Raw genomic sequence first — 556,362 nt, forward strand, 5'->3', positions numbered from 1 at the left:
GTTGTTGGAGCAGCTCTTAGCTTGGGCAGAATTCAAATGAGCTCTTGCAATCAACATGCAATTAATTGTTATACACCTGGGCATCAGGGTCCCATGCACTGCTGGTGTGAAGGGAGTTCAGGTCATCTCAGAGCCCAGGTGGGGCTGGGGTGCTCAAAGTTGGGCAATCCCAGTTTGCAGGAGAGATCTCTGAAAGGTCAACCTTTGGGTTGCAAATGTGGTCAACCGATCTTGGTTCAGATGTTAATCATAGTGGCTGGCATTTACTGACGACCTACTGTGCGCCAAATCCTTTTCTCGGTGGGCCCGACTCCATTACAACAGCCTGATACCCCTCCCCTTTTTATAGACAAAGAATTGAGGCTCCCAGAGGTTAGGTGACTGTTCAAAGGTCCCACCTGGCCAAGCCCCAGAACTGCCTGACCCCAAAGTCAGTATTTTTGACCACTCTGCCCCCACCCCAACCTGGAAGTGTCTGAGTAGACAGCCTCTGCAGGGCATCCGTACCTACCAACTACAACTTTGTGTGTCCAGACCTCCTGGGGTCACGCTGCTCGGGACCTCAAGTGCGGATGGTCTGCGGGAGGAAGCCTCATTTGTCCTACACAACACATGCATCGGGCACGTCTTTGCCACCTTTGCCGCTGTTCCATGCCACAACAGAGAGCCCAGGCAACCGTGGGTTCCACCTGCCAGAGAAGCCCTTCTCCTTGCTTTAGGCAGTCTAAGTCCCCGGGGGCGGCCCCCAGGGGAAGCACAAGCCCCAAAGACTCTACAACCCTGCCTTCCTGGTGGGATGCCCCTGCTGAGGGGTCCTGCGAGTCCAGGTCCAGGGGAGGGCATCCCTCCCGGGTGAGCTTGTGGGAAGCCCGGGGACCTTTGCAGTTCTGATCCTCTGGGGTTCCTTGCTAGGGGTCCTTCCCGCCGGCCCGCGTCCCTCTTGGGGAGCCCAGCGCGCCCGGGTCTTGAGTAGGATGCCCTCTCCTGGCCGGGTTTGGGGCCCGCCCCCGGCCCCCGTGGGGAGCCTCTTGCTCCGAGAGCGCCTTGCCTGGCGTTCTTCCGGCTTCTCAGCGCCCCCGGCCGGGCGCGGGGCTCCTCGGGGGCGTCCCTCCCCTCCGGGTCCCCCGCCCGCGCCCGGCGTGGGGCGCCCCCTCTCCCCGCTTGGGGCGGGCGCCGGAACAGTGTCGCCGGCCGCCTGCAGGTGTCTCCCCACGGAGGGGCGCGCGTCCCTGCGCCGTGGCCGCTGCCAGGCGCCAGCGGCTCCTCGCCGAGGTGCACTCGCGCTCCGGGCTCCGGGCGCGCCGGAGCCGCTCCGCCGCCGCCGCCCGCGCCCCCCGCGCCCCCGCGCCCCCGCGCCCCCCGCGCCCGCCCTCGCCCCCGCCCCGGGTGGCGGGGCCATGGGCCCGCGCCGCGTCCGCCGCCGCCCATCGCAGGCGCCCGAGCCCCGGGGCGCGGCGGGCAGCGGCCGCTGACGCGGGGCGCCGGCTGCCAACTTCGCGCGCGGAGCTCCCCGGCGGCGCGGTCCCGGCGGCGCGGGCGGCATGAAGACGAGCCGCCGCGGCCGAGCGCTCCTGGCCGTGGCCCTGAACCTGCTGGCGCTGCTCTTCGCCACCACCGCCTTCCTCACCACGCACTGGTGCCAGGGCACGCAGCGGGTCCCCAAGCCCGGCTGCGGCCAGGGCGGGCGCGCCAACTGCCCCAACTCGGGCGCCAACGCCACGGCCAACGGCACGGCCGCCCCCGCCGCCGCCACCGCCGCCGCCGCCGCCGCCGGGAACGGCCCCCCTGGCGGCGCGCTCTACAGCTGGGAGACGGGCGACGACCGCTTCCTCTTCAGGAATTTCCACACCGGCATCTGGTACTCGTGCGAGGAGGAGCTCGGCGGGCTCGGTGAGTGCCGGCGGCGCCGGCGGCGGGGCTCCGGGCTCCGGGCTCCGGGCCCCGGGCCCCGGCCCCGCGCGCCCCCCGCGCCCCCCGCGCCCCCCGCGCGCCCCGGCCCCGCGCGCCCCCCGCGCCCCCCGCGCGCCCCCCGCCTGCCGCCCGAGGGGTCCCGGCGCGCCGCGGGGCTCGGCCGCAGCCCGGGGCCGGGGGCGGGGGCGGGGGGCGCGCGGGGGGCGGCCGGGACGCGCGGCCGTGCGGGGCTCCGGGCGCAGCGGCTGCCCTTCCCGAGCGCCGGGCGCCTGCGGGGACGTCGCCGCGCCCCGGGGAGGCGCGTCTCCAGGGCCCCGGCTCCCGGGCTCCCGCTCCTCTCCGCGCCACAACTCGTCTCCCGGCTCGCCCCCGCCCCCGCCGTCGTGGCGGGGCCCGGCCCGCTGCGGGGAGGGCGCGCGTCCCGGGAGCCAGCGGCCCCGCGGGGGTGGGGGTCGTTCTCCCGGACGGGGCTCGGGCGGCCCGGGAGTGGGCGGGGGGAGGGGAGGGGAGGCCCCCCTGCCCCCCCTGCCCGGGAGAGAGGAGGGGGCGGGCGGGGAAGCGGGACTGCTCGGCCAGGCTCCAATCAGATTGGCTGGGGGGTCACTTTCCAGTAGGCAGAGCAAACTGCTCCCTGTGCCTCACCGCCTCTTTCCGTGCCCTCCCCGGGCAGCCAGGGCGGAGGCAGTGCCCCCGAGGAGGGCAGTGAGGCCCTGGGCGGCGGCCGGGTGCGGGGCCACACCACCCACTGCCGCCCAGACCAGGTTGCTGTAGGTCCGGGCGCGCGGACCCTCTGGAGGGAACTGACCTCTCTCCCCAAGGTTAAAAGTCTGTGCATTCACGGAACGCTCTTGTGCGTCTATGCGAGCACTCCGGTGTCCAGGGGGTGGGTGACAACGGAGTTTGCCCTGAATGAGCCCTCGGCCTGTTCGTGTAAGGACACAGACAAGAAGGTGTAAGATAAACCCTAGGAGGCTGCTCCCTCTGCCTGGAATTCCCTTCCCCACAGCTTCCGGGGCCTCAGCTCCCCTGGGACTTGCCCACCTGTCTTCCCAGGCAGGGTCTTCTGGAGAGAAGATCTCCCCATCCCCTTTGGAGGCAGGGTCCCCTAACTTTGTCTCTCATCATCACCTTTATCTCCTTCATCAGACTCGGCACAACCTGAAATTTTCTGGAGCCTGCCTCTGGTCACTGGCTTCTTGTCCCTTGTCTCTGCAGGATGTCCCCGGTGAGGGTAGGGACTGAGCTGCCTGGTTCACCGTCATCCCCCAGCCTGTGGGTAGTGTCCTCTGCATAGTAGGTCGTGTACATTTTTATGGGATTCACGTTGGGTGAGACCTTGGGATGATAAAGCAGAGGTTTCCCCGGGGTGCTCTCTGCTCTGCCTTGCCTCTGGAGGTACTGGGCTGGACTTTTCTGTGACCACCTGTGTGACACTAGCCATGTGCCAGACACTCCGTGTTTGGATACGGTTCCACCTCTGACCACTTTCTCCCCATCAGACTCACTTCTGGTGTGCACTCAGAAGTCACATCTTTACTCCAGGTTGTAATTAAAACAAAAAACAAAAAACCTCAAAAGGCATCTTGGCTAAAATTCTCTGCGTTCCACTCAGCCTGACCCTGACCTTTTCCACGGAGGTCTTGTAGTGTCTTGTCCTGGAGAACATCCGCACCTTTTGGGGTAGAGGTCCCCCACACATCACCTTCGCTTGTCAGCAAGTTTCTCCTTGGTGTAGAAATGCAGCCTCCTTGTCTTTCCTTCATACATGTACTTAAAAACACAACATTGTGTCTCTGGAGTTGCCTGGTCCCTGCGGTCCCTTCCTCTGTGGGTGTCCGGGCCCTCGATGACTGGCTGAGCCTCTTCACTGAGGTCTCTCTTGGCTTCTCCCTGAAGGTCACGGCCCCACCGCTTGCAGGTACTTCCCTGGTTGGAGCTCATCCGTGTCGCTCATCCAGGGCTTGACACAGGGTGTTTAAGCCGGAGCAGTTTTAAAAATTATTAATTGAAAAACATTTAAAGCAATGTTAGCTTACATTTATTGAGCTTTTAATGCGCACCAGGCACTGCTAAAACTTCTCACCTGCCAGATCTTGCTGACTCCTTGCCAACGCCTCCGCGGGAGGCACTTCTAGGGTGCCTACTTTTCAGATGAGGAGCTGGGGGTTCAGAGAGGCTTCTGGCCAGGTGTCCCAGCTGGCAAGGGGGCCCCGATTATCTTTGGAGACAGAAAGGGATCTGGGTGGAGTGAATGATGCTGCTGGGGGATCCGGGACGGGTGTCATTTTGGGGGGTGGCACTCAGCCTAAGACCCTCATCCCCAGTCCTGTGTTCGTAAAAACATGGGTGGTTAGTTTGTTGGGCAAATAATGCAAACCCACAGTTTTTCCTTTCCCTTTGATCGCTGTTGGCTAGAGATCGCCCCTCCCAGAAAATCACAATTTTCCTCCCCGAGAGCTTGGAAAATAGTTATCAGCCTGTCAGAGCCGGTGAGAAATTTGGGAGGTCTGAGCCAGCTTGGATGGTTTCCCTGGCTGATCCCACGGTGCCCAAATCCTGCCTTTGCCACCTCTGTGGTCCTGAAGGGATGTCAGGAAGTACCTGGCCTCAAACTTTTGTTGCTATGACAACACTTCTTCTGCGTTCGGTGACCATTTTTTAAATTTATTTTTTACTTGAGGAAGGAAAAAAAAAAAAACCCCGCCCCCAACAACTCCCCTCCCCGGCCCTAACAAAACCCCTGCCCTCCTATCTGCCCACCCCTGAGACATCGCAGACCATGTCTCTTTCCCTCCCTCCCAAACTACAGGCAAGGCTTTCTTTCCTTCCCAGCGTTTCACGTTCACCCCAATGAAAACGCCAACCACGAAATCCTGACCTCTCCGTGAGAAGCAGCTGCTAACTGCTCCTTCCTCTCCAACGCCGGATCGGTAATTTCTTTCTGCGCCCAGAAGAGCCTCTCCCCACTCTGTGCAGCCACAGGGAAATCTAATAAGCCCTTTTACCCACATGAAAAAATCTACAGCGTTCACAAAGAAAACTGCAGCCTGTCCTAAACAGACACAATTTCACCAGACCGGGCACAAAGAAAGCTTTTCTCCTTCCTCCAAGAAGGAGCATCAACCTCCTTCAACAAACAGAAAGGGAGCATGGCCTTGACACAGAATTACCCCGAGCCCTTCACGCAAATTGGATTTCTCCTCTGGATTAGATGCTCAGAAGGGCTGGGTGGTTGCCCGTTGTAGGCATTGGGGGGGGGGGGGCGGGGGCAGCGGAGGAAAGGTCCGGAAAAGGAATAGTGTGGTTCTGGGGGTGGGGGTGGGGTGATGGGTGGCCGGGCTGTGTGGTGGTGCTAACTGGGAGCACAGGTGAGGATGGACTTCGTCCGGTGTGTGTTTGAACCCGAGGAAGGAGGAGACTCGGGAAGACCGATGGGGTGGCAGGGCAGAGTCGGGGAGGGCTCCCGGGATGCCTGGAGGGAGGTGAGACATCCCTGGAGGGAGGTGAGATGGAGGCAGCCACAGGGAAGGGCGGGATGGGTCACGGGAAGCAGGAGCAGGACCCTCTGAACCCACTCTTTCCCCTGGGATGGAGCCCATCCTCCTCTGTGAAGGATGGAGGCTTCCCGAGTCTCCTGTTAGCAGCGTGGTTTGGGCAAGAGCCTCAGTTTGTTCCCCTCTAGAATGGGCATCAGAGCAGGTGGCACTTGCTGGAAGTGGGAATATTCAGTGAAATAGTGTGGGGAAGATGCCGTGCCCCTGCTGGGTGTGGGAGCGCCCCTTGCCACCCCCCCCTCTCCGGTGCTCTTCTGCAGTGGTCACCCTGCTTCCACCGTTGACCCCACCACCCCAGTCTGCTCTTCACCCAGCCCCACAGCAGCTGCCAGATCCTGTCCCTCCTTTGTCCAGCCCTGTCTGATGGCCCCACTGTCACTTAGAGTCAAAGTCACGTCCTCCCATAGCTCCTCCACAGCTGTGCCACTCCTCTGGGCTCCTCTCCTGCTCCCCTCATCGTGGTCACTGACTCCTGCCACACTGGCCCCCAACGCCAGCACCCAGAGTCTTCGCACTGGCCCTTCCCTCTGCCTGGACAGCTTTTCCCCTAGGTGGCCACAATGTTGTTTCTAGAAACTTCTTCAAGACAGTGCTGAGCTCTCTCTGAGCACCCAGTTCAAAATCGATCTCCCCACATGTTCCCTGCTTGATTTTTCTCCCAGCACTTGCCACGGGCTTTGATCTCAGTGTTGCTTGTTGGTTCTGCGTATTGCCCACCAGCTCGGTGAAGGTGGCGGCCAAGTTTATCTGCTCCGGTCGCTGCTGGTTCCTTAGCGCTCGCAGCGCCGGCCCGGCCCGTACTAGGTGCTCCCTGAACATCCGGGGCTTGAATGCTGGTTGTCGTTAGGAGCACTGCCCCTTCTCGGGCTCCGGGTGTCTTCTTACCCTGCAGTGAGGCGGGGGGCCGGCTGGGGACCCCTCCCCGTTCACGAGGTGCCTGCTACACACGACCCCTCCCTTACACAGGGTGTACGTGGGGTGCGTGTGGGTGGGGGCGTGCTCACCAGGAGGAGAAAGCCCCTTGCTGACCCCCCATGCCTTTCTTGCTTCCCCATCTTTTCTATGGAAAAATCTACCTCTTCTGCTTGTTCCCTTAAATTATGCCGATAAACCTTTTTCACCAGTGTGAGGACCGGTCTGACGTTCCCGCCCAGGAAGGTTCTAGTGTTGGGAGTGTGTTGGTGTAATATCGGATGGGCTTTGTGTTGGGATCGCCCGGTGGGTGAAGACTCCGACTTTGAAAGGCATGGCTCTAAGTCCAAGACCAGCGTTGTTTCCTTCCACTTCAGGAACGCTTCTATGGCAGCCAAGTGCCATGGTGACACCTGCTTTCTGGGGCACAGAGGGATAAAGTGACTTGCTCAAGGTCACACAGCTACTAAGTGGCAGAAGGTTCTAGAACCCGGCTCTTGCCTGCTATGCTGCACCACACCCCCACCAACCCAATTCGTTCAGGCACCCTGGGCTCCTCCAACAGAGGAGAGCTGTGCACCGGGAGTCATGAGCCCCAGGTTCGAGGCCAGACTCTGCCGCTAGCTTGCCAAGTGACTCTGGCTAAGTCCTACTCCTTCTCTCAGGACTTTTCTTTCCTTACCTGTAGAATGAAGATTTTGTTTGTTTTTGGTCTGGGTGATGGAGGCAGCAGAGCACCCCATGATGACAGGCTTCAGGGACAGACAGCCCAGGCCCCAGCCCTCCCAATCACCACTCGCCTGCTGTGTGGCCTTGGTTGAGGCGCTTATCCTCTCTGGGCCTCAGTTCCCTTGTCTGGGACACAGGGATGATAACAGCTGCCCCACTAGCCTGGCTGGAGTTAAAGGTGATGGTGCGGGTGCTCTGTGGGCGCACAGCAAACCCTCAGTGATGGCACTGGCTGTGACTGACCCTGTGGCCTGGGGGTCCGCTCCGAACTGTCCATCTGTTTTGTTTGGCCTTAAGTGTTTACAGTCTTGGAATGGGTCACCAACATTTGCAAATTGAGATACTTCACGGAAACATCTGGATTTATGGCCTTCCTCAAAAGCCTGGCAGGTCCGTGAACACTGGGCCTGGGATCCCACGGGAGAGGCACCGGCCTATGCCTATGGCCTCCCCCTCATGTGAACACCATCTGCCCCCTTCCAGGGGCTCAGGCCCCAAGCCTTGGAGTCCTCCAGGACCTATGGCTCTGCCCTGGCCTGTGCCCCAGTGCCCAGCCCCTGGACTAGGACAGTAGCGCCTCCCTGGGCTCCCTGCTTCTGCCCTCGGCCTCCATGGTCTGCCTTCTACTCAAGTGAGATCGCCTCCCTCCACTCTGCGTGGCCTCACTTAGATTCAGGGCTACCCACCTATGGGGCCCGGGGCCTGCTGTGATGTACCCACATTGCCTCTCTGACCCCACCCCCTTCACTCCACGCTAGCCTCAGGGGTCTCCTTGCTGGTCCTGGAACAGGGCAACGCCCTCCTGCCCCTGGGCCTTTGTACTTGCTGTTCCTGCTCTCTGGGGTCTCTTCTCCCAGGCAGGTCTGGGCTCAAATGTCCTGTTTCCCAGAGGCCTTCCCTGAGCACTGGCTCTCAATCAGTGACCTCACTCCCGCTCCCCAGCACTGGTCTCCCACCTTCTCCCCCCATGGCTGTAATTGTTGTCTTACTGACTACATATTGTCCTCATTGATTTTGTTTATTATAATCTCTCCCCTTCCCACATGCCAGCTCCGTGGGGGCAGGACTTGGTCCATTTCACAGGATGCCACATTCTGGGACCTAGACGAGCTCATCTGCACTTAGTAAGGGTGCACGGACTGTGTTGAATGCATTTAGGATTCTAGAACTTCTCTGGACTTCTGGGTACAGTGAGAGGCCCGGGCTCTGTGCTCCATGCCCATCATTCCCGTGGGCTTGTCATTCGTTCTTTCTTTGCTCCCCCTCTTCCATTCTGCTCCTGAGAAGCAGTGCTCCATGGGACCCTGTGGAGAGCTGGAGGGGTTCAGAATAGTCATCACCCCTGTTTAAATTCTGGGGCACCAGGCTCAGAACCATCTATGACCTTGGGCTTCTGTGTTGCCTGCAGGACTGTGATGGTCCAAAGTGACAGAAGTGGACTTAAGTCCCAGTCCAGAAAAAGGCATGTTTCAGAGAGGCTGCTGTGCCCCACAGCGTCCAGGCAGAGAGGCCATCCCCAGGCCCCGCAGCTCAAAGCCAAGGCCACCCAGGCTCCTGCAGCTCTGAATCGATGGGCCCTCCTGCCAACTAACACCCTACAAGGGCCAGCCTGGAACAATAAGAGAGTGTCATAGAGGGCGTGGTGGGGGCTGTGGGGACCTGGAGACATGTACCTCAGCCAAAGGGGCAGCTGCTGAGCCCCAGACGATCATCCTCATTGCAGGGTGGAGGCCCACAGGGGGCCCACTTGTCCATTTTGTCAAAACTCCAGGTGTTTATAAGAAATCTCTTGCTTGTGTAAAATTCAAGAACTGATTCAATTAAAAATAAGCCTGTCCTGTGGGCCAAAAGCAAGCCCTTCTGAGGGGTGAGCAAATCCTCCTCTTGCTAGTTTGCCATTTCTAGAGCAGAGCTCCGCTGGTAACAGGATTCGATCCCATGTCTGTTGGTTCATGGTCTTGAGAGAATCTGATGTGATGGCATGGGGCCGGGGGCTGAGGCTGGTGCCATCTGCCGTGTTCTGGGAGGGGGGTGTGGGATCACACAGCCGGTCCTGTGGGGACAGAGGACCGGAACTGGGGATCAGGGGAACAGATGGCACTTGGGCAGATACTGAGTTTTAAAAGATTATTTATTTATTCATTTGTTTGAGAGCGAGAGGGAGAGAGAGCTCAAATGGGGGGAGAGGCAGAGGCAGGGAGACCAGCAGACTCCTTGCTGAGCTCCAGCCCGACGCAGGGCTCAATCTCTGCGATCATGACCTGAGCCAAAATCAAGAGTTGGACGCTTCACCAATTGAGCCATCCAGGTGTCCCCCTCCCTTTTTAAAAAGTAATCTCCACACCCAGCAAAGGGCTCAAACTCACAGCCCTGAGATCAAGAGTCGCATGCTCCACTGACTGAGCTGCCGGGCACCCCTGTGGTGTCTCTTAATAGTTTCATGAGAAGAGTTTGGGCGTGTGGCATGGCTGGATCCAGCAGGGTTGTTGGGAATCTGAGTCCTTCCAGCACTTGGCTCTGCCTTCCTCTGGGTTAGCTTCTTTCTCAAGTGGACTCTCCCCCTGTGGCCATCCCTGGAAGCTTTGAGCTCACCTCCTGTCCTTCCAGGAACTCCAGTGGAAAAGTGAGTTCTTCCTTCCCAAGGTCCAAACAGAAGTCCAGAACTGGTTCTCAGAGGATCCACTGGATTATGTCCTTACCCCTGACCCGATCAGTGTGGCCCAAGGGAGTGAGCTGTGTGGGTTGGCCGGGCCTCATTCACATGTACCCTCAGTCACCTGGTCATGCTCCTGGGGTGGGAGATGAAGACAGCTCTGCCTGAACCACATGGTCTGAGAGTGAGAGGAGTGTAGCAGTTAGCTCTTGCTGCGCAACACTGGGTAACAACGACGGCCAAGCTTCAGTGGCATCGAACTGCAGGCATTTACTCAGTTTGAGTCTGTGGCTCAGCGATTTAGGATGGGCTGGGTTGGGCTCACTCACGTGTGGTGGTCACTGGCTGTGGGCTGGGATGATGTTGGCACCCGGGCCTCTTATCCTCCGACAGGCTAGCCTGGGCCCGTTCTCATGGTGGTGGCAGAGACGTGACGGCTGGAGCAAGCTGCACCGTGCAAGTGCTCTTCCAGCCTCTGCATGCATCGCATTTACTTACATCCTATTGGCCAAAGCATGTCACGTGGCCGAGCCCAGCGTGGGTATGTGGCGGATGCTGTGGAGTCACGGGGGCCAAGGGCATGGAAACATGGAAGGGTGAAAGAGTTGGGGGCATTATAGCAATCACTGTATCACAGGCATCCCTCAGACTCCAGGCCTGGTCCTAATAGAAGGGACAGTAGATGCTGGTCAGGTGGGAACAGAGATGCCCCCTCCTTACGCAGCAGGGGCACATCTGGGAACCCAAGGAGTTTGTGGCTATGCCGTCAGCCCTGGCCTCCTTCTTTTAGCCAAGACACTGCAGCTGTGCTGGAGGCCAGAGGTTCTACACCATATGGTGCTCTGGGGTTCTACGACGCTGGTGCGAAACCATGTACCTGTGTCACAGAGAAAGGCATCCCCCCTAAACATACCATGTGGCCTACAGTGTCCTGAGACCTGTCCCTGGAGACCGCATCAGGCTATCCCTGACACACCTGGTGTCTCCCTAACTTGGCTGATGCCCCCGATTCATCTAGAGAACTGGTTAAAGTGCAGGTACCCAGGGTCTTGCCCTTGGACTTTTTGCTTGGTTGGTCTGGGGCGAGGCCCAGGAATCTGTATTTCTAAACAGCTCCCCAGGGGTTTTGGAGACGCAGCAGTTGTGGGCACGAGCGTCTGAGCCAGCCCTGTCATTTTGCATCTGGCAATGAATGAGGCAGTGGGCAGGCCTGGCGCTGGCTTCTGCAGAGTGTGGGGTGGGATCGGCCCCCCGGCAGCACCCTTGCCCGCTGGCTCCACCTGCCTCCTCCTGCTCTCTTGTCTTCTGGAACCATCTTCCTCTCACCCCGCTCTGACCGGCTGGCCGCCCTGCAGTTCTGAGCGCTCCAAGCTGGTGTCCCACTCTGGGGTGTTTGCTCTTGCCAGTGCCCTGCCCCGAACTCCCTTCCTGTGTGTCTAGGTCTCTGCTCTGCCGGCAGACTCTTGCCAACCACCAGCCCTAGCTCCTGTCTCCTCCAGAGGCTTCTTGCCCTCACCACACGTCTGGCTCGCTAAAATGACCATCTTACTTATTTGCACGCCTCTTTATGATTTGTGTCTCTCGTGCTAAAGTGAGCAGAGACCACGTTCAGCTGCTTCTCACTGTGGTGTCCCAGGAGCAGGGCACAGCGGTCCTTAGGAAGGGGCAAAATCCCTTGGCCTTGGAGAGCTGATGCCCAGTGCCTCCTGGTCCTGGGAATGTGCATATTGCCTCGGAAATGCTCCTTGTGGAACCATTGAGGGCTCCCAGAAGGGCCAGTCATGTGGTGTCAGGGGGAGTGGAGTGGACACAACAGGGCAAGGTCAGACGGTCCTGGCTTGTGGGGAGACAAGCCCGTCCCAGGGATCTCAGAGAGCCCAAGGAGGATGCGGTTTGGGTGGGGACACTAGTGGAGACAGTGGTTTAGAACAGAGCAAGCAGGTGTTTATCCCCTTCCGAGTTTTCAGAGGAAACGTGGTCCTCAGTTTCTGTATCTGGAAAGTGGGGTTCATTGTGGTACCAAGCTTTTGGACTGGCTCCTTCCAGGATTCCTGGTTGATACCTAGTCCGAATGGAAGGCCAGACTCTCTGCCCCCAAGCAGTCCCTCAGCTCCAAAAACCTATACGAGGGAACTGAACTCTATGGTTGGCTGGTAATGTTGGCGAGGTGTGGAAGGTGGCCTGGGCGCAGGCTGCCCAAGCCGTTTGGAGAGCGTGGTTGTAGGGTGCAGGGCCTGCCCGGCTCCCCACTGGTGGGGACTCCAGGGTCCCTCTGCTCCAGCTTCAGGGAGCAGAGCTGAGGGGACGGCCAGTAGCTGCAGGAGCCTTGTCCTATGTCCCAGCCTGCCAGGGACCGGGTCTGAGGTGACACCTGGACCAGGGTGGGGAGGGGAGGTCAGTGTAGGGGGAGGGAGGGACATGGAGGGAGAGAGACACAGATGTAGACACCCACGCAGAGGCACAATGGACATGCAGGCATACACAGACAAGAGACGTGCACGCCGCATACATGTACACTCACACATGCACACACACACAGGCACATGTGTGCACACATGCACATGTATGTGGAGGGAGCGGCCTGAGTTGCTGGAGGAGAGGGGCAGAGGGGAGCCTGAGGTAGCCCCGGGAGCCAGGAGGGGCACATATGGCCCCTTCTCTGCTCTCTTCCAGGAGCACAGGAGTCTGTGGCTCTTCCAGGCCTTCCTCCTTTGGCCCTGGGCATGTGGGGGACACAGGACAGCCTGGCCAGACCCTCCCTCATGCAGTCTTCCTCCTCCTTCCATCCATGCCCTATTGGGGGGCTTCCACTCATCCCAGCTCACTGCGCCTCTCCAAACTGTCCCCAGTTATTTTTATCCATCATTCACCATCTAGGAAACTCAGTGTGTGGGAGGCAGCTTCTCCGCAAGCCAACTGGATCTGCGCCCTGTCGCCTCTGGGACACACTTGTGGATCCTCCCCTCCCCTCCGTCTGTGTCCATTTGTCCTCCCTTCTCTCCGGGCCTCTCTCTACCCTGTGTTCTCTGTCAGAGGGTCCAGTCCCAGAAAAGGGGGAAGGAGGCTTATCTCCTTGATTCTGTCTGTACCCCTGTGCTCTTGGCTGCCAGCCTTGTCCTATGTGGCACCTCCACCCACCCCCCACTCCCAGCCTCGTCAGAGCTCTTCTGGGTGGTTCTGGAAGAAGCATGGAGAGAGGGAGACCCTCCTTGGAGCACAGTGGGGTGGGGTGGACACAAGTCTCGAGTCATCACTCAGTTGAAGGGAATGAACAAAGCCCAAACTAACCACTTGCCTTCTCACCCTCATCAGCCGGGACAGGCTGCGTCGTGCTGCCGTCACCACTTGCAAATCTGGGAAGGTTCAGACAACCATGGGGACTGTGTTTCATGCTGTCCTCATCAGGGACCTGGATAAAAGAGGTTCCATCTCTAGGCTTCCATGGCTGTATGGCCAGAGACGGGGATGAGTTTTGCCTACAGGTGGCACCTGCCACTGGCCAGAGCAAATCCCACGATCACATCTAACATCCTCAGGGGCTGGAGGATGGCAGCCCTACCATGGGCCTAGGAAGCAGGAGCTGGGAAGATTGGTGACTGTGGGGCTGGCCGCCACACCCACACCCTGCCCCTCTCAGCCCCATCTCAACAAATGACAAAGGACACACACACACATACATACCATTCAGTCCATCAGCAAATCCTATTGGCTTCTTTCTTTTTTTTTTCTAAGATTTTTATTTATTTATTCATGAGAGACAGAGAGAGAGAGAGAGGGTGAGAGAGAGGCAGAGACACAGGCAGAGGGAGAAGCAGGCTCCATGCAGGGAGCCCGACATGGGACTTGATCCCGGGTTTCCAGGATCATGCCCTGGGCCAAAGGCAGGCGCTAAACCACTGAGCCACACAGGGATCCCCCCTATTGGCTTCTTTTAAAAACACATCCAGAGTCCAACCATTTCTTGCCTTCTCTCTGCTACTGTGGCTGAGCCAGCACCATCTCTTGCCTGGACGACTCCTGCAGTCCCGTCGCTGGTCTTCCTGCCTCCCCTTCCTGCCATCCCCACAGTCTGCTGAGGGATCCTGTACACATTGGATCATGTCCTTCCAGGAGCCTCATCTCACTTGGGAAAAGCTGAAGTGGTCCTGTCAGTGGCCACAGAACCTGACCTAAGTTGTCCCTGTTGTCCCACTACATCCTAGCTTCTTCTGGGGGGCTTTTATGCAAACACTCCCAGGCATCCTTCTGCCTCAAAGCCTTTGCACTTGCAGTTTTCTCAGCCCAACAATCTTTCCCAGATTCCCAACCCCTCACTAATAAAATGTCCCCTGTTGTGTGAGGTCTTCCCTGGTCACTGTGTTTAAATCTGTGACCCCCACTCTCAGCACACCCTCTTCCACCACTGAGTTTAATTTTTTTTTTCTCCGCAGCACTTCTCCCAGACATTCATTGACCTCAAATGCCCCAGTGATAAGCAGCCCGTGCTCTGAGAATCACGATCTATGTCGACTCTGTTTTATGGACAAGGACACTCAGTCTCTGTAGGGAAAAGACCTCCTTGAAACCATCCCCCGGTCACTTGCAGAGCTGGTGCTAGGACCCAGACTGCTTCCCTGTGGCCCTGGCTTCTAGTTCCTGGTCCTTGATTATCCCTTAAAGATCTGCAGACCTTGACCTTCGGTTTCATGACTTCTGCTCAATTTGTCAGAAGGGTGGTTATTTAAAAATAACCCTTCTCTGCCCCTCAAAAAGCCACATTTCCTGGGATGGGCAGGAAGTGAACAGTTGGAATTACTCTGATGGGAAGTCTTGAGATTTTTTTTTAAAGATTTTATTTACTAGAGAGAGAGAGAGAGAGAGAGAATGATTGGGGGGGGGGCAGAGGGAGCAGGAGAAGCAGACTCCCTGCTGAGCAGGGGGCCTGACCTGGGGCTTGATCCCAAGACCCTGAGATCATGACCTGAGCCAAAGGCAGATGCTTAACCAACCGAGCCACCCAGGTGCCCCAAGCCTTTGAGATTCTTAATCATTCTTTCATTGATTTTTGTGAGTGCCTACTGTATGCTAGGTTTTGTCTATAAGTGCAGGGATGTTAGCAGGTAACAAGGCAGAGGAAGTTTTTAGTCTCATGGAGCTTGCATTCTAGAGCAGGAAGATAGCAAGAAATTGTGTATACATTTGTGCATTTTACTGAGATTTATTGAGCCCCTACTAAGGCCACTGTGGATTTGGTGGTGAACAAAACAAGGTCTTGTCTTCACAGATCTGACATCGTAGGCAGGATAGATCATGGAGAATGGGTTTATTGGTGATCCTGGCTCATGTGGCACTAGATTCAGGCCAGAATGACTCCAGGACTCAGGGAGTCGGGGAAACAATCAGACAGCCTACAGGAATGAAGGCTGACGGGAAGTGAAGGCTAACTTGCTGATGCCACATGTGTTCTTGGTTGCACAAGCCCGACACATCTCTGTGACTTTTCAAGCTTGCTTTTCATTTTCCCGCTAAAGATGGTGGAGTAGAATTTGGAGACCCGTGGCCATCTTTCCATATATGAACCCTTACCTGCCAGCCACGTTGTTCTGGAACCTCAAGTATTTTCTAGGATAGTTATTCTCATCTTCAAAGATTTATTCTTCTTTGAGTATTTGTTTATTTTATTTTTAATCTTTTTATTTTTAAAATATTTTATTTATTTATTTATTTAATTTTTTTTTCGTTTTTATTTATTTATGATAGTTAGAGAGAGAGAGAGAGAGAGAGAGAGAGAGGCAGAGACACAGGCAGAGGGAGAAGTAGGCTCCCTGTGGAGAGCCCGATGCAGGACTCAATCCCAGGACCCCGGGATCACACCCTGACCCAAAGGCAGATACTCAACCACTGAGCCACCCAGGTGTCTCCTCCTTTGATTATTTGGAAGGATTTTCTGGAAGCTGTCTTGTTTTCCTTGGTCTTCATCTACTTATTTATTAACTCACTCATTCATTCAACCCATTTACCAAGCACATATCTGCTAGGCAGCAGAATACTTGGTGAATTTGATGAACAAGATCCCTGTTCTCAAGGAGCTCACATTGCAGTGGGGAGAGAGAGAGAGAGAGAATAAATAAGTTAATAAAATAATGATAGATAATCCAGTGATTGCATAGAGACATAAGTGCTGTGAAACAGGGTCATGAAGTGGCACTCAATGTTGGAGTTTTTGATAGGGTGTCATGGAAGCTTCCTTGAAAAGGATGCCATTTGAAGTGAGACCTGAATGAGCTGAGGAAGGCAGCATTCGGAGGTGAGGAGTGTTCCAGGCTAAATAAGCCCATCCTTAGTGGTGGATCTCTTTGGTTTTCTACCTACAGAGTCAATTATCCGTGAGTTGTGTTTTCTCGGAAAATAATTTATTCATTGAGATTTTTGAACTGACCAGCACAAAATTTAGTACAGTATTTTCCTAGGATTAAAAGGAAAAGTCTCTTTGATTAGTTTTCTTTTTGTACTCCTCATCTTGTGGATTTGAGTTTTCTTTCTTTCTCTTATTTTTCTTGCTGGAGTCTGCCAAGTGTGATAGGAGCCCTGGTGAACATTGCTTTTCAAACCCTCCAGAACATGTGGACTGGCTTGAAATCCTTACACAGGACCTGGGCTGAGATGTTGCATCCTCATGATGGAGGTCCTGATAATTTGTTCTAGCTTCCCCTCCTTATTTTTCAGCCCAGGTCTTGCCGAGCTGTTTTATGGTCCTTCCCTTCTTTCATCCCCCTCCCCCTCAGCCTGTTCTTAAGAATCAGTTCTATATTTATCAATTCTGTTTGTTTAAATTTTGGGATCCCTGGGTGGCGCAGCGGTTTGGCGCCTGCCTTTGGCCCAGGGCGCGATCCTGGAGACCCGGGATCGAATCCCACGTCGGCCTCCCGGTGCATGGAGCCTGCTTCTCCCTCTGCCTATGTCTCTGCCTCTCTCTCTCTCTCTCTCTGTGACTATCATAAATAAATTAAAAAAAAATTAAAAAAAAATAAATTTTCGAATACGGTCTGTTTTCCTTTGGCTTGGTTTCTTTGAGGTTTGTTTTATTAGCATTTTCAAGTATTTGAATTGAAAACTTTGTTTCTTTAGTTTTTTAAAAAAGGAATGCATTTAATACTATGAGTTTGCCTCTGACCCTTACTTTGGCCCTGTCTTGTGAGTTTCAAAATGCAGTGCTTTCTCTGAAATGATTTTTTAAAAAAATTCTGAAATTACAATTTTGGGTCTAATAGTTCTGAAATTTCAGTTTAATTTCTCATTAATCCAAGAATAATTTAGTAGAGCATTAGACATTTCCCAGTACTTTGTCTTATCTGCTAAAATGTTTGGCATCAGTTTCTAGTTTTACTGAATGATAGGGAAAGTAGCCTGTGAACTTTCTGCTTCATAATTAAAAAAAATTTTTTTGGTATGTGTCTTGGTGAATGTCCCTGAAAAAGTAGGGACATTCCCTGTGTGTAGGGTAAAGCAGCTTTATAGATAGCATTTTTCAAGGACTTTCTTGTTTATTTCTCTGCTTTCTTGATCTGCCAAGAGCTGAAGTAGGTCAAAATCTTTCCCTTCCATAGAATTCTTTCCATTTTTACTTGTGTCTCTGATAGTTTTTGTTTTTTATAAAGTCTGAATCTATGTTATTCATCACAAAACAATTCATGACAGTTATATTTTCATTGTGAAATTGTGGATTTTATCTTTTGTCAAGATAAAATGACTATTTTCCCCCAGTGAATGCTTTTTGCTTTGGATTCTATTTTTTTCATATTTTAATATTTCTATCTCAGCTTTGTTTTGTTTGTGTCTCTTTGATATGTCTCTTTCTAGCCTTTTCATTTTAACTTTCCATGTCTTTCTGTTAGGTGCATATTTGGCAAGAGCACTATGGTTAGATTCTGTCTTTGGTACAACTGGAACATCTTAACCAAACAGGACTTATAAATACATTTGATGTCATTTCTCTCTCTCTCTCTCTCTCTTTTTTTTTTTTTTTTTTTGTTGAGTGCTTCCAATTTTGTAGTCCTTTTTCTTTACACATTTTCTTTGTTTTATCTTTTACTATATGGATTAGGTTTTGTTTCCTTTTTCTTTACTAATAATTTAAAAATATATACACACTATTGTTAATAATGTTTGTAGTTCTTGGGCTTCTATTTCTCTGGTAACTATGCAGAGTGATACAGCATCTAGTGCATTTTTAAAATTCTGCTTTTTACTCATATTTGTAACAACAGTTGCAGAGTGATCCTTTGCTTAGCTGGTTTCAGTGCTAATTGCAAGTTCCTTTAGTTTACTTTCCCTCCGTTTTAGTTCATATGTTATTTGGAGTTGAATGCGAGGTATGACAGTCACCAGTGGTGTTCCGGGTCCCATGCTAGATACTGGGATAAATTTTTGAAGAGGATGACAGGGTAGGTTCCTGCCCTCATGGAACTTCTAGTTGTATGTGTATATGCATGTGTGTGTACACTCATATGTGAGTGTGTGCGTGTGAATAATACACAAGGGAGGAAACCTACCCCCTCTGAGGAGGGAGATTTAATTAAGACTTGAAGAGCGAGAGGAAGAGTTTCATGGGCAGGTAGAGGAAATGGCACGTGCAAAGGCTCTGTGTAGGGACAGATTGGTGAGTGGGAAGAAGGAAGATGGGTGTGGCTGGAGTATTTTGAGCCAGGAAGTGGGAGAGGCAGCAGAGACAAGATTGGGGCTTTATGGGCATGTAGGTGTGGGTTTTGTCCTCAGTGCACATGATCTACTTCTTTACTCTTGAAACAAACAAGCAAGCAAGCGAGCAAACAAACAAACACTAAGAATAGCTTTCCTTGGTCTTTGGATATGAATGATAGCATGGCTGGGTATAGAATCCACAGGTTTAAATCTTTTCCCTCAACATCCTGTGGGCTTAACTCTGGTTTCTGGCATCTAATGTTGGAGAAAAGATGTCTAAAGTCAGACAAATTTTTCCTTTGTAGGAAACCTTTCCCCCTTTGAATTCTTGTGTAATTTTTCCTTATTTTTCCTCAATATAGAGAAATTTTCATGGAATTTAGAAATGTTGATTTTTAAAATTAGCTGTGTACCTGTTGAGATTAACTCAAGGAAGCTTGACTGTATCACTTTCTCAATTATTTCTACCTTTCCACTTGTTCCAAGCTTACCACTTATTTATGGGATTGGTTTCTGTTTTCTGACCTCTAAGGCTCTTATTTTCTCTCTCATAATTTTGATGTTCTCTTTGTCTCATTCTTTAGGAATATATCCTGGTTGATGTTCTGTGAGCTTCCCAGATCTGTGGTTTGATGTCTGACATTAATTTGGGAGTCATTATTGTTTCAGATATTTTTCTGTTCCTTTCTCTCTCTCTCTCTTTTTCCTTCTTCTTCTGGTATTCCCATCACACATATGTTATACCTCTTATCATTGTCCCACAGTCCTGGGATGTTCTGTTCAATTTTTTTCCTTTTCTTTCCTCTTTACTTTTCAATTTTGGAGATTTCTATTGAGATATCCTCAAGCTTAGAGACTCTCCTCAGCTGTGTCCAGTTCGTCCATCAGCTTGTCAAAGACATTCCTTATTTCCATCACAGTGTTCTCGATCTTTGGTATTTCTTTTTGGTTCTTTGTTAGTTTTCCATTTTGTGTTGCCCATATGTTCTTTCATGCTGTCTACTTTGTCCATGAAAGCCATTAACACGTTAATGATAGTTGTTTTCAGTTCCTGGTCTCATAGTCCCAACAGCATTGCCATTTCTGAATCTGGTTCTGATGCTTGCTCTGTCTCTTCAGATTATGGGTTTTTTGTTTGTTTGTTTTGTTTTGCCTTGGAGTATGCCTTGTGATAATTGTCCTGATGGCTGAATGTGATGTACTGGGTCTAAGGAACTGCTGTAAACAGGCCTAGAGTGGGCTGGGCTTGGGTGTTTGCCTTCCCCCGGTCAGTTAGGCTCCGATAATACCCCAGTAGGTTAGGGTTTGGTTAACTAGGTTTTCTGGAGGGCAGGCCTTGTTAAGAACAGAACACTCTGGCATATTTCAGGATAGTTCCTTTCCTGCTCCCCTGCTGGAAGCATGAGAGGATCTTTATCTGATATTCATTGTGAGGACCTGGTAGACCTTCTGGAGGTGAAACTTACAAAAGTGTGTGGACCCTGATGATTGGGTTCCCCTGGAGCTTTTATCTCTCAGACTTATCCACACTGAGCCTCTGGCAACCTGTCAGTTCCAGTTCCAGATTTCCTACTCCGGGCTGGTAGGTTGTAATTCTCTGTATCCATCTGTCTTTCCAACTTTGAGGGAACAGTTTGTCCTGTGACCTCACTTCTCTTAGGGTAAAATAAGAGTTGTTGATTCTGTTGCTTGTTCCACTTTTGAGTTCTGGTTAGGACAGATCAGTGACTTGCAGGCTCCCTATATGCTGGACCAGAAGCTGAAAGCCCTGTGTTGTCTCATTCTTTTGCATTCCAAAATAGTTTAGAAACTTTGTTCTCCAGCTTCTGGCCTCTCTGGAAATTTGGGAGAGAGGCCTCCATCCCCACGTCCTTCATACTTTTCTACTCTAGTGACCAAGGTGAGACTCTCCTAGACTAGCCATGATGGTGCCTTGCTTTCTGTCCCCTGTACCCCAACATGGTTTTGCTTGGACTTCTAAGGGTGGGAAGTGTGGTGTCTCCACCAAGGGGAGACAAGAGGAGGCTTGAGGACCTAGTTTCAATTGCAGCTCAGAGGAGCAGAGACATGAAAGAAAGACCCTTTCTACCTCTTGAACTGGGTCTCATTATGTCCCTAAGTCACGTCAAAATGTCTTCTCTAGGACAGAGGTTGAAGTGCCTTGGGTTCATTCTTACTAACACTCTGCATTGCTGGTTTAGGTTTCTGCAGGGTTCATTTCACCCTTCATTCCTTCCAGTGGGTGACCCTGCCTTTGTATCTGTGGTACCTTACAGTAATTCCTGTCCTCTGTGGCTCCTCTTTCACCTGGACTGCCTTCCAGACAGCTCTTCTCAATGAAATCTGTTGTCTTAGCCTCCAATCTGCCAAACTTGGTTATAGAATTTAGAGTTTATACTTTCTCAGAGATGCAAACAAATGCTTTCATGAGTTATCTGTGCTTCCTTTAATAAGTGTGCTTCAAAGAGGTACTTCTCTTCTCTATCTTGAGTATATCCTTCCCCTTTTTAGAGTGTAGAATTGTCCTCCCAGCGCCCTCTGGGTGACTATTTTCCATGTGTTTCCTTATTTTGAGTATGGTCTCACAGGTCTCTCCAGGTGTAGTATTTGCTCATAATAGAGCAGGTCCTCTTTTTTTTTTTTTTAATTTAAAAATTTTTTTTTCCTCTTTGATCTTTCTAACTTACACCTGGCTGCTGTTAGGTTCCTGTTCACCTGTCTTAAGTTCTTTATTTTTATTTTTAATTTTTAAAAAATATTTTATTTATTTATTCATGACACACACACACACACACACACACACACACACACACACACACACAGGCAGAGACACAGGCAGAGGAAGAAGCAGGCTCCATCCAAGGAGCCCGATGCGGGACTTGATCCCGAGACTCCAGGATCATGCCTTGGGCTGAAGGCAGTGCTAAACTGCTGAGCCACCCAGGAATACCCTATTTTAATTTTTAATTTTTATTTGAAGATTTTATTTATTTATTCATAAGAGACACACACAGAGAGAGGCAGAGACATAGGCAGAGGGAGAAGCAGGCTCCTCGCAGGGAGCTCAGTGTGGGACTCAATCCTCAGACCCCAGGATCACGCCCTGAGCTGAAGACAGACACTCAACCACTGAGCCACACAGGCATCCCCTGTCTTAAGATCTTAACTGGTCCTGATGGCTGGCATTTTTATTGCTAAGCTGATTTCTGTTTTGGGGGATTTAAAAAATATTTTGTGACTCTACAAGCTAGAGGTTGAACCTCCTTTGCTCACCTTTTGGTGAGCCTTGAATATGGCAAGGAGGAATTACTTTCCTTAACAGAAATGGGTGATGTGAAACTACGCTTTCCAAGGTGCACGCTTCCTATGTTTTTCCCCGTCTTTGCCCAGTTTTCTTTGCAACACAAGATGCGATGCACTGTTGCCTGTCCGCTCAGGCTCTTGGCCATGTGCCCTCACTGGGAATCGCAGATGCTGGATGCAAGCTGGGGGTGAATGGTCTTGGTCTCCATAGAAAGTGGTTCATGTGCTACAGAGGTTGGACATTGCTTCTACCACATGCAGGGATGTCACAGACTTAGGGTGGTAGGGCCCTTCAGGTATCTTCTTCCTTGCCTGCAAAGATAAGTGGATTCATGGAAATTCCTTTTTGGTTTGGTAGAGATCATTGCTGATAGGCCCCATTTGTAGCTCCCCTTGTAGCATTTCACTACTTGGTGTGTTTCCTTGACATTTTGGTTGAAAGATAAGGGAGGGCAAATCATGCATCCCTGGCATGCCACCAGTCCTAATCTAGAAGCCCCACATCCTCTGAAGGGCATAGATTTTGCGAAGGAGGAGGGGAAAGTGTGGTAGACATCGCCACTGGATTTAGAATCAAGAAAATATAAGTTGGCATCGTGACCCATTGATTCACTCATTTGCTCCTTTATTACATGACTACCCCCTAAGCTTTGGATATACATTAAAATTTTATCAGGTGCTTTATCTTAATAGGAATAGATAAAAGATGTCTAGCACTGGGTCTCTGTCCTGGGAAGAATTCCTCCGGGCTAGCTCTGTGTGATATTGACTAAATGACATAAACTAGCAGTACCTCATTTTACCCATCAGTAAAATGGCCATAAAAGCACAAAACATCTTGTGATCTTGAGAAGGTGCAACATACAGATGAGGTCTCATCCACAGGGCCCAGCATCAGGGTGCATGTGTATGTTTGCTACTTTCAGGTCTGGATGAAGCTCTTGGGTTGCAGGGAGGTGGTCTAGGATGGGGATGCTAGTGGGAAAAGAGAATTCTGTTAGCTTTTAAATGGCTCTAAGAGATGCTGGGAGTCCAATCAGCACTGCTGAGAATGGGGGGAGCTGCCAGCAAGTCGCCCATTGCCCACATGTCCAGAGGAACAGAGCTTAGTGGAGGGAAGGTTCTCGGTTCTAGGGGCTGGAAGGCTGTCTCCATCTCCTGGGTCCTACTCAACAGAAGGGGTTTGTTCTTTTTCTTTGATGGAAAGCCATATCCTTGAAATTTCATTAATTCATTCATTCCTTAGGAAGTTTTTTTTTTTGAATGCATACTCTATGCCAAGTATTTATTTATTTTTTGTTCTTGTTTTTGGGGGCTAGTTTTTGGTAGTACGGTATCACTGACGAAAAAGACAAAATCTCTACTCATCAACTTTTGATTCCTTTTTAAGGAGGAGAGTGGCAAGGCAACAAATAAATAAATAAGGTGGTTTCAGAGAGTGAGAAATACAGTGAAAAGAGGGTCGGGGAGACAGGACTTTCTGGGGAGCCAATGTTTTCCCTGAGAACCGACTGTTAAAAAGGAGGCTCCCAGTGAAGATATGGGAAAAGCGTGTCAGGCAGAGGGAACAGCAAGTGTGCAGACCCTGAAGTGGGAGCAGGGGATGAAAAAGAGGTGGATATGACTGGGGGTCAAGTTAGAAGCTGATTGTAGTGATCCACACAAGATAGATTGAGCTAGAAGAAGTAGATGTGGGAAAGGGGGTGGTGGAGATGGGGGTGGGGGTGGGCTTGGGAACTGTTTTGCAGGAAGAAGCAACAGGACTTGATGAGGAGGCCAGCAGAGGAGGAAGAAGGGTCAGGGGTGACCCCTGGGGTTTTGATCTGAGAGACTGGTGGGTGGTCCCATTTGCTGAGAGACAGAGAAAAATAGGGAAGAACAGGTTCAAGGGGGAAAGTCAGGAATTTTGTTTTGGGGCATATTGGGGTATAAATACTCATGTTGACATTTGACCTGCTGAGGACCAAGGACAGAAGTCCAAACTATTGCATGAGTGTGAGTGTGGATGTGTGGGTGTGTCCTACGGAGGGTTTGTCAACATTGGCACGGTTGACCTTTTAGATTGGCTCTTTCTTTGTTGTTGTTGGGGGGCTGTCCTGTGCATTGTAGGGTGTTTAGAAGCCTCTGTGCCATTAGCACCCACCTCAGTGGGCCAAAATGACCATCAAATTGTCTCCAAGCATTGTCACATGTCCTCTGGGGGACAGAATCGCTCCTGGCTGACAGTTAACACAAAATCTTCCCAGGGACACGTACTGTTGTCATAGTCGAGTGCCAGCAGCCTACTTCCTCACCCATGGTCGACATCCTTAATTGATCATATTACTTTTTTGTACGAATCTCAGACACCACCTCCGAATCCTTCTTGACACGACTGACCAATAGCCGTCATCAGTGACCGAGATTGGTCATGAGAGGAAACTCATTTACTCTCCCTTTTCTGGGTTGGAAAAAAAAAAAAAAAAAAGAACCCAGAATGCCGCCTGGGGCCCACACGCTTGTTTACAGTGAAACCCTCGATAGCAGTCTCCGTCCATCTGTGCCTCAGTATCCCTGCCTGTCAGCTGGAAGTGAGGCTAACTGCTTTCTACGGATCCGACACAGCCTTAAGTGGGAGGATCAATGAGATAATCTTGGTAACTCAATTTGAGTTTTTGGAGGCGGGCAGAGTATTACAGAAATGCACAGCGGGATCATCATCTCATGGGGTGCTGTGAAGGTGAACCTGTAAATAATTAGGAAACATTTAGCTGTTATAAAGTGCCAGGTTTCATAATGGGAATAATGAAAAAGAAAGGCTCTCAGAAGCGGGCAGGCAGGTTGGAAGGCCTAGCAATCGGCTCTCGGGCGATACTGCCGGGAGGACGGAGGGGTGGTGCTCAAGGCTACGGGAATCTGTGTGTGATGTTTTGTTCAGGTCCCGCGTAACCATGGAGACAGACTTCCCCCCCTTCTTGCCGTGGAGCTGATTCCACACTCCTGCGCTGGGTATACGCCACACATGCTTGTCCTCCCCTTCCCTCTACCACGACTCCTTCTGGCTTGGGCAGAAGCGAGGAGTCAGAAGAGGCTCTAGAGAGGTCCAGCGTCTTGGAATCTGAACGCCAGGGCTGTGGGTTCAAACCCTGCCTTGCCCCTTCTGGGGTGTGTGAACATGGATAAGTTGTGCAGCCTCTGGGAGTCTCCGTCTCCTAATCTGTAAAATGAAGATGAAGTACTTTCTCCCCACAGGGTTGTGGGCGAGGGGTGAGACTCTATCTTGAGGGGTGAAGTGCTCTGGGAGCTCCTAAAGACTCGAATGTGGCCTCCCTTGTTACATTGTTAATATGGACCTCAGGGACCCAGAATTATAGTAATAGAAACCCTTGATTTAAAACAAGTAGAACCAACAAAACCAGACCTGTGGTTCATGATGTCCTCTCACCCTCGGTCTACGGGTAGCCTCACTGTATTTTATTTATGTATTTAATAAGAGCCCTCGAGAACTAGGACCATGACTCTGGCAGCCTGCAGCTTGGAGCCGCGCTGAGTGCCGGGTTGGGCAGCCTGCCTGGGTGCGCGTCTCAGCTCCAGCCTTGCTGGGTGCGGAACCACGAGGTAACGACTTTCCCTGTGCCTCAGCTCCTCGTCTGTAAAGTGGGATAACAATAGTACCCACTGCATAGTTATTGTTATGAAGTTTAAACAGGTGGATGTCTGTAAAGCTTTGTAGGACCAGGTCTTGGCTCCTGAGCTATTTTGTTAGGTCAATGAACTTTATCAAGCCTGACGCTTGATATCCAGTTTCTGGAGAGCTGGTCACAAAGCTGGAGGCAGGATGGGGAGAAGTGGACAAGTTGTGGGTGTGAGTGGCTGGGGGGGGTCCAGGCCAGAGGGTGGCGGGGGCGGCGGGGGAGGAGGGGTGGTAGGCCTAGAGGTGGGAGTGAGAGCCTGTCCTTAGTGCTGATGTGGGAACATTTACTCCCTGACCTGCAAGATGGAATGGGGCACTCAGATCAAACACGCAGCTATCAGGCAGTTGGGGGAGGGCTCAGGGTGCTGACCCATTGGGAGAGACTGGAGGTGGCTACATCCCATTAGGGGAAACATTAGATGGAGAAATGTAATGTGCAGCACTCAGGCCCTGTTTACTCAGGTAAACAGGATGGAGCCAGTGAGTTCAGCAGCATGTAAGACGTGGCCACGCTGCAGTTAACTGAATTAGATGCGAGAACAAGGTCTGGCATATAATAGTGATGTATATGAATTTTATATTATTGTTATTAATGCTGCTATTGTTGTTAGTGTTATTCTGTCCTAACAGGGAAAAATAGGTTCCAAACCCAGAATGTGATCTTAGGTCATATCCATAGAAACATTGTATACAGTATGAGGGAGGTGTGGTGCCTCTCTTCCTTGCTACTGTAGAGGCACACCTGAAGTATCTGGGTTCAGTTCTGGGTGGCCCCAATTAAGAGAAACATTAATGAACTGCTGTGGGTCTTCTGGAGAGGAACCAGGAGGGTGGCATTCACAGGGAAATGGAGGCTGTGTCTTATTCACCCATTAATGGCTTGCAATTCAAGGAATTAAGGAACAGAAGAATTCTGTCCTTGTGGAGTGCATACTCTTCTAGGGCATATAAACCAGGCCCAGGGCTCTCATACACAGTGGGAGATGCAGTTAACAGTGTAGGGGGTTTCAGCTGTTGGGGAACAGCATTATAAACCAAGGGAAGAATGGAAGGCAGAGTGGTCCGGGACATCTGGGAGCTGTTTTTTTTTTTTTTTTTTTAAGATTTTATTTATTTATTTATAGAGACACAGAGAGTCACAGAGAGAGAGGCAGAGACATAGGCAGAGGGAGAAGCAGGCTCCACACAGGGAGCACGATGTGGGACTCGATCTCGGGTCTCCAGGATCACGCCCAGAGCTGAAGGCCGACGCTCTACCGCTGAGCCACCCGGGCGTCCCTGGGAGCTGTTGTGAAATGTGTCAAGGGCTTCTCTGGGGGAAAAAGTCTGCCTCCTCCTATGAGACCCAGAGTCACCATCGGAGGGAGACAGTGCTGGGAGGACTATAGAAGGAAGCTCAGCTCAAGTTGCCCGGGGCCCCCAGAAGCCAACTGTGAGTTGAGGATTTGAGGCTTTACATGTGGCAGTGAACTTGGGAGGGGATTCCAGAAATTCCAGTGGTGGAGGGGCGCCTTGAGACAGGGTGGGGGTGTGGGCAGCGCAGTGTGTGCTCCTGAGCGGGCCACCTGCGGATTCTGGGAGATGCCCCTGCGACATGAGGAGTCAGGTACCTGCCCGCCACCTGCTGCAGACCATGGTGTCGCTAACTTGTCCTCACCCTGGTTGCTGGCTGAGCCTGTGGGAGGCCGCCAGGGCCAGGGGCATGTGGGCGGTGCCCGGAGTTCCCTGAACACGCTTCCTGCCCGAGTGACTACTGCAGGGGAATTGGGCAGAGTCTGCCCTGGGCGCTGTGGAATCTTCGGGGCACTTTGTCCGAGTTGCCCACTTGAGAGATGCTATGGTCCCAGACCTTGTTATCCTGAAGGTGACCGAGGGAGTTTGGAGGTGGGTGGATGTGGCAGAAGAATAACTTTTCAAGCTGTTTTTTTTTTTTTTTCCCCTAAACCACCCACTCCAGGGCAGCCCGGGTGGCTCAGTGGTTTAGCGCTGCCTTCAGCCCAGGGCGTGATCCTGGAGTCCCAGGATCGAGTCCCACATCGGGCTCCCTGCATGGAGCCTGCTTCTCCCTCTGCCTGTGTCTCTGCCTCTCTCTCTGTCATAAATAAATAAAAAATCTTAAAAACAAAAAAAAAAAAAACAAAAAACAAAACCACCCACTCCAGCATCAGTCTCTGGCTAATTCTAAACACGGAGCCCACTCAGATGCCAGCTGGTGGTCAAAAGTGCCCAGTTTGCTGACCCAAACGAATCCCACACTGATTAATAGTGTTTTCCCCACAGGAGTGTGGCCTGGTGGCAATGACATGGCCCCGCGAACCAGGAGATCAGCCCTCGTCCTGACTCTCTGCTGTGAGATCTCAGACAGGTCACTTTCCCTTGGGTGGAGCGAGCTCAGATTCCCATCTGTAAGATGAGGGTTGGATGAGGAAATCTCTAATTCTAGAGCTGACATTTTCGGGCTCCGGAAAAGCTTGAACAAGACATTAAAGCAATTTATTATTTGAGCTGCCATTAAACTACAAAGACCCTGTGTGGAAATTCGGGCTATTACCATGGTGTGGCAAAGTGCTTCCTAATATTTTATGAATTAATCGTGGCCCATTAAAGCCCCTTGTGAGGGAATGCACGTGTGCTATAAAACCAGCCCGGGACGGGTGAGGGGGTGAGTAGATGATAAATAATTACTGTCTCTGAGATGTGCCACCGACAGGCTAGCAAGTGGGGGTCCCACGGGAGCAGGAGCCTCACCTATTTCATTGGATTTAAAAGGCACCATAAAAAAAAAACGTTTAATATACATATTCTTTAAAAAATATAGCCGTAATTAGTGGGTACAGAGGAGGGGAGAGAATTTACCTCCCATTTTACAGTTGGGGAAACTGGCAGAGAAGCTCCATGATTTGCCTTGTACAGGGGTTCTCATCTGGGGGTGATTCTGCACCCCAGGGGGCACCTGGCAATGTCCAGAGATATTTGTGTGTCCTGACGGGACTTGGAGCTGCTCCTGATGTCCAGTGGCTGAGGGCCAGGCTGCTGCGACACCGCTCACCGTGCACAGCACGGCCCCAGCAGCAGAGATGGACTCAGCCCCAAATGTTAGCGGTGCCCAGGCTGAGGAACCCTGCCTGATGTCACCCTGGCAAGATCTCCCAGAGTCCCAAGGCTGGCCTCAGCCACCTTTGCTGCCACCCTGGTCTTGTCTGGGCACCGATGAGCCTCAGTCTCTGGTCTCCAAGATGGGCCCATGCTCAGAGCTCAGATGTTACCCACGTTTTCCTGTCGTGATCTCCTTAGCGCAGGTGCTGAGACCTCCGGACCTGCTCCCTTCGACAGTTTTCCTCTTCCCGCTACACTATTTTCCCTCCTTAATATACTCCTTTATAGTCTGCTTTCCCATTAATTATTGCCATAAACATTTCTCCACATTTCTGCAGTCCTAATAATGATGATGATTAAGGAGGTCCTACTACTCCATCCTGTTCACAAAGCATCTCTTTTCTGAGTCATTCCTGTGTCGCTGGGCATTTATTGTATCTTTTTGGTTCCTTTATAGTTTAATACCACAATGATTATTTTCTTGAATAGATCATTTTTGTTTGTGGAATTATTTCCTTGGAACAATTTCCCAAGAGTATCTTTCTCTCCCTATCTCCCCCCTCTCTCCCTCCCCCCTCCCTCCATCTCTCAGCCTCTCCTTCCCTTTCTTTTCTCTCTCCCTTTCTTTTCCCTGTCCCTGTCCCTTTCTCTCTCTCTCTTCCTGCTCCCTTCTTTCCTACCTTATTCGATTTGATTTAATTTAAATTTTTGGAATAATAATATATGCACATGATTTGAAATTCAAAGGCATAAAGCAATGCACAGTAAAAAGTCTCCCTGTTCCCAGCCACCCACTCCCTCTCCTAGGGGCAAGCACGGGTAGCATTTTTCAAGGATTTGTCTCTAACCCTTCTTTATAAATGGTGTCAGTCTGCCCACTGTTCTGCCTGTGGGTGTATGTGGGAGCAGATCTCCTTTAGATGCGGAGGGGTATGGAGGAAAAGAGGGCCTCTCTGAGGAGGTGACATTTAAGTGCAAACCTAGAGGATGATAAGAAGGAAGAAGAATGAAATAGGAAGAGACAGCAAGTGCAAAGGCCCTGGGGTCGGGATTTTGCAGATCTGTAGAACTCTAAGGAGGTCAATAGGGCTATTGCAGAATAAGAGAGGTCACGTTGCTTGGGAGGGACCTGGTCATGCAGAGCTTTGTTGGCTGTGGTATAACATTTGGATTTCATTCTAAATGCACTGGGATGCCTTTGAGGGTTTTTATGCAGGGAGATGGTAGGATATGATTAGCATTTAACAAAAGAGCATTCTGACTGATGCGTGGAAAATGCTGGATAGAGGCAGAAATAGGAGGGCTGACAGGTGGTGGTCCAGGTGAGAGATGCTGGTGGCTTGGCTCTGTGGGGAGACGAGAGAACTGGATGGATTAGGATATAGTTTGAAGGTACAACCAACAGAATCTGCTGGCTCGATGTGAACTCAGGGAAGAGAGAGACACTGAGGACAACTCCTAGACTTCTGTCCTGAACGAATGAATATGTTTATTACTGTAACAGGGAAGGCTGAAGTAGAGACATATTTTTGGGTTTTTTGATTATTTATTTACTGGGAAGGGAGGGATCTTGAGTTCAGACCTGGAGGGGTTAAGTTTGTGATGTCTGAGTGACGGCCCAGAGGCAAGATCAAGGGTGGGGTGGGAGGAAGGGGGGGAGGAGTGAGGGAGAAGAGATGGGGCTACAACTGTGCCCCAGGGGTCAGAGACAGGCCAGAGATCATGATTTAGAAGGCAATGTGCCCAGGGGAGCTCAGACTCTACTACTTTCAGCCCAACTGTGACAGCTCTGGGTGTTACCATTCATTTTGTCTTTTATTTTGTAAGTTTCTAATTTTTCAAAGCAAACATGGCCTGTAGTGAATTTAAACACTATATGGCTGCTTGTATTGGGATTCTAAGGGCTGTCTTCCTTGTTTTAGTGGCTTTCCCTCATCTAGGGTGAGACCCAAAGTCAGCCAGGTACCCAAATTAAGAAAAAAAAGCCTTTCTGGTTTTCCCGCATTCATGCATCTCCAGCGCTGTCTACCTTGAAAGCCAGGGGTGCTCACTGGAGAGGAACCTTCTGGTTAAGAGCTGGAGCTGGCTCTTCTCTTCCATGTATCTCCGGAATACCCAGGAGATGCAGCTCCCCGCTGATCTTGCTATAATGAATTCTAGTTGCTTTTTCAATATAAGTCCCAATTTTCTCTACTTCCAGCTTATTTTCCTTTTCAATGGGGTTATAATTCCCGTCAACGCTTCAGAAGCCCCAGGATGCACTCTCCCCACCCCTCAAAACCTCAAGGCATGGAACTGGGAAATGCACCCTCTTCTCAGAGTGGCTGTTTTTTGGAAATGGACACTGAGTGGAGTTCACTCTCTGTCAGAATCAGTGCTCTGTACATCCAGACAGTGAATCTCATATTTATGTTAACATTTATGTAAGGTAGCATTAATTAATTCATCAGGCAGGTATTTATGGAGCATGATCTGTACTCTGGGGTCACAGCTGAGCTTACTGCCCAGGCCACATCAGCTCGCCACAAAGATTCTGGGGTCTACAAATAGTCAGGAAATGAAGGTCACCCCCCTGGTCAAGCCTCTCATGAATGGACAGATGGACACGTCCATTTTTAACCTAGAGGGGCCTCACAGTCTTGGACACCTGGCTTCGGGGAAGTTAATGGATGGGCTCTAGTGTGGCAGGGGTACAGTTACCATAGGGGCCAGGCTCAATGCCATCTGTCCCTGTCCACCCCTTCCCCAGGGCCCAAGTCCTCAGTGTGGGCATTGGGATAAAAAACACATAAGACAGTTAATTTGGCTGCAAGTGACAGACTTCAACTCAAGCTTCAGCAAAAAAGACGAATTTTTGTTGGCCCATGCCAGGAAACATGTAGGTGGCTTCAGGCTCAGCTAGATCCAGGTGCTTGCATGATGTCGACAGGATTCATTCGGTGGCTCTGTTTCTCTCCACCTTTCTTTGTCTCTCCTTCTGTTTTTCTTCCCTCTCTCAGAGCTCTGTTTCCTTTGTTGGCTTCACGCAATGGAAGCCTTCATGTGTAGCCCTTAACCAGCACCATACTTATCCTCCCTCACTGCCAGTTTAGTACCAGTAAACCTCCCAGGGTGGGCTTATTAGTCAGGCGTGGGTCGCTTGCCCTCCCTGTGCCCTCCATCATGAGGGATGTGGCTCTGAAAGGCCAGGCCTGGTCATCTGCTCCCCGCCGGAGCTAGGGGTGGGGTCAGCCTCAACAGAATCCCCGAGACCCAGAGTGGTCATCCCCAGAGGAGTCAGGATGCCACTCCCACAGCCAGGGAGCACTGATGCCAGGCAGGCAGAATGAGAGGTTCTTCAAAGGGCTTCTCCATGCCTCTGTGCCTTGTGTGTGCGCTTCCCTTCCGAAGCAGCCCACATCTGGTCCTCCTGGAAAATTCTTTGTCTTCCTTCAAGGTTGTACGAGGCTCCCTCTGTCTGTGACCTGACATGCTTCGCCACGCACTGTTCTGTCCCCTCAGCTCACAGAGAAGTGTGAAGTCATCATCCCACCCACACTATGTCACCAGCGAAATGCAATATGCATGGGGCCACTTCCTGGGATTTGGACTGTGTGCTTGGCAAGCCTCTCTGAGGCTTCTGGCGGACTCCTACCTGTCCTTCCAGCCTTGATGCACAGTCAGTGCTGCTTCTTTGATAAAGTGTCCTTGGCCCCTGTCAACATGGGTAGCCATTGCTCTGTGCTCTCGCTAGTGAGGTTAGAAAGAGATGCTGCAAGTGACACTATGCCATCCATATACTTATGGGTGGCGAAGTGACTGGCTTGTCCCCACCTCTGGCTCACGGTGGCCCCTTGAGACTGATGGTGAGGAAGGCGAACTTTAAGACAACCCGTCATAGGTAGGCCTTCACTGGGCGGATGGAACCCGAAAATTCCTGTGGCAGTTAACCGGAACGTTCTCATACCCAGTCTTTCTTGAAAATCCATCTAAGATAAATCAGTGCCCCTTGGGGCTGTACTATGCTGAATGGCATGACGGATGCCTTCTTAGGATCTTTCTCTTTGACCAGCCTCACCTGCAGCCTCCTGAATACAAGCCTTCCTCATGTGGGTCTGGGGAGGACTCACAGAGGGCACACTCCAGAATTTGTTTTAAGACTACATTTATGTTTGAAAATTTCTCCCCCCACAGCCCTCATTTTCTGCCAAATACCCCCTCAGGATGGCACAACTGATCACACATATATACACTATGCATTTGAGAGCTTTAGATGGTTGGGATCCAGTATTAGACTAAGATTCTGACCCAATCAAGAATTGCATCCTCAAGTGCATTTGGAATTTATCACCCATCCATCCTCATCCATTTATCCATCCCTCACCCATCCATCAATCCTCCATCTTCCATCCATCCATTACCACCCATTTGCCCATCCATCCACAAGCCATCCATCTGTCACCCATCCATCCGCCCACCCATCACCCATCCATCCATCCATCCATCCATCCATCCATTCACAAGCCATCCATCTGTCTACCCACCCATCACCCATCCATCCACCCATCTATCACCCATCTATCCATTCATCCATCCACCCACAAGCCACCTATCCATTCATCCATCCATCCACAAGCCATCCATCCATTACCTATCCATCTGTCTCTCCATCCATCCATCTATTCCTCACCCATCAATCCTTCATCATTCCATCCATGCACCCATCCATCCACACATCCAGTTATCTATGCGTCTTCCATAATCCATCCATATAACAAATATTTGTTGATGTCTATGCTGTGCCAGGCACTGCCTTAGGCAGTAGGCTGCCCAGATGGATAAGAAGATTCCTGCCCCGCAAGAGCAAAATACAGTGAGACAGGTACAAAAGCAAAGATCATTTTTAAAGAAGATTTTATTTATTTATTCATGAGAGACAGACACACACACACAGAGAGAGAGAGAGAGAGAGAGGGAGGGAGAGAGGCAGAGACACAGGCAGAGGAAGAAGCAGGCTCCGTGCAGGGACCCCAATGTGGGACTTGATCCCGGGACTCCAGGATCACGCCTTGGGCTGAAGGCAGGTGCTAAACTGCTGAACCACCCAGGGATCCCACAAAAATCATTTAAAAAGAGACAGGTGACCCTGTCTCACCCCAATGTCAGCCATTTACTTTGTGCTCATGATGCCCATGATACACTGATATTCCAATAATGATCATGGCAACAGTTCACATTTGTTCAGTCTTTATGCAGTGCTTTCTCATGCGTGGCCTCACTTATTTTTTTAGGATCATCCTTTGGAGATAGGCATTGGTACTTCTATTTCTCAGCTGAGGAGGCTGAGGCCCAGAAAGGGCAGGGAACTGCCCCAGGATCCTCACCTTGGGTGTGGTGAAGGTACTCAGATATGGTTTGTGGCTCCTAATCGCATGCTGTGTGGCAAGGTTCTGTCTGCAGCTCTGCTTGCCATGGGTTGAGAATCTGTCCATCAGCTGATGCAGGCTGTGTGACAGCTGGTAGTGTCACAGGCTACTGGCCCTCCAGTGCCCAACCATCCATCACCCTCTGTAACTCACCTGGGCTAGGAATGAGAGCTTGACTGCTGGTCACCTCTGCAGGTTCTGAGAGTTCTTGAAGCTGACCCCTCCCCCCCATTGCCTTTCTGACTACAGGGAGCCATAGCACCTCTAGAGAGAGGGAGTTACCACATCTGCCTGGGTGTGTAGCATAGAGGTTAAGCATAGGGCCTATTAGGTCCCTTCTAGATAGTATGAGCCCAAGGCTGACTCTCTTTGTGCATATTCTAGAGAGGCATTAAAGACATATTAGCACTGAGCTGAGACTTTCTTCTTGGTATTAATAGAAGGGCAGGAGAAGCATTAAAAAGGGAATAATTTTTTTCTCTCTGAGAGTTAAAAGCTTAGGCTTTGAAGCAAAACTGCCCAGGATTTAAATTCTCGGGCATCCAACGAGTGCTAACTCTTATTAATATTACTCTTATCATCGCCACAGACAGAGTTGAAAAGCCACAAACAGAATAATGTGGTGGTAAAGAGTTTACACTCCAGAATCTTAGGGGCCCATGTTCCAATCCCAGCTTTGCAAGTGACTTAACCTGGGCGAGCCTCAGGTTGCTCACCTGCTGGATCAGGATGAAAGTAAAAAAAAAAAAAAAAAAAAAAAAAAAATCAACACTAGGGAGCATTTGCCACATGCCTGGCACTCTTGTCATGTAATGACACACTAGGCCTTTGTGGTAGGGACTGCCATCATTCCCATTGGACAGATAAGGAAACTGAGGCAGCAGGAGGTATAGTACGTTGCCCAAGTCCCCACAGCCAGTAGTCAGTGCAGGTGGGATTCGAGCCCAGGCTGTCCAGCTCCTGAGGTCCTCACAGGCTTAGTTGGAAAGATCAATGAGAAGACGCGTGCACATCAGCTGAATGCCAGACACATAGCAAGAGAGAATCCACAAAGGTGACACTGCTGCTCATGGCATTAGTTGAGACTTTATTCCGTTCTAACGATGGAAATCCTACTAGCTTATGCGAAGAAAAGAAACTGATTTGCACTTATAAACAACAAAGTATAGGTGGCATCACATTCAACTGGATCCAGGGGCCCAAATATGTCACAGAAGTCTCCTTCATATCTTAGATAGACTCACTCTTTATTGGATGCATCCAGTATTTTCGCCACTAGCTGCATGGCTGTTAGATTAAAATGCAAGCAGATTAAAACGAAATTTAAATTAAACCCCAAATAAAATTTAAACCTGAGGAACTCACTTGCACCAGGCACATTTCTCACATGGCCAGCCCGGAGCGTTCCATCATTGCCACCATGTCGGACTGTGCTGCTCTCTGTGGAAATCAGTGTGCTGCCTGTTAGCCCAGCACTCACACCCTACCTGCTTTGCAGGACTAGACAGGAGAGCTTTATTCTTGGTTACTCTGGCAGAAGGCTCTCAGGGAAGGCTCTCATTGGCCTGTTTCTATCACATGGCTCTTCCTGAACCAGTCACCATGGCCGGGGGAAGGGGTGGGTGCAAATGGAGCACTCTCTGATTGGCTGACCTAAGTCATGTGCCCAGCCAGAGGTGGGGATGAGTAGACCAGCTCAAACCACGCGGACTAGGTTTGGGGAATGGCGGGGAGGGGAAGCTAGAGAGAGAGAGAGAGAGAGATAACATACTGTGACAGGTAGTATTTTTTGCTCATGGTTATTCATTTTCTCTGCCATTGCCACGTGTCTCTGAGCCTATGAGTACTTTCCCACGCCCCCCTGGACTTTGGTCTTGCTTTGATGGAAATGTGAGCAGATGTGATGTGTGCCGTATCAGTGCACAGGAGCCTCTGTCGTCCTTTAGCTCCTGCCTCTGCCCTGACCGCGCACAGTGTTTCCTCCTGCCCCCAATAGTGGCTGTCTTTTCTGTCGCCACAGCAAAAGCTGTCTCGTGCAGACTTGATCTTCTTTTCTAATTTTTTTAAAAGATTTTACTTATTTATTCATGAGAGGCAGAGACATAGGCAGAGGGAGAAGCAGGCTCCCTGCAGGGAGCCCAATGCAGGACTCGATCCTGGGATCCCAGGATCATGCCCTGAGCCGAAGGCAGATGCTCCACCACTGAGCCACCCAGGCGTCCCATGATCTTCTTGATCCCGGGTCCCATCCTGCTTCCCACACTTGTGAACTCTTCCCTTGGCAGGGCACACAGTGGCGTGTGGCTGACCCGTGACGGAATCAGACTCCAGGGAAGAGCAGTCTTGGGCTGAGGCACAGGGGGCTCCTCTCCGGATACCTCTTGGGCTGCCATTCATCCCTCACAAACGCTCCCCGAGCTCCTGCACTGGGCCGTCTGCTGGACCTGCAGGGTCTCACCGGCCGGCCCAGCCTCCAGCTGCTGCAGCTGGGGAGGAGATTGATGGGTGGGCAGGACCAGAGCTCGGCAGACCCGAGCCAACACAACAGGGGGCTCATTTGGCTGAACGAGGGCTGGCCTTGAACCCAGAGCATTGTGTTTGTCTGACTAGTTTCCTTAAAAATGCCCATTGGAGGGGATCCCTGGGTGGCGCAGCGGTTTGGCGCCTGCCTTTGGCCCAGGGCGCGATCCTGGAGACCCGGGATCAAGTCCCACGTCGGGCTCCCGGTGCATGGAGCCTGCTTCTCCCTCCGCCTGTGTCTCTGCCTCTCTCTCTCTCTCTCTCTCTCTCTCTGTGACTATCATAAATAAATTAAAAAAAATTTTTTAAAAAATGCCCATTGGATTGAAACGTGATCCTACCGTGTAGGTTGTCCAGCAAGACTGAAGGGCTCTTGAGATTCTTCTTTTTGTGCAAGGAACATTCCTCCTTGAGCTCATTATCCTCCATCCAGCGCCTGCCATGGCATTTCTCTGCCTTGACTGTGGGTCACATTTTACTCCTGTTGCAGTCCCTGGGGCCATCAGAGTGACAGGCACGTCACGCCAACTGTCAGCCTTCTCCTGTCCTAACACATTGTTCCCTGACTTCAGACCTTACCAGTCCTCATTATAAAAGCGAGGCTGGGGATGGGGATCCCTGTTCTTTTGTAGGTTTCTGGATAAAGGCACGGCTTTCTTCTGATTTATTCATGACTTTCTCGGACATTGAAAGCCAATTATGTCCACTTACCAGGGATGGGGGTTACACAGATTGTTAAGGTACGGTTAGCTCTTTGGCCGGGGCTGGGGACCTGGAGGCCTGGGGAACCGGGGAAGGGTGTCCTGGAGAAGGTGGCACTTGAGCCGGGCCTGGGAGGATGGGGGAGTTGATCAAGCGGAGAGAACTTGAGGCAGAAAGAACAGAGAGATGGCCCTTTGGAGGTAGGTCTCCTTTCCTGTTGATGTGGCTCTCCATGCTGCAGGAGACACAAGGCAGCTCTTTGGTGGGGACAGGACACAGTGACACCTGGTTCATTTGTTCTTGGTGGTACCCCCTGCCTCTCCCATGTGGGCTGTTGTGGGCCCGCAAGTTTTGCTTTCAGGACCCTTGTGTGGGGCTTTCTCTTGCTTCTGGAGAGGAGTTCTTGTCACAGCCTCATTTGGTATGGCTGAGGCCTCCAGGTGGGAAATCAGGCTGCCGTGATCATAGCACGCCTGTTGTCAGGCACCTACTAAGTGCCTGGCACTTTCATGGCAGCTGCAGCACATGGGGGCTTTGGTAGATTTGAAAAAGCCTCCTACTCTGAGCATGGAGGGTGGGTTTCACTAAAGTCCCACTGAGCCTCAGGTAAGATTGTGTACAACCTGAACAGCTGTGCTTAGCAGTCCTGGGCCGCATCTAGTCACTATCTCATTTAATCCTCGTAACGGTGCTAGGAGGTAGACATGTCCTGATTTCACTCCTGTTTTATGGTCAAGGAAACCGAGTCTTTGAGAAGGTCCAGGAACTTGGTTAAGGTTACCTAGCCAGCAAATGTGGGAGCCACTTCAACCCAGGCATCTCTGACTGCAATACTGCCCTCTCTGTCACGCGTCACTGTCTCCTGCCGCCAGCTGCCCGGGCCTCTCTTTTGATGGGCTCTTAGCTGATTTTCCAGTAATTCTCCCCTGCTGTTCTGGGGCCTGTTATCATTCATTATTGCGTTTTGTAGCTTCATAGATTGTTTTATTTTTCACTCCCAGTGGCTCATTGCTTGGGAGCAGCCGAGAACCTGGTGTGCCCTTGCTCTAAATGCATCGTGTCAGATGCAAGTGTATCTAATTTACTATCAGAGTCGGCGGCAGCACCTTGTCGATTCCATTCTGGACTCATTTCCTCTCTGATGATTTCCATGCAGGTGAGGGGATACCTGGCAGCCCCTGGGCCAGGCTCTATGCATACCTCATCTGGCTGTGACCCTAGGGACATTGAGTCACCTGCAGTTCCTCAGCAGGCAGCAGTGGGGCATATCTCAGGAGCACCAGTTCTTTAAGGAGCAAAACCCCATGTCTTGGGGAGAGCTTGGATTTGGAGACAAAAGATCTGAATTCAAGTCCTCTTGATGCTACTTCCTTGCTGTGTGGTCCCAGGCAAAGCATTTAAGGTCCTGAACCTCTGTTTCTTTATCCATGTAATGGAAGCATCATTTTCCTTCTCCAAGGTGGGAGAAATGTTCAACACTTTGGTGATATCACAAGTTGGTAAGGATGTAGGAACATGGGGCTCTTCATGTAATGCTGGTGGGATCCCCACATAATGCTGGTGCAGCCACAATGGACAACAATTTAGTAACACTTATTAAAACTCTAAATGTTGGGGGATCCCTGGGTGGCACAGCGGTTTGGCGCTTGCCTTTGGCCCAGGGCGCGATCCTGGAGACCCGGGATCAAATCCCACATCAGGCTCCCGGTGTATGGAGCCTGCTTCTCCCTCTGCCTATGTCTCTGCCTCTCTCTCTCTCTCTCTCTCTCTCTCTATCATAAATAAATAAAAATTAAAAAAAAAACTCTAAATGTTCAGGGGCACCTGGGTGGCTCAGTCAGGTGTCTGCCTTCGGCTCAGGTTATGATCCTGGGGTCCTGGGATTGAGCCCCGTGTCGGGCTCCCTGCTCAGCAGGGAGTCTGCTTCTCCCTCTCCCTCTGCACCTTTCCCCTACCCCCTGCTTGTGCTCTCTCTTTCTCAAATAAATAAATAAAATCTTTAAAAAAAACCCTAGAAATATTCTTTGCAGCAGCAATACCAACTGCTGGGGCAGTGGCTAGAGAAATGCACCAGGACGAAGATGTTCATTGCAGTCTTGTTCAATTGGAAACAAAATGTTCATCCCTAAGGGGACGGCTAAGTAAATGGTGCAAGAGTCACTCTATGGAATATACTGCACCTGTTGGAATGAATGAAGTAAATCTACAGGTGACAAATGGATACTTATTGGTGAGTGAACAAGAGCAGCATTTAGAAAGAATGATAAATTTGATATGAGACAGAAAGAGAACATTTACATTTTCATAAAGCCTTTAGAGATGGTGAACTATGCTTAAAGAAAGGTGCACAAAATGAAGATGCTAGCCAACCTCACATGACCACTTCTGAGGTCAAAATAGAAACTTGCCACCACCCAGAAACTCCCTTCATGCCTCTGCAATGGCCCCCTTCCAACTTTCACCCCAAGAAGTACCCACTTCCTGGCATTTACAGTGGTTACTGCCATGATTCACTTGACAATTTTGCCACCTAAGCCTATAACCCTCAACACTATAGTATAATTTTGCCTGTGTTTTGCATTTACGTTAAAGGGGTCACACAATGTATTCTGTTGTGACTGGTGTCCTGCTCAGCATTATTTTGTGGGATTTCACCCCATGGTTGCTCCGCTATGGAGTTTTTTTTGGGGGCATTAATATGAATGTGAATGGCTAGGAAGAGAGGTCTGGAAAGGGACCCACCAGACTGATGATATTGGCTTGGGAGAGGGGCCTGGATGTAGGGATGTGAGTGCTCTCAGGAGATTTAGGGATCTTCTCTCTGATTTGGATTTTTCTAAAGGAGAAATATATTGATGCCTTACTTGGCTAGTTACACAGTAACAGAAAGAGTAAAATGGAGAGAAAACTCTGTCTGCCAGAGGTTTTGGAGACAGGGAAAGGAGCTAATGTAGATAAAATCTGGAGCACAAAGTAGGGAAGTGGATGTAGGTAAACACAAACTCCTTTTCTTCCAGAAGCATCCAGAGGGGCTGCATAGTGGAGTGGTTAGATGCATGGGCTCTAGAACAGATGTCCTGGGTTCAAATCCTGGCTCTTCTACTTGCCAGGTGTATGACATTGGGCGAGTTATTTAATGTCTGTCGCCCTCCCTGTATTAGTTATCAGATGCTGCCTGCCAAATCACCCCAAACTCAGTGACTTAAACAACAACAATCGTCACAGATTTCTGTGGGTCGGGAATTTGGGAGGAGTTTGGTGGGTGGTTCTGGGTTGGAATCACTCTTCGAGGCTGCAGGAGACATGAATGGGCACTGGAGAGCCAGCTTCTGCGGTGGTTCAGTCGCATGGCTGCCAGTTTGGGCTGGCCAGTGGGTCTCTCTCCACATGCACTTGCCACGGGGCTGCTTGAGGGTCCTTAGACATGGTGGCTGGCTTCCCCCAAGCAAGGTCTTTCCAGAAGATCAAGCCAGAAGTTGCAGTGCCTTTTGTGACCTGGCTTTGGAAGTCCCACACTGTCGCTTCTGCAGTATTCAGTCGGTCGCACAGGTCATCCCCAATTCAGTGTGAGAGTCCAAAGAGCAGAAAGTGAGGCTCCCTGGGAGTCATGTTGGGACTGGCTACCACATCCCATCTGAGATCAGGACAGTAGCACCCACCTCCTAGGGCTTTAGTGAGGTTAAGTGAATCCATCGGCGTGTAAGTGCTGGGAGCAAGGGCCGGCACACGGTAAGCTTCCTATGAGTGCTAGTTATTAGCATTATTGCCGAAATGCTGCCAAATGCATCACCTTAATGCATTTTTCTGAGTTTCCTTTAACTGCCTAATTTTGTGATTGTAAGTCAGTTCTCAGGTTTCCTGGAATGACACACCACCTAACAGCCATGAGTAGCCGCGCTTTGGAGTGACCGCCAGGGCAGCCTTTGAGCCACTGCACAAAGCGGGCACCCCACAGGGTCGTTTGCATGTTGGCTTCATTGCGTGGACTGAGTCACCAATGCCCAGTAAGACGGGAAGGCTGATTTTAATCTCTTTGGGCACAGACACTGAGTCTTTGACTTCAATCACCTCCCACATGAGCGCCCAGAATGAGTGGAGCCATTGATGTTAGAGTAGACTTGTTACTTTCACCAAAGAACGGGAAACCTGGCCATCTTCAGTGTTTGGGTTCAAGGATCCCAAGCTCAGTGCTTATAAGGCCAGACAGGTAACCCCAGCTGGGGGAGTGGCCAAGGGTGAGAAGAGCCATGTAAGCATGTTGCTAAACAGCAGCTGACCCTTGGCCTTGGCGTTGGCGAGACGGTAGGGAGCAGTGGGGACTGTGGCAAACAAGCCAACAAATGCCCCGTCTCCAGGGCCATGGTATACAAGACTGCAGGCCAGTGCCGCCTAGATTTCTGCCCTTCCTCTCAGCCCTTTGCTGCCACCACCTGCCACCGCAGCAAAACTCTGAACCCTCAAAGCTCAGGTATTCCAGTTGATGTGCAACCAGTGTGTAGAGTGGCTAGTGGCCTCCTCTGACGAGCTTCTCTCTTTTCTATAGACCGTTAGCACTACAGTACGACTGGGTCCCGTCGTATACCAGAGTTCAGCCTGGCCAGGTCATAGCTGCGGGGAGGATTTATTGACTTCCTTCATCTGATAGCATCCATTGATTGACAAAGTGAGGTTTATCATTCTATGCCAGAGATCATGATCAAAGACAACTGAGAGCATCCTTCAAGCATCTCGTGGAGGAAACAGACACATCTCAACGGTCCATTTCGGGGCTGTGTGGGAGTGACTCCGTTTCCATTGGAGGTGGAACCTGGGTTATTTGACAGATCTGGACATCAATAGTGGGGCAGATGTACTTAATTTACCTAGAGGTGGGGTGGGGTGGGATAGGCATTGTGGTTTCCTGCCCAATGGACATCTCTTTTCCTTTCTTGTTATCCTTGTCCATCTGACAAGTAGGTTGCAAAGGGCAGATACTTTCCCAACATCCCTCATGGTTAGCAGTGGTTAAATGACCTAGTTTTAGCCAGTAAGATGTAAGTGGAACTCTGCTGGGGACTTTTTTGGGAAATATTTTTCCTTTGTTGAAAGGATGTGGGTGTGTGAGTAAAGTCTTTCTCACCATCCTGGGTGCTTCCTTGTTTCCTACATGTGGGAATGGTTGGGTGAAGATGTGATATCTGGAGCTGCAGCAGCCATTTTGTGCCTCTAGGAGAATTTCTGAGAATTGTATTCCTGAGCCACTAGAGCGACCCTTAACCACCTACCTCAGCCTACTTGTCATTATTTAAGTCACTGCTAGTTAACTTTTTTGTTTCAACTGAAATCTGTATTTTTAAAATTTATTTATTCATGAGAGACACAGAGAGAGAAAGAGAGAAAGAGAAAGAGAGAAGAGAGAGAGAGAGAGGCAGAGAGAGAAGCAGGCTCCACACAGGGAGCCTGATGTAGGATCATGCCCTAGGCCGAAGGCAGGTGCTCAACCACTGAGCCATCCAGGGATCCCTGGAATCTGTATTTTTAATATTATAGGGTATGTTTGAGCATGTCATCTGAGGGTATGGAGAATTGAGTGCCCCTTAAACATTCATGGGGACTTGAATTTTCTCTGTCCTACTCCTAGGCCATTTTCTCTAAATTAAAAAAAAATTAAATTGTCAAATATATCACCTATGCAAAAGAGTTTGTAAAACATACATGTATAAAGAATAATAATAAAATGCCCATATACTTACCACCTCAGTTAAAGATCAGAATGACATGAAACCTTAGACATTCCGTGTGTCCCTCTCCATCAGACCCCCTTATCCCCAAAGCCAACTACTATCCTTAATTTCGTGCTAATCACTTTCTGCTGTTCTTTAATTTTACCCACCACGGGTCCCTAAACAACATCGTATTTAATCTTGCCTCTACTTGGTTTGTATACAAACGGAAGCAGACATACACGTAACTGTAACTTGCATCTCTCGTCCTACTTGTTGGGTGTCATGTTTTTGAGTTGCGTGCGTGTCGAGTGTGCAGTGATGGTTCTGTCATTCTCACGGCTGTATAGTTTTCTGCTGTAAGATTAGATCGCAGGTGATGTGTTTATCCTGTGGTTGGCAGACATTTGGGATGCTTGCCGTTCTGCTGCTGCTGCCAGCAAGGCTACATTTTTGCCCAGGTATCAGGGTGCACATGTGCAAGAGTCATTTGGGGGCATACACCTTTGGGTGGGGATGCTGAGTCCTAGGAATGCACCTGCTACCTCCATTAGATAATGTCAAGCGGTTTTCCAAAGTGGCTGCGCCCATCTATGCTCCTGGCAGCAGTGCTGGCTGCTCGTGGAGCTTACATCCTCAGTCCTGGGCGCGTTCTGTTCTGAATGGCTCTGTGGCCAAGCAGAGTTGACCTCTGGCCTTAGAAGATGCCCTGCCCCCATTAGTCCTTAGGTATCAGCATTCATACTTCTTTAAATGGTCACCCCGAAATGATTTTGGGGGTTCTGCAATAAGGCCACTGTCTCACTCACAGCCTTTCTCTCTGGGTTCTACTGATTTTGGAGTTTCCAATAAGAGGACAAACTGATTTGACTTTCTCAGTCATGAGAACTGCACCTGATTTGATTTGCCCACATGTCAGTGGGAGCTTTTCCTGAAGGTCAGCATCCAATTTCTCTCCCTGGGTTCTCTCTCTGTCTTTTGAATAATCAACTCTAAAGGTGGAGGCAAATTACAAGATTCTCGGGCATGCACACTGCAGGGAGGTGGGGGCAGTGGGGACAATGTGGGCAGGCAGGAAGTTTTGACAGGAGGTGAGAGAGCCTCTCCTGGGTCTAATTACTGGCATGGATAGGTCCCCTAACCTCTCTGAACCTCAATACCCCCTTCTATTAAAACGGAAGTGATAACAGGGTCATCGTGGGAGAGCGGGTATATACAGCGTCTGTCAGCATGATGTCAGCATGCAGCAAGTGCCCAATAAATGTTAACAGCCACTGCTGATAGCAATTCTCATCTGTAGAGTGGGATGCAAGGGGTTGGGATACGTCCCAGGCGTCACTGCTATTATGCCATAAATGAGCCCCGTAAGACTCCTGATTTGTATGATTATGTGCTAAGACAGGGCCAGTGGGACGAACAGAGTTGGGCATGCCTAGGGGAGCTTTCACTTCAGAGCACTGATGAAATCAGAACGCTTAGCCTCAACACCTGAGAGCGCAGACTCCCAGGGGTGTTTGCACCCAGCCTCATGGTCAGCCATGCGTTGGCCTTAAACCCAAGATTCCAGCCATCTCTGGAGATGCAGATCCTACAAGGCCCTGGCTTCTCATAGAAACCATTTCATCAACACTAAAAATGCAATGAAAAGGGTGGCATTCGTCATTAATCCATTCTTCTGGGGGAGATAGGGCTGATTTATTTATTTATTTAATCTTTAAAGATTTAATTTGTCTTACTTTTATATTTTTACAAATATTTTGTCTTCTATATTTTATATTTATTTATTCATGAGAGACATACAGAGAGAAGCAGAGACATAGGCAGAGAGAGAAGCAGGCTCCCTGGGCGAACCGGATGTGGGACTCAGGACCCTGGGATCATGACCTAAGCCAAAGGCAGATGCTCAACCACTGAGCCACCCAGGTGCCCCAAGGGATGACTTTATAGCCTTCTTCATCTCAATTTGCCATCATGCCAGCATTGCTTCATCCCACAACAGCACAGAGGTCCTTGGAGCTACTAATCCAGCCGCTACGTGCAATGAGGGAAGGCACTTGTACAGACATCCAGCTTCTTTCTTAAATTCTCCGATCCTACTAAGGGTATTTCTCAGGTTGTGCTTGTTCCTATTTAAAACTAATAGCATGGTGGGGAAAATCCTATATGGACACACTTTTTCCATGATTTCACCATCCTTTCCCTACTTACCAGTCATGGATGCGTAACCTGTGTTAAAAGGAATCCGTCTCATCACAAAGCAGACTGTACCCTCTGAAGGTCTTTCTGCTCCAGTGTTCTAGAACAGGAGTGGGAAAACTATAGCCTGGGGATGAAATCTGGCCCACTACTGATTTTTTTTAATTAAAATTAAAATATTTATTTTTAATTGTGGTAAAAAAATAGTAACACTAAGAATACTCGCATTATCAGTTAAGTGTCCAACTCTGGATTTCAGCTCAGGTCATGATCTCAGGGTGGTGAGATTGAGCCCCATGGCGGGTTCCATGCTCAGCATGTGGAGTCTGCTTACAATTCACTCCCTTTCCTCCTGCCCCTCCCCTGTCCCCAGTTGTGAGCTCTATCTCTTTCTCTCTCCCTTAAAAAAACAATGAAAAAAGATATTCACATTATTATGCCCATGCCCCGCTTTGTCAATAAAGTTTTATTGGAACACAGCTGTGGTCATTTGTTTGTGTATTATCTATAGGCTTTTAAAAATATTTTATTTATTTATTTGAGAGAGAGTACAGCATGAGCAGGGGGAGGGGCAGAGGGAGAAGGAAGAGGAGAAGCAGACTCCTTGTGGGGTAGAGAGCCGGATATAGGGCTTGGATCATGATCTGAGCTGAAGTCAGGCTCTTAACTGACTGAACCACCCAGGTGCCCCAATGGTGGCTTTTTAATACCATGTCAGAGTTGGAGAATTGTGGCAGAGACTAAATGGCCCACAAAGCCTAAAATGTCTACGATCTGGCTTTTTACAGTTTTCTGACTCCTGTTCTAGAATTATGACAATTATCAATTTCCTGTGTCCATGGCCTCTTCCTACTTTGGGTTCCTGGAACCCAAGCATCAGTCATGATAACACTCTGCTCCTGTAACCAGGAGGCTCTAAAATACAGTAGGGACTAGTTTCAGCGTTTGTCAGTCAAGCTGCCTCAGTTTCTCCTTTGTGACTGAGGACAGATCAGTTCTGAGGAATCATTGACTGAACAGCTGTTTTATCTGGCCACCTTTTTTTGTGGATGAGCTTCTCTTTCCGAGTCACCATTCATCCCTGGTGCCACAGGAAACAGGGGACCCCCCTACATCTGACAGGATGTTGCCCCAGCCTTCACTGGCTAGCCATTTCCTGGCCCTGTAGGGTCACACTTCCTTGCTCCTGGCCCAGGCAGAGGGCGGGAACAATTGGAAATTAATTCCTCCTCCCTGCCCCCCTTCTGCAGAGGTCTGTGTCCCCAGAGCTCCTGAACCCACACTCTGAAGACTTGTATTTGCACCAAGGTGTCCACCAAGGGCTCTCATCCTGGCTGGGCAGGGCGGTGTCCAGGTAAGAACCGAGAGCCTCCTTTCCAGAGAGGGCAGGAAAAGTACATTTCTTTTTTAAATTAATTTATTTAAAAATTTTTTTTTAACGTTTCTAATTTCCTTTAGAAACACAGAAACATTCTATTACAATGCAATAGGTATTCATTGTCAAAAGATAAACTAGTCCGGTAGGACAAAAGAGTGAAAATTAAGATAATTTCTCTCCTTCCTTTGTTCTTTGGCTCCACTCTTCAGTTGAGTCTTATTTTTCCTGTTGCTTTCTCTCCATATACAGCCACATCCTCACGTAGGGTGTGTGCGTATGATTCTGCACTTTTTTTCTTTCCCTGACAGCAGAACTCAAGCGTGTCCCCAAGTCTGTAATATGAATTACATTCTCGTTCTCCTTCTGCCTCATTGTCCATAATAGTTGCTTAGTAACCCCCCAGTGAGGGGGGAGGGTTACATTTTTATTTCTTCAGAATATAGGCTTCCTTAAAGCCTAGTGCCAATGTTATCCTCCTCTAAAAAGTCTTCCTTGATTTCTGGAACACAAAATGGCCACTTCCTGCTCCAAACTCCAGGAGCCCTGTTCTGGCTCGGATGTTGTATCTGTCAGGGGGAAGCTATGTTGCTGTAACAAAAAGACCCCACTATACAGATACTTCAAGGACTGAGACGTTATTTTTTCTTAGTCCTGCTTGATGGGGCAGCCCTGTCCCTCCAGCCATTTCAGAACCTTGGTTCCTTCCAAATCCCTTAGGGCACCTCAATGTCCTCATGGTTGAAACTGGGCCCCCCAGGAGGCTGGGACAGAGTGTGGAGGAGGCCTGCCTGATGTCTTCACAAGTGAGCTGGAGTGTCCACTTACAAGCCATTGACAAGAGCTTTGTGAGGCTGTGCCTCCTGTCTGCGAGGCCAGATTTTGGCTTCAACATCATAGGAGAATGGGAAACAGGGTTTGATGGACAACGACCGGTCTTTGCCGTAAGACTTGATGCCTTTCCCTCGTGTTTGGGATCCACATGTTTGTGTTTCATGGGTTTGGCATTGGAAAGGGTGAGAGAGCAGGATCCAGGGCTGGCCCCACCATTGCATCTTCCTTCAGGCCCATGCGGCAATGGCATAAGGTTGACACGTGGTGATGCATCAGTCATTGCGTCAGAGGGTGGTGGACTCCAAACAGAATCACTCACTCACTTGGAAGATACCTGTTAATGTTTACTGTGTGCCAAATGTTGTTCTGGGCCCTGGAGACCTCAGACATTATTATCATTATCCTTTGGGGTTCCTGGAATAGGAAATTCTCTTCCTGCCCCAGGGCCTTTGCATATGCTGTTCCATTTCCCTGTGGCTCGCCTCCTCACTTGCTGACTCAGCCCCTACTTTGTGTTTCTTCATAAATGTCAAGGAAATTGCTCAAGGAAACTTCGTCTGGCTCCCCTTCCAGACTGGGTTGGATCCTCCGCATCATCCACACACTGTACTTTCCTTTGTCACTTTATCAGAATCATGTTGAAGTAGATTTTTTTTTGGTATGAGATTTTATTTGAAGTCAGTCCCTACCATGAGTGTGGAAGGTACACGATGACAGGTGCATTTTTGAGAGCTTAGTACCTAGGAGAATATCTGGCACCATAACCATTCTGTCTCTACTTATTAAATATTTTACCAATATTATTGCCAGTTCACAGATGAGGAAATTGAGGCCCAGAGAGGTTGAGCAGCTGGCGTAAGATCACACAGCTGGCAAGCTTGGGCACTGAGGTTTCAGTCTATCTGCCTCTAGAGCCCTTGCTTTCACAGCTAGATGCAACAAGAGTGCCACATGACATGTGCTGTAATAGGTTATTAATAGGGTATTAGTTTAAGGGGTGGTGGGAAGGCAGAGGAGGGCATGACTGACTCAGCCTGGGGGAGTGGATGGCTGCCTGGAGGAGGCTGTGACCTTGAAGACTCAGAAGCCGTGGGTAGTTTGGAGCAGCTATAGCGATAGTGGTGAGGGGATGTGGAAGGTGGAACCAAATGCTGGGCTGGTTGTGAAGGCCGTGCTTTGGGCTGTCAGGGAGCTTGGGCTCAGTTGAGCTGATGAGAACTCTCAGTTTCCTAAGTAGGTGGGGGGGGGGGGTGACATGATCCAGTAGGTTCCATTTAGAACATCACCTTAGGTCAGGGCTGCCTGCTGGCGCTTGTTGGCACAGGTTGGCTGGGCTCCCTGAGCGTCCTGCAGTGGGATTTGTGGCCAAGTCTCTTAGTTAGGATTCTGACCACGGAGCCAAACACCTAAAATGACAGTAGGTTAAACAAGACAGAAGCTTTTTTTCTCTCCCACATAAAAGTCCCAATGAGTTAGTACTTCAGCTCCATATTGGGGACCCAAGATTCTGCTAGATAGTTGTTTTGCCCGTTGCCCAAGACACAGCCCTTGTCTTCATGGTCTGAAATAGACCACAGCCATGGCCAGATTCCAGCCACCAGACAGGGTGGCTCTTTGGGTCAAATAGGATCCTCTCAGTTCAAACTGGAAAGAGTAAGAGGTTTCACATAGGAGTCAGGGTTTGGGTTCTTGGACAATAGGAGGGCTCTGGTGGTCATGCATGGAGCTGCGGATGGAGCTGAGTAGCGATCACTGTACACCCCCCACCCAGACCCCCAGCCACTCCCTGACTCCTGAGGCCTGGGACTTCGCAGCCCCTGCTTTGGGCAGGGATGCCCCAGGGGCGCTAAGCCAGGGGGCCCAGCTCTGGCAGGAGCCATCATTCTCTCCTGATGAATGTGGTTCCAGCTGCTCCCTCTGCCTTCCCAATCCGGAGACTCTCGGGGGACCTTGCTAGAAGTCAGGGTGAGCTTCCTCTCTAAGTGCCCCTTGGACGTGTGTCCTGGGCCGTCATGCACCATCCTGGGAATGCCTCTCACGGGGTCCCCACATGGGCAAGTGCGCCGGGCCCCACAGAGCCCCCACGTCAGCCCTGCCTGCGGAGGCTCTGGCACCTGCTGTGCCATCCTAGAAAGGGCTGAGGCTGGCGCAGCAGGAGCGATGCCGTTCCGACTTCCTGTCAAGGACGAGCGTGGACGAGGCTGCACACGGAGCTTGCAGTCAAGGCCCTGCAGAAGCTCTAGATTGTGTTCTCCCGCTCCTGCTGGGCATCAGCTGCCTGGGAGTGATTTCCTGGGGAGGGATAGTTGGCGCCGTCCTTATCCATTATTCCTGACACCAGGCCTCCAGAGGGGAGGCTCTGTCAGGCGGGAGGGGGATGGATGGCTCTCCTCTTAGGGGCAAATGTTGACGAATGTGCTAGAGAACGGGGAGGCTCGCTGCCCCGCAGGTGCAGGCTTCGGGGTCCAGATGGCCCCTGTGGGCAGGACATGGCTGGCCCCTCAAGGTCGAACAGCGCTTCCCAGTGTGCAAAAGGCTCTCCCATACAGGTCCGAGTTTGGTCTAATCCATCTTCCTGAGGCCAGCTAGGGACGAGGCCTCCGTGCCTCCTGAGGACTGGGCACCTTTGGCACAATTCCCCACAGAGCGTGTGGCCTCTGGGGTCCAAGCCCCCCCGCCCCACTACCATCGGCAACTTCTCAGAGGCCTCCTGAGTGCTTGGGGTTGGGGTCTCTCATAGCTGACTCTCCTCCTGAAGGGAGGTAGCTCAGATGAGATGCTCTCCTTATTTGGTCCCCATGCTGACCAGCCCTCTGAAAAAGGCTCAGGGCATTTGCTCATCTTCCTGAGGATCCTTGGGAGGTGACGTCACACAGTGCGGGACTTCCGGCATCTGGCTGGCCTGTCCTCCTTCCACCTCCTTCCATCTGACTGGCCCATCCTTCCCGTCCACCTGGCTTTTCCAGGGAGCACCCGATGCCACCCCCTTCGTCCCACAGAGGCCCTCCCTTCTGCCCGGAGGCCTTCCTCTTTGGGGCAGAGGTATGGGTGTGCGCATGCTCGGGGCTCTGTCCTCTCCTGGAGCACTTGTTAAAACGTTTTTCTCAACTGAGTGATTTCTGTTCCCCGGAGGAATTCTGGTGCCCGCAGCCAGGAGAAGATGGGTCCCCCACCTGGTGATGCTGCTCACAGCCGTGGAGTGGACTGAAGGAAGGCATCGCCTCCATTTTCACAGATGAGACACTGACACAGAGAGGTGCAGTGACTCCCGCAGGGTCGCCCAGCTGGCTGGGGTGCGCCCTGGGAACTCAGTGCTCGGCGTGCTGACTCCAGATCTGGCGCCCTTTGTGCGGGGCCTCCCTCTGCCTTTTCGAAGTCTCTTTGCTGGCTCACGGTGCTGAGTTGGCTTCCACGGTGAGCCTTCCTGGGATGACCAGACAGAGGGGCAGCAGCGAGACATCTGTGTGCTCATTCAGCAAGGATGTGATGAGCCTGCCGTCTTGTGCCTGGCAGTGTGCTGGGCAGGCAGTGGTGAATAAGGCAGATGGGGACCCCCTGCCCACGAGGGGCCGAGGCTGGCAGAGACAGACGGTGAGCACGCACACAAACGTGTCTGCCCACCGTCGGGTACAAGTGCCGCTGAGGCAGGTACATCAGGGTCAAGGGGCAGGGGGTGCAGGGGTGGGTGCGATCCTCTCCTGGGGGTCAGGAAGGCCTTGGTGAGGGTGTGAGCCCCGCTGGAGAAGGAAGGAAGAGGGCAAGCAGGGCAAGCAGCTTTCCTGCTTCTGGGGGAAGAGGGCAAGGAGGTGCAAAGGTCCGAGTGTGGACAGTGCACGGGAGCGTGGGGAGCAGAAGCCCCAGGATTGGAGTGCGGGGCTGGGGCAGTGAGTGGGAAGGGCCCCTCACACAGGGCCCCTGCGCTGGGTTCTCTCTGTGCGCTGGGTCCTCCCAGGGAGTTAAAAGTCCTGATACCCTGACCCACCTTCTGGGCCTCCAGGTGACTCATATGTGGGGCCTGGGTTGAGACCACTGGTCTAGGGCCCCGCAGGCCTCTGTGAGGATTTGGGTTTTATTTCAAGTGTGATGAAAAGTGCTGGAAGGCAGGTGGGGAAGCGACGCAATCTGATTTACTTTTCTAGAAGAGCTCCCCGGTGGAGCTGGCATCTTGGAACAGATGGAAGGCAGTGGGAGAGAAGGCAAGGAGGCCACGCACAGGGAGGCTGCTGCCGGGTCCAGGGGAGGGACAGAGCTGGCTGCTAAGGAAACCAGTCCTGGCTGGTGGGGCCTGGGGGATTGGCACTCAAATGACCATAAACTTAAATGGCTTAAAACAACAGAATTCTCTTATAGTTCTGGGGGCCAGAAGGCCTAAAATCAAGGTATCTGTAGGGCTGCGTTCCTTCTGGAGGCTTCCGGGGAGAATCTGTCTGCTTGCTTTTTCCAGCTTCTAGAGGCGGCCTGCATTCCTTGGCTCATGGCCCTTCCTCCATCTTCAAAACATATCATGCCAACCTCTAGTTCTGTTGTCACATCTTTTCTTTTTTCTGACTCTGAGCCTTTGGTCTCCTTTTTTATAAGGACCTTTGTGATTACCTTGGACCTACCCAGATAATCCAGAATAAGCTTCTCAACTCAAGATCTTTAATCACATCTGCACAGTCCCTTTTGCCATGGAGGGTAACATATTTATAGAATCTGGAGATTAGGATGTGGAAATCTTTGGGTCCAAAAGTCAGCCTCAGGAGGAGGGTGTGTGGTATGGGGCTCAGGGACTCTCTTAGCTTCTCAGGGGCCCTCACGTGTCTCCCTGCCTGGGCACAGCTATGCCTTGGCTTTTGCCTGGGTCGCAGGCCAGCTCTGGCTCTGCTTGGGGCCTCAGTGGCAGCGGCCACAGGGTGCAGAGGCTTCCCAGTCTGAGAGAGGAGGCCCGTGAGCCACAGGAGGAGACAAACTGAGCCTCCTCTCCCCTGCTCCTCCTGTGGGTTCTCTCTTCCTTCCTCTCGACCCTGCTGTGCACACAGGAGCTTCTGACTGAGTGGCTGTCTTCCCAGCCGCCCCACTGGCCCGGCTGGCACAGCACACCAGTCATGGGCATGTTCCTGTGATCACCCTGACCTTGATGCAGTGAGTCTTGTTTGTTTGTTCCTGGCCCCGGGTTTCAGGGTCTGCAGAGCAGTCCTGCCCTACACACCTCAATGTTTAGGATCTGGCCTGTCCTCTCTGTTGCCCGTGTCCGGTGTCCCGTGTTGCTCCCAGTAGGAAGCTCCTCCCTTCTCTAAGTTCCGGAAACTCTGGTGGCCTCCTGTGGAGTTGGTAGAGGGGAGTGAGATGGAGACAAAGAGGGAGGGAGTCAAGGCAGGCTTCCGAGAGGGGACTCTGGGGGCTGCCAAGCACAGGGCACTCTGGAGGTGCCCGCCTAGCCCAGGCCTCCTTTTCTTGAGAGTTTTCTCACCCACAGTGGGGGCCGTGATTTACTGGAGGCCTTGCCCTCCCCTGGCTGTGGTGGTTGGCCTCTCAGGCTGGACACTTGACCTGACCTGGGCCAGTCTGCTGCTCTGCCCTGGGAATCTGAAGGCCTGAAAGACAGATCAGGCTCCTGGGGCTGCATGCCCATGTTCAGAGGAGCAGAGAGGGGCCAAAAAGAAAGATTTTGGAGCCGAGACCACCAGAGAGAGAGAGAGAGAGAGGCTGCCCTGGCTCCAGATGGCTCCCCTCTCCTGGCAGTGCCTGCATCTAGGTTCAGAGAGACAGCCTTACCACCTTCTCCGTTAACAGGCCTCCACCTCTTACCTTGTGAGTGGGTTCTGGCTTTTGCAACCACACAGCCTCCAGATAGAGCTTTTAAGAAATGCAAATCAGATCACAGGGCTCTTGCTCTTGTGCTTGGCTCCCTCAGTGACTTCCCAGAGCCCCAGCATCGCTCCCCACGTGGGCCCCAGCACTGCTTACTCTTCCCATGTCCCCTCTGTCTGTTCACCCAGCACCCACTTAGCCCCAGGCCCTCCAGACTCCTTGCTGCTCCTCCCTTGCTCCAGTATATTCCTGCCTCACTTGATATACTTCTCCCTGGAATTCTCTCCCCCTGGATCCTTAGATAGCTGGCTGTCTTCATCAGGTGAAAGCTAGAATGTTCTCTTATGAGAGAGAAGGCTCTGGTCGCTTGTCAAAGATGCCTCATCCACCGCATCTCTCCACCTCACCTCCCTGTTTTGTTTCATTTGGAGTGCATGTTGCTATCTGTTGTTTGCTTATTTGTTTAATTGTTTACGGTCTGTCTCCTTTGCTGGAACTTCATGTCTTGTTCACTCCTGCATTTTCAGTGCTTGAACAGTGCCTGACACATAGTAGGTGCTTGATGGACGTTTGCTAATTGAATGCAAAAAAAAAATGGTAAAAGCGTTGAGAGACCCCCTGGAGTTTGGCTAGAGGGAGTTAAAGGACACATCTCATTCTCCTGCAGGGACAGGACCTCTCCTCTTACCCATCAGCTGCTCTGACCCAGCGGGTGATAATTCTAAAGGTCTCCAAGCAGTGGGCGGAGATCAGGCAGCTGGGCTGCAGAGAGGTGGTGCATGCAGTAAAGTGGCTCAGATCCTCCGGGACCCCTCTGGTCCCCTTCTGGGCTGATATGCATTCCACCCACTGGACCAGCGTCTGCTCTTTTCCTTGGGTTCTGGGAATGTTTCCCCAGGAGGGTCCCCTGTTTTTCCAAGAGTCCTTTTAGTAAGTGACCACAATTCAGATTCCCCAAGACTGGGGGCTTTGGCCCCGGGGAAGGGTCTTGCATCTGAAAGCTAGCCTCTTCTTGGATAAGCTGGCACGAGAGACCATCTCACACGAGGGCAAGTCACCTTCTGCCTGTCTCTCTCTGCTTTGTTTTAAAAAATTCATTGTATTTATTAGATATGCCATTACACAATGATCCTGCGACATATTTCATGCTGTAAAGAGACCTCTGTGCCATCAGGCTGTGCAGACATCACAGGCTGGTGAGAGAGCCCCGAGGGTGGAAGATCTGGGCTAGTTTGGCTTTAGCTCCCCTTTTCTCTGGAAAAGTGATTTCAAACTCTGAATTACCTATGCGAATGGGGAAGAGGCAGGATGAACAGACGTAACCCTGAGTCCTCCTCACCTCCCGGCCTGGTAGAGATGGCTGACCAGCAGCTGGTCTGGGTAGATGCGAGTTCAAAAAACTTTCTTTTCCTGCCTTGCCTGAAGATGGGAGGTGCTGATGAGCAGTGCCAGGGCATGGGGCGGAGGTGGGGGAGCCCAAATAATCCACTCCTTGAACAATCAGCCCTGAATAATTGAGCGTTGATAGGGCGTTGCAGTTGTCTTGGCCTGGAGATGTTGAGTCTGGGAGACAAGGAACAGGCAGACGAGAATGAGAGGGTCTGAGGAGAGGACACAGGATTTGGGGCTGATGCAAAGCAACTTGGGAATGAGAGGATTTTTTTTTATTACAATTTTAAACTATGGGGGCAAAGGGCTCACACGGCCCTTAGGGGAGGGGAAGGTTGCAGGGAGGAGAGGAGAAGCATGCACAGGAAGGAGTGATATTTCTTTCTAGACAGTAAACAACTGCCAAATAACCCCCAGAAACAATGCTCTAAGAGCGTCTGTGGGAAGCTCAGAGAGCTGCTCGTCCTGAAAGAGTTATAGGTTTTGTTCAAGCTTCGTCTGATGCTCGCTTTAAAAAAATAGATTTTGTTTCCCCTCTTGCAACAGTCTGGAGGGGAAAATCAAGCACATAACAGCTGCCTTGTGTCATCATTTAGGCGCTGATGAATAAACTGACACTGGCAGGGGTAAGCAAATAGATGGTGAGATGCGACCCAGCCGCTTCCCCATGATCTCTATGTGGATTTTCCTTGTGGGGATGGTCCAGAGGAGATGTCCCAGCCCCGGGGTCGGGTCCTCCTGGCCGCTTAGTAACATCCCAGGCCTCACCTTCTGTGGTGGCCTAACTTTTGAGCACGCAGGGTGTGCACGTGTGAGCAAGCAATGGCTAGGAACATGGCCTGTTGTAGATGGGACTGGGCTTGAACTGGTTTCCACAACACACTATTTGCAAACCCTGGGCAGCATCCCTGTTCCACTGAACCTCTGTGGCTTCAGCAATAAAATGAGAAAGATAGGGATGCTTGGGTGGCCCAATGATTGAGCATCTGCCTTTGGCTTAGGGCTTGATCCTGGGGTCCTGGGATGGAGTCCTGCATCCGGGTCCCCACAGGGAGCCTGTTCCTCCCTCTGTCTGTGTCTCTGCCTCTTTCTCTGTGCCTCTTATGAATAAATAGATAAAATCTTAGAAAAAAATAAAATGAGGAAGATAATAAATGTGGGAGTGATGGCTATGCTTATCACTATCCAATGGCCCTCTACATTTCCCAGCGTCCTTTGCTGTCCCATTGGCTGTCCCATTGGTGCCGCCAATGCGATGAGTGCAAGCGATGTGTGTCCTTTCCAGGCTGAGGTGGGTAAGTAGACCGTGTGCCTTCCCTATACTTTTCTCTCCCTTGGCTGTGGTGCGACTGCCCCATGGAAGGTAGCTTGGGTCCCTGAGTCACTGCTTGGATGGAAGTCACACAGGAGAGGGAACTGAAAAATAAGCCTTTGGGATTTTGAGCAGTTTGCAACAGCAGCTAGTATCAACTACCCAAAGGAATACAGTAGGACTCCTTTGAGAGTCGTTGTGAAAAGTTAAACAGAGAGGCAGAGCTCATAGAGAGCTTAGTAAAGTGCTTAGCATGTAGAAAATGTTCAATAAATATTAAGCATGCAGATTAATTTATTTACAAAGCTAATATTTATCGAGGTTCTGACATATGCCAGGCACATGAAATCATTGGAATCATCATAACAACCACAGACACATAAAATTGTGGTTTGGATCAGCATGGTAACATGGAAAGGACAGAGAGGACTCTGTCACTTGTGAGTCCAGTGTCTGGGAGCCTTCCCGTGTGCCCGGCATCACGCTGAGTGGTGGGATATGTGGATGAATCAGTCAGTTTCACTCCCAAGTTGCTTGCAGGCTGCTGAGAGATGCACAGGTAGGCAAATAATTCAAATGCCAAGTGGCGAGTGTCATGCAGGAAGGTCTTTTCAAAGTGCTGGCAGTGTCCCTAATTTTGCTTGGGGCAATCAGGGAGGGCTTTACAGAGGAGAAGACTTTTGAGTTCAACCTTGAACGTCTACATGAGAATCAGACAGGTGAGAGGCACCTGGATGGCCCAGCAGTTTAGCGTCTGCCTTCGGCTCAGGGCGTGATCCTGGGATCCTGAGATAGAGTCCCGCACTGGTCTCCCTGCATGGAACCTGCTTCTCCCTCTGCCTAAGTCTCTGCCTCTCTCTGTATCTCTCATGAATAAATAAATAAAATCTCAAAAAAAAAAGAATCAGACAAGTGAGAAAGGGCATTTCAGGCAGAAGGACAGGTACATCATCACAGGGTCTTGTGTCTGCTGACAGTGACGAAGTGGTGGCTGGAGTCCACGGTATCCATGGCAGCAGGTGCATTGCCCCCTTCCCAAAATGTCCACAATAATCCCTGTAACCTGTAAATATTCTACCTTAAATGGTGAAAGGGACTTTTTCAAATGTGATTCAGTTAGGGATTTTGAGTTGGGGAGATTATCTTGGATTTTCCAGATGAGCCCCAAGCTAATCACATGAATCCTTAAAAGTGGAGGATCTTTCTCAGTTGTAGTGGGAGAAGGAGGCATGTCTCTCAGAGAGGAGAGAATCAACAGGGCTGACTTTGCAGATGGTGGAAAGGAAGGTGGGGAGTCGAGTGTGCGCAGCCCGAGAAGCTCGAAAAGGCGAGGAAACAGAATCTTCCCTAGAGCCTCCCCGAAGGAACACAGCGCTGCCAACACCTTGACTGTAGCCCAGTAGGGCCCACGTTGGAATTCTGAGATACAGAATTACAAGATTTTTGTATTCTTTAAGCCATTAAGCTTGTGGCAACGACACAATGTCTGATGGGGAAAGCCAGGCTGACCACACTGGACAGAAGCAAGGACAGAGGGAGCTGTTTAGATTGGTTCTGTATGTGCATTGGGTCTCAAGTTTCTGTGACGTTCCCACTTTTCCACGTAATATCAATGTTCTGTATTCTGGATTAATATTAGCTAGCATTAATATTCTGTGTTAATATTCTGAGAAAGAGAGAAAGAGCTGCCTCGTTTGCTTTAATGAGTGTGAATTTTCCATAAATTGCATGTGTATTTCTTGTTTAATTAACAGACATGTAGGTTGTTTCTAGTCCTTTGTTCTTAAAATTATGCTGCAGTTATCTTGACCTTGTGTCATTTTGCACACATGTGAGTATGTCTGTGAGACGAGTTCCGAGAAGTGGAATTGTTGGGTCACGGAGAATATGCATCTTTGGGAGTCTGCATTTTTAATAAATGTCTGAGGGCATGATGATTCTGGTGAGAAGTGAATTTAACATGGAGGTTGCTGAACAGAATTCAGATCTGGGCTCTGTAAACATCCCTGTGGCTGACGGTGCGGAGGCAGGGAGGCCGGGGGAAAGGCTGAGGCAGGGGACCCCAAGACAGATGAGCGTGTGTGTGTGTGTGTGTGTGTGTGTGTGTGTGTGTGTGAGAGAGAGAGAGAGAGAGAGAGAGAGAGAGAGAGAGAAAGAGAGAGAATATGTTCTGGACTGCCCTAGCCGAGTGTAAGTTGATTTTCTTACTTTGTTTTTAATCAGCTTGGGAAATCCCTAGCACATGAGAGGATTCTTCTCAGTGACCCTGGGGCTGAGAGCCATGTAGGGTGAGGGGCTGGGGCCCCTGAGGACAAGTGAGGCCTGAGTTCTGATGTGTCTTCTACCTGCCTACTTTGACTGGGGCAGATAATTACCTCTGTGATGGGGATGGGGAGCAGGGAGGAATAGGGAAAAGCATCCTTGTAGCCTTTGAACCAGAAATGTGTTTCCATATTAGACCCCTTCTGAGAAAGATGAGAGCACAGAGCCCATACTGCCTCTGACCTTCTGATTTCTGGTGTTTCCATGACTTTTACAGTTACATCACGGTGTTGTAACACAATATCTCCAATTATTTTATTTTGGTTGTGTGTTTCCATAGGTTTTCTGCTTTGATGTTTTTGCTCTAAATCCTTCATTCTTGACTCTTCCCTGGGTGAGCTATGTTTCAATGTCATCTAGCTTTTTTGAGAATGGCTCAGGGATACTCTTCTCTCTCTTTTTTTTTGGAGGGGGGGGATACTCCTCTCTTCAAGTACTTTCATGGCTGAGAATGTCAGCCTGCTGCCTTTAGAGTTGAACACGCTGCTCCCTTGTTATTTATCTTCCTGAAGCTTCCCCGGGGAAGAACACTGTCCCTGTTATTTCCTCCATTCCTCCTGAGGATGGGTTGAGCACCAGCTATTCTTGGGTGGCCCGGTAGCCCCCTGAGCATGGGGACACTCTAAGAGGATCAGAGAGTGCCATAATTTGCAATGAGGAACTTTTGGCTGCCAGTTTCAGGGCAGCTGAGCAGAAGATTATCCTTCTTCCTATGTTTGGGATATTTGTTACTCTAAAATATTCATGGCCGCTGTGTACAGCCGTGGAGGTTGTGTACTGCGTGACTCTAGGGAATGTCATTCGTAAATACCACAGTTTGAATGGCGATGCCAGTGTTGTGTAGGGTGGTGCCCCTGCAAACCCTTAGCCTAGAGTGGGCCTGGAAGTGCATAATTCTTTTATCCCAGTGATTCGCACATTTTAGTTTTTCTCATATCACCTTTGTGAATCTGTTCTTAGGCATGTACCCTTGTTCTACTATGATTTTTTTTTTTTTGTGCTCTGTATTGGCTCCCATTTTACTTACATAAATGAATTCAAAAGGGAAACTTTATATTACAATTGGAAATAGAGAATCAGCACAACTTGCCAAAAATAGAATAAATATATATACGCATACGTGTGTGTGTGTGTGCACGTGCATAAAACAAAGCAATGCTATCAAATTCTCACCAGGTACTTCTGGCTTTTTTCTTTGTTTAAAATGGAAGATTAGTAAGTATTAGAGCGATGTTAAGGACAAGCTAGCACAAAACTGAAATATTCTCCTGGAAGCAATCTGAAGGGTTGGAAGGGAATTGGGGAGGGAAATCATTCCCCATGATGTGATTCAGTGTAATTTAGTGCCACATCCTCCCATCATAAGCCACTCCTGGGACATGTGAGGAAACACTGGCCTAGTCTGATATGCCACCCACTCCAGGCTGCTTGAAGCTCTTGGCAACATCTCCATGGGGTGGGCCAAGCCTTTCTCATATTCTTCCTCCACTGAGAAATTTAATGGTACCTTGGAGGGGCCATTTCCATGGCTGGACTCTTCTTGGGTTGTATTGGACAGCCGCCTGGTCCTTGGGCCCAAGTGGGTTTAGTTCCTCTCTTGGGAATCAAGCAGGAAAGTCGAATCCTCCATCTACATTCTCTCTCCCCAAATGTGATTCAAAGTGGTGCCTCTATGGGTTACAGCATGCTGGGTGGAATCCTGGATCCACTACATGCTATCTCTGTGTCTTTGGGGAAGGTGCTTAACCTCATTGGGCCTCAGTTTCTTCATCTGATAAATGGGAACAATAACAGTACCTCCTTTATGTGGTTTAAGAACTAGACGAGTGCCTATGGAGACTTAGAACAGCGCCTGGCACATAGTGAGTGCTCAGGAGGTGTTTGCTTGTATTGTTTTCTGTGGCCAGGGACTGTGGACTTCTCATCCTCCCTGACCTTCTTCTGGGTCAGAAGGCAGGGGACTCAGGTTCCAGCTTCAGCTCAATATCTGCCCAATGAGGAGAACTCAGGCAACCCATGGGCCCTCCTGGGCCTTTATTTCAACATCTGGAAACTGAGGGCTGTGGGCTCCATGGTTCTTATGTCCCTCCTCCATCTCTAGCTGATTTGGATTAATTCTGTGCCTGGGACAGAAAGGAAATACCGGGACAAGAGGTTGGAGGACCATAATCTCCATGTTAGTCACCGTGTGCCACAGGAAAACTATCTATGCTCCTTTTTTCCTTTCACATTTTTTTCTTTCTTTTTTTTAAATTTGTTTTTAAAAAGATTTATTTATTTTAGAAAGGGAGGGGAGGAGCAGAGAGATAGAGGGAGAGAGAGAATCCTCGAGCAGACTCTCTGCTTAGCATGGAGCCCAACGCAGGGCTCGATCCCAGGACCCTGAGATCATGACCTGAGCTGAAATCAGGAGTCGGACACTCAACGGAACAAGCCACCCAGGCACCCTTTACAATTCTCTTTCAAAACATGATTTTGGGGAGTGAGACAGGACAGCTCATGGATTCCTGATGGTGTGTAAAAAAAAGGGCATAAATAAGACTGAGAGATATTAGGAAAGGCAGATTTGTGTAGTTTTAACCAAATCTAACAGATGGGATGACATAAAAAAAAATCACGATCTCCTTAATTTATCAAGCTCCCTTGAAAGATGATGATACTAATAATTGTGAACACTTACTGAGTCCTTGTCATGCACCAGCTGTCTCACGTGTGTGGTCCCATTTGATCCCCAGCTATGTACCAGGCAACAGTGGCTGCTGTAACAGATAAACCCAGAGAGGGCTGTGGATTAACATAGTAGCAGTTTATTGTTTGCTCATGTGACATTTCAGTGTCAGTGATTCTGATGGATGGCAGCTCTCCTCCACACAGTGATTCAGGGACCAGGCAACTTCCACACTGTGGTTTCATCACTTCCCAAGGGCTCAGAGCCCACTGTATCTAGGTGACAGAGGAAAGAGAAGGTGTGTCCACTTCATAAAAGCCCTCTCCAGCCAGGCACTACTCACACTTTACAGGCAGAACCAGTCCCATGATCCCACCAGGATGCAGGACTGCTGGAAAAGATCGTGCCTGGCTGGGTGGCACCTTCCTAGCAATGACCCACACTACAGGAGTAGCACAATTTTTCAGTAATAGCCAGCTGTTTCTGTCACACGTTATGTAGTAATGATGACGATCATACCCATTTTACAGATGAGGAAACTAAAACCCAGAGTGTCTAGGCTGGGTCATGGAGCTTGTAAGTGGCAGAGCTGGGACTTTGGCTCAAGACTCTGTGAATTCAGAACTCTTACATTTAACCACTATGGTATTAATTTAAAATAAGCATTTAGGTTCTTCCAGCTATAACATTCTTTAGAACAATCTTTTCCCTACGGTGTACCCACAGTGCCTGAAATGCCCAAGCAAGGCATGTCTGGAGACTGTGGTGATGAGGTCATGATGTCAGGCAGGATTTCAGTCTCCAGTATTTTATCCACTTGGAGAAATGATTATGCCCAGAAAGTTGACCCACATTTTGGACTCCTGCCAGAAATCAAGGCATGGTACCATCTGTAAGAGATAAATAAATCAAAATATCATCAGCAGATAAGTGTGTACCATCTGCTGCCCTGTCAGTTGAACTGGCAGAGGCCTCTGGAGAATTCCAAGGAAGTGCTTGCCAAGGCTCTGCTGCCAGCCTGGATAGTGAGAGGAGAAGCTTCGCACAAGATCTGCTGGCATTTTTCTTTATTCTCTGATCTTGGAGCTGAATTCCTTGAATCCAGCCAGCAAAGGTGTGTGAACTTTTGCCCTTGCCAAACAATTAAAATTATTTCTCATCGGCCATGGTGGTTGGGGGCCAGGACCAGTTCTTCTCAGCCCTCCTAGCTAGTTGAAAGCACCTACTATAGAGAAAAACTAGTTAGGCATCTGCCAGGAGGGGGGTCCCCTGGAATCTCGGTCTCAGAACCAAACTCAGAAGCAACCCCGTTTGGGTCCTGTTGGCTGGGCATCTGGAAATGCGGTCGCATCTTCGTGGCTGCTGGTTTCTCCTGCCACATGTGGAGTCCTCTTGGGAGGGCATCTGGGACCTACCTTAGGAAGAATGGAGTTTTCTAGAAACTGCTTATTCCGCTGGGAGGCGGTCGTGGCCAAATGCCAAGGCTCCGCTGAGCCATCCCAGTTTGAGTCTTGGCTCTACCACTGGCTGAATGAGCTTAGACAAGTTACTCGGCCTTCTTGTGCCTCAGTTTCTCCATCAGTAAAACAGGGATGGGAGTTTGTAAAACCCTCTGGGCCTGGCACAGAGTATGTGCACAATATATGTTAGCAAATATTTGTCGGCTGGCTTTGTGAGACCAGTGTGACACCAGTGCCTCACCACGGTTGCCCCGATGCTGCTCCCCACCCTGCATGCCACAGAAACCTCAATTACACCATCTGGTGGGGTATGGAATTAAGTCACGGTCCTCAGACCTGGGATCCGGGGACCCAGCCAAGGACGCTGGTCTCCCCAGTGCCCCTTCCACTTGCTGCCCATCTTCCCGCTGCCAGCCAGACCTGGACTCCTGCGTGTTCATGCCAAGGGCAACTTGGCCGACCCTCCGTGCTCCACAGACCTTCTGCCAGCCTTGGGCATCTGCTTCTGGCCACCTCCCTGGATGCTGCCTGCACCCCTGCCAGGTTTCCTCCACCTGCTCAGGGTGAGGTTGCACCGTTATGGCCTCCTGCTTCTGGTTTGGGAAGACTTCCCAGCTCTCTTCTGGAAGACTGCAATGTGTCTTTAACTTAGAATCCAGGGAAGGAAGCAAAAATCAGAAATGACTCTTATTTACAGAGCCAAGCAAAGGATGGGGGTTTCATGCACTCCCCTGTTCTCCTTTTTGTGAGCCTAGAAGGCAGGTACCCGATGACTTCCATTTGGCAGGTGAGGGAGGAAAAGGATCCAAAAGATAAAGTCACTCTCTGAGATCATGTGGCTAAGAAGAGGCAGAGGAGGGATTTGAACTCATGTCTTATGGCTTCTGAGCCATAAGAGCACCTCTGAAGAGCACCTTTTTCAAGGACGGAGCCTTGAGGACTCTGATGAGTGACAGTGGGAGTGTGGGTATCAGCATATCGTGCTGGCCCTCCTGCAGATGTTGCCTGGTTTATTTTTTATTTTTTAAAGATTTTATTTATTTATTCATGAGAAACAGAGAGGCAGAGAGAGGCAGAGACAGGCAGAGGGAGAAGCAGGCCTGGGTACCCAACACAGGGCTCGATCCCGGGACCCCCGGATCATACCCTGAGCTGAAGGCAGACGCTTAACCACTGAGCCACCCCAGTGCCCTGTGTTGCCTGGTTTAAATCCTAAGTGGTGATGTCTTGTTTTACCTCGTTTGGCCCTCGAGCAACCCCATAAGGTGGGAATGATCACCCTTTACTGGCAAACAACAACAACAACAACAACAACCAAACAAAACCCATCGTTCCCCCCCAGTCCTCCACAGTTAGCAGATGGCAGAGCTGGGATTTGAACTCCCATCTGTATGAAGTCAGAGCCTGAGCTTCTCACCAGGAGAGCTCTCACCAGGGAGCACACCCTGCTGGCCTCCCTGCACCCTGGTGCACTTGGCTCTACTCGCTGTCACCACACACCAGCCTTTTTCTCAAGTAAACTGGGCCTGGAGGAGGGGCCACGGGTGAGATCCCTGGCTTCAGGCCTGAGTGGTGAGCCCGAGCCGAGGCAGCTGTGACCTGGCCGGTTGTGTCCAGGGCGGATTCCTGGAAGCCTCATTTCTGCCGGGGACGCATGCCAGGTGCTCTCCTTGGTGCGGGCTCGAGGTGCCGGCTGATGAAGCTCAAGCTGCTTCCCCCGTCCCTGCTCTTAGCTCAGCGGGGTCCCTGCAGACAGGGGGTCAGAATTCTGCAGCCAGCAAGGAGGGCAGGTCGGGCCCTCTTGGGTTATGTGTTTTATTCCCACGCTGCAAAAAGCCACCAGCTCTCTAAGGTGATGTCACAGGGTCTGGGAAGAAACGATCTTCCATTTGTCTTTTCTGAGCAAGGGAGCAAACCCTTCAAAAAGACATTTAGACACAACTTCTGGGATTTGTTTCAAGATAACCCTATGTGGTGGGGGCTACAGGGGTAAAGAGACAAGACTGGCCGTGACGTGACAGTTTCCAAGCTGGGGATGGGGGAACGTAGGGCTCCTTGCACTAGTCTCTGGTTTTGTACGAGATGGGAATTTCTCATAATAAAATGTCTTAAAAGGACATTTCGGAGACACTGTTGATTTACCTGAGCCCAAAAATCTCATGTGGCTGTGAAATGTCCTGAGTCTCTGTCCTACTTCTTTTTTTTCTTTTTTAAAGGATTTTATTTTTATTTGAGAGAGAGAGAGAGAGGGCGAGAGAGAGTTTGAGCTTGGGGAAAGGCAGAGGCAGAGGGAGAAGCAAACCCCCCCGCTGAGCAGGTAGTCCACTGTGGGGCTCGATCCCAGGACCCTGGCATCATGACCTGAGCCGAAGGCAGACACATAGCCAACTAAGCCACCAGGTGCCCCTGTGTCCTATTCTGGACAAGCCAATCCTTTGAATGATGGAAAGAGTTTTAGAAAGACATGGACCTGAGCCCCCATCTTGATTCTGCTACTTCTTGGCTGTGTGACCTTGAGGAGGTCCCTTTGCCTACATGAGCTTGACTTCCTCATCTGTAAAATGGGGATGGATAGTGACCTCATTCAGTTGTGATGCCGGCCAAGTTCTTAGCATAGTGTTCACTCTGGGCTCTCCTTGGGTCACTGGATCCTGGATCTTGGGTAACATAATGTTCTAGCTTCCACCTGCTGGTGGGGAGATCTGCCATGTACAGCCCCAAAGGAGTTCAAGCCAGAGGGGCCAAGCTGTGCCTGCGGGAGAGAGACAATATAATAAAAGATACTGTGATAAAATGCTGGAAATTCAGAGCAGGGAGACATCTTTTTGGGGGGAGGGTAGGTGGTAGGTGAACAAGATAGTCTTCCTTGTGGGAAAGTAGGGTGAGAATTGAGCTGGCTCCAGTGAGCCTCTGGGAACACAGTGGGTCTTTAGGGGACTCTCCTTCCTGGGGAGGAGATGCTCTCTTTCGCCTTCTCAATTTTTAGTAACTCACTGTAAGCCAAAGGGAATCAGTGGAGGTAGCAATGGGAGAAAGAGCATCTTCAAGGGGCAAAAATGAGGCAATTACTAAACAATGCCCATGGGTTTGGTGGAGATAATGGGCAGTGCAGGGCCACATCCTGGGCACGGGCTCATAAGGGAACTATACATTCCCGCAAATGCCACTTGGCAGTGTGGTCTCCTGCTCACTGAGCTGTCCTCGCTGTACACCTGGTGGTTGGCACCAACCCCTACTGATCCACCCTGTTATCAGTACTTAGAAACACTAGCATTGGTGGTTTTCACTTTATAGATTGGGAAACTGAGGCACCAGAAGGTTAATGTGGAGTCATACATCTAGTAAGTGATGGAGTTAAGCTGAACCCAGGTGGGTCTAGGGCCCCTGCTCTGAGCCCCACTCCTTTCCTCCACCCACCACCGTACATCAGTCTGCTCTCCTCTCCATTGTACAGCAGAGACCAATGCCCAGTGTTTCCTCTGAGTCATGTTTGATGGTGGATGGCCAAATGGACGGCCACCATTTCCTAAGCACCCACTCTGTGCTAGGCACCATGTCTAAGCTCTGTGCCCGTATCAGGACTTTACAACGCTCCTACAGGTGCCATACCCATGAAACAGTCAAGGAAATCAAGGCACAGAAAGACTGGGGACTCATGTGGAAGGAAATGACAGGGTCAGGATTTGAACCCAGCTCTGCTGATCCCAGAACTCAGACTCTTGGCCACTCTGCTATCCTACCTCCCAGATAGTGCTGTTTGAAGGCATATCCATTTTGATAACATGAGCTGTCACTAAAGATAACTTACTGTTTTTCTAATGTTGAAAATAGTTGTTTTTTTTTTAATGAACCAGTTTGGAGGGATGCCTGGGTGGCTCAGGGGGTGAGCGTCTGCCTTCAGCTCAGGGCGTGATCCCACAGTCTGGGGATCGAGTCCCGCATCCGGCTCCCTGCATGGGGCCTGCTTCTCCCTCTGCCTGTGTCTCTGCCTCTCTCTGTGTCTCTCATGAATAAGTCAATAAATTCTTTAAAAAAAACCATCAGATTGGAGTGTGAATCTCAGCCTAGCTGCGTGTTGGAATCAAGGAGTTTTTAAAACCTCCCTGAAGTTTAGGCCCCACACCGATCAATTAAATCAGGGTCTCTGTGGGTAGGGCGTGGGGTTCTCAGGGCTGAGAGCCACTTAAATTGGATGACCTCTAGGATTCTTCCCAGCTTTCACGTTCCACAGTTCACAGAAGGTACGCTGCCATCAGGTGGCAGTAACATGCCACAGCTCCATGATCTAATTGACAAGCCTCAGTCTAAAGAAATAAAGTGCTCTTGTCTTTAATTTTATACCCCAATTAAATCCCTTAGTTAAACATATCAACTTAAGGATAATTGACAAAGATGTTTTAAAGGCTACTTCTAAAAGCAATAAAACAATTTGGTACAGTTTGATATCTTTCACACAAACGGTTAGCTAATTTTTATCATGAAGAATAGGGGTTTGGAGAAAAAAAACTCCCTTCTGTGTTTGGATATCAAGTATTAGACTTGTTGACCATCAAAATAGCCAGTCTTCCTCATGTCATTACTATGATTTTTTCTTAAACTTCAGCATTGTCCTGATTAGACAGTGTGGGCCAAGTTTGACCATCTCTGTTCAAACATCATCCATTTGGTCTTGTCCATGTAGCAGAAATAGAAATGCGAGAGCCATTTTATTTGGCCCTTGGTGGATTTTCCCTGTCTGCATGGGGGGGATATGTTCTTGGGGGATTCCTTTCAGGATCTGGAAGCTCTACACAGTGGGAATGGCTGGCTGCAGTAGGAAATTCTTACATGGAAAATTTGAGTATATGGCTGGAAAAACTTTAGGGCATGGAGTTTGGAGTCTATAGACTTGGACTGAGTCCTGCTCCATCATTACTGGCTGTGTGGTCTTGGGCAAGTCATTGAAAGCTCAGAGCCTCAGCTTGCTTGTCTCTAAATGAGGATTCTCAGAGCTACATCATTGCAGGCTATTATGAGATTAAAGAGAAGGCAAACACACTTTTATGATAAAACCACTCAACAAACCAGGAATAGGAGGAATGTCTTCAACCTGATAAAGATTATCTATGAAAATCCTGCAGCAAACATCATACTTAATGGTATAAGAATGAGTGCTTTTCTCCTTAAGATCAGGAACAAGACAAGGACGTTTGCTCTTGCCACTTCTATTCAACATTATGCTGGAGATTTTAGCTAGAGCAATTAGACAAGAAAAAGAAATAAAAGGCATCAAGATTGGAAAGGAAAAAGTAAAACTACCTCTATTTGTGGATGGCATGATTTTGTATATAGTAAATCTGAGAATCTACTGAAAACTATTAGAAATTATAAGCGAATTTAGCAAGATTGCAGAGCACAAGGTCAGTATACAAAAATAATCATATTTTTATACCCTAGCAATGAACAAACTGAAAATGAAATTAAGAAAACAATTCTATGTACAATAACCGAAAAGAATAAAATTCTTAGGAATAAATCTAACAAAAGAAGTGCAAGACTTATTTATATTCCATAAACTACAGAACATTATTAGAAGAAATTAAAGAAGATCTAAATAAATGGACAGACATTCCATGTTCATGGACTGGAAGACTTAATATTATTAAGGCGGCAATATTCCCCTAAATTGATCTACAGACTCAGTGCAATCCCTATTAAAATTCTAACGTTGAGGTGCCTGGCTGGCTCAATTAGTAGAGTACATGACTCGATCTCTGGGTTGTAAATTCAAGCCCATGTTGGGTATAGAGATTATCAAGAAATAAAAATCTTAAAAAAAAAAAAAAAGTCCAACTGGCATCCCCGCCCCCCCCCCCCCCCCCCCAGAAATTGACAAGTTGATTCTAAAATCCATATGGAGGGGTGCCTGGGTGGCTCAATCAGTTAAGTGTCTGACTCTTTTGATTTCAGCTCAGGCCATGATCTCAGGGTCATGGGATTGAGCCCCACATTGGACTCTGCACTCAGCAAGGAGTCTGCTGGACGTTTTCTCTCTGTCTCCCTCTGCCTCTGCCCCACCAATAAATAAGTAAATCTTTAAAAAAATAAAATTTATATGGAAATTCAAAGGACCCATATTAGCCAAAATCATCTTAAAAATGAAACACAAAGTTGGAGGACTCATTCAATTTCAAATCAAAAACAGTGTAGTACCAGTATAAGGATAGATATATAGATAGATCAATGGAATAGAACTGAGAGAATATAATAAACCCTCCCATTTATAGTCAGTTATTTTTTGACAAGGGTGCCAAGACAATACAACGGGGAAAAGAATAGCCTTTCAACAAATGGGTTGAGACAACTGGATATCCACGTGCAAAAGAATAGAGTTGGACACTTTTTGTACACCATGCACATAAGTCAACATCAAATAGATGATAAACCTAAAGGTAAGAGTTAACATGATAAAAGAATAAGACTAAATCTTCATGATGTTGAGTCAGGCAAAGCCTTCTGAGCTATGACACAAAAGGAAAAGCAACAAAAGAGAAATAGATAAATTGGGCTTCATCGAAATTTAAAACTCTTGTGCTTCAAAGGACACCATCAAGAGAGCGGAAAGACTATTCACAGAATGGGACAAAATTTTTGCAAGTTGGATATCTGATAAGGTATATGTATGCAGAATATATAAAGCACTCTTAGAACTCAATAATAAAATGACAAAATAATCCAATTAAAAATGGGCAAAGGATCTGAATTTCTCCAAAGATGACATGCAAATGGCCAAGAAGCACATGGAAAGATGCTTAACATTACTAGTCACTGGGGATGTACAAATCAAAACTGCACTGAGGTACCACTTCCCACCTGGAAGGATGCCTATGATATATACAAAAAAGATACAATAACAAGTGGTGACAAAGATGTGGAGAAATTGGAACCCTTATATATAGACACATAGCTAGTGGGAATGTAAAACACCATGTCTACTTTGGAAAAGAGTCTCATAGTTCCCAATAAGGGTCAAAAGAACTTCCACATGACCCAGCATTTCCACTCCTAGGTATAGACTTAAGAGAAATGAAAACTTGTCCCCACAAAATCTTGTTACATGAAAGTTCATCAATAGCCAAAAAAGTGGCAACAAACCCGAAATCCATTAATTGATGAAGATAAACATAATGTGATGTAGCCATACCATGAAACATTATTCAGCCTTAAAAAAGGAACAAAGTACTGATTCATGCCACAACATAGATGAACCTTGAAAACATTATGCTAAGGGAAAGAAGCCAGACACAAAGGATCACGTATTGTATGATTGCATTTGTGTGAAATAACCAGAATAGGCAAATCTATAGAGAAGGAAAATAGATCAGGGGTTACCCAGTGCTGGGAGGATTGGGGGAAATGGGGCTAACTGGTAATAGGTATGGCGTTTCTTTCTGGGGGGTAACGAATGCGTTCTAAAATTGATTGTGGTGATGGTCACGCAGTCTTGTGAATATACTAAGAATACACAATAAACCTTTAAACTGTCAGCTTTACGTTGGTGAATCGTATGGCATGTGAATCATATCTCAGCAAAACTGTTGAAGAAGAGAAGGCAAAATGCTTAGCACATCAACTTTACCTATCATCAGGAGCCCAGTGGTGGTGGGAAGACAATAATGGGGGAGCTGGGAGACCCGAAGCTGTAGGGCCGCTTCTCCCTCTCATCCAGCGGCACAGAGCCAAGGACTCACGATGCTTTCATGGATGTATACACAAGTTTTAATTTCTTTTAAAATCAGAAAAAAAAAAAAAATGGGCACCTGGGTGGCTCAGTGGTTGAGCGCTTGCCTTCAGCTCAGGGCATGATGCCAGGGTCCTGGGATCGAGTCCCACATCAGGCTCCCTGCAGAGAGCCTGCTTCTCCCTCTGCCTTGTCTCTGCCTCTCTCCCTGTGTCTCTCATGAATAAATAAATAAAATATTTTTAAAAATTGGAAGAAAAAGATAAGCTTTTAGGTGAAGAGAAATCTTAATATGTAGTGTTAATATATTTGTTTTTAGCCAAAGCAATTGTAAAATGTAATTTTTAATTCAAAAATTTTTTTTAGGGGATCCCTGGGTGGCGCAGCGGCTTGGCGCCTGCCTTTGGCCCAGGGCGCGATCCTGGAGACCCGGGATCGAATCCCACATCGGGCTCCCGGTGCATGGAGCCTGCTTCTCCCTCTGCCTGTGTCTCTGCCTCTCTCTCTCTCTCTCTGTGACTATCATAAAAAAAAATTTTTTTTTAATTTAGGAAGGACCCCAATAGGTCAAAGTGCCTAGGATCCACAAGGTCTGAACATGGCCCTGGGTGTTGGTCTGAATTTGACCATTAATGTTTTCTCTCTCCAGATTTTGAGAAAACAATATAACAGTAAAGAAACTTAGAAACAATTCATTCAAATATATCCATTCTAGCATACTACTGATTCTTATTTTTTTTATCCTGCTTTCCAGTTCTTGGCTGTCAGCAAACATCTCTTTCAGTGGGTTCTAATCTTGGTACCTCTGACTTGCTGTGTGGTACCAGGTGGTCACGCAGTAGCCCTGGGCCTTGTTTTCTTGATCCATGAAGGGAGGTGAGGGTCCTGTGTCTCAGCATAGAGCCCGGGGAGGAAGCCACAGGAGCACCATCCAGCCACCTGTGGCCTCATGATTCTTTGGAAGGGATGATGTAAACAAGACAGGAGTCTACTCCTTAGTTTGGCACTCAAGACCCTTTGTGATCTGGCCCTTGCCTTCCTTCTCAGCCTCATCTGCCAACATTCCTCTTGTCTGATTTGCATTTGTATGGGGCTGGAAGGACATTCAGGATCCCAAGGGGGCTTCTAGGGAGCTTCGTAGAGAAGAACTTAGGAAACTTCAAGCAGACACATGAATTGAGAATGCTGAAAGCTTCCAGATCCTTTCCACCCCCCGCCCAACTCACATTGGTTCCATTTTGACATGAAATCTATATCCTTGCTGGGATTAGCAGTAAAATCCTTAAGCCAGGGGTTGCAAGCTGACCCTAAGGGTCTTCCGACCTAGTGTCCCAGGGAGTGGCTGGGTGGCTTCAGGGGAGGCTAGAGGGAAAACAGCGGGGAGCGGCGGGGACTGTGGCAGACTCCAGGGCCTGTCCTCCATCTGAAGGGGGCAGCATCTGGCCCATCTGATTGTTGCTCTGTGGGCTGTGAGCCCGGCATGGCCAGCTCTTCTGGTTCTCATCTGGATTTGTGGGCAACGTTGTCCCTCTGGCAGGTTGCTGTGTGTGCTACCTTTGTGACAGAGGGCCTGGAGGCCGGGCTGTCTTGCTCATCACTGTGTCCTGGTCAGCATGGTGCCCAGCGTCAAGGAGGCCTGGGAGAGACAGACTTAGAGTTTCTTAAAGATTGAAAGTTTGAGTGTAAGACATTCATTCATTCATTTGCTCATCTCTTTGTCCAGTCACTCTGGTTTATTCATTCATATGCTCCTTCAGCAAATATGTATTATGCCTTCATATGTACCAGACCCTGTTTTAGGTGGTAGGGGTCCAGCAGGAAGACAGCTTGGGCAGTCAGGGCAGGGACCTTTGGAATATTAAAAATTGGCTGGGGAAGGTCCCCCTGAGATCGTAACATTTGAGGAAGGTGATAAAAAGGAGGAAGGGTAAACCATTCAACTATCTGAGGGAAAAATGCTCCAGGTAGAAGTAGCAGTATGTGCAAAGGCCCTGATGCAGAGGTATACCTGGCACATTTAAGGATCGGGAAGGAGATCAGTGTGGACAGAGCCAGGTGAGTGAAGGGGAAAATGGTAGGAGATGAGGTTAGGGAGTGATGACCCTGTGGGCCACGAGGAGGACTTGGGTTCTCATTCTGCGTTCTGAACAGAGAAGGACATAATAATCCATCCTAGATTATAACAGGATCCGCTGGCCACTGTATGGAGAAGGGCAGTAACAGGGAGACCCAGGCAGAGGCTACCACCATCATCTAAGTGGAGATGGTGGCTGGAGCAACGGAGGGGGTGAGAGGTGATCGGATTCTAGATGCACCGCCACGCCAGAGCCACAGATCAGATGTAGAGGTGTGAGCCAAAGGGAGAAATCAAGGTTGATGCCAAGGTTTTGGCCTGAGCATGAGGGAGGATGGAGTTGCCACTTCCTGAGCTGGGGATGCACACCCTCATGGCACTCACAACCTGTGGGTCATCCACCTAAGAATCATACGAAGAGTGGAACCATAAGATGACTGTGTCGGAGAGGGCCAGGGGGCCGTGAGAGCTCATGGGAGGGGAAGCGTGTCCCCAGCAGGGGGAACAGCACGGGTGAGGCCTCGTGGTGGAGGGGGCATGAGGAGTGTCAGGGCTGAGTGCAGGGGGGTCTCCGTGAAGAAACTTGGGGCATCATTCTTCAGGGAGTCATCAGAGGGTTTGAGTGGAAGTATATGTGCCTGTGTGCGTGTGTGACGTGATCAGAGCTGTGTGTCCTGAAAGCATCTCCCGGGCGGCAGCGGCAGTGTGGAGGCCCCTGGGGAGCCTAGCGAGGGGCTGTCCTCATCCTGCTGGGTCTGGACGGGGTGAGGGCTATGGAAGGGGCCCAAGGGCTTGGATCAAGTGTGAGCCACATGGTTGGGCAGGTTGGATCGGAGGTGAGAGCGGAGGTGACATCCCTGGTGCTGTTTGGCTGAGTTTGCAGATTCGCTGCCCACAGTTTCCTTGGGGACATTGGCTTTCCGGGAATAAGGGATAGAGATACTCCGGCCCCACGTCCTGTCCGTGACAAGGCTCAGCAAAGGGGAGGGGTGCCTGAAGCTATCACTTCCTCTCACATTCTGAAACCCTTCTTTTCTTTTTGAAGGTGAAAAATGTCGCAGTTTCATTGACCTGGCCCCAGCATCGGAGAAGGGTAAGTGTGGCCCCCGCTCAGGTGTGCAAGCCCAGCGCCCTTCAGAGACACTTCCTGCCCAGGTGGCTTCCCGCAGCCCCGTGAGGGTTTCTCCAGCAGCACCACTGGGTGACGGCTCCCCAGAGACCCATAATCCTGCAAAGCTTCAAGTTTCTCGAGCAGTTGGGACGGGGAGAAAGGCAGGTGGAGGCCCATCCTGTCGTTCCCCTAAGTGGGACAGTCCCGAGAGTCATAATGCTTCCATGTTCCAGTCCACACCAGGATTGGCGGGGAGGTGGGATGGGTGTGTGGATGTCGGAGTGAGGCTAGACCAGTGTTGGGGGCACTGCATCCAACTGCAGGATTTGACCTCAGGGGCGGGAAACCGGCTGTCCTGTGTCTGTCACTCCCTGTGCACGGGGCCCAAGAGCAGAGATCCTGACCCTCAGCCACACTCAGAGTAGAATGGTCAGGGGCTGGCCGCAGCTCGCGTGTAGGGTGAGCACGGCTGTAGGATTAGCTTTAGCTGTAGGGAATGGTGGTCCAAAGTAGCCGACTTCAGAGGAGAAATGTGCATTGCTTCTATAAGAGTTTGAAAGTAGGCAGTCCAGGTGGCTCTGCTCCATGAAGTTCTCAGGATCCAGACCTTGATGACCTTCTCCATCATCTCTGTGCTTTTGTCTTCATAATCTAAGATGGCAGCTGGAGCTCCAGCTGTCACACCTGCCTTCCAGGCAGCAGCTTACGGGGGGCAAAGGAGAAAGGGTCAAGCTTGTGTGTCAACTCCAAGGTTTCTAGAAGTTGCCCACAGTACCTGCTCATGTCGCCTCGGCCAGAATTTGATCCCAGGGCCAGACTCAGCTACAGGGAGGCTGGGAAATGAGATTGTTATCCTGGCAACCTGGCAACGTGCTCAGCTAAGGCTGGGGTTTTATTATTAAGGGAGAGCGAGAGAGCAGATTCTGGAGGATGTGCTGCCAAAGCAACATGAGGGCATGGCTGCCTCCTCAACCTGCTTCCCCCCTGCCATCGAGGAGGATGTGCAAGGAGAGCAGGGGTGCTGATGTCTTCAAACAGCCTGGAAATTAGGAGAGGGCTCTGGTTCTGGGCCTCGGGGTGGGGAAACTGAGGCAGCAGTCCAGTCTTAGATACTGCCCCAACAGGGGGGATTTCATTGTGCCTGACTCAAGAGAAATGCTTTAGTCCAGGGGTTGGGGCAACTCACGTCCCCTGCTGGTGGGGTTGGGCTTGTGGCTGCCCTGCAGTGTCTGGAGGGTCAGGGACCTGAAGGCTGGATGTTGGCAAAAGGGGTACTGACAAGGGGGCCATGTGTCACAGAGGCTAGTGATGTTTCGGTCTCTCGGACACTGTCCCCTTGGAGAGCTCCAGGCGAGTGGCAGCTTGTGAGTTGGGGGCCCTCAGACCCAAGAAGAGGCCCAGCCACCTCCCCCCACAGCAGGCTTTCGGCAGTAGTGGGGCACTACCTCCTCACCTGGCTTCCCAGCGACCGTGCCCTGCTTGGCTATCACAGGAGGCCACCCTGAAGTTTCAAGCTGAGCAGCTGGGCCCCAGCTTCCAAACTGAGGTCAAGAAGCCTTAGGAATACTGCTGCTAATACCTAGATGGTGGAGGGACACCCAGGTGGCTCAGCGGTTGAGCATCTGCCTTCAGCCCAGGGCATGATCCTGGGGTCCCAGGATTGAGTCCCATGTCGGGCTCCCTGCATGGAGCCTGCTTCTCCCTCTGCCTGTGTCTCTGCCTCTCTCTGTGTGTCTCTCATGAATAAATAAATGAAATCTCAAAAAAAAAAAAGCCTACATGGTGGATATGCACTGGGCAGTCCCCATGTGCCAGGCGCTGCATTAACTGAGAAGCCCCCCACAACTTTGTGAGGAGCGGCTGACAAAGTCACTCCACTGCCAGATGCAGAATCTGAGCCTTACAGACTTGAAGCCAACCCGCATGTCACTTCTCATGCAGGGCAGAGCCCATGCTTCAGACCCCTTCGTCAACCTGCGTCTTACAAGCCTGTACCTGGAGGCGGCCCCTTGCCAGTGTTCGGCCAACGCCAGTAACCCCCAAGGCCATGGAGCTGCAGGGCCACCTGTGCCTCACATCTGGCATCCAGGAGGCATGGCTCCTGTGTGCACATGTCAATGTGTGTGTACAGTGGGTTGAGGGTGAGTGTGCACATGCCCGAGCAGGTGCTCCCGTGAGTAGGTGTGCGTGGATCTCCTGTGTGTACACGTGCGTGCCTGTGTGAGTGTGCCTCCTCTTGTGTGCCTGGGTGAGCACGCGTATGTGTGTGTGTGCACGTGTGAGCGTGTGTGGAGTGTGTCCATGTGTGTCCACATACCTCATCGAGGCATTTGACCTTTATGCCTGCTTCTCTTATGAGGCCTGAGGGCCCCAGAAAGATTGTATCTTTGTGTTTTACTGGCCTCGTGATTTTTCTTTCAGGGCTTGGTCGCCCCGCCAAGGACCTTCTGGCTGTGTATATAAAAATGTTTATAAGAAGGCTGAGTGGGCTGGCTTTGCCGCCAAGTGGCAGGACGATTTTCACGTACTCGCTGCCTGCCGAGCACTTCAGCTGTCCCTGGGATCGGTGGGGTTTGTCGTGCAGCTCCACGGCCTCTCCCCAAGCACCCCCCGCCTGGCCCTCCCTAGATGCCTGCGGGCAGGTGGGCTCATGGGACCATCCCTCTGCGCACCTCTCACCATGGCTGTCCATTTCACAGATGAGAACCCTGAGCTGCAGAGATGGAGTGAGTGGTTCAAGGCCACACCGAGAATCTGGGGCTGGTGTTTGAGCCCACGTGTGTTCTCTCCCAACGCACACTCTTCTCCTGCATTCCTGTCCCTGCGCCCACTCCCTCTGTGACTTACCTTCTGATCTGCCAGATATGGTAATAATCATGGCACTCACACTAACTGCCTTTTATGCAGTGCTTATTGTGTGCCAGGTGCTGTTCTGAGAGCTTTACATCCATCGGGTTATTTTAATCCTCATTTTACAGGTGAGGAAACTGAGGCAAAGAGTGAATTGACTTGCCTGAGGTCATACAGTTAGGACCCTGGAGTTTGAACCTGAGCAGTTTGGCTTGTAAATGCCTGGTTCTTCTGCTGAAAAAGTAGGCCTCCAAGACACTGTGAATGAGTGAGTGTTTGTGTGTGTGTGGTATGTGTAGTGTGTGGTCAGGAGTCAGTGTGTGTATGTCTGAGCAGGTACTGCTGTGAGAATGTGTGCACGTGTGTCTAGTGTTTATGCTTACATGCTGGTGAGTGTGGGGCCCTGTACATGGGTGCACAGGTCAAAGTGTGTACATGTGCATAGATGCATGGGTATGTGTTTGTGCATGGGTGTGTTTGCATATGCAGAGATCCACGGTGTGTGTCTGTGCAAGCATGCACGGATGTGTGTGTGCATGTGCAAAGATGCATGGATGTGTGTGCACATGTGCGCATGTGCATAGATGCATGGATGTGTGAATGCACATGTGTGTGTGTGCATAGAGCCCTGGATGTGCATGCACGTGTGTGTATGCACGTGTGAGGATGTGTGCTGGGCTATACTTCCCCTTCTCCTTCACCAAGACCTCTGAGCTGAACTTAGGGTGTTCTTAGACTAGTGTTCCCCTTCTTTTCCTGACCTTCCGCCTGGCAAACCACAGTCTTGCTTCAAGACCCTTCACGAACGGCACTCCCTCTTTGCCATTTTTTCCAATATCCTCTTGCCCCTTGCTTCCCGACCCTGTCCCCTGGAAAAATATTTGTCTGTGATCTGTCTTTTTACCATGGCACGCATTTTTCTTAGTTTGTGCCTGACCATTGTAGTTTTGTGCTTCACATGGGAAATATCTTTTTGTTTTATACTAGCCTAAGCCACATCCATTTTTCATCTGGATTCCTGCCACAATCTCTTAACTGCTTACCTCCTTCAGTTCTTGCCCCCTTGATTCACTTGTGCCAGAATGATCTTTTTAAAGCATAAGTCATCTCATGTGAATCCCTGTTTAAAGTCCTCCCTTGGCTTCCAACTGGCTCAGAGAAAAAGCAAACGTGCTCACCCCACCCAGCCTGTGAGGTCTGTGGGATCTGGCCCTGAACTTCTGGATCTCATCTCTTGCAATTTCCCTCCCCTCCTTCACCACACTCCACACTCCCAGCTCCCCCAGATCCTTCATGTTCCTTGAGTCAGCCAAACACGTGTGTGCCTCAGGACCTTTGCACTTGTTGTTCCCTGCTTCCAGAACTGTTCTCTCAGCTCTCTGCACAGCTGGTCCCTCCTCATCATGCAGGCTTCTGTTCGAATGTCACAGCCACAGGGAAGCCTTCCTTGAGCATCCTCTTATCACAGCCCTGTTTCCTGCCAAGTCCATTTCCACCCCTGCATGTCACTTATTACTGCCTACAGCGTATTCAGTGCTTACCTGACAGAGTGTCAGCTCCACGAGGGCAGGGATTTTGTCTCCTTTGTGACTCACTATGTCTCTGGTGCCCAGGAGCAAAGCCTGGCTCTGTAACCGCTCCCCAACACCCATTGAATGGGAGAAAAATGAACATGGATTTTAATAGTATGCACTCTCCTTATAAAAATTGTAACAATCTTTAAATACAAAAATGAGGAATGAAAATCTCTTATGAACCCACGCGCTAGATATTCTCTAATAATGGTTTGGTTATTAGCCCTTGAAGATGATAGATAGATAGATAGGCACACACACACACACACACACACATATAAAATCATAAATTGCTTTTCATATCAATACATAAAACCATCCTCATCTTTTGGAACAATTATATAAATTTCCATCACGTACTCATGTAGGAACTGTTTACATAGGCAGTCCTATAGATGGATGCTCAGATTGTGCCTTCACTGTACCTCAGGACTTCAGTGTCATAGTAGATGACAGTCACTTGTATGCACATCTTTCTCCTTCACAGGGCCGGGGCCCTCTGAGGATAGCCGTGGTTTCTTATTTACCTCTGGGCCTCGGGGGCCCAGCTCCACTCTGGAGTTGCACTCACAGAATAGTAGAATAAGACTTGAACAAAGTTCTGCCCAGCAGGCTCTGGGAGGCGGCGGAGGACGGTGAATTAAAGATGCCTGAGCAATTTATAAAGATGAAATGGGCAAATGCAGACAAACAGCAGTGTCTGTAGGTTGTGAACTTGATATTGAGAATGCAGAGGAAATGCGTCTCACACTGCCTTGTCTTCCTCTTCCCTTATCTCTCAAAATCTCAGTCTCTTATATGCTGGGGCAAGATTCCCCTCCCATGGCCAGTGGGTAGTCTTCAAACCTAGTGTACTAGTCAGCAACATCCACCATAACGCTGGGTAACAAGACATCCCGGAGCTCAGGGGTGTTCAGCCTTTGTTTTTTGCTCACATGTTTGTGGATTGAGTTGGTCCCAGGATGTAGTCTGGGCTCACTCACGTCTGTTCCACGTTTGTTCATTCTGGAGGCCAGGTAGAGGGGACAGACATACAAGATGGCAGGGCACCTGGGTGGCTCCTTTGGTTAAGTGTCTGACTTTAGCCTGGGTCATGATCGTGGGGTCCTGGGTTTGAGCTCCACACTGGGCTCCCCACCTGTCTGCTTGTCTCTCTGCCTCTGCCCCTCCTCCCACTTGTGCTTTCTCTCTCTCTCTCAGATAAATAAATAAAATCTTAAAAAAAAAAAAAGAAGTAATAAGGTAGCTAACTGCACAAACACATTTTAGACCTTTGCTTGCGTCACGTCTGTTGTCATCCCATTGGCTAAAGAAAGTCACATGGCTACATCCAACATCAATGAGGCAAGAAATACACTGACCACAGGCCTCAAGGACGGCTGGCACCTGGTTGTGCTGGAATCGGCTCACCTGGATTTCCGGGGTGTATGTGTGCATATGTGTGTGTATGTGTGCATGAGCCTCACTGATTTGCTGGTCAAGGTCTCCCCTGGTCACTGTCTTCCCAAAGTGACCTACTTATTTCTCCATGAGGGACTTTAATGTTTGGATGGTTTCTCTTGCCAAACACCAACCAGGCAGCCTCTGCATGCCAGTCATTTTCACACATGCCTTTCAATCTGACCGATATTTCCTGAGTACCCACTACATGGCAGGCTCTGGGCGAGGAATTGGGGGTACAAATATGAATGAGGCAGAAGTCTCTGCCCTACAGGTGTGGGAGAAAGCTAAGGAAATGGTTAGCAGACATCCTGGCAGGGCTCCAGCCGAGCAATAAAGAATCCACCCTGCAATGGAAGAGGCAGGAGGGATGAGATTTTGCCACCCGAGATCTCTGCAGAGAGTCCATGAAGATGTCTGGGTTTTCCTGCCTTTTCATCATTAACAGGCTGCCTCGGTAAGGATTGGTCCAAGGTGTGATGTGTGGAATGTCCCCAGTTCCTAAACCCCAGTTTGGAGCTTTCCCTCACGGGCTGCCTGTGCTCTCCTGTAAATGAATGAAAAATGAATGAGCGAATGAATGAATGAGCTAATTGAGCCTCCCGTGATTCACAGTCGTCATCAAGCAGCAACCGATAACCGCCTGTCTGCTCTTCCTCGGTGCCCATCAGCACTCACGGTGGAATACGATTCAGCAAGGGGGGAGAACAGTCTTCAGCTGCTCACGGCAGCACGAGTCTGAGCAAAGGAAGGCAGCTTCAAGAGAACACATCCTATGTGATTCCATTTATATAAAACTGGAAAACAGGCAAAAATGAGTCTGCACCGTGAAAAGTCAGGACAGTGGTTGCCCATGAAGACTGGAGGGGGGTGTGCAGAGGGCGCCGGCAGCTGGCGATGTTCTGATTCTTGGTCTGGCCGCTAGTTACGTGGACTGTGTTCCGTTCATGAAAATTCATCAAGCTGTATACTTGCAGTAGATGCACTTTTGCTGTCGGGATGTGATACTTTAAGAAAAAGTGCAACAAAAATTTCCCATTTCTGAATTCGAAATGATCCTCCTAAAGCGAAAATCCAATTGGATCGGGATCCTGCCTGAACCCCTACCCTGGCTCCCAAACTTTATATATGCCAGGATATTTTAATATGGAGTTCATCTCCCTTTGTGATCCATCTGGAGCTAGTCTGCCTTTTTTTCCCACTTCCTACCATCCCTGACATTGACCCTGGGCTCCAGCCCTGCCTTCCCACTCAAGTACACTTCCCTCAAGGTCCCCATCATCCTTCATTCCTCTGTGCCTTTGCATATGCTGTTCCCTCTGCCTACTTACCTTTACCATCCCTTGTGTGCCTTGGAAAACTTCTATTTATCCTTCAAAACCCACCTAAGACATGACCTCTTCTCCTTCTTCCTCCTCTTCTTCCTCTTGCTCTTCTGCTTCTCCTCCTCCTCCTCTTCCTCCTCCTCCTCTTCCTTCTCCTCTCCTCCTCCTCTTCTTCTTCTTCTTCTTTCTCTTCTTCTTCTTCTTTCTCTTCTTCTTCTTCTTTTCTTCTTCTTCTTCTTCTTCTTCTTCTTCTTCTTCTTCTTCTTCTTCTTCTTCTTCTATTGAGAGAGAGAGAGAGTGAGCAAGGAAGGGGGTGGAACAGAGGGAGAGGGAGAGAGAGAACCCTAGGCAGGCTCCACATCCAACACAGGGCTCCATCTCATGACCCTGAGATCACAACCTGAGCCGAAATCAAGAGTCAGATGCTCAACTGACTGGGCCACCCAGGCGCCCCAGATAGGACCTAGTCTGAAAAGCCAGCCTGAACCTAGAGGTACCCATGGTGACTGGTCCTATTAGAACCCCATTGCTCTGCACTGGAATCATCTTCTCCATCACACTGGACACTCCCTGAGGACAGGCACTGGGTCTGGTCCTTCTGGTGGCTCCTGTGCCCCAGGCAGATGGGGTTGGCACACAGTAAGCATTTAGTAAAGGTCTGTTGAATGAATGAATGAAGGAAGGATGGAACAGGGACCATGTTGTAGACCCTGGGTGGCCCATCTGGGTTTAGAAACCTGGAATCTAAAAAAAAAAAAAAAAAAGAAACCTGGAATCTGACTCGGGAGGCTGTGGTCTCCTCTGACCCGCCCTGGGCTGAGCTGTGTTAGCCACCCCCGCTCCCCGCCCCTGTTTCCCAGCTGGGATTTCTGGCAGCCACCAGCTGGCAGCCTTTTGTGAAACAATCTCCAAAGCTTGTAGGTTTCATTTGTTTAATATTTCGGGGATGTGTAGCAATGTGGTGGCTCCATGGCCACAATCCTGAGTCCTGCCTGAGTCATTTCTCACTTCGGTTTCTATAATAGTCTCTTGTTGGTTTCCTCAACCTCTCTGTTCTGCGCTTGAAATCGATTTACAATTCTGCTGCTCACTTAATTTATTTAGTGCATTTTATTGATTTATGTCATAGAACCGAAACATGCGTAGATCAGAACACGCTGGGCAGGGGAAAGGGAGAGGACACCCAACTTTCACAGCCGCCTGGGATCTGACGTCGGAGCCCCACTCTGGTCAGCGTGCACCCCAGCACACCGGGTGGCCGGCGCATCCTGTGCCCGTGTGTTAAACCCAGGGGGTCTTTCCCCTCTGTCTGCCTTGGGAGCTCACTGTCAATCCAACACAAGCCAGCCCAAAGGTCCTGCCTCTGCAAAGTCCTCCCTTTGTCCCCAGACCTCGTCAATCACACCTGCTCCATGCTTCTAAGCTCCGGGGAACATACCTGCCGTCTGGGGCCTGACAAAACGAGAGCCTGATACCGAGATGAACACAAAGAGGCAGGAGACCAGCCCCAGTGGTTGACACGTCCATTGTTCCCTCTCACCTGCCACTCCCAGACAATATCAAGATAATTCTTGCAGCCCTTTGGCCAAGGGTGGGAGTCATCAATCATCTGAATGGCCCTAGTCCGTTCGTTTAGGTAGCAGAGCTCTGGAATCCTATCGAAAGAGATCATTTCCTGGCCGTTCTCAATAATCTCATGACACAGGCCACCTCACTCACTGTCATTTAAGTCCTGGAGGCAGAGCGGACTGCAGCCTTGCTTCCAGGGATGGGCCACAGTGGCTGTATCCACCTTGCCTCAGGCCAGTGGGTGGCATCCCTCCGTGCCAGGCTGTGTGCCAGGAGCCAGGCCACTGAGGGGAGTCACACCCGGCTTCTGCTCTTGAGGAGCCTTCTAGTGGGGGACTGATGGGGAGGACAGTCACATCTGTGGATCTGGGACCCAGGCAGGTGGCCAGAGGGCTGCAGAAGGGGATGATGAGAGTCTGGCAGGCTGTGCGGAGGGGTGCCACGTGATGAGGGTCCTGAAGGCCGAATGGCATTCCTCCTGGTGCATAAGGGGCCCAGGGGCTGTCATTCCTGGTAGAATGAATGGCATGTGCAGAAGAGTCCACGTGGCAGATGCACAGCAGTCATTTACTGAATGACTGAAGAGTAGAAGGAGGGTGGAGTCCAGAGAGGTTAAGTGCCTCGCTCAAGGTCACACAGCAGGGTTAGGTGAGAGTCAGGCTCACCCTCCAGGCTGAGATCTTTCCAGCAGCATCCTGCCTACCCTCCCCCACTCGTCCTTTCTTCTCCCACCCACCCCTCCCACAACCCTCCAGCATCATTTTCTCCAGGGCCCTGTCACCTCCCTCATTCTGAAGTGCCGTTTCTGTCACTTTCTGTTCTGAAATTCTGGATTTCTCTAATTACGGTCCCTTACGAAAGGTGTTTAAATCCCGATGCCTGGTGGAAGACTGCTCCTGGAGATCACAACATCTAGTAATTGCTTTAGTTGCTCTAATTCCAATTATTCAAGGTTATCTTTCCAGGTAATTAGGTGTCTGGGTAGTCTCGCCTGCTCAGTCTCTCAGAGAGCGTCATATTAACCCCAAACGGTGACCAGCTTTCATGTTTCATAATTGGAAACAGTTTCTCCACGGTGAGAAGACTCTCTTAAGTGTAAACAGTGGTAATTTAAATTTCTAAATGACTCTGTGGTCTTATCATACTTTGGTGTGAGAAATTAGCTTGGACACTTCAATCCAGCCCTTTGCCTATCTGAGCAGGGGTTTCAGCAGTGGGGGGTGGGGGGTGGGTGGGGAATAAGACTTGCTGAGCTGCATGGAGTCTGCAGAATTTGAAGGATGCTGGCTCCTTTCCATAACCCAGAGAAGTCTTCCCATGGTCCCAGTCTTCCTGCACCTGTCCTGGGAATGGAATTTGCAACAAGACCCTCCTATTTGGCCCAGCTCCTGCATTCGCAAAGAGCTTTAACTTTAGACACGATGATTCCTTCAAATGAAGTTTAGACATACAGCTGCAAATCAGGGTCACCACATTCAGTTGTGCAGGTTACACACTGTGTAACTCTGGTACCATGATCCATACTGTGGTCTATGTGAATGGCATAGGATTGGGCAGTGCACATTCTGTACAACTGTAGGAGGGGGCCAGGGATACATGGACAGGGTTAAAAGAGGAGAGCGTTCAATATACAATCTATACCTACATTTCACTGTTGAACCACACACTGCCTGGTATGAGCTGTGAATTTGTGACCTTATTTTGTCGTGTTTCCTAGTCTTAATCAATATAATTTCATTGGTATAATTTAGGATCAGTGAATTGTACAGGTTTTAAATGTACGATTCAATGAGTTTCAGGAAATGCGTACATGCGTGTAACCCAGACCCCTGTCAAGATAGAGAACCATGGCCAGCATCATGGGCATGTGACCTACACAATCACATACGGTCCCATGCACAGAAGGGATTTAAATTTGGTTTTATGCTCCGGTGTCACTGTCTTGAAAAAATTTTTTTTAAAAATTTTATTTATTTGACACACAGAGAGAGGGAGCAACCGCAGGGGAAGTGGCAGAGGGGGAGGGAGAAGCAGACTGAGGGCTTGATCCCAGGACGCCAAGATCACCACCGGAGCCGAAGGCAGATGCTTAACTGACTGAGCCACCTGGGCGCCCCTGTTTTGAAATTCCTAATAATTTTTTAAAGATTTATTTATTTATTTATTCATGAAAGACACACACACACACAGAGAGAGAGAGAGAGAGAGAGAGAGAGAGAGAGAGAGGCAGAGACACAGGCAGAAGGAGAAGCAGGCTCCCTGTGGGGAACCTGATGTAGGACTTGGTCCCAGGACCCTGAGCCAAAGGCAAGCACTCAACTACTGAGCCACCCAGGCACCGCAGACCTGGGATTTATTCTTTTTATTTTTTAAAGATTTTATTTATTCATGAGAGAAACAGAGAGAGAGAGAGAGAGAGGCAGAGACACAGGCAGAAGGAGAAGCAGGCTCCATGTAAGGAGTCTGATGTGGGACTCGATCCCAGGACTCTAGGATCAAACCCTGGGCCAAAGGCAGGGCTAAACCACTGAGCCACCCAGGATTCTCCCGCCCAGACCTGGGATTTAAATGTAAAGTTTCTGAGTACAGTGTTCATGCAGTGTGTGGGCTCCGGGTTCAAATCCTGATTCTCCCTTACTAGCTGTGGAATGGCGGGCTTGCTGCTCATCCTCTTTATGGCTCACTTTCTTAATCTCTAAAATGGAGATAATAGCATCTGCTTTGTGAGGTTCTTCTGAGAATGGAATAATCCACATGAGGGGTTGGCGCAGGGTCTGGTGCAGTCAACTCCAGCTTGAATGTTCTGTTGTATTTTCCCATCCTCAGGTTGGTCCAGCCTGCAAGAAAGCTCACTTGGAAAGTAACTCAATTTACATTGATTTCTACTCAACTAAGCTATTGAATAGTGCACAGAATTCCATTCACTGCTAGATACTTCCACACCCCTTGTTTCACTTAATTCTTTCAACAGCCCTTTGGAGTAGATGCTATGATTTCTGGTTTACATCCAAGGAAACAGAGAAGTTGAGCTATTTGCCTGAGGTCACACAGCAAAGAGATGCATCCATCAGTCCCATACCGTTTCTGCCACACTTCACATGTCTTTCTTCTCTCTCTCTCTTTCACATGTCTTTCTACTCTGCCTGGTGCCTCTGGCCCCTCTTCTGCTCCTCAGGCCCAGAAAGTTCTTTGGTTGGCTTTGTTGTGTGTTCTGAGCCAACCAGGTGGCCCCCCTGGCTCACAGCTGTCGGGGACTGTGGAGCAGAGGGAGGTAGCAGCTGAGGGGACCCACGGCTGCTCCTGCTCCCAGCACCCTCTGCTCCTCACACATCCCATCTGCTGACTTCTGCAGCCTCTCATTTGCAACCATCTGCTGGGCTCCCTGGAGGCTCTGTGAAGGCCTGGGATGTAACACAGAACCCCCCTCCCCCAAATATGCTGCTTTTTGCCTGTGTGAGGAGCAGAGGGCTTCAAGCCCCCTGAAACCCCTATCCATGCCTCGAAACCACTAGGAACTACAAACTCAAGAGAGAAGGCCTTTCAAAAGGAATGTTCTAGAGGGCTGAAGCCCCCGCCCCAATTTGCTGCTCAGGAATTGCCTCCCACAGCCCTGGTATGGATTCCCAGAGCCAGCCCAACTCCTACACCTACAGGCTTTGCTTCCTTTAGGCTTTCCCCTAATCTCATTTTGAGTTTAAAAAGTCCAGCATGTCCTGGGCAGGGATGCTCTGGCCTCTGCTTGTCCACAGTCTCTGTGACTCTGTGACTTTGTGGCCCTTAGTCTTCTGATTTTCAGCATGCATTTTGCCAGAGTCAGAGAAAGGCCTGATGTGGGGGGCAGTGATGGGGTGCTTCTACAGATGGGAGAGAGCACAGGTGGCTTCTCCAAAACTGGTGTCTGGTTGGTCTCATCGCTCAGGGTCCTTGTCTGGCTCATCTCTGGTGGTGAGGACAGAGACTGTCAATTTTATCCATTAGTTAAAAAATTGTGTGTGTGTGTGTTTGTTTTTGTTGTTGTTGTTGTTTGTTGGTAATAGCTTTGTTGAGATATAATTACTTACCATGGGATTTGCCTTCTTAAGGTGTGCAGGTCAGTGACTTTTAGTATATCAGGGTTGTGCAACCATCACCACTATCAATATCAGAACATTTGCATCACCCCAAAGAGAAACCCTGTTTCCTTAACCTTCACTCCTCAATCCTCCAGAGCCCACAGGCCTCGACAACCAGCGATCCACTTTCTGGCCCTGTAAATTTGCCAATTCAGGCCACATATGAATGGAACCATATAATATGTGGACTTTTGGGTCTGGCTTCTCTCCCTGAGCATCATGTTTGCAAGGTTCATCCACATCATAGCATGTGTCAGTACTTCATTTCTCTTGATTGCCAAATAATCTTTTGTTGTATGGAGATATTACATTTTATTCATCTTTTATTTATTTATTTATTGGATCTTTTTAAAATTGAAAAGTATAGTAAATTAAAAATACATAAAATACAAATATAGAGCTTAACAATCTACTGTAAAGCAAAAACTTTATTTTCACTGAGGTCGAGAAAGAGATCGCTGCTGCACGCCGCCCCCCCCCCGCCCCACCCCATGTGTCCTTTCCTGAGCACTAACTCCCGACCACAGAGGAGAGTAATTACTGCCAGGCAGGGTTTGGCAAAGCATGGCCCATTGCTTGCTGTTATAAATAAAGTTTTATTGAAACACAGCGACGGCTGTTTTCTTATGTAGGTGTAGCTCTCATGCTATAATGGCCAAATTAAGTGGTCGTGAGAGAGACCATATGGCCTCTGGTTCATAGACAGCTATCTTCTCACATGATGAAAGGGGCTAGGGAGATTGGGGGGATTACAAAACCATTAATCCCAACCTCATGACCTATTCACCTCCCAAATGCCCCACTTCCAAATACCAACACACCTGGAGTTAGAATGCCAACATATGAATTTGAGGAGACACAAACATTCAGTCGATAGCAATCATAGCTGTAGTCTGTGCATTTTCATTGCTATGTAATATTCCATTTTGACTCTACCTTCTTTTGTGTTCATTCTACACTTAATGGATATATGGGTTACTTTGTATTTTATTATGAATATTGCTATTGGTTCTTCAAGTGTGGGGCCCAGATGGATGGCATCAGTGCCTAGGAGCTTGTGAGAAGGCCCCACCATGCCCCCCTCCAAATGAGAAATGCTGGGTCTGGGGCCAGCCATCTCTGTGACAAGCCTTCTGAGCAGCCACTCCCGTGTAAGACTCATCGCTCCAGTGTTGACCTCAACATGGGGTTGCTCTGTCCACTTTGTATTATCTGCAGTTTTACTAAGCCAAACCATCTCAATTTCCAAAGTGGGGGTACCAGTTTACACTCCCACTAGTAGGGTATGAGAATTCCCATTGCTTTCTCCTTGACAATACTTAGCGTTACCGGATATGAACATATTTCCAACCTGATGGATGAGAAGTGGTATCTCACTGTGCTTTTCACTTTGCACTTCTCTGATTGCTAATGGGGTTGAGAATCTTTTGACGTTTATGCCTATGTGGATTTTCTCTTGCAGTGCCTGTTTGCTTCTCCTGCTTGTGTTTCTATTAGATTGTCTTTTTCTTAGTGATTTATAGACATTTCAAAATTTTTTTAATATATTTTAATCCTTTGTTGCCTATAGGTTATTTCAAATTCCTTTTCTCACTCTGGGGCTTACCTTTTCACAGATGTCTTTTTGGTGAACAGAAGTTCTCAGTTTTTTTATTGTGGTAAAATATATATAACCTAAAATTTACCATTTGAACCATTTTTATAAGCATATGTTGCAAAAAAAAAAAAGCATATAGTGCAGTGGCTTAAGTATGTTCACACTCACCTGCATCCATCACCACCATCCCCCTCCGGAGAGCCTTGTCATCTTTCTAAACTGAAACTCTGCCCCCATTAAACACTAACTCCCCACTCCCTCATCCCTCTGGACCCTGGCAACCACCATTCTGATTCCTGTCTTTAAGAATTTGGCTACCACATTTTGTTAACCTGTTTGTGGATAGACATTTGGATTGTTTTTACGTTTTGGCTGATGTGAATAATGCTGGTGTGAACATGAGTGTACAAATATTACCTCAAGCCCTTGCACTGAGCTGTACTGGGTGGATACCCAGAAGTGGAATTGCTGGATCACATGATGACCAGATGTTTAGTTGTCCGTAGACCTATCATACTGTCCATCGCAACTGTACCATTTTACATATATGATGCAAGAGGGCGCCAATTTTTCTACATCTTCACCAAGATTTGTTATTTTATGTTTTTATAATGTGTGATGTGTGTGATAGGGTGTCTCACTGTGGTTTTGATTGGCACTTTCTGAAGAACTGGTAATATGGATCATCCTTTCATGTGCTTTTTGGCTATTCCATATATCTTCTTTGGAGCAATGTCTATTCAAGTCCTTTGCCCATTTTTGAATTGAGTTGTTTGCTTTTCTGTGGTTGAGTTGTTGGAGTTCCTTATATATTCTGGATATTATACTTTATCAGATATCTAATATGCAAGTATTTTCTCCCATTTTGTGAGTTGTCTTTTAACTCTGTTGATGGTGTCCAAAAGCTTTTAATTTTGAGGAAGCCCAATTTATTTGTTTTTTCTTTTGTTGTCTGTTTTCCTTTGTTTTGCTTTTGGTGTCAAAACACCAAAAAGAGCTAAGAGATCATTGCCAAACCCAGTGTCATGAAGTTTTCCCCTGTGTTTCCTTCTAAGAGCATGAACACAACCAGAACTTCTTAATCTATCCACCTGCTTACCTATATACCTACCCATCCATCCATTACCCACCCATCCATTCACCTATCCATCCATACGTATATCTATCCATTCATCCACCCATCCACTAATTCATCTATGAACCTATCCATCCATCCATCCATCCATCCATCCATCCATCCATCCTTCCTTCCATCATCCACCCAGTAAATACTTACTGATTTCCTACTATGTGTCAGATACTGGGGATATATATGTTGATTTGTGCAGGTCCTACTGGGTTCTTCTTGCCTCAAAACTTCAGTAGCTCTACTGATTCTCCAGCTGTACCCACACCACTTCTGACCTCATGAGAAACACTCCAAGGCTGTTCCAGGGTCATTGGTCTAGAAACCTTTTGCATTCATTTGCTTCTACTCTGTGCTAGGTGCAGGGTAACTCAAGTCTTGTTACTGTCCTTGTCTTTCCTTCGGAGGTTAGGTGGTTCTTTCTGCTTTAAGATTTCCGAAAGTCTGTTATTCTGTCCCTTACAGGATGATGATGATGATGATGATGATGATGATGATGATGATGAAACAGAGAGAGAAAGAGAGAGAGAGTGTGTATGTGTGTGTGTGCATGTGTGTGTAAGTTGGGGGAGAGTGCAGGGGCTACTTTAGTGGTCCACTCCAGCATCTTTACTTTCTTTGCTTTTCCTTGTTTAGTAACCCCAGCTGCCATGATAAAGAAATCCCCAGCTCTCAGTGGCTTTGCATGATCAAAGTTGGTTTTCTGCTCACATGGAGTCCGGCGTGGGTGCTTCAGTGGCAGGCTCATCCAGAGATCTGGTCTCCTTCCTTTGTAGAACTTTGGAGTGTTTTCCTTTCAGCCAGTTGGGGAAGAGAGTAGAGGAAGATGTGGGAGGTCCGTAAGGGCCTGGCTTAGAAGCAGCTCACTTCATTCCCACCCACATTCCTTTGGACACAACTCAGTCTTACAGCTACCTTCAACTACAGTGGATATAGGGAGATGGAGTTTAACTGTGTGCTCATGAGGAAGAAGAAATGGGCCTTGGTGACACATAAAAGTCTCTGTCATGCCCTCTGACTTCCTTTCCTCTGTGCCTTGGGCCAGGGGAGCTCTATTAAGTGTAGGATGTGGAGGAGAGGGGAGGTAGCCCAGACTTTCCCTCTGTTCTTCTAAATATATCATTTACAGTACCAACTGTGGCTTTTGAACTTAAAAGTGCAGACTTTTGCAGGTCTGTAGCCTTGTTCTTGTGGCCTGAGAGCTGGCCTTGCATTACACAGTACAACCCCACTCCTGCAGCAGTGAATACAGGTGGCAAAGGACCCAGGGTTCAGGAAGGCTGTGGGAAATCTCAGCTAATGTCTCAAAAAATTATCTCGCTCCAGTTAACCTAAGAATCTGGCTGGGTGTCTGCCACATTTTAGTTTGCAGATTTCTTGCTCTTTTTGAAATGAGAATGCCATTCCTGCTTTCAGGTACTTAATTCCTCACTGGTTCCTCAAGCTTCCCCACTGCACATCAACAAAGGGCCCGCCTGTCCCCCTTGGAGGGTCCTAGTGGGGTTCCACCTTGCCAGTGCACACGCTGCCCTTTTCACTTGAAATGAGCCTCTTCCTTGCCAGAGAAGTCAGGAACAAAGCAGAATCTGGGGAGCTCTGCTCACTTGCTGTCATGATTTGACATCGTACCTTGGGCTCCGAGCAGCCCATTCATCCCTGCCTTGTTATTCTTGTTCTGAACAGGATCGCAGAGCCCTTTGTGGCTCTCGCCAGCAGGCTTTTTTTTTTTTTTTTTTTTTTTTTTTTTGCGACGGGCTCTTGTCCAGCCCGACAAGATCTCCTTCTCCACTGGGCCGTCTGCACCCATCCCTGCCAAGACTCCAGCTGTGTGTGGAGGCGTGCTTGCCTCTGCAAGCCTTCGCGGAGTGTAGCATTTTGGAGTCTTGGGAAGTCAATGGCCATCCCATCCCGTGTGGCCCTCTGCCCTCTCGGGTGCCCTCTATCTCCCTGGTCAATCATTTAGGCAATCATGTACTTCTAGGTCATTCTCCTAGTGAGACAAACCGGGGCAGTGATGCAGAGAGCGCTTCCCAAACCCTTGGTACCACCATGGATTGGAGACTGTTGGTCCAGCCAAACCAGCAAGGGGTTTTGAGAGGACCACCCCACAGGGCCCAGATGACAAGTATAGAGGACCGGGGGATGGGGAGACAACCAGGGTTCGGCTTAGCAAAAGAGGATGAGCCTTGAGCCGGAGGCATGTACGATCTGAGTTCAAACCCCAGCCTCTGATTTGCAAACCCACTGTCCTTACCCATTGTGAGCCTCAGTTCCCTTTATTTGTAAAGTGATCAGGATCATCTTCCAGGAAGGGTTCTGTGAATATCAGCACCGCCTCTCCCCTTGCCTGGGTTGCTATTGGAAAAGAACATGTAAAATTTTTAGTGTCTTGAGCAGGCTAGGTGAAGGTCAGGTGGTGTCAATTCCCTGGGTCCTGAGGTTGAGGGGCCTGAGATGATGCTGTCGTCGCCATGTGGGTCTCGGAGCCAAACCTGACGGTGCTTGGGGTAAGAATCATCAGGCAGGAGTCCCTGAGTGGTAGCCTCTTACAGGCTCAGTGGTCACCGTAAGGAAAGGCATCCCAAGTGAGAGGAACAGCATATGCAAATCCCAGAATGGATGTCTGGGGTCTGTTCTGTCCACGGTAGTGAATGGCCCTCGCTGGACTCTGAGGGGGTGGGGAGGAATGAGGAGCCAGGCTGGAGGGGTCAGCAAGGCTAGGTTACAAAAGCCTTAAATGTTATGTCAAGAAACTTGGTCTATATCCGGAAGGCCACCCGGAGGATGAGCAATGGGACGAGTGGCAGCATGATGTGACCTGAACTCTGAAAACTGATTCACAGCTGTCTCCAGACAGACGGGTGGCATCGGTGAGCAGCAGTGGGCCTCAGAACCCTGAGGGAGCTCGTGGAGGGCTGGAGAGCCATGTCCCCTTCATATCTGTGTCTGGGGTGTGGCTGGGAGCTTGAGGAAGTGCTTGGTTAAGATCTGGACAACATACATGTTTCACAGATTCCAAGTGGAAAGAGCCTGAGGTCAGAACCTGTTTTATAGACTAAATTTGGCATTGGAAATAAAAACCCAAGTGGAACCCTGGTGCTGTCTCTGAAATCATCCTTCCCCCATCAGGGCATGAGGAGCTGGGGCGGTGGGGCTTAGCTTGCCTTTAGGGGACTGGTAAGGCTGTCCCTCCCAGGTCGGGGAGGAGGTTTGATAATGGGAGTGGGTGGGGTTCTCTTCCAGCACCTCGTTTCAGCCAACACTTTGCATAATGGGCTCCTTCTCAGTCCCAGGTCCCACCTCAGTGTCATCCCTGGAGAAACCTTTCCTTACTGCCTTGGTAAAAATAGACCCCTTCCCTGGCCACCCTGCTCTGCACAGATCCACAGATCCCTGGAATGACTTTTTCTGTGTTTACTTGTTTGTCTTGTTTGCACAAGACATTGAGTTCCACGAGGGCACTGTCTGGCCCGCCTCATTCGGCGCTCACCCAGTGGGTGCTCAGTCAACGTCTGGGCTACAGAGTGCAGCCTCTGCTCTGAGCCAAGCCCTGCGCATAGACCATCTCACTTAATTCTCCCAATGGCCCAGTGGAATAGGGGCTGCTTTTGCCCCCATTATACACGGGGACAAACTGAGGCTCAGAGAAACTGAGTACGTTACTCAGACTCGCACTGCCACCAAGTGATGGAGTCGGGATCGACCCAGGGCCAGCTGGCTTCCACACCATGGTTCTGTGCTGGTGCCAGCGCCATTTGCTCTGGGTCTCCTCTGCTTCTGGTTCTCTTCTGCATGCTGGTTTCTTTGGAATTGAAATTCATAGCTTTACCTTTTAAACCCACCTTCCCTTCCTGCACCTCAGTGGCTTTTGTCCCAGGAGGTTTATGTAGAATCAAATGAGAGGGAGCAGGAGGGTAGCAGGAGAGGGGAGGCACTCACACTTGGCCTGGCGGCCCGCTCCCTCCTTCTGGGCTGCAGTGTGCCTTCCCCTCTGCTGTCTCATTATTTCCCGTGGAGTTTTCATCACCGTCTCTTTAGGACTCAAGTTGACAAATAAACTGGCTGAGTTGGTGAGAAGGATTTAATTTAGCTCACTCCGTGCCCTTCATTCTCTTGTACCCACACCAGTGGAGGGAGTGGGGTGGGCTGGGGTCAGCATTGGGGCTTGGCCTCCAGCAGATCTGGGGTTGAGTGTGGGACCTCAGACCTGTTTCTGAGCCTGGCAGGGGGTGGGTGGGAGGGTAAAAATGACAAAGACCTGGGCATTTGAGGTTTGCATTCTGATAAGATAATGTGAAGAAGCTTCCTTCCAGGAGCGGGTCCTGGTCTCTGAGAGTTCATGAAAGGCTTTGGATTATTGACCTTAAGTCATTGGTTTAGCAAGTATTTATTGAGCGCCAACTGCGGACTGCCCCAGGACTATTGTAAGGGTATTGTTTGCCCATGGACTCGCTTTTGGTGAGGCAGGAACTCAGGGGGAAGAGAGTGAGCAGGTGTGATTCTCGGTTCAAGGTGCTGATGGACAGTTGTCTGTGCGTGTGTACAGGTGATTGATAGATTTCTCTTTATCCTCACTTCTTCGTTCCCTCTCTTCCATACTAGCACCCAGTGATTCTGCTTAATGTACTCACCTTTCTTTCTTTCTTTCTTTCTTTCTTTCTTTCTTTCTTTCTTTCTTTCTTCTTTCTTTCTTTCTTCTTTCTTTCTTTCTTCTTTCTTTTTTTTTGTACTCATGATCCTATGCGTTCTTATATATGTATCGCTTTTGCATATTTTAAAACTTTATCAATACTACATCTATTAGTCAGCTATTTCTGCAGTAAGACTGTATGAGAAATCATGCCAAAACTCAGTGGCTTTCAAAATCAAGGATTGTTCTTGCTTGTGGGTCTGTGGGTGGGGTGGGATTACTGCTGCAGGCTGGGCTTGCTTCTAGATGGTCGATTGGGTTCATGTCTGCCCTGTGCACTTCCTATCTTTCTGGAGCCAGCATTTCCCTGGAGGAGATCCTCATGGCCATGGTGGCAATGAAAGAGGCAGGAGAGAAATCTCTGATGAGGCTTAAGCCTCGGCTGGGGTGTCTACACAGTCACTTCTGCCCTTCTTCCAGTGCACAAAGCAAGTCACACGGCCAGGCCCAAAGTTAGTAAGGTGGGGAAGCATATTCCGTCCCACGCATCAGGGTTAAGAATGTTTGCTGAGCAGGAATGTGGTCGATCACACCGTGTGTGTTGTTGATCTCTGTGTCTTAAGTTCCCACGGAGCACTGCATGATTAAGGGGCATCTGCGTGGCTGTGTGCACACCGGATCCGACCCCTGATGCTCCGTGCCGAGCGTCTCCTCTGCGCTACCTACTGTCCTAGCGATGGACACTGAGCTTGTTTACTGCTCCCCGCTGCCTGTCCTCCTGAGGACCTGTGTGAGAATATCCTTGGGGTGTACGCCCAGGAGCAGGATTGTGGGGCCCTAAGAGGGTAGGCTATACTTATTTGGAGAATTAACACCAGTGCTTGCTTGAGGACCCCATACCCCCGCAGCCAGACCAACACTAGGCCTTATCCAGCTTTTTGAGGTCTGCCTCTCTGGTGAGTAGAAAGTATCAAGTCAGGTCTTACAGCTTTCGTTTGCATTTCTCTGATTATTAGCACATCTTATTGTTCTTCCTGCATTCCTCAGGCTTGGATTTCCACTTCTGGAAACTGCTTCTTCTTGTCCTTGGTGCTGTGTGCTTTTCACCTGGAGAATGGCCAGTGGGCTGAGCTGGGGGCAATAGGGTGGAGACCACCCGTCTGGACACACTGGGCTGAGGTCGGAGACGGGCACCCATGTGGCTGAGTCCTCAGTGGGCACAGGCAGGACTTGTGCTGGAAAGAGGTCCAGGCTTGTCTGCTTTGTCTCAGCATTCATTATTTAGACTTCAATAGCAGCTCTGAATGGGAAACTTGCTTTCCTTTGATTGGCTCCATGAAGAACCCAAATGAAGAAGCAGATGCCAGATTATTTGCTGTATTACGAGTGACTTGGGAGATGCCTAAGAGGTACCCAAGCCCATCTTGCTCAGATAGCTATGGAAATTGAGAAAAAGCTGTTCTGAACCATACCTGTCGAGGACCTACTATGTGTTCAGGGCCTCCTACATGCTGAATTTTCAGGAATAACGATGTCACCTCAGAGATGAGAATAGGACCTACCTCATTGCGGCCTGTGAGCATTAAAGCCATTAAATCCATTCACTCTATCAACAAACATTGACTGAATACTATTATGTGCCTGATATGTGTCAGGCCCTGGGATACAGCAGTGAACAATAAGAAAACAATCCTACCTTCTTGGATCTCATATTCCAAGGGGGTGGGGGAGGGGGAGTGAGAAAAGAAATGAGTATGTGGCAGGTAGAGAAGGTATTAAGAGCTAATGAGGAGATGGGGCAGGGTGGTTGCACTGGTAAACAGAGCAGTGGAAGAAGACCTCCTCTGGCTGGTGGCATTTGAATAAAGACCCAAAGGAAGTCAGGGTCTTTTCTGGGATGTAATCTGGGCTATAGGAGACCTATTAGAACAGGAAAAAAGGAGAGGGTGGTGGAGGAGAGAAGAAAGCTGGGACACTGCCTAGTCCCTCCTCATTCTCTCATTCTGTGCTGGGTCACCTCACCAAGCTCATCAAGGAGCAGACGTAGCAATCACAACCGCAACAGTCAAGACTTTTAATAACCACATTCAACAGAAACACAACTCAGGCTGAAAGGAAAAAGAAAATATATGGGTCCAAGTAACTGAAAATCCACCCACCTTCAGGCATGGATGGATCCAGGATGCAAACTACATCACTGGAATCAATTTATTTTCAACTGTTGGCTTTCTTCTGTTAATGGCTTTGATCTTGGACTGATTCTTTCTAGAAGGTGGCAGAATGATTGCTAGAGGGTCCATATATAGCAATCCCAGAGGGAAGAGAGCTTTTTTCCTTTAGCAGCACCCACAAAAGCCTCAGGCTGATTCTCACTGGGATGGTTTCGGCTCCTTGTCTTTTTTAAATCAATCATTAGGGAGATGAAAAACTCTGATTGGCCAGGTCTGGCTTGTGTGACCATCCCTGGGGCTAGGAGTGAGATCTTACAAACCACAGGACGAGTGAGGGGAAGGGTGGTACTCTAAGGAAAACTGTGCAGCTGTTACCAGAAGGGAGTGTGGGCTGTGTCATTCTGCCCCCCACACTATGATTTCCATCCACCAACACCTGCAAGGAGCCATTTATCCTCTAGTGCAGTGGCTCTTGAGTCTGGCTACACACCAGAAACACCCCGGGTTGATTTAAAGGAAGACTGGTGCCTTGGGTCCCACTCAACAGATTCAGATGCAGTAGGTCTGAGATAGAAGCCTATACCATTTTATTTTATATTTTATTTTATCTTAAAGTAGTATTTTATTTTTATTTTATATTTTATATTTTATTTTATTTTAAAGTAGGCTCCATGCTCAATGTGGGGCTTGAACTCACAATCCAGAGATCAAGAGTCTCATTCTCCACCCTACTGAGCCAGCCAGGTGCCCCTGCACCATTATTTTTTAAATGCTACTCCAGCAATCGGGGCTGAGAACTCTTGTTTCTGAATCCCCACCCTTAATTCACTCCATGTATTACCATTCGATTATAAGGAAAGACTTCCAGTGTCCTAGTTCACAAGGAGGAAGGGGCAGGAATCCATAACCAGACTCGAAAGCCCTTAGCTAGTCTCTGGCTTATATTAAACTGAGGTTTGAACTGGCCTGGATGGGGACCAGTGGCTTCTGACAGGCATCAAAGGTACTGAAATGCAAGTCCTGCCACCTGGGGCCACCAGCTGCTCTGAGGACCCCCTGATTCCACCTGCCACTGCTATGTCCGGCCACCACCCCTGTGTCAGCAGGAAGCTCCTGGTCACCTGAACGAATCTAATTAGATGCCTCTCTCTGGGGTGGGCTGGACTCTAGACACATGGAGCTCTGGTCTCTGTTTTGTCTTCTCTCTACTCACAAGGATTTTATTTTCCTTAGAACTGGGCCCTGGGGGCAGAGATACTGGGAAGGACCAGGTGACACAGAATGAGAAGCATTTTCATGGATGTTAGTTGCTGCCATGTCTTGAGGACTTGGGCAGCTTTGGGTGGGGAGAAAGTTCTGGAGTTACATGGACCAGGGCTGCAGTCCACACTCTGGGACTCGCTTCTCGTTGTGATGTTGATCCTGACTTCTTGAGCCTCAGTTTCCCCATCTGTCAAATGTGGCCAATAGGAATTTCTACCTAATCAGGCTTTCGTGGGAATGAAACAAGGCAGTGCTGTGGAGTCTGTGAGCCTGTGAAGGTTATTCTGACCTTCCGAATAAATACTTATTGAGCACCTGCTTTCTCAAGATCTGTGGGAGGTACACAGGGAGACTTTCTGCCCTCATGAGCTTAGAGTCTAGTGGAAGAAACAAACATGAATACAATGAAGCTAGGAATGATTTATGCAAGGACAAAGTTGTGGTAAAGCACAGATTCTCCACTGTGGCTGCACATCTAAGAAATATGGATGCCTTACCTGCCCACTTAGAGATTCTGATCCACTGGACCTACGGTGGAGTTTGGGTATCAGTGTTCTTAAACTCTCCCCAGGTGATTCCAGTGGGTGGCCAGGATTGAGAAGCACTGGCCAAGTGAAAGGAAACTTGCCTAGACTGGGAAGTGAGGGTGGGTGTCCTGGAGGAGGTGAGAACTGAGGGACAGGTGTGAGCCTACTAAGGTAGGGCTTGGTGGGGGTGAAGGTGAAAAAGAGTGTCCCAAGTTAGGGAATAGCATGTACAAAGGTCCTGTGGTTTGAAGGGGGATGACATTGAGGAGGGGGTCCAAGAAAAAAGCCAATGTGGCTGGAGCACAGAGAGGGTGGAGATGTGGGAGGGGTCAGACTGCACAGGACTTTGAAATCTTTCCTCCATCTGAGCAGTAGAGAGAGCCATTGAAGGATTCTGGTGAGAGGTGACAAGGTCAAATTTGCATTTTCAAAAAGATCCCTCTGGTTATTGTGTGGGGGAGTAGATTGGAAGGGGATCCATTTGGATACAGGAGACCCAGCAGGAGGCAACACTGTCCCCTGGGTGAGCAAAGACAGGGGGTAGGGTGAGGGAGTAGCTCAGCATAGATACAAGTATTTGGCTTTGGCCTCAGGCTTTGACCATGCTGTCTTAATTCTTCTGAGCCTCAGTCTCCTCATCTGAAAAGCAAGGGTGGTAGTCCTAGCTACCTCCTGGGCGGGGCGTGATCATGAGATGGGAGATCACTACCTGGCTACACCCCAACAGGCACCTGATTTGCTATCAACTTTTTCAGGCCACTTCTACTTAGGCAGCTCCCTCTTCCTCTTCAGTCCTTGCCCCAGATGTCACATCTTCCAGCTCGTTGTTTCTTGGCTCGGATTCCTTGTCAAAGCATTTTATCAACCGGATGGCACTTGTCTGCATCCCCTGCTGGGCTGACCAGGAGCGCTGCAAAGACAGAGAGCGTAATCACTTTGATCAGGGCTCCATTTCTAGCCCAGTGCCTGGCACATAGCAATCCTTAATAAATGTGATAAGTGAAGGCATATGTGAAGGCTCAAATAAGTGGATAGCCCCCTCCCCTCGCATTTTATGGAGCCAGGAGTGAGTATAGACTGGCTTGCAGTCAGGTGGTTGTAGAGCACTTCAGTGATGGCTTCCCACACTTACAGTGTAATGTCTCCTAGGAGAAGATGGGACAAGGCTCTGTCATTCCTTTTCCCTGTCTCATATTTGTGAAACCTGTTTTGTTGAAATCCAATTAGAAGCCCCACTTCAACTAATGTACAAACACTTGCGCGGAGCGTGCCTCTCAAACTTAACGCACACATTTTATGCAGCTGATTTTTACCTTCCTCTCCGATGCTGGCATAAACACATTATGGTTTGGACCTCCTGCGCTGCCCTCTGCTGTCACCATTCAAGGACTCTATGCATGCCGCAGGTGGGACCATGTTCTTGGTTGATCCTTTGTCTTTGCTTCTTTGCTGGCTTGGTTAATGATGCCATCATTCATCTTGTCAACTCCCGCCCCTTGGCACTAACGTGAAAGCACCGCTGGTCCTGTGGATTCTGCTTCCCCGGGTGGGTGGATTCTCTTACCTCCTTCACAGGAATGCAGCCATGGGTGAGCCTGTGGGATTACCCTTGCACAATTAGGTGGCCTGCTCCTAACGGGGTCTCCTTCTGCCTACCTCTCCCCTGCTACACATCCTGTATGCACACCTGGCCTTCCCCAAATCAGCATTCCTGTGTCTCTTTTCTCTGAAATCTTGAGTGGCTTCCCTTGGCTCTAGGTTTCTGAGTCCAGCCTCCTTTAGTTAATGTTTAAACATTTTCCCCCAATTTGGCCTCAGTCTAGCCTTACATTCTACCCTTCCCCCTCTTCCACCACCCAGTGCCCCAACTCCCCAGGGACACTCATTCTTCCTGGAAAATGCCCCTCAGTGACTGCCCCCTCTGACTCTACTCAAGCTGGAATTGCAGCCTGAAATGCTGGCCCCTCCCACTGTTGACATTTACACACCATTCAAAACCCAGATCAAATGCCACCTCCTTTATGAATTTTAATCTCTACTCAGATTTAATTGCTCCTTCAAGTTGGATATAAGTGAAACATCCAGACAAGGAATGAGATAGATACCCTTAGCTGTCTTCCCAATATCTGTCCATCCTGCCTGACTCCTTCCAAAAGGAATTTGTTTTTGTTCAGCTATCCACATGATTCCTGGGGAATGTAGCCTGTTATCCCCAGCCTGTATCTTGATTGATCTAAATCAACAAGGTTATCCTGTCCCCTTGACAGTGATTGGCTTAGAAGTAGGTGTGTGGCCCAGTTTTGCTGGGAGACTGTGGAAAACTTTTCTTACTCTTAGAAGAGATAGAAGAGTGTCTTCCACTTCAGTCTGGATTGCTGACAGCATATTATGACCGTAGGGGTCAAAATTAGGACAACCCATCGTCTGTTACTGTCAAGATGACCGAGCACAAATATGGGAAGGACTTTGTGATGATATTGTTGTGTAGCTAAATTAATCAACCCCAGAAATGCTTTCCTTCCAAGGTTTGTTTTATGTGAGATAAGAAAATCTCTTATTGTTTAAGGTAGTAGAATCAGGGTATCTTGTTTCTTGCAGCCTAAAGCACCCAGGCAGATACAAGGACAATAGCTAAGTCAATTCAGGTCTGTCTGCCTCTCTAGGATATTATGCAGCCACTAAGAAAGAAACTCTGAGGTTGTGTAGCCACATGAAACAACATTATGACATTATGCATACAAAAACTCAAGACACAAGATGTTGGTCTAGCATGGTATAGAAATGTACGCAAATGAAAAGAGATCAGAAGAAAATGATTTTTAAAAATGATGATGGCTGTGTTAGGGTAGTAAACTTGCTCATTTCTCCCTCCACTTCTTGTAACCTTTAGCAATGTGTGTACACAATACACATATATACATATACATTATACTGAATGTGCTATATATAGTATATAGTATGCTATAATGATATGTAGTATTTACTACATAGTACAATAAGCATATATACTAAATATATAATACCATATACAATGATATACATTCATATAGTGATATATACTTATGTATATTTACATATGCATTATGTATATTTGCACATATGTAGTTTTGCTCTTACTGATTTAAGTATTTTGTAAGCATAAATGTTACATTTATAAGTACTAAACATTAAGCATTTCATACATATTAAATTGAGTTAATCCTCACAAACACTCTGAAGAAGCTTCGGTTGTTATTCCCATTTTACCTTGAGGAGACTGAGGCCTAGAGAGATTGGGCCTTTGTGAACTTGTGCAAGGTCATAGATCTAGTATGTGGGAGACAAGATTGGAACACAAGCAGCCAGGCTCCAGAGTTTGTGGTCTTAATCGCCATGGTACACTACCTCTGAGTGCCTATAAAAAATGGTTCCCATGATACTCTCTGGTTTTGCTCTTTTTGGCACACTGTATACCATGGATTTCTGATGAAGTCTCCCCCTTTGTCATGGAGCATGGGATTGACAGAGTGTATCAAGGATGTGGGAGTGGGAGGTGGTCTTCATCTTGGGAGCGGGTATAGAGCCTTTTAAGAATGCAGGGACAGAGGCAGTAGCTCAGCAAATGTTGCCCAGATGGCTGTTGGTGCTGAGTGCCACACAGAGGCAGTCCCACACATAGGCGTCCTGGCTAGGGGCAGCAGAGTAAAGCTTTATGGTCATGTTCAGTCCATGTTCCAGCAGCAGGCTTTACCCAGCCAGTAAATACTGGTTTGATTTGTCAAATACATGCAAATAGTATGTTTAAATCACAACATGATAAAGCAGTTGTGGAGGATGAGGGGGTATGAGGAGGTTAATGAGCATTGGCATAGGATACCTCTACCTGTCTATGATTGGGGAAAACAATGATAGGTAGGATTGAGCACTGTCCATTGTTGGACTCAAATCCTGCGGCCAAAGGTACTGGGGAACTGTCCAGCAGGCAGTGCTGAAGGCTTGGGTCATAAAAGAAAGCAAAATGTGGAATGAGCAAAGGGCAAGGAGATGGGGAGGGAGTCACAGGGACTGTAAATCCAGGTCAGCATCTGCATCAGAGAATCACATCTTCTCCTGAAGGTGATTGGTAATATTGATCAGGAGCTAATCTATTGTTATCAAGTAGGGAAATTTATTAAGTTAAATAATAAGCATATAAGATGTATTTGGTTATAGGCATGTGAAGGAAAAATAGTAACTACTGGGCCATGCATATTGGGAAATATTTTGTAGTTATGGTTGTTTTTGGAAAAATAGAGTATATTGGATCAATGGAATCAGACAAATATCTTGCGCAGTAAGATACTTGGAGACACAGCCATGATAAAGAGGGGGAAAACTGCAGTTTTGACATTCTTGTGGCCACTAGAGAGATAGAAGAACTAGACTAGTGCAGAGGAGAGAGAAATAAGTCATTTTTAGGGCAGGAGGGATGGATGATGGATAAAGGAGATGCATATGGGCATGGTCACAGCAAGGGTAAATAAATGAAATGTTGATGAATTTGTTTATTATGAGCTGCTTAGAGGACAGAGTTGATTGGGGGAAGGCAACAGGTACTCTCCTGGTGTTTTTTGGGGGGTTGGCATGACTTATCAGAAAGTTGAACATCTTGATTCCATAGTCTCCTTCTCTGTGTCTCACTGATGCCAAAAAAGGTGGGTGACATGTATTATCAAGGCAGAGTCCTCATCTTAGGAGGGCATTACAGCCTAAGACACATCATCCAGGAAGGAGCCTCGGTGTCCATTGAAAGATGAATGGATAAAGAAGATGTGGTTTGTGTATACAATGGAATATTACTCAGCAATTAGAAACGACAAATACCCACCATTTGCTTCAACGTGGATGGAACTGGAGGGTATTATGCTGAGTGAAATAAGTCAATCGGAGAAGGACAAACAGTGTATGTTCTCATTCATTTGGGGAATATGAATAATAGTGAAAGGGAATATAAAGGAAGGGAAAAGAAATGTTGGGAAATATCAGGAAGGGAGACAGAACATAAAGACTCCTAACTCGGGGAAATGAACTAGGGGTGGTGGAAGGGGAGGAGGGCGGGTGTTGGAGGGGAATGGGTGACGGGCACTGAGGTGGACACTTGACGGGATGAGCACTGGGTGTTTTTCTGTATGTTGGTAAATTGAACACCAATAAAAGTTAATTAAAAATAAAAAAAAAAAGACACATCATCCAAACAGGAACTTGGAAAAGAAACCAAGACAGGGATCTAGATATACAGAGGGTGGTATCTGAGCTATCCAGCCACTACCCCAGCTGGACTTCCTAGCCCACCTCTATGAGCTGGGGCACAATTGAAAAGGCCTTTAAGGATGGGTAGGAGTTTTGGAGGAAAGATGTGGGAAAAGGAGACCCAGGCAGGGAGAATGGTGGGGAATAATGGAGTTGGGGTTCATTGTGGTTGAGGAGATGAAGCTGGTAATGTTAGTAGGGGCAGGAGTTAAAAAGAATATGCCAGATGAATGGCTAGGGACTTCAAATAGTCCTAAAAGTGATACTCAAAATCTTTTAACAACCAACAGACACCAACTGTGAGAACAGGTGCTGGCCATGGTGCTGGAGTGAGTCTTGGAAGGGGAACCTCAGGTCTTGCTTGGAGACAGGGGCAGAAGCAGTGTACATGTGGGGGTCACTGCTGGGGAGAGGTGGTGCTCAAGAGAGCAACTATTTACTGGTATGAGATGATATGAAAGTATTTCAATATTTGAACCATCAGAACGGCTGTACGGGTGTGAATTTGCCGAACATCAGTCCTGAGTTGAGAGCAGGGGAGTGACACAATTGGATTTATGCTTTGAAAAGTGGCTCTAGTCATAGCAAATGTTTGTTTACCAGGAGGATTGATGGGGCACAGATATTTGAATGGATAGGGATCTGGGTTGACTTCTTTCCATTTGACAGAATGTAAAAGTCCTTCTTGTCCTTCTCAGCCTAGGCCTGGCCAGAAATCACCTGTTTACATCTGGCCCTTCATTCCCTGTGACTGGATATATCCCCAGCTCCCCACATTGTCTGCTCTTGGCCACTGCAGCCCAAGCTGCCTCTGTCCCTAGCTGATTGTCTCTACTCAGCCCTGTCTGGACACGCCTGCTGTGCCTTGCTCTTTTCTCCCCTCACCAGCAGGAGAATTGGCAATCTTCTGGGATTTAATTACAGGTTCCCTGAGGGCCTTTCAGCCCATCACAGGGCTCCTACAGGCTGCTGGGAGGGTGACAGCAGCGTGCAGTGATGAACAGCAGCTTCCCTGCATGGTGGCTGTACCCAGTGCCCGGCCCACGCTCCTTGGGCTGCTCTGCATTTTCCTGAGCAAAACATGTCTCATTCCCATTTTGCAAGATCAGATAGCAAACGGGGAAAACACTTACAGCAGGAGAGATGATAAAAGAGAGAGGGCCGTGCAGCCAGGGTGGAGGATAGAAAGCACAGCAGTTCCCCTGGAGGTGATGCCTGCTTCCAACAACTCCTGTAACCTCTTTACATTCGTTAAATAATGACTTAGTAATTCTGCTCACTTTAATTAAGTTGACCCAGTGTGCTGACAGCTCAGGTCCAGGTGGGGATCTTTTTGGCCTTAGGCAGCCATGCTAGAATCCAAGAAAGTCCATAGACTAGGGCCAGCAAATACACAGCATGCACACCACCCATTCCCCAATCCTTCACCCACAGCAGACATTGCTAATTGATCCTGGCACCACTAAGCCTGAATGTTACAGGAAACTGGAAGTGAGTATTGGCTCTTCAGGTCTCAATAGTAGCTTAAAATAAGACAATAAGAGATTTTTGTTGTTGTTCTCTTGAAGTACAGTGACACTGTAGGGTCTCAAATATGCCTCAATGGAGGACATTATGAACATATCATAGGAGGTTTCTTCCCCCCAGGCAAGATTCCTCAATATTTCTCCCAAGTTAGCTCCCTCTGAAATGCCATGTGGTGTGGGGTTGGAAGGACCTTCATAGGGAGATATGGGATAAATCCATTCCCCTATGTATCCTTTGTTCTTGATCTTAGGGAATAAATAAGCATCTAAACACCTTGTCTCTCGTTTTCCTCCTTCAAAGTGAAACTCAAATGATATGGACTCTATCTACACCATTATCAGCTAGGGCAGAATGCAGAGCTTGTCCTCCCACCCCCCCCACCCCCCCCCTTTGCCACTGTGCTGTAAGTTCTCCATCGCTCCCAGTCTGTGTGGTCAGGAAGAGGCTGACTCTACTCTCCAGGGGTGGGCCCAAGGTCCAGGCCTGGCCACTCAGAGCTTTCCATCATCTTGGCTATCATCGTGGACGCTGGATTCTAGTAGACTTGTGAGACTCAGCTCTGGGGTTTTGCTGTATTTTTTGAAAAAGTGAGGATCTCTTACTGGGCTTGCAGGCTGAGCTAGAGGGGCATTAGCCTGGAGCTGCTGGTGAATGTCTCTGTGGCCCCTGGGAGAGATCCTGCAAGGCCCTGAGGTAGGGCTGAACTTGGCATGTTTTAAGCACAGAAAGACAGAATAGCCTGGAGAATGAGGGGAGAGTGGTAGGAGAGGAAGTCAGACATTTGCAGGTTATTCGAACAGCAGTGGGAAGCCATCACCACTTTGGGCATCCCCACACTCTCGAACTTTCTTTGCTTCCAACTCTTCCCTCTATATGAGGCATCTTGGATATTACCAGGTTTGATTAAGAGTTGGAAGACCTGGGGCATCCTCAAACTCTGCTGATAATTTGCTCAGTGAAATGGGCCACTTGTACCCCTCTCTAGGCTGGTTTCCATTCTGGTTCATGATGGAATTGGACTAGTTCAAGGGTAACAAAGAGATTTCATCTTTCATCCCTTCTCTATTTACTGGGCAGTGCCTACCTGGACAGCTATGAGGAAAAGGATCGTGAACATTGCCCAGGATCTGTGGGAGAGTGCCATGATCAATTAGCAATGTCTGCCATGGGTAAAGAAAAGGAAATTGTAAATCGTTCATCTCAAGACTGCATGCTCCTGGAGGTGTCTCCCATAGCATTTTATGGGTCTTTATGTCAAATACATCAGCTTGGAGCACCAGGCAGAAATAAAAGTGTCCAGCAAGTTAGGGAACTTATGCAGGAGCTCGAAATCAGCCATAGTGGAAGCATTTGCTACAAATCAGGGGCTTTTTCGTCTACCACTCACCCCCCCGGCCCCCGAGAACCAGCTTGCCAGCATGCCACTGGCCTGGGGCAGCTTTCTTGCCACTGCATAGAGCCTGAGACCTAAGCCACGGAGTGGAAGGTAGAGCCAAGAGATAGAGGACCAAGCCCTGAATGCAGCTGAGCCTGAAGCTGGATCTGCCTTTACACCTTTCAACTGATAAAATTATTCTTCTGTAAGCCTCTTTGGGTTCCATTTTCTGCCTCCTTACAACTAAAAGATGACTGGTATAAATTTTATATTCAATATGCAACAAACAGATGGTTTAATACTCATCTCTTCAAATGTGAATAGTTCTCCACTGGCTTAGGAGGAATGTTCAAATCCTCACCCAGCACCCCAGATTTCCTGCAGTCTGGCTCCACTTTCTTTCTCTGGCCTCAGATTAAGGCATCCTGGGCTCTAGGTTAAATGGACTTTCAAGGTGTTTTCATTAAAGTCTTCTCCCACCCCTCCGCTGTGCCTCTGTCCATTCTGTTCCCTCAGCCACTCTGCTATGCCTGTTGCTATCTGAAAAGATCTCATTTACTTCTTAGCTCATTAATTTTCAATCTCCCCAAGGGAGCAGGCTCATTGTTTCGTTCACAGCAATGTCCCCGGCACCTCAAACAGTGCCCGGCATGGTGCTCAATCAACGTTTGTGGAATGAATGAGGACTGCGTGGGCCCATGAGTCCGAGAAGCCAGGGTAACTCTCCACTGTCATTTGTTTGTTCACTATCCTGTCCTGGAAGCCCAATCTTTATTTATGGCCTCACAAGGCCTTCTGCTGTTCATGGATTTCTTTGCTTTCAAATATTTCTTTCATATCTAAAATAGAAGGCTGGCAAACGCCCCCTAAATCACCAGACTTCCTTGGCGGCATGCCACGTGTTCAGACCCCGTCCTGCCCCTCTCTCTACTTCCTATTTTTGAAACCAGTTGTGTATGTGTTCATGCATGTGCACAAGTGTGCATGTGTGTGTGTGTGTGTGTGTGTGTGTGCGCATGTGCACACACCTCCTCTGGGAAAGAAATGCTTCTCTGTCCCTACCAACGGTTGCCCCTTCGCTCAAGCTTTGGGCTGGCCTTAGCTTCAATCAGTACCTGTGTAGTAGTGGCTTAGTTATACCTGCAATCAGGAGCTCCTTGCTTGGTTGCAGGTAGGTTCTTCTCAAAGCCCATTTGGGATCACAGCCCTTTGATTATCACACAAACGATACAGGAGCAGTAATTACAGGGCTGCAAAATTGAGCCAGAAGAGTGCTGCCTGACACTTTGCTGGACTCCTTTCAGACACTTGTTATTTTTCCTTAGGTGTGGGTGTAGCCAGGGGCAATTTTCAAAATATTGAGCAGCTGGTAGGATGCAGGACTGACCAATCAGCCTGGTTGTATCCTTCCTCCCTCATCCACCCACCCCCATTTATATATTATTATTTTAAGTAATAATAGCTCTGACACAGAGGTACAACCTACAGCCAGGCTCATTTGTGTTCGATGCTTTCAAAACATCAGATAAGGAAACCGAGACTCAGAAAGATAGCCATTTTTACATTTTCTGTGACCATCACACTTTAGAGCTACAGAATATTGCATCCAATGATGTACCAAGTTCACATAACAATTCTCCTACTGCCAGGCAATTTATATTGTTTCAAGTCTTTTTTGCTGGTATAAATAATGCAGCTGTGACAGTCTCCATGTCATTAAAATTCCTTGAAGAATTCATTTTGGATGACTATATAATATTTCATATTGTCAACAAAAATGTGTGTACAAGGATACTAATCACATCATTACTTATAATAGCAAAAATTGAATGTAATTAAGCCACACAGAAAAATGCTCCTGAGATGATATTAAGTGAACACAGCAGGGTACAGAATCACATAATCAGTGTGCTTCTGATTATGGAGGGGGAGAAAGGTACAGATGCATGAAAAAAAAAGAAAAAGAGGGAAATATCCCTAAATTTTACCAGTGGTTATAGTGGGGTGATAACTTTATGTGGAAAATTGTTATTTTCTTATGTTTCTATATTTTCTGAATTCTTTACAATGAGCGTATATTTCTTTAACATTTTAAAAATCATAAAAAAAATTTTTTTTAAATAAATAAGTTCAGTCTGTGCATTTGGCTCATTGCTCTAGCCTAGGGTTTGGCAAACTTTTTATAAAAAGGGCCAGATAGCAAATATCTGATAGTAAATATTGACTTTATAGGCCATATGATCTCTGTTGCATTTACTCAACTCTGTACTGGCCTGTATAAAAGCAGCTATGACAATTCATAAACAAGTGGATGTGACTTTTTCAATAAAACTTTATTTATAAAAATAAGAGGTGGGCCAGATTTGGCCCCTTGGTAATCATTTGCCAATCCTTGTTCTAGCCCACCTTAATTACAGTTTTCCTTTAAAAAATGACATCGTTGGGCAGCCCGGGCGGCTCAGCAGTTTAGTGCCACCTTCAGTCCAGGGCCTGATCCTGGAGACCTGGGATCGAGTCCCATGTCGGGCTCCCTGCATGGAGCCTGCTTCTCCCTCTGCCTGTGTCTCTGCCTCTCTCTCTCTTTTTCTCTCTCTGTGTGTCTCTCATGAATAAATAAATAAAATCCCTTTTTAAAAATGACGTTGTTAAATATCACAACAGATACATTCTAATATTTGAATATAGAAAAAGGAATATTTATAATTTTTTTTAATGATAGGCACACAGTGAGAGAGAGAGAGGCAGAGACATAGGCAGAGGGAGAAGCAGGCTCCATGCACCGGGAGCCCGATGTGGGATTCGATCCCGGGTCTCCAGGATCGCGCCCTGGGCCAAAGGCAGGCGCTAAACCGCTGCGCCAGCCAGGGATCCCCAAAAGGAATATTTATAAAAATAAGTTCAAAATACCAATAACAAAAATGCAGTGAACATCCATGTACTGATCACCGATTTAAGCAATATTGCTATTAGATTCAAAGCCCTGGGTCCCCCAACCCCAGACTCCAGACCCTTCCTTCAAAAGGAACTAGTTTGACCACAAGTTTGTACCTCTCAATACATTGTGTGGTTTTGCTTATTTTTGAACTTTGGATAGATTGGATCATGGTATATGTATTATTCTATAACTTGTTTATGTCTTGTTCTTATGATTCATCCACATTGATGTGTGTACACAATCCATTTCTTTGCACTTCTGCATAGTATTCCTTGATGTGACGATACCATAATTTATCCATCAGATGGTTGATAGCCATTTGGGTGCTTCCATTTTTTTTTTCCATTTCAAACTGTGTTCTGAACACTCTTGAACACATGTTATGGTGCAAGAATTTCTTTAAGTGCACAAGGGATATCAGGACATATCAGGTCATAGGACCTGAACATCTTCAACTGCACTAGGTAAAGCCGATTGTTCTCCAAGTGGTTGTATCAACCCATACTCCCTCCACCATGGGATGAGAGTTCCTGTTGTTTCATATTCTCACCAACACTTGCTATCTTCATGCCCTAATAATATTTTATCTTAATATACTTTTTTATTTATTTATGATAGTCACAGAGAGAGAGAGAGAGAGGCAAAGACACAGGCAGAGGGAGAAGCAGGCTCCATGCACCGGGAGCCCAATGTGGGATTCGATCCCGGGTCTCCAGGATCGCGCCCTGGGCCAAAGGCAGGCGCTAAACCGCTGCGCCACCCAGGGATCCCTTATCTTAATATTGTAATTGCTTATACCACCTTACCTCCCAAAGCTTTGTGAAGACGGAAGATGCCAGATCTTTAGGCTTTATGCCTAACTGGACCTGGGAGTACTTGAGGAAAAAGAGGCAGGCTCCCACTGGACAAGGTGTGTGTACCTGTACAGTATGTGTCTGGGCATCTCTCGCGGGAACACTGGGGATCATTGAGTATGTAATTCATGTAATGCCAGGTCTCAGGCTGTTGGGGCTCAGGCAGGGGTAGGGTTGACTCTGGAGGTGGTGCTGGTGCGGCCAGGCTTACCCCAGAACAGGGCACTAGCTGCAGGCTGAAATGATGCTGGGATGCAGTCTCAACCTTTCGGGTCCTGTCCTCTGCAAGAGCCCTTCCACCTCAGGGTCTGGAAGGCTCTGCAGCACCAGGGAGCCTGTTTGGGTCCCAGCTCTGATATTTAGCAGCTGTGTGACCTTGATCAATCAATGAACCTTCTGTGCCTCAGTTTCTTTGACTGTAAAATGGGGGCAATCATAGTACATTCCTCATAGAGGTTTTTGTGAAGATTGAATCAGTTGAAATAGGTCATTTGATTAGAACAGCACCAGTAATATAGTAAATAATATTATCTATTATTATATTTATATTCACATTAACAATAGCTTCAGAATACTAGCTATATTACTGTTGCTGTTGTTATTTCTCCCGAATAGAAAGAATTCTCTTGGATGTCACAGCATTTATCTTTGTCCCAAATGTGGACCAGACCAGGAGGGGCGAGCAAGAGTATACATCACTTAATTGCTCTGTGATCATGGGTAAGTCACATTGCTTCTCTGAACCTGGGTTTCCCTAGTGGCTAAATGGGACTGCTCATGCCCTCTTCAGAGACTCAGCAGTGCTGGCTTATCTGGGGCGGGGCACAGGACAGAGTCATGGTGGGTACTGGGTGACCTTTTCCATCATTCCATTGCCCTTGCCCATTCTGAGCAGGGCTGCAGGCAGATAGTGGTGAACAGGGAGTGAGTCCTGACCTCTAGGGCCCACAGTCTCATGAACAAAGCAGATCGTGGCATTGTGGCAACAGGAGTAACTGTTATATGTATGGTGCACTTACTGGTGCCAGACATTGTGTTCAGCCCATCTCGTGGGTTATCTGTGAAGGATAACTGCTGCCATCCTCACCATGGTGAGGCAATGGGCCCACAGTCCTCAGAGCTCTGATGATTGTGCCAGGACTTGACCCACAATCTCTGACTCCAGCGTGTCTTAACCGAGCTGTGTTGCACAAGTACAGGAAGGTAAGCCCCTGACCACTGGGGTGGCGTGGGAAGAGGCATTACTGGAGGCATGCATTGGATGAGATGCTTAAGCTGGGTATTGAAGGATGCATAGGAGTTGGCCAGGCACACCAGAATGGGGACAGGGCGGGCCTGCCAGGCAGATGGGAGAGCACTGGCAAAGGTGCGAGGTGCATGTGTGGGGGATTGAAGAAGAGTCTGTTATCTCTGGCCACAGTAACACTGCATACAAACCACAGCTGTGCAGGGTTGTGGGAATGCACAGGGGTAGCTCAAGCTCCTGGGGAGGTTGGCTGGGTGTCCTGCTGATCCTGGCTGGGTCACCCAGGTGTCTAGGCATAGACAGAGTGTTGCTGACCTAAGCTGGCCTCAGTGGTGTTGATTAGGACTCAGCCCTACCCTGTGGGTCCTGCATCCTCCAGCACGCTACCCTGAGCATGAGCTCTTGGTGATGAAAGTAGTACAAGTGAGAAGGCACCCCTGGGTGTGCAATGCGCTAGTGTCTCATCCACTAACACCCCACTGGCCACAGCAAGTCACGTGGCTGAGCCCAAAGTCCACGTGGAGGGTACCGCAGAGGGCAGAGACACGAGGAGGGGTGAAGAATCCGGGCCGCATCTGCAAGCTGCCACACAGGGAGTTGACGGAGGCCGAAGCACCTGTGGGGTGGTCACGCTGCAGATGAGGTAGCAGAGGTCATTGGGGACGATCTGGGGAGAGTGGAGGGGCCAGCGGGAAGTGGGGAGGAGATGGGAAACTGTGCCGAGCACAAGAAAGGACACAGGCCTGGACCAAGGCAACAGGGGTGGGGACAGAAGAGATTGATTATGCCACTTCTGTCCTATAAAAACCAAGGAGTCAGGCTGAGGCACTCGGTCTGCTATGCAGATGTCACAGATGGCCCCCCCGGGATATAATTGGCCTTGGCCTCTGCAGAAAGGTTAATTGCTCAGATCACAGAGTCTGAGGCTCGCAGGACTGACAGGAAACCTCCCCAATTAAGGACCGGGAGCTGTGAGCTTCGGTCCCCTCTGGTCACTTGACTAGGCTGTGGGCAGCAGTGGAGGGGCAGAGCGGCGAGAGGCCCTGCCCAGGGAGCTCAGAGCCCCGGAGAGACACTAAGCATGAGCAAACATTCCGGGGGCTGTGACAGACAGCCTTACAGGGACAGTGGAGGCTAGAGGCTGTTTTGGCTGCAGAAACAGAAAACTCATTCCAACAGGCCTGAGCCAAAGGAGGAATTTGCGGCTCCTGTGACTCAGCGGTCAGGGGTGGAACCCGGTCACACAGCTGGATCCTGTGCTCCCTCCCATCTTCTGACTCTCAGCTGGGCCTTCCTGTGCTGGTCCCATTCTCAGGGGGGGCTACATAGTCCCTAGGAGATGCTCCCCCCACCAACAGTTCCAGGTCTCCATCCTCCCCAGTTGAGCAACCATCAATGGCAAGGGAGCACCTCCTTCCCAGATGTTTCAGCAAAGGTCCGCAACTGGCTCTGATTGGCCCAGCTTGCATCCCATACCCACCCCTGAACCAATCACTGTGGCCTGGGTCACAGCCCAGCTGGAACTGGGAAGGGGTGGTCTGCCCTGCCCCAGTACGAGGGCTGAGAACCAGGGCACAGTGGTTGGTCCCTACAAGGAAAAGCTAATTCTATTCCCAAAAGGGATGCGGGTCTGGTCCAGGGTACCAGAGAGGGAGTGGTGGTGGAGACGGGGTGTTGGTACCTACCAGGCTCCTAGGAGTCATGTCGAGAAGGCAAGGGCCCTCAGGAACTGTTGTGCAACAGCCCATTTCACAGATGAGGAGACTGAGCCAAGGATATGGTCATCTTGAAGTGGGGCAGCTGCTAGGAAGACAAACAAGATGGTAGAGTGGGGAGGGTCTGGGGAGAGGAAGGTTGGATTGGTGGATAGATTAGGGCCTTTCTGGGTCCTGTCTGAGGAGTTGACATTTTAGTTGAAACCCTAATGGAGAAGAAAAGGCAGCCACGTGAGGATAAGAGGAAAGATCCTTCCAGAGGGAGCAACTAGGTGCAGAAGGTCCGAGACTGAAGCAAACTTGGTCTCTCAGGGACCCAGGCTGATGGACACACCAACATCTCAACACAGGCAGGGGTGAGAGCCGGAAAGGTCACGCACCAGCTTTTTCTATGCATTTTCTTAAAAGTGATGCATATTTCTGCATAGAGCTGGGTGGCCAGTATAAGTCACCCTGTCCTTCTTATCTGCACGGGGGCCTGGGAAACGGGGAGGGGGGGTGGCATGGTTATCGAGTGAGGAGTAAGTGTTCCTGCAGGGCAAACCCACCATCCCTCCACCACCTTCTACCAGAAACTCTTATTTTAAAAATCTTTGCTCAATATCCCAGTTTGAAGGGCTGTCTGAAGAATGCTTTAATCTAAACGTTATTACTAATGAGGCCTAATCTATTTTCCCCTATGATTTTAGCTACATTCATTTCTTCTTTTGTGAATTATCTGGAAACCTAACCTCCTGGGCCTCCTTAAGAAAGTTGTTTTTTGTTTTTGTTTGGTTTTGTTTTCCCCCTTAACCTGAATCGCAAGGCATTTGGGAGCTCTGATCTCAAAGGCCCATCCACCTTGCATATTCTCCTGAATTCTCTGATCTTTAAAAATATCAAAGGAAATGCCATTTATATTGGCAAAAGCTTTGTGGGTGCCTCCCAGATGAAAGAATAAACCCCTGAAATTGGTGAGTCTAGATATTTTTAGACTTTTCTGCTGGAGTGATAAAACCAGGATCCTTTTGGCCAAGGTGGTGATGGGGGTGGGGGTGGCAGGGCAGTGGCAAGAGAAAATATGTTGTCTGGCTCCAGTGTAATAGAGTAAGGGAGACTCAGGGAAGAATCATGCATTAGTTTCCCCCTGCCAAGATGAATACCCTGCTCAGATCGAGGAAGCCCATCCTTTGCACCCTCATGGATAAGCCCTAAAAGATTTCTGCCTACAGACATTTTCCCCCCTCATTCTGTCCATGCCTTAAAGATGCTGACATGGGCTTGCATAGCATTTTTCAATCTGTGGGGTCAAGCCTAGTATACAGTAGGAGCTACGTACGTGTCTGTGGTTAAGAATCAGAAGTCCTGGGTTGAAGTCCACTATCTTGGGGAAGTTGTGTGACCTTGTTTGATTCTTGTGCAAGATGAGCTTTTACCCTCTGAAAAATGAAGTACGGTGAACTCAGTTGTGGCTGGGTGTCTGAGTTCTGGGAAGGGTTGGGAACTGGCATCCCAGGGCTCTGCCATCACTCAGCTGTGTTTAGTTGACTCACATGATGTTTGAAAACATTAGAATGCATTGCTGATGTTTCAAAGTGCAGAGATTTCACATAAAATCAGGATTTCTGGCTTCTTTTGAAAAGTTGGAAGATCTAGCGATTCTGGGTGCATACTCCATCCATTTGGATAGAACCAAGATGCAGCCTCTTCCTTTATCCCAGATATGGGTTGCTCCACCCTGGGATGGACACCCTGGCAGCTGGCCACCAGGTCTTGTCGTCTGCCTGACATGGAAGCAGAGTGTCAGTTCCCATTTATTTTTGGGACTGTGCCTTTACTTAGGAGGAAATTAAGAGACTTCTCACATCCATGTTCCTTGCAAGGGTGGAAAAGCATGTGCAAAGGCTCTGAGATAGGAATGAGTTTTGTATGTTCGTGGATGGAAAAGGCTGGACAGGTGGGTGGTGGGTAGGGTCCTGGGAGGAACTTGACTGTGAGGGGAAACCACTGGAGCACTGAAGCACTTAAAGGAAGGAGGTTTGATTTGCATTCTAGAAAGATCATTTTGGCTGCTGAATGGTGATAAATATTAGGGGAAAACAATAAAAAGGGAAGAAGACTAGAGGATGCTGGTGGGGGGTGTTGGCAATTTGACATAGTGGGATCAAGGAAGACATCACTAAGAAATGATATTTGAGCAACACTTAGAGGAGGGGAGGGAGATCCAAGGGAAAAGTGTCAATTTAGGCAGGGGGAATGACAAGTGCAAAGGTCCTGAGGCAGAGTGTGCCTGGAGCATTGAAAAACAGCAAGGAGGCCAATCTGACTAAAAGGAAGTGAGCAAGGGGCGAGAGGGTAGGAGATAGAGTCAGGAGGGATGGGGGAGTTAAAGGCCATTGCACAGGTGGCCCCAATGGTGAGTGAATACTGGGCCATTTGGCATGCACACGCAGAGTGGCTTCATGGAGGATCACAGAGGGTCTCTGTCTTGGCTGGGGCCCTCCTGAGGTCAGGACTTCCGAATATGAGAGTGTGGGGAGGGGGTGGATGCTGCAGTCTGTCTACTGAGCCCCGGACTCCTGGCCTGCTCTGTAAGAGTTGAACATTTTGAAACATCAGCAATGCATTCTAATGTTTTCAAACATCAACTCTGAAGCTGCCGTCCCTCCACAGCCCCCGGGACGGAGTCTCCCCACCTTGCGCTGTGAATAGGTTCCACCTGGGACCATCGGTGTGTTGCAATGCTGGGCATAAGGGCTGATGGAGTCAGGTGGGAGTTTGGGCCACCTTAGGTACTTGCCTTCATGGGACACATGTCAGACTAGTGGGATCCTCAGGGCTGAAGCCTCTGCTGCTTCCTCGGCCACAGATTCTTTTTTTTTTTTTTTTTTTTTTTTAAAGATTTTATTTATTCATGAGAGAGAGAGAGAGAGAGGCAGAGACATAGGCAGAGGGAGAAGCAGGCTCCATGCAGGGAGCCCGATGTGGGATTCGATCCTGGGACTCCAGGACCATGCCCTGGGCCAAAGGCAGGCGCTAAACCGCTGAGCCCCCCAGGGATCCCCTCGGCCACAGATTCTACCCTTGCCTTCAGGGATCCCACCACGGTCTCCCCGCAGGTCAGCATGGACTGCAGGCTGCGCCTCCCTGCTCTCTCTGAGTGGTGGTGGCACGAACTTGTGGACACGCACCCAGGTCTGACCCTTCCACCCCCCACAGGAGGCTTCCCCCAGCTCCCACTGCCCGCCGGATGAAGTGGCCTCCCCTGGCCAGTTCTGGCTTTCACACTTGGCCTCTGTGGTCCAGCCATGCTCGTGGTCCTAACTCCTGCTCTTGGTCTGCTCTGCCTTCCCTGGACCCTCCTCTAGAAACTGCCCGAGACTGCCCAACCTGACCCAGGCTGGCTCCTGGCAGCGGCCTTTCACAGCGGCATTCCAGGTCCGGGGCAGAGCCAGCACTGAGCCACAGTGAGGCTCTATGTCCACATAGGCCACCGAGTCCACACTGTAACCTTTGATGTGGGTGTTATTGGCATTCCATTTTACTGATGAGGAAACTGAGGCCCAGCAAGATTTACATAACTCGCCCCAGATCACACAGCTGGCAAGTGGAGGAGGTGGGATTTGAACCAGCCAGATTGGCTGCCCTCCTCTTCTCCCTCCTTGGCGCAAACCTCCCTGAGCCTACTGGTTCCCGTCACTAAAGCCCATGGGGTCTACACTGCCAGCCTCACCACCACCACTCCTATCCCAGCCTCCAAAGTCACATTCCCCTTGGCATCGGCCTCTGAAGAAATCTGCCTCCCTCTCCACACACAGAAGGATCTGGATCTCCAAAGCATGTGGCCTCTTCTCATCTCCATCCTCATTCCCCATGACCTTTGGGTGGCATTCATAAAAGTGGCTCCTCCTTCTTGGATCACTTGCTTCTCTTAGCTTGCTGCTGAAGGAGTCTGGCTGCCTCTTCTTCCTCTATGCTTGTGTCATTTCGTCATTTGTTCATTTAACAAATATTTACTGAGTGCCTCCTGTGCCATGCCAGACACTGTCCTCAAAGACAGCGCTGAACATGCCAGACAAAATCTCTGCCTGCATGGGGTTCTCATTATGGAGAGGGAACAGGCCACACATAAGTGAACTACCAGATAACATCATTTCAAATAATGAAAAACAAAACAGGGTAAAGTGTTGAAAGTGACATATGTGTTGGGGTGGTAGCTACTTTAGATGGAATAGTCAGTGACATCTGAGCTGGGAAGCAGTAAATCAAGCAATGTTAGGGGATAAACATTCTGGACAGAGGGCACTACAAGTGCAAAGGCCCTGAGGTGGCTGGAGTGTGGTGGGTAAGGGGACATCCAAGGGTGTGCAGTGGCTTGACAACCTGGTGGGATCTTGAAAGCCAGGCAGGGCGTTGGGGTTTATTTCAAATGCAATGGGAAATCTCCAGAAGGTTACAACAAAGGAGAGACTTACTCAAGATAGTACTGAAGTCCTAGCCACAGCAATCAGATAAGAAAAAGAAATAAAAGACATCCTAAATGGTAAGGAAGAAGTAAAACTTTCACTGTCTGCAGATGGTATGATACAAACATAGGAAACCCTGAAGACTCCACCAAAAAACTACTGATAAATAGAACTATTTAAATAAACAGATGAATAAAACTGATAAATAAATTGAGTAAAGGTGCAGAATATGAACTCAATATACAGAAATCTATTGCATTTCTATACATTAATAATGAAATAGAGAAATGAAGGAAGCACTCTAATTTACAAATGCACTATAAAGAATAAAATACCTAGGAATAAACTTTACCAAATAGGTTAGAGACCTGTACTCTCTGAAAACCATAGAACATTGATGAAAGGAATTGAAGATGATACAAACAAATGCAAAGATATTCCATGCTCATGGATTAGAAGAACCAATACTGTTGAAATGTTCATACTACTGAAAGCAGTCTACAGATTCAGTGCAATCCTTATCAAAATGCCACCAGTATTTTTCACAGCGCTAGAACAAATAATCCTAAAATTTCTATGGAATCACAAAAGACACCAAATAGCCAAAGCAATCTTGAGAAAGAAGAACAAAGCCCGAGGTATCACAATCCCTGATTTCATAATGGCATTTATATTTATATTTTTAGAAGATCCCTCCATCTCAGAATGTGGCCATGCAGCAGAACCACCAGGGGTGCTTTTTCAAGATGTGGATCCCCACCTCTGCCCACATCTGTGGCATCGGCTTCCTTGGGGGGGCAGCCTGGGAATGTGCATTTTAACAAGCACTTGCAAATTTGAGAACCGCTGCTTCAGGCAGAGATTCTTTTTTTTTTTTTTTTTAAGATTTTATTTATTTATTCATGAGAGACACACAGAGAGAGGCAGAGACACAGGCAGAGGGACAAAGAAGTAGGATCCCTGCAGGGAGCCCGATGCCGGACTCCATCCCAGGACCTCAGGGGTCACACCCTGAGCTGAAGGCAGCCGCTCAACCAATGAGCCACCCAGGCGTGCCTTCAGGCAGAGATTCTTAACCTGGAAATTACCAAGGGGTAGCAGACAAAATTCAGGGGATCCAAGAGTTTGGGTGGCAAAATATTACATCTCTACTCTCATAGCCTCTAATTGGCAGTCTGTATTTCCCTCCTAGCCCCACCTGGGACTTTGACACCAATCAGAATCAGAGTTTTCACAACACATTACAGGGTTTGTAGAGATCTCGAAAATACCACTTCCCTCCTCACTGCTTTGAAGCCATGGGAGTTATTAGACCTTGTTATTTCATGCATTAATAAAGAAGCATGTAGGTTAATATTATACATCTGACTTTTTAAAAAATGTCTTGATAACTCCATTTCAATATAATTAGTTTCCTTTGCAATTCTATATATGTTTTTTTTTATGCATTTAAAGACGTTATTCAGAGGAAGAACCCTTAGGTTTCATCAGCTGTCATAGAGGTATGCGGCCCAGAAAAGGTGTAGAACTCCTGTAGAGAGCTGGAGGCAGGGAGAGGGGGGCACGCAGGCAGAGCTGGATGCCACTCCTGACTCCCCTTGCCAATGCTGTGGGACCTTGGGCAAATTACTTTCCTCCTCTGTGCCTCTGTGTCCTTACCTATAAGACGTAGCACCTATTTCTAATGCTTGTTGGAAGGACCCAGCCAGGCCACCAGGGGCAGGGGGCGAGGACACCAGGACGTGCCTTTTACTCCACTGGCATGTGCATGTGGAGGCTAGCTGAGGGGGGGGGGGGGAGCTGGACTTGCTGTGCTCTGAATCCCAGCTCTGCCGCTTGCTAGCTGTGACTCTGGGCTGAGTAATGAGCCACTCTGTGCCTCAGTTTCCCCTCCATAACTTGGAGGTAATAATAGCACGCAGGTCATAGGGTGCTGTGAGATGAAATGAGTTTCTATTTGCAAGAGCCCAGTCTGGTGGTTGGTGCTCCTTGGGCGAAGTATAACATGGTCATTATTGGGTGTGTGTCTCACCCCTGAAGTTAAATTTGGAGTTCCCGGAGGGCTGGATCCAAGTCCTGTTCCCCTCTCCATTGTGCATACTACTTGACACAGAGTCTGGATTTGGGAAATATGTTTCCTGCACGACTGCTCTTTTTTTCAGGGTGAAGGCACACCCTAGAGGTCAAGATCACAGAGGGCAAATCAGATGCCACCAGGGCCACAGGGGACCCCGGATTCTTTAAGGGGGCCACAGGGAGGGACAGAGCAGAGGGCTAGAGCACAGCTAGTCTTGGGGTCCTGGGCAAAAACCGAATCTGGATAATCCAGTTGACAGGATCTCCCCACCACCCACTGAGCCTGTCATCTTCCCCAAGCCCTGGGGAAGGGCTACCATATCTGTCCCCAGTTGAATACTGGCTTCTTTCTTTCCTCTCACTATTTCCTTCCAGCTCCATTGTAAAGGTCTCTGCTCACCCTCAGGGTGATTCCCTGGGCCGTAGCCTCTACTGTGGGATACTATAGGGAAGGGTGGGGAGTGTGGCAAACTGCAAAGTACCTGCCTCACCTGCGGGAGTAGCCACTCCTCGGCTCTAGCCGATGTCTTCAGGTGGTGGCATAGTCCTGGCCTGCTGGGTTTCCACAAGAATCTAGATTCTCATGAGGCTTTCCCATTTTGAAATGTTGGCATGGAATTCAAAATTTTAAAAATACCACGTAGACCCAGAGAGGAAGACACACACACACACACACACACACACACACACACACAGGCCGACAGACAGAGAAAGAGAGGAAACAAAAAACTCCAGAAAATAGAAGAACAACAAAAAAATCTCAGAAACTTGTTCTTGGGCCAGTATGCAACTTCTGACCTACCCTGCTCTATTTCCTTCACCTGCACAGCAGCCCCATTTGGGGAGAAGGGGAGGCCCAGGGAGGTGAGAGCACTTGCCCAAGACAATGAGATGGTGGGGGAGGTGGGCAGCATGGGGCTGGGGGCCAGAACCCAAACCTGGCCTTCTAAGCTTTTCCCACTACACTGACCCCAGCCTCCTCCTCTCAGACCCCAGCCTGTGTGGGCCAGAGCTTATGTCCAAGGCCAGCTTCTGGAGTCTAAAGAGAAAGAAGACTCATTGCGGTGTGGTGCTGAAGGCCAAGGTCACTATGACACATCTCAAATGCTCAGTGACTGTCCCCGGATTCCAACAGAGCAGTTTCTAAAGGGCATGTCTGCTAGAGTCATTTCTAAATTGACGGGGACTGGAGCCTTGCGGAACTCTGGGGGCAGTAAGGCATTGTCAGAATCCATTCTGGTGATAAACTAGTTTGTCCACTTGAGAGCTCGGAGGAGAAGGACTCATTCCTTGGGGCTCAGAGTGTCAGCTTGATGCACCCACATTTGCTGAGGCCCTACAATGTGCCAGGAACCAGACTAGGGGTGGGGTTTGCAGCCATGTCTTCTTGACTTGTCCAGAGAACGTGTAAGCTTGGTCGTGTTGATTCCATCTTATAGTCAAAGAGACTGAGGCTCAGAGAGGTTAGATAAAGATCCAAGGTCAAATCCAGACCTCTATGACCCCAAGACTGGGCTCTCTCCACCTTAGCACGGCATCTATCTGGAAGGAGTGGAGAGACCATCTTCTTTGCTGAGGGGGATCCGAGGGCCAGAGCAGGGGCTGGGGTGGTCAGGAGAGGCTTCTTGGAGGAGGTGACCTTCTATGAAGAAAAAAGGTATATTAGTTTCTCTTTGCTGTTGTAACAAATTAGCACAAACCTAACGACTTAAAACAGCATAGATTTCTTATCTTGCTGTTCTGGGGATCAGAATTCTAAAATGAGACTCATGAGGCTAAAATCAATCACGGTGTGTTCCTTTCTGAAGGCTACAGGTGAGAAACTGTTTCCTCGCCTTTCCAGCCTCTGGAGGCTGCTTGCGTTTCTATGCTCGTGACTAACCCCATAGTACCCCAACCTCTGCTTCTGTTGTCCTATCTCCTGTTCCTGAATCTGACTGTCTGGCCTCCCTCTTATAAGGACCCTTGTGATTACATGGGGCCCACCTAAATAATCCAGGATAACGTCCCCATCTCAAGATCATAATCACATCTGCAAAGTCCCTTCTGCCACATAAGAGAATATATTTGCAGGTTCTGGAAACCAGGATGTGGGTATCTTTGCAGACCCTTATTCAGAAGCAGATGACCCCGCCAGAGGACAACACTTCGAGGGCTGGAGTCAAGCCTGAGGCTCCAGAGGGCATGGAATGTTCAGCAAGCAGCCGTGCTGAGGGTTGCTGGTGGGCAGAGCTACTTAGGTCCCACTTTTCAAGGGCATCAAATGCCACATCGGGACATTTGAACTTCATCCTCCAGAGCAGTGCTCCTCACACTTGAACGTGCATCTGGATCAGCTGGGGATCTGGTGAAAATGCAGACCGTGAGTCAGTAGGTCTGGGCGGGGACCTAGAATCTGCATTTCCTATAGGCTCCCAGGGGCTGCAGCTGTTGCTGCTTTGTGAACCAAGGCTCTAGAAAAAGATGGTGATGCAGAAAACAGTTCCACCCAGGCTCTGTGTTTCCAGAGCATCACACTCGTTGGCATTTGAATGGCATTCTCTTCCCAAGCCCTCTGCTAGCTAACGTTTTTGCACATCCTACAAGAGTGGCCACTGAGGATCGCCACCATGACCTCCAGTCCAAGCCTAAAAGGTTCCGTCTGACTCATTGAAGGAAGTTTCCCAGCGCCGTGACACCAGCAACTCACCAGTCTTCTCAGGCCTTCATGCAAAGGATGTGGGACTGGGGTGGACAAGATGACTCGGGAATAGCTCTCAGATCCCCGCTCTTGGCTCCATTATATCAATGTGGGCATATTTTTAGAGCTGAATTGTCTTTTCTTTTAATCTAACTCTTTGAAAATTGGCACCCTGGTGTGTGGGGTGGCGTGGTATTTGCTGGAACCCCTCCCCCCCCATCCCTGAGCAAGCTGGATAACTGAGGGTTTGCTGGGTATTTCACTCCTACATGGAGATATAAGTGAGGACCATGTAGGGTCTTAAAATGTTACTTCGACGCAACGCGTCCAGGATAGAAATGCCTTTAGACATCATTATATAGAGGGCTGTAAACTCAGACTCATGAGAGCTAGACGGGAGCCAAGAAAGGGGGACGGGAACCCTTCAGGCGGGGTCTGTGCTGACCCAGACCTATGTGCCCTGTCTCAAGCGAGCAGCCCCAGCTCAGCCCTACCGTCATCAGCATATGGGAATGCAGGTCCAGTATTGCTGCATCCACTCATTTTGCAAACGAATCCAGAAACCTGGATGAAATTTTATGTGAAGTCTCCTATTTTTAAATGTTGATAATGAATTCAGATATTTTTAAAATATGTGTGGGCCAAACAAGACATTTTTGTGGGCTGGATTCGGCCTGTTGGCAGCTTGTCTGAGAAGCCACTTGTTTTACTGGGGGGGAAACTGAGGCCCACAGAGGCACAGGGGCCTTCTTGAGGTCCCACAGCATCGGCTGGAATGCAGGGCTGCTGAGTTCCAGCTGACCATCCATCCTCTCGCTGTGGCTCCTCTTTGGGCCAGCTCCTTCCCCGCCAGACCTCAATCCCCGCACCTCTCTGAGGGTTACCCTGCTCCCCAGTCTTGCAACATCCAGCAACCTGGGATGTTGACATGGCTTCCTCTCCCTACCTCAGTGCCCTCAACTGGTTTTGTGACATGGGTGCATCCTAACTCCTCTCTGGGCTAACATCTCATGGAGATGGAGCGCTGGGGGTTCAGTGGCCCCCAGAACCCCTCCCTGCAGGTCCCTGAAGCCTCCCAGCCCCTGAGCATCCCCACCTCTGAGCTTCAGGATTGACATTCTGCAAACAGCAGCTGTCATGAAGCCATTTCCAGCCCCAGAGGTCCTGGCCCACGTCATTTACATGATTTAACATGCTGGGTTTCGGGGGGGCGTGTCTCTGAGCCCACAGCCAGCAGCCACTGCGCCATGACTTATTGATTTGACATATTAAACTGATGGATTTGGGGGGGGGATTATTTTATCTTGAAATGCCATGGTGCTTTGGGATTTCATATGATTTTGCAACAGTTCCCCTCTGCTTCCCAGAAGGGTTTTATTTGTCCAGTGGCTGGAATGCACTTGTTCTGGCTGCCTACTCCTTGGCCACATCCCATGGGAATAACAACAAAGACAATAATAGTAACAGCTCGTGCTTACATAACACCTGCTGTGTGCCAGGCACTGCCCTAAGCACTTTGCTCATCTATTAACTCGCTTTGTCTTCACACAGCCTGCAAAGTGGGTACTACATCCACCCCCAATTGTCAAGTGAGAACACAGGTTCAATGGGAGTGCGTCACTTGCCCCGTCTCCCAGCTAGTACCTAGTAGAGCCAGGCATCAACCGAGGTGAGCCGGCCCAGGTCCCTGTTTTTCATACCTGTGCCCCACTGCCACTTATAATTATCCTAATTGCTCATAATTATACTTATTAGGAAGTAATAGTAACACTTAGCTTCCTTGAATACTTCCCAAGTGTCAGGCTTGTGTAATTTACAGATCTTGTCTCATTTAATGCTCAGGACAGATCTATTATGCCCATTTTTCAAATGAGGAAACCGAGGGACAGAGGCATAAGGCCCCCGGCCAAGATCATACATCCAAGACACAGTTCCCACCCGTGATCTCCCACTCAGCCAAACTGGTCCTGGAAACTCTCTTAGCAAGGGAGGGACCGGGGCGAAAGGGAAATTGTTCTTGAAAACCCATCAATTCCATCAATGGAGGGTCAGAGTTGGTGTTATGAAGCTGTTTTTTAAAAAGGCAAAAAGTGCAGCTAACAGGATTAGCTGTCACCCCACGGGCCCCGTACCTGATGAGAAGCCATTTCATTTCTTCTGCCCTGGGAGGTCACCAGTTCTCGGCTGTAAATCGAGCCATTCGTGCCAAAGTCAGAGACTCTAAGCAATCATCTCTGTGATTCCTTAAACTTTCTGGATGTCACCAAGGCAAGACCCCACTGTCCCGGCTAGAGGCTGCCAGCCCACTGTCCTTTCAGATTTCCTTTATTCACACGTGTGGGCATCCATAACAGGAATAATCATGATGAGCACTGATTGCAGGCCAGGTCCTATGCAGTGGTTTCCGATGTTTAATTATTCAAGTTTCACCTTCTCTGTGTTTGCCACACGCCAGCATCTACCATCTAGCATTGACTCAATCTTCTTCTGAAGTTGACTCACTTTTCTCTTTTTTTAGGGGGGGTAGGAGGGACAGAGGGAAACGGAGAGAGAATCTCAAGCAGACTCCATGCACAGCATGGAGCCCGACGCAGGCCTCCATCTCACGACCCTGAGATCATGACCTGAGCCAAAATTAAGAGTTGGACACTTAACTGACTGAGCTTAACCCAGGCGCCCCTGAGGTTGACTTGCTTTCTTATACGTACATTAAAAAGGGAACTTTTGATCAGTGGTGCTCATGTTTGAGGGTTTGTCAAGATCGTCTGGAGAGCTTGTTACAACAGTCAGGTCCCAAAGCCCAAGAATTAGCATCACACGTTGTTGCGTGCGACTGCAGGTTGGGGCCCACGCTGAGACTGCTGGCTGAAACTACTGCTCTAATTGGATCCCTTGCCAAAAACCACGATGTGTCAGGGAGGGTCCCTGCAGGAAACAGAATCCCCCAAATGGTTCAAATGAAGACACTTTAATGAAAAAGTCCTTATAGAGGCATGGGAAGGGCTAAGAGAGTCTGAGGCCCCCAAAGGCTGGCTATAGAAGGGAGCCGTTACCAGCCTTGGGTGGGAAGGAGAAAGGGTGGGAAGACTGTAAGAGCCACAGCTGCTTTGCTCCCACAAACTTTGGGAGCTGTCATAGGAAGAAAATGAAACCTCTGCCAGAGAAGGGGCTCAAGACAGGGAGCAGGGCAGAAACACACTGACTTTTCTCTTCCCACCCTCCGATTTCTAGCCAGTGCCCCTCATTGCTCATCCAGAGGGTCAGGCAGCCTGGGGGTGGGTTCCTAGGAGTCAGGTCCCTGGGGCACAAAACAGGGTGGAGAAAGGTAGAGAGCAGTGGGTGGGGGAGAATGGGAGAGGATGGGGCTGATGGAGAATCACCAGCCCAGGAGGAAATCGTCTAAGTGTCCTTCACGTTGACCTAGGAATTGCCCAAGATTTTGAGCCCTCTCACGGTTTTAAACAATTAACAAGTGCTAGAAAGGTGTTAAGGACACATTAGCACCAAACAGAGACTCTTGATTGAGGTGATAAGAATTTTTAAAATAACAGAGAAGTGAGTAGCTTTTTCACTTTTTGACTCAGACAATTTCTCGTGGTACCTCCCCCCCCCCGCCCCCCAGGAAACACAGATGTGTAGATGGCACCCCCCAGTGTTACCCACTTGGAGTACTTAGTGGCTCTCATCAGGCATTGGTTGAGGGCTGCAGCTGGGGGTGGAGGGTGGTATCAAACCCCCCCACACACACCCTGTCTAGCCTGCTGTGAAGGTGGGTGAAGGTGGGGGTGGGCGCTGGTGACCAGGGCAAGCACTGGGCCAGAGAGGGCCATATGCCAGGAGGGGGGCAGCGTGTGCAGAAGTGCTGTGGCAGGGGTGGGTGGGGCACCCATCATGTCAGCCTCACGACCCTCTTCCCAGCCTGTTCCCTTGGGGACTGATGTTCATGAGCATCTCAACCACCCTCGTACCTCCAGTTACCATCTCTTTGACAATCATTTAATGAGTGCCCATGTCTTGCCAATGCCTGCACCTTTCTGTCTGAGCTCCAGGTACATCCTGGACATCCTGCCGGAGGTCCTGCAACTGATGTGGAAGCCCACTGTCTTCCTGCCTTAGCATCACCTCATTCTCAGTGAAGAACATTCACCATCTGCACAGTTGCCCAAGCTGGACACATGGCCCCACTCTGGACTCCTTCCTGTTTTTTGTGACCACATTCACAGTCAGAGTCTGCTGAGCCCATGCCTTGGGGGTTATCAGGTTCCCCACTTGTCCTCACCCCCACCGTTGCCATGGTAGGCCACCATCATCTCTTGCATGGAGCATAGCAGGGACCTCCAGCTGGCCTCTCCACCCATGCATCCTTCCTGAGCGGACCTCTTGATGGGGGGATCCTCCCTTTGCTGAGACCCTGAGGACCCCACTGGCCTCTGCCTCATGGGTCAAGCCCACCTTCCACAGCTTGGCTTTTGGCATCCTCATGGCCTATTTTCCCTTGTGACGTCCTTCCTCCCACCCCCCCCCCCTGACATCTGGGGGCCAGCTGGCCTCAGGATTGTTGAGTACTGAAGCCCACCCTCTCCCCCATCCTGGTTCAAGAATTACTTGGGATGCTGGAAAGCACGTAGATGAGAGCCATGGCCAGGGACCCCTGTGTCCCTCAGCTTAGATGGGCCCTTCTGACCAGCCCAAGAGCAGAGAATAATATGATTTCAAAGTGGCTACTCCATCCTGCCAACTTATAGCCATGACAGGTCCTGGCGTCAGAGAGGTCCAGTTTTGAACCCAGATGGTACCACTATCTAGCTGTGTAGACTAGTTGCTTCGTCCCTCTGAACCGAAGTTTGCTCATCTGTAAAGTGGGTGCTACCTCCCTACTCATAAGGGTGTTAGGAGGATAACATGTGAGTGCCAGTGTCTGAGGTCAGGTTCCCTAGATGTAGACACTGAGATGAGAATTCATGTGTAAGTCATTTACAAAGGAAATGCCCCAGGGGAGAGGGGTGAGAGAATTGGGGGAGGCAGGGCCAGGGAAATAAATCTGGAGAGAATAAGAGCCTAAGTAACTGTAACCAGGAAATATAGTGCCTGTTTCTCCACAGTTAACTTACTTATTTTCTGAGCATCTGAGCCCCTGATGCCCATCGCACCCCTCGGCCCATCTGAAAAAGCAGAGCTGAATGCTGCTGTGAGGGGAAGTGGGAAGGGTGGAGGCCTGGCCTGGGCCCATGTGGGCAGGGATAAGAGCACCATCCCCTTGGGGAGGGGGAGTAGGGATGCTCTGGGGGAGGCACTGAGTCAACAAGCAGCACAGTGGTGAGGGGCGGCCTCCACCTGCCACCAGGATGACAGCAGCTGGAGGTGAAGGCTGCTGGGAGGGAGGCCAGGCCTCCGAGGGAGCTGCCGCCCTCCTGGTGTGGCTCAGCTCACCCCGCATCTCCTGCCTTCCTCCCTGCTGCCTCCGTGGGCCTTGGGCCAGGGAAGGGCCTCGGAGGCTATGAGTGTGCCGTGCCAGGGGGTGTTTTAACAACATCCAGGCTGCCAAGAGCACATTATTCTTTTACAGAAATCCAAGGGATTGCCCAGGAGATATGATATTTTTGTAGCCAAAAAAAAAAAAAAAAAAAAAAAAAAGAAAGAAAGAAAGAAAAGAAAAGAAAGAAAAAAAAAAAGAAGGAAAGAAAAAAGAAAAAAAGGAATTTCTCCACAGCTCTAAAAGCCCATGTGCTAGGAATGATAGTGGGTGTTCCAGAATCTGGATTCTTCATCAGGGAGCAGATAAGGACCGAGAATTTTCTATTTGTTTGCTTCATTCACTAAGTGGTATATTTCAGATATCCCTAGGACATTTCTGGTGGAAGGAATAATTTTATAAAAGCAGAGAAGTAGGAAAGACATGTTTGACAAGTTTGGAAAACAGAAAAGCTGAAGATCGGGACTCTTTGTTGTAAGGGATAGAAATTCCACCTCAAACTGGCTTCAGCAAAGATAAGGACTTAACTGGTTCATGTGACTGAAAGAACAAATGACAATAGCTTCAGGCATGGCTGGATCCAGGGGTTCAAACAATGTCATAGGACATAATCCTCATCCATCTCAGCTCTGCCTTCCTTGGCACTGATTCTCCTTTCACAAAGGTCCTTGCCCCTTGGTGACTCAGTGAGTTCCGTCTTTCCACCCTCCTAGGCTCAAACCCAGGAGGAAGAAAGGACTTTTCTTCGCCAATAGTTCCAGCAAAAGTCCTGTGGCTGACTCTCATTGAACTGACTTGGGTCATGTGTCCATCTCTGGCTGGCCAGGCCTGGTCCATAGTCCCTTCTCTAAAGTGTGGGGCTTGCTCTAACACTGGTTAGTGTGGCTTTAAGGTAGGTCGTGTGATGCGTTACATTTTCTCCTGCCCATCCTTTTTCTCAGAAATCTTATCTGCTCCCACGATTCCATTTCTCCCTCTTGACTCTGTCTCTATCCTTGGACCTCACTCAACCCCCCTGGGCTCTATTTCCAGGGGACCATGGTGGGGGCATGTACCTCTCATACAACAACAGTAATATCTTGTACATTGAGCTGTCACTAGGTACTAAGCACAAGCTCTTCACATTGCTGTGTAGTGGAATCCTCACAGCATGACAATATTATAAAATAGGTGTTATTATTATCTTTGTTTTCTCCATGAAGAAACAGAGGCATAGAGAGGTTCATTCTTAAATCAATGACTAGAGTTCGGGGTGGGGGGTCATGAGGCTCTGGTTGGCTAGATAGGAATCATGTGCTTGACCATGGAGCCAAGATGTGAGTCAGCTGCAAGTCAACTACACAGACCAAGAGAAGGGAAAGGACACTCCAAATGAAAAGCATGTAGAATGAAGGGAGCGAGAATGTGGGGTGGGAGAAACAGAATATGCCCCCTAAACTAGGTGGTAAATGATGGCAGTCCAAATTGGAAAAGTTTGGGAGGAAAGGGAGCTGTGCTAGCATAGGATCTACAAAGATTTGGGCAGCGAAGCCAGTGCAAGGACAGAGGTGCAACTGGCCTTCAGGAACAGCTGGAACCAGGCACTCACACTCTCACCCCATTGGCCAACTCTAGGTCATGTGATCACACTGGACCAATCATCTACGCCTAGGAAGGCAGCCCCACTTTTTTAGAGCAGGGCTGCTGGGGGAGGGGGGTTGGTTAGCCACGAGGTTGAAGCTGAGGAAGGAGCCGTAGTAGTTTCTAGAAAAAAGGGGGATACGGTACTGGGCAGATGAAAATGTAGGCGCATGCTTGTAGCTGCAGGTGATGGAGAACCCCGCCCTGACCAGTGTAACCATAGGGAAGCGCCCGGGGCTGGTGGTTGGCCCAGTGACGTCACCCTTCTGGTTGCTCTTCATCCTAAGGCCGGTGCCCCCCCCGCCCCCCGGGCCATCAGACGGCTGCCAGGAGCGGAGAGGGACTGCGTCCATCTGCAGGGCGGGGCGGGGGGTCCTCCCTGCGGTCAGGACGGCCGATGCATGCATGCCGCCGTGCAGCAGTGTGCCTGCCTGACCCGGCCCCGGGAAGCAGCCCCACCCGCGGGGCGCCGGTGGAAGGTGGGCGTGGCGGGGCCACCCCGCGGCATCCTTCCTCTCACGGCCACTCTGCGCCTGTCGTGCAGGGGTCCTGTGGCTGTCGGTGGTCTCCGAGGTGCTCTACATCCTCCTGCTGGTGGTCGGCTTCAGCCTCATGTGTCTCGAGCTCTTCCACTCCAGCAATGTCATCGACGGGCTCAAGCTCAACGCCTTCGCAGCTGTCTTCACGGTGCTGTCAGGTAAGGTGGGGGGCCTCAGGTGGTGCAGCCTAACCCCGGGCTTCCGGCAGAGCGGACCCCGCGGGGTTCCCGGGCCGCCCTGGGGCCGAGGCCTGGCGCTCCCACCCGGTGACCGTGCACCAATCACTGCCCTTCTCTGAGCCTCCGTGTTACAGTTTGTAAAATAGGATTTGTCTGCTCGCCTGTTCACTCATTCGGTGGTTATTGAATCACTGTGCTAATAATAAGTACTGGGGAGGGGGGGGGGATCCTGGGTGACTCAGCGGTTTGGCTCCTAACTTTGGCCCAGGACTCGATCCTGGAGTCCGAGGATTGAGTCCCGCGTTGGGCTCCCTGCATGGGGCCTGCTACTCCCTCTGCCTGTGTCTCTGCCTCTTTCTCTCTTTCTCTCTCTCTCTCTCTCTCTCTCTCTCTCTGTGTGTGTGTGTCTCTCATGAATAAACAAATAAAATCTTTCAAAAAATAATAAATACAGGGGTTTTAGTGATGAACAGAAAGGGTCAGTTGTAGTCTTCCCGGAGCTTAACACATGTGGGAGAAAGAGGTGGATTAGCTTGAGATGTATTCAGGAGCTGAACACCGAACAGTCTAGTGATGGATGGTATTTGGGGGATGAAGCAGAGAGAGGTGCTTTATTAGAATGAGGGGATGGTGGTGTCTCCTGTAAGGATATAAAAGGGGGGCCTGTTTGGCGTGGCAGGCACATCACTCATCTGCTTTAGCTTATTTGCCTTTGAGACATTCTTGTGGAAGCTGAAGGAGCAAACACCCCTGGAAGCTCAGGGGCTAGTGTGAGGTGGGCAGAGATTGTGTGTCACGGCCACAGCTGGGGACTTTGAAGGTTTTAGGGAGAACGGGATGCTCCGAAGCATGATATGACTCAGGGAGGTGGAGACAGACGACTCCAAGAAAATGCCATTAGGTGAGGTGGCCAGGTGCCCAGAGTTATTTCAACAGATCCCGGTCATGAGGGGTTAAGCAGGGAATGTGCCAGAGGGAGTCAAAGGAACCTATAAACCATAACTTCAGGAGGCCTGACAGATAGAGTGGTGGCTTGGCTGTGTAAGACATCTGTTCCTAAAAAGCCAAATGTAAATTGAATTTCTATAAATCTAATCCCATTCTTCATGCTTTGGAAGAACCCTCTATTTAATGAAACCGAAACGATGAACCTTTTGGTGAGGGAAATAATCTCCCCCTAATTGAAGTATGTGTATATAACAGAGGGATCCCTCGAAGATTGAGAGCTGAATTCAAGAGATTACAGGACGTGCCACAGATCAAAACATGCATGACCTGGCTTTCTTGGGATGTGGAAATGTAACCATCATAGTAAAGGAAAGCAAGGAAAAGCAGAGTGATTCTCAGTAGCGTCCGTTTTGGTTCTTCCTCACACCATTCCTAGCTATTGGTCTGTGGACTATTCTGGACCTATTTGTTCTCCCTGCCCCCTGATCTTGTATTCATTTACTCAACCAATATTCAATGAAGTCCTACAGGACCAGGTGCTGTGTGTTTGGGGAGGTCAAAGGAAAAACAGCTGTGCCTTCATCCTCCTGAAGTTTGCAGTCTTATGAGAGACAGACTCATCAAATGATTATAAGATGGTGGGTTGACCTCTATGTACTGGGTGTGGCGAGAGGCTACAGGAGGGGGACCCATGTTGGCCTGGGGTCGGGGGTGTAGGGATGGGTGGTTGGAGGGGCATGGGGAAGGCACCCTTTGAACTGAGACTTGGAAAAAAACATAAGAGTTTCCTTGACAGACAGCTTGGGGAAGGCACTCCAGATAGAGGGAACAGCATGGGCAACATGCTGTTGTGGGGTGACATATTCTGGAAACTTCGAGTAGTTCAGAATGATGGGAAGGTAGAGGAGAACAAGCAGGAGAATTGAGAGATGAGGCTGGAGAGCTGGGTGAGGGTCTTGGTGCTTTGCAATGATCTTTAGATCTTACCCTGTAGGTGACAGGAAGCCTTTAAGAATTCAGAGCAGAGGGAGATATGGTCATTTGGGGTTGAGGCACAGGCTGTGGTATGGACGGAGTGGGGCAAGAGTGAGGTGGGGAGACCGGCCAGGAGGTGACAAGCGCACGGGTGGTGGGAACAGGGGATGCGGGTTCACCCACCCTCCGGCTAAGAGGTAAAGTCAGCAGGGCTACAGGCAGCTCAGGAGAGCTGTGTGGGCATAGAAAACAGAGCCCAAGGAACTTCCTAGTGTGGAGTCCAGAGAATTCAGGAGGTGCATGAGCCTGATGGGGAAGAGTTCCAGCTTTATTTCTCTAACTTGTAGCTGACATGCAGTGTGTCCTTCAGCTATGAATGGAGGCAATGAAACTCGGTAGCGGGTGGCACCTGTTATGTAGTCACCAATAGTAATCTATATTTTCCTCTCACGCTACAGTGGTGGCAGATATCTCGACATGCACTCATTCAAAATGTGATGCTTCCTGGAGCTTCTGCGGAGTCTTGCTATCTAGCATGTTAACGAAGAAACACATGTACTCCTGTACCGCAGACTTATTTGAGTATTTTGCTAACTATATTTCTGTATAGCTGGTTTGCTCTGTAATCCTATGTATTTTATTATGCAGCCAGAAACACCGTTCTGAGGAGGGGCCCACAGGTCCAGATGGCCAGAGCCTCGGATCTGGTGTCCCCTGGCTGGTATCTGGCCAGGGATGGGATGAACGGTGTAGCTCTGAGAGGGGGAAGGTGGGAAAGGAGCAGAGAGTGAGAGGTGATGGGTCCCGGCTGAGGTGTGACATGCTGTGGGATGTCCAGGCTCCTCTCCCTTGTTAAGTCGTTTCACCTTTTCTTTCCTGGCTCCACGCTCGAAGATTCCCTTTCATTAGCCCAAGCACCTGGCCCTCCCCGTCAACCTGCTCACTCCAGTCACAGCATAAAAGCTGGTAGGCAGCCCAGGACAACCATCTCCAGGTCCTCAAGCAAACCTCTTGTGGGGTAGGAGGTGGGGCCTCTTCCCCCTGCCTTAAAGGGCTTATCAAAATTTTCACCCCTCAAAACAAACAAAAAAAAACCCCAGAGTCCCACTGCTAAAGAAAATAAGATTGTCTCCAATAATTTCAGACAGATAAACAATGCAGGGCTTAGGAAGGTTAATTGACTTGCCCAGGGTCACACAGCTGGTCAATTGTAGAGGCAGGATTAAACCCAGCTCCTGCTGGCTTGAAAGCCCTGTGCTCTTTTCAAGGGATGGAGCTGCAGGGGTGACCGGGCTGGAGGGAAAAGTCTTAAAAGTCTTTAGGAAACAGTAACTAAGAAGGCTGTATGAGCCAGATGATGTCATAAGACCCAAGTAGCCCGTGGAGGAGAGAAAGGATCTTGTATTGCTGCCTGGGGGAAGAGAAATGGGGGCAACAGGATGCCAGGGGAGAGGCTGCCTGGCCCTGGAGCCCCTGGCCTTTCCTGAGCCAGTTGTGAACAGGGCAAGGGGTGAGGAAGGGCCTGGCGGGGTGCGGGGCTTCGGGTCTGCTCTGCTGGGAGGGAAGGGGGTGGGCAGGCCACTGGCAAGGCCCATGTGGGGGCAGGGCTGCTCCCTGAAGCCCCAGACCAGCTCACACGGAGGAGGGGTCCTCCGCCTGAGGGCAATGCCTCCAGGGTAGAGGGCAAAGCAGAGTCGGGGCAGCCCCTCCTTAACCCAATTACTATCATCAATTATAACGAACCAAGTAATTATGATAACTCATGATAGCGGGCGCTGGCTGAGATGCCGCTGAGCACCAGCACTGGGCTCCGCCTGCCACACGGTGTCCTTGGGAGGAAGAGACTAACACTGTGCCATCTGCAGCTGGGAACACCCACTTGCCTACTGTGCCTAGCTGGTAAGTTATTGAACCCCCTAACTGCCCGAACCTGCCACATGAAGTGCCTTGAGCTGGGCTTAGCACCTGGGACCTCAGCTTATCGTTGTTATTATTGTTCCCAGCAATCTTCCAGTAAAGCGAGGGCAGATAGTGGCCCCAGGACCAGCCCTGTTAAGTAAAGGGGCACCAAGGGGCTCATGCTCCGTAAGTGAAAGGAGAAGGGGTGACACAACCTACCCAGCAGAGCTGCATTCCTGGCTGGAAGTGGTTGTAAAGATACGGTTGCCGCCCCCTCTCCCCCCACCCCACCCGACCCCAAGGACGGGGGGCTATGGTTGCTGGTCCACTGGCCCTGGGGGCCTAGAGCTCATAGAACTTCTAAGGACGTATGAAATGTTTTAATTTTGACTGCTTTTTCAAATCAGAAGGAAAAAAATGTCATAGTAACAAAGACCTAACAGTGGATCTAGACAGGATCATAATTGTCTACCACTGCAGTCAGAAAGTACGATTTTTTTTTTTAGAAAGTATGATTTTTAATATTTCTTTTATGGAGGAAAAGGCCCATGGAGGCAGAAGTGTTTGGGACCCATGAAAGTCATGATGTGGCCCTGCAGCAGGCCACAGCTTTTCTTGGGCTCTCAGGACTGAGCAAACTCAATTCCAGACCAGAGGTGGCTCCAGCTGCCTGTGGCCCCTTCCTGGGTCCTGTGATTTCAGCCAAGAGGTACGGAGAAGACAGAAGACTCCCTGAGTTTCTTCCTCCAGCGACGGGAGGCATGTGAGAACAGGCTGAAAATGTCTGTTTTCCCCCCGATTCCTACGAAAAGTGAGACAGATCTCCTTAGGAAAAACACAGTCATTTAGAGAACCCCTGCACAATCCAGCCAACTGTGGGCTTTCAGTAAGAGCTGCAGTGACATAAGAGAAACGTGAGCATTTCTGGGAAATAAGCAGACCTTGCGGAGAAGTCAGGAAGAGTATTTTGTTGGTAACGAGAAAAAGAGATTTTGCAATAAAACCAAAAATGACCAAGAAGAGATTGCTGTTTGGAATCAGGTTTAAGGAGCCATGTTCAGAACGAGGTATTGAATTGAAGAGCAAGCACCTCCATGGCCTGCAAGGTGGATGCCACAGTGTGCTTTGGACAGGTTTGGGGATCTTGGAGCTTCTCTTAGTGTGGTGATTGTCACTTGTTACAATAAACCATCACATATTCTTTTAGGATGCACTTCTTGATACCCTAATTCTTGGATCTGTGGTGAAAGAATCCTGCATTGATAACCCCCTCTGTTCAATCTCCCTGCCCTGGTCAGACTGGGTCTCTCACCCACAACTTAGAGAGCAAGTACTTCTGTGTATTTTTGCATCTAAAAATGCAGAGTTGAAGTCAGAGAAATAAGTATTTCTATATTACTAAAGATTCTTTTGATTGCAAGTGACAAGAACCCAATCATATTAGCTAATGGAAGAAAGGGGATGATGATAGAAATCTGTTGATTCATGTAATTGAAAAATCCAAGGTGATTGAGCTTCAGGCATGGCTGCATCCAGGTGATCATGTCATCAGGTATCTATCTATATCTCCACACTCTGCTTTCCTCTGATTTCATTCTCAGGCCTTGTCCATGTGGCGCGAAGATGGTCATAGCAGTTCCAGGCTTACATAAGATTCCGTGGTAGAAAAGAGCTCCTTTCCAACAGCTCCCACAAAACTCTAAGGAAGACCATGACTGGATCCACTAAGTTCATAGACTCATTCCTGAACCAGTCTCCATGCCAGAGAATGAAATACTCTGATTAGCCAGGCCTGGGTCCCTAGACCTACCCATGGTGTGAGCTTAGCTATGGACCAAGCACGATTATTACACAGTGGTGGACAAGCAGTTGCCCAAACAAACAGGTTGCCTGCAAATCCAAATGGTTGGTCAAGTTGGGAATTAGCAGGAGGCCAGCAGTGGAGCTAAAGGACCCAGAGCCCTAGGAATGGCAGAATTTCCTTAAAGCAGATCCTAAGATTAAGATTCGTGTGCCCATTGCTTATTTGGGAGGTGATCCCAGAAAGTGTGGTGGGAGAGTGGAGAAGGAAGATGGGAAGGGAGGAAAGTCAATAAAGAGAGTGTCAATGAGCAGGGGAGTACTGTGGGCTACTGGGGTTCAGTCCTGGGGTCCGTCTGAGAGGCTGAGCAGACCACACTTCAGAACTGTTCACCCAGTAAGAAAGCACCGCTATTTATTCACCAGCTCCTTTTGGGCACCAATTTAGAGTCCTTCCCGAGGCATTAAGCTTCCAGAATCTCTAATCTTCTCCGCCTAAGAGAGCAAGTGTCAGAGGAAGGAAGCTGCTGACAGGCACAGGAATTGCCCTGGCCCCTGCTGCAGCTGGCCTCTGGTACAGGTGTGCGATGGACAGTGTCCAGGACAGAAGAACAACTCAAAGAAGGGGTGCTCTGAGCCACTGGCCCACTGTAGTATAGTTCTGATGCTATCTGCCTGGAGCTAGCACCCATTGCCATGGGCCCTGGGAAGACTGCTCCCACCTCAGGTGCCAGCCACAGGTTCAGCCTTGTTTCTGACCCACTGACAAATTCAGGGTTTCCTCCACACACACACACACACACACACACACCCCACCCCGTGATAATCCACTAAACTCACAGAACTTGGGAAAGAGCTATATTTAGGATTACGGTATTGTTGTGAAGGATGTGGTCAGGATAAGAAGAGACCCTTAGGGCGAGGTCTGGGGAGGGCCTCAGGTGCAGAGCTTCCATGCCCACCTGATTCAGTGGAATCGGGGTGCATCGCCCTTGTGCATATCCATGTGTTCATTAACCAGGAAGCATGCTCGAGCCTGGTGTCCTGAGTTTTTACTGGGGGTTCACTACGTAGGCATGATCGATGGGATTGCTAGCCCTGTGCTTGAACTTTTTTTTCTTTTTTTTTTTTAAATAAATTTATTTCTTATTGGTGTTCAATTTGCCAACATACAGAATAACACCCAGTGCTCACCCCGTCAAGTGCCCCCCTCAGTGCCCATCACCCATTCACCCCCACCCCTTGCCCTCCTCCCCTTCCACCACCCCTAGTTCCTTTCCCAGAGTTAGGAGTCTTCATGTTCTGTCTCCCTTTCTGATATTTCCCACACATTTCTTCTCCCTTCCCTTCTATTCCCTTTCACTATTATTTATATTCCCCAAATGAATGAGAACATATAATGTTTGTCCTTCTCCGATTGACTTATTTCACTCACTGTGCTTGAACTTAACCTCTAACCCTACAGCCTCCCCTCTGGTGGCTGATATTGAACTGGCTTGAAGCCCTGCCCTCTGAGCATGTGGTGGATGGTCATTGAATCATCTCATTGGTTATCAAAAACTCAGGTGTGATCCAAGGGCTCGGGAATAACAAAGAATCAAAGACACTCCAATCACCCAGGAAATTCCAGAGATTTAGAGTCTCTAGAGTCTCCCTCTCAGAAGGGAGGCAGTGAGGGGTGCGGGGGTGGGGTGGGGTGGGGGAAGGCCAGTCACATTCTTTATTAAACAGCAGGGGTCTGGTTGGGCAGACAGGAGCTGTACCTGCAGCACAGGGCTCACCTGCCCACAGCCAGGTTTTGTTTGGGTGGACTGGTGACACTGATGAAGTTTGAGGGAGGGAGAGACCTGGGCTGTCTTTTCTGATTTGGAGCAAGTAACTTGAGCACTTGCAAGGGAGCTGGGCCTGCTCAGCCTGCAGGCTTTCATGGGGGGTCCTGGAGAGTTTGGAGTATTTCTCTCTGGCTCCCTGGGTCCAGCAGGTAGCAGATCACAGCCAGCCTCCCCAGACTCAGTTCTCTAAAGCTAACCTGGCTAGGGCCACGCTTATTCCCTGAACTCAGGTGTGCAGGGAGCACTGAAGTGCTCTCCTTTCTGGAAAGGAAAAGATTTTATGTATTTGAAAGAGAGGCAGCATGCACAGCAGAGGGAGAGGCGGGCAGAGAGAGAAGCAGACTCCCAGCTGAGCAGGAAGCCCAATAGAGCTCCATCCCAGAATCCTGAGATCATGACCTGAGCCAAAGGCAGCTGCTTAACTGACTGAGCCAACCAGGCACCCCCAAAAGGACCTTAATTATAATTCTGCGCTTTTAGCCTCCTGGCCTAGTCTTATCTTTAGAATTTTGGGGGACCCTCTCCCTCCTGTCTTTGCTGTATGGTCTTACATAATGTCAGACAGGGGATGGGGTTTCATCTTTGTCATCGTCCTACAGGTCACAGTCCCAGAAACCTTTACAGCCAGAAGTGTCCCAGAATCCAGACCTTTTCAGATTTTCGAAGGTAACGTGATCACTAGGCCATTTATTACCTAACACTGCAGCAGGGGCTCGGGCAGCGCCCTGTAAGCAAATACATTTCATGTCTCTGCAGTAAAATCCATGAATATTCATACTAGGGGGATAAATAAAGACTGTTCAGGTTCAGTAGCTTCACATCCATTCAGGTTGGGCTTTTCTGCTTGGTGAGTTCAGGCCAAGCCAGGCTTTATGTCCAAAATGAGTTACAGAGAAGCTTTTGGATTTCAGAAGTTCTGAGAATTTGGAAGTGTAGACAGGAAATTATGAGCTCAGTAGCTACCATTTACTGAGCATCTACTATGTGCTAGGCTTCTAAATACATCATCCTTATGTGATGGTAGGTGCTATCATTAGGCCCCATTTCAGAGTTGAGAAAATTGAGGCACGAGGCTGCTAAGTGCAGTTCTGGCTTCAAAGCCCATGTATTTTACTACTGCATGAGACCATGCAGGCTACGACTGAGCCTCTGCTGCCCTGTGCCCAGAGTCCCCTCTGGTCCCCCAGGGCCACATGGGAAATGGGAAAACGAGGCTGACACTTTAGTACCTGTGGTCCTGTCACTCCAGATCAGAGTTTTCAGATCCAGTCCCCACAGGGACCATGTGGGTGACATTGGTGGGTAATGCCAGCTGGATGGACTACAACAGTGACGGTATTGCTGGCAAACGGGGGGGGGGGGGGGGGGGGGGGCGGGGCGCCCCATCAGCAGCACATGGTTGCCATGGAGAAATGTGCATGGCCTTCTGGGAAAGCCCCAAATCAGATTGTTTAATTCAATTGTTTTTAAAATAGCCTTATTGAAGCATAATTTATAAATCATAAAATTCACCCATGTAAAGTGTACAATTTAATGGTTTTTAGTAAGCATCAACACAGTGCAATTTTGAGATCTTTTCATCAGCCCCATAAAAAACCCTGTACCCACTAACACTCCTTATTTTCCACCAAACCCACCAGCCCTGGGCAACCACTAATCTATTTTCCATCTCCATATATTTGCCCTCCAGACATTCCATATAAATGAAATCATGTGATAGAGGGGCTTTTATGACTTGCTTCTTTCACTTAGTGTGAGATCCTCACAATTCATCCGTATCATAGCAGGTGTCACCTCTGTTCCTTTTTACTGCTGAATAATATTCCGCAGCACAGATCCACCACATTGTGTTTTTCCATTTGCCAGTGGATGGACATGTGTGTTGTGTCCACTTTTTGGCTAGCTGCAAACATTCTGTGGTGGCGTACAAACATTCACGGACCAGTGTTTGTGTGGACATATGTTTTCCTAGGGGAGGAATGGCTAGGTCACATGGTAACCCTCTGTTTAACTTTTTAATTTAAAATATTTTAAACTGTGCCAGCCAACAGAACATTACTGCGGACCTTCATTTCCCTCCCCTGCCCCAACCAAGAAAAAGCCAACTTTTTTCTTTTTTTTGTCCTGAGGACTATAGTGAAGACAGCTCACTCCCCCACCCCGAGGCCCCTGACCTAAAATGCTCAGTAAGTTAAGGCTTCTGAAAGTGAAAGCCTGGAAGGGAAGGATTCACAGATGGGTTTTTCTTGCCCCTTTCCTGCAAAACCTCTGGCACCAGGAAGTTCAGAGCCCCTGAATGGAGGGAAAGAAAAGGGGAGAAAATACAGGGGAAAAAAACATGAATTAAAACCTGAAAATATCCAGTCACACCTATTTATGCCTGAGGACCAGTGGCTTACTCACCAGGTACCTGAGGTTGGCATCCCTCCAAGGGACAGCTCTCTATGTGATCATTTCCAACCCCTTTAGGGGTTGAAAAATATATAGAAGTCTTTTCTCACTTAGCCTAATTTGACCATTCTCAGGATTCTTTTTTTTAAACGAAGTCTGTTTTTGCCATTTCTAGTTGGTATTTATCAAAGGTTACATTTGTAGAAGTGGATCCAGGCTTCTTCCCCTGACTACAAAGTGTGGTCTGTGCCTTCTGCTCTAAGTAACGTCATCTGTGTTTCTGTCCCTCCTGGCTGGTCCTCACACCGTCCTGCCCAAGCCCCGGGCTCCTTCTGCCGGACTGCCCTCCCATGCTCGGCGGGCTCACTCTCTCACAGGACCCTCTCAAAGGGCATCTCCTTGGGAGGTGGGGGAGGCAGTCTTCCCCTCCTCTGTCCCCCTCCCATCACTATCCATTCCCTCCTGTGTTGTTTTTCTTAACGGCTTACAGCTTTCCAACAGTACGGTAGGCACTCGGTATCGATTGAGTGGATACAAGAACTTATAACCCATTTGTTTACTTGTCTGCCACCCCTCCCTTCTCTCCAGACCCAGTTTTCTCAACCTTGGTACAACATTTTGTACCGGATCATTCTTTGTGGTGGGGGGAGGTGGGCCGTCCTAGACCTGGTGGGATCTGCGGCATCTTAATCTCTACCCACTGGATGCCCCAGTAACGCCCCCTCCCAAGTCAACACAACCAGAATGTCTCCAGACCTTGCCCAGTGTCCCTTGGGAGGCAAAATCCTGCCTGGTTGAGAACCATGCTGTCCAAGGTGGGCTCCATGAGAGCAGGGGCTTTCTCTTTCTCTTTCACTGTTGTGTCCTGAAGGCTTGGCCCTCAGGTACTTCTCACTGAGTGCATGAGAATTGCAGAGGTGAAGCACATGAGTGGACCTCTAAGAGTGGGCTTGGTGATGTTTGAGCCTCTGGGGTTGCAGCTGGGCTTATAGAGCAAGCTTGGACTCTGGAACTGGACGGACCGAATCAGACCCCAGCGGGAACCACATTAGACTGTGTGGCTTGGGCAAATTCCCTATATTCTCTGAGCCCCTGTGTCGCCTCTGAAAAAGCAGCGCTGGGATGATTTTGAGCAATGAAATGAAATCGCCCATGGAAGAGCCAGTGGAGCGAGTGGACACATGGCGTGTGCTCAGCCCTTGCTTGTTAAACAGGGCTGCTCTGTCGGGTGAGAACAGGCACATGGATGCCAGAATGCAGGGACCAGGTGCAGGGCTAACTGAACCATGGGTAGGTGACCGTGTGTCCTGGTTGCTCCAGTTTGAATGATAAGCTGTCTGCTTGCCCTGCTTATGGGGCACTTTGCACGTGCATTACTCCGGTGAATGCGCCCTTAGTTTTTTAGAAGAGTGTGTATCTTGCCCTCACGTTTCCTAAGGTAGAAAGCCCCAACCACCCACACAGCATCAGCACCAGCCCTTCCTACCTTCCAGTCCTCTGAATTGCTCTTTCCTCCTGCCTCCAGGCCTGCGTCTTTTCCCCTTGGCCCCTCTCTGCTTGCTGGGACAGCAAGACTTTTAGTTTAGGTTTTATTTCTTTCTTATTTTTTAAAAAGGATTTTATTTATTTACTTGACAGAGAGCATGTACAAGCAGGGGGAGCAGCAGAGGGAGAGGGAGAAGCAGCCTCCTGCTCAGACATGGGGATCTATCCCAGGACTCTGGGATCATGACATGAGCTGAAGGCAGATGCTCAACCGACTGAGCCACCCAGGTGCCCCTTACTGTAGATTTTAAATGTATTTTGACTCCATGTGGTTGACAGTCACCTGGGTGGCAGCAGGAACAGAGGCCGGCTGGTCCTGGCTGGTTGGGAGCTAGAGGAGCTGGGCCTCTGACAGCCAGCCTCTCCCCTGGGTGTAAGTGGTTCTTCCACCTTGGACCCACAGAAGCTTGGAGAAAGAGCATCAAATGAAGCCTTAAAGGATGGGCAGGAAGGTGGTAACAGGGTGGGGGATGACAAAGGGAGAGAGACCAGGGACACAGGATCCATTCTTCGATCGGTTCTCCTCCCTCCTTCTGTCCCTCCCTCTTTTTCTTCCTTCCACAGATAGTCCTTGAGCATTTCCTCTGTTCCAAGTGCCAGGAAACAATTGGCAGGCTCTCTGCTCCAGGGGCCTGTGTCTGGTGGAGGAGGCAATGGATTACTGAGTGTTGGAGCCTGTGATTTGTAGAGGAAGTCCCAAGGCTGCATCACAGGAGACCATGCCCCACTAGGCTGCCCTCTGAGGCCTGAAGGATGGGAGGAGTTAGCTGGCTGAGGGGATAGTAGGGGTGAAGGGGATTGGAGAGAGTACTCCGGGCAAGAGGGCCCCAGGAAGGCAGGATGTTCTCAGGGTGGAGGAACTATGACAAAGTAGCCGTAGGGGGAGCTTGGAGAGCAAGGAGAGGCGGAGAGCTGTGAGAAGCAGAGGTGGATGGTGCAGGACTTCTGTTTTCTCCCCAGGATGTCAGGGTAGAAGCCAGTGAAGATTTTTAGCAGGGCAGGCCCAGGGAAGGTGACACCTGGAGTGGCTGTCAGGCACTCTGTGGGTGGGGATGGGGAAGTAAAAGTGGGGTGGGATTGTGGCAATCTGAGGATCCTAGGCTAGGAAACGTGGGGGCTTACTGTGAGTGGGGTGCAGTGGAGGAGTCCCTGAGAGTTTTAAGCAAGGAAGAGGTGAGGAGGTTCCTAGATTGGTCAAGGTGAGAGATGCAGGTGGCTTAGGCCAGGGTAGCGATGGTGGAGGTGTGATAGGTGGTTGGCTTCTGGAGGTGTTTGAAAGGCAGAACCAACAGGATGTGCTGGTGGATCAGACATAGGGGAGATGGAGATGGAGATAGCGGGTAGGGGATAAGGATAAGGGATGAGGGTGGGGGATTGGGAATGAGAGATGGTGGAGGGAATCGGGATGAGAGATAGAAATGGGGATAAGGGATGGGGGTGGGGATGAGGGATGGGGGAGTGGAGATGGGGATAGGAATGATAAATGGGGGATGGGGATGGAGGGGTGAGAATGAGGAGCTCAGATTTGAGGCATGCTAATTTGAGATGTCTGTGAGAAGCTGCAGGTGAGCAAGACATAGCCCCTGTCTCTAGGGAACCCAGCCTGGAGTTGGAGGAACCATCTTTGACACACCTTAGTGGCAGTATAATACTCTGATAAAGGCTGCCAGAGGCATGAACAGTATTACAGCATCTGGACTACTTGGAAAGGTGAAAGGGCCTCTGCAGAGGTGACACATTGACTGTTCTTTGAACAAAGGTGGGTGTAGAGTGGGGAAAGGCATTTCAGGTGCAAAGGAGGCACGATGGGGCCTGGAAAATGCAAGTGGATCCATAGCTCACCTGTGCTTTGGCATGAGCTTGAGGGGTGCAGGGGGAGATACTGCTGGAGAGGCTGCCATGCTTGGCAGTTCAGACTTCCCTCTGAGCCAGTGGGAACCAGTGATTGTTCTAGATCGGGGGGAGCAAGATGGTCAGGAGTGCCCTTTCAGAAGGTCCTGCTTTATTCCTCTGCCAGTTAGTACAATGTCCTCCCTTTGACTTACAGGCAGAGAGGCCATAGTGTGCTTCCAGGACAGTGTTTCTCAACCATATTTTTATTATTACTCTCCTAGGAGTCTTGTTAGAAGTTTTTCTTCCTAATTGTCCCTTCCTCCATGTTCCTCCATGAAATTTTCACACCATGGGTATACTGTGTATTTGCTTACATATTATATGTACATCTGTGCTTTCTAGATAAAAAGAGTGAGGGTTTTTTTTGGGGCACATACAGGTCACCCTGAACAACATGGGAGTTAGAGGCACTGACACCACCCCCCATGCAGTCGAAAATCCACGTATAGCTTTTAACTCCCCCAAAACTTAACTATGAACAGCCTCCTGTTGACCGGAAGCCTTACCAACAACATAAACAGTCAATTAACATGCGTTTGGTAACTTGTATATATTTTTATATATTGTATTCTTATAATAAAGTAAGCTAGAGAAAGAAAATTAAGGAATCACAAGAAAGAGAAAATACATACATTACTTACTGAAAAAATTCCATGTTGGAAGTGAACCCGTGTAGTTCAAACCCGTGTTGTTCAAGGTCGATTGCTCATGGTAGCCTTTCAGGCTAAGTATGTTGACATCCATCTGACTGTGGGAGAGTTAAGCCATGCTCTGGGAACCTGGGGACTGGCATCTGCCCTTCTCTGATGGGCTGGCTGTGGGTCTTTGCTGACCTGACTGGTTGCTCTGTGAGATTTAATTTGCCTCCATGAAGCACCCCCGATGCTGCACCCAAGGTGCAGATATGAGAGGGGCCTGGCCCTTCTTTCTATGAGTTTATGGCCAGGGGGTAATGGGACAGAGAGACAGCCTGCCAAGGATAGGACTGGACTCATCATCCTGAGGGTGCTCAGAAAGATTGACCCTGCAGAAAGATTGGGCCCCAGCGAGAACTGTAGTTTTTTGTATTTAAATAAAATTCCAGTTATCAAGAAAGTTAATCACTGATACATTGCTGGTGGGAATTTGAAATGCTACAACCACTTTGGAAAATAGTTTGGCAGTTCCTCTCAAAAGTAAAAATGGACACAGCAATTGCATTCTTGGGCATTTGTCCCAGAAAAAAGGAAGATTTATTTTCGTGCAGGAACTTGTACACGGATGTCCATAGCAGCTTTATTTCTAAGAGCCTCAAACTGGAAACTAACCAAATGTCCTTCAATGGATGAATAAATATATAAGCTGTGGTATATCCACACCATGGAATATTACTCAGCAACAAAAAGGAACCAACTGCTAGAAATGACAAGAGTTGGCAAGGAGGTGGAGAAGAGAGAACCCTTGTCCACTATTGGTGGGAACACAGGCTGGCACAGCCACTATGGAAAACTGTATGGAGTCCTCAAAAAATTAAGAACAGAATTACCATATGATCCAGTAATTCCACTACTTGGGTTCACCCCCCCAAAAAAATAAATAAAATAAAAACACTAATTCAAAAAGATATATGTACTTCCATGTTTATTGCATCATTCTTTACAACAGCCAAGATACAGGAGCAACTGAAGTGTCCATGGATAGATGAATGGATAAAGAAGATGTGATATATATATACACAATGGGATATTACTCAGCCATAAAAAGAATGAGATCTTGCCATTTTCAGCAACATGGATGGAGCTAGAGGATATAATGCTAAGTGAATAAGACAGAGAAAGACAAATATCATATAATGTCACGTATATGTGGAATTTTTAAAAACAAAACAAATGAACAAACCAAAAACCAGACTCTTAAAAACAGAGAACTGGTGGCAGCCAGAGGGGCAGGGCAAGGGGATGAGTGAAGTAGGTGAAGGGGGATTAAGAGGTACAAACTTCCAATTATAAAACAAGTCATAGGGATGAAAAGTGCAGCACAGGGAATATGGTCAATAATATTGTATGGTTGGGCAGCCCGGGTGGCTCAGAGGTTTAGTGCCACCTTCGGTCCAGGGCGTGATACTGGAGTCCCAGGATCAACTCCCATGTCGGGCTCTCTGCATGGAGCCTGCTTCTCCCTCTGCCTGTGTCTCTGCCTCTCTCTCTGTGTGTCTCTCATCAGTAAATAAATAAAATCTTTAAAAAATATATCGTATGGTGACAGATGGGTATGACACAATCATGGTGAACACTGAGTAATGTGTAGAACTGTCAAGTCCCCTATGTTGTGCACCTGAAAACAAGTATAATGTTGCATGTCAAGTATACATCAATAAGAAATTTTTTTGAAAAAAGGAACCAACTACCGATGTATATAACAACTTGGATGGACCTCAAGGAAATAAAGCTGAGTGGGAAAAGCCAATCTCAGAGGATACATATGATTGCAATTATGTAACATCTGCAATAATATAGTTACGGACACAGAGAACAGATTAGTGGTTGCCAGGGATTAGGGGTAGCAGGCTGATAGGTGTGGCTATAAAGGGGCAATATTAGGGGGTCATGTGATGATGCAGTCAAGTATCTTGATGTGGTGATGTGGTGGTAGGTGTGCAAGGCTACACATGTGACAAAATTGTAGAGTTACATAAACACACATGTGTGCATAACCGGTGAAATCTGAATCAGCCTTATGGATTGGGTCAAGGGCAATTTCTTGACCTCCATATTGTATCCTAGGACTGTACAAGTTGTGTGTTAACAGTGGGAAAGGATGTGGGAGACATTCTTGTACTTTCTTTGCAACCTCCTATAAATCAATAATTACTTCAGAATAAGAAGTTAAAAAAAAAAGTTCCAGTTACCTGAGTTAGAAGTCTTAGAGGTGCTCCAGTTGGAAACTTGTCCTTTTCGTGTTCCCTAAGCCGCTTGGCCCACACTCACCTGTAGCGTTATTCTCACCTGTCTGTGGCACGTCCCAGGAGATCAGAAACTGAACCAGAACGGTCCTGAGTCTGGAGCTCTATGAGAGCAGGTGATGCCAAGCTCAGCAGGACGGGCACCCAGAATGCACCGTTCCACCCCTCCCTGCCTTTGGTTGGGCCCTTTCTGCCGCCTACTGTCTTCTTCCCTTCCTCCCACTGCACCTTCTCCATGAACACAGGCTGACCTTGCCAAACCCAGCTCAGAGCTCACCTCCTTTCCCAGGCCTTCCCCACACCCAGGTAAAACAGAACTTTCTCTCCCTCAGATCCCTTCCAGGGGTCAAAAAGGTAAATGCCTTCAGTGGCCTGGGAGGAAATATGAGTGAGAGCAGGAATACTGCAGCAATGGCATAGGCAAGGTACAAGGAGACGTGGGCCTGGTGGGGCGTGTGAAGATCTGTGACCACAGGCCCCAACTAAGTGGCACAGCTCCCATCAGACTGCTGAGGGTCGTCAAGGGGCAACGTGGACCCACTGTTGCCAGAGTTTCTGATATTTACAAGAGAAGCCAAAACTCCTATAATTTTAATGGAAATCCTCCAGATTTTTAAATGTTGGCAAAAAAAAAAAATCCATTTTTTACAGCTCTAGCCAACATCTGCAGGTTGGATTCAGCCCATGGGCTGCCAGTTTTAGATACAGCTTATGTCTTTCTATTTTAGTATTTGTAATAATTGATTTTACTTCACTATTTATGTCATCCTCCTCATTAGCCTTGGGGGAATGGCCATGCCTTATTCACAGCTGTATCCCCAGTGGCTGGTCCAATGCTTTGCATACAGAGGATGCTTAATAAATATTGGTTGAATAAATGAGTTGGAATATTAGGAGCCAGTCAGGGCCTGCAGAGGAGTCTGAAGATTCTAGAAGGGAACCAGGGTCTGTCAGCTGAGGGTAGCCAGTGCGTCTTCAAGAGGTAGGGTTGAGGAGCAGACTGTGTCCTGTCCTTGGCCTTGCTGAGACTGGGCTTGGTGATTGAAACTCCGCCATGTCCTCTGCATGTTCTGGAGGCAAGGGTTGGGCAAATATGCAGGCCACTGGGCCTTTTGTACAAATGACAGGGCCAGGCAGAAACTGGGCTTTGGGGGATAGGAGGAGGTGAGAATTTTAATAAGTTTAATAAAAACTGGAAGTAAAACCCACAGTCCTGGAACTTCTCTGTTCTAGCAGTTTTTTTTTTTTTAAGATTTTATTTATTTATTCATGAGAGACAGAGAGAGAGAGAGAGGCAGAGACACAGGCAGAGGGAGAAGCAGGCTCCATGCAGGGAGCCCGATGTGGGACTCGATCCCAGGACTCCAGGACCATGCCCTGGGCTGAAGGAAGATACTCAACAGGATCCCCTGATTCTCTGTTCTAGCAGTTTTAAATGACTTAGTAGAGTGGGTGTAGCAAGGGTTGCTGGGTGCTCAGGGGCCTGGTCTCAGAGGAAACATGAGGAGGCACTCATCCAAGGGAAGGCTAGACTCTGCGGGGCATGGCCAGGAAGGGGCAGGGCCTGGGCATGTGGCCAAATCTGGGCAAGGCCTGGGCGAGTGACCTTGGGTGGAAACCAAGTCAGTGGGCAGGGCAGCTGGAGATCCTCAGCAGGAGCATGCTCCCTCCTCTCCCCAGTGGCCAGGACTTCAGCCAGCTGGGGGCTGAACAGGCATGGGATGCAACCCCAGGCAAGTGGGTTCGGGAGGGAACTAGGTAGGGAAACTGAGGTCAAAGCCCTGTTGTAGAGGAAAAGGCTGTGCTCTGAAGTCTCTTCCGTATGGTGGGGCAGGGAGGGGGAGAAGGGGAAGGATTTAGCGTAGGGACTGGAGTTCTCCATTAATTTCAGAGAACAAGACTCCAAGGGACTCCTGGGATGCCTGAGTGGCCAGGGCTCGCTAGTCTGCCCTGCCCCTGACTGATCTAGGCAGGAGCCAGGCCCTGTCTCTGCTCCCAGGGGTTCTCTCTGTGTCATTCATGTGCCAGGCACTGTCCTTTTGAGAGTGTGAGCTTTGGACAGGATTGGGTCTGTCTTGTCACTCCTGTATCCGTAGTACCTGGCACAAAGGTGGCCTTCATAAATGGTTGTTAATGAGACGAGTGTAACAGAACCTGCCTTACAGTAAGAGGAGGCTCATGGGGGACACATCAAAAACTTCCTGCTCCTCACATAGGCAGCTGTCTCCTTGGCCCTGGGCCAGGGTGGGCCACCGATATGGAGAATGGAGGGGGGTGGTCATGAGTTGCCCTTACCCGCCTGAGCTCATTCTTGGGGTGGAGGCTGGAGACTCCCTAAGAAGTACTCCATCATAGATAGTTGTGGAGAAGTGAAGGTGGAAAGGTGTGGGGGATGAAGGACAAACTGCCTGGGTGCAGATTCTGGCCTCGTCACCAACTGTGTGTCTTTGATCAAATTCTCTATTTTCCCTGAGCCTTAGTTATCCCTTCCCCCAAATAGGGTAATAGTCCCACCATTAGTCCCTACCACATGGGAAAGTTGCAAGGATTTAATCAGTGAGCATGTACTGAGCACTTAGCACAGTGCCTGGTATGTGGTTGGTTCTCAGGGCAATGACTGAGAACCTAACAGAGTTGGGAATATCGTGGCAGTTTGAGGATTTTCACAGTAGCAGTGATTTGACCTTACGGTGGCCATGTATGTAGTTCATGTAAAGAGAGAGGGAGACACAGACCAGTCCAGACACAGGGACAGAAGGATGTGTATGAGATACCCAGAGACAGAGAGTCAGAGAGATACATGGAGACAGAGATACCTAGAGACAGAGCTAGAGGGAAAGACAAACGTACAGGGAAAAACAAGGGAAAGGAATAGAGACAGAGGGAGGCAGGACTCGAGAGAGACACGGAGGGAGGGAGAGTATGAAAATACAGTTACTGGGCAGCCCAGGTGGCTCAGCGGTTTAGCGCCGCCTTCAGCCCAGGGCGTGATCCTGGGGACCCGGGATCGAGTCCCACATTGGGCTCCCTGCATGGAGCCTGCTTCTCCTTCTGCCTGTGTCTCTGCCTGTCCCTCTCTGTCTGTATCCCTCATGAGTAAATAAATAAAATTTAAAAAAAAAAAAAAAGAAAATACAGTTACTGCCTGTGGTTACAGCACAAGCAGAGGAATGGCATATCCAAATCCTGTTCATGTTTATCCAGTGTGGTCACTCCCACCTCCACTCCCCTACCACCCGGTGGCAGTTTCTGAATCCCCCAGGGACTGAGAAGGGCTGTAAGGCTCCCAGTCCAGCAGACAGAATAGTCAGGGCTTGGATCCCAGGTGGTGCCGGGGCAGGGGACACTTCCCAGGGTGACCAGGAGGATATAGAGCCAAGGGGGCCTATGGATGACTCTGTCTTGAGTCCAGTTCAGGAAAACATGCTCCGAGGTCCAAGCTGGGAGCAGGACGACAAAGGGTCAGGTGCTGGGTGGATCAGGAGCAGATTGAGGTAGTGAAGGAACAGAAGGTTGCTGGACTGGAGCTGAGTGTGGCTAGGAGCCCAGTGCCTGGGTGTGGGCTGGGCTGGCGCCATCGTGCTCTCCAGAAGAGACCTATGCTGTTCATCCTGCCTAAAACACTGTCGCTCCTTTCTCTTGCCTTCCCCTCAAGCTCCAGGTTGGGTAACATCTTGTGAAACGTTCAGTCACTGCTACCAGTTTCTTGTCTACCCTTCTGGAATTGTTCTAAATTTCAAAATGTGTATATGGTACATTGCTTTTTTTTGCTTAATATTTCTTGGGGGTCATTCTTGGTTGACATATCTTAACCTAATCAATTCTTTTTCACTTGTGGATTATTAATTTAGTCAATATTTCCTGAGCACTTTCTATGTGCCAGACACTGTTCTAGGCATTAGAGACACAACAATCAACAAAATAGACACCATTTCTGCTCCAGGGAGCTGCTGTGCTGGTAGGGAGAGATATTTAATGGTTAAATATACAAATGACCTGTTAGGTGGGATGAGTGTTATACAGAGGGGGGAGGGCTGTCTCTTATACTGTGATAAGGGGGAGGCCATTATGGTAAAGTGATATTTGAGCAGAAACCTGAAGGAAGTTGAATTAGTTATTGATGTGTAGCAAGTTACTCCCAAACTTAGCATCCTGTGGGTCGGGGATCCGGGCACAGATGAGTTGGAAGCCCTGGCTCCAGGTCTCTCATGGGCTGTAGTCAGGCTGTGGGCCAGGACTACAGTCACCTCAGCGCTTGCCTGGGGCTGAAGCATCCACACACAAGCTCACCCTCACAGTTGTGGCAGCTTCATTTCCTCACCGACCGCCAGAGCCTCTCCCAGGGACTGCTTACAACAGGGCAGCTTGCTTCCCCCAGCACAAGTGATCCAGGAAAGAGAAAGAGAATGCATTCTAAGAAAAGAGCGAGAGAAAGAGCACCCAAGATGGAAGCCACAGGGTTTTTCAAACCTAACATCAGAAGCAACATTCCATCACATCTCTATTCTGTCAGTAAGTCCAGCCCATACTCTCTGGGAGGTAATTCCATAATGGTTCCACAATGAGGCAGGGATTGTTCCAGGCTTTCCTGGAAGCTGCCTACTGCAGAAGTGGAGATCCAAGGGCAGAATGGCTCAGGTGGAGGGATTGCAAGTGCAAAGGCCCTGAGGTAGGAATATGCCTGGCATAATGAAGGGACAAGGAGGCTAGAGAAGCTGGAAAGGAGTGAAAGAGTGGGAGTGATACAGGAGGTCTGGTCAGGGATGGAGACATAGATTTCTGTTGCCAACGCTTAATCCAATAGTCCCCAGTTGGTGGACTTTTAGGGTGTTTTCAACCCTCTGCTGCAATGAATATCCTTGTCCAGCTGTCCTTGTCTATATGTACTAATACAGCTGAGGCTAAATTCCAAGCAGTGGAATTGCTGGGTCAAAAGGAAGGTGCATTTTCAGTTTGGGCAACTGTTGCCAAATTCCCCTCCAAAGAGCTGACCTTCCTGCTGGCCTCCTCTGAGGACCCTTCATGCCCTTGCCTTCACTGCTGCCTGCCTTGGCCTGGTGTCCTGTCCTGGCTGTTTCACACTAAAGGTTTGTACTGTCTCCCCAGGCTCCGTCCGTCTTCCCTCCATCCCAGCGCCCTCCCTCCAGACGGCCTCTGCTGCTGCAGATGGCTGGGGAGTCTAAGAGCCCCTTGGAGGACACTTCCCCTTGATGGAAATTCTTCGCGCTTGGAAAACTCTTCTCACAAACGGTATCTTCTGTGTGCTTTTCCCAGGTGTTGGAAATTCCCTGATGGCTATTTTGAGACAATGAGTTGAGTCTGTGCTTGGCTGCCATTTATCTCTGGGAAGGTGGCTGGGCTCGCAGAATCTGCCAAAGGACCACACTGAGAACTCCTGGCCTCGAAGGAGAGGCTGCTGCCCCCTGGTGCTCCCCCTCTGCATAAAGCTGAGCCACACACATTTACAAGGCCTGGCGAGGCCTGGGGGCTCTGAGACCCAGTGGGGTGGAGACCACATACGAATCAACCAGCATTTACCAAGCATGCCCTGTGTGCTCTGTGCTTTTGTGTATAGTATGACTAAGTGGGGGAAGTGTCACCTGCATGCTTAAAAGCTTCTAGTGGCTTCCTGTTGTGTTCTGAATAAAATCTCTACCCGTCCCCAAACTGGCCTTTCCCCATCTTCCTGCACTTCCTCACCCCTTCACTACACAGGCTTCAGCCACACTGACCCATTCTCCCCTTCCAAAGGCCTTGGCAATCCCTGTTGCCTCTGCTTAGAACTGTTCCCAGGCTTTTTCATGATCAACTCCTTCTTATCCTTCAGGTTCCAGTTTGAAGCCCTTTCCCAGAGAGTCCTTCCCTGATGATCTCATCTGAAGTCACTATCTCCAGGCACTCTGTCTCCTCAGTCTGTGTTTTCCTTGAAATTACATCTTTATTACATCTGTTTCCCCCACTTGACTGTCAGCTCCATGAGGACAGGAACTCTGTCTTGCTTTCCACCATGTCCCCAAGACTTAGAAAAATATCTGGCACACAACAGGTTACTCAAGGAATGTTGGTTGGTTGTATGAGTGGATATGCCTGGGTGGTATTCTCACTTTCCAGATAAGGAAATGGGGGCTCAGAAATATTAAGTGACTTGTTCATGGATACACAACTGGGTAGTTGCAGTATTGAGATTCAAACCCAGGTGTATATAACTCCAACCCAGTGCTCTCTCCCCTGCTGGGTGGCCAGACAGTGCTGGCTGTCCAGGGATGACCGGCAGGCATCAGGCCAATGCTTGAAACTTGAAGATTTTTGATGTCTTTGGGCAAGTATGCTGGGGCGGGAAGCAGGCTAGAATGAGAGGCTGCTGCCTTCCTCATCCTCCCCTCTTTGATAAAGCCATGCCAAAGACTGCCATGTAACATTACATATTCTGGCAAAGCCTGCGGGCTCTGAGACCCACTAGGGCAAGACCACATAAGAGTCAGTTGGTGACAAGACAGGCAAGGACTGGGTCACCATCTGGGTCACCAATAGCCCTCAGTCGCTCCTCCTCCCCAGCCACATTTCCATTTTTCTTATCATCATGCTTAGTCATACCTTTCCTCCTGAGGTTCCGGTTGCTTGGTGGGAGAGCAGTGCTGGTGTCCTTTATCTGGAGAACTTAGACCCTTTAGGGAGGGTAGAGAAATATTCAGGGATGTCCACTCTGGAGCTAACCAACTTGGTCCTCCACACACATCCTTAATCTTTCTCCTGAAGCCTCTGTCTTCTCATCTGTTAAAGAGAGTAATAGTTCCTCCTTCATAAAATCTCCCAGCAGGATCAATGAGGTGGTGCAGATAGATTTCTATCTTGCGTGCACAGTCAAGTACCCAGTGGCAGTAGCTTCATATTAGTCACCATGTAGCCCGGACATTGCCATACAAGACCTTCCTCCTTCCTCAAAGTCTGCCTGGGGTACCCCATACTACATCACTTCTCACATTGCCGCCACGCTTCCAGTTACTTGCTCTCCTTCATGAGGACACACACACATTCCTGAACCTCCTTTGTAAGGACAAGTCATGACCAAGCAGATGTGTCAATAAGGGTATTGTTACTTGACCTGAGACATAGAGGGCCCTCTGTTCAGGCTCTGGTGGTGAGGAGAGTGAGCTGAGAGTGGTGGAGCAGGAGGGTTGGGGAGTGTCCGGGGAAACTATCGGAGTGGAATAGCATGGTTCTCAGGACAGGAAGAACTTATACTCTAACCAGCATGTGTCACCATCCAAGGACATCTGACTAGCAGATGGAGCACTGCAACAGGAGTCCTGGGGTCAGATGGAGGTGAGGCATGGCAGCAACCAGTGTAGCCCTCACACTTGTAGAGCAGTGACTATGCTCTAGGCACTGTTCTGTGTGCTTATGGCTCATTCCTACAACCAGGTGGGGAAACTGAGGCACAGATTAGCCAGATCACATGGTCAGTAAGTGTTGGAAGCAGGATTTGGATGCAGGCAGTCTCACTCCAGGGGTGGGGTGATGGAGAGGGTGTATTCCCAAGAGCCCTAGAAGACAATCAGCCACTTGGGAGGGAATTGGCAGTTTGGTTGGGGAAGGTATCTGTCAGCTTTGGGAGGCAAAGTGAGGTACACAGAGCTGCTCCTAGGTCAGGCCTAGGAAAGGTGAGCAGCCCCGTCTGGGTGGCCTGGGGCAGGAGCCGGGCAGCTGAGCCTGTGGCCAGGAGTCTCTGGCTGCATGGCTGAGCCTTGCTGGGGCTGGCAGGGCTGACTAAGGGGAGCCCCAGCTGCAGGCTGCCCCCAGGCCTACATAGAGCCACCGCTCACTGGCTTCTGTGTGGGGCTCACAAACCCAGCTGAGCCTTGATTCCTTGCAGCCTGACATCTGGGGGCCTCGAAGCCTGGTCCCCGCTCGGAGCACCAGGGATCCGTGGTGGGAGCATTTCTCTGACTCGTGGGCCTTCTTTAGAAGAGGGATAGGCAGACTCACTCCCACCCAAGATGAGTATGGAAGGGACACCAGGGCCGACAGCAGCAAAGGCAGCGATGTGCAGGCCTGGCATTGATGCCATGGCACACCCTGGGCTCATGGGGGCCCTACCTTGCTATCCTCCCTGAGCACCCCCTCCGCCCTGAGATTTGCTGAGACCCAAGCAACTGCAGATGCTTCTCCTGCCAGAGCTCTTTAGCGCTGGCCAGAGGGTGACCAGGGACAGCACCCAAGCCCAGGCTCTGCTGCCCCACCTCACTCCAACTTTGTCCTTTTGTCACCTGGCCGTGTAGGGCTCCATCTGGGCTCCTGTCCCAGGAGAGGGGTGGGCTAGGAGGTGCCTCTTTATGAGCACCCCTGAACCAGATGTCAGGGAGACCTGCACCTGTGGTGGGGACAGTAGAGCCGCTGGGCTTCCAAGGAGGCAAGGCTGACTGCGCCCTGGGCCCCCATGTCTTCAGGATTCTGCAGTGGCTCCTCATAGCACACTTGCTGCCTCCCTGTCCTGAATCTGAGAACAGACCCAAATTCCAGGTCTTAGCTTACATGTCACCTCCCCAGAGGGGCTGGTGCCAGCTTCCTTGGCCAAACTACCACTTTGTTCTCATGCCCTCTTTTCCTTTATAACATTTATTAAATTTCAAATTTATGTATTTATTTTCCATCTTCCTTCCTAAGAATATCAGCTCCATGAGGACAGGGGCTTTGTTTGCCTTATATACTCCTTTATTTCCCAGACTACGAGAGGATGGTCAAGTGCTTTGCAAGTCGTAAAGTGCCCAAGGAAGAGGAGCCCGTCTGGAGGTTTTGGTCTCTGGAGGTTTTGTAGCAAGGCGCCAGCTCATCTCATTTTCCTGGTGCGCAGGCAGCTTCCTGGGCAGCGAAACTAATTGGATAGTATCACAGCGTCGCTGCAGGGAAGCGTGGAAGCCCAGAGCACTTAAAAATCTAACCGGCCAGAAGAATAGGATTTGCATTTCAGCTAATGTGACTGGCGGATGGAAGAGTGGCTTTGGGAGGAATGTTCTCAAGGCTGGCCAGGTGTGAGGCAGGGGGGGCCCCCAAACTCATCATAATTTTCTCTGTGTGGACCAGGGTCCCTCCTGGGCCAGGGACCCATGGTGGAGGGGCTTAGGGGAGCACCGTGTGAAACCCAAATACAGTGAGTATTCCTGCCTGGATCTTGGGCACGTGGACTAGATACTCCTGGGAGGGAGAGACAAGGAGAGAGAACCAGACCAGGAGGGAGAGTCAACAACAGAGGCAGAAGGCAACGGAAGAAGAGACAGAGGCAGAAAGAGACAGAAAAGCCAAAGGGAGGGGCCCACACAGCGGCCCCAGTGAGCACCCCCACCTCGGCCCCCGCTGATTTCAGAACCCCTGGTGCCTTTCCTAGTGTGAGCATCTTGCCTCAAAGAGCGTGCTTTTAGTGTTTAAGGATTCTCTTTGATGCCACGAGGGTCCCCAAAGTTAAGCTAATTCCTTCCTCTGGTGCCCAACCCAAGAGAGACAATCAGTGTGCAGATTGGAGGAAAGCTGGCCTTGAACTTCCAAGGGAGAGTGTGTGCTCTGCAGGATGTACTCCCCTGCCCCACCCCTCACCAGCCCATGGCCCCCAGATGCCTAAACCTGTCACGGGTGTGGCTGATGGGATGCACCCAAGCCTGCAGCCCCCCTTGGGTGTCTGGCAGCCAGCTCTCACCTGATCCAGCATTCCTCACACTCTGTTGTGCGCCCCTCCCTCCACGAAGGTTGCCACATCCACAGGGACTGCCACTTACTTCACATTTTCCTCTAAATCACTCACTTTTTAAAAAAAAACTTAAATGTATTCAGAAAGGAAGCTTCAGATCACGACCGGAAATGAAAAGCCAGTAGCACTTGCAATAAATAGAAGGGAATCGTAAAACTGGGGAAATAAAAACTTCACCATTATAAAAACGTTTGTGGAGCATCTCAAACCCTGGTCTCCCCCTGGGCACAGCTTCCCTCTCCCCATCCCCCACGCAGCCACCAGGGCCAGTTGGTAACCTCTAGAGATATTTTTGGTGGTCACTGCTTGGGGAGTGTTCCTGGCCTCCAGTGAACTGGTAGAGGCTGGGGATGCAGCTAAACCTGCAAAGCACAGGACAACTCACCCCCTTGACTGAGGGTGATAGGCCCCAGATGTCAGTGATGCTAAGGTGCAGAACTTCTGGTCTGGAATAAGCTCCAGCACCTGAGGGACGTGTGTCCCACGCTTGGGCAGCTCTGACCTCCTCAGCTTCTCCCCCTTCAGGCTCAGCTGCAACACCCCTCCCCAGCGACACCTCCCCAGGCCCCAGGGCGAGGACTCGGAGGGTCAGCTCCTGTGGCCCCTAGCTTGGCTCTCTGTCTGCGTCCTGGTCTTACACGAGAGCTGCAAGCAGTCAGGGTGCCTGGCTCACAGTGGGTGCTCCGCAGTCACATGTGGGATCAACGAAAGCTGGGCAAAAAAAGAGAGGAGATTCCTGCTCCTGGATCCCCCACCGTCAGTCTATTGGGCACTCTGTCACTTGTCACTAGGACTGATGTGCCCAGTAGCGCCCAGTAGCAGGTGAAAAGTCCCTGGCAGAGGGAGAGCCTGGGTAAGTAAGGGTCAGGGCCCATCTGCAGGTGGCAGGGGTCTGTGGAGAGATTGGGGGGTTATTGCCTCATTCATTTCTTCTCCCATGGTTATCAAGTTGTCCCGGGGTAGTTGATAATTGCACCACCTTTCCTCTCAAGTGTCCCGGCCTGGGCAGCTGATGATAGGGCCCCCCACCCGCCTCTCTGGCCACTGTACTTAGTGGGGCAGGTAGAGAGTCCAGCAGTCACCATGGCTTGAGACAGCAGTCTACACTGGCTGCCTCTGCTCTGCTTCCACCCCTCGGGGACCCTGCTCTTACAGTAGGCTCTCAGGCATCTCTGTCTAGTGGTGGGGCCTAGAAGCTGGGGGTGGAGCTGGCTGGGAGCCTCTGAGAAGGCACCTCTCTTGGCAGACAGGGCTTCGAGGATCATGCATCGAGCCAGTTTGTTCCCCATAGTTGAGCCCAAGTCCAAGGCTTGGGTAGAATGTCAAGACCACGGTCCTGGGGTATATGAATCTCCAGGGTAAAGATGCAGAAGGCAGGGGAGAGAGGGCCAGAACTTTGACTTGGGGTGTAGACATGTCAGGGGAGCCTTCCAGCTCTGTGATGGAGGGCCCCATCTTGCTCTCCTCCTTCCCACCCATGCCTGCTCCCCTTCCTCCTACCATCGTCCTGTAGTTGAGGGCCCACCTTTTGTCTTGGGGGGCTTATGAACATCCAAGGCCATCAAGATGGGGTTAGTGCATGTGAAGAGTCACACAGGAGCAACCTCAAGAGGACATAACTCTTTCTGAACAACCTTGAAGTTGTGAGCCCATGGCCAGACTGCTAGGATGCCCACTGCTGTCTCATGTCCACTCGTATTGGGAGAGGCCCCTCTGTGTGGGCTGACCTCATGCCTGTGTGCTCCCGGGGAAGTCCTGGAAGGGGCTGCTCTGCTCACATCTGCATAGTTAAATTCATTCTTTCCTGGGACCCACTGTCCTCTCTTCCTCCCCTGCTTCCTCCCACTCCCCCCAGGCAGGCAACTTTATCTGGTTCCCAGGTGGAAGGGAGAGAAGCTGGCTCTGCCTCTGCTTCATCACTCATTCTTCCAAGCCTTCCCAGTGAGCACCTGCATGTAGGCTTGGGAAACCCACAAAGCTGGGACTTGGACTCTTGTTTTCTTGGTCTTCTGTGACATCTGTGCCCCAAAGTCATTGAGATCTTGTCTCTAGTTGCCCAGATGAAGGAGGCTATCAGGAAATGCTGGGACCAGGTGGGGGACAAACCCATGATGTTTTTTTTAAAGATTTTATTCATAAGAGACACAGAGAGAGGCAGAGACAGAAGCAGGCTCCCCTTGGGGAGCCCAATGCGGGACTTGATCCCAGGACCCCAGGATCATGCCCTGAGCCAAAGGCAGATGCTCAACCACTGAGCCTCCCAGGTGTCCCCTAAATCCATGTTTTAAAAAATTTTTTTTAATTTATTATTTATGATAGTCACACACAGAGAGAGAGAGAGGCAGAGACACAGGCAGAGGGAGAAGCAGGCTCCATGCAGGGAGCCCAACGTGGGATTTGATCCCGGGTCTCCAGGATCGCGCCCTGGGCCAAAGGCAGGCGCCAAACCGCTGCACCACCCAGGGATCCCTCCATGAATTTTAATATCAAAAATCATCCCACCACTGAATTGCCCTGTGCTACCCCAAGAATCACCAGGAATTGGGGCACAGCCTTGGGGGACTCCTTCTAGAACCCTACCTGGCGGGGAGAGTCTGAGCCTGTTCATTGCCTCGGGGCTCAATGGAGGTGGCTGGGGCGGACAAGGCTGGTAGCAGTTCAGTAAACCCAGTTCTTGAAATGGGAAGGTCCCCAATTAAATACCACCTCTGATTTGGGCCACTTCACATTAAAAGGCAAATAGAGAAATGAGCAGAATCCAAACAAGCGTGATGCTAATGAGTCAAGTGGTCTGAAAGGCAGACCTCTGTAGGAAGGGCAGAGGAATGGCAATGATCTAGCACCGGGCAGACAAGGTTGAGGGGTGACTCGGTAATTGCCAAGCTCCCAGAGGATCCCCCCCGAGAAGAAGCCAACCGGCTCACCCTCGTGTCCTCGGAGGGCAGAGCAAGAAATTAGCTTAAATTGGAGCTGGAAAGATTTAGGTTATGTGTAAGGAGGAACTTTTTAAACCCTGAAATATGCTACCAAGAGAGGCTTCGGGTTCTCGGGAGAGTGTCTAAAAATAGCCCAGTCTTTAAAAATAGTTCTGGGCAAGCTTTAAACAGAGCCTCAGCTCGGCTCCTTGGTCACGGTTTTCAGAGCAAGCGGCCCACCGTACGCAGCCCTCCCCAGGTCCAAGGGCTTGAGGGACAGTCAGAATCAGCCTTTGGTCCCTGCCCAGACAAACATCTGGATTTTTTTTTTTTTTTTTTATGTTTTAGATACTTATAGATAAGGGATTTATTTTTCTTTCTGCCTCCCCGCTGATGGGTGTCAGGAAGTACCAACCTTTAGAATCTCAAAGTTTTCTTTCCACGGGAGCATATTCTAGGGCCAATGTAAAGTGGGTCAACCCCGTCCGTTACCCTGTGTCCCTGCGCCCCCCATTCCTGAGGCAGGGCTTTCCAGCATCTGTGGGTTGGCTGCAAATTCATCCATCTCAGCAGAGCCCCCACACCTCCGGTGGACCTGCTCACCTACCTCCTGACCTCAGCAGCCTTGGCTTGGCCATGTCCTTGACGCCTGGGGAGCTACAGCGGCCTCTCCCAGCTTCCCTGTCTCCACCTTCTAGGTGTCCGCACGCCGGCCAAAGAGATCTTACAAGAGCACGTCTGACTCTTGCCTTCTTGCTGAGGGTTCCGTGATTCCTGCCCGTTTGCCCTCAGGACAAAGTCCAAACTCCCTAGGAGAGCTCCAGAACTTTTTCAGTGTCTGGCTTATCTCTCTAGCAGGAGCTCCCCCACCCATGTGCCCTCCTGACAACCCTAATAGCCCACCCGGCCACTTTGCCTCTGGGCTTTGCCAGAGCTGGTTCCACTGTCAGGCCCACCCTCTTGTTCCCTCGGAGCCCATAGCTTTCAGCTTGGATGTCACTTTCTCTGGGTGACATTCTTTCCTGACCTTCCCATGGGCCCCTGGCCTTCCCCACCTTGTCTGCCCTGGTGCACACCAGTCCCCAGCTTTCTCCCATCCCCCCAGAGCACTGGGAGACCAGTTCACTTGTTCCCAGGGCATTCCCTCCCCCAGCTGGAAAAGAGCTTGGCACCCAGCAGGTACTCAGTACATGCTCAGGGACTAATCAACTGAATGTCAGGCCACCCTAGCAGGGGCTTCAGCTCTGCTGTCATCCTGCCCAATCTCATCTGGTTTCAGCCTCCTCCAGGTCCCCACCAGCCATGTGACATCCCGACATGACGTGCATGGGATGTTGGCAAATCCAGATCGGTGCCCACATACACAAAAATAATTATTTAGACCTGAATGCTCTCCGAGTGTGTGAAGTAATCACTTAGACAGCATCTATTAATAATAAACTCCATTATAAATTAATTAATCAGCTATTTCCCGGATATCTCAATTAAATGGAGCATGCCCTCAGCATAACACGTCCAATCCCCGCAAAAGAGAGGCAGGCCAGGTGCAAGACGTGTCTTGGAAGCCAGGCAGGCATCACTGCTCCGTATCCTGACCCAGGGGGCAGATCCAGGCTGCAGAGTGTTCCCATGGGGTGGGTCACCCGGGGCCAGGGTCCGCCACTGCCCTCCGCACAGGGCGGCATCATGGGTTAGCACTCCCGCGTGTCCTCCCTGAGCGCCGGCGTCCCCCTGCCCTGTCACCGGATCTCACTTTACCACTTCATGCTCCTGAGCACGGCACTGCCCTGGGGCCACCTGCACTTGCACGGGTTGTCGCTCCTCTAACCAGCAGTCTCCCCCTGTCTACCTGATGGCTTAGGGTGAGCACAGGAACATCCTCTGTCTCCTCAGCATCCCTCCCTGAACCCCTCTGTCCCCCTGTTTCCTGCTTCTCCCAGGGTTTTGATGCCTGCTCTGGGATTACTTGGCTGCTTTCTCTCCTCATTTCAGCCTACTGAAGCTGAGCGTCTGTCCCCAGCCGTCTGCATGTTGGCACATCCAGTGGTTGTTTCTCTGCCTTCATCTTTGACCTCAAGGGCTGCCCCCCACTTCTCAGCCTGCGTACATCGCCCGGCCCTGGTGATGCCACACTCGTTTCCTCCTGCCGCCGGGGCCTCTCCTTGGCCCGCTCCGCCCGCCCCTCCGGCCTACCCTAGGCTCAGCTCCTCCTATAGTCTCTCTCCAGGTGGTCTCTCCAGGCCCTTGTCCCTGTGCCAGTGACTCTTGCATTTAATCCCGACCTAGGCCTTTCCCTGAACTCCAAACTTGCACAGTCAGCTGCTTGCTTGCTAGCTCTGTTTGGATGTAAGATATACATATCCCACTAACGTGGCCCAAATGGAATTCCACCCATCCCAGCGTCTTCCTTCCTTCACCTTCTTCATCTGCCCGATTGCCCACACCGAAACTCTAGAGGTCATCCTCCACTACAGGTACCTTCAGCCCATGTCCAGCCCATCAGCGTGTCCTGTGTGCTCCACCTTCACACCTACCCCAGAGCTGCCAGCAGCTGAGCCTCCAGGCAGGCCTCCTGGATGGGCCTCCAGGAGGGGCTCCCTTCTCTACCCCCCCATCCTCTCTCTGTACCCAGTAACCAGATCGAGCTGTAAATGGCCCTCTGCTGGCTTCTGTCACACATAGAATAAAAGCCAGATTCATCACTGTGGCCTGCAAGGTGCTCAGGTGCTGGCAGGTGCCTGCCCTCCTGACCCATCTCCACACACCTCCTCTCCAGCCCTCGCAGGAGCCTCCACTCCCTGCCCCCACCCCGCAGATCAGGCCCCTGCCTTCAGCCTTTGCCACACCTCTCCCTCGGACTGGGGTGCTCCTCCCCAGACCTCCCTGTGGCTGCCTCTAACTCCCATTTAAACCTCTGCTTAAATAACATCTCCCCAGAGAGGCCCTCCCTGACTACCCAGTCGGAGCTGCCCCCAGGATCTCTTTGTCGTGTTGCCCTATTTTATTTTCATCATGGCACCTCTCACTACTGGACGTTTTCTTGTTAACTTAGGTGCTCGTCTGGATCTCTCCTGTAGAACCTGAGAGCCTTGAGGGCGGGGCCTTGGTTGTCTGTATCAGTGGTCCCCATGCACTAGAATAATGCATGACATGTGAAAAGCATTTGGTAACTATTCACTGACAAATTGAATTAACGAATGATAAAGAAATGAATGATGACTCGGGTCTTGGCTCATGTGAACGACTCGTTCTCCTGAGTTGTCAGATCTGGTCCCAGGACTTTCCATGAGCCACCCTGATGCCCCTCCCCCATGCACCTTGACATCCTTTGTCGTCTGTTCATTGGACACATTTTGAATACTTAAGGTGTGCTGAGACCACAGACTTGGTCCCTGGTCAAGTGTGCCATCTACAGGGCCTCTACAGTGAGTCTCAGGCATGCGTTCATTCATTCATTCATTCATTCATTCATTCATTCATTCATTCATTCAAGAAACACTGATATAGGGCCTCCTTCCTGCCAAGCACTGTTCTAGATGCTTCACAAACATAAGCCAGCTGATACTCATACCAGTCTATGACAGGTGCTATTATTACCCCCATGTTACACTTGAGGAAACTGAGGCACGGAAACGGGAGATCACCTACTCAAGGTCACATAGCTGGTGAGTGACAGCACTGGAAACCATAAACTCTCTCTTGCTTCATTTCACTCCTGCTTTACCCTGGGCTTACCTTCTGTCCCCACCCACACTGTCTCTTAATTCTGGGCCCATGCCAGCCCTTTCGGACTTGACAGTTCACTTCTCATCCTCTGTCTGACCAGTGGAGGGCAGGGCAGGGAGTCGTGGCAGCCCTTCCTATCTGGGGTCTGGGAGGCATGACACCCAGCCCAGCTCTGGCCCCTCAATCAGGTCACTCCCAGTGCTCTCCAAAGTCCCCCAGGGGCTGGGAGGAGCCATGCCTGCCTCATCATGTGGGCCGTGGGTCGAGGCTCTTGTTTATGGCATCAGGAGTTGGAAATTGAGACTTACAGCCAAGTTTCCTGGTATGGGGCCCCACCAGGAAGCAGCAGGAGCAGAGCAGGAAAGCCTCATTCATTTAGTTCATGCTAATTTAAGAGGTGCAGACACTCTGCTGAAAGTCACTTTTTAATTCAGAGGAGCTGGAAACAATTCCTTCTGTGAAGATTTGTATGACAGATGCTACCACGGACCTCCCTTTGCCGAGCAGACATGCTTCCAGAAACATGAGCGAGGGTCGGATTTTTAGAGGAGAATCTTCAAAATGCAATCAGAGAACCTCACCAACCTTTCTTTGAGTGAATTGTAATTTTCTTAAAGCACGGCCTTTCATATTTGGGAGTAAATGGAATTCGATTGAGAAATCAATGGTTTTTCAAACTAACACTTTGGAAAATTAATTATTCTGCCAACAGGCTGGGTCTGGCTTCTGGGTCTAGCTAGGAGTTTTCATTATGTCCCCACTGCCCTAATACAAGGAGAGGTTGTTCTCATGAATGTTCTCCTTTAGTAGAAACTCATTAGAATTACCAATGGCTACTAATATCCCCATTTTATAGATGAGAAAACCAAAGGCACCCAGAGGTCACATCACCCGGAGAGCATCTGGGCTGGCATAGTGTGGAAGGAACCATAGAAGTTAGAATGGTTGAGGGTTTGGAGAGCAAGCCCCACCCCCCAGAAAGGGACTGGGAGGCAGAGGCTTGGGAAGGGGTCAGGACCCCATTAAAGGCACAAGGCTCCTAGGTAGGGGACCAGTTCCAGGGGGAATGAGCACTGGGCAGTGAGGAGAAGAGGCTTGTCCTCCCAGCTAACAGACTCTCCTGTAGGTTAAACTAAAACAGCATGGCATTGACACAAGAACAGAGAGAGATCAGTGGAACAGTGCCATTAGGACGCAGACTCACATACATGTGAAGCTTGGACTGTGTCATTTAAAATCAGTGGAGGGAAAAACATAAAATAAAATCAGTGGAGGGGGTGCCTGGATGGCACAGTTGGTTAAATGTCTGCCTTCGGCTCAGGTCACAATCCCGGGGTCTCGGGATCAAGCCCAGCTTCATTGTTGGGCTCCCTGCCCGACAGGGAATCTCCTTCTTCCTCTCCCTCTTCCCCTCCCCCTGTTTGTGCACGTGTGCACTTGAGTGCACTCTCTTTCTCAAAATTAATAAAATTTACAAAAATCAGTAGAGAAAGAACAGGTCATTCTATAAGGATTAGAAATAATTAGCTGCTCATTAAAAATAGTTAACTTAGATCCTTAACTCGTGCCATTCACCAAGATAAATTCCAGGTGAATTAATATAAAAATATAGGAATATAGGAACATGTGTCTATGATGCCACTTTTCTAAAAGTAGACACAGGCAGCAAAAACCGAAAAGGAAAAGACTAGTAAATTTGGTGATATCAAATATCAGAAAGTAGGACAAACACGGCTTTATCCATAGTTGCCAAAACTTGGAAGCAACTGAGATGTCTTTCACCTGGTAGATGACCCACAGGTGAGTGACCTGTGATGTGTCCAGACGGTGGAATATCATTCAGCCGCGAAGAGCTACGGAGGAACCTTATATGCGTATTGCTAGGTGAGAGAAGCCGATCTGAGAAGGCTACACATACCGTATGATTTCAACTATGTGACATTCTGGAAAAGGCAAAGTTATGAAGGTGGCAAAAAGATCAGTGTTTGCCAGGGGTTTAGGGATGCAGGGAGGGAGAGGGATGAATAAGTGGCACCCAGAGGATTTTTAAGTCTGTGAAACTATTTGACACAGTAATGATGGATACGTGTTACCAAAGATTGGTCAAAATCCATAGAAAATACAACACAAAGCGCAAACCCTAATGTTAACTAAGGATCTAGCTAATAGTAATGGGTCAGTACAATTTGTCAATTGTAACAAATGTACTGCACAAATGCAAGATGTTAATCACATGAGAAACTGGGAGGGTGGTGACCAGCAGCACAGGGGAACTCTCTGTAAGTCCCCCTCACTTTTTCTAAGAAAACTTGAAACTGCTCTAAAAAAAGTAAAGTCTATTAATTAAAAAATAAAAAGATGTTCAGCACATAGGAAAAGACAAGCAGTAAACTCTCTGTAGTCTATGCAACAGGCAGGATTAATATCCAGGATACATAAAGAATTCCTACCAATTAATAAGGAAAAATGTAGTTTTTTGAAAAAAGAAAAATTTGACAAAGGATAGGGACAGGCACTATATACACAGAAGTAGGGAATGATCTACCCAAAGGTGATCATTGGGTGAAAGGTGCCCAAGCTAATCTAGCAATGAGGGGAAAATAAAACTTAAAACAGTGTTGAAGTGTCATCCTGCATCATGCAAGGAGCGGTTTTTAATGTGTTAGCATCTCCAGTGTTGGTGAAGATCCAGGTAAGTCCTCCCAGACAGCCGACAGAAGCACAAGGTGGGACAACCAGCGGGTAACAGCGATTTCCCAACATTGACTCAAATTTAAAATGCATATGCTTTATGACCCAGAAATTCTTATTATTCCCTCTGGAGAAATGCTTGCTGATACACAAAGACTTGCAGAGAGGTGTTTATTGCAGCACTGCTTATAGAGCAAAAAGCTGGAAGTAATTTAAAACCGTCAATTGAGTGGATAAATAAAACACGGTGCTTGGTTATTAAGAAATCATATACATCGGTTCCAGAGAATAGGGTATATCTGTTATGTACCTTTGGCAAGTTCACCCAGAATTGTATCAAGTAGAAAAATAAGATCTCCCTGTGGCTCATCTTTCTCCTCCTGCCAACAGACTGAGCCCAGGCAGAGAGGACCAGAGAGGATGCTGTTGTTGGATGTGATAGCCCAGGACAGTTCTGTGCCACCTGCCAGGGCACAGCCAGGGATGCGGTCTAGGGTGTACTCGGGCCTGGCAGAGATAGCTCTGGGTAGGCTGGGACTTTAGGAGGCTCCGGTGCCTGGATTTCCTCCCTGGATTTCCTGACTTGAGTGCTCCCACTGGCTTGCATCTGAGGTCTGAGAATAGTGGGAACTGTCCAGTGGGGCTGACCCAGGCTCAGAGAGGCGCCCAGCCACCTCTGTCTCCACTGGGCCCGGGGTCCAGTGACTGGAGTGAGACCCAGAGATGTGCTGGAGCACCGACTGTGCACACCTCTGCTCTGCTCTGCTTTCAGTAACAGCACATGGGTAGCTTGAAATTGGCCATAGTGGGAGTAGTTGCACCATCGAACTTGGCAAACACGACCATTCGGGACTTTCCTTTTCCCTCTGGAGAACCAGTGGCTAAACATTTATCTTCACACTATGGGAACACAGGATGGCCCCCTCCTTCCACTCCCCACGCTGGGTTCTAGGATGCAGAGCCCTGCTGTCTCTTCTGTCTCTGCTTTATCTCCACTTCTTCTCCCCTTATCTCCACCTTTCCTCTTACTTCTTCTTCAAGAAGAGGGGAGAGGGTGATCAGGCAACCGGGGGAGGACAGATGCATGCTGGGCAGCATGGAAAAGGCCCTGGAGTTGAAGGCATTTGGATCTGCACACCAGTCACAAAGATGCCATTGACTCCCTTTGTGACCATGGATAGACTCCAGGCTTCTATTTTCTCACCTGTGAAATGGGTATAATCATACTCAGGGCTACCATATACAGCTGTGCAAGAGGGCTTCTGCTTCAACTCCAGGGAGGGACATGCACGTAGACTGTATTGTGAATAGAGCCTTATGGAGACGTGCAGTGGGCAACCTGAACAATGGTACATAGGCCTGATCGTGGTACTTCATGATACTTCTGAGAGTTGTCATGAAAATTAAGAGGGAATAACAGAATGTGTGGCACATAGCAGGTGCACAGGCATGATTACTTTCCGTTATCTACGCCTTCCCTCCTCATCAATACCTTATCACTTTATCTTAAAGTCAGGTTGATGAGGGCTCCCGACGCCACCATCCACACAGAGAATTGCCCGCAGGGTTCTAATAATCCTGGTAGCTGTAATGATTACATGCCCCCTAGGCACCGACACTACCCTTCACCTTACCAGTCACAGTCTTCATCTTAGGGTTCAAAGACTTGAAGCTCAGAGAACGAAGCTTTGCCCAGCGCTACAAGGTGAAAATGTGATGGAGGAGGATTCCCACTCAGATCCTTGGGAATCCAAATTCTCCCAGCCAGTGGGCTCAAAGATTTTTGACCATGAGCCACAGGAAAGCATTTCTTATTTCAGATACATGAATAGAACTGAAAATTTCACAAAACAATATTCACTCTTGCTATACTTGATGGTATCAGATATTTCTATTCTATTCCACCGTTGTTGTTGTTGTTGTTGTTTTAATGCTGGCAATCAATGCTGGCAATCAGTGGAGGTGATTTCATGACCCACTAGTCTAGTGAGTCCAGACCTGCAGTTTGAAAAATACTCTCTAGGCTGCTTCTCCCAACTATAGTGCACAGGCTAACTTCGGCTGATGCCTGTTTTTGTAAATAAAATTTCACTGGGGGCAGCCCGGATGGCTCAGTGGTTTGGTGCCACCTTTCAGCCCAGGGCCGGATCCTGGAGACCCTGGATGGAGTCCCATGTTGGGCTCCCCGCATGGAGCCTGCTTCTCCCTCTGCCTGTGTCTCTGCTTCTCTCTCTGCGTGTCTCTAATGAATAAATAAAATTTAAAAAATAAAAATAAAATTTTATTGGTACGTCGCCATACTCATCCATCTATGTATTATCTGTGGCTCTTTTGTGCTATAGCAGTAGAGAAGTAGTTGCAACAGAGACTGCGCGGACCACAGAGCCTAAAATATCTGCTTCTCTGGTACTTCACAAAGTTTGCCCATCTGGGCCCAGATCTGACTCTGTGTCTCCTTTGTTTAATTTCTCCAGGCCTGCCCTGTGCCCTCTTGCCCAAACTCCAGCACCTTGGCTGGCCTAGGAAAGCACCACCCTCGGGCTTCCCGCTGGGGTCCTGCCACCAGCCCTCTGCCTCCCGTGCTGTCCCCCAGCACAGACACAGGGGGACAGAGCCCCAGCTGGCCTCCTGACCCCTTGTTCTGCTCCGCCCACAGGCCTCCTGGGAATGGTAGCCCATATGATGTACACACAGGTGTTCCAGGTCACCGTGAGCCTCGGCCCCGAAGACTGGAGACCTCACTCCTGGGACTACGGGTGGTCCTTCTGGTAAGTGGCTTTGACCTTCAGGCATGCTGGGATTTCAGCAGTCGGCCCAGCTGGGGGAGAGAGGGACAGAAGATGAAGGCAAAGGCAGCCCAGAGTCCAAAGGCACTTTGAGACCTTAGAGCTGGGGTTGGCAAACTCTGGCCCATGGGCCAAATCTGGCTCACCACCTGTTTTTATGCAGCCCTCAACCTAAGGATGCTTTTTACATGTCTAAATGCTGGAAAGTAAATCAAAAGAAAAATAATGACATCTTGTGATGTGTGAAAATGAGGCAAAATTTCGGTTTCAGTGTCCGTCAGTGCAGTTTCATTGGGACAGAGCCACACTTACGCTGACCTGTTGCCCGTGGCTGCTTTCACGCTACAACAGCAGAGTTGTGGGTTCTGGTTGTGACTGACACTCGATGGGCTGCAAAACCTAAGATATTTACTCCTGACGCTTGACAGAGAAAGTTTGTCGACCCTGCTATACAGGCTGCTCTGGAAGGTGGAGATGGAAGCTAGCAAACCGTGGAGACCCTGGGGTCTGACAGGCTAGGGATCCAAAGGAAGGCAAGACTCCCAGGCATAGGTAAACACGGGGTATGTATTGTTAGTTCAGGCAACAGAAGAGTCCAAGTGGATCAGCTAGGGTGCCTTGGGTTGTAGCAGAAAAATCCATCCATGTCAGTCCAAGCAATACGGAAAAAAGTTGGTTCCTGTAAGTGGAAGGTGCAGCCATGTCGTGGACTTCAGGGTATGTTCGATCCAGAGTCTCTGATGTCATCAGGACTGACTGCTCTTCCTCGGTGATCATCTGCACATGTTAACCCTATCCCTGGGTAGGCTTCCCTCCTGGTGAAGTAAAAGCTGCTCCTGAGGCTGGTGCTTCTTCCTCCACATCACAGGAGAAAAAAGGGCTTCTCTTTCCCCAACATTGACTAGAATCCCAAGCCTCCCTCGGATGGACCTAGCTTAGCTCATTTTCTTTCTCCTGAAATCATCACCACAGCTGAGGGAATGTCATGAGCTTATTGGCTTATCTTGCCCACACTCACCTCTGGAATGAAGAATGAGCCAGAAACTCGCAAATGGTGAGTAGGTGGAATGGATGTTGGGTGAGCTACCACACGGTTAGCTTCAGGCACAGCTGGATCCAGGTGATTGGGTGATTCATCAGGAGCTTAGGCAATCTCCCCTCCCCACTTTGCTGTCTCTGTTCCCTTTGTGTTGGTTTCATTTACAAGCAGTTTTTCCCCAAGCAGAGATGGTCACCAAGCCCAGCTCAAGGCTTACATTTTACAAATGCAGCAACAGTAGCAGAAAGATGGGGCTTCTTTCCAATATTTCCAGCCAACATCCTGCTTATGGCTTTCGTTGGATTGGCTTAAGTCAAGTGTCCACCCCATGACCAATGATTTAGACCCTGAACAGACTGGACTACTCTCATTGGTCTGGCCTGAGTCATAAGGTCAAGCAGAGGGATTGGCCCCACCCAAACCCTTGGACAAAGAAGAGGAGGAGAGGTCCCCCAGCAGAAATTTGGGGGTGGGGTGGGGTCATCAGAAGGAATGCATGCTGGCAAGAATGCGACCACAGATGTCCATTACCCAGGGTCTGCAGGTCTGCAGACCATTTATCCACTTAATTACTTTACATGCATTTACTGGATGCCTACTTGGGGACAGCCACTGTCCTAGGAGCTGCAGGCACAGCAGTGGCCAAGACACTGTTGTAACAGGCCATTGAGACAAGTACACAAGCTATCATGTGGTGATGGGGGGTTCAGAGCACAGAGGAGGGGTTGCTGACCCAGCTTCGGGCAGGGAGGGTCCTCTGGGGAGAAGGTGGCCAGGCAGACTGGTGGAGAAGGGAACGAGAGAGTGTGCTGGGCAGGAGGAACAGCAGGTAGCAGAGGCTTTGGAGGAAGATGGTCAGAGTGGGGCACGAAGGACTCTAACTCAGAAAGACCCCCTTTCACCCCCCACCATGGGGACTCCTGCTAATTGCTGCCCCTTCCCCCTCTGCTTGGCTCCACTCCTGTAAAGCCATGTGCCTTAAAGGGACCTGGACCCTCCAACACCATCCCTGATCCCTTGAAGTGGAGGGACCGCAGGGAAACCAGCTAAGGCTCTGACTCCCTTTTCACCCAATGCTTCCCTCTCTCTAGCAGTTCTTGCCTGAGCTCTTGACCTCAGAAGCTCATCATCTGAGCTAGAGAAGGTGACAAAGGAAAGGAACGAACATTTTTAAGTGTTGAGCATGTGTGTGATAATCCCTGCCATGTATGGAGCGCTGGCATGTTGCCGTAACAACACCATGGGGCGGGCACTTTGTGGAGAGGAAACTGAGGCACAGGGAACTTAAGTCACCCATCCAGGCTGTCTGGCTGCTGAGCGGCAGAGCAAGGATCTGAACCCAGGCAAGTCTGGCCTCGGAGCCCACACCCTCAGCCTCTGTATTTTGCCTCTCCGAGAATGGGTAATGCAAAGACAGTTTGTAGATATGCTTAGCACACTGTTTGACGCATGGTAAGTGCTCTTAAACACCAGCCTTTCTTTTTTTTTCTTATTGATTTTATTTATGTATTTATGTATTTATGTATTTATTTATTTATTTAGAGAGCACCAGTTGGGGGAGGGGCAGAGGGAGGGGGGAGAGAGAATGTCAAGCAGACTCATGCCGAGTGCAAGTATGGAGGCTGATATGGGGCTTGAGCTCATCCTGAGATCATGACCTGAGCCAAAATCAAGAGCCCAAGAACCCGACACCTGACTGAGCCACCTAGGTGCCCCAGACACCTGCCCTTCTAATATTATTGTTATTGATATGAAATTAACATATGCAAAACCCCCGTGTTGCATGTGTGAAAACTAGGGCTCAGAAAGGTTGGGTCAGTCCCCCAGGGTCCCACAGCCTGAGGTGGTAATAGGATTCTCAGGTCTCTCTAGGAGCCCCTAGCTCTCTACCCTGGCCCCCAGCATCTAAAACCAAGCCTGCTGGTGTCAGCCACAGCAACCTTTCTTTCTCTGGAAGCTGGGCCTCGTGGCTTGCTCTTCTGCTCCCTTGGGGCTGGCCTCGTTCTCATTTGACTTATTTAAGGCCGGGGCCCAACGTGCGGTCCCTATTAGGGCTGATCCATTTCTTCTTGTCAGCAAGGCCTGCAAGATGGATCAGCCCCATTTTTCATCCTTTGCTTTTGGGGCCTCGCCAGGGCTGTGCAGTGTCATTTCTCTTGTTTAATATGTGTGAGGCCATTTGTCAAAATTCTGGACCCAGCGCCTCCCCTGTCCCTGCCCCAGGCACCAGAGAGGAGACCAGCTTTGAGGCCAGGCAGCGCCAGCCTCTTGTCTCCCCACCCAGCAGGGCAAGGCACACCTCAGGAGTTTGGGAGGTGGGGGTTAAGAGGTCAGATAATCAGAGATGCCCAGCTGATGTTAGGCACCAGCTTCTGGGAGGAACATCTGTGCAGAAAGAGAAGTTTCCATGATTGGGAGTCAGACAGCCTGGCTTACAGTTTACCCTGACGTGCATGGCTAGGGTGCTGTGGGCCGGCAGCGCAGAGGTGTGGTTGAGGCCAGAGGAATCAGACGACTTAGGAGCAGACTCTCACTCTGACTCTTGCTGGCTGCAGAGTTGCATGAGGTCACTCAGCCTCCCCATACCTCAGTATCCTCATCTATAAAATGGGGATGGCATGAGTCTCTACTCAGGGGGCTCTTGCAAGCAGTGTGTCAGTTTTCTCTTCATTTATAACACAGCACCCTAACATTTAGGGGCTTAAAATAAAAATATGTTAGTCTTTTACGGTTTAGTGGGTTGACTGGGCTTAGCCAGGTCGTTCTTGCTCAGGGTCCTGCATGACACTTAGGTGGGATGTTGGCTGGGGCGGCATCATCTGGGACGTGGCCAGGCAGGGTGTCCAAGCAGGCCCCGCCTCCCAGCACTGGCTGCGGTGCGGGCTGGGGGCTGGGGGTCAGCTAGACAGTCAGTGGGAGCAGCCTCTTGCGGGGAGCAAGGACTCCAAGAGATCTGAGCAAAAGTGACAAGTTTATGACCTTGCCTCGGGAGTCACACTGTCACTTCTGGTACATTCTGTTGGTCAAGAGCAAGTGATGTGGCCGGATTCAAGGAGGAGGGGCTGCACAAAGCGTGAACTTCGGGAGGTGAGGCTCCTGGTGGTGTGAGGGTCATGTCTGGTTAGGAGCTATGACGAGGACCATGTGAAGTGACGCGAATGAGGTGCCTAGCACAGAGAGTGTGCTCCACAAATGTTGCTGGAAAGGCAAGCGATCCAGCCTCTCAGTGTACTCGTCTCTAGAGCAGGTAATAGTGATGTGTGTTTCATAGGGTTGTTGGAGGGACTACGTGGGACCAAGCTTTTAAAGTGCTTGGCACACAGGAAGTGCTTATAAGGGGCAGTGATCATAAACGGTGGTAATGACACTGAGCCTTTGGTAATGCTGCTCTCACTTGATGAGAGGCATGTGTCCCGAACGTCCCTGTGGTGACTTCCAGTGGGCAGGCAAGTGGTCCCTTGCTGTCTGGTCTCTGGGCTCCACCTGCCTTGGACATGCCTCTCACATTTGCTCCCAGGATGTCAGTGTTTCCTTAGGATCCAGCCCTGCCCATGCCTGACTCCCCACTTTGGCCCTAAGCTTCAGAACCTCATCCTTGCCTGAGCCCGGGACCCCTCCAGCGCTCCTACCTTTTTTCCCCCCAGCTATGTGGGTCCTGAGCTGTTTGGTCCTGTTTCCCCTGAGCTGTCTGGTCCTGCTGCGCTGACTCCCACAGAGGAGTTACCATGCCCAGTTCAGGGACCGGGACACAGCCTCAGAAAGAGCAAAGGCTCAGGTCGCACGATTATCCCAGGTGCTGCGAACTGCTGGTGAACCCAGCCCAGTGATGTTTTGTGTCCACCTGCCACGGTGTTATATAAAAGATGTATTTGGGTGCCTGGGTGGCTCAGTCAGTTAAACATCTGCCTTTGGGCTCAGGTCATGATCTTGGGGTCCTGGGTTGGAGCCCCTCTTCAGGCTTCTTGCTCAGTGGAGAGTCTGCTTCTCCCTCTCCCTCTGCCCCTCCCCCCTGCTCATGCTTGTGTTCTCTCTCTCTCACACACACACACACAAACACACACACATACACACACACAAATCTAAAAAAAACTATTAAAACTACAATGTTAAAAAAATAAAATATGTATTTGTTTTTAACATCTATAAAAGTAAAAATTTTACATAAATATCCAAGTTTGGGGCTTCTCTTCACCATTAGAAGTTGTGGCCTTGCCTAACTGGCATTGCCACATGGCAGCGGGAGCTGAAGCTGAGTGGCGGCCCCCTTAGATGGGGCACATGCTCTCCAGGTCACCCTTGTCCCCACCACTCCTTATTGCCTTACACTTTCCCCAAATCATCATCCACCAGACCCTGCAGGAATTTGAGTTGTGACCCCTTCATGGAAGGTCAGCATGGCAGTTTTCCTGGCGATGGCAGGAAAGTGGAAAGCTAGTCACTTTGTTCTTTTCTTTTGAATTTGACCCAAATGGAGAAAGATTTTTAAAAAGCGCCCCTCCTACCACAAAACAGTGAAACCCCAATCCTGAGCATTCAGTCTGCAGACTGACTGTGGGAGAGGATCATGGAGTTGTAGCTTCATAAGAGCTAGAAGCCCAGAGAAGTTAAGCAGTTTGGCACAGGTCACAGAGCAAAGAGTAGCAGGTTGGGCCAGTACTGAGTGGGTGGTGCCTCTCTGTGTGCCTCTGAGACTCCATCTGTGTGAAGCGCAGTGGCAACAGAAGGCTAGCTTCTTCCCTCTCTTGGGATCCTAGGCTGCCCTGCCCTCTCTGCAGGCCTTAGCTGGCATTTCAGCAGATTGACCCCTTAAGGGTGGGGCTTCTGCTGCTATCACCAATGAAGAGCCTTGGCCTCAAAGAGCCCCTGGAGAGGGTGTATTTACTGATGTCCCTGCTGAGAGGCTGTGTGGTCAGCAGGAAGCTGGAAACTCTCACTTTTTCATGTATTGCCAGGCAGCTAGCCTTGGCCTCCCTTTGTCTGAGACCAGGGAGGGAACGGTATGGCTGCCCAAGGGTGCGTGCTGGCCATGACTGGACTAGCTGGGCTTCTAGAACCTGCCATCATCAGTTCTTGGTCCCTTCTGCTCTGGGGCACTGAGCAGGGCCTGGACTGAGCATTTGTGTTCTGACCTGCACAGTGACTCTGTGCCTATCTGGCTTGAATGAGGATGAGGGCTGCCTCCCTCAGTGGTCAGTAAACAGTCTTCCCACTGAGTGGGGCCTGGGGCAGATTGCAAGGTGGCACCTATGCATCTCTGAATCTGCCTCCAGCATCCCCTCTGCCCAGCCCTGCAGCTCCCAGAGGACAGAGTGGCTGACAACCACTGTGTCGACCCTATCACCCTCGCATTTCCTCCCTACAGTGTCCACTCTGCTCTTGGCTCCAAAAACCAGGCCAACCTCCCACGTATCTCCCTGCACCAGCTCAGAAGTGCACCAGCTCAGAAGGGCAAGCTGCAAACATCAGCAGGTGTTCCAGCCCTGAGGTTTTCAAACTCTGCCCTGCGTGGGGGCCCCGGGGGGTGTTAGGATGAGGCACAGCAGGGAGATTCATGCAGGCAGCCCTGAGCCCTTCATCCACATGAAAACCAGGACGGTGTTTTTATATCAATTTGTTCAATGTGTTATCATCGTACCTGTATTACTTCATTCTACAAATATTTACTGAGCACCTACTGTGTGTGTTCTAAGTGCTAAGGATATAGCAGTGAACAAAACAAAGCTCCTGTTCTCATGAAGCTGAAGCTCTGGCATGGGTGGAAAGAACATCAAAAAACAAATAATTGGGACTACCACTTCTGGAAGGATGAAGTACACATACTTCTCCCTATTTCTCCTGCTAAGTATAACTAAATCCTGGAACATCAGACATAAAGCACTTAAGCATAAGAAGACTCTGAAGAGTAGACAGAAGACAGAAGACTCAGTAGACTCTCTCAGGGTCTGAGAGACAGCACATTGGTATGTACTTTTTGTCTAGTGCATCCCAGTTTGGAAATGAAAAAGTCAGCAACCCAGCAATGCCAAAAGGTGCGCGCGCACACACACACACACACCCCACCAAAGGTCTGCTTTCTGTAGCCAAAGGACCAGAGAAGGGGGAGCCTACTAAGAAAACTTAGCAATAACTGCTCTCTATAGTCCTACATCACGGAAAACAAAGCACAAGCAGACCAACGGTTGTGGCTTGACACCCCCTGCCGTACCAAGCTTGGATTCACCTACCCAGGCTGCAGTGAGGCACCTAAGTGCGTGCCCCCTCACCTGCTGTGGTGATACAGGAGTAGGGAGCTGGGACTGTCACTTTGCTGGAGCAGTAACAAGCCCCAACCATCCCCAAGTGGCAGTGGAGATCCCATGGGGAGCCTGGACCCTGACCCCCAGCTGGCAGTAACATGACTGAATGTGTTCCCCCTAAGGCTGGGAACACCACTCCTTCAGGATGGTGCTAGAACTTCTCAGGAGTGCAGGGCAGCATGAAAAGTAAAGCATACAGACTGGAAAGTAAGAAGTAAACCATACTTATTTGTCTATGTAGAAAAATCCAAGAAATCTACCAAAAAATGCCTGGACCTAATATATGAGTTCAGTATAGTCTTGGGATATGAGAGAAAAACCACAAAAATCAATTATACATACATATCTTTAAGATTTACTGAATTTAGAGAAAGAGCCTGTGTGTGTGTGTGTGTGTGTGTGTGTGTGTGTATGAGTAGGGGGAGGGGCAGAGAATCTTCAAGCCGACTCCCCACTGAGCATGGAGCCTGACATGGGGCTGGATCTCACGACCCATGAGATCAAGACCTGAGCCAAAACCGAGATTCAGATGCTCAACTGAGTCACACAGGTACCACAATCAATGTTTTTAAAGATTTATTTATTTGAGAGAGAGAGTGAGCAAGAGAGCACTAGCAGAGGAAGGGCAGAAGGAGAGGACAAGGAAGAGAAAGAATCTCAAGCAGACACCCTGCTGAGCGTGGAGCCAGATGCAGAGCTCAGTGTCAAGATCCTGAGATCACGGCCTGAGCGGAAACCAAGAGTCAGATGCTCACCCAACTGAGCCGCCCACACGCCCCAGGGCCCCAATTATATTTCTATAACATTGAGCAGTTGGACAACAAAACTAATAATACAATACCATTTGCACTTTAAAAAAGTGAAACACTTTGTCCTAAATCTAACAAAACTTCTGTAGGACTTGCATGCTGAAAACCACAAAATGACAATGAACGAAATCAAAGAAGATTGAAATCAATGGTGAGGGATACCATGTTTGCGGTAAAGACGTCAATTCTCCGCACGTTGGTATATAGGTCTCATGCAATTCCTATTAAAATCTCAGCAAGACTTCTTGTAGGTATAGACAAGATTATTCTAAAATTTATTAGGAGAGGCAAAGGAACTAGAATAGCTAAAACAAATTTGAAAAACAAGACTAAAAGTGGGAGGCACCAGTCTATCCAATTTCAAGACTTAATATATAGTTACGGTAGTCCAGACTGTGTGGTATTGGCAGAGGGATACACAGAGATCAATGGGACAAAGTAAGGGACCCAGAAATAGACCCACACAAATGGGCTGAACTGATAAGTGACAAAGATGCAAATCCATCCGGGGGGGGGGGGGTAGCCTTTTCAACAAATGGTGCTGGAACTATTGGACATTCAGAGACAAAAAAAAAAAATCAATCTAAACTCTCTGCCTTGTATAAAAAATAACTCAAAATGGGTCGTGGACCTAAATAAAAATTGTAAAACTATACAATTTTTAGGGAAAAAAATAGAAAATCTTTGGGATCTAGACCTGGGCAAAGAGGTCTTGGATTTGGTATCAAATGGATCAAAAGCATAAATGGAATATTTAATAAATTGGATTTCAGCAAAATGAAACACTTGCCTGGGCAGCCCAGGTGGCTCAGTGGTTTAGCGCCTGCCTTCAGCCCAGGGTGTGATCCTGGAGACCCGGGATCGAGTCCCATGTCGGGCTCGCTGCATGGAGCCTGCTTCTCCCTCTGCCTGTGTCTCTGCCTCTCTCTCTCTCTCTCTCTCTCCCTATCATAAATAAATAAAATCTTAAAAAAAAAAGGAAACATTTGCCCTGTGACAGACCTTGTTAAGACAAGTTACAGAGGAAGAAAGTATGTGTAAGCTACGACGTCTCTAACAAAGGCCTAGTATTTAGGATCTGTACAAACACTCAAAACTCAACAGTAAACAACAACAGCAGCAAAACAATCCGATTAGAAAGTGGGCAGAAGAACATGAACGGATATTTTGCCAAAGAGGATAAACAGATGGCAAGTAAGCAACTGAAAAGATGTTCAACACCATTAGCCATTAGGAAAATGCAAATGAAAACCACAATGAGGTGTTACTACACATCTATCAGAAGAGCTAAAATAAAAAAAAAAAAAAAAAAAAAAAACCAAAGTGACAACGTGACATGCTGGTGCAGATGTGGAGAAACTCTGTGATATAAAGGAACAAATGGTTGATACACACAGCAGCCGGGATGACTCTCCAGAGTATTATACCAAGTGCGAAAAGCCAATCCCCAAAATACGTGCTTTGTGCTTCCATTTATGCAACGTTCTTAAAATGACAAAGTTGGAGAAATGAAGAACTGATTAGTGGTTGCCAGAGGTTGGGAGGGGAGGGGGGGGTGGCTGTAAAATGGCAACAGGAGGGATCATTGTGGTGATGGATAGAGACGCTCTGTATCTTGACTGTATGGGTGTCAATATGCCGGCTGGGGACTGTATTTGCAAGATGTTACCATTGAGGGAAACTGGGTAAAGGGTACATGGATCTCTCTGTATTATTTCTTACAACTAAATGTGAATCTATAATTATCCCAAAATAGAAGGTTTCATTTAAGAACAAAGAATAATAAATAATAGGAAGAAAAGCTACAGGAGAATTACAGGGTGTGGTGAGGGCTGAGATGAAATCGAACAGGGGTGTGTGACAGGGAGAGATGCTCCTCCTCTGGTTGGGTCATCAGATTGGGGAGTTGGACCTGCTCCTAGATTAGATCCCTGACCGTAAAGACTAGAAATTCACTTTAAAACTAAGCTGTGTAAAAGAGAGGAATCTATAGAAAGTAATTGTCCAAGAACTTGGGTTGCCAATGACAGACACTCAATCCAAACTGGCTTAGGGAAAGAAAAACCCATAAAGGAATTGGGGCTCCCATAGCTGAAAAATCCAGGGATAATGGCTTCATCTTAGGGATCTAGCTCTTTTTCATGGCTCCCCTTTGAGTCAGCCTCCTTAGCAGGTTGCATAGTGGCAACATAGTCCCCAGAGCAGCTCCAGGCTCAGATCCCACCAGCTTGGCACCCCAAGACAAAGATTTCCAAGAGTCCTGCGATTGAATCTCATTAGCCTGACTTGGGTGTCACATGCCCATCCTTGAACTAATTACTGCGGCTAGAGGGAAGAGATGATCTCATTGACCAGGTGATGGCCATGTGATCATCCCTAAAGATTGAGGGTGAAGCCAGCTGCACACAAACCACATGGCCTCAGAGGAGGGGAGCACCTGGATCCTTAACAGAATGGATGCTGGTCAGACAAAACCAACCTGTATCCTCGTGGAATCCCAGGAAAAGCCTGCTTCTTTATTCCCCATCCTCATGTTCTGAATTTGCACCTCTGAGGTTCAAACACACATCCCACGCTGAGCTAGTCTTGAGTGTCATTGCTCGGGGGAGAAAATATCTGATTGGACCACCTTCGGTCAGATGTCAGCCCTTACCCAATCATCTGTGAACAGAGGTCGGGATCACCTGCTGGACTCTGATGGACAGGACAGTTCTAAGAGGGGCTGTCACAGATACTCAAGAGCTTCTGGGAGGTCTAAATTAGCTCCTTATCATGAAGGAACAGGGAATCTATTAATGGTTTGGGTGCTAAGGGATAGGTGATGATAGGGGGTCCCTGCAAGAAAGGCTGAATTCTCATACTTCCCCTTGCTTTCCTTCTGGGTGTCCTGGGGCTGACGAAGAGAAGAGCAGTGGGTGTGAAGGTGGGTGCTGCACCGCATGGGGGGTGATATTGAGAGAACCAACAGGTAGCTGGCAGAAGGGGAGGCTGGATGCCCTGAGACAGGGCCGTAGCACTGAGCCCTTGATTTGGAGGAAACCAGTCATCAAGGCAGACACTGGGGAGCAAGGACCCGGACACCAGACTGGGTACAACAACCAGAGCCAGGCAGGTCCCCACTGCTGGTTCTAAATGTTACTGCCCAGTTTTGGCCAGAGGAAGTAAGCAGGAGGCCACTTCTCGAATGGACCCTGGGTCGGAGAAGCCTGGCAGCCTGGCTGGCTGAGCTCCGAGCCCCACATCCCCCTTTCCTTCTTTCCAGTTGTGGATAGAAAAGATGCTCCAGCTCTGGCTGGCTCCGCGTACACATCAGGTGAGTGTGGCCAAGAGTGGCCAGCTGCGCTTGGAGGAAGAGCGGAGCAGAACGCCACACGGGTCATTGTAACTTAATCTCTCAGAGGGAAAGTTTGGAAATGAAGCCAGACAGGAGTGGTAGTAAGAACCTTGAAACTGCGGATGGTAGTAATGACAGCAAACCTGTCTTGGGTGCCTACTGTATGCTCCAGGCGCTGTTCTGAGATGTTTTGAATGGCTCATCTCCTTCAATCTTGGCAACAACGTTGTGAGCTGGCGCTTGTTATGTCCACTAAAATGACATGAGGAATAAGAGGCAGAGAGGTTAAGCAACTTGCCCAAGGTCACACATGAACAGAGGTAATTTAACCCCCACGGAAACCAGCCTTTAGGGTGTCTGCCCCCCTCCTGCTTCTCTATTATTAACTCCAACTAATCACACTCTCCCTCACTCCAGCATCCCAGCCAGTCTCTGGACTGTTCCTACTGCCTTGCGCCTCCACACCTTTGCACACGCCCTTCCCTCTTCCCACAATGCCCTTCCCTTGCTGGCAAGCTCTCTCGTCCTCCAAGACCCCATGGAAGCATAGTTGTGTTCTGGTGACCTTCCCTGAGGCTGGCACCCTCGGATGGAAGGTCTCGCTCTTGTCTTGCCTCCCAGTGATGAGCTCTTGTCATGTCTGGGTCAGAGTGTACAGACTGTGAGCGGGGCAAGGACCAGATCTTCGTCTTCTCCACAGCAGGACCTGCTCTAGTCTGGCCCAGAGGATGCAGCTGTGCAGGGTTGAATGCATGTCTGGCAGGGGGAGGGGAGAGAAGGGGGGCTTCCTGTCCCCTGCCCACCCTCACTGTGGCACCTCTCTCCTCGTCTCTTGGCAGCCTGGCGTGGGGCTCCTTTACCTGCTGCATGGCAGCCTCTGTCACCACACTCAACTCCTACACCAAGACGGTCATTGAGTTCCGGCACAAGCGCAAGGTCTTTGAGCAGGGCTACCGGGAGGAGCCGACCTTCATACACCCTGAGGCCATCAGGTACTTCCGGGAGAGGTCAGTGCACATGGGGTCACCTCTGGCCACCATTGGGAATCCAGAGCCCGGGGTTTGGCCTCAGTGGCCATAGGGCTCTAGTCAAAAACTGGAGTGAATGATCTCACAGAAGCATAGTAGGGGGTAGTGGGGTAGAAGGGACAGGCTGGGGGAGGCAGAGTTTGGACCCCACTGTGTTGGAATTTCTGGGACATTTTGATATTTTATGAGACGTGATGTTGCCTTGTGATCAGAGCCCAAGAACCCAAGAAGAAGAGAACTGAGTCTGGGTGTTTGCTATTTAGCCTCATGCTTCTTAGGGGCATACAGAGAATGAACTGTGGTCTCCTTCTTGGGCTCTGTCACAGCATTGAGTGAAAAGAGGACCCAGCAGTGGGATTGTTGATGACAAGTGGAAGAGTCCCTCCTCAAGATCAGGGACTACATACATCTGATCACTTGAGTCCTCAGAGTCTAGCTGGGAATAGAAGTGCCAATAAATTGTGTGTGTATGAATGGGTGGATGTATGGTTGGATGTATGTATGTATAGTTGGGTAGGTGAATGGATGGATGGATAGTTGGATAGATGGATGGATGAATGGGTGGATGGGTATATGTACGTATGTATGGTTGGGTGGGGGGGTGGATGGATGGATGGTTGGGTGGGTGGATGGTTGGGTAGATGGTTGGATGGTTAGGTGGAAAGATAGATGAATGAATGCATTTGTGGGTGCATGGATGGATGGTGGATAATGGACAAATGGAAGGACAGACAGGCAGATAGTTAGCATATTTCCTGGGACCACCTCCTAAGTAAACTACCCATACCCAAATTCTTATCACAGGGTATGCTTCTAGGGGAGCTGACTGGATATGCAATGATGCCTTTTAATGGCAGAGAATAGAAAGGTTGTCAGGACTGATGACAAGAATCTGAGGAGGAAAAGGGGAAGGATGCTGCGGAGCTGGGTAGCATTGAGGAGCTGGACTCTGTGGGGCAGTGGAAAGGTTTCAAGCTGAGGAGTCACATGATGGAGGCCACACAGGAACCTCTCTGACTGCTACACACCCTGTCATCTGTCCTGTGCCATGTAGGTCTCCTTTCTGTCCCTTGAACACCGCAAGCTCAACCCCTCTTGGGGCCCTGGCCCTTGCTGTGCTCTTGCCAGCAGCACTCACTCAGGTCTCAGCTTGAACATCATCAGCTTGGAGAGGACTTCCTTAATCACTCGGTCTCAGTTGGTCCCACGCACTCTGTCCTAGTCACTGTTTTTTCGGAGCGCCTACACAACCTGACCTTATTCTGTTTATCTGTTTGATAGTTTGTAGGCTGTGAGCGCTGTGATAGACTTGGCTTCGCTGTCTTGCTCCCCGCTGTATTCTGAGTGCCTACATCTAGGCCAGGCACCAAGTGGGTGCTTTTTTTATTTTTCTTTGCATAACCAGCTAAGTCCTTCTCTTTGGAGACCTCAGGCCTGGCTGTCTCATGTCCTTTCAGCTCAAACTTTACCATCATTGGGCAAATTCAGCTTCGTAGCACCCCCATGCCAGAGTCCCAGGTCAGGTGTCCAGTCTGGGGACCAGGCAGCTGTGGCCAGGGAGCTCAGGCAAACAGGGTGCCCATGGCTGTGGACAGAGCGTGCTCTCTGGGCAGGTGGCAGTGACCAGCATAGGACGGAACCTGCAGTAGGCACTCAGGAAACATTTATAGGAGCCGTATAGACAGCTTGATGTCTAAAACCGCCCTGAACACTGTGTCCTCAGCCATCCGCTCGGCTGCAAGAGAGCCTGAGGCAGCCACGGGCAACCTTGTTTTGCTGAGGCAGAAAACAGGACCTCATAGTTCTCTATCAGCGAGAAGTTGCTGTTTTCCGGGGCCCTGGTTGGAACTGTCCCTATAAGCTCAGGCCCCAGCCATGTGGGGGCAGACAAACGGTTCCCAGCATATGTGCAGCATATCACTTTACACGTTCATAACTTGAACATTATGCAGAGGTTCATCAAATTTTATTTCCCTTCCTCTCTGAGGAGAGCATTTCAGCTTAGCTGGGCTGTTCTAATTTTTTTTTTTTTTTTTTTTTTTGTGCCTTCCCTACAAAGACCTCAGAGTGCATGGATTTCTTTCTGCCCAGGTTTGCAAGTGGCCCAGCAGCAAGCAGCAGGGCTCAAATTCTGCAGTGGCCAGTGTCCTCAAAACTGTAGCCATGGACACCAGGGGAGAGATCTGAGGGACCCACCTGCCTATATACCCCCTACTCCTTGAGGGGTGGGGCATGCCCTGGAAGGAGCAGGGGTTTGGGGGGGGCCTCACTCTGAGTGCGTGGGTGTTCCAGGCCTGTCACTTCACTGTTGTGTGATTTGGGGCAAGGCCCTGTCTGGGCCAGTGTCCTCTGACCCCCAGAGGGAGAGCCCAGAGCCACCAGCATCCTGGGAAGTCACACTTTGAAAACCCAGGTAATGTCCTGGGTACGGTACTGCATTTTGTGTCAGTGAGTCTGTTTCTTCTGATGCTGATGTGAAATATCAAGCTCGGTAATGATTAGGATGATTAGCTTAGGAGACGGCATTTTGAGATCTTAGGAATCTAGTAACTGTATTACTAACCACAGCAGGCATATGGTGCTTGCCCCCTGCCAAGTACTCTTCTTGGGTCCCCGTTTCGTAGATGAGAAACCAAGGCACAGAGAGGTAAAGTAAATTGCCTAAAGTCCCACAGCCAGTAAGTGCCAGAGTTGGGACTGAAGCGGGCCACAATCAGTGTCGTGACATGTGGGCTCTCAGGACTGGTCAGCAGCCTCTCTGCCTGGCATGGAGGTGGGAGCCGGGCTTGCAGGGGTGAGTGAGGGGAGTCTGTGGGACTGTTGCAGTGTGAGGGCGGGTGTGGTGCCCTGGGAGAGGGTGCAGGGCCTCCACACCGGCCCTGCCATTCCTGTCCCTGGAATTGTGGGTCTCACTTCGTCCAAGCCTGCCCACTGTGCTCCTGACTGAGGACAAGATGCCGCCCTGCCCTGTGGGGGCTGATGCAGCAGGAAGGGACTAGTCTGTCACCAACCCCCCACACCCCCCTCCTGTTGCAAGTCTCAGGACAAGTTGGGAAGATTCTGAAGTCTTTAGGGGTTTTGCAATTCAGGTGTGTGTGTGTGTGCCTGCATGTGTGTGCATGGGAAGGAGCCACTGTGCATGCATGTGGAGCGGGGCCGGGGAGCCTCCCCCTAACTCTGAGCAGGCTTGCCAGCTCTGAGAAATGTCTGGAATTAAGTGCTCCCAGTCACCCTGCTTGCTGTCCCCGCAGAGGGCATCTTAATGGGGCCTCCTGAGGGGAGGGTCAGAAGCTGCTGAATGAAAGGTAAATATTTGCAGACCTGGCTTTCTTGCATGCTTAATGTTGGGATCTGCTTTAACATCTTGTGGAGAAAAGCCAGACTTGTTGGATTGGACTCTAGCAGGAATTGAGCTGCATGGAACAGACATGCCACCTCCCTGGGGAAGGCCACAGGGGTGGGAGAGCCAAAGTCCCCGAGCTTCCAGGGAGGACTGCCTTGCTCCCCTGGTGGCATCCTCCCTGGGGAATCAGATCAGCCGCCCTCACCTTGCGCTCTCAGCAGTGGAGTGTCCTACTCCCTGAACTGGATTTACCTATTAACCCCTTTCCTGCCTTGTTTGTGTCTGCCTCCTTCCCACGTGCACATGTGCACACCATGCACGCCACCAGAGAAAGCAGGGAGTGGCCTTTCTGGTTTCCACTGGGTCCTGGCACCTGCAGCCTCAGGGGCTCAATAAGTTATGTTACTAACTATCCATAAAAATTACATCGTTCCTCACCATGCAGAGCTGTACGGTGCTTCCGGTCACGCACCCGGTGTTCCTGGGTCTGGCCTGCGTGCACTCATTTAACCCTGGATGTGCTCATTAACAAGTGGACCAGGGTTGAAATTAACTCCCCGGTTTACTAGCTGTGAGTCCCCAGGTAGGTCACGTCCTCTCTTAGAGCCTCAGTTTTCCTGCCTGGAAAATGGACTGGCACCCTTCCTTGCAGTTTCGTTTTGAGGATTACATGAGACAATGCAGTGAGGTTTTGGTTGCAAAACTGGGAGGGGGGGCCTCCCTTTCCCTACCTGCACCCCTGCCAGAAACCTCCCTCTGTATAGCGCAAGGAGGACATGCTCCCTGCCTGAGAAAGGGGCACAGCAGGTGCTGTAAGCTGGCGGCCCTCGGAGAATCCTGCTGAAAGATGTGCTCTGTTTGGTGGTTTAAAAATATTTAAATTTTGGCTGAGTTTTAAAAACCAGGAGATTTTGTGTTAAAACGTCAAGATTTTTGCTTCTCATGGGAAAGCTGCAGGTCTGGCCCCCCTGTGCCCCTGCTCTGGCACGGTGTCAGTGGGCTAGAGGAGGAGATCTGCCTTGGGAGTCCCCCAGGTTCACTAGAGGAGGAGCATCTGCCTTGGGAGTCCCCCAGGCTCGCCTGTCACCTGTCCTACCCCTGGCTCGGGGTCCAGTGAGCACAGCAAAACAGTGTAGCCATGGGGTCTCCTGGAGGTGACAGCAGGCGGAGGGCCCAGGCCCACCCCAGGGCAGCTGGCGGATAAAAGGGCTTTCAGAGATGAGACCCTTGAGCCAAGTTTTTAGAGACACGTGCCTTGCTCGCCAGCCAGATGGGCAGCGGGTGAGAGAAGGCGTTCTCAGGCCCAGGCAACAGCACGAGCAGAGGCCAGGAGGGGGATCACACAAGTGTATTTAGGAAAATCTGAGCAGTTTGGGTGATTTATTAGCAGAAGTTGGACCTGGGTCTCTGCTCTCTCTCTTCCTCCCACAGCGTTGGGGGTGGGGGCTGGTGGCCCCAGAGAATTTAATATTACCAGCATGAGACCGTGGATTAGGAGCTCTCCCCAGGCCTCCTTCCTGGGTGGCACGCAGCCTTCCCTAGGCCCTGAGGCCGACCCTGAGCACAGACCTGAATGATGGGCACAGACCTGAATGACTCCTACACCACTGAGGGCCTGAGCCCCCTCTTTATCCATCTCCCTGCCTGGTGCAGAGGGGGGCTCTCTGCTGTCTGCTCCCTCCCATCTGTTGTAGGGAAACTCTTGGAAGGGCTGTCTCCACTTTGTTACCTCTCTGTCACTGTCTACCACCCCCCGACACTCACACTGCCCCCAAACAGCTCCCAGGGGCCCTGAAACTCTGCACACACACCCTACTCCCAACAGCCACTCCTCTCCTCCCCCATTCTGTTAAATGGCCATGCTCCGGGGGCCCTTTCTGGGCCCTCTTCTGTCCCCATTTGACATGAGTCTCAGTGGCCACATGTGTGCCAGGACTCCCACATCCTAGTCCACCCCTGACAGCCTGGCTCCATATCCATCTGCCTCATTATCGCCTCTGCTTTGCATTCTCAGAGTCACCAAAAATCAGCATGGCCAGGACTGACTCATGATGGTCTCTGCCAAAGCCAGTCCCTTCGCTTTGTCTCTCTGTCCCCCTGTGGTCCTGCGCCCCTGGGAGCCCTATGTGGTGTTCATGCATCTGGCCTCACCCCTCCCATCTGTGCCCCCCCAGCAGGATACCCCTTCACTGTGCCACCTCTTCCCCCAGCTTCCTGCCTAAAATGTCTCAGTGATTTCCCATGGCTCTGGGACAGCTTCTCACCATCATCTATGCAGCCCTGCCACCGCCTAGCCTCACTGAGGACCCTGGTCCCCTTCCCCTACACACAGCACCCCCTGGACTCTCATGGTTCCCCAGTCGGGTGGTTCTGCCTGCGTGCAACTGCTGGACCGCTGGCCTCTCTGCCTGGGGTGTCCCCTGCTCTGCCTTGTTGACGGTCAGCCCTCAGCTGGTGCCTGCATCATTGACCCTGAGGCAGACAGATACCTCTCCGTCAAGTAACTGCCCCGTGAACCATCCCCCAGACACTCAGCTCTAACCCTGCAGTTACTCGGCAAGGCCCATGGGACAGGGACCCACGTCCACTCTCCTATTTCATTCCTCACCAGAGTGACTGAGATGAAGAGCGGAGAAGAAAGCCTCTTGCAAGGAGCTTCTTAGCAGGTCACTGGCCAGTCATTTAGGCCAAGTGACCTATGCCCTCTGGGAGCTGCCAGTGAGCTTGCCTGTGTGACCTGTTGCCCACCGTTTCCCTAACCAAGCTGAGAAGCACCACGCCTCGGCGTACTCACCTTCTTGTATTAGGCCGAGGAAAGTGCTTTTGAGATAAACCAAGTCTCGAGCCCCCGAGAGGCTGCAGAGGGTGGGGCGGGGGTCCCACGTGTGCTAATGATTATTTCATTTTCTAAGTCGCAATTTCCCACCCGTGCAGTTCTGAAAATAATCTCAAAGTGCTCACATCTAGAGGTCTCGGTTAAAAACCGAGTGTTGGAGAAATGAGAGAGAAAGCTCAACTGCACATGGCAGTCAGGAAAGGCGTTGACAACGTGGATGGGTATTGTTCTTCGCTGTTATTTTCCCCAAATGTTTCCAATCGTGATGTATTACTCATAAGATGGGAAGAGCAAAAAACAAAAGAAAGAAAAAAGAAAGGAAGAAAGAAACAAAGAAAGAAACAAAGAAACAAAAAGCATCTTTAAGAAAAGAAAAACCCCATTCATTTCCCCCTGTCCTGGAATGGCGCTTTTGATATGAGGTTCCAGAATCTTAATTTCCTACTTAGAGCCATCGATTCGCCAACATTCCTTTTAATTCCAGCCTGTATTCCATTGCAAATGGATCATTTCGGAATCCCTATGTCCTTTGTCCTCTGCGACTGTCCCCTAGATGTGGAGCCTCTGAGACGTATTCGGTCATAGCACCCCCTGGCCCGCCTTTATCCGCTTTCGCGGCCGGCGCATCCCTCCTCAGCGCCGCCGGCGCCCGTCCCCGCTCCATGCGGGTCCCCTGGAATCGCCGTGTGTTCTGCAGAGGAGCGCGGCCCCCAGCAATGAGAGCTGACCCCGCGGAGACGCAGGCCCTCGGCTGGCTCCGTGACGAGACGGCGGCCAGCGCGGCGTGAGGGGAAAGCTGAACGCACAGATGGGCTGTCGAGTGCAGAGCGATCAGAGGGAAGCAGGAGAACATCTGGAAGGAACGGCCGCTCCCTGAACCCCCCGATTTTCTCCTAAATACCAGCCAGCTGGAGGGGACATGAAAAGTGGGGGGGGGGGGGGTTGGCGAGAGAGCCTCCGGCCACCATGGTGTTGCCTACGTGTAGCTGGGACCGTAGACGGGGACACGGGAGGCCTGGGTCCACTGGGTCACAGCCTAGGACACGAGGACGACGTGGCCAAAGCTTAGAGGAGCCCCACGTGTGCCCGAAGCCGAGGGTCCAGCGTCTGGCTCCCCAGTGCGATCCTGGGAACTGGTTAGAATGCACTCTCAGGCCCTGCCCCAGATCGGCTGAACCAGACCGGCCGCGTGGGGGACTTTGGGGGCACTGCCCAGCTCAGGAAAGGTCAGGTTGGAGCAGATGCAGTCCCGCTGCGGCTTGGGGAGAGGGACATGCCCAGTGGATCAAGGAAGGCCCTACCCGCCAGCACCCCTCAGAGTGTGGCCTCCCCCACCCAGGGCCTGTTTGCAAACATCCACAGTGACGTGAGGACAGGAGTTGAAGTAGAAGTTTGGAAGCTCTCAGATGGCTGAGCTTGCTGGGACACCCCAGCTTGCTTTCCTATGTGGTTTTTTTCCATTTACTCTTCCAGTAACTCATTTTTATTATATTTTGCTTTTAAAAATATTTTATTTATTTATTCATGAGCAACAGAGAGAGAGAGAGAGAGAGAGAGAGAGAGAGAGAGAGGCAGAGACACAGGCAGAGGCAGAAGCAGGCTCCATGCAGGGAGCCTGACGTGGGACTCGATCCTGGGACCCCAAGATCACACCCTGAGCCAAAGGCAGATGCTCAACCACTGAGCCACCCAGGCATCCCTTTATTGTATTTTACTTAAAAGAAAAATTAGTCCAAGGTAGATTGGAAATTAAGGGGGGAAACCTAAGTCCTTTGTCAGACAGGTTGAGGAGCACGCACAGCCCAGACTGCCAGTACATACTAGGAAGTGACTGGAAGTTTGGAAAACAGAAGCCAGCCTGTGGCCATGAGAGAGGGGCTGGCTTTGAGGATGATACCTGCAGGACCACGGGAACGGAGAACATTCTGGAAGAGCTGTGCTGGGGAGGCCCTGGGGCTGCTTTCACAGCAGAAAGAAGATCTGATGGAGCCCCTGGCTGTGCTGACCTGACCTGCGGTGGCCACGTTTGGCCCTGGAATCAGGCGGGCAGATATTGGGGGGCCTCCTGAGGAGACAGGGCAGTGGTTCTGGGCCACCTTCAAGCCCTCAGAGCCTCTCTGCTTCCGTCACTTCCCTCCATCCATCTCTTCTCTCAAAAAAGAACCAATAGCCAGTCTCAGCTGGAATGGAAGTTTGGGTCACTGGGTGGTGGCTGTTACCATGCAGTCACACCAGACACAGCTGTTTGCACATCTGCTGGCAGTTCTGAGGGCCGGAACTGGATGGTCCCCACTTCCCTCCAGGACCTCACGACGCAGGCAGGTGTAGCCCGGGCGGGTGTGCCCGCGAGTCCCTGGGGGCTGGGGAATCTGCAGGATGCAGTGGAGGACACTCCAGGTACAGGGACGGTAAGGCTGAGTTCAGACCGCAGCCCGGCGCTAGCTGCAGCCAGCCTGTGTTGGCTCGGGGGAGGTGGGGGGGAGCAGCGTGCGGCTCCTCGGTCAGTGACGTCACACTCTCACCTTCACATCAGCCAAGGGGCGTATGCACGGAGGCCGCAAAGGCTGGCTCTTGCCTTCTGTTGGAGGGCCAGCCATTCACCTTCACCAGAACCACACCGCTCAGCTTGGGGCAAGTCCCGGGGCTACCTCAGCCTCGGTGTTCCCACCTGTAAAATGGGGATGATGGTACTGATGGCTGCAGGAGCCTTGGTTGGGGTACAGGTCTGAACAGGTGCAAAGGGACCCCAAATGGTGAGGATTAGGACAATTTATACAAGTGTATTTTGCTCTCACTTGAAAGTCAGAGCAGATACCGCAGTTCCTCATTCTCACCCAGGCTTATCCTCCTCGCTGGGCACCAGCCAAGCTTCTGCGCGGACTCTCCTTGTCCCCAGTTGGGGAAGACTGGCTCTCCTAGGAGCGAAGGCTGCGTGTGACCCGCTGTGGGTGCGCCCTGCCCTGAATCCAGAGGTGTTCAATGCCTTGAAGCCCTTTCTCTGCTTCTTCCAAAACACCCCCTTTCCCGAGGTATCACATGGCTCAGGTCTAACAGACAGAGTGGCAGGAAGGGTGTGTGTGTGTGTGTGTGTGTGTGTGTGGCTTTTGGGGGGCGGGGGGATGGGAACTGGTGAACATGCTAAAACACTATACTTCCACATCAGAAACTGTACGGGGTGGAGTCACAGGGGGACAGACCATAAAGGCCCCCCCGGAGATGAGGCTGATGATGACCATAGTAATAATGACGTGATGAGAACTCCACAGACACATTGAACTTCCCACGGACTCATTCATTTAATCCTATAGCCAGTGCAGCCCAGGTGGCTCAGTGGTTTAGCGCCACTTTCAGCCCAGGGCATGATCCTCGAGACCTCGGATCGAGTCCCACGTTAGGCTCCCTGCATGGAGCCTGCTTCTCCCTCTGCCTGTGTCTCTGCCTCTCTCTCTCTCTCATGAATAAATTTAAAAAATCTTAAAAAAAAAGAAAATCCTATAGCCACCCCGAGAGGTAGGCACGATATTATGCCTGTTGATCAGAGGAGGAAATCAGGCTTGCAGGTGACCAGGACGTGGTTAGACTCAAGTAGCTTTCAGAGGAGATGCCTGACAGCCGCAGAGGGAAGCACAGAGCGGGTTCACGGAGGACAGAGGTGCTCGCTGCCCACCTGCTACCCCTGCTGAGCACTGCATGCATCCCGGCGCCACCACCCCCCATTTACCCTTCAAGGCATGCACTTAGATTTGTGGGTACTTTCTTGCACCACCGTTAAAAAAAACAAAACAAAACACCTGTCTTTAGAAAGCACATAATATTTCCTGCAGGAAATCACAGTTCAAATCAAATATAATTGTCACCCAGTGCCATTTGCCCTTGTTCCTTTTCTTTCCATGCAGAAAGAAAGGAACCCCATGCAGGCTACTCTTAGCCTCGGGCTGCCTTTACTCCTTCCTTCCCCCTCCCTCTGTGCTGACGTTCTTGGGGGTGCTTGGTGCCAAGCACCGGGCTCGACCCTGAGGTCTCCAAGGGCAGAGCGAGATAAACTCTGTCCTCTTCCCTCAGACTTCAAAACGTACCAGGGAAGATCGACAAGCGAATTTAGAAGTAGTGGTGGTTAACCTGTTAGGAGCCCTCGCTCTGTGCCAGTACCGGCACCGGTGTTCACAACCATCGGCGGGGCAGTGGTGCTTGTCTTCACCGTCATGCTTACCATCCTGTGCCGTTGCCACAGAGAAACCTCTAGATCATGGGATTTTGAGCAATCAGGTAAGCTGCACAAGACAGGTCTTTCCAGAATGGCCACACGGTGCAGCAGAAGGATGGGCCGACCAGTGTGGGTCCAGCCCCCAACCTGAGAAGTGAGCAGGTCAGGTGGCCTCCAGCAGGCTGCCGGTCCACGAAGCCCCTGCTGGTCCCGACAGGTGGCTCTCAGCCCTGGCCGCACTCCCCAGGTCACTTCAGCCGGCCTCCCAAGTTGAGACCCACTGTTAAGACCAGGGATTTACATGCTGTCTCCTAAAAAACAAATCTGACTCACCACCTGCTGCGAATAAACGTCTAGTGAACACACCCGTTGGTTTGCACAGTGTCTGTGGCTGCTTGTGGACCACAGGGGCGGCTGAGTGGTCGGTGACAGAGAAGCCTCATGTCGTTACTACCCAGACCTTTCTGGGAGAAGTTTGCCAATACCTGTACCAGGCAGGTGTCCACCCAGCCAACCTGCTTAATTAACACTCTCTGGCCTAAAACTTAGCATAATGAGTTATGATTATTTGTTTCTGTGCATAACAGGCATGAGCTTCTGGAGGCAGAGGCCCCTCTGAGTCCTGCCCGTGGCCCCCAAGCCCACGCTCACTGATTGGCAGGTGTTCATTGACACATTAACTATTGAGCTTTGGGCTTCTTGGCAACCAGGTCTCCGTGACCAGGGGTGGGGTTGTTTCTCTCCTTAAACACCAGCTCCTTTGCTCACTGGCTCCCCTCCCCAGAGCTGAGACTCCCCACAGAGCCCAAGGAGGAGCCCAGCATGAGGCCGAAAGGAGGGTGATTTCAGAAGATAAGAAGCCATGAGAACTGGGAGTCTTGGGTAGATCGATGAATCAGTTCAAAGTTAAGGCTGGGAGACACAGGAGGGTATGCAAATCCCATATGGGACGGGGGCAGGGCAGGCATCCGTTGGCCCAGAGTCCCTGGGCATGGCCTGGGAGAGGGCACTCTGGCATGAGGATGAGCTCCGTTACCTGGTCCAGTCTCCATCCAGTGTTTGCCGTTTCATGATGGGTGGTACCCTAGCCTTGATTACCTCTGGGGATGGGGAGCTCAGCAACTTGCTGGACATACAGGCAGCACTGAGGAATGTAAAACTGGACAACCCCTAAATGTCTGTCAGTAACGGATTGAATATTAACTATTCTCTCACATGCAATACGAGGAAAAATGGGAATGAGATTTATGTGTCCTGACATAGAACGATGTGGAAAATTTGTGGGTAAGGAAAAAAAAAACAGGTTACAAAAGCATATTTAATTTGAGGCTGTATATGTTTTTTCAAAAGTTTGAATTCTGAAAAGATAAACACTAAACTCCTTGCAGTGATGATGCCACCACATGGAGGTGTCATTATAAGGAGACTTCTGATCTATGAGTGGGACATGTTTTTTGGTTTTTTTTTTTGTCTTTTAATAACAAAGAGCTATCAGGAGAGCTATCAGGAAAATAACAAAGATGTTTCTACTAAAAGATGCCCCCCCACAAAAGGACACCTTTCCTTGTGTGGAACCTTCCCACAGCATCAGCTTTCTACAGCACACTTGCCTTCACTCAGCCCTTGGGGCTTTGTTCTGCCATCTGGGACCACCCAGGCCACAGAAAATCTTGTACGAACAACAACCACCATGTTCAGAGTTTGCTCCCTGGGAAGCCTGCGCCTAGCCCCTGGGTGCAGGCAGCGTGGGCAACCTCGGGCGGCGTTACACCGCACTTGTTGCCTGACTTGTGTGCACACTGTCTTCCTACTGGACCGGATGCTCTCTGAGGGCAGAGACTGTGAGGTAGACATTCCATGGTGCACACGGCATCTGGAGTAAACTGCCCAGGGCAGCTCCTCTGGACATTCCTGCCGGATAAATGAATGAGTAATCCGAGGGGGCGAAAGGCTCAGTGCATGAGTGTTTCCCTCCCTTCTCCTGGCAATGCCAGATGCCATTGCTTGCTTGTCATCCATCACCTTCCCCACGTCTCCTTCTTCAGCCCCACACTTCTGGACACAGCTGGGCAACTAGAAGTAAGACGTAATGGGAAGAATCAGAAAACAGGGGTGGGGCAGTTTCTTGGGCGAGGCCTGAGACTTCCCTCCATGAGAGAAGAGAGGGTATCAGTGCAAAGAAGAGGTGATGGAGGAATGCAGAGCAAGTAAAAGGCAAAGAGGAGGGGCGCCTGGGTGGCTCATTCGGTTAAGCATCTACCTTTGGCCCAGGTTATGACCCCAGGGTCCTGGGATGGAGCCCCGCATTGGGCTCCCTGCTCAGTGGGGAGTCTGCTTCTCTCCCTCTCCCTCTGCCCCTCCCCACCACTCGCTCCCACTCTCAAAGAAATAAATAAAATCTTTTTAAAAAGGCAAAGAGGAATTGAAGAGATATAAAACCGTGCGGCCACAGATAACAGAAATGGGAGTACTTCTGGTGTTGTTCAGCAGATATGATAATGATTGGAATCGTTTCTACTTCTGGGGACCAGATTGTGTTCCTCTAAAGGTGATGCACACCTGGACCACGTGAAGCTCCGTGACTTATTCGGGTTACGAAGGGACGAGCGCTGTGTGGGAACATGGCCCTGCCCGTTCCCCGGGCCCCACCTGTGGTGGGGTGAGGGCGAGGGTCTAGGTCTGTGGCTGCCTCCACCCAGACCCTTGTCAGCCACTGCTCTGTGCTTGGCATCCCTGCCACACCGTTGCAGCCCCCTCTGGAGCTGCAGTCATCTTGAGATGCCAGAGGAGAAGGAAGCTGCACGTGTTGGTGGGAAGGAGCCACCTTCCAACCTTCCAACCTTCGGTGCCAGAAGTCAGAAGACCGTGGCTTTGTTTATATGTAGAAATGCCCTGAGGAAGTGTTTTCATTTAGTTAAGAAAAGTGGCACAGTTATTAAGAGTCCGTTGCCCCCAAATCATAGGATAGAGGTAAGCAAAAAGAAGGTTCCAGATTTAATCCCTCTATCCTCCTTATCTAGGGTCAGTTACCATTGGCCTTTTGGTATATATTCTGTCAAATAATCTTTTGTGCATATCAGCCTATAATTTTTTTCATCAAACCATCATTTGTAATCTAGCACTTGCACATAATGGAACCTCTTTTTCTGAGAACACGTGGGTTTGCATCCCTCTTCTGCCTCTAACTTCTTAGCTGTGTGACCCTCGGCTGGTCACGTTAGCTTTTGATGCTTCAGCTTCTCCATCAACAAAATGGAGATAATGGTGCCCATCTAACAGGGTTGTGATAAAGCGCCCATGCGGTGGTGGTGGCGGCGGTGTGGGTGGCTTTGCACAGTGTTCCCAAAGGGAAAAAAAGGCTGTATTTTTTTCTGGGTCCTGGGTCTGTGCCAGCTCAGCTTGCACCTTCTCACACAGGCTGTTGGGTCCTTTTCTTTCCAGGATCGAGAAGGGGGATGGGCATGAGGAGGACCTCCGCTTAGACTGTCGCCACGAGAGATACCCTGCCCGTAAGTGGCCTCGTCTGCAGGAGCCCGCGCCGTCCATTGAGAGGGGAGCCTGGAGATGAGCCAGGCCAATCTCTCCCTGCGCCCCTGCTTGGTCCCACAGACACACTCTGCAGATGGGGAAACTGAGGCTGGCATCGTGGTGTAGCATGTCCTCTGCACACGGCAGCCTTGGTCCTCTCATGGCGGAGATGGGATGCTAAGCAAGGGAAGGGATGTTGGGTGTTTCAGGGCAGCCCGGCGAGGCACAGCTCGAGGCCAGGCTGGGCTGGGTGTTGGTCCGAAAGGGCAACAACTCCCCGGTCCAACTCACCAAGTCAGGGAGGTGACAGTGGACCATGTGTGTTTGGACTGGGGAGGCTCCTGGCAACCCAGAATGCATGGACTTCATAGGCCTCACTGTGGGGGACGCCCTAGACAGAATCGAGGGCACCGATTAGGAAAACAAATGCCTGGACCAGAAAGCAGAAGGGAGGTGAAAGGAGAGAGAGGGCCTTGCTCCAGCCAGAAAAGCAGCCGACGTGAGGTTAAAGTTAAAACGGCAGCAGCTCAGCTCAGCCCGGATGAGGCCCCGCGTGCCCCCCCCCACCCCACCGCACCCCAGGCTCTTCTTGCCTGGTCTCCTGGCCTTGCCAGCCCCCAGCCCCGATAGCTGGGACTACGAGCCACACTTCGCAGGTGAGGAAATTTGGACTCAGAGAGGTGGAGTAGCTTGCCCAAGGTCACACAGCTCTGCTACTCGTGGCAGGGCAGTTCCAGCAGATTCTCTCTGCGCCCCACCCGCATCTCTCAGACCTTTTAGGAATGTCCCGTGCCTTCCAGGGGTCGGTATCTGCGTCCCCGGGAGTGGGCTCGCTCCGAGGCATGTGTTTTGCATGGTCCCCTGGACGGCTAGAGACCGGTGTGGCGGGCTTCACAGCCCTCCCTGGGCTGGCGGCCTCCCCATCTCTGTGCTGCTTTCCCTCCCTACGCCCAGTTCCCTTGCACCTCCTGACATCTCCCCGACTCTCCAGCTCCTCCCTCAGGGTCGGCTCTGGGGATATCTGAACGGACACAGTGGAGACTTGAACTCAGGTCTGTTTAACCCCAAATCCCGTGATCCCGGGAACTGACCGAGAAGTGGCTCAGCCCGGAGTGAGGGGCCTGGGAAGACAAGAGGAGAGGTCTGGTCTTCACTCTGGGGGAAGAGGCTCCTGTAGGAGGCGCTGCCCCCGTGAGATAACCAAGACAAGAGTCACCCACCCGAGAAATGCGGGGTGGCATCGCAGGGGGCGCTGGGCTCACCCACTGATTGCAGGCCAGGTGTCTGTGCTGGAGTGAGGGCTTCCTGGAGGAGGGGGTCAGGAACCAGGGCATGGAAAAGGTGGGGGTGGACCCACCTTGAAGATAACAGAGGGGAGGAGAAATCCCTTAGGCTCCAGAAGCACGTAGTAGGGATAAAGACTGGGAACGCTGACGTGTTCAAGCACCATAAGCTCCTGCTTGGGCCTGAGCCTCCCCATACTCCCTGCAGAATGGGCAGGCAACCTTACCAGTCCCTGAAGCCCAAGGATGGAGAAAGAGTTGGAGGGACTCAGTCTGGCTCTAAGAGCAAGCCCTGGAATTAATGAGGACACCCAGGGTTGGGGGAACTGCAGACCTCCCTCCCCCAGAGCCCAGCCCCGTTCCCACGGCCCTCACCCCTGCCCTGGCACCCAGTCATCTGCCAAGCAGCATTCCTTCACGAAAGGAGCATCGGGTGCCCTCACATGCGGGTCAACAGCCTGCAGAGAGTCCAGCTTCCATCCCCTTGAAGACCAGCCGTGAGCCAGAGCAGACAGGCCTCCGCCTTGTGGGGCTCACAGCCTAGGGGGAGGGAGAAAGTAAGAAGTGGCTCAGAAACGAGACAGCCTCAGGTACCGTCAGGTGCTCAGAGGGAGCGTGTGGTGGGAGAGGGAATGGGGCAGGGTCCTGCAGAGCCACCTCTCTGACTGGAGCCTGAAAAAATGAGAACCAGCCAGTAAAGGTCCTTCCAGGCGGAGGCTTGCAAACGCCAAGTCCCCAAAGCAGGAGCAGCCAGGACTGGAAGCCAGCGAGGCTGGAGCAAGGGGAGCAGTGGGAAGGCAGGAAGGCAGGAGATGGGGCTGCGGGGGCATAGGGGCAGGAGCGTGGGAGGGGGCTGGCCGTGCAGTGGGGAGACCAGAGCCATTCTGAGCAGGGATGAGACTTACCCAGACTGTTCATCTGTGTCTGTGTGTCGATCTCTACCTTTAGTCTGTACTTGGGACTGTATCACCTGTCTGTCTCCGTATCTGTATCTCTCTATCTGGCCATAACCATCCCTGCGTCCATCTGTCTTGTGGGGAAGGGGTGGAGGGCGCGAGGCCAGAGGCCGGCCGGGCAGCTTAGGTGCAGGCGTAGCCATTCCCAGGAGAGGCGACGGCGGCCTGACCTCCGGCGGTGAAGGTGAGAGCGGGTGCGCTCAAGAGCTCTCTGCTGGAAGATTCGTCAGAATGTCTTCACTGGGTCTCCCAGAGCAGGTCCAGAGATAAGGACTCAGCAGCAAGCACCTGTCTGGGTGATCCCAGAAAACACAAGTAGAAGTGGGGAAGGCAGCCCCTGCAGGGAGAAGCAGGGGGCTGAAGGCCGTGATGGAGGCGAGCGCCCTGAACCCTGCTGAGGGGCCCGGGGCGGCCAGTGCAGAGCACACGTACGGAGTTACCCGCATAGCCTCGGCCGCAGCTCTGCTCGGGCCCTGAGGGTGGCCGGGCCACGGAGCGCTGCCTGCATCCCCCTGGGGCAGGTGGAGGTCAGCAGTCTGCTTGGCCAAGGGGGCACCCGTGGCATCTGCTTGTCTGCTCGGAGCGAGGGCGGGTGGCCAGGAGCCCAGGGGATGTAAAGTTTGCTCCAGCCGTCAAGGGCCTAAGGGCCCCAAGTGCCCAGCATGGAGAGGACAGGCTGGTGGGGCCGCGGTGCTTTGTCCGGGTGATGTTGGACGGTGTCAGAGTTGGGAAGGGAGGTGGTTGAAGCTGAGGAGGTCCTCCAGGGAGCACGCTGCGGGTGGGGAGAGGCAGTGAAGCAGCCCATCCTAATGCACCGCCCTGGGACTGGGGGAAGGTGGGGACGGCACTGCCCAGGGCTGTCAGCGGCCCCCGGAGATTTGCCACCTCCCTGTGCCTCAGGAAGGAAGAGGCCTCAGATCCCACGGCACCTCTGCCAGGTGTGTCTTTTACCAGGTCGCCCAGCTGCCGGGGACAGCAGTCTTTCCCCCGGGGCCAGCAGAGGCGCTGGGGGCTTCCGTCAGCTGTCAGAGGAGTTGGCTTCGGTCACTTGAATTACCCTGCCGTGGCTGCTCCTGTGGCCACAGGAAAGTCATTTATTCAATGCATCTTTTTTTTTTTTTTAAGATTTTATTTGTTTATTCATGAGAGACACAGAGAAAGAGGCAGAGACCCAGGCAGAGGGAGAAGGAGGTTCCTTGCAGGGAACCCGACGCGGGACTCGATCCAGGGTCTCTAGGATCAGGCCCTGGACCGAAGGCGGTGCTAGACCGCTGAGACTCCAGTTGATCTCCTATTCAACACATCTTTACGAAAGATGCTTCTCTAGACTGGGCCTCTGCTGGGTTCTGGAATACGGGGATGAACCAGGCGTGTTCCTGGACGGGAGAGCTCCTGACTATGGCTGGATCGTGTGGCCAGAGCTGAAGTGGGGTCAGTGCAGGGGTCGGTGTGACAGCAGAGGCATGGTGCCTCATCGGGCTCTCGGTGAGAATAAGATGCCAGAGAGGGAGGGGATCCGTGACCAGGGGTGATCCAGCTTGGTACAGTCCTACAGTGCTACAGATTCCTGGACTTGATTACAAAAATAGTCAACAAGAAAAACTCAGTCCCACCCCCTCAGGTCTGCTGCTATCTCGTCCTGGTGTGTGTTCTGAGGACTTTGCATTTATCCACTTACTTAATCCTAAACACCGTCCCATTTTACAGGCAGGGAAAGTGAGGCAGAGCTGGGATTTGCACCCAGCCTCTCTGGCCCCAGAGCCCAAACCCTGGGCCACCAGTGTGAGCTGCCGCATGTCGGTGGGTGGCTCCCGTGCCGGGGAACAGGCATCTACCAGTCGCCGGGCAGGGTCCAGGGCCTCCGGGCCCAGCCACATGTGGACTTGGTCCTCGCAGACCTCGTGGGCTAGGAAAGCAGCCTCCTCAGGCCACCTGGGGAAACAGCACCATCTCCAAAATGCAGCCTCTTAGCTGCTCGTGGGGTTTTGGCCAAGAAAATATTTTGGAAATGCCTGGTCGAGTTTTGCAATATTTCTGCACCGAACAGCTGCTCGGATTTTGTGGTGGGCTGACTTGCGGGCAGGAGGAACGGGGGAGGAGGAATGTCAGCGAGCCCGCGTTATTAAAGGCTTACTGTGTGCGGGCCTCTGCTCAGCCGTTTGCAGCCCCGGGAAGGAGGGCTGATGACTTCTGTGAGGACGGAACGAGTGAGGCGCGGAAAGGCACCCTGACTTGCTGGGATCTCTGGTCCCCTGGGAGAGACAGCCCAGCTCGGGTGTCCATCTCCCTCCTTCCTCTGGGTACGAGGCCATTCCTGCTCTGGCTCCCAAACCCCCACCCTCAGCTCCTTTCACTCTCCCTTCTCTCATTCCAACCCAGCCCCGCCCCCCATCTTCTCTCTTTCTAGAACATCCAAAACATCCCCTCACAGGGCTTTGCATTTGCCACTCTCGCTGCCCGGAATGCTCTCCCTCTATATCCTTGCATGGCTCACTTTGTCTCACCTTGAAGTCTCAGCCAGAAGACGGCTTGCTTGGAGAAGCTTCCCCTGACTGCACCGGCTTCTCCCACTGTCCTCATTATCACCTTGTTTTCTTTCCTTCATGGCACCCGTCCCTTTCTGAAACTATTTTTTGTATTTACATACTCAGTTTTTGTTTGGTGGCCTCCTCTGTTCTAGAACAGGCCCCCTGTCTTGTTTTGTTTGCATCTGATCTGAGAACCTAGAACAGTGTGTGGCACACAACAGGTGCTCAATTGCTGCCTCCCAAGTTTCTCCCACCATTTCCCACCAGAGCAGTCACTTTTCCATAAATGCTTACATGAACTTGTGGTTATCTTAATTGCCCCGGAAGTCGCTATTTTTTTTTCTTGGGCTACCGTGATATGGATTCTGCTACAATTTCTTTTTCCTGAGGAAAGAGTTTGCTTTTGAAACTTGCCTTTGGGCCTTTGCAGTGCCATCAGCTAGCTCGGGAGCACATCAGATGTGACATTTGATGGAGGCGATGCTGCCATCTGGTCCAGGTGTCTGCATCTTCCTTCTGGGGGCAACTGGGGCTTGCAGCTGATTGCAGCTGTCAAGTTCAATGCCCGAGACAAGCTTTTGATTTTGCCAGGTGTGTCTGTAAGGCCGGGTCGGGCTGGGCAAGAGGCTGTCACTTGCCGGGTGCAGAGGTGGCTTCTGGGAGCTCCGTCTGGATGGGTCTCTGCCGCTGCTGCCCTCAAAATAGCAGAGGGAATTTCAAGGAAGACTTTCCTGGGTCCAGAGCAGCTTGGCATTTTTATTAGATCAAAATCAGATCCAATATAGTACTGCTCAAGTCTGCTTCTTTTATTAAAATGGAAACAGACAATATTTCTGAAATAAATATCGATGCCAACTCACTGAACACCCAGGCGGGTATGTGGCTTGGAGGCATCTGAGACCCGGGCCCTGGGGGCTGTGAGATCCAGGCCGATGCTCACATATGAATCACCTGGGGGACTCCCTAAAATGCGGATTGCCAGGCCCCACCCCTGCGTTTCTTGCTCAAGAGGGCCGGGTGGGGCCTGGGAATCTGCATTCCTGACGGATCCCACGTGATGCTGTTTCTGCTGCCCTGCAAACCGGCTTCTGAGCAGTACTCAGCCTCGAGCCAGTACCTGTCGCTCTGAAGTTGCAGCCAGGAGCACGTCTGCATTTTATCCCTTGCTTGGGCTCTTTGGTGGCTTCTGGATGGCAACTGGTGCTTCTAGGGCCAGCTTCTCTTCAATCCATCCTCCTAAGACAGTTTTGGTCCTGTCCCCCACCCCCCCCATCCCCTCATCCTAGCTTCGGAAGCTCCTGTGGTGGCTGCCCTGGCAGGTGTCAGGCACTGTGCTGACCCGTCCCACACATGCCCGCAGAGGCCTTCTCACCCCATCCCACCCCCATCCCCACTTCATCTCGCAGCCACCTGTCGCTCTCAGGACCCTTCTCTGTAACTGTCTCCCCAATAGGATGGAGATGTCTTGAGGACAGGGGCCTCATAGCCACATCTGCACGGCAGCCCCAGTGCCTAGCCCATTGTCTGTCTTCGGCACTTGTCCGGCGAATGAGGGACATTAGCTCACTTAGTCCTCCTGCAGTATTTGCTCTGACAAGTATTTCCATTTACAGGGAAAGATACTTGGGTTCAGAGAAACAAGGTCATTTGTCTGGCCACCATTTGTCTGGTGTGTGTCTGTGGTCACAGATCTGGGCCACTTGCTTTGCCTTTGTTCTTGTCTGTGACCATTTCTGCCCAGGGCAGTTGCTCCCATGGCACCTGTTCCTAAGAAGCACTTGGGGGCAGTTGTGAAAATGCAAGTTTCCCTGGAGATTCCAATTTTTGGGTTTGGGGCAGGGCTGAGGAATCTGCATCAGGTAAGTCTGATGATAAGGTGGAGGCCCCGGGTGCAGGATGAACCCTGTCCCCCCTGAGGGGGCTGCCGGGCATCACAGCACCCCCCTTCCCCTTGCCAGCTGCAGGTGCCCGGCTTTCCAGCCACATGAACCTTCTCGCTTCCCCCAGCCAGCAACAGTGCTAGGTTTTTCACACCTCCTGAAAACCTCATTTACCTGCCAAGAACCTATTTCACACTCTGTTCCTTCTGCCTGAAAAGATCTGCTCCCTTCCTTTGCTGGACAAAAAGCAAACCCTACCCATGCAATAGTGAGCTTTCATAGTGCTTTCCAGGTCTAGTTCAAATGTGCGGGGATGGCAGCTAGCCCCCTTCCACCCCCCTGCCAGAGGTGGTCCTGTTCCTCTCAGCGTTTTCCTGTCCTGAGGTTCATGTCTGTAAGGTAGGATTTGATGATGGTTACAAGCCCAGCCTTTGGAGGATGCCTGGGTTCAAATCCAGCAGTGGGTCTTTGGACAAGTGACTTAACCTGTCTGGGCCTCACTTTCCTCATCTGTAAAATGGGCATAGTAATGGCACTTCGCTCATATTTCTGAGGATTAAATGGGCCAGTGCACGTGAGAGGCAGTGAATGACTCCTGCCACCCTGTAAGAGCTGTAGACGCGTGTGCTCCTGTCACTTCCTCCTATTTGCGTCTGTCTTCCTCACTAGCGCTAGCAGGTGTCTCACTCATGTCTGCAGACCCAGCACCCGCTGTGGAGGCTGACACAGAGTAGGTGCCCAACAAATGTCTAATAAGAGAAGGAAGGAGTCAGTGGTCCTGGGAGAGGTGGCAGGTTAAGTGAACTTAACCCGATCGATCCCGAGTGTGGAGAACATATGAAGAGCACGTCATGGTCCAGAAACATGGAGTCCCCAGAAGATGGACGTGTGTGAGGACAAGGATGGGGCCCCCATTTGATCTCCTAAGACAAGCTGGCCCCAGGTAGACCACAAAACCCAGCCTCCCCTCCACGTGGATCTCACACACACCTGCTCTTCTTCTCAAATCTTTGTTCGTTCATTTAACGCATCTATGTTATGGGCACTCCACGTGGATTTGAGCCAGGTGCTGGGGACACAGCAATGAGCAGTAGCACAGCTAGTCTCTGTCCTCACGTTTGACATACAGCTCAGTAGGGGAACCTGGGAGGAATCGTGTCAATGATTTGGTTCTTACTAAATACACCAGAGTCTCTGAAGTGCCCTTAGGATCCTGATTTACAGAGCAGGGTTGACTTGGAGAAGCAGCTGTAGGGCCCTCGCCAAGGTAGCAACATTTTAGGAGTGCGAAGGGACGATGGTGCCACTAGCTCAAGGGCCTCCGAAGCCAGACACCTCAGCGCCAGCCTCCATTCATTTCTCCATCACGCCCCTCAGCCGTCTCTTTCTAGAGGAAAGAGTTCGAGGTGGGCCAGCTTGACTGTAGGCTCTGGATGGGCCCCGAGGCCTCAAGGGAGGCCGTCACCCCCTGGACAGCAGGGCGGAGCGGGGCTGCTCTGGGTCAGATCACCAATACCAGCCGCTTGCCCACCGTCTTCAATTCCTTTACCAGCTTCAGAGCGCCTTGGACGCGTTACATCCTGTCTAAGTGCCGTGCCCCCATTTCCCCTGCGACACGGTTGCGGTGGCACTGCCAGTCTGGGCTTTCAAGGGCCCTTCCGACTCAGTGAATCCATTCTGGAACGGAAGATGCGACTGCACACAATTCAGCAGAGCTGAGAGCTAATCCCCTGGGGATCCTGGTGCCCCAGGGGAGTTCATGACAGTGATTTCCCACTGAACGATGAAGAAGTTAGGACGGAAGGGACAGGACATTAAAAATGTTCATGTGCATTTGGGCCAAGTACTCTGCTAAGCCTGGTTGCTTCCAAGGGAATTTGAAACGCAGTACTGGCTACCAACCCTCTGAGTGGCGCCCGGACAGAGCTCTTTCCGCCCTTGGGCCATGGCTCCCCATCTGTGAAGAGAAGTGGTTGAACCCAAGCCCCCTCCAGTACTGGCATGTGGCTATTTCTGCATCTATCTGAAGTCGGATGATGAAGGACTTCTAGTAGGATCTCTAGAAGGAATTCTGCTGGGCCTGCTGAACCCTTTGTAACTCACATCCGTTGCAGGCTCAGAGAGGAGAACGTACTTGGCAACAGTCACACAGCTTTAAAAAAAAAAAAATGGTGACACAGCTTATAAGCTGTGCAGCCTGGATCTGAACCTTTGACTGCCAGAAGTGGTCATAGTTTTCCCCCTAAGCCCGTATCTACAAGAGGACAGACTACCAAGGAGCCTCTCATAAGGGCCGGCTGAGCTTCTTCTCCAGGCTTGGAAATTCCTCCAACCTCCTCCCGCCTGCTTTCTTCATTTGTAATAAGAAAGCTCAGGACTTGCCCTGTGCCTGGCCAGCTGCTGGGGGCCCAAGGCTCCAGGATGGAAGCAGACCCAGTCCCTGCCTGCACGAGGTCCCAGGTTAGTTGGGAACCCTCACAATACAAAGTGACAAGCCCAAGGGGAGAGAGCTCTGCAGCATGTCATGGGGTCACAGTGGGGAGTGAGGCCTGGGAGGTCATGGGATGCTTCAGCCAGGAAACAGCAGGGAAGGGCACCGGGCTGAGGGACCAGCATGTGTAAAGCCACGGCACAGAGTCATGGAACCAGGATGCGGGCTGGGAAGAGATGCTACTCAGCCCACAGATGGTTGTAAATGTTTGATTTTTTTTTTTTTTTAAGATTTTATTTGTTCATCAGAAACACAGAGAGAGAGGCAGAGACACAGGCAGAGGGAGAAGCAGGCTCCATGCAGGGAGCCCGACGCGGGACTAGATCCCGGGACCCCAGGATCACGCCCTGGGCCGAAGGCAGCGCTAAACCACTGGGCCACCCAGCACCCAGGGGTCCCGGTTGTAAATGTTTTAAAAGCCTCAGTTGTCAGTATTGAAAAGCCAGGAGATTTTATTTCGAAATTCTGATTTTTAGCTTCTCTGAACTTTTTGGAAGATCTGAGCTCACATTCTCCATGGCAACAATTGGCCAGAGCTGAAGAATGGCTGCTTCTGGCTGCTTCGCTCATTTATGCCGTTCGGCTGGGCCTAGTAGACATGTTGAGATGGTATTCTCTGATCTACAGGACGAGGTGCTCCCCCCTCCCCCCCTCCCCCAGCTAGGACCTCACCCAAAAGTAGAGAGACAGGAAGAAGGGTGGTGGCCTGCGGGTCACCCCTCAGACATGGGGAGGACAGAGCTCCCCACTCTCCACTACAAGTGGCTCTGGGCCCCCAGCCCCTCCCCAGAGACTGAATAAGAAAGGAGGGTCCCAGTGCAGAGTGACAAATCAACCTCTGGATCCGGCGGATGAGGAGCCTGGTTTTAGCTCCAAGAAGGATGGGGATCATGGCCCTTTCCTTTTCCCTCAAAATTCATGATCACTTTCTCTCTGTTCCAACAAACTCTCCGGGGTTCAGCCTGTTGGCAATGTCAACATTGCAGCTACTATCACTTTTAAATATTCATTTAGGAAAACAATCAAACCTTCCTGCACATCAAATATTTGCTTCTAGGTTTAAAAAAAAAATCCAAACACCTATATCTTGGCAGCATTCTTCCAAAGAATGCAACTGTTAGTGGCTGAGGCCAAAACAAATGTTTTCCCAGAGGCCAAATGGTTCCAGAATATTTGCCAAATATTTCCCCACCCTTTAAAAAATAGAGTAAAATTAGCAAAGCAGTAACAGTAAATATTAAAAACTGAAAAAAAAAGTCAAAGTAATAAAACCCCAAAAACCATCTTCCCCTTTGACCGTGGCCTTCCAGCCTTTGCCTTGAGGAAGACTCTCCCAACAGTCACAGCTGCCCTGGGGGTGGAGGAAGAGTAATGAGCTGTCTGTCTTTAGAGGTGTGCAAGCAAGAGCTTGGTGTCAGCAGGAATTCCCACCCCAAGGGGCTTGCTACAAGGAGCCGTCTGACCCCAAAGGGTGACAAGAATATCTGAGCCTCCATTAGAGCTCAGTGCAGAAACACAACCAAACGACATGGAACAAGTGTCTCTACTGCGGAAGTTTGGAATCAGGAGGATAAGGATTCAGTCCTGCTCCGCCACAGCTGTGACTCCGAAGGCGGCTGCTTATCCTCGCTGTCTCCCTTCCCTCATCTGTAAGATGGGTCGTAGCTACTTCACAGCTTGGGAGGCCAGAGGCAAGTCGGTGTAGACCGTGCACGCTCCGTCACTGTTGGTTTCCTCTCCGGCCTCCAGCCCGGGCACCGCAGCAGTCTCTCCGGCCCCGTTTCCTCTGCCTCTGTCTCCACTGATCCATCGCGGAGCATCTGCCACGGGTCAAGCCCTTGTTCTCCTCGGCTCGAGGCGTAAGGGGGGCGACCCTGGGGAGTGCTGCCGGGAGGGGTGCTCCAACGTGAGGGAGACACTGTGGGCTCCAGGGATGTCCGGGGGACTTCCTGTCGGAGAGGACACGTGGGCTGCGCCTTGAGGATTTGATGGCCAGGAGTACAAGGATGGTTTGGCAGGTCTTGGGGGTGGGGGGGTGGCCCCGATTCCGGCATTGTCCGAGGCCGCAAAGGAGGCCTCCGAGGGGAGGCAGAGGGCGGGCTTCCCGAGCCCAGGGCACAGGCCTGTGGTGGAGCCTTGCCTGGGGGCCACGTAGACGTTCTGAGCACGTGCCCCTCGGGTCACATCAGGACGGGGCTGGGAATTGTGTGCCCTCAGTTCTCCTGAACATGTGGAGACATGCGGTGCAGCTCGGGGAAGCCCTGCTGGGGAGGTGGGGGGGAGGGGGTGGGGGGTGGTTCCAGGATGGCCGGGCTGGATGGGGGGTCATGGGTGGGCAGGTGGGGGCAGGACGATGGAGGGCCGGTGGCTGGGGGCACCGGGTGAGTTAGTGGATGTGACTGGCGGCAGGGTGGGGAGAGGTGAGCGGGCGGGGAGGTGGAGGGTGGGGGGATGAGGATGTTTCGGGTTACAGGCAGGTGTGGCTGCGGGAAGCTGGGCTGCTGGCGTGTTAGTGGACGGCGTGAGGGCAGGTGCACTGCTGTGTTGACGGGGGGAGGTGCATGAGTGGGGGTGGGTTGTGGGTGCGAGGAGTGTCGGAGGGCATGCTGGACACATTGGTGGGTGCTAAGTAGATGGCAGTGGGTGCTGTCTAGGTGGGTGGGTGATGGGGGCATGGGGTGGTGAGCCGGTGGTAGAGGGCTAGATGTGGGTTGACAGACGGGGGGTGGGGGGTTAGAGGGCCACTGGAAGGCCTGGCGGGGCGGGTGGCCAGTGGACGTGTGGGTGGAAGGAGGCGGCTGTCAGCACTGACCACCTGTCTCTTGGCAGGACACCATCCACACATGGGAGATTCCTGGCCCCGGAGCTCTGCACAGGAGATGCCAGAGCTGAACCGTCAGTGCTGGGTCCTGGGGCACTGGGTGTGACTGAGACCCGGCCTGGCCCCCAGACCTCAAGCTGTCACCGGAACAGGCCCCCCGCCAGAAGACCAGCGGTCTGGTGCCCCCGGAAACCTGGCCCGTGGGCTGTGAACTCAGCCGGCCTGTGTGGGAGACCCAGGCCTGCCCTTCCCACCGCCGCCTGGGGCTCAGGGCCCCGGAAACAGAGCCGGGGTGGCCCGAGGGAATGATCAGGGCTGCACATGTGACTGTGAGACAGCAACTCCTGACTCTTGCCACCGTCACACACAGCACCCTCTCTGGTGCAGCTGGGGCGCCAGGAAGGACAAGGCCACTGGCCACTGAGGGCCAGCCGGGAAGTTCAGGGGGTGCCTGGCGGTGCGCCAGGCAAGGAGTGGGTGCGGCTTCCCGGCGCTGGCACCACCTTGGGGGCACACAGCAGGCACACAGCAGGGGCACAATAAATGCTTGTTGAACCTGTTTTGTTGCTATGTGTGGAGGCCGGTTGCTCTCTGGGCTGTGGCTGCCCCCCACGGCCCCATCCTGTCGGGTCCTCAAGGAGCCTGAAGGTGAGACAGCTGCGTGTGCTGGGATCAGGACCAGACACTGAGGTGCTGGAGGGAGGGAGCCCAGAGAGGAGGCTGGGCCTGGGATCGGGGTCAGGGCAGAGCCAGGCTGGCAGGCTGCCTTGGATTCCCAAGGGTGGGCAGGGTAGGGGTGGGACAGGCAGGTGGGAAGTTTGGGAGATAGGCCCTCAAGCCAGGCCCTAAGCTGCCCTGACCCCATGGGGACCCTTGCCCTTGTGTCTGGAGCTACCTTTACATCAAGCCCTAGGGCTTCGATGCCTGGGGAAACATCCTATTATAAAGATGAGGGAACTTAGGGTCACAGAGATGAAGTAACTTGCCCAAGATCACAGAGCTAGTGAATGGCAGGGTTGAGATCGGAACCAGGACTTTAAGAGGCCTCATCCCTTTCCAGAAGGATTTCTGGAGCTTTCCCCCAAGTAGAGAATGTTCTTCATCCTTCCATAAGCCCATCCATCACCTGTCATCCATCCATCCATCTATCCATCCACCCATCGTCCATCATCTGTCCATCATCCATCCATCATCCACTTACCAGTCGTCGTCCTTCTTTGGGTCAGACATCCATCCATCTTCCTTTTTTTTTTTTTCATCCATCTTCCTTCTGTGTATGACCCATCCTCATGATTTACCTATCTGTGTATCCATCTAGCCAGTGATACGGTTCATTGTGCCCCTACTATGTGCCAAGCACTTGAGACAGGATACTGAGCCATCCAGACAGGGTGCCTGTCCTCACAGATGGGCGTGATAGATTGCTCGACAGATGGTTATTGTACAGCGTGTGATGAGTCGCGGGGCCCGGCTCTGGGGCCAAGCAGCTTGGGGTTAGATTCCGATTCTGGCTCCTCCACTTGAGACCTTAGGCAAGTGACCTAACCTCTCTGTGCCTCATCCCCGTGGGCACATGGGGATAATCCTTACACCTACCTCTTACAGCCGGCCGTCCCGAGGGCTCACTGAGCTAATAATGCCTGTGAGGCGTTCAGAACAGAGCCTGGCTCTGTTGGTGTTTGCTCTTACCTTGATGGGGAAAAGTCAGGGTCTATGGGATTCCAAAGGCAGCACCTGCTGGGGGAGGGAGGAGGTGGTGGTCAGGAGGGCTCCTTTGGGAAAAAGATGTTTAAGCCAAGACCTGAAGGTTACCTAGATGTCAGGTAGGTATGAAGATAGAGGAGGAAAGTTGGGACATTGTAGGAACTTTACAACAGTCTAGATGGCAGGTGTGGAGGGAAGTGGGGGGCAAAGACTCTCAGATTCCAGGCTTGGGGCAGGGGCGGGTTCAGGTAGCTTGAGTCTCAGGTGCGGGGCGACACGCACATGGAGGTGTGTACTCATTCACTCATGCATGCATTGTGAGTAATCAAGTGAGTAATTCATTAATCCATTTTCCATCCAGTCGGTAAACATTGTGCACCTACTGTGTGGGGCGGGAGACGGGTCTGGGAGGGGATTAGGGTCCACCGCCTAAGATCTGGAGCGTCAGGACAGGGAGTTTGGGCTTTGGCCTCTGGCTGGGAAGAGAGCACTGAGGACAGGGTGGGGCTGGGCTCCCAGGGCACCAGGCATCTTGGGGCTCTTTATCCTCCGCCGGGGTCCTCCTGTCGTTGGCAGCTGGACCACCGAAGTCTAGGAGATGATTTTAATTGACACGTGGGCAAAAATTTTAATCTATTTTAATAGTTGTGTTTATGTAAATGTGTATTAGGAAAAACAAATGTATAACAGGCACATTCGTGTCATGATTTCACAGACGCTATCGCTTAGGATGAAACCAAAATAGGCATTTAAGTAAAAAGACAAAGAGCTGGCTTGAAAAATATTCAATAAATAATCATGCAAGCGGTATGTGATCATGGTACGCGGACGGCTCGAGCACAGGCCTTTCTTACCCCGTCACGGGCCAGGAGGCGCCTGGGGCCGCCCCTGCTCAGTCCTCCCGCCCCTCCGGGCCTGCTGGGCAGAGGGCGAGCTGGGCCTCTCACGGGGCCAGCAGCAACAAGGCTGCCCTTAGGTAAGAGGGAGCACGCCAGGTAGGCCGAGGGTGGTCCCGGTGGGTCCCTCCTGAGAGTTCCTGGGAGGGGGACGTCCACCCGGATGGAGGGCCTGGCTGTGTGTGGAGAGGTCTGCCCTGGACGCCCGCACCCAGCGTCCCTATATCCACGCTCCCTGTGCTTCTGTGCACACACCGACCCCAGGGAGCTGGAGCTCGTCCCCGTGCACGCACACGCTTGAGGCCCCGTAGTGCGGCTCTGCCCTCTTGTTTGCTCACGTGCCCCCTCCCTGGCTGCAGGGGGTTTGGGGGCCCAGCTGAGGGCTAACGGGCAGACCCAGGCCTCAGGAGGTCTCAGGGCTGACCTCCCTCTCTGGCTGGGGGCTGTGATGAGCAGTCATCGCCGCCCCCCTCACCAACACCAACCTCTCCCAGCCACACGCCTGTCCCCCTCAGGTAATGGAAATGTCAGCTTGATTCATGGGTATCCGTTCGCCGCAGCCAGGCCTGACTTGTCACCCCGAGTCGGGCGGGGGGGGGGGGGCGGGGGCGGGGCTCATCCCCTGGGGAGGAAGTGAGGCGTCAGAGGCCGTGGAGTTAGTTCAAATCCCGAGACCACCAGGGACCTGCACTCATGGCCACGGTGAGTCAGAAGGACATGATCTTCACCCTCATGGAGTTTGTCTTCCAGTGAGGAGACAGAGACTACTCAAATCATTCGAACAACAAAAATATCACTTCCAAGTGTGAGATGTGCTGTGCAAGTGAACCAAGGGAAGGCCTGATTTATTCTGAAACGGTGAGGGCAGGCCTCTCAGTAAGGGCCATGCTACAGGGATTGAAGGAAGCAGCAAGGGAGGATGAGTAGCAGCCACAGCAAGTGCAAAGGCCCTGGGGTCGAAAGGACTGTTGTGTGTGGCTCTCTGACAGGACACAGTGCTGGGAGCTCCAGGGGAGGGCGTGGAGTCTGCTACTGAGCAGTTGGTCTTCAGGGGTCAGAGCTGGTGAGGCCTGTGGGTTATGGCCAGGAGTGTGGCCGTCACCTGAAAGGTCACTCACAGGGAGCCATTGGCGGGAGGGTTTTTAGAGGAGGCCACGGTCAGCTCTGCATTTGGGCAAGTTCCTCCTGGTTGTGTGGGGAGAGGCCTGGGAGATGGGGTGTGAGGCAGAGGCAGGGTGACCAGAGACAGGACTGCACAGGTCCTGGTGAGAGATGGTGGGGCTTAAGCTGCAGGGGCACCAGGATGAGAGAAGTCGCCCCAGTGGGGCTTGGGGACCGGTGAGGGCATGAGGGACGTCCGGGTTCAGCTGGGCTGGCTTCTCTCTAGGCTCCTTCTGGGCTTCGATGCTGTGCCCACGGGACACCGGGGGCCCCTTGGGGCCATGGCGGGAATCCGGAAAAGTGGCGTCTAAGCGGCTGAGTTAGCAAAGCTCCTGACCCCAGACCACAGGAGGTGCAGCCCGGGGCACACGGCGTGGGGGCTGGAGATTAGCGCCGCTCAGCCCTCAGTCCAGGGCCGTGGGCAGTGGGTGAATCGCACCACCGCACTGGTGGGCAGCCGCCCCCCAACCCCGGGACTGAGGAACAAATTCAGCCCAGCCAGGGACCATCAGTCAAGAGGAAAAACCAATCTGCTCCGTGCGCGGATTTACTGCTCGGACAGACAGGAAATCCCGGTGTGGGACCCCTGCCCTGTCCACAGCACAGCACAGCCCGCAGGGGTGGGGGTGGGGGGGATCTGGGACTCCAGGGGAGCAGAGAGGAGTTCCACTGCCTGAGGCCAGGCTGGCGAGTGGCGAGCCCCTGCACCAAGCACCCCCTCCATCCTTGGACCTTCCCAATCCCCCCAGGAACGTCCAGGGTGAGTGTGGGCGTCCGGAAGGTCAGGAGTGGCAGGTGGGAGGCGGTGCCCGCTTGCCCTGGCAAGGAGCCCAGGTCCGGGGCTGGAGGGCCTTGGAGTCCCAGCTCAGCCCCAAGGAGAGCCTCAGTGTGCACCACTCGCAAGGGAGGGGTGTCGTGGGATGTGGCGGGTATGTCTTCCCTCCCGGGAGGTGCTGAAAGGACGCCCGAGCAGCTCCCCGAAGCAGGTGCTCCTGGCACCCTACCGTCCAGGTAAGGACACAGAGTGAGACCAGGCTTGGGGCAGGGGTGGCAGGTGAAATCCCTCGCCTGGACTTGACCCCTGGCCCCTGGTCATGGGTCCCCACAACAACCATCTGGGGATAGGGCACCCACAGTGTGACATCTCAGTGTCATGTATCCCTTCAGGGATGGAACCTAGCGCGTCCTGCTGGGGGTGAGGCCTTCGTACGTGCCGGCCTTAGTATCTTTTGGCTACTCTCGCAGAACGCGGCTGCCAAAGGCCTGTCCGGCGGGGGCTGGGCACCTGGAAGCGGGTCATGAACGCCCCACATGTCATAGAGGGCCAGGCAGACAGCCCGCAGGACTCGGGGACACAGACCCATCAGATGGAGGCCCCATCTGCCTCCCTATCTTGCCCCAGGCCTGTCGCCGACTGGACACCAGAGGCTTGAGTCTCACCACCCCCCGGTGAGCCCTCTGGATGCACAGGCCGCTGGGGCCTGATGGCCAGGCCAGGGCCCCACGGCACTGTCACTTCTGAGGCCTGCAGGGCTGTGGCGAGGGATGCAGGCAGGGCCTGAGACACGGGGGTGGGAGGCAGAACGCCCAGGGCAAGGCTTCCGTTCTTCCACCAGGGCTGAGTGTGGGGACTGCCACCCCCAGCGTGCACAGGTCACCGAGCTGACCCCAAGGAGGTCTCAGGGTCCAGGAATGATCCCCTCCCTCCTCTGACTTCCCAGGGAGGGACATGCTCTGGGGCCTTCGGGGGGCCACAGGCTGAGGATTGCAGTCTTCAATGGGGACTGGGAAGGGAGGGGACACTGGGGTTCATGCGGAGACGCCGTGGGACTCAGGGTGGCAGAGGTGCTATGCAGGACTGGTAACTGGTGTGGCTCACTTGGTGTTTGCTTTGGTTAAGCTGAGCCAACACTTATAAGTGAGATTTCACATTAAAAATAGAACACAGGGCACCTGGGTGGCTCAGCTCATGATCCCGGGGTCCTGGGATCGAGTCCCACATCAGGCTCCCCGCAGGGAGCCTGCTTCTCCCTCTGCTTGTGTCTCTTGAATAATAAATAAAATCTTAAAAAAAAATTAGAACACCTGGATGTCTGATGTCTGGCTTCTCTCTCTCTCTCTTTTTTTCTGGCTTCTCTTAAAATCCTTGGAGGTCTAGGATCTCTGTCCCAGAGAAGGCATGTACACTGCCCTGTTGACCAGGTCCTCCTGGGTGGGCTCTGCTCCCTGACATCAGGCTGGGACTCTGGCTGGCTGATGTGAGGCAGATCACTAGCCCAGGAGCCCACCCCACAGAACACTGTGGTGCCCCCGGCCCAGCCTCCCACCTCACAGAACACTGAATGGCCTTGCCTGCCCCTCCAGGGTTCCCGGGGCTGGCCCAGACGTGCAACCACGGAGGGAGGTGGGGAGGCCACCTGAGATGGGCAGGATCTCAGAGGGAAGCCGGGGCCAGGCCAGACGACTCCACCTTGCGCCTGGCACAGTGGAGGGGGGTGGGGTTTCTCAGGGGCCCTCTTGTGTAGCACCGGAGATGTAGCCCAGAACCACGCCCCGCCAAGTGAGCCCTTTCCCACTCAAGGGCTGATTTATCCAGACGCCAACGCTTCAGCTCTGAAGGAAGTTGGGGAGTGGGAAACCCGAGACCGCCCAGAAATCCAGCATCTGGGGCCTTGGCTTCTAGGGTGCACATGGGCCTCAGGGAAACCCCAGGACCAGAGGCCCAGGACTTCACCCCACCTCGGCTCTCCTGGGGTTACCCTGGGCTTTGTGCACTAATGGCTTCCACTGCTGTGTGTCTTGGCCAAGTCCCTCCACCTGTCTGTGCCTCCATTGTCTCACCTGCAGGAGGAGGAGCATGATAGTGCTACCGGCTAGGGCCGTGATGGGGATTCCATGAGGCAGAGCCACGCACAAACTCACCCCTGCGTAGGTACGGGCTTCGCTCCCGCTCACGCCCCCAACTGCAGGTGGTGTGGGAAGGTCAGAGAGGGCACCTGCCCCAGCCACCTGAGTCTGTTCTTGGAAGCAGCCTGGGCTCCCTCAGCCTGACCCCAAATCCTGCACGTCAGACCGCGTTCTTAATAACATCTTTTATTGATTTTACGAGAAAAAAAATAGAAATTTATTTTACAGTTAACGCCTGCACCGCTCTTCTCCCCCTCCTAAACTGCCCGGCGCATACAATTATGATAAACAGCCGCGGAGGTTGTGCGTGGCCTCGGGGCCAGCTCCCCGGGGTCAGACCTGTGCCTGGGCTCGGTCTCTGCCGAGCTGGGCGGCCGGGAGAGAGGCCGGCCGGGAGAGAGGCTCTGGTTTGGCCCCTAGGAGCTGGCTCCTCGCCCCGGGGGGGGGGGGCTGGGGGGCTGGGGGGGCAGCCGCAGCCCCCCCCCCCCCCCGGGGCCCAGCGGCCTCCTCGCAGACGCTCCGCACATCTGGGAGGCGCGCACAGAAGCCCCGGCCCTGGAAGCTACAGGAATGATGGATCTTCTCCGGGAGAAACAATTCCTTATCTCCCCATCGGCCCCACGCTCCAAATGAAAAGCGCATTTGCATAGCTGCTCCGACGAAGCTGCAAAGCCCATAAAGTATTTGCCGGCTCGGGCGCGCGGTTGCATAGGAACGTACTCGGGGCACAGGGCTGCAGGCCGGGCTGCGCGCCAGGGAAACAGCGGATTAATATTTGCAACGAGAAATTACCCACCGCTGGGAAACCAATTAGGTCCCTGATCCGAGCTTGTTACATCGATGGAAATAGATACGTTCGGAGCTTCACTCAGCTGGGGGTGCAAGGCACATTTCCAACTCGAGGGGAAGCTGCTGGAAGGGGGGCGGGCGGGGAGGAGGGACCAGGAGGGGCCCGAGCTCTGACCCAGGAGGGGCCCCGCCTCCAGACCTGGCCGGTGGGCCCCGCTCCCTTCCTTTCCTGTGTGAGACACACCTCCCCGAGGGGTCCGGCCTCGCCTGGGATGAGCCAAGGGGGTGGAGCAGTCCGGGCTAGACATTGGGGGGGCAGGGAATGAATGACCCCCCACCCCCAGCCGGCTGCAGCAGCCCGCCCTTGAGGCAGGGGTGGGGGGGAGGGGAGCTGTTGGCACCTCCGCTGCAGCCTCCCCGCACCCCCGGGCGCCCCCTCCAGTGGGGTCTGAGGCCGACGGGGCCGGGCACCCAGGCTCTGCGCGGGAGGGGAGGCCTCCCGGGCCACCGCACCCACCCGAGGCGGCCCAGCGGGGGGGCGGGGCCGGGCCGGGCTGCTGCAGAGGAAGGCCATGCCACACGGGTGCCCTCTGGCTCCCCTCTTCCAGCCCTTGGAGCCCAGGCTGCTCCAGGCTGAGGGCAGGGCGGACGCTGGCTCTCCCTCCTCGGGGTCAGCACCGCCATCGTCGTACTGTCTCCTTCTCGCTTATGCACGTTTTGGGGCGTAAGGCTGTCAAAGGGAGGATGCAGAGGGGAGGGCGTCACCCAACCTCGGTCCTCGAAGGCGGCCCCACGCCCGGCCGCCGCCGCAGTCTCCGCAGCCTCCGAGCAGGCCCCCCCCAGGCCGGCCCCCAGGCCTCTGCCCGGCCAACTCCCTGAATGTCTCAGGCAGCAGCTCAAGCACCACCTCCTCTGGGACGCCCTCACGCCGGGCACCCTCCCCTGGCTTCCCACAGAGTCCGGAGGGCACGCCTGCACCGCAAAGGCCTGCTCCCAGGAAGCCAGGCCGCCTAGCTACAGGTGCCCGCGGGAAGCAGGCCTCGCTACTCCGGGGGTTCTGACCCCACAGCCCCTCCTCGGCCCCGGAAGCCTCGTGGGGAGAGAAGAGGGGTGCGAGGGGCAGGCAGGGGCGAGAGGCTGTGGGACGCTGCCAGCTGCTGGTCCGCGCAGCCTCGAGTCCCGAGGGCGGCCTCTGCGCAGAGCATCCCAACCCACCTGGGTCAACTGCACCCTGCTTCCTTTTCGAGTTGGTGATGATTTGGTTTTCATTCATCATCTGGACGTCCTGATCCTCCACCTGATTGCTGGGGGGAGGGAGGAGACAGAGGGTTCGGCCCAGGCCATCTCCTTCTTAGGGCCAGCCGGGGAGGCCGAGGGCTGGGCGTGGGCGCACCTGATGGCCGTGTGTCGCTCCTGGCGGCAGATGTCCGTGTCCTCGGTGAAGAGGATGGTGTGGTAGGGCACCGTGGGCTCACATGTGGGCAGGATGCCCCCCACCAGGTGGCCCACCATGGCCAGGATTCCGTTGTACACAAGCAAGTCATCCACCAGGAGCTGGACAGACACAGAGGAGGGGCTGCACCCAGTGGGGCCAGCCCAGGGTCCCCTGTGGTCCCCTTTGCCCCAAGGCCCTGGGCAAAGCATGTTACTGCTGAGAGCGTCGTGGGCTAGCCTGGCCAGCGTTGGGATTTCAGGCCCTCACGACCGGGGAAAGTACCTGCGATTGGCCTCCCAGGGCCCCGCTTGCCCTGCCCCAGGGTCACCTCCCCGAGTGACAGGTTCCCTAGACCAATATGATTGCAAAAGAAAAGCCACTTTCTGGTTTTCAGGGTGATGATTCAAATCACTCGGAGTAGGTTTTGAATTCACGATGGGATGGCGAATTTCCCTGCCTCTGAGAACCAGGCATTTGTGTCTAAGGTGGCAACAGAGAGAAGTAAATCAAACTGCGACAAATGATAATTGCCGGCAGCCTAATTACCAACGAGCATAATTATCTCGAAAAACCCAGCTGATAAGTACTCACGCCAAACTCTTTCACCCCTCGATGGGGCGTTTTTGCGTAATTCCACAGTTTGATCATTGACACGGTGGTGGGCAGATCGAAAATCACATAAACTCGGTTCACCTGTCAGAGACAAGAACTCATTAAAACAGGCATGTTTGGGAACAGGCGCTGGGTGGGGCGGGGGGTGCCGGGCGCGGGCAGGGAGGGGCTGGCCCGGTGGGTGCTCGAGGCGGCGCCCGGCTGCCTGCCGGGGGCTGCGGCGCTGGGGTTCCCGCCGCCTCCCGTCTCCTGGAAGCCCATCTTGAGTCTGGTCACGTGTGGCTGCGTTTGCAACAAACCGCTCGCCGCCTGGCTCCCGGAGGGCCTGTTTTCTTGGGCCTGGCGTGGCCCTCATTTAAATACCCGCAGAGAACTGGGTGGGCCCTTCTGTCTCCCCCAGGTCGGGCTGACACCCAGCGTGGGGCTCCCCGGGCCAAAGGGGCAGGCCGCGGGTGCAGAGTCAAGGAGCACTGTCCCCGGGCGGTCTGCACCGCCTTGACCCCGATCTGTCCTTTCTCCAGTCATAAATGAGAAGCACAGCAGATAGGCCCCGAAGGCAGTGCCGGGTAATTTCCAGCCCGTGGGGGTGGGGGGAGGGGGCTGTCCAGATGAGTGGCAGGACCATCTAGGAAGGTCAGACCTGGCGGCCTCCCCCACCCCCCGCCACCCTCCCACGGTCCCCACAGAGACTCTCCTGTATTAGGGAACCCCCTGTGAGAGAGAATACAGCAATGAGCATCCAGTGCCAGCCGCAGGCTGCTGGCTCAGCTTGGCCCCAGGCCCCAGGTCGCAGGAGGCCTCGGAGGGTGTCGGGCGTTGCAGGGGTGGGGGGACTGCCGGGGGAGGGTCGGCCTTCTGACTGTGCCGTGGAAATAGTAAGAGGTCCTCAAACCCAGCTGCCCATGGGGCTCAAGCAGATACAAATGTTTGAGTCCAGCAGGGATTGTGACAGCTGGACACACTGCCTCACACCAGAAGTGGGTGGGGGGGTGGGGCCGGTCTCAGGCCCAGAGACCCCCGGGGTTCTCCTTGGCAGGGGTGGGCCCAGCCTCTGCTCAGGGTTTGGGGAGGGCGGGGGACACTGTGGAGAACCTCCCACACGGAGCTGCTGGTGCTGCCCCCGTTCTGTGTTTTGAGAGGAAAATACACCTCCTCGTCCTCCTGCTCAGTCACAGGGAGGGGAAGGGGACCCTTCAGGGGTCACACGCACGCGCTAGGGCCTGCTGCACTTCTCCACCAGGCATCTGGCTGGCGCGGGGCTGGACCCACTTGTCCCCACCCGGCCTGTCTCCTGTCTCTCTCCCCCAACATCAGCCAGGCCTGGGGGAGGGGGGGCTCGAAGGCCCAGCCCCAGGTCCCCAAGTGACAAGCGGAACCAGCAGGAGGGGCTGAGATCTGCGAAACTGTAAGAGCTGACCCGCGGATTTGGGGCCAGAGAGGGGGCAGGGCTGGGGTCCAGTGCCCCGTGGCCTCAAGGAGGAGCAGACACAAGGGACGTGGCCAGGGGACAGCACTGCCCACAGGGACCGATGGACGCCTGCCGCAGGGCAGCCCCAGAGCCCTCCTCTCTCCCGTGACCCCTCGCGGTAACCACCCCAAGCGCAAAGAGAAAGAACTGCCGGCCCGAAGAGTGCCCGTCAGATGTGTCAGCGAAGACCTGTGCCTTCCTGACAGCCCATGGCCATTTTGATTTGTTGGAGATGAACTTGGCCTGGAAGAAAGACGAGTCGCCGCGACCGAGGACCCAAAGCCCCCCCTCCCTGCCCCCTCCTCCCGCCCCGGGGCGGGGAGCCTCCGGGAACCCACCAGGCCCGGCAGGATGGGAGCCAGCCACATGTGTCTGCCGTCACTGGTGTCATTCACTTGGTCGATGAGCTTATCGGGGGTCCGGACGTCCCCGCACACGCCCTCCAGCGAGTTCACGCTGTCGGGGAAGGCGGCGATATCTGGGGAGTCTCTAAGCTGCCATAACCCAAAGCAGTGTGCTGGGCGCTGTGGGCCACTCTGCGGCCACCAGCCTCGTCATGCTGATGGTGTGGTTTGGGGGACACCAGGGCTGGCAGCAGAACGGCCCTCTGCTGCTTGGGGCAGCCTGACAAGTGACAGCCAAACGAGACATTGTGGGGAAAATGAGCACGGAGGCCGACGGGGGTGTGGGTGTGGGTGTGGGTGGGCTTCAAGGATGAGGGAGGCGGCCGTGCGGACAGACGGCTGGACAGAGCGTGGTCTCACGGGACTGTGGGAGGCAGACACAGAATTTGTGGCTGGCACTCTGGGGAGGGGAGGGCACCCTGTGAAGGTTTGCTGGGGGACAGCTGGATGTGGCCTTGGCATGCAGGGACCGCCCTGCGACGCCACGGGAAGCACTGGGGGAGCCTGGCCCGGCTACAGCCACTCGAGTGCTGGCATCACGGCGGGTCGGACGAACCAGTTCCAGCTCTGGCTCTGCCTTCTGACCTGGGAGGTCTCGGGCGAGTCACATCTCGGGGCCTGTTCCCTCCTCTGGAAGATGGGCATAAAAGCCTCCCATCCCAGAATCGCTGTGGGGATCTCAGAGGACACTGGCTGTGAGCAGGCTCGGTCAAATCAACCGAGCCTTCTACCTCCAAGGAATCACTAGTAACAGTCAAACCCACCAGGAATCATTTATCCCAGGCGAGGAGGAGGGTGTCACCAGGGGAAGGAAGGCAGGACAGGGTCCCACTGGAACCCAGGGACCCCAAATAGGTATAAGGCAGGCTTTGGGGCTGGACCTGCTCTGGCAGGACCCTGGGGTGGGTGGGGGATCACAGGCAAGCACCTGGAGGGGTCGGGCAGGTGACGTCAAAGAGAGAGACACCCCTCCCCCCCACACACACAGCTCAGAGGGCAGGGCATGGTCTCTACAGCAGGTGCCCAGCTCCATACTCACATGCTGTGTGACCTTGGGCAAGTTACTTAACCTCTCTGTCTCAATTCCTCATGTGTCAAACGGGGATAACAGCATTCAATTCACAAGATGGTTGTGAGGGCAAATGAGGTTCTGGGGGACAAGGCCTCCCAGAGCAAGCCCTCAGTAAATATTAGCAATTTGTTTTGGGGTAGAAAACAGCAAGGACACGCTTGGGATAAAGGGCAGTGGACGCTCAGGTCCAGCCTCCACTGGCATGTCTTGCTAATTTCTCAAGAGGAGCTGAAGACTGAAGTTTTCATGTGAAACCCCCCAATTTTAAAAAACTATTAGCGACTAATCTGAAATATTTAAAAACTCAGCAGTCCAGCGGTTTGCATATTCTGGTGGGGGTGTTCCACCAACAAAGGGGTCCATGGTCAATAAATTCAGGACAACACTGGGTTGAATACAGTGCCACAGGCTGCGCCCTGCAGGCCTTGTCAGAGCCTTTGGAACTCCAAAGCACCTGTGGTTCTCCAGGAGTGGGTGCGACTGGTACCCCCTCCCAAATGCCTGGGCCCCGGGCGGCCCCCCAAGGGTCAGCATCTGACCCTGGAAAGAGCCCACTGGCATTTCTCGTCCCGGGGTCAGGCTCCCACATGGACATGTCCTCTCCTTCCTGGGACCCTCCTGTGCTCCCCTCGGTCAGGGAGGAGTCCCCTTCTGCCTCAAAAGGATACTGTTTTCCGACAGAGGGATTTTTTCTCCTCGCTCATCATACAGCTCCAGGCCTGTGAGACCGATATAATAGGGGTCACCCCAGCTGGTCAGGAGCTGCAATTGGAAGATGACTGGGACACGTTATTAAGGAAAAACAGGCTTAATTTTCTGAGAACAAAGCAAAACAGTGACAAAGATAATATACTTTGGGGGCCTCTACAGATGAATGAAAGAAAAAAGTCATTTTTTTTTCTCTTACTGAGACTGAAGCCCATCCAAATATATGTGGCATTAAATTTTCTTTAATTTAAACTGCATATGTGTATGTTTTAAGAATTAAAAACCCTTCTCTGAGTCCTAGGAGACAGGAGGACAAGACGGGAGGTGGGGAGGCTGCTGCTTTCCAGGGAGCTGGCAGGACGAGAACCATGTGTGTCACAAACTCACTGTGTGCTGGCGCTCAACAAAGCGACCAGGGCTCACACCGTCTCATGCCTCAGTTTCCCTGGTTGTAAAACGACAAGAACGAAGTACCCGTTCCCTCCCCCACCCATGTCAAGCGTGCAGGGAGGTTAAGGTGCGGGGAATATGTGAGCTCTGTAGCATCAGGAGGGATGGGCTGTGGCCGGGTGACCCGCCAATGCTGAGTCCCGCAGTCCTCAGCCCTGTCCCCCACCAGCTCCCAGCCCTCCAAGAGTGGGCAGGGCAGGAAAGGTGGCTTCAGGCAGTATCATAGCCACAGGCAGTCCGTCTAGGAGAACAGGTACTGAGAGAGCCAGGCTGCTCATGTTCATGAACCTAACCTGCCCTGCCCCATCCCAGCTCTGTGGCCTTGGGCGAGTTGCTTAGCCTCTCTGGGCCTCAGTTTGCTCAGCTGTGAAATGGGGATGCTCGCAGCATCGCCACGCCAGGCTGTGGTGAGGACTGAGTTAACAGAGGCAACCCACTGTAACGGCGCCAGGCCCAGGAAGGATCCAGCAAATTTGGGCTATCATCACTTCTCTGTTCACCTCCTCCCTGCCTGGTCTCAAGGATGGCCCTAGTTCAGTCCCTGGGGAGAGTTCGGGCTCCTCTGGCCCCTCCCAGCTGGGGGAGGCCCCTCCCGCCTCCCAAAACCTCAGCCGGCCAGGGCGTGGGGTCTGGAACCCTGTCACCATCCCTGCCCTTGCAGCACCCAGTGAGCTTGGGGGCCCTGGGAAGCCTCCCATCCTCCCTTGGGCTTCCTCACATGGCGCCCCAGCTCCCCAGCTGTGGCCTGCCTGGAACCCCGACACTGCCTCTCCTCGGGTTCTGGGTGCGGCCCCCAAGGGCCCGGGATGTGCAGACGGGCAGGAGGAGGATACAGCCGCAGGGCATCAGGGGCGCCTCATAGTCCATGGTCGCACGCTCCAGGCTTTGCAGGTCGAGCCTAAAAAGACACAAGACAGCACCGGGAAGCAGAGGATTGCAGTGACCTGGCAGCAGGTCAGTGACTCCGCAGGTGGCAGGGTGGGGTTCCCTGACAGTGAGAGCAACCACTGACGTGTGTCCTGTCCCGCTGCGGGAGACTCAGGGCCCTCGGGCTTGTCCATATGGATTCTTCTTGCCTCAGAACAACCCTGGGAGGTGGGTCCTTTTATAGCTCTGGCTTGTGGGTGCGGAAGTGAGCACAGAGAATTGAAGTCACTGGCCGAGGGACACACAGCTGGTTAGGTGGCACAACTGGGATGTGACCTGAGGTCGTCTGGGTCTAGAGTCCGCTCTTAACCACCCAGCCCTCCTGCCCCTTCCTGAACAAGGCAAGACCACGCTGTGCTGACAGCTGGATGAGACTCCCAGTGCATTGATGGCCTGGAGAGAGTGCTGGGCTGGGGCAGGCTACCCTACGGGGAGGTCAGGGAGCAGTGCCTGAGCTAAGGAGGGGACAGCCACAGAAAGATCGGAGCTGAACCTTCCAAGTAGAAGAGCAGCGAGAGCAAAGGCCCTGTGGTGGGAGGTGGAAAAGCACCAGACGGGCTAGAATGTTGGGTGGGATGGGAAGTGGGCAGGGAAAGGAGGCTGGAAGGTGGGGCATACCCTGAAGGCTTCGGCTTTGTGATCCTGAGCAAGTGGCCTCAATGCCCACATCTGTAAAATGGGTGGAATAACCCCTCCTTCAAAGGGTGGGTGGAAGGAGTCCCTGAAGGATGCATACAATCAGATTGGGCACCTGGGAGAGAGGGTTCTCTCCCCCTGCACGCTCCTCCCCTTGGGGCCTCCCTCCCTGGTCCGGGGCCAGTACCCTCCAGGCCTCGCTGGTTTTCTTCCATTTCAAGGCCGATGTTATAATTAAGTGGCTGTTCCCAATGACCGGCCCAGGAAGTGATCCCAGCCACAGTGGAGAGAAACTCATTTTGTGTTGTGAGCTTGGCCTCTGGCGTTGGGACACTGGGGGGGTTTAAATGAGTAAACGCAACGTGGCATTTACAAATTGCCATGAACTTAATGCGGCTGAGACTGCGGCCAAGAAATACCAGCGCACCCATGAAATGTTAGGTTCTCATTTCCTCTCTGAATCTTTTTAAACCAGGAAACAAGAGAGAGAAGGCCCTTCCCCGAATTGGCCGGCGGGCATTTCTGGAACGGAGGCAGGCTGCAGCCTCTCTTCCCAGCAGGAAGTGCAACGAGGCATTTAAAAAGCTCAGGCACTCCAGACTGTGGAACCCAAACATCCCCAGACAAGGTGGGCACATCCCCCGGGCTTCCAGGGAGGCTTGGCAGAGCTTTAGAAAACCGCCAAGTTGAAAAGCGATGTGTTTGATCATCATTTCAAAACCTTTAGGTAGAGGCTTCAGAGCGATGCGTGAAGCCAGCAGCCCGAGGACGGGGAGGGGACGACAGGACGTTCCCGGGGCTGCTCGCCCTCACCTCCGGGCTGGCTGGGGCAGCTGGCGAGCCTGGAGGTAGTCCACAAAGAGAATTTCTTGAGCATAATCAAAGTGGCAGTTGCCCGGGCCCTTCCGGATGAGGAAGCCCTCTGGAGGGGAGACACACAGGCCATCCAGGGAGATGTGCACGATTTTGGCCTAGCAAACAAAAGGAAAAACACGCCTGAAGAAAGGAGGCCAGCCAGAGTGCGGGCCGGCAGCTGCCATGCATGACGGAGGCCTGCCCGCAGCCCCCGGGCCCGAGAAGTCGCTCAGCCTGGCTTTTTTCTCCGACCAGGACCACTGGCCAGGTCCACGCTGTCTGGTGCCATCTGCACCCCATGCCAGGCGCTGTGTTGCGCACTGGGTGGATGGCAGGGGACCAGGCAGGTGAGGCCCCTGCCATGGGGGACCCCAAGTTTCAGGGGTGGCACCTGACTTGCGCCCCCCCCTCGCCCACCACCCCGTAGCTGACCAGCTGCAGTGGCTGGAGGTGGTACAACGTGGCGGTCCAGGGCAGGGGGTTCGGGTGCCCTGATACTCATCATTAGCAGCTCTGCAAGTTCTTACCTCACCTCCCTATGCGTCAATCCCCTCCTCCGTTAAATGGGCTCACTAATGAGCTAACTTATGTAACACAGTGCCTGGCACGAGGTGTGTGCTCAGCAGGCGCTGGCACTCAGTAAATGCTGGCTGACACGGATCCTTCTTCATACCCCGGCTCACAGCTCACCTACCCCGGGGGCCAGGCCATCTATATCTGCCTCAGGCCTGGTGCAGAGTGGGCGCTTACCAAGAGCCCGCCGAATGGGTTAGATTGGGGCCAACATGCTCCCTCGGCCTAGGGCAGATTTCACCAGCCAGAGGCTGGGATCCACCAGCAAATCTCAAAGCCTTAACGGGCAGGGTCTGGGGTGGCTCAGCTCTGCTTCCTTTGGGCAGGGGGGCGGTGGGTGAGTACTCTCTCTCCGGCTCACATTTTGGGATCAGGACTTCCAGCATCTTCATGGTGAGCAACATGACCCAAGCGCTGACCAAACTGGTAGATTTTCACCTCTGGGGAACGCAGAAGGGCTTTTCCATGCAGAAAGGAGCCCTGCCCTGGGTCTCACTGATAACTAATGTGCACCCGAGGCCCTTCATTCCTTCGGCATTTTGGGAGCCCCCTCATGGCAGCCAGTCACAGGGCACGTAAGCCTGAAAAGTGTACGGTACATGGCTTCAAGTGTGGTTGGATATGGGGACCCAAAAGCTGTCTCTACATCTCCCCACTCGGCTTTGCTTAAGGCTGATTCAGACCCTGGCCCAAGGGTGGACACACACAAATAGAACTGTCACCCGCTGGCCATGCAGTTGGACCAGGGACACGGAACTGGACCAGAACAATCAGCGTGACTCCTGGGGTTTTGCTGGCTCGCCTTGAATGAAGAGGTCCCTTTTCGGCTAGCCAGAAACTGGCAACAGAGAGCAGAGGTCCAGGAAGGCCTTCCTCCACAGAGACTGCCTCCTCTAGGAAGTGCTCCTGACTTCCCCAGGCCTCTGTTTCTTCCCTCAGATAGAGCTTCTACTATCACCTCCATCTTACAGCCAAGGAAACTACTTCAGAAAGGCTAAGCAATTTGCTTAAGGACTCACTGCAGGGATCTGAGGCCCCATCTCCAGCACGCAAGGCCCGGCTCTAACCACACGCCAGGCGCTCATAAGCAGGGTGCCCAGAGGGCCTTGGGGCACACAGGCACCCAAAGCATTTTCCTGGGGAGGGGCAGAGTTTCCATCACCTGCCCTCTGGGATCCCCCTCTCAGATTGTGTCCATCTCTCCACCCCCCTCCATCCCATGGTGGCCACCGGTCACCGGCACCAAAGCTGATGGTGGCCAGGCCTGGGAGGCAGGGGCCCTAGGTCCAACATTTCCAGGTAGCGAATCCAGGCCAGAGGGCCTCAGCTGATTTGCTCAAGGGAATGCAAAGGCCTGGGGCATGAGTTGAGCCAGAAGAAAGCTTTCTCAACGCCAGTGTATCTTACTTTTTAAATGTGCTGAACCTTAGAGTGTACTTGGGGAGACACCAGCATGGCCTGGGAGGATCTGTAGACCCTACAATCAGACGGGCTGTTGCTCCAGAGGGCAAGCGCCTGGGGGCCACGGACTCCATGGTGGCCAGCTCCCACAGTGCTGCAGGCCCCACGGGGCCCATGGAAGAAATTCAGGATGCAAGGCCTGGCTTTGTCAATTTCTGCATGGCAGAGGATGATGGCCACCTTCCCAAGGCAGGTAGCATCCTCTTCCTCCCCATTTTACAGATGAGGAGACTGAGGCCCAGGGAAAGTAGGCCACTTGCCAAAGGTCACATGGCTGGTTAGGGTCAGAGCAGGGATTCGGACCAGGGCCTTGTGCCTTCAGGGCCCCAATGGCACTGCTGTATCTTAGGGGACATTATCACCATCACTTGTGTGTTCTAGGGGGAGGGGACACACCTATCAAGCCCACAGTCATATGAGGACAGAAAAACCCATTTTGGTGCCTTTTGTCGAAGTACAGCCGAGACCCCTGCTTTGTCACATCCTGAGGAAAAAGAACATAGTGTGTGCTCCAAGCCCAGCGGGTGTGCCCTGGGGCTCTCACGGTGTGTCCCTGGGATGAGTGAGTGTATATTCTGAACCTCAGTTTTTAATACCCTGAAAGATGGTGTATTAACTTCCCAGAGGCTGGAGTGAGGGTCCCATGAAATGAATGAGTACAGAGCCCTCAGCTCAGGACTTGGCCCTCAAAGAGCTCAATGAACAACAGGGCCCCAAATTCACCACTAAGGTTCCGGGCTGGACCGCTGAGGACCCCCGGCCCCCAAGAGAAGCAAAGTGCTTCTGTGTCCCAAGTCTAGCCTGGGAACTTTAGCCCATATTTGCTGTTTGCAGAAGAAGCAAATAGCAGTGCGCTCTCTCCCTGGCTGTAGCCCCCCAGCTCCATTTGGAAAATTCTGGAAGATTTATGCTCCTCTCTGGCAGCCATGCCAGCTATTCATCAAGGCACCGTTTCCCTGACAGTGGACTGAGCGCGGCTGCTATTCCCCAGCTTACCCCGCGATAGGTGTCCTCGGGAGATTTATTGTAGTTCCAGAAGCGCAGGCCTGCGATGCTTTCAGCTCTGTCGAAGCGGATCGTGACCATGTGGTCCAGGCCAGGCGAGAAGGGGATCAGCCACATATGCTCATCCTCCATTGTGATGTTGGCTCCATCGATTAACCTGCAAACAGTGGGGAGGGAGCAGTGAGGTAGGGCTTGGCCATGACCTATGGGAGAAATCAGAGCAGGGGGTCTATGCCCCTTTATGGCCCCCTGCACACTGCCTGGTGTGAGCCTGGCTGCACTGGGCTTGTTAAGTGGAGGCAGGACTCATTACAGCCACTGTGAGAGGCCACAGCTCATCCGTAAAATCAGACAAAATAAGGAAACTGGAAGAAATAACAGCCTATGCTATTAAAGGTGCAGTGAAATGATCATCAAGGTTTAAAATAAAGAGGGAAATGTGTCATCTTTCAGGACCCTTTAACCTGGGGATCCCATCTCTGACATTGTTTTCCTCTAAGGAAAATTCGTTCAGCCTGCAGGAAAGGCTATCTGCACAAAAATATTCATTATAGTGTTATTTATTTATGTCAGCAGAAAAAGAAAAACAAAACAAAACAAAACAAAAAAAACCCAAGAGGTCTCAGAATACAAAGGGTTAATTAAGTAAATCTGTCCAGTTAATATGATAATTGTGAGGATGATGCAATGATGTGGAAAATGATCTTAATGCTGGAAGCTGAGAACAGGAGCCAGGAGAGACCACGCAAGGATGAAAAACACATTTGTGTCAGAGGGGATGGCAGACAGATGCTTTTCTCTATTTTCCAAACTTTCTATAAAATGCTGTATTGGCTCTACAGAACATTCTGAAAGAATTTGATTCCTTCTTTCTGGTGTCAGGTGAGAGAGATGCTAAGGTACTGGGGTGAGTTGGCTGGCTCTTGGTGTGAGAAAAGCACCAGAAGGGGCATGTGTGTCTGTGGGGGGCTGGCCTGGCCAGTATCCATGCGGCCTGGGCAGCTCAGGGAAGACCCTCGGCCTTAGGAGGGAGCCCCTAGCTCCTTGTGTTCTTCTCAGCTGCTGTTCTAAATGAACTCATCACCTTGCCCACATTGTACTCCTATCCTGGCCAGTTTCCAGATCTCCTGCTCTGCACATCCTGCCTCATCCCCCTCAACCTGGCCTGTGTTTGTCCCAAAGACCACCATGCCGCTGACTGCCCTAAACTGCCCAGCACGCCTCAGCCTGGGCCCCAGGCTGTTATCCTTATGGCTCTGGCCTGTGTCCAGCATTGCCATTGAACGGCCTGGCCCCAGGAACAGGGGCCCAACTCTCAGCTTCTTGGGCAACCCTCCCCCCTCTTCTTCCTAATTTCCTGGTGACTTTGAGGCTGCTGCACTGGGAGAAATTCCTAGATTTTAAGATAAACTCTTTTTTTTTCTTTTACATTTTAAAGTTCTGGATTTGGAATAAATCTTACAATCTAAGTGTTCATCCAAGGAAGTAATGTTTCTTTTTTTTTTTCCTCTAAAAGTCTGTTATTAAATTGATGGATGGTGTGTCTTACAATTGCTGGCATCTTAAAACTGAGGAAATTCAGCAATTTAAAACAGAGGTGTTTGTGGAATTAGGCTGACTGGAGAACCTTCCATTTCTTTCTAAAAGCAATTACTTCTGTGTCCTAGAGATGGGGCTGCCTCCATACCAAAGCTGTTACCCGATTCTGAAAGTAGAGAGAGTTGTTGAAGCATTTATAGTTGACGGTGAAGGAAGGTCCCTATAGACACCATCAAGAATATCCACATGAACTTGATGGGATGAGCACTGGGTGTTATTCTATATGTTGGCAAACTGAACACCAATAAAAAATAAATTTGTAAAGAAAAAAAAAAAAGAATATCCACATGACACTTCCCAGCTTTGTCCACAGAAATCGTGACCAGCCCAGTTGCAATGAGCATCTCTAGTGGCTAGATTATGGTCTCTAAATACCATTTCCCAGTAGAAGGAACCAGGGCTTCTTGGGAAAAAATGGCTGATTCCACATCTGGGATAGGAAATATACAAGGGGAGCCTAGAATATCTTGTCACATCAGAAGGCAGGAAAGCTGTCACACACTACTATTTTAAAAAAGGATCCAGGAGCTCCCAGTATCTAATAACATCAATAAGATAAAAACTACAATAAATTGAAATCCTTCAAACGTAGTGTTTAAATCCATGATTTATGATGGTCAAACACAAACTTTTAAAGTATGTCAGAAAAACAATTTTTTATTTTGCAAACTGAAAAATAAAGGAAAGAACCCAAGCACTTAGACTGCCTTTCCAATTTGCATTGCACCTCAGAGTAACCAAATCATTGAAGAAAAATTTCTCTTTATTGATAAAAAAAAAGAATGATAGGACCCACTAGTGCACCATCACCTTGCAATCAAGTGGATCTAGCCACTGAACACTGACTGTCAATGTCACAAAAAGCCTTAACACCAGACACTCTATATGTCCTGAAGGGAATTCACAGTGACATCCACACCCCCACGGTCATATCTTGCCCCAATGGTCAAACCTCAACCAGATGAGGTGTCTAGATCTAATGAATAATTTACAAGAAATACAGGAGCTTGAGGAACAGGTTAAACAGTACCACAGAGATGCAACCAGTAAAATCCAGACCCTACAGGGTAAACCCTCCCCTTTTTTCAAAAGATAATTTGTAAGAAAAAATGAAAAAAGGAAGGGAGCCTAAAGATTATAAGTTAAGAGACATATCAGAGAGTCATAACATAAGGGTCCTAACTGGATCTCAAACCAGCCAATCACAAGGTTTGGACCTTATCTGGACCTTAATTCAAGAAACAAAAAAGGAAGATGAGGAGACATTCAGGGAAATAGGAACATGCCGGATGTCTACTAATTTAGGGAATCACCAGTAATTTTAGGTGATTCCATAAAAGGATTTATGTTCCTTTTAAAATCATTGTTTAGGGCAGCCTGGGTGGCTCAGCAGTTTGCTGCTGCCTCCAGCCCAGGGCCTGATCCTGGAGACCCGGGATCGAGTCCCACGTGGGGCTCCCTGCATGGAGCCTGCTTCTCCCTCTGCCTGTGTCTCTGCCTCTCTCTCTCTCTGTGTCTCTCATGAATAAATAAATAAAATCTTAAAAAAAAATAAAATCATTGTTTAGAGCTACATACTGAAATATTTAGCAGAAGTGCTATCAGGCTTGGGATTTGCTATGATCACATAATCTGGGTGGAGGGGGCGGTAAGTGGGTGGGTGTGGATGAACAAGTGGGGCCCGCCTTGTGATCACTTTTGCAGCAGGAGCTGGGTCCACGGGCTCCAAGCCTGAGTATGCGGGAGTGTGGTCCGCCAATATGCGGAGTGCCGAGTAGTTCTTGAGCAGACACTGACTGCAGGCATGAGGGCCACGGGTGAGGAGCCCCTTATGGGAGAGCAGGGAGGAGTCTACCACTAACTGCAGGTGCTCTGGGCCAGGCAGGGGGCGCAGGTGCAGTTTAGTGACCTCCTCCCCGCCCTCCAGCCAGGGGACTTATCATCCTCTTTCTGCCCTACGCCTCTGATAAGGCAAGCGAGGCAGGGGAAGACAGTGGAACTCAGTGGGCTCCAAGAAGAGTCACTACAATTTTGTTATTATTACTATTACAACTAGAGAGGTTAAGAAACTTATGAGCTGGCAAAGGGGCAGAGCCAGGATTGGAACTCTCATCCCTCTGACCCCTGTAGGCTCCCCCCTTTTATACCTCCAAGCAGAGCCCAGGCCCTGCAGCTGTCCTGAGCAGGGGGCCCAGCGCCAGTCTGCAGTGACGGGCGCATGGACTGATACTATTATGCCAGGCTTGCTCTATTATTGACTGGCCCCAATCTGGGCTTATGAAATCAGACAAAAGCAAAGGAAAGCACCCACAGCTGCCTGTGGAGACTTCCAGAGCCAACCCCCACCCCGCAACCTGGAGCAACGGAGATCTTTCAGCCTGAGAGGTGGGGTCACTCATGCTCAGATGCAGAGCTGGCTCAGCAAAGGCTGGCCAAGGTCTCACCTGCGTTCCTGGCCCTTCACTAAGCGTGGTGAGAACAAAGCACAACTGCATCTGGGAGCAGAGGAGCCCCGCCCACCACTTCCACCTGCATGGCCCTGGGAGGGTCATCTCCTTTTCCCAAGCCTTGGTTTCCCTTGATTCTAAAATGGGAAGACCACCAGGGTAGTACAGTCAGTTAAAGGTCTGACTCTTGATCTCAGCTCAGGTGTCAATCTTGGGGTCAGGAGTCTAAGCCCTGTGTTGGGCTCCACACTGGGGGTGGAGCCTACTTAAATAAATACATAAATAAAATGAGAAGACCGCAGATGCCCAGGGGTGGCTGGGGAAGGTGGAATAGGGAACACCATGTGATGTTGGAATCTGGAGTCAAAGATGTAGAGCAGGTCCCCGAGCCCTGGCTCTGCATCAGAGCCTGAGCCACCCCGCCTCTTGGGGGCCGGAAGCGTTCTGTTGCTCATGGTTGGAGGAGATGGCCCTGGGAGTCCCTGCGGGAGGCTGCCTACAGACACTTACTTGTCCAGGGTCCGGGAGTCATCGGTGTACTCGGGGAGGTCATTTAGGTCTCTGGGGGAGGCAGTGATCTGGTGCAGGCTGATGGGCAGTGCCTGGCCGTCCTTGCCCACCACTTCCAGGCCTGTGAGCCCCAGGTAATGCGGGTCCCCCCAGGAGGCAGTGAAATTCAGCTGGAGGCCTGTAATGGGAGGAGAAGGGGCCCATGAACACTGGAGGTTCCAGAGGAGGCTCAAGACAGAGATCTAGAAAGGTATAACCTCAGCCTCTGTGTTCTACCCATGTGAGAACCCAGACTGGAATGAAAGTGCCTTCAGGGTGGGCTCTCTACCTTTTCTCCTAGTGACCCTAGGGCCTGGGACACTGCTGATGTTCTGGAAATGTCTGCAGGATGAATGGACCAGTGTTTAAATCTGCACATGGGGGCCGCCTGGGTGTCTTGGTTGGCTAAGCGTCTGCCTTCAGCTCAGGTCATGATCTCAGGGTCCTGGGATGGAGCCCCACGTCAGGGCTCCCTGGTAAGCAGGGAGTCTGCTTCTCCCTCTCCCTCTGCCCCCCACTCATTCTCTGAGAAATAAAATCTTAAAAAAAACAAAAAACAAAAAACAATAAACCTGCACATGGCCCTGGATCCTTTCTCATGCATCCATCATGTTGCTCTACTCTTCATGCTTCCTGTGATGCTTGGCTAACAGACCTTGTCTATCTGGCTTCTACCTAATAGTCTAACCTCATTTCATACTAGGGAGCAAGGCTCTACCCAGACAATCTTTTAATCGTTCATATTTCCATTCCTCTCTCCCATCACAGGGCCTTTGCACATGCTGTTCTTGCTAGAACTCACATGACCTAGTGTGCTTACCCTTCAGATCCCGACTCACTTCCTTAGGGAAGCCCTTCTGACTTCTTTGACCACATCAAACCTCCATCCACAGCCTGCCATGTCACAAGTGAACTTCCACTTCCATGCTCTGGTCACCACTGTGATCTTGTGACCATCTGGTAAATATCCGTTTGCCCTGCCAGATGGCGAACTCCCTGAGAGCTGAAACCCCATCTGATCTGCTAGATCTTTGTGTCCTCAAAGTCTGGCACAGTGCCTGACACATAGTAGGAACTCAGTATAGATGGGATATTTTAATAAGTAACTACACAGAGGGGTGCCTGGGTGTTTCAGTCAGTTAAACGACTGCTTTCAGCTCAAGTCATGATCCCAGGGTCTTGGGATCGAGCCCTACATTGGGCTCTCTGCTCAGTGGGGAGCCTCCTTCCCCCTCTCCCTCTGTGATCTCTCTTATTCTCACTCTCAAATAAATAAAAAATCTTTAAAAAAAAAAGTAACTACATGGAGGCAGCTACATCAATCTATACAGCACATCAGAAATGGGCATTTCATACCAATTGGGCACCATCACAAGACTTCCCAGGATTCAGAGTAAGGAAGTGACCTACAAAGGTATGCCCATCTTTTTGCTGCCGCCTCACCCCTGCTCCACCAGAGACCATCTAGAAGTGACCCTCTGTGGTCCTGGGGCATATTGTCCAGGTGAGTCATCCATTTGCCCAGATAGCTCAAACCAAATGAAGCCTTGGTCAGGCTCTGTCAGATATTTGGCTAAAACTTCTCTTTTCTTACTGGTCTCCCATTAGAGCAAGCCCAGGCCCAGTGAACTCTCTACATTGGGAGAATGTGGAGCCTCTTTTACCACCCTTCTGGGGGACTGTGTTAGAAAACTCATACTCTTTGCAACGTTCACAGAAGGCCAACCCTTTAGTGCTGGAAGGAGGCTGCCTGGATGTCACGTGGTCCCACCTATTTCAGGTCAGGTGTGGAAGCAGAAGCCCAGGGAGGCCGCAGGGCATCCCTATGGCTAGGAAGTGAGGCCAAGCCACCCAGCCTCCCTGGAGCTTGGCTTCTTCTCTTACACGTCATTTCCAACATGCGTGTTATAAGTCATTCTCAGATCCCTCTGCTCTCCATGGGGCCAAGGCAGCCCTGAGCATCTTGGGGGTAGATGGAAAAGATGTGACCAGCAATGGGATCGGGCACATCCTAGCTTCTCATAGCAGCAACGGCACGCAAAATGGCCACAGATGCTTTGCAGCATGACTTTGCTGCTTCTCCCATCCAGACAGGGGAGCCCATTTCTCCATTCCCTGAGTCCACTCCCTGAGTCTGGGCCTGGTGATTTGCTTTGGCCAATGGGAGAGAAGCAGAGGTGGTATGGGCAGAGGATGCAAAGCACGCACATGCACTGGGGCTTGTCCTCTCTCACCACACTTGGGAGGTCTGCCATGTGAAGGAACCAGGTGAGCCTGGTCTCCCTATCTCTCTGGCCAACAGCCTCCCATCTGCTTGGAATGAAGACATCCGAGGTCATTCAGGTGCCAGCCCATCTGCTAGCTGACCAGACCCGTGAGCAGGCCCTGAAGAGGAGAGCCAAGCCAGCTTAGATGAAGACAGTTCAGGCAAGCCAGGGAATTATAAGCCAGTCATGGATTAAACAGTGGTTGTGCTAAGCCACTCAAGTTTGGATTGGTTTTGTCTGCAGTGAAAGCTAATCGATATACTCCTTTTCATTTCGAGTTGGTGTTCAAATGTCATCTCCTCAGAGAGGCCTTCTCTGACCATATGCGCTCAAATGGCACCACCTCCCTACCAGCTCCTGCCTTATTTTTTGTTACAGCACTTGTCACTATCTGACAATGTATTCTTCATTCATTTACTTGTGTGTTTTCTCATCTTTCACTAAGATGGAAGCTCCCTGAGGGGAGGAGCTCTGTTGCCTTTGTATCCCCAGAGCCTAGGACAGTATCTGGAAAATAGACAGTCAATAAAAGTTTTTTTTTTCTTCTTTTTAGATAAATGATGGGTTGAAGAGTAGGTATTCAGTAGATAATCACGGGTAAATGAATCAAAATAAAATCACTAGGATGCCCGGGTGGCTCAGTGGTTTGGCACCATCTTCAGCCCAGGGTGTGGTCCTGGGATCCCGGGATCGAGTCCCACATCGGGCTCCCTGCATGGAGCCTTCTTCTCCCTATGCCTGTGTCTCTCCCTCTCTCTCTCTGTGTGTCTGTCATGAATAAATAAATAAAATCTTTAAAAACAAAACAAAATAAAAGCACTGAGTTTCACCAAGTTCATAGTGAATGGCAAACAAATATTCATTGATCATCTACTATGTACAAAGCCCTGTCTTCGGTCCTGGAAATCCAGGCATCAACACACAGCAGAATCTCTCTGGGAGCTTCCATTGCAGTGAAGATGGACAATGAGCATATAACAGACAGACATATAGGAAAGTTCCACAGAGCCACAAATAGCATGGAGACAAAAAGGCACGACTTGTCAGGGAGTGACTAAATGGATGGGGGAGCAGTCAGGGAGGGCCTCTCTGAGGTGGTGATGCTGGAGCTGAGACCTGGGTGATAAGGAGGAAGCCATCATTCCTCAGCATTCCTGGAAGACCATTCCAGGCTGAGAAGGCAGCAGGGGCTCTGGGACAGGAACAAATCTGACCTGTGGTTAGGGGCAGTGGAAGAAGATGAGGTCAGAAGGGCCGGTGTGGGGGGTTGCTAGATCATGTCATGAAGTCCAGATTTTCTTCTGTCTGTGGTGGGGAGCCACTGGGAGGGTTAGACTTTGAAGCAGGGAGCTGATTCGAACCCCTCTGCATCTTGGAAAATACACTTGGGTTGGGGGTCAGGCTCTCCAGGGAGACCAGGGAGGAGGCTGTTGTGATACTGGTGCCCTGGACAAGGGGTGGCCCTGGTGAAAACGGGGGGAAGCGGACAGATTCAGGATCTGTCTTGGAGACAGCACCACCAGGATGTTTGGTGGTTTCTGCAGGGAAGGAAAGAGACAAATGTTTTTGACCCAAGCGACAAAGTGGCTGTGGGCACTGGTCCCGAGAGGCAGAGTGCACGATGGCAGAGGGAGTGGATTTGGATGAGGGGATCACCGTGAGGGAGAAATGCAACCTCCCCCGGGCAAAACAAGAGGTGGCCCCCAGCCTCTCCCCAGCCACCCCCTTTGCTTGCTTGGCACGACGGACTGCAAGGACATCTAATTTGGGGTTGCTCCAAAAGCGCCTGCTCTCCTGTTTGAGCTAATATTCACGTTCTATATTCATTTTCCTCTGGTGTATCAATTAGTATTTATATAAATGGAAATTAATTTTGTTATTTCTCTCCCACGTTTCAACTCTCTCAGCTACTTTCCTATTCATCACTGCTGATATTTGCAAAACGCCCAAAATTAGTGTCATCTGCAAATTAGCAAGTCATATATCCCCTTTCAAAACATTAATAGGATTGGCCATATTTACCAACCCCAGCGCATCCCCCCGGGTCACGTTATCAAAGCTCTCTCCATTTGCACAGGCTGGTGAAGTGGGTTGAGGATTTGAGACAGTGGGGGAAAACAAAAAGGTTCAGACAAGAGAGATTCGGAAATCATATGCCTCCAAAAAGTGCAGAGGATGCTTGGTCAGGAGGTTCTCCTTCCTACTGAGCAGAGCAGCTGAGAAATCGCACGTTCCTTACGGCAACAAGGGCTCTGAGCTCTGCTCCAGGGCAACACTCCCGAAGGTATTGAAATACATTTCTGAGAAAGGTCAGAAGCCGCTTCAGCAGGAAGGACATTTACAGACAGCATCTTTGGGGAAATGATCAGATGAAGGGGATGGTGGCTGCCTCCCGCCAGCCTCCTTTCCCTCCTTCTCTGGCTGTGGCACTCTGACCTCTACCAGGGCTCCAGGGGGCGGCTGACCCCTGGTCTCAGGGCTCCAGGGATGTGCCTCTGCCTCAGGTGTGGCCAATCCCAGTTTTGCACCTCACACACCCCCACTCCCCACCACAGTGAACCGCAGCCATTGGCTTACAGATGGCAGGTGACCAAGCCAGGCCGAGGAGGCCTGATTCTGGACCCGTTGCTGGACTCCCTGGGAACCAAGGCTCTCATTTATCTGGGATTGCCGGCCAGAACGTGAACGTAAAGCCAGGGCTTCCAGGGGGACCTGTTGTGTGGATGAGTCCAAGTGGGAGAAAGGCAAGAGAGAGCAAGACAACACAAAGAGCAGGAGGGAAACACTAAGGCATGATGACATCATTTGCACCCCCAGATCCAGCTGTATGGACCCAATAAGAACGGAGTGTTCACTGAGATATGGCAGGGGAAGCCTCAGCAGGGTGCCTGAGTGGGAGAAAAACCAAGCCCCAAACCAGGCTTTTGCCTGCCCTAGGCTGGCTCTAGAAATTCTCTGTTGTCTCAGACTAAGTGAGAGAAATTGAGAGTGTGTTCTGGAATGTGAGGAGCCATGAGGACTCCAAGTCAGGTATCTTCCCCTTCTAAGAGGGAATTTGTCTTTGGGAAGTGAGGGAGGCAGACACGGTTCTCGCTGGGCAGGTGGGCAGGCCTCTTGGGGAGGAAGTGGGTGACAGCAAGGCCTCGAGAAAGGGGTGTTGAGGCTGCTGGGGGGTGGTGCCCGGGTCCCACGCCCACCCCTGGGACTGAAGGACTCACTCCTCCAGGGGAGGGGAGTGCCAACAGCCTCACAGTTGAGTCCTCCCACCCTTGCTTCCTTGGCCTTGCCTGTCCCCAGAGGCAGCCCGCATCCCGAAACTTGCGGATACAGACACATGGAGCCCTGACCCCTCACTCAACTCAGGACCGGTTCAAGGGGCCTTTGCAGCTCCAGGGCTCCCTCTGCCCGTCCTGCTTGCTGCCCTCCCTCAACAGCTCGCCCCAGGGAACCCCAGCAAAGAGTGGCTGACAGAGTCTCCTGGACGGGGCAGGGGAGAGAGATCCATAAGCCAGGGCCTGGGGTCTGAAGATTCCCCAGGATGCAGCACAGGTGCTGGCTGAGCGTGTGTACTGAGCGGGGAGGGAGTGGCTGGAAGGGTAAGTGGGGAAAAGAAGAGGGAACAGACACAGTGAAACCCGGATGGGGTTTGCTCAGAGGCCACAGACATGGAGTTTTAAAAATATCATAAAATTAGCCACCCAACACTTAAACTTTTGGAGATTTTACATAAATATCCAAATCTCTGCCTTCTCAGAAGACCCAGCACCCTGGGCTAGTATTCCTGCTGCCCCCGCCCCACCTGAAATGGGGAAGATGCAGATTTTCTTTTATGCATGCATCTGGGTTTGAAGGTCCCAAATCACTGGACTGACAGATGCCTCGGATCTCTTCCCGTCTGTTCTATGCTTTCTGGGCTCTAGCTGCAGCCTCCTGGGTCAGGGCTACAACTAACACATAAGATGTCTGCACTCAAAATACAAAAGTGCCCTTCTGGAAAGGCCTGCTGCAGAGAGGTGTCGCTCCTCCACAGTGATGTAGACCTGCCACGACCAGTGAGCCAAGTCTAGGCTGTGTTACCCCCATTCATCCCGTGGCTTGGCATCTTTGTGCCATGTACAACCTGCCCAACTGTCCAAGGGTCCCTGACCCAGTAGCCATGGCTCTCCCTGGCCCCCGATGCTTCTTCCCCTGGACACTGTCCCAAAAGAGGATACTCACAGATCCCGTGGTAGATGCCCGGCTCTGGCGTGGTTACTTCAGGGACAGGGGGACTGGGTGGCGGCTCTAGCCCCGGGATCTACACACGGGTTAAGGGAGAAGCAGAAGGAAAGTAGGTGACTTTTCTGATACCCGTACAGCTGGCTGGCCATGCTACTATCCACCCCGAGCCCCAGATACTCCCTTGTATCTTTTCTTGCATTTTCTGCCACCATGGAAGCTGTGTGACTGATACCATGGGCAGACCCAGAAACCCCTGTGTGTCTGAGTCCTTGCCAGCACCTCTTGTTGGTAGGGGAGGAGTTTGAGGCCATCAGCTAAGGTGAGCAGATTTTCTGGAGCAGAGAAAGACCCAATAGATATTTACCTAGGGAGCCTGAGGAAGGAGGCAGGGAGGAGGATCAGCAGAGAGGGATGGAGGGAGGGAAGAAGGGGGAAAAATTCAACCACAGAGAGTGGCCCTCAACCTGAGAGGCCTGGGAATCTGCCTTTTTAAAGCTCCTCAGGTGATTCCCAAGGGAAGCCAGGATAAAGAACGCCTGGTCTACAGGCAGGCAGAGGGGGCAGCCACACCCCACTTCCCAGATCTCATGGGTACATCTTGCTCATTAGATTGCTACACCATAAGTTAAGGCAAAAGGGCCTATACTGTTTTGCAGACAAGGAGGCTGAGATGCAAAAGGAGGGGAAGCTGGCTGTCCGGGTGTTAGAGTTTTTGGGTGGGGATGGTGTTTCAGTCCCAGGAATCATGGAACCCTCGGCCTGGCCCCTTAGACATAGCCTCTTGAGGCCCTTTCTTGCCTGGCTGTGGGGAGGAGGGTGAGGAAGATGGCCTTCCAGGAGCATGCACGACACCAAGCAGCCTCAGGCCACCAGGGGAGGCTACTGTCCTGGCACCCATGTGCCTTCTCATGCCTTCCTGGGCTCCCTACCCTCCCAGAGCCTCCTGGGACTCTCCCTGGTGGATCTCTCTCTGGTGGCTGCACTGACCTGGACACCGAAACAGGGCAGGTGAGGCTCCAGCCCTGGCACTTTCTAGGGTTGTGACACTGGCCTCCCAGAACACGGGCTCGTTGTTTCTGAGACGGCGAAGATTCCTTCCTGTCCCTCCCAGGCTGGATGTGATCAGAGACCCTTAGAAGCATTTGGAAAACGCTGGGCACATGAAAGGAAGCCTTCAAGGTCAGCTCCCGACTGGAGACCCATGAATCACTTCTAGACCACAGACGTGCTGTGGTTCACAGAAGGTTTGAAAGCCTTCCCACTTAGTTGCCAACGGTTTTTAATTGGGACATTTTCCATAAAAGCCCAGATTTCTGGCTTCTCCCGGAAGAAATCAGGACAACTACCAACATGAACTAGCAGCTCCCGTCTGTCCTGAGAAGCAGGGGCCTTAGCACCCCCTAGTCTTGCATGACACTTCTGCCTGGCCCTGCGGATTTTTACCCCCAGTGAACACAGTGGGGATCTGCACACCACAGCCTCACGACCTTGCCGGGCCCTGCCTTCTGTCCTCTGGTTTCCAGCTGTCCCCGCTCCCCTCCCCCACCCTCTGTAACCATCTCCTCTTTCTCCTAGGGCCTCAAGACCATCCCTGGGTGTCCTGGCTCTCTAGATTACTGGTTCTTCACTTAGACTGACCTTTCCCCTGAATGTCGTCTTTCAGTTCCTAAAAAATTGGTTTATGAGGTTAAAAACACAGACTTTGGAGTCACGCATTCAAGTTCTAGCCTTGTTCCGTTCCTGCTGTGTGTCCTTGGTCAAGTCACTTAACGGGTCTGAGCCCTGATTTCTCAAATGCGGATACTAGTGATCCCTACTTGTAAGGGTGACACGGTGCTCTATCACCGGATCGCCATACGTGTGCAGAAAATGATGGTGAGGTGATCATTATTTTAATTCTAAGGCTGCCTATTAAAAGCGTTCCTAGTCCTTTCCATCAGAAACAACAGTGAGCGATCAAACCGCAACCCAAAGCAAAAATTCCCCTGAGACTGCCAACCTCTAAATTACAGAGATGACGCAGAACTGATTTCTCCTAGCTTTGATTAAAATTTGAATACTTTCTTCACTTTGCTTAAAAAAAATAAAAAAATAAAACATAATTAGAGAATGAAATATGACACAGAGGACCAAAAAATGAAGTAGAAAAATGGGAAATGTCAAAACAGTAGCACCAGCAGCTTAAAGGCCATCCATCTTCATCCCTCCTGTTCCACTTGGAGTCAGGAGGAGAAATGTCTCCGGGGGCCCCCTTCCCCCCCAGTCCTACCCGGTCCTCAGCCCACGAGCCGGCCCGGGTGTAGGGCCTGTCCCCCCCATCGCTGTCGGCGGTGCTCGGCCTCCTGGGCGTCTCCTCGCTCTGCAGGCTGCAGGGGCTCGCCACATCCACGTCAAAGGTCTCATCTGAGCAGAATATGGCCTCCAGAATGTCATCGTCCGTCGTGAACAAGATGGTGTCTCCAAAGTGCTCTGGGGCTGGATGGGATGCCAGGGAGAGAGGAAGAGTCAACTCACCCCGCCCGAATCACAATGGTTTGGAGAGCAGGGACCCAGACCCACCAACCTCTGTGCTAAAAACCCCATCCCCAACCACCACCAGTTCCTGATTTGTGTTAGGAAGCCTCCCTTATTATTATTCACACATTTGCAAATGGGATTCACATGCCCCAGGAACCACTTAGTCCTAATGAAGGGATCTAACCTAATGAGAGTCGTGATCCGGCCTGAAATGAGAGATGCTTCTAAGGTGTGGGGGAGGCACCTTAGCAGATGCTGTTGGGGCCCCACCCAGGTGCCTGCTGATGCCTTTTGGGGGGCTGGAGGTTTGCCTGGAAGGGCATGGGAGTTACACCCCCAAACTTGGGGAGCCCTGCTGCTCTGCCTTAAGGCAGGAGGTTATGCTCCAGAGCTCCGTTCGGGACCAGGCTGCGATTCAGCTTCCCCCTCGCCCTCGCCCTGCCTGGCGTCTCCCATTCTCATCCTGTCTCTCTCCTTGCACCACAGGCTCTCCTGGGAGCACCCGCAAATAAGTCGCTTGTAGAAGAATCCCCTCTTCTTCAAGGCAGAAGCGGAGTAAGGACTGCACCCAGTGGAGGAGTTTAAATGAGGTCAGCTATTGTGCCCCCCACGCTACAAAAAGCGAGGAGTGAGCCAGGCCCAGGAAGAAGAGAGACCCATCTGTCACTGGCTAGCCAGGGCGTTTTGTCTTTCCTCAGAGCCTCAGCGGGTAGCAGGTAGGGGCTTCCAGAACATTCTTACAGACATACTGTACCTCCCGTCAGGGTCCCCGAGGCCTTGGCGATTTCTCCTTTAAAGATGCACTGCGCATCTAGCAGCATGGTGATGTCCTTCACGCCACGGAAGGAATGTATCCGAGATTTATTGTAGTTCCATATTCGGATCAGGGCGACTTGGCAAGGGTGCACGAAGTCTATGGAGATGGAGTGGGGCTTGCCCAGCGTGAAGGGGGCCAGCCAGACATGCATGTCGTCCTGGGTCCTGTTCACCCCATCGATGAGGTTGGTGACCACGCGGGGGTCCTTCCCGTAGGCAGGTAAAACATTGATGTCAGGGGGGTCTGCGCTAATGTTCGCGATTTGCACTGGCTCCCCCTCTGAACTGAATATTTCTATTCCGTTGAGGCCGACATAGTGCCGGTCCCCCCACGTGGACTTGATGTCAATGACCAGGCGCTGTCCGTAAGGCAAGACAGGGATTTCAAAGTCACTGCCGTCGTCGGGCTCTCCGGGGCTGTCCTCCGGGCCTCTCCTTGGCTCTGGCTTCTCCTCCTTGCCGGGGAGCAGCTGCTCGCCGTGCCGGCTGCCCTTCTGCTGCTGCAGGAACTCGTCCAGGATGTCCCCCTGCAGCTCCATGTTGGAGATGCGTCCCCGGTGGGAGCGGTCAAAGGCGCTGAGCGAGTCCCAGGACTCATGCAGCGTGTGCTCCTGCTCGCTGCAGCACCGGGAGCGAAGCGGCGTCTTGGCGGACTGGGTGTCTTCTGGAAGAACACAGGAGGGGTGGAGCCCCGTTAGCGGCAGGTGTGCGAGTGGGGACCCTTACAGATCGTCCCAACTAGGGAGCTCTCGGCTAGGTGGGGTCGCCCTCAGGAGGGCATTCTAGAAATCAGGGGTGGGGGGGTGTTGCTCTTGGCTGTCTCAACGCCTAGAGGCCCTCCTGGCCTTTGACCAGAGTGGGACCAGGATGGGACTCTCCTGCCCTGCACAGGACGCTCTGGGCCTCGGGTCACACGCCAACATTCAGCTTGGTAAACACTGATTATGGTTACCCGAGTCTCGATTCTGGTTGTTTTGCAAAAAATGCAAAACATTTTTCAATGTACTTTGGATTTTCTAAGAATGTGGCCCACATGCAGATCAAGGGCAGACCTTTTGTTGTGTGAGAACCTTTGCAGAGAAGCCATCCTACACTTCAGAGACCCCCAGGACGGGGTGGCCTGGCGACAGCGCCTGAGTCAGCAGGGAGAGGGGCTGCTCTGAGGCCGCCCTGTCACCTGACTCAGGATATTTTCAAAGAACGGGTGGAATGCTCGCTCGCACAAGAACATTAGGTGGGGAGAAGCCAGCTGTGCTCTTGTGGCCGCCACAGACCCTGGTTATGGGCAGTGGGCACCCACGTGTAAACGTGCTGCTTTCTGGGTGCGGAGTCAGAAGGACTTCTAGCTTCTTCATCGTCACCTGATCTTCTGAGCTCCCCAGATGTACTATTTTTATAACCAAGAAAAAGTGCTATAAGAATTGCCAACAACACAGGTATACAGGTAAGGAGTTTACTCCTCTGTGTGGCTAGGCTGGCTTCAAGAAGGGAAGCCTGCGTCCCAGCAGGTGCGGAGCGCGGGCCTGGCCCTGAGGGGGCCAGCTCTGAAGGCCGCACTCTCCTCCCTGTAGCACAGAAGAGCCCCGGCATGCACCCCCCGCAGCGGCCTGTCCTCACAGCCACGCTGTGGCTAAGTGCCATGGAAGGGTGTCATTCTGGAAAAACAGCAGCTGATGGACACTGACGTTCTGTTTTTCCTCCTTTCATATTGGACTGTGCCCTGCACTCCATTTTCTGCCTGTCTCCTAGGGGGCCTGGCTTCATCAATTATCCTCTCTCTCCAGAACCCTCTGTCACCCCTTCCCCACTGGCACCTTGCCCTCTCTCTGCCTGCAGACATGCATAAATCTCTCCTACTGGACAGAAAAGGGAAGCTGGACCTGATCTCGTGGCTTCCTCCAAAGGCCGCCCTATGTTCTCCCTCCCTCGGCTGCAGCCCCTGGGCCCTCCCCACTCCCACCTTCCCTCAACCCTGCTATGGGGGTGGGGGGCTCTGCAGAGTTACCTGTTTGGCGCACCTAAGACCCACTTGCCCTCCTCCTGATTTTCCTTTGGGGATGCCCCCACCATCAGACCATCCAGATTAGGCGAATGCTGCCAGCTGTCCTTCTGGGTGGGGAAAGGAGCTATGGAGAGAGAGCGGCTCTCTTTAAACTGGCGCCCCTAGGTGGCAGGATGTTGGACAGTGCCAGTGGCCACTTTGCTATGCTGTGAGTGGCGGGGGTGGGGTGGGGTGGGGTGGAGGGGTGGGGATCCTGGCTGATATCGAAACCAACACAGGGAACATGAGCAGAGATGGAGAGAGTCCCGATGATGTCATTTGAGCCTCTGGATTTAGCCATGCCTGAAGCCAGAGCCCCGGTGGCCTCTGTAAGAGTCCTGTAATTCCCACAACCCTCCACTGAGCTGACTTTCTGCAAACCAGATACAGAATCATGATGACTTCCAGGTGGAGTCTCCCACTTGACAGTCCCTCCTCTGCTGGCTCAGGGCTTGGGAGCATTTGTGCTTCCTGTCTCTCCACTGCTGCTGTTGCCAGCCTCTCCACCCCCTAGCCCTACCCCGGGCTTCTGCCCAGCCCTGTCGGGTCCCCTCTCAACACTGCCCTCCCTTTCTGAGCTCACCCAGCCAGCTTCTAGTTGCCAGGCAGGCGCTGCTCAATTTTCTATGGCAAGTTCTGGCTTCTCTTCCTCAGCCACCACTTTCTGGGCCCAGCGACCCCCCCACCCCACCCCGAAGGTCCAGAGGTGTCCACTCTGTCACTTCAAGCTCCCTGTGCCTGAGAGGGAATCTGCCACTAATTCCTCCAATTGGCATTGTCTCCCCTAGCTGGGAATGACCAGGGTCCTGGGTGAGGCCCTCCGGCTTCACTAACCTTCCTAAAGATCAGCTCCGCCGTGTGGGCCTTTCTATTCCACAGACAAAACCTCTTCCTGCCCATCCTGTGGTGCCCTCTGCCCTGCTGGCCCTCCTCGTCCCCCTCCTCCTCGGGGAGGACTTCTTTGCCCTGCTCCCTAGACTGTCCCAATCAATGCCTAGCATAGAACGCGGTACAGAGGAGTGCTCAGTGCGTGCTTGTCAGCCCAGGGACAGACGGCTGGCATCACCATTACACAACCTGTGGGTTTGGGCCCAGGAGCCCAGGGACTCCCCCCTCCACCTGTCAGCTCTGTATACCTGTCCTCCCCTCTCCCCTCCTTCTCATCTGCCATGAAAAAAAAGACCCCAGGAGTTGCTTCCTCTCCTCCAGATGTGAGGCTTAACATCTGGCAGAAAGAACTTCCCAGATGAATCGTCATGACATCAGTTTATTGGGATTTGATTTCCATCAACTGCAATGAATGGCCTGGGTTGGTCTGTAAGTGAGCTGAGGACAGCAAACAGACGTCATGTGTCAGGGACTTGGCCTGGGTTGGCAAGAAAGGCAGGACTTTGCTCTCGCTCTGCAACTGCTTTCGGATTTATTCTCCGAGATGTACGCTCTGGGTTTTGAAAACAGAGAGGTGCAGGGCTTGCTCCTGGACCTCTGGGCTGTGACAGCAGGCTGAGGGCACTGTCTGCAGGAGAACACATGACTCACTAGTCCCCGGGATCAGGAGGTGGGGGCGGCAAGGATCTGAGCTTTGTTTTATCTTTGTCAACATTCCTACCCATGGCTTGGAATGGACACCAGAAAGCTGCTGCTTTAATCTGCACCCAACACAGTCTGGGGGGTTGGTGGGGGGGGACCATCAGCATAAGATGACAGGATCGAAGACTTTAAAACTACCCCTTGGCGGGGGCAAACTGTAAAGTTCAAAACCCAAGCTTATAAAAATCAAGAGCACCACGGTGTGGTATGTGCTAACCATTACTAAAAGGGGGAACGAGAAGGAATGCAGTGAGACACAACAGAGCCATGTGAGTTCAAGGTGACCAGCCCTCCAGCCGCAGCTGATTGGACAAGGGGTGGACACCTGACCTACATCAGCCAATCAGTCTCTCCCCTGAGACTATGGGCATCAGAGCTGGGCAGCTGTCACTCTTGGGCTGCGGGTCTTTCCTGCCCTGTGCACAGAGCAGAGAAAGGAAGAGTGAGGAACAGTGGCAGAGGCAGGGCCCAGCAGCCCTGGGGAGTCAGGGAGAAGTGTCCTGGGTACCCCCTGGCTTTCTGCTTCTCTTTCCAATCTCAGCTGATGGGTGGCCACACTTCCTGCCTCTGGAGGTCTTGTGCTCAAACTGGGCAGGTGCGATTTTATTCACCTCTAGCTCATGGACCCCCACTATTGCCTACTCTTGCAAAATGCAGATGACATTACAATGAGATGCTCTGTTGGACAAAAGGATTTCGGGCTCTCTTTCTGTGACAACAATGACTCTGGCCCCAGGGAAGAACCCAGGCAGCCATTCATTTTACAAGCAATTGGAGGGCCCAGGCCCATGCCTTTCCTGAAGGGCATGGCTGTGGGATTTGGCTCTATGTAATGGGTAATTTAAAATTTCTAAGCAACTTTCCTTTTTAGCATGACTGGCTTAACAAGCATTAAATCTCCAGGGCTTGGTTCTCAATGTGTCATTAAGCCAAGCAGTGAAATGCCTGGAAAGAAATTAAAATGAGACAAAAATCTTCTGAATGTGGACAGGTTAGAATAACACCCTTCACCTTGGAGCTCCCAGAGGTTCTGTGGGTCTGTTTACCAGAAAGGCTCTAGATTGCCTGGCTCTCCCTGGTCAGGAGGCTGCGGTAATGGGGCTCTATAGGGTTAGTAATTCAAGGCATGGATGCTGGAGCAGGATGGCCTGGGTTCAGATCCTGCTCTAGCCCTTCCTGGCTGTGTGACCTGAGGACAGTTACTTAAACCTCACGTTTTCTGTATCTGTCAAATGGGGATAGTGTGAGAATTAAACCATTTGAGTAATGTGCCTGGGACAGAGCCTAGCTTAACACAACATGCCATGCATCAAGCCACCCAAGTTTTTTCTTTACGCCATCCCTTCCATGCTTCAGAGGACCCACCACGTGTCGGGCACCTGGGTCCTGGGGACCCCGATACAGATGGGACATAGTCTCTGCCCTCAAAGAGCTTCTCAGTTCTTTTGCTCAGCTCTCCTCCCTGACACCCAGTCTCAGGGTAAAGTCCAGGTGAGGGTGGACAGCAGAAGTTTGTAAGGCTGGGGAGGTGGGGGAGGGAGCTCTACCAAGAAGAAGGTGGAAAGGCACCTGGCATCTGAGAGACATGCCTCGGTGGCCTGTGTGACCTCAGGAGTCTGAAAGAAGCCACCAACTCTCTGCATGTCTAAGCACAGACTTGGGCTGCATGCAGACCTTTGGGGTCTGTCCTCTGGACAGTGACAGACTAGATGTTGACCTGATTCACTGGGGAACAGAAACACTGGCTTCACATACAGACACACCAGGAGGCAAAACACAGAGCGGGGGCAGTGGTGACGATAAACAGAAGCAGCTAACTCCTGCTGGGTGCTCCCGTGGGCCAGGTACTGTGCTAACCGCTGCACGCATATGGTCTCATTTTACCCTTCCATGAGATGGACATCATTGGCGTCATTTTACAGACAAAGGAACTGAGGCTTGGAGGGGTTTCGGAACTTGCCCACTGGGGATGGGGGGGTTGGTGGTGGATACTGCCCAGGTGGTTTGACTCCTGAGCGGTGCGGGGTGGAGTGGGGTTCCATTCAGAGGATCTAAGATCTGGTGCTTGCAGAGCACTTCCCACACACCAGGCTCTGGTTCATCATCTTATTCATGCCTCACAACATTGAGAAGGGGGGAGGTGGCTTGTTCTCATTTACAGATGAGGATGCCGAGGCTCCAAAAGTGGATATGCCCGGGTCTGTAAGTCCCAGCCTAGAGGTACCAGACCTAGAAATGGCAGAGGCTGGATTCAAATGGTCTGACTCCTAGCAGCTGTGCTACATACCCTCCCAGTAGCCAAATCTGAGTGCAAATATTTAGAAACCCAACCTTTCAAAGATTCCTCAGATATAATCTACTGCAAAGTTCACACACCAGGTGAGTCCTCCCAGCAGATTTTTTTTTTGACCCACATACAGGTTTAAAAATAATCTCAATCCAGTGCCAATATTGAAGAATAATATTCTACAGTTCTGATTTCTCTTTAAAAAAGGAGAAGGGAGGTCTGGCACATTGGCCTCACATTGCTGAATGCCAGAAAGTGGAGGAGCAGCTGCCCCTCTCCAGCACCACAGACCTCACCACTCCCTACAGTACTTCCCACACCCAGGCAAGTGCCAAATGCTATTTATCATCACATTTGTGTTATTTTTCTGATGGTATGCTTAAGAATAAAGTGAAGTCATTAGAGACCTATGTCTCCATCAGAGGTGGAATAACAGAGCTGAGACTGGAAAAACCACATTGCAAGAAAAATGAGCAAAGGGGATATAACTTGGTGGCAATGACAAGTATATTGAGGAGTTTAACATGCAGAATGGCTCTTGCTTGTTCTGCTCATTGCTGCCACCTCTGTGGCACCTGAGATAGTGAATTTGTGACCATGGGTTGAGAAGAACCTCCTTGCCTTGCAGATGAAGCAACAGAGGTCCATGGAGCCAAATGGTATCATGCCAGTCAGCGGCCTGAGCTCAGGGATGGTGGCACCTGAGTCAGGCTGCTTCTCGAGCTTACCTCTGCCAGTTGGCTGGCCATCGCTGTGACTGCTCACGAGGGTGTCCTTCCTCGGGCCCCTCCTCCCACTAGCAGGGTGTTCCCTGCTGGAGGGCTGGTTAAAGATGTCAAAGTTGTCACTGACTTTGGGGGTCACCTTCTGGGCTCTCTCCCCAGCAATGACATTCCAGCTGCTTGACCGCCCTGGCTCACGCCTGGGGCCTTTATCTCCAACCTCTGTCTCTTTAGGATCCTCCCCCATAATGTCAATGATGGAGTCTGATGGAAGTTGGCCTCCCCAGTCCAGTGGCTTCTCAGGACTCAGCCAGAGGGGTTTGGGCTTCCTATCTCCCTGCTTCCTGCCCTTCCCTGTGACAGAAGGTTGCAACCAGGATGGGGTTTTTGCTGGCGGCTCAGAGACTTTTCTGCCCATGAGGTTTTCCAGCTGGTGGGTCAGAGAGAGCTCTGGGTCAAGGGGAGGGCGTTCCACAGTGGGGCAGAGCAGGGGAGCACTGGGCACGCCACCCATTGAGGCTGGGGCTGCTGAGCAGCTCACGTCTTCATCTAACTTGGACAAACTGTCCTTCGTGTTGTCGGAAGGATTCATCTTTTCGCCAAATAACTTTCCTTGGGAAGAAACCTTTACATCCGCTCTTGCTCCAGCTGGCTGCGAGAGCTCCCCATCTGTGCCAGCCATCTTGCGGGCATCTCTGCTTTCTCCCAAGAGGGCACCCAGGGCCCTTCCCCTGCTCTCGTCGCTCTCGGGTTTCAGGACCACCAGGATGCTGCGGTCAGCCGGGGCCTCTCCACCTCCTTTGTCTAACGTGCCATCAAAGATGAGATTTTTATTGACGTAGAGCTTCACGTTCTTGGCACCAATGTCGAGATCCTGAAAACACAAGATTTGACAAAATGAAGATGCGTGGTGGCATCAGGCGGACATATCACATTTTGGAAGTAGGAGATCCAAAAGAAAAATGGGGAGTGCTAGAAACATGAGCTTTAAAAAAAAAAAAAAAACTATAGCACCAGGGATGTTAAATAAAGCCAGTGTCATTTCTGGGTGAACCCTTACAGACTCTATAAATCAAAGGATGTTCACAAAGAGACGGCCCCAATTGCTGCCTTCTCACCATTACTCCCTGCTGGGACATTGGTAATAGCCTGCTAATTGGTCTGCCTGCTTCCTGTCTCTTGCTGCCTTCAACCTCAACTTCACATTGCCAGAGTTCACTCTCTACAAGAGCAGAGCTGGCCCGGTCACTCCTCTTTGTCAAATTGTTCTTGTTTCTCGCTGCCTGCTCTTTAATAAATGGTTCCTGGGACCTCTGCTTCAGGAAAGCCTGATGTGCACATGAAATGCAGAGCCCCTGGTTCCATGGGGGTCATATTTTGGATGCCCTGAAAGCAGAGCCTGAGGCAGGGGTTGAGTGCAGGTTGTTTATTTGGAAGCTGTTCCCAAGAGGGAGTAGGGGGAATAAGATAGGAGAAAACCCCCCAACAGTTTTTGAGCTGGTCCCTCCTGTATGCAGATGGGGCATCCCACTGGGGCACTCGGAGGAACCCACAGAACGCACCTCAGAAGCGTCCCTCCCAAGGTGGGAGGCTGGGGTATCTATCCACTGACCCCCTTTCCTGCTGATGAAGTTTGCCCCTAGGGGCACTGGCTCCTCAGCACACAAGCTGAGGGCACTGGTGGCTCTCGAAAGGCAGAATGACCTGGGAGCACTTGAGGCGGTGCCCTGTCCGCCTGCCCACGGGCTGCCACACCCCAATTGCAACCAGAGGTGGGCGGAGGGGATGTGGTGTGGTGCTGTCCTGGTGACGGTTCTCTGGCTGATTCTTTGGCACATGGATGGTGGAGAACCTCAGGCCGATGGGATGGATTCCAAACTCCTCAGCATGACATATATACAGAAGCCTTCACAAAAGGATCCCTGGTTTAGCCTTCCTGTCTCCTCCTCCCCACAACCCTTGCGCCCCCACAGCACGCGGGCATTGAACGCTTCTTTGTTCGTGCTTAAAATATAATCACACCTCCTCCTGCTACTGCCCTGTTTGTCCATTCCCCTTTAGAGCAAAACTCTTTCTTTAAAATCAGCTTTCTCGAGAAATAGAATATGTGCTTCATACCGTAAATCGTGCGTACAACTTGGTAAGTTTCGACACATGTATACACTAAGGTGGATCATCTCCACATCTGTCACCCCCAGAGTTTCCTTGTACCTCTAGGGAATCCCACCCTGCCCACGACTCCCACCCCCAGGCAACCGCCCATCAGCTTCCTGTCACTACAGATTATGCTGCCTTTTCTAGAATTTTTATATAAAAGGAAGCCTGTACCATGTACTTTTTTTGGCCTGACTTCTTTCACTTAGCAGAAGTGAGGTTCACTGCGTTGTGTGAATTCATAGTTTTATTCATTTTTATGCTGAGGAGTGGTCTGTTGCAGGGGTGCCCCAAAATCTGTCTGTTCAACTCTGAGGGTCACTGTCATGGATGCTCCTCCTCGCTTGTCTCCTGGCCTCACCCGAGTTGGGCCTCTATGTGGATCCTTCCTTGGCAAGGCTCCAATCGCCGGGGTGATGAAGCTTCCCTGTTAGTCTGGGACAAGTCGGATGTTGTCCTGTTGTCCTGGTGTAATCACTCATAAAACCCATTTTCCACCCTCTAAAGTGTCCTGGTTTGGCTGATAAGTTGTAGGGTTCAGCAGGTTGCCAGATCCACTGGGAGATGCACAGTCCTCAGCTGGGGCGGTGGCTCATCAGGTTACTCCCCTTCTACAGATTTCCTTCGGCGCTCCTGAGCCCTGTGCTCACCTGGTTTCCCTCTGGCCTCTGCTCTCACTGCTGCAGCACCAGGGTCCTTGCTTTTCCTCCTCTTTGCCTGCCCTGGGGCTCCATCCCAGGCTTCCAGCTCTCCCCGCACTCTTTCACTAGGTGTTCTCATCCGGGCTCGAGGTCCCAAATACCATCTTTGTGTTGATGACTCCTGATTATTTTAATTTTGCTTAATTATTTTAATCTCCAACCCTGAACTCTCCACCAGGCCAAGTGACTGCATGATCTCTCTTCTGGGATATCAAACAGGCGTCCCAACCTTATAACATGCTCCAAACAGAATCCATCCTTCCTTCCTTCAGCAAGAGAACAAGAGAGTGAACAAGGGGGAAGGGGGGGGCAGAGAGATAGGGAGAATCCTAAGCAGACTCCACCCCTAGCATGGAGCCCACCTGACACGGGGCTCAATTCCAGCACCCCAAAATCATGAGCTGAACCAAAATCAAGAGCTGGACACTTAGCCAACTGAGCCACTCAGGTGCCCCATCCCAAACCAAATTCTTGATCCACTTTTCCAAATCTGGTCTTCGCCCATCTTAACAGTGGTCCCAGCATTCAACTAGATGCCTCAACCTAGGAGTCCTCCTCTTGTTCTCTCACTTATGAATCCTACCTGTCAGAAGCCCCCTGCGGGCTACCTCCAAAACCCCTCCTGAATTTCTGACCCCTTGTCCCTGAGCATCTGCTGCCTGTCACCCCAGGGTGGCCACCATCTCTCCCTGAGACAAAGATCAGGGCCTCCCAATTGGCCTCCGTTTCTTCTCTGCACTGTCACTGTGCTCCTGCTCAACACAAACACACTTTTTTGTCTACACAGCGGCGAGTCTTTTTTTTTTTTTTTTTAAACAACTTATCAGGTCACGGCAGCCCCCTGCTTAAAATGGCCCAGCAATTTCCCACTACACGGAGATTAAATTCCAGCTCCCTTCAGTGGAAAATGAGGCCCATGTGATCTGGCCCCTGCAGACCTCTTTGACCCTGGCTCCTATCACATTCCCCTTCTTGTCCTCACTCCCAACACACTGGTCTGACTGCTGCTCTGTGATGCTGCAAAGCTCAAGGCCACCCTGGGACCTGTGCATTGGGCTGCAATGTTCTGCCCCAGACACCTGCAAGGCGGGCTCCCTCTTGTCTTCCCAGAGATAGTCCTGAGTGACTTTCTCTTGAGTCCCCGGCCCACCCAGTCCCCTCTCTCCTGTCGCTCTGTTTGATTTCCTTCCTGTCTCTGAAATGGTCTTATCAGCTTTTTAGCTTAGATACTGTCTCCAACCCCCACAACTCAAATTTCAGCTCCAAGACAGTGGAGGCCCTACCAATCTTGTCCAAGGGCCCAACAGGTACCCGGCACATAGCTGGCACTCAACACTTGCTTTGGAACTGCAAGAGCATGAACACATGTATTCTTCTCCAGGATGGCACTGCTCTCTGACTGCTTCCTGAGAATAAATCTGATCAGAAAAATGGCAGCCTGTTGTTTCACCTCTAGATCAGTTTCCACCTTGCTTTGGCTGTTGATCTGCTTTTGAGATATAGGATCTGAGACCCCAGGGGTGTCCATCTCTACTCATTCCCCACCCTCTGCCTTCCTGCAGCTTGGCGAGTAAGCTCTAACTAAATTTCTAGTTCACCAAGTTACAGCCACAGAGGTTTCTGTAGCAATTTAGAAGGAGAAGCATCAAGCCCGTGTTACACCACAGGAACTCGGCTTCAATCATCCAATTGCGGGATGGCAGGCTACTATTTGCCGACTGTCAGAAAAGTCGATTCTCAAAGCACTCTTTTACATGTTTATATGGATGTGTTCTCTGTTTAGTGGAGGCACAGAGCAAGTGCGTGCTGTGAATTAATCAGGAGACAGCTATTCGAGAAGGACAGCACGGGCAGCTTCAACGACTCGTTCTGCACAATTACCACCACGGAAACATCTGGCGACACAGAAACACTCTCATTTCAAGAGGTGACGGGGGTGGTGGGGAGGCCTTCCGGTCCGGCGCAGTCACGAGGTGGGCACCCGGGCTCTCACAATGAGATGTCTGGCTTCCAAAGTGTGTTTGTCTACATTCCACGGACAGCCTGGAGCACCACCTGACCTCTAGCCGGCTGCTGCCTAGCTCCCGCCAAGACGTGTGGTGGAGGAGGGGACAGAAGGAGGGAAGCAGGTTGAGGCAGGGTGCCTGGTTCTCAGGCCCGCAGGGGCCAGGCAGGTGGGGGAGAGATGCATTAAGGTGGAACCTCAGGATGTGATGGGGGTGTGTGTGGGGAGCCGGGAGGCTCAGGCTCTGCCTGACGGTGCTTCAATCTGGCAAGTTTCCAACACTCCGCAGGCCAAACAAGCCATGTCTGTATGCGGATTTGGCCCAAGGATCATCAGAGTGGGCTCCCTGGCTGGGAGCAAGTAGTAGTCACTTCACTGGGGATTCCAAGTATGAAAAAAACAAAAGGCTGCATCATCTCACACAGCCATGGGCCTCAGAGCCCCTCTTGCAGATGACGATACTGAGGCTCAGCCTTCCCCGAGGTCATGCTGCTGGTGTGTGGGGAGCCACTCTGCCTGGCATCTCCCTTTGGGTCAGGCTAGACCACGAGAAGGCCTGGCCACTGACAGAATGACTTGCCCTGGGTGGAGCTCTGACCCCATTTCTAGTTTTCCCTAAGTCCTCACTCTTCCCTCACCCCCAGAGGTGATCGCTGTGGGAGGGCCTGCACAGGTGTCCTTTCAGACTTTTCCTCCATATTTACCAACATGTTGACGTCCCCATCACCACACCTTGGGGGCGAGGTCAGAACCCACGTGAGATGCACATGTAGTGTACAGGAAGCCGGCCTGAGGATTTTGTAGGCCTGTGTTCCTTGGTGTCCCCGCAGTAAAGATCTGCATATGGGCATGGATACAGGGACAAGATTCTGTTGCTTCAAGAGCCACAATAAGCAGGCATTTAGTTCTCCCCATTTCCCTCCCTGGGCTGGCTTCCAAGAAGTTCGGGGTGGGGGCACCTGGGTGGCTCAGTTGGTAAAGCATCTGCCTTCAGCTCAGGTCATGACCCCAGGGTCCCAGCCACATATCAGGCTCCCTGCTCAGTGGGGCGTCTGCTTCTCCCTCTGCCCCTCACCTTGCTTTTGTTCTCTCTCTCTCAAATTAATAAAATCTTAAAAAAAAAAAAAAGAATCCAGGGTAAAACTCCTCCTACCCCCTTACCCTTCAGAGCTGTGTATGTGTGCTTCCTTGCTTCCTTGGGGTTTTTCCTTCCTCACTTAACTAGAGTTACCATTAGGCCTCTGTGGACGCTGCCTCAAGCCCCTCTGTCACGGGTTTTCAAAGGGACACCTTGAAACCCTCTGGTTGGCGTGTGGTGAATGGGAGCATCCTTCCTTGTTCACACCCCAACTATACTGTCCTTCTTTACACAACTGACAAGAACCAACCATGTTGAGACTGTCATGCATTCTGAATACGACAATATTAATATTATTTCAATCTATGTAACTTAATTGACTTTGCAAGCCCACTTTCCTCCTTGGCCCCAGTGTCGAATGACATCTCTCTTCCAATGAGCGCACGCGCCACTCAGCAAAGATTAATGGCGGTGCAGCTCTGTTATGACAACAATCCCAGCAGAGGTGTGGGCATTTGCATTCATGAAGCACTTTCCCCAGAGACAAACGCCTGCCTTAAGCATAGCTGACAACACCCGGAGAACGCTGGGAGCAAGCAGTGTGGCTAGGCCGAGTGCTGAAGGCCGGGCAGGCCCCCTAAAAGCAGACCCCAGCTCGGGCACCCAGCTGGAGCCAGCCCATCTGCACAGAAGCTGGGCCTCATACATGTGCAGCCTGTGGGGGCCATGCTGAAGGTGCCCCACACTCCTTAGGTTCTGTTATGACCTAGGGGCTCTGGGCTGACTGGGAAGGGGTTCACCTTGATATAAGGTTTATCCAGAATGGGGGGCCTTGGGGATTGAGCCGCCGCTGCCTAGGGGCCAACATGCAGGCTTCAGGCACTGGCTCAGGGGCTTGACTCCTCCAGGAATCCCCTGCCCCTCCATCCCTTCTTCCCCTCTTCCCCCCTCAGGTGGAATTGAGGGTCCTCCTCTGGGCTCTCGGAGCTGGGCTTACCAGCTGGAACCCTGCACCTCTAGCCGGTGAGCATCCACAGGTGTGTGCCTGTCCTCATGTGGATGTAAGACCTTCAAGGACAGGGTACAGGCCTAATTCTGATCTTTCTTGAGGCCTAGCTCTGGGAACTGAACGTGCTCCTTCCTGGAGTACCTGAACTTGAATGTTTTATGCGGAGGAGAACTTAATGGCCTTTTACACGTCCCTTGGGAAGAAGAGCAATGAGAACCATTTTTTTGATGTAGAAACTTGGAAGAAGACGGTGAGACGCTGTGACATTTGACAAGCACCTACTTACTACATGCTGGGCTCTGGGCCAAGCACCCTGGCCCTCCCAATATCACAGACTTGGGACAACAGGTGTGGATGGGATGTGACAGATCGGGTCACTAACTAGAGGCCCGACAGCTGAATCTGTGCTGGTCTGCCTCCCAGAGCAGTTAAAATTTTCAAAACTAGTTGATAATATCTAAATATTGGGAGCTTTCACATGCCAATTCACACTTCTGGAATATTCAGGCCACCTGGCATCACGGGGCCAGCGCCAGAGGGCAGTGACTGCTGCCTGGACAGGGCATGGCTCTCCAGCGACCACAGTCCCTACTGGAAGGCAGGACCATGTGATGGGCACCAGATGGCCTGGTAGTCATGTGACCACTGGCAAGCTGCTCTGCTTTCCAATGCCTCAGTTTCTCTCTCTGTAGAATGGAGCTAATCATGCCGTACCCATCTCATAGGACTGCTGGGTGAAATAAATGAGCTGAAACATGCAAAGTCCTTTGCATGCTGCCTGACACACGGCATGTGCTCAAGAAATTTAAGTTACCATCACTGCCTCGTACTCAGTCCACTGCCTGGGTGTGACGTACCTGCCAAGGCTGGCTGCTAGGGGCTCGCGTGGCCCAGAGACTCCCTGCTCCCCTAAGGCCTAGTCCAGCGAGCCCCCTGTTCCAGGCAGAGGCTGGCAGCGGGCCTAGGAGGAATCCCTCTCACTGTCCTCAGGCCAGGACTCAACTAGATCTGGGCTGAGGCCCCAGAATGCAATTCTTGCAATTTTGTTTAATCTAATACATAACACGCAGGGGCCTTTCGTGGTCCTGGCCTGTGCAGGATGCAAAGGAAGAAAGCGAGGTTCATCTTAAGGAGTTCATGATGGTCTGTGCCTATAGTGCCACAGTGGTGGTAAGGGGTGCGGGGCCTATGATGAGCTAGAGAACACACACCCACCAGTTCAGAGGGTTCCCAGGGGCTACTCAGCTCCAGCTGGTAGATGCCATACAGAGAAGGTTGCCACTTCAGCAAAAGCCAATTTTCAAATGTTGTCAAGTGGTTCACAAGCTGAACAACAAAGTGAGGGCCAAATGGGGTGGGATGGCTTTGACCAGGGGACACCGGTTTCAGATATCAGAGGCTTGGGAAACTGAGAAACACCTAGGGAAGTATGGGACTTGGTGCCTGGAAGGGTGTGGCTAGAGACCACCAGAAGGGGCCCAGGGCAGGCTAGGGGTGTGCAGCAGGCTTGCGTGGGAAGAGAGAAGGACCTTGATGTCTCCGAAGGCAGGGTTTATAATTGGACGGTCCAGGCATTCTGGATTCTGGGAAGGGCAGGAGCAAAGGCATGGCAAAGAGAACAGCTTTCTGGGGACCAGAGGGAGATAAGTTACACAAGGATGGAAGAGCCAGAGGGCCAGTTTTGGGGTCTGGGAGCGGCAATGTGGTGTAACAGCGCGCCACTGTGTCACGGAGTCTCGTGGGAGTAGTGGGGACTGTGGTGCCGTGATTCAGCTTCCCTGAAGCTCCCAAGTGTGGATGTGGCCTGGTGTCACCAGATCTTTGTTTCTCAGTAAAAGTCAAAAGTCCATATTTTCATGTGAAACCTCCCAATTTTTAAAAGCTGGCAAATCAGAGAATTTTTGTAAACCCCACGTGAGCCGGCTGAAATGTGTCTGTGAGCTGCCTGGTTGGTGGGGGCACAGTCTCTGTCACGGCCTCCTTCCCAGAATGTACCAGGACAATGTGATGGCCGTGGACCTTGCCACTCCCCAGAGGCCTGCAAGCTTCGAGGCCCCCAGCTCCTTCCCTGGTTCATCCCCCATCACTGCACTGGCCCCGTTGAACTGTGGTTTGCTTTTGATCCCTCTGGACCCCCCTGCCTGGGTGTGAGCTGGCAGGGGCAGACAGCGTGTCTGAGTCTTGGCCCCAGCACAACAGCCAAGTGTGGGGGATCGATAAGCCTCTGCTGATGAGACAGTGGGCTGAGCAGCTGAGTGAGGGGAGCAGAGATATGGGATGCATCCCACTTAGGGGCCAGTAGGCAGAAGGCGGGGGGCGGGGTAAGGAGCAGCTGGGTTTGGAAGGAGGCAGGTTTTGGCAATGGAAGTAGGACTTAGGGATGATTGGCAGAGAGGGGCAGGGGGAAGAAAGGAGGACTCAGAGGTGGGAGTGAGATGCTGTGGCAGGCAGCAAAAGGGAGCAGAGGACAGGACCAGCTGGGGCAGACCCTCAAGGGCTTCGGTGTGTGGGGTTGGAGTATCAGTGCCTTGCTGGGCAGAAATGCCAAAGACAGATGTCTGGAGGCCATGATGGAAGCTTGGTTCAGAAGTTAAGCTTTGGAAAAAGTTTAGATCTGGGAGCCGATGAATTAGTTCAACAGCATGTGACTTGTGTGTTCTTGGAGAAGAAGAAAAAAGACCTAGTTTGGATATTATTACCTATGTTCCCTTCTCGTGGAGACAGCAACCTCAATTTTCCATGGGGCATCCATCCTTCCCCCAACCTCCATTCAGAGGGGTATTGTGAGCCCCACCCCAGGTTGCCTGGCTCCTGGGCCCTAGATCTGGGGCCTTCATGAGGACAATCTCTTTTGCAAGGGCTGCTAAAATCAGGAGTCTTGATATCATTAGGTTCCACTCCCTGGAGCCTGAGGATGAAGCCAGCAGAGGAAAGCAGAGATGCATGAAGGAGGGGGCAGATCCTGGATGACATCATGTGAACTCCTGGATCCTGCCATGCCTGAAGCCAGCCACTCCATACTCTCCTGTTATGTGAGCCGATGAACTCCCTTTTGTGCTTAAGTCAGTTTTAATTAGGTTTTCTGTCCTTTGCTGCCAAGAGAATCCTGATTGATACACTAGCCCTGGGACTGAGAACTTTAATCAATAGGTTCAGTTACTGAATCCATGCTGGCCCAGGTGGGCAGGAGGCAGGAGAGAGGGAAGCCCTACCCCCTAGGGGGTCTGGGATTTATCTAGACCGGCACCTGCACGTGGGTAAGCAGTCCTTCCTACAAAGAGATCTGTCCAGCCCAGCTACTGCTCGTCCCTGCTATAGTCCTCACAGCACAGCACACGGGCCTCAGCTTCTATCCTGGTTCTGCATTTGTCCTGCTGGGAGCAGTCTGGTCTGAATCCCAATCTGCCCTTTGGCTCCTAAACACCTTGGTGTTTTTGTTTTGTTTTGTTTTGTTTTAGCATATAGTAGAAGACTTAGCATTTATGCTTTAAAGCATACAGGAAATCCACATATTTCAAATAAGCCTACAAGTAATAGATCCTCCGTGTCCTGAATCTAACCAGAATTGGTGCAATTTGTCCATCTCCTTGTGGTTCTCTAGATACATCTAAGGATGGTGCTAACAATTCAGGGAAGCTAGGTGTTCTAGAGTTCTATCCATTTAGACTAACAGCAGAAGCAATTACCGCCCGCCCCACCCCCCAACCAGTAATCTTTAGACCTCTTGTGTCTACTTCCTTAACTCTATCCTTTAGCTTCTTTAATTGTGATCAGGTCTTCGTTTTTCACTGTCCACTGGCAAAGCTTCTTCTTTTCTGAAAGTTCTAATTCCAAAGAGAAGGCTTTTGTTTTGCCTTCTTGCAAAAGCTTGCCTCTCCTTCCCGTGCTGCCTGGGGGCCTGCTTCAAACCCAGGACTCCTGGGGCTCACAAGGTTACCAGGCCCCTAACCTACTGAGTGTGGACCCTGCTCACATATTTCGGCACCCTTTGGTGATTGGTAGTGGCTTACATCAAACATGAGGTCAACACCTCAGAAAGCCTCTAGTGCACCTGGGTTGGCCCCCTTCCCACCAGTCACCCTGCTAAGATGCCATCAGGCTCCCCAGGCCTGAGGCTGCCCAGACCCTGCCACGGGGCCCAGCCACCAGGTCACACTAACTCAGCCGACCAAATGAAGGTTGCAGCTTTGACTTTGAAGCCACTGCCATGTTTGGTCTTGGTTTATATCCTGATCCAAACAAACCAACTATAAAAAAAAAAAACAAACAATTTTGAGACAGGGTATTGGAATAGGGACTGGGTATTTGATTATCATTAGCACATAGTAATTAATTACCATCAGGTATGACAGTGGCATTGGGGTTATATAAAAGCAAACTCCTTACCTGCTGGAGATGCGTACTGAAGAATTTATGAGTGAAATGGTAGGAGAGCTTCAATCATATGGTAGGGGGTAGATGAAACCAGAATGGCAGGATGCTGATTATTGTAGAAGTGGGTGAGGGGTGCGTGCGGTGTTACTGAATTCATCTCTTTCCTTTTGAGTTTGTTGGAGAATTTTCCCTCTGCCAAACAGAGGCCTTGTTGAAAAGGCAAATACTGTCCTGGGATGAAACGAGTCTCTGCATGGTATATCCCGTAAGCACCAGGACCCTCATCCAAGCCACCATGACCCTTAGATAGGCTATGCCAGAAGCCTCCTTTGGGGGTTCTCTGTTCCCTCTAATCCATTCTCCAAACAGCAGCCAGAGTGATCTTTTCAATTCCTCAGATTATATCACCCCCTGTTCAAAACCCTCCAATACCGACTCTAACAGCTGACACTTGTAGAAGAGCTCACGAAGGCCAGGAGTCATTGTGAACACTTTCCATGTATTTAACTGAACAATAATTACCCCATTTTATGGATGGAGGAACTGAGGCCCAGGGATATGGAGTCATAAGATGCTCAAGGTCACACAGATGGGAAGAGGGGGAGCCAAGGTTTGCCCAAGGGGCGCTGGCTCCAATGCCTTTGCTCTGACAACTCCTCTCTTCTGCCTTTCCAGGAATAAGATCTGAAGCAGGGAGGCCCCCAAGACCTGATTCCTGCCTATGTTTGGAGCCTCCCCCTATACTCTTCTTTGTTCTCTATTTCCAGCCACTACCTGAACTACTGTCCTAGAAGTGCTGAGCATGATCCTACTTGGGGCCTTTGCTCTGGCTCTGGCTCTCTGATGGGAGGCCTCTCACCACTCAAAGGAGCCCAGCTTCCTTCTCCCCAGGCCTCTCTCCCACTACCATTCTGAAGGCAATACAGTTAGACAGTGTACACTTAGCATTACCTGAAATTACATTATTCATTTGTGCCCTAGTTTATTTCCCTTCCACACAAAAAGGGACAGGGCTAGGTGGACAGGGTCTCATCTACTTGGATCACCATGGCACCCTGAGCACCGAGACATGTGCAGTCCAATACACAGTACCCAACCCCATGTGGCTACTGAAGTTAAAATTAAATGAGGGCAGCCCGGGTAGCTCAGCGGTTTAGCACCACCTTTGGCCCAGGGCGTGATCCTGGAGACTCGAGATTGAGTCCCGCGTCAGGCTCCTTGCATGGAACCTGCTTCTCCCTCTGCCTATGTCTCTGACCCTCTCTGTGTCTCTCATGAATAAATAAATAAATAAAATCTTTAAAAAATAAAAAATAAAAATGATAAAAAATAAAATTAAATGTGAGATGCAGTTTCTCATAATAAGTGTTGGCAAGAATGCAGAGAAAAAGGGAACCATGTGCACCATTGGCGGGGCTGTAAAGAGGAGCAGCCACTCTGGAAAACAGTATGGAGGTGCCTCAAAAAATGAAAAGTAGAACTTCCGTGGGAACCTGCAATTCTGCATTGGGGGATTTGTCCTTATGAAATGAAATCACTATCTTGAAAAGATACCTGCCATCCCATGTTCGCTGCAGTGTTATTGACGATAGCTAAGACATGGAAACAACCCAAGTGTCCACTTACAGATGAATGGATAAAGAAGATGTGATGTATATACACGATAGAATATTATTCGGCCATGAAAAAGGAGACTTTGCCATTTGCAAAGACGTGGATGAACCCTGAGTGCCTTACATGAAGTGAAATAAGTCAGACAGTGAAAGACAAATATTGCACAATCCCATTTATGTGTGCAACTTAAGAAAACCTGAACTCATAGATCCAGAGAACAGATTAGTGGGTATCCAGAGGCAGGAAGTGAGAGGTAAGTACAATGAAGGGAGGCTGTCAAAAGGCACAAACTTGGGCACCTGGGTGGCTCAATGGTTGGATATCTGCCTTTGGCTCAGGTTGTAGTCCTGGGGTCCTGGGATCGAGTCCCACATCGGGCTCCCTGCATGGAGCCTGCTTCTCCCTCTGCCTGTGTCTCTGCCTCTCTCTCTGTGTCTCTCATGAATGAATAAATAAAATCTTTTTAAAAAAGGCACAAATTTGCAGTTATAAATAAGTCCTGGGGATGTCATGTAAGCATCGTAATTGTAGTTAACAATACCATATTGTATATTTGAAAGTTCCTATGAAAGTCAATCTTAAAAGTTCTCATCATACGGAAAATGTTTTGTAACTATGTGTGCTGATGGAAGTTAATGAAAAGTAAAATAAAATGCAGTTTCTCTGTTATACCAGCCATATTGCAAGTTCTCAACAGCCCCCTGTGGCTCATGGCTACTGGACTAGATGGGGCACATTAGTATTATCACAGAAAGTTCTATGGGGCAGCGCTGGCTTAGACCAATCACAGAGATACTTCGCTGGGGTAATCGTACATTCATTCACTCATTCATTCATAAACAATTTAACAAGCAGTATTTCTGTGTATGAATTATACCCCCAGATGCCCGTCCTGCCTCACCCACTGCTGTGACCAGCCTGGGGGTGGCATCTGTGTGGTCACATTGTGGGTGAAGATGTTGATATGTGCCTGTTTTTACTAAAGGGCGCCACCAGGTAGAAGATAACTAATAGGCTCATTCTGAAGAAAAACACAGACTATGGGGAGCTGCTGAAAGCCCACTTCTTGGATGGGTTACTATATACTATAGTAAGGAGACTATTGGCTCCTTCCTCCCAACAGATGCAGCTCTGCAGAAGTGGTGCTGAAAAAAAAAAAAAAAAAACCAGAGAAAAAGCAACATCCCTCACGTCCTCCTCCCAGCTGTGTCCCTTGCAAGTCACTAGCTGGGCAAGTCACGTCATCCGAGGAGTACCAAAAAATGTGGCAGACGTATTATCACATCCTCCCCCTGAGCCTGAGGCAGACATCGCTGATCCATCACACACCCTTCTCTTTATGAACCAGAAGGAAGGTTCCAGATCCTTCACAAGACGGCACTCCAGGCAGCCATTTCCAAGCAGGGCTGGCAAAAGAGACGCAGTACCTCTGCCCCCAAGGAGCTCACTATTTTAAACCCTAGCGTCCACATCAAAAGGTAGAGATCAACACCACCTTGCAGGATTCTTGGGGGTTAACTGAAATGATTACTTTGCTATTTGTTCACGCATCAAATGGTGACTGAGAGCCTACTAGGTGCCTCGTGACTGCCTGATGGGCGCAGCCCTGGATAAAAGGCAGCTGTGTCAAGTACAGGAATCTGTGTACTGCCTTCTGTTTGCCTGATTGGACGGATTCTAGCCTATGTCCCCACTTCCCCTTGGGCCAGCCCATACTCCCCAAATCGCCTAATGAGGGGGAAGGGAGCCCAGAAAAGTTGGCCTCAGGACTTCACAGGCAGCATATTTTCCAATAAAAGAGACTTCCCTTTTTCTAGCACCTTCTTCTCTTATGTTCTAAATAAGCCTTGGTTGGATTAGCTCCCCCCATTTAACTTTTCTCCCTTGGATTCCCATACACAAAACACTGTATTAACAAGCCGTGTCTACTGGGCTGAGCTATATTTCCTATAAACTCTCATTTTATCTCCTCTAAAACACACAGTAATAGCATTCTCTGGAGAATATTAAATCAAACCAACCTGCAGCTGCATTTGTTTGCGCTTTCTGCCCCCGGTAAATTCTGGCAACAGATGGGCGTGCGTTACATAAGTGGCGCCCCTGCAGTCCTCCGCACTCTGTTCCGCCTGTAGAAATACCTCTGGACTCTGATCGCTGCAGCTGAGGCTCCCCAGAGCACCCCCAAATGACACCCTGATGTCCTGCTCCTCTTTTTTATTCTTAGCACACAGGGAAGGCTGAGTGCAGGTTCAAGAAGAAAGGCGGGCCTGGCCAAAAGGGATGAAGCTTATCTGCTTTGTAATCCAGCACATAGAATCCGCTTTTCTTGGCCTGAGACATATATTCAATGACAGGGCTGAGCTACAGGGCACAGGCTTGGGCAGCAGGAACTGTTCCATTACTCATTCCAGAAGATGCTGACGACCACCTGCCAGGAAATGCCCAGCTGACTAGGGAATGAGAGAGCACAGCCCTACCTGCAGGCAGTGCCACACAGGGGTGAGGTCCTGGAGGAGTCCTGGGGAGCTGGGAGGGTGGCTGGCAGAGGGAGAATCTGCAGGAAGAAGTATGGGATGGGGGGAGGAAGGAGGGAGGAGGAGCCGACGCCCCTGGACTTGATCCCCAGCTCTGCCTTTAACCTTGAGTATGAGCCTATGTAAATGCTGTAAACTCCAATTCTCCATGTCTCATCTGGATATCAAAAAGTGTATGACAAACTGCTTGTAGGTTCTCAGGGAATGAACTCATTCCTTTACTTGATAACCATGTGTTTCTACTTTGAATGGCATGGAGGTAGAGACAACTCAGGCCCTGCTTCCAGGGCCCCACTGTGGTATGGGGGCAGCAGGTATCTATCCTAGTACAGGGGTGATGGAACATATTCATGAGGTGCACAAGTGGTGTAAAGGTCAGGGGTTAGGACTGGCTTCCTGGAGAAAGCGATGCCTGGTTTTCCAGAAACTTGCAGTGGAGGCAGGCACCTGGCACGGTGCCAGATGGGAGGGGCCAGGGGACCTGGAACTGAGCCAGATGGGAGGGGCCAGGGGGACCTGGAACTGAGCCAGATGGGAAGGGCCAGGGCACCTGGAGCTGAGCCAGATGGGAGGGGCCAGAGCACCTGGAGCTGAGCCAGATGGAAGGAACCAGGGCACCTGGAGCTGAGGCAGATGGGAGGGGCCAGACCACCTGGAGCTGAGGCAGATGGGAGGGGCCAGGGCACCTGGAGCTGAGGCAGATGGGAGGGGCCAGGACCTACAGGTGTAATTCCCCTCCCCTAGCATGGTGGCCCAAGAGTGTGGCCAGAGAGAGGGGTGGGGGCCTATGCGAGGGAGACACAGGGCCTGGCACACAGAGATTACGGAGCCCTGATGTCACACTCAGGGGTTTGACCTGGATCCTCCATCTCCAAGGGAGTTTCAGAGGGTTTGAAGCAGCAGAGAATCATGATCAGACCTCCCAGTGGCTATTGGAGACAGACTAGGAGGCCTGGACCTAAGTATAGAGAGGGCAGTTCAGTGGCCGCACTCTTGCACACCTCTGCCTTTGCATATGTAAGGCCCTCCTCCTGGGATGTGCTTTCTCCTTTTCTGCCTCGACTCTGTGCCACGGTCTCTTTCCACTCCAGCTCATGTGTGTGCTCCTTCCAGCACCTTCCCAGAGCTCTCCCAGACTCTATCTGTGCCCCAGGGGCTACAGTTTGAACAGGTCAACTCCAGCCCTAAGATGAGTTTGCTTTGGACTGTATGGTGGCTTCAAAAGAATTTAAATTAGCTGTCGACATTTACAAACCAGAAAGGCTCCTACCAAATTCTAGATTCCCAGGTCCCTGGGGAATGTTCAGAAGATCTAGCAGCACTGGTTGGCATTCGTACATAGCAACCATTAGCTGAAGCTGAGAAGTGGCTTTCTCTTTACTGAAGCATGTGCTTACCAGTATGCCACACTCCCTATCATGCCCTACTGTCTCTCTTGACAACACTGAAGCTGAAGACTAGTTGCCCTTGCTCATCTCCCTTGTATTACTGCTTCCTTGAGAACAAACTGGAAGGGAAAGTAGAACAATTCTTGTACCCATGTCTATCATATGAGGGGAAACAAGATAGGCTGGGGTTCCTGTCTTTCCTCACCCACTGAGTTCCCTGCTGAGTTCCTGGGGCTTCTATTTTAAATTCCTGGCACCGTGCAGTCACCTCTACAAAGGCTTTCAGCACATGACATCATAGTTTTACATTTACTTGTCTGCCGGCTTTCAGACAAGGAGTACCTCAAAGGTGGGGACTGTGTCTTTTATATCAATGTCCTTCAAATTGATCAGGGAAGGCGGATGACACATGTGCTCCACAATAAGTGTTGAATGAAGGAATAAATGCAAATGAGAACATGAAAAAACAGCCCAGAGTAGAAAGAAAGGTTAAGTGGTCAGGTGTAGGAGGAGGTGTGGGGGTAGAAAGGAGGGCAGGGATTCTGAAATAGGGGTGGGGGACAGAAGAACACAAAGGTTACGAGCCTGGCTGTTCAGAGTGGGGTCCCCACACCAGGAACACTGGCACACCTGGATGCAGAATCTCGGGCCCTGCCTAGACCTGCTGAATTAGAATCCTCATTTTAGCAAGATCCCCAGTAAATTTTGAGATGTGTTGGTTAAGTGAATGAGCCAAGAGTCTGACTGCATGGGTTCACATTCTCACTGTGCCACTTACTGGTTGTGCAACTTGGGGCATATTACATAACCTCTCTGTGATTCTGCTTCCTTATCTATTAAAATTGAGCCCCAGGGGTGCCTGAGTGGCTCAGTCAGTTAAGAGTCTGTTTTCAGCTCAGGTCATGATCTCAGGGTCCTGGGAGGGAGTCCTGCATCACAGGGCTCCCTGTTCAGCAGGGAGTCTCTTCTCCCTCCCCCTCCCCTCTGCTCTTGCTCCTCTCTCTCTCCTTCACTCACACACTCTCTCTTATATAAATAAATAAAATCTTTAAAAATAAATAAATAAAACTGAGCTCCAGTTCCTATTTGTCCAGTTCTCCCAAAGGGTGGCCTGATTTCAATTCCTAAAGCTTCAAGCTGAAGCTCTGCTCCTGATGGCTCCAACCATTCAGCATGAAATGTCCCACCAGGCACTTCCTACACCCAGCAGGAACGGCAACAGGGCCTCCGAGTACCCATCTTGCAACTTCAGCAATCAGATTATTGGACAGCGCTAAGTCCTACCATTACTCAAACTGTCCAGCAAGGAGTCGGGGCCCTTACTTACGCCATCAGCCGTCCAGTAGTTCCAAACCTTGATCTTGCCTAGACCAAAGTCCTGCAGCCGCCTGGTGTTGCGGATGACAAAAAAGAGCTGGAGCGGCGGGTGGAAGGGGCACGTCCACAAGGAGGTGTCTTTCTTGCTCTGAAACACCAGCAAGAGAGGGTGGAGTCGTTAATCTATTTTCTGCCTCTTCCCAAAGTAATCGGACTGAGGGCAGGAGGCCAGGCCTCCCTTGTCTACATAATCCAAGGTGGGCTCTTAGACCTCACCCGTCCGGACCGCACTTTGTGGCTGGTCCCTGGCACAAAGCAGCCACGTGGACCTCTCTGCTTTGCCAGGCCGACTGAATTTAAATGCGGCGGGCTTTATTTTGATTAATTTAATCAGCTCTGGGGAGAGCGCTGGGGGTGGGGACAGACAGAGAGTGGAGGAGTGGAGGGTGGGATAAGAGTGTCACTTGTGCTATTTTATTAACCCAGCAAGCAGAGTCTGTTTTTTTTTTTTTTTTTTGAAAACCCTGTGGAATTTTAAAAATGTAAAAAAAAGAAAGAAAGAAAGAAAAGAAAGAAAGAAAGAAAGAAAGAAAGAAAAGAAAAGGGCGCAGGCGTTGGGACTGTGGGACTTCAGGATTTGCTCTGCTCCCTGGCAGGGCTTCCAAGCCTCAGGACCCCAGGGTGTGGTTCCTGCCCACTGGCAAGGCCACTGGCTCTCAAGGCCAGGGGAGCAGAGTTGCAGGGAAGCTCCACGGTCATTGCCACTTTCACCAGCAAAATTCCATGTCAGGGGTGTGCTAGATGCAGGTGGAAAAAGCCAAGTCCAGGCACTTTTCAACTCCAGCTGCCTCCTGTTTTGTCCTTCGGATGCCTCTTCTAACGCTCTGTCCAAACAAAACTCACAGCTACAGCTGAACATCTCCCCACAGGCTTGGCCTCAGGGCCTTTGCACAGGCAGGGCTTCTCCTTGCAATAGCTTCCAGCCTCTCCCGCCCAGGAAAATGCAGCACAAACGTGCTGTCACCCCCACTGCCACTCCTTCCCTGACACCAGCACCCTGGCCTCCAGCCGCCCACGGCTCCCTTGTAGGACCTCAGTGTCTTGTAACTACCTGTTTTCTAGTCCAGGTCACCCTTCCACATGCTCGGCTGTGAGCTCCTGAAGGGAACTGGCTGTGTCTAATTCACTCCAGAACCTTTAGCATTCAGCTCAGTTCCTTGGCACACAGTAGATGCCACGGAATCTTTGTTGACTGAACAAACGAAGGAATGAATGGCCAGTTGAAATTTACCTCCTCATAGCTGTCCCTTCACTGAAACTTTGGAGAAGCAGCTGTACACTGATCTAGCCTGGAGGGCGATTTTGTTTGGCTCATGAGGTATTAAAAAAACATCATGGCCAACATTTAACAAGGGGGAGATTTCCCCACCCCCTCCAGAGCTAGAGTTCTGCTCGTATGTAGACAACACGGCCACACAGGGCCCCTGATGGATGCTGGCTGGAGCCGAGGGCGCAGCTCCCAGGCCCAGGGCGCGGGCTCTCTGGTGCCCCAGTCCCCACTGCTCCCTACTGTTTTACACCCACTTCCCTTCCCAGGATATGCCTCTGGCTGGCCCCTGCACATGTCTGAGTCTAGGGTTCCTGCTTAGGGGCTGACAGCGGCAGCAACAGAACCACAGCATCTCTGACACTGGCTAGAGCTGTCCCTTTTACCTAAATGAGCCATCACTGTGTATTTGAGGAGGTCTCAAGAGACCCCTGTCACCGGGACCATGCCGGCTACTTGACAGAGCCAGGGAAGGAGGAGACTGGCTGACTCTGGGGTTTTGCTGGCCCCCCAGGAGATGCGAGAGGCCCAGGCTCCAGCTGCGGGGGAGAACAAAGAGGGCTTGTTCCAGGGACAATGGTGCCTTTCAGGAGGGAGGAGGTTGCTTTTGTCCAGAGAGAGAGAGGAGTTCAAGGGGTTCTGACTTATTCTGGCCAAGTTTCTCAAGCTCTGCAAGAACTTCTAGTGCTCTGGGCAGCTGCAAGGGGTCAGGATACCACAGCTCAAAATCCAGTGGGTGCCCCTCATTTCTTGCCCAAGTTGGGGCCCGAACTGGGTCACTGTGGCTGCCTGACAAAGGAAGAGTCTGAAGGCTGACCCTCAGATGCCGGCAAGGGGACCATAATTGATTTCCTGTCACTTTTCTGTCCACAGGAGGGATAACAGGAAGATTAAGTGGGAATCATGGTGTTCAAAGTCAAAGAACATTCACCTGCGGGTAATGCAGGGCCTCATTAGTGGCCGGAGTCTCTAAGAAAAAGGCTGCCAGGAAGGCGCCGGGGGCTGACCAAGGCGCCCTGGGTGCCAGGCCAGCAGGCGGAGCTTCTGCTGCACCTGCCCGTCGCAGTGATGGCAGAACAGGAATCAGGGCACCTTCATGCTGGCACCGTGGCCTCCCTGGGTTCTCTCATAGCCCTGGGAGGGGGCTAGTACTGGAACCCGTGTCATGGAAGGAAGACCAGAGCTCAGTAAGGGAGCAAGGGGTGCGGTCTGCCTAAGTAGTGGAGTCCCGATTTACACCCATTTTTGTTCATTAATTCATTCTATCTTAGTGTGTACCCCCGCCCCCCAGAGGCAGACCCCAAGGCAAGGATTTGAGGGTCAGAAGGTTATCTATACACCAAAGGAAGCACCAGTTGGAGTGTGGGGAGGTCAGAGGAGGAAAGCCCTTCCATAAAGAGTGTGTCACCAGGCTAGCCACTCCTGCGGCAGCTGGAGCTCAGTGTCACCAGGGAATCTTGGGAGCCAGAGCAGAAGATGACTCAGAGCAGCTCCACCCTCGGGACAAGGGAGCTGGGGTATTCATACCCCAATTCCCACCAGCGTAGGTTGAGGGCAGTTCCTGGGGGCCCAATTCCCCACCAGTCTGGGCCTGCTGCCTGGGAAACAAAGTGGGCCCTGGAGGCCAGAAAGACAATCCGCCATCAGAGAAATATCAGCCAGCACACACAGATGAGGGCAGGGCCGGGGGCTGGGGAGGCACAACACCATCTGTCACCCACTTGCCAAATACAAACATCCTCCTGTGGGGCAGGCGCCGAGCCCCATGCAGGGGTGGGCAGTGGAGCCTGGCCCACCAGGTCCCAGCTCTGCGTGAGCTGGGGAAGCAAACAAGTAATACTGCCAAGAAAAAACACCAGTCAGGCAAGGATAAATTGGACACGGAAAATAAGAGAGAATTATTAATGGCCAGTAGAGGGGCAATTTTAGAACGGATGGTCAGGGGAGGCCTCTTGCAGGAGGTCCCTCTCTAACTCCTAACAAAGATGCTCTCCTCTCCCAGAATTAACCTGACACAGATCCACTCCCTCAGGCAGATGCTGGATTGCCCTCAGAAGTAGCCCCAATTTAATAAATTACCGCAATCAAAAGCAACAAGCTATTGATACACACAACAATTTGGACGGATGTCAAGGGCATTCGGAGTGGAAAAAGCCAGTCTCTGAAAGGTTACATGCAGTAGGATTCCATTTATACGGCATTCTTGAAGTGACACAAAGTTTGGAGAAAAGATCAGTGGTTGCCAATGTTAGGGAGGGGGTGGGGAGGCGTGGCTATAAAGGGCTACGTGAGGGAATCTTTTTGCAGTGATGGAACTGTTGCTATGTATCTTGATGTGGTGGTGGCTACATGAATCTACTTGTGATAAAATTGCATAGAACTTATACGCACACACACACATACACGAATGCGTGTATGAAGCTCTGCACATTATACTAATGTCAGTTTCCTGGTTTTGATAATATACTACAGTTACGTAAGATGTCAGTGATGGGGGAAGCTGGGCAAGGACACATGGCACCTCTCGATGCTTTTTTGTAAAAACTGAGATATAATTCACACATATAAAATCACTACTTTTAAGTATGCAATTCAGTGTTGTTGTTGTTTAGTATATTCCAAGGCTGTGCAATCCTCACCACTATCTTTTTCCAGCATATTTCTTTTACCACCCTAAAAGGAACCTCCAAGGGCAGCCCTGGTGGCCCAGCGGTTTAGCACCACCTTCAGCCCAGGGTGTGACCCTGGAGACCTGGGATCGAGTCCCACATCGGGTTCCCTGCATGGAGCCTGCTTCTCCCTCTGCCTTCGTCTCTCTCTCTCTCATGAATAAATAAATAAAATCTAAAAAAAAAAAAAAAAAAAAAAAGGAACCCTCTACCTTTCAGCAGTCCTTCTCCGTTCCTGCCGTCCCCAGCCTCTGGCAACCACTAATCTACTTCCTGGTTCCATGAATTGCCTGTTCTAGACACTGCATGTGAATGGAATCATACAATATGTGGCCTTCTATGTCTGGCTTCTTTCACGTAGCATCATGTTTCCAAGGTTCACCGATGTTATGGATTTTTAAAAAGATTTTATTTATTTATTTGACAGAGGGGGGGGGAGAGAGAGAGAGAGAGAGAAAGAGAGAGATAGAGAGAGAGAGAACGAGCAAACGTGCACAAGCAGAGGGAGCAGTAGAGAGAGGGAGAGCCCTCAGCAAGGTACCTGATACAGGGCTCTATCCCAGGACCCTGGGCTCCTGACCTGAGCTGAAGGCAGATGCTTAACTTACTGAGCCACCCAGGTGCCCCAGTTCATCCACGTTGTAGCAGGTGTCAGAACTTTGTTCTTCTTCATAGCTGAGTAATATTCCATTGCATGGCTACACCACATTTTCTTTATCCATTTATCATGGATAGATATTTGGGTTGCTGCCACCTAATGGCTACTATGAATGATACTGTGTATAAGTATTTGTGGGAACATGTTTTCAATTCCCTTGGGTCAGTACCCAGAAGTGGAATTGCTACATCAAGAGTAACTCTACATTTAACTTTTTGAGACACAGCATTTAACTTTTTGAGACACAGCCACACTATTTTCCACAATGGCTGCACCATTTGACTTTTCCGTTCCCACCAGGAAGGTATGATTTTTCCACAATTGCCAATACTGTCATTTATTTCTTTTCTTTTCAAAAGTTATAACCATCTTGGTGGATGTGAAATGATATCTCTTTGTGGTTTTGATTTGCATTTCCCTGACGATTAATGATGTTGAGCTTTTCATGTGCTTCTTGGCCATGTATGTCTTCTTTGGAGGACAGTCTATTCAGAGTACCTTGGCCATATTTTCATTAGGTTGTTTGTCATTTTGTTGTTGAGTTTAAGAGTTCTTTTCTTTACATATTCTGGGTGTAGACCCTTATCAGATATATGATTTGCAAATATTTTCTCCCATTTTGTAAGCTGTCTTTTCACTATCTTGATGAATGTCCTTTGAAGCAAAACTGTTTTAAATTTTGATGAAGCCTGATCTATTTTTTTTCTTGTGTTGCTTGTGCTGTGGGTGTCATATCTAAGACCTCACTGAAAAGGTCAAGGCTACAAAGACATATCTACGTTTCTTTTAAGAGTTTCACAACCCTGGGCAGCTGGGTGGCTCAGTCAGTTATGCATCTGCCTTTGGCTCAGGTCATGATCTCCAGGTCCTGGGATTGAGCCCCACATCAGGCTCCCTGCTCAGCAGGGGTCTGCTTCTCCCTCGCCCTCTGCTGGTTCCCCTTCCTGCGCTCTTTCTGTCAAATAAATAAAACCTTGAAAAAGAAGTTTTACAGCCTTAATACTTTAAAAGTTTTAAGGTATTTGATCTATTGAACTAGTTTTTGTAGACAGTGTTAGGGTAGGAATCCAGCTTCATTTTTTACATGCAGAAATCCAGTTGTCCCAATACCATTTGCTTAAAAATATGACTTTTTTTCCTCCATCCAATAGCCTTGACGTCCTTGTTGAAAATCAACTGACCATAGATGTAAGGTTATATTTCTCTATCAATTCTATTACATTGATCTGTCTATTCCTATGCCAGTACCACACAGTCTTGATTACTGTAGCTTGGTATTAAGTTTTAAAATTAGAAGTGTGAGTTTTCCAATTTTGTTCTTTTCCAATATTGTTTTAGCTATTCTGGGTTCCTTATACTTCCATATATATTTTAAGATCAGTTTATCAGTTTCCACAAAATAGGCAGTTGGAATTTTGATAGGATTGCACTGAATCTGTAGATAATTCAAGGTGCATCACCATCTCAACAGTATGAAATTTTCCAATCCGTGAACATTGAATGTCTTTTCACATTTATTTGGGTCTTCTTCAATTCCCATCAACAATATATTTTCCAATGTATAAGTCTTTCACTTATTTGGTGAAGTTTATTCTTAAGTACCTTATTCTTTTTAATGCTATTTTAAACAGATATTTTCCCCTAATTTTCTTTGCAGATTGTTCATTGCTGGAGTATAGAAATACAACTGATTTTTTGTATATTGGTCTTTTACCCTGTAAACTTGAACTTGATTTTAGCTTTTTAAGTAATTTTTGTGGATTCTTTAGAGTTTTCTATATATAAGATCGTATCACCAAATAGTTTTATTTCTTCCTTTCCAACCTCTTATTTCATTTTCTTGCCTAGCTGCCCTGAGCAGAATCTCCAGTACCATGTGAGCAGAAGTGGTGAAAGCAGTCATCCTTGTCTTGTTCCTGATCTTGGAGTGAAAGCTTTCGGTTTTTAACCAGGATGATGTTAGCTGTGGGTTTTCATAGGTGCCCTTTATTAGGTGAATGTTGCCTTCTACTCTTGGTTTATGGTCTTCAACACAAAAGGGTGTTGAATTTTCTCAAATGTTTTTCCTGTACCCATTAAGACGTCACATGGTTATTTTTCCCCTCTATTGTATTAATATGTTGTATTATACTGATGGGTTCTCATATATTGATCAACAAGCCATTGTCCAGGTCAACTCCACTAGGTTTCAATGCATAAATCTTTCTATAAACTGGTAGATTTTGGTTTGCTAATGTTTTGTTGAGGATTTTTACATCTATATTCATAAGGAATGTTGGTTCAATAGTCTTCTTGTGATGTCGTTGGTTTTGTTGTCAGGGTAATACTGGCCTCATAGAATGAGTTTGGAATTGTTCTCTCCTCTCTATATTTTAGAAAAATTTGTGAAGGATTGGTGTTAATTCTTTAAATATTTAGTATGATTCACCAGCGAAGCCATCTGGTCCTTTGCTTTTCTTCGTGGGAATTTTTTTTTTTTAATTCAATCTCTTTACTTGCTATAGGTCTAGCCAGATGTTCTATTTCCTCTTGAGTCGATTTCGGTGATTTGGGTCTTTCTAGGACATTGTCCATGTCATCTGGGATATCTTCATTTGTTGGTATAAAATTGTTCAGAATATTCTCCTGTAATCTTTTTTTTACCTCTGTCAGGTTGGTAGTAATGTCCCCTCTCTCATTCTTGATTTTAGTAACTTGAATCCTTTCTGCTTGGTAAAACTTAGCTAACAAACCTAGCTAAAGGTTTGTTAACTTTGTCGATCCTTTCAGAAAACCAACTTCTAGCTTCACTGGTTTCCCTCTATTATTTTTCTCTTCTCTACACATTTTTTACAATTTCTTATGATTCTGTGATTATTTCCAAATAAAAACTACAAAAAATGTACTGTGTACATTTATGTGCTGGGGATATAGTATGGCTAGGACAGACAAGAACGTGTAGCTTAATGGAGGGGAGAGAGATAATAATCAAGCAAGAAGATCATTTCTTTTTTTTTTTTCTTTTTTTTTAAGAAGATCATTTCTTAATGTGAGAAGTACCCTGAAGAAAATGGAATTTGCTGGGGTGGCGTGAGACAGCACTCCTCCACACTGTAGTCTGGGAAGGGCTTGCTGAGAAAGTGGTATTTGGGCTGAAATCCAAATGAGGGAAAGCAGGTATCCACATGAAATTCTGGAGGAGGGATATTCTTGGGAGGGCTCAGGTGACATGAACTTGGAGTGTCAGAGGAACAGAAGGAAGCCCCGTGACTACTAGAGCCCCATGCATGAGGCAGGGGGTATGAGAAGCAGGCCAGGAGGGAGCCCAAGGCCTATTCTCAGACAGCTTCCCAGGCCATGGGAGGCATGTGACTTTATTTCCAAGTGTACTGGGAAGTCATGGCCAGGGTTTTAAGTATAGGAGGGGTGCAAGCTGACATTTGTAAAAGATCACTTTGGATAGAGTAGAAAATGGAGTGGAAGGAGCCAGAAGAGAAGACAGTGAGACAGGAGGCCACTTAATAGTGCCAGCGAGAGGGAACTCCACACACTGATCAGACTTGGGAGCCACTAGAGGAATGGAGACCCAGGCTCCAAAATGGAGGAAGAATCAGCAGGACTTGCTGGTATCCTGGAAGGTGGCAGGAAGGGGCTGGGGCAGTCAAGGAATTCTTAAGAGGTGGACTTGGCAGCAGAGCAAGCAGCAATGCCATTTACTGGGCACAGGAATGTTGTAGGAGGGAGAGATGTGGGTGGGACAGGGGAATGAAAACTCAGGACGTAGGTCTCTGAAGTCTGAGAGGTCCAGTGGGCATCCAAGAAGAGATGTTGAGCAGGAAGTTGGCAGGCACTCAAGTCAGGGACTCAAAGAAGCAGGTGGGCCTTGGTGTATCCATTTGGAATCATTTTGAAGCCATGGGCCTGGGTGAGGCCAATTAAGAGAGACAGTGTAGGTGCAGAGGGTAGGAGGGTGTGCACCAAGCATGGGGTACCCCCACATCTTCCAGCAGCCCTCCGTTATCTTCCACTGAAGCCACTTCTCTTTCGAACCCAGACTCCACTTTCAGTTACCTATTGGTCAGATTGTAGCCAAGCTCCCCACGCCATGGCAGTGTGGCCTGGAGCAAGTCACTCGTCCTCCCTGAGACCTGGTTTTCTCATTTATCAAATGTGGAGAGTAACTCAAGGTTCATGTGAAGATCACATGAGGGATGTCTGAGGCCCTGGCCTGCAGGCTGTGGGTCTTTAATAAACCCCAGTGAAACTGGGTGGTCCCAAGAGGCAGTACATGCTGGTAGTCCCAGGCCTATATACCAGGATGACCATCAGGTAGACCTGGTGCCAGGGCGGCCGGGGGAATCCAGCCTGCACATGGCTTGGCCCAGAGATTTGGCAGCCCAGGGTAAGACGGCCACCTCCTCTCTCAATCTCAAGGCCCCAAATTGAAAACCTCAGCACCCCCAAAACCATGAGCCGAACTCCTTCCTGTTTTCACGTGGCAAAGCTCACCAGCCTCTGCTAAACAGAGGAAAAGGAAAAGTCATGAGAACTGGCCCCCGTCAAATCCAATGATGCTTTTTATTGCCCCGGTGTGCTCTGTTTGGTACAGCGGGCTTCCCAAATGCCACTGCTCTGCGCATCAGGGAGACGGGAGGGGGTGGCGAAGGGCCCCTCTAATCCCCAGCAGCACACATGAGCGCCTACAGAATCCAAGCAGGGAGCAGAGCAGGAAATGTGAAGCCAGAGCATCCCAGCTGCCCTGACCTATGGGACCTGTTTCTTTCAAAGTCACGAGCTGATGATCTTAGACTGGGTCACCATTCAGTCTAGCCCTGGGGATGAGTGGTATTTCTCAGCTACCTAGCACCTACCCTGCCTTCCTTTCAGTAACAATGCTGAACTTCTCCAGGGGGAATTCCTTCCTGCCCCTCTTCCCTGCTGTGGCATCCTGGTGTAACTAGCATTAAAGTGCCCACCTTCCTAGCCAGGCTGGCCGTCAGCTTTCCTCTCCTGGGACTGCATATCTCTAGCAGAGTGACAGGATGGCAAGTCAACTATAAATACTGCCAACCCCCCTGCTTCCAAAAAAAGACCACACTCTTGATGTTCATGCATCCTAGATGCTACCTAGAACCCCAATATGACTGTGGGGCCTGCCCTCTTCTGGCCTGGGTGACAGTGAATCTACCAGCTACCCAAAGACTTGCAACAAAGTTCTTTGTTGGAAATTTGTTAAAGTGAGCCAGACTCCAGTTTCTTTTGCCAACATATAAGAATCCTATGGATTATCCCTGCCCTCCAGTTCTATCTTACAGAGGGCAGAGAAACTGATTCTCAGAGAAGGCAGGTGAGTTGCCAAAGGCTATAGAGTCAAGACCAGAACGTGGGTCTCTACAAATCAGGATTTCAAAGATCCCCTTTCTTGTTTCTTCATCTTAAAATGGGAATATCTACTTTCTAATGATATCAATGCTATTACTAATAACAACAAATACACTAAGAACTGATGTTTTAGAGGCCTTTGGAAAAGGCTGGCACAGTGCTAAGCTTTTTATAGTTACGTTTGATCCTCACAACATCGTAGCAAGTACTATTATTGTGCCACTTTAGACACTAAAGTAGATGTCAGGTGAGCTGCCCATGCTGATGAAGCTGTAGATGGTAAGCTCCGAACACAGGCCTTTCTGCTTCTCAAGACTGTGTCCTGCTAAGTACAAATAAGATTATGTGTATGACACCCTGTGCCTCACACTAGGCAAGCACTGAACATGTAGTAGGTGTTTTCATTTTTCAATCCTTATTTTTTTAAAGTTAATAACTTGTTCAATTCCAACGAATTGAACTTGTTCGTTGGAATTGATAATACAGCTACATGGCAGGAGATTTAAAAGGTGCCAAAAAGCGCCCAAGGGATGTCCTCCTATTGCTTCTGTGCCTTGCCTACTTGGCTCTATGGCCCAGGGGCAGAATTTGTCCCCAGTTTTTCAGGCCCCTCCTGGAGGGAACAAATATTGAGGCTGAAGCACAGAATAGTAATGACAAGGCTGGGAGGCCCGCCTCAGCTGAGCTCCCAGTCTCTGTGTCCAACATGCCAGTGGAGAGAGGAGAAAACGCCAATGCTTTTACTTTCTTCCTTTCTTTTTGACCATTAGATACTTAAGGGACAGGAATGTTCGATGTTTGTTGGGAAGCAGGGCCCTGAGTGGGTGTGTGCCTGAACCCTGGGCCAGGCTACAGGATGTCAATGTGGCCCCACCACCTTCCAGCGGTGTGCCCTTGACCAATCAATATTCTTCCCAGGACTATATAAGATATAAGATCAGGGCAAGGACCCCAATGATGCCCAGGGGTCCCCTGTTTTGTGGCACTTGTGCTAAACTGCAGGGTGGATGAAAGGGGGTGACTTGGCTCCTCTTTGCTCCCTCTCCCAAGAAAAACCCACGGAGCAGAGATCGTCAATGAGCTGGGGGGATAGCTTCAAGGCCCTCACCTGGACCTTTCCCTCAGGCTCCTCCCACTTTGCCCAAATGAACAACAGTGGAAGATTCTATTCTTCTTCCCCTCCCCGCACCTGCATTGCAGCCCTAGCAAGGGCAGAGAAAATGCATCAAAACACAAGGCCAAGGCTCACTCTGGTACCGCCTCCACTTACAGCTAAGTTCCGATTGACCAGGTTGCCCAGGTCCCCGGGTGTGTCCGTGTTCCGGATATCCACATCATGAGGCGACACATAAAGCTTTGTGTTGTGCAGGTCAAAGAACTCAACTTCTGTGAGACCCACCGAGGATGTGTGGCCCCAGTTGGACAGGATTTCCATGGTCACATAGACGGCATCTTTGATGTCTCCACCTTTTGTTCTCGATTTGTCCTTAATGAAGAGAAAAAAAGAGTATCAAAGGATCTAAACATGACAGGCTGGATTCAGCTTACCACTAGCAACGAGTCATTTAGCCACTCAGGGTCTCAGTTTCCCCATTTTGTATAAGGAGGGTAAGAATAGCACCCATTACATATGGTTAATACCAAGACTAAATGAGCTATTTGTAAAGCACTGAAAACATAGTTACTGAGGGCACCTGGGTGGCTCAGTCTGTTAAGTGTCTGCCTTCGGCTCAGGTCGTGATCTCAGGGTCCTGGGATCGAGCCCTGCATTGGTCTCTCTGCTCAGCGGGGAATCTGCTTCTCCCTCTCTCTCACCCCACCTCCCTCATACTCTCTTGCTCTCTCTCTCAAATAAATAAAATCTTAAAAAAAAATTGTCACTGTCAACCCTCGGCAGTTAGTATTTTCCATAAGAGTTTGCAAATAAAAAATGTCTAAAAGGCATCAGATTCTTCCTGAATATGCTCTTCTTTCCTCCATACCAAGTGTTCGTGGCCTATCGGCTGAACTGGGGAAGGTGTTACAGACTAAATTGTGCCCCTCCAAAATTCAGATGCTAACATTCTAACCCCAAGACCTCAGAATGTGACTGTATTTGGAGACAGGGCCTTCAAAGGGGTAATTAAGGTAACATGAGGCTGTGAGGGTGGGCCCAAATCCAGTCTGACCCATGTCCTTACATGAAGGGGAAAGCTACACCTGAGACACACCACGGGGGCACACACACAGAGAAAAGACTGTGCGAGGACGCAGCCGGAAGACAGCCACCCGCAAGGCAGGAGAGGCCTCGGGAGAAACCACATAGGCCGACACCTTGATCTTGGACTTGAGCCCACAGACCTGTGAGAAAACACAACTCTGTTGCTCAGGCCACTCTGTCTGCAGTGGTGGCTATGGCTGCTCTAGCAAATGAATTCGGTCCGTAATGCAGGACCATGGACGAGTCACCTGACGTCCCTCAGCCTGGCTGGAGATGGGAGATGACACTACATCTCTGACAATCCTGTCACAGAGACTAAGAGAGATACAGACACCGGGGAAGAACCTGTCCGTCCAAGTCTGGACCCCCCTGTGCACTCTCTGAGGGTCCACTTGCAGCCGTCTGTCTCCGTCGCTGGTTTGAGCGTGGCCTCCTTTGCAGGGAGGCCATATGGTCCGAGGCTGTGTGGATACCATCAATAAACAGCCATGCTGCAGGATGGTTTCCCAAGGCCCCTTCGGGCCCCGACTGCAGCGCTGGTCGCCACAGATCAGTCATTCATAAAATGGTGCATTCCCCGCGTGCACATGCCCTCTGTTAATTAGCACTGGTAATCTGCAACGGTTCTGTGAGCAGGGAGTTGAGCAAATGAACAGCAACTGTTCCCTACTTATTTTTTTAATTAATAGCCAGCGAGACGTGCTATCGCTCGCAGCGTGTGTTTGGACGCGCCTTGATTGCCACGCGATGGGGACGGGGACGGGGAGGGAGGGAGGTCAGCTCCCAGCTCCCAGAAGGAACACAGGGCCTGCTTTTATCAGCCAAGTCTGCAGCTTCCTCCTCTGCTCCCACAGGGCTGTGTGGGGTCCTGGTCAGGCCCTCCCTGCTGCCCGGGGCCTGAGTCCCAGGCTTGCAGGACACTGAGAAACTTCACTGAAACTTAAGTTGGCCTCTCTCAAGTTGGGGGGTGGGTATGAGAGGTGAATGAGCTGGGGCTCTTGCGGAGTGTTGTGCTGCCAAGGTGAGCTGGGTAGGAAGTGAGAAGAAGCGGTGCTGTTCACCTTGGCTGTTGGCAGCACTGAGGAGGTCCAGATGGGAGGTAAGCCGCCTCACAGAGGGGCTGCTGGATCTCACGCTCGCGCTCGCTCGGTGCTATCTAAAACGTGTGAAGTCCTGCAGTGGGGCTTCAAAATGAAGAAGCTGAAGGTCTATTATCTAAGGAAGTGTCACAACTTGTCGGTGCTGCAATTAGATGGCTACTCCTGCTTCTGAATTTCTTGATGTGGGATCTCTAGCAGGGGGGCTAAGGTGGACGCAGCTCCTTGTCTCCTGCTCTCACTGCCCCATCTCTCACCAAGAATATCCGGTTTTCCTGTCGGGAAGTCACCCCTTCTCTTTCCTCAGCCATGAGGATGGTCTTAGAGGGGTACAGACCCTTCCCACCTCGAGGAGGACTGGTCCAATAAATCAGTGTGGCCTGTCCCCTGAGCCACCAGAAGGGGGTTGCTCAGCGATGGGCATGTGACCCAATCTCAGTTCTGTGCGTGGAGGAAATGCTCTCCTCTTCTGACTATAGGGCCTGAGGGGATGAAGGCAAGAGGTGGGAACCACTCTGGCTACTGAAGGGTCTCAGGGAGACGGCAGCACCGGGCCTGGGTGCTGAGGTGGGGACAGAACTCAAGGATGTAGCTGGCATTGTGCAGATGCAGTGTGAGCTGCTGGATCAAGCCCCACCTGGTCCTCACTGTGACATTTATTACAAGAGTCTATCATTTCCTTCCCTTCATTGGATAAGTCAGTTTGCCCTGGGTTTTCTGTTTGCTATAAGGAGATTGATCAATCCAGGTTCTCTTTAATGTGGCTGAAGCTTTATCACACTTAGGGTCTTCATGGCTTAGAAAGCAAATGCTCCATGCAGGAGATATGAAAGGGGGTAAAGCTTTGAATTTTCTAGATGTCAAACTTGCAACTGATATTTGCTGGCTCCTCCTTGCCTTGTGCCAGGCATTGAGGTGCCCACCCTCACAAAACCCTTCTGTTTTATCCTCACGGCAGCCCATGGCAGTGGATTATTTTACCCAATGCAACAGCTGCACACTCCCAGGATCAGAGAGCTTAAGAGGCTTCTCTGAGGTCACATGCCCTCTAAATGATGGTGCCAGACTCAGAGACACAACTCTGGTCTAGGCTGGTGAGCTTTGGGGAGCGGGGGGGGGGGGGGGGGTTGCTTTCTGATCTCATGGGAGTTTTACGTGTGGCTCTGGGAGGGTTTAAGTGGCCAGTAATAGGAATGGTGAACGCCTTGGACAAAGGAAGGGCTGAGAAGGATGTACCGGACACACACCTTCTGACACAAAAAGAAATGCAAGTCCTCATTACCCTTCTGCCTGGATGGCACCGTGGCCTTTTGGTTCACGGCTCTGCTGCGCTGACACATCACACGGCCGTGGCTTCGCACAGTTCCACTATCATACTGGACTCAATGAAGATTAACATCACCTTTTACAGTTAACTGTGTATCCTTACGATTTTCATTCTGCATAATCTCCATAATGATAATTCCCCTCCTTTTATACCACTGCATTGTGCTGATATATCATGCCTCCCTGATTAACTCCGTTATCATGAGACATTTCTGTTATTTCTTGTTCTTTTTTTTTCTCCCTCATTTTTCCCTACTTCCAACCATTCTGCAACAGACATCTTCATGCCTATAGCTTTTGCTTTCTGTTGAGTGATTTCCTTAGGGTGAGGAAGTGGGATCGCTGGGCTGGGAGAACATTAAGTATTTCTAAGGTTCTTCCTGAGCCCGGCCCTCCTGCTTTTCGAGAGGGCTCCACCCATTTATAGTGCTGCCAGCAGAGTAAGCCTGCTGTGGCCTTGCCAGTCCTAGAGGTTATCATCAAAGATCATTGGTGAACTCAGATATCAAGTAGGACATTAAGGTTGCTCTAATCTGCATTTCTTGGTTATCAGTGATGTTGGACGTTCCTCTGTGGGCTTACATGGTATATTGTGTGGACGGGCTTCTCTCTGCTGCAACCCTTTTCTCCATCCCCTGCCTGTCTAGGTACTGGGCAGGGGGGGCATGGAGCCTCCTGTAGAGACATGTTAAGTTGACTGCTGTTGGCCACCCCCACCGCACAGAGATGATTGCACCAAGGGGCCCTTCCTCCCTCAGCTTTCCGGCGAGACACCGAATGCATCTAGAAATCCCTATAAGTCAACATTCTTACCTCTGGGTCTAGCATTGGTTCCTCCATTGGTGAAGCGACCCTGCTGAGACGGGCAGAGTCGCTTTCGATGGCCTGGAGGACTTTCAGAAGCCTCTGCTGTTGTCTGAAATGTAATTTTGTTTTAGCAGTCAGGCAGTAACAGATGGCACACAACAGAGAGCAGGCCCATCAAGGCGACAGTGCTTACTTTTCTAACTCAGAAGTAGAGTCGTTTGAGAAGCTAGTTCCCACCCCGCGTACAGTTCAAAGGCGCACACAGGCTGTTCCCCCCCACCCTTTCTGATAACTGTACAACTGGTGATCAAAGAAGAGCCAAGGAGAGGAAATTGTTTGGGGCTAGATGGCCATCAGATCTCCCTAAACTGACTGGTAACTCGGAAGGGTCTAGAGCAGGGAGCCGCAGATACGGCGTGCAGCCTGGTTTTACATGGCCTGGGAGCTAAGAACCGCTTTTACCTTTCGAAGGTTGTTCAAACAAACAAACAAACAAACAAACAAACAAACAAAAAAAACCAAACAAACAGTGAAAAGTCTGAAGTCTTCATATCTGGCCCTTTGCTAAAAAACATCCGCTGCTCCTGGCCTAGAGACCTACTTCATGCTTCCTGTTTCTGGGGCTGTAGGCATTCCTGACTCAGCAGAGTAGGGTTTGCAAATGCACCCCACATGTGCTGTTTAAGATGGAGTACCCTCAACACCCTGGAACATCAAGGATCTTGAGGATGAAGCAAGAAGCCTCTGGTGACGTGTATGCTGTTCGTAAATAGAACTGTATCAGATCTAAAATATCCTCCAGCACCGGCCTTTTCCCGTGCAGAGGAACCTGGGGGTTCTTACTCATGGCTGCATGGGTACACAGCCCTGGTTTCCAGTCTGGGGTCTGCAGGCTCTTAGAAAGATGGCTAGCACTGCCTCTCCAGAGGTTTTCTGCAGATTACAAGGATACTCCTCTGGGGCGGACACACATGTGGAGGGTGTACAGCTTGGGCTGGAAATTCTTCTTTTGTGCAGAGAAAAAGCTCCCCCCACAACACTGACCCCTCTTTGGGCTGCCCCAGACCCAGCCCAGGGCCTCTGCTGAGTGACCAGCATGCCCTCTCACCCCTAAGCCAGGCACAGGCATTTTGCAGAGAGCATGGTGCATGAAGCCCCATGCACTGGCCTGGCGAGTGTGGCCATGTGCCAGAACATGCTTGAGACAACCAGCTAGACCTGGTGCATCTTTCTGAAGACTAGAGGGAAGACACTGTTTTGGAATGAAAATTTGACAGTTCCAATAGCTGCTCTGATGCATTAATGGAACCAAAGGCTGTATATCAACAGACTTAACAGGAAAAAGAAGGCTGAAGGGACATGGCTCAGGGTCGTTCTCGCCCTCTACCCCCGGCCCCATTGAGTTCACCACTATCTGCTGCACAGTGTCCTTTGGTGGAAGCCCCTGAGGAGGATGAAGCCTTATACAGGGGAGACCGAACCGAACCGAACCTGCAAAGACCCATTGGCTGGAAAGATATCAAGTCCACTCCTCGGAGGGTGGGGGGTGGAAGGGGGATGGTCTAAGGGAGCAGTTTTACATGTTCTGGAATAACACTGGAGAAGCAAAGAGAAACCTCGGTTAATGAGATCCCCGTGGCTTCACTGCTACAGGATTCTGGTTTTGTTTTGAAGCTGCCTCAGTAAGTACCTGCTCCCCAAAAGGCCGATTCTGTCAATGGCTTCGCTGACGGCTCTGGCTCCCCCTGCCGCCCTGGCCGGCTCCTGTGGGCTGGTCGTGCTGGTTGGGCTGGTCGCACTGGTTGGGCAGATCACGCTGGTAGCAGCGGGGGTAGGAAGCTGCTGGTCAAGCAGGAAGAGGTTATAGGAATGAGGTATGAGAGGGACAGAGCCTACAGGGACTCATGAGATCCAGGACCCCCACCATGATCTCTGCAGAGACAGAGATTTCTGTTTCTTATGATCCTGGAGGTCCCAGGAAAAGATCTCTTCAATCAGCTATTGAAAAAACTTCCTCTCATCAGAATCTCTCCCCCTTCTGTCACACCCCTGCCCTGCATGCTCCAAAGTAACCAGGCTCCATGGAAGCATTCCAGTAACATCCTTAGGGCCTTTGCATTTTTAATCCTCCTTCTTTTTTTTTTTTTTAAATTTTATTTATTTATGATAGGCACACAGTGAGAGAGAGAGAGGCAGATACACAGGCAGAGGGAGAAGCAGGCTCCATGCACTGGGAGCCCGACGTGGGATTCGATCCCGGGTCTCCAGGATCGCGCCCTGGGCCAAAGGCAGGCGCTAAACCGCTGCGCCACCCAGCGATCCCCCTCCTCCTTCTTTTACATTTATTATCTCAACTAGAAATGTGTTCAGCTCTCCATCAGCAAGTGATTTTAGTCACTGGAAGCTCTGTGGGTCCTGGGTCAGGTCAGGTCATCCAGAAGTCATGCACCATGCGGTGGGCAGTGCCGCAGACTGGTCAGAAATGTCAGCTGGCGACAGCTCAACACCACCAGGAAAGAACAGAACAAAGAGGGGGGACACATAAAGGAAACCCCACTATGGTGCTCTAGGCGGCACTGCTTCCTTCGAGTGCTCTCTCCTCCTCTCCCCTCCTCTTCTCTCTTCCCCACTGTCCACACCTTCCCTCTGGTGCTATGCATTCCCACCATGTCAGGTTTCTTCTTGCTCCTGGATCAGGAGGACCTCATTCCCACTTCAAAGCATCTGCTGTCCCTTCCACCTGGAATGCTGTTCTGTTTCTGGCTGGTTCCTTAAGAGACAGGACTCAGTTCAAGTGGGGCCCTCTGAGGGGCTTCCTCGGGCTACCCTTTCAGAGAGTAGCCACCATCTATCATCTTTTACTGTCATCTCTCTCTGAAGTCACCTGGTTTATTTATGGCTTTATTTGCTTGTTGTCTGCAAGCTCCCTGAGGCCAGGGGCTAATCTGATCTGATTTAGCCACCTCTGTATTCTGAGCACATGGCACAGACCTGGGCACAATCTAACAAAGATGTTGCTGGGTGTTTTATTAGTTCACGTCGGAATTTGCCAGGGGCCGTCACTGCTGAGATTGGCCTGACTGACCTCGGTAGATACAGATATAATTTATTTATTCAGGAACCCAAGATCGATTTTTATGTTGTCTTGTCAAGAAATAGAAATGTAACAAGAGGGACACTTGGGTGGCTCAGCGGTTTAGTGCTTGCCTCTGGCCGGAGGCGTGATCCTAGAGTCCCGGGGGTTGAGTCCCACATCAGGCTCCCTGCATGGAGCCTGTTTCTCCCTCTGCCTGTGTCTCTGTCTCTCTCTCTTTGTGTCTATCATAAATAAATAAATAAAATCTTAAAAAAAGAAAGAAAGAAAGAAAGAAAGAAAGAAAGAAAGAAAGAAAGAAAGATATGTAACAAGGAATTGGAGTCCCCAGGCCTGCGTAAGTTCTGGTTTCCACTTGTAATCTGGGGCAAGCTACTCCAGCCCAGCTTTCCCATCTGTGAAATGGGCCAAATGACACCATGCTCAGGGAGCACAGGGAGGGCCTGCTGGGACCACATTGGGAAAACCCACTGGAGGTCCCCAGGTACTGCTGGGAGCAGTGGGCACAGGGCTTTGTTGCTCCTCTCACCAACCTCAGGGCTCTCTTCCTTCCCCTTCAGTAGACTGGTCCACGATTTTGCTGGTGGTCCCTCTGTGTCCTGGAATGATATAATCACATGATCTGAGGTCAGAATAAAGTCATCCATTGTATACTCTGCACTGACAGATGAGGGTACAGAGGTGCGGGGACTGTCCTGAGATCCCAGAGACACAAACGTCGGGGGCAAAGCACTGAGCTCCAGGAAGACAGACAACAGGTACTGCTCGATGAATGCCCCAAAGGGCAGCCTGTGTTAGGGCCTGGGGAGCAACAGGCAGTTTGGACAGGGCCCAAGGCTTGCAGGCAGGCAGTCCTCAGTGCCTTCCAAAGACATGACCTGGGCAAGCTGCCTTGCTCCCTGGGGGCCATCAGTCACATCTACGAAATGGGGCGATGAAACCAGGCCTGCCTGCTTCTGACTTCTTGTGGGCTTCCCATGGGACAAGCTAAGACAAAGGGTTTCAACAGGTGAACCAGGGAACCTGCTTCTGGGAAGGGACATGTATACTGAGGCATGTCTGAAGCCTCCAGCTCTTAAAGGGTCCTTACTCCACCCCACTACATATCCTCCTGCTTCTTGCTCAAAGCTGACAGCAGCGGGCACACACTCAAACACCTGCTGCTGGGCCAGGGAGGTTTCTGGAACAGGTGCAGTGGGGCAGGGGCAGGATGACAGGGAGTGCTAAGGGCTGCAGAGGCCTGAGGGTCTTATGCTCTGGGGAATGAGGTCTTTCCAGAGCAGCCAGGGCTGTTGTCTACTCCATTCTTTCTCTGACCCCAGATGCAACCCTGCTCTAAGGTATCCAGGGCCTGAAGGGAGATCAGCAAGGGTTAGAGGCAAACTGGCATCTACCTTAGGCTTTCAGAAGCAAACAAAGAAGAGGGTGAAGGAAACGGGGAGCTTTGGCAGGTTGGTGAGCAACTGTGCACCAAGCAGGAGACGTGCAGCCAGTCTGAGGTCAGGGATTTCTACAATGTCTCTCTCCTCACCAAGAGCTCTTTGCAAGCGCTGTTCAGACACCACTGGGTCCCTGAGTAGCCTCCTGTGTGGTCCTTTCCCTCCGCCCCTGGACGCACCTGCAGTGGGCTGGTGGGGGGCTCAGCCTTTCTGCTGAGGAGCGCCCTCTGCAGGGCTTCATTCTCCACCTGGATGGCCCTGAGCACCGCAGAGGCGTCTTCCTCCCGGTCCTCAGCCTCCTGCATGGGTTTTCGGGTTGCTGATAGGGGTCTCTCACGCCGGCTTCCAGGTCCTGTGGGCAGGAAACAGGGTGGGGGGGTGCTCCTTTAGATTGCGTTTTCGGAGTGCCTCTCCAAATCTATTAGACCCAAATTGAGGAGCATTCTATAAAACAACTGGCCTGTACTCTCCAAAAATGTCAAGGTCATGCAAGACAAAGAAAAAAGGCCTGCTGAGCTATTCCAAATTAAAGGAGACTGGGCAGACACGGCAACAAGAATGCAGTGGCGTTCCTGGCACTGGATCCTGGGTTGGAAAGCACTGGTGTGCAGGACATTACTGCAGCGAGTGCAGAAATCCCAACAGAGTTTGTGGTGTAGATAATAGTATTGTATTAATGCTAACTCTCCTGAATTTCCTGAGTGCTGCGGTAATGTAAAAGGAATGCCCCAGTCTTAGGGGATACACACTGCAGGGTTCAGGGGTGAAGGGGAACGATGACTGCAACTTAATCTCAAATGATTAAAAAATACACACACATATACACACACACACACAGAATACAAATATAAATCAGCAGGGATGAGGGGCAGCTGGCTAGCTCAGTTGGTTGAGAGTGTGACTCTTGATCTTGGGGTCATGAGTTCAAGCCCCAAATTGGACTTGGAGCTTACTTTAAAAAAAAAAAAAAAAGAAAGAAAGAAATCCCTCAATCAATCAACCGGGACAAAATGTTAATAGTCAGTGAGTTGGGTCGAAGTGTATATGGAGTGTCATTTGTACTCTTCTTACAACTTTAAGTTTGAAATCTCATCTAAATGAAAAGCTGTAAACAATTAACGCTCTAACAAAGTACCTGTGAGGAATAATATATGCTGTCATGGAGACAGATGGGTATTGGGGAACATTTTACTTTATTTTGTTTTGTTTTTCCAAGGGTAACAAGAATTGCAAAGACTTTACATCTCAATTTTAGAAAGAAGTGTTGCAAAGCTGCAGTCGTTTCCAGAAGTTCCAAGGAAAGGACAATTGGTTTTATAAAGTATAAAATGACATGCAAACAGCACACAGTAAGACTGGCTGAATAAAATAAATTACGGTCTACCCACCCAACAGAGGGCTTGCAGCAGAAAAAGAAAAGCATACTAAACTATCTACAGATACAATGAAAGGATGACTTGAATTTGCTTCCTAATCATCTGGGCAGTGGGTGGGGATGTAGATGAAATGACACTGATCATCAATTCACGACTGCCAAGGCCAGGTAAGGGACACATGGGGGTCACTATAACATCCTCTCAATTATGTGTGGATTCTTTCAATATTAGGGGAAAAAAACCTCCCTTTTAAAATAGAACTGCTCAAAATGTCTCTACTGGAATGCTTAAGGAGGCTTTCACCTATTGGCGTTCATCCCCTCGGCAAGTATTTATTGAGTACCATGGTGCCAGGCTCTGTCCTTGGCACTGATGATACAGAAGTGACGACACAGATTGAGAACCCCACCCTTGTAAAGTAAGACCATAAGCCAGGGGAATAGTGAACAAAATAGAGTGTTAGATGTCCGAAAATGTTATGGAAAAAACAGGCAAGACAGAATGGAGTAGAGCTGCAGGGTGGTGCCGTGCTCCAGGCACCGGTGTGGTGAGACCCATGTGGGGTGTGTTAATGGAGCAGCAAGGTGCAGCGGGCAGCAGGAGAAACAGGTTGGGGAGGTCTGAGTGGGGCAGGGAGGGCCAGGTTACTCAGAGCCCTGGAGGTCACTGCAAAGCTATCACTCTGAGTGAAATGGGGAGCCACTGTGGGCTCTAGAGCAGGGGAGGACTTGACCTGACTTCAATGCTGAGTGGAGAACAGACTGAAGGGAGGTGGAGGTGACAGCAGGGAGACTAGGTCTTTAGGAGTTTCTGGCTGCAGCCAGGGGAGGCACGGCAACAGAGGAGAAGGGACACAGACTGTGGTCAGATCCTGCATATGCACAGAAGGCAGGGCTCATGGTGTGTCTGACAACTTGGATGTGGCTGGGAGAGAGGAAGGGTTGAGTTGCAAGGGCTATGCATGGAGCAGTTTTGGGAGCAGAGAGCGGGGGCTCCGGTTCGGACAGATGATTGGGTCTAAGATGTGATTCAGGCATCAAAGTGGAGCCACTGAGTCACACATACACACACTGGTCTGAGTTTGGGAGAAGAAGGTCTGCGCCCAGAGATGTGAATTTGGCAGAAGCAACTGGATTGTATCATTTAGCAGTAAGGTCAAAGATCGACATTGATGCTGATCTCTAACAAACTGGGAATTCACAGGTATTACCTCTTGGGATATATAAAATAGCATCCTTGCATCCTCATGGCCTCAGTAAACCATCCACCCTGAGTACTGGAGACTTCTGTCCTAGCACTTGTCCCTTCTGCTGTGTTGTGTTAGAACGCTGCATCTGAGGGAGAGTTCTAGCAGCGACATCTAGACTGGCATTGGGAGGAGAGGAAAGGAACCACAGTGCAGCTCCCCTGAGCTGGCTTCCAGTACAGCTGGGCACGGGGCTAATGGGAGACCATGGGTTTTTATGAAAAAGCTAAAACTAAAATGAGAGGGTATCAATTTCTACCAGGCACCCAGGAAGTGACTGTGAATTTGAATGCCCTGGGCCAGAGGCCACAGCCCAGATCCAGCCAACACCTGCCATATAGGGCTACACTCTTCATGTGGTCATTTTTTCCCAAGAAAAGCTAGAATTTGAAATCTACGTGAAGTCCCCTGAATTTTATTTGTTCATGCACATATCCTGGTTTTAAAGAAAGCTTATGAAGGCCAGTGGAGCCCAAGGGCTGGCCTACCCCAAGGCAACGACAAGTCCAAGCTGCTTTCCCAGGAGGGTCAAGGGCACTCAAAGGAACCTCCTGTGTCTGCAGGTGTCTAGCCTGGGCAAAACAGCTGGTGGACTATTTTCTGATTTTGATGTACTGTCTCTGATCATTGCCCCAACGCAGGTCCTAGGCACAGAAAGGTAAGAAGCTGCTGGAAAAGTGACCTGGGATTCTTCTCACCCCAGTCTTTACTGCTCTACTGTCTTCTTGTTTCATCTTATCAGGGATTCCATGGCTCTGCAATGGGTTAGGGAGTGGGGAAGGAGGGAAGGAATGAGAAGGTAAAACAAATACCCAAACACAGAGCAGAAAGGAGGAAGGTGAGAAGCAGCTCAGCTTAACAGGGGGTGGGGATCCTTATTGGTATGGAAATTAAGCTGGATAAAAGGGATACAGAAGTCAGGGAAATAGAGATCAAAACCACCAGTCAGAATGGCTAAAATTAAGACAGGCAACAACAGATGTTGGCGAAGATGCAGAGAAAGGGGGACCCTCTTACGCTGTTGGCAGGAATGCAAGCTGGTACAGCCACTTTGGAAAACAGTGTGGAGGTTCTTCAAAAAAAGTTAAAAATAGAGCTATACTCTAACCCAACAATTGCACTACTAGGGATTTACCCTAAAGATAATGAATGCAGTGATCAGAAGGGGCACCTGCACCCCAATGTTCATAGCAGCAATATCCACAATAGCCAAACTGTGGAAGAAGCCACGATGTCCTTCGTGAATGGGTAAAGAGGATGTGGCTTATATATATAATGGAATATTACTCAGCCATCAAAAGGATGAATACTTACCAGTTACATTGATTGGCATGGATGGAACTGGAGGGTAATTATGTTGGATGAAATAAATCAGTCAGAGAAAGAATCTTATCATATGGTTTCACTCATACGTGGACTGTAAGAAACAGTGCAGAGGATCATGAGGTAAGGGAGGGAAAACTGAATGGGAAGTCATCAGAGAGGGAGACAAACCATAAGAGACTCTTAACTCTGGGAAACAAATTGAGGATGGCTGGAGGGGAGGTTGGTGGGGCAATGGGGTAACTGGGTGATGGGCATTAAGGAGGGCACATGATGTGATGACACTGGGTATTATATGCAACTGATGAATCACTGGACACTACATGGGAAACTATGTGCCATATGTTGGCTAATTGAGAAAAAAAAAAGAGGGATGCAGAGAGCCACATGGGGCTCAGGTCCTGGAAGTAGCTGGGGGGATAGGGACAGGGAGGACGAGTGAAAGGAAGCTAAAGGACATGGTCTTGAGCTACACTGAAACTGGAACTGAAAAATCTACATGCTTGCCCCTCGGGTGGCTGAAGCAGAAATGGGTTCCCAGCGAGGCAAAGGTGTTATCACACAGGCTCTCAGCTCTCACTAGGCTGAGGAATGACATGCTGCCCTGGGGGAACAGAGCCCCTGGCCTCACAGACCTCACAGTCATGGGGCAGAGAGGGCCAGGGATCAGGCAGGTGGACATTGGCCCTACCAACAGGTGGTGACAAGTGCTACCAGAAACAAAGTGAGGTAGAGGCCAGAGATGATCAGGGAAAGCACACCACTTGGCTAGGAGGGTGACATCTGAGTGGAGACCTCAAGGCAGTGAGCCCTGTGAGTAGCCACATGGGGAGGCTGTTTTAGGCCAAGGGAATAGCAGGTGGCAAGGCCCTGAGGTGGGCGGGGCTTGACAGATGAGGAATGCAAGGTGGACTGGAGTGGGCAGGAGTGTGGAGAGGTCTTAGCCTTGGTTCTCATGTAGCCTCAAGGCCACATCAACTCATCAGGCCTTGTGCTACAAACCTGGCACTTGGCATGATGATTTTTGTCAAAGGCTTTTATGGAAAGTGATTTCGAACTCAAACCTTGCAACCTCAGTTTCTGTGAATATCACTAAAGCATACTTTTTCCTCCATCATCTGCAGGAAAGCAGAGCTGAAAAATTCAAGACCCCTTCTGATCCTATGGATAATTCTATAAATAAGGGACTAAGGTCGTGTGTAAAGCTCAACAAGTGTGCTCACACTCTGATGTTGGGGGGTGTGAACCCCCAGGTTGGTGGAAGTCTCAGGCAGCGCCAGGACAAGCAGAACATGCAATTCATGAGGTTCTTCTCCGTTCCCTGCTTGGAGCACGTATAAAGTCGGTCCAAAAAGAGCTGTGTGGTGACATCTGCCTTTCTACCATCTTTATGTGGGCAAGTGGCCTGCCCTCCTGTGCCTCAGTGGTCTGCAGTGAGACAACCATCTGCCCTTGGCCGCTGAAACCCTATGCTTGGCTCTTCTTGGAAGAGGGTACCAAGGAAGGTTTGTTTTTTTGTTCCAGGGGGGTCCAGTTCTGTCTGCACAAACTCCCCTGCCCCAGGCATCTTTCATTTGGGAGGGAATGCTCCTCCAGCAGCATGATCGTTGTGAGCTGCCTCTGCCCTTTGAGTTGTATTATGCTAAGAAGATGCTTTTAAAAATTAAATCACCCTTTCTCCGAGTGAAGGTCAACTCTGCAGCTCAACTCTGCAGCTCTACTACCAGAGCTTTCCCCACCCGTGGCTTCCAAGAAATGTCCGCACACGGTGCCTGCGTCCTCCTGAACCACATTTCTGCTGACCAGCTTGTGTTTACTGTGCATTTCCTCACGACACATGAGGCAACCACCTTTTAACTCGTTTTGACGCTCTCATTGCTCACTTGGGTGAGCTGGTTTTGTACCAGCCTGAACACCACATGAGGGTGGATTTATTTTCGTCATACACCTAGAGAATGGCAGATTTATTCACACAATAAATTTGTGCCACCAGCAAGAACCAAACTGCACATTTTAATTTATCCCACACTGCTTTTTTCTGGTAGAAAACGATCCCTCTTCCATTAACTTCACTTTCTCTTGGCTTCACCAAAACTTGCCTTTTCTCTCTCTCTCTCTCACAGAGAAACAAAGAGCTTATCAACACGGGAGATATACCATGATATAATATGGCACATGTCACATAAGAAGACCGAAGGATGTGGGGCTGCCGGTCAGCTCACGGCCCAGGTGACTCGTTCCCACCTACCAGCTCTGACTCAAAAAAGCTCAAATTCAGAGTCTCAGCAAAATTATCCCTTACCACACGTGTGGGGGCTTTGAGATCACCTGGGAATCCACTGAAATGGCAGAAATTACATCTGAGAATATAAAGGTCTACAGTAAAAATCACAAGCCAGCAGCCCACAGACCAAATCCAGCTACAGATGTATATTGTGTGACTTTGAATTTTTTTTTTTTGGAAATAGATGCCAAGCTTTTTTTTTTTTTTATTTTAAAGAGGAAATCCACCTGAAAATCGGAATTCCTGGTGGTCTCTTAGAAAGTCATACAATCTGGTAACCCCTGACTGGCATTCCCATATGGCCATCAGAGGCTGGAGCTGGGTAGTGGTGCCCCCTTTACATCTAAAGCACTCCGGGTTCCATAGTACACCCCCACTCCCTGTGGTCATGAGCCCATCAGCCTGGAAACTGTGCACTGATTTGTGTGGCAAAAGTTCCAGGGAAACAGCTGACTTAGCCCTGAGTCCTGAGATGCCCACTCACCTCCAAAATCCAACTGGCAGGTGGGTAGGGGGCTGCACCTGAGACAGTGGTCTACACCTGACTACCCCATACCTCCCTGCATTTCACTGTGGTACAGTCTCATCAGGCCACACACTTCCCATGATGACAAGTGTCCACTAATTCCTCTCCTCCCCCCCTTGAGCTGTGCTGCTTTGCACCGTGATACAAAGGGTGGAGTCTGTTTCTCTAGCTAGGCTTGTCCTGGTGATTTTCTTTGCCCAACAGGTCATTGGACAATCATGACCAAGCAGAGACTTAAAAAAGCACTTACACTTTGGGGTGTGTCCCCTCTTGCTTCCCTGAGATCACCACGGGCTGGCTAGCAAGACTATGTGGAACAGAGACAATCATCTTAGCTGAGGTCTAAGGGCCAAGTGGCCTGCATGACTCCCTGTTTGAGACCATCCAGCTCAGCTGCACACCAGCTCACCATGGAGCCACTTAGGGACTCCTGAGCGAAAGCAAAACGGTTGTTGTTTCAACCCACTGCATTTTGGGGCAGCTTGTTAGTGGGCTATAAACAGCTGATACACCTGGCTTGTCAAGACCTGTGTTCTTACCTCTAGAGCTTCTCTAGGCCTCTCCATGGGCAGATGCTGTCTGTAACTCTAATACTCATCCTTTTGCCACTGGCTCTTCTTCAGCCCATGAATGCATATAATTTTCAAGGTAGGCAATCAGGGCTCCCCATGCCACCCTGACTCACTGGCTCTGCTCTTCCCTCTTGGATAGGATGGTCCTTTGGTCCTTACCCTGCCTTTGGAGAATCTGTAGCAAAATGTCCTTTGTGCTTAATTTGTCTATGAAATGAATAACAGCTGCTTCTGGCTTCCCTGCAGTAGTGACCACATGCACAGCACCCATGTTTTCCTTTGGGGAACTAACTGGCCCTTCCCCACTCTTCTCAGGCTGCAGAGTTTGGACAGATCTGACCCCACGTCTGGCCCAGCCTGGGGAAATGAGAGACATGTCTCTCCCTGTCCATGGAGATGAGAGATGTTTTCAGGGGAGAGTTGGTTCTTGGGCTCTGTTGGAATTATTAGGAAAGGAGCAGTCCCTTTCCTTAGGGTTGCTGAGCCAGTAAGAGAGAGCCTAGAGCTCCTGGGGGCCATCCACGGGCCATGCCTGAGACTAGGGATGTGGTTCTCAAAGTGTGGTCCCTGGACTGGCAATATCATCATCATGGAACTAATGATGCCAATGTTAGGTGATCAAAATATTTCAGTTCCATTCTAGATGCATGGAATTAGAAACTGGGGCTGGTGCCCCAAAATCTGTGTTTTCATTTGTTTTGCAAATAATTCTGATGCATATTCCAAGTTTGAGACCTGCTGGACTGAAGAAGAGTAGAGCTAAGTGATGGAGAAAACAGCCTCCTGGTGATATCATCTGGGCATCTAGATCCCACCATGCCTGAGGCCAAATCTATAGTCTTGGACTTTCCAGGTGTGGGAGCAATACATTTTCCTTTGTTGCTTCAGCCAGTTTGGATTTCTGTCACTTGCTATTAATAACGAACACTGACTAACTATGTTATAGGACTCTGGACTTTGGCAGAATGGTCTTTCTGCTGCTGGTACCTGACAGAAATGCTAAGTGCTGGGCTGTCAGGGTCCTCTAACTCAATCATGCTGAGGGGTGTTACTTTATTTCTATGGTTGGCAGCTTGTCTGAGAAAAGTGGTCCAGATATATCACTTCCCTAGAGCACTCTGACAACTTGGATAGTAAACTTTCTGCATTAAAGACTGATGTTCTTTCACCCTCAAGAAGACAACAGGTCTCTGGAAGTCTTGTGGAAAACTCATGGGTAGAGATTGAAGCAATACAGGCCATGAGACCCCTTCATTAGAACCAGGGCAGTTACAGTGAGAGAGAGGAATTACGCTCTTGTACATCATATGCACATTTAAGTGACATGAATTCAATTTTATGACCTTGGCCAAAGGAAAAGGGGCAGTGGGAGAAATAACTCTTTAAAGAATGCAGGCAATAGGTTGTACTTCTGGTAATGTTAATATAGACCAACTCTTCCTTGGAGCACAACTAGAAAACCTGGACTAAATATTATACAAATCTGCCTGAAAAAAGAAATTTGGGGACACCTGGGTGGTTCAGTGGTTGAGCGTCTGCCTTTGGCTCAGGTCATAAGGGTCTTGGGATCAAGTCCCCTGTAGGGAGCCTGCTTCTCCCTCTGCATGTCTCTCATGAATAAATAAATAAAATCTTTAAAAAAAAGAAAAGAAAAAAAAAGAAATTTGTTTAAAGATATGGAGAGTGAATAGGGCTGTGAAAGATTATAGGGTCAAAAGTGGCAGGAGAAGGAAACCCAGGGAGGTGAACCCAGCACCTGAGAAGTGTTTTCCCTAAAGGAGCTGTTGACCCCAGGAGGCTGAGCAGAACTGGCGACAGACTCAGGGTCATAGCCTGAGAGTCAGGGTGGACCTGGAAAGAGCCAGGAGCAAAAGAAAGGTTGGCAATGTGGGCAGCCCAAATTATTACTGTGTAAAATTAAAACTAATAGCAATCATGGTAAAGATGATATTGTCATCTAGTGAGGTTTGAGATCTAGACAAAATTAAAAAGCATGACAATAGTAGCATTTAAGTGAGGAGGAGGGTAAATGGAGTTATGGAGTTGTAAGGTCCTTCCACTGAATGGGAAGTGGTAAGCCTGCTAATTTAAAGTAGATACAAATAAGTCAAGAATGTGTGTTGCAATCTCAGATAATGACTGAAAGAACGATAAAAGGACGTACAACTAACAAGCTAGTAGAGAGGGAAAGAGGGAACAACAGAAAGTAATCAGTTCAAAAGAGGGCAAGAAAGGAGAGAAAGAGAAACATAAAACAGGCGGAACCAATAAAAAGCAAACAATACGATAGATTTAAATTCAAGCATACCAGCAATTACATTAAATGTAAATGGACTAAATGTGCCCATTAAAACACGCAGATTGTTAGAGGATAAAAATAAAACCCAATTACACGCTGCTTACGAGAGACAAACTTCAATGTAAGGAAGGAGAAAGTTTGAAAGCAAAAGGACGAAAGAAGACACACCATGTAAACAGTGACCAAAAAAGAAAGCTGGTGGGCTTTAGGGCAAAGAGCACCGCTAGGATGAACAGGAGACAATGAAGTGATAAAAGGTTCCATTCACCAGGAAGATATAAAGAGGCTCATTTGTGCATGCCCCCCAAAAGACAGCCCCCTACAAATACAAAGCATGTAAGCAGTCCAGATTTTGCCTGGAAGGGTCAGCTAATTTGATTAGCTTGTCTTCTCGGGAAGCCTCAGGTTCCTGATGCCTCTGGGGGTGTGAACATCCGGTGCCCTTAGGATAATGCCAGTGTCTAAAAACACACATTTTCACTGCAGCCCAGATCCTAAACAAAGCCAACTGCTTCACCTGGGGCTCAGCCAAGAAGTTGGGATTATTCCCACCCTGGTGGAGAGATGATGCTCTGGGGCTTGCTGGAGATGATATGTCTGTAAGGGGTGGTCTACACAGAGCCAAATATATACACATATGCTGCCCTTCATTGTCAATTTGAGGAGATTTCCAAGGGTTTCTTTGGCCACCAGCTGCACTTTTTCTGACCTTTAGAACCTAATCCTTGTGTGAAAAGTGGCTCCGCCACAGTCCCAGTGCGAGGGTGGTGACAATGTCCTAGTTTTCAACTTTCTTCACATTTGGCTTATGTAGGGGCCAAGTATATTTGACAGGCTGAGCTCCAAATCTGTTCAAAATGAAGATTCCACTACCTCAGACAGTGTCATCTTTTGGGGAGTGGATGGGACAAATTACTGTAAGAATCAAGTACCAGGGACAGCTGGTAATCTGATTTTTATCAGAGAGACTCAGTGACATGCATTTTTTTATGTGAATGTATGCTACTTTGCCACAGTGGCCAGGAAACTCAGAGTCACTACTGAACACCCCCCTCATTTCTTCACCCCCTGGCTTCATCCCACTTTTTTCTCCACTTGCCTTCTCTGCACTCTCATTTCCACATATATTTATCAGTCTCGCACCACATGCTGCATATAATTAGTTAAAACATGCCAGAATTTTCTGGAGAATGGCTGATTATAAGTAAATTAACTAAGCTCTACTTTGCAAAATGTTGTCCATGGAGGTATGTATTATGGATTGAATTGTGTCCCCATAAAAGATGCTGAAGTCCTAACCCCTAGGCTGTGTCAGTGTGACCTTATTTAGAAATAGGGCATTTGCAGATGATGGGGTTAAGATGGGGTCATTAGGGTGGGCCTTCATCCAAAATGACTGACATCCTTATAAAAAGGGGAAATTTGGGCATGCAGACAGATGTGTGCACAGGAGAGAACCATGTGAAGGTTGGAGTCAGCAGTTAGGAGGGAAGCCTGGTACAGATTCTTCCCTAGAGCCTTCTTTCAGAAGGAACATAGCACCTTGGTCTTGGACTTCTAGTTTCTAGAATGGTGAGACAATAAATTTCTGTTGTTTCACCCAATCAGACTATGGTACTGTTACAGAAGCCTTAGGAAACTAATACGGTATTCAAAGTTACTTTTGTTGACACATAGCTTAACTTTTAAAATATTAACAGTTACATATTTATATTAACAAGTGTTAGAAAAAATATCGCAAGCGACTCAACTCTGTGATTTTTAGGCATGTTTTTGTTTAGGACCAGGCTGATGTGGGTATGTAGTAAGCAAATCGCATTTTAGCTGGCACATGAGGGACCATGCAGTGGAGCGGTTAAGAGAACAGACTCTGCAGCCAGGTTTTCAAACACTGATTTCACCACTCGCTGGCTGTGTGACTTCAGGCATCTCCATGCCTTGGTTTCCTCTGCATAATGGTGCTGCTGATAGCAGTGCCTACTGCATGGAGCGGTTTAAATGATTAAATGCAAGATTACATGTGTGGGATAAACACAGCTTTTTTGGTTCAGTGCTTTGTAAGCGCTGGCTCTTCATTTTATTACCCAGACATGGAAAATCTAGTGATCGTGGCATGCACATGCAGAAGGGAAGTCCCAGTGAGCCCAGTAGGATGGCTGGGAAGGTTGCTTTGATACCATGGTCCTGCTCCCACTCTATCAGGGGCTCTGGAAGGGTTCCTGCACAGTGGCACACTACTCTGGGTTTCATTTTTTTCAACAGCTCATTTTGGAGGAACTTTCTGAAAACCCTTATTAATTTTTCACAAAGAGTGAATACTAGTGGTATAGACCACAGTCTTGTCGACTGAAGTGGTGGTCAGTGGAGCTGGTTTGGGTGTCCAGGAAATATCACCTGGGATTGCCACCTGCATTCTCCACTTGCTGGTGGGGCTCTGAGAGCCAACCAGATCTTCACCTTGTCCCCTGGCCCCTTCTCTCTCTCTGCTTCCAGCTTCCTGGCTCTTCATCTGGCCAAAGCAAGTAGACTCGAAATTCACCAAGTTTTCCTGACATTGTACGTGTTACATCTTACTCTTCATCCCTATACACTATATCTCAATTTATCTATGTACAAACATGACATCTCTAACCCTATCAGCTGCTGTGACCTTGACATGCCCTTGTCAACATATCATATCCACAGTGATTCCCTTCCTATGTCTACCTTTCTCGGGCCCCATGTAAGTGACTTTCTAGGCTCTGACTTTTGCCAAAAAGCCCCAGGAATCAGTTTGGTCCTAGCTCTACCCACTGGATTTTGGCCTTTCGTGTTGGTGGGATGCAGACAACTCGGCCACGTGCAGGCTCTATCTCACTGCAATTTCAGGTCACTCCCCGCTGAGACAAGGCACAGATCAGACCTCCCCCTTCCTGTAGTGGGCTTAGCACTATCCTATCACTGCCTATCCCGACACAGATCCCAGCTCCAGGGACCTCGCTAGCTTGGGTCTCCTTTGCTAGAGGCACAGATACAGAACCTATCCTAAACAAGAGACAAGCCAGGGATCCCCCGTCACTGCTGAGTCCCAGCTTTCCTGCCCTATCATGGTGGGCTCCCCACTGCCCAGTGTCTTATCCCTAGTTGTTCAGGATAAAAGCCACAACTAGTCTCATGCTTACAATGGAATCCCCACCAAGCCCAACTGCTGTTGGGAATCCAGCCACTGGTAAGATTCAGAGACCGAGTCACTATCTTCTCCATCCTGCAATGGCCTCTTCCCTGGTCACCCCACAACTACCATGGCTCCTGACAGGCCACACTCCTTGTGGCAGCCAGAGTTACCTTGTTCAAATGTAAAGCAGTTCATGGCAGTGCTTGCTGCACCAAGTCCCTCTCCTGGCCCCTGCTCACCTCTGTGACCCCATCTCAGCCTCCCACCCCTCACTCACTATGCTCTGGCCCCCACCCTTTTTTCTGATTCTTGAGCCAACTGAGCATCTCGTTCCTACCTCAGGGCCTTTGCACAGGCTTTCCCCTCTGCAAAAGGCTAGTCCCTGACCTCACCTGGTCTCAGCTCATGTCCCCCCACACCTCAGAGGCCTCCTCTAGCCACGCCGCCTAGCTATCACCCAGTTGCTGTCTTGATGGTGGCTGTCACCACTCCATTTTGTGTTTGTTATCAATCCCTGTCTGCTAAAATGTAAACACCAAGAGAGCAAGAACAGTGTGTTGCTCACTGGATCACCAGGGCCTGGACCAGGGCTGGCACACAGTAGATACTCCACACACAGGTTTCTGGTGAGGTCAAAGAAGACAGCAAATCACCTGTTGCCTTTGCCTGGAATCCCATCCAGCACTGACTGGACTGGACTGGGCAGGGCTGGAGCATGCCCTGAGCTATAGTCCCGGGCCTGGGCCCCATGGGCCCAGGCTCCTCTGCTCACCCTGTGCATGGGTCAGGCCGCATCCCCAGGATGCTTGCTGCTGGCCCCAAAAGCTGCCCCAATTCCCCAACTTCCCAACCCAGGCCTCCATGTACTGGACTGAAAACCCGCATCGTCACACTGCCCACATTACAACCAGGCTTGTCAGGGCCGGAACCCCCAGGTGCCTCTAAAGCTGCCTCTGTGGCCAGCCAGCTCTGGGGGGAGCAGCTTGTCGTGGCAATCTAGAGCATGGGGCTTGGAGCCTGGGTGTGAATCCTGGCTTTGCTGTCCCACCTGGTACTCTAGGCAAGTAACCTCCAGGTTCTCAATCTTGGTTTCCTCATCTGTGAAATGGGAGAAGGGGGCAGTGGTATCCACAAGGATCTCCTGGAGTTTGCTGCCTGGCATCCTCTCCTTCTGCCTCTGGTGACAGCACCCATGTCTCCTTCTCAGAAGCACCCCTGACTTAAGCCGGGAATGACAGCAACTCCAAGGCAATGGAGTTGGGAAAGGCGCCAGCTGACCCTGCCGAACACTTGCTCTGAGCCAGGTGATCCCTCTCCTGCCCTTTTATCTTCATAGCAACCCTCAGATGAGGGTATCATTCTTATCCCTGCTGGGCAGATGGAAGGATGAGGCCCAGAGAGGTTAAGGAACCTGCCTGAGGTCACAGAGCTAGTAGGTGGACAGGCAGGATTTATAGCAGATGGTCAGGCTTGTTTCCTGCCATGGTTGCTGAGCTGGGGGGCTGAAAGCCCAGGGCTGCTGGTGGCCATCCTATCACCCCTAGATCCTGCCTAAGAACAAGGGGCAGAAGAAATGTTCAATGGGAGATGGACAGAGGAAGACTGCTGATTTTAATCATTGGATCCAGCTCTGCCTGAGATCCCACCACCTTTGGACTTTATAGTTACATGGGTTAATTTGGACTCTTTCCCTTAAAGACACTTTTTAAAATCCTGCCCCTACCTAGGGGCACCTGGGTGGCTCAGTCAATTAAGTATCTGCCTTCTGCTCAGGTCATAATCCCAGGTTGAGCCCTGCATTGGGTTCCTCACTCAGTGTGGAGCCTGCTTCTCCTTCTCCCTCTGTTCCTGCACCCTCATTTGTGTTCTTGAAAGCACTCTCTCTCAAATAAATAAATAATCATTAAAAACAAAATAAAATCAAATCACTTGCTACTTAAACTGCCTTGTCTTGTGTTTGTGTGTCATTTCCTTCACTTGGAGCTTGGGGTGCACAAGAATTAATCAGATAATGGCCTATGTGCTGCCCTGCCCACAGCCCCTCAGCCAAACCTCAGCCTGCAGCTCTGGCTCTGGGCTCCGCTGGCACCCAGCGGAGGGGTGTATAAGAGCCTAGCCCCCTTGCCCTGGGATGGGGGGCAGAGGTAACATGCAGAGGCTTGTGTTCAGCACTGTCCCCAGGACTCCCCAGCCAGGAGGCACTCCACTTGCCCGGTGAACTTGTTTGGTGGTAAAGCCAGGTTGGGCTCTTCCCCTCTGCCGTCCCCTACCAGGGAGCACCTCCCAAATAAATGACTCATTCTCAAATCCTTACCTCAGAGTCAGCGTCTGGGGGAATCCAAACAGAGACAGTATTTATACAGCTGGAGCAAGTGCTCAGTAAGCAATGGCTGTTCCTGTTATTTCTCTTTCTCCTTCCACCTGCCCGAGTTGCAGGGATAGGAGCTTCGAGCTCGGCCCCCAGTCCCTCCAGCTCCCCAAGCAGATACAGATGGAATGCCACAGCCCCAGAGAGCAGGGCCCCAGGCTCACACAGCCTGGCTAACAAGGCTGTCTGGGGCTGGATTTTGCCCAGGACTCCCCAGGTTTCCAGATTCTTGGGATAGCACGATGTCTTGTACTATTTTCTTTTCTTTTTTAAAGATTTTATTTATTTTTTCATTAGAGACACACAGAGAGAGGCAGAGACATGGGCAGAGGGACAAGCAGGCTCCCTGTGGGGAGCCTGATGCAGGACTCGATCCCAGGACCCCGAGACCACGACCTGAGCCCAAGGCAGACGCTCAACCACTGAGCCACCAGGTGCCCCTGCCTTGGACTCTTTGAGGTCCTTCGTTTTGGGTGGCAAAAACCAGAAGCAAGTGGCTTCCCCAGAGGGACTCTGCCACTGGATCTGGCCTTCAGCTGCAATGACTCATCAACAGTCTCCAGTGCATGTGGTCTGCCGCTCAGGACATGGCATGGTCACACTCGACTGGGGCTTGGGGCCTACAGTGGCCACTTCCCAGCTGTGTGAATCCCCTACTGTGGGCCTCAGGTCCTCATCTGTGAAATGGGGACAACCCCTGGACCTACCTCTAAGGCTATGTATAAGGGTTATAATTTCCTTGCAAGTGACAGGACTAATTGTTGACAGTAGTGGCCGGCTTACGGTAAGTCCTCAATCAATTTCATCAGAGGAGCAGCAGGCAGCATTCACCATAAACTCGCCTACTTCTAGAATTTAGTACCATTTGCGTGCACCATTATCCACATAAAGTAAACAAATTAATTTAAAAGTAAAACCAGGGGGATCCCTGGGTGGCTCAGCGGTTTGGAGCCTGCCTTTGGCCCAGGGCATGATCCTGGAGTCCCAAGATCGAGTCCCACGTCAGGCTCCCTGCATGGAGCCTGCTTCTCCCTCTGCCTATGTCTCTGCCTCTGTCTCTCTCTGTGTCTCTTGTGAATAAATAAATAAAATCTTAAAAAAAATAATAAAAGTAAAACCATAATGAAAAAGTAAAATCAACACTAAAATAGCTTTTCCATTATAACCACATCTTGGTTGAAGAGCGAGAAAGGAGCTGTGATGGTTAATTTCGTGTGTCCATTTGATGGGGCCCCAGGGAGCCCAGATATTTGGGCTATTCTGGGTGTTTCCAAAAGGTGTTTTTGGATGACAGTAATGTTTTGTTGGGGGATGTAGCAGATCACCATCCGTAATGGTATAATTCACCTGAAGGCCTGAATAGAACAAAAAGACTGACCTTCTCTCAGGTAAGAGAATTCTCCAGAAGACTACCTCTGCTTCCTTTGCAACATTAGCCCTTCCAGGATATATGGCCTTTGAACTGGAACACTGTCTCCTCTGGGTCTCCAGCCTGCTGATCCATCTTGTAGATTGGACTCACACACACACAAATGCACACACACACATGTGCACACACATTCTATTGGTTCTATTAACTCTGGAGACCTTGACTAACAATACCTTTGTAAAATGTGAGCTCAGACCTTGACAAAGAGGGTAACACAGGAAGGACTCCTCCCTCAAGGCATCCCACTGAGAGGGACCCAGATCCAGGCCCAGCCCCAGTCCTCCCTGCCAGGACTCTTACTTGAGCATGCCTTCTCCTGGTCTGGGAACACAGTAGAGGGCTGGGGGTTCAAGTTCAGTTCAGGTCTGCTGGGAATGAAAACCTCAGCGTTGTCCTTCCTCTTGGCAGATAAATTCCTTTCCTTTTTATTACCTGTAGGAAAACAATGGTTTAGATGTCAGACACGGAGCACCAGCAAAGTTGGGGCATGCTACTCAGGTATCTGTTGGTTCATTCACGTATTCATTCAACAAATATTTGTTGAACCCCTAGTCTGTGCCAGGCAAGTTCAGGATCAGAGATGTGAATAATGCAGCACATTTTGGCAAATAAATGAAACATTCTATGATATGTACAGGTTTCCAGATTTTAACATTACTGAGTAGGGTGGAGTCTTGCAATCAATGAGGTTTAATTGGCAGCATGGTACATGAAATAATGATGCCATCAAGGACATCCTGGGGTGAAAAGAGTAGAGCAAAACACATTTGCTGCCCTGGAGGGACTCACAGCTTAGCCCAGGAAAAGAGGGTGGAAGGGATAAGAGGAGAAGCCTGGGAAAGAAGAAGGTTCCAGAGTTATGGAGGAGCATGCAGCCTGGAGCATGTGGCCAGAGGGTGTGCAGCAGACAGGGAGCATACAGGTGACCAGGATGTTACCAAAGGCATGAGAAGGGGCATTCCAGACACAGGGAACAGCATGTGCAAAGGCTTGACAGCTGGAAGGTTATGTGGCAGGTGAGTGGCTGGGGCCTAAGGGGGTGACTGGAGCCAGACAGAGAAGGGAGGGCCCGCAGACCATGCCGCAGAGCCAACATTTCGAAAAGCAGGGTGCCTGGACCACGGGTGGAATGGGAGATGATGCCAGATGCCATGTGGGCAAATGGTTTTTAAGCAGTTATATAAATGAACGTTCATGAAAAACATGTAACCAGCCTACCAAATCCTTGATTTCATTGATAGTACTGCTTAGAACAATCCTAGAATTATTAGAGAAAAGAAAAAGAAAGAAAGGGGAGGGAGGGAGGATAGAAATTGAGAGGGAGGGAGGAAAAAAAGAAAGATGTTTGTTTCAACAAAGCTAATAGTACAGGAGGTTTGTGGAGATGGCAAAAAAAAAAAAAAAAAAGGGAAAAAGAAGTGACTTTAGGTTTGCAAATGGCTGAAGTGCAGGGGAAATGGCACCAGGGCTCTGGCCAGCGCAGGTTTAAGAGCAAGAGAAGGACACGCTCAGGACTGCCAGGCAGAAGAGCAGCCCTCTAGGCAGTGAGGCTGGGGTGGCTAAGCAGAATAGACTCTGCAGATGGGGAGAAGGGTTAAGGTCCCTGGATGCAGGACCTCCTGGCTTGGGAAGGCCGGAAATCCAGTGCCTGCTGAAGTGCAATATGATAGGACTCCCAGCAGAGCAATCCTGGGGGCTTCTGGGGGCCCAAAGGAGAGAGAGTCCCTGAATCCAAGTTCCCACAGGATTCTTGGGAGCTCAGAACAGAGGCTGGGGGCTTGTGTGGGTTCTTTTCAGACTGGCAGCAACCTCTCCACCATCCCCTCTTAGCCTCACAAAGGACGTGTGTTTCTCTATACAATTCCTGAAGTAGCTGCTCCCTGGCTGGCCTGTAATGCAGAACCCAAGGGATGACATCCAGGACCCACTATGTCCAATGGGACAAGACAGAGAATGGAGGGGGGCAGACGACCACAAGACTGGCTCTCCACGTGCTGAAAATATGCTGCTGCTGCTAAGAGTGCCAGCGCTAACTGGGTTTGGCCTCCCGAGCACGCAGGTGCTGGTCAGGTCCCTGGCACACCCTGTCTGTCTCATTCACCGATCTGGCCATCCCAGGGGGTAGATGGGAGGCAAATAATGATGTGCCCAAAAATGGCCTAACCCAAAGTCACAATGCAAAACGGAATCCACAGTGCTAATCAGCCAACCTTCAACTAGGGAGATCTTCAATTATCCTAATGGATCCAGTATAATCCACAAGGGTTCTTAAAAGTGAAAGAGGGATACAGTTTCAGTTTGGGACTATGAGGAAGGTTTGAAGATAGATTCTGATGATGGTTACACAGTGGTGTGAATGTACTTAGTAACACCAAGTGGCACTCTTAAGTGATGGTGAAAATGGTAAAATCTGTCAGGTGTTCCTTACTGCAATAACCCCCCTACACCCACACACACGGAGGACAGCAGAAGAGGAGGGCCAGGGGGAGAGGGGACTCTGTAAGAAAGGCACAGAGAGGCTCAAGGTTGCTGGCTCTGAAGGTGGAGGGAGGGGCCATGAGTCAAGGAACGTGGAAGCCTCTAGAAGAGGAATAGTGAGAATTTTTCCCCTAGAGCCTCCAGAAGGATCACAGCCTTGTTGACACTGTGAATTTAGCCCAGTGAGCCTTGAGTCCAACTTCTGGCCTATAGAACCATAAATAATAAATTTGTTTTGCCTAAGCCACTGAGTTTGTCATCATTTGTTACAGCAGCGATAGAAAACTAATACATACTATTACAGAGCAGGGCTCTGGAGTTCAAGTTGTCTGTCTGAGATCGCAGAGCTGGGAAGCGATAGAATCGGGATTTGATCAGACCCACCAGGCTTGGAGCCCTGCCCTGAGCCACCTTATCCCCTGTCTACGACCCCCTCCACTGACCAGCTTCATTGTGTACTACACTCTCCACGTGCTCACTTGGATCCAGCCACACTGGCCCCTTCCCTCTCCCTGGGTACACCAAGCTCATTTCCTCTTTGAGCCCTTTGTACTTGCTACTCCCTGCCCCTGGAATGCTGTTCCAATGGCTGCTTCCTCTTAATTCCTGTCCCAGATTCACCATCACCTCCTGAGAAGGCGTCTCTGACCACTCCAGCTTGAGGGGTCCTTCTCAGACCCCCATCCCCCAACTGGTATCCTGTTTTACACTCTGCACAATGTTCAAAACTCTTGGGGGTACAATTCTCTCCTTCTATCCTCCTCTCTCAATTTCTTTCTTTTTTTTTTTTTTTAAGTTAGAGAAAGAGTGCATGCACAGGAATATGAGTGGGGGTAGGGGCAGGGGAAAAGAGAGAATCTCAAGCAGGCTCCACATTCAGCAAGGAGCCCAACATGGGGCTTGATCTCACAACCCTGAGATCATGACCTGAGCTGAAATCAAGAGTCGGATGCTTAACCCACCCAGGCGCCCCATCCTCCTCTGTGAATTCCTAAATTGACCCATGACCTAGCCTTTCCCTTTCCAGGTATTAGGAAAATAACCTCTGCCTTTTTCTGTGCCACTCATACCCTGGCCCTCACTCAGAAGGAAGTCACATGGGATGGGATGGGGTGGGGGCTGGGGTAGTGGTGGCAGGAAGACATCAAAGCTCAATCCAGCCACTCCCCTCCCTCCTCCAGCGGGGTTGCCCTCAAGACACACAGCCATCTGCCACCACACTAATGCCATCAGTGGCCCAGCTCTGTCAGCATCTGGGGTCAGGGGTCTGCCTACTTCAGAGGGGCAGCACCGAGTAGCCAGCAATCTGGCTCTTCTCAGTTGCAAAGGCGAACATTTGTTCTCCTTCTATCAGATTCCCAAGCCCATCTCTCATTTGTTTCGATTAGGAAGGAAGATAGAGTAGGTGGCATTACTTATCAGCTCCTAAAAGCCCAACTATTGTTGGCTTTATTGTTATTGTAAATTTGATCTGGTTTATTTATTCAGTCTAGTGATTAAGGGCTTGGGCTCTGGGTTCAGACTCCTGGCAAATTCAATCCCACTGTGCCCCTGTGTGACCTTGGGCAAGTCATCTGACCTCTCTGTTTGCCAACATCCCCATCTGTAAAGCAAGGATGTTGACGGGACTGGTCTTGGTGTTGTGGTAAGGATTACACATGGTAAGCCCCTGGAATAGCGCTTGGCGCATGTTAGTAAGAATTCAGTTGACGTTGGTAATTGTTTATTATTTATGTTTTAGGTGTTTGTTTGTTTTCCCTGCTAGGTTTAAGTGCCATAGGAGAAGGGACTGGACCTCTCTTGCTCCAGTATATGCCTAGGCCTGGGGCACGAATGAATGGGCAGCCTAGAACCAAGCACAACTTTTCAGGCTACTATTGACTGTGCTTGAGTAACTGTTCAGGATTAGTTCAGCATCCAATCCCCCACTGGGGCCTGGGGAGACCTGGCAACAGGCTGCTCAACTTTTGCCTGCTCCTCTCAGTGGGTCTGTGGTCAGAGGCTACAGATGAGTGGCAGTAGGAGGCATGCCTCTGACCCTCTAAGGCTCCAGATTAGGCAGCCCCTGCCCGGGGCAGACATCACAGCGGTTAGTGCAGGGACTCGCCAAGCAATCTCATTGTCAAAAAATGCAAAATGTCCAGATGCCTGGGTGGCTCAGTCAGTTAAATGTCTACCTTCAGCTCAGGTCATGATCTTGGGGTCCTGGGATCAAGCCCCACATTAGGCTCCTCCCTCTGCCCCTCATCCACCCCCACTTGTGCATGCACTCTCTCTAATAAATGAATGAATGAATGAATGAATGAATAGATAAATAAATAAATAAAATCTTCAAAAAATAGGCAAACTGTTAAGAAAGTGAAGTTCTTTCTTTTTGTTGTATGCTCCAATCTCACTCTCAAACTGTGCTGGGGAGTCCAGTGGTTCTCTCTGTGGCCCGGTCCCTGGTACCAGAAGTGACTGTCATGCCCTGTTTCCAGTAGGAGGCTCACTCAGTCTCCTTACTGCCCTCCCCCAGCCTCCCCACTCCCTGAAGAAAAACAGTTCCCTGTGCAACCGCAGCGGGTTTCACACAGAAGCATGGGCACGGAACGCTTTAGCAGGTAGGTGTAAAGCCTTCATGTATCGGACAACAATTTCTGGAGTGGTTTAAACGTGCCAGGTGAGTGCTGCCCCTGGGGGTGCAATGGGCTGGGGGCGGGGAAGTGCTGGTGGGGGCCCTGGCAGAGGCTCACAGGCCAGAGGGGGAGAAAGACAAGAGGAGTCCATTGTGAGACCAGTGCCATGATGACACCCTGGGGGCAGAGGAGGCAAACCTACCTGAGCCATGCTGAGAGGGCAAGGGAGGCTTCTTGGAGGAAGCAGCCCCTGAACTGAATCTTGAGGGGAAAGCAGGGAGCCAGGTTTCAGGGTTGAGTGGAAAGGAGAGGAGATGTGGTCATCAGGACAGAGGGAACAGCCCAAGCAAAGGTTTGGAGGTGAGAGAACACAGTGAGAGCATATCTGAGGGACAAATGTTCTCTCTGGAGGTATCAACCCCTGTGTGTGGCGTTTCCAGGGCTGCCAGTCATTATATCCATCCCCAATTCATATGTTTAAGTCCTAATCCCCAGGACCTCAGAATCTAACCGAATCTGGAGACTATTTGGTCATTGTGGTAAAATGAGTCAATGAGGGTGGGCATTAATCCAGTTTGCCTGGTGTCCTTGTGGGAGGAGATTAGGACACACACACACAGAGGGAAGACCTCGTGCGGACACAGCGGGAGGACATCCACCGACAAGCCAGAGTGAGGCCTAAGAAGAAAACAACTGGCTGACACCCTGACCTTGGGCTTCCAGTCTCCAGAATGATAAGAAAATGCATTCCTGTTGCTGTTGGAGCTCTCCCCTGGTCCGTGTAGCCTGAACACACTAATATACTCTGCCTAATTGCGTACATCCCCTCATTTCTCTTCCCTTAGAGGCACCCCTGTTTCCCAGCCAGGTGGCCTTGGTATTTGGTTTAGAAAGTCTGGCACACACAACTGTGAGAAGGATGTGCCCAGGATGGAGAGGGAAGGGCAGGCAGAGACCGAGCCAGCTTGGCACTGGCCCCAGGAACTGTGGCAGGTGGGCCCCTCCCCGCTCCTCCTCAAATTGCTTTCTTGACTCTACTTTCCAGGGTCTTTTCTGGAAAACCTCCTCTAGCAGATGGCTGCTATTTCTGCCTGCCCTGCATGCTTTCCTCCTTCTTCAGGTTCACCTCGATTTTCCTTTGGAACTACTAACAAACAGTCCATGTGGTTTGGGTGGCAATAACCACAGCCATAGCCTTACTGGCTAGACCAGGCCAACCGGAGCCACAGTGACTAGTTCAGAAATGTGACCCAATGTGGGCTCAAGAGCCAGGCCTGGGACCTTTGCTGGAGCTTTTGGGGAGAAAAATTCACTTTCTGATGGAGGCATCAAGCCAATATCTCAATTCTGTGTCTGCAATGTGGAGAGCCCACCTGTGAATGGTACTAAGACAAAGAAAGGCAGAGATGAAGGGCACCTCGGTGGCTCAGTGGTTGAGGGTCTGCCTTCAGCTCAGGTTGTGATCCCGGGGTCCTGGAATCACATTCCACAGCAGGCTCCCCATAGGGAGCCTGCTTCTCCCTCTGCCTGTGTCTCTGCTTATCTCTGTGTCTCTCTTATGAATAAATAAATAAATCTTAAAAAAAAAAAAAAAAGAAAGAAAGAAAGGCAGAGATGAGAGGGAGGGAGGAAGAGAGGGAAAAGGAAGCGAGAAGGGAGGAGGGAAGAAGGGGAGGGAAAGTCCTTGACAGCCCTGGACATCTCAATGATCCAAGCCAATATACTTCCTTTTGCTTAAGCCAGAATGTATCATTAGCCTGTTGGCATGTAGATCCTGCAACACATCCTACAGTGCACAGGACAGCCCCCCAAAACTATCTGCCAGACATCGGCCGTCTGGAATTTCAGGGTCATCTGTAGGCCATTGGGAGCCTTTGCTTCTTGTAGTCAGCAGAGACCTGGCTGATATACCTCCCTGACCTGGGGGACAGTCTCCCCAAAGCTAAATTCCAAGTACTGCTAGAAATTCAAGTCCTCCCAGTAGACCCGGACACACCAAGGGCAATGGCATGCCCACAAAGACAGAACTCACTCTTGGAAGCTGGGTTAAATTCCAGCACCACGAGGGTGTCTGGGCCCTGGGGAGGGTGCCCTTCTGTCTCTTGGTCCTCAGCAACATCCTTCTGCATGGAGTCCCCACTGGAAAGAGCGGGGTCATCTTTGGGTTGGCCCATCAGCACCTGTTCCTCGGGCTCGGGTTCAGACAGCACCTCTTCTTCAATGGAGTCATACTCATCACTGGAACCATCTTTCTGTTTCCTCTGTAGATTTACACTAAGTTCCAGGCTTTTTCTTAGCTCCTACCAAAAGTCAGGAAGAGAGGCCAAAAATGAAATATGCTACTTTGAGAAAAAGTCACCTGCAAATAGATCATTAGGACCAAAGAACTATTCCTAGCAAATGAACATTTACCCAAATCATCTTGATGCGTGTGTTGTCATGGCTTTGAAGACAAGAAAACAAAGACAGGGACAAACGAGTAACTCCCTAGCAGAGGAGTATTTATAGTATTTGCTGTGGTCACATGCCTGGGATACCACTAAGAGTGTGTGTGTGTGTGTCTCTGTGTTACAGATGTTCTTGTTTGGGGCCTGTTTAAACAGATTGTGGGGTTCCACCCCGCCCCCCAGAGTTTCTGATTCAGTGGGTCCTGGACAAGGCCTAATGATGTGCATTTCTAATAGGCTGATGTTAATGCTGCTGATCCAGGGGCCACACTCTGAATATGAAACCCCAAAGGCTTCCAAAGGACCTTGAAATTCCAGATGGTACAGTGTCTTCCAGACAGTTGTAGGGAGTGCTGTCCTATATATTGAAGGATGTTTAGAAGAACCTAAGATATCATAAGATTTAGCACTTATCCATAGCTGCTGGATAATTTTTTTCAATTTGTGTTTCATCTCCATGAGATCGATTTATAATCTGAAGGGTGAGCATTATGATCTATACTTAGAGTGACCAGAAAATTCATCACCGAAGCCAGGATACTTTTGAAAGGAAAAAGGGTACTGGTCTACTTACTCTGGGACAAAAAAAACGTCAACTGGGCTATCTGGGCAAACTAATGTTTCGCTATACCACCCCCCCCCCCCCCCCAGCTCGTGTTGTCTAACATAGCTCTGAGCAAATGAGAAGCAATCAATACCGCTTGCTTGATACTGGTGGTTGACCAGTAAACTTAACAGTTGCTATGGTGTCCAAGTCCTAACCCCTGGACCCTGTAAGTCAGTGACAGCTCATGAAGAGGGAAGAGTCACTGGAATAGTTTAATCATTCTAGAGAAGTCATCCTAAAAAAAGACCCGATGGTAGAAATATGGACACCAAAGGTGCTGGCCTCTAGGGGCTCAGGAAACAAGGAATCTTATGATGCAGTGGCAGGATCTTAGCTGTGCTGTGCTATGCCTACAGTTCTGTCATAAGTGGAACTGGGAACTGAGATTTGAAGATTTGGGAAACTCTCAGTCTAGCCAGTTGCAAAAGATGCTAACATGCAGAGATTCGTGGTTAGAAAATCATGCTCTGGAGAGAAACCCAAGGTATGGCTGGACAACTTTTTGCTAGTCCTTGAGAAGGATCGAAGTTTAGAGGATTCAATCACATGGAGGGTTCTCTGAAGACACTAGACCTGGGATCATGGATCTTCTTAGCCATCCCAGAAGAAGCCAGGCATAGAGATAAGATTACCCATGAAGATCCATGAAGGAACCTCTTTGTCTAATGGAGGGGATTCTAGAGACGTACATAGCAGACCACATGGGTTTTGAGAATGTCATACCAGTGGAAACACTACCGGCTTATACCGAGAGAGGAAGGACAAAATAAAAGAAGGCTATCATACTCCCCAAATCCCATAGTTAGGAAGCAGGTTGATACTTAGCTGCAGACACAGGCTACCCTACATGAGAGAGGAACGATGGCTCCAAGGATGGGGCCGTGGGCCCAGAGGCTGGAGCCCGGAGTCACAGAGAATTTTTCCAAGGACTTGAAACCCACCCAATGAAGTTTGCCCAGTTGGATTTCAAAATTGCTTGGGTTTGGTGACTCCCTTCTCCTTTCATTTTGTCCCTGTTGTAATGGGAATGTCTGTGGCCATTATCCTGGGCCTGACCTGCCATTGTCCTTGGGAGCAGGTAACTTGTTAGTTTCAAGGGCCCACAGATGGAGACACTTTGGTCCTCAAAAGGATTCTACCTGGATCCCTACCCCTACTTCATTCAGATGACGCAGATGACGACACTTGGAAGTTTTGAGCAGGTGAGATATAGAGGATATTTTGGGTTGAGACGGGGAAGCTTGGGATGGAATGGATGTATTTTGTATGTGGGGTAGACCAAGACCTTTGAGAGCTGCAGGGCAAACTGCTATGGGCGGAATAAATGGCCCCCAAAGATGTCCACGTTCTAAACCCTGGAACCTATGAATGTTACCTTATGGGCAAAGGGTCTTTGCAGATGTGAATAAGGATCCTGAGATAGGAGAGATTAGGCCGGATTATCCAAAAGGGCCCAATGTAATCACCAGGGTCCTGGTAAGAGGGAGGCAGGAAGACAGGAGTCAGAGAGAGAAGATATAAAAATGGAAGCAGAGGTCAGGGAGGAAAAAAGATGCCACACTGCTGGCTTTGGAGGAGGAAAGAGCCATAAGCCAAGGAATGACAGTAGCTTCTAGAAGCTGGAAAAGACAAGGAAACGGCTCTTCCTCTGGAGCCTCCCAAAGGAATACAGGGCTGCTGTCATCTTGATTTTAGACCAGTAGAACTGAACTTGGATTTCTGACCTCCAGAATTATAAAAGAAGCCACTAAATTTGTGTGAGGTTGTCACAGCAGCAATGGGACACTAGTATAGTTAGTGTCTTTTCCAGCTCTCTCCCAGCCACTGCCAAATATCAGTGACAGTGACTGACTCAATGGAATGTCGCTCTATGCTTTACAAAAAAGCACTTTCAACTCCTCTCATTTGATGCTCATGATAACCCAACAAGATAGAGCAAAACCCTGTGATAACATGAACTACTGGACAGGCAAAGAGGACTGGCAACTGGCTTCTGTCTTTGGATCAAAATGATACAAGGGGTGCCAGCTAGCCAGCAGATTCCTTGCTGGGAGACTGTGGTCACCGCCCAGGAAATCCCAGCCAGTCCCAGGGCCTACGATCATTTCTGTTGATGTCTACGGCTGAGTGGAGCCACAGACCACAGCCAGTTCCAGGAAGGTTCTGGATGGGGCACTGGGATGCTTGAATCCATGGTCACCTGAGCAGGCTCCCTCCAGCTTCTCTGGCCCCTTCACCACATTGCAACCCACAGTTTCAGTGACTGGAGTTTTAGGGTCTCCCCCCCTAAGATGGAGAGCCTATAACTTTTAAGCTGGTCTGACTTGTCATAGTGATGAAGTGGCAGGGCAGTGACAAGTGCCCTTGGCCACTGCTCCCTGCTCCTTCTATTGTCCAAGTGTAAAACAAAGTCCTTTGCATTCTGTCATGGTCCAACCAGTGCAGGGCGATGGGGGGAGGGGCAGGGAGGACAGACAGCGGTGACATAGCTGCTACCCTTGCTCATTTATTCAGCCATGCAGGCAAGGTGTGCTAAGGGCTGGCATAACAGTGGGCAGTAAGGTGGCGAAGCCTCAGACAAACAGGACATAAAGAGAAAGAAATAGGGGCATTTCTACCCTAGCCAGGACTATGAAGGAAAGAGCCAGCCTGGCTGTTGCACAGAAGGTAAGTGGGCTAAGGAGCCCCTGCTGAAAGCTGGTCAGGGAAGGCTGGCTGCTGAGAAAACCACCCAAGAAGTGTCTGGGGCACAAGCATGTCAGGCAGGAAGAACAGCAGAGGCAAAGGCCAGGAGGTAAGCATGGCTAGAGGGTGGTGTGCACCAGAGGAGGGAGGGCAGGGAACAGGGAGGGGTCACAGCAAGGCTTAATAAGCCAAGGCAGTCTGGATTTTGGTTTATGTGCCACAAGAGGCCACTGAAGGGTGCCAAGCAAAGGCACAATATTATGTGACTTCTGGTTTTAAAGGGCACTATGGCTCCTGGATCCTGAGAGGAGGGCAGGGTGGAGACAAGGCACACGGGTACAGCTGTAGCAGTGAGGGGCAAGGTGGAGGGGGAGTGGGGTGGGCGTGGGGCAGGGGTGCCTCTGGAGATGCATTTGGGAGGCAGTGATGATAAATGACTGACTAGAAATGAACAGTGTATACACCCTTTGACCAAGTCCCTCTGAAAATTTATCCTTCGGTCTTGGTATATGCCGATTCTTGATAACTGAGAACGTTCCAAAGGTGCAACAAGAAGTGGTGGATTAAATGCTCACTGACCAGGCATCGACAGAGCCTCAAGCGGCCCTCACAGAAAACGAGGTGGGTCTTGTGGTACCTACTCAGAAAAGTAGCAGGATACACATTTAAGCCAGAATAAGCCTGTTGAAAAATGTCCATATGTACAATGTAGACTAAATCCGATTCAAAAAATTACTTTCCATGCCTGTATGCATATCCACACATGAAAAGTCTGGGGAAGAAGAGTCACCAAACTATTAACAGGGTGTTCTCTCTGGGAGTTGCATCATGAGAACTTTCTTTTCTCCTTTGTTTTACTTAATCTTTTTTTTTTTTTTAATGATAAGCATGTTTCCAATTTTATAATTAGGAAAAAATGGTATCAAAAAAAAAAAAAGGAAAAAATGGTATCTTTCCATTTATGTTTAAATCCTGTCCCTGACTCTTATAAATAAGAAAATTCCCCGCAGGAGTGGGAGGGATCAGTGGGGTGCAGGACCCCAGACAGCCAGCTGTCTGAAAAGTAACTGATCTCTATCCCTGGGACTCATCTCATCCCCCCAAAAGAATGACTCAGAAAGTGGCAGACAGTAGCACCAGACACTAAGTCCAGACTTAAAAAACAACAGGGTCCCAATTCTAACGGGAAGAAACTCAGGGAATCTAGCAGCCTTGGGCCTTTCTCTGGATAAAAGCTCCCAGAACAAAATCCAAACAATGAAGGGTGAAGTCAAAAGAGAGCACAGACTTGGCGAAGCCACGGTAAAAGGTCTGACGGTAAACACTGAAGCCACTTAGAGACCAAATAGATACAAGACAATTGTGCACACTTGGGCTACAGACCGGAATGCAATGTTCTCATCCGAAGCCCTGAGCTTAGCTAACAAAAGCCAGAGGAGAGCAGGCTGCGTGGGTGCAGCAACCCCCCCAACCCCAGCCTCATTTTCCATAGCAGCCAGTCCACTTAAATCCATCTTCAATGGAAACAGAGTGTTTAAACATGGCTACTCTGACCTTCTAATCTTTTTTTGTAATTTATTAAACCGATGTGATATTTTTAAAAATGCCTCTTGTGATTAAAAAAAAATTAAATCTCAATAATTCCTCTTGTTTCTATTAATGCCAATTTCAACGCCATAATTATTTTTTAAATTATTTTTTAAATTTATTTATGATAGTCACAGAGAGAGAGAGAGAGGCAGAGACATAGACAGAGGGAGAAGCAGGCTCCATGCACCGGGAGCCCGATGTGGGATTCGATCCCGGGTCTTCTGGATCGCGCCCTGGGCCAAAGGCAGGCGCCGAACCGCTGTGCCACCCAGGGATCCCTCAATGCCATAATTATATTGACAAAATACACATGAAAAAGAAGCCTAGATTCTGCTTGGCTGGTGTCTTCTTCAAAAAGGAAAACCATGATTTGCTCACACTGGATGAGCAAACTTTAGGAACCTATGCTCTTATAAATGCCTGTGTGATCTAAAACCATCTGTTCCTGGGGCAAGGGGGAGAAGTAAGTAGCAACACTCCCTCGAGAGAGCAGTTCAAAACCTTTCCATCTGGAAAGAGGAGGATCTTGGTTTGGTTGCTTTGAAAGGCATCCTGCCCATACTTCAAAGGGATACCATGCAGGGGGATCTACCGGTTGCTTTGAAGCTATCATCCAGAAATTTCTCTGTGAAAACTAACTTTAGAGCTTTGCTTTTACAACCTGGTCATATATGATTTCAGTGTTGTGGTTAAAATGTTAGGTTCACACCCTTGCAGCAGAAAACCCTCTGCATGGAGTCCAGGCAGTAAACACTGCGGGTGGAGAACAAATCGGCCCCCTCACTGGAGAGCCAGGGAGGAGGCAGAGGGAGGAACAGATGCCTGGACCACCGGCTAAAAGGCAGCAGGGGTTTGATGGTCAGCGGATTAGTGCCTTACAGGCCTGATCTGCCTCTTTCTCCTGGGCTAGGCAAAGGAGGGAACTGGGTGCCGTGAAACACAAAATGTATGCAGTATTAGTAACAATATAACATCAACAGCCTCATCAGCTCATCAGCTACTACTGATGAAGCTTTTTGCTGCATATCTGGCACCAAGCTAACCTCTCCATGCACCTTATCTCATTGTAGCCTCCTACGACCCAGGTGGGTAGGGCCACCTAAGTACCAGTGCAAGACTGGGCAGCTAACAATGGCAGAGCCACTTTGGATGAATGTCTGACTCCAAAGTCCAGGTTCCTCACCATGTGCCCATATTTATTCCCTGCTTGGTGGCACTAACATGTTGGAAGCAAGTGGTCTCTAGAATGGGATGAAAGGTGCTGGGTGACTGTCCATTGGTTTGCAGGGGATTGATAAAAGGTGCCTGTAAGAGCTTTTGACACAAAGCTGCCTTGAGGCCGGTAAACGTACTAAAGTGTGTGCTAAATGTTAGTGGATGAAGCCTGAAACTTCTTATTACACTCAGAAAGGGGTCTGAGTTCTAAGTTTAGGTTCTGAGCCTCACTCCAGCCACCCTATGTCCCCAGGCAAGTCTCTGGGTCAAAGGCCCCTCCCTGGCCCTGCCCTCCTCTAATGTGGGGAAACGTGCCCTGGCAACCTGACAAGGTTGCTGAAGGGTTACAATGAAGTAATACAGTTATGAATCAGTGTTTCGTGATTGCTTTCGCAGAGGTCTGGCTTTTACAGAACATTTCAAATTCAGATGACAGCGTATTCTTATGTCTCAGATCCTACTGATTTTGCCTAAGAAGATTTAATGTTTTGACCATGAAGGCACAGTGGATACCCTGACAATCTTCAAGAGGAAGCGGCAATCTCTGGGGTGGAGGTCACTGACTTACAGCCAGCCTCCCTGCTCCCCACCAATCCCCAATAATGTCTCTCATTGGTTGGCAGTTTTATAAAATTGGGATTTGAAGGTTTTGAGTCTGGCATGCACCGCTAGTTGCAATAATTCTTACTTACTCCTATTGCCTTATAGGAGCCATTCTGCACATTTATATTAATCTGCCTGGCCCAGAAAAGATTTTTACCCTGCATCGAGGGGTTAACTGATTAATTTGTTTTTCTTTTCATGAACTCATTATTCAACAAATATTTGTTGTGGATGTTTGTCCGGAGAAGTACGTCTGACTACTATTAGAGAGAGAGGAATGAACCAAACAGAGTGCCTGTTCTCATGGAATTTCTAGCCTGGCAGCAAAAATGGCCATTCTAGAAGAAATGACAAGTGCAACAGGCTTCAAGAACCCAAATGTAGGGCTTGCCAGCCCACACTTCAAGCCTAGTGGCTGGTGGATCACAAAATTCCCAGAATAAAGGAACTTGAGCCCTAGCTTTAAGGTCCACATTGTGTATTTTTGAGATCACATTCCCCTCCGCCAATTCTGATGGAACTATGGCTAGGAACATCTGAGTCACACCCTATGTACTTCAAATAGTCTTGTGATGTTGTTAGTTTTTGATACTTTCTTAATGTTTCACTCACCCTTGGGCTCTCTTTTGCTAATTTTCATTCAAAGCTACATTTATTTATGAAGTATCTTGGATTTCAGTCTCAAATGTCCATCACTACGAAGATAATCTATCCTTGTCTTAGAGACTAGAGTGACATAAGAGAGGGAGCAGGGGCTCTGGAAGCAGGAGGGCACTGGAGGCTGCCCACCTGCTTCCTTGGCTGTGAGGCCCTTGGCAAATATCTTGGCATCAGCATGCCAATGGGCCTCACCTGAACCTGCCCAGAACAGTGACTGGTGTAGGAAATTGGACAGAGATGAGGGGATAGAGACAAAGCAACAAACAATGCTGCCAGCCAACTAGAAATTTTGAGGAATGCCTAAAAGATAGAGGGAAGGGATCCCATCTATGAATAACTTAAAAGAAAAGAAAACTTTAGATCAAAATACGGGCAGTAATATTTTCCATAGTAGGAATGGTATGCAGTTGAGTCCACAGTCAAGGTGGAGAGAGAGGAAGCCTTGGGGCATTCATTGGGAGGCTGCTTTTAGGACTGCTGGCCCTTCCCCAGTGTATTAATTATAGAGGCGCTCACCCACAGGCTGAAGCCCAGAGTGTGGGCACTGGTGCAGGAAGGCAGGGCAATACCCCAGGAAGTCAATATTCCGAAGGTATACAGGAGCACTCATACCTAAGGTACACAGCTTGTACACAGCATGTTGTACCCCAACTCCACAATCACCAGGGTCATGTTACATCAAATAGAATGGGCAGAGGGAGGGGGATTCTCAAATACAAAGATGAACAGACAACCAAGAATGAGCAAACATTTGGGGAAAATCAACATCCTGAAAGATAGGCACCAAATTTAATTAACCAAAGAACTAATACCCAGTGAAAGAGAGTTAATAGAACAAACAGGGGAAGACTTTAGAATGCAAGAAATTAATAAATGAACATCCCTGGAGAGATTTAAGAGGACATTTCATCCATGAAAAAGAAACAACTAGATTTCCTAAAAGTTATAATTTTATTAACATTTTAAAAAGATAAACTAAATAGGGACGCCTGGGTGGCTCAGTGGCTGAGCATCTGTCTTTGGCTCGGGGCATGATCCCGGGGTTCTGGGGTCGAGTGCCACACCAGGCTCCCTGTGAGATGCCTGCTTCTCCCTCTGCCCCTGTCTCTGCCTCTCTCTGTCTCTCATGAATAAATAAATAAAATCTTAAAAAAAAAAAAGATAAGCTAAATAGCAGAAACAGATAAAATATGCTGTAGAAAATCAAGCCAAACAATTATATAAGAACACGGTATAAAAAGACAAAAATAAAATGTGGAAGAAAAATTAAGAGAGCATAGATCTGGGCTAATGTTTGTGCAACAGAAATTCCAGAGAATAGTATAGATAAAATGGAAGATGATAATAATAATAATAATAATAATAATAACAATAACAATTTCCAATGCTAAAGAAGGACACAAACCTTCAAATTGAAAAGATACACCTACTGGGACAGATATCAATACTGATCTATTCATATGGATAAAAGATACAACCTATTAGAAAACATCTTTACTATATATGCACACAATAATAGTGATTTGAAATATATAAAGCAACAACTAAGAAATATAAGGAAAAATTGACAAGTTCAGATAAATCAATCAGATTAAACAAAATTAAGTAGGATATATTGCAGTAGTTTGCTAATGAGCATAACAATTTTCTGTCTTATTAAAAATGCAGATTCTAAACACTCCATTCACGACCCTACTACCCTCTCCCCCATCTAATTCTGTACGTATGAGTGGGAAATTTCACATTTTTAATAAGCAGCCCAGGTAATTCTGATGTAGGTGGTTTGGGACTATACTTTAAGACTCACCAGGTTAAAAAACTCAGTGAATAGCTTGATTTAATAGATATATTGAGAACTTTGTACCAAAAAGAGAATAATTATTATTCTTTTGAAATGCCACGGAGTAGTCATAAAAATGATCGTGTAGAGTACAAGCAAAACCTCAAAAACTTCCAAAAACCAGAAACCAAACAAATTACTGATCATAATGTAGTAAAATTAGAAATTAACACAAAAGGACAGCAAGAGAGAGAGAGAGAGAGAGAGAGAGAGAAAAGCTATTTACTTAGAACATTTGTAAGAATTCTCCTATATATAGAGGGAACTCCCTCCCCTCCCCAATCACAAACCAATTAGAAATAAATGACAATAGAACACTACACACATGGCAAAATTTGTGGGATAAGGACAAAGCAGTGTTCGGAGGAAAACTTATAGCCTTAAAATTTTTATATTAGAAAACAAGACTGAAGATAGATGAATTAAGCATTTAACTTAACACACCAGGCCATAAAATGGGTGTGGGGAGAGAACCAAAGCAATAAATTAAACCATAAAGTTTAAGGAAAGAATCAAGATAAAAGTAGAAATGAACTGAAATAGAAGCCAATAAATGAAGGAGTGAATAAATAAGTAAATGATGAAATAAAGTATACAAGCTCAATAAAAATAAAAGCTGGGCATGGTTTAGCTAGGTAGGTGGAGAGAACATTTCATATATTAGATGCCGTATTATACAATACAAAATAATGTAAAAATATCTAAGAAAACCTAAGTAGGCTATAACCACAAGAAATAAATTGCATTATTTATTCCAGTAGTGACTCAGAGGTCAGTTATTCTTTACTTTCACTAAGACTGAAAAGGATGCTTTAGTAACTCAGATACCATCTGGTGTCTTCACTTACAGAAACACTCTACTAGGTGAAAGAATTCTTACATCTAGCACTTTTGGACCTGTACTTCATGGGCAGTTAGTGCCTATTCAGCATCATTCCACATGAATTCTTCATCCACATGAAGAATTCCTGTACAGCTGGCTTTGCTGTCTGACCCTCCTGTCCAGGGCCCGGCCTAATGCCATCAGTCACACTGTCCTTTGGTCTGAGCTGCCTAGGTGGGCATCTCTGGGTGCATTTAGGGCATCTTGCCCCCAAGTGGCTCTGGGTGCCAGAGGGGCTAAGTCAAGGGCCTCTGGAAAGGGAAAAGACCTCTTTCTCCTCTTGTCAGAAACAGACAAAGACATCTAAACCAGAAGTTGCAAGCTGGTGATCTCAGGCCAAATCTGGCCAGCCATATTTTGTTTAATCTATAGAAAATAGTGAGTTAGTAATCAACATTAAAAAATTTGGAGAAACCAAACACAAAGAAACTCAGATGCCTGGTTTCTCTTAAAATCTGGTATCACTGAGCCCTTGTTTCCACACAATGACAGCCAAGCTGGGTTGGCAACACCATTCCCTGGATCCCACCATTCCTTGCCATGCCCTGATACCCAAGCCAAAGGCTGTTATCCATCTGCCTCACTATGTCACTTAAAATATTCAAATATTCATTTGAATATTCATCTTCCAGGGAAGAAGTAAGAGAGGAGGATAAGCCCACCTTGTGTCATGGATACAACTAGATAACACCCACATCAGTGTGAATAACCCAGAAAGTGACCTGAAGACTGGCAGAACAGACTCTCCACAGCTAAATGTAGAGAAGAGGCCACATAGAAGAAGGTAGGATGATCCCAGATGCCGTTGGGAGCTAAATGGACATGTGGGGCTGTCCATGGGACATTGCGGGTGTGCAGAAGAAACAGAAACAGACCCTCACACCAGGTACCCAAGCATGGGTAACCTTGCATGAGGAAGACAAATTCCCATAACATTTGGTTTTGAAAACCAGAGGGGCCAAATCTCACAAGTTCTTATTATTAGTAAGGCTTAACACCTGGAACTTTAAAAATCAGTGGCTTGGCTCTGGGAGATCTAAGAGGGTGAGAAGAAACCTTGCCCTTAGAGAGGCAGCCCAACAAACAACCCTGTGGAGATACAGCATAGAAGCAGTAGTTTTAAAAATGCCTAGGGTAGACTGGAGGGACATTTGTTTCCTTGTCTCACAGTGTGTGCTGGAGGGGCAGGGATCTTCAGTAGACTACTCCAGGAACACAGGAGTTGGCCAGTGCCATTTCCCTCACCTGTCCTCCAGCCTAGACACACAGACACCTATGGGGACCAGGATAGCACCAACACTTTCTACCTGGCTTGCTAACAGTGTGCCTGCTCCCAAGATCTCCTGTGGATACACTCCCCCCAATATGCCCTTGGCTAGAGCCAATCCAGAGTGATGCCACAAGCCTGGCAGTGTGCAAGCAGTCCCATCAGGGCCCAGTACCTCTAAAATTAAATCTTGCTCTGGAGAGAGAAGATAAGTACATATACCTACCCAACTATGGTTCCAGCAGTAGGCTGGAGCAGACATTTGGTCTGACTGCAAGCCCCGCCCACCAACAAAAGTTTCTCAGGGGACAACACAGGGACCGTACCCCATAGTTCGGGGCTACTGCATCTCTGGCAAATGGCTAGTCTGACTCAACTCAAGTCCAAGGTGTCCCCAGACTGGCCCACTAATAACACAGTGACCAAACACTGCCTTAACCGGGCAAGGAAAGCCACTGAAAATGACTGGACTGACAGGAACAGTGGCTCAGCTACAACAGTCAGGCACATACAACACACATAGGAGATACCTCTGAGGTTCTAGAAAACAGGGGACATTGCACTGCAGGCCACTATAGGACCTCTTCTTCATAAGGCCACTACTCTCAAGACCAGGAGATGTAGCCGACTTTCCTAACATACAGAAAGAGACACGGAGAGTTAGACAAAATGAAGAGACAGAAGAATATGCCCCAAATGAAAAAATGGGACAAAATCACAGAAAGGGATCTAAATAAAACAAAGATAAATAACATACCTGATAGAGAATTTAAAGTAATGGTTCTAAAGATACTCACTGGACTCAAAGAGTGGAAGACTTCAGTGAGATTCAACAAAGAGAAAACATAAAAATGAACCATTAGAGAAGAACTCCATACCTTAAACGAAAAATACCCTAGAAGGAATGAATAGTAAGCTAGAGGAAGTAGAACAGAGCAGTGACCTAGAGGTCAGAGTAATGGAAAGCAATCAAGCTGAACAGGAGAGAGAGAAAAAAAAATTGTAACAAAAAATGAAAATAGGGCCACCTGGGTAGCTCAGTTGGTTAAGCTGATGACTCTTGATTTTGGCTCATGTCATGATCTCAGGGTTCTGGGATCAAGCCCCAAGATTCTCTCTCCCTCTGACCTTCCCTACCCCTGAGAGCATGCATGCACTCTCTCTCTCTAAAAGAGAAAACAGATTAAGGGAACTCAGTGACAACATCAAGCATAATGTTTGTATTATAGGGATCCCAGAAGAGGAGAAAGAAAATTTATCTGAAGAAACGATAACTGAAATCCGGAGAAGGAAACAGAAATCCAGATCCAGGAGGCACAGAGAGTACCCAACAAAATCAACTCAACGAGGTTCACATCAAGACACACAGTAATTAAAATTGCAAAAATACTAATAAGGAGAGAATTTTAAAAGGAGCAAGAGAAAACAGTCATATACAAGGGAAATCCCAAAAGGCTTCCAGCAGATTTCTCTGCATAGACTTAGTAGGCCAGGAGTGGCATGGTATATTCAAAGTGCTCAAAACAAAACAAAACAAAACCTGCAACCAGGAACACTCTATCCAGCAAGGCTATCATTCATAGAAGGGGAGATAGTTTCCTAGATAAAAGTTAAAGAAATTCATGGCCACTAAACCAGCCTTATGAAAAATGTTAAAGAGGACTCTTTGAATGGAAAGGAAAGACCCTAAGTAGGAGTCAGAAACGTAAGAAGTACAAAAGCAGTAAAATTAAGTATATCTATAAAAATCAAGGGATTCACAAAATAAAAGAATACAAAGTATGATACCATAGTAATAAGTAAATACCTATCAATAATTACTTTGGGACAAATGCTCCAATCAAAAGACACAGGATGTCAGAGTGGATAAAAAAAACAAGACCCATCCATATGCTGCTTACACGAGACTCATTACAGACATAAAGATACATGCAGATTGAAGGGAAAGGGATGGAAGAGCATTTATCATGCAAACGGAAGTGAAAATAAAGCTGGGATAGTGATACTTATATCAGACAAAATAGACTTTATTTTTTTTTTTCAAAATAGACTTTAAAACAAAGACATAACAGAGACAAAGAAGGACACTATTTAATCATAAAGGGAACAATCCATCAAGAAGATATAACAATTGTAAATATTTACATACCCAACATAGGAGGATCCAAATACATAAAGCAGGTAATAACAAACAGAAAGGAAGTAATCAATAGTAATACAATAACACATTTATGTCAATGGATAGATATTCCAAACAGAAAATCAACAAGGAAACAGTGACTTTGAATGACATATTGGACCAGATGGGTCTAACAGATATATTCAGAACATTCTATCCTAAAACAGCAGAATACACATTCTTTTCAAATGCAACATGGAACATTCTCCAGAATAAATCCATATTAGGCCACAAAACAAGTTTCAATGAATTCAAAAAGACTGAAGTCATACCATGCACCTTTTCTGATGACAACACCATGAAACTAGAAATCAACCACAAGAAAAAAATCTGAAAAGCACACAAATACATTAAGATTAAGTAACATGCTACTAAAAAATGAATGAATCAACCAAGAAATCAAAATAGAAATAAAAAAATACATGGAAGCAAATTAAATTGAAAACACAATGGTCCAAAATCCTTGGGATGCAGCAAAAGCTGTTCTAAGAGGGAAGTTTATAACAATACAGGCCTACTTCAAGAAGCAAGAAAAAATCTCAAAAAAAAAAAAAAAAAAAAAAACCCAGAAAAAAACAACTTAACTTTGTACCTAAAGGAGCTAGAAAAAGAACAAACAAAACCCCAACCAATAGAAGGAAGGGAATAATAAAGATTAGAACAGAAATAAATGAAATAGAAACTTAAAAAAACAATAGAACAAATCAGGAGCTGGTTCTTTGAAAAAATAACCAAACTGATAAACCTAGCCAGACTCATTGAGAGACAGAGACAGAGAGAGAGAATTCAAACAAAATCATAAATGAAAGAAAATAACAAACATCACCAAAACACAAAGGATTATAAGAGAATATTGTACAAAATTATATGTCCACAAATTGGACAACCTAGAAGAAACTGATGAATTCCTAGAAACATATAACCTCCCAAAACTGAAGAAAGAAATAGAAAATTTGAACAGGATAGAAACCAGTAATGAAATCGAATCAGTAATAAAAAAAAAAAAACAAAAAAACAAAAAAACCTCCCAACAGACAAAAGCTTAGGGTCAGATGGCTTTACAGGTGAATTCTACCAAACATTTAAAGAAGAGATAATATCTACTGTCCTCAAACTATTCCAAAAATTAGAAGAGGAAGGAAAACTTCAAAATTCATTCTATGAGGCCAGTATTATCCTGACACCAAAACCAGATAAATATGCTACAAAAAAAGAGAATTATAGATCAATGTCACTGATGAACATGGTTGCAAAAATCCTCAACAAAATATCAGCAAACCAAATCCAACAATACATTAAAGAAATCATTCACCATGATCAACTGGGATTTATTGCTGGGCTGCAAGGGTAGTTCAATATTTGCAAAACAATCAATGTGATACACCACATCAACAAGAGAAAGGAGGAAAACCTTTCAATTTCAATTGACCATAGAAATGGACATAGAAAACATGTGGCAAAGTACAATATCCATTCATGATAAAAAAAAAAAAAAACCATCAACAAAGTAGGTTTAGAGGGGACATACCTCAACATAATAAAGGCCATATATGAAAAACTCATGGCTAACATCATACTAGATGAAAAACTGAGAGCTTTCCCCCTAAGGTCAGAATCAAGACAAGGAAACTATAGAGAAAGGATGCCCATTCTCACAGGTTTTATTCAATAGAGTACTCAAGTCCTAGCCACAGCAGTTGAGAAAGAAAGAAAGAAAGAAAGAAAGAAAGAAAGAAAGAAAGAAAGAAAGAAAGAAAGAAAGAAAGAAAGAAAAGGAAAAGAGAAGAAAGGAAAGGAAAGAAAAAAGAAGAAAGGAAAGGAAAGAAAAAAGAAAAGAAAAGGCATCTAAATCAGCAAGGAAGAAGTCAAACTTTCACTATCTGCAAACAACATCATACTACATATAGAAATCTCTAAAAACTGCACTAAAACACAACTAGAACTGATTAATGAATTCAGTAAAGTCACAGGATACAAAAATGTACGGAAATTTGTTGCATTTCTATGCACTAATACTGAGGTAGCAGAAAGAGAATTTAGCAATTCCACTTACAATGATACCAAAAAGAATAAAATACCTAGAAATAAACATAACCAAAGAAGTGAAAGATCTGTACTCTGAAAACTATACAGCACTGATGAAAGAGCTTGAAGATGACACAAACAAATGGAAAGATAGTCCATGTTCATGGATTGGAAGAACAGACACTGTTAAAATGTCCACACTACCCCAAAAGCAATCTACAGATTTAATGCAATGCCTATCAAAATGCCAACAGCATTTTTCACAGAAAGAACAAATAATCCTTAAATTTGTGTGGAACCATGAAAGATCCCAAATAGCCAACGTGATCTAGAAAAAGATGAACAAAACTGGAAGTATCACATTCCCAGATTTCCAGATATACTACAAAGCTGTAGTAATCAAAGCAGTATGGTAGTGGCACAAATACAGACATATAGATCAATGACACAGAATAGGGAGCCCAGAAATAAACACACAATTATATGGTCAATTAATCTTCAGCAAGTAGGCAAGAATATGCAATGGGAAAAAGACAGTCTCTTCAACAAATGGTGTTGGGAAAACTGGAAAGCTACATGCAAAAGAATGAAACAGACCATTTTCTTACACCATATACAAAAATAAACTCAAACAGATAAAGGACTTGAAAGCATAAAAATCCTAAAAGAGAGCACAGGTAGTAATGCCTCTGATATTGGCCATAGTAACATTTTTCTAGATATATCTCCTGAGGCAAGGGAAACAAAAGCTACCAGGACTACATTAAAATGAAAAAGCTTCTGGGGCGCCTGGGTAGCTCAGTCGGTTAAGCATCCGACTCTTGATTTTGGCTCAGGTCATAGGGTCAGGGTCCTGGGATTGAGCCCTACGCCAAGCTCCCTACTGAACGAGGAGTCTGCTTGTCTTCCTCTCCCTCTGCCCCTCTTCTTGTGCTCTCTCTTTTTCAATAAAATAAAAAAATATCTTTAAAAAAAACACAAAAAGCTTCTGCACAGCAAAGGAAACAATCAGCAAAGGAAAAGACAATGTACTGAATGGGAGAAGATATCCCATTATTAGAAGATATCCCAAGGATTAGTATCCAAAATGTAAAGGACTTACACAACAACAAAAAAAAAACAAATAATCCAATTAAAAATGGGCAGAAGACATGAACAGAAATTTCCCCAAAGACATCCAGATGGCCAACAGGCACATCAAAAGATGTTCAACATCACTGATCATCAGGGAAATCCATGTTTATTACAGCATCATTCATAATAGCCAAATTATGGAGGCAGCCCAAGTGTCCCACGATAAATGGCTAAAGATGTTGTGACATATAACACAATGGAATGTTACTCAGCCATAAAAAAGAATGAAATCCTGTCATTTGCAACAACATGGATGGAGCTAGAGAGCATTATGTTAAGTAAAATAAGTCAGTCAGTGAAAGACAAATACCATGTGATTGACTCATGTGGAATTTAAGAAACAAAACAAAGGAAAAAAAAAGAGAGAGAAACCAAAAACTATAGAGAAAACCAGATGGTCACAAGAGGGGAGGGGGTAGGGGTAGGGGGGAAAACAGGTGAAGGGGATTAAGAGTACACTTATTGTGATGAGCACTGAGTCATGCACAGAATTGTTCAATCACTATATTGTACACCTGAAACTAATATAACATTGTACTTAACTATACTGGAATTAAAATAAAATATAACAGCAACAATGACAACCACAGCAAAATACAAGGCCAGCCAACCAGACACATCTATGAGTCAAAGCCAGCTCTTGCAGTCCCGGGTCCAGGACCTCCCCGATGGCCACACCCACTTCTATTCATGACTATATTTCTACTCATCTTGAAATCCAGCTTAATTTTTTCAAGTCATAACTAATAATTACTTTCCCACATGCCCCTATTTTCTCTGGATTGTTTTTTTCTTCTAGTTTGAAGTATATTTTGAATGTGACCAAAGTGAGAAAAACCAAGTATGAAGCATTCATATTCATTTTCTTAATAATGTTTTAATAACACAAAATTACTTTTCTATTTATCTAAAATTCACCTCTTTAAATAGTCAAAAACCTAAATAAATAATTTTCTATGAAAATATTTCTAGGGGTGCCCAGGTGACTCAGTTGGTTAAGTGTCTGCCTTAGAGGCTCTCAGATCCTGATCTGGGAGTCCTGGGATCAAGCCCCACATTGGCCTCCCTGCTCAATGGGGAGTCTGCTTCTCCCTCTCTTTCTGCCCCTTTCCACCTCACTAAGAGAGAGTGCTCTCTCTCTCTCTTTCATGCATACTTTCTCCCTTTGTAAAATAAATAAATAAAATCTTAAAAAACAAAGAAAGAAAATATTTCTAAAATGTATTAGGGCTTTCTTGTCTTCTTAAAACATAATTTAGTCTTTCCTTGATACTAATGGTCAATGTTCTGGATAGAAGTTGATCTGTAATAGAGGAGATGCTGTCGGAGCTCTTACCGTTTTGTATCTTTTATTTACTATTTTAAGTAACATCCTCTATCACCCAAGTTCCCAGAAGTCACCCAAGTTCCCAGGACACGGTTTTGAGGACAGTGCCAAGCTTTCTCCCATCCCTTTCTGGCTTTTGTGAACCTTCTGGATTTTTGTTGTTTATTTTGTTTTTTACTTTATAGTTATCTTAATTTTGTATGAGGAAGAAGAGATTCTAACTTGAATTTTAAAATTCCTTTCTTTTATAGTCTCCAGATCCAACCCACAAAGTCCAAATTATCTCCAAAACTTTCCTTTCATATGAGGTAAACTGAAGTCTTCAAGCCTTCTGATTCAGAATCACTGGGAGTTCTTGTGTTAAAAACTATACTCTCCTAGATACAAATTCTGTTAGTTTCAAAATTAGATCTAAAATATGCATTTTAAACAAATATCCTAATTGATTCTTGTGCATATCAAATTTTGAGATCCACAGCTCTCTCTTTTCTTAAAACTGGTTCTAAAATATTGCTGCAAAATACATTCATGTATTTTGGTGCTTAAAAACAGAATGAAACAAAAACATGCCTGAGCCCAAACCCAGGATCAGAATCTGAGCCTCTGAAGGTAGGACCTGTTTATTTTACTTAGCTTTTACCTTTTTTCGTTTTTAGATTTTATTTATTTGTTCATGAGAAACACTGAGACAGGCAGAGACATATGCAGAGGGAGAAATAAGACTTGATCCCAGGACCCCGGGATCACAACCTCAGCCGAAGGCAGATGCTCAACTACTGAGCCACCCAGGTGCCACTCATCTATGCCTTCCTTTGTCTTGGTACCATTCACAGGTGGGCTTTTACTTTTTATGTTGTGCTTATTATAGATTTCGTATGCTGTTTGTAGGAAACAACAGAGAGAGACAGCCCATGAACCCTTCATCCAATTTCCCCATGGTAACACCTTGCATAATTAAAGCACCACAGCACAATTGGGAAGTTGACATTACAATCCTACTAAGCTTCTTCAACTAGGTCTCCTTTTAAACTTTTCTTTATTTCTTTCTCTGCTGATGCTTAGCTCTGTTGAAGCAGAGTATCTCCTCCTTAATATGCTAGCTTAAAAAGAAAAAAAAAACACTTTTTATTTTGAAAAAAAAAAAAAAGGTAAAACCCACAGAAAACATAGCAGAATAGTATTAAGGAAGGGTATAATAAATACCCAAACACCCTTCACCTACATTCACTGGTTCTTCACCAATTCTGAGAAGACCTGAAAACAAAGACCTTCTCTTACACAAACACAATATAATCATCAAATTCAGGAAATTTAACATCAATACAATATTATAGTGAATTTTCAAATTTTCAAAACCATCCTTTCATTTAGGGCAATTACCTCCCCCCCCTCCCCCACATCACCCTGTCCCTTGCATCTCATGCAGCATAACTGTGGTATCTTGTTAGCCTCTTTTATCTGGAATAGTCTTTCTCATGCCATGGATAGTTTTGAAGACTCCAGGCCAGCGGGTAATTCCTCAATCTGGCTTTGTCTGTTTTTTTCCTCATTGGATTTCATTTTTTTAAAAACACCTTTCCATCAATGTTCCCAGCTATGGGTTCATTGAGGAGATACTTGTCAGAGGAGAGGTCTTCTCAATCCTAAGCACAGCTGGTAGATGGCTACCTCTCAGCACTTTGCTTCTAGGCAGAACCTCAATCATGCTCATAACAGACAGTGCCCGTGCAGAGAACTGGGTGCTCTGGGGAGCAAAAAGCAGCTCAGTGTGATTCTCAGCCCATGATCATTAATTGCAAGGAATAAGGAGTCATGGGGTACAGGTTTCCAGTCTGGGTTCCTCTGAGGCCTGGGTGAGCATCATCCTTTCCCTGCTTCTCAGTTTCCCCAAACTACAAAATGAGAATGCAAATTCTCTCAAGAATGCCTCTCTCAAAGCACCCTAGCATTTGGGTGCCTACATGGCTCAGTTGATTATGTGTCTGTCTCTGGCTTGGGTCATGATCCAGGGTCCTGGGCTTGAATCCCACATTTGGCTCCCTGCTCAGTGGGGAGTCTGCTTCTCCCTCTCCCCCTCCTCCCTGCTGCTCTCTCTCACACCCTCTCCCTTTCCCAAATAATTAAATAAAATCTTAAAAAAAAAAGAAAAAAAAAGAAAATACCTAGCACTTAACTCACAGGGTTTTTTTTTGTTTTTTTTTTTTTTTTTTTTTTTAACTCACAGGGTTAATGCAAGGATGGATGTTATGCACTCAACATAGTGCATAGCAATTTTTCGGTATTCACTTAATATGAGCTTCTACTATCTTTTTTTTTTTTTTTTTTTGAGTTTCTACTATCTTAAAAAAATATATCATTAAGTCAAATCCCATGAGTGCTATTTTAAATCTAGTGGGTGGGCCTGAGGTTTTTGTTAAAGCCAAATCCTGCTGTTATCTGCATCATCTTCCCAGGTGTAGATGAAGATGCTCTCTAGGGGCCCATCCTACCACCCAACTGCTTGGCTATGGCAGAGACCCTGGCCCTTTGTGGGGTTACAAGGCGAAATCCATCTTACCATTACATCCTGAATAGTTAAGAGGATCCTTTCTTTGTCTGTACTGCTTGCAGGATCTGAGCATCCGTGTGCGTTTAGAAGGGAGAAGTTAAAATCACAGGGTGGTTGGAAGGATGGAAGTCTGTCGGTGGAATACTTGGTGCCCTGGGGACAAGCAGACAGAATGGGTGTGAGAAAAGCAACTTCTGTCCCTGAAGACATGCTGGGGTCCCTCGTTCCCTCTGTTAGTCTCCATGCTTCCTGTCTCTCTCCTCACTGTCACTCTCTGATCTCGCTCCCAAGGCTGATCTTGTCAAACCCATCCCTGCCTCACCCATACCACGGCACGCACATGCTAAGTAAATGGACTGGAACTCAAACTCAGGCCACTAACAACCTTAGCACTGGCTGAGTGAGTACCAAGTGAGTACCTGTGTGGAGATGTGGCCTCCACATCTTGAATAAAAAAGGTGGGATTATCAAAATAGTGTGGATGGTATATAATCACATCTATGTGAAAATAACAAAAAATAAAGGTGAGGCACCAGGGTGGCTCAGTCAGTTAAGTGTCCAACCTTCGGTTTTGGCTCAGGTCATGATCTCAGGGTCATAGGCTCGATCCCTGAGTCAGGCTCCATGCTCAACGAGGTCTGCTTGGGATTCTCTCTCTCCCATTCCCTCTGACCCTCCCCCTGCTCTCTCTCTCTCTCTCTCTCTCTCAGATAAATAAATAAATAAATAAATAAATAAATAAATAAATAAATAAATAAAATCTTAAAAAAAAAATAGTGCTCACTCAGAAGTTATTTATATGGTCATCTAAAACAGAAGTACCCAAACAATGGGATGGCCCTAAAAACGATCCTTCATTTTTCAAGACTCACCATTGGAATGAATGAAGGAGGGCTAAAGGGACGTGCTGCCAGGCTCTGCTGCGGACCAGGAGAGGGGCAGGCTGCTCCACTGGGGGATGGCTGGCCAGCGATGGCACAATAGAATCTTTGCCGTACCCATAGGTGGGGGAGCCATCATGGGCCTCGGGAGAGTCCACGTGTAGCAGATATGATGGGGGCACATAGCTCGGGACTGGTGTTTAATTGTGCATATGTGTTAGCAAGTAACAATGACTTTAAAACACTGAACTGCAATTGCAGGCAGATTACCGTTCACCCCACTCCAGGGTCCATACAATAGAGGGAAACCAAGAGAAGATACCTAAATTTGGGTACCTCCACTCACTGGGAATGGGCCAGGACTGGAACATTCCAGATGAACTACCTCTACTTGGATATAATCAACACATGCATATAACGAATACAAGAAATCTTTAGTCTAGGGGCACGTGGGTGGCTCAGTTGGTTAAGCATCTGCCTTTGGCTCAGGTCATGATCCAGAGGTCCCGGGAGTCCTCAAGTCAGACTTCCTGCTCAGTGGGGAGTCTGCTTCTCCCTCTCCCTCTGCCCCTCCCCAACCCATGCTCACTCTCTCTCTCTCACTCTCTCTCAAATAAATAAAATATTTAAAAAAAGAGAAATCTGTATTCTGGATGGGTGTACCCATCTCTGATCTCTGGGGCAGTGGGATTATGAAAAGATTTATTTTCTTTGTATCAGTTGAATTTTTTCATATAGACTGTGCATTATCAGGGGAAAAAAAGATATCTTACTGATAGAAAAAAGTGTGCACTTTGTCTCATTCCTGATACATAAATGGGGCCCTATTATCCACTGCAACACAAAGCCCAACATGACTAGACCCAGCACTTTGGCAGAACTCTCTGGAAAGAGGTGTCCTCCTTTCACAGGAGTTCCAAAGCTGCTCAAAACCCTACAGTGGCTTCCCCTCTGACTCAAAGTAGAATCCTTCATCTTTACTATAGTAAAGGGGCTCAAAGCCCTGGGCCATCTGAGCCTTGGCCTCACCTCTTTTTCCTCGCCCCCTTGCTCACCCAGCTCCCAGACACACTGGAGCCTAGACACACCTGTCCTCCTGCCTTGGGGCCTCCACACCTGCTGCTCCCTTGCCTGGCATGCTCTTCTCCACATGGCTCACTCCCTGGCTTTCTCGAGAACTGCTCACATAGCACCTCATCAATGAGAAGGCCCTGCCTTGCATAGAACATGACCCCTGCCCGTCTTTCTCCAGCCCTTTCTCCAATAAACCCTATCACCTGCTGGTATATGATACCCACTGGTATTGTCTGTTTTATCTTCAGTGTATAGAACAGTGCCCAGGATCTGGAATAGAGACCAGGGCTCACGCAGTGCACACACCTGTCTACGGGGGCGGCTACTCCTCAGCTCCAGCTGCCACTGTCGTGTAAGGATGGGGCTCCCAAATGTTCAGATTTCTCAAGACAAGCCCCAAATTCACATTTTGACATGGAATCTCCCGATTCTTAAATGTCAACTAGTAATTCTTTTCAAAAGCACCGTGCACGTCAATGGGCCGGAGGCCAACCGAGCATGTCTGCGGCATGCCTGTCTGTGAACTCGGAGCCGCCAAGAAATTGAAGATCACTAAGGGTACGATTGAAGGTGGAAAGGCTGGTGTGCTTCAACAGTGAAGGTCAGATGCAAAGCACACACGCAGGCACACATTTCCTTTTGCTCCATTTCAGAGCTGCGCTTGCAAACAGTGTGAGGTGGCCGAGTATATTTAGCCACGTGCCTTTTTCCCCTCCTCTACTGTTCAGATTGCATCTCTTACGGCTTCTGCCGTGGCCGAAAACCGGCGTCACCATTTTACTCTTTCACTTAGCAGGAAAATAACTCCAAGGGGAAATTGACTGTGAAGCCTTACAGTGTGCCCCCTCAAGATGGGGAGAAAAAAAGGAAAGAAAGAAATACAATCAAGCACTCACGGTGGAGAAAATGAAGTGCTGGCAAGAGCAGGGCGATGCTGATTCAGAGCACGCGTGCACACAAGAATGCTAATGGGAGCTTTAATAGCTCGTGAGGGGCAGGCTGCCTTGTGCTGCAGGGAGCTTGGGAGCTTGCAAAGGAAGGAATATATGTTCATTTAACGGGAAGTACCAAGTGGCCAAAGGAGAAGAAGGGAACTATCCCACTTCCTGCGTGCAGGGTGGCCACACATTCTCTGACAGGGGGCCTGGCTAGGACTGTAACAGACTCAACTTGGCTACCAACCAGCCCCCCAGACTAAGAAAGACAATGGCTGTTTGCACAGACATGTGCTCAGATCCTAAGCAAGGGACCATTCTGTTGATTCAGAAGTGTGTGTGTGTTGGGCGGGGGGGGGGGGGGGGGGGGGGAGTTGGGTGTTGAAGGCAGTAAAGTCCACACCACAATTCTGCCTACTGTAAAATCCCACTTCTAGGGACTAAGTAGGAAACAAGGTCATTGGGTTAGTCCATAAAGAAGGGCTTCTTATTTTTCCCCCCAAGAAGACAGAATTTCCAATATATTGTTGGACTTTTGTAGCCAGGATGTGAAACAAAGTGACCCTTTGCTCCTTACCTGTCCTTTCTTTATGAGCAAAGAAGGACATAGAAACAGGCAACACCACCAGAGGGATGTTTCCTGGACAATATTCTCACTGCTTTTATGAATCATGTGTATTTCTTAAAGGTAGGTTTTTGGTACAGAAGTGGCACATAGAAGCAAGATTTTGTTCTTTGAGGGAGGCTGTTGAATCTGCAGCCTGGACCCACAGGTGAACACACACCTGGTGAACAGAGCAGGGGTTGGCTTAGGGGCCTGACTTTGTCCTGCTGCCCTCCGATAATTTTGCTTCTACATAACCATGGAGATGATTTACATGCTCATTCTACGTGTAAAAGCAATGCCTTTGGAATAAGATCCAACCCTCCACGCTCACCCTTGCCAGGTTTCATGGTCTAGTCTGCCCCACTGCCCCTTGTTCCACACTCCCCCGTCACTCATGCTGTGCCTGCACTGTCTCCTTAAACAAGCCCAGCCTCATGGCATCTGTGCATGCTGGTCCCTCTGCCTGCAATGCTTTTCCCATCAGGTTTCAGCTGAAATGTCACACTTGAAGGAAATCTCCCTGCTCTCTCTGCCATGTCCAATGCTGCCCTCTTGCCCACACTATCCCATCTCCCCGTTTTCTTCATACAATGTGACAATACCTGAAATTATTGTATTATTATTTCTTGGTTTATTCTTGTCTATTGCATATCCCTGCACCCCACCCCTCACTTCGCCCTGAACATCGTATTATACGCTGTCACCGCTTGAGGTTAGACACCAGCCTTATTGACACCTGGACCCTGGGTGCCTAGCAGGGCATCTAGCCCATGGTCTAGGTGCTCATTATAGTGAATGCGAATGTCAGAGTGATGGAACCCAGGGGCAGAAGGAAGGAGGGAAGGTCGCAAAGTGCCCCACAAGCCGCTGTAGCACAAGCCGAGGCCAGTCCTACCTGTGGTTGGTCCCCAGAAGCACCCTTTGCCTTGATGGTCTCATCTCCTCCTGGCTCAAAATCTTCAGAATAGTCCAGAGGTGGCTCGATGTGAAGCCGTGGGCCAGCTTCTGTTCTGATCTGCACAGATTTCTAGACAGAAAAAGACTGTTTCAGACGTGATGGAACAAACAGCTCGAGCCCTCTGAGGGGTGAGCATGGCAGCGGGCTGACCCCAAGGTCATTTGTCCTTGAACAGCAGCAGTCGTGCTATGAGGCACACCAGCCCCGCACCGACTAGTGTGGGCCGGTCGGACGGGTGGTGCTACCTCTGCCCTAAAGTCTTTATGGCTTTCTCCTGCGCAAAGTGTATTCAGAATTTTTAAAATCAACTCTTTTTGGTTTGAAATACTGTTATCAGTAGAATCTTTTTTTAAGGATGAATGAATTAATTAATTACTGGATCCCAGGACCCCAGGATCACGACCTGAGCTGAAGGCAGATGCTCCACCACTGAGCCACCCAGGCGCATCAGTAGAATTTTAGTGGGTGATAAACTTTCTCAAATTGGCTTTGTGATCCAATAAGTTTAGGAGACCCTGGATTTTCAGTAGGATTTTAGTGGGTGATAAACTTTCTCAAATTGGCTTTGTGATCCAATAAGTTTAGGAGACCCTGGATTTTTTTTCCCCCTGCAGGACTTCTCGGGGCTGGGGCCAGGGTGACAGTAGCGAGGCACCATGGGAGCCACATTGAAAAGAGGGGACTCCCTCTTGAGTGTCCTGCACATGCACGAATCCACAAGTGAGGGCCTCCTTACACTTTCTGGGCTGGCCTCACTCTCCTGAGGCCTGGCTGCTGGGAGAAAGAAGAGATCTGCCAAGCCAGGTGTACTGAGTTTATTACTCTGCAGAGGGACAGTGATTTAGACCATGCTTTTCCCCTCACACCCTGGGTCAGAAGTCTTCATCCCTGTAAGACTCAGCATCGCCACAAGCTTAGTGGACTTAGCTGTTAGCTTGGTGAGGAAGAACATAATGCTGGAGCCCAACTGCCCTGCAGGAGTCTCACTGGTTAGGACTGAACACCTTCCTCATCCACAGGCACACTGCTTGCCCCATCAGCGCTTCCACACCGAGTGCCAAGTCACTTAATGCAGAGGCCTCTGCTCACTTAGTCCTCATAGCACTCTCAGGGGGAAACTGAGGCACCAGGCTGCAAGCCTCTCACTAAAGGTCACACAGCCAGGAAGCCGCAAAACCCCAGCAGTTTGGCTCCTGGGGCCTTGCTCTAAACCGGGGGTGGGTCAGTGTTTGCTGTAAAGAGTAAGTATATTAGGTTTTGCCAGCCATCTGGTCTCTATCACAGTGTTCAACTTTTCTATCATAGCTTGAAGGCAGCCACAGATAATGCCTAAGTAAAATGGGCACGGCTGTGTCTCCAGAACACTTAATTTATAAGAACAGGCTGTCGCTGGATTTGGCCCAAGAGCTATAGTTTGCTGATGGACCCCAGTACTAAACCACCATGCTGTACTGCCCCCAATAGGCATGTGAAGAATAAATGTGCCCAGTCTGGGCTACAGTGGCCTTTGCAGAGAAGAGAGAGAAATTAAGATATTTCCTGAGAATATCTAACACTCAAAAAAGTAGGCAGGGGCTTGGCTATAGATCATTCGAGAAAAAGATCTTGGCGTAGGACCTCGGTGGCTCAGTCGGTTAAGTGTCTGCCTTTGGCTCAGGTCATGATCTCAGGGTCCTGGGATCAAGTCTCCGTATCAGGCTCCCTGCTCAGTGGGGAGTCTGCTTCTCCCTCTGCCTCTCCCCTTGTGCTCTCTCTCCCAAATACATAAAAAAAAATTTTTTTTAAAGTCTTGGAAAGAAAGAGTAAATAAGAAGAGAGGCTGAGAAAGGCAGGGAGGAGACAGAGGGGCGAAATGAAAGTGCTCTGGGAGATTTTTCCTTCGCTAGGCCATCCAGCTCTCGGTGATGGCCCACTCTGCTCCGGCTCCAAGTGTGGCCTCGCTGCCTCCCAGGCTGTGTGGACTGGCTCTCAGGGCATTTCTCACGGCAGCAGCAGGGGGTATGGAGGGTAAGTAGTACACCGAATACATAACACCTGGCCAGGAGATCCCTGAGAGCTTTCTTGCCTCGGGCCAAGATGAAGTTGTAAGGGCTTTGAAGTTCATCTCCAAGATGGATTTTCTACCACAATTCTGGGGAGGGCGGGCTCCTCCTTCCTCCTCAGGAACCATTCAATAATGCCCAAATGCTGAAATAGAGACAGAGAAAGAGAAAAGGGAAAGAGAGAGAGAGAGAGAAGAGGGAGGGCATGAAGGAGGGAGAGGGTGAGGGGGAAGTGGGGGATGGGGCAGGGGTGCAGAGGGAGGAGCACCTGGCATGGGGCACAGCCTGCCCCCCCACCCCAGGTTTCTGTTCCTTTCTCTAGAAAGGGAAGGCTTGGACTAGGACCTCACTACTCCCTGTGTGGTTGGTCCGTGCACCAGCAGTACTGGCTTCTCCTGGGGAGTTTGTGAGAAATGCAGAATTTCAAGCCCCATTTTAGAGCTAGGGATGAAAATCTGCATTTTCACAGGAGCCCAGGTGACTTGTATGCACACTGAAGTTCCAGTGGCGTGAGATCTATAAAGTTCTGGGGTAGGTGCTAGTGTTGCCTCTTGTCCCTCATGTGCTCCCTTGTCTTTGGGCAAACGCACCCTGAATTTCTTTTGGGAAATCCTCTCCCTCCCTGCTCCCAATCCAAGTGTTCACATGGAACTGAGTCTATGGATGGCCAGAGCATAGGGCAGGCCCAGCTGATCTGAACATTAGATCCTCCTGGCCCAGAGTGACTAGCTGATTGGTTCAGGGGAGCCAAAGAGATGCAATAGCAGGGTGACAGAATGGAAGATGGGAGCTGATGGTGGCCATCCTGGTACCACAGAGAGCAACATGGGGAAAAGCAGAGTTGAGGGATGGAGAATAAGCCCTGCTACACTGTCTGAGCACCTGGATCCAGCCATGCCTGAACTGGGCATTCCCACTGGGCAAGTGAAAGAGCTGGCATTAATGCAGCTCTGCTGGTCTGGTCTGAATTATAAATAGGGGAAAGAGCTCCAGGGTTCGAGGAGGAGAGCCCAGGCAGATCTCTCTTCTCTACTGCTTTCCCATCCTCCCCTTCCCCAGAAGTGTCCATCTCCCTTCCTAGGAGCCTGGCATGACTGCTTGCCTTGCCAAAAGGCCAGGAGCAGCAGGCATTAAGGCACTTAATAAGCAAGTTCTTACTGAATACTGACTGCATACAAGGTTCTGGAAGCATGTCAAGATAGCAAAAACTGTAACCATCATTGCCCCGGCCTTAGGGAGTTCACACAGCACACACAGCAGAAGAACATGTTTAGGAAGCAACGTTTGACAAAATTAATGTGGTCCAGAAAGAGTTTTAAATGCTGAGTGGGTGCCTGAGAGGGGAATAAATAGTCTTCCATCTGGCCTGCCCTCCCACCTCAGCCCCAGTGAGGTGCCTCTGCCACCACTGGAGGAGATGGGGAGCCGCCTCACCCACACGAGGACGCCCACCTCCCAATAGGAGCACGAGGCTGGCAGGTTCCAACCCAGCCCCCAGGAGGTGCCCGCTCCCTGCCTCCCACCTTCACATGCTTGCAAGGATGATGCCCGAGCTCCTGGCTGGCTCCCCGCTTGGCACGCTGCTTTACCCGGAGTGGGTGTTTGCAAGTGGCTGCTCTCTCCTGCCTACTTGCAGCGCCCAGACCTGGGTGACCCCTGCAGTATCACCCACATACTGGGACAGGATTTAAAAGTCCTGATACCCATACACCCATTTTCCAGTTTGCCAGCCCGAGACCAGCTTTTGTCCTCAGCCACACTCAGCCCAATGCCATGACCAGAGTTACCTGTCTGTATCTCCTGCCCTCCCCCCTTAGCAAAGTGTTCTAAGAGATGTGCACTCAAGCTACTGTCAATTAGAAAGAAAGATCAAGGCTATGGGTTGCCCTGTATGGTTGTTCAGGTTGTACAGTATGTAAGTGGCTCCCTCTACAGGTAGGAGAGCTCCGAAGACACTGACAGGCAGGTTTGGGGTGGGGAGAAAATCTACCTTACTTGATAGGTTCTTCCTGGATTCAGATTCCTCTGATCTCTTACAAATAACAGCGCTGGACACTCTGATGGTCTGTGTCGTGCAAGGTCTCTGTGAAAGCTGATGCTTTATGGGTTGTTTCATTTATTGCCCTCACTGCAGGGGTTCTCAAAACTCAGAAACAGGAAAACAAAGGAAAGGGCTTCACGTTTTTACTCATGGGCTTTCCTGGAGGGTGATTAAGCAAGCTGCCTTTGCCCACCACAGGAAACCGGATACAGGGATACAGCGGTAGAGCGAGAGCAAAGCCTTTGCTTTAAATTGCAATGAACTTGCTTTCCGGGCCTTTAAGAAAGGCCCACCCCACAGTAAATTGCTGAAAGGCCAATCCCTTCACTACCAATTTAATGCTAAGAGCCGATGACGTTCATCAAATCTGACAGCATTTTGGTAAACGAGGGCTCTGTTGATTAGGCTGCTGTCCACCCAAGTATTACAAGGCTGAGGAAGCCATAAATCTTAATCCACTGATAGCAGGAGAAAGATCCAAGGCTGAGAAGTGGTGGGGGATAAAGGACAGTACCAACCAGAGACCATTTATCACCTCCAGCCCAGTCCACGATGCATGAGGCGGCTCGGAAGACAACACGGCGCTGCCATTTGCCTCTGTGGCTCTCCCACCGTTGGAGGGTCCTAGGAAGGGTTTTACAGGTGCAGCCGGTCAGGCTCCAGACCAGTGTTTGTATGACTCATGACCTTCTGGAGCTGGGATCCTGGGGCCCATGTGTCTGAGGCAACCCCCTCTGTCAGGGACATCTCTACCTGAAAGTGCTTCCTACTTGCCAGGCAAGGTCCTAAGAAGGGAGGTTATTCTACTGGAAGAGATGAAGGTCTTGGTCCAGGTCTCTGGGAAGGTGACATGTGGTCCATGGGAGTTTAGAGCAACACTCAGAAAAACATGCAAGGAAGCCAGCTGAAGAGCGCAGGGAGGCCAAAGGGAGGGAGCTGTGCTGGCCAGGGAGAGGCTGAGACTGCAGGGTGTGTCCTGAGACCTCTGTGTCCCCTACCGACCCGGCTGTGGTCAGTGCTGATACACCAAGCGCCTGTGTGGCCCCACCTGTCCTTCTTGCTGGCTACAACCATATAGGAGATGCCCCAGGACTGGGACAGGGCTCTGGTACCTCTCCTGGTAGAGTGGCTTTTAAGAACTAGCCACCACTGGCCACTGGGGATCCTGCTGCCTTGACCACTGCTCACCTCTGGCTACCTCCAAGAGCAATGAAGCTCACCCAAAAGGGTGAGACCAAGATTGCCTTCCTCTCTATCCTCTGTACCCCAAAATCTGTCTCCATGTACTTTCTACCAGGGAGAAATTTTCTATGTAACTCTACTTCTTGGGGCGAAAGGAAACCCAACAAGTCCCTCCCTCTTCCTCCTGGCAATAGTGCAGTTGGTACATTGGGCCTATCTACTGTCCTGGATGAGAAGCTAGGGGCCCCAGGCCCTGCTCCAGGAACAGCTCGGGGCAGGCAGACTTTGCATCATGGGGCCTGGCCCTGCCTCTGATCACATCCTAGCAAGGCAGGAGTGGGCATCTGGTCCAGGCTGACCAATTGAGATTCAGATGGTATCTCTCCTGGACAACTTCAACAAACAAATACTGAAAGACCACAGGGATGACATCCTGGGGATGTGTGGAGTCAACAGAGGTGATCAGGGACTCTGGGGGCTAGGGACAGAGATGTGAGGTGGAGGCTGGGGTACAGAGAGACACAGGCTGTGTCATGCTGACAGGGTGGGAGTCTTGCTTCAAAGACTCCTGCCTTGTCTTCCTATAGACACTTGGCCCTTTGGGCATCCTGTGACATGTAGCAGCCAGGGACCTTCCTAAAACATGAGCCCAAACACATAACTCTCCTATTGAACCCCCCCCCAGACAATTCGTCACAATTAAAATGAAATCCAGGGGCGCCTGGGTGGCTCACTTGGTTATGCATCTGCTTTTGGCTTAGGTCATAATCCTGGGGTCCTGGGATTGAGTCCCACATTGGGCTCCCTGCTCAGTGGGTAGTCTGTTTCTCCCTCTTATTCTCTGCCTGCCACTCCCCCTTGCCTGTTTTCTCTCTCTCTAAAATAAAGAAAGAAAATCTCAAAAAAAAAAAAAAAAAGTGAAATCCAAACTTCTTCCTGGGATCTTCCAGGCACTGGAGACCCCTGCCAGAACTTCCTGGAGCTGGCTCTGCTCATCCTCAGCAGTCAGGTCAGACATGGCCCCCGGGGAAGCCTTTGTTGCCCACTCTCTCTAGATCAGCTCTTCCCCAGATTCTGGTCCATCTCATCCCACACTCTTTTCTCCCATGTAGCACTTGTTTCTTTGCTCACTTGCTTCTGGCCCTCTGCCTCCCCACCCACCCCCGGTAGACTTGAGCTCCAGGAGAGCAGGGCCCACCCTGCTTCACTCAGGGTGCTGACCCCAAAACCTATAAGCAACCACACTTGCACTGCTGCTCAGCAGAGGGCACAGAATGAACAATGGACTGAGCAAGTGAAAAAACATCCTGGAGCGAAGGGCCCTGAGGCCTCCAGGCAGAGCCACCATCAGCATCCACCCCCCACCAACTACAGCAATGGTCAGGACTGCTGACTGTTTCCTCTGTGCCGAGCACGGCTTGACATGCTCCACAGACCCTGGCTCGTTCAGTCCTCGTTAACCACCCTACCAGGCAGTTGCCATTACCAACTCTACCTGCAGGTGAGGAGACAGGCACCAGAAGTTGAGCAGCTCATCCATGGCCACACTCCTGGGAAGGGGTGAAGCCAAGACTTTGATCGACAGCCGCTGGGTTCCTGAGTCTGTGCCCTCACTCACCTCTCTGGACTTGTCTGTGCCCCTGCCACCGGGTGCTCCTACTTGAAGCAGCAGATGGCCCCCGCTGACAGACCCCTGTGACACACACTGAGCACGCATGGCCTCCTGGCAGCCCCAGGAGGTTTACTGATGATGAACGCAAAGCTCAGAGAGGTCACACCACCAGCTCCAGGACACACAGCCAGTAGGCAGTTTGACTCCAAAGCCCGTTTCTGTCTCTCCAGGAGCCACGGGTTCTGATAACAGATGGCAGCTGCCACTTGGACTCAGCTCTGGGGCTTTAAAGGGGGTGGTACAGACTGCATCAAATAGGACCATTTATACCCAGGGCACCGGCTACATTGCTCTGCTAACGGCTGCCTAGCAGGGAGCGGAAGCCCAGCGCGAGGGCCAGATCTTTCCCTTTTTCCAGCGAAGGAGGAATCTAGCTTTTTAAAAATATATAAAAACTTTTGAATTTAAATGTTAGCAAGTGACTAAGTCTTTTTAAAACTGTGTGAGTCCAAAAAACATTCTCTGGGGGACAAGTTCAGCCCACAGGCCGCAAGCTGCTCACTCTCAAGTCCGGCAGGCCAGTCCTCTGTATGCTTCAGACCTGGTTGTTACGTCTTCTGTGCAAGCTGGGCAGTCCCCATGTCTTCAGAGCTGGGGCACTGAGGGCAAGAACTGAGCCTTATCTGATTGTTTCTACCTCCAAAGCCCTACACAGTGCCCAGCCTGGGATAATAAATGCTTGCTACATCAAAATTAAAAGATGATTTCTTTTGGGATGTGGCTTCTAGTCCTCGCACCACTTCTGAATGCTCCCGGATTTATCCATATCAAGGGGGAGTGGTCCCCAAAGCATGCCATGTGGCTGGAGCAGAGTCCATGCAGTAGTGGGAAAGGGGTGGGCTGACCCCCCAGGACCCCTTCCACTTTCCTCCTAGGGTGCCATTGCATTCAGTAGAGGCCGGAAAGCCAGTCTGTGTTTCCCAGATGCTTTTTCACTAGGGATTCTGGATTCTGCAGCCGATTAGATGGCCTCATACAAGGGAGGGAAAGTAGAAGTGAAATGGAAAGAAGGGGACACACACTGGCTGATGAGCACGGTGATGGAGACGATGGGTTTTTCAAGTGTCCCTCCTCGGGCCAGATAGGTATGGGTCATGTTGCTGTAGCAGGCATCATCTGGGGCCAGTGGTTGTGGCGGTGGCCACTTGGCTCCTGGATGACAGCTAAGGTGATACATCCCTGAGGCTGATCTTCCACCTTTCCCACTGTGTCCTAGGCAGCAGCTTTCCTGGCAGGCTGTGCTAGAAGGCTGGGTACCATTCCTGGGGGACCCCGCTCGCTCCTCCTCTTGCCACCTAGAGACCTTACAAGCATCTGAATCCCTGCATTACGTTCATCTCTGATTAAAACAGCTTGAGTGGTCTCTACGATTAGGCACTGACTGACCCCTGACTGATACGGTGCAGAAGGACAATTAGAGCCTTTGTGGCATCAGGAAGCCAAGAAATCAGCCATGATTAGGGCCTGTGAAGTGTGGGACCACAGGGAGAGGCTGGGGAGGGATGCTAATTAATCTCAGGCCAAGTCTCTTAAATTGCACAGGCTCTGGGGCCAGCCATTAAGTCACAGTCTAAGATGCAAATACGGCTCCTGATAATTGAAGGCACTCAAAACCACAAGAAGGAGGCTCTCAAGTGGGATGTGGAGAAAGGCCTCCTCAATGAAAAATTAACATTCATTGCTGGGGACAAGAGGAGGCCTCTAGGCTGTGTGCCCTGGAGACCTTGCTCATCCGTACTGAGATAAGGCTGTGGGAGTCAGTTGGCCAGGAATACCCTTCAGGGCTTAATCACAGATCCACAAACACAGGGAAGACCAATGGGTTTGTGTGTGGGGGTCATGGGTCTAGGGTTCAAACCTCCCTTAGTCACCATGTGATCCTGAGCAGGTCACCTCTTCTCACTGGGCCTCAGTTTCATCAGTGGCACAATGAGGACAGTTAGCAGACCTATGGGGTTATTGCAGAGATAGGCCAATAAAGCTTATGGAAGTGTTTCCTACAGACCCACATGTACAGCACAGTGTACTTCCCAATATGGGTGACCGCAGGATTAAAGAGGATTAGACACCATTGCTTAAGCCTCACCTCAGACCCCATGGGTCAGAATCTCTATGGGTGGGGCTGCCCACGTGATGTGAATGTGCTGTGGGGGCTGAGACCCACTGACCCCGGCCCAGCAAGGTGTGAGTAACCACCAGGTGAGGACGACGCAGGCAGGAACACAGCACTCAGAGCAAAGCTCTGGGCTTGAGTTCTGAGGCAGTCACTTATTAGTGGTTGGCCTTGGAAAGCTCACGTCGCTTTTCTGATCATTCACCTCCTTGGCTTCCTTAAAAGAGGAAGAACATTGGAACTTGCCTTATAGGTCTGCTGTAAGGACAAAGGGGAGGAGTCATGTGGGAGCTTAGCCCACACCTCATACCTGGTTGGCACTCAAAAATGCAAGCTGCTGGCATCAGCAGCACCCTGACGTGGCATCTTAGGTCTGTGGGGAAGGGTGCTTTGTCTTCTTCACCCACTGCATCCCTGGCATTGAAGAATGTGCCAGGCACATAGTGGGTGCTCAAAAAAAGACAGCTGTATAAATGAGTCACCATGACAGGATTGTGAGTCCATCTTGGGGTGGCCCCATCCCCTATCTGGAAGGGAGGATCATGCCACTAAGAGGGGGCAGGAGGGTCCCTAGGCTCCCCCCACTCTCAAGGGCCAGCACTACACGAAGAGAGGACATCAGTAGGGTGCCCAGCTAGACCATGAGAATTCTCAGTGCTTGGATTATATTTCTATTCCCACAATGACCCTGCTCCTTATTCTAAAGCTATATGTCTTGACTCTGCCCAAGGTTTCCAGACCTGGTGCCATCCTCGGCGCTGGACTTTGCTGGGGGCTGTCCGAGAATTGCGTCTTAAAGCTTCCTCTGCTTCTCGGAACAGGGTTCTTCGTCCACCATCTGTACCAGGATGAAGGAAAGAGTCTCAGTGATGCACCAATGACAAGTTCACACCCAAGGAGGATTCATGACTTCAACTGAAAATGCACACTAGTGTGCCCAAAGTCTTGTATATGAAGTGAGTTACTATACTGCTGCTGGTAGCAGCAGGGCATTAGAAAACAGCCAAATGCCCAGGAGAAAGGGAATGGGAAGTAAGTCACAGCTGAATCGGGCAGGTCTATATACAAAAGGAACAATCTCTGAGATATGGAAGCAGGGTACACACAGTATGTACTACAGGCCAGCATTTGAATAAAAGAGGAGAGAAGGGAGAGAGATTTGTTGAATGAGTGAAGGTATTGCTGGTGACCCAAGTACAAAGACTCCTATTACCTGCACCTCCTTGAAACCTGGACCGAGAAAGGCCTGCTTCTCCCAACTAGTAGCAGGTTTTGGCCTGATTCCTCCTCCCCAAAAGCTCCATTTCCCTTGTTGTCCTGGGGGCTAGGAAGCTCATGCTAAACTCTAAGCTGAGTGGCTGTGGGTCTCCTGGAGGAAGGTTTTGGGACTTTGCTTTCTCCTTTTAGCTTTTTGTTGTTTTGACTTTTAGTGGCTACTAATGGCTTGGGATGGTTACCATACCCAGGAGTAAGGCAATGAATCAGAACAACACGAATCAAGATTATTGTGCAATGGGCATTTAACATTTCATATATTATTTAATCTTCCTGGCAAGCCTACAAGGTGGGACTAACTATTCCCACTTCATAGAAGAGGAAACTGAGGGTCCGAGAGGGCCCGACTGCCAGAGGTCTCAAAGCTAGACAGTGGCAGAACAGAGTTCAAACCCAGCTCTGCCTCATTCCAAATGTTCTTCCTGTAATTTGGTAGCACACCAGCTTCTCAGACAAAGTGGCCTGCCTTCAAGGGTGCCCTACGGATGGGTGCCCTTGTCAGTTCCATTTAACAGATGAGGAAGCAAAGGCCCAGAGTAACATGGCCAAATTGGGACCCGACCCCATGTGCTTTGTCACTTCATTCACTTTACCACCAGGTCATTTCGGGTGCCTGTACTGGGCTAACCGCTGGTGTGCTCCTGTTCCACTTCACAGACTCTCTGAGCTTTTAGTGCAGGACACATGGGATCGGTTTAAAGTCTGTGGAGTATGGATTAACTAAATTCAGAAATGAACAGTGGAATCAAATATCACACAGGGTTAGGTACTGAAGTGAAGACACAGCCAGTGAAAATCGAGTATAATTTAAATTATTCTAGACATTTCCTTCAATTACTGGCACTACGAAATGTAAAAGCCGGGAATTTAGTGCTCTGACCACCTCTGCCCTTGGGTAATGGAGGCCAGGGCTAAGTTTTAAAAGGTATAAAAAGGGATTTCTCTCTCTCACGCACACACTCATGCTCTTTTCTCTCTCTCTCTCTCTCTCTCTCTCTTTTTTTTTTTTAAGAGAGAGAGAAAGTGCACGCACGTGCAAGCATGAGGAGAGGCAGAGGGAGAATCTTAAGCAGGCTCCATGCTCAGCACAGGTCTGACACCGGGGCTTGATTTCACAACCCTGAGATCATGACCTGAGCTGAAATCAAGCGTCAGACACTTAACCAACTGGGCCACCCAGGTGCCCCAAGCTCTCTTTCTGCCAAAGTGGGTATAGTTAACTAGCTACTTGCTGGTAAGTTTATGTGCATGGGATAGGGCTCCACTGTCCCAAATTTGACCCCCCAGTGTGTGGTTGGGCCCAGGGGGTCCTGTGCTCACCATGTGTTCCCTCGGCATGTGAGGCACTTCTGGTGAAGTCAGAGTGGACAGCTTTCCGGGGTGATGTCTTCAGCTCAGAATTGGCCCCATTGACGTAGACAGAGAAGCCCTGCTCCAAGTGCTCCAATCTCAATTGCATGGGGTCCTTGGTTTTCAAATGCTTTAATATCCTGGAAGAGAAACGATTCCTTGCTCCTTGTTATGTGAGCCTGGGCTGCCGCCCACCCCCATGCAGTGAGAGAACCGCTGCTCTGATGGGCAAAACGCCTCTAATCGGAGGCCGGGTGGCGGGTGCCCAGCTGTTCATCTACAAACAGCCTGTAAGAGGCCCATTACACACACGGAAAAGCAGCAAGGGGGAGATGGTTTCAGGCCCTGCAGGGGTGTTTCTGCTTTCGTGCTGAGGTTCAAACGCACGTTAGCAACAACGCAGGCACACACCGACCTCACCCCGCGGTGGCTGAGACATGTGTTAACATTGCCACCACACAGCCTGGGTTTCCTGGGATGACCCCAATTTCATGCATCTCCACCTTGTGTGGATAGTGTTAACTTCTCCAGAGTATAATAAAACATGGGTTTAAGGATCTTAGGTTCTAAGCCTTTGCAAGAGGTTTCATAGAACATCTACAAATCAGAAAACATCCTCCATCACACCAGGCAGACTGACTTTTTCCTTCAGTAATAAATGTGTTCTCCAAAGCTCACCCCTGATATCTCAAATGTCATCATTTTATATTCTGATGCAGTGAAAGAATATATCAAAGCAGGCATTCGTTCAAGATTCATGATATGATTATCACCTTTTGGCTAAAAGGGTCTTGGTGTGAACATGGGTGGATCCCTAGTTCAAGTCTTCTCAAAAACCCAACCTCACTCCTCAGGCTCCATCCTTGGCCAACTCCTGATATGGCCAGTACCATAATCAGTGGGCAGCATCCTCGCCAGCCCCTCCGGAACCATCCCATCTGTCGCCAAATCCTTCATTGTCTTTACAAACACCTCCATGCACCCCCACATCAATGAGATTTATTTCCACACAAGAAGAAATACAGACAACCAGCCCGCGTGGCAACCAGCATGCATCTTCTTTGTGATTAAACACATTACTACCAAACTGGCAAAATGCAAATTTTTAAAAATAATTAGTAATCACATAAAGGGTGTGTAGTAAGTGCCAAACTCTGTTCTACCTGCTGTACTGATACGGTAGTTGGTTCTTGTTATTCGTGGTAGTTTTATTCTATGAAATCACCACAAATGCTGAGTTAGCGAATACCGAAACTTTGTCCCTAGGGGAAAATACAGGATTTGGTTCCTGTGAGCCTCTGCCGCAACACTTCATCAACTGATCAATACATAACCTTGCTGCGTGTTTCTGTTTAAAGGCACTTTATTTGATACATAGTTGATACACCTCACAGGCCAGCAGTGCTCTAACTCAGGCCTGAGGGAAGCCCACCCAACACATTTGGGTATTTTCTGTATTTTCTGCGTAGAGACAATATAGTCTTCTTGCACTTAGAAACACCACGCGGTACTTCCGCACTATGCCTGGGGGCCAGTTTAAACAGCAAAATCACCACTAAAAAGCATAAAAATGTGGAAAACATGGCACTAAGTATATTGCAAAAAGGACACTTGCTTATGGAATAAGGGCTGAAATAAGAAGAGGGAGTGTTCCCTTGTTCTACACCAAAGGTGGGAATGTGCATGTTGGGCAACCAAAAAATTTTTGCCATCCTGCACATGTCTTTGAATGCCCACAAAAGCACTGCAAATACCGACGAATAAATTTTAGTGAGTAGGTGAATTCATATTTAGGGAACCTATGAATTATAGGGATTGACTATATTTAGACATTAATCTTCCCCAACAATCCTATGGGGTGATTACTTTTATCATCCCCATGCAATAGATAAGGAGAACGAGACACAGAGAGGTTAAGTAACTTGCCCAAGGTCACACAGCTGGTATGGTGGTAGGGCAATCTGGCTCCAGTCTTCACCACAACAAAGACAACCTCTAAAGTTAGTGAGATGACATTGAAACTGGCAGACTTAGACATTGCTGGTAACTCACAGGACCTTCTCAGAAGTAATATGAAAATAGGGAAAATGCCATATGCTTGGTCTTCCCCTGGTAAATCCATTCCAGCAAATCACTTTTGACTGGGAACGATGGTCAGTGTGTGGTCGTAACAAAACCCTGAAGGCAACCCAAATGTCCAACACCAGGGAAATGGAACCTGGGATCCCACACAGCTGAGATCATTATGAAGAATCTGTCCAAACGTGAGGAATGGCTTGTGATTGGTGGGGGGCGAAACAGATAGAATAAAAACAATGCACGTGTGTTTATGTACAAAATGGAAAAAAGTGTGTTTGTGGAACAGGAACGGAAGGTGATAAATGTGAAAATCCAATCAGTTGTTGAGGTAAGGTGGTGGCATTATGGGTGATTTCTTTGTTTGTTTTTTAAATGTTTCTTTGGCTGTTGATACATCCATCTTTTCAACAATCCTGGCAGGAACATTTATTACACACTTCTTATCTCCTGCCGGCCTTGGAAGCCTGGGAGTTGATTGTTGGGCGGGCAACAGCATAAAACAGAAGGAAAACACAAGTAACTAAGAGGTGCTTTCCAAACACAGCGATAGTTGCCCTCTCTGGAGCAAACAATTGGAGGCTGCAGCAGGCAGCAGCAGGCCCTGGGGAGAGAGAGCGGGGAGCCCGAGCCCCGGGAGGAGCACAGAGAATGGAAAGTCTGACCACCCAGCCACAGGGCGCCTGCCTCCATCTCCCTCCCGAGACCGCCCTGTCTCCTGATGCTGCCTTGGTGGTTACGGTGACATCCCGCTACCGGCATTCTGGGGCTGGCACTCCGTCGTGTGTGCTTCTCTTTAAGCAGAATGATTTATGAAAATGTGGATTTATGAAACTGATAAATGAGGAGATAATTATCCAGACTGTGAAAGGGATCGCTAAAGGAACTCCCCGACTGCAGCTGAGCTGTCAGTGATACTCATGTGGCATCAAAGAGAAGTGGTGTCTTTTTTTTTTTTTAATTGATAGCCTGCTTTGCATAAAAAGCAGCCCTCGGTATATGGGATTCAGAAAAATCAGACACGGTCCCCGCCCTGTCGAAGATGGAGCCCCTGCCCACCTGGTGCCCTTAACACACACACTCTACTTTGTTACGGGTCTTGCTGGCTTCAGAGCATGTGGCTCACTGCCTCATCCTAGGGGAGACTACCTGTGTGTCTGTTTATTCTCCCTTCCTACCATGGGAATCTGACCCCTGCATATGGTTGGGGTCAGTGCTGAGGGTGAGGAACGCTCTTGTGCCTCAACTCTGGAACAAGTGGTTCTTTTTTTTTAATTAAAAAAAAAGATTTTATTTATTTATTCATGAGAGACACACAAACAGAGAGAGAGAGAGGTAGAGACGCAGGCAGAGGGAGAAGCAGGCTCCATGCAGGGAGCCTGATGTGGGACTCGATCCTGGGACTCCAGGATCATGCCCTGGGCCGAAGGTGGCACTAAACTGCTGAGCCACCCAGGTTGCCCAGAACAAGTGGTTCTAAGGCCCTCAGGGTCTAGCAGGGTATAGAAGACATGGATATGCATTCTAACAGAGCTACTATGGACCCCATGCTCATCATTGGAGCTCTTTCTGTCTTATCCTATAAGTGACCTATGAGGCCACTTGTACAGAGAGAAAGTAGGAGTGTGACAAGGGACATGATTGAGTGGTCAGGGCACGAGCAGGGGCACAGCTGGCAAGAGGACATGGCCAAGGTCGAGGGGTAGGTGGTGCATCGCTCCTGGGTGTGGTCGTGCCTGTGTGGATGGTGGGATCACCTCAGCCTCAGAGCACTGTGGCTGGTGGGTGACCAGGCTGGCCACATGGCCGCCAGGACCTCAGTCACCCCAGAGGGCAACCAAGGGCTTCTCCAGGGGTCAAGCATTCAAGAAATACCCGGATTTCAGCTCAGGGTATTAACTGACATTAACATTAATATAATGATGATGATGATGGTGGTAGTGGTAATGATGACACCTGAGTGTCTTTCTTACTCCCTCATTGGCCCTGTGATTTAGGTCTTACCATTGGCCTGTTTTTTTGTTTTGTTTTGTTTTGTTTGTTTGTTTTTTGTTTTGTTTTCCCATTGGCCTGTTTTATAGATGAACTTGACCAAGATCACAGAGCCCAGGAAGCTGCCAGGATTTCAATTCTGGTCCGTGAGGCTCCAGAGCCCATCTCCCAGACACACCATTGTGCTGTTTCTAGTCTCCTCACCATTTATCACACCACCAGGGCTGAGCAAGGAGAGTCCAGATGGGGAGCAGTGGCTCCCAGCTGGGGGCTTCCTGGAGATGGTGGCATTTGAGACCAGCCCTGAAGGATGGTAAGGCGGAGGGCGGTGGTGCAAAGAGACTGCTGTTCCTCCCAGAACATTGGTGCTCACAGGCTCTAGTACTGGCCTGTTAGGATGTCAGCATCCCCCATCCGTGTGGGTGTAGGTGGTGCAGTGTGGAGGATGAAGCTCCACAGAGAAGGTTTTACCATTTCCTCAGTGTGTGTGTAACCTTTGGCAAGTCCCGACACCTCCTGGGCCTGTTCCTCTTCTATAAAATGAGATCAAGAGTGCCTATCCCTCTTTGGGCTGACATGAGGATGGAGTGGGATACCAGGCTGCAGCTCTGGCTCAGAGACTGGCCCATGCCAACAGTCCCTCACCCCCCACCCCGGATGCTGGTTCTCCCGTTCCTTCTCTGCCTGAATCTCCTTTTGGGGCAGTGGGTTTACATCTCTCATGGGCATGTTTTCCTATACATTTCCCTCAAACCACCTTTTCCAGAGAAGAAATAACACCACTGCTGGACTCCTGGATCTGGTCCAGCCCCCACCATCTAGAGGGATGTTTTACAGTCCTTCCCTGCCATCAGCCCTCCAGCACTCGGCCCAACCTGGTAGCTCTGTTGTGAGTGAGCCGGTCGGGTGTGATTACATCTATCATGAAGGTGAGTGACCAGAATCACTAAGGATCCTCTGGGAGGGTTCAGGCAGGAGTGACCTGGGACTGTCACACCCTCCTCTACCTCCCTTGGTCCTCTCCTGGAGCACATGATCACATTCTGCTTCTTTGGGAGTGGTTATAAATGGGTGACCTTGTGCTCACCTGCCACTGCCAGGGCAGTTCCTCAAGGGCAAGGGCTGTGGGGCAGAAACCTGTTCAGTCTGCCTCGCCAGCAACTCTTCCCTATCCTCCAAACCAGCTCCTCGGATTCCTTTTGGGAACCGCTCTGTTCTTTCCCTTACTCTGTGTGGTCTGGGTGACACTCACTCCACTACCCAGGTGAAGGAGGTAGCCAAGGAGTGGCCAGTCAGGCCATGCCAGTTCGCCAGGCACCAGGGGCAACTGGCTCGGGGCTGAGGCTGGGGCCCTCCTCAGGAATTCAGCCTAACTATCAAGAAGTCCTCTCTTCTCCTTGAGGCAGGATGCAAGGGTGAGGCCACCGGTGGCTGCCTTGGCTCCCGTGAAGGAGGCACCAGCCTGAGATGAGTAGAGTCAGAGTCAAGTACCTGGATACAACTATACCTGAAGCCAGAACATTATCCCAGATTTCTTAATTTCATGAGCCAGTAAGTTTCCTTTTTTATTTAAGGTCCATTTACCTTGAGTTTCTGTCCTTCCTGTCTCCCAACCACCCAAGTACTAACTAATAAAGTTAATGCCTTCCTCATCACAATGCTCTCCTTCACGTTGTTGGTAGTGCTAAGCACCGAGAAGGCACTCAGTGAAATCCTGAATGAAGAAAAGAATACCACCCATAGCATTTGTGGCAGCTATGTTCTGGGCAGGACACTCCTGGGAACTGACTCCAGTTTTTGCACACCCTCCTGTCTCAGGTCACAGGGCAACCCAGATAAGCAGGCTGGGTTTTCATTTCCCTCTGTGTACACCATAAAGCCCAGAGGCTGGCTTTATACCAGGTCATATAACTAGATTTCCAAGTACACTGGAGTTTATTCCCACAAAACCCTTCATTGCGAAACTGGCAACTCTGGCAGATTCCTCCCCTCTTGATTATTTATGACAATATTAAACAAAACATAAATCAGAAAGTCCAGCCCAGCTCTACCACTTCCTGGCTGGATGACTTTGGACAAACGGCTCACTGCTCTGGGTCTTTTTTGTCTGGAAAATGGGTGCAGTGAGTATAGCTACATCACATCAGGTAGGGGGAGGATAAACTGAAAGGATGGGGCTCAAGTGCCTGCATGCAGGAGGCCCCCAGAAGAGGTGCCTCCAAAGCAACAACTGGTGGTAGCTCAGGGGGCCACCCACTTTTCATGTCTCCATTTGGAAGTGTTTCTAGCTCTACCTTCTGAGCTCCTGTCATCACGCCAGCTCCCTCTGGGTGACAACGTATCCCCCAAATTTTATGGCAACTCAGCTTTGACATATTTTTTAATTGCCTTTGTGCTGCAACCTTGTCTCTGGATTTTCTCCTCTATGCTATCGGCTGGTAGCCCTTTGATGGTGCACTTATTGATCCGCTGATTAATGAGAAGCAATTTGCTCCTAAGGAACTATGACAATGTCCTCCCAGACAAGTCACACGTACATGATTAAATGATCACTCAGGTGTTCGGTGGCACCATCCAGCCTGCCAGGAATGGAATAAAAACACCCCACTCCACGGCATTAATGATAAAAACCCATGCTGGGCTAATCAGCACAAGCCTCCCACTACCGTAGGTGGAGCTGCCCCTGGGCTGGGGAGATGAGCACAGAGTGGCCTGGCACAGAGGAAGGACACTGTCTGGTATGTCTAGCTGCTCCTGGAAAGTTTACCTGTTCAGGAATTCACCACCAGGGGCCGCATGGTCAGAACAGGGGCATCTAGCCACTGTGGGCCGGTATTGTTAGAGATAGATCCCAGGCGCCTTAATGGAATTTAGTAAAAAGGTCGGTGCACGGAAATGCTAACTCCTGTATAAACCCGTCCGTGTAACATGCCAGGGATCCCTGGGTGGCGCAGTGGTTTGGCGCTTGCCTTTGGCTCAGGGCGCGATCCTGGAGACCCGGGATCGAATCCCACATCAGGCTCCCGGTGCATGGAGCCTGTTTCTCCCTCTGCCTATGTCTCTGCCTCTCTCTCTGTCTCTCTGTGACTATCATAAATAAATAAAAAAAAATTAAAAAAAAAAAAAAAAAAAACCGTCCGTGTAACATGCCAGCAGGGCCCCACCTGACAAGAATTGGGTGTCCGGACAGTCAGATGAGGGATGAATGCACAACAAGCAGGATGACAACTCCCAGGCTCTCTTGCCTGTAAGACCCCGAACTCATTCCTATAACACAAAGGCCCAGATTAGGGCCCTCCCCTCCCCACCCCCACAGGTCTGTTTTAGGGGCCTGCAGCATCCTGCGCGTTGTTTTGAGTTTTAATCTGAGTGCATTACCAACATTTTAAAATTCAGGAGATTTCACAACCCAAATCCAGCTTCAACCAGCAGCCTTGGAAGATATGGACCCCTGGGCCCAGGCTCCCACAAACAACAACTGGCCTGAGCTGAGCAGCTGGGAAGTGAGAATCCCAGGTGCCCACCGACTCCACTGTGCTGTGCTGGCTTCCTTTACTCACTGCCCGGCCCCTCCTAGCATCTGAGTTGCCAACCCAGCTTAACCTGAAACCTAAGGCCTGATAACAAACCACAGTGAACTGACTGTGAACCTCCACAGGCCCCATGAAGGCAGTGAAGAGGTGATGCCTCTTTCCAACCAGACCACACTGCTTTGCCCTCGATCACTAAACATTGCATCTACCATAGGTCCCCCCCTCCCCGCCCGGAGCTAGCACACCAGAGTCAAAAATAAGTACCAACTAAACTTTAAATGACATATTGACCAACTTTAAACACAGATGTGAAACGACTCCACCTTGATCTAATGAGGCATGATTATAGGCTCAGATTTCAAGGGCCCGTCAAAGCTTGGGAGATGGCAGACTGGGCTATTCAGGTGACTAATGCACAGGCCCTGCCAGGTTCAAGCTTTTCCATGACAAAGCCACCGTCTCCCAGAACAGCAGCAGGAAAGCAAGAGGTGGTACTTATATGTGGAACAGTTTGCTACTGCTCAATCAAAGATGCAATTAAATCAGTGAGGGGAGAAACAGGAGCTGGGATTGTAGATAATATTCCAAGCCTTTGAGTAGAGGCTGACTGCGCTCCATTCCTATGTGACACAGAGCCTGCATGCTGTCTAATAAATCGAAATCGGGTTTTTATTTGGCTAATATTAAGGGCTGCCGTTGAGCAGGTTCATCTTACCGGTTCCTCTGCTGAAGCAATATTAAATACTCATCATGTTTCTCATCGAAGTCTGGCACCATGTCCTTAGTGTAAGCCTGAAATGAAGAAATCGAGCAGTGTGATATCGGAATGTGGGGAATTATTTACTGAGGCAGGAGGCTGAGAGGCCAGAGACTGAGCTTGACGAAGGCCCGGCTCCCTGGGCACATCACTCAGGCGACCCAGAGCCCCAGAGATGGTCTGAGGGTCCCATGGGTCTTGAACATACATAACCAACAGTCTATAGAAAGGAGGAGGCTGGTTCTCTGGTCTTGACACTGTTTGTTCCACCCGTGCCCTGTAAGAACAGGGGCTTGGGCTAAATTTTAGCTTTTATGTTTTCTCCACATTCATTATTTAGCTACCTGCATTATCATAACCAGATGTGACCCAAATCAGTTGCTTAAGAAGGGATCTCATTCTTTTCTTGCCATGGCAAGAGGAATGCATGCTTATTAGAACTCAGTCATTATAAAAACATGATCCAGACAGTGAGGGCGCCTTTAAGAGCAGACACTTGGGGGCTTAGACCTCCTCTTTGGGCAACAGAACTCTGGATTTCCTTTAAAGAACCACTCATCACCTTCCTTCAGTTCACTGACTTTGTGAGAGGCCCTAGAAACTTCCTTTGTTGGCCTCTTGGGTCACATGACCTTGGCCTTAGCCTTGACAATCCACACAGTGCTGCCTGCAACCACAGTGATTCACTGGTCTGTGCGTGAGCCATGGCCTGAGCCAGGCCCTTGAAAGTCAGCCCTGAGCCTTTGCTGATCCTTTTGGGGGAAGAGCTGCTATCTTTCCATTGGGGAGGGGCTAGGCTGATGATACACAGGCCTGGAACTATCTGAGAATGAGGTCAATAACAGAGAGAGCAGGTGCATCGAGAGATGGAGACAGATCCTTAAAGTTGTCACTTGACACCTTGGATCCACTCATGTCTGAAGAAGTATCTGGACAATTTAGTTCTTGCTTTAGAAGTTTCTGCTGAGTCTCTATCATTTGTAGCCAAAAGAATTATGTCATATGTACCATAAACTGACCATTAGAGATAACCCCTATTCTAATTTTCTATAGCTTTATGGAGGGATAATTAATGCAGAATAAACTATATGTGTTTAAAGTGACATATGTATATGCCAGTAAAACCTCCATTATAACTTGATATATATTCCCCTAGATGTTTTTATCATATACATATACATACATATTTTTTACATACATATTTATAAATACATACACAAACCCAGATATTCTTTTTTTTTCTTTTGAGGGGGGCTCAATCTCATGACCCTGAGATCATGACCTGAGCCAAAATCAAGAGTTGGACGCTTAACCAGCTGAGCCACCCAGGCGGCCCCACAGACATTCTTTTAAACAAAAATAGGATCATACTATAAACAATGCTCTTTAATTTTCTCTTTCTTAAATAACGTTTTTTTTGGGGGGGGGGGCCAAGGGATGGATTAAAGAGACAATATAGGCTTGGTTCTGGTCACAAGTTACATGGATTAAGTTTTAAAAGGCAAGTAAGACATTTGCAATAGAAATGCAGTTTGTGTGAAAATCCTAACTGCCACCATGGGAAGAAGAGAAAAGAAAATCCCCATCATTCTCCTCTTCTCAAAATCTGGCTTTAAGACCACAACCCTATCCACGGGTGACCCATAACCTCCTTAACCAAATATATATAAATAGCCTTTCCTGTGCTCCTCCTTTTCAGTTGCTCTGGGCTATGGAGGACTGCTGACCTCCCCGTCTGTCCCCAAATTCTCCTCCTTCGGCTTCTGCAGTTGTAAATGAGCCTCTCTGCCCTCTGATGCCTTGTCTGGCTTCCCTTCCCTTGTCTTGCACAATCTCTGTCCATTTCACCCCTCTGGGCCTCTCTCCCCATCTCTCTTTCCAGTTATGAGGAAATGGGCCCTCTGGATGGAAACCTGAGGTCACTCCTGGTCCAGTGCTGACAGCCCAATCCCCTCTCTTGTCTCCTTTCCTGTAGGACTTGTGTTGTTGCCATCTGCTTACCTCTTCCTTGTCATCCCACTTCTGCAACCTTTTTCCCCCACACCCTACTCTTTGGGCCCACTTGGGGACAGGATGAAGTGCTTCCCTTTTCTCTCCTGTCCCAATGTCCCCGAAACTTCTGAGTTTCACAGGGTTTTCCTGCTACCTTATCTGGCCAAACAATCAGGAAGTAAGCATGAGGAAGGAAATGTAAACAAATTAGCAATAGTTGACCCTATTCTCTTATTTCCCTGGCTTCCTGAGATGCCAGGTGACTTCGTGCTCTCTGGGACTGAGCCCTGCCTCACTCGCCCTGAATGTGAGAAGAGCTCAACCTCAGCCCTCTGAGAGCTGTTTGCAGGACACTGGGTCTGGGGAGGATCGTCAGTCCCTTCCAAAATAGCATGTGTCTGATGTGGAGCATTTCCATATCCATGATTCTCCTTTGATCTTTGCAAGAGCTCTTAAAGTGGTTATTATTACCCATTTAAGATACAAAGAAACCCATCTCACGCATCTTCCAGGAACACCCATCCTACTCCATGGCAATTTACATAACCATTTTGAAATATCGAAATGACCACTGATAGATTATGGTGTGGAATGGACACTCAGTGACATTTTTAGATGAAATACAAGATGACAAAGAGAGCTCAGCTTGTGATGGGCTGCCCTGGGCTTGTACCTCAGACCATCCGAGAATGCATTTATTCGCCTCTGCCAGGAGAGTGATGTATCACAAAGACTTGAACAGCACAGGCACACATCCAAGCCGAACTTCTCACCAGCCCTGTGCTTTTCTTTGCTTCTCAAATGCTAGAACTAACATGCACACAAATCACCCGGGACTAGGTTGAAATGCAGGTTCTGACTCCGGGTAGGACTAAGGAGGGAGGGGCCCATGTCTGCATTTCTAACAAGCTCACAGGCAATGCCCATGGGCCACAATTGGAGTAGCAAGGCCTGAGCCTAGCCCACCTCTAATCAGACGGTCTCTGAATTCGAGCTGGGGAGAACATGAGCTCTGAGACCAGGCCTGGCTCCAGAGTAGCAACACTGCCATTAGTTTATTCCTCTGTTAAAATGGAAGTAATAACAGTACCTGTCTGGTTGGATTTTTCTTTCCCGAATAGGGTTACATGTAGATTGGAAGCAATAACAGTGGAAAGGACTTAGCATAGTACGCTGCACATAGAAGGTTCTCAGTGACTATTTAGGTATATTTGCATTTATAGAGCTCCATTATTTAAATAGTACTATCTTAGCTTCCCCCCTCCCCCCCATGCTCATTTCTACCTGGCTGGCCTTAATTATTCTACTCCCTTTTCCAGAAATCTACTCCATCCCCTCCAGCCTCCACCCAAATCCTCTCCAGGGCCCAGCTGGGTTCCCAAAGCCTCCAAGAAAACTTCCCTTGCCATTCTCGCCCCACTCTCTTCAGCTCATTCCGAAACCCTGCAATTAGCATTAAATTATATACAATACAATGTGCAATAGTACGTAATTAAGTGCTAAGTTGTTAGCATTTAACTATATATATTGCTCACCAATTATCTGGGGATTTGGAGACTTGGGGGTGAACCCTGAACTCTGCTACATACCTTCGCTGAGCCTCAGTGGCCTTGGTCTGTAAACGGGGGTTAACAGTAAGGTCAGAGGGCAGCTCTACAGCTCCACTAGGAGAAAAGCAGAAGTGATTTAGGATCCTTCCCTGTCTTCTCACTGATTCCCCAGCCAGATTATAGGGGGAGGATGGGGGAAGAGTCTCAGCCTCACCACCATCCAGCTGTAGGATGGTGCTGAGGCTGGCTAAGCACCAACTTGGTTCACTCTCACTCACTCCAGCCCTAATCAGAAACCAGACACAGACCCTCCTCAGCACCACACACTTCACTTTGCGGAGGCTTTATGTGTCTGGCTAAACCTGGAGACGTTTGTATGGGAGGCACCCCTAGAAGGTGTGAGACCCCTATAAAGTGCCAACTTCACCATCACCATCTTCCAGCAAACATTGATCAAGTGTTGTCACATATGCACGAGGGTTTAACAAAAGCTTGGACCCACTGTGTGTACTCATCTATAGGCCATACTCAGCCACCAGTCTGGGCCCTGCCCCACATGGTCCTGTCGTGCCTGGTACGGGTGTTGTGCATCCAGTCAAGCAAACACATACTAGCCAGGGGTCCTAATATTGAGGATGGCCTGCAGAGGTTTTTCGGAACACCCATTCGATTGAATGCATGAGGGTATTTTTCCGGGAAGAAAATCTGTAATTTTCAACAGATTACCCAAGGCATCTGAGACCAAAGAAAGAAGACAAATGATCATAATAAAATGTATAAAATGGGATGCCAAGGATTTGAATGAGGGACCTAGGAAGGCTCCCCAGGGCATGGCCAGGCCCTAGTCTCCCAGGGAAACAATCAGATACTCAAAACCTAACCATTTCTCCCCCATCTCCCTGCCACACCCTGGCTTGGTCCCCTCATGCTCCTGCCCTCACCCCTGCAGTCTCTTCTCCCTGCTGCAGCTAGGGGGTCCTGATGAAAGCTAAGATAAATCATGTGACTCCTCTGCTCCGGACTCTTCATGGGTCCCAGTGGCCAGCAGGGCCCTGGGCCTCTACTCATGCCTCTGACCCACCTCCTACCACTCCTCTCCCCTCCCCCTCATCCCAGGACCCTTGAGACTCAGCATGCTCCAGCCTTAGAGTCTTCAACTCACCAGTCCTGCATGATATGCTGCTCTTCTCCCACATAAATACCCAGATTGCTCACCTCCTTCAAGACTTGCCTCACATCTTACTTTCTCAGAGAGGTCCTCCCCGGCCACCCTATTTAAAATTGCAAGCCAGGGGCACCTGGGTGGCTCAGTTTGGTATCTGCCTTCCCAGGGTCATGATCCCAGGGTCCTGGGATCAAGCCCCACATCAGGCTCCCTGTTCAGTGGGGAGCCTGCTTCTCCCTTTCTGTCTGCTCCCCCTGCTTGTGCTCTCTCACTCTGTCAGATAAATAAATAAATAAAATCTTCTAAAATAAAATAAAATTGCAAGCTGTGCATCACATCTTCACTTTCAATCTCCCTAACATACTATCTCCTTTATCTCATTTACTACACCTCTTATGTATTAATTCCACGGAGGCAGGGACTGGGTCTGTTTTGATCATTTGTGTATTCCAAGCCCCTAAGACAGTGCCGGGTGCACAATGCACCCTCCCTAAATACGAGTTGAGTGAATGAATAAATACAGACACATTTGAGCTGGGATTTTAAACCTGAAACATTTTCTGGCCCACAAGAAAAGGGAAAGGCATTCCAGGCAATAGGGTCAGTATGGGCAAAGGTGTGTGGGGGCAGGAGGGGGCTTGAAAAAGCTTGAAATGTTCCCAACTGGCCAGAAGTTGGGTTTGACAAGAGGTGGGTGTGGAGACTGCGCGAGTTAGTTATAGCAAAGGGTCTTAAGGTGTTTGGATGTGACATGGACACAAAGTGTCACTGCCACTACTGTTATCCTCATCATCTTTATCCCTGATGACAGCCCCAGAGATGGTATAGAACCTTATCAATGGCCATACTATTAGTTCTCTTTAGGGGAAAAAATGGAATTGGAAAGAAATGCCGAGAATCGGCTATGCTTAAAGGTGCTTGACAGAGTCTATATTTCAGGAATCACATGCTCCTCTGAGGCCAGAATATTGGAATTCTCCTAAACAGGGCTGACTTAGCGAGTGCCAGTGTGTGAGCTGCATTAACAAGCAGCTGAGAGCTGCAGACTCCGTCTCCAGGGCTGGTGAATGCCGGGGACCTAGCCTCACTGGTGTCAGGTCCCAGCAGGGAAGAACACGAACTTTGGATGGTTTAATAATGAGGCCTGAGGCACTGCAGAGTTCACAGAGACCCTCTTCTACCCTACCTCCCCCCAGGCTCACGCCCTAACCTGAGGGGCAATTTAGGAGCAGAGCCAATGCTCCAGATTACTGGGGCCCAGCTCTGCAGGCTGCCATAGCTGCCATTTCTTATGCTCTCTGGGGATGCTTATGGTGGCTGTGTGCAGTTATGCTACACTCTGAGATCATTAAGCCCATTTTACAGGCTCTGAAAGCTGAGGCAAATGGCCTAATGGCCACAAAGCAACTAAGTGGAGCTAAGGCACATTTGCTATTTGTGTCAGCTCAGCGTCTATTTCATTTCCTTCTGGTTACATCACCTCGCTCTTCCTTTGGGAAACCACTTCTCCTCCACTCTCAGGCCATGTGGTACCCTGGCCAACCAGGGACTCCATCTCCCTGGCCATGTGATTGGCTCAGGTCTAGGCATGTGCCCTCATGCCACGTCAACAGACTCAACCAAGGGATTGACTGGATTCGCTGGACAAGTCCCCGTGCCTCTTCCCCCAGAATTATTAGCTGATAGGAACAGAGAGCTACTAGGGCCATCATGAAGGAAGTCATTTTTATCAACTGATTAGGTGTTGGTAGCAATAAATGATGGTACATGGCAGGGTAGTGAAGTAATGGTGAACCATAGTAAACCATAGTAAACCATGGTGAACATCCTTGTGTGTTTCATGGCGATATCTGTCCAAGAGTGACGCCAACACCAAGGCAGCTGGATGCTGGGTTGAGGACAGAAAGAGATGGACCACAAGGAAACCAGATCCTCTTGATCATATTTAACTCCCATATCCAGCCATGCCTGAACCCAGATTTTAGTTACATACCTTTTTTTTTTTAATATCTTATGTATTTATTCATGAGAGACACAGAGAGAAAGAGAAGGGCAGAGGCTCAGGCAGAGACAGGCAGAGGGAGAAGCAGGCCCCATGCAGGGAGCCTGACATGAGACTCCATCCCAGGTCTCCAGGATCGTGCCCTGGGCTGAAGGCAGTGCTAAACTGCTGAGCCACCTGGGCTGCCCAGTCACATATCTTTCTTTACTCAAGCCAATTTGAATGGTTTGTGTGTGTGTGTGAGAGAGAGAGAGAGAGAAAGAGAGAGAGATTCACAACACCTGAGTGAGTTCTGGGTGGCACAGCAGTAAAGCCAATACTCAGGACTGCCTGAATCTAAAGTCTGTCCTGTGACCTAAGGCTCAGAGGAGTAGTCAGTAGAGGATTACAATGATCCCTTAGGGAATGGTCTCAGTGATGGCCCTAAATCCACAATAAAAGACAATCCAAATCTATCCCAAAGTACTAAACTCCTATTCTCCCTTCAAAACCCACCCCCAAAAGCCAACTGCTCTGTTCTCCTAACAATCCTATTCTTTAGAATGCCCATGATATGTAGTTAAGTCCTTAATGCAGATTAGCTGAATGAAAAAGGATAGTTTTGAGCTTCCTTTTTACCGTTCTTGCTAACAACATATCCCATCCTCAAAACAGGAACAAAAAATGCTCTGCATTCAGTATGCTCCATCACAAAAGAAGCTAAAGCATCGGCAGATACTACCCCCTAGAGGTTGGAGTGAAATAAGGCAAGGCACAGCAGCAAAGATTTGAGTTTCTCACGCCCTGGGTAGACTGGGTTAACAAAATCACATGCTTTGCACACACGAGATGAATAATCATAGGAAGAGTTTGGATTATTTCTCAAATACCTTAGACTTACACTGATTACTTCACTACCCTGCCATGTACCATCATTTATTGCTACCAACACACACTGGAGATTTTATACTTGGTGCCAGGGTTTGTTGAACATCGATGCAGATCTAGAATCTAGGATTTCCTCCTGGACTTCAGGACACAGATACAGACACACTGTTGTCTCTGTGAAAATGTTTTTCTTACGTACCTACATAAAAAATCATTTTCAATCCGTATCTGCTAGAAAATAATGAATGTTTCTTTTTAATTCTCAGAAAAGTTTTCTTGTAAGAATGCAATGTTGTGTTATAAACTATCTTTCAGGCTGGCAAATATAGATTTCTCTTTTTAATCCTGAATGAGTTTACTTTAAAAAAGGAAATTTTATATTAATGCCATAAATGGAAAATCATTATCACCTGCCATAAATAGAAGGCAGACATAAATATGGACCTACTGAAATAGCACATGTTTTACGAGCCACCTACAGTGCCGTGGAAGAAAGCGAACCACACACTGGGAAACTCCAAGCCACTCTGCAAGCTGGACAGCACTGACCTCATTTTACAAATTCATTTGTTTGCTCAATATTTATCGAACGCCTATTCTGGAGAAGAACAGTAAGCACATCAAAGTCTCTGCTATTACATTCTAATGAGAAGAGACAGGCAATAAAAAAAAAAAAAAGTAAATAGGTAGTATTTCAGATGGTGCTAAGTGCTGCGGAGAATGGAAGCCTGGGGAGTGGGGGTGGGGGTGGGAGGTGCTATTTTAGCCATGGGGTGAGAGAAGGCCTCTGCTAAGGTGACATTCAAGAAGAGGCTGAAGGAAGTGAAAGAAAAGCTGTGGGAATCTGGATAAAGGGGTTTTCCAGGTGGCAGGAGCAACAAGTGCAAAGGTCCTGAGGTGGGAGCATGATGGCATGCTGGAGGAACAGAGTGAGCAAGGTGGGGCGAAGGGGAGGATTGGGGTGGACCAGGGCAGAGGCCATGCTGAGGACTCTGGCATTACTCTGAGGTACCAGGAAGCTCTTGGAGGGTTTTGAGCAGAGCTGGCTTCACGGCATCGAGGTTTATGTGAGTTGGGATGGGCTGGGGCTGGGAGGTTTATGTGAGTTGGGATGGCTCTGGGGCTGAGGAGAGCTCTGTGGGGGTTTCGGCTGGCAGGATCCCTGGAAGCAGGGTCTGCAGCACCGATGGAAAAGGCCTGCTCACTTCTGCACTCTCAAGCTTGTGCTAAACTCATTCAGATGGCTGTTACGGGTCAGAGCCTTCCAATCCTGCAGGACGGGCCACTTAGCCTAGCTGGGATTTTCTCTTCTCCAATGTCTTTCACCACCACTTCATCTGCACCAACAACTTTTCCTTCTAAGGGAATGAATCTCCCACAGAACTCATCCATCCCCTGGTTGTCAGAAAGGATGCTCACCCCTTAGACAGGGGCCGCCTCTAGCCCTCTGAAGAGGCGGGAGCACTCAGGGGCCCCTTTCTATTCATTCCACAAATATTCCTGGAGCTTCTCCTATGGGATGAGAGCTGTGCCAGAGACAAGCAGAGATGAATGGAATCTGGCTCCACCACCCTCCCTGACCTCACTCCTGCCTCCTCTGCCCTGCCCCCCCCCCCCCCCCCCCCCCCAGGCTCATAGCCCTTCTGGCTGTTTCTCAGAGCAGCTGAGCCCTTTTAGAAGGTCTCTTCCTTGCTTGTGGGCATGGGTGGCCCTTCCTGGGGCCTCTCCTGACTCCCAAACCTTCTCTCTGAAAGTATCTCCATTTGTTAGTTTGTGGTATGGGCCGGGACAGCAGAGCCAAGAAAGGAGGGCTGTACCTCTCAGCCCCAAACCAGGGCCTGGCACACACAAGGAGCTCGCAGAGTATTGTGGGAAGGAGGGAACAAGAAAGAAAAGAAGGAAAGGAAGGCAGGAAGATGAGATCCCTGTCCTTAAAGAACTTAGCAGGGCGGTCCCTGAAACACAAATGCTTGGATGCCATGGGATAATTGCTACCAACGGGAGGCATGAATGCCAAGGCCCAGGGCGGAGAGCATGGATGCCGGGCACCACCCAGGGCTGGGCTGGCTCTACAGAGGAGAGGAGAGGAGACAGCGCCAGCTTGTAAAGGAGCTCACTAGACGGTCGGGGGAAGGCAGGGGAGGGACAGGAAGGGCATCCAGGCAGGGGATAAAGTGTGTAAAAGCATAGGGCAAGGAGCCCTGGAAGTGTGTCTGGGGGTTGGGATGGAAAATGTTCAGAGCACACTGGTTTGATCTCAGGGGATAGCCAGAGGGACTAGCCTCCAACATTTAAGGTCTGCTTTAGCCCGGTGAAGGGCAAAGCCCACCATGCCAGTGACAGGTGCTGGGGTGGTGGCGGGGTGGGAAGGGGGGGAAATCCCGAGGAAGGGAGGGGAATCTCATGCTCCAATCTGGGACGGTACAGTGGGCTTGAGGGCCTAAATTCCACATCCCCTCACCCACTACAGTCAAATGTTTGCCAGGTGAGCTCATGGAGATCTAGGATATAAGGAAAGCAGGTCATATCAGCTCCCATACCCCCATCCCCTCCCCCTGACCACATGGGACCATGATCCTTTCCTTCCCTCTCTTTACCCCTTGACCCCCTTCCTTCCTTCCCTCAGGAAAAGCTCTCAGGCTTCCTGAGCACCTCCTGGCCTGTGCCAGGACAAGTTCCCTCGCCTTTGGAGCTGATGCTTTCGGGAAGGGGCCCAATTTTAGACAAATGAGCCTGCCACCATATATATATGTCGTGTACCATTTCAAGCACTCTGGAGGCAGATACAGGACACCCTGAGCAGTGTTACAGGGACACACATGATAACAGCAGGGGGACAGCTGGGGCTTCATGGAGGGCTGACACAGAACCAAAACATGAAGGGTAAACAAGGTAATTAGGGGCAGAGAGGCGAATGTGTTCCAAGCAGAGTGGACACACATTGGAAGGCCATGTGGCAAGAACGTGCAAATAACAGGAGGAACAAGAAAGCTCCACGGGGCTGGAGACAGGAAGGGGAGTGGGGGAATGACATGGGCTGAGGGGCTGGACCACCAATGCCATGTGGCCCACAGCAAGATTTGCCCTCAACCCCAGGCCACCAGGGAGCCACAACAGGTTTTTGGAGCAGAGGTGGGGGATGCGGGAATAGGACAATGGAGGTGGCCAAGGATAGGTGCTAGGAGGAGGTAGGAGGCTGCTCTGGGTGTTCTGACAACAAGAGGGGTCAGCAAATGGGGGAGGCAGGGAGAAGATACTTTCAAAGTGAAGGCACAGGGCTGGATGACGGTTTGGAGAAAGGACATGAAGGAGGAGAGATGCTGAAGGCTCTGCAGTGTCTGGCCTGTGTAATGGGAGGCATGGCATTGTCATTCTCTGAGCACTGAAAGCTGGCAGGGAGCAGGGATGACTTTGGTTTGGGGCAGCTGTGTTGAGACACTGAGGCACCCAAGAGGAGCAGTTCATGGGCTGGCAGTTGGGTATAGAGGTTTGGGGTTCAAGGCTTCATGGCACAGTGAAGATGCACCTTCCTCCCTGCTCACCCCCATCCCAGGCAGGGTTAGGTCTGCCCCCAGTGGTGCTCCTGGCTCCTTCTCATGGACTGCTATCTGTAGGAGCTCTCAGCCAAGCTGCTGTGGATGCAGCCCAGATGACTCCCAGGTACCCGGACCAGTGATGGCGGGCAGCTCACAGCTGATCCCTTCCCAGGAAGAAGCCAGGTGATCCTGGCTCTCAGACACGGGTTGATGCCAACGGTACAAAGACTGAGGCTCCTTGTCTGAACTGGGAATGTCTCTGAAGCTCCACCCATCCCCAGAGTTTACTTTGGGATTACCAAGGCCAGATCACCACTCAACTCCTTCCTCTGCCCAGTCTCACATCATTCCAGAGAGCCCCCCACAACATATCTCCCTCCTAGAGTCTGCTTCCTGGGGAACCAAGATAGCACATCTTTCCTCCTTGACCATGAGCTTCCAGGGCACGGCTGAGTCTTGTTACATTAAAGACATTGACAAATGCATTTTGGACAGCATGAACAATAATGATTCAGCCAGGACTTCCTACATGGTCCGGAATGCAAATAAGACAGACCCAAGTCCCAAAACTATGACGAATTCCTTGCACCATAGGATCCAATTTTTAAAAATTTATTTATTTGAGAGAGAAGGAGAGGGAGAGAAAGGGAGAGGGAGAGAGCAGGAGCAGGGGGAGGGGCAGAGGGAGAATAAGAATCCTTAAACAGACTCCTTGCTGAGCACAGAGCCTGATGCGGGTCTCAATCCCTGTACCCTGAGATCATGACCTCAGCCAAAATCAAGAGCCAGCGGCCCAACCAATTGAGCCACCCAGGCGCCCCCACAGGACCCAATTTTTAATTCTGAAATATGGTTGCCATGGAGGTATATGACATAGGCCCTCAATTCCCGGGTCTTCTTTGGACTGCCGAGCAGCTGGGAGGGGTGGCTGGGACTTGGCTCTGGAGCCAGATGTCTGGGTAGGAATCCCATCCTGCTTGAGTGAGTGGCAAATGGTACTTGTGTCTGAGTTTTCTTGGCTGTCAAACTGGGATGATGTTCTAGCAGCACAGTGTATAACAGCCAAAAAGCAGAAGCAACCCAGCTTGTCCTTCAATGGATGAATGGATAAACAGGGTGTGCTATCTCCATACAACAGAATGTTGTTAGGTCACAGAAAGGAATGGGGTGCTGACACACTACAACATGGGTGGACCCCGAAAACATTATGCTCAGTGAGAGATGCCAGACATTTATATGAAATGTCCAGAACAAGCAAATCCACAGACAAAGAGAGCAGACTGATGGATGCCAGGGCCTGGGGGAAGGAGAAATAGGGAGTAACCACTAATGGGTACAGCTTTCTCTCTGGGGTGATATACACATTCTGGGATTAGGTAGTAACGATGATCGCACAGCACTATGAATATGCTAACTACCACTGAAATTGTGCACCTGAAAATGGTAAATTTTATGTTATGGCAATTAGATCTCAATAAAAACCAAAAGAAATAGGTATGATAGAAAGCATCCCCCTTATAAACATAAACTGTTCAGAATATGGCCTGGCGTGTAATAGATGCTCTTACATGTTAGCAACAAAGATGATGCTGATTAGAAATATTCAGAAGTTTCTAGCTCCAGCAGCACAAAATCTGAACTCCTGGTGGACCCCCAACCCAGCTCTCTGAGCTAACCCTGAAGGCATTTTATACCACAGCCGACACCCACCTGAAATTCATGGGAAGATGATGTAATTGTTTTAAGGACGCCACTTTCCTTTGCCCGTGTGGGCTGTGGCTGAGCTAAACTGTTTCTGGGGAGAGCAGCTGGGTGTAGGATTTGGTCTGCCTCCAGAGAGGGGCTGCTATCACACCCTCAGAACAGGCGCTGGGTTGGTGACAATCACAACCCTGGTTGTGCGCCAACCTTAGATGCGGCGTCACAGGGGGGCAGGCAAAGAATGTTGTCAGGCTGGTGGCGGGATAAGAGGCCCGATGAGTGAGAAGCCGGTCTGCTCTAATAAAAATAGTGTTTTTATAATGTCTTGACCAGTGTGTTTGTCAAAAGGGGATGACTTCAAGCTGGTGAGGAGGTCTAGGAATAGAAACTGGCTGGCAGGGAAGAAGCCAGGCTTGCGGGCTATAGGAAAGACAGCATTTCGTTTGTGCAGGAGGAAAGGAAAGAGCAGGGAGGGTCTCTTCCAGCCCCTGAGTAGCCTGTGTTCTGTCCCAAGGCGGGTTCTAAGAGTGGGACAGCAGCCCACAAATTCCACGGTCTCTGTTTCCTCCTCGTTCCTTACAACCCACAGCCCACTACTGAGCTCTGCTCTAAAACACAGATCTCTGTAGCTCCCCTCATTAAAAACCTGCCAAGGCTGGCGAGTCAGGTGGCAGAGGCACTTGGGGGGCTGTGTGGCAATATCTATCAAAACAAGACCAAACAAAACCTGGTATTGCTTCTATCTATTCAGACCCAGTCATTTCACTCCTTAGAAGACTCTGGAAAGACACAGGTGCCCGAGGAAAAATGTACAAAATGCTAATGCCCTCCCATTGGAAAAATGGCCAAATAACTCACAGTCTGGCCCTACCATACCGTAACAAGTTAAAATAAATAAATAAACAAACAAACAAACAAACAAATAAATAAATAACCTAGGTTCATTTGTAACACCAAGGATGGGTCTCCAAGACATAGTTCAGGAAGGATAACTACGAGTTACAAAAGCACATCGCCCAACAACATATTCATTATGACACCATTTTGTTAAAATACACACACTCCCAAAGCACGATGTATATTTTACAGATACACTTGGGTATATGGAGGCCCAGAGAAAGGTCTGGAAGGGTGCATGCATGCCAAGCTCCCAACAACAGTTACAACAGAGGGGGAAACTGGGATTTGGGAGGAGTGGGAATTGGCAAAAGGGATTTTAAGCCTTATTTAGAGGCTTGAAAATAATTTTCTCAAGGAAGTTGTTTTCATGTATTACTTGTGTAACTAATGACCTCCACCCATCCTACTTCCCTTCTCAAAAAAGAAAAAAAAAAAAAAAGAGGCTCCTGGGTGGCTCACTCAGTTAGGCCTCTGACTTTTTTTTTTTATGAGTTTATTCATGAGAGAGAGAGAGAGAAAGAGAGAGAGAGAGGCAAGGACATAGGCAGAAGGAGAAGGAGGTTCCCCTCAGGGGACTCGATTCTAGGACCCCGGGATCACGACCTGAGCCAAAGGCAGATGCTCAACCACTGAGCCACCCAGGTGCCCCAACCTCTGACTCTTGATTTTAGTTCAGATCATGGTCTTAGGGTCCAGAGATCCACTCCTGCTGTTTGGCTCCATGCTAAGCATAGAGCCTGCTTACAATTCTTTCTGTGTATGCCTCCCCAGCCTCACCCAACCCATCTCCCCACCTCCACTAACCCTTGCTCTCTCTCAAAAAAAAAAAAAAAAAAAAAAAAAAAATCAATGGTTTCACAGTCTAGATAGATGAAGCTTGACATGGCTTTCCCTTTGAATTCCAGATTTTCATATCCAGTTGCCTGCTCAAGGTCTTGACAGGTTTTAAGCTGAATTCCTGGTCTTCCCCCTAAAAGCTGTTCCCACCCCTTCCTGTTTCAGGAATTAATGAATCTTTTTTTCTGGGTACTCAGAACCTTAAAAGCCATTCTTGATCCCTCTCCTTCTCTCCCACCCAGAGCCAGTCCAACAGCAAGCCCACCTGGCTCTCCCTTCAGAGTGCTCAGGATCCAGCGCCTTCTCTGTACCTCCACTGTCTCCGATCACAGCCATCATCACCTCCACGGGGGATTCTGCTGTAGCCCTCAGCCATCTCCAACTTAGGCCCCTACCCCAGAGTCTATTCTCTACACACATCCTGCTAAAATCTGTTTGGTTCTGACCCTCTCCTGCTCAAAATGCTCCTGTGGCTCCCTCCTCACTCAGACAAAAACCCAAGTCCTTATAAATGGCCACCAGGCCCTGTAAGACCCAGCATTTACCCCTGCGTCCTTGCCTCCCACCTCCTACCTCCCTGCCCCTGATCCCCCCCACCCAACTGGGCCACACAGTCTCCACCCTCAGGACTTTTGTCCTAGCTCCTTGCCCCCTGGCCAACATCCTTTAGACTCTGATCCCTTCTCAGGAAGGTCCTCCTGAGGACCCCCTCCCATCCCCCATGCCCAGCACTCCCCACCCCCTTCCCTGCTTTATTGTTTTTTCTCTGATACCCTTCCTGTCTCACTTATTCATTTGTTCAGTGTCTACTTCTAGCCACCAGGACACAAGCTCCACAAGGGTGTGGATGTGTATCTGCTTCTTCACTGCAGAACTGAGGGGACCCAGTACAGTGCCTGGGACACAGCAGGTACTTGACAAATATTTGTTAAGTCAATATATGAAGGCATAAAGTTTTCTCTCTGGGGCCTCAGTCACCCCCCTTTGCTCAAAGTACCTATTCTTTGCTTCTCTCACAATGAACTACTTACTCGCTGGTCCCTCAAGCTCCTGTATATGCTCATGTGTTTGCAGTTGTTCTTCTTTGCCAGTTACCCCAATCCTCCTGTCCATTCACTGTTCCAGCTCCGATGTCCTTTCCTCCCTGAAACCCTGGCCAACCCACGGCCCCCATCGCTGCCCTGTTGGCTCAGGTATAGGCTTTCTCCTCTGGACTCCTGTACCTTCTCCCTGGTCCAGAGTTGATAAACTGCTACCATTTATAGAACCAAATACTCTATGCTGACCACATGGAGTTTATATGTATTATCTCACTGAATCGTTTTAACAACTAATAAAGCAGGTATTTGCATAACCTCCACTTTACAGTTATGGAAACTGAGGCACGGAGAGTCACCAGTAGAAAAGTGAAACACCAGAATTTGAATCTAGCTTTACCAGACTCCAAAGACTGTGCTTATACTCTTAAGGATCAGGTCCCTCCACAAAGTTGTGAGTTCTGTAATGGCATCTGCTGAATCACTAAACAGGCAAATCAACCAGCCAAGGAATCTCAGAGCCCTGAGCTGGGGCTGGACCATGGTGATGGCACAAGGTGGCCCTTGAGCTCTCTGGCCTGAGACCATGGTCAGCTCTTACTGACCCCACCACAGAGGCCGCCCTGGGACAATGTGGCCCAGGATAAGGAGCGTGTTATATTGACATAAGCTTGAGCATCAGACAAAACCAGGGTCAAGTCCTGGCCTCTCTACTTACCAGCTGTGTGACTTTGGGTCTCTCATTTGTAAAGTGTGCAGGGGGATTCTGGACATTGCCTGCTGTACTGTGGCCACAGGTGGCCACAGGTTAGAGCACTGAGACTCCCACAGGCCGCATCTGGACACTACTACCCCACTGCTAACTGGAGGTAGCTGGACCAGGAGCAGGCACCCAATTCGGGCAGGCCCCTAATCCTGGGGGAATTGGGATTCACATGTTCAGGGAAGATCTGGAAACTGTCTTGAAAGGAGCAAACTCAGGTGTTGCTTGTGGGACTACTTTCTGCCAGGTGGACCATGAAAGAGAAAGCTGGTTTGTACCAGTGAGAAGAATGACAGATGCTGACAGACACAAAGATAAGAACCATAGAGAGGATTTTCTGGGACCCTAGAAGTCATGAGCTCTGGTTCACCATTCTTAACACAAGGTTCATTCCTGCCCTTGGCTTCTGTGAAGCACCCACACTGTAGAGTCTTTTTTTTTAAAAGATTTATTTATTCACTTTAGAGAGAGAGAGTACACACGAGTGGGCAAGCAGGAGGAGGGGGCAGATGGAGAGGGAGGGGAAGAATCCTCAAGCACACACCCTACTGGGCACAGAGCTTGACATGGGGCTCAATTCCAGAACCCCGAGATCATGCTCTGAACTGAAATCAAGAATTAGCCACCCAACTGACTGAGCCACCCAAGCACCTCTACACTGTAGAGTCTTGTAATGAAGTAATATAGTCCTTCTTCTGCTAAAGCTAGATTGAAGTTATTGTTTTTTTTAAAAAAACCAAGTCCTAGGTAATGCAAATACTACCCTGCAGACTTGTTATAGAAAATAAAAATATATGAAAAGCACTTACCTCAGTGCCTGGCCTGTGGCAAATAAGACCCAGTACATGGATGCTAATATTATTATAATCAAGCCACAAGGACATAGGATTCCAGGAACTGGACAAATTAATCAACTTTGCACAGTCATCTAAATTACTCTTCCCCTGAAGGGTGGCATGCCATGAGGTTTTGTCCTTGGTCCTATCCCAAGCCATAATTTTATCAATGGCTAGATATGGCCATTGAAGCCTGTTTATTAAGTCTGCAGATGACATTCAGATGGGAGGCACACGGGATAAGCTGGATGATGGAATCTGCATTCAGATCAATTTCTACAGGCTAAAGATGGATCAGGAACAGCTTGACAGAATGCATCATAGCCAAGGTAAAGGTCCTATACAAGGAGAGGCACTAGGAGAGAAGTCTGGCTTAAGGAAAGCTCATGAGACAAAGAGCTTTTAGCTAATGTGCTCAGTATGAGCTAACTGTGGTGTGGCTGCCAACAACTACCACTGCCACAGCGCACACAATGAGTGTCTTAGAAGTTTTGTCAGAGAAAGAGGAAGGGAACTAGTATGTTTCAGCACCTACTGTGTGGCAGGCCCCATGTTAAACTCTTGATGCACTATTTCAGCTGATAGTCTTGTGAATCTGTGAGGTGGGTATTATAATCATTAGTCCCATTTGATAGGTGAGGAGGCTAAAGCTTAAAGAATTGAATGGATGTGCCCATAGAGTAGAGAGCAATTAGTATCTGAACCCAGCTTTTATTAGCAAGCACATGCCATCCCTATATTCTACATGGATTGGTTCACTGTTGGAATGTTCAGTTTGGTTCCAGTACAGTGTGTTTTTTGAGAAATATGAACCTGTTCAGATGGAAGTGGCCAGGAAGGCGAAAACTATAACAAGGAGTCACCCTGAGATTGAATCGAGTTAGGAAGACCAAGGGCAAGTACACACATCAGCCTCTCCTGGCCAAACCCACAGAAGAGTCACCCTTTAATAAAGTCCATAAGAGCATGGGAAAATGAGAAGGGGTGCTCCTGGTAGATTAAAAGTGTCAAGACATCCCTGAGAATGGGATGGCAAACAGAACTGGATTAATGAAAAGAAATATGGGCCAAATGAAAAGCTGGGAAGGTCTGCTATAAAAAGAGAAGGCAGTCTTGGGTTGCTCCAAACCCAGAGGCAACACATTCTCCAGGAAAAGGAGAGGCCTCAAAGTCAAGGTTCAAAGACACAGATTGCAAACTCCTGTTGGGGTACTAACAGGTAGCTCTGTGCTCCACCTAGCTTGGAGGATATGTGCCTGGAGGGGGGCAGGGTTCTCTGTGATAGAAAAGCAGGATATAACCAGAAGGAAATGGAAGATCCTGTGCTCAGAAGACAAACTATTAGCTCCACACTTCTTGCAGCAAGCTCCACCCCTCTGACATGATCACCGGCGGCTAAAAAGAAATGTATCCAGGGGCACCCAGGTGGCTCAGTTGGTTGGGTATCTGACTCTTAATTTTGGCTCAGATCAGGATCTCAGGGTTGTGAGATTGAGCCCTGCACTGGACTCCACACTGGGGGTAGAGCCTACTTGGGATTCTCTCTCTCCCTGTGCCCCTCCCTGTCAGCTCACACTCTCTGTCAAAGGGAGGAAGGAAGGAAGGAAGAAAGGCCTCCACAAAGAAAACAGGAGCTCACAGAACACAGAAGCACACATGCACCAATCACAAAACATTCCAGGAAAACTCACACCACGGAAGAGACAGGCCAACTCAACTAACAGAAGGAACAACAACCAAAGACAGAGATAATGATGCAAACAGAGATATTTTAAGTATATTTAATATTCTTAGAGGGATAACAGGGGACATTGTCTCCATCAGACAAGAATAACCTAGTATGGAGAGGAATTAATTAGAAATCACGAGGAAAAGATTTAATCATCAAAATAAAAAGATCAAAAGACAGTGAAGAGCAGCCTAGAAACAGATACAGATACAGATAAAATCACTGAGCTGAAAGATCAGGGAGAGGCATTTACCCAAAATGCAGGAATAGGGACCAAGAATATTGGCAAAAATATAAAAGTCTGTTAATACCTACTATTTGCAAGGTTGCAGGCATTCTCAAATATTTTTGGTAGGAAAGTGAATTGGGTTTTTCTTATGAGGCTATTTCAGATTTCTTGCCACTGGAGCCAAACAAATCCCTTCTGTTAAGCCAAGGGTCAGCCAATTACAGCCTATAGGCCAAATCTGGCTTGCCACCTATCTTTGCAGATAGTTTTACTGGAACACAGCCACACCCACTCATTTACATATTTGATAAGGCTGCCTTCGCATTATAATGACAGAGCTAAGTAGTTATGATAGAGACAGACTGTGTGGCCTGTGAAGCCTACAACATGTATTATCTGACCTTTTACAGAAAAAGCTTGCTGAGCCCCAACTTAGGCCATTATTAGCTGGGTTTTCTGTTATGTGCAGCCAAATTCACTCCCAATGGAAACAATGAACAGAACTGTACAAACAGAATGAGGTCCAGAAAGATGAACATCTCACTGAGAACTGGTTATTTCCAGGGAGAAGAATGATATTGGGGTAAATTTCAAGTGGAATTTTTATTCAATGCCTAAACTTGGAATTTTTAAAATGACAACAATGAACCCGAATTGTTTTGCAATTTAATTCTTCTAATAAAAGAACTGAAGGTCTATACCACAGCAATAAGGAACAAACTACTGATACTCTTAAAGACAGATGAATCTCACAAATGTTTTTGTTTTTAAAAGGCTTATTTATTTATTTTAGGGAGGGGCAGAGGGACAGAGTCTTAAGCAGACAGTGCTGAGCGTGGAGCCAGATGAGGGGCTCGAGGGCAGCCCGGGTGGCTCAGCGGTTTAGCGCCGCCTTCAGCCCGGAGTGTGATCCTGGAGACCCGGAATCGAGTCCCACGTCGGGCTCCCCGCATGGAGCCTGCCTCTCCCTCTCTCATGAATAAATAAATAAAATCTTTTAAAACAAAAAAAAGATGAGGGGCTCAATCTCACAACTCTGAGATCATGACCTGAGCCCAAACCAAGTCAGACGCCTAACTACATGACCCAGGCACCCCTCTCACAGATATGTTTACAAGAAACCTGGGGCACCTGGGTGGTTCAGTCTGTTAAGCGTCTGCCTCCAGCTCAGGTTATGATCCCAGCGTCCTGGGATGGAGCCCTGTGTCAGGTTCCCTGCTCAGCAGGGAGCCTGCTTCTCCCTCTCTCTCAGCTGTTCCTCCCTGCTCTTGTGCTCTCTCTCTCTCCTTCAAATAAATAAGTAAAAATCTTCAAAAGAAAACCAATAAAACATAAAATAAGTACTTACTCTGTGATTCCATTTATATAAAATTAAATACAGGCAAAACTTTTCTACGAGTCAAGACAGTAGATATAGATAATACCCTTGGAGAGGTGTATGAACAAGAAGTTGGCATGAAGTTGCCTCCTGGGGAGCTAGGAATGTTCTATCTTTCGATGGGAGTAGTGCCAACACATGCATATGCAGTTGTATAAATTCTTAAAACTATGTACTTAAGATCATCCACTTTATTATATATAAGTTACATCTCAATAAATAAAAAGCAAAAAGAAGAATGGAAGGTAGGCGTTTTCTAATTGTCTAGTAGCATGACCCTAATTCTGAAATACAGGTAGCTGTGCACAAAAAAGCCAGAAGGAAACATGGGAGCAAGTGATGGAGATTATCTAAGTGGTAGGACAATGACAGATTGGTGTACCTTTCTGTATTTTCTAATTTCACTACAGTTAGCATCCATTAGTTCTGGAATCAGAAAGAGATGGTAAATGTCTAATGCAGGCCGGACCCGGGTGGGTGCCTGCCAATGTGGACTGCACCAGCCCCACCTCTGGTGCTCCCCCTCCTGGTGGCACAGATGGACAGGACGCCAGGATGGGCCACACACACCTGAACAGCAGGTGCAGCTATGGTTCCAAGTACTTCACAAGCACTATTCTCTACTTCGCTCAGCAACCCCGTGTTGAGGTACTCCATTTTCAGTTCCATTCTGCAGATGGGGAAATTGAGACACGGAAATATATAACGAAAGAATATAACTTGTTATAGGCCACACAGCTAGAGCCAGGATGCAAGCCCCGGCAAGTCTGAGCTAGAGCCCTGCCCCGTCCTTGACTATTCCTGCCATTCTATCTCTCTTGTGCCATCTTCCAGGGCATCGGCAAAGCATGAGCAGCCCAAATAATTTTTTTTTGGACGAGTTTAGGTTTCAGGATGCCTCCGGGCTTAACAGGTTAACCATCTGCTTTCAGCTCAGGTCATGATCCCAGGGTCCTGGGATACAGCCCACATCAAGTTCCTTGCTCAGTGGGGAGTCTGCTTCTTCCTCTCCCTCTGCTCCTCCCCCTGCTTATGCTCTCTCTTGCTCAAATGAAATGAAATTTAAAAATCTTTAGTAAAAGTAAAAAGAAAGAGTTTAGGTTTCTACATCAAAAAAAAAAAAAAAAGAAAAGAAACAAAAAACAAGTGGAGAGCCTCGATGAATTTCCTGATACTTTACAGTTTTGTGCTGAATCCTATAGTGGGGGCAGGGAAGGGCACTACTCTTTTTATTGACCTCTGATTGGGTTCCAGCTGTCATTAACTGCATTTGGGGATGCAGAGAATATCAGATCTATCTCAGCTTGGCATGATCTGGCTGTCATTGCCCCTGCCTTCCTATTCACTTCCCTGTCACCCCAGGAGGATGGATGTAGTCCTCTGGATAACTCTGAGCCAGCGATAGGGTCCATGGGGAGAAGAGGGAAAGTGACCTGTAAGAAAGCCAGTTGGTGTGTTCATCTCTCTTAACCTCCCTGAGGCCTCAAACTTGGGAGGAAGGACCGAAGATGCCCATTTTACAGATAAAGAAACTGATCCTTGCTCTTGGTGCCTCATTTCCAAGATGGCCAAGAAAAGGTAATAGCCACATGCAGCCTAGTTGCTGTGCCAACTGCACCCAATGTGTGCCTCTGGACGAAGATATTAGGAAGCCTGTCATTGGTGACACAGCAGAGGCCACAGCCATAAGACACATTTCCAAAGTGAGTGTTTTGGGCAACTATGTGCTTCCCAAGCTGTCAATGAGGCCCCAGTACTGTACGGGTTGGGCTGTTTGCAGCAAGGCAGTCAGGACTCGCTCTTGTGCAGCCCAGGTGGATCAAATACCCTCAACCCTTGGACCTGTGGGCACTGCCCCACGACCCTGGGATGGGTCACAGAACTTGCCTGAGGTCCCTCTGGGGTAAGGCATGCACTTGCCACTTTTCACAGTGCACAGAACATGGAGGATCAGCGTGGCCCTGGACTTGCTGCGGTGGCTGGGACAGCTTGCCTCTTTGCTGTGAGCCCAGGTCCCTCACTTACAAGAGGAGGAAAATGTTGCTCACCTCATGGGGTCTCATGGGGATTTAACAACTGCACTACTGTCAGCCCCACTGTCCCCAGTGCGAGATGGCCGTGTGCTGGACAGCCACTGCCTTCTGCCTGCTGTCTAGCCTTCCCCACCTCCCTGTCTTCTGGTAACAGGATCCTGATTATCCTTTGGGAAAACACCCCTTCCTCAGCATGTGCTTCACATGGGGTCAACCCATCCCCACCCCCAGCCCTGTCACTGGAGTGGTATAAAACCCTGGGCTGGCAATGCGTCTCACATTGCTCTCTCTAGCTACAGTTGTTGAAAGAATTATAGGAATTATAGGAAGGAAAGGAGTGGAAAAAGCACTTGTCACTTTTTCTGGGTATACTACATGCCAGGCACCGCTCAGAGCACCCCCGATGACCAGATAAGGTGGGCACCACCAGTATCCCCATTCTACATATGAAGGCCCACAGGCAGATACGCACTTGGTAAGTGAGGAACTGGGATTCAACCCCAGGCTGTCTGGCTCCAGCGCCTGTGCCTTTCCCCCAAGTGCCCTCCAGCCTGGGGCTGCTGGCAGCTAGCTTGCTCTGAGATGCAACAGCCTGCTGGGGAAAGTCCTGTCATGGACGAGTCTAGAGGGACTGAATGAGCATGACCGCATTCAGCCACGCCCAGAACTTTTTGGCTAGGTGAGGCAACAAATTCCCTTTCTAGATGAAGCTAGTTTGAGGAGGGGAGTCCAAGAGACAGCCTGTGAACCCTAAGGAAATGGATGTCACAGATGGATGGCTCTTGTCAGACTGGGGGACGCAGAGGAAATGGAGGCCCAGTGAGGGGACAGGAAGTGTGCCCATGGTCAGCAGTGGTGGCTGGAGCCCACATGGCCTACCACTGTCATGGCCCTTGTCCTGCTCTTCCAGAAGGATCCACAGACTGAAGGGATAGCTCTTACATTCTGATAGGACCTTCCTCCCCCTGCAGACATACCTTTCAAGAGGAATTCGCAGGAAGCTCCTTCTCTTAGACAGTATCATTCTGTTTTCTAACCAACATTCTGTATTCTACAAAAGTGAATTTGGGGGTTGGGAGGAAAAAGGAGACACTTTCAAGGCAATTTCATGCCTCAGATCTGGAAATAGAGAAAACTCTGATGAAGCTCTGTTGAAGGGCACATTGTTTATCCAAAACAGACCTGGGAAGGGGAAGCTGTCAACATTATCTCTCTCTGGTCACAAATTGCGGCTCTCTGATGGGTTTTTCCTAGAGTTTAATCTTGTGCTGGAAGCTAAGCTGATACCAGGAAGGTTTCCGACACGTCAATCTCCTTCCTGGCATTTTATCAGAAATTGATTCTCTTTGCTTTCCGAGGCTTTCGTCTTGGCCTTGCTGTCAAACGTGGGTTCCTGACACCAGGTCTGTGGACACATCTCCTGTGGCTCCTGGCCTGATTGCAAGGGTCTCACGGTAGGCTGGCCTTTGGGTGTGATGAGTTTCCATCACCCCAAAGGGGTGAGGAACACTGGCCCAATTGTAGCTCACTTTTCTGTGGCCAGAACTCTCATCCACCTCTGACTCTGAAGGGATTAGCTTTCTCAACAGGCTGCTCTGCCCCTGCCAGTCCTAAATTACAGGATACAACATTTATTGAGCTCCTTGTAGGTGGCCAGGCACCCCTGCAAGCACTTGACACGTATTGAATCACTGAATTCTTCCCACGACCTTCTGAGGCAGGCTCTCTATGATCCCTACTCTTTAGGAGATCAAGTCACAGGCAGAATAGGCAACTGGCCTGAGTGATGGGGCTCCCCTAGGAACCAGGCTGTTTGCTTCCAGGGTTCTCAGACTCCACTACTTTGCTGAGTGGCTTCTAAACCCGCCACGTGACTTGTTTGCTCTGGAGTGATCAGAAGTTGTTGGTGTCCTGACGGCCTCCCACTTCAAAATTCCCGGACCTACAGAAACCAAGCCCTCAAGAGACAGAAAGCCTGACAGCTATAACTTCACAACTGGGAATGCACTTGGCAATTGGCTAGAAAATGGATTTAGTCCTTCTCTGCCCAGAAATGTGAACTGAAAGCTTTCATTTCGGGAAAAGTGTGGATTTGGAACATCAGCCGTCAAATTGGACAGGCTCTTGTAACACAGGACTCTCAACTTGAATTGTTTTTTCTCCCCCCTGCCTGCTTCGTTTTTTGTTTTTTTTTTTTTTTAATTATTTTTAAAATTTTTAAACAAAGGGGTTGAAATCTATAAATATGATGGAAGGGTTGGCACCTGATTCCCCAGAAGGCTGAAGTGGCCCAGAACACTGGGACTTGAAATGAGGAAGAAGGGTCTGCAGACTGTGTGGCTAGTAGAGTCTGAAACTTACAGGACAAGTCACCAGTCCCATTGGTGCTGCTGCAACCAGCCAGACAAGGTGCTGAGAGCCAAGGGCCTGGGACATATGGCTTTCAGAAATCAAGGTGCTAGACATGCCTCCAAATCCTTCTCAGGACAGCTGCCCTGCTCCTACTCCCTGCTAAGGAAAGCGGACTAGAGAGCATGCAGGGGTGGCCATCAAATGGTCCTGGTGTGGGCAGTCACACATCAATCTGGCCAGTATGCTACCAGGTAGCCTAGAACAAAAAGCACTGCCTCTCTTATGCTGTTGGGAGACAAAATGGAAATGCCCAGGTTTAAAAAGTGCATACCGGGCAGCCCCGGTGGTGCAGTGGTTTAGCGCCGCCTGCAGCCCAGGGCGTGATCCTGGAGACCCAGGATCGAGTCCCACGTCGGGCTCTCTGTATGGTGCCTGCTTCTCCCTCTGCCTGTGTCTCTGCCTCTCTCTCTCTCTCTCTGTCTCTATGAATTAAAATAAAATAAAATAAAAATAAAAAGCGCATACCCTTTGAGTCAGTCATCCTACTTTTAAGAATTTAACCTTTGGCAATTTCTGGACCTGTGCACAAAGAGGTCTGCTCTAGGGTATTCTTTAAAGTACTCTTACAGGGACACCTGGGTGGCTTAGTGATTGTCTGCCTTTGGCTCAGGGCATGATCCCGGCATCCTGGGATTGAGTCCTGCATCAGGCTCCCCACGGGGAGCCTGCTTTTCTCTCTGCCTATGTCTCTGTCTCTCTCTGTGTCTCTTATGAATAAAAAAAAAAAAAAATCTTAAAATAAAATAAGATAAAGTACTCTTAAAGCAGCAAATTCTCTTAGTAGCCTAGAAAGTTGTCAACCAGGGACAGTGATATATCTATGGACAGGTCCACACTCCCTTACACGCATTTATTTGGTATCAAAACCGGATCAGAACTAATATGAAACTTACAGCCTTTATCTATCCTGGTTAGTATGAATATTCATGTTTCCCTGCAGATAACATTAATATTTTTGATTATAGGGTGTTATTCTAGGCCATACTGGGATGGTATTACTTTCTAAATTCTAAAACAGTGAAATACCTTTGGCCCTAAAGGTTTCAAAGAAAGGACCGTGTTTCTGTGCATTCACAATGGAGCACTGTACAGCCATAAAGAGGAATGGACGGGGTCTGTGCACATGTCCTGCTATGGAATGCTCTCCAAGACACATTATTAAATGAAAAAAAAATCCAAGAAAAAAAGCAGCATGTGTTGCTGTGCTATCATTGGGACAGGGAAGGACAGATATGCTCTGCATAGTTGCACAGCTATGGAAGGATTTCTGGAAGGACACACAAGCCATTGCTTACTGTGGTTGCTTCTTGAGAGGGCATCTGATGGGGCTGAAATCAAGAGCACTGTGTCCCCTGAATACCCTTTGGTATTGATTACAGGTCAATCAGACTCTCTTTCTGTGTCTGAACTGGGAGAAGGAAGGTAGGGAAGGGGAGGGAGAAGGAAGGATAGGGAAGAGCATCAAGACAATGACAGGTGCATAGACCAGAGGGGCGGGGTGGCATGTCTGTGATGGTCCAAAGAGAGGGTCATCCAGCATTCCCCATCCCCGGAAGCAGCCTGATTCCTGGACTCTCTCCTTCACTGTGTTCTCCTGAGATCCAGTTCCTCTTGCCATGTGGCAAAGATGGAAGGAGTCTCTAGTCCTTGCACTGAGTGGCTTTGCTTAGTAGCAGGAAGTGCTCGTGTGTGTGTGTGTGTGTGTGTGTGTGTGTATGTGTAAGCATGCCGTGCGTGCATGCGCTTGTACCTGCATGCAGAGGGAAAGCTTAACATTTTCTAGGTGGTTGAGTTAAATGACTTTTGCAGTCCTTTACAAAGTGAGCTCAGCAGATGAGTGTGCTGTTAAGAGCATTTTTCAGAATCTCCAATCAGCTGCAAAAGGCAGCAGTGCATTATCACAGGAGACTCTCAGACTGCACTGATCTAGCCCAGGCACTGGATCTAGCCTGCCTGGGCCCACCTGCCTGAGGGCACACAGCCAGGAGATTGGAAGGCTGGAATCAGCCCAAAGTCCAGCTAGAGCAAGGGAGACCCCTTCAGTAAGAAATATAATTGTGCGCCTTCTCTGTCCAAGGACATGAATATCTCTCTGTTAAATATTAGACATGCTAAGAAATGATTAAAATACCATAACAACAAAAAAAAAAAACAAAAAACAAAAAAACAAAAAAAAATACCATAACAACGAATATTTATGGAATGCTTACTACAGGTCTGGCATCGTGCAGGGTACTTTAACACATTACTGCCCAGTAAAGAAAAATCTCAAAAGGCGGTATGAGGAGTCAAAAGAATCATCCAAGGTCATATGACTGGGATCTGTCTGAGACAGGAGGAATGCATTGTGGGAACTAATTCATTTTCTTGGGGCCCCTGTGGCTCTGTGTCATAGGATGTGTCTCCAGTGCCATGCCCATGAGCCCCACGGTGCTGGGGAGCTGACGAATAAAGACTTTTTTTCCCTCCTTCGTGATTTTCTTTTCTACTTTTTTTGAGCACTGTGTGATAAATTTACTTCCTAATGATTTTTGAGTAAACTACAATGACCACAATTTCAAAATCATTAATAATTCATGACCAAGGGCCATAAACACTATATAATCTCCACAGGCAGAAACCATGAATACTTGTTAGAGACAAGGCCGAGAATATTTTTACCTAGCTAAACGGAGAAAAGTATCTATTGGCTTCCAGCTAGCCATCAGATGCATGATTCTGCAAAGACTGTAGCCCTTCCAAGACCTCGGGGTTCAAGCTGCCTCTTCCAGGAAGCCTACTCTACCTCCTCTGGCACCTGTTGGGGTTTTACGTGTATCTGTGGGAGGGCTTTGAGAACTGGGGTGTTTTGGGGCCATACAGGCACGCAGTGCTCAGGAAAGGACGAGGACAAGGGTTACTTAACACAGACCAAGCACTGGCTTTCACCTGTGGTTAGGAGGTGGTTATAAAATTTTCAAGCCTGGGCCCCACCCCGAGAGATTCTGATTTAACTGGTTTGGAAAGAGGCCTAAACTTTGGGGTATTTAAAAAGCTCCTGGGGGGCAGCCCGGGGCTCAGCGGTTTAGCGCTGCCTTCGGCCCAGGGCGTGATCCTGGAGACCCTGGATCAAGTCCCATGTCAGGTTCCCTGCCTGGAGCCTGCTTCAACCTCTGCCTGTGTCTCTGCCTCTCTCTCTATCTCTCATAAATCAATCAATCAATCAATCAATCTATCTATCTATCTATCTTTAAAAAGAAAATAAAAATAAATTAAAAAATAAAAATAAAAAGCTCCTGGGGAAGGGGTAGCCCGGGTGGCTCAGCGGTTTAGCGCCGCCTTCAGCACAGGGCCTGATTCTGGAGACCCGGAATCGAGTCCCACATTGGGCTCCCTGCATGGAGCCTGCTTCTCCCTCTGCCTGTGTCTCTGCCTCTCTCTCTCTCTCTCTATCTCTCATGAATAAATAAATAAAATCTTAAGAAAAAAAAAAAAAAAGCTCCTGGGTGATTCTAGTGTGCAACAGTGTTTGTGACTGCTGACACACAGCACTCGGCACGGGGCTGCCACAATATGGTTGCTGGTACCTGTTTGCTACTGGGTAGCTGTGTGTGGAGGGCAGGGATGGCTGAATGGAGGACCCCACGGAGAGCGGGGTGCCTACCTCAACACCAGCCATTCCCTAGTGTTGCCTTATGGGAATAAGGCCTCTGCTCTTCTTCTCCATTTTATCAAAGAAGCCAGAAGTGGGCATTTTTATGTGAAAGTCATAAATGCAGGAATCTAATTTTCAAAAAAATGTAATAGAGTCTAGGCCAAATAAAACATCTTTGGCTTAAATTTGGCCTGATGAGCTCGTTGAGAACAGCCTCCCCTCCTCACTTCGCCGTGTTGCGCCACGACCACACAGATGGGTACCCAGTCCCGACCCCGGAAGGAAACAGCATGTTCACCTGCCATGGGGTGAGCAGGTCTATGACACCTCACTACCGAAGCAACATGATACACCTCCCTGTCTGCTTGTTCCAACCAGCTTGTCCTCTCTTTGCCTTTCATGGTGACAGAGTCTGATCTATACCTGGCATCTTGTATAAGGCCCAGAGTGTCAGCAAGTACAATTTTGCAGGTGATGGGGGAGGGATGTGGGAGGAGGAGGAGGGCAGGAAAAGCATGTTATAATATATCAAGATGAGCATCCTAGTAGCTTGCTCTTTGTTTCTTTCTCTTGTTTTTCTAACCAAACAAAAGCCCTGTTAGGAGAGTCAACGCCCTCTTTTTCAGAAAGGCCTAAAACCATTTTAAATATCTTTCGGGGTGAAAGTTAGATATTGTGATAAATATCTCTGCTCTGTTTTTTTTCTCATTTCAAGCACTTTGCAGAAGAGGAGTGATCTGAAATGCTCTCGGGCAACTGGCATGACGGGAGTAGCCAGGAAAGCAGCAATTAGGGAGTCTTGTTGCCAAGGAGAAAGAGAGAGGTGGAAACGAGTATCTCAACTAGTTACCTGCTGCCCTGCTCTGTTGATTCCTAGCAAATCTCTTAATGTGGATAAATGTGATGATGTTACTCTGTGACTGAAAGCCTCCATTAGGTTGAAACAGTTCATTTCTGGCTGGGAGGATGGAGGGGTGTAGGGGTTGGTCCCCACTCTAGGTCACTTTCCTAAGGGAGGCCAGGAGCCTGTGGGCCTGTGCTCACTCCTGTTCTGGCTCCTCTACCCTCCAAGTCCCTGGAAGGACCTTGAGGGAGATGGGCACGCCTGCTCCTGCTTCCAGAAAAATGTTCCTACCAGGAAGGAGCAACAGAACCCACCCTGTTTCAGTTTCTAGAATGGCCACCAGGGCTGACATTTAGATGTTTTCAAGCAGCACCAAAGTCCCAGCCTGCGAACCAGGTAGGATGCTTAAATAAGAAGAAAACCCACACTGGCTATTCTGGCTACAGAGGAGAAAGGAGACAAGAGGGGGCAGGATGACAGCTACTGCAAAGCACCCGAGGTCCTTCGTGGTCCAACCTCAACCTGCCTCAGTTGGCTGAGGTGAGGCCAACTCTGAGGATGCAGCAGGTAAGAGCTGATGAATTTCAACATTGGTCCATACTTATGATGAGTCACATACCTTCACATGCTGGTACCCCTACACCCATCTGCCACAACGTAAGACTCAAATCCAGACTCCTATGAGCTTGAGACTTGATCCAAGGGCCCTGTGATAACCTCGGGGTCCTTGCTTCCACTTTGTACCCTCCAGCTCAGTAATCTTGCAACCTTCTGTTTCTCTCAGACTTTGACTATGCTCTTTACTTGGCCCAAAAAACTGCTGCTCGTTCTTTAAGAGGCTTTGCTGCATGTCTTTCTGGAGACCACTGGCAGAGTCAGGAGACCCCTTTTCTGTATTGAAATTCCACTCTCTTTGTCCTTCTCACATGGCATTATAATGATCCTGTTGCCCATCCCTTCCATCTACACCAAGCACACCCTGAGATCAGGGCTGTCTCTCTCATCCCTTATGCCAAGTACAGAGCAGGTGGGCTCAGTGCTGCGGGTTTCAAGAATGGCCACAGTATTTGTAGATTTCCCATCCAGAGGTGAGGCCTATTCCCACCCCTTCAATCTGGCCTGACCATGTGACTTGCTTTAAAGAAAACAAAGTGGGAGAAGTGACACGGTGCTGGTTCCAAGCCCAGGGCTTGAGAGTTCCTGCAGCTTCCCCTCTTCATGTTCTTGACTCCCTGAACCCCCCTATGAACAAAGCTGGCTGGCTTGCTGGTAGACGAGAAAGCACTGAAAGAGAGCCAAAACACACTACTGATATCAGCCATCGCCAAGGTGACACAGTGGCTCACTGCAAATGCCTAAGTCCAGCTGAAATCAGCAGAACTGCCTAGCCCAAACTGACAACTCACAGAATCACGAACTAAATGCACAGCCGTTGTTTCACATCACTGAAATGTGGGTTTGATTTGTTACGCAGACAAAGCTAACTGATCCACTTCGTAAGAGATTGTTACTACGAGTGACACTTTGGTTGAGAATTCTAGGTGTCACCTCTCGTTTGGTCCAGGATTCAAGCCTGAAACTCAGAGAGACCCAAGCAGGAAATCCAGGAATCCTTACTCACCAGCATGCTCCCTCAGGTCCTTTCAAACAAAGATGCTTCCCACCCACCTTCACCAGTGACCACATTTACCTCCTTTTTCTCCCGCGAGCACGAGCGGCTTCTGTCACCCTTTCGCAGAGTCTGACCTGTAGCGGTTCAAAAGCAGAACCAGAGATTAAGGCTATTTTAAAACAGCTAGTTTATCACTGCAAAAGCTTTTTATTTGCAAACTGAATAGACGGGACCAATCATAATCAAATGATTTTAAGAAAATGTAGTCTATTATTATAGTGGGAAAATGGCATACTCTTGAAATAGACCAACGGCAAGGAAATGGTAATTCACACACTTACGTTATTTGACTGTAATGAACAAAGCCTCAGCTCTTTAATCTGGAACATTATCTGCACTCTGCAAGGGCTGGCTGTAGATTTCCCAGTCGAATTACATTTTTATTAAATTGTTTGGAATTATATAAAATGCCTTCCACAAAAATGCCTTCCACTGTGCACATACACATAACCTTTGATGAGTGCATACCAATGCGCTTCACCAAACCCCCAAACTCGCCACCTAGGTGATAGTACAGATGTGAATTAGCAGTAATCACCTGCATTTCCCATATAACGGGCAATTTCAGAGAGAATGCTGCTTTTCTTAGAAAACTGGAAGACTAACATTTGAAAGTACATATAAATTCAACAGCTCAACATCATAAGGTTTAAATATGCTGTTCCAAATGCAGTTTTCACAACTCTTATGAAAGTGTCCATTATAAAAGGATTCCTTGATGGAAAATTAATGGATTGCCTTGGTTTTAAAATATAAAATGCGAACCGCTGTGCACTGTCAATGTGTCTTCCAAATTATCCAGAGGGTGGCTATTTGTGAGAAAATCAGTACCACATGTCCTATTAGCCAAGAGTACTCCAAAGCAGGAGCAAAAAACGCTTAGTGATTATTTATGAGAGGTAAGAAGTGGGGACCCAGTCTCAGAGGAAAGACATTTGTCTCTGGATGTGGCCACTTGTGGTAGGTCTACACAGGTTTGGAGGATGGGGGGGGGTGGGGGGGGGGTAGGGGACCTCATAGCTGGTGATGAAGTACAAGTCAAAGGATAACACTCTAAGGAAGTGAGAATAAGGGGAAGAGCAAAGGTCCAAAGATGAACCTCTGGCAATGGCCAGAAATTTGGGGCCAATATTAATAAAGGATTTGGAAAAAAGGCAGAGGGAAAATTTATAGGAGACCCTGGATTATACAGTATCATGGTATAGTAGATGTCTTTTGGGTTATCTGCTCAGCTTATAAGGACCCTAAACTGCCTCCTTCTTTCTTACTCTCCTTCCTGTCCTCAGAGGTGAGTCCCCTGGCAGCCATGACTGTACAGAACCCCAATCTCAGTATGATGCCCTGGGGATGGACACCTGACCCAACCACAGTCAATTGGAACCGCAGCTCCAGGAATTTGAAATTAGTTGGAAAGACAGAGAAGGCAGAGGGCTAGAGCAGGGCTATCTCCATGCGTGAATTTTGACACTGTCAGCAGCCACCTGCCCTGGGGGACAGACTACCAGACCAGAGAATGCCAAGGCAGCAGAACAAAGTGATCTGAGACTGACTGCTTACCTGCCCTTGTATTCCACAGACACCCACTTAATATACCACCGAGGTGCTGGATGTCAACAGTGGGGGGAGGCTGTATGTGTGTGCAGACAGGGGGTGTATGAGAACACTGTACTTTCTACCCAACTTTGCTATGAACCTAAAACTCCTCTAAAAAATAAAGTTCATTAATTTAAAAAATTAGGGAAAAGACTCAGAATTAAGGATCAGGTGATCTGGGTTGTTGGGCCAATTTTATCCCAATCTCCTGATCCCCAAAGCTCTGGAAGAGGAACTAGGGTGGATGGCTCCCAGATACGCTTGACCACGTCTGGTCTAGCTGTCAGTGAAAGGACTCACTGTAGGCCCTAGGGTTGACCAGAGGAGATGGCATGCCAGGTGGTAGGCCACAGAGGGCAGAGCCAGGAGCCAGGAGATTGGCCTGGAGCTAGAAGGGGATAGAGAAGGGTAGAGACCAGGGGTCAGACCAGAGCATTCTACCAGCAGAAGCAGTGCCAAGGAAGAAAGATGACAACAGGGGCAAAATGGGCCTAGAATAAAGCTAGAGAGCAGAAGGAAAACAGAGCTAATCCAGGGGCAAATATGACAGTCCCCAGAGTCTGGCTGAGGCCCTTCTGGTGCTGGTCAGACCCATGCTTAGGGACCTGGTCCAGTGGATAGCTGACCAGTTATGGGATCTTAGATAAGTCACAGGATCCCACAGGATCTCTCTGGGCCGTATTTTGTACACCACCCCCTTTTTTTATTTTTAATACATTTATTTTTTATTGGTGTTCAATTTACCAACATACAGAATAACACCCACTGCTCATCCCATCAAGTGCCCCCCCAGTGCCTGTCACCCATTCATCCCCACCCCCTGCCCTCCTCCCCTTCCACCACCCCTAGTTCGTTTCCCAGAGTTAGGAGTCTTTATGTTCTGTCTCCCTTTCTGATATTTGCCACACATTTCTTCTCCATTCCCTTATGTTCCCTTTCACTATTATTTATATTCCCCAAATGAATGAGAACATACACTGTTTGTCCTTCTCCGATTGACTTACTTCACTCGGCATAATACCCTCCAGTTCCATCCACGTTGAAGCAAATGGTGGGTATTTGTCATTTCTAATGGCTGAGTAATATTCCATTGTATACATAGACCACATCTTCTTTATCCATTCATCTTTCGATGGACACCGAGGCTCCTTCCACAGTTTGGCTATTGTGGCCATTGCTGCTATAAACATTGGGGTGCAGGTGTCCCAGCGTTTCATTGCATCTGAATCTTTGGGGTAAATCCCCAACAGTGCAATTGCTGGGTCGTAGGGCAGGTCTATTTTTAACCCTTTGAGGAACCTCCACACAGTTTTCCAGAGTGGCTGCACCAGTTCACATTCCCACCAACAGTGTAAGAGGGTTCCCTTTTCTCCGCATCCTCTCCAAAATTTGTTGTTTCCTGCCTTGTTAATTTTCCCCATTCTCACTGGTGTGAGGTGGTATCTCACTGTGGTTTTGATTTGTATTTCCCTGATGGCAAGTGATGCAGAGCATTTTCTCATGTGCTTGTTGGCTATGTCTGTCTTCCTCTGTGAGATTTCTCTTCATGTCTTTTGCCCATTTCATGATTGGATTGTTTGTTTCTTTGCTGTTGAGTTTAATAAGTTCTTTATAGATCTTGGAAACTAGCCCTTTATCTGATAGGTCATTTGCAAATATCTTCTCCCATTCTGTAGGTTGTCTTTTAGTTTTGTTGACTGTATCCTTTGCTGTGCAAAAGCTTCTTATCTTGATGAAGTCCCAATAGTTCATTTTTGCTTTTGTTTCTTTTGCCTTCGTGGATGTATCTTGCAAGAAGTTACTGTGGCTGAGTTCAAAAAGGGTGTTGCCTGTGTTCTCCTCTAGGATTTTGATGGACTCTTGTCTCACATTTAGATCTTTCATCCATTTTGAGTTTATCTTTGTGTATGGTGTAAGAGAGTGGTCCAGTTTCATTCTTCTGCATGTGGATGTCCAATTTTCCCAGCACCATTTATTGAAGAGACTGTCTTTCTTCCAGTGGATAGTCTTTCCTCCTCTATCGAATATTAGTTGACCATAAAGTTGAGGGTCCACTTCTGGGTTCTCTATTCTGTTCCATTGATCTATGTGTCTGTTTTTGTGCCAGTACCACACTATCTTGATGACCACAGCTTTGTAGTATAACCTAAAATCTGGCATTGTGATGCCCCCAGGTATGGTTTTCCTTTTTAGAATTCCCCTGTCTATTCGGGGTCTTTTCTGATTCCACACAAATCTTAAAGTAATTTGTTCTAACTCTCTGAAGAAAGTCCATGGTATTTTGATAGGGATTGTATTAAACGTGTAAATTGCCCTGGGTAACATTGACATTTTCACAATATTAATTCTCCCATGAGCGTGGAATATTTTTCCATCTCTTTGTGTCTTCCTCAATTTCTTTCAGAAGTGTTCTATAGTTTTTAGGGTATAGATCCTCTACCTCTTTGGTTAGGTTTATTCCTAGGTATCTTATGCTTTTGGGTGCAATTGTAAATGGGATTGACTCCTTAATTTCTCTCTCTTCAGTCTCATTGTTAGTGTATAGAAATGCCATTGATTTTGTATCCTGCCACGCTACCAAATTGCTGTATGAGTTCTAGCAATCTTGGGGTGGAGGCTTTTGGGTTTTCTACGTAGAGTATCATGTCATCGGCAAAGAGGGAGAGTTTGACTTCTTTGCCAATTTGAATGCCTTTAATGTGTTTTTGTTGTCTGATTGCTGAGGCTAGGACTTCCAGTACTATGTTGAATAGCAGTGGTGAGAGTGATATCCCTGTCTTGTTACACCATCCCTTTTTTAAAACTTAAAATGAGAGGCTGAATCACCTCTGGGGTTGCTTTTCATCTCTCAGATTCTGTTACTCCAATAGGCAACAGTAAGAAAAACATTAAGGTGGGCCATAAAAACAACACATTAATACAAAGAACACAGAGCTTAGCTACTGAGATTTGAAAGCAAATCTCTCTACTGGAGTTCATTAGAAGCTGCTTATTCATTAAGTTGGAAAATAATTTGCTTATTTTCTAATGAAGATAATTTGCTCTAATTATGCACACTTGTAATCTAATGTCCCGTCCTCACACCACTGAGCCCCTTTCTCCTCTGGGCACCTTGACATGGAGGCTGCTCCTTCTTGCCAAGCACAGAAGGAACGAGATTACACTGGGCCTGTCTACTGCACAAAGCATCTCTGAGTACCTTCCTACTCATATCTCATGGTATTCTCACAACACTCAGGGAGGGAGATGGGAGAAGGTGACATTAATATCAATAGATGCTGCTTGCAAAATTGAGGGGTGTTCCCCTGCATTTTGCAAGGTGACCTGTCAGTTTCAGCCATGAGATGATAAATTAGGCCAAATGTAAATGATACATGTGTACCTCATATTATTTTTTTTTTAATTTTTTTTTTTTAATTTATTTATGATAGTCACACAGAGAGAGAGAGAGGCAGAGACACAGGCAGAGGGAGAAGCAGGCTCCATGCAGAGCCCGATGTGGGACTCGATCCCGGGTCTCCATGATCGCGCCCTGGGCCAAAGGCAGGCGCCAAACCGCTGTGCCACCCAGGGATCCCTGTACCTCATATTATAAAACAGACATGTGCCTGGGGAATGGAAAAAAAAAGAAAACCACATGAATGCATATAATATTCTCCCACTTAGGACTTCAGAGATTTTACCCACACTTTTTTTCCTTAAGATTTTATTTATTTATTCATGAGAGACACAGAGAGAGAATGAGAGAGGCAGAGACACAGGCAGAGGGAGAAGCAGGCTCCATGCAGGGAGCCCAACGTGGAATTCCATCCCGGATCCTGGGATCACGTCCTGTGCTGAAGGCGGCACTAAACCACTGAGCCACCCCAGCTGCCTTTATCCACACTTTGGATTTATTTTCAATGGTTAGAGGATTCTGGCACTTTGTTTTTTTGTTCTGTTTTGTTTTTAAGATTTTATTTATTTATTCATGAGAGACACAGAGGGAGAGAGAGAGAGGCAGAGGCACAGGCAGAGGGAGAAGCAGGCTCCCTGCAGGGAGCCTGACCTGGAACTTGATCCCAGGTCTCCAGGATCACACCCTGGGCAGAGCTAAAACGCTGAGCCACTGGGGCTGCCTGGATTCTGACACTTTGGTTTTACTTTGCTCTAGATGCAGATCATAATGCTCAGCACTACCATTCAGAAGGGAGGTGCGTCTTCCTTGGATGACAGCTTCTGAAGCCATCAGGCAAGGGAAAGTCAGTGTCAGAATTACCCTTAAAAGAGCTGAAAACCTCCTGTGAAGTACAGTCCACAGACTTTTTGTTCTTTGAAGGAAATTCTTTTTTTTCTATTTATTTTTTTTTAAGATTTTTATTTACTTATTCATAGAGACACAGAGAGAGAGAGAGGCAGAGACACAGGCAGAGGGAGAAGCAGACTCCATGCAGGGAGCTCGACTTGGGACTGGACATGGGACTGGATCCAGTGCCTCCAGGACCACACCCCAGGCTGCAGGCGGCGCTAAACCACTGCGCCACAGGGGCTGCCCTCCACAGCCTTTTATATCCACTGCTGTAGTTTACTGCATGTGTGAAATATTTGGTGCATATGGAAATGTACAGTACATGATAAAAATACATATGCCTAATATCATTTTATGGTATTTCTAACTAAATTATTCACATGGTAATTACTCTCTCTGTTTTTCGTGTAGTAGGAGAATGCTGGGGGTGGGCTTGGGGGGTTGGGCAAGGGTGAGAACCAGGCACCAAGTTCATGAATGTTAATGTTTGTGGGACACAGCTCCACTGAAGTGGACACCTACTACGTGCCAGGATCAACACACAGGCTTTATTTCTTGACTTTCAACCACTCCTGTGGATCAGGGGTCGATAAACTTGTCCTTTAAAGGGCCAGTGTGTAAATATTTTTTACCTTACAGGCCATAGGTTCTTAAAGTTACAAAGTCTCTGGTGCAACTACTCAACTCTGCCATCATGGCATGAGAGCAGCACTAGACAAATGGGTGCTGCTGTATTCCAAAAAACTTTATTCACAAACACAGGTGGTAGGCCGGACTTTGCCCCCAGGCTATAGATTGCTGACTCTTGCTTTAGATGGACTGTACTAGCCCGTTGGCCAAGGGAGAAATGAGAAACAAATGTTGAGGGGGTGATTGAACTTCTTTTTCAAGGTCACAAAAATGTAACTTGTAAGTGACAGGGCTCAGTGTGCTCCTAATGGCTATACCTACCTTTGGAAGGTATTTTGACAATATCCTCAAAAGTACAAGTGCATTTTCCTTTTGGGCTAGCAAGGGCACTTCCAGGAATCCACCACAAAGAATCCACCTCCACAAACAGGAAATGGATGTACAAAGGTACTCACTGTATCACAATTTGCAAGTGCAAATATTGGAAATGACCCATAAGTCTACCAGAAAGGACTGGCTAAATAAATATAGTGAATCCGCACAATGGTACAGAATACTGTGAAGCTGGAAAAATGAATGGGCAAGTTCCTTATACAAGAGATAGTCATATGTTAAGTGAAAAAAAAAATCAATAGGCAGAAAGTATATGCACTATGCAACCTTTTCTCTAAGAAAGAGGAAAATAAGAATACTCATGTTGGTTCTACTTGTTTAAGGAACCACTCAGAGCTACATGTGCAAGGGCAAATCACTGTTCCTTTTTATATTGTTTTTATCTTTTTTTTTAATTTATTCATAGAGACAGAGAAAGAGAGGCAGAGACACAGGCAGAGGGAGGGAGAAGCAGGCATCATACAGAGAGCCTGATGTGGGACTCCAGGGTCTCCAGGATCACGCCCTGGGCTGCAGGCGGCGCTAAACCGTTGCGCCACCGGGGCTGCCTTGTTTTTATTTTTGAATGATGTATTTGAACCTATTTCCTTTTGAAAAAATTAAAAGAAACTTAAAATATTAAATGTCCAAAAGGCAGATTCAAATTTTAAAAATATACAATGGGAAATGCTGTAGACTATTCCCATCAGAGAACCCACAAGAAGGTTTGGTCTGCTGGAGAGAGATAGAGTAGCCTCTGCAAAACGCAGCACCCCAAAGCTTGTTGGAGAGACCACACGGTATTTTAGGAGGACAAACTGTCTTCGTCTAAGAGACTGACCTGTACAATGCACGAGAGATAAGAATGATATGATGACAAAAAAATGTTTTCTGGAAATTGGAACAACAGTTTCTTGGCTAAGCCAATACGCTATTTGGTGACCTGCTCATTTATTTAAGGGCAAAGTTTCTGTGAAATGGCCACACAAGATGAGAAAGGAAAAAGAAAAAGGAAGGAAAAACAAGCAAAGGAAAACTGAGACCTGTCTAGACGGGCTGTCTGGAAATCGTGGTTTCCTTGTGCTTACTGAGCACCTACCTAGACAGCTTCTTCCCCAGGTCTGCTCTCAGGACTCCCTATCATACAAAACAACAGAGCCATGTGGCTCAGAGAAGTAAAGAAACCTGTCCAAGGTCAGAGCGAGGAAAGGGAAGAACTGGATTAGTAACCAGTCTGGCTGCTAATCCAGTGTTCACTCCACTCTGCTGGCACCCACCCACTCATCAAGTCCAGGGATGGAAGCACCCTGGGGCCCCACCAGTGTCATTACTACCCACCCACCCACCCCACACACACACACAGGTCTTCAGCCCCATCCCAGCTTCCTAGACTTCCACCTACAGCCTTTGCAAAGAGACCTATGGCAGAGTAAGGTGGCAGGGTGGGGACAGAGCAGCCTGGGGAGCACCTGCCCAGCCTAAGGGGAATCCTTATTTGGTTTTGTTGTTGTTGTTGTTGTTTTTTGAGAGAGACAGAGAGAGTGCTGCATGGGGGGGGGGGGGGGGGGGTAGAGGGGGAGGGAGGGAGGAAGAGAGAGAGAGAGAAAGAATCTTTCTTTAAAAAAAAAAAAAAGATTTTATTTATTTATGAGAATACACAGAGAGGAGAGAGAGAGGCAGAGGCACAGGCAGAGGGAGAAGCAGGCTCCATGCAGGGAGCCCGACGTGGGACTCGATCCTGGGTCTCCAGGATCACACCCTGGGCTGAAGGTGGCGCTAAACCGCTGAGCCACCTGGGCTGCCCAGAAAGAGAGAATCATAAGCAGGCTCCACACCCAGCACGAAGCGGAGCTTGGTCTCACGACCCTGAGAACATGACCTCTGCCAAAACCAAGACAGACGCTTAACTGGCTGAGCCACCTAGGTACCCCTGGGGAAATTGCTATTTGGCTCCAGCTTCCAGTTTCCATGCAGGAATGTGGGCCCAGTCTCACTTGGTTGGATTTTTCCAGAGAAGTCCAGTATTAAGAGAAAGCTTCTAAGTTTTAAATTTTGACAAGTAATTTAAAAAAAAATTAAAGATCTATATAGATCAAACAAAAAAGCCTTCTAGTTTCTAACCTAATAGGCAACTAGGCAGAAGGCTGGAGAATCTCCTATATTTACCTCGATGCTATGGACCATTTTTGCAGGGGAGGGAGGAGAGCTTTTTAAGGAACTCTCATCATAATAACAGAAATCTGTTAGAAAATTTCTGCTTGGAAGACAGGTAAACGTGGGCTCTGCGACACACTTTCAGATTCCTTCCAATTCTCCGTGTGCACCTCCAGGCTGGTTCTGGGGACTTTAAGTCACATTCTGTCGTCTGAAAACCCAAAACAATATCCCTGTCACTCTTCCTTTGCATTTTCTGTGTAACTCAAATTCCCAGGGCCCAGTTTACTGCCAAATTACCTGAGATAAACAAGTCATGCTAAGATCCTATTTTCCTTTCCAAACCCAAACAGCAGCTGGCAGCTAGAAATGGTTATTTATAACCTGCACGCTGTTATGCGCATTTGCTTGTGCATTTCTAAAAATGCTTAGCCATGCATTCTTTGGCTGCCTTCATAATTACATGAGAGCCTGGAGACAATGCTGTGTGGTGGCAGAGAGGGTAGATTGTGGGTCAGCCCGTCTGGCTCAGCTTCTCAGTACCTGTTTGGAAACACTGATAGTGCAATTCCATTTCACTCTATTGTCAGTGTTAAGATAGTACATGTGAAATGCGTAGAATGGTGCCCTGCACATAGTAGGCACTTAGCAGGAAGTAGTTCACTCCCCCGTAAACAGCTGACTGTATGTTCAAGGATCTCTGTGAGTTCTGTTGGACTCTGCATCCCAAACATATCTTGAATCTGTTGTTTCCTCTCCATCGTCCCTCTGTGAGGCCCATAATCATTGCAGAGTCACCTGGTAGGTCTCCTGCCTCCACTATTGCTGTGCTTTTCCCATGGAAGCCAACTAAAAATGAGACCATATCCCTTGCCTACCTGACCCTCCAGTGTGTTTTCCTCTGCATGTTTCTCTTCCTGTTCGAGCATGCTCATAGCCACACCCACGCCACACATCCCAGCAGCCCGCCAGTCTTTCCTCTGCTCCTTGGACTCACGATTCCTTCGTGTTCTAGTGCCTTTGCTCACACGGTCCTGGTCCTCTCCTGTTGGCCCCTACTTATTAATCACATCTCAGCCTAAAGGGACCCCCCTCCTCAGAGAGGACTAGCTCCCTCCCCCCTCCCTCCTTTTTACCTGCTGCACAGCCCCGTCTGATCTATTTCGTGTTAGTGTGGTTGTGGTTTATCTCCCTTGTCCCTAAATATGGCCACTGGCTTTTCTTATCACTGGATTTCCCACACCTGGAACAATGCCTAGAATGGATTGGACATCAGTGGACATTTCTGGAATCTTTGAATGAACGAATGAATGAATGACCAAATTTTTGAATGGACAGTGTTGGGAAGACAGGAGGCATGGGTACGAACTGCTGTGAAGACTTCATCTTCTCTCACAATGTATCTTCCTGACCCTTTCCCCCTGCTCTTTCTCAGATGGTGAAATGAAATATGACAAAGTGAGTTTAATACACCACTGGAGATAATTGGAAAATATTGATTCTTTTTCATTTGAAACAGTAAAGATAAGAAAATGCCACACTTCTGTAATCTAATCAGTGGCTTATGTGACAACATGCTTCCCAGGCTAAAATGTACTTTGCTTGACCTCTATATCCATCATACAAGTTCCTAAACCTGCTCCAACTACACACACCAACCCAACCCTGTCTTCCTAACCAGGCCCCCACTGAATACAAGTGGGGACACTGCGTTTGTCAATCTATGTGAGCTGGTATGGATGTATTCACATTAAAGTGTCTCTTGAGTATTTGCATTCCACTCACCCCTCCTCCCAATGATCTGCCAAGTAGCCCTGGAAAACACAGGAAATGATGCATGATCTCCCCTGGAATCCTAAAGAAAAAGGTATGTTTCTTCCTCTGACAGCTAATTTTTACTGAAAGCCTATTAAGTGCTGGGTACCATTTTAAAGGGCTTTAAATAGATGAATTCACTTGATTCTCAGAGTAGCCCTATAAGGAAGTCCTACTATGAATCTCTGTTTTATAATTTCAGAGTTCAGACACTAAGAGATGAAGGAACTAATCCCCTGAGGTCATGCAGCCTCAGAATTGGAGTCCCCTTGGTAGGTTTCCAAAAGCTCTGCTCCTTTCTCTCTTCCCCAGATGAGGAAGGCTCATGTAGTTAGTGAGCACCAACTCAAAAGACGTGAAGGGCAGGAGAGCGAGTCTAATCCTCTGCCCTGGTTTTTCAGGGTTGCCTTCTGTAGGCTTAAAATAAAATCTCCATCTCCAATCATGCAAGAAGCAGAACTTCCCCCTGCAAGGGCTCATTGGGAGGAAGGCTTTGTCATGGTTGGGGCGGGGGGCACTGGACAGAAATGGATCTGTGCCTGTTCTCCCACTTCTGTGGGCACATTAACTCCCCAGGCCTTGGCCCCAACATCTGATAAATGACAGCGGTCACACCAGATCGGAAGTTACTCACTAGCTGAATCCAGCCCACAGACATTTGTTGGGTCTCCTTATTTGAAAAAAAAAAAAAATTGTTTTTTCAGCTGACATCTACAGCTTGGGTGATTTCACATTTTAAAATCCTGAGTCCGGGCAGCCCCCGTGGCGCAGCGGTTTAGCACCGCCTGCAGCCCGGGGTGTGATCCTGGAGACTCAGGATGGAGTCCCACATCGGGCTTCCTGCAGGGAGCCTGCTTCTCCCTGTGCCTGTGTCTTTGCCTCTATCTTCGCTCTCTCTGAATGAATACATAAATAAAAAATAAATAAATAAAAATAAAAATAAAATCCTGAGTCCTGGATTCTTTTGGAAAACCAAAAGACATGGCAACACAGGGCTTGCACTCCTGCCTGGCATCTGCTGTCTTGAGCTGAGGACAGTAGCCCAGCAGACAGCATGGTGTCCTCTGGTTCCCAGCCCCACTGGCTGGCTGTACCCCTGCCACTGAGGTCAAGTCCAAGTTGTCACTTATCAGCAGGTCTGAGAGGTTTTTCCCTACAGTAAAGATGAAAGTGAAGGTCCATGTGTCCACATCTCCAGCAAAAGTGAGAATCATTATCATCATCGTTCTAACTGCAGTGAGCATGCCAGGTCCTGATCTAAGGGCACTGCATCCATGAATGCTTTTAATTTTTACAATAACCCCAGGAAGTAGGACAACTATCATCTCTATTTTACAGATTATGGAGGGATGGAGGAGGCTTCAAGGAATTAGCAGACGATCGAGTTGTTTATGAAATTGAGGAATATTCCAGGTATGCAAAGTATATACAGGTGTTGAAAGAATCTGACATAAAGCAGCATAACAAAATAGACCCTGGCCACGGCGGTCACTTATATTACCTGCCTGGTCCCTACAGGCTTCAAAACTTGTATTCCTGCATGGAATCCTTAGGGATCAGAAATCTATCTAGTTCCCTGGACGAGATCTGTTTAAGTCCTTTCTGGATCTGTCTGTGATTTTAGGTAGGTTTCTAAAAGCTATCTAAATAGTTTGGGGAAAATAAATAAATAAATAGTTTTGGATTCTTCTTTAAAAGATTTATTTATTTATTTATTTATTTATTTATTTATTTATTTATTTATATACTTAAGTGAGTGAGAGGAGGAGCAGAGCAGAAGGGAGAGGGACAAGCAGACCCTGCACTGACTACCAAGCCAACAAGGGGCTCGATCTTGGGATTCCAAGATTGTGATGTGAACCAAAAACCAAGAGTTGGACACTTAAGCAACCAAGCCACGCAGGCACCCCTAAATAGTTCAGGAATTTTTTTTTTTTAAGATTTTATTTATTCACAAGAGACACACAGAGAGAGGCAGAGACACAGGCAGAGGGGAAAGCATGCTCCCTACGGGGAATCCAATGTGGGATTCAATACCAGAACCCCGGGATCATGCCCTGAGCCAAAGGCAGATGCTCAACTGCTGAGCCACTCAGGCATCCAATAGTTTGGGATTCTTGAGAAAGAGCATATGTGCACATGTATGTACACGCACACACACACACACACACACACACACAGTGCATTGCAAAGCCACTCAGAGTTTATAAAGAGTGGGTGGTCCCTGCAGGGGTTCTGTGATTAGTGGCCAGGTATCCCTGGTGCTCCAACTTGCTGCCTGGTGCTACATTCACCAGTAACCCTCCTATCCTCCAAGGACATGTTAAGTCAGGAGCTATCTCCAGAGAATCCATCAGTTAACGGTGGTCAAGGTAGCATCAGAGTCAAAAATGAGGCAGGAGGGACACCTGGGTTGACACTCAGCAGTTGAGCGTCTGCCTTCAGCTCAGGGCATGATCCCAGGGTCTGGGAGAACAGGATAACAACAGGGGCTAGAGATACAGTAAAGGTAGCTAGGTTAGAGCATGTTATTAGGACTGGGTTGAAATACTCTAAAGGATAATGTCTAGGAACCATACTTTTCTCATTAGAGAAAGAGGAACCAGTTGAGATCTCTAGAATCTTGGCCTGTAGGCTTGGCTGCAAGGACTTTTACTCTGCCTGCTTTATGGAGACCAGCCAGCAATTCACTAAGGGACAGATCAGTTCATCTCTTTCCTGGTTACAATGTCAGCCCAGCAAACACTCATGTACATCTCCCTGTGCTAGTCCTTGTGCCAAGCGCTGGGTATACAAAGGAACCAAAGTGGGTGTCTATCCTCATAGAGGAAGAAACGCACGGAGCCCAGTACCTGTGAGACAGCAGGATACAGGAGGGGGCCATGGAATCCCGCCATGTGGGAGGAGTTAATTCTACAGGTGGCGTCAGTTACCGTAATCTACATTGTGGAGGTGACTTGAAAGGAGACAGCTGGCAGGGAATACAAGGGGGAAGGCAGGGAGGTGGGAAAGAATATGGTGTGCACAAGAAATGGCCAGCTTTCTGGAGTGAATGGGCAGCAGTTGAAATTTCAGATGCCTAGAGACCTGAATATTCAGGCTAATATTTTTTTTTTTTTTTTTTTTAGATTTTATTTATTTATTCACAGAGACACACACACACAGAGAGGCAGAGACACAGGCAGAGGGAGAAGCGGGCCCCATGCGGGGAGCCCCATGTAGGACTCGATCCCAGTTCTCCAAGATCATGCCCCGGGCTGCAGCGGCGCTAAACTGCTGTGCCACTGAGGCTGCCCCAGGCTAATATTCTTAATGCAAGAAAAAGGCACTTGCTGACCAGTGCCATCAGCCAGAAGAGGTCAAACTGTCATCACATGTCCAAGGCCAAGGGGTGACCAAGGTTCAGAACCAGGGCTTTTGGGATCCCTGGGTGGCGCAGCAGTTTGGCGCCTGCCTTTGGCCCAGGGCGCGATCCTGGAGACCCGGGATCGAATCCCACATCGGGCTCCCAGTGCATGGAGCCTGCTTCTCCCTCTGCCTGTGTCTCTGCCTCTCTCTATCTCTCTGTGACTATCATAAATAAATAAAAATTAAAAAAAAAAAAAAAAAGAACCAGGGCTTTGTGGGAATGCAGGCCCAGCAGGACCAAAGCACCCTTCCATCCAGAGACTATAAAGTCCAGGTTTCTATGGGAGATCACTATTTTTAAATATGGCAACACACAACAACAGACCCCGTTCAGTCCATTATAATACCTCTGGACATGAGGGTGGGTGGGTAGGTGAGTATCTAAACAGGAGACTGGAGACCAGCAGACCAAACAGGAGATAGGGGAAGGGAGGAACAATGCCTCATCCAGGAAATTTTTTGATTTAGGGTGCTGTGTCCACAGGGCAATTGTTAAAGTTACAAGGGTCAAGCTGTTGAAATCTGCAGGGCATCAGTTGTCTGTCTGGTGTCACTGAGGACAATGGTTACTTCCTTATTCTTATATAAAGTGAGCTGTAAACAGTACCAAACTCCTCCTTGAACTAACCATATTGCTCCTGGTAAGCCCTTTCCTATTTGGAAATAGAAGAGTGGCCACAGGGTCAGATTCTGAGGAGCCACGGAGGTGATCAAGGGGGCAGTGCCTTTTATTTATTTTTTTTAAAGATTTTATTTATTTATTCATGACAGACACAGAGAGAGAGGCAGAGACACAGGCAGAAGGAGAAGCAGGCTCCATGCAGGGAGCCCGACGTGGGACAGGATCCCAGGTCTCCAGGATCAGACCCTGGGCTGAAGGCAGCGCCAAACAGCTGGGCCACCAGGGCTGCCCAGGTAGTGCCTTTTAAACTGTGTTTGTTCTTCCACAAGACTAATGGGTAGGCATCACCCATAGACTCACTTCACTGAGTAACAACCTGGCCACAAACTGGCACAGTCAAGTTTGAGACCGGTCTTTGAGGACATGCTCTAGATATACAAAAATCTAGGGTGTACACTTTATTTGGTTGAGTCCTAGTTCTGCTACCTGCTAGTTACATGGTGTAAATGGGCCCAATGTTAATGAGCATCACGTGGAACTGTCTCAAGACTCAAATCAGATCCTCTCTGGCAGAAGTCGGCAAACTTTTCCAGGGAAGGGCCAGATAGTAAAGATTTTTGGCTTTATGGACCATATGGCCTCTGCCACAACTAATCAGCTTTGCCTCTGAAGCATGAAAATAGCCATAGATTGTATGCATTTATATGCAAGTGGGCATAGCCATATCCCAATAAAACTTTATTTATAAAAGCAGGCAGTGAGCCAGATTGCTTTGAGAAAGAGAAAGACCTTTGAAAATGTGATCTTCTAGGGACTCCCATGCTGGATTATAGTTAGCTATTGTTGACTGGCTTTCTCACCAGACTATGAAGTTCTTAAATGCAGAGTATATATCCACCCCCCTCTTTTTCTCTCAGATTAAAACAAAGAGAACATGTATATATGGCACACCATGCCACACAATAATCTGCAGGGATTTCCAAAATTGCCCAAGTTAATATAAGAGCAGGACTGTAACTTCAGGTAGCTACAGGGCGCAGGCAGGGAACACACGCAATGAGGGCGGCCAGTCAGGGAGGTGCTGTGGCAAACTGGAAAGTGCACCTCCCTGCTAAAGGGGTGGTCTCCATTTAGCTCCAGCTGCGAGGAAGCTGTTGCCATGCACAACTCTGATTTGGTGTTAACAGACTTTATTATTTTTGTTAAGAAAATATCATGATCAGATATTTATAAGAAACCCCTCAATTTTTCAATGTTGACAACTCATTCAAAAATTGCAAAAAAAAAAAAAAAAAAAAAAAAAAAACCAACTGAAAACAAAACAAAAATCATTATGGGCCAAGTAAGCATGACTGTGATCTGATTCATTCAGAGGCCCCCAACTTGTAACCTCAGATATAAAGAATTCATTTTCAAATTGGCTACATCTCTCTTTTTGTGTTTAAGGTGAAAAAATTCTTAACTTCTATGTTCAGAAAAATCAACTTAAAGAAAGTTTTAAGAGTAATATAAGGAGGGGTGTCTGGGTGGCTCAGTTGGTTAAGCATCTGACTCTTGATCTCAGCTCAGGTCTTGATCTCAGGCTCGTGAGTTCAAGCCCCATATTGGCTCCATGCTGGGCGTGGATCCTACTTAAAAAAAAAAAAAAAGAAAGAAAGAAAAGAAAAAGAATAATACAATAAACTCCCATCTACCCTTCACCTGGATCCAGTACTCATCTTGGTATCTCTGGATTCCAGCACACAGAAGGCATTGAAATGTAGGGTTACTAAATGAATGCCCTAAAGAATAAGCAAAACTTAGCGTGCCAAGTTCCTGTAAGCTAAAATCACAGGTTGGGATGGATACTGAGAACTAGCAAGACACAAAGAAATGAATCAGATTCAAAGGTGGGCATGAAGAAAGAAGGAAGGGAGAACAGACATAGAGACTACACAGACCACATGTTTATTTTGCCTGCTGAATGCTCGCTTTGTTTTATTTTCTTTTTTTTAATGAATATAAAGATCTAAATGTCATTCCTCTGATTAGATTCCCCAGAAGTTCCATATTGTTGCTGTTTTAAGGATTTTATTTATTTATTCATGAGAGATGCAGAGACACAGGCAGACGGAGAAGCAGGCTCCATGCAGAGAGCCCGACATGGGACTCGATCCTGGGACTCCAGAATCACACCCTGGGCTGAAGGCGGCACTAAACCGCTAGACCACCAGGGCTGCCCTCGCTTTGTTTTATTTTACAACATTTTTGGCTTGGTTTATTTTAAGTAGTCAGAGAAATTGACAAGTCACCGGGAGCCCACAGGTGAATACTGGATCAGAACAGAGGAGACCAGACATGCTGACAGCATACTTTCAACAAAACCTTACTAATTCAACCGTCACCCGTTTTGCAGTTTGGGATTATTTAGACAAGCTAGGCTAAATTTCATCTTGGCATTATTAATTCTTTGAGAAAGTGTACTAAGCAAATGAACAGTATAAGCGAGGGAAATGTTGAATATTTGCTCTGGGGAGAGCAAAAGCAAATGAACAGCTTTAAAATCCTTTCTAATTATGTTGATGTGCTGAACTTTTGTCTAATTATTATGTTTCCTTGAGTACTGAGTAGAAATATTTTTTCCTGAACCATCTCATATTTTAAAAGCACTGGAGGAAATGTGACTTTAACATAAAGGTGAACACTTCATAGCAAAAGACTCACACATTGCCAGTTTACTTTCAGGTAAATATAAAATGTCACAAGTCGGCTTTTCTTTTAAACAAACAGTGAGCTAATTACAAAGATTATTATTTGCTAGAGAGCTTCATCGATTCCCTCCTCCCTCTTCTGCCAGCTAAAGTTTGCCCATTTGCAGATAATGACAGCATTAGCTACCTCGTAGGAGTGCTTTTTATCTGCCAGGCTTGGTGTTAAGTGTTCATGCACAGTCTCATTGAATTCACCAGTGGATTACCAGATAAAACAAAGTATGCCTTATTTTCAGCTCTATTTCATTGACAGAAAAACTGAGGCTCAGAGAGGTCAGAGTACATAGCTGAAATTTGAATCCACCGGTATATAGCCCCCCCCCAAATATATCAGCATTATATCATGCTGTATCGCAGAGCCAAATAAAACTTGCCCAAGGTCAAAACCAACGGACCAGGAAAAATGTGAAAAACCATGGTGATTTGGACATACAGAATTAACCTACCTACAATCCAGTTTGGGTATTGTAGATAGATGGTAGATTCTTAAGCTTTCTGTAAATTTGGGAAGTAAACACCTTTTTGGTAAGGCCAGACTTGGCTAGAATCACAATTCATCATGGTATGCTTCACCCTACCCAACACATATGTGCCTATAAAATTGTTGTATCACTTACATTTTAAAAATTTAATAGAAAAGGGATCTTTTGAATACTAAATCTAATCTTAGGGCAAATGCTTTCTTAGAAAGAACAAGTTTTTCTTTTTTGTAACCACTCTGAAAATTAACAGGTTCCTCTATTGGGCTGTGATAATGCTCTAGGAGTGAAGGAGATGATGACAGAGTAACTGGGCAGACTTCTTAAAAATGGTCTATAGCGATGTTTCTCAAACTGTTTTCCACAGACCCTGGGAAGAAGAGGGGGTTCACAAGGACAAAACTATCTTAATCACAATTCTAAGATTTCTTCACTGTGTCAATACTTGCATTGATGATGGAAAAGCAGCAGTAGATAGAACTGCTTGTGGTCTGAGTTGCTACAAGGCAGCAGCACCAAATTGTACTAGCAGTCATCATATTATTTACTGCCATGTACTCACGATAAATCTATAATCATAAAAAAATCATTTTCACCTAAGAATATCCTTATGAAATACTAAACTAATTTTGTTCCATTTCATCCCACGAGTATACATCTTTTTAATATTGTGTGCAACAAAATGGGAAGTATATCAAGCCCTTCTGGTTCTGCCAAAGCAGAATAGTTGATCCTAGAAAACACTCATGTACTTGTGTGAGTTACCAGCTGATCTAGCCACATACATATAGAATGACTTTTTTACTTGAATGAACATCTAACAAACTATAGTTTATAGTTATACAGGCTTGAGTGTTTCACGGACATTTTCTCAAATATGTAAAAAAAAAAAAAAAAAAAAAAAAGTGAGTCTGTCCCTTTCCCCAAGGAAACTGACAGTATTTGTTGCCCAAATGAAAACTTGTTTCTACTACCTTGAGTTTAGCAGCTTAAACTTTTTTCTAAAAAAAAAAAAAAAGAAAGAAAGAAAGAAAGAAAGAAATAGACAGTGATATTAACAAATGTGATTTTCTTGATATTATATAATTATATTCCACTTGATATCACATAATGGAATTTGAAATGTCAACATTTGGAAGACTTAAGTGACTTAGTAAACCAACATTTTCCAAATGACCAATGCCTAATGTAATAAAATCATACATGAGTAAAATATCTGAGCAAAAGGGAAGATAAACCAATGGATTTTAATGTAACAGAGTACAAAAGTTCACCAATATGGTTTCAGATGGCATACTGTAAATACCCTTCAAGAAATCACCACTTGCTAGGTTTTGGTATGGTATCAAAAAAGAAGGTCTACAGTTATTTGAAACGGCAATTAAAATCTGTGTGAGGCCAGACTTTCTTCATGTACATCAGCCAAAAGATACAACAGTTTGGTTGCTGAAGCAGAAATGAGAGTCTAGCTATTTTCTATTAAGCCAGACATTAAAGAGATTTGAGACAATGTAAAATAATGCTACTCTTCCTACTAATTTTGGGGGATGTAGGCCTAGCTAATTTTCATTAAAATTATAATTTTTATTCAGAAGTAATGGGTTTACTGTTATTTTTTAAAGATTTATTATCTTTAGAGAGAGAGAGAGAGAGCACATGTGAGCATGGGGAGGGGCAGAGGGAGAGAACCTTAAGCAGACTCCCTGCTAAGTGAGGAACCCAATGTGGGGCTCAATCTCAACCCATGAGATGATGACCTGAGCTGAAACCAAGAACTGGATGCTTAGCTAACTGAGCTACCCAGGCGCCCCAAGTTTACTGCTATTTTTAAATAATTGATAAATGAATGCTTTAAGATTTTTTTTTCTCAGCTTTAATTTCAATATGGTCAATAGCACAGATACAATATACATAAAGCTCTTTTGAGGTAAGAGTATAAAGGTGTCCTGAGATCAAAATGATTTGAGAAAACAAAACAAAACAAAACAAAAACAAACATTTGAGAACTGTTGCTCTGTAGCAATAGATCACTCCACAAGGCAACTGCAAATGACATTTTATAGTACCTCTGAAGTACAAAGGGCAAAGTTGTCTTTTAAGTACATATCAGACTGTTCAATTAAAAAAAAAAAAAAACTAACTTCCCACACTGCATCAGGCGGATTCAAGGAACAAGTCCTCGGAAGTAAGGGATAGTGCTGAAATGAGAAAAATGATCCGGATTCTAGCACAGGCCCTCAACAGTCTGTCTAGACATTAGTCCTCCTATCTTCAAAATGAGATCAAAGTACCCTATTTTTAGATTGTTTTCAAAGGTCAATTCCATGATTCTAATCAGGGAACCCTAAATAGTGGTCCACAGGTGGCATCTGGCCATCTGGCCATCTGGCCATCAGACTGATTGGCTGTCATGGCATTTCGAGAAGTGCCCCCCCCCAACCCCCCAGAAAAATAAATCGGTTGGAGATGAGTGAGAAGCTTTCCTTTCCAAAAGGGAAAGTGATTTTTCAGTGACATCCCAATCCAGCCCACCAGACCTGCCCCTGCAGATATTTCCATTTGGAACGCCTGGAATGAGCTGAAGGGCCTCTGAAACCACTGCCAAATCTCCAACTCTGTTCATTTAGCTGAGTGTCTGTGTTTCTTAGTCACTCTGCCCAGCTTACTGGCCGTTTGACTTGGGGCAAGTTAACTTCTTTGAGCCTCAGTTTCTTCATTTGCAAAACAGGATCACACACACACACACACACACACACACACACACACACACACCATGGGACTCCCCCCCCCCTCCCCGCCCAAAGAGCTGTTGAGAAGCTTAACGAGGTGTTGTTGACAGCGCTTGCAGTTTTTGGCACTAAACAGTAGTGATTATCCACATCAGAGCTCAGGAGAGTATGCCCTGGTCCTCCCCCACCCGCCCTGTAGCTGATGACCTGGATGGCGCGTACCCCCATACCAACACCCAGGTTTCACCGCCCCACATCCGAGGAGGCCACACAAGACCCCCCTCAGACTTCTGCTTCTCCTTTCTACCCTAAAGAGCTTCTGAGCCCCCGGCCTGTACCGGGTTCCTACACCAACACGGCTCTGCACAGAGGCCAAACCACTGACCCCGCCCCCCGCCCCCCCCGCCTCCCCCGCCCCCCCCCAGCCCCTTCTTCCCATCCCGGACCCCCTAGTGGGGCTCCCTTTCCCTCTGACCAGAGACCACCCCGGGTCAGGCAGTAGCGACCCGGGGCTCTCTTGCCTGGGATTCTGTCCGAGGGAACCTCAGGAGAGATGAGACAATAGCCGCCCGACCGTCCGGAGGGGCCCACGGACACTCACCATCCATCCCGAGAGGCGGCGGTTCCGGGTGCTCGAACCGGAAGCGCCCTCTGCAGTGTTTGCAGTTCCCCTGGTTACTGCGGGGTTCCGGACCAATGGCGGCGGAGCCCCGCGGACTGAGCCCGCCCCCACGGGGCGTGACGTCACGCCGGCGCTCTGGAACGCCTCCTCCCCCTCCAGGTCCAGCCCCGCCTCCCCGGGCTGCCGCCGTCGTGCGCAGGCGCGCTGGAGGGCCCTCCGCGTCCTGATGCGCAGGCGCCCGGGGAGCTGCAAACTCCAGGAGCAATGGACGCGTTGGAGTCGTTGTTGGACGAGGTGGCCCTGGAGGGGCTCGATGGCCTGTGTCTGCCGGCGCTGTGGAGCCGTCTGGAGACGCGAGTGCCTCCCTTCCCGCTGCCTTTGGAGCCCTACACGCAGGAGTTCCTGTGGCGGGCCCTTGCCACGCACCCGGGCATCAGCTTCTACGAAGAGCCTCGGGAGCGACCCGACCTCCAGCTCCAGGACCGGTCAGCGGCCTGGCCCTGGGGGGGGACGGGCGCGGGGCCCGGAGCCCCACGGCGCTGGGAGGGGGCGGAGGGGACGAGTGCAGCGGCGGGAGTCTGATGGGGGGCGCGGGGAGCGGCTGGCTGGGAGGGGGAGGGGGAGGGGGTCCCTCGGGCCTGCTTAGAGCCCGGGCGCCTGATGGGGTGGGGGGGCATCTAGCGATGTCCCTTCCGGCCCGTTGTGAGTGCTTGGGTGCTAGTGAGCAGCACGGGGGGGGGGGGGGGATATCCCCAAAGAGCTTCAAAGAGTGGCGGGTAGGAAGTCAGATTAGATCAGGACTGGAGATCCTGGAGTTCAGCCTCCTTTTCTGGGGCATTCATTCAGTGCTCAACTAGAGAGCCCAGGGCAGCTAGAGATCTGCCTAACAGCAAGCTTAGCCATAATAATGATAGCTAGCATTTATTGGACGGTTATTATTGGCCTGATGCTGGAAGATCCTGTGCTAGGAGCTTGGAGAAACTGGACTCCTTCAGTCCGCAGCAGTGGGTGCTTTTATCTTCCCATTTTGCAGAAGAGGCAACTGAGGATTAACCTGTCCCAAGTTAAGTGAGATTATAAGTGACCAAGTGTTGATTAGAACACTCAAGGCAGCCTGTCTCTATAGAGTTTGTGCGGTTAACGTCGTGTTGTGAGAAGTTACCAGAGGTAATAATGTCCAAAGCAAGACTTAAAAGATTGGATTTAGGGAGCCACTTGGCAGAGTATTCTGGACGGGGAAGGGCAAATGTGGAAGTCTAAAGGGAGAGAAGTAAGTTAAGTGTGGCTGAAGTGTAGGGTGGGAGGCAGAGAATAGGGAATAATAGTTGGCACTTAGGTACATGCTTCTTGTGAGCTGGGATTTGCTGAGACCCTGACATAGCAAGTTAATTTTTACAATGACCCTAAGGAGGTGGATATTATCACCCCCATTTTCCTGAAGAGAAAATTCGGGCACAGAGAGGGTAAGTGACTTGTTCAAGACTATCAACTAGCAAGAGCAACTTCAACCAGAATTTGAATCCTTGAAGTTTGGGGTTACAGAGTCCTCTCTGTCCTTAACCAGATTGGACTGGAGAGGTAATCAGTGGTCTTTTAATCCACTTAGAGAGTTTATCCTTTATCAAAAGAACAGTTGGGAACCCCACCCCCAAAAAGGAGGGCCAGACTAAGGGCAGAATGTGAGGTTGAGAGATTTTTGATGTGGTTTGAAGGTTGGGGTTTAGAGCTGTTGGCCAAGAAAGAATTCACGAGAAGTCTTCGGTGCAAGAAGGCTTTCATGAAAGCACAGTGATAGGACCGGTGGGCAGAACGAGCTGGGGTTGTCAGGAGCCAGTGACTGATTATATATTTTCCGGTTGTGGGAAGTAAAGACAAACGGAGGCTTCCAAAAGGACTCTCAGATGCTGAAGAAGACTCGGGGGGACCCTGGAGGCCTAGCTATTGTCAAGCTAAGCTTGTTTTTCTCTTAGAGCATTAACTTTTACAGTTGGGAGCTTCCTGGAAGAATGTTATACTCTGCCTGCCTCGAATGACAATGGGCTGCAGGTTATAAAGAAGTTTCATTTTCATCTACATTTTCTTTTTTTTTTTTTAAAGATTTTATTTATTTATTCATGAGAGAAACCGAGAGAGAGAGAGAGAGAGAGAGAGAGGCAGAGACACAGGCAGAGGGAGAAGCAGGCTCCACGCTGGGAGCTCTACGTGGGACTCCATCCCCCGTCTCCAGGATCACGCCCTGGGCTGAAGGCGGCGCCAAACCGCTGAGCCACCCAGGCTGCCCTCTACATTTCTTTCTTGCCTTTGTTCTCCACCTCAGTTTTGCTTACTGTGGCACAAGTGAGAATAAATAAGAGAGGCAAATGGAATCGAGACTTATGGAGCAGAAGAATCAAGAGGATTTGGTGTGACTAGATGTGGGGTTATTAAGACAGGGGGGAATCAGGGATGATTGTTTTCTGGTTTCTGATATTTAGGTTCCTGAATGAATATTGATGCCCTTTACTGTTGGTGAGGAACACAGAGAGCAGAAAGGTGGTTGGGTCTCAGGGGAGGTGGGCAAGGTGCTGAATGTACTTTGAGACACACTGAGTTCAAGGTTCCTTTGGGTGATCCAAGTGGAGATTCTATTTAGTAAACATGTGGCTTCATTGGACAAAAGCAAGGCCAGAGGGAGGGACGGAGCTGGACATGGGCAATCATCCCATATGGTTAGGTATTAAAGCTATAGACCAGGATCATCCCTGGAAGAGGATGCAGTGTGACGGGAGGCCTAAGACATGGCCTTTAGGTGCACGTACATTGAAAGGCTGGATGGACAGGTAGAAACCATCAAAGAAGTCTAGGGAGGTGTGGCTGGAGAGGTGGAGGGCAGTAGTCCACAGCCAACTCCTGGCAGATGGTGGAAGATGTGATTTGGGAATGGAGGGTAAAGCAGTGCAGAGGTCACAGAGAAGGCGAAGAAGAGAGGGCTAATGAGCATAAATGGGATTTGCCCTTAAATAGACCAGCGCAGGCTGTGAGCAACATTTCTAAGGAGAGCCTCACAAACTTGGCTAACTGGATAAAGGAAGAAATGCAAGTCAAAGATGTCCCTATGGCATCAATACAACATAACTGGAAGAAAGTGGAAAGGAGGGACTTCATTGGAGGCAGAGAGAGGTCGTCATAGCTTTGATTTTGATCTCATTGAATTCGAGGTGTTCGATAGACAACTGGAGACCCAGGATCAGTGTTTGGAGGAAAAGACAGGACTGAGGATTCCAAGGTGAAAATTGTTAACATGCAAGCACCGGATTTGGAGGGAAACCAAAAGGCCATGATTTGGGCCAGTGAGATGGTTCTGGTTCCAGCATTCAGCTTCTAGGGTGGGTTTGGGGAACCCTGGAAAGGTCTGTTTTCTGGGATAGAAAGGCAGGAATGTTGCTCTAATCTGCATATGCAAGGCTGGGGACCGAGTGAGCTCACTCCTCTCTGATCTCAGCAGGAGTTTGTCAGAAGAATGCGCCAGGGGCGCCTGGGTGGCTCTGTCCGTTAAGCATCCGGCTCTTGGTTTCTGGTTTCAGCTCAGGTCATGATCTCAGGGTCGTGAGATCCAGCCCTGTGTAGGGCTCCCAGCATGAAGTCTGCTTGGGACCCTTTACCTCTTTCTCTCCCTCCTCTGCCTCTCCCCACCCCAGCTGTTGCACACTCACTCTCTAAAAATAAATAAATAAAATCTTTAATAAAAAAAGAAAAAAGGAAAGAAGAATGATCCAAGTATGTATTATTTCTGAAGCTGAGTTGTGGTTTGGTGTTTGTGCTTTGCCCCTTTTAGGTATGAAGAGATTGACTTGGAAACCGGCATTTTGGAGTCCCGGAGGGATCCAGTCCCCTTGGAGGATGTCTACCCCATTCATATGATCTTAGAGAACAAGGATGGCATCCAGGGCTCATGCCGGTACTTCAAGGAGAGGAAAAACATAACCAATGACATCAGGACCAAGTCTTTACAGCCCCGGTGTATGATGGTGGAAGCCTTTGGCAGGTAACGGCTCTGTACTATTGGAGACTCATGGACTGCCTCCTGTGTGGAAGCCCGGGGGGTACAGTCAAGGCACGGAGACTCGTCTGCAGCCTGGAAGTCTGTCCGTGCGGCAGCCCTGCACTAAGCCTCCACATTCTGCATGCCACTCTTGCAGTGGTGCAGATTTTGCTCAGGGCCCTACCTTTCCCCTTTCCCTTGTGTCCATGGTCCTGGCACAGTTGAGTAGAGTAGATGGCCCTCATACGGATCAATGCCTTTCCTTCTCTTGTCCAGGCTCAGGATCCCAGTTTCCCAGAGAGACTAATCCAGGTTGTTATCTTCTCCAGCCCCTCCCCATACCCACCTCCCTGCCCACTTCACAGAACAGGGAAAAGCTGCCAGTGTGAATTCTGCAGACTTGTGTCTTCAGCCTGCAACTTTCCATGTTTCCGCTCTTCCTCAGCTCAGAGGCAACAAGAAGCCCTGGCCCAGGCCCAGGCTGCACTCTGCTTCTCTTCTTCCTCCTCCTCTCCTCCTTTCTCCAGCCTAGCTCCCGGTAGCCCCGCCCCCTCCCCCACCCCAGCTACCTCTCTCAGTGAGCTCATCTTTCTCCATGAGTTTCAACCATTGCCTCCTTGCTGCTGGAGCTCTCTCCTCAATCCTAATGACTCGCCCATCTTACAACAGGACCTTCTCTCACCTCGGGTCCCCTGTGACTATAGATCTGTCTGTGCTGCTTGCTATTTCCTGGAGGAAATAGCCACCTTCATTCTTTCTCTCCTTCACTTCTCTGCCCACTGATGTCTGACTTTATTACTTCACTGAAATCTTATCCCCTGAGATTCCTAGTAACAAGCCTGTGGATGCTGTTGGGCTCTTGATCTCCTTGACCCCTCTACCCCATCAAGGCGTTTTAAAGTTTTTGCGCCATGGCTTCCCGCTTTGTTTTTCTGTTCTGGCCAATCCTCACCAGCTGCCTCATGGATGCCCCAGCTTCCATCCACCCTTTAAATATTGGGCTGCTCTGAAGGGCTCTCCTACCCAGACGTCCTCCAAGTGCCATGTGTGGAGTTCAGTAGCCTCTTCTTCAGAGCATCACACTCCTTCACCCCGAACCTGCCTCCTCTTCCCTTTCTTGCCTCTTTTGTGATTTCCTCTGCGCCAGGGTATTCCCATGTGCCTGGTGTACAAGCTGCAAACTTGGGATTCATGGCCCCCTTCTCTCCATACTTCTGCCTGCAGCTGACTGCCGAGTCCCATGAACTTGACCCTCTATCATTTTCTCAAACCCCCTTTGGCCTCAAAATAGTACAAGAGTCTCCTGACTCCCTCCTTGCTGCCTTGCTCTACCTCTTTCTCTTCTTTTTCAAGATTTATTTATTCTAGAAAGAGAGAGAGAGAGAATCTCAAGCAGCCTCCCTACTGAGCACAGAGCCTGACATAGGGTTCAATCACCCATGACCCTGAGATCATGACCTGAGCCAAAATCAAGAGTCAGATGCTTAACCGACTGCTGCCCAGGTGCCCCGTCTCTCCTCTTTGGAACTTCCCACACTCCATGGCATGTTTTTCTCTAAAATGGAATTGGGATAGATAGAGCCTTGGTCATTCATGGCACATGTTTCCAACTGGCCACATGTGCCCCATGCACATGCTTTGTTTAGCCTGCACGATGTTTTGTTTTAATTTTATTTCTTAACTAATATTTAAAATTTGGACTTCTAGCTCCTTTTTAAAAACATCACAGGATCTAGCTGCACTAGGATGGATTTTTGCTTGGTGACATAGGCCAGAGCCACGAGCCACCCAGTGCTCTACGTGCCCTGCAGCTGCCTGCCGACTGGCCCTAGCCCTTCAGGCTCTGCAGGACCTATACCCTCTGCACCCCGCCCAAGCTTTGACTGTAGCCCCTGAACTTGCCCGAGTCTTCTCCATGCTGCAGCCCAAACATGTGGCGCTCATTTCTGTCTCAGGGCTACAGCACGTGCCGTTCCTTATGCTGAGAATGTTCTGCCTCAGGTCTTCACATCTCCACCCTATACACTTCATTCAGTCTTAGCTCCTCAGAAAGTGTGCCTGTTGCCCAGACACCATTGTGTTACTCATTGCAGTACCAAAAATGGTCTTTTGTTTTTGAGAGAGACAGTAAAAGAGTGCAGGCATGCGTTTATGAGGTGGGGAGGGGGGAAGGAGATGGAATGAATCTTGAGCAGGCTTCATGCCCGGCATGGAGCCCAACGCAGGGTTTCCATCTCACTACCCAGAAATCATGACCTGACCTGAAATCAAGAGACTGACTCCCTCAGGTGCCCTAGTACCAAATGATCTTAAGTATTTATTCATGTCACCCTTTCGCCACCAGACCATAAACTCTTGAAGGCAGAAACTTTTTTATTCGTGACTGTAACTCTAGGATCTAGAATATGCCTGGCACAATATCAACTCCTAAAAAGGCATGTTGACTGATTGATTATCCTGTTGGGTTTGAATTATAGCCCCTGACCTGTGCCATGACATCTAAACTCCCGGGGCTGGCATTGCAAGGCCATTCAGGATGTAGACTCCCAGTGACCTCTTTTTTTTTTTTTTTTTAAGATTTATTTATTTATTTATGAGAAACACACACAGAAAGAGAGAGAGAGGCAGAGACACAGGCAGAGAGAGAAGCAGGCTCCATGCAGGGAGCCTGATGTGGGACTCGATCTCGGGTCTCCAGGATCACACCCTGGGCTGAAGGCAGGCGCTAAACCGCTGTGCCACCGGGGCTGCCCTCCCAGTGACCTCGTGAGCTTTCTTTCCTTCTGCTTTCTAGCTTACAACCCCAGACTTTCTAGCCATACCACACCACTTGCCTCCTGGGACAGGCGTGCTCCTTCATCCCTCTGAAACTTGCAGGTTCTGCTTCCTTGTCCTTCACCCACCCTGGTGAGTGCTAACTCTGGAATCACCTCCTGTGAGAGTGTTCCCTGGTTACTATGCATGCATTCTGTTCACACACACAGGCTGGAATTGGGGCTCCACACATAATGGCATTCTGTAGGCTCGACCACCAGAGTTGCTCTCTGCCAGCTTTGGGCCGTAGCATAATCGCTCAGTCTCTTGACTTGCTCCTTCAGTAGACTGTGAGCTCCTTGCAGATTGATACCACTTTAATTTATCTTGGTATCTCTGGTATTTTGCATTGTGCTTATTCAGTATTTGACATCCTGTCTGATGAACACACTCAGCAATTTCAGCCTAGCAGGAGTCACAGAGTCAGCTAACTGGAAATGTTGGGATTATAACGTACAGTGTAGTAAACAAATCTGATACATTTGAAAAGCAGCAAACCAGTTCCCCTGTTTTCAAACTTTCTTATCCCAGCTGACCTCTTCCAATGTAACTTCATGAGCTTATTTTGAAATGCGAGGGTATAGGTCCTAAGTTTGTGACATGCAGACACAGGAAGTTGACTGTCTCTCTTTTGTGTGTGTTCTCAACTTAACATTCTTTCCAAGGCTGGATTCTGCAGACTTCCATGACTGCAGAAGACTCATTTTTAGGTCACAATGTATAGGAATCTGCAATGTTTAAGTTAAAAGGAAGGCAGTCTCTTCTTTGATCTTTTGGTGGTAGAGGTGAAATTTATGTCTAATTCCATAGGTTAGCTCACTCATTTAAATGTTTCCAGACCACGCCACAATCATTCCATACCACACCACACCCTACCACAATCATTCTAGGCACTGAACGTGTCCTAGTGAAAAGTCAACAATGTGCCTAATCTTACAGCACTTAAATTCGAAGGGAGGAGACAGACAAGAATGTCTGAAAAAAAAAAAACATTTTGAAGCATGCTGTGTGCTGTGAAGAATATGGTAATGGTCAGAGGTAGGGAACAAACTGGCTAGACTTTCAGGAAGGTCTGAGGAGGTGATGTCTAATCGGTGGCGTGGATGAAGAGAAGGCATCAGCCACCTACAGACCAGGGGAGGAGTGGCTAGGCAGAGGAAGCAACTTGTTTCAGGACCTGGCAGGTTGTGGAGGGTGCATAGGGCATTCCGGCCCCTGCTGATGACTTTGGGCTTTGGTCTGAGTGTCTGGGCAAGACCTTGGAGGGTTCTGCACAAGATGACAAGGTTGGCTCTGTTCACCCCAAACACGCGTAGTATGGGGACAAACCTTCACAGGGGCATTGTGAACCTCCAAGAAATAACACAAGGTGATAATTCTCTAAGGTTCTGCTTTTTTACCGTTTGATTTTCGTAAAATACTTAAAGTTATTTCTTCCATGCGGTGTTTCTGATTCACAGGTGGGGAAAGAGACTGATCATCGTTGCCTCCCAGGACATGCGTTACAGGGCCTTGATAGGCTTGGAGGGTGACCCTGACCTGAAGCTCCCCGACTTCTCCTACTGCATTCTGGAGCGATTAGGCCGGTCCCGGTGGCAAGGGGAGCTCCAGCGAGACCTCCATACCACTGCTTTCAAGTGAGGGGATGATCTCTTCTGAAATACTGGGACTCCCTGATGATTGGGCCCTGTTGACTTACCTTCCCTATTTGTCTCCTCCCTGCCACTGGGGCAGTCTGTAATCCATGATGGTTGGGCATGCAGTGCTTTTTTTTTTTTTTTTAAGAGATCTTGGGGCAACTGTATAATTTAGTGTTTAGACCAGGCATTTTTGGAAAATGGAAAGTGGAAGTTAGGGGCATGCCAGGGTAGTGGGCATAAATTGGGACCATTTGCCACCCAGGATGTAGGGTGGCCCTACTCATTGGCCACTACAGGATTGGAGACCTGTATTTGATGGTGTCCTCACTAACCCTCATTGTCGCCCACCCCAGCCATTCCTGTCCCATTCCATTTCCCTGGGCCTTTACTCCCATCTCCCATCTACCTCTGCAGGGTCTCAGGCTGAGGCATGGCTCTTCTTTTCAAGGCCATTGTCTCACAGTGACTGTTCCCTTAAACTGGCTGGATAGGAACTGTGTGTCTCTAGCACTTATGTTCAAATGAGAGGCCCTCTGCACTGTTGGGTAAAAGCCACAGGCAAAGTGAAATGACACAGCCACTCTCTTCCTCTCCTCCAGGGTTGATGCTGGCAAGCTCCATTATCACCGGAAAATTCTGAACAAAAACGGGCTCATTACAATGCAGTCACATGTGATCCGATTACCCACTGGAGCACAGCAGCACTCAATTCTCCTCCTCCTGAATCGGTTTCATGTGGACAGGTACAGCATGCAGATGCCAGAACACTTTGTTCCAATGTTTAGCCGTGTGGATTAGTCCTGTACAAAGCGTAGAGGCAAAGTCACATTATGACTACAGCTTTTTAAGAAAGGTATTTCTGATTATGAAAGTAAGTCCTGCTGATTTAGAAAATTTGAAGATTATACAGAAAAGGAGGAGAAAAAAAATCCTATAACTCCATAGCCTGGCAATAGGAACTGTTAACATGTTGGTGAAATTTGGGGGGAGTATAAAAAATAATAAGTCAAATTAGATTCGTTTCAGTGACAGAATTGAGATTGAGTTGTGTTCAGTTTAAAATTGGCATTTTATTCCAACATGCAACTCTCATAGTCAACTTAGATGGTGAGATGGGGTGGTTTCTGCTGAATGAGTACAATGCATGATATTGCTGTTTAGCTGCATGTCTTAATCTTAATAGCAAGGTGGTGAGATGTGCATATTCCCTCCTGAAGATCAGTCTCTGGAAGTGGGTCTCTGATTCTTTACTACTCCCAGTTAGGGTGACTGCCTGGCATAAGAATGGGGGAAAAAATGTTCCACCACCCCTTAGAGGGGTCTTGGCCTGCACTCCAGTGCCTTATGCCCTTCTTGGTGGGAGGTGCAGAGACCAGGGTGGGGAAGGGTTGAGCTGGTGTAGGTCCTAGAGGATGTGGCCGCTGGGTGAGTAGGCTGGGTGTCCCTGAGTGCATGGCCACCAGTGCTCTGTAGTGAAGGCAGGCAGTGTTGTGGGAGACTTGAGAGGTAGTGGGCATCCCCCCCTTTCATTTGGACCAGGGAATGACTCTGAGTCTCCTCTAGCTAAGTCCCAGAGGCCTTAGCTGGTCCTTTACCCAGTGGCCTGGCATGTCCTTCAGCGTTAAGTTTTAAAGTTTACAGTGTGTGCCGCATAGCACAAGCCTAGACCCAAAGAAAGTGCTTAATATATGTGTCTAGACAGACTATTGATTGACTAAGGATTTCCAGGAGTAATGATATCACTGAATCCCTGTCAAAATTCCAAATTTGTCTTCAAACCTATGTTCTAGAAATCCTACATTAGAAAGAATTGTGCTTTGAGAATTTGCACTTTATTTATTTACTTTACTATCCATTGGTTGGATACTAGTATCGGCAGGTTCCTAACCTGTGTGTGACCTGTGTCTACAAAGAACATAGGTGGCAGCTATGGGTGGCAGGGAGAACAATGGACTAAATCATTTTTACTTGGGCAAAGTCACTTGAGCTCTCTGAAGCATGGTTTCCTCTTCTGTAACATGGCCATGACACAGTGCTTGGTACTAGTCCATGTACAGTAAATATCTGTGCCTGCCTTTATTTTTCATGTGTTGAGAGGCAGTCAAAGTAGAGACACAGGCGTAAACTCTGAATCCCATACATTTGCCCTGCCTACCCCCAGGCCTGTGGGCAGTTAAAGCCAAGGTCACCTTCCCCATGAACACACAGTCTAGGAGCCTCCTGCTCTCTTTCATAGCTTCCTTGGTGGCAATTAGCTTGGAAGCAGTTATGATACTCCATAATAAAAATGAGGCTGAAGGTAGGATCAATTATGCCAGTGAAGTCGGAGTAGAAGCCATACTTGAGGATCAGAGGCATTATAACAGTGAAGAGAGCAATGGATGTGGACAAAGACCTAGGTTCATGTCTTGAGTCTGAGCTTTAGAAAAGCCTGTTCACTTCTCTATGAAATAATCCCCTCCTTCACCAAGTGAATCATACGGAAATATAGAAGATACTTCCTCAAATTTATGGTATAAAGATGTAAGACGTTATAAAGAATCATAATAGCTGTGGCCAAAGAGTCTAGTCACTATGCTGTCACTAGTTAGGTGTCCTTGGCTAAGTGACTGAAGTGCTTAGAGGCACAGCCTCTGCTCTGCCAAGTGCGGAATGCGAGCTAGATGATGGCTGAAACCTAAAACTAAGGTGGTCTGATGTGGCATGTTGTCATTTAAGTCTTTCTTTGTTGTCTTTAAACAACAGGCGTTCTTTAGCAATAGGTTTGAGAAGGTGAGCTGTTTTGTGTTTCTCACAGGAGGAGCAAATATGACATCCTCATGGAGAAGCTCTCAGGGGTGCTGAGCACACGGAGTCACCAGATAGAGACCCTGGGCAGGCTGAGGGAAGAACTGGTAAGTGTCCAGGCCCACCCCTGTGCTGGGCTGGAACAATCTGCACCACTGCCTCGACAGCCTCATAAAATGTATATTACGTGACTTGCAGTTGGAAGCCCTGTTAACAGACTTGACCATCCCTAACCTTAAAACAAGTGGGATCTTCCTTTGTTTCACAGGATAAAAAGTGCTCGGTCCTCAGTCCTTTGTTGAAGACCTTCATGCCCTTGTCAGGCTCCCATTTCCTCCCATGGTTTGCTCTAGTACTACGTGCCATACAAGTTCATGTGAAACGGCAAAACTGGGTATTTAGGGGTGCTTCCGTAAGCATGCTTCTAATTCTGTCCCCACTGCCTTGATACGGAAAGGGCATTGTGACTTTGCAGAGAAGCAGGCGAGATGGTGCTGGGAGAAAAGCACTTCCTGGCCAGCTTGGTCTCTGGGCCCGTAGTAGAGGCGGGCTGTAGTGGGGAGAGGAGATAAGCACAGAGGTGGCACGCAGCCTCCAGGCTGATGAGGACAGTCTTCAGTGGATGCTAGGGAAGAGCTGGCCAGAAGGGGAGAGAAATATTGCCCTGTGGGCTAAACAGTAGAACTTAAAACCTAAAGTTTCAAGTCAGGCTGTTTGGGGACACAATTTGGAGCCTGATTATCGGCACCTGGATAATCCTTGCTTCTGCTGCATTGTGGCTGAAGCCCCAGTCCCTGATTCTATCATAGAGGGAAAGGAGCCTCTTCTCTAATGCTAGATCTACTGCATGTGCGAGTCTCTTTAAAAGATTCTATTTATTTAGAGAGATAGAGTGGGCATGTGCATGCTTGTGAGCAGGGGGAGAGGCAGGAGGAAGAGAATCCCAAGCAGATGCCCTGCTGAGCACAGAGTCTGACCTGGGGCTCGATCCCACGACACTGAGATCCTGACCTGAGCTGAAATCAAGAGTTGGACACTTAACCTACTAAGCCCCTCAGACCAAGCCTCCTGCCCAAGTCTCTTTAAACAGAGCTTAGGAGGCTTGTGGGTCAGATTTGGCCTATATGTTGTTAAAAGTACTCTTGACCTAGCATTTTTTTTAAATTGAGATTTCACATAAAAATCTAAGCTTCCAGCTGCCTTTGAAATATCAGAGGCTCTGACAAGCCTGGGCCTGCAGTCCTCATGACAGCAGTCAGCTTGAGCCAGCTGTGCACTGGCGGCTCCCTGCCCCAGACCTCTTCCTTCCTGTCACCTCTCAGATACCAGGCCATGTCATTTGTCATTACGTGTGGACTGCTGTTTGTGGTAAGAAATATTTTTCAGTATTTGAGTCTATCAAAAGTGGAAAACAAAAGGGAGACCGATAAAGCTTCTTCAGAGACCATAGTAGAAATTAAGAAAATTCCTACTTCCTTACAAAGCAAATTCTGCTCTCTCTGTTCTTTCTATTTCTTGTCCAGCAGACTTTGCAGAATGAAACCCTCTGCCCACCTGGGGTCAGTCACGTGTGGGGAGACCGAGCTAGTCTGGTCTCAGGTCAGCACTAGCTCTGAAGAGTGCACCATGATTGGGCATCTTTCCATTATTTATCTGGCCCATAATTCAGTGAGCATCTGCTCTGAGTCAGAACTGTGTGCTGCACCATGATGACAAAAGTTAGTGAGGATGACAGGTCTCAACACTGTCATGGAGCAGTGTTACTGGAGGGGCGGGCATGTGAACACACATTTAGGCTCGAATGCTATTAAAAAGGATGTGTCTGAACTCCAATGAAGGATGCACTTTCTTCAGAGAGCTGGGAGAAGCTTTATAGAGCAAATTATAGTCAAGCCAGGCTTTGAAGATGAAGTGTTCCCAAAGTAGACAAGAAATGGCATTTCAGGCACAGGAGAAGTAGCTGGAGGTGTGCTGGAGGTATGTACAGTAACCCGGCCGCAGCGTGCTCAGGCAGGAAAGCAGAGATATGGCCCAAGAGGGAAATTGGGGCCAGATAAGAGAGGTCTGGAGTGCCAGACTGAAGAGTCGGGGTGTGGCCTTCAGCCGCATAAACTGCTGCTGGCAGTTCATAGATGGAGAAGAATGTGTAGGAAATGAACCGGTGAACCAGTAGGAGAAAGAGAAGTTGGAGCTGCTGTGGTGGGAGGTGGATGCTGTTGCCTCAGGCCGGGAGCCGGGAGGGTGACCGCTAGAACTGAGATATTTCCATGTGGTAAGGGACGGAGGCCAGGGTGCGGGGGTCAATAAAGGACAAGGAATCTTGCTGTCTGGACTAAGTGATTGCACCTCACTGAAACAGGGCCCAAGGCAGGCTCATTAGAACAGGGACTGTGCTTGCTTGTTTACTGCTGAAGCCCCACCAGACGGATGGACAGCACCTGGCCCACAGTGGGCGCTCAGTAAATATTTGTGGAATGAATGCACAAATAAAGTAGGGAGTACAGAAGGGAACACGTTTACGCATGACAAATTTGACTTTAGGATTTTTTGAGTATGAAGATCTTCTGGGACTTTCACTTGGCGAGGTCTCGTCAGCAGCTGGAAATAAAGTCAGAGAGAGCTGAGCAGGACTTAGTGAATAATTAGCCAGTGCATGAGGTTGATGCTATGAATATGGATGCTGTCTTTTGTGGGGAGTAGGGGATGCTTACACTGCTCCTTTCTGTTTTGGCTGGGCAGATTGTGTAAGTCCCTGGCGGCAGCCCCCCAGAAGGTAAGACTACATCATCCTCCCTCACTTAGGATGGTCCAGGACTTAGGACCATATGTTGGGGGCTGGGATTTGATGGATGAACTTCCGTAGGGTCTTCCCGTGGTGCTGAGGGCACAGCTAGATTAACAATAGATCCCATTTACAAGCTGATGTGTTTGGATGAGCCATATGTGAGTCATCTGTATTTTTTTGATAGCCATATGTTCTCCTGCCCTAGGGCTGGAACACTGGCTAGTCTGAGTTGATCATATATATGTGGTGGCAGCAGCACACCCCCCCCCCCCTTTGCTGTTTGAGTGTCTCTCAAACAGCAAAGAGTCTCTCTCTTTGCTCCCCCTCCCTCTCCCAGAGGGTAAGAGGGAACCTGTTAAGACTCCAGTGACAACTCTTAGTGATGAGTGCCTCCTGTCATTCTGTCCACAGTTTATAGCAGCCGGAACTGGCCTCCTGACTCTGGGGGTTGCAAAGTCAAAGGCAGGTAGTGGCTGGGATGGATACATGAATGAATGAAACAGGCCAGATAGGAAAAATGGTTTTGCTCTCAGTATGGATCCAAGAAATATTTAACTTTCCCCTCGATTATTTTAAGAGAAGACAGCACGTAACTGGTGACAGATAGGAACTGACCTTCAACCCTGACATGCAAGGAGTTGATAGGGCCACCCTGCGAGGCTCCCACTGCTGACTGCTCCAAGGATCCGCAGTCCCAGCATTTGTTGCTGAATCTTTTCTGATAGAAGCCAGAACCCATATTTTTTAAAAAATGAAATCTCTCACTTTTCGATGTTGTGAAGCAAATCACTTATTTTCAAAAACATATAGATGGAAAAATGTGGCCTACGCTGGAAGCTCCTCATTGGTGACCCTTGCAGTTAGGAACATGTAGGGTCATTTTGGCTATATTGCCTCGCAGAACTGTGAGTAGTGGTAGGGTGCACACTCTTCTCACTCTGTGGAAACTTCATTGATAAACTCAATTAAAATTTTTCTTCACTAAATTTTTTCCTCTTTGTTCATTGCCTGTGGTGGGTAGGTTGTGTGGGTGTGGGTGTGGGTGTGGGTGTGTGTGTGTAGTATACTTCCTTAGTTAGAAAACCAAACACTGAAAAAGTATACGGAGAGAAGCCACCTTTTGGCTCTGCCCACATCTGCCTCACTCCCCCCCGCCCCCATATCCTTTCAGGATCTTTGAGCAAATAAATCTCTTTCCTCTCATAATCAAAACTATTTATAAAATCATTTATTTAGTGCCCTGGACCTTGTTTTGTTCCCTTGACAGCATAACTTGGAGCCTTTCCTCATTAGCCCTTGCGTTTCCTTTTTCAAGGTAATTGGTTAACTCAGCTCCTGAACTTATGTCCACTGACATGATTTTAATGGTTGCAAACACCTTGCTTTTATCTGATAGCAGCTCTTAAATTGTATTTTTTTTGCAGGGTCTGTGTGAGAGGACATTTAAGCGGCTGTACCAGTACATGCTGAACGCTGGCCTTGCGAAGGTGGTATCTCTCCCCTTGCAAGAGATCCACCCTGAGTGTGGACCCTGTAAGACAAAGAAAGGTAAAGGTGGTCTTAGCCTCTGTCCCCTTGGCCGCACAGACGGCTTTCACTTTTCCCTTCCCACATTCAGCCTTACAGTGGGGTGACTTCACATTTGTCCAAATCTCCATTCCCCAGTGCCTCACTTAGGATCTCCTAAGAGCAAAAGTGCTCAGGAAATGTTCGCTGAGTGAAAGTTAACCTAACTGCCTGCACACATCTCTATGTAGATGTCCCTCCAACATCTCCACTCCGTGGTGTCCAAAACAAGTTTGTCTTCTTACACTCAGCCACTATTCATTCCAGCATTTTGAAAGTACTGAAGCTGTGTTACATGATCTCATTCTGTAGTCCTTGCAAGATCGGTGGTAATATCACCTTTCACATGTAAGAAAATTAAGAGATGCTAAGTAATTGACATAAGGTTGAGCAATCAGTAAGTGGCAGATGTGGGATTTGAACCTTCCAAGAAAGTTAAACTAAGGACCATAGACTATAAAACTTCAAAAACCTTCCTTGGTCCTTTATTTTTCTCTATTCTTGATGTTTACACCGTGCTGTTTCTGACCAACCGAAGTCATTTAAAAAGCTAAGGGTCAGAGCTTTCAGTAGAAGATGATAGATGAGATATATGCATTTATCTGCACTCTTCCCAAACTCTTCTGTAGTGATGACAAGGGATATAAAAGGAATAAACCTGCAGGTACAAAGAGACTAGGACAGGATGACAGCAGAGTCATCAACAGTATTCTGGTGCTCAAGACAGATGGATACATAATGATGGACTGAGCAGCCTGGGGAAGCTCAATGACAGAGAAGGGCACAAGCCAAGAATTGATGCCTCAAAACCCGAAATAAACTAAAAATGTGGAGATTCCAGGTACCTTCAAGCACAAGTTTGGATAGCACCAGAAACAAGAGGACTGGTTGGCAGTGTGTGTGAGAAGCTTCTGTTCCCCCAAGTCTTCTTCACAACTTTGCATAACCAAGTAGGAAGCCCTTTCCCACAAAATTCTGGATTTATCTCAAGATAAGATGCATTGGAGGGTTTCTGGACTCACAGACCCAGCTCGGGACACAGTGGTGTGCTGAAAATGGGAGACTAAAAGGTGAGGGTAACTCTTACTGTGGTTACAAATTTGGCTCCTGCACATTGACAGCCAGACTTCTCCCCTAGGTCAGAGACTGGAGGCTTCTTTTTTCTTTTCTTTTTTTAAAGATCTTATCTATTTATTCATGGGAGATAGAGGCAGAGACATAGACAGAGGAAGAAGCAGGTTACCTGCAGGGAGCCCGATGCGGGACTCAATCCCAGGATCACAACCTGAGCCAAAGGCAGACACTCAACCACTGAGCCACCCAGATGCCCCTGGAGGGTTCTTTTTTTGCAGAAACCAAACAGTCGGAGAGAAAAGCCTTCTAGATACTGAAATTTAGGGATATCCCAACAAAACAGCTGACCCCTGCCTGCTCACCCTACATGGAAGCCTACACAGTGATTCCCAATCCTTTTTCTACGCAACGTCCAAAACAGGCTTTGGGCAGCAATTTAATGCTTCACCAAACATTTGAGAACTCTAATAGGAGTGTAACAGGAACAAACAAATGTAGGAAATAGAAACAAAATGAGGAACAGAGGAAAACCTAAAAGAACTGGCAGAGAGAAGACATCACATCCATGAAAACACAGCAAGAAGCTCTAAAGGAGGGACATGCAGAAAATCAAAAAGAGCTCTTGGAAATAGAAAGAATATGACTATTGCAATAAAAGATTTAGCAGAAGGGAGGGTAGTGAGATAATGCTGAGAAAAATCAAAAACTCATAAGAGGTGAAAAACAGAGCTAAGTTGAAAATATGAGGGGCTCACGGGGGGAGGGAGAGATAGAATGTGTGCAGAGGAAGAGAGGAGGAGACGATGAGAAATTATACAAGCGCTTCTCCCAAATCTGCAGGATGTAAGTTCTAGAGCAAGAGACCCAGCAGGTGCCTAGCATGAAGAACATACCAAAATCCACACCAAAACACAGTGTCCTGGGACGTGGGAAACCTGGAGCAAAGGAGCCTCCAGAGAAGAGACCACAGACTTGCCGGTAGTACCTGAAGCCCGGTGGCTTTGGAGCTTTCATTCTGCAGGGAATGGACTTTCCATCTGGAGCTCCCTATTCAGCTTTCACATCGATCCACTGTGAAAGTAAGGACATTTTCGTACATGCAGATCTGAAACCGTTCATCTCCCATCTCTCATGTTCCCTTTCAGGAAGCTGCAGGACGATGTGCACCATCAAACGGCAGGCTGAAACAAGAGGTGGGAAAATGGGGTCTGGGTTGCGGGGGAGACCAGGAAAAACGTGGGAAGATGCCGAAGGGAAATCACTGTGACAGGCACCAGGGCAACCTGTCCACACGGGAACAGGGGATGAGGGCTCTGGAGGGACGCAAGTCCATGCAAAGGATCAGTTGCCTAGTGAGTGTGAATGTGTTTTGAGAAGGTTGTGTGTCGGCAGAGAGTCTGTGTGAATTGGTGACCAGTAAACAAAACCAAGCCAATGGGGGGAAAATGACATTATTAATGTCAAAGAAAACCAAAAGGTATATAAGAAAAAAAGGTCAGGGCCTGTATGCTTGACTTTAGGAGCAGAACAAGTAACCTGTGGAGGCTGACTTCATTACCACAGCTTAGGAGAGAGTGTACTGATGGAGGACAAAACACACCCTCCCCGACGAGTAGCTCGATGTGGCCAGGAGGCAGTCAGTCATGTTTGTCGAGTGACCGTGAACTGCCAGTCTGAGGGGTCTGTCTCTTATCTCCTCGCTGAGCTCATCAGTCACTGCCCAACATGTTTGGCTTCCTGTGTTTGAGCAACGTCTTGCAACAGAGACAGTAACACCAATATTATCATACAACAGGTGAATAAACCAATGAAGGAGCCCAGGGTGAGGCCCCTTGGGGGACCTCTGAGTCCCTTCAGTGCTGAGTGCATGAGTGACTGGTCAAATGCCTTGAATCCCTTTGGAAAGAGTAGGTGACATCAGCCTTTTCAGTAGAAAGAAAACCAGGAAGTAGCGCTGGGTCCTGTGGCAGGCCGAAAAGTCCAGGAACCAAGAGGTATCCTGGGGACTTCTCTGAATACTTAAAATAGCATGACCTGTGGGCCTGTTAAGCATTTTTATTTCCTGATTTATTGGAAGGAAGACATTAAAAATAAACAGACTGGAATGATTATATTTTTAAAGTAAAGAGAAACTAAGCAGGAAACATCCTTAAAGAGCCTTTCTTGCTGGGCAGGCAGCCATGGAGCACAGCTTCTCCCAAGCTTGAGGCCCCTGGAAATTCAGGCTAGCCTCTTGCAACTTTGATGTGACAGCCCTGGGTCACTTCCTGTGGGGGTAACCTGCAAGTTTTGGCCTCTCTCCGCCTCAGCAGGATGATCTGGGGATAATAATGCAACCTTCCAGAGTGTCATGGGGTTTACAGAAGACAGTGTATACAGAGCAGGGGCCACAGACCAGGAATGGTTACGTGTAGCAATGTATTTTGCTTGGCTTACGGTGTTTGTTTTCACTGAATGCATTGCTGGGCATTTAAGAATCAGAAATTACACCTAAAAAGTCAGCCTTTCGGCTTCCCTGCAGAAAATGACATTAGGCAACATCAAACTGTGTTTCTTTATTAGCCATCAGCCAGGCAGAGAGATGCTGCCCCCTTTCCATAGGGCCCACCCCCCACCCCCCAGGGATGCCCTGCTTCCTGCTGTGTGACCCATAGCCAGCTTCACTCTGGTGTGTCATTGGCCTGATTCTTGCAGGTGTGTCTGTGTCACACGGTGAGTTGTCCGCATTTTCCTGAGGCCTTGGGCTGGGAAGAGAAGCCCACCAAGACTGGGTACTGATGCTAGTGATGGCTTTAACTCCTTATTTGGGGTCAAGTGAGCAGGGCTCTAAGACAGTGACCATCAAAATTTTTAGATTGTCACACACAAGCACAGAGAGCCCATTCTGACTGTTCAGGAGGCTCCTCTCATTCTGTGGTGGTCTTATTACCCACCTCCTGCTGCTCAGGCTCATCAACTGGATTCCCCTCACTCCCCGTGTCACACTGTGACTCAGGTATTTATCTGTGTGACTTTTTTCCAGCTAGGTTGGGAGCTCCTTGAGAGTGGTAGCCGTGCCCCTCACATACTTTTATCCTTGAGGTCTTTGCAGTGTCTGCTTGGAACGGAGTAGGTGCTAAGCAAATGCTTAGCAAATTTAATTAGGTACCATGTTAGTTCCTCTCCTTGTGCAGGAGAGAAGGGATGAAGGCACAGCTTTAGTCTTTTTTTTTTTGCCTTGTGTTTTAACATCCCAGTTTACAGAATTAACATAAACCTTCCCTCTAAGGCATTATGAAGCAGACAAGACTTAAATAATAAATAAAGATGATGGATTATTTCATGTAAATTTACAGGTGTGCCTGGATATATATGAGTTGTTTCTAAAAGCTGTAAATAAAGAGTTTGGATTTAGGCATATTTCAAGTACATTGTAGGAAGAAGCCGCAGTGATCTGCTTTGCAAAAAGGAAAAAAAAAAAAGAAAAAATCCTTGGTAATGAAAACAGTCACCCTGAACTGATCTGTTTTGCAAAATTTGGATTATATTCTTCAAGTATTTACTGGTCATACAGTGTTTATTCATTTGGGCTGAGAGCTGAAGGGAAAAGAAATTGAAGTCAACTTTGTGATTTTTCTGAAAATGAGGGCCAACTGGAAGCAAGTGACAGAAGTGTTCCCTGGAGCTCATGATGGAGGCAGTCAGTCAGCAGGTTGTCCAGGGTCAGTCCAGTGTGTCCAGCACTGAAAAGGATGAGCAAGGGGTCCAAGCACCTGTATTGTCCTATTTATGCTGTAGACTTTAACCGTAGCTATTAACCCATGACCCTTACAATATAAAAAACAAATTCAGCAAGATAGCAGGACACAAGGTCAATACAAAAAAATCAGTTGTATTTTTTATACACTTGTAACAATCCAAAACCAAATTAAGAAAACAATTCTCCCATTAGCATCAAAAAGAATAACATATTTAGGAATAATACATTCAGCAAAACAAGTATAAAATGTGTAGTCAAAGAACTACAAAACGTTGGCAGATTTAAGATCTAAGCAAATGGGAATAATCCCTTATTCATGGATCTGGAGATTTAATGTAGTTAAGATGGCAGCACTCTCTAAACTAGGAGAATCTCAACTGACATCAGTGTAGACATTCACAAGCTGATTCCAAAGTCCATATGGAATTGCAGGGTACCCAGAAAGTTAAAACAATCCTGGGAAACGAGAATTAAGTACTGTAGGAAGACTCAAACTTACTAATTTTGAAACCACTACAAAGCAACAATAATTAAGCTAGTATGGTGCCAGCACAAGGATGGACAGATCAAGAAGTAGAATTGAGAGTCCAGACATACACCCATATGTCCGTAGTCAACTGATTTTTTCAGCAAGGGTGCCAAGACCGTTCCAATGGAGAAAGAACCCAGTCACAAAAGGCCATTGCTGTATAATTCCACTTAGAGGAAAATCCAGAGTGGGGAATCTGGAAGTAGATTAGCAAGTGCTCAGGGCTGTGATGGGGGCACCCAGGGTGCCAGGTACAAGGTCTGAGGCAGGGAAGATTTCAAAAATGGATTGGTGACAGGCACACCTACCTGAGAATACACTAAACCACTGCTGATGTGTGTTGTGCACAAGGTGAATTGTAGGGAATGTGAATTATAAGTCAGTAAAGCTGTTAAAAAGTAAAACCAAGAAACACTTGTAATAGGGTACAGCAAACTAAATTAAGATCATTAAAATGGCAAAAAGTGACATTTGAGAAATTATAGTAGGATTAAAGTATACAAGCTAAGGAAAACGAGAAATGAGCCATATCGAGAAGGATTAAAATGCAATAAAATAAAGATAAAGGTTTAAAAGAGCTTTGAAACCAGGAAAGTAGAATTAAAAAGAATGAAGATCGGAAACACAAAAAGGATAAAGGGTGAACATAAACATGAAAAGAATAGAAAAAGATCATCAGAGCTGAGCTAAAGCCTAGAAAATTAGTGGCACGGGGGAAACCCAGTAGAATCAGTTAAAAATAGCAAGATCTCTAAGTCAAAAGTGGCAAAGTTGGTTAAAGGATGCCAGCTAAAAAATGAAGGGTAATTCCTCTCGTTAATATTTGAGATAAATAAAGGAAATGGACATTTTAATATGGCAGAAAACGATTTAGAGCCAAGCATCTAAGAGGGTAGAATCAGGAGTAATATCCTCAATGGCATAATTCCAGGCTTTGAGTAATGTCAAGCCAGGGCTCCAGGCAGCCCTCTGGCTCCCGAGGGGGCTCAGCACTTGGGACAGCACCCTTGTTGGGAGATAGTCTTTTCCTTGTGGTGACTAGGAGGGAACATGCCTGTCCCAGCCATGCTGTGGGCAGTGGAGGCTGGCAGCAGGCGGAAAGGGAGTGGGGCCAGGGGAGCATTCTGCAGAGTCAGACGGGGGCCAGTGGCAGTAGATGTGCCACACAGCTCTGATGTGGGGAAGAGCTGGTGAGGTTTCCCTTGGGGCTTGGAAGAGGCCAATGCAGGGACTTGTGAGTATGTGGCTGCACAGGTGCCCAGCTGGCCACAGGTTGGCAGGGTGCCAGTAAAGTGACAGATGTGTCTGTGCTGGGTGCCATTCCATTCTTAACCAGCGTCTGGCTCAGTGCCCTCAAGAAAGGTTCGTTGCTGCCATGCTAGTCATAGCATGGCTTATACCAGCCGTTTCCTTCTGTGGGTCTCTAAGAACTCCTGGGGACCTAAACAAGTCAGTCACTAACTCAGCCCAAGGATTGGGCTGGGTATTTAATGGGGGCTCTGGAACTATGGCTGAGAGCATTTCTCCAGCACCCTAAAGCCTGTGAGCCCTCTTGTATGTACATGATGGTCAGTACCATTGTTACCTTGTACAGTTAGCAAGGGGAACCTTAGACTCCACGGGCTTATCTTAGGCCATGAAAAGGAGGAAGGCCCCAGGGGAGATTATGTCATTTTGTTGTCCTATCTTGGAGCCAGGAGAGAGGTGGAAAAGCCATCTGGATAATATGCCAGGCTGTGTGCCAAGTGTTAGTGCTTTACTGTGCTCCTTTGGGCCATCCCATTATGTGGACTCTCTTCTCTGCTGATAAGAAAACCAAAGCACAGATCCCTTGCCTCAGGTCATAGAGGAAGGACAGGTGTGGAGGTTTGAGCACAGAAGGTGTGAGCCTCTAATCAGGGCCGTCTGCTTCCTCCCTGAGAGAAGGAAGGGGTTGGGGTTGGGGTTGGGGAGTGAGTGCCTGGGGCCTGAGTCAGGGCAGGGGCTGAAGGTGAGGCTAGCTTAGGACAGGGGCAGGAGAGTAGGAAGATGTGGTTTCCTGCTGGCCTTCTCTCTAGTCCATCTTCCACATCCACCACAGAAATAACTTTAAGTCATGTCTACAAAATAAAAAACACAACATCCATTGTTTGGCCTCTAAATCTTCTACAATCAGCCTTCTCCTTCATCCCCGCCCTTCCAGCATCCCTCACCTTCCTCTGCCTACATCCCTTCTGCCTGGACGTTTCTGGTTGTGTCCTCTAGCATCCCACCCCCAGGTCCCCTGTTTCTGCCTTCGCCTGCCTCGCCCCACCTGCTGCATCATTTCCCAGCACTGTGGATGCTGGCTCCTTGCTCTGTAATCATAGAGCATAAAGTATGCTTAGTTTGTGAGGCTGAGCCCCTTACCCGCAGTCACTCCTCTGGTCCCTCCCAGCAGGTGAGTCCAGCCATGCTGTTAGAATGATGCCCATTTTACAGAGGAGGAACCCGAGGCTCAGAGTGGTTAGCAGGTTGCCACGACAGAGCCAGAACTCAACCCCTAGCTTGTGGGAAGCTTGGGAAACCCAAGCAGACTGCCCACCACCCCTACCTACCCCACCCCACCCTGTCCTCTCTCTCAGACACCACCCTTTGCAGGGCAAGAACCCTGTCTTCATCTTTATGTCTTTTGGGTCCAAACCAGAACAAATGCTTGAAATTGAATTAAAGGCCCCAAGCAATATGATATTTTCAGCCCAGGTTGTGACATGATCCTTGATCCTCAGAAGCTGAGTTTTGCTAAGGTTACAGTAATGATCATTGTAAAAAGAGCAGGAGCGAGCGCTACCTATTGAGCACTACTTGTTTGCCAGACGCAGTCCTGAGCACTCTGAGGATGACACTTTTCTGTCCCCATTTTGTAGCTGAACGACCTGAGGCATAGAGTGGTCTTGTCACTCTGCCATCCAGCTGGTAGGTGGCAGAGGCAGGTTATCACCAAAGAGACACTCCAGAGCCCACGTGTCTTTTTCTTTTTTTCTTTTCTTTTCTTTTCTTTTCTTTTCTTTTCTTTTCTTTTCTTTTCTTTTCTTTTCTTTCTTTTCTTTTCTTTCTTTCTTTTTGTGTGTGTGTGTGTGTGTGTTTATTTTAGAGAGAGAGCAGGGAGGGGCTGAGGGAGAAGGAAAAAGAAAACTTAGCAGATTCTGCTGAGCGCGGAGCCCGATGTGGGGCTCCATTTCTTAGCCCTGAGATCATGACCTAAGCCCTAACCAAGAGTCAGCCATTTAACCCCAACTATGCCACCTGGGGGTCCCCAGAGCCCATATTTCTAACCTGTTCTATCACCCTAGGGTATGGGCTGTGGGCACCCTCCTTCATTCCGGAGCACAGCCCTGAATTCTGTATGTCTGAAAGTTACCTCCTTAGGACCTCCTACCTCTGTGGGCTGGCTTCTCATTTCAGTTTCTAGACTCCCCGAATGACACCCCAGCACTGACCATCCTAGGCACGTCCATAGGGGTGTGTGTGTGTGTGTGTGTGGCAGGTAGGGAGAGTTTACATAACTTCTCCCTGGTTGACCAGTAGGACTCTACCTCTGTTAACGACTTTGCAGGAGCAAATCTGTTATGATGCTCATTTGTTCTCGTCTTATTTTTGTTCTTTCCTGGGTTCATCACGTTGAGAGCACCTCTCTGTTAGGTTGGGAATGTGAGAAACACAGGCTGTGGGTGCCACTTCACAGCAGCCCAGGATTTCCCTTTATAGGGGACAGTGTTTTCCGATAGAAATTTCCAAGCCAGTCAGGTTGCCCGGTATAAGAGGTCCAGCACCTCACTGACCCCTGAGCCTGTTTTCCTTTTTCATAAAACAGCAGCAGCAACTTGGCAGAATCCACACGATAATTTGCTTCTGAAACCATCTAACACAGTACCTGGTACACCTAGGGGTGTTTGGGAAGGGTTCACTCCTGCCCTTCCTCCTTTCTGGGTCTTCAGGATACCTACAGTAAGCCATTCTTGCTTCACACCAAGGCGAGCCCTTCCTGGACCTTTGACACAAAACAACTCTGCTTGGTTTGTGTGGAACTATGGACATTAGCGCACCATATCTTTAAGATGCCTGAGAACGTGTGCAGTGATCTGGCTGGTTCTGTCTCTCCTTGCCTTTTCTTCCTGGAAAGGAAGCCCTGCATCCAGGGCCCCGTGGTTGCCATTGCCAGGTGATTCATCTGAGAAGGGGTCACTGAGGTCACTGAGGTGCCAGCTCCCATTGACCAGTCGGCTCTGTTCACCCTGCACATGCCTGCTGACCAGGATCTCATTCCAGCCCCTCTGCTTTGGCTTTTGCTGACTTGTGGTCTGGTACAGGCTCCTTAAAATTGCCTTAAACATAGCCAAACATAAGCTGGAGGGATTTCAGTAATACAAGTTGGAATTCCAAGACTGGTTAAACCAGAGCTATGGAAAAGGCATAGAAGGCTGGTGAAACTAATTCCAAGTGGCTTCTTGGAGTCCTAAGCCACCGACTACACAGTGTTGCCTCCTCCACCTACCTTATCTCTTAAAGTTCTCCCTATAACCTCATGAGGCTAGACCTCCTCCTTAGTTTCTAGGCAAGTCAGTCGAGGCTGAGGGAAGTCAACCAGCTCATTTAGGTTTGCACACCGGCTCTGGCAGAGGAGCCCAGGTTCTTAACCACCATGCACGCTACGTCTCTAACACAAGGTTTAACACAAAGGTGCATTTGACACGGCACGGGGAAACGGACCTGTTTCCATGAGCAGTGTTTTGAGAAAGACCAGAGACAGACACAGCTTGGGTAAATGATCCAGGGTTTACTCATCTGATGGATCCAGGAGAAAGTCCTTGCTGCTGGGATTCATGGCAGAGAAGTCAGCCATGCTGCATGGGATGGGCAGAGCTGCAGACCCCATGGCCCCAAACCTCACTGGCAGCCATCTGGATGTGTGTTCTACCTGGCCTTCTGGAAGCACAACTACCTCATGCTGAGCCCGGTCTGAGATGCCTGAGCCGAACCCACCGCTGAAAGGATGCTGGGGACTCACCTGTGTCACGGGGATTACAGGGGCCCCCCAGCCTCGGATTGTTAGATCTGATGGGTCACCTCACATAATGTACATGCCATGGTGCCGGCCCACCGCAAGTGCTGGCTGTTAGGGTCAACTGCTGCGTACCAGCCTCAGTGTATTGTCTCCAGCATCTCACCACTGATGTGTGAGGTGGAGAACATCAGACATTTTGCTGAGCTGAACACAAAAAGCTCTACCAAGTCATTTCCTCAGAGTCTCAGAAATGGGAGGTTGTGGAGCTTAGATGACCTGTGTTTGCCTGACCCTGGAGCCCAGGTTTTGCCCCGATGCTCCTCCGAAGGTCTGGCCACCCTGGCTGGCAGTAGAGGCGACAGTGGGGGGTCATTTGGACAAGGCTGGGGGTGGGGGGCACAGGCATCGAGTGCTGTCCAAGCAGAGGTAAGCACAGGTGCCAGCTTGATGTCATGAGGAGCAGAAGCTAGGGAGGCCCAGAGGGCATTTCCTTCCTCGCCCTTTGGACACATGAGTATATAGTAGCTTTTCTCTTTCTCATCTGTGCTGATGTTGAGCACTGCTCTGTGTATCTCTCCTTGGCTGATTAACCAAGTTAATCAGTTAAGACGGGGTGGAAGAAATATTGCCGGGCTGTTGCTGATACGTGCTGGCCTGCCTCCCCTAGGTGCTGCATCGGGTCACCTCTCCCACAGAAGCCAGCGTCCCTGGCCCCAGGTCACCCACTATGCTCGGTCATATGGATGCCTTTGAATTAGGGGCCATATGTAGTTCAAGGTTTGGGACCTGGGTTCGGAAGCCAGACTGTCTGGTAAATCCCAGCTCCTCCCTTGCTGAGGAATAGGAGTTTGGGCAAATGCCTTAGCTCCCGGGGTTCTCAAGTGTGAAACAGGATAGTGGCCACCAGCAACTCAGGCCATGGTGAGAACCAGCTTCTATAACATATGGAGAGCTTTGATTGGTATCTGGGACACTGCATGCATTCGAGCAATGGTAATATTAGGAGCAGTAGGTCGCTCTGTGGGCACTGTCTGAGAGGCGAGTTGGGGGTTGAGAGAGTTGGGAGGGGCTGGGGTAGAGCGAACAGGGGGGAAGACCCAGTGGGGAATGAGTTGGTGTTTGGTGTTATGCCTTCGTGCTGGGTGTGCGGGCTGTAGGTACCTTGGTCCTCGGCTGCTAGTAGGAAACCCCAGTGAAACATCAGTTCTGGTCACTCAAGCCTCGAAATAATTTTCACCCATACAGATGGGTCCAAGGGTCCCCCTCCTTGCCATGCCCCTCCTCCTGATTGCGTTAGGCTCCCATCTAGGGAGGGAGGAATGGAAGGAGAGGGTGGGGCAGGCGCCCTGAGTAAAGGGCAAAGCCGTGGGAAGCAGGATAACCGGAGAGGGCCCGGCAGGTATGGGGGGAGCCAAGGCATGAGGAAGCTAGTGTTGTGACTTCACGTTTCTTCTGTTGAAAAATCAGGAATGGGATTTTCTGTAACTGGGAGGAGTGCCAACAAGTCAGCACCAGGCTGGTGCCTGAAGACTTCCCAGGCTGCCCCTACTTTTGTGACCATTTGCCCCAGGCCTGCCCTCCCAGGAGGGTTCTGCTAGATCAGGCTTGGCCATACCCTGCCCTGAGGGTAAGCCTGATGAGCTCAGGGCCCTGACATGCATTACTGCTTGTGAATTTCACCTGCAAGCCACACGCTGTGTCCTCCACGAGATCCCCTGCCCCAGTTGGGGTGTTGCACCTGACCTGGCTCAGAGGCCAGTCTGCAGTGCTCGGTGTGAGGGAAGGCCCTCTGGCCACAGCTCCTATACAAGAGGCGTTGGATAGCAGAGACCAGCTTTATTATGGCTCCCCTTGCCTTGGTACCCAGGATTAGGCACCTTGGTGTCCTGTTGGAGAAACCATCTGTGTCCCTGCGATAACAATTACTGCAGACTTAGTGATTGCAGGCAGCACCACTTTATTGCTTTACAATTCTGGCAGCCTGGAATGGATGTCATAGGGCTAAAATCACGATGACGGCAGGGCTTTGTTCCTTCTGCGGGCCCCAGGAGAGAATCCGTTCCTGGCCATTTCCAGTTTGTGCAGGCCCCCTGCATTCCTTGGCTCGAGCTCTCCTCCTCCACCTTCAAAGCCAGCGGCCTAGCACCTTCTAGTCTTTCACTCTGATCCTCCTGCCTCCCTTCCTAAGGGTTCTGTGACATTGGGCCCACCCAGACTCGAGGATAAGATCATCCCTTAACATAATCACACCTGTATGTCCTTCTTGCCACAGAGGGTAATGTAGTCACAGGTTGCGGGTATCAGGGCATGGACATCCTCGCGGGGTCATTATTGTGCCACCATACTTGTATGTCAGAGGACCTCCTAGTGCAAGGTCCTTTCGTCTTCAGTGGAGACCTGTGACCCTACCTGAGCACCTTTGCCCCTGTTGCTTACAAGCTCCAGAGAGCTTGGGCCAGTCATAGCCTCCTCTGTACCTCAGTTTCTCCATCTGTAAAATGCTTTCTAGGATTGTCAGGATCAAATGGGTGGGTTTGCACTAGTAAGGTGCTTTGCTTTGTTTTGTATCTTTCTTTTGGTACAGCCACAGCACAGGCTGGTTATCTTTCTCATATTGTGCTTCCGTGGGTTGGGTGTGATGGGCGGATTGTGATTGCCTGAAGACCTGAGCTAGCCCACAGAGTGGTTGTTGTCAGTGCACCACCACTTAGTCCTGCATCATTGTTTGTGTGCTTCAGAAAAGCTAGCACACAGAGTGCTGTGTGGACCCCTTCATACTGGTAGCTTTTGCCTCTTTCTGGAGTTTTCTTGGAATAAATTCCCCACTCTAGAAATCATTGGTGAAAGGTTTCCAGCAATGCCCTCATAGGGTTCTAGAACACATTTACACTGCCATCACAACTTCTTGGCAGTCAGTCTCCCCTTAAAAGGAGAAAAATTGCCTTTCACCCTTTCGGCAATACTGCTTGTGCGCCAGGAACTGTGCTGGGTGCTGGGGAGCTGGCGTGGACAGACAGGCCTGCTTCCTCCTGTCGCAGAGCTTGTCTCGAGCAGGAGAAGGCTGCTGTTTATTTAATAGGACTGACACAGTGCCTCATTATTCCTCTCATTTGCATTTCCTTGTTTACTAATTATGTGGGAAACAAAAAGTGTTTGTATGGAGGACATGTTCAGGTGTCGTGCCCCAGGATGTGCCGTTTCAAACGTTCTGAACTCGATGCTGTGTGTACGCCTGTTCTCCAGGTCCCTATCTCAGCTGTGCCCCACCCCCCTCAGCAGTGTTCTGCTCATTGCTGGAAAATATGCCACATTGCATTCCTAGGGACGGATGTCATGGTACGCTGCCTCCGGCTGCTGAAGGAATTTAAACGGAAGGTCGAGGATGACCATGACCAGGACGACGACGAGGACGAGGAGGTCATCTCTAAGGCAGTGCCCCCGGTGGACATCGTGTATGAGCGGGACATGCTCACGCAGACCTATGAACTCAGTAGGTCCTATGTGCGCGCGCCTGCTGACATGGGGCTCCTGAGCACTGGGGGCCCAGAGATGTGCTGCCCACGTGTCGAAGGAGAGGGCTATGTTGTTGAAACTCTGGTTCCCTTGGAAGGTCAGGCTTTGGGTCAGATCTGAGTGTGAGTAGTCACCCTGTAGGACATTAGCAAGGTCCGTGAGCCTTGGCTCCCACATCTGTAAACTGGGCATGATGCACACCCTAGCCCATGAGAGGGACTGAGTGAGGAGTAGAATCAGAACATTGGTGTAGGGCCTCCCCTGTGGAAAGCACTCAAAAACTGATTAATACTAATCAGTTAATACTAAAATGCAAAGATTCGAGAACCACCTCCCATCTTCTGAAATTGATCTGGAGTTACTGCAGGCCTGTAGTCTTGTCTCCCCACTCCTCGCCTTTTCCCTAGACCCCCTGGGATCCATGTAAGACAGCAGTGACCCAGAGCCATACACAGGGTGGCTGCAGGTCCCTGTGGGGAGGAGGACAGAAGAGGGAGTGCAGTGGCCACGGGCTGCGAGTCAGCAGCTGGTATGAAGCCACGCTGGTGAATCAACATAGCCTTTTGAGGGGCTTTTTGGCATTTTTTATCAGGGTTTTTTTTTTTTTTTTTTAAGATTTTGTTTATTCATGAGAGACACAGAAAGAGAGAGAGAGGCAGAGACACAGGCAGAGGGAGAAGCAGGCTCCATGCAGGGAGCCCAACATGGGACTCGATACCGGGTCTCCAGGATCAGGCCCTGGGGCTGAAGGTGGCACTGAACTGCTGAGCCACCTGGGCTGCCCTTTATCAGCTCTTACTATCATTCCAAATGGGTTCCTCCGAACACAGTTTGGGAAAAGCTACCCTTAACCCTTTTGTGCCTACTATGAGCATGTTACTGGTTCAATATAGTGATACATCCTGGTCTTCTCTTTTGATTCTTTTTTTTGAGAGAGAGTGCACATGTGCCCCTGGTGAAGGAGAGGCAGAGGGAGAGTATCTTAAGCAGGCTCCGTGCCAGTGTAGAGCCCAACATGGGCCTTGATCTCACAACCCTGACATCATGACCTGGGCTAAAATCAAGAGTCAGACTCTTAACCAACTGAGCCACCCAGTTACCACCCCCCCCCCTTTTCATTCTGATGTTTATTTTTATACCCATACAACACTGCAAGACCTCCTTTATCCAGATGGCTTGTACCTGGCAGCCTCAAGTGTGTGATGCAGCAATAAAGGGGAATCTGTTTCTGAACAAGAGAGCTTTGCTGCAAAGCCCGTCCTGTGGCTTGTGCACTTTCCTGGGGAGACCACCTGCTACGTCTGCCCCCACGCCCACCAGGCTCCATCCTAGAGTTCCTAGTCCCGGAGCCTTTGAGTAAATTCAAAAGGGCTTCTTTGAGGCACCTACAGTAGCAGCACTGAGTGGTGACAGCATGTAGCAGGGCAGGAGCTGACAGAGTAGACGGAGCAGATAATAGAGCACAGGCGTTTGCTGCTTGCTTGCCACAGGGCCCAGCACACTCTTTCCCCTAGCCCGCCGACGGGCATCTGTACGGGACACTGCCAGATTGCTGTTCGGAATGCCTCTGCGTCTGCCGAGACAGCAGGGAAATGAGGAAAGTTCTTAACTAAAAACTATTAAAAACAAAAAAGAAAAAGAATCCGTTTCATGTATCTGGAAAAGTCCACATGAAAGAGCTAGCTCCCTGCTGCTGGGCAAAAGCACTGTCAGCAGAGCTGAGTACATCCGCAGCCTGTCACTTGCCACTTACTGTTCTAACAGGGAGGAGGTACCCTGAAGAATTAGCTTTTGGAAGGAATGTTCAGAGGTTCTTGGTAGGGGAGGGAGAGGAAACACTGATTTTTTTTCTGCGTGTTGGTTTCGCCATATTGATGGAGTCTGTGCTTAACGGGGGTGGCAGGAGTGGATTTGTTTAGAGTGGGAGGGCTCCTTTTCAGGGGCTGAGGTTTACACATTATATTATTTCCCACAGTTGAGCGCAGAGGCACGAAAGGAATTTCCCAAGCTGAAATCCGAGTGGCTATGAATGTGGGAAAGCTGGAAGCAAGAATGCTGTGTCGCCTTCTTCAGAGATTCAAGGTTGTCAAGGTAACATCATGAGTCATCTGCAGGCTCCATTGTCTCTGGGTCTGTGCACAGCGTGATAGCCAAGGGCTGTCTCAGCCACTCAGGAGACGCTGTAGGCCTCAGTCGCAGGTGGCTGCCCACAGGCATGTCATGTCTCCTTGATGCTGGTTTTCGTTGGTTTTCACTTTTCAAAAACTGAATGAGTCTTCAGCACTGAAAAGTCAGCAGGAGATGTGGCTACAGGGGGCACACAACTGTGTGGGGCCTCCAAGGAAGCTGGCTAGCCTCTCACTGCCCCTTCAGTCAAAGCAGCTGCTGCCCAGGGGCCTGGGCCCCTACTCAGGCCTCTTTCTCTCTCATCACTTGCCTGGCTCCTGGGGACAGTGGACTGGCCAACTGTACGTGTCTGCAGGTCTCCTTTCGGCATTCATGCCTACATTCCTTCCAGCCCATATCCTTCCCTCTCTTCTTGCCAACATTTTGGCCGTTTTGTTGGAAGGCAGGATTACAGTTGAGCTAATGATTGCAGAGTGCTTGGCATGTGCCTTGGCATGAGCTTGACACATAGAAGATGTTGTTCTTCCTGCCATGAAGAGCCAAGAGAGCGCCTTTCCCCTGTTCTGGAAGATAAGAAGTGTGGGTTGATGATGGTCCCATCCTCTGTCCCTAAGGCAGTGGCTGAATGGAGCTGGTGACCTCCAGTCCGTGGCAACAGTTCTAAATCCTAGAATCCTACACAGTTAACACTCACTGCTCACTAACCATTGCCTGTGGGCCTAGTCTTGTGCCAGGCATAAATGAGATGGGGAAGGACCAAGTGAGGACCCAACCCTCAAGGAGCTCACAGTCCCATAGAACAGACACACATTCAGGATGGCAGTTTGGAAACCCATCTCCGACAGGCCTGTGGAAGCAGCATGTGAGAGGTGACCAGACAGGACAGTGAGGGAACACCAGTGGGGCTGAACACCCGGGTGGTGGCAAGGGGTGCAGGAAAGATCAGGATGCAGACACCACAGCCCCCAGCTCACCTGCATACCTGAGAGTTGCAGCACCCTCCAAACATGATTAAACACATCTCATTCCCCCCTCCAGGGGTTCATGGAAGATGAAGGGCGGCAGCGGACCACCAAGTACATCTCCTGCGTGTTTGCAGAAGAGAGCGATCTAAGCCGGCAGTACAAGAGGGAGAAAGCCCGGAGCCAGCTGCTGACCACAGTGAGCCTGGCCTCCATTCAGGAGGAATCACTCGTGCCTGAAGGGGAAGACACCTTTCTTTCTGAGTCAGACAGTGAGGAGGAGAGCAGCGGCAAGAAGAAAGGGAGAGCATCCCAGAGTGACGGGAAAGCCAGCTTGAACTCCAGTCTCAGGACACAGCCTCATCACTCCATGTCAGCAAAGGGTAGGGAGTGCTCTGGGGGCTGGAGGGAAGGTGGGCAAGGCTGGCAGAGGGTGTTGCCCTCGATCTAAGCTCTGCCAATCCCACCTTGCTCTGGGGATCTTGAGAAAATAGCCCGTTCGTTCAGCAGACACTTGAGGATCTCTTTGTGCTGTCCTAACTGGGGACCTGTTGGTGTCACGTGATCACATAATCAGTAGTTTGGAGGAAACAGTCACATCTGTCTCTTGGCTGCTTGCAAGTCTGATCTCCTTGGCAAATGTTCAGTTCATTTTGTTGTGTTTTTACTAGTAAAGGAATGAGATCCAGTAAACTTCCGCTGTCCCCTTCCCTCTAGTGATCTGAGGAGCCTTTGAGGCTTTAGGTTAATTACAGACTTTTTAAAACATGCGCTGGGTGGAGCTTATGACCAGTTTGCAAATCTGGTGTCTAGCTAAGTGGGGTTGTGGGGCGGGAAGGGGCCCCAACACTGCTCCCTTGGCCCTCCACCCTAGTCCTCAAACTGACCAAATGAAACCCTGGGCCTGCGTGGGTCTGGTCTGGCTGCTGAGTGTTAGTGCCCTCCTCTCTGTCCCCTGATGAGGCCACAATTCATTCATGCTCCTCCCGCCCCTCCACTGCAGGTGGCTGGAAGGTCGTAAATGCCCACCCACTGAAGAAGCAGCTGCCTTCCTCCCTAGGAGCGGCTGAGGAGAAAGCCTGCCAAAGCTCTGCCGGCAGGGACAGCCTCCAGGACACCAGTACCTCCATGCAGGACACCAGCACCTCCAGCATGTCCTTTGGCTCCCACCGCATGAGGAATAGTAGTGGTGACATGACCGTGATTGAAGAGGTCAGGCATGAAAGCACAAAGGTGAGTGCTCACAGTGGGGAGTGCCTTTTCTCTGGCAAGGGCCTATGGCAAGGACCTTGGTCTTCTCAGTTCTGTGCGTAAGAATCCCAGCAACAACAACAAAATCAATAATGGTAAGAGTACTGTGTGCTGAGTGCTCTGTGCCAGACAGTGGGCTAGTGCTCCTCCACATACCACCTTTCTGCCCAGCCAGAAAGCATCAGCATTGTTTACATAGTCTTTTAATTCTCAACAACTTGCTCTTTTTACTTAAGTTGATTTTGTAGGGAAAATTTGTTTAGATTAGTGGTTATTCCCACTCTAGGCCGATTTAGCCTCCCAGGGGACATCTGGCAGTGTCTGGAGGAAACATTTTTCCTGGTCACAACTAGGGGACAGGGGACCACTGGTGTCTAGTAGGTGGAGGCCAGGGGTGCTGCTTAATCTCCTAGAATGTGCAGGGACAGCCCACAGGAGAGAATTATCCAGCCCCAAATGTCAATGGTGCTAATGTTGAGAAGCCCCACCTTAGATGAAAGGCCAGTATCATCTGCTGTGAAAGGGAGGTGATTACAAAACAGACAACTGAAACTGTTCAGTACATTCTGGCCAGATACTGTTGAGTGTCACAGCATTCAAGACCCAATAGAATCAAATGCTTTTCATCAGTGTAATTAGAAGGATTAAAAAGGAATTGACACAGGAGTACCGTTCTCATTATGTAATTTGGTTCCCTTTATGCTGTCCTGTGTCACTTGAACATGCCTCAGAAACCGCCAGTGGCACCTCCTGCACTTCAGAAGCACGCCGTCAGAGGATGAGGCACTCAGCACAGGGCACAGTTGTGATTGGGGCAGCTTTAGATGCTGTTCCTGCTCTTTCATTGAGGCCTCACAACACCCCTGTGAGATGGATGTCAGGATGAGACAGGGGAGGCCCCTAGGGAACGAGCCACTTGCCTGCTCAGTGAATGCAAAGTGAGGATAAGATTCCATGCGTGTGGAGCTCCTCCTGCCTTGCTTCTCCTTTTTTGGTGTGGAGGCCTGTGCTTTTGGTACCACCCCTACAACAGAAGCAATGGGGGGGGGGGGAAGGGGTGCAAAGGTTTTCTGTGGATTTTTCTAGAAACTTTGAGCTCCTTCCTAGTCTTTGGATGCCATAACTTCTCAAGTCATGGTTGGTACTGTGTCACTGAAGAAGCTGGGCCTACCAGCAGGTGGGTCCCAGCAGGTTCTAGAGGGCCTGCCTGCCCTGCTCACACCCTCACCCTCTTTGTACCTTTAGATTACGCTCACCTGTCTCTAGCGGCACACATGTTCCCTCCAGGCCCTAGGATTCCTTTGCTTGCTGCCTGGCTCAGCTCTTTCTCTTCCTCTTAGAAATCTGTTCCCAAAGAATGCTGACCTTCTTTCTGCATCGTGCTGAGAAGATGCCATGAACGCCACATCTGGAGGGCCATTGGCAAAATATGTTTCTTCACCTTGTACTCTAGCATCCCTGTCACTTGACTGCCCTCCAAAATGTTTGCTGTATAGTGCAGGAGAGCACAGAGGTCTTTCTCCTGGGCCCTTCCATGAATCTTGAATGCTTTTGAGCTGGTCCCCTTTCAGGAAAGAACTGTGTGTCTTCCTAAGCCCCAGCCCAGCAGGGAAGTGACCTGGGGCTGGCTGTCCTGACAACCAGCTGCGAGTAGCCTCCTCAAGCTCATTCTCGTTCTCCTGAAAGCACCTCTCCAAGTGAGGAGGGCATCCAGCAAAGGAAGGCCTAGGCCACCACAGGGTGCCCTTTTGTGGCACGTGATTTGCAAGGACTGTACTGGAGTCAGGATTTCCCTTCCCTCAGGGGACACGCAGGGGCTTTAACAGACGGGATCCAAGGGCAGATGTAACAGTTTCACAGAAGCTCTTAGAAGACAGGAGCTATGAAGAGAACCATGGGCATTTTGGCAGGAATGGGAGAGAGAGCACTCTTCGCTCTCTTCCCCCTTTGTCTTTCATTTGGCACACATCTTAATGCACCTAGGGACAACTACCTGACCCCAGAAGCCCATCTCTGCTTCTATCCTGTATTCCCAGAGAGAGAGATAGCCCTCTTGACTTTCCTTCTTGAACATGGGCATGGAAATTGCCTAAAGAGGCAAGACACACCCGGGGGAAAGGTGGCCCCCTGACTTTATTGAGCCCATTGTGTTCTTATTCTCTCTGTCCCCCATTCTAGGAGAGCAGCAGTTCGCAGAAGGCAGGGAAGCATGGCCCAGGCCAAGACAAACCCCACGAAACTTACCGGTTGCTCAAACGCAGGAACCTGATCATAGAAGCTGTTACCAACCTGCGCTTAATCGAGAGCTTATTCACGTAAGGAGCCATCTGTCTGTCTTGCACTAACAGTACATTTCAGGCCAGGTCATTATCACAAGCCACAGAAATGACCAAGAGGCCTCTGAGTCTTCCTCTGCTGTATAGATTCTCACAGCATCGCTGTGTGGTAGGAAGGGTTTAGCACTTGTTCTAGCAATTTGGAAAGTGTAGACATTGAGGAACATAGAAGCACTAAACATGGAGAGTGACTGGGGAAGAAGTGGAAGTCAGGAAAGTGCAGGGCACCTCTCTTGCCTTGGAGAAGAAACTTAGGCAGCCAATATGCATCAGCTCATAAACAGCTTTTACTTCCACATGGAGGCTTTTGTTCAAACGCAGTCTGATGTGAAAGCAAAAACACAGAGATGCAGGTAGGACTTACTTGTGTGTTTGGGGTGAACCTCTGCACTTCAGTGGGGTCCTTCTAACCCACTGTCACCACCGCCTCCTAGGCGGCATCTTCCTGGCACCCAGCTTCAAAGCCGCTCAATTAGAAGGAGCCTCACCCCAGTTCTCTAACTAGGGGTTGGGGAGACCATGTGCAGACGGTGCTGCCTGCATCCCCTTATCTGTGCAGTGAGGGGTTTGGTTGGACACTCCTAATGTCCTTCTGGCCCTGCCATCCAGTGATCGGTGGTCTGGAAACATCACGTAGTGACTCAGTAAGTTCTAGACCGTAAGACATGAAACGAATCAGAAAGAGCTGCAGACCTGAGAGTGTCAACAGCCGTATACTGGACCATCCCTGTGTCTGGGAGTTAAAACTAGCATAGAGATGGATCTCCCATCACGACACTCACTGTCCCTTTAGGAATCACGTACTCCCTTTATTTCCGGTAAAAGGCTCAGAATGTGAAGCTGCTTGTGAGTGGCAGCTTGTCTACCTCATTTATCGCCAAGAGAGATGATCTGTAGTGTCTCTAGAAGTCAGCCATTCAATGACGCGTTCCCCTTTTAGTTCTCCTCCCATTTCCACTGGGTACCACTAGGTAGCTCTCAGCTGCCTGGATTGAAAAAGGCCTTCTGTGTTGAGATTGGGTATATAACTTATTTTGTGACACCCCAGGATTCAGAAAATGATCATGGATCAGGAGAAGCAAGAAGGCGTGTCTACCAAGTGCTGTAAGAAGTCCATCGTCCGCTTGGTGCGGAACCTCTCTGAGGAGGGTCTCCTGAGAGTTTATCGGACTACAGTTATTCAGGATGGCATCAAGAAGAAGGTATGCATGGCTCTCCTAATGCCCACCACACCAGCTTCACACCATTAGAAGCTTTCTTGTCTGGCTCCTCTTGTCCTCATCTGATTTCACTTGTTCCTTTGCTGCCAGTAACTCCCATTTCCCATTGTGCCTCCTCATCTGGGAAGCAGGGGCCATGCCAGCTTTCCGTGGGAGGCTGGAATCCGAAAAGAGGAATAAGTCACTTGGATCTCAGAGCAGCATGCACAGGCCTTAGAGCAGGTGTTCAGCCCCAGGCCTGCCCTGAGTGACAAGAAGGCGAGTAGGAGACATTGAAGTTCCGCAGAGCAGCACTGGCAGAGATTCAGCCACGTGTTAACAGGTGGAAGGTGTAGAGTAGGGCAGCAAAAGGAGTTTTCATAGGGATCTGTTCCATAGGGAACCCTTCCTGAGGAAGTGATGGTGGTGATTCAGGTAAGACGCACTGCTGGCATAATCTGAGTGCACACCAGCAGATCTTCTGCCTTCAGTTTATCTGTTTCTGTAAAATTTAAAGTTGGGGCCCATTCCCATAGCAACTGGAGCTCTGCAGCTCTGCACATAGTCGGAGGCCTACATTTTACAGGGTTGGAATCATTGGAGAGAGCCCTGCTGGGCCCCTGGGACCAGAAGGCAGGTACTGTGGGGACAGACACTAGTAATTGCCTGACCTTTTTTTCTGGCTGCATTGTAAATCTCTGCCTTAAGAAAGCTATGCTTTGATGTGTTGCTTCTTTAATAAGCCGACAAGGTCATTTCTGCTTTTTTACTTTATCTTATTTTTTTGAGACATTTGAAGTTTGAAAAACAGCAGCATGAGAAATGACTTACACCATTTCAGCCCTTCCAGGTTGGCAGCTCTATCAGCTTTTATATTTGCTGTTGAGTCTCCTTGCCCTTGCCCTTCTCCTTTTTCCCCTACCCCCCACCAGCTTGCCATCCTCTCCCGCAGCAGGCAGGGGGTCTTTGTGCTGAGCTCTGTCATCAAGGACAAAAGCCCTCACCCCTCAGCAGCTGCCCCTTAGATATCTGTTATCACACAAAGGAGTTATTTCGGGGGTGGGCCTCCTTCTTGGGACAGTAGTGAATGAAGGCAAGGAAATTTCCCGCAGTCTAGGAGTAACACAGAGATCTACTATCCAGCTATGTCCAGCTCCTCCAGTCTAGCCTAGTGTCCACTAGGCAGTCTGGTGGGAGAGGTGTTGGGGAGGGTGGGGAACAGAGTGCCATGCATAAGCACCAACAATCGCATGACCTGAGAAATGAAGGCACCAGCCCTGGGCCTCTTGCCACAGAGTGCCACTAGCACTTCAGCTCTAGTAGCCTGTGTGTCCAGCTGGGAAGGACTGCACTTTTGTGCATCTGCCTTCAGAATAAGCTTAAGTGGCTCACCAGCATTTTCTCCGGCTCGCAGAGCCCGTGCTGCTGGCAGGCTGCCTGCTGATGCCCTGAAGGTATGTTGACTGGAGCTGCCATGTGGCAGCATCCGCTTTGGCCTTTGCTCCTGCATCCTGCCCTGCCCACTGGGCCTTTGGGCAGTGGGCTGGCTGGCTATTCAGCTGTGGCCAGTCGGGAGATGGGAATGTATTGTATTTGCACTGTGCTTTTAAGTGCTCCAAGGTGTTGCCTAACTGCATCTCATTTGAGCCTCACAAAATTCCAAAAGAGTTGGCAAGGTGTGAGAGGAGGATATTGTCCCCATATCACAAATGTCCATTCCCTATGATTGGCCCTACCCCTTGAGCCATTCTCTGCATGAAGCCTGCTGCTTAGAGTCACAAGTTTAGAAAACCCTACCTTGCCCTGTCCTGCCAGCGGCAAAGACGGAAGAAAAGCCTGGCTCTCCAGGGGCCATGATCACAGCATCTGCCATCTGTCACCCAGGCACCACACCCATACCCCTCTGCTCACCTCCACCAAGCTATTCTGTTTGTCACCCTGGATAATGCTCGTGAAATGGTAACCCCCCTAACTGTTCAGCTTCAGTACCTTGGAAGAGGTAAAATAACAAAAGCAGCTCTAAATCCTCTGCCAGTTGGTTTCGAAGCACGCCTGGCAGGAGTCCCATGATGGCACTCTCAGCGAGGGGAGATTAAGGAAAGCTGCTTACCTTTTCCAGATGGAAGCCCTCAGGATTCATGAGCAACTGTGGGAAATTCCCAGATAGCTGCAGTGGGGTGTCAGGAATGTGCAACTAGGTAGCTGTGGAGACTAGGAGGCCAGGACAGCCCAGCCAGGGGACTGTGTTTCCAGGGCAGAAATTCCTCACCTGAGCAGAGCAGCACAGAGCAGCACATTACCAATGGCAGAACTTTCTCAGTCAACTCAAGGGATTTTGATGCCAGAAATTGTAATGGCCAACTGTTCAGTAATGCTTTTTTGCTTCAGTCTCAGACATCTCTTGGAAATGTTAATGAAAAGTATCAGCAGGGTTGCTCCGAGGTACCGTGTTCTAGAGCTGGCTCTCCCCAGCTCCTCCTCTGCCCTTTTGGGACACTCTGACCTCTCCCTCCACAGGTGGATCTGGTTGTGCACCCGTCCATGGACCAGAATGACCCTCTGGTGAGAAGTGCCATTGAGCAGGTCCGTTTCCGGATCTCTAATTCCAGCACAGCAAACAGGCAAGTGGCAGTACCCCATAGGAATCCACAAGGAAACCGCCTGGGTCTTCATATCTCCATCTGTAGCAGTTTCCACACACACCTTTTGTTTATACTCATGTGAGATCAGTGGATTCACTGGTTTAGGAGAAATTTCTAGATTTTTTTTTTTTTAAGATTTTATTTTTTTGAGAGGAAGGGAGCACAACCAGAGGCAGAGGGAGAACTAGGCTCCCTCGCTCCCCGCCTTTGGTGCTCAGCTCAGGTCATCAGGGAGCCTGACATGGGGCTCCATCCCCGGGATCATGATCTTAGCCGAAGGTAGACGTTTAACTGACTGAGCCACCCAGGTGCCCCCAGTTTCTGGATTTTTAAGGAGAAAAAAAAGTTCTAATGTTCTTCATTCTCCTCTGCCTAATGGTGTCCACAGAGCTCTCTCAATCATGGGCCCTGTGAAGTGTGAAGCTCACCCAGTCTCCTAATGGCTCAAAATGAGTCTAGTTGCCTTTCTGCGGTCTTCTCTAATTTTGTTCGTAAACCATCTCACAGTCTGAGAAAACTCAGGGGTGGGAGAAATTCTTAGCTGGGCTTAAACTGGAGGTGGCCAATGGGCAGGCACAGGGCTCCATACAGATTGCAGAGCTTATGTACTTCGAACCAGTTACTGATTAATTTCATATTAGTTCCTGATCTTTGGCACTTTATTTTTAATTACTTATTTTTTTTAGAATTTGTTTATTTTTGAGAGAGAGTGGGCAGGGGTAGAGGCAGAGGGAAAAAGAGAAAGAGAATCTCCAGGAGACTCCCCACTGGGCACAGAACCTGACGTGGGGCTTGATCTCGTGACCCTGGGTCATGACCTGAACCAAAGTCACGAGTTGGATGCTTAACACACTGAGCCACCCCCAGGTGCCCCCGATCTCTGGCATTTCTGAAAGTGTTAGAAGACCCAGCCCATTGGGCTGCCTTACAAAATAGCAACTGCCCTGTAGGTGGGCATGTATACTCTGCGGGTATACAGGGTACTGCAGCCCCTGTCTCCCCCAAATTATCTAGTGACCTGATGCATTTTATTCATTCACATCATCTGCTTGGTTTCTCCAGGCAAGTGAAGTTGAAACTCTAGGGCCAAGTGGCTTCATCTGATTCACCAAGGCAAACCCTTTCCTTTCTCCGAGTCCTCATTCCAACATGCTGTCGATCTTGTATTTGAACTACAGGATTAAAGTACCCCAGCCTCCAGCACCTCAAGAAGTTGAAGAAGAAAGTGAAGGAAAAGAGGGTCCGAGTGGATCAGGAGACTCTGAGCCAAATGCTTCTAAACCAGAAAGCGGACGGGTGAAGAAAACTGATGAGAAAATGGGCATCACCCAGCTGAAAAACTATAACCCTGTCGTAGGTAAAGAAGCAGCTCCTCATCAACGTCCGGTGAGGTGTCATTGGTTGTCTGTATGGTGATGTTTGAGTGACTTGCTGTTCTACCTTGTAGCACTGGGCTGTAGTCCAAAGAATCACTAGCTGGGTCACGTGGGGCTGGTCACATGACCTCCGCTGGCTTCAAAGTCCCCATTTGCACAGTGGGCATGATTCTTGCCCAGCATACCTCACAAGGCTGTCAGGAGACTCAGATGAAACTGGGCTGGATCCTAATGCAAGGAATTAGTCACAAAGATGAATTCCTCTGCTCAGTATCCTTTGGCTGGAATATCCTCTCAGCCACAGAAAACCTCTCTCTCCTGACCTCAAAGCTTCTGATAGTTATAGTCACTGAGGAGTTTGAACGCTTGTATAATTTTCTCAGAGTCTGTTATCTGATGGGGTTGCCTCCGTGGGCCCCCACCGGGCTGCTCTGACATTAACGTGTGCGGGGCAAGTACAGATGGCCAGCGGGGCTTTGCTCCTCCCCTGGCCACAACCATGCATGTTGGCAGAGGAGGGCAGAGGTGACTTGGCAGGCACAAACCATGTCCTGGTGTGGCACACGGCACAGCAGACCTGCGATCCCAGGTAGAAGAGGCAATTTGTGTGACCTCCATCTCTATGTACCCAGTCACAAGAGCATGGCCTGCCTTCAGGCTCTCGTGGTTAGGAAGTGCAGCCTGAGGGAGAGATCCAGGCAGGAGCAGGTGCAGCTCAACAGCACCCAAGGTTGCACAGACAAGACGATGAGTGTGTTCTTCAGGGGGCCATGGCGATGGAGGACAGCCTTCTGGCCACTTGCCCTGGCCCTGCTGCTTCTATGGCTCCTTGTTCTTTGACCTGTCTTCTCTCCTGGGGAAAGCCAAGGAATACTTCATTTGTGTCAACAAAGAAGATGCTTTCAAAGAACCTAATTCAGGGATATTTTGCACAGCCCTATCAAGCCAAGGGGCCCATGTGAAGGTCTGTCAGGCCCTCTACAGTGGCTCCCTTCTCCAACACGCTCCGGCTTCTGTGCTGCTCCCTCCTCCTCCCTTGCTGCACCTGTCATTGTGGCAGCCTGGCAATCCACAGGCCTGCCAGGCACACGCACATCTCTGGCACCTTGCATTTGCTCCGGGGTGCACGTCCCCAGGTGCCTGCATGCCCCCATTCCCACCACCTTGGGGACTTCACTTTTCCTCTAGATGGAATTAACAGTCTTCCTTCCCCTTCCTCACTCTGTTTTCTGCTCCAGCTAATTCATCTGATATTCAGTGTTAGGTATCTTGTTATCGTCTGCCCTTTGCCTTGGAAGGTAAGTTCCATGAGAATAAGAAGGTTTGCTATATCCCTGGCACCTGGGACATAGTGGCACTTTGTAGTCTTCGAGTGGCTTGAACTGAAGTGAATCTGGGAGTTCTTAAGGATTGCCCTTCCCGCTCTCGCCTCAGTTCCAGGACTCGGCCGTTCTCTAGGGTTTCTGCCCAAAATGCCTCGCCTGCGGGCAATACACACGTTTCTGTGGTACCTGATCTACGGGCATCCTGTCACCTACCCGGGGGACAAGCCAGGCCCTGGCAGTTCAAGAAGAATAGGGAGGCAGGAACCAAGCAGGGTGAGAGTCCTGCCCTCCCGAAGTGACCTGGAAGCCTCCTCTGATGCCCCACGCAAGGACTACCAAGAAATAACCCTCATGGAGACCGAAGTGGAGCTCCCCACGGAGAAAGGTAAGGTGCTTCTGAGGCAGGCAGGCAGGCCACAGTGGTGTCCGGAGGGGAATCATGATGCTTCCTTATTCTTATCATCTGAATCAGCTGCATCCCTATGGTGTCCTGATCCAAATAATTTATAACCCAGACTCCCTGAATCTGTGGGTCTCCTGCCTGTCAAGTGGGGTTCTGCCTGAGTTGGTGGCGAGAGGGAATCAGGACCTCCTGGGATAATGTCATGGCACCATTGTGACTGGGACCCTGCCGGCAGCACTGACTCCGATTCTCTCCTAGTTTATGTGGAAGAAGCCTCCTGGAAACGCTATGTCCCTCCCATCCCAATCCACAACGAGTTTGGCTTCGGCTGGGCTCTCGTCAGTGACATTCTCCTCTGCCTGCCCCTCTCCATCTTTGTTCAGATTGTGCAAGTCAGTTACAAGGTACTAATGACTCCTAGGCCTCTTGTGGGGGCCAGTCCCCCAGCTCCAGGCCAGAGAACCTGCATTCACCCAATCAAGGGAAAATACTTCCAGACTTACATTTGTCTGGATACATAGATGCATGGATGGAAGGATAGGTAGGAGGATAGATGGATGGAAGGAAGAAGGGAGGGAAAGATGGGAGGATAGACAGATTAGATGGATGGATAAATGGATAGATGGATAGATGGTTGAGTGGATGGATTGAAGGAAGGAAGGATAGATAGATGATGGAGAGAGATGATGGGATAGATGAATAGATGGGATGGGTAGGTAGGTGAGTAGATGGGTAGATGAATGGGTGGATGGATGAGAAGAAGGAAGGATGGATGGGTAGGGAGGGAGGGAGGGAGGATAGACAGGATGGATAGATAGAGCTAGATGAATGGTTGTCTGGTGGGTCAAGGGAAATACTTGATAGACTTGTTCTTACAGTTAGATCAATCAGATAGATTGAAAGACACAAATAATTGTAACAATAAAGTATGTTTTTAGAAATTTGGCAAATACAGAAAAGGAGAAAGTGGGTTCAGAGACACTGTTGCCCAGAAAAGAGTAGCGTGTGTATTTTCACAATTCTTAAAATGGACCTTGGCCTTGTGGATGAGCTGATCCTGAAAATGACCCCTTAGGTAGACAACCTTGAGGAGTTTCTGAATGACCCTCTGAAGAAGCACACGCTGATCCGCTTTCTGCCCAGGTCCATCCGGCAGCAACTTCTATACAAGAGGTGAGTTCCCCAGAACTGACACAGACTGGCCAAGGGTCCTGGCAGGCTCCTCCAAGTTACGGTTCTGAATGATCGTTCACCAGGAAGAGGAAAGCGTTCTGCCTGCCAGATCACACTGACGTGAGGTTTTCATTAATTCAGCAGCCCTGCAAGCCTTCTGGATAAAGCACAGGAGGAATGAGGTGCAGGCTGATAAATTTTATTACTAACTTCAGGGTTCTTTTAAAGTACAATCTGCTGATAAAGACTGCAAGTGTTGGGGTGGTTTTTCCCTTTTGCTACTTGTACTTTCTAAATCAATCCTCCTATGTAGGATTGATGCTCTGTTGCTCCATTGCCTTGGGTGGGTGGGGGGAAGGGGCTTCTGGGTCTCCACCCAGGGCAGGCCCAAGGCTAGTCCTCCAGGACCCACAAGGTTGAAGGGGGAACCATAAGCGAGTTGCATCCCTTAACCCAGACGCAGACCCTCTGACCACAGCCAAGCTTATGGTGACTGGGACCTCTGTTTTCCAGACGTTATATCTTTTCCGTGGTGGAGAACCTCCAGAGGCTGTGCCACATGGGGCTGCTGCAGTTTGGCCCCACAGAAAAGTTTCAGGATAAAGATCAGGTAATGTCTCTCACGCCTGAATGAATGAGGATCCCGATGGCTCAGCAGTTTCCAGACAGCTGACCTGGCGGTTGTTCTGAGCTCCTCTCCTCACCCGATCTCCATGTCTCTAGGTCTTCGTTTTCTTGAAGAAGAATGCAGTCATTGTTGACACCACCATCTGTGACCCACATTACAACCTGGCCCACAGCAGCCGGCCCTTTGAAAGGCGTCTGTATGTCCTGAACTCCATGCAGGATGTGGAGAACTACTGGTTCGATCTGCAGTGTGTCTGTCTCAACACCCCCTTAGGTACTGTCTGTCTGTGCCAGGCCCCACCATCCCCTGCTTTCCTGCCAGCACTGGGCTTCAGGGCAAGAAGAAACTAGTAGTGGCTGCTGGTTTGCAGACTGCTCTCCAGAGACCTAGCGTGTCCTTGAGGCTCCCTTAGAAAAGAAGGTGGTGAGCTCCAAATGAGGGATCCCAGACACTACCCCAACCCCCGCCCCGCACAGCACCTCCCGTTTAACCCAGAACACTCTGCTTGGTATTGGTCTTTTTTTGCTTCATACATTCAATAGGTGTTTGTCATCTCCTGGGCCTGCCTTCACTCCAGATCCGGAGTGTGCCCAGTGCCCTGGAGGATGTATACAGGGGAGTGAGTGGAGGGTGTTTTACTGGGGTGGTCAGGAGCAGCCTTTCTGAAGACAGACTGAGCTCAAAAGGCGAGGGCCGAGCCCAAGTCAGCAGAACTCAGAGCTAGGGGAGAGCCCTGCAGGCACAGCAACAGCGAGAGTGCTGTTGGAGAAACAGAGGAGGCTGGTGTGGTGGGGAGGAGAATGACAGGTGCCATTGGAGAAGTGAAATGGGGGGCAGCCAGAACTCTGGGGGCTTGGCTGGGCTTGGTACAGGGTTTATTCTAAGCAGGGAGAAGCCATGGGAGCCGTAGGGAAGAAGTGACAAGATCTCTGCAGGTTTTCAAAGTTCGTCATGCCTGCCAGGTGGGGAACGGAGGGGCCAAGAGCAGAAGCAGGGTTGTGATGCTTGTCCCAAAGAGAGATGTCCTCTGGTGACTGTGAAGGGGGGTGGGCAGCTTGGGAGGTATTTTGTTTGTTCTGGGGTTTTGTTTTTTGGTTTTATTTTGTTTTTTGTTGCTGTTGTTGGTTTTGGCAGGGGAGATATTTGGAGGAAGAAATGAGCAGATTTGACCAGCGGGTGGAAAGAGTTGGGTTTGGGGATAAGGCCTTTGCTTGGTCGTCTTCTTGTCCCTGGACTAACCCGTGACCTGTGTTCACCTGGCACTGGCCACACCTGCATCAAGCATCACCTCTTCAAGAGAGCCTTCCCAGCATCTTCATACTGTCTTCTGATTTCCTTCTGAGGATTTCTTGGGCACAGGAAATGTGGCTTCATCCCCCTAGTGTCTCAGAGTGCCTGGTACACCGTCGACATCCCGTAAATGCTGATTGACTAGGTGGAGAGTTTGTGGAGGCCATATATCAACGCTCTGTCCTCTAAGCCAGTTTCCATCTGGTGTCTTCTTGCCACTTCTGTTAAGAGAAGGGATGGTACATCTAATCTGCACCTGGGAGAGGAGCCCTTCTCCCTTCCCTGTCACAGAGCCAAAAGATCAGTCCTGCACTTTGCATTTTGCAAAGCAGGAGTCCCACATTTATTTCGTAGAATTGTTTAGTGCTGGCAGGGTAATGAGCCCTTGTATTTAGAACCTTTAATGTAATGGGTCCAGACAGATTTTAGAACTGTGTGTTTCATAGAGTCCTCTGGAATTCAGTGAGCTAGGCTTTTAACCATTTCAGATTTTTAGAGTGCCCTAATTCCCCTGCATTTTATACCCAGATAAAAATTTGTGAACCAGTATGTTATTTGCACCAGAGTTGTTGAGGCTTGACAACTGGTGAATTTCCATCCCTTTTAAGTGTTCATGAGCAGAAATAGGGGAGGCTCAGAGTCCATTAATCAGGCATCGATTGTCCCTTCGTTCAACAAACATTTGAGGAGGTTCTGCCCCGAGGACTGAGGAAAAGCACCATATATTAAGACGTGAGCATCCTTTAAAGCAGGGGCTCACTGAGCATTAGTGTGTACTAGAAGCATCTGGGAAGCCTGCTAAAATGCAGATTATTGGGCCCTGTCCAGTGCTTTAGATTCAGCAGGCATGGAGATGGTCTAAATCTGCATTTCGAGCACACAGCTAGATCGTGCACAGGAGAAGCATTGCCTTAAGTCCTGGGACCATCTGGCCTTTCAGATGCATGACCTTGGGCCCCCTGAATACCTCTGAGGTTTGCCTCTTCATTTCTAAGCTGGGAACACCACCAACTTCTGAGCTGAAACAAAGCTTGAACACAGTGTCTTCTGTAAACACCAGCTGAGAGGTGTGGGGCATGGGCTCTCCTCATTCCCCCTTTGCCCCCACCCAGACCCAGGTCTGCAGTTGAGTGTGTTAGAAGACTGTCTTTGGTAGCCTGCAAATCACTGTAACCTTCCTTTGGAAGGAACAAGCAACAATTTAGTGTAGTAGTTTATATTCTCTTGCAAGAAACACAATTTTCTTTATTGTGGATTAACAGAACGTAATTTTTCAACTATGTTAATGCCCCTCTTGGGCATGCAGGAAACATCTGGCTGCCTCCCAGACCCCATGGGGTCTGGGGAAACTGACACTGCAATGAGCTGTCTGTCCAGATCCCTGCTGATCCTGACCCTGCAGCCACCGCCAAGTGCCTCATTTCTGTTTACCACTCCCTCCATGCTGGCACATGGGAGTTCTGTAGGTTTCCCTGAAGAAGGAACCCTCGGGGTTCCTGTGCTCACGATTCCTGTTTGGTTCTGCTGTTGGCAACCTGCCTTCCCAGCTTAGCGGGGTTCATCCAGAGCACAAATCCTTCCCTCATGCTCACGCCCCAGTGTTGAACCATCTGACATCTATTATGCATGCGTATAAAGAGTTTCTTCCAGTTTCAGACCCTGTCCCCTGGTTGGGAAGTGGAGTCACAGAGCCATAGCAGTATACTGTCATCAGAGAAGCTTGTGTTTCGTTTCCTAGGTGTGGTACGCTACCCGCGTGTCAGGAAGAACAGCACCCAGGATCACGGCGTTGATGAGGAGGGCAGTCTGCGGAAGGAGCAGGAATGTGCCATCGACAAGCACAACCTGGAGCGCAAGTGTGCCATGATGGAGTACAACACGTGTGTCCTGGCCCCTCCACACACCGTCCCCAAGTGTAGGGCTAGGGCTATTCTCATCCATTGGCTCTGGCATTGGATGTCAGGCCAGGAGTGCCCAGGTCTCTGAGGCCAAGGCGCAAATTGATGGCTGTGGACCATATTGTTTAAAAAAAAAAAAAGTTGCCAAAGTTAAAAAACTGGGAATTTATATCAATATCTGGGGTTTTGACAAGTGCTTTGCTTCTATTAGGTATTATTACCAAAAAGGCAAAAGTTAGTGAGAAAAAGCACCCTCACCCATGTCACGGGCTCTCTTTTCAGTTCCCAAGAAGAGCTCTTTCTGTTTACCTCCTGCCTCTTAGGGGGAGCCGTGAGGTGGTGGATGAAGGCTTCATCCCTGGGGATGGGCTGGGAGCTGCTGGGCTCGATTCCAGTTTCTATGGGCACCTAAAGCGCAACTGGATCTGGACCAGCTACATCATCAGCAAGGCCAAGAAGGTAGGCTTCTGGGGAGCAAGGACCACCCATGCCCACGTGTGGTCCCCCCGGGGGGGGGCTACCATAGGTACCCATCCCTCTCACCCTTTCCCAGCTGGCTCACTGATTCTGAACTGGTAAAACCAAAGCTGACCAGAGGCCCCAGTATTTATTTATGTATGTATTGTAGGTATATCAGTCTGGTCTAGCCTATTTTTTTCCAGTGGATTCTAACTGATTCTGTGATATGAACAGGTGTTCCGTTTTAAAGTAGGAACAGAAAGTCCGTGAGACAGAGGTCACACATGAGGGAGTGCCATGTGTGAGAAGCAAGCGGTTGCACAGAAGCAGCCCACCCGCCCTCGGCCTCTCCAGCAGAGACCCGAACACCTCCCTGCATTTAATGCTCTGGGCCCCTGGGGATTCAGCGGAGTCCCCGCTTTATTCCAGCAATGTACTTGCCTTTTAGGAGAACACTACTTCTGAAAATGGGCTCATGGTGAGGCTCCAGACGTTTCTGTCCAAGCGCCCATTACCACTCGGTGCTGGAGGTATGTGTGCAGGAAGTTCACCCCAGAAGCAGAGGGGAGGCCAGCTCAAGCACGTTCCATTTGGCTTCTAGCTTTTGTGGGGCTTATCCCGAGACACTCACCTGCTGTGGTTATTTCTAGGTAGTGGCAGATTGAATATCTGGGGGGAAGCCAGACCAGGATCTGAGCTGTGTGCTGACTGGGAAGAAGAGTTCGAGATTGGCCAAGAGCCCACGCTGGACAGGAACCGAAGAGTGAGGGGCGGGAGAAGCCAGAAACGGAAACGGCTGAGGAAGGACCTCGGAAAGAAGATCAAGAAAAAGAAAAAAGGTTTTGTGATGATCACTTGTATCTGCTAGGCCTTGTCTGTGTATGTCCCAGCTCGGAGACTTGCAGTACTGTCACTGCGGCCAGCATGAGCTCTGCCCTCAGACTTGGGTTTCTGTTTTCCTGCGATGTGTAGGGCCAATTCTGTGTGGTTGCCAATTTAGTCTCCACATGAAACTGGTGAACAAAGCTCTTCAAGCTCTTTATGTGCCATCTCAGTAAACTCCCTCATTGAATTTTCTAACTTAACCTCAACTGGAAAAATTGAAAAATCTTTAGCAGAAATCTTTACCAGATTTAGCCAAAATCCTATTATTCTTTTGGTTTGGCTTTTAATATCTGCCTTATGTTAATCGGGCCACAGTTCAAAGTCATGTCATATTTGTAAATTGGAGGAAAGGTGGGAGGGGGTCAAGCCTGCAGAATCTCTTCGAAGAACCCCTTAGGTGTGTTCACTGCCATTTTGGATTCTTCACCTGAGCAAGTCTTTATAGCAAAGGACAGTGGGAGGACAGTGAGGAGACCAGCGTCTGTTTCTTTGACCACGTTGCATCCTCTGTGTGTGTGTTACAACAGTGATCCGATAGCTCTAGCGCTTTCAGACGAGAACAGAATGTTTAAACGGGAACCTGTTTTCAGTGGTTTATTTGGCTGGTGTTCATGACAAATAGCCTTGTGTCCGTTGGAAAGGCCCCCTTAGCTCAGCCTATCCAGATATGTGTGAGATCGATTTGGCTCACAAAGACCTGAATTTGTAACAAGGCAAAATACAGTGGTGGTGTCCTTTGGCATCCCAAATGTTCTTACCCTACTTTTCTTCTGCCTTAATTTGGAAAAACTTCCTAAACAAACAGTCTCTTGGAATTGGCAGTAGCATATGGTGTTTACCTTGTGAAACTACCATGAGTATCTCCCTGAGGGGAGGAGATGTTGAAAAAACCTAGTGGGTAAGAGCTCACGGTTCAGATCCTTTGTCTGCTACTGACTGGGCTGTGTGACTTTGGGCAAACTGCTGTACTTTGCTGTGTTTCAGATTCCTCAACTACAAAATGGGGATTATAACTGCCTCCTTATAGGGCTAGTGAAAAGTGGTATTTCTTTTAAGTTTATATTTATTCATTTTAGAGAGAGATCAAGAGCAAGCAAGAGAGTGCATTCAGGGGGGAGAGGGGCAGAAGGAGAGGGAAAGGGAGAGAATCCCAAGCAGAGTCTATACTAAATTGAGCCCCAATCGAGCCCCAATGAGGGGCTCAATCCCACAACTCCAAGATCATGACCTGAGCTGAAACTGAGAGTTGGACATTCAGCCAACTGTGCCAGCCAGGTGCTCCACAAGGTAGTTGTGATACGTAAAAAGCTTAAACCAGTGCTTGGCACACAGTAAATATTCCGCAGTGTTGGTGACTGGCACCGCACTGGGTGTTTTATACCCAATCTGGTTTAATCCTTGAGGCAGCCCTGTAGGATATGCCTTATTCCTCCTGTGGTGCCCCAGATTTTGTGCAGCATCTCTGATGTTACTGTGCAAGAGAATGGTGGGGGCCCCAAGCATGCTCCATATGCTTTCAAAGCACCTAGCACCACAGTGGGAAGGATTGAAAATTGGCAGATAACTCACAAGAGGCTGCATTCAGGCTGCCCAGCCTGTCCACATCAAAGAGACACGACTAAAGGAGTAAAAAAAAAAAATCTATCCAGGCCCAAATCTTTTGTGGTTAGTTTATCTGGCTTCTGACACAATGCAATTCTGATAATGGATACCCTTGGTCAGATCTCACTAGCTGAGTAGGAACCCTTCCCCTCTCCAGGGGGACAGCTCCAAACCAGTTGTTAGAGGCTCCTTCTCTTTCTCCCCCTGATATTCTTAGAAGAGTCCCCCCAAGAGAAAAACAGGAGCCTGCGTTACCACGACGAGGCCGACCAGAGTGCCCTGCAGAGGATGACCCGACTGCGCGTCACCTGGTCCATACAGGAAGATGGGCTGCTCATGCTCTGCCGCATTGCCAGCAATGTCCTCAACACCAAGGTATTTGGCCCACCAGGTCCCTCCTCCTTCCCTGCCCACAGCCCTGCCACATGGCTTTCCCTCCCATGGGTTGTCCTCTTCCCCATATGACCCGCCCATGGAGGCTTGTGGTCCCTGGAACATTCCACTTACCTGTTTTCTTTGGCCACTGGGAAGAACATTTCCCAGGATCCTACAAATGAATACTCTCATTTTTGCACATTTCTTTCCAGCCTTCAGCTAAACATACAAATCTTTGCCTGTCTACAAGCTAACCAGCCCCGAGTTTTTCTCTCTCTCTTCACCAGAAGTCTGATACTTTCTGCTCCCCTTCTCCCATCCTCATCTGCCTGAAAAACTCTTCTATTTATCTCTCACAACTGCTTATCCTCTCTGGAAAGGCTTCGGTGATCCTGCCAATTGGAAGGAATTACTGTGTTCTTGCTGCATCCCCCGGGCATGGACTTTTCATGCTGCTTCTTTTGCTTCTGACTCTTCTTGGCTCATTGGAGCGACTGCTCCTTGCAAGGGAGAGAGACTTCTCATTTGTTTTCCAAGCTACAGCCCCTAGCATGGTGCCTACTACATGGCCATCGCTCTGTCACTGTGCACCCAGCCGATGTGGAATGGTGATGGTGGCCTTGGCCTGGCCCACGCCTTCCATGCCCCAGGCCCCCACACTCATCTGTCCCCCTAGCCTGTGTCCCTGAACCCTGGCGGCTAGGGAGGACCTAGCTTCCTAGCTAGCAAATTCTTCCTCTTTCCTCTGATGTCACTGCCTCCAAGAAGGTCCCACAGCCCGAGCCTGAGTTCACTTCCTCACTACATTCCCCAGAGCAGCCTCACTGACTCCTAGGCTGTCTGTTCCCACCATTTTGCACTGTTTAGATCTTCTGAGTTTGCAGCAAGGCTTGGGGAGAGCAATCCAGGTCGGCAAGTGTCTGATCAAGCTGATTCATGGAAGCCACCAGAGAATGAGCTGCCACCATCTAGTGCCAGGCTCCTTCTAGGTAGTCATGCCACCGGTGAGCATGGTTAGGGCAGCTCCATCCAAGCCCAGTTTGTACACCCTGTCCTAAAGCATACCAGCCAAGAGAGGCAGCCCTGGATGCTTTCTGCCTAGCTCATTGGATCCCTTTTTTCTTGACCACTTTGCCCAGATGCTCTCACCACCACCCCCACTCCCTACTAAATTCCAGCCCGATCCCTTCTCCCAGGAACAAGCTGGAAATGATGTGTTGCTGTTCCTAATATTTGTTCCTTGCCTCTGCAATGGGTTTTCATCACAACACTGACAAGAGGGATGTGTCTTCTGCCACCCACCCTCCATGCAGCCAGAGGGGCCAGCAGAGCCCTGCATGGTTCAGGGACAGCAGACCCTCCACTCATCTGCTTACATTTAGACCAGATCCTTGGGCCACCTCATTCTGGGGGGCTCTCAGAAAATAAGCTTGTCATCAAGCCCCTTTCCTGTCTAGACTCTGCCTTCCTCTGTGTTTTGGCCAAAATGTTCTCCTGAGTCTCTAATGAGACTAATTCAGTGCTTATGTTTCTACTAACCTACAGGATGTTTCTGAGCATACATAACATGTACTTAAACCTTTAAAAGTATCTAACTAAATACATCAATGTACGCATAACCTCCACTCCAGACAGTATTACCCAACATTCCCCGAGCACCTGTTACTTTTTAGAAGACACTCTTACTCACTAGACATTGAGGATCTGGCTTATTCTTTGCCCAGCACCTCACTTATGCCAGGCACATCATCAGTGCACTGTAAATGTGAATGAGTAAACACGTGAGGGGCCAGTTTGGAGTAGCTGCTGTGGAAAGAGGTACCATGGAATATACCCTCCCCCTTCCTTCACATTAAGGACCCATAATGCAGACTCTGAGGATACTGATTTTCCATCTTGGCTTGTGTTTGATCCAGGTAAAGGGCCCATTTGTCCCCTGGCAAGTTGTGCGGGACATCTTGCACTCTACTTTTGAAGAGTCTCTGGATAAGACATCTCATTCAGTTGGACGAAGAGCTCGCTACATAGTCAAAAACCCACAAGCCTATCTGAACTATAAGTAAGCCTCATATGAACTTTTCTAACTTTAGGCCAAGGTTCCTCCCATGTGTCTAGTTCATTCTTTACTCTTCTGCCATCCCTTTTGCTTAAGAGTCCACTAGAAAATCCAGAGAGAGCAGTGAGCTGTCCCCTGGCTCACCTATAGCCTGTTTGCAGTGTTGGGGTCCATGATTTTTCCAGGGCCAGACCTGCTTCTGGGTCCTTCCCCATATATGGGGTCATGTAGACTGCAGGCCAGCCTCAAGAAGTAGGTACTGTTCTTCTTTGCTACCCAGGAAGAAACAGGCCATTCAGGCTAGGTGGTTTGTTGAATACATTACATTAGCAGTGTGTGGTCAGGGCCGAGGCATCTGCTGAGTTTTACTACCATTTTTAGTGCTCGGAGCAGCTGTTTACCTCTCTGTGTCAATGGCCCATCACATAGCTAACTCTAGGAAGAAGCTAGACAGGACCAGGGTCATTGCATCAAAGAGCACTGTCCCCAGTAGAACTAGATGTCCCCTCCGTGTCTCCTGATGTGGCTTGGTACGAGTGGGGATGGCAGCTGGCTGGGAGTCACAAAGCATCCTCCTTGGGTTTGTCAGTGGCCAGCAAGGCTGCTTGCCCACCTGTTTCTCACATGGCCAGGGCACAGTGCCATTACCAACACTGTAAGACAACAAGGAGCATCCAAGGGGGCATGGAGGGGACACATGACAGGGTTGGAAAGGACCACTTCACCCAACTGGTTGTTCATGCCATGGGTCAGTAGAAGAGCTTAGCTCTGGCTTGATTCTGAGCCTTGGCCTACGTGCCGTGCCGTCAACCAGGTTGTAGAGAGGAACAGCCCAGCCCTTGATTGCAGAAAAAACTTCTCCAGCCAGGAATTCTCAACCTCAGCACTATTGACATTTGAGGCCAGAAAATTCTTTGTGGCAGGGCCATTCTGTGCCCTGTGGGATATTTAGCAGCCGCCCTGCCTCTACCCACTAGTCGCCACTAGCACCCCACTCCCAGCCATGACAGCCAGACATGTCTCCAAATGTCTGCAGGTGCCAGTGGGTTAGACATAGCAAGGGGCCTTCCTTTGGGGACCACTGGCTCTGGTGCATAGAATCTTAGACTTTTCTATCTAAGGGCTCTGATCACCTGCTCCAAAGTCCTCTTTCAGAGTGGAAACAGGCCCAGAGAGAGGATGTGGGTTGGCTGGGGTGACAGTGCGTTGGCAGTGGAATAAGTTCTGGAACTTGGGCTTCCTGACCCCGCCTGATGCTCTTTCTTGTGTCCTGCAGCATCAGTCAGGGGAAGGGAACATGAGCTGTAGAACCTTGCACAGGGCATGTATCCACTTGGAGGCCATTCCCTCACCTCTGAGCAGGACAATACTACCAATAATAGCCACCCCTGGCCCACCTGCCTCAGCCCCTGGCAGACATGTCACTTTGGGGGCCCCTACACCTTACTGAGCTCTAAAATGGAGCTTGTAAGCTCTTCAGGAAGGTGGAAGCACCCGGTTCATAGGAGCCCTACAGACACTGGTTGCCTCTCCCTCCATTTCTTTTTGGGCAAATCAGGCTCTCCTTATGTCATGGAGAGACAAAGATGTCTGCAGTAGACAAGTAGTTCTTTTGACTAATAACGAACACCAGGGCCTATATGATAATTAAAATTTTTTTTTAAGATTTTTTTTTTTTAATTTATTCATTAGAGACACAGAGAGAGAGGCAGAGACACAGGCAGAGGGAGAAGCAGGCTCCATGCAGGGAGCCTGATGTGGGACTCCATCCCGAGTCTCCAGGATCACGTCCTGGGCTGAAGGAGGCGCTAAACCACTGAGCCACCCGGGCTGCCCAATTTAAAATTTATAGTACATTTTCACATAGGGCATCTCGTTTGGTGCTGGCTAGATACCTGTGAGAGCAGGCAAGCAGGCAGGAGTCACTGTTTTCAGTTTACATGTGGAGAATGGAAGCTCAGAGAAGCCAAAGGTGTGAAGCGTGAGCAATGACAGACCTGACTTGAATCAGGGTTGGCTGACCTGTAATCCTTCATTATTAAGAGCTATAATCACCCAGCAGGTGTGTAAGTAACTCATTCCTCGCAGTTAGCCACAGGCAGACGTATTAGAACAGGAGTCTTCAGATGGTTCTGAACGCAGACATTATTACAACCCCAGACCTCACATTCGTCCTCTCTTTTTGCAGAGTTTGCCTCGCTGAGGTGTACCAGGATAAGGCCCTTGTTGGAGAATTCATGAATCGAAAATGTGACTACGAAGACCCAAAGGTAGGCCCTGCATGGTCATTGGGCTCAGTGTGCCCCGAAGGCAGGACTGTGTACATTCCTCTCTGGTCCTCTGGGTCCCACGGCGTCTCTGCCTGACTTGCAAATACAGATATTTTTCCTGTGAGTCTGGGAAATCAGCTCGTCAATTCTTTGGCTTTGGCCCTCATTTGATGAGGCTGTAGCACCAGATCTTAGAGATTGTTAGAATTTGGCATGCCACTTTGCAATTCTGCAGGGCCTTGAGCATATTTCATTAAAGAAATAGGGCAGCTCTTCAGAAATTTCAAGCAGCTAGACTCCCTGGAAAGCTAGCAGATAGGACAGGATGTGAGTTTTTCCAAGTTCTCTGGGTAGAGAGGTGTGCAGTGGCAAGAGGCTGTGGGGACAGTGTGTGACACACTGTCCTCCCTTCTGGGGCTTGGGAGAGAGATGGTGGTGTAGGAGTGAGGGCCAGCAGCATGTTTCTTGCCCCAAATCCCTGGGCAGAGTGGTGAGTGTCTGTCACTTCTTCCCAGGTGGACTCATTGGGCTGGGGAGGCAGGGAGGCAGAGGAGGCCATGCTTCTCAGTCCGTGTTTCTGGGAAGTCACTGCTATGGGAGTTTATTACAAGATTTTCCTTGATGTGTCAGTGAAACTTCTCCTCAGGGAGAGAAAGGGCTTTAACATCTCATTCTCCCACGTTGAAAGGTTTGTGCCAGTGAGTTTAAAGAATTTGTGGAGAAGCTCAAAGAGAAGTTCAGTTCTGCTCTAAAGGATCCCAACCTTGAAATCCCAGACACACTCCAGGAGCTGTTTGCCAGGTAAGGTTCTTCTGGGAAGCTTCTGTGTGATCCTTGTGGAGCAAGAGGAAAAGTCACTGGCCACAGGCATCTCCCTGTGTCAGTAGTTCCATGGCCTTGGAGCTAACCCTGCTATGTCCCCTGACCTTGAACCACCTCACCTTCTCTCACAAGAGACATGAAAATGGGGAGGCCACCACCATCCCGAGCACCCTGCCGGGCATTCCCGTTCCTTCTCCCATAGAGGCCCTGCTGCTGGCCTAATCCAGGCCTCCACAAGTGATTGGTGTGCTCTTGCCAAGATTGCTCACTTGACATATGAAGAAACTCCAAGATAGAAGTGGCTCACCCAAAGCCATGGTGCTTGTGAGCCACAGGGCCAGAATTTGAACTTCTGTGGTGGGTCTGACTTCAGAGCCCCAGCTCTTTCCAGGAAGAACACACTTGGATTTGAGCATAGAACCCAAGAGATGTTAAAAGCTTGAGTTCTATGAACCAGGCCTGTTTCCACTGCTTAATCCAAATATGAATCCTGTTTTACCACCCTCATCGAGACGGTCCCTCTGGCCACTGGATTTCTGCATCTCTTCCTGTAGAGGTGACTTTCATCAATCGGTTCCTGTTTGGGAACCATACAATACAGTTGTAGTTAGCCCTCCACATGTCAGTCAGAGATCTCCTTCTTTGAGTCATCCAACAAATAATTCATGTTGTACCCGCATATGCCAGGCCTAGGGAGCGATATGTAGTCCTTCTCGGAGTTGACACTTGCTTCTGTTTTTTGTTTTGTGTGTGTGTGTGTTTGCAGCAGACTGTTCGCTAGAACTCCCAAATGATATGGTTTATGTTCAGTAAGTGATTCAAATGACCCGTTTACCCATTTGTGACTTATAGCCCCACCTAGTCTCAGTAAATTTATAGGGCAACTTTTAGTTATAAAAAAATATAGTTAAAATAAAGATTATTTTCAAGAGTTCATGAATCATCTGGAGGAAAGAAGTTCCATCCAGTTGTAACGATTTAACACTAAACTTGATCTTGAACATCCTGGCAGGCCAAACAAAAAGAAATAGATTCAACTGCTTTAAAAATAGTTCATATTATGAAAAGGTGCTTTTTTCCTTATCCCTAAATTTTAAGAATTTACTGTTGCCAAGATGAATTTTGATTTTAGAATTATAGAAAACAAAGAAATGTCTTACAAGTAAATAGCCATGTGTTTTTAAAAGTGAGTTCTATGATTTCTCAAATCTATTTGTCTGGCTGGCTGTGTAGCATGATGGCTAGCACATTGGGACTTCTCTTGTATTTGTTTGGTTAGAGTACAAGGAAGCAGCATTACTTGAAGCTCAAAAATGCAGATGGGGAAATAATCTGCTACCTAATACAACTGCTGTCTTTTTTTTTTAAGATTTTTTATTTATAAAAAGAAAAAAAGATTTTTTATTTATTCATGAGAGACACAGAGAGAAAGAGAGAGAGAGGCAGAGACACAGGCAGAGGGAGAAGCAGGCTCCATGCAGGGAGCCTGACGCGGGACTCGATCCCAGGATTCCAGGATCACACCCTGGGCCGAAGGCAGGTGCTGAACCGCTGAGCCACCCGGGGATCCCCAACCGCTCTTTTCTGAGTACTTTCTTCTAGACCTCTTTCTCATGCTTGTTTTTAATCAGACTGAACCCACAATTTTAGATCCCCTTCCCTTAACAATTAACAGCAGCTCTCTGCCAATAAACACTTTCCTGTATTGTTTCCTAATTGTCAGTAAATGATCATTTTGTATTTCCTCAGCCCTCATTTTAACAACACACTCATTTGATGAGCAGAACATGGTATTTTCTCATTGTAATTGACACGTACATGTTTGAATTTTAATGAGTTTTACATTTCCTCCAACACTTTAGCCAGTAAATGGCCATGTTGGGCAAGCATCTACTTGGTTACTAGAGGTCTGCCGTGTTCCACTGACACGCTCGTCTTTTCATTCCTTACACAGATACCGAGTTTTGGCGATTGGAGATGAAAAGGATCTAACCAGGAAAGAGGATGAACTTAATAGGTAAGCACTGATTTACCAACTGACTTTCCCTCAGCTGGTTGATCGGGGCTGCCTGTGGCCCAGCATGGGTGCCACCCAGGGCCACATCTAGCCTGCCCGCCGTCTTTGAAAATAAAGTTGTACTAGAGCATAGCCACGCCTGACCCATGTGTCATCTGTGCCACTTCCATCCTATAGCATCAGGATTGAGTGGTTACAACAGAGACCACACAGCCCATGAAGACCCCAAAATCTTTATTATCTGGCCATTTCCAAGAGAACCTTGCCAACCCTAGCCTCACCTATCAGTGGCCTAGCCTTAAGGCCTGTTGAGGAAAGGATTTGAATTCCCAGCCCATGACTTTCCACACAAAGCTCTGGTTAGAAAGCTCAGCTGTCTTTTTCTTCGTTGGATAACCAATATTCAGTTCAGTTTTAGCTCTGTATTTCAGTGAGAAGTTTCTTTGGAGAAAAACTTTTTAAGATGGACCGTGTGGCTGGGACAGTCAATAAAGTATGCAACTCTTAATCTCACAGCCGGTTAGATAGGCTGAAAAACTCTCAGCACTAACGACATTTTTTCAGTTGACAAACCTGTTTCCAGGGTATGGCACCCCTTATCCACTAAATGGAAATGTTTTTCCCTGCAAAAATTGACCAGTTGGTAAAACCACCATTTGTTTTGTTCTGGTTTGTGAATAGCTTGGGCACTCGGGTCACTTTTGTGGGCTCAGATGCTTTTTCTAAATGAGAACCACATCCGCCAAGTATGAGCGGTACCCACAGCCCACAGCCTCATGTGCTCTGCTGCCCACCCCACTGTCTTTCAGCGTGGATGACATCCACTTCCTGGTGCTCCAGAACCTGATCCAGAGCACACTGGCCCTCTCGGAAAGCCAGATGGAGTCCTGCCGGTCATTCCAGGTGGGCGGCGGGGATCCAGTGGCAGCTTCACAGCAGCACCATGGGGCTTGGGCCATCAGAGGCGGGAGCCGAAGGACGCTCTCACTTCTTAGCTGTGCAGTCTTGTGGGGATGGGAATGATCTCCCCTGAGCCTCCCACCCTGACCCTTCTTTCATCTTCCAAGTGTGGGGACAGGATCCAGTGACCTCCAAAAATCCCTCCCAGGCTGAGGTTCAGAGTCTCATGTTAATGCAGAAAAGGAGGCAGAAGAGGAAGTGAGCCGTGGCAGAGCTGAGGGAGTGAATGACCCATACAGCTTATCTTCAGTCAGAACTTACACGTGTTGAGCTGTTTTGATCACTGGAGATCACAGAGCGGGAAAGCTCCCTTTCTGTGGGTCCTGGGCTTATCTTTCCCCTGAGAACGCGTCACAACTATCAGAATATATTGCTGCTTTATCTTGGCCGAGTGAGGGTGGGAGGGAGGAAGGCAGTTCCCATTTAACCCTGTCCTCAGCCTGGGGAAGTGACAGACACAGGAACTTGCATTTCAGAGCGTGAAGAAGCAGGTGCCCAAGGTCTCACCCCACTCTCCCTCAAACCTGTGTCTGTGTGGCTCCAGGGCCCCAGCAGACAGGTGCTGAGGAGGGCCTGTACTCGCCCCCTCACCGGTACCCATGCCTCCCTTATTTCTAATGATCACATCGTTTAGCCCACAGGCCCCCAGCCCCAGCCCCAGAGATTGCAGAGCCTGACACATATGCTGCGGGTCCCCAAGCACTCTGGTGCAAGGGGTCCGCAGAGCACCCTGGGGGAGGTGGCAAGGTGTAGACCCAGCTGGGGCACTGCCTCTGTTCTTCAGGTGCTGCTGATTATTTTGGCCACAAAGGAGGTGAGGAGGACTAGGGGGAAATGGTGCAATCTAAAGGAAGTCGGTAGCCAGGTGTGACCCTCGTGCTTCAGAGCACCACCCTAGCCTGCGGCCTTGTATAGCAGTGGCCAGGCCTCTGCCAACCCAAGACTGAGTGTGTATGTGTCATCTTTGAATTTGTCACCATGAGGTACAGTTGCTTGTCCAGCAGTGATGACATCTGGGCCCAGTCTAGCGGGAGGGTCCCCAGTCGTCCCGCTCTTGCTACCCTTGGTATCCTGGAGCATTTGGACCCGGCTTGCTCACGCGAAGTGTGCGTGTTCAGGGCGGGAGGCTGATAGTGGTGCCTTGCCCCCTCCTCTCCATGCCCAAAGCCTATGTGAGCCTGAACGTGCCAGAGAACAAGATTGGAACAGGGTGGGGTCGGGCAGAGGTCCCACAGAGACAGCCCCTAGTCTGGCACCTAGCTCTATTCTGTTGGACCTGAGCTTGTTTAAAAAAAAAAAATTTTTTTTTTTAACTTACTGCCAGCATTGCCCATAAAAATCCCAATTTTCAACTTTACCTGTGACCATGGAGGGACCTTTTGGCTGTCCTGCCCAGCCGGATTCGAGTCAGACAGGACCTGGAGATCAGTCCGACTGCTTGTCACAAGAGAAAGCTCAGCCCCAAAGTTAATGGCAAAAGCCAGGTCCCTGGCATCTCTGCCAGTGCCTCGCCCCCTGCATCATGCTGCTGCTTATCCTTCCTCCAGTTCCATTTCCAGCTGATGTCTGAGCTCTGGTTGGGGGGGCAGTCACTGGCCTCATCTCTCTCCTTGACCCCCAGGGGTGTGGGAAGCTGCATAAGAGAGCACCCAGGCCACAGCAGGTGGCAGGATACTTCTTTAGTGACCTCCCCACCTGGCACTGAGCACTGGAAGGCCATCAGGGACAAGGTCAGGCCATATATAGGATCCCACTAGGCTCCCTGCAACCCCAAGTTTCCAGGAGATGCACTGCAGCACAGTGGGTGGAAATCTGGTGGGCTGGACCACAGTCACTCACTCTGTACATGTGGTCGGAGCATTCCGGGGCCATGCGTGCAGTTGTTGGGGGAATACGCCCATCTTGTCATCATCTTAGAGAAGAGCTGAAGACACAAGGCTTTCCACGAAGCTGGATCCCAGCTTCCACTTCCCTCAGGGGAAGGAATGAGTAGGATGGTCCCTCTCCAGCCTCTTTTCCCTCTGCCCCTGCCAGTGCTTCCTCCTTTAGGCCTGTGCACCACTGCGATGTGGAAGCTCTCAAGAGAGAAATCATGATGGTGTGCAGGCCTCCTACTGACAAGACCCAGTGTGTGCCCAGACCCCTTCCAGCTCCAGGAGAACACACCCCAGCACCCCGTCTGACCACCGCTTTGGCTCCCTATCCCATGTCCCTCTGCAGTAGCGCAGTGGTGAGGTCACTGAGCTCAAGGACAAGGCCTTGCTCTGTTCTTGGGCCCCAGCCCTGCCCAGCAGTATAGGCTCAGAAGATCCCTTGAAGTCAGTATACCTCTGTCTTCTCCTCTGTCCATGGCTCTGGGGCCAATGCAGCAGAGAACCTTCCAAGCCTAAAATTCTCACACCATGACCGCATGTTTTCCTGGCCAGCGCTTTTGAGGAGACAGATCTAGCAGGAACCTTCCTATGGTGTGGTGGATGCTAGACATTCACTCTTGGGTAGGCTGTCTGAGCCAGTGCTTTTCAGAAACTGGAATCATTGGGACTCTGCTGGCCCCACAGTACTTGGAGCTGCTCTTCCTCTGGGCAGAGTCCAATCTGAGCCATGGAGCCAGGGTGGTATGGCCAGCAGGAGGAGCCTCTGCGACGGGCCAGACATTGCCTTCTACATTTGTGCTAGGTGCTGGGTGCCGTGTGCCACTGCTGTGGCAGTGGTAGACCATTGCTTCTGTGTTTCTGTGGGACTTCCTTTCTTGTGGGAGAGAAACAATGAGTAAGCGAATGAGGTCATTTCAGGTAGAGAGTTACGATGGAGAAAATAAAACAGGTTCCTATAATACAGTTGACTGCAGAGGAGCAAGATGGAGGAGGATTTGCTTTTTGAGGGGATATATTTGAGCTGAGAGCTGAATGTTGAGGAGTCAGCCTTACAAAAATTGAGGGAAGGTACTTTCCAAGGAATGGGAGCTGCAAACGTAAGGCCTCCATGGTGGGAAGGCCTTGGCTCTTTCAGAAAAAGTAAGGAGGCCGGAGAGGCCAGAGTGGTAGGCAGGGTCCCACTCCCTGGAGTCCTTGTCAGGCGTAGCAAGGACTGGGTGTTCCATCTACAGAGGGGAGCAGTGTGTGGGCTGATAGAAGCACCCGAGGCTTACTTTGGCTGGGTGGCTAAAGGACAGGTTGGGGGCCGGTGGCACATGGGGACGTAGGAGAGCAGTTAGCTGGAGGCTACAGTGAGGAACAATGGTGTAGGCAGCATAAAGCAGATGTGTTTGGGAGCATTTTATGCAGGCACAGCCAACCAGGCCTACTGATGGGCTGGGCAAGGGCTAGGGACGCAAATGGTAGCAGAGGTGATTCTGCATTGACTCCCACTGCCTTTTTATCCAAGGCACAGGCGTGGGGTGCCAAGCCATCCCATGTCGCCAGCTGCCTGTCCTTCTCTGTGGTGTCTGACCTGTGATGTGGGGGTGGAGGTTGATGGTCGGATTGCTGGCTTCCTCCAGGCCCTCCCGCCCGCATCCCCAGGAGTCTGCTCCAGCCTCCCAGCCCCTTGCCCCCATCAGTCCCTCCTGTGCACATGATCAGCTATAGCTTTTGTGCACTCACATATTCTGCTCCTCCCCCACCCCCAGCTGCTGGAGAGCCTTGCTCACCCATGGACTTGCTGTGTTGCAGACTTTCCGCCTGTACCGCGAGTATAAGGACCACATTCTCGTGAGGGTCTTCATGGAATGTCAAAAAAGGAGCTTGGTCAACCGGCGCCGCGTCAACCACATGCTGGGCCCAAAGAAAAACCGGGCTCTGCCCTTCGTGCCGATGTCCTACCAGTTGTCCCAGACCTACTACAGGTGAGCCCTTCGGCTGGGGCTGGGGCTGGGGCTGGGGCAAGGCAGGGCTCCAGATCAGAGGCTGGGCCACACCTTTGCTGCAAAGAGTAGCGCGTGGGAGCGCAAGGAACGGGATGTCGCTCTTCCTCAGAGAGCGTAGGGCTCAGCCTCCCAGGCTACAGGTGTAGTGCACAGCTTCTGGAACCAATGTCTTCATCAACATCTGTGCTGCCTGCTCAGGAATAAGAGCAGGGTTCGAGGTGGTTTGTGTCAGGACATTTACCATTCTACAGGTACTGTGTTTCCCTTCTAACATGCTAATTAGCCCAGCGAAAGACACAGCGTCCTGGTCAGGCCTCACCGGCTGTTCTCACAGCTCAGAGCCACAGCAAGCCGTGGCTTGCAGGCTTACATGCTTCAGTTCGAAGCCATTCCATATTTTCCAGATGCCTTCTGCAGGCACCAGGTGTCTTGAGTGGTGGTTTGGGATGCTGCCACTCTCCATAGCGCCCCCAACAGGTGCACTCCTCACAGCGTGGCCTCACGCTAGCAGCTGGCATGGCCGGCCTCTGTTACCTGCTTGGCATTTTATGCCACCAGTCTGCTTGACCACACGGAGGGCAAGTCTGTGAAAAGTGTTCCAGGAGTTTGGCCTTGGCTGGCTGCATCCTTGTCAGTCCTCAGATCTACACCGAAGCTGTGGTCAGAAACAGAACAGCAAAATGGGGAGTGGGGGGTGGGGGTGGGTAGGCTTATGTATCCCTTTGCCTGTGACTCCAGACACTGGCACCTTTCTCAGAGGCCCCTCCCAAGTGAGGCTCAGTCTCCTTGGCCTCCCTGGGACATAGCCTGCTATGAGCTATGGGCTGGGAAGCACAAGATGTGAGTCTTAAAAAAAAAAAGAAGATGTGAGTCTAGGTCCGACAAGGCCATTTGACCTTGACCTTAACCATTTCTCCCCTGCAACATTCTTGTCTCTAAGCCAGGGGGTGGCATTCACGTCCAGTAGTCCTGGGTCTTTCCCTGGGGCCCAGACCCAGTTACAGGGTTGTGGGAAGTCACACTCTTGGACAGAAGCCAGGGCTGAACTCCGCAGTCGCCTCACAGAGACAGTGACATGGACACACACAGGTCCTGTCATCTCTACACGGGTTCAGGGCTTGCCTTGGCTAAAGATGATCATCACAAAAAATGCACTCGTCTTCCCCAGTTTGGCTCCTGTCTGTAGAAAATGCCTGTGAGGCACTACGTATTAAGGCTAGGTGCAAAGACAGGGCCCCGCCGTGAAGGTGCTCAGGTGAGCAGGGAGGACATGCACAGTTAGATTGAAACGTGGCGCCATTTGAGGCAGAAAAGAAGGCTTCGGGGGAAGCTGGGATGGTCGGATTTGAACGCAAAGATCTGCAGGGCCCGTAGCCCTTCCACAGGAAGGCCTCCCACAATCTGTCCTCACTTTGGACCTTACCACCTTTTTGTCCACGCAGGATTTTTATGTGGAGATTTCCAAGCACTGTTTGCACAGAATCATTCCAGTTTTTCAGTAAAATCCTGGCTGCCGGCAAGTTGGACCAGCCTGATACCTTCTCCTTCAAAGACGAAGATAATAGCAAGTCTTCCAATGACCTGGTAGCATTTTCTCTGGATAGCCCTGGAGGACACTGTGTGGCCGCCCTGACGCTTTTCTCCTTGGGCCTCATTTCCGTGGATGTGCAGATCCCGGAACAGATTGTTGTGGTGGACAGCTCCATGGTGGAGAACGAGGTCATGAAGAGGTGAGGGCGGAGGTGTCAGCAGGCACCGCTGGGGGCCTCGGGCACTGTGTGTCCTATGGTGTCTGCAGTTTTATTCATTCTGTCATCAGGTCTTTTTTCTTTTTCTTTTTTTTTTTAATATTTTATTTATTTGAGAGAGAGAGAGAGCACAAACGGGGAGGGGTGGAGGAAGAGGGAGAAGCAGACTCCCCCTGAGCAGGGAGCCCGATGCAGGGCTCGATCCCAGGATCATGACCTGAGCTGAAACCAGACGCTTAACCAACTGAGCATCCAGGCACCTCTAGTGTTTATTCATTCAACAAACATGTGCTGCATCTGCCTGTGTCGTGTCTAGCACTGTGTGGCATCTAGCACATAAGATGGCAGGGTGTTAGCAGTGCCACTGGGAGTTCTCAGGACAGGACCTCAGATCTGAGGGCTAGGGACTTCAGCACTGTGTCCAGTCCAATGCTTCGTGCTGGTGCCTTCAGGAGCAGGGGGAGCCAGAGGAGGGGTAAGGCTGGAAGGTGGCTTTGGCAGAGGTTCCTGGAGGGCTTAATAGCTAAGCTGGGATTTAGTGGAAAAGCAGACATTTTTTTGTATAGAAACTGGGAAGGGTTTCCAGGCAAAAGGAACAGCCGTTGCAAAAGCATAGGTAGGTGAACAGGGGTGAAGGTGATCAGAGGAGATGAGTCTGGAGCAGCAGTCCACGCTGCCCTTCACAGCCAGATGCCTGGGGTGGCAGGAAAGAGTCCATAGCGACCACAGGCCATTGCTGAAGCCAGACTGCAGTGTTTTTTTCTCCTAGTTTGGGGAAGGACGGGGGCTTAGACGAGGATGACGATGAGGAGGAAGACTTGGACGAAGGCTCGGGGGGCAAGCGCCGGGCCATCGAGGTGAAAGCCCGCCAGGCTTCCCACACCAACTACCTGCTGATGCGGGGCTACTGTGCACCAGGCATCGTCAGCACCCGCAACCTCAACCCCAACGACAGCATTGTGGTGAACTCCTGCCAGGTGAAGTTCCGGCTCCGCCGCACCCCCACGCCCACCCGGCTCTGGCCCACCGGTGAGTGTCGCCCCCCTGCCATCGGCGCCCCAAGCCACTGGCCCCTGCAGACTGGGGCTGGACTGGGGCTGGGATGGAACCCAAGCCCCTCCCCTCCCAGGCCTTGGTCTTCTGGTCCTTGCCCCACTGCCATGTGCAGAAGTGTGCCACCGTCAGGGGTGGGCATGTAAGGAGAAGCATCTGGCCCCCCCACCCCCCGCCGGCCCTGGCCTGCTCACCAGGGCAGCCTGTCCGCTGTTGCTGGTTCCCTCCGGGGCTTTTGAAGTATGACTTTTGACCTCTTGTCTTGAAAGACAAGTCTTTGGCTTATGTTCATTATCTACACCTCCTTTATTTCCATTCTTTACACTCTTTTTAGCTTGTCTTTGAATTACCTCTGACTCTAAATATCTTACTTAAGCCTTGCTTTCCCATACCCCGAAAGTGAGAAGGTCTCTCCTCTCTCTTCGTAAAGTAAGGATATTCAGGCCCCTTCCCATCCCTATGCTTCTCTTCCCCCTTCCCACCCCCTTCCTGCCTCTGCCTTCCCAAACTCCTTCCCCTGCTGAGGTACATGGTGTTTTGTTTACTTTCTGTTTCAAAACCCCAGTTATTCTGTGCTCTGCCTGGAGTTTGACTCGGGCCAAGCCTGTGACCGTGGTCTTAGCAGAGCCAGGTTTTATAGGAGGCAACACATACCAGCCCTGGCTACTGGAAGTTAACATGGGGAGCATAGAGCGGGGTTCCCGGGTGTCCTGACACATAAGCACCAGCAAGGCAAGGCCTAGGGCAGGCCAAATTCAGGACCCCTGTCTAGAGCTCCGGGCAGTGCTTCTCAGACTCCAGTCCCATTATCTTGCCCTTCAGTTTGAATCTTGAGCAAGAGAACAGTCCTGGCGCCCCTGAGAATCCCCACCACCAGGGGGCCTCACCCTATCTTCCCAGAAGGTGACCCCTCACTGTTGGGGTGTGGTTGGTTGGTGTTGGAGCACGTCCTGTCTTGATGTTGCTTGTGCTCCAGCCTGGCTGATAGTGGCCCTCCTCGTCTTCACAGTCCCTTGTCTGGAAGAGCTGCCCATGGGCATCTCCAGCCTCCCTGACTCCTTCACCAGGCTGATTAAGAGCCAGGAGGATCCCTGCAGCCTGGAAGAGTTTGTCCACCAGGTGGAGCTGTGCGGCTATGAGCCCGGAGACGTGTGTGCCGTCTTGGAAGTCCACGGGGTCATTGCAGCCACAGGGTGCTTTGGGGTGGACAGAGTGGAGCTGAGCAAATGGTTCTCCGCCTTTGAGAGGACAGATGCTGAGCGCACCAGGACCTTCACGGACTACGTCCAGGTGAGCCGTGTTCTCAGGTCACATGGGGTAACCCACACAGAAGTTACAGCTCACTGGCCAGATGCACCCTGCAGAGGGCTTGGTTTGGGGCACATAGCATAATTAAATTCGTTGCCAAGATTAAAGACAGGGAATTGTGCATAAAACCCAGCTTTTCTGGAATGTTTGAAGGTTTGGCACACTGGACCCCATTTCCTCAGCACTGGGATGGAGCCAAGTAAGGCCTCTGACTCCCAGATATCCTGCACCTGGCCCCTCATTTCTCCCCACTGTCCCCACCTGGGTCCATTTTCACTGGGGACCCTTGAACCCAGAGAACGTCGTAACAGATGGACCCTTTAAATTGAGTGCCTGGGGACCCGACTCACCTTCCTGAGCATTATCCATAGTTGGAAGCAGTGGAATACATGTCACTTATTAGTAATGTCACAGAACTGCCTGCCCTGCAGTGTTCGTGGAGGAGGAGAACACATACCAACGTTTCTGGTTTCCAGACAAGTGTTCATGAGCACAGGACATGAGTAGGGTTGTCACTACTGTCCATGTAGTGGTGTTCCATCACTCCTGTAACCAGAGGTGCCTCTGGAGCCCTGGAAAGCAAGCCAGGACGGGTTGGGTAGCTCCCTGTGTTCCCTGCTGCCCAGTCCAGGTGGCGAATGCTTACAGCGAACCCTCCCCAGAACTGCATTACCTGGCAAGGAGGAGTCCCAATTCCAGGATGTGAACTGGGGCAAATTTCTCAAATCCTGACTTACGGGTTTTTAATGTAGGAATGAAAAGAGAGTTGGCAGTGCACCCACATGAGGCCCCCTGCATTGGTACACAGCCCCCGTGTGTCTCCCACTCTTCCTAGGATCTCTTGGAGCATCACCAGGTCCTGGAAGTAGGTGGCAACACTACTCGGTTGGTGGCCATGGGCTCTGCCCGGCCCTGGCTGCTGCACTCAGTGCGGCCGAAAAGCAAAGAGGAACATGTGTACCCACCAAGAGAAGACCCCCGGGTCCAACCCCAAGACAGGCCTGCCAGAAAGGACAGCCCCTCTGAGAGGCACTCCCAGGGCCCCCAGAGCACCAAAAGGCGTGCCAGCTGGACGAACAGTGATGTGGCCAGTCAGGGCAGCGGTCCTGACCCTGAGAGCACCCTGAAGCCCCCTGCCAAGAGGCCCACGCTCCAGGATGTGCGCTTGGCCCCCAGCCCCGGGCCCAGAGCAGAAGAAGAGCCAGAACCCCCGGCGTCTGCTCTGCCAGCAGCTCCCAGAGACGCCTATGTGGAGGAGCTTCCCCTGGGAGCACCAGAACCTGGGCAGGAGGACCAAGAGGATACCGGAGAACCCAGGCTTCCAGGCCAGGAGCAGCTGAGCTGTCAGGGCCAGTTCCCAGAAGGATCCGAAGACCCCAGAGGTACCGAGCAAACCTTGTTCCCTTCTCCCCCTCGCCCCACCTGCCCATCCTCTGTCCTCTATCCTCAGGCCGACACTGGGAACCTACCACTGGCCACACAAGGCTGTTCACTCCAGCCTCACCTAGCCTCACAGGTCTTGCCTATTTCCACTTAACTGTTTCCACTAGAGGGCTTCAGGGACGCCTGAGTAGGCCTGTGAATGACAAGCATGGGTTCTGGAAAGCACTGTTGGATGAAGGCACTTGTGTAAGGGCGCAGCAGCCAGAGCGGGGGGCATCGCACCTCCTGTCGGGATTGGCAGGCGTGCAGGAATGGAAACCTCCCGTGTTCCTCTCCTGCGGCGTGAACACTGGCCTCTTCACGTAGTTTCTAGAGCTGTCTTTGTTTCCTTGGGGGTGTTTTCCTTAGGGGTTTATCCACACAGCTCTGTGGCCAGGGCTCCTGGGTGGAAGAGGAGGTGCTCACTTGCCCCCACTCGGGGCCCTGGGAACAAGCCCCCCGCCCCGACCCTTGCACACCTGGACACAGCCCTGTTTTGTTCTAGGCGCACTGGCTTCAGCCCCAGGGGCCTGCTGCGGGGGACGGGGCTGGGGCTCTGTGAGGAAGGAGCTTGCTGTCCCATTGTTCGTGGCTTTAGCCCCAGAGCCAGGAGTACGTGTCGCAGGAATGGAGGAGAAAGATATGGGCTCCCACCTCTTAGGTCTCATGTCCTTTGCCTCTCTGTCAGGTTTGGCTGAGAGTTCTGTGGCCGGTAGCCTCTCCCAGACGACATGGGAAAAGTGAGTGTGTACCCAGATCCAGGCGGCCGGGTGCGGGTGTGAGGGTGGGAATCTGTCCCCAGGGTCCCAGTAGGGAGCACCACAGGGAGATCTTCCACAGTCGGGTGCAGTGGTTCTTGGCCTGGGGACCTGGAAACGTGTGGGACTTTGGTTGTCCCACTGGCTGGTGGAACAAGGCAGGAGCTACTTGCGGATTGTGAGTGAGGGCCAGAGGTGCAGACTTGTGTGGTGTGGGGGTCCATCTGGAACCATGGGCTTCATGGGAGCCTTCCTGGTGCGGGGGCGCCTCCTACACATGTGCATGTGTCCCTCCACGGGCCCCATCACAGTGGCCAGAGCCAGGTGTCCAGCTGGTCCTGGGCCCCTCCCATGCCTGGACCCCGTGGCAGACCAGTCACTGGGGATAAGGCGGGGACTGCTGTATAAGATACAGAAGTAGAGCTTCTACGTGCACATCTCTGTGAGCTTGGCCTGATGAGGAGTCAGCCACTGCCCTGGGTCCCAGCTGGAGCTGGTAAATCCAGAAATCAGCTCTTCTCCCTCCCCTGCCAGCAAGGGGTCCTGTGGGGGACGTTGGCACATCACGGCCTTGATTAAGGCTGAGTGTGAGTGGGTCTCCTGAGCCGGTGACCCTGGGCCCTGGGGTTGGGACCTGTCATTCTGGATGGGAAGGAAGAAGTGGACGAGCAGAAGGTAACCGGCCCCCAGCCCCAAGACATAGGCCAGGTGCCGACTGCCCAGAGCTCGGCATCCCGTCTCTGGAGTGGGGGACCGAGCCTGCCCCCCCACATGCCACCCCTGCAGGGACTGCGAGAGCATCTCGTTCATCGCCCGCCCGTGGCGCATCGTGGACGGCCACCTGAACATACCAGTGTGCAAGGGCATGATGGAGGCCTTGCTCTATCACATCATGAGCAGGCCCGGCATTCCCGAGAGCTGCCTGCTGCAGCACTACCAGGGCGTCCTGCAGCCCGTCGCCGTGCTGGAGCTGCTCCAGGTGCGGCTGGGCTGGCCTGGGCTGGGGCAGGCCTCCTACCGCGACTCCCTCCTCCTCGGCCCCTGCTTCAGCCTCAGGTTCAGCCTCAGGGCTTGGGGGGCAGACTGTCAGGAAATTCCTAGCTTCGGCCTGAGGGTGCCACAGGCTTAGCCCCAGAGAGCCGGGCAGCTCCCATGAATCCCTTAGTTCCTTCATCTCCCTGCTCAGACTTGGCCAGAGGGGTGAGCTCCCTGTCCCCCGAGGCTGCCAGGCTGACCACAATGAGCCCCACACCTGTCTTCCCTCCTCCTGCCTCTGGCTTCTGCCCTGTTAGCACTTACTGGCTCCCACCCTGCACCTCAGCACTCTCCCCTGTGCCCCGCAACCCCCGCCCTTGTCCTGGGCTTCCTGCAGCTGCCAGGGTGGGACGGAGGACGCAGGCTGCGAGTGCGCCCGTCACCCTGGGTGTTCCCTTTCTCTAGGGGCTGGAATCCCTAGGCTGCATTAAGAAGTGCTCGCTGAGAAGGCACACAGCCGTCTCTCTCTTCTCCAAGCCCCGGGTCCTGGAGGCCCAGGAGCCCTCCAGCCCGAGCGAGAGCCCCACCGTGTTCTACGAGCCCACGCTGGACTGCACCCTGCGGCTGGGCCGTGTGTTCCCCCATGAGATCAACTGGAACAAGTGGGTCCACTTATGAGGCACGTGCGGTCACCACGACCCCTTCCTGCGGAGGGAGTGACCCCGGGGGGCTCGTGTGCTGCACCCCGCCTGGTGCACAGAGACAGGTCTGTGCCAAGCCTCTGGCCTGGAACTTAGAAGAGGGCCACCTGTCTGCCTGCTCTGGGGTCCTTCCCAGACTGAGGGCCCTACCCGTTCCCACTGGGAGCTTTGTAAGGAAGGCTTGGGTCCCTGCTCTCCCTCTCCTCTCTCGTTCCCAGGGCCTCTTAGCTGTGGCTGCAGGCATGGATCCCACTCTCCCATCGCTGCCTGCCTTCTCTGTGGAACTGGGGTTGTGGTGAGTTTGAGAGGCTCTAGCAGGCTTGGCCTCCAAGGGCCTCCACCGTTGGGAACAGAGCTGCCTGCCTGGGGGCCCCTGTGCCTTCCAGATGGACCTCAGCGTTGTCATCCTTTGGCCCGTGAGGGGTTGTGAGCTTGCATTGCTTGCCCCTCGCATTACAGATTCTTGCCACCATGGCAGGAAGCCCAAGGGCCCCAAGTGGCAGGGCCTCATGTAGGGTGTGTTACAGAACAGGGGCCATGTGTCTTGCCACCCAGGGCCCCAACCGGGACTGACTGCTCTCTAGGCAGGACATCTGCCCCTGAGGCTGGAACTGAGGCACCCAGAGGGGAGCCTGGGGCTCCCTTGTTTACCTGGCAAGACACCCGTGAGGCCTCCAGCGGGGGGGTGGGCATCTTTCCCGCTGGCTGGAGTGGAGCAGCCATGCGGGCCTGGGGTTGGTTTGTTCTTTTCACTTCTTTTCTCTTTAAACAAATACCTTGCATGTATTTATTTATTTTGTAATTAAAGTGAAGTAAAATGCATTTAGTTTGGTGTGTTTTCCTAAAGAATCGCTGATCCCCTGGGGGAGTCCCTGCTTTCAGCTGCAGGATGGCTGAAAGGAATCAGTGCTCCCAGTAAAACCACAGGAAGAGGGGGCCAGTCGGGGCCAGTTGGTCCCAGCCCGCCCTGGGCACAGCCGCACTGCCCGCCTCTGCTCCACAGCCCTTCCTCCTCCGCCGTGGGGCCCAGGCCTGTGTCTCCACGGAGAAGCTCGCGTGGGTGTGCCACGCAGGGCCAGGCCGGCAGGTCCCCGGGGTCACAATGATCTGGGTTGGGCAATGGAAGTTCTCTTTAGCCCTCCCCTCCCCCCACTCCCTTTCTTTTTCTTCCCTCCCTCTCTCTCTCTCTCTCTCTCTGTCTTTCTCTTCATCCCTCCCTTCTTTTCTTTCTTCTTCCTTTCCTATATGTATGTTAGCTGCCGACACTTTTTAAAAATTGGACATTTCACATATTTTAAAAATTTAAACTTCTAACTTCTTAAAACCTGGAGAGATCCAGCAACACCACACAGGGCAGTGGGGGGTGGGGAATGTGGGACGTGCCCCCTCCACCGTCAGGTCTGCCCTGGTCCAGCCTCATGCCCACCAGCTTCTACCCCCGACAAAAGCAGCCCACCTGCGCATGTTTGACCTCAGGGCCCCGTGTTTCTGTCCCGAGACCAGACTCTGGGGTGATGGGGGGCAGGACGGAACACATGATGGAGAGTCTGAGAATGAGCTCCAGCACAGCCACGACCTGGCCAAGTCTTACCATCATTTTTTTTCTCTCTCTCATTTTTACTCAAGTATAAAAAGAATAGAGTTGGGGGGGGGGGTTGAGATCAGATAGAAGAAGGAGTGTTCTCTGCTTTATGAACAGAAAATACTTTACAGATGCCAATTGTTTGGGAACCTGTCAAGCAGTGGAAGAAAGGTAGGTTACAGACACCCAGTCTCGACAACTCACATCTCCGAGCCTTGCTTTTCCCATCTGAAAAATGGGGATGAACTACCACCCTCACGGGAGGACCAGAGGCACTGAAGAATACCAAGCGCAGGCATGGTTGATCTGGTCTGTCCCTGCACATGAGGGTTGATTTGGGCCTGTATTCGGGAGATTGGGACATAGGGACGAGGGAGGCAGTCCTTCAGTGGACAGATGGGCTTCTGTGATCATGGCTCCACATTCCACAGGCAGCCATTCTGTGCAAGGGGGACCTGTTCTCTCCCTCCTCCTGCCCACCTGTGCATCTGTCCACATCTGTTTGTCCATCCACCCACCCATCCATCCATTCACCCACCACCCATCGTCTATCCATCTGTCTGTCCATCCATCCGTCCATCCATCCGTCTACCCAACCATCTGGAAAACAAGTGTGTATGAAGGGTAGGAAAGAATTCACATTTAGACTGAATCCCAAACAAAAGGCAGGGAGAATGAGCAGGGACACCAACCGCAGAGGCGCACACCCCATTCACCCTAGCCTGCCACTCATAGGAGGCTGGAACTGTAGGGCCTGGACACCTGTGGCTCTGTGCTTCGTGTCCTGTTCCTCCAGCCAACTCTTTCTCTTTCCCTAAAGATTTGTTTATTTATTCATGAGAGACACAGAGACACAGGCAGAGGGAGAAACAGGCTCCATGCAGGGAGACTGACACGGGACTCGATCCTGGGGCCCCAGTACCACACCCCGGGCTGAAGGCAGGCGCTAAACCGCTGAGCTGGTTTATTCCAGCTGGGCATTCCCAGCCAGGTCTTTTGGTTCTTCTTCCTTTCAACTTACATCAGTGACGTGGTAATGCATTCTCTTTAAAACGCTTAGTACAGGTAAGACTTAAACCTCCAGGCTCCTTTCCCCTTAAGACCTTTTTCTTTGCATTTACACACATGTAATGTAAGGAAACATGGGCCTGATGCCATTTTTACATCAAATGTCCCACTGATGAAGCTCCCTGGGCTCCCCCAGCAGTGTCCCTGGCGTGCATGCATCAGCACATGGAGAGCCACCTCCCCCTCACCGGCAGGTGTGTCAGCACAGATGCTTGAATTTATTCCCTCCTTTTCCTGACGGTGGACACCACTGTTCCTGGTTCCCCCCACCCCGCTCAGCATCCTCCTCTGCCTTCTGAGCCTCCACCTCCCTCCTGTCTTGCATCCTCTCAGATCTTGCACCCTCCTGCCTGCTGCTGGGCCTCCTCCTGGTCCCCCTGCTCCCCTTCCTGCCTCCTTTCTGACCTGGGCTGAGAGTGGTCTCCACCCTCTGACTTCCCCTGACTCCCCAGCCTTCCCTTGGGCCCTTGACCCGCTTCTGCCAGGGATTTTCCAGTTGTGCACGTAGGTGTGGGGGTATGTGTGGATGTGGATCTGTGTACAGACCTGTATGTGTGTATACGCGCTGCCCGTCTGAGACACTGCCCGTCTGTGTGTGCACGCGTGACCTCCCTGCTTACTGACATCTCCCCACCCCCACCACCCAGTGCCCTGTGCACATCCAGCCACCCAACCAGAAGTCAGCCCTTGTTGAATTAAAATAGGGGCCTGTCAGTTCGCCTTGTGTCCTCATCACCATACTCCCGCTGCAAGGGGTCGCTCTGACCACTGTCTAGGGCCACCCGTATAAGCCACCTGACGCAGCCCTTGGCAGATGAGAGTGTAGAGCACAGAGCTGGAGGGCGCTGCCCGCGGGGACGCCTCGGCCAGGTTCCAGCGGTCACCAGCAGGTGGCAGCAGCAGCCCAACGGCTCTGGTCGCGGCTGGTTCACTTGCTCTCCCGGTGTCCGGTGTCCGCAGCAACCTGTCCAGCTTCGCTGTTGAGATCAGGAAAAACTTGCTGGGACTGGGCCAGGGGGAGCGGTTGACTCGTCCACAGAAATGACGATAAAGCAATAACAACGCTCTCTGAGCACTCGCCGTGTGCCCGACACCATTCTTGGCCCTTTACACAGATTAACTCCTGCCGCGCTGCTCAGTATGCCCATTTGTGTTTGAAGGAACTGAGGCACAGAGAGAGAAAGTAAGTAACTTCTGCAAGTTGGCAGCGGGTGGGTGGATGTGCTGGCATGCCAGCTCAGGCCGTGCAGCCCCAAAGCCTTCCCCCTCACGCCACTTGCCAGAGGCGGGGTTTGCTCTGGGGTGAGCAGCTGGCGTTACGCTAGGAGGAGACCCCTTAAACTGCAGAATGAGAAGGTTTCTTCCCTGGGGCCACCAATGTTAAAAGAAAATCCCTCAGATCCATTGCCACTAGGGATGGGGGAAAGACCCCTTCCTGCCCCATGGTGTGAGGAATGGGAGAGGTCCCTTTGCTCCATATAGACTGGCAAGGAGGCCCCAGTCTTCACCTCTGTGTCCCATTATCAGGCATTTCCAGGTCCGGGGCAGGTGGCTCCCTCCTGGGCCCAGTCCCCTCCTTCCTCTCTGCCTGCTGCCTTATTACTGATTGACTCACACATCCATCCATCCAGCATTTGCTGAGCACCTGCTATGTGCCAGGCACTGTTCTGGGCTCTGAGACACAGCAGCAAATAAAACAGACAAAACCCCCGTGCTAGCGGGATCGACAGTAAACCCGACAAATCCGTAAGAGACCTAAGTTAGAGCTTAATATTATGAGGGAGAAAAAAACAAAACTAAATGAGTGGGGTGTGGTGGTTTTGAATGAGGGGCCCCGCGGAGGTCCTGCAGAGCTGACTCCTCTTGTTATCCTTTCGTGGCTTGATGTTTCCTGACTGTTACCTCTTCCTCCTGTTCTCCAGGTGTGATGGGCTCCCGGGAGGCAGGTTGCACGTGTTCACTGCTCTGTCTTTCCTGTCCCTGGTTCTCTGATGATGCTCCTGGGCGGCTGCCCTGGAAATGTGCCACACATGGTGCCAGCAGCCAGTCCCCACACCCAGTCCCAAGTGGGAGAGCGGAAGAGGCTTCCCCTCCAACAGGGAATCCTAGAGGAAGACACCCAGCTCTGCTTCCTTGTGTGTGGGCCTCAACCTGGGTGAGCCATTCCTCCCAGACACAGAGTTCCTCCCAGCAAGCCCAGGGGCTGGTGGCTGCCCCCACTTTAGGAGGAGGAAATTGAGGCTCAGAGACATCAGGCAGCCGGCTGCCCAAGGTCATTCATGAGAAGGGATGGAGCCTGGTCCCCTAGCCCCTTTGAATGTGGTCCTTCCTCAGGTTGGGAGGAGAGTCCTCCTTATGCTAGGACACTTCCCGCCGCAGGTGACACAAACCCATCTCGGACCCACTTAAGCAAAAAGGGGAAACTCGCAGCTGATCAGCCCAGTCAGGACAGGCTGGGTTATGCGGTGCTAACAAACAGCCCCCAGCCCTCGGTGGGTTACAACAGGGATTTATCTCTTGGTCATGATACACGTCCATCTTGGGTAAACCAGAGGCTCTGCTCTCTGCATCGCCTCACGCCAGGACCCAGGCTAATGGAGCAACCACCAGCTCATCTGTCACAGTGCACGGTGGCAGAGAGGAACAACACTCCAGAGGACATCACGATGGTCAGGTACCTGCTCTGGTTCAGAAGTGAGACTTAGCACTTCTGCTGACAACCCCCTGGCTAATCCCGGGGGGAGAGGGGGGACAGAAGACGAAGAGCTGCAAATATTTGGTGAACAGCATAATGACTTCCACACTCATGTACCTCAAAAGTCCAGGGGGATATAGTTTCAGGCATGGCTGGATCCAGGAGCTCAAGAGATATTACCAGGAATCTATCTCCATTCTCAGCTCTGCATTCTTATATGTTGGCCTCCTCCCAGGTGAGCTGTTCTTTCCTGGTGCCCACAACCCCAGGCTAGTCCATCCCTACCACTGAGCAGTCCCAGCAGAAAGAGCGCATGGACCGGTTCAGGTCATGTGTAGGTCTCAGAACCAGTGGTGTGGCTGGGGGCGGGGGTGCGCAGAATGCTCTGTCAGCCACTCCCAGCTGCCCCACAACGATGCTGCACGGACAGAAGCAGCAGGCACCTCATGGGCGTTTGCTAAGACTTTGTTCCCTCTTAACCTTGGCCCCTTTCAGCAGAGCAAGGGGAGGAAGAGCTGCATTTGGGGTCAGGAGACTGGAGTTCATGTTCTGGGATCTTTAATCTGTTACGTGACCTCAGGCAAGCAAGCCCCTGCCCGTTGTGCCCCTTCACTTCATTTGTCACACGGACAGCCCTGCCCTCTCAGCCCCTGCAGATGGGAGAGAGCTGGCCCAGGAGTAGAACGTGGCTTCCATGCACCTGGCGTTGCTAACCATCCTCCTGAGTCTTAGGAGACTCATTAGCAATTCTAGCCTGGACTCTGGGGGGCCAAAGATCCACCTTCCCCATCTCCAGGCTCTCCTCTCCGTCGTCACACCTCCAGGCCCAGCTCAAGTTCTTCCTTCCGCCCAAAGAGCTGGTGCAGCTAACAACTCTGATTCCTTTTTCAAGGTCCCAACAAACACCACCTCCTCCCTGAAGCCCACCAGCCCCTCCCGATGCCCCTCGGGGCTCCCATGAGTGACATGACATGCTGGGGCTGGCTCGGAATAGCCAGGAGAGCTGATGACACACATCTCCTCCCAATCACACTTGAGTTGTCAGGTTGGTAGCTCGAAATGGGCCATGGTGGAAGTGTCTACACCGTGGAGGGAAAGCACACACAACACACTACAAATAGGGCTTGAGTGCCTTCTACGTGCCGGGCTGGAGGGAGGGCAGTGAACAAAATAGAGGACATTGTTGCCCTCATGGAACATCTGTTTGACTTACGAGCTTGGTATCTAGCAGCTGTTTCCACCTGTCCATCAGCGCTCTCCCTTCTCGCCTTTCATTCTCCATCTATCCATCTGTCCGCCCACCAATGCAACCACGGGTCCCTCTGTCATCCACCCACCACCTCCTGCTAATCCACCCTCCCAGGAAGGCCAGCTCTTGCCTCCGTTTTGCACCTTGCAGATGAGCTGAGTCCCCTACAGAGATGGAAGTGATGGGTCCTCATGTCTGGTCCAGGCCAGAGCCCCCCACCAAGCCCCAGGCCTGGCATCAGCGTCCCGGGTGTCCCCTCCCCTGTGCCCCGGCCCAGAGCTCCGTGCACGGAAGAGCTGAGCTCCCTCCCCCAGGGAGCCGGCGGTTCAGGTGGCCTCTGGAAACCACTGCCCCCAAGAGGATGTGGAAACCACAGCACACCTTGGCCCAGTGTCCCCAGAGTGACGGTGGGGGATGGTGAGAGCTGCTCCCTTGTGCAAGAGCTCCCATGTCAGACTCAAGCTCCCATCTGAGCCTCACTCTGGTCCCAAGTCAACAGCCCCACAGTTGAAACCATCAATGTTCTAGAACTTTCAGCACCAAGGACTCTCTCAGGGACTTCCCCCCAACCACCCCATTTTACAGATGAATCACAGTGAGGCTTTTGGCAGGACTGACTTCCACCAACTTGTAGCTCAGACTCACCCAAGAGGAGAGACAAACCAGAGCTTTCTCCTTCAGGTCCTGCCCGGCAGCCTGGCCTCCTGGGAGAAAGATGGGCCAAGGCAGTTCCAGGCCAGGGTGGGGATGCCCCCTGGGGCTCCGAGAGCGAGAGCTTTGGGCTGGCTCAATTGGATTCTCTGCCTCCTTGACCCTGCTTCCTGGTCTTGAAAAAAAACGCCTGTGAAGGTGAGCACGCTGATAGGGAAGACAGTCTAGGTTCTTGTTTTGTTTTGTTTTGTTTCGTTTTTTTTAAGTAGGAGCTGCATGCAACCCGTTAGCACTGAGGTCTAGCTCCTGTCCAAAGCTGATGTTCGGTTAGGCACCTTCAAATGTGGCTAAGATGTATTTTCTTAGCTTTTAATTCACATTTGAACAGACTCTCTGGGAAGTCGTCAACAAGGGGCACCTGGGTGGCTCAGTTGGTTAAACGTCTGCCTTTGGCTCAGGTCATCCCACCCCAGAGCCCTGGGATGGAGCCTGGCATCGGGCTCCCTGCTTAGCAGGGAGCCTGCTTCTCCCTTTTCTCTCCCTCTGCCACTCCCCCTTCTTGTGCTCTATCTCGCTATCTCTGTCTCTCTCTCTCTCTGAAATAAATAAAATCTTAAAAAAAAATCTTCAGCAGAAACTTAACTCCTCCCTAATGCCTGGGGATGAGCAAATAAGATGCCAGAGGCACGGAGCGCTGGGTCATCGCCGCTGATTCCTTCTGGCCCCTCCCCCACCACGAGTGCCAAAGGAGGTCTCTTCCCCCCAACCAACGTACCCCAGAACCCCACACAGGGTCTGGGCACGTACTTGTACCCGAGAAGTATTTATTGGGTGCATAGAGGGAATAACCAAGTGAGCAACAGGAACCAGAAAAAGAAATCTTGGCTGGTGGGGGCTGTTCCTAAGAGACGGGCTGACTTGAAGCCTGGAAACCCCCCGGGGTGCCCATCTGCAGGACGGGCAGCCCACTGGCGGGCGCCCAAGCCCAGGCTGGTTTCTCACCCCCGCCCACCTCCAGCACAAGCCTTGATCTGGGCCCCAGAAGGAAGAAAGCTGCATTTATTGAGGGTCTGCTCTGCTGCAGCCTGTACAGTGGGTGACCTCGCCGATTTCTCCCCAAGGTGCGTCATGCCACCTGCCACCCCAACACCGAGTCCATACAGGAAACTCCAGCCCAGAGAAGGGAAGCGGCTTGCCCAAGTTGGCTCAGTTGGGATCCACGCCTAGGTCCACAGGCCCCACAAACCTTTCTGCAACCCAGGGTCACAGTGAACTCACCCCAACCTCTTCCCCTCCCCCTGAGGAATGAAAAGGCTCCTGGAGGCAGGATCTGCAGGGCTGGGACTGGTGCCCATTGCAGGTGGTGCCCTGGTCTATGCAGGCCCTGTGGGCAACACTGGACCAGCCTCTCAGCATGTGACCTGAGGGCTGCCCCTTGTCTGGAAAGGAGGGAGGCAGGCATCGTGTGCACACAGTGCCAGTAACACACACTTCTCACATTTGTGCACACAGGGAGCTCCTGTAGACACAGACACAGGTGGCCTTGGGCACATGGTATCACCACGGGCATGCTCCATGTCCACGGGCACATGTGTTGCTCACACACACAGACACACCGGTGTGCACCTGGGTCACACATGCACACTGTCAACCAGGCTCAGGGGCCCTATCTTCACCGCACAGCCCCAGGGACCCCATCTCTGGCTCAGGACCCAGTGGCTCAACCAGCTCTGGACAGCCCGTCAGCCTCACTCGCTGGCCTGGGGCCCAGGTCCCTCAGGTGGAGGGGCCATGACCACCCACTGGCGGAGGTAGCTCCTGGGGGGCCCTTCATCCCCAGCACTGGTGAAGTCACACTCCACAGGGCTCCCACAGTCCGAGCCCGCGAAGCCACTGTCGAAAGTGTCCATATCCAGGCCGGCGGGAGGTGAGCCCGCTTCACTGTCCGATGCCCCTCGGGGTGGCCTGCCGCTCCAGGGCAGCCCCGGAGTCCAACCTGCCTCGTCCTCCAGGGGCAGCTGTAGCCTGTCGAGGAGGCTGCCCGGGGGGCCTCCCAGCCCGGCGAGGCCACCGGTTGAGACGCAGCCACAGGATAGGACCGTAGTCCCTGTGTCCAAGAGCGGATCCTCAGTGCTGGAGCCGGGCTCCAGGCTGGCATCCAAGTTCAGGGCTGGGTAGCCGTCAGCCCCACAGGTGCAGGACCACGCACACGGCCCCTCTGTGTCTGCCACGGTCACCGTGTCAATGGACACAACGCCGTATGGCCGGTCCCTCTCCTGGCTATAAGCTGAGCCACCCACGCTGCTGGCAGTGGAGGGGCCTGGGACCCAGAAGCCCCCCAGCTCGGGCCCCCCGTCGGCTTCCAGCAGGTCCAAGGGCTCCGGCAGCTGCGTGGACTCCAGCCCCTTGCTGGCGCTCTGTGCAGGGCAGCAGTAGTACAGCTCCAGGGAGGAGAGCGCCTCGGGGCTCCGGGGGCCCAGCTCCAGGCTGGAGGCGGTGAAGCGTGCACCCACCCATTTCTGTGAGGGAGGAAGGGGGGACAGTCATGACGGGATGGGTGCAAGGAGGGTATGGACAGACACAGAGACACCACGAGGGGAAAAAGAGAGTGCCAGGGGTCAGAACCGTGGTGCGCCCTTATCCAGGGACGCTCCTCACCACTGTCCCTCTGTCCACCTGCAGGAGGAGCCACAGCCCTCCGTAGCCTGCCCGACAATCCATGCTCAGTGGCCTGGGGTCTGCATAGGGCCTGGGTCGGGGGCCAAGCTTCCTGAGCTTATAGGGACATAGGGGGCGGGAGGGCCTGAGCTCTGGGTGACAGAACCACCACTGGCCCCCTGTTTCATTTCCTCTGGGACAGTCCTTGGAAACTAACATCCTCCTGCTGGTGTCCCCACCAGAGTGGACACTTGGCAGGGGCAGTAGCCTCAACTAATCCTTCTGGTCACAGCTGTATCCCTGGGGGCTCACAGGGTGCCTCAGTTTGTAGGTACCCAATAAATGTTTATTGACCAAATGAACACGAGGAGTCAATCAGTGACAAGCCACTTAGAAAGGCCTCCATGTGCTTGGTGGGTAAGGGATGTGAGGCGACAGCGGCCCCCGCGCCCTTGCTGGCCAGGGGTCCCAATCATGACACAGGTCCCCATCTGACAGTCTCAGGCAGTGAAACCCCCTGAGAACCAGAATCCCCCTCGTTTTGAGCCTAGTGCCTCAGAAAATATCTGAGGGCAGAGACGTCTGGGTGGCTCAGTGGTCGAGCATCTGCCTTCAGCTCATGGCGCGATCCCGAGGTCCTGGGATCGAGTCCCGCATTGAGCTCCCTGCAGGGAGCTGCTTCTCCCTCTGCCTGTGTCTCTCATGAATAAATAAATAAAATCTTTAAAAAAAGAAAAGAAAACATCTCAGGACCCCGATGAGGCCCCCCATCTGCCAGCAGCGCCCACTCCACAGGCTGTAGTGAGGAGCAGATGCGTTCACATCTCTGACGCTCCCCGCAGCGTGCCAGGCACCCGGTCCGTGAGCATCGGGGAAGTAAACACCAGATCGTTGTGGTCTCTGAGCTTCCGAAACGGTACAGAGGAAGCAGGAAAGTCTCTCTCCCGGGGAGGGGGGGTCCAGGCTGCTCCCCTGCTCCCCGCTCTGAGCCTCCGTCTCCCCAGGGTGCCCTGTGGATGATGGAGCAGCTCCTCCCTGGGGGGCGGGGGGCGATCAGGGTGGAAGGGGCAGAAGGCAGAGGGCGCTCGGTGCAGCGCCGGGCAGACAGCAGGAGCTCAGCCGGGCTCTGGTCCGCGTTTCCTGACATCCAGGCTCGGCTGGAGTGGGCGGGCTGCCCCCTCCCCTGGCCCCACCAGTCACCACATCCTCTCTGCGGCGGGCCCTCCCACGCTGGGTGGGTGTTGAGCGGTAAATGGGCACAGACAACCGTGGGTGCCGGCGGGTGATGGGTGGTTGGGGCTCGGCAGGGGCGTAGTTTGCAGGTGGGGCCATCCACACCCTTCCCAGAACCTGCTCCGTCTCTACCTCCCTCCCAGGGCTTCTGACAAAGGACCAGGAGGCCGGTCTGTGGCTCCAGCGACCACCCGGCCCGCCCCCTCCCCCAAACGACGACGTCCGGTTGGGAGACGCTGCCTGATTCTGTGTCATTCTTATGCCAGTTCTGCCCCCACCCGGATTATTTCCTGCACTTTGCAGGTGCGGAGCCCGGAGGCCAGGCTGGGGCCTGCAGGGTGCGGCTGGGGTCCTGGGGCGGTGGAGCTCAGCTCCCAGAGGGCAGAGGCTCCGCGGGCGCGGCAGGGGCGGGCGGGCACTCACCTTGAAGTCCCCGCTGTGGCCCACGTAGAGGGGCTGGAAGAACTTCTGCGGGCTGGGCACCTGCCCCCACACCTTCTTCCACAGCCTGGGGGGTGGAGACAAGGTGAGCCCTCACCGTCCCCGCAGGGGGAGCAGCCTGCACCCCCCCAGCTCAGGGGCTCCCCAGCTTTGTCCTGCAGGAGACTCGGCCCCTCCCAAAGCTCACCCATGCACCTCCCTCCCACCCCTCTGCCCCGGGGCCTCAGTTTCCACATCCCTAAAATGGGGGCAGCAAGTCTGGTGAGGGTGCCTGGGGGTTGAGTGCTTGGCTGCCTGTTCCGTGCTGAGCCTCAACTTCCTCCTCTACAACTGAGGATGAGCAGACAGCCAGTTCCACGGGGGCCGTCTGCACAGCACCCCAGGACCTCGACAGCGCCCCGTGATACTCATTATCATTCGGATCGCTCTCCCTCCCCCTCTAGCCTCTCTGCCTCGTCTTTGCCAAAACCTCTGAATGAAGATGAACAAATTGTGCTGATCCCCTCCCCTCCCCCCACCCCACCCCACACACCCCCTTCCCAGGGCTCAGCAAACCCTGGCTGCAGCGCTTGCCTCCAGGGGAGCTTTAGGTTATCATTTTAATCAGTGGCAACATTCAGCAGAAACCCGGTATATAAATGGATGAAAGCAAGAGCCCTGGTTGGAGCAGAAGGGCGGGGGTGGCAGGGTGTAGAGGATCACACCAACCCTTTGCCACCACCACCGCCCCCACCTCGTGCCCCTTGGGACTCAAAGCATAAAATTCGCTGGACAAGATCATAGCCCAGGTCCCTGTCCTGAGCACGGGCTCAAAATCTACTGCCTCGCTTCAGAGCTGCGCAGCCTCGGGCAAGCTCTCTGAAAACTCCGCAGCCCTTGGCCTTCCCCTGTCGCCCAGGGGAGGGGAGTACCAGATGTCCAGCTCATGAGGTTGGGTGGGCGCCCTGCACGGTGCCCGGTAAACAGGAGCTGTTTCCCATCACCGTCATCGCCATTATCAGTGTCTCGACGCCAGGTTGTGTTCCCCCAACCCTGGGCGGCCCCAGAGAGGCTTGTGGCCCAGCCCCACCCGCTCCCTGCCTCCCTGCCTCCCTGCCTCCCTGGCTCACCTCCAAGGCAGGTGGATCTTCAGGCCTAAGAAGACGAGGATGGGGAGTATGATGACCAGGAGGAGGTAGAGCAGGTACGTGTGCTGGCTTCCCTTTATCTCTGGGAGGGAACAGACACTGGGTAACGTGGAACCAACCTCTAACCAGACGCCACGTGGGGCGGGTGCAGTGGGCACGGGGTCCGGGCAGGTGCCTTGCAGTGAGGTGGTCTGGGTTCCTGCTCCCACCCCCACCCCAGGCAAGTGACACTCCAACCCTCTGGGCCTCCGTGTTCCCACCCGCAAAATGGAGATGGTCGTGCACGGAGTTAGGAGGAGCAGCAAGCGCCCCGCTGGGAGTCACGCCTACCTTCCGGCTGGGTGTGAAAGGTGACAGAGTCACTCCACTCGCTCCAGGTCCCCTGGAAGTTGGAGCCGGGCTGGGGCCCTGCGCGCACCTGGAGCTCGTAGCTCGAGTCACCCTGGAACTCCAAGGGGAGGAGAGAGACGCTTCTCGAGTCCACGGAGATCAGCTTTCTCCCCGGGCTCTGCCGGCACAGGGAGAGGACGCCGGGTCAGGACCAGCCAGGCCAGCCCCCGCCTCCAGCAGAAGCACCACGAAGGGGTCGCGCGTCCCCTGCCAAGTCCCCACTCCCGCCACAGGACCCAGGCTCAGCTTGAGTCGTGGCCACTCGGGTGTGGGAGGTTCAGAGCCACGTGCGCCGCCTGAACCTCGTTTCTCTCTGACCGACCCCAGCTCTCCCCTCACTGTCCCGGCTGGGGCCCTGCCCTGCGAGGACCTGGATGGTCCCGGGAGCAGGATGGCCCCTCCTGGGAATCTTTAACCAACAGCATTCCAGACAGTGGACACTTTGTGGACTGTCCCTCTGTGCACCTTCTCAAGAGCGGGCATTTCTGGAAGCCTTCGACCACAGGCATCTCAGCCGTGGATACCTCTGGAAGTCTTCCACAGGGGACATTCCAAACAGCCGCATGTATGAAATGCTTCAACTGGGCCCGCCCTGAAGGATGGATCATTCTAGAAGTCTTTGGCCACGACTGTTCTGAATTGGGGGACACTGGGGAACTCTCCACTGCTCTAAACAGGAGGCTGGGGATCCCTGGGTGGCTCAGCAGTTTAGCGCCTGCCTTTGGCTCAGGGTGAAATCCTGGAGTCCACAGGATCCCCTGCAGGGAGCCTGCTTCTCCCTCTGCCTGTGTCTCTGCCTCTCTCTCTCTCTCCCTCTCTGTGTCTCTTATGAATAAATAAATAAAATATTAAAAAAACAACAACAACAACAAGGAGGCTTCTAGAAGCCTTCACCTTGGAAACAGTGGTCCCTCTAACACTGGACTGTCTTCACCTGGAGGTCTTCACCTGTGACCGTTCTAAGGCAGGTGGGAAGGCTCCAGATCACCCCATTTCTGAAACTTGGTCTACTGAGACTGTTCGGGACTCCAGGTGGAATCTGAGGAAGTGACACCCCCTTCCTCTCTGGCAAGCTGATCCAGGAACCAGGGGCAGGAAGGAAAGACTTTTAAGGGGCCTCCTACCCCAGGCGTGGGAGGGTGGACAGCTAGGGAAGGTGCAGGGGGGCGGGGGGCTTCCACCCTCCGTGGATCCTTGGTTCCATTCTCTGCTCTGAGTCACCAGCTCACCCGTGTCTCTGACCCCCCTCCGCACCACCAGCGCCCCGGATGCTCAGCACTGCATGCTGTCTCTCACCCCCTCCCCACCAGGTCTCCCCGAGCCTCACCAGAGCCCAGGAGCGCCCCTGCTTCCTGTACCGTAGCTCATACTGCAGCTTGCCCTTCAGCGCGTAGGAATTGTAACTGGAGCTCCAGGAGATGTTATAATGTCCCGAGAAGGTCACAGTCACGTTGAAAGGGGGGGACGGCTTGACTTGAAGGAAAAAGCCAGAAAGATAAGGAGTGAGATGGGGCAGCAGCTGAGAAGGATGTGGTGGCAGGAAATGCCCCTATGCCCTGACCCCCTGGATCAGAACCCGGGAGGGACTCTGGTCGAGGTAGCCGCTTTCTCCAAGCCTCGGTTGGTTCATCGGAGAAATGAGAAGTTGAGACCACACTGGACCTGCAGCCCTATAGGGGCAGGGCTGGGGGGTGTAACAGAAGTGGGTGAGGCAGGTTTGGGGTCTGAGGACGCGTAAGAGGGATGCCACCACTCAGGCTGGGCGGGACAGCAGACCAGGGTGGCCAGAGAAGAGCAACCTGGAATCCCAAATAGGGGGAAGCTCTCTCAAACATTAAAGTTAGCTCGAGGGGTGCCTGAGTGGGTGAAGCATCTGCCTTCAGCTCAGGTCCTGGGGTCCTGGGATGGAGCCCCGCATTGGGCTTCCTGCTCATGGGGGAGTCTGCTTCTCCCTCTGCCTCTGCCACTCCCCACCTCTTATGCTCTCTCGCTCTCTCTCTCTGTCGTGTGCATGCTCTTTCAAATAAATTAATTAATTAAAAATCTTTTAAAAAACCAATAAAGTTAGCTACTAATCCAAAAACTGGCTAAGCAACATGTGGGCCAGAGGCACTGTTTCTGCATTTCTGTTCTAAACGATGACATCATTTTCTTTCAGAGGCAGCTTCCCCCAGAAGCCAAAAGATGCTGATTAGCATAAATGCTAATGAGATTTCCTTAATATTAATTAATGCTAACGACAAACGCCAGCCCTCCTGAGCTCTCTGCAGGGTCTGCAGAGCAGAGCACTCAGACCCTCCTCACTGGCCACGTGTGAATTGGTGTGAGGGTTCTCCCAGACTTCTGGAAAGTGCAAGAGGCGGAGGCCTGAGTCACATCACCACACCCTCCTGGGTGCTTCCCAGGCAAAGGTCAAAGTCAGGCCTCCCATTCTGCTCTATCCCAAACTTGTTTCGTGAATAGGATATGACATGTTATATGTCTTCATTTCCTCTCTTGTAAAAGGGTACCAGCTCCTCTTTCATGGGGTGACAATTCTCGGGGACCAGCTCAGTAGCAGGAGGTCCCTTCAAGGAGAGAGAAATGACAGGTTCCTGGCCCCCCCAATCCCACCTTCTCTCCTTCTTCCACCGTATTTGCCAACATCTAACATTTTCTGCATTTCCCCGTGTGCTCCTGTTCCCCCTCTGCCCCTTCTCTGGGATCTTAGCTGCTTGGGGCCGAGGATTTGTTCTCCTGGGTCAGCGCTGCGCCCACAGCTCCCAGGACAGAGCGGGCACACACCAGGCCCTGGAGAAATGCTTATTAAATCAACCAATGAATCTTTCAGGGGTTTTGCAAAAAGGAACTCTAAAGCTTCGCTGCCTTTGAGCCACGGGTCCTTTTGGACTGGACTCGTTCTTAAACCCTCTCTGTCTTCCCAGGCTGGGCGAGCTCTCAGTTTCCCCCTGTGGCCTGGGCTGGGTGGTGTGAACCAACTGGGGGAGGAAGCCAGATGTTTGTGGAGCCCGGCAGGCATCGTGAGAGGCAGGTGCTCAGCCCAGGGAGGCCCAGTGCCCAGGAGGAGGAAGGGGCCGGAGCCACATCTGGGCAAGGGCGCCTCATATCCCTCATGGTGAAGGGCAACCATGTGACTTGGAGCCACCTGTGCAGTGTCAAGGCAGCTCCTTCTCTGCCCTGCACTCTGCTCTGCAGGGGAGGGGCGGGGATGCTGCCCCCCACCGGGCTTACCCAGGAGTGCGCCCCTGCTTCTTGCGATTGCCACGCCTGGACCCAAATGGCCAAGTGAGCATGTGTGCGCACCTGTGTGTGCACGCACCTGCACGGGTCCGAGAGAAAATGTGAGCATCTGTCTGTGCTGTCTAGGCCTGGAGTCGGCAGGACATCTGTACCTCTGAGGGTGTATTTACGCATGTGTGTGCATGTGTAGGAGACTGGGTGTGTCTGGGTATGCGTGAAGCTTTGCTCACACCCTCTGTGAGCACACCCTTTGTGCTCACACCCAAAGTGGCACAACCCTGGCCCCCCAGAGTGTGACTGACAGATGCCCTCTTATCATCTTGCCCCACCGCTGGAAATCTGGGGACACAAAGTCCCAGACCTCAGAGGCTGAGCCTCCCCAGGGGCAGGCCTCTCTTAGCCATCTGCTTGCATGCCTCTGGGCACGGGCGTCTCACCCCCTCCCTGGACACTCCACTTTGGGCACATGCGTGCGCACACACATACACACATTCACAGCTGCTTCCTGTGCCCTTCCGTGCCTCCTCCTGGCACTTGACCCACAGAAACAACCGCTTCCACCGGCCAGGCCTCCTCCCTCCAGCCTGGAGGGAAATTCTAGGCCTCATTGGCAAGCTAAGAAGCAGGAAAAATCCCAGGGGAGGTTTTCTCTTGTGACGTGGCCTCCCCACCTTGCCTCACACTGGGGGCAGGAGCCCAGAAGGGCCCTCACTCTACAAATCGTGAGCCAGTCCAGGGCCACAGCCAGCCGGCTCCGGAGCCCCAGGCCAACTCCGTTTCACGCCTCTGTGGCCTCTCTCTGGTTAAGGCCCAAATCTAGTTATCAACCCACCGCACCGCACCGTAGTCGCGTGTCTATAGAACAAACGCTAGGGGGAAGCCAGCACACGGGACAGGTCACTTCTGATGATGGGGGACGGCTGGCCCGGGAGCATGGGGCTCAGCCCCCACTTGGGTTCCCCTCTGCTCTGGGGTCCACAGAATACTCACTGCTTTTAGCCAGGACAAAGCTGCCGCACTCCTGGGAGTAATTGCCAGGCTGGTCTGTCACGTTGACACTGAAAATGTCGTCGGCCATGAAGTGGAACACATCCATGTGGCACATGTACTTTGCGTGCGTGGCGTTGTGGGTGGACCACTGGAGGCTGCAGGAGGTGACTTCGTCCTCCAGTTCTCCATATGGGTCTTGCCTTCAAGGACAGAGCAGCCAGTCACGGCTGGAGGCCGGTGGGGCTCAGCGCAAGTGGCCAGGGCAGAAACCCAGAATCTCGGGGCTGGGAGGGATTGGAGGTGAGACTGGGAGGCTGGAGGCGGGGGTCACTCGGTCCACCAGCACTTTCCAGGGAAGGTATTACCCTCCGCCTCCCGAAGCATCCCTGATGGGTTGCGTCCAGGCTTGGCTTGCATGCCTCCAAGGAACCGGGAACTCACTACCTCACATAAGGTAGTAAACTCTCAACTTTGGAAATTTGGGCCATTCTTGCCTAGACTGAGCCTAAATCTGTCCTTGTCAATTCCATCAACTAGATCACTGTCCTGTAGGAAGGATGCTAAGCATTTCAGGTCTCCTTCCTCCCTCTTTCCATCCAACATCCAGTGAATACCTAGTGGAGTACCTGGGTTGAAGGCCAAGATGAGAGCCAAATGAACCTCATCCCCTGCACCAGGTGAAATTCTAGGGAGGCTGTTGGTATGGGGTTGGGGCAATACTCTGGCCTTTTCATTCCCACTGGGTGTTAAGTGATGGGTTTTGAAGTATGTATAGGAGTTCAGCAAGTATTTATTTCTCTACCTACACTTTCAGACTCTCAACATGACTACCCTCCAAGGCCAATATGGACATGTAGACTCTGTTCTCTGCTAAATATTTGTTAGAACAGAAACTTCCGCTCAATCAATGCAAGCCTCTTGCATAGGAGCCAAGGGGACCTTTAAAAACTCTGCGTCACTCCCACGCCTAAAACCCTCCAGTGACTGCTCACCACCCACAGTGAAATCTGCCCTCAGCCTTCCTCTCACCTTCTTTGCTTGTTATTCCCTCCCACACTGACTCACTCCACTCTGGCCACACTGACTTCCTCGATATTCCTCAAACTCATCAGCCCTTCCCTTCCCCGCCCCCAGGGACTTCGCACAGGCAGTGCCCTCTGCCTGGAATGCTCTGCCCCAGCTCACTGGCTGCCTCCTTCTCATCCAGAGAGGCCTGCCCAGACCACCCGCCCCCGTGTCACTTGCTCAGGACCCCGTGGCCCATGTTCCTGTTCTTTTTTTTTTTCCATGTTCCTGTTCTTTATAGCACTCATCGTCATCAGAAAGTATCTTGATGGCTGCTTATGTGTTTATTATCTGTCTCCCCAGGCACCCCCCACTGTAGAGCTCCTGGGACCTCACTGGTCTGCCCCCAGTGCCGGCAGGTGTCTAGCAGGAGGTCAATAACCATGTTCCGAATGAATGTATGAATGAACTAGTGAGGAGAGAGGAAAGCCAGCTATCCTTTATCCTGAGCAGCCTATGAATAAAGGTTCTCTCCTTGGTTAAGTTCTGTGCAGGCTCCTCTGAGCACTCTCCTGGACGAGGCCCTGACCTTTGGGCTTCCGGGTCATCTCTGCACTAATTTTGACAAGACTCCTGCTAAGTCAGGTTAGCCAGCATCCCCTGCCCTGGATGTGTGAGGAGGCTCCTTGCCCTCCACTTCATCCCCCAATGACGTCTGACCAACCTGGGCTGCCGTCAGCAAGAACTGGAGCACCTGGGTGGCCCAGCGGCTGAGCATCAGCCTTTTGCTCAGGTTGTGATCCCAGGGTCCTGGGATCAAGTCCTGCATCTGGGTCCCCATAAGGACCTGCTTCTCCCTCTGCCTATGTCTCTGCCTCTCTTTCTGTATCTCTCATGAATAAATAAATAAATCTTAAAAAAAAAAAAAAAAAAAAAAGAACACTGTGACATGTAGCCAGACCTCCCTTCCCCTTGACGTGTCCTCTTGGTAACTCCCATCCACTGACCCCACCCTCCCCCTTGGCTCTACATCCCCCCTTTTTCCTGGTCGTATTTGAGGTTGAGCCCAATCTCTCCCCTGACTGCAAAGCCCCATGCAGTGGGCCTTGTGCCCCTGGCAGTGGTCTTGAGTAAAGCCTCACGTCCCTGTTCTTTAACAATGGACTAAAAGGGGCCTGTGGATTTTGGAATCAGGCTGCCTGTGTTTCAATCCAGTTCCACCATTCACTGGCTGTGTGAGCTTGGGCGAGTGGCACAACCTCTCTGAACCCCAAATGTCCCCATTTGTAAAATGACAGTAATAATTGCGAGGAAAGGAAGTGATCGTTCCTAGGAAGCACATAGCAAGGTGCCCGGGATGTACTGAATGCTCAAAAAACAAATCATACGGGAAGGAGTCTGGCTGTCCACGGGTCTCAAAACCACAGGTAGGGCTGGGGCACCTGGGTGGTTCAGTTGGTTCCAGATCGGGTCATAATCTCGGAGTCGTGGGATCGAGCTCCACGTTGGGCTCCACAATCAGCACAGAGTCTGCTTGGCTCCTTCTGCCCCTGTCCCCCCTAACCCTTCTCTAAAACGAATGAATCAATCTTAAAAAAAAAAAAAAGCCACAGTTAGGGCTATGTGGGCAGGAGAGTATGGCCTTTGGAGCTGACAGAACTGCCCCGTGGCCTCTCAGCTGATGCTCTAGACAAGGGCCGTGAGCCGGGGCGGGGAGGGGGGTGTAAGACAGGCAGGGCGAGTCCAGCTCACAGCCTCTCCTGGGGCAAAACCAAATGCTGATGGTGAACAAGCCTGAGAACCCTCAGGAAGTGGCAGCTATTATGTTTATTGCTAAACTGTCTGCCGGGCACATCGAAGGTCCAACGCGGTCTGTGGCCTTCTGTGGTTGGTCCTGCTTTGCCCCAGCCCCCCAGCGGCCACCCTGAGCAGCATCCCCAGGGCTGGTGAGGGCCAGCCACTTACCAGGTGAGGGTGAGGTTGCTGGGGTGGATGGTCCCTGTCTCCAGGGTGCAGGTGACTGTCTGGAAGTAATCGGTGTAGCAGACGAGGTCTAGGCAACCCCAGGCTGGAAGATGAGGGGAGAGAGAGGCCGTGGTGGGGTCTGGCCAGAGGCTTCATGGTGCCTCACCCTTTCCCCTCCTCGGGGGCTGGAGGGTGAGAGGAGGCAGGGGTTCCAGGGCCAGGCCGAGTTTGGCAACCCAGGGGCAGCTAAGATGTGGACTCGGGGAAGGGCGTCCCTGCCACCTGGGAATTCCTGGTGTGACCCCCGTGTTTCAAGGCTGGCTACAGAGACAGGACACTATGAATGTGAAATGTAAGGAACTAAGTGGGTCCCCACCTCAGCACTCTCCACCCACCAAAGCCAGCATGTGACCACCAGCTCTGCGTCCCTCCTGACCAGTGTCCCCCTTGGTGGCAGGTCCTGAACTCCCCAGCTGCAGGGCGAATCTGCAGCCCCCTGTCAGGGATTCAAGAAGCCATCAGAGGCACTGCTGAAAGCCCCGACAAGGCTGGGGTCCTCTGCTTCACAGCAGCTGGCCGAGCCAGGACACGGACCTCAGGGAGGCCAGAAGTGCATGGAGGGAGTAAGAAAACATCCCCAAACCAAGAAGCCCTCTAAAACTTTTGCTGAAAAATCTGTATTAGTGTACTGGCCAGCACCACTACTGCCAGGTGACACCGGGAGTGCTCACTCAGGCCATTATGTTGGGAGACTTAATGCCCTCCCACCCTCAACATTAATGCTTTCTGTTGTTCTAGAAGTAGGGGGTGCAACCATAAATCTAAATTTGTGGGATCCCTGGGTGGCGCAGCGGTTTAGCGCCTGCCTTTGGCCCAGGGCGTGATCCTGGAGACCTGGGATCGAATCCCACATCGGGCTCCCGGTGCATGGAGCCTGCTTCTCCCTCTGCCTATGTCTCTGCCTCTCTCTGTCTCTGTGTGTGACTATCATAAAAAAAAAAAAAAAAAAAAAAAAATTTGTGTCAATGTTCGACAAAATAAGTTTAACAAGTTTTAGCTTCGTTTTGTTCTGTAAGATCAAGTACCAACGCTGAGATTTCTCCCCCACTCCCCTTCAACTATTTACCAGAAATCTGTTCCCCTTTTTAAGTGAAGTCATCCTTAGTGGCTTTTTCCTATTTTCTCCTGACTAATGAAGATCCAAGCGGTGGTGCTGTGTTCCCTTCCTGTGCCTCACTTTAGGTCAGAAGCTGGATTCAGAACCAAGAGGACCATTGCTGGAAATGTCCTTCGCCGGCTGCCGCCACCGTTTTATAGACAAGAACCTGGAGGCTCTGAGCCTGGGCCATACCTCCGGTCACTCTGGGGCTGGGCTCCTGAGACTCTCACCCAGGAAAGAAAATCTCAGCTGTGCTACTCGTTGACATCCGTGCGCACAGCAAACATCACTAATCGATCACGGCACTCCCTCCTTTGGGCAACCCTCAGAATCCTCCTCAACACAGGTCTCCTTGCAGCCACCACCAAGGGATCTGAGTTGTGACAATGAGTCCTGCGCTAGGAGGAGGCTTCCCCTGGGAGGAACTCAGGGCCTGTCGGTGGGCACAGGGGGCCAGTGCAGACACTTGGTGGAGAAAGAGGACTGATTTTGGTGAGGCTTTAAACCGGGGGCTGCAGGAGCAACCACATGGCTGCAAATTCTCCTAGTTTACACCCTGGTTGTTCTCCGTCAGGGTCCTAGAACTTGGAGAGGAGCTGCTATTCCCAGCCCGGCTCAAGGTCACCAAGGGCTTGACAAGGTGTCCTCAAGTGAGCACCTGGTGTCACTATGGCATGGGCCACACGGGGCCATGGGGGGCGCGGAGTGAGTGACGCTCAGAGCCCAGTGCAGCAGGGGCTTGTTGTCTGTGCCCGCAGGGGTGGCCCAGGACCGAGTGCTGGCCGCGCAGAAGGGGAAAATAAAAGAGCCAGACATCTGCTTCCTGAAGAAGCTATTTGAGGCTCTGGGCCTTTCGGTAAAAACCAGAGAAAACTGCAGAGTCAGCAGAGCAGCGGCCGAGGGACCCCTGCCCCCAGTGTAACCCCGATGAGCTTGTATGCTGCGTCCGCCTCCTCCGGGAAGGCTTCCCAGGCCTCTGAGACCTGGCTGGGCACCCAAGTCCAATGCCTGGCCTTTCCCAGCTGGGGCTTCTAACTTCATCCTCTGGTGCCCTGTGGGTGCCTTCCAAGGTTTGGCTACTTTTGTCTCCCGCATGCCCACCCCCACCCCCCAGGGCCTGCTGGGGATTCTGTGATTGTTGACAAACATCTCCTAGGAGAGTCATTGCACAAAGAGAAATTGAGGTTAGACCAAAGGCAGGACTTCCTCCCTCTGAGGGCTGGAAGCCAGGCCAGGCCGAGAGCTGTGGAAATGGAGGTTCCAGTCTCTCGTCCCCGCAGTGAGTGAGCCGTGAAGCCCCCAGCTCGTGGTCTGGTCCATGTGGGACTCACATGAGCCACTGCTGGCTAACGGGGCTCCCAGGTGGGACGGGTTCTAGTTGATGGGGAACTGGCCAGTCCAGCCCTCGTGCACAGAGGCTGCAGCCCCCCGCCCTGCGGGCCCTGGCCCTGCCCCGGAGCCTGCAGGCCAGCCTGGCCTCCTCCCCACCCGCAGACCTGGAGCAGCTACTCACCTCCCTGGAGCATCAGCAGGAACAGAGCGGCTGCCCCGCCGCACAGCATGCTGACTCTCGGGTCCTGGAAGAGACGCGCAGGGAGAGGGAAGACCCGGGCCTCCGAACAGCCTCCCCTCTGGTCCTCTCCCTCCCTTGGAAGACTTGCCTCAAATTCTTGGAAAAACAAGAGTTGGAGCCCTTGGATGCTCCCAAGGATTCCTGCCCCTTAGAAATGGCTGATTTTCCCCTGGACCCTGTTTCTCCCACCTTCTTCCTGTCTCCTAACACAGTCCCAAATAAGAGGTGAATTTGTTTGTTTATTTATTCATGAGAGACACAGAAAGAGAAGCAGAGACACAGGCAGAGGGAGAAGAAGGCTCCCTGCTGGGGAGCCTGATGTGGGACTCGATCCCGGGACCCTGGGATCAGGCCCTGAGCTGAAGGCAGTTGCTCAACCACTGAGCCACCAGGTGGCCTGAGAGGTGAGTTTAAAGAGGGAGGAGCTAGCTGCTCTCCTGTCCCTGGAAGCCTATGGATGTAGTGCTGTGCATGAGATGAAACATGGGCATTTACCCATCTGAAAAAAAAGAGAGTCAAGGAGGCAGGGAGGGGAAGCTGGCATGGAAAGTGGTATTTGAGAAGCAGAGATCTTGAGTCCTTTCCACAAAACACCTGTGTTGACGTTAGCCCGGCAGACTGGCTTCTTATTGAATAACAGATCCAAGGTTAGCCCACAAAGAAGACCCCTATGAATACTAAGGTTAGCCGGATATCTGAGCCCAGGTTAGCGAGCCCACTGGAAAGCATATGGGGAGCCCCGGAGGGACCCCGTGGAGGCGAGCCTGACTCCCTGATCTGGATGAGATGCAGGAGAGGCCTCTTTGGAGAAGAGCACGGACCTGCCAGGGAGGAACAGACGCTGGTGTCTTTGGCAAAGGTGTGACCCACCAGGCTGGCCACACCAGACTCTTGTTGGCACTTTGCCCACTGTACCCCAGTTCTGTGTCTGCTTGGGGGAGGTGCCACTTAGAGGGGGGGTATCCACCTCCCCAGGCCCAGGAGTCCCACCCTGGTTACTGACTGGCTCCTGGTTACGGGATTGGAACTGGAACTGGAGCCTAAGGGAATGACCCATGCAGGAATCAAGTCACAGGCATGGCTTCTCCCAGACACCGTCCCTGAGCCCACAGTGGGAAGACCTCCACAACATACACACACCTGGGTTCCCCCAGACCCTACTGTGGCCACACTGAGAGCTCCCTCTGAGTTCCTAAACAAGTCACCAAGGAAGCAGTGGTGAAGCACACCCAGAGGTTCAGATCACCAGCTGTGTTGCTCTGGGCCCATCACTTCTCCTCTCTGAGCCCCGTGGAGATGGTAAACCCTGTTTCCCAGATTCTTGTGAGAGTTCAAGGAAGCATTTTGCAGAAAACCCTGAGCACAGCCCCTGACACATAAACACTCAACAAAGAGCTGTGATGGATAGAGAATTTAGAGCACCAGAAATAGAGGGGCCCCAGAATGATCTAGCCAAGAGGTCCCTAAATTTCTCACTTCCAAAATGTTGGCCATATTTGTAGATCATGGTGTACTATTATTTATTTAATGTTTTCTATAAATAAGCTCATTTAAAAAACCTAACTGGGGCAGACTGGGTGGCTCAGCGGTTTAGCGCAGCCTTTGGCCCAGGGCCTGATCCTGGAGACCCGGGATCGAGTCCCACATCAGGCTCCCTGCATGGAGCCTGCGTCTCCCTCTGCCTATGTCCCTCCCTCCTCTCTCTCTCTCTCTCTCTGTGTCTCTCATAAATAAATAAATAAAATCTTTTTAAAAAATAAAAAGATCTAACTCCGCTCTCATTCCAAGCAATAGTATCTATACTGTGTATTTTTTTCCCAATACACCTAAAAATGAGTAACATCGCTACTAAAATAATGTTGGGGCAAAAACCTTTTAAACTGACATTAAGGAACACTGTTCTTGCCTGGCCTCAGCCCTGGAGGACCCCTGTTATCACACTTCGAGGATTTACTTCCTGTCACAAGAGGTGGGGTTCATATCTGCCCCTCACTGGCATGTCCACACCTCTGCCCCCAGCCCCAGTACAAGGCCTGGCATAGCTCTATCTATGTCACTCCCCAGAAGCTCCATCTGGACCACAGGATAAAGCACCACCTCCCTTGCCCAGATTCAAAGCTCTCCACCCCTCCAAACTCCTCAGCTCTGCATAGATGACACGCAGGTGCCTGATGATAGAAGAGATGCAACTGCTGCTTCTGTCTGCCTGGCACCTCTTCCTCTCTTATGAAGAGCTTCTCCAACTGGAGCTGTCCCTGTGTGGTCTGTGTGGAGAGGACTAGAACCTCAGTTCCACAGGTGGGCACCTGACTCAGCCTTGGCCAAGACAGCACCCCACCAGCCTGGCCACATGGAATGGATCAGGGATGGACATCAACCCAAGCAAAGTGAGTGAGAACAGTCTGGGGATTTTCCCTAGAACTCCAGTAAAGAGGGACTTTTTTGGCTGCCTGCTGGAAGCTAGTAGCCATCTTTGTCACCATTTAGGGAAAGCCTGCCTGAGATTTTCTCGAAAGCTGAAAAATACAGACCCAGAATCCCCATGGCATTATTCGAGGACCTGGATCCAGCCGTATCTGATGTCCACACCTGGACGTTTCATTTACTTGAGTTAAAAACCAAAACTAAAACAAACACCCACTTTATTTTGCTCAACCATGTGAACTACATTTCTGTTGCTTGCCATCAAAGATACCTGATACAGTGGAATGGAGCAAAGGGCCCGGAATTGGAAGCCAGAGTAACTTGGAGAAATAATAGCTTTTTTTCTGGTATTACCTCTCTCTGACATTGGTTATCACTTCTAAAATGGGGACAGTCCTGCCCACTGCACCTGGCAGTTATGAAGGGTCAGTGGAAAGCAGATGTGACAGTGCTCTGTGAACCAGAAAGTGCTATACGAGGGTGCTGGGTTCTTGCAGTTACTGGCCAGCTGCTCTGAATTACTCAGCATCCCCTTAGCACCTGAGGCCCTGTCATGCCTCTCTGCCTTTGCATGAGGCAAATTCTTGTGCTGAGTCTTCCCCTTGAACACCTTCCCCCCTCCCATCCCTCTTAATCAGTCTCCACAATCTCTTGCTCTACCCTTGCATCCATGAAGCCACGGTGGAATGTTCCAGAATTCCTGCCACTTACTGCCTTCAAGGTTTTCACCCATGCTATTATCTACTTGCTATTTATCGTTACCTTGCCTCCCAGGTTTGCTCCAATAAACATGTCTCAAAAGAAAAGATACAACCAACAGGGAACTAGTATGAAACAGAAAGACTGTGTACATCACAATGGTTAATTGTAGACTCGGGGCCAACCTGCCTCAGCTCAAATCCTGACACTGCCATTTACAGGCTGTGTGACCTCAGGGAAATTTACTTAAACTTCCTGGGCCTCAGAGTCCCCTTCTGTAAAATGGACGTCCCAGTAATAGTGCCTACCTCAGGGGGTCTTTGGGAAAAGTAAATTAGTCAGTATGTGTAAAGCACTGGCAACAGTGCCCAAGATAATTGTAGATGTTATGTGTTTCTTAAACAAAAACAATTGGTTAACTGTAAAATGAAATAAAAGGCAACAGAAGACAATAATCGAATTTGAATAAGATGCTGTCTCCCACATAAAACTGGGAAGTTGGCAAATCCAGTTTGCCTTTCCTTAAAAGGGGGATTAAAGAGTATCAAGTGTTTAAGGCAAATGAACACCAAACTGAGATTCTCACTGGCATTAGAGGATTGAAAGGAGGTTGAAAAATGTCTAACTCTTTCATTAGGGGGTGCAGAGATATTTAACACTGTCTAAAATAAGCCACTCAATTCAGGGAACAGCACCCTTGAATGGTAAAGACACCGAGCTGGAACTCCTCCCCGTCCCATTGCTCTCCCTGCCCTGAATCTGTCCCTTTGTGGGTCTTCACATTAGGGCTGATTCCTGAGGGCAACAGCACTTTCTCCCCAGGTGCACACCAAACCACCAGATGTTTTTTCTGAGTGAAGGGCAGGGTAATTTTCCTAAGGGCCTATCTGCTATGGGATCTCCTGTGGCAGCACCTACCTCTACAATCTCCAACAGAGGAGTCAAGAGCACCTGGCTTGGAGTCTTCCTGGTCCCAGTTGTGTATCCCTGGGCAAGTTCCTAACACTTCTGGTTCTCTAGGTTCTCATCTGTATAATGGGGGTCATGATTCTTTGCTGCAGATTTGTTAGAAGCACCAAATACATCACTGTATGTAAAGCGCTCCAACACAGTCCTGGATGGAATGGAGCTATAGAGAGGTATTTATCTGCCAGGCTCCGGTGCCAAGGAATGATCTTAGGTGTTGCGGTAGTTCAGACTAAAAGCTGAATTTCAGGAGATTCTTGGGAAGTGAAGAAGCCTGGAGCTCTGAAGTCAGATTAAAGTGGGTGATACGTAGAACATAAAGTACTTAACTCACAGCCAACAAAGAAATGCAAATTAAAACCACAATGACATGCCATTTTAATTTTACTCGATTGGCAAAAACTAAAAGTCTGACAATATCACATGTTGCTGAAGACATAATGTAATGGGAACTCTCATTCATGGCTGATGGAAATGTAAATTAGTGGTCTGGAAAATAGTTTGACATGGTCTAATAAATTTGAGCAGGTGCTTGTATTAAGACGTAGCCATTTTACTCCTACGTACTCTACTGATGAAACTCTGGCATGTATGTACAAGAAGCATACGCAGCATTGATTTTAATAGTAAAAATTGGAAACAACCTAAATATCCATCAACAAGAGAATGGAAAGATCAATTGTGATGTAATCACTCAATGTGAAAATGAATCATAGTTTCACACAGCAAAGCAAATGACTCTCACAAACAAAATACATAGTGAAAATAAAATAAGAATACATGCATAGTAATACCATCTATGTCACACTTAACACTGTGTAAAACAGCTCTAGATATTGTTTAGGTGAACATACATGTGTCCTGGAAATATAGAGAAACTTAAAGGGATGATAAAAAATGTCGAACTTTGAATAGAGTAGAAAAGGAGGGGATGTGTCAGGTGTTTCAACAGTTTGGTGAAACTGAGCAAAGCTACCATGGGTGTTGATTACATTATTCAAAATATAATATATTTTTAAATATTTTTGTATGACCAAACTATTTAATAAAATTTTAAATGTCAATTAATCTTATGTTTGTAAAATAAAATGTGAAGGGGGATTTCCACCTCTGGCTATGGTGCAGTAGCTGGTATCAGACTGAAACACCTACTAGTAGTTGAAAACTACTAAGTAGGGAAAAAAAAAAAACAGAGGTATGAGAGAGCAATAAAGTTAGTACTTTAGAAGCCAGGGTTCCAGAGAAAAGAAAATGTACTGAAATTCTGCATGCAATTTCCCCTCAAATCATGTGTCAAGTCATTGCAAACGAGTCCCATACCAAGAAACCTAGCAGAAAGAATCTGGCAATGGGCTTAAAAACTAAAGAGATTTTGGTTGTTTCACAACAGTGAGGGAAGAATCAGAGTTCAAGCCCTGGCAAGAAAAATAGGCCCTGGTAAATACCCAGGTATTTAGGAAAGGATGTACCTTGAGAATAAGGAAAAATCAGAAACATTTTAGCCATAAATGCATCAAAATGATCTGCCTATTTGCTATATATTTGCTAAAAGAAAATCAGAACCTATCTGGAAAAAGTTAGCTTCACCCAGGGCTTCTATATTTTTCATGCACAATGTTGAGCATTCAATTAAATTGACAAGGCAAACCAGAAAACAGAACCTAATGACCAAAAATCAAGAGTAAAATAGACACATAGGTGATTCAGAAAGTGGTGTTACGTAACATGATTTAAAAATACTCAGATGACTATGTTGAAGAATTCCACCAGAAATATGGAATCTATTTAAAAGTAGAAACTCTAAAACTAAAAAATTCAATAATTGAAATATATAAGAAATGAATGGATTTAGCAATGGATTTGTAACATTAAAAGAGAGGATTGCTGAGCTGGAATAGAAAATACTCAGATTGAAGCATTCAAAGGAAAAAAATGTTTAAAAATGCAGAAAAGAGGGACACCTGGGTGGCTCAGTGGTTGAGCACCTGCCTTCAGCTCAGGGTATGATCCTGGAGTCCCAGGATTGAGTCCCCCACCAGGGTCCCCACAGGGAACCTGCTTCTCCCTCTGCCTATATCTCTACCTTTCTCTGTGTGTCTCTCATGAATAAATAAATAAATAAATAAAATCTTATAAAAATATAAATAAATAAAAATACAGAAAAGAGCAAAAGAGACATATACATTGTGAAAAAAATATATATATATATATATTAGGACATAGGGGAGAGAGATCAATTCAGAAGCAATAACAGAAGTATTGCTTAAGAATTTTTCAAAACCAGAAAAATATATTAATCCACAGATTCAAGAAGTCCTACAAACCTAAGAAAGACAAATACAACAAAAAACAACCCACACACCTACACACATCATAGAAAAACTATTTTAAAAATTAAAGGAAGATTATACTTAAAAGCCAACTTAGAATTTTATATCCAGAAAAAATATCCCTCAAAAAATAAGGCAAACTCAATATGAAAACAGATCTACTAAAATTCCACAGTTAACATTATACACAGAAAGATTTTCCTTTAAGATCATAAACAAGACAAAGATGTCCACTCTCATTTCTATTAAACATTGTACTAGAGGTTCTAGCCAAGACAATTCGGCAAGAAAAAGAAATAAAAGTCATCCTGATTGGAAAGGAAAAAGTAAAGCATTTCTGTTCGCAGATGATATGATCTTGTATATACATTCTAAAGAATCCACACCAAAAAGCCAAAATGAAACAAAACAAACAAACAAACAAACAAACAAAAACTATTAGGCCTAATAAGTGAGTTTAGCAAGGTTGTAGGGTGCAAGATGAATATGCAAAATCAATTGTATCTTTGTACAATAATGAACAGTCTGAACATGTAATTAAGAAAGTAATTTCTTTTACCATAATATCAAAAAGAATAAAATAGAAATTTAACAAAAGTGTAAGACACACACACTGAAAATTACTAAACATTATTGAAAGAATGATAGAAAGCCCAAATAAATGGAAGCCTATCCCATGGGTTCATGGATTGGAAGACTCAATATTGTTGTCTTCCCCAAATGATCTACAGATTCAAAGTAATCCCTACCAAAAGCCCTGCTGGCTCTTTTCCAGAAGTTAAAAAGCTGATCCTAAAATTCAAATGGAGATGTAAGAGGCCAGAATAGACAAGTATCTTGAAAAAGAAGAACAAACTTGAAGGACTCAGATTTCTCCATTTCAAAGCCTACTTCAAAGCTACACTAATCAACACAGTGTGATACTAACCTATGTATAGATCAATGGAATCAAATTCAAAGTCCAGGAAGAAACTTATACATTTATGTTGAATTGATATTTGATAAGGGTGCCAAGATAATTTGATGGAGGGGAGATTGTCTTTAAAACAAATGGTGCTGGGACAATTGGATATCCACATGAAACAGAATGGAATTGGACTCCTATCTCACACACAAAAGTTAACTCAAAATGGCTCAAAGACCTAGCTGTGAGAGGTAGAAACATTAAACTTTAAAAATAAAACACATATCTAACTCTTTGTGACCTTATATCACACAGTAGATATCTTATATAGGACACCAAAAGCACAAGTACCAAAGAAAAATATAGATACACTGGATCTATTTCAAAATTTAAAACTTTTGTACACATCAAAAGACATTACCAAGAAAGTGAAAAGGCAATATACAGAATAAATAAAAATAGTTTAAATTGTGTATTTGTAAGGGGTCTAGTATCAGAATATATGAAGAATTATTACAACTCAAGATCTAAAAGACAACCCAATTTGTGCAAAATACTTGAATAGAAATTTCTCCAAAGAAGATACACTAATGAATGACCAATAAACATACGAGAAGGTGCTATCATCATTACTCATAGAGAAATGCAGACAAAAATCACTTCAAACTTAACTAGATGACTATTTTAAAAATGAAAAATTAAAAGTGGGTGAAAATGTAGAGTTCTGGAGTCCTTATATATTGCTGATTGGAATGTGAAATGGTGCATTTGCTATGGGAAATAGTCATGCAGTTTCTCAAAAAGTTAATACAGTGTTATCACATGACCAAGCAATTTGATTCATAGGTATACAGTGAAAATAATTGAAAATATATGTCCATTAAAAAAGCACCTCTGCGTGTGAAAATTCATAACAGCATTAATCATAATAGCCCCAAACTGGAAGCAGCCCAATATCCACCAATTGAAAGGACAAAACATAGAGTATCCATAGAAAAGAATATTATTCAGCCATCAGATTAGTTTAAGTACTGATATATGCTTCAACACAGATGCATCTTAAAAATTTATGCTAAGGTAAAGAAGCCAGACACAAAATCTACATATTGTAAGACTCCATTTATATGAAAATGTTCTGCAGTTAACAGTGGTGATGGTTGCACAACTTTGTAAATATACTAAAAACCACTTAGCTGTATACTTTTAAAAGGTGAATTGGATGGTATGTAAATTAGATCTTAATTATAATTTTTAAAATAAAAGCAAAATAAGGATATTTTTCAAAAAGAAAAGAAAAGAGAAGAAAAAAGCTGAGAGAACTTGTCACTAGACTACATCAAAAGATATATTAAAGTGAGTCTTCTGGGCAAAAGAAAAATAACACCAGATGAGAAGCAAAGTAATATAGGAAGGAATAAAAAGCAATAGAGAATATTATAAATGTAAAATAATAATAATTGCTTAAAATAATAATAAGGATGATGTCTTACGAAATTTAAACTATATGCAAAATTAAAATACATTACCATGACACCCCAAACGTAAAAAGGAATGAATAAAGTTAAAGGTCACTGTATTGTCTGGGAAATTATAAATATAAGGTAGACTCAATATAAGTCTACCTATATAAGATAGACTAAAAAAAAATTAAGTATGCACATTGTATGGGGTCCCTGGGTGGCTCAGCGGTTTAGTGCCTGCCTTCAGCCCAGGGCGTGATCCTGTAGTCCTGGGATCGAGTTCCACATCAGGCTCCCTACATGAAGTCTGCTTCTCCCTCTGCCTATATCTCTGCTTCTCTCTCTCTCTCTCTCTCTCTCTTTGTGTTTCTCATGAATAAATAAATAAAATCTTTTTAAAAAGTATCCATATTGTAATCTCAAGGAAAGCGCTAAAAGAACTATTTTTTTATTATTTTTTTATGATAGTCACAGAGAGAGAGAGAGAGGCAGAGACACAGGCAGAGGGAGAAGCAGGCTCCATGCACCGGGAGCCCGATGTGGGATTCGATCCCAGGTCTCCAGGATCGCGCACCAGGCCAAAGGCAGGTGCCAAACCGCTGCGCCACCCAGGGATCCCCAAGAATTAAAAAAGAAAATATAACAGGAAACAGAATGATAATTTTTTAAATTTTACTCTTCAAAAAATGAAAAAAGAAAGAAATAATAGACAAAAGGAAAACAAATAGTAAGATGGTAGACTTAATCCCAAACACATCAGTATTTTTGTTAAATGTAAGTGAACTAAACACTGGAATAAAAGACAGCTTTGTATCACCAAAACTTGACATTAAAAGAAAGTAAAATTAGAGATCAATCTCTCCCATAAATATACATACAAAGATCCTAAACAAAATATTAACAAATCAAATGTAATAATATATACAAAAGTAGATAGATAGACATCATTATCACATGAGGTTTATTTCAGGAATACAGGGTTAGGTTGGCATTTGTAATCAGTAATCTATTTCATCACATTAACAAATTAAAAAAGAAACATGATAATAGGTTCAGAAAACACATTTCATAAACTGTAACTCCCATTCACAATCTTTAAAACACTCTCAGAAAACCAGAAATAGAAGGAATCTTCTTTGATCTGATAAGAAGCACACACATACACATGCACACAATATGCACAATTAACATTTTCCATAATGGTCAAATACTGAATGCTACAGCAACACTATTATCCCGAAGGCAGGAAAAAGACAAGAATGTCTTATACTGGAGGTCTTAGTCAATGCAATAAGGCAAGAAAAACAAATAAATTTATAAAGATTAGAAAATTGTAAGGATTGGAATGATATAAGGATTGAGCACCTAGAAAATTCCAGAAACTTAACAAACTATTAGAATAATAATTGTTAAGCAAGGATGCTGAATACGAGACCAATATAAAAAGTCTATTGTATTTCTGAAGATCAACAAAATTGACAAACCCTCAGCTAGACTAAAAAAATAAGAGAAGATTCAAATAATTAAAATCAGAAAAGAGAAGACACAACAACTGATGCCACAGAAATAAAATGATTATAAAGAATAATTATACATCAACAAACTCAATAATGGAGAAGAAATGGATAAATGTCTAGAAACATATGACCTAACAATACTGATTTTGAAGAAATAGAAAATCTGAACATATTTATAGTGAGCAAATTGATTCGATAAGACCAGATGAATTCTGGTGAATTCTACCAAATGTTTAAAGATGAATTAATGCCAATCCTCCTCAAACTCTTCCAGAAAAGCTGAAGATAAGAGAACATTTCCAAACTCATTTTATGAGGGCACCATTACCCTGATACCAAAACCAGACAACGAAAACTCCAAACCAATATTCCTGGTGAGTACTGATGCAAAAATCCTTGACAAGACACTAATAAACTGAATCCAACAGCACATTAAAATGATTATACACCATGACCAAGTGGGATTTGTCCCTGGGATACAAGGATGGTTCAGTATCCAAAAATACACCACATCAACAGACCAAAGACACCCCCCCCACACACACACACACACAAATCATGTGATCATTTCAATGGATGCAGAAAAGGCACTTGACAAAATTCAACATCTTTTCATGATAAAGACATTTAGCAAACTAGAAATAGAAGGAAATCACCTCAACACAATAAAGATCATATATAAAAGCCTACAACTAACCTCTTACTCATTGGTAAGAAACAGATAGCTTTTCCTTTAAGATCAGGAATGAAGCAAAAATGCCCACTCTCACCACTTCTATCTAACATAGTACTATACATCCTAGTCAAAGAAATTAGGCAATAAAAAAATTAGTAAAAGGCAGTCAAATTGGAAAGGAAGAAGTAATATTATCTCTGTTCAAAGCTGACATGATTTTATATAGAGAAAACCCTAAAGATTACACACACACACACACACACATTAGGCTAATAAACTCAGCAAAGTAGAATGATATAAAATCAACAAAATTAGTTGCATTTTTACATGTTAACAATGAACAATTCAAAAGGGAATCAAAATAATATCATTTATAATAGCATCACTGGGATCCCTGTGTGGCGCAGCGGTTTAGCGCCTGCCTTTGGCCCAGGGCGCGATCCTTGGAGACCCGGGATCGAATCCCACGTCAGGCTCCTGGTGCATGGAGCCTGCTTCTCCCTCTGCCTATGTCTCTGCCTCTCTCTCTCTCTCTCTCTGTGACTATCATAAATAAAAAAAAAATCTATAATAGCATCACAAAGAATAAAATACTTAGGAATAAACTTAACCAAGGAAATGAAAGACTTACACTCTGAAAACTACAAAACATTGCTAAAAGAAATTAAAAGAAGGCACAAGGAAATGGAAAGACATCCCATGTTCATGAATTGGAAGACTTAATATTATTAAAATGTAAAAAGCAATCTGCACATTCAGTGTAGACTCTGTCAGGATCTCAGTGGCATTTTGTTTTTGCAGAAATAGGAGAAAACCATACTAAAATTCATATGGAATCTCAAAGGACTCTGAATAACCAAAGAAATCTTTGACAATGAGAAACAAAGCTACAAGCCTCACATTTCCTAATTTCAAGACATATTATCCTGCTACAGTAATCACAGTAGGCATTGACATAAAGACAGACGTATAGATATTGGCACAAAGACAGAGTGGGTATTGGCATAAAAACAGGCATAGAGACCAATGGAACAAAATAGAGAGCCCAGTAATAAATCTTTGCATACTTGGTTAGTGAAGAAAGGACTGTCTCTTCAACAGATGGTGTTGGGACACCTGGATATGAACATGCAAAAAAGTGGGCATGGACTCTTACATCATACACAAAAATTAACTTAAAATGGATTCAAGATCTAAATATAAGACTTGAAACTATAAGACTTCTAGAAGAAAACATAAGGGAAAAGTTCAGAACATTGAGCTTGGCAATTCTTTCTTGGATATGACACCAAAAGCACAGACACTAAAGCAACCATCAACAGAGTTACATTAAGACCCTCTGCACAGCATAGGAACCAATCAGTAGGGTAAAAGACAACCTACAGAATGATAGGAAATATTTGCAAACCTATACTTTGCAAACCTCTACTGAATATATTCAGTAGATATGAAGAACTCCTGCAATTCTGTAACAAAATGAAACAAATAGCAATAGAGTGTAACAAAAACAAAAAAAACAACAATAGAATGTAACAAATTCTTCAGTTGATTGAAGAATAGGTAAAGGAGAGCCCAGCTGTCCATCAACAAATGAGTAGATGAAGAAGATGTGATTTATATATATATGTATATTTCATTCTTTTTGATGGGTGAGTAATATTCCATGATGTGGATGGACTGGAGGGTATTATGCTCAACAAAGTAAGTCAATCAGAGAAATAAAATTATCATTATGATTTTACTCATATGTGGAATTTAAGAAACAAAACAGATGAACATAGAGAAAGGGAAGGAAAAATAAAATAAGACAAAATCAGAGAGAGACAAACCACAAGAGGCTCTGAACTATAGGAAACAAACTGAGGGTTACTGGAACAGAGGTAGGTGGGGGGAGGGGTAATTGGGTGATGGGCATTAAGGAGAGCACTTGATAAAATGAGCACACGGGTGTTATATGCAACTGATAAATCACTAAACTCTACCCCTGAAACTAATAATATACTATGTGTTAATTAATTGATTAAATTAAAATTAAAATAAATAGATTAAAAATAGGTAAAAGTCTTGAAAGCGGCCAATAAGTATATGAAAAGACACTCAACATCACTAATCATTAAGAAAATGCAAATCAAAACCACAATGAGCTATTACTTCACACCTATGAGGATAGATATTGTGTTGGTGAGAATGTAGAAAAACTGTACCCACTATACACTATTTGTGGAATTACTAAATGGTGCAGACATAATAGGAGACAGTATAGAGCTTCCTCAAAAAATTAAAAAGAGGGCAGCCCGGGTGGCTCAGCAGTTTAGCGCCGCCTTTGGCCCAGGGTGTGTTCCTGGAGATCCGGGATCGAGTCCCACATCGGGCTCCTGGCATGGAGCCTGCTTCTCCCTCTGCCTGTGTCTCTGTCCCTCTCTCTCCCCCTGTGTGTCTCATGGATAAATAAATAAAATCTTTAAACAAAAAAGTAAAAAGAGAACTACCATGTTATCCAGGGATGCTAGATGCTGGGTAGATATCCAAGAGAATTGAAAACAGGATCTCAAAGATATTTGCACACCAGTGTTCACTGCAGCATGTCACAACTGTCGAGATGTGTAAGCAACCTACACTCACCAACCGATGAATGAATAAAGAAAATCCGGCACATACATACAGTAGAATATTATTTAGCCTTAAAAAGAAAGAATGCTACAACATGAATGAACTTCGAGGACTTTATGCTAAGTGAAATAAGCCAATCACTAAAAGACAAATACTGTATGATTCCACTTACATGACATATCTGAAATCATCAAACTCACAGAAACAGAAAGTAGAATGGTGGTTTTTCAGAGGATGGAGGGTAATGAGTTGTTCAATGGGTATGAAATTTCAGTTGTGAAAGTTTCAGAGATCGGCAGTACAACAACATGCACACGCTTAACAATACTGTACTGTTCTACATTGTCCCTAGGAAACTTGTTAAGAGAAGAAAATAATATCTGCTAATTTATGAAGTCCACAGCTGGAATGCTGTGCCTTGAACTCATGAGATTAGCAGATGAAGGGGTCTATAGACATTATAAAAGCAAAGGTTGGAAGACCCCAACTGGTAGTCAGTTGAAGTGAACTGGGTTTGGCAGCTATTTCTTCCTATATCTAGAACTTGAGCTTGAAAAGGTATGTTAACAAAGTTAATAAACTGTGAAGAAAATCTGTTGTATTTCTATATACCAAGAACAAAGATGGAATTTTAAAAATTATACAATTTGTATTAGCATAAAAAATCAAATACTCTAAAGAACTCTAATGAAAGATGCACCTCTACACAGAAACCTACAAGATACCAGTAAGGTAAATGTTTAAAGAGACAAATAAATGGAGGAACATACATGTTCATGAATTAGAAAATTTCATATTTTAAAGATGTTTGTTCTCCCCAAATAGAACTAAAGTTTCAGTGAAATCTCAAGCTTCAAGCAAATTCCCAGCAGGATTTCCTTTGGTGGAAATTGACAAGCTAGTGTGAAGATTTATATAGAATTGCAAAGAACCGAGAAGAGTTTAGACAATCATGAAGAAGAATATGGTACTGTTGCAAGGAAAAATCAACTGGCCAATGGAAAAGAACAGAGGCCAGAAATAGACTCACGATTATAGTTACTTGATTTTCAACAAAGACACAACTGCAAAGTCATGAGGAAAGCATGATTTTTTAAAAATGACAGTAGGATAGTCATACAGGAAAAAAATAAATCTTGACCCTCCACTTCACATCACACATAAACTCCAGATATTTTGTAGACCTAGTGTCAGAAGTAAAACAATAAAACTTCTAGAAGAAAACAGAGGATAATCTTTTCATGACCTTAGGGCAGACAACACTTCCTAAACAGCACACAGAAAGCTTGAGCTGTAAAGAAAAAGACTGATAAATTGAACCTTATTAAAATTAAGAATTTTTGTTCACCAAAGATTTCATTAAGAGGATGGAAAAGAAACTGAAATGAGAAGAGATTATATCTGTATCTCTATATCTATACCTGTATGTTTCTTTTATACAATTATATACAATTCTTATATTTTATATAGTTACATATAATGTAATACATGTAATATATATAAAATTATAAAATATATGTTATTTATTTTTTTAAATATTTTATTTATTATTTATTCATGAGAGACACAGAGAGAGAGGCAGAGACACAGGCAGAGGGAGAAGCAGACTCCCTGCGGGGAGCCCAATGTGGGACTTGATCCCAGGACCCTGGGATCACGCCCTGGGCCGAAGGCAGATGCTCAACCACTGAGCCATCCAGGTGCCCCTAAAATATGTTATGCATGTAATTCATATATATATGTAAGATATAGATATCCAGCATGTATAAAGAACTCCTACAAAACAACAATAAACAACACAAAACTCAATTTTGAAAAAAAGGACAAAAGGCTTATTAAAGAGACATTTCACCAAAGACATCCAAATGGCCAATAAGGATAGTAAAAGGTGCTTAAAACCATGACTCATCAAGAAAAATGCAAATTTACATCTCTGTGTGATACCACAACATATCACCCCAGAAAGGCTAAGAGGAAAAAGACAATTCTGTGCTCATAAAGGACACAGAGTAATCCAAACTCTCCATCTCTGCTCAATGTTCTGGTGCACGTGCAATTTGGTAAAACCACTTTGGAACAATTCTGGTGAAGAGAATCCCACCTCCAGGCTGCGCATCAAAAAAAAAAAAAAAAAAAAAAACCACAAACATCTGTACATAATCAGATGTACGCTGGGGCATTCAGGGCAGCATTGTTTACAACCACCCCAAACTGGAAAGAACCCAAGCTTTGGTCACCCTGGGTCTTCTTTCCCTCACTGATGATTCAGGAGCAGATTGCCGATTGTGTGTCGGGTCAGCTGTCACCTCCAGTGGGGCTGGGGCTGGGGCGGGGACTGGGGCTTGAAAGTGAAAGGTAAGGGAGGAGTGCGGTAAGAGCAAAATGGCCCGTTTCCCATAGGGACCCAAAAGAAACGAGGTGGGTGAAGAGGGACTCCCCAGCCGTGCCAGAAACAAGAGCCAACAGGTCGCCAGAAGGGGAAGTGTCAAGACTGAGGGACTTCCCGAAAGGGAACACAGAAGGGGCTCCCAGTTTATCCCTGGCCTCTAAGGACTTCTGTCCACCTGCCCTCCTGCTGGCCTCTCTCCAGCGTCCAGCTGGGCCACCTCCGCCCAGTCTGTGCTGCAGCTGGTCATTCCGTGGCTCCCCGTGGCCCCTCAGAAAAGACCCCAAAGTCCTTGCCCGGTATTCAAGACATTTCAGGATCTGCTCCCCAGCACTCCCTCTGGCCTCCGGTACCCATCGTGGGCTCCAGGTACACCAGGTTCCCGACAGCTTCCCCACCGTCCCCGTTCACCCCGCTTCCACACCTTAGCATGTGCTCTTTCAGCCACCAGAAGTCGCCACGGCCCGTGGTGGCCTGTCAGCCTCCCACTCGTGAATTAGAAAAATTCAGGTTTGAAATCCAGTTCAAATGTGGCCTCCTCTGTCAATCTTCAAACCTCTCCAAAGCGCATGAGTCACTCTTTCCTCTGGGGTCCATCCCTCCACCAGAGCACACACTGCTCAGGGTGCTTTCAGTGACATTTTGAGCAACAGTCCAGCGGGGACCCGGTGTGTCTTGGTTACCGCTGAATCGCCAGCGGTTATAACCAGTGCCTGACACCCAGAGGATGCTCACCACTTTTAAAAAAAAAAAAAATTTTTTTTTTGATGCTCATCACTTTTGTTCCACGATAAAAATAAAAGGGAATACTTTCTATCATAATGGGCTTTGAAGCCTACCCTCAACGTTAAAACCCACACGGACTATACATCCTAAAATTAAATGTATTCTTTTTGACTCCTCTTTATGAAATTTGGTGAATTGAGGATCTCAATGTACCTGACAAGGATTAAAAGCTCCAGCACTCCAAATTCCGCCCCCTCCACCCCAGGGCCTTTGCACATGCCATTCCCTCTGTCCAGCAGTTTTCTTCCTGCTTCTTTGCTTCCTCATCCTCCGGTTTTAACTTTTATGTTGCCCCTTCAAAGGGGCCATTGTCACCTTCTCATATGGGTGTCCCCTGCCATTCTCTGGCCCACACATCTCTTTGTTTCCTTCCTCATGGGTGTAATATTAGAATTAGTTTAGTAAGTGTTTCTGTTTTTGTGTTTATGACCTGTCTCCGTCATGGAGCATAAGCTCCCAGAGGCTGGGAAATTCTCCGTTTTGTTTACAAAAGAAAGTATCCCTAGCACGTGGAGTGGGGTCTGGAGCATAGCAGGTGCTCAACAAGTAGCTGGGGCAATGGCGAATGAACGAACAAGGTGAAGAATTGCTGTGTCCAGTCATACAAAGAGCAGACCCGCAGGCAGCCCCCCGAGAGATCTCAGTTTCCCCATCAGCTCCATCACAGCCCCCAAGAACTTCCTTCTACCCCAAGCAACACCCTTGGCTCCCAGGCTCTGAGCAGTCATGACTCCTGTCATCAGATTAGCAACAAGGAACTTTCAGAGAGGGACAGTGGGCTGCCCAGGGCCACACAGAAACTTCTCAGCCAAGCAGAGCTCTCGGGCTGGGGGACAACCAGCCTGGCAGCCCTAAATCAGAAAGGAGCCTCTGCTGGTAACCCTTAGAGGACCCTTAGGCATATCTCTTCCTTTGTTTGGAGCTCAGTCTTCCTCCTCTATAGAATGCGGCTATGCCCTGGCCGGCTGAGGGAGTGTGAGGCAGGCACATCGTAGGTGTATGGGGAACATGAGTTGCTTTTTACAAGTGTTTTTTTTTTTTCCTGCCAGTGGCAAGGGGTAGGTTGTGGGTGTCTGCGCCCAGGTGTGCCAGGACCTTGGGGTCATAGCTTAGTCAGTAGGAGCTGAACACGAGAGCAAGGTCCTATCCCAACCTCAGCCGGTGACACCTGTCTGTGTCTCCCTCCCAGGCGGGCTGGGATCCTCGCCCATGAAGCCTCTCCTAGGCCCGAACAGGTTTTCCCTATGACACTTCTCCCAGCCTGAGCAAACCTCTCCAAGCGGAGAAGCAGGCTCCACTCCCGGCAACGGCTCCCTGCCTGTGCCTTCTCTACCTGCCCTGCGATCTCCACCGTGCTGGGCAATCTCGTCCAGCCTGTGTCACCCCTCTCAGCTCCTGTAGCCACCCCTCCCTCCTACCCCTTTTCCTCCAGACCAGGATAGGCTGGGTAGAAGGCAGAGAAAGAAGGGATACTTGCAGCTGCCAGGCAAGTGGCTGGGACAGGGCTGGTGGCCTGCCCTCTAACTGCCCCCCCCCCACCCTGCCCAGCAGGACCCTACCAGCCTGCCTTCACCCTGGCCAAAGTATGCTGAGTGTTATGGATTGTACTGGAGAAGCTCTGCAGGCCCTGGTACCCATCTACATCCTTAAACCTTCTTGGCATTTGAGAAAGAGAAGCCCAGAGGGGCCCAACACCCTGCCTATGGTCACCCAGTGAGGAAGGACCAGAGCCTGAGCAGGGAGCCAGGTTGGTGTCCTTGCCCCACCTCTCTGGGGACCACTCAGGTGGCCGGACCTTTCCTGGGGGCTGTGGGGACCAGCAGGCTAGGCATCTGCTGCAGGTGTCCGGCCACTGGAGGGTATCAGTGGGGCCCCTGCCTGCAGCCTGGGGAATATTCTCAGGATGTTTCAGAAGTTCCAAGTTTACTCAGATCTTGCATATGAGCTGTCGTAAAAAGTCCCTTTGGCCCTGCGCCAGGGCAAGGAGTGGAGGCGGGGGCACCTGTGAGCCAGAGGGTGGGTTGAGGCCCCGCTCTGCTCCCTCTGGCCCCTCCCACGCATTTCAGGGTGCACTAGAGGGCAATGTCGGGAGAGGCGGGCGAGGAAGGGGCTGCGAGGGCAGAAGACCCTCCTCCCTGTGGTGTTTCTTCCTCCTGCCCTCAGGCTGCCTCCAGCTCAAGCCCCTTCCCCTCCTCCCTGCGCCGTCCGCGCCCCTGAATCCCCAGGACCTGGGACAGTGCCTGCTGCACAGCACATGCTCAAAGACACACCTGGAGAATAAAGCCTTGAAATGGATGTTACAGATGGGGAAAGGGAGGTTGAGGGGGACTACATGGCTTACCCCAGGTCACGCAGGTACCACGGGGTACGGCTGGGTATCCACCCCGTCCTGGCTAACACCAAAGCTCCGCGCCCCCCACCTGGCACAGGGGCCTCCCAGCTGTCCCTCCCGCCTGTGGGGACTCCGAAGGCACTGGCTCTCCTCCCTGGAATCACAGTTGCCCTCTTCCTTTCATCCATTTATTTATCAGGCTCCAGGGACAGAAATGGTGCCGCCCAAAGCCTCTGATGCCCCTTCCCCTCTTCCACCTCCTCCACCGGCCTCCCCCCACCCCACTGCCCATGAGCCTTTTAGGTCTCCAGCCCTCAGCCCTCGCTGGGCAGGTGGGGAGGCCAGGGCTCAGCCTCCGTCTCGTTCACCCCACCTCTCCTGACCCTGGAGTTCATTCTCCTCCTAACACTAGTTTGGTTTAGCTTCCTCCCCTGTGGGGCTGTCTGCTGAGGATCCAGACACCCTGTCAGGTGTGGAGTGCGCCGGACCAGGGCTTCTGCTGAGCCCACCAAAGGGAGCAGGTAATCCGGGGAGCAGGTAACCTGGGAGCAGGTAACTACGGCCACAGGTGACCTGGGATCCTCAACCATCTTGTCTGTGAAATGGGCTGAGTGAGGCTCCCGGCCTCACCTGTGACATTGTGGGAGACCCTCGGGTACCAACAGTGGGCTGAGCCCTGGCGCTGGGAGGACTAGCACGATGGAGGCCGAGGGAGGGAGGACTTCAGGTTCTCCCTGAACCCTCTTCCACTCTTGGGACTCCAGCCCTTCTCTGCCGTAGGCTCCCAGGATCCTCACGGTTACGAGCAGCCTTCCTGGGCAGGTCTCCAGCCCGCAGTTTTCATATTTTTCCTCCCTCCAATCCTCACAACTAGCACCACGAGGATGGAACTGCCTTCACCCCATTTTACAGAGGAGAAAACTGAGACTCCACGAGGCTGGACGCAGCACAGAGACACGCTCACGCTCACCCAGCTAGGGAGTCGCATGGCTGGCTTTTGAACCCGCCAGGTTTTCCCCACTTCACCATGTGCTTCTAAAACCCCCACGCTTTCCCCCAGGGGAAGGCAGATGTCCTTCCAGGAGCAGCCCCTGACGTTTTAATGCCGCCTGCCCTGGATCCGCTGCTCCGGCTCCAAGTCCGGCGTCCCCACCGGAGGCCTTCAGTCACCTGGCTGCTTGGCCAGGAAAGTGCCTGCTCCTCCCCCCTTTCTGCGTGTCAAAATTCAACCCATGCTTCCAGGCTCAGCCTCTGCCAGTACCCTCGCTCCCCTCGCCTCCAGGGGGCCCATGCCCTGGGCTTTCGTGAGGAGACAGTGTGGAGGACAGGACCAGCCTCCGAGTCACCTGCCCACCCTGCTGCACACTGGTGAGTCACCTTGGGAAAATCACTCTACCTCTCAGAGCCAGCCCCCATTCTTTCTCTGTGAAATGGGTACAGCAAGCCATTTTGTGGGGTTAGATGACCTAGAGAAGCTAAAACACGGAACCTGGCACAAAATCTCTTCCCCTCCTCCTCCAAAATAGCCCCCCTAGAAGTGCCACACCATCACATGGTGTCGCCCATGCCCACTCTGCCCTGTTCAGGAGTCCAGAACCACGGTGACTAAGGTGTTGGGCTTGGGCTGGGCTGGGCTTTCTTTCCCCAACCCTTGCCTTTTGGAGGCTGGTTTGCACAGCCAGCTCCTGGGGTCATCTCAGCCATGCCCCTGCCTCCCGGCTCCGGCAGACCCACAGAGAGACAGTGCGGTCATCCTGAGCTGCGCTGAACAGGAGACTCCAGCCCCAACTCTGCTGCTCTCACTGTCTCAGCTATGACGAGGGCGCGAAACCCCTCGATGTCCTCCCACTCTGGCAAAGAAGGTGCCAGGCTCCCTCGGAGAAGAGTGTCTGGGGCCGTTACCTGCTGTTCCAGCTTCTCCCTCAGAAATCCATTCTGTTTGCTCCGGGAAATCCAGTGGGCTCCCAGGGGGTGGCAGCGAGGCTCAGCATGAGGTGGGGAGCAGGAGTTAGAGGGAACAGGCAGGGCTAGGGGGTGGGTATCCACAGCCTGCCCCGAGTCACCAGCCAGACAAGCAGACAACCTGTCAGCCCGATGGATGGCAGCCGGGCTCCCGGCAGGCAGAACACACAGAGGGAGCCAGCTGTGGGGCACAGGCAACGGACGGTCACATCCCAGAGAGGTCACCCACGGACAGAAGGTAGAGACTGGGGAGGGGACCAATCAGCTGCACCAGGGAGGGGACACACAGCAGACAAGACAGAGGAAGTCAAGCAGAGAGGCAGGTGGCCAGCCAGGCAGACGCGCAGAGAGACAGGCAGGCAGGCAGGCAGACAGCCAGCCAGACAGACAGCTGTGCAGCTGTCAGGCACACTCAGGAAGAAGCAGGCAAACAGTCAGACCGGAGCCCGCGGGTCACTCGGCACAGTGTGGCTGCCACCCAGGGCCCTCAGGCCGCGTGTGCCTGGTGGGGAGGAAGAGGAGGATGTGGTGAGCAGCTCCCCACAGGCCCCGCCCACAGGGCTGCCGGCCCCTCCCCTGAGGAGTGAGAAAGAGGTGGGAGGGGGCCGGGCCACAGCAGAGTCCTCCGATCACCAAAGGTCACCTGCTAGAAAGACATTTGGGGCCATCAGGGTGAGATCAGCCTCTTGTGGATGGCTGACATCATCCCCCCGGGCCTGGTGGCCGTGACCTTGGAGGCTGGCAGGGCTCACAGATGTGGACAGCAAGTCTCCCAGGGGTCCAGGGGTGGTGTGAGTGACCCAGGGGGCCCGGTGGTCCTGAGAGGCCAACTCTCAGTTCAGAGAGAAGACCAAGGGCCCAGGGCCAGAGACTCGCCACGGTCCCACGCTTCCCTCACGCACGCTGCCTGCCTGGCCCAGGAGGGGTCTGAGTTCAGAATCCTCTCCCAGACTCCTCTGACCCTGCTCCCTTTGAATCTAGCTTCCTGCTCCACCACTGCAGGGAGCAGGACCCTGTCTCCACACCCTTGAGAAGACAGTCCCTTGGGCAGGTGACAACACCTCTCTGGATGCCTCATTTTGCCTGTCAAGTGGGCCACCTGGCCAACCGAGAGAGGGTGGCCACCATTATGAACACATGGGAACTCAGGAAAAAAATAGAGAAAAGAAATTTTCAAGAGAGTTTCCATCTTGCTGACGAGCCAGAGGGATCCCGTGAAAGGGTCAGCTGTCTCTCTCGCAGATGTTTGAGAAATCAGGAGAGAGAACTCAGCAACCTCATGCCCAGCAGCCTCAGAGGGAGGGCAAGAGAAGTTAACTACCATCACTACTGTCACTATTTTGCTTTTTTTTTTTTAGATTTATTTATTTATTTATTCATGACAGAGAGAGAGAGAAAGGCAGAGACAGGCAGAGGGAGAAGCAGCCTCCATGCAGGGAGCCTGACATGGGACTCGATCCTGGGTCCCCAGGACCACACCCTGGGCTGAAGGCAGCACCACACTGCTGGGCCACCGGAGCTGCCCACTATCTTGCATTTTTAAAGCACCCACATGATCTCATTTTATCCCACAGACCTCATGAGGCAAACACGGACTATTCGCATTTTATAGATGGAGAAAACCAGGCTCTGAGAAGTGAAATGTCACGCAAGCTGAGAAGTGTCTTGGTGGGGATTTGAATCTGGGTGTATCTAATTCCTAAGTCTGCACCAGGCTGTGAAAATAGGCCCAAACCAGGACAAAATGTAACCAGCTTAGATGGGGGCTACTTTGTGGTGTCGGGATGACACGGGTTGGCTCAAATGCGCATGCCATCTCTTCCCAGCTGACTCATTTTTGGGAAACAATTTGCAGTGAACCCACATGACTGCTCCAAAGAAAAAGAGAAAGCATCTTGCTATTTATTTCTTCTATTTTTTTTTCTTTTTCTAGCTGTTTTTGAGGAACTTGGTACAAATTCCCCTGTGGTTGATTTGAAGGATGTTTGCCCTATAGAAATTCTCTTCCCCACGGCTGAAATATCTCATGTTCTCTGGAGAACCGATGTTGGGAGGAAGCCAGTTTTTGTTTTTCTTTTCTTTCTCTTGATCTTCAGGGTGAGTTTTATGGTACCATGCATCAGTAATCTGAGCGGTTGAAAGATCAAGAAAAGGAACAGTACAAAGGAGCCTAATATTTGCTGAGAGTTTGCTCTGTGCCAGCCAGCATTGTTTTCTTTTTTTATTTTTATTTTTATTTTTTTAAAATGATCTCTATACCCAACATGGAGCTCAAACAGGCAACCCTGAGATCAAGAGCCACACGCTCTACAAACTGAGCCAGCCCCTGTGCCAGGGTTTTTAAGGACTTTAAAGATACATCATCTCACTTAAAACTCATCATTGGGGTACCTGGATGGTGCAGTCAGTTAAGCATCTGACTTTTGGTTTCAGCTCAGGGTCATGAGATTGAGTCCCAAGTCCTGCACTGAGTGTGGTGTCTGCTTGAGATTCTCTCTTTCTCTCCCTCTGCCCCTCCCCCGCACTCACTCCCTCTCTCTTTCTCTAAAATAATAAATAAATCTTTTTTTTTTTTTTAAATATCTCATCATCGTCATCATCCCTATTTTACAGAGAAGGAAATTGAGGCTCAGGAAGGGCAAATGACTTGTCCAATGTCACACAGCTAGTGAGTGACAGAGCTGGGATTTGAACTCAAGACTTCAGAGCATATATTTTGATCTGCTCACTACACTGCTTCCGGACGTATGTTAACCCGAGGGTATTTGATCCCTCCTGCCTCCCTCTTATGTGCCTGCTAGCCTCCTTGCCCTTATCTCCACCCACCCACTCACCCACCTACCCACTCAACCACCCTTCTATCCACTTGCCCAGCTAGCCAGCCATTCCTCCCTCCCTGCCTTCTGCCCACCAGTACTGAGCAAGCCCTTGGCTCTGTACTGGGGGTACCCCCCAGAAATATACACGAGCCACAGCCCTCATGCAGCCTGTATTCTAATGGAGAGAGGTGAAAAGAACTAATAACAAACAAATGCAAATTGTACTAAGTGTCATAGAAAACTGATGAGAGGTCAAAATAGGAACATGTAGGGGCATGATGGATGACAGGACGGACCCAGCCACAGTGGAAACATTTTAGGCAGAAGGCACTGCAAGTACAAAGATGCTGAGGGATGCAGCTGGCTCCGGGAACTTGACAACAGTGCTGTAGAATGGAGTGAGCAAGCAAAAGAATACAAGGAGGTGGGCCAGAAGTCACATGGTGCACATGGCATGGGACCGCCAGGACAGCAAGGAAGGTAGATTTGGTTCCAAGGGATATTGGAAGTCACCTAAGGTTTCCATCAGAGATGTGGCTTAATCCAATTTACATTTTCAAAAGAGTGCTCAGGCCATGACTTAGGGAGCGGATGGGGTGTACCAGGGGCCACTTAACCCCTTCTGTTTAAAAAATAGATGCTTGGGGATGCCTGGGTGGCTCAGTGGTTGAGTGTTTGCCTTTGGCTCAGGGACTGATCCCGGGGTCCTGGGATCGAGTCCCTCATCAGGCTTCCCCCACAGGGAGCCTGCTTCTCCCTCTGCCTATGTCTCTGCCTCTCTCTGTGTCTCTCATGAATAAATAAAATCTTAAAAAAAAAAAAAAGTAGATGCTTTTGGAGGTAAAAACTGAACATCTGTCATGCCCAGGGAGGTGACCATGAACCCCCTCAGAAACTGATCCATGTCGAGGGAAGGGTCCCTTGAAGGGGCCCTTTGGGTCTGTGCACATCTCACAAGTTTAGCCCCCAAGGTCCCGGAAGGAAGATGCAATAGGATCTCTCAACACCCTCCCCCTCAGCCCCCACTATTCAGAGCTGGTCAATGGAGAGGAAGTGGTTAAATTTGCATTTCAACCAAAGACCTACTGGGGAAAAAAATAATTGAGACAACCCCTCCTTCAGCTCATTTCCTCTTTTTTATTCTTATTTTAACAGCTTTATTAAAGGAATAATTTACATGGCATAAATTCCAGCCGCTGAACATGCACAATTCAATGATTTTTAGTCAGTTGTGCAATCATCACCACAACCCAGTTTTAGAACATTTCCCGAAAGATGCCTTGTGTCCGTTTGTAATCAATCCCATTCTCCCTCCTGGCCCAACTAATCTCCTTTCTGTCTGTACTGATTTCCTTTCACTTTCCTGAGTATTTCACATAAATTGAATCATGTTTGTGACCTTTTGTGCCTGATGTCTTTTATTTATTTTATTTATTGAGGTTCATCCACATTGTAGCACGCATTTCATTCATATGTGCTGCCGTATTATTATTCCATTGCAATAATATTATTGTAATGTGATGTCATGTAATAAAATTGGAAAAATGTATCCAATCGATGACACATTTGGTTTATCCATTCATCAGCTGATGGACATGTTTACTTTGTCTTCATCATAAATAATACTGCTTTGGACATCTCCATGCAAATCTTTGCGCAGACGTGCATTTTCAAATCTTTTGGGTATATACCCTGGATTGGATAGCTGGGTCTTATGACAATTCTATGTGTAATTCATTGAGAGCTGATGGTCTGTTTTCCAAAGCAGCTGCACCATTTTATATTGTTACCAGCAGTGTATGAGAATTTCAATTTCTCTACAACCTTAGCAACACTTTTTTTTTTACTATTGACATCCTAGTGGGCATGAAATGATATCTCACTGTGGTTTTGCTTTGCATTTTCCTAATAGCTAATCATGGTGAACATGCATCTGTTCACGTACTTGGTAGTCACTTGTATATTCTTTTGGAGAAATGTCTATTCAAGTTCTTTGCCTATTTATTTATTTATTTATTTATTTATTTATTTATTTATTTTTTAGAGAGAGAGAAAACACATGCAAGTAGTAGGGGGGCAGAGGGGTAAGAGTCTTAAGCAAGCTGCACACTCAGCACAGAGGTGTATGCAGGGTTCCATCTCACAACCCTGATATCATGACCTGAGCTGAAATCAAGAGTTGGACGCTTAAGCAACTGAGCACTCCCAGGCACCCCATCCTTTGCCCATTTTTAAAATGGGTTGTGCGATAGACTGAATATTTGGGTTTCACACACCCCCAATCACATTGTGAAAATCTAACCCCTAACGTGATGGTAATGGAGGTGGAGCCTATGAGAGATGATTCCGTCATAAGGGCAGAGTGCTCATGAATGGGATTAGTACCCTTATAAAAGAGACCCCAGAGAGATAACTTACCTCTTCCACCAACTGAGAATGAAGTGGTCTATAAACCAGAAGTGGGCTCTCACCAGCTGTCAAATCTACTGATCTTCCTCTTCTCAATCTTCAGAACTGTGTGAAATCAGTTTGTTGTTGTTTAATCAACTGTATTTTGTTATAGCATCCTGAATGGACTAAGACAGGTTGTTTGTCATTTTGTCATTGAATTGTAAGAGCTCTTTATATATTCTAAATACTGACCCTTATCAGATATGTAATTTGTAAATATTTTCTCTCATTCTGTGGTTCACCTTCTCACTTTCTTGATAATGTCCCTTGATGCACAAAAGTTTTATATTTTTATGAAGTGCAATTTATCTCCTTTTTCTTTGCTGCTCATGCTTCAGTGTCATATCTAGAATCCATCACTAAATCTAAGGTCATGAAGATTTACCCCCCATGTCTTTTTCTGAGAGTTTTATTGTGTTAGTTCTTATATTTCAGTCTCTGATCCATTTGATATTAATTTTTGGATAAGATGTAAGATAAGGGTCCAAATTAATTCTTTTAGGTGTAGATATCCTGTTGTTCCAGTATCATTTGCTGTAGAGACTGTTCTTTCCCCATTGAATTGTCTTGGCATCGTTGTCAAAAGTCATTGACCATCTATACATAGATTTATTTCTGGACTCTCAATTCAACTCAATCTACCCATTGATCTTTATTTCTTTTTTTTTTTTTTTTAAGATTTATTTACTTATTTGAGAGAGAGAGAGAGAGAATGTGTGTGAGTGGGGGCAGGGCAGAGGAAGAAGGAAAGGCAGAAGGAGAATCTATAAGCAGAATCCTTTCTGAGCACAGAGTCTGAGGTGGGGCTCAATCCTAGGACCCTGGGATCATGACCTGAGCTGAAATCAAGGGTTTGTTGCTTAACCGACTGAGACATCCAGGCACCCCAATTTCTACTTCTACCCTATGTCAGTATCACACAGTTTTGATTACTGTATATTTGCAGTAAGTTTTGAAATTGGGAGTTTGAGTCCTCCAACTCTGTTCTTTTAAAGGCCGTTTTGGGTGTTCTGAGTCCTTTACAATTCCGTATGAATTTTAGGATCAACTTTTCCATTTCCGAGCCAACAAAAGGCGCTTGGGATTTTGGTAGGAATGTCATTGAATCCACAAGTTGCTCTGAAGGCCATTGCTACCTTAACAATGTTTTGTTTGTTTTGTTTTGTTTTGTTTTTACCTTAACAATGTTAATTCTTCCATCCCATGAACATGGGATATTCTTTCATTTATTTATTTACATCCTTAGTTTCTTTCAGCAATATTTCGTAGTTTTCAATGTATATGTCTTTCACTTTCTTGGTTAAATCTATTCCTAACTATCTTATTCCTTCTGATGCTATTGCATATGGAATTGTTTTCTCAATTTTCTTTTCATATTGTTCTAGTGTACAGAAAAACAACTGATTTTTGTATGTTGAGCTTGCACCCTGACTTTTGCTTATTTAATTTATTAGCCCTAATAATTTCTTTGTGGATCCTTGAGTATTTTCTAGATATAGTATTATGTTGTCATAAATAGAGGTAGTTTTACTTCTTCCTTTACAATTTCTTTTTCTTGCTGAATTGCTCTGACTATTCAGTACAGTGTTGAATAGCAGTGGTACAAGTGGGCATCCTTGCTCCTGGTCTTAGGAGGAAGGCTTTCAATCTTTCATCTACTGAGTGTGATGTTAGCTGTGTTTTTTTTGTTGTTGTTGGTTTTTTTGGGTTTTGTTTTTTAAAGATTTTATTTTTACTTATTCACAAGAGACACAAAGAGAGGCAGGCAGAGACACAGGCAGAGGGAGAAGCAGGCTCCATGCAGGGAGCCCGATGTGGGACTTGATTCCGGGTCTCCAGGATCATGCCCTGGGCGGAAGACAGGCGTTAAACCTCTGAGCCACCCAGGCGTCCCAGCTGTGTTTTTTTCATATATAATAACAATCATGTTGGGGATATTTCTTCTTTCCTAATTGCAGAGCATTTTTATCATGAAAGGGTGTTGAATTTTGTCAAGTGCTTTTTCTGTGTCAATTGAGATGATCATGTAGCTTTTTCCCTTAATTTTTTTGGTGTAGTGTGCTACATTGACTCATTTTCTAATATTGAACCTCCCTTGTATATCTGAGCTTAATCCTGTTTGGTCATGGTATATGATCCTTTTAACATGCAATAGGATTCAGTTTGCTAATATTTTCTTGAGATTTTTGCATTTATATTCATAAAGGATATTTGTCCATAGTGTTTGTTCATCTGTCCATCCTTCCTTCCTTCTTTTTTCCCTCCCTCCCTCCCTTCTTCCTTCCTTCCTCCCTCCCTTCTTCTTTCTTTCTTTCTTTCTTTCTTTCTTTCTTTCTTTCTTTCTTTCTTCTTTCTTTCTTCTTTCTCTTTCTTTCTTTTTCTTTTTCCTTTTTATAAATAAAATCTTTTTTTTTTTTTAGATTGTGTTTATTTATTCATGAGAGACACACACAGAGAGAGGCAGAGATATAGGCAGAGAAGCAGACTTCATGCAGGGAGCCTGATGTGGGACTCGATCCTGGGACTCCAGGATCATGCCCTGGGCCAAAGGCAGATGCTCAACCGCTGAGCCACCCAGGCGTCCCTCTTTCTTTCTTTCTTCCTTTCTTTCTTTCTTTCTTTCTTTCTTTCTTTCTTTCTTTCATTTAAATTATATTATTTGTTTCATTTTTTGGTATGATCCATATTTTATTTTCTTCTAGTGTCTTTATCTGGCTTTGGTATCACAGAATGATTTAGGAAATGTTCCCTCCTCTTCTGTTTTGGGGAAGAGTTTGAGAAGGATTGGAGTTAATTCTTCTTTAAATGTTGAATAGAACTTACAAGTGAAGTCATCTGAATCTGGACTTTTATTGTCATTAGGAGACTTTTGATTACTGATTCAATACTCTACTTGTTATATGTCTGTTTAGATTTTCTATTTCTTCTTGAGTCAGTTTTAGTAATTTTGGCTTTCTAGTTGTCTATTTCATCTAGGTTATCTAATTTGTTGGCATATAATTGTTTATAATATTCTCTTATAACCCTTTTTATTTCTATAAGATTGGTAATGATGTTCCTATTACTTCCATTTCAATAGCTGCATTTCTTTCTTCTTCTTCTTCTTCTTCTTCTTCTTCTTCTTCTTCTTCTTCTTCTTCTTCCTCTTCTTCCTCTTCTTCTTCTTCTTTCTTCTTCTTTCTTCTTCTTCTTCTTCTCCTTCTTCTTCTTTTCTTCTTCTTCCTCTTTCTCCTTCTCCTTCTCCTCCTCCTCCTCTTTCTTCTTCTTCTTCTTCTTCTTCTTCTTCTTCTTCTTCTTCTTCTTCTTCTTCTTCTTCTTTCTTCTCTCTCTCTCTTTCTTTTGATTTTTCTCAGTCCAGGTAAAGGATTGCCAATTTTGTTGATTTTTTTCAAGAAATAACTCTTGGTTGTGTGGTCCACTCTATTGTTTTTCTATATTTAATTTCATTTGTCTTACTCTGATCTTTATTATTTCCTTCCTTCTGCTAGCATTGGGCTAAATTTGCTACTCTTTTTCTAGTTCTTTAAGGTATACAGTTACATTACTGATTGTAGTCTTTCTTGTTTTCTGATGAAGGCATTTACAGCTACAAATTTCCCTCTTAGCTCTGTTTCCACTGTATCCCATACATTTTGGTATATTGTGTTTTCATTTTCATTCATCTTTAAATATTTTCTAATTTTCCTTGTTATTTCTTCTTTTATTCATTGGTTGTTTAAGAGTGTGCTGTCTAATTTGCACATACATGTGAAATTCATAGTTTTCCTTCTGTTATTGATATCAAACTTCATTCCATTGTGGTCAAGAAGATATTCAGTATAAATGTAATCTTTTAAAATTTATTGAGACTTGTTTTGTGGCCTAATATATGATCTATCACAGAGGATGTTTCATGTGCACTTGAAGGTCACTCCTGTGGTTGCATGGCATGTTCTATATATGTCTGTGCAGTCTAGTTGGTATGTAGCATTGTTCAAATCCTCTGTTTCCTTATTATTTTTCTTTCTAGTTGTTCTATCTAGTATTGAAAGTGGGGTACTGAAGTCTTCAACTATTACTGTAAATGTCTATTTTCCTATTCAGTTCTATGAACATTTGCTTTATTTATTTGGGGTTCTGTTGGTTAGTGCATATATATTTATTTTATTAGATCTTCTTGATAAATTGACACTTCTATCAACATATAATGTCCTTTGTCTCTCATAAAAATTTGACCTAAAGCCTATTTTACTGATATTATTATGTCCATTCCAGCTCTCTTCTGGTTACTATTTGAATATCTTCTTCCATCCCTTCATTTTCATCCTATTTGTGCCTTTGTATATAAAGTGAGTCTCCTGTAGACAACATAAAGTTGGACCATGTTTTTTATCCATTCTGTCTGTTTTTGTATTTTGACCTATGCATTTAATCCATTTATATTTAATGTGTTCACTGATAAGGAGGGATTAACTTCTGCCATTTTGTCATTGTTTTATGTTACATCTTTTTTAACTTCTCAATTCTGTTACTTTTTCTTTTATGTTTGATTTTTTCCTAGTATGCCATTTTGAGTCGCTCCTCATTTCCTTTTCTGTATATATCTTAGCTATTTTCTCAGTGGTTTCCCTGGGGATTAGAATTAAAGTACTAAATTTATAATAATCTACTTTGAATTGATACCAATTGGATTCAATAGCATATAGAAACTCTGCTCCTATACCGCTCTGTTCTCCACCCTTTTACATTGTCACAAATTGCATTTTTATATATATGTGCCCATTAATATTGATTTATAATTATTGTATATGCGTGTATCTTTTAAGTCTTGCGGGAAACAAAAAGAGGGATTACAAAGCAAAAATATAATAATACTGGATTTCACATTTTTTTGTGTATTTACCTTTACTGGTATTCTTTTCCTTTCTTTTCTTTTTTCTTTTCTTATTCATATAGCTTTGAGTCACTTTCCAGCATCTTTTTTATTTTAACCTGAAACACTCCCTTTAGCATTTATCATAGGGCAGATCTACTAGCAATAAACTTCCTCAACTATTGCTTATCTTGGAATAATTTGGATAGTTTGCCAGATATAGAATTCTTGGTTGACAGTTTTTCTTTCAGTGCTTTAATTATTACATCCCACCATTTCCTGGCTTCTATGACTTCTCATGAGAAATTGGCTATTTATCTTATCGAATACCCCCCTTGTATGTAATGAGTCACTTTTCTGCTTTCAAGATTCTGTCTTTATTCTGCAACAGTTTGATTATAATGTGTTTTGATATAAACTTTTCTGCATTTATCCTAGTTGAAGTTTGCTTAGCTATGTATATATATGTAGATTCATGTTTTTCATCACATGGGAAGTTTGGGGCCACTGTTTCTTCAAATATTTTTTTTCTGGCCCCTTCTCTCCTCTGCTTATGAGACTTCTATAATGCATATGTTGATATATTTAATAGTATCCTGCAAGTCCCTTAGATTCTGTTAATTTTTCTTCACTCTTTTTGCTTTATGCACTTCCAACTGGGTAATTTCAATTTGTTATCCTCCACTCACCGATTCTTTCCTCTACCTGCATTAAATCTGATGTTGAACTCCTATGGTAAAATTTTTATTTCAGTATTTATTTTACAGCTGCAGATTTCCTATTTGATTCCTTTATATAATTTCTATCTCTTTATTAATATTTCCTATTTGTTCATACATCATTCTGGTTTTCCTTAGTACTTCATCCATGGCTTTCTTTAGCTCTTTGAGCATAGTTAAGACAACTGGCTTAAAATCTTTGTCTATTTTTTTAAGATTTTATTTATTTATTCATGACACACAGAATGAGAGAGAGAGAGAGAGAGAGAGAGAGAGAGAGAGAAGCAGAGACACAGAGGGAGAAGCAGGCTCCATGCCGAGAGCCCGATGTGGGACTGGATCCCGGGTCTCCAGGATCAGGCCCTGGGCCGAAAATGGTGCTAAACCACTGAACCACCCAGGCTGCCCAAATCTTTGTCTATTAAGTCCAATGTCTGGACTTCCTTAGGGACAGTTTTGTCCATTTCTTTTTTTTCCTAATGAATGCACCATGTTTTCCTGTTTCTATGTATGCCTTATATGTTTTTGTAGAAAACTAGACATCTTGAATATTATAATGTGATAACTCTGGAAGTCAGATTCTCCCCTGTCCTCTGTCCCATTTGTTTAGTGACTTTTCCAATCTATTTTTGCAAATACTGTATTCCTTGTCATGTATGTTCACTGAAGTCTCTGTTCCATTATCTTAGCAGTCAGCCAGTAATCTGATAGAGATGTCCATAACCACTTGGAGCCAAAATGAAAACAAAATAAAAACATATTTTCTTAGCCTTTATAGATTGGCTCTGAACTGGGGCATTTCTTCAATATTTAGCCAAGATGACTGTGTCAGTTTTGTCCTTAGCTTTTTAACTTTTTGTGAAAAGCTCAAAGATCAGCTAGGGGCATAAACCTAGGGTCCTCTTAAATTTTTTTTATCTGTGCATGCATTCAGCCCTGGGCATATGCATTGTACTCCAGATTCCTTGGTATATATGGAAGCCCTTCAAAGACCTTGTGTCTTCCTCCACAGACTCTTCCTTTCCAGGCTTTTTGGTCTATCTGCTGTTTTCTCTGTCCATTATCCCATGCCCCAGTTGGGTAGTGTATGTCTCTAAATTATTTCAACATATACTATCTAGGAAGCAACTCCAGTCCTGAGAGAATTTCAATGGGAACAAAACAAATACCTGAACTGATGCTTCAGGAAACTACCAGAAAGAACAAAATACATAACTATAATTCTTTGAAAACAAGGTCTATATCGCCCTTTCTGATACCAGCAAGTGGCACCAAGAATGTAGCTACTGTTCTCACAGCCATCAATGATCTAGGGAATGATCTGGGTAGATAGATGAGCAAAAATGTCACAACACTTTTCTTTTTTTAACCAAAGATTAGCAGTCTCTTTCTTCATTAAGCACCCTTTTGTTGCTGTATGGCTTTGATCAGATTCCAGAGTGCCAAAAAAGTTGATCCTGATTGTTTTTTGCCAGCTTAATGGCTGCTTCAGTGGAAAGTCTAATTGTTGGAGTTCTCTACCTTCAAGTTGTGTTGGAGTCCAATTTACCAACTTTTTTTTTTCAATTTACCAGTTTGTGTGTGTGTGTGTGTGTGTGTGTGTGTGTGTGTGTGTGAATTGTACTTCTGGTGCCATAACTAAGAACAGTGTGCCTAACTTGAGGTAACAAAGATCTCTTTTATGTTTTCTTCTATAAGATTTAGTTCTTATGTTCAGAACTTTGATTCATTTTGAGTTAATTTTTGTGTATGGTGTGAGATAATGATCTGAATTTATCTTTTTGCTTATGGCTATCCAATTGTCCGAGTATGATATGTTGAAAAGATTATCTGCTCCCCCACTGAGTTACCTGGGCACATATTTTGAAAATTAATTGGCTCTAAATGTATGGGTTTATTTCTGGACTCTCTGTTCTGTTTCATTGCTTTATGTCAGTACATTGTCTTAGTAAGTTTTGAAATTGGGAAATGAAAGTCATCCAGCTTTGTTCTATTTTTCTAGAATTGTTTTGTCTCTTCAGGGTCTTTTGCATTTTCATAAAAAATTTTAGGATTAGCTTACTTATCTCTGTGAAAATACCTGACCCTCTCCCCTCTCTCAATGAACAAACAAACAAACTGGAATACTTGCTTGGTATGAGCTGCCATGCAAGAAGTCTATGCCCTGAGGTAGCCATTCTATGAGGAAGCCAAGCTGCACAGAGAAGTCATGGCAGGTGCCCTGGTCAGCTGTTCTGGTCTTTGAGTTGTTCCCACCCAGGTGCCAGACAGGCAGGTGAATGAACTATCAGATGATTCCAGCCTCCAGCTGTTAATCCACCTCCAGCCTTCAAATCTCCTCAGCTGAGGTCCCAGGCACTATGGAGCAGAGACAAACCATCCCTGCTGTGTCCGTCCAAATGCCCCACCCATAGAATCCATGTGGAAAAACAGTTGTTTAAAACCACTAGAAAATAATTTAAAAATAAAATAAAATAATAAGATAAGATAAATAAAATAAGTAAGGCACATTTTCCTGCTACCTGAATCAAAGGCATGGTGATGGCCATCTCAGAGAATGTGGACAAAGGCAAATCCTAGGGAGGGCAGAGCAGTGAGCTTAGGTCCCTGGGGGACACCACTCAGCCTTGGACACCTACCTTCACATTGTGACATGGGAGAGGAATTTCTCTTATTTAGGCTACGGTCAGCACATACAGGCCACGGTCTATATGTGCAACTGAACCCACATTTGAACTCATACTCGCAGATGTGAATTTAGATGCACATGGGGCTGTAGACACAGAAGTGAGTGGCAATGTAGTTCTAATCCAGACCAATGGATAGACAGCTGTCAGAGTTTGCAACTGAGGAAAAAAAGGATAAAACCCATACTGGGCAGGCAACTCAAAATTGCTGTCATATCCCAGAAAATAAAGTAAAATACATTTTATGACTCAATGCCCATGACTAACATGATTATTTCAGCTGTGGTTCCAGAAAACCAGATTAAGCAAGCTTGGCAAAAGTGGGAATTTACTGCAGAGAAAGTGGAGCTGCTCCGGGATGCTGTGCGGGCTGAGCAGAACTCCCAGCTCACCCACTCTGCAGTGGGAGAGGAAAACAGTGGTTCCCACAGTCTCCAGACAGAAAAAAATCCCAGGGGATTATTTGGTTGACTTGGATTGCCTCATGAGCCAATCTGCACACAGATCCGAGGGTCAATGGTGGCTCAGCGTGAGTAACCTGGCAATCCCTGGACCAGTCCCTGTGGTCAGAGGGCGGGAGACTCCGGGTAAATGCCAGCTACCTCTGTGGCTATCACAAAAAGAAGGCAGTGCAGCGCAAGGTCATTCTGTGCAAAGACAATAGCCACTACATATACTAATATTACTGCTATGGACAGAACTGTGTCTCCCGCCCCTGCTCCCTACCATCCCCCAAAACTTGTATGTTGAAGCCCTAACTCCCAGTGTGATACTATCTGGAGACAGCGCCTTTCAGAGGTACTTAAATAAGATCATAAAGGTAGAGCCCTGATGCAATAGGACTGTATCTTTAAAAACCAGAAGAGACACCAAGGCTTGCTTGCTCCACCACACAGGGAAGGAAGAGGACCCTCACCAGTAATGGACCACGAGGACATACATTTCTGCTATGTAAGCCACCAGTCTGTGGCATTTTGACATGACAGCCTGAGCAGACTGGGACAAATTTATCTGTATTAGTAAGGACTCTCCAGAGAAACAGAGCCCTGGCTAATACAATTATTAATAACAAAGATAACAAGATTGTTTACATTTTTAAGGAGCTTACCATCAGGCTTTACATCAGCAGGCACTGTGTGAAGTTATCATACCCACGTTTCAGCACCCACATTTTAGATAGGAGGAAGCAGTGGAGCAGGAGATGAAGCAACTCTTCCATGACCGTAGATCATGGAAGTAATTGGAGGCAGGATTGGAATGTGGACAGTCTAGCTCCCCGGGTTAACGGGGCTACTTGTAGGTCACAGGAGTTTTTATTTCTAATTTTTTTGTACTTTTCTGTATTGATTTTTTAAGTGATATATCACTTCTAGAATCTGAGAACAATAATCAAGCTATTCAATTTTGGAAATTAACAAAAGGAAGGTCACAATGCGCTTGTGCGCTGGGGAAAGGGCACAGCAAGTGGGGAAGGCATTAAACATCTATGGAGATGCGAGTAGGGGGTCCTTCCAAAGACACTGACCTAGGATGAGTGCTGTGGCCTTTACTTTAGGTCAAATGGTCAATTCCACATGTATGAGGATTAGAATCACCAAGGCAACATGTGCTTGGGGGCTTTTCTCAGACTCAAGAGTGTGTCGCAGCCCAAAGAAACTTGAAGCTTCCTAGGGCTGCATTCATAGAGGTGTAGTGCCCAGAACAAGTTATCCTCACTGCAATGGCCACATCAGCCTATGTCCAGTTCTGGGCCTTCATTTTTTTTCAAAAACATTAATTTATTTACTTGAGAGAGAGAGAGAGAGAGAGAGAGAACTCTCAAGAGGGATAAGTGGCAGAGGGAGAGGGAAAGAATCCCAAGCAGACTTCCCACTGAGCACAGTGCCCAGTATGGGGCTCAATCCTATGACCCTGAAATCACTACCTGAGCCCAAACCAAGAGCTGGATGCTTAACCAACTGAGTCACCCAGGTACCCCTACACCTTCATTTTAAGAGCACTGGCAAACTGGGGTATATTCAGAAAGGGGAACAAGAAGGCATGGAGAGGGTCTGAAAACCACAAACTAGCCAAGGTATCTAGCTTGAAGAAGAGAATATCCGGGATGGGAGACATGAGAGCTGACCTTTAGGTTCAGCCCAGTACAGTCAGAGTTGCCTCACTGAGGAATAGTGAGCTTCCTGTCTCTGGTGGTATGCAAACCAAAGCTTGGCCACCTGTTGATGTGGGTATATGGTTGGATTAATTGACTGTGTGGTTGGACCACAGGGCCATGAAGGCTCCTTTCATGCTGAGTGTCTGTGACTCTGATTTCTGGAAAGATGTGGGAGGGTTTATCCTGGAAGGCCAGCCCCGTGGACTGAATGTCCATTTCCCCCAAAAAATTCCTAGGTGGAAGCGCTCACCTGAGTATAACCACATTTGGAGATGGAACCACTAAGGAAGTCATTAAGAAATAGACTCGTGGGGCATCTGGGTGGCTCAGTGGTTGAGCATCTACCTTCAGCTCAAGTCATGATCCTAGGGTCCCAGGATCAAGTCCCACATCCGGCTCCCTACATGGGGCCTGCTTCTCCCTCTGCCTATGTCTCTGCCTCTCTCTTTGTGTCTCTCATGAATAAATACATAAAATCTTAAAAAAAAAAAAAAGAGTGGATTCATGTCCTCGTTAAAAGAGAAGCCAGGGAGCATGCATGCTCTTTCCCCACAGACGCGGAGGAAACAGCCACGTGAAGACACAGCAAGACGTGGCCATCTGCGAGCAAGGGCATGGGTTCTCTCCAGGAACTGAATCAGCCAGCAGCTCGTCTTGGACTTTCCTGCCTGCAGCACCCTGAGAAAGAAGTGTCTGCTGTTCAAGCCGCCCTGTCTGTGGTGTTTTGTTACAGCAACCCGAGCTGACTAAGACAGAGAATGACTGCTGCACACATCAGGTGCCTCTGCTGAGCTGCCTCCAGGGGATCCTGGGGCCATCGTGGGGCCAGGGCCCTGGCCTTGGGGTGCCAGCCTCCATGGGGGTGGAGGAGGAGTTGCCCATCCCCCACCTCCTCTGTGGCCTCTGATCTTTCTCAGTAAACAGAACAGGACTACTCTTTCCTGTTAAGATCTCAAGTCCAGTGAGAGACTGGCCTCAGAGCCAGGATATGCTATCTGAAGCCACTTTAGATATCTTTAAAGTAGAGGGAACTTGCCTCAGAATGGAATGGAAGCAACATAGAGGAAGTGACTCGTGGCATGAATTGAATCATCGGGCATCAGGACCCTTGATCCAGCTGTGTCTGAAAGCCAGACTTTTTAGTGAAATGAGGCAATAAGTTCCCTTTTGGTTTCAGCGAGTTTGGATTTGTTTTCTTTCACTTGAAACTGAAAAAGTCTTGACAGATACATCAGTGTTACACCAATGATGGTATGTACAAAGTGCCATGGGAGCAGACAGGAGGTAATTATTAATTATATGCCTGGAGAGGTGTGGAGGGAATGTCCAGGGAAGGCTTCACAGTGGAGGGATCACTCAAACTGGACCTGGAAGGATGAAGAGCAGTTCATCATTTTGGAAAGATATAAGTGGCCATTCCAAAACTTGTCAAAAACAGGAGTGGGGAGACCAAGAAATATGCTTTTAAATAACCCAAAAGACGACGAGAGAAACCACAGTGGAAAAGTTAGAAAACAAGCTGAACAACATAAAAAGTGCATATCAAAACTAGTGAGTGCAGGTAAAATAATACTTCGAGGGAAATTTATAGCCTTAGAATCTGCAAATGAGGAAAGAAGAAAAACAAAAGGGGTATCCTGAACACCGGTCTCAAGAAGTAAGAAAAAGAGCAGCAAGATAAACAGAGAAGAAAGTAAAATAAGGGAAATCATCAGGATAAAAACAGAGTGAAAGAGGAAGGAAGCGAAGCCTGGAGAGGACCAGCAAAGCCCCAAGCCAGCCGCGGGTGAGCTAGAGACTTGGTGTGATCGCACGGCCTGTTCGCATGGCCTGTTGGGGGGAAGAGCTGCGGGTGGACTGGGCAGAGGAGCCACCAGCAAGAAGGAAGTGGTGAGGCTATAGGTGGAGGGGCAAGGGTGCCCAGGGCGCCGAGGAGCTTGCCTGCAGAGGAGCGGGACCAGGACCCCACTCCGTGGGCGGGGGAAGCCGGGAGGGCTCTCAGCAGGTTGCTGGGTGGCCCATGTCTGGCCCTTGGAGACCCTCTGCAGATGTGGGGTCGTGGCTCAGATGCTTGGGCTGACTGAAAAGGAGAAGAAAAGCCACAAGGATGCCTTGTTCAGTTTTCCAGGAACCAGCTTCTGTCATGGGGAAAAAATGCCACCACGGCCGCCGGCTCCCACTGTCACCTTGGCACAGGCTCACTTCCTTTTCAGGCAGGCCAAGCCCGGGGGTGGAGGAGCTGTCTCTGAGAAGGCCCTGGAAGGTTGGGGGAGCCGGATTTCTCCATCTCTGTACCGTCGACCTCTGAGCTGGATGATGCTTTGCTGTAGGGGCTGTCTTGAGCATGGTGGGATGTTGAGCAGCATCCGGGGCTCTGCCCACAGCCGACGTGTCTCCAGACATTGCCAAGCATCCCCTGGAGGAGACCGCTGACTTGGTGTTTGTGGTGGAGGGTCGCAGGACCCCAGCCCTTAGGGCTGCATGACCCTGGGTGAGGCCCCGCCCCTTTGAGCGGCTACAACCCCACCTGCTGTGCGGGCCTGGGGAGCCCCACCGCACAACATGATAATGGGGATGCAGTGAGGCCACCGTGCTGGCAGGGCAGGGGCTCAGCATACAGCAGAGGGCAGGGGCTCAGCATACAGCAGAGGGCAGGATTTTGTGCCTCGGTGATACAATGCCATCTGCCTCCAGGGTCAGGCCAGAGAGGCTGGGTCTCCAGCACGGCCATGGCGCTGGCTCATCCTCGCCTCCCTCTCTGTCTCATGACCCTAAACCCACCCTCAGGAAGCCTGCCCGTTCTACTCTCAAAGCAGACTCAATCCATGGTGATGGCCACCAGCATCCCTCACCTGGACGATAACAGCAGGCTGCTAATTCCCCACTCCCATCTCTGGGCCTCTGAAAGCATCCTGTTCTCCTCTCACTGCAGTCATCGTTCTAGAACGAAACCTCCAAAACCTTCTTGTCATTCTAGAATAAACGCAGAGTCCTCACTGTGGTCAGCGAGCCCCTCCTGGCCCCACCTCCTCAGAACCCACCCTTGTGCTCTCCCCTGCAGCCCTCTGACCTTCCTGCTCCCCTATCACACGGTTCCCTTCCCAGGGCCTTTGCACTGGCTGTTCCCTCCACCTAGAACACTCCCCTTCCCCCTCACCCTTCCAGAGAGCTGCATGGCTCCTTCCCTTTCTTCATTCAAATCTGTGTGCAAAATGTCCCCTCCTGGGCCAGGCCTTCCCTGAGCACCCCCTCTGTTCTTCACCCTGCTTGCCTGTTCCATGACCCACCCACTGCCACCCCACGTCACACTGTGTGCGTGCACGTCTCTCGGCTGTCTGTCCCCCACACGTCAGCTTCACAAGGGCAGGGATCTGTCCGTTCTGTTCACTGTAGAACCCCCAAACCCTAAAGCAGGGCCTGGCATGAAGTAGGTGCTCACTAAAAACATCTTTTGAGTGATTGAATGGCTATTTCAAGACCCCACTTTTGGCAGGCAGCCACACTTCACCCCCACTTCAGACTCACCCCAGGAAGTAGAGTCAGGCTGGCCTTTGAGTGACAAGGCTCTTTCAATGTCAACTGCCATGTGTGGCTCACAGGACTCTAGGACTCTGCTTTTCCCCACGGCTTCACCCTGCACCTCACCCACCTCTTGTTATTGGCTCCAGCCAGGTTGGGCTGTTTCCTAGAAAACTAGTGCTGGTCCTTCAGATTTCAACAGAGATGTCTGCCTCCTACAGGAAGCTCTCCGTGATGCCCCCAGTCTGGGGGAGTTGTCTCTCCTCTGGGCTTCTTGGTGCTCATATACTTGACCTCACGCTGCACATGGGCAGGGACCTGTCTCATATCCCCCAGGGCCTAGAACAGTGTCACTCAAGAAGCACGAATTGAGTCAATTAGCCTAGGGGTCACTAGGCTAGGGGTCACTTCCTGTCCTTCTGTCCCTCCCAGGGCCCCATTGTCTTGAATCACTCACTTTCCTAGGAGCCCAAATTTCCTTCATGCACATTATAGGTTATTTTAGATGCTTCAAAGGCACCAGGCTCTTTCAGTTTTATAGACATTTATGGGAATCTGACCCCCAAAGGGGCTGACGGTGGATACATCCTGGGACTGCCTGTTCTTTGAAGTAAGTTTGTCACCCATCATCTCATTTCTGCCTCTTCAGACCCCAGTGAGCTGGTTTGGCAAGGACTGGCCTGTCCAGGCTGGGAGGCTGGAGTCAGGTGACCAAGGAGAGACCAGGTTCTCCTTGGTGAGTGGGGAGGAAGGGCAGCCGAGGGGAAGGGGCTGTGATGCCCCCTGCCCCCGACCCTGACCATCTTAGTGCAGGAGCCTGCTTATTTCCCAGTAATTCACATGTGAATCTTGGTGCCCAGAAGACAGGGTCCTTATTTCTCTAGGGCCAGGGTTGGGGGGTATGTTGGGGACACGGATGTGCATATACAGGTGTACATGACACACAAATAGAAGCGGCAACAGGTGGCATGTTTGAACATTTGCTGCGTGCCAGGTGCTAGCCTCTTACTGAGTCCCCGAACCAGCTCTAGGAGGCAGATGTGATTTTTATCCCTGCCTCACAGATAAATAAACAGAGGCACAAAGAATTTAAGTTACTTGTCTGTCGTTGTGCAAATAGGAGGAAATGAAACCAGAATTCCCACCTGGATAGTTGGGCTCCAGAGCCCGAGCTGTTAACCAGTACGTGGTGATCTTTATTACAAATGTCCCTGTGTGATCCTGTGTGACTATATCTCGCAAAGACACATGTGTGACCTGAAATCACACCCTGGCTCATGCAGTCATGTACACACATGGCACACGCTCAGAAGCATAGAGTCCCACTAGCATGAGAGTCGGCATGCAGGGTCACAGAGGCCAGTGAGGACTTCCCCTGCTGGCTCACGCACACTCTTCAAGCATGTTCACACACACAAGCATGCACGACCCTGTTTGCACGCCTGCATAGAAAGTGAGCTCGCAAAAAAAAAAAAAAAAAAAAAAAAGCGAACTCGCAGATGTGCAAGTACACACATATTGCCATGCAAGCACAGGCATATTTGTGTGTGTACACTTGCATATGAGAAAATATTTATTGAGCACCTACTATGTGCCAGACACTGTGCTGGGGAGATAGCAGTGAAGAAAACAGAGCTGCTACCCCCTCTGTCCATGTACTTTAGTGGGGACACCCGCGTCCATGGATATGCTGTGCACACACCAGGGCCACATCAGGTAGGTCCTGGATGTAAAGTGCTTCCTATATGTCAGGTGCAGAGGTGAGCCCGATGCATCAGGAGGCCTTCTCCTTTTTTTTTTTTTTTTTAATTTTTATTTATTTATGATAGTCACAGAGAGAGAGAGAGAGGCGCAGAGACACAGGCAGAGGGAGAAGCAGGCTCCATGCACCGGGAGCCTGACGTGGGATTCGATCCCGGGTCTCCAGGATCGCGCCCTGGGCCAAAGGCAGGCGCCAAACCGCTGCGCCACCCAGGGATCCCAGGAGGCCTTCTCCTGATGTGCATTTGCACACATGTGAGTCCACGCCACGGGGCACAACCTCGATCTTGGCAAGAGGTAAATAGAGTACAGGGGGCAGTTTTTAGCATCTGCTGTGTTCCAAGGGTCTGTGAGCCTCCATCAACCCATCTGAAACCAAACCATGACCCAAGTGACTAATACCACATACATTTGCAGAAATAGGCACACCCCCATGCATGCTGGCATGTGTGCACACGAGTGTGCAAGGCCCCCAGCCCTGCCCCAGCCTTCTCGGGGCCTCCTGCCCCATCAAGAACCTCCACCCAAAGTCCTGCACCTCCTTCTCTTCCCCCATCTTCCACCTGAGGGAGCCGTGGCCCAGAGCCACCTGCGTTCTTCCAAGAGGCTGCACACAGAGGGAGGAAGGGCAGCGATGACTCGATTTCCAGGCAGCTGTGCTGACTTTCTGCAAAGACTCCCTTCCTCAAAGAGGCTCCCCTTTACTGAAAGTTCAGGCTGCTGTGGTTTCCCCGCATTGACACGGAGGAAAGGTCAAACTCACAAAAATGTTTGTCAAAAACTGTCCATCAGTCAATCAACAAGTATGTACTGACAGCTGCAGCTGGCACCCTGGGCTGGGTGCAACGAGGCAGGGAAAGAGGGACAGGAGTAAGTAAGCCCAGGGTTTGTCCTACAAAGAGGTCGAGGGCCACATGGGAGCTGTACCCAGCTGTGGGGGGAGCAGGGAAGATTGGCCCAGGCAGAGGGAGCTCCATGCACCGAACTGGACAGTGGTGGGGAAGGAAGGAGAAGCATGTCCTGGGCAGATCAAAATTTGCGGTCTCTGGGGGCACCGAGTCACAGCTGGCAGTGGGCTGCTCAGCCAGCCATCGAGGAGCAAAACCCAAAAATCCCGTACGTAGCATTACTGCTCTCTATGGTGTACAAACTGCTACTACGGCCAATTTCAAGCTAGCAACCTGATGCCACCACATGCAGAGCTGAGAGATGCACACAGTCGACCCCCGGGAGCTGGTGGGAGCCAGCCTGGGCACACCCTTGATCCACAACCTTCTCTTTCTGGGGACACATGGAGGACAGAGCCAGAGCCCTGGTGCCCAGGGCAGGGCGGGAGTCCAGTTAGAAGGGCCAGGGATGAGAACAAAACAAAAAACTCTTGTTCATCCTTTAATGGGTGTTCTGCTTTGTCCTTTCATGAACTCAGCCATCGCCCTGTGCTGGACACTGGGCATCCCGGGGTGCCTCAGACCATCCCTACCTGTGCAGACGGGAAAGCTCAGCTGCTGAGGAGCCCTGAGGAGAGGCACCTTACCAAGGTCTGGGGAGCCGGATGACTTCCTGGAGGAGGTGGCATCTAAGCTGAAATGTAATAATAGAGTGAGTGAGGGGTAGAAAGGAGTTCTTTCCATGCAAAGGAAATAGCATGTGCAGTGGCTTTCTTGATCTCACGCACTTCTTGGTTAAGCCAGCCAACGCATCCTGTCTAACAGGCTTGTTAAATGAGCTGGGACTAAGTACCATATAAGTCTTCATTCGTTTAATCTTCAGATGACCCTACAAGGTACTTGCTATTTTTAACCCCCTTGTACATATGGGACAGCTGAGACCGAGAGAAGGTAAGCCAACATGCCCACGGTCACTGGTTCACTCTGCCTCCCCACATGCCACCTCTAAGCATCTGAAGTGGGTGCAGCTTGGGGAAATTTTGGGGGGGTACCCAGACACGGCAACCACCTGTAACTTTAATTTGGGGTTAATTAAATGTCAGCGCGTGGGAGGTGATCTGTTCAGCTAAAGCATCATCCCCACCCCACCCCCATCACACGTAAACAGGGGCTTCCATGGTGGAAGTGTTCACTGGAGACGTCAATCAGCCGGTCAGCAAACGCTGGTCAGCATCTTCACGTCTTGGCCTGGCGGGGGTGTGGGAAGTTTAGAGTGAGCCCTTGTTCACTCTTTGTTATGTTTTGTGTCTCCGCTGAACATCTCGTCTGGGCCAGGCCCTGGGTCAGGGGCTGGGAGACACAAGAGGAAATAGATTCTAGACCCTGTCCTCAACGTGTCTGGTAGGAGAGACTTCCTGTGTGTTTGAAATATTCCATTATCAACAGTGACTTCCTGTATGTTTGAAATATTCCATTATCAAATACAAAAAATAAAACTGACAATTACAATAAGCGATAATAGAGGGATGTGTGGTAAAGAGAGAAAATTCTGTCCTGTGTTTAGGGACAGGCTCACAGGGAAATGTCCACTGAAACTCGTCACTAAAAGATGAGATTTCATTAATTACTGGGGGGATAGGGGAGGGGAAATTGGGAGGGACTGCTGATGGGTTAGGGGTTTTTTTTGTGAGGAGGCCGGGGGTGGTAATGGAATTAGATAGTGGTGACGGGTGTACAACATTGTGAATATACTAAAACCCACTACATTGTATATTTTTAAATGATTAAAATGGGGAATTTTGATGTAAATGATGTGAATTCAATCTCAATTTTAAAAAATAAGCTTTTTCAATCAAGAGCCTTGTGGTTGTAAGTGACAGAAACTGGTTTTTCTAAATGAGCTCACTGGCTCATAAAAAAAAAAAAAATTTAAGTTTGAGAATATAGCTGCAGGCACGAATGGATCAAGGTACTCAAATGATTCCTTCAGACTGGAAGGCCCAACCTCGTGGATCTACTTTATTCTGTGTTGGCTTCTTTCTTAGGCTGAGTGAGACTCTGGTGGGATAAAAAAAAAAAAAAATTTTTTTCAGAAATCCAAGCCTATAACCTACCAGTTTAGGAAGCCCTAAGGAAAGAACAGGTCTTTGTTCTAATGGTCCCAAAGATCATGTCATTAAAGACTCCCATTGGTCAGATTTAATCATATATCTGTCCCTGAACCAATACTCTGTAAATTGGGGAAGGAATGTTCTGACTGGCCAAGCCTGAGGCATGTATCTTATTGGAAAGTTGGGAGTGAGATCAAGTCCATGCAGGCAACATGAACTAAGGGTAGGGAGAGATTGTCCCCAAGGAAGACAAGAGGCCATTTTCAGAAGAGGGAGCAGCAGATGCTGGGCAGACGGAATCAGAGTCCCTTTGCTCCTGGATGGAGAAGTGGGGAGGGCACACTTGGTAGAGAGAAGGGCATGAGTAAAGGCTTGGGGGGTTGCAAATGCACAGTGTGGTCTGGGTACAGTGGCCAGGTCATGGGATCTAAGGGGGAATAGGTCATGATAATTAGAGAATGCCCAGGTCGTGGTGTCTCTGGGTGGCCGGGTCATGGTGTCTGGGGATCGCCAGGTCATATTGATGAGTGGTCCCCAGGTCTTCATGTCTAAAGGGGTCCAGGTATGATTCTGACACTAGTTTCAATGTGCGTGTGTGTGTGTATCTCCCCACCACCAAGCACTAACACTACACCCACCTGGAGAGGCATCAGATCCCACAGGCTGAAGGCTCAGCCCTACAAGGTTGCTCCACCCCACTTCAGACACCAATCTCAAATCTGAGTTGTCACCAGAGGTTCCAGCATCCCCTCCTTGGGTGTGATTAATTCGCTAGGGCGGCTCACAGACCTCAGTGAAACATGTCATTTACTAGGCACGGCAACCACCTCTAAGTTTAGTTTATTATGAAGGGATATAACCCAGGAACAGCCAGGTTTCGGGTTCTAGGTCAAGATACGGAGAAAGGGCTCAGAGCTTCCAGGCTTCGCTAGAGCTCACCATTCTCCCAGCCTCTCCGTGTTTACCAACCCAAGAGGCCCTCACAACGTCGCCCTTTCTGGTTTTTATGGAGGCTTTGGGAAATAGCCGTGATTGATGAAATCATTGACCTTTGGTGACTGAACTCAGTCTCCAGCGCCTCTCCCTCCCCCAGAGGTCAAAGAGGTAGAAAGGACACCTTCCAGCCTAATCACATGGCTGGTTCCCCTGGCAGCTGGCCCCCTTCCTTAGGTGATCTAGGGACTTCCCAAAGGTCACCTCATCAACGTTAACAAAAGACACATATTGCTCTTATCACTTAGGAAATTCCAAGAGTTTTAGGAGCTGTTGAACAAACACCAAACCTCTGGTGACAACTCAGACTTGAGATTGGGGTCTGAAGTGGGGTGGAGCAACCTTGTAGGGCTGAGCCCTCAGCCTGTGGGATCTGATGCCTCTCCAGATGGGTAGTGTTAGAACTGAGTTAACTGCTTGGTGGTGTGGAGACACACACACACACACACACACACACACACACACATCAAAATTAGTGTTAGAATCATACCTGGACCCCTCTAAACATGAAGACCTGGGGACCACTCATCAACACAACCTGGCCATCCCCAGATACCATGACCAGGCCCCAGAGACATCACGACCTGGGTATTTTTTTTTTTTTTATCATTAATCACAGTATCATACCAGCTCATAGATTCTAGGTGCCCAGGTCAAGGTGCCTAGGGATGACCAAGTCACGTTGTCCAGGGGTAACAGGTCAGAGTGTCCAAGGGCAACAAGTCATGGTATCCAGGGGTGGCAGGTCATGGTGTCTAGGGTGTAAAGGAGTCAGGATCTAGGTTACAAAGGGCTTTGAACTCTGACCTGTGGACCAGGTTCTTCCAAAATTGTGTCCCCTGTGCACACTGCCACAGGTTCTATCTTTCACGCTTACCTCTTTTCCTCCACCATTATGTACTTAAACTTGTTTTCCTATTGACTTACTAGTTTTACTTAAATCATTTTATTATAAAAAAGAAATACTGTCAACATCACGAATAGAAAAACAAGAATCCTTTATCATAAATAGAAGGGAACTGTAAAAACAAAAACAATGAAACCAAAACTGAGTTATTCAATCTTAGGGAGATACTGTAGCCTATGGAAGGCTAGGCAGAAGAAGAGAAAGAAACGAAGAAGGAATTGCTTTCTGGGTTTGTCGCTCTTTTATGCCATACCCATGTGCCACCTCAAATCATCTTAGGGCTTCCAGGTTTGTGTTTCCTCACCTGGGTTCCCCTGGGTAAATGTCCTATACTTGGGTTGTCCTGAGTATATGTGACCCACACTTTTGCCTAACGGGAGCCAGGAGGCAGTGTGAGCAGCAAAGGGGCACGCATGCCTGAATCTCAGTAGAGAGGGAGGAAATGGGCAGCCCGGGGTGATGCCCACTGCCCGGCTTTAGCAGTGGAGATCCAGAAGGAGGAGGTTTGGGGAGAGTGATGAAGAGCTCAGTTTGGGATGTACTGATTCTGACGTGTGGGGACATCTGTGTGGAGACCCATTCATCTGCTCAGAAAGTATTTATTGAGCACCTACTGTGTACCACAGCAGTGGATACAGCAGTGAACCAACCAAACAAAAATCTCTTTAGAGATTTAGATCTCTAGAGATTTAGAGATTAGATCTCTTTACTAATCAAAGCTCCCGAACATGTTTTCTTTGTCCTGTCAATTCCTCACAGATTTATGTTTCTTTGTCTAAAACATATAAAAGCTTCATATTCTGAGTCATTTCTTAGGTCTCAATTTTATTATTGGATCTCCATGTGTACCTAATTAAACTCCGGGATTTTTTTCCTCCTGTTAACCTTTCTCATATCAATTTAATTCTTAAACCAGGGCAGCCTCGGTGGCCCAGCGATTTAGCGCCACCTTCACTTTGGCCCGAGGTGTGATCCTGGAGACCCGGGATCAAGTCCCACATCGGGCTCCCTGTATGGAGCCTGCTTCTCCCTCTCCCTCTGCCTCTCTCTCTCTCTCTCTCTCTCATTCTGTCTCTGTCATGAATAAATAAATAAAATCTTAAAAAACAAATTCTTAAACCAGCCCAAGAACCTTTGAAGGGTATAAGAAAAGTTTTCCTCCCAAACAATGGAAACAGAAGAGATTGTCCATGGAGTGTGTGTGTGTGTGTGTAGGTGTGCAGGGGGTGCTGACGCTCCCAATATTTAAGGTAGGGCAGAGGAGGGGTGCCTCCATTGGTTAAGTGCCCGATTCTTGATTTTGGCTCAGGTCGTGATCTCGGGGTTGTGAGATCAAGTCCCGTGTCAGGCTCCCTGGCCAGCATGGAGCCTGCTTAAGATTCTCTCTGTCCCTCTCCCTCTGTTCCATCTCTCTCTCTCTCTCTCTCTCTCTCTCTTTAAGATTTTATTTATTTAAAAAAAAGATTTTATTTATTTATTCATGAGAAACAGAGAGGAGAGAGAGAGAGGCAGAGACACAGGCAGAGGGAGAAGCAGGCTCTTCACAGGGAACCTGATGTGGGACTTGATCCCGGGTCTCCAGAATCACGCCCTGGGCTGAAGGCAGCACTAAACCACTGAGCCACCCAGGCTGCCCCCCACTCCCTCTCTTAAAAAAAAAGAGAGAGGGGATGCCTGGGTGGCTCAGCGGTTGAACATGTGCCTTTGGACCAGGGCGTGATCCTGGAGACCTGGGATCAAGTCCCACATCGGCTTCCTGCATGGAGCCTGCTTCTCCCTCTGCCTCTCTCTTTCTCTGTGTCTTTCATGAATAAATAAATAAAATCTTTTTTAAAAAAAGAAAGAGAGAGAGAGAGAGAGAGGGAGCAGAGGAGAAGACCCTAGGAAAGGAGACTGAGCAGGAGCAAGCAGCCAGTAGCAGGAGAACCAAGGAGGACAGAAAAGTATGGTTTAAACAGATGTGGACGTGGTGGCTGGCCTCAGTGAGAGCAGTTTCCTCGCAGAAGTGCTGGCAGCTTCTGTACAGAGGGTTGAGGAGTGGGTGTGCAGGGAGGAAGTGGAGACAGAGGAGACAGCTTTCAAGAATGTGGCTGGGGAGAGAAGGAGAGAGAGAAAGAGGGAGAAGTAGGAGAGGCAGAGGGAACCCCTGATTGTTTGCAGATGGAGGGGAGTTGAACAGAGACACACAGTGATGGGAAGAAGCCTGCAGAGGGAAGAAGCTGAGAACGCAGGGGGATGATGGTGTTTTGGGATCCAGAGAGAGTGGTGAGCTCAACCTTGGAGAGAAGGAATGGACCCATTTCAGGAACAGCTACATAATTTGAAGGGCTCAGAGCAAAATGGAAGTGCAGGTCTTTTAGTTCAAAAAGCACTAAGAATCCAAATGGTGACTCTTGGTACCCAGATGGGGAGTGGACCAGAGGTTTGACTTGCTGGCTTGGCTGACTTGTGGCTTCTGGCCACCCAGCACACACACCTTGGGCATGGATGGCCAGCACCATGCTCCAGCCCAGGATCCCATGAGATGAGCAGCTGACTGCAACCTTCCTTTGTGACTGCACCCAGGCCCCGTCCAAGGGCAGAAGGCTGCACCAATGCTGGGTAGGGGTGGAAAGGGGGAGACTGAGCAGGGTCCAGAGTGCCAGGGGGTGGGGGAGCAGGTGGCCAAGCACCTGATCCAGGGAAGCAGGCAGGTGGTGGGGGGTGGCACCACATATGAGCTGAGACTCCAAGCCCTTGGTGCATGCTCCAAAGTTCCATTGGACTTTCTTTGCAAAACACATATTCAAAAATGAAATTATTAAGGATCTCAAGATGGAAACCCTAGAGCTTTGAATTCTGAACACTACAGCACTGGTGGCAAGTTCTGAAGACTTCCCTGCTCTACATTCACTTCAAGAAGAGATGATGGATGCCTGTGGAGGTAGGGGTGGATAGACATTTGATGGAATCCTTTGGAAGTGGAGACTGAGTGCCAACCATGAGACAGAGGATGGGGATGTGTTTTCTTTTCTTTTTTTTTTTTTTTAAGATTTTATTCATTTATTCATGAGAGACAGAGAGAGAGAGAGGCAGAGACACAGGCCGAGGGAGAAGCAGGCTCCACGCAGGGAGCCCGACGTGGGACAGGATCCCGGGTCTCCAGGATCACGGCTCGGGCTGAAGGTGGCGCTAAACTGCTGAGCCACCCAGGCTGCCCCTGGGGATGTGTTCTCAACCCAAAATCAGACACATGGAAATTTCCATACACTAGTTCCCTATTGCTGCCATAACAAGTTGCTACAGATCTAGTGGCTTGAAACAAAAATGTGTTATCTCAGAGTCTTGGAGGTCAGAAGACTGAAATTGGTCTCACTGAGCTAAAAATCAAAGTGTCAGCAGGACACTGGAGACTCTGGGGAAGAATCTGTTCCTTGATTTTTCCAGCTTTTAACAGTTACCCAAATTCCCGTTTCTTCCACCTTGAAAGCCAGCAGCATAGTATCTTCAAATTTCTCTCTGACGCTAACTCTCCTACAACCGCTTTTCACTTATAAGGACAACTTGTGATCAGATGAGCCTTGGGGTCATCTGAAAAATCCAGGATAATATTCCCATTGTAAAATCAGTCCATCAGCAATCTTGATTCCACTTTCAACCTTGACTTCCCCTTGCAATGTAACATAACATGTTCACAGTTTCCAGGGATTATGATGTGAATATCTTTGAAGCCTCATTATTCTACCTACCACAATCTTTAAGACTATTTTATGGCTGTAAAAGAAGCTCTGCAATGGCTTACATGAAAGCAAGTTTATGGTTTATTTAAGAATCCAGAGGTTGGGGCAGCTCACGTGGCTCAGAGGTTTAGCGTTGCCTTCAGCCCAGGGTGTGATCCTGGAGACCAGGGATCAAGTCCCACATCGGGCTCCCTGCATGGAGCCTGCTTCTCCCTCTGCCTGTGTCTCTGCCTCTCTCTCTCTCTCTCTCTCTCTCTCTCTCTGGGTGTGTCTCTCATGAATAAGTAAATAAAAAACTTAAAAAAAAAAAGAAGTTTGGCTTACTGTCAGTCCCTCCTTCTGCATCTCTATCCAGTCTCATGCTCTGGGTTATCGACACCGATGTGGTGCTATTATATCCATGGGACGAGGTGAGTTAGGGTCCTTCTAACCTTCCCAGCACCCCCCCCCTTGTCTCGTTCTCTTTTTCTGGAAAGATCTGTTGAGAGCTTGATGACTCGGGTCCATGGGGAGGAGAGAGGCAGAGTGTGGGCAAGACCCTGAGAGATGGGGAAGGTATGCAAGAATGTGAGCAGGAGGGAGGAACAGCCTGCAGTAAAATAGCAAGGCTGGGAGGGAGAAAAAATATATAATGTGTACAGATGGATAAATACGTGGACACCCACGTGGTCCACACCTCTGCAAAGATATAGGCACTGACTCTGCATCCGAACAACATCTAGAATTGATGTGTGGACAGATACAAATATGCATTGGTGCGATGATGCCATTGGGACCATTTCTCCCCGGATTTCTGTTGTGCTAGTCTGACCTTTTTGCGATAAAGTATAGCATTCAATTTAGAACGTCATTATTTCCTTTAATTGTGTTTTATGCTTTCATTCCCACAACACCCACACCGACCCCGTCAGTATAATAGGAAGAATGCGAGCAAGCCCTTGGACAAGCACTTAACTATGTGCAGACACCATCCTAAGGCTTACACGAATAAGCGTATTTAATTTTTAACAACTGTCCCTGAGGGCGGTAGTAGTATCGTTCTCATTTTACAGAGGAGGAAGCAAGCACAGAGAGGTTATGTGACGGGCCCTGAGCCGCACAGCTGGTCCTTACCGCATTCTGAGCTCCTAATGCGTGCCAGACCCTTTTTGCAAGGTGCTGAAGGGTATGGGGGAGAAAGGCAGAGATGACAGAGAGGCGGGGCTGGGGACAGTGGGATCTCCTGGGCCAACTTTTCTGGGCGTCAGTCCGCCCTAGACTTGAGTCTCCAGGACAGAGGTAGGCCCCCGGGGCCACAGTGGGCCACTAGGGGGCAGCAGGGACCAAAGAGCGAGCCTGCAGCCAGTCCGATGCAGCCAGTCGCCCTACTGGCCCGGTGCAATCAACACGTGGCAAGGGGTGGCAAAGGGTGATCAGCTGTCTTAGGCACCACCGAGCGCTGGGCACCGATCATGACACCTGCTCCTCATCCCCTCACTGTGGGCTGCCTGCTAACTCTCTTACCGGTCTTTGATGGGGTGGAAACTGAGGCCCAGAGTGGTCAAGTGTTTTGCCCACTGCCACATAGCCCCGAATTGGCACAGGCAGGTCCAAATGAGGCAGGATGAGTGCAGAGCCCTTGCTTCTCAGAGCCGCAGTGGTTTTTGTTTTTTAAAGATTTTGTTTATTCTTGAGAAACACAGAGAGAGGCAGAGACACGGGCAGAGGGAAAAGCAGACTCCCTGCAGGGACCCAGATGCGGGACTCGATCCCAGGACCTCGGGATCAGGACCTGAGGCGAAGGAAGCCGCTCAACCACTGAGCCACCCAGGCGCCCCGAGCCTCCGTGTCCTGGGAGCTGTCAGAGGGGTGCGCAAATACCGGCAGCGGGTGGCGGAGAGTGGTCAGGAATCGGGGCTCGTCATGGGCGAGTCCCCCCCACGTCATAGCCCTGCTGTGGGGTTCCGATGACCTCACCCCTCCCTTGCAGTGGCTCAAAACTTCTTGCTGGCCTTTTCGTTTTTTGATTAATAACTTTCGTGGGAAAATAATGTCAGAAAGTTTATTCAACAGGATGTTCACAGAGCTACACCTTCAAAAACAAACATTCATTTTGTGACCGCCCACATGGTGCCAGGAGCTGGCGGGGGATGGGATTTCCGGTGGTTTTCACTTTCCTCTTTATAACTTTATGTTTTCTCTGAATCGGAGAAGGCCGGCACGTGCCAATTTAGTGATCAAATGCAAACAAACAAACAAACAAGCAAATGGTAAGCAGGGCTTTTGTGTAAAAAGTAAAATAAAGCAGAGGCATTTCCCCTCCCCGGGGAAGGGGGAAATCCTTGTAAAATCGAGGCTGAAGGTGTTCGGGGCAGGGGCTGGGAGACCCGAAATCAATGCATCCGCATCAGCGGGCCACTCGGGTCTGCTTGGCCCAGCGCCCTCCTGCTCTGCGCACCTCTGGTCCAGCCCCGCGGAGGATGCTGGGAAACTCCCGCTGCCAGCATCTCGCCCCGCCCACACCTGAGCCCACCTCCAGCTCCCGAGGGGGCAGTCCTGGGGCGGAGACACTCTTGGGCTGGGCCCACCTGATTCGCCAGATCCTGGCTCCCCCGGGCCCTCTTGGGGCAAACATCTGTGCCGCCTGTCCTGTCCCCTCTTCCATCTTCCCAGGTCCACACTGAGACAATGGACAAAGGTATGTGGGAAGAAAATGATCTAGCAACCTGCACTGCCCAATACTAAAATCGCTAGTCACAGATGGCTGTTTGCATTTAAATGTCGTCAATAAAGTTTAAGGATGGGAGATCCCTGGGTGGCTTAGCGGCTTAGCAGTTTAGTGCCTGCCTTTGGCCCAGGGCGCGATCCTGCAGTCCCGGGATCGAGTCCCGCGTTGGGCTCCTGGCATAGAGCCTGCTTCTCCCTCTGCCTGTGTTTCTGCCTCTCTCTCTCTCTCTCTGTGTGTGTCTATCATAAATAAATAAATACATAAATAAATAAATCTTAAAAAAAATAAAGTTTAAGGATCAGTTCCTCAGTCACACTAGCCGCATTTCAAGCGCTTCCCAGCCACACACGTGGACTGTACTGGACAGTGTGAAACCCTCCCATTGTAGCAAAAAAGTTCTGTTGGACGGTGCTGTTCTGGACATTCCTTTGTCTTGTTACAAAATCCCTTTCCTAAAATTGTCCTTTGAGCCAATATTTTGTCTTTCTCCTTCCTTCTGATCCCCTTCCTGCAAATCTAAAATGAAACTTTGATCCATGCTGGTAATTTGAATTTTTGTGTTTTCTTTAACAACAAACTGACTCTCAGGGTATAGTTAATAAACACTGGAGTGAAGGGGTGAGTTGCCAGGCGGAGAACTCCTGACCAGTGAAGGGGTGGGCATAATAAGCCAGAGCGCCAAGAGATGATGGCGGTGATGATGATGATGAGGGAGCCTATCTCCAGGACGCCCGAGGATGCGGGTTTAATTACTCTTCCTGTTTGACAAATGAGAAAGCCAAGGGATGGATAGGATAAAGGGGATACAGCAGAGAAGGGGCCTGGGGCTCCACACCCCAAAAACCTTGGGGTTCCTTGCCTAATTTGGAGAACGGGGAGGCCAAGGACCAGATTTAAAGGAGATTTTAGAAAGTTCTTTGTTGAAGAAATTCCAAGAAGGTCGCTGGCAGCTAGCCATTCCCTGGGGGAAGTCACTTCACACCCGAGTGAGAATATCAGCAATGAGGCTTTTATTTTATTTTTAAAGATTTTTTATTTATTCATGAGAGACAGAGAGAGAGAGAGAGGCAGAGACACAGGCAACGGGAGAAGCGGGCTCCATGCAGGGAGCCCGACGTGGGACTCGATCCCGGGACCCCAGGATCACTCTCTGAGTCAAAGGCAGACGCTCAACCACTGAGCCACCCAGGCGTCCCAGCAATGAGGATTTTAAACTGTAGCCCCCCTTCCCCAGTCACTGCTGTCAGGAGGAACCTGAGTCCCCCACTTCTGCAAGGTGGGAGGGAGCCCTGCTGGATGGAGGAACACTTCCAGTGGCTTCACTTCCCCTCTCTAGCTCTGGCTGGGCGGCTTCTTTTGGGGATTGGGGAGATTAAGGATTGGTGGCTGGTTTCCATCAGACCGTGTTTCTCAGCCTATGGGTTAATGTGCAGTTGAACCAAGATGTAAATTCCTCACTCCAGCTCCCATCCTGCCTGAGCTTATCTCCCACCACTGTCCCTGGCTCACTGCGCTGTAGCTGATCTTTTGGAACTGTGACTGTGTTGAATTCATTATGCCTCAGGGCCTTTGCTCTTGCTCTCCCCTCTGTTCAGAATGCTCTTCCTCCAGCACTTCCTGGCTTCTTCCGGTCATGGCAGACTCAGCTTAAATGTCATCTCCTTAAAGACCTCCCTTGTTAGTTCCCCCTACCTCAGACTCCTCTTTTCTCCATAATACCCCCCAGTGTAACCTTCTCCTTTGTCTATTTAATGTCTGTCTCCTACAATGAACTGTAAGATCCAGGGAGGAAGGGACCTCGTCTCACTCAGTGAGAGCCTTCAGTATCTGGCACAGTGCTGAGCATACAGTAGGTGCTCAGTAAATATCGGTGGCAGGTGCAGCTTTCCTGCCTTCTGCTTCCTTCCTTGTGTTAAGCTGGAGAAGAGGATTTAGGGAAGCAAAAACAGTGGCCTTTCCCCAGCTTCCCTGAACCTAGGAGGGTGGGTTTAAATCCACTTAAGAAATGGGAGGAGTCTAATTCTCCATTCCCACTTCCCAAAGCCCAGACAACTCTGTAATAGGAGCCTCAGCTGACCACTTGGGTCCCCTTCTCTTAAGACCCTGGGGAGAGGACAAGGTGATCAACCTCAGTTCTGTTGTTGGACTTCCAGCCCAACCGTCCCTCCACCACTCACACAAAACTCAAAACATGAAAACATGTTTTCTCTGTTTGCTGCTTACTTTTAAAATGTGATTTTCTGAGACAACACTCAGGCAAGATGGATTTAGGGCTGACACTCGCGTAGGTGGCATACATTCTGTGGTGGCTGGGAGCCCTCCACGTCTGACCTGGGTTCAAGTCCTGCTCCAGGGTGTCCTCACTGTGTGGTCCTAAGCTAACCTTCACCTTCTCTGGGCCTGCTTCCTTATCTATAAAATTGGGAGAATCGAACCTGCCTACTAGAGCTGTGACGTAGCAGATATACAGCACTTAGCATATTGCTTGGCCAAAAGAAAAGTAGTTCTTTTGATTCCAAATTTTTACATATGCCTTTTCATAAGGAGCTCCTAAAGGCAAAAAGTTCAGGCTGTCATTCACAGCCTGACCTCGGACAAGTCCCTTTTCCTCTCTCACGCTAAGTTCTCCCATCTGAAATCGTGGGGTGAGAGGTCGGCTTGGGCATTGTGTAGAACACCCGAACAGAAAGGAACCTTGAACCTCTAAGCCCCTTACTTTCCACGTGTGGCCATCAGGGTAGCTACGCAGAGACCAGAACTATCCCAGAGCTTAAATCTCCTGCCTGCATCCTCATACCGTCTGCCTGGACGTCGAGCATGGATCACTTGTCCAGGCACCCTAGCTAATGGGGACGCTGCCTGGGTTCAGCTACAGATGGGCCCGCCCTAACTCGCTGTGTGACCTTGGCCAAGTGTAGCACTTGCGGGCAGTA

The 556,362-nt window shown here is 49.5% G+C and overlaps 4 protein-coding genes across 15 annotated transcripts; 2 read left to right on the plus strand and 2 right to left on the minus strand.

Annotated features, from left to right (window-relative positions):
• Positions 1–1,410: 1,410 nt before the first annotated feature.
• Positions 1,411–206,225, plus strand: GSG1L (GSG1 like). Of its 4 annotated transcripts, none has more exons than XM_072753606.1 (7): positions 1,421–1,890; positions 73,028–73,075; positions 129,036–129,188; positions 167,161–167,272; positions 179,608–179,760; positions 193,621–193,688; positions 205,675–206,225. In XM_072753606.1, exons 1-7 carry the CDS (start codon positions 1,542–1,544, stop codon positions 205,770–205,772), a joined length of 981 nt encoding a protein of 326 aa, XP_072609707.1. In that variant the 5' UTR covers positions 1,421–1,541; the 3' UTR covers positions 205,773–206,225. The 4 variants fall into 4 exon arrangements, with proteins under 4 accessions (XP_072609709.1, XP_072609707.1, XP_072609706.1 ...); XM_072753605.1 differs by having other exon boundaries at positions 1,422–1,890; positions 179,608–179,775; XM_072753608.1 differs by lacking the exon at positions 179,608–179,760 and having other exon boundaries at positions 1,411–1,890.
• A 6,279-nt stretch (positions 206,226–212,504) lies between these two features.
• KATNIP (katanin interacting protein) lies at positions 212,505–405,790 on the minus strand. 8 transcript variants are annotated; one of them, XM_026011061.2, is made up of 29 exons: positions 405,667–405,790; positions 384,244–384,299; positions 353,067–353,143; positions 344,721–344,890; positions 342,866–342,963; positions 333,013–333,144; positions 328,630–328,773; positions 307,643–307,910; positions 300,815–300,946; positions 284,117–284,289; positions 283,032–283,097; positions 281,095–281,243; positions 279,411–279,513; positions 275,245–275,460; positions 263,970–264,107; positions 245,792–246,659; positions 239,084–239,809; positions 238,082–238,287; positions 235,810–235,888; positions 229,286–229,463; positions 224,721–224,886; positions 221,649–221,806; positions 220,106–220,170; positions 218,783–218,893; positions 216,977–217,116; positions 215,150–215,251; positions 214,517–214,677; positions 214,339–214,427; positions 212,505–213,853 (listed from the first exon to the last, which is right to left on the minus strand). In XM_026011061.2, the coding sequence occupies exons 1-29, from the start codon at positions 405,671–405,673 to the stop codon at positions 213,795–213,797; spliced, it is 5,037 nt and encodes a 1,678-aa protein (XP_025866846.2). In that variant the 5' UTR covers positions 405,674–405,790; the 3' UTR covers positions 212,505–213,794. The 8 variants fall into 8 exon arrangements, 7 of the variants coding, with proteins under 7 accessions (XP_025866846.2, XP_025866845.2, XP_072609712.1 ...); XM_026011060.2 differs by having other exon boundaries at positions 281,095–281,246; positions 405,667–405,728; XM_072753611.1 differs by having other exon boundaries at positions 284,030–284,289; positions 405,667–405,695.
• Positions 405,791–405,835: 45 nt separating this feature from the next.
• GTF3C1 (general transcription factor IIIC subunit 1) lies at positions 405,836–477,886 on the plus strand. Of its 2 annotated transcripts, XM_072753615.1 has the most exons (38): positions 405,894–406,172; positions 409,502–409,711; positions 413,983–414,159; positions 414,762–414,905; positions 416,960–417,056; positions 421,159–421,282; positions 423,520–423,567; positions 434,988–435,155; positions 437,154–437,269; positions 438,344–438,650; positions 439,271–439,500; positions 441,697–441,833; positions 442,903–443,056; positions 445,571–445,674; positions 446,874–447,052; positions 448,506–448,781; positions 449,058–449,203; positions 449,875–449,972; positions 450,486–450,582; positions 450,696–450,873; positions 453,629–453,770; positions 454,112–454,247; positions 454,696–454,777; positions 454,898–455,086; positions 456,952–457,109; positions 459,026–459,168; positions 461,354–461,435; positions 462,124–462,236; positions 464,212–464,274; positions 465,084–465,177; positions 468,906–469,078; positions 470,542–470,829; positions 471,617–471,876; positions 472,910–473,190; positions 474,044–474,590; positions 475,319–475,370; positions 476,175–476,367; positions 476,829–477,886. In XM_072753615.1, the coding sequence occupies exons 1-38, from the start codon at positions 405,952–405,954 to the stop codon at positions 477,039–477,041; spliced, it is 6,420 nt and encodes a 2,139-aa protein (XP_072609716.1). In that variant the 5' UTR covers positions 405,894–405,951; the 3' UTR covers positions 477,042–477,886. The 2 variants fall into 2 exon arrangements, with proteins under 2 accessions (XP_025866844.2, XP_072609716.1); XM_026011059.2 differs by lacking the exon at positions 423,520–423,567 and having other exon boundaries at positions 405,836–406,172.
• A 7,230-nt stretch (positions 477,887–485,116) lies between these two features.
• Positions 485,117–521,714, minus strand: IL21R (interleukin 21 receptor). Its single transcript, XM_026011058.2, has 9 exons — positions 521,083–521,714; positions 500,031–500,094; positions 497,359–497,461; positions 494,389–494,588; positions 491,486–491,631; positions 490,099–490,276; positions 489,751–489,850; positions 488,624–488,708; positions 485,117–486,828 (listed from the first exon to the last, which is right to left on the minus strand). The coding sequence occupies exons 2-9, from the start codon at positions 500,077–500,079 to the stop codon at positions 486,058–486,060; spliced, it is 1,632 nt and encodes a 543-aa protein (XP_025866843.1). The 5' UTR covers positions 500,080–500,094; positions 521,083–521,714; the 3' UTR covers positions 485,117–486,057.
• Between the last annotated feature and the right edge of the window lie 34,648 nt (positions 521,715–556,362).

Source organism: Vulpes vulpes, chromosome 3 (assembly GCF_048418805.1).
Source record: "Vulpes vulpes isolate BD-2025 chromosome 3, VulVul3, whole genome shotgun sequence".
In the NCBI taxonomy this organism is placed as follows: domain Eukaryota; kingdom Metazoa; phylum Chordata; class Mammalia; order Carnivora; family Canidae; genus Vulpes; species Vulpes vulpes.

Bases quoted from the DNA above. Each gene is read 5' to 3' on its own strand.
- KATNIP (XM_072753611.1), bottom strand. The intron at 342,964-344,720 runs GTGAGCACAGGA...ATCCTGGTACAG, and splicing joins ACATGCCGAGGGAACACATG to ATGGTGGACGAAGAACCCTG. The intron at 246,660-263,969 runs GTAAGTAAGGGC...TTGTGTTTTCAG, and splicing joins ACTACTGGACGGCTGATGGC to GATCTCGACATTGGTGCCAA.
- IL21R (XM_026011058.2), bottom strand. From the start codon at position 500,079: ATGCTGTGCGGCGGGGCAGCCGCTCTGTTCCTGCTGATGCTCCAGGGA. The intron at 494,589-497,358 runs GTAAGTGGCTGG...CTGTCCTTGAAG, and splicing joins AGCAACCTCACCCTCACCTG to GCAAGACCCATATGGAGAAC. The intron at 491,632-494,388 runs GTGAGTATTCTG...TTTTCCTTCAAG, and splicing joins CTTTGTCCTGGCTAAAAGCA to TCAAGCCGTCCCCCCCTTTC.
- GSG1L (XM_072753605.1), top strand. From the start codon at position 1,542: ATGAAGACGAGCCGCCGCGGCCGAGCGCTCCTGGCCGTGGCCCTGAAC. The intron at 1,891-73,027 runs GTGAGTGCCGGC...TTCTTTTTGAAG, and splicing joins GGAGGAGCTCGGCGGGCTCG to GTGAAAAATGTCGCAGTTTC. The intron at 73,076-129,035 runs GTAAGTGTGGCC...CCTGTCGTGCAG, and splicing joins GGCCCCAGCATCGGAGAAGG to GGGTCCTGTGGCTGTCGGTG.
- GTF3C1 (XM_072753615.1), top strand. From the start codon at position 405,952: ATGGACGCGTTGGAGTCGTTGTTGGACGAGGTGGCCCTGGAGGGGCTC. The intron at 417,057-421,158 runs GTAAGTGTCCAG...TTTTTTTTGCAG, and splicing joins GCAGGCTGAGGGAAGAACTG to GGTCTGTGTGAGAGGACATT. The intron at 474,591-475,318 runs GTACCGAGCAAA...CCTCTCTGTCAG, and splicing joins AGGATCCGAAGACCCCAGAG to GTTTGGCTGAGAGTTCTGTG.